This window comes from Schistocerca americana, chromosome 5 (assembly GCF_021461395.2).
Source record: "Schistocerca americana isolate TAMUIC-IGC-003095 chromosome 5, iqSchAmer2.1, whole genome shotgun sequence".
NCBI lineage: Eukaryota > Metazoa > Arthropoda > Insecta > Orthoptera > Acrididae > Schistocerca > Schistocerca americana.
This window is the reverse complement of record NC_060123.1, coordinates 343,883,112-344,459,827: the sequence shown is the minus strand read 5'-3', so window position 1 is coordinate 344,459,827 and position 576,716 is coordinate 343,883,112. Positions and strand designations below refer to the sequence as shown.

At 42.3% G+C, this 576,716-nt stretch overlaps 1 protein-coding gene across 1 annotated transcript; it reads right to left on the bottom strand.

Moving 5' to 3' along the window:
- Positions 1-101,152: 101,152 nt before the first annotated feature.
- Positions 101,153-551,288, bottom strand: LOC124616366 (NADPH oxidase 5). The gene is made up of 19 exons (XM_047144676.1): positions 551,244-551,288; positions 517,989-518,083; positions 361,431-361,542; positions 322,378-322,475; positions 271,636-271,756; positions 270,337-270,487; positions 226,150-226,360; positions 224,896-225,122; positions 216,533-216,721; positions 216,264-216,457; positions 215,859-216,180; positions 215,562-215,733; positions 215,034-215,224; positions 209,724-209,865; positions 189,998-190,379; positions 176,995-177,054; positions 167,931-168,140; positions 148,539-148,742; positions 101,153-102,164 (listed from the first exon to the last, which is right to left on the bottom strand). The coding sequence occupies exons 1-19, from the start codon at positions 551,286-551,288 to the stop codon at positions 101,967-101,969; spliced, it is 3,324 nt and encodes a 1,107-aa protein (XP_047000632.1). The 3' UTR covers positions 101,153-101,966.
- Between the last annotated feature and the right edge of the window lie 25,428 nt (positions 551,289-576,716).

Below are 576,716 nucleotides of genomic sequence, written 5' to 3'. Positions count from 1 at the left end.
GACGTTCCTCTTCGTCCTATCGTGAGCAATATTGGTTCTCCCAACTATGATTGTGCGAAGCACCTGGCGTCACTATTGAGGCCGCTTGCGGGAAAATGTGATCATCATATAAGGAACTCTGCAAATTTCATTGGCAAATTAAAATCTTTGAAACTGAACACCTCTGATCTATTAGTCAGCTTTGATGTAGTGTCGCTATTTACTAAGGTACCTCTCTCTGAATCTTTAGATCTCATTGGAAAAAGTTTTGATAAGGAGATTTTAGCTTTGTTTCACCATGTGATGACCTCCACATACTTTTTATTTTATAATGACTTTTTTGAACAGACTGACGGTGTTGCCATGGGTAGTCCTTTGTCACCCTTGGTGGCCAATTTATTCATGGAGGATTTCGAGGAGAAGGCCCTGGAGTCTGCTAGTTTGAAGCCTACAGTTTTTTGGAGGTACGTTGACGACACCTTTGTAGTGTGGCCCCATGGCGAGGACAAATTGCAGGACTTCTTCAACCATCTGAATTCCATCCATGGACAAATTCAGTTTACAATGGAAGTGGAAAACGAGGGATGTCTTCCATTTTTGGATGTCTTGGTTCGGCGTAAAGAAGATGGCACTCTGGGTCATGCAGTATATCGGAAACCGACCCATACGGACTTATATTTACATGCAAATAGCTGTCACCATCCTTCGCAGACGAGTAGTGTTCTAAGAACTTTGGTACACCGAGCACACGTCATATCTGATGAAAGTAGTTTAAAAGACGAACTTTTACATTTGAAGAGAGTTTTTGAGGACAACGGGTATTCTCCACAACAGATACGTAAGAAACTACAAATAAAACCTAAGGTGTCCGTAAGGAATGCAGAAGATGACGAGGAAACATTTAAATCCATGGCTATCCTGCCGTATGTGGGAAGCCTTTCATCCAAAATAGGATGGATCCTCACTAAACATAAAGTAAAAGTGATTTTTCGTCCACCGGCGAAGACGGCTGCACTCCTGGGTTCCGTTAAAGATGACTTACTACTCCGCAAACCTGGAGTTTACAAGATACCATGTGAATGTGGCCTTTCATATATCGGACAAACGAATCGTACAGTCCAAGAGAGGTGTACGGAACATCGCAGGTACACTCGGCTCTTACAACCCAGTAAATCGGCTGTGGCAGAGCATTGTATTGATTCTGGTCACTCTATGGTATATGAAAATGTCGAAATTCTGACTTCTGTTTCATCTTTCTGGGACTCCGTAGTAAAAGAGGCCATTGAAATCCGCTTGGCGAAGAATTTAATTAATAGAGACAGCGGTTTCACATTAGATAAATCATGGAATCCGGCACTTTCAATATTGAACTTACAAAGACGTCGCTACAGTTCAGCTCCCAGTAATACATCGATCTCCCAGCATGGATCGAATGCGCAGCCACAGACGTAACTCATGCATATGTTACGTCTTTGCCGCCGATCAACATCACTGGCGCTTTGTTCATCTGTGGCCGCATGCGCAGTGGCGCGGTCCGCGAGTTTAAAAGGACGGAGCGAGCGCTGGAGCGTCAGTCGTACGGCTCTCTCTGAAGATGGCTGAAAGATATACAGCCGAAATATTAGAAGAAGAAGCAGAATTTATGCGGCTGCATTCCCAAAATTTAATGGATCACTTAAATCTTGTTAACCTGCATTGTAGCAGCAATAACCGACCCAACAACTGCGCCAGACGCGTGTTGTATAGGCGTTGCCGACCGCAGTGCCGTATTGTATCTGTTTACACATGGTATAGGCATGGTATGCATGCCTATACCAATTTCTTTCCCGCTTCATCACACACACACACACACACACATATATATATATATATATATATATATATATATATATATATATAATGTGTGTGTGTTTACTTTTTACTTGTATATTTTTCGTTACTGGGCCTCTAAGTTTGTTTTACAAAGTAAGTGGTCCGCATAGCTAAAAAGGTTGGGATCTGCTATTATACACTCCTGGAAATTGAAATAAGAACACCGTGAATTCATTGTCCCAGGAAGGGGAAACTTTATTGACACTTTCCTGGGGTCAGATACATCACATGATCACACTGACAGAACCACAGGCACATAGACACAGGCAACAGAGCATGCACAATGTCGGCACTAGTACAGTGTATATCCACCTTTCGCAGCAATGCAGGCTGCTATTCTCCCATGGAGACGATCGTAGAGATGCTGGATGTAGTCCTGTGGAACGGCTTGCCATGCCATTTCCACCTGGCGCCTCAGTTGGACCAGCGTTCGTGCTGGGCGTGCAGACCGCGTGAGACGACGCTTCATCCAGTCCCAAACATGCTCAATGGGGGACAGATCCGGAGACCTTGCTGGCCAGGGTAGTTGACTTACACCGTCTAGAGCACGTTGGGTGGCACGGGATACATGCGGACGTGCATTGTCCTGTTGGAACAGCAAGTTCCCTTGCCGGTCTAGGAACGGTAGAACGATGGGTTCGATGACGGTTTGGATGTACCGTGCACTATTCAGTGTCCCCTCGACGATCACCAGTGGTGTACGGCCAGTGTAGGAGATCGCTTCTCACACCATGATGCCGGGTGTTGGTCCTGTGTGCCTCGGTCGTATGCAGTCCTGATTGTGGCGCTCACCTGCACGGCGCCAAACACGCATACGACCATCATTGGCACCAAGGCAGAAGCGACTCTCATCGCTGAAGACGACACGTCTCCATTCGTCCCTCCATTCACGCCTGTCGCGACACCACTGGAGGCGGGCTGCACGATGTTGGGGCGTGAGCGGAAGACGGCCTAACGGTGTGCGGGACCGTAGCCCAGCTTCATGGAGACGGTTGCGAATGGTCCTCGCCGATACCCCAGGAGCAACAGTGTCCCTAATTTGCTGGGAAGTGGCGGTGCGGTCCCCTACGGCACTGCGTAGGATCCTACGGTCTTGGCGAGCATCCGTGCGTCGCTGCGGTCCGGTCCCAGGTCGACGGGCACGTGCACCTTCCGCCGACCACTGGCGACAACATCGATGTACTGTGGAGACCTCACGTCCCACGTGTTGAGCAATTCGGCGGTACGTCCACCCGGCCTCCCGCATGCCCACTATACACCCTCGCTCAAAGTCCGTCAACTGCAGATACGGTTCACGTCCACGCTGTCGCGGCATGCTACCAGTGTTAAAGACTGCGATGGAGCTCCGTATGCCACGGCAAACTGGCTGACACTGACGGCGGCGGTGCACAAATGCTGCGCAGCTAGCGCCATTCGACGGCCAACACCGCGGTTCCTGGTGTGTCCGCTGTGCCGTGCGTGTGATCATTGCTTGTATAGCCCTCTCGCAATGTCCGGAGCAAGTATGGTGGGTCTGGCACACCGGTGTCAATGTGTTCTTTTTTCCATTTCCAGGAGTGTAGATGCAGAAGAAAGACAGTTTCTTCTTCATCAAAAGGGGAAACTCACAGCCATACTAGAGGCCTTACAGAACGTACTTACCGTCTCTCGCTTCGAACCATGTGTTACCCCATTCACACATGACTTGAAGTGTCAAAGATTGCTGTCAGATGAGAATGTGCATCAGGCAATTACGGATTTCTTCACGCAGCAGGACACGGTGTTTTACCAAATGGTTATATTCAACCTGGTGAATCGGTAGGATGATTACCTCAATACTCACGGCGATTTTGCAATTAGTATATCGATTCTGGATTGTACGGTCTGCGAACAGAAACTTTTTGATCGCCGATTATAAATGCCAAATAACAGGCACCATGGGAAGTGGATCAAATGAGAAACTACATGCCTCAATTACGTCACTTATAATCTACAACTTGCGAATTTCGTAGCTTTAGACGTTCAGGTAAGTAAATTCGTCAGGGAGACGAACAGTGATGACCTAATCCGGAAAACCATTGCACAATAAAGTGTGTTTCTGTTTGGACTCCTCTCTTAACTGAAATATAGAGATACTAATTCACAGTAAGTCTCTTCTCACCTCAAAAATTGTTTCTTCTTGAATCTAGATATAATTACAACATAACAATAAGCTAACTTTAAACAGTATAGTGTCAGTGACATAAGTATTTTATGAAGTAAGTCGTTAGTCCTATGATTTTATGTGGTCAATTTCCTGAATGGAAGACGCGTAGGTGGCATCACTGTATACCCCCACTGCTGGCGAACTCGTTATCCGTCCAATTTATAACTCCTACATATGCCCAGTAATTTACGTCATTCTGAAATTATAATTTTCTTTTCGCTTCACATGATACTTTTAATTAGCGACCATTCACACTGACACAACAACGTCGGTAAATTCTATCGGTCCTTGCTCTCAGTAGCTGCCAGGAAACCAAATATTGTGTGTATTTATCTAACTCATCTTTCTTTTTTTTTACTCAAAGAGCTTTTGTGTTGTTTATTGTGGCTGTTACCGACACCTCGGCTTAATTTTCTCTTTCCTCAGACTGTATTATTAGCATTTACAGGTTTACTTTGGAATATTCTTCTTTGTCACCGGAGACATTTCTTTCTCCCTTTTTTCATGTTTAAATGCTTCTAATTAGTTCCTGTTTTCACAAGAAAACAATATTTGTCATTTTCGCCGAGTATTTTTAATTTATTGTCTCTCAGTATTTCTGCAGAGCTTCTAGAGACACAGACCTTACTCATTCTTCAGGCGCTCCTTCCTTATTAAAAAGTTATTGTTGTTCATGAGAAATCGAAACAGATTGATTGAGGCTACACTTGCCGTTTGATTACGCTATTACTTTTGATATTTAGATAATGACGGTAATTTGACTTGAAAACAGAATCTGTTGCATCAGACTATAGTTACATTTTACTAACGGTGTACATGGTGCCCGCTCGACCTGCTCTGACGAAGGCATGCATATCCGAAGGAACACTGCATCGTAATTCGGTATAACACAGCCACTGTAGTTTCCTATTTATCCGTCGACATCGGGCAAGCGACTTTAAATTGACTCCCCTGTATGGGAACATATATAATGGAAGTACGAGTACAGGTTGTAGACACATGGTTAACTATATATGGAAATTTGGTTCAGGCCATGAGTCGTGCTCGGATAGCCAAACGGTAAGGCGATCGCTCGCGATAAGCGGGAAATCCAGGTTCGATTCCCGTTCCGGTCCAAATTTTCACGCGGCTGCTCCCGTCAGAGGTTCGAGTCCTCCCTCGAGCATGGGTGTGTCTGTTGTCCTTAGTGTACGTTAGTTTACGTTATATTAAGTAGTGCGTAAGCCTATGGACCGATGACCTCAGCAGTTTGGTCCCATAGTCCTTACCACAAATTTCCAATTTTCCAAATTTTCGTTGTTGTCATTCCATTGTGCGCTAAATTTGCATCTGGTGATCAGAATTGGAAATAATTTTTATAGTGTAAATCCGTTCTATAATCACACATTAGAATTTCTACGAAATTTCACTGCCATAGATAATTACAGCTCACACTGGACTTCTGTGAGTAGCTGCACTTTAATTACAAGCAGCCAGAACGTTTGAAGGTTCCCAACAGACTCTGTGTAGTAGGAGCTGGGCGAGTGAGATATTCCACTGCGGAAGTCGTTAGGGAATTCAGTTATTGTGGCCCAGTGACATGGCCCCCTGTCACCCATAAAAAAATCATTGTTGTCTGGGAACATGAAGTCCACTAATGGCTTCAAATGGCCCCAAATAGCTGCACATAACCACTTCGAGTCAATGATAGGTTCGGTTGGAAAACAAATGTGTGTGAAATCTTATGGGACTTAATTGCTAAGGCCATCAGTCCCTAAGCTTACACACTACGTAACCTAAATTATCGTAAGGACAAACACGCACACCCATGCCCGAGGGAGGACTCGAACCTCCGCCGGGACCAGCCGCACAGTCCATGACTGCAGCGCCTGAGACCGCTCGGCTAACCCCGCGCGGCTGGTTCGGTTGGACCAGAGAACCCAATACATTCCTTCATTCCTTGTAAACACAGCCCACATCATTATGGAGCCAATATCAGCTTACACAGTGCCTTGTTAACAACCTGCGTTCACGGTTTCAGGGGATCTGGGCCACGCTCGAATCCTACTGTCAGCTCTCATCAACTGAAATCAGGACGCATCTGTCCAGGACACTGTTTCCCAATCGTTTAGCGTCGATCGATACGGTCACGAGCCCGGGATAGACGCTGTGGGCGATCTCGCGCTGTTAGCAAAGGCACTCGAGTCGGTCGTCTGCTGCCGTAGCCCATTAACGCTAGATTTCGCCGTACTGTACTAACGGATACGTTCGTTGTACCTGCCACATTGATTTCCCGGAGTGTTGCTTGTCTGTTAATACTCACAACTCTACGCAAACTCCGCTGCGTAGGGAAGGCCGCCGGCCACTGCGTTGTCCGTGGTGAGAAGTAATGCCTGAAATTTGATATTCGCGGCACGCTCTTGACCCTGTGGATCTCAGATAACTGAATTCCCTAACGACTTTCACAGTGGAATATCTCACGCGGCCAGCTCCAACCACCGTTCGGCTTTCAGAGTCTGTTAAATCTCATTGTACGGCCATAACCACGTCGGAAACCTTTTCACATGAATCGCTAGAGTACAGATTGCAGCTCTGCCAATGCACTGCAATTTTATGCGCTGTGTAAGCGATATTTCCGCTACCTGCATATGTGCATATCGCTGTCCCATAAGTTTTTGTCTCCTCACTGTACTTTATAATAAGGAAATGACTTTTACTTCAGTTTATATTATATATAATATTAAATTACGGAGAACGTTTTGCAACGTTCGGCGCATTGTAACAATGACATGTGAGTTTGTCCAAGAGTACCTTTTCTGTCTGTACGGAAACGACATTTATAATACGTTGATTGGTTAAAACATACGAAAATAAAATTTACTACTAAGTGGAAACTATTATTATCATTGTTATTATTATTATTATTTACTGTAAACAAGGCCACATGATTTCGGGAGAACGATTTTGAATCAGATTTTGTCAAGATAATATATTACGAATATGTTCAGTGTGTTCTAACTAATGTTTTAATTCCAGAATGAGATTTTCACTCTGCAGCGGAGTGTGCGCTGATATGAAACTTCCTGGCAGATTAAAACTGTGTGCCGGACCGAGACTCGAGCTCGAGACGTCTGCCTTTCGCAGGCAAGTGCTCTACAAACTGAGCTACCCAAACACGACTCACGCCCCGTTCTCACTTATGTAAAGTTTGGAAGGTAGGAGACAAGATACTGACAGAAGTAAAGCTGTGAGGTCGGGGCTCGTGTCGTGCTCGGGTAGCTCAGTTTGTAGAGCACTTGCCCGCGAAAGGCAAAGGTCCCGCGTTCGAGTCTCGGTCCGGCACACAGTTTTAATCTGCCAGGAAGTTTCAATGTTTTAATTAATTAATAATAATTAAAAACCATCTTCTGAGTAAAATTAGCTGTCTGAAACGTAGTTTATCGACTGACAACTCCCATTCAGTAAATAATTTGTTTCAAAAGGTTGTTTTCAAAAATCGTCAAAAACAAGTGGAACAGTGCTTTCATATCAGACTTGGTGGGACTATACCCCACAAACCACATTATGTCACTTAGAATAAAAGGTGGTTTTGGCTTTCAGTAAATGTTGGGTGTAATTTCTAAGAGGGAACCGAAAAGTGAAATTTTGATTTACAAGATAATACGTGATACAGTAAATATGGGCGAAACAAACTGTATGGAAAAAGGCGGATACTTTCAAGTAGAATTATGTTGTAGTCAAAAATATATGTTACGCTGCGTCAGAACCGACTTTTATCCAGTAATGTTTAGATGATAATGAACAGAGAGATCTCAGTCGGAAGCAGTCGATTAAATTTCGATCGAGTGCTTGCAATCGAATTTTGATTGATAAAACGGGTGATAAATTCACGTAATTACATCATAATAGGCTGCAATGTTCCTACACTTTCAGAACTGTATGCTATTCTGTGTCAAGTCTCACGTTCAGTTTACTACGGGGAAAACTTTTGAGAAAAGCGTCTCGACGAACTCATGGAGGTTTCCACTGGGATACTAGAGGCTGCGATAAGGCGGCCCCGTGGGACGAGAATTCTGTTAAGTTAAACTCAGTTGGCTTTAGCGAATGTATTTAGTCAGTGGAGGAGAAGGTGTGTGTGAAAGAAGAGAGTTGGGTGCGGGTGAAAATTAAGGCTTGCTGACCATCACTGCGAGTAGTTCAAAACTATTACCCGTTGAGGATTGGAGAGACACTCAGCAGGAGAACTTCCAATCAACATTAACTGTCATAGCTAGAACTAAGACCACGTTAGACCTGGGATATCACATTAAAGTCTACGTCGGCAACGAAAAACAAGCAATGGCAGTAACAAAGAAACAGTTTCAAATGCTAGAGCTTTTCCTTTCCAAGTAGCAATGATTAATAAATATTATTCCTCTTCTGTACGCAGTGTATAGAAAAGTTTGAAACAACCAGTGGAATTTGTACAAAGCTATTCAGTGGAAGCTGCTTGAATGAACAAGCAGCGACTTCATCAAAATTCATCTGCTGATAATAACGGCTGGAGGTATTGGTGACATGCTGATCACAAATCCCACGATCATACGCCTCTTCCTCGTACTGCCTTGTATGCAGCACTCGGCCAGTCGCAACAGACGAAAGTCCTAATCTGGGAGTGGTGTTTACTGTACTTACCAATTCTGTCCGCAGCTCGTGGTTGTGCGGCAGCGTTCTCGCTTTCCACGGCCGGGTTCCCGGGTTCGGTTCCCGGCGGGGTCAGGGATTTTCTCTGCCTCGTGATGACTGGGTGTTGTGTGCTGTCCTTAGGTCAGTTAGGTTTAAGTAGTTCTAAGTTCTATGGGACTGATGACCATAGATGTTAAGTCCCATAGTGCTCAGAGCCATTTGAACCATTTTTGAACTTACCTATTCACTGTGATATTCTACGTTCCGAGCCATTACCGTAAATTCGTAGTAAGATTATCACAAACCTTGTAATTGCAGTTTTAGTGCTTCACTGACATCTATTCGCCCCTGTAACTTGGACACATGCAATTACTACATGTTTCCAACTGCATTTCCCCGTTCAACCATACCGCGTTCAACCGTGGACAGTTCTCTCGGCTGATTTTTTATATAAAAGTATTTCTGCAATGTTGACGTAGTTTTCTTGCACTGATACAAAAGATGGAAGAAAGGGTAAAACCAAAAACACAATATATTACCATACCTAATATACTGTAGGAAACCATTTGGCATTCAGTCCAGCTTCTAGTAATCTCGGAATGAATAAATACAGATTGTGTATGGTTTTCAAGGGAATCGTATACTATTCTTCCTGAAAAATACTGGCAAGTTCGGGTAACAATGTCGCGCGGGATTAGCCGAGCGGTCTTAGGCGCTGCAATCATGGACTGTGCGGGTGGTCCCGACGAAGGTTCGAGTCCTCCCTCGGGCATGGGTGTGTGTGTTGGTCCTTAGGATAATTTAGGTTAAGTAGTGTGTAAGCTTAGGGACTGATGACCTTATGACCTTAGTAGTTAAGTCCCATAAGATTTCACACACATTTGAACTTTTTTTTGGGTAACGATGATGGAGATTGGTAGCGATCACTCGCTTTTCTCTCCAAAGTAGTCATTAATATTGATATCTGGTGACTGTGATGGCCAGGAGAGATGCGACGAGTCTTTCTCGTGCTCACAAAACCTGTTCTGGATGGTACGAGTTGTATGAACAAGCGTCCTATCTTTTTGGAACATGAAATCACCCGATTCGGGAACAACCTTTATATCATTCGATGGAGCTGATCCAGTCAAAATGGTCACATAATCCGTGGGTGCGAAGCGATCTCGCAGAGTACTTACGGGGCCCATGGAATACCACCATATGGCAGCCCAAATCATTACCGGACCCTACCCCATGTTTACGTCTTTGCATGTAAACTCGGCGTGAATTTGGAGACATTGTGAAACATCTGACCAAAATGACTTCCTTCCATTGCTCCATTGTCCAGGTTTTATGGATCCGGCACAATGTTTTCCAGTTACGCGCATTTGCAGCACTGTTGATTGGTTTTGGAACACCACCTGGCCCTGCAATTCGCTGCTTTTTGAGCTGCATTCGTGTTGTTTTGGTGCCGACAGGGTTCGTCAGTGAGACATTCAGCTGTCGTCCTCTTCAAAAACACTCCAAACACACTTTCCGCGTCTGACTCATCAGATGATGATTCTTCCGATTTCCCTGTATGTGGTATAAATGTTCGATATGGCGACTCCGAAAACATCAAACACTACAGGTACCTTGGTTACGGAAGTTCCCACCATACGAGCACCAACAATTTACGCACGTTCTAATTCACTCATCTCCGACACAATGTGCTCAAACTACACATAACACTGTACTGACCATGACTGAGACTTGGAACGTATTGAGGACAGTACACAGGCGCCGTCTGTGGTCAAATACAAGGGCGCACCCTGTTGGCTTAGCTAGCATCTGCATTTATGGTCGAGCAAGCATTTTATACGGTGTGTCCATGTTTTTGTACAACCGCTGTACATCTGAGAATGCAAACTCTAACTTCACAAAGAAAGCGTTCCGTGCAGTATCCAAAGATGTTGGACTATACATTGTTCGTGGGAGTAGCAATGAAAGGCGATATGAACTGGAACGGCCGCATATGCCAAAGCAAGGACGCTTTCATTCTTTTGTGGGGTATTCAGAAACTCCGAATTGTCTAGAGCTGAAATTATTTATAAAACTGGAATGCCTCAAGCGTGCAGGTGTCCACGTTAAGTTGTACTAGCCTGGTACCCGCTTCACACACAAAGGATATGGCCATAGGCGTATTTGACAAGTGAATGATTTGAACTGGAGGCGCCATATAAAAGATTGTTGATGTCTCTAATAAACCGGTTTGCAGAATATGAAACTATGCCCTCGTTGGCCGGCCTGTGTGGCCGAGCGGTTCTAGGCGCTTCAGTCTGGAACCGCGCGACCGCTACGGTCGCAGGTTCGAATCCTGCCTTGGGCATGGTTGTGTGTGATGTCCTTAGGTTAGTTAGGTTTCAGTAGTTCTAAGTTCTAGGGGACTGATGACCTCAGATGTTAAGTACCATAGTGCTCAGAGCCATTTTTTTGCCCTCGTTGTAGTTTCTGTTCTGATGATGATGTGTGAAGAATGCTGAGTATTGTAGAACACTAAGTATAATATCGTTTATTGAAACTGAGCTACACTTCTCGAAATATCTCTATATACACACAAAGAAAACAAATAAGATGTAGACGACTATTCATTAAGAGCGTCGGTGAGGTCCGTCGGAGCTGGTCCTAGCTCGGCGAGAAGCTGGCTGCACTGCTGCTGCGCTGGCCTTATAAAGCCGGCGGAGGTCGGCGGAGTACTCCAACTTTCCCTGTGTCTGTGAGGCGACCTCTGCAGAAAAAGGTTCGCATTAGTCTCTAGCAAGTTCTGTTTATTTTGAAGAATTGTTTTTCTCTTGGTTGCGCCTGCAAGTACTTGTGTATGTTATATGATACACAAGGGTGTCTTGAGTGTAGTCTGCCTGGCAGGGGCCATCAGTGGCAGACGTAACAATGTGTAGGAGGAAATGGAGTAAGATGGGAAACCTAACATTCCAAGGTACTTTGGAACTAAACCATTTAACCTAGACATTGTCAGATATGGTAAAAATAATCATTGTTTAATTGGGTGCGAGATATTACGATTGAAAAGTAATAGATTCAGTAGTTCTTTTTTTTTTTTTTTTTTTTTTTTTATGAGAGAAATGTCAAACCACCCAGTCTTACCTCACTATTGTGCTAAGAGAGCATACACATGATATCTTTATGGGAATATAGAAAAACAAGGTTTTCAGTGGAAACACAACAGAATAGTTTGTTGAAAAATAATTCAATAACCAATATTATTCACAAAATTCACATGTAAAGTAATAATCTCTATCATCTCTTTCACTGTAGCTTTTGTGGGGCCAGCAAAGACATTTTCCGCGTTGAATCCAACCTTCTCCTTCTGGGTTTGAAAATATGTCGCCACAATACAAGAAACCTCACTAATCGTGTAATATTCCTGACTACATAACGTTTTTATAAGTGTAATGTTCATAAAATAATCGCAGTTTAAAAACAAAAGAATCTTTTTGTTTCTTTTCTTTCTTTTGCTACTGCCTTTATCCCGGATTGTGCGCAGGGTCGGCACGGTTAAGTATAGATTCAGCATGGTGAATTTTTAAGTGGTTGCCGGGTGCCCTTCCTGCCGCCAGCCCATACCCCCCAGGACGGAATTAGTGCACCCTAGCTGTCTGCGTCTAGTGTAAATCGTGAAAGAGTGTGAATGTATGTCAAATGTCTGCGCGTCGTGGAACTGAGGCAGGGCGTGAGGACCAGCCCAGTGTTCACCTAGCAGGATGTGGAAAATCGCCTAAAAACCACATCCAGGCTGACTGGCACACCGGCCGTCGTCGTCAATCCGCCGGGCGGATTTGATCCGGGGCCGGTGTGCCTACCCGAGTCCAGGAAGCAGCGCATTAGTGCTCTCGGCTATCCTGGCGGATCAGTTTAATAACAAAAGAATATTACTCAGTAAATACCGTAAAACAAACTTACCTTCATAGACGCAGTGAACTGAACAGCAACAACAAGCCAATATGGTCCCTCTTCCTTCTTGAGAAGTGGAAAATACTTTCTGTCTCTCCGCCAAAGAGCGTAAATAATTACACCCCGCTACCCAGTCTGTCTCCCGCTCCCCCCCCCCCCCCCCCCCTCTTTTCCCTACTACAGTGCTTGCGAATAAAATTCAAACATAAAGTAGAGTAGCAAATAACGAAATTTTACTTATTGTGCATAATAAGAAAACGAGTACATTATTAAATGTGAAAGTAATTTGGGCGTATACTGTGTGCGAAATTAAGTACACGGCGCTGCCGCCTCTAGCAATAACAACTGGTCTAATCCGCCTAGGAATCGAGTCTCGCGGAGTCTGGATGACAGATATGGGTACATTGTTCCAGGCTGCTTCAATTCTATGGTATATTTCATCGTACAGGCTGGCGAGTGGTAATGTGTCAATCTGTTGCAACCTATGACAAAATATTTTCAATGTGTCAGACATGGAGAACGTGCTGGACACAACAACCATCGAACTCAATGTATACTGAAATGGATCAGAACGTTGTTGTTGTTGTGGTCTTCAGTCCTGAGACTGGTTTGACGCAGCTCTCCATGCTATCCTATCCTGTGCAAGTTTCTTCATCTCCCAGTACCTACTGCAACCTACATCTTTCTGAATCTGCTTAGTGTATTCATCTCTTGGTCTCCCTCTACGATTTTTACCCTCCACGCTGCCCTCCAATGCTAAATTTGTGATCCCTTGATGCCTCAGAATATGTCCTACCAACCGGTCCCTTCTTCTCGTCAAGTTGTTCCACAAACTCCTCTTCTCCCTAATTCTATTCAATACCTCCTCATTAGTTACGTGATCTACCCACCTTATCTTCAGCATTCTTCTGTAGCACCACATTTTGAAAGCTTCTATTCTCTTGTTGTCCAAACTAGTTATCGTCCATGTTTCACTTCCATACATGGCTACACTCCATACGAATACTTTCAGAAACGACTTCCTGACACTTAAATCTATACTCGATGTTAACAAATTTCTCTTCTTCAGAAACGCTTTCCTTGCCATTGCCAGTCTACATATTATATCTTCTCTACTTCAACCATCATCAGTTACTTTGCTCCCCAAATCTAATTCCCTCAGCATCACCCGACTTAATTCGACTACATTCCATTATCCTCGTTTTGCTTTTGTTGATGTTCATCTTATATCCTCCTTTCAAGACACTGTCCATTCCGTTCAACTGCTCTTCCAAGTCCTTTGCTGTCTCTGACAGAATTACAATGTCATCGGCAAACCTCAAAGTTTTTATTTCTTCTCCATGGATTTTAATACTTACTCCAAATTTTTCTTTTGTTTCCTTTACTGCTTCTCAATATACAGATCGAATGACATTGGGGAGAGGCTACAACCCTGTCTCACTCCCTTCCCAACTACTGCTTCCCTTTCAGAACGTAAGGAAGAAAATTCCGTCTTATGTTATCTTGTTGGATGATAATGTAAAAGAGAATCTGAACACAGAACACATTTATCAACCCTATAGTGTCAAAAATGTATCGAATGACACCACAGTACCGTGACACCAGGTGTCGGCTCGTATGAAGAACATTGCCTCATGGCAACGTTCGTTCTTCTCGGAGACTCCACATACGATTAAGTCCATCGTCACGAAATACGCAGAATTGGGACTTGTCTGAAAAGACACCACTGTACCACTAGTGAGCTCAGAGGGGTCTTTTGGAGCACCACTGTCGGCGCGCCTCTCTTTGCTGCATCAGGGAAATCGCAATGGTGCTCGCCATGCTGACCATGTGGCGTTCCAGATGTCGCCACCCTGGTACCGAGCGTCACGGGTTTTGAATCCGCGCCAGATGGCATGGAGCTCGATGACCACAAGAGGTCGCTGCAGCAGTCGCGCCGTAAGCCGTGGCTGCGCGCGCTCCTGGCCTCGAGTCTAACGTGAGGGCGCTCTGTGGAGCACGTGGTCGCAGCGGCCAATAGCGACATACCTAGTCGTGTATTTAGGCGGCTGCATCTCACTCAGCGACGCTCGTTCCGCCTCCATGATTTCTTCCTCACCATTTATGGCCGTCCTATCCACCTCAATCCTACCCTCAAATACCTTGGCCTCACACTCGACTGAGACCTCGCCTGGACTCCCCATCTCATTACCATCCAAAACAAAGCTGACAACCACCTCCGCCTTCTGATACTCCTGGCCGGCCGGACGTGGGGTCTGCATCCTTCCATTATCCTTCACACCTACAAATCCTTGATCTGCCCCATCCTCTGTTATGCCAGTGTAGCTTGGATCTCCGCCCCTCCCCGATTCTATAAAGCCCTCCAAACCCTCGAACGCCATGCGCTCCACCTCACCTTCCGCATCCGCCTTCCGTCCCCCACGCGCATCCTCTAAGACCTCATCCCCTTCCCCCACCTTCTCCTTTTCCTTGAACACATCCGCACACTATATATTGTCCGCCGCCTTGATCCCCCTCACCCCCTGGTGTCTCCTTTCCTCTCCACCCCTAACCAGTTGTCGCGCCTTTACCGTTGTGTCGCACCCTCTCTCCATCTCCACATCCTCCATCTCCTTTCCCAACACAACTTCCATCGTCTACCCCTTCCAGATGACGAGCCTCGCCCTGACATCTACCCTTCCTACCAACTCTAGCCCCATCTGCCTTTACCATTGTGTCCCACCCTCTCTCCATCTCCACACCCTCCATCTCCTTTCCCAACACAACTTCCACCGTCTACCCCTCCCAGATGACGAGCTTCGCCCTGACATCTACCCTTGCTACCAACTATAACCCAATCTTCCTTGCCTCCTCCTAAGGGCTCCCTCTCCTCCCCCTCCCTCCTCCTGAGCGACTTCCCCCTCCTACTGCTCCTCCATCTCTTGTGCCTCCTTTCAGTGTCTCTGCACTCCCTCCTGCCCTGTCTTCCCTCTCCATCTCCCACCCCACGTGTCTCCTGCCTCTTCGTGTACCCACTGATGCCCCTCCTCTCTTCATCCCGCCGCTTCCCCTACTGCCCCTTGCTCTCCCCTCCTTTTCCATCCTCTCTGCCCTTTCCCTCCGCAGGTCCCGCCTGGAAGTTTTATTCTTTGTCGTGTGTGCTCCAAGTGGGTTTTAAGTGTGTTGTTCCGGAGTGTTTTGACTACTGTAGCCGACTTTTAACGTGTACATGTCCATTCAGTGTCTTCTCAGAGTTTTGAAGAATCGTCAACTGTGTTTTTTAACTTTCTAGCGACCTTTTTTTTAACTGTCCTCCATGATCGTCTCCGTGTTAGTCAATTTTTTACCTCCATTTTCTCCCATTATTCTGTTTTAAGTTCCTCTTTATCGCCTTATGTATGTAACATTTTATTCTTATTTTAAGTTGTCATGTCACTCGGCTGAAGAGCGGCGGATTGTGTTGCTGACAGCCCTCCCCTGCCCATATGAAATCACAATAAAGAAAAAAAAACTCAGCGAGCCAGTCTGGTATTCGCGTTGATTCAGTTGATATCTCGCTTATAGACATCGTGTTTACGCTGCGTGTGCTTACTTCCCATTTACGAGTGGGCGTTGTTTTGATTTCGTGAGGTTTCTCTTGTGACCCCATTGCTTAACACTTTGTTGTTGATATTGGTGTCCTGCTCGGTTGTCTGGCGTCGTGCCTGTCCTTCCACTTCCATTCGTCCGTCTTGTTTGTTCGCGGGCCGCTCCCGTCGGTCCCGCCGCGTTTTCGTTAGCGGCAACCCCGCGACAGCTCCTGTCGCGGTTACAACAGTCACATTATCCTTGTGGATACTTGTCTTCTTCCACAGAAGCCAGTTTACTGACTCAGCATACATTTCCTGGGTATACGACCCTGTTCATCTCAGTGAACAATACGTCTGTACTCTCGAGTGGTAGTCACATGTGCCTGTTGAGATCCTCCATGCCGTTGAGTATAGCCGTTCTGAACCCACCGATTTTGTATTCATGTGACAGTTGTGAGATCCAGATTGTTTCCTCTATAACAGACAGCCGCGTAGCTCTTACCTGCACTGTTTTAACCGTTCTTGACTTCACTATCTTAGCAACTGCTAAGTTCACTTGTAAAATCACCTTATGTGGACTCGTCTACTTACCATTTACACTTACAGAGCTAACATGTACAAGCTCTCTAGTTGCAACGTCATTTGCCTCCCTTACCTTGATAATAGCAAAGCCTAACTATAGTGTAGTGAACTGTGAATTCTTCTCTCTGCTGTCGGACGTGAAATGACGAACAGATGACTGATGAGATTGCCTCACGTTGGGCATCAAAAATGTAGTGATCTCGTGAAGTTATTTTGTGCCACCAGATACCATGAAAATTACCAATCAGATCGCCTCACGTTAGGAGCCAACAATTAACTGATGGCCGGCCGGAGTGCCCGAGCGGTTAAAGGCGCTACAGTCTGGAACCGTACGATCGCTACGGTCGCAGGTTCGAATCCTGCCTCGCGCATGGATGTGTGTGATGTCCTTAGGTTAGTTAGGTTTAAGTAGTTCTAAGTTCTAGGGGACTTATGACCACAGCAGTTGAGTCCCATAGTGCTCAGAGCCATTTGAACCAATTGAACCAATTAACTGATGTCAATAATTAAATAAAATCAAACACAAAAGCTACAAAATTAAGGTGTTCATGTGTGAATGTAAAAGATTGCTTATATGTCAAAACATGAAAGAAATGTATTTATTTTCGTGCTGTTTACACAAAACGAAACAAAATTACAAATCTTAGGGCTGATTTGACTGGGCGTGGACACGACTCAGTTATTACGGGGAAGGAGGAGAGATTGAATCGCCTCACCATTCTTCGTTATCATTCGTCTTATACTGCTGTCAGCGGCAGACGCTGCGTCGGTGCTGTGCAGCACGGGTTGGCTGCCCTCATCAGCAATCGGGACTTTGCGGCGGGGCCCAGGTAAGATCTCCGCGTTGTCTACCCGTTGTCGGTTGCGTGGCCGAGGCTGTGATATCTCGGCGTCGAAAGGAGGATGTTGGCAATGGGTGGAAGAGGGCCCACATCCTCTCGCTTTCGCGGTGTCTCCACGACTCCCCGCTCGCTTCTCATCCATCTCTCAGCTCAACTCCTCATTGGCGGACGAAATTTTCAATGCAGCCCAATGACAGATCGCCGTTTCATAGCCATGCCTCTCTGTCTGGGGTGCAAATTTCCAATCTGGCATGGTCTGGCGTGTGCTCGTGAATCGGCATGTTTCTAACGATTTCAAATTCTTAAGATATTTTCCTGCATTCCGAGGATGTTGAGAGAGCAGCTACACAACACTTGTTCATAACCGCTCTCTCTGCGTGAGGCTTGGACAGACTCATGTTTGGACTCCATTTCAAAATCTGCTGGCATCCGTGATTTATAAGGAATGTCCTCACTGTCGAGGGAAACCATCTTCTTAAGAACGCTGACTTCTTTGACACGCCTCCCTTCGCCAATTCCCTGTGATTTTTGGTACGCTCCTAGCTGTGCCCGTGGGGTGCTGGGAATGTCGGCACATCCTGCTTTCTACGGCAGGTAAAATGACTGCCGCCAGGCCAGAAGAACTACGATGCTTTCGCGCTTACATTCCTTGGCATTCCGTCCTAATGGCTGCAGGTGTCTATCAGCTCTCGCCATGCTTCTCGTTGTCAGATGGGCGCTTCGCAATGTCTGCACCCTGAACGAGGCGAGGGCGTATGTTCGGCTTCCCACTGTGTCCTTGCAGAATGACTGCAGTGTCCTCTCCTTGAGGGCTCGCCCCAGGGTGTCCGGCTTGCTTCTCCTCCTCAGCCGCTCGCGGCGCATTGGCAAAAATGGCCACGATCAGACGTATTAGAATAGGGAGGGCTGCTATGGAGGTTACACAGCATTGCTTGTCTTACTGGAGGAGAGAGAATTTATTATCTTGATTGAAAAGGTTACCTTTCTTCCTTTACCTTGGTACCCCGCGGTAGGTTTCTCGGTTGAGAACCAAAGGCACAAACACCCGATCCAGGATGTCACACATGCTCTCGACTGGGTTTAAACCCAGGGAATTTAGGCGCAAGAGGAGTACTTTGAACGGTACTTCCCGAGCCATGATAATCCACAGGAAGCTTAATTTGGAGGAGGAAATCAATCGTATTCTTTATGCCAACAAAAAACTGTTTTCTTTACTGAACAATACTGAATAAAAACTTTTCGAAAGTCAAGAAATTTCGAATCCAATTTAAGATGTTTTCATATCGGGTGCCAGAGCCACAAATTTATTGTTGTGATGTGTGTACGAGGTGGAACCCACATATGATAACAATTTTAAATATACCAACGTAAGATGTACAGCAGTGAGGCACCATGTCCACGATGCATATCGATTGATGTGATCAGCTGGACAGTGCTGACTTCAATTCAAATTTGTGTGAATTCCTAAGGGAGCAAACCGCTGAGGTCAGCCGTCCGTTGTGACCGAGCGGTTCTAGGCCTTCAGTCCGGAACCGCGCTGTTGCTACGGTAACAGGTTCGAATCCTGCCTCGGGCATGGATGTGTGTGATGTCTTTAGTTTAGTTAGGTTTAAGTAGTTCTAAGTCTAGGAGACCGATGACCTCAGACGTTAAGTCCCATAGTGTTTAGAGCCATTTGAACCATTTCTGCTGAGGTCATCGGTCCCTAGACTTACACACTACTGAAACTAACTTATGCTAAGAACAACACACACGCCCATGCCCGAGGGAGGACTCGAACCTCCGGCGGGAGGGGCCTCTCAATCCGTAGCATGGCGCTTCAACAATGCCTACACCTATGAACAGCTGTTTGCTGCAAACTGAACAGTGTCTAATTTACCCAGATAGAACAATGTTCTGTGCGATGTATTATGAGGGTGTTTTTTACGTACGTAAACCACTAAGGATGTAAAGTTACTTTAAAGTGTTGCCGACTATGAAATATTGTTCTCGCTCGTGTTAAATACAACAGTAGTTGCGCATTAAAATGTTACATACACAATCGTATACAGCCACAAAGATTGATGGTGTAAATTTACGAGTGCAGTAGTACACGCATGAAAAATGCCAAACAGCCTAAATCAGCCGATAGTAGCATATATGACGGTGGTTGTGTAACAGCCAGTGTGGAAAATGGAATTGTGTTTCAATAAATTTGTGGCTGTAGCACCCGTAACAAACCCAACTTCTTGTCCTGTAATATTATGTATATAAGTCATATTTGGATTTAACAGAATGCTGGTTGTCTAGGGGAAACTCATTTATCTCAACTGCACTCCTAAGATGTTCCACATCTCTACTCAAGTTATATGCCAGTGATATGAGACAGCACGTCTGGGAATTTTTCTGTCATGCTCATTTGCAAACACAGCACAATCGTTTCTACTCAATGAATCCGCATTATTTTGTACGATAACTACGGCTTTCTATGTGTGCTTTGTATCTACACAGTCCGGTCACACTGATATTAATGCCACCTGTGTTTGACGTTAACATGCATTGAACACTCACAGACGGCCAGTGTCTGCGCTAGCGGTAGAGGGTATGTAAAGACTTTCGGGTGGCATGATGAGGGGGGGAAGGGGAAGGGGGGAGGAAGGCGCGCGGAAAACAGTGCAGTCGATGTCGTAATGCGGAAACGGAGCGATGTTATCTGACACCTAAAAGGGCGTGGCCATTGGCTTTCGGTCCAAGGGTGGAAGTATTTCCGAAACGGTTAAGTTTTTAAACTGTTCGTGTTCCGTCATGGTTAATGTATAAAGTGGATGGCGAAATGGCGCTATCCAAAATCGGCCCTGAGGCAACTGTGCTGCAACAAGGGCCATAGATGATACGGATGGACAAAGGCTGCGGAGATGTGTGCGGGCAAATAGATGTACAACTGTTGAGCATCTATCCTTGGGAGACCAAGTCCACCCCTACATGCAGTTTGCTTTTCCTCGGCACGATGGCATCTACCAGCAGGACAATGCAACTTGCCACACAGATTGCAATGGATACACGTGGCTCGAAGAGTACCAGGATGGGTTCGACGTACTCTTCTTGGGGCCAAACTCACCGGATTTAAAACCAGTCGAGAACCAGTGTGACCATATTGATTGGGCTGTTTGCGCCATTGGTTCTCAACCGAGAAACCTAGTGCAGCTGGCCTCAGCACTGGGCTCGACATGATTCCACATCCGTGCCAGTACCTTACAGATCCTCATTCACTGTCTTCTTTCACATCTCGCAGCAGTCACGCTGCAAAATTTAGTAATTCACGCTTTTGACAAGTGGTCACATTAATGTGGCTGGACTGTGTATACCTATTAAATATGCATCGTTACATAAAATTCATGCCCTGCCTAAAAGTAACACAAGTGCTAATCAAAATAGATCAGCTTGCATTAAACACAATCTTGATATTGGCTGCATACATCGTTAAGGTGCGTGCTTTCACTAGAAGTCATGTGATCAGCCAGGTATTTACGGCAGACGAGCATAATGTTTCAACAACAGAATAGATTTTTTTTCTTAATGTCCATCACAATCGAAAAATATTTCTTTTATTCCAGCATGAATTGAGATACTGCAGGAATCACAGGATAAGTGTCTGTTACGCTTCAAGCGCGTAGGTGCGTACGTCAACTAACATACCTTCATCTAGGAGGTAGCAGACGACGGTGTGTAAAAACAATGGCCAGAGGAAAATAGTGCCATATCGTACTCTGTGGGAAAAGGAAAGCTATGCTGCAGTGTAATCAACAAGCAAAGCAAAGGGCGGTACGAGACTTAATTTCTAGTAGTCACAGTTCATACCTGATATGAGGATATGTTCGTAATTGGGTTGATTCGAAACAATTTCGTAAAGGTGTTGAGATCCGATAATGTCTTAATGAAAAACCAAAGCACGCTTGCGTCATCCGTCTTCACAGGGGTAAGCCTGTTTACAAAATTCGCCTCTGCTTTTGTTTTTTCTCCAACAGTGTTTGGGTGCCACACTCAGTGGTAAGATTGCGACGGTGTAACAAAAATGGTGATGATAAACTTGATGCTTTTTCGTGTCAATTCGTAGTGAAAACCGTGACAGGCTTCAACACTTCGACCAGTGGGATCTGGAAATACCCTTTGTTAAGGTCCAGGTTTGTGAACACCTTAGCCTTTTGGTACCAGCTGAAGCACGACTAATCTAGTAAAGGTTTCGACTGGAATATCACCTTGCTGTTTAGCTGCCTATGATCAGGCCGGACACACACAATCCTGGTTCTTTAGCACAACAAAAATAGGAGACGAGTACGACGACTTGGAAGCCCTGATGACCCTCTCTGCCAACGACTCGTCGATGGCAATCTTAGTCTGCTGCATCCGGGGAGGTGGAAACCGGTACGGCGAATGCCTAATCGGGATATTATCAGTCAATTCTATTTTGTATTCTTCGTCTCTCACCTTCCCCAAACTGTCCGGCAAGATGGTACTGATCTCACTTCACAACTCATCTCAAGACGTCTGCCTTGCTCTTGCGTTAAATGTTCGAAATTATACGAGTCTGCCTTAGCTCCACATTCTATCACCGTTTTCATTCGATTATCGACCTCCTTTTCCAGTAGATATTTGTAAAATATAAAAGCGTCGCGCTCCTCATCAGGACAAAAATACAACCATGTTACACTGCTGCATGAACTTTCTTTTTGTAATCTCACACAGAGCATCAGACACATTTGCCGGATGCTATCTAACAGCAGTCATAGCTTATATTCCAACTGACAACAGTGAATTACCAAGAGTTTTACTGCATCTGGTAGCATATGAAGCTTTAGTACATCCTGTCGAGAAAAAGAAGCCTTTGAATAGGTACAGAGACTTGGAACAACGTCGTAAATGATGGCCGTTTACATGTGACAGGAAGGAACATCATTCCATCACAGAATTAAAATTATAAGGCTTGCGAGGGACATAAGATTACGTATCATTATTTTTGTCTTGTTTGTAAGCCTTCTTATTTTCCATTTGTGTTACTTCCTGGCTGTATATACACATTCGGTTGGTAAAAATATGTACTGTAATTACCGTATTTAGTAGAACGTCGGTCATGGGTAATCTAGTGAAGATGCCCATTTGCTTTATATGACTAACATCAGGCGTCCAATTAAGAAAAATACTACATTGTTGGTGTTCGAAAATGATTCTATGTCTAAAAGAATAAAATATAGTAAGACTTTGATCCATTCGTTTCAAATAACTTTTCTCAAATTATGCACCTGTGGTATATCCTCACTTTTAATTCTACAGAGTCATGTGTTCAGTAGGAGATCAAATACGGATAGATATTCAATAATAAAATTTTAAGAAAAATAGTCCACTGCTATCATGGGCTTATAGCTTATCACTACTGCTATGAAAGACCAAATTGTATTACACTCAGACTTCTGCAAGAATTGTTAAAAGTTGTACGATTTTATTCCAATAGTTGCTTCCATGTTTCAGTTGCTTTTATCAAATACACGCTGTCTACAGGCCAAATTATATTTTTGTTTTAGATATTTACGACGCTTTCCTCACTTCCAAATAATAAAAAGTAATTACTGATATGGTGTTACTGTCCTTCGTCCCAGTGCGACCAAGAGAGGAATGTATACTTCTATCCAAGTCCTTACAAACAAAACATAAAGCTTTATCCGTCGTCAGAATACTGGACTTCTATTCATCCGTCCAATGGAACATCTCTCTAAATTCTTCAAACTCGTTCTTAAATAAAGGTGAACTCAGCTTTGTTTCTATTATAATGTCACACACCGTTTAAAATAATTTGTTTCATTCATCAAAAACGTGACAACAACACGTACTATTCATTGAGGCGTTCTCTGGAACAACGATTTAACTCCTTCAGTTCAGTGTAGCAAAAGATGGAGTGACAAATTCAGCGTGCAAAATATTCATTTCTTACTGGATTCATAAAATACAATTTCAGAAGGACTGTATGGTATCTATGGAAACAGCAAGCAATCAGCTGTGTTCTGCTGTTGCTCTAGCGTATCTTATGCGTAAGGAAAAAAATGAAATTTGTTCATTACAAATCTAGGTTAGGGTCAAGAGTTTGGTGCTGGGTGTCACGATCGACTTTACTTTGATAATCTATAACTAAAGTAGGTCACGCTGAGAAATTTCACAAAATATTTGTACCAGCGCATATTGTTGAGGCATGTAAATTTATTTCTGAAAATAATGTTGAGGAATAGTCTTTACGTCAAACTGCTTTGTATACCAATCACGTTACTCTGCGACACACAAAAGAGGTCTCGTCGTCTGTAATCTCGCTACGGGATTATAAGTGTCGGTGTAATTTATTCCAAATCGAAATTTAGTACACACTTTTATCGCCAATCGAGCCTTTTTAGGAACTCCTTCATTATTCTCGTTTAATTTAAAAAAACTTAACTATTTCCAATAACGTTATTTCCTTTAGCTACATTAGCTAATTTGCATGCTTTGTTCTTCTTCAGATAATTCATGTATCTTTCAGCTTTCTTCGAATTTTCAGAATCTACTGATTGCATAGCTTCTTTATATTTCCTTGGTGTCTCGCGAAGTAACATCACCCTTGGTCAATAGCCTGCATCTTCACTGTGGCGTAAAGATTTCTTTAAGTTTCACCGATCACTTAAATTCCGGAATCCTTTGTTCACCATTCGTTGCTTTCAAATCTTGCAACAATCTGTTGTTAGGTGTCAGACAAATAGTTCGTGACATTTTGGTTAATTATGGCTGCATACTGATTAAGACGATCCCGGTGACCAACGTGTTCCAAATAAGGATTTTCGCGTTCAGTTTCTGTATCCCCACCCTCCTCCTCTACCCTTTCCATCTATATCTTATGAATCGACTACCATTTCAGTCGTTTGATTCAGCGATTTATATAATTGTTTAGAACATAATTGTATATATCTTGCCGGCCGAAGTGGCCGTGCGGTTAAAGACGCTGCAGTCTGGAACCGCAAGACCGCTACCGTCGCAGGTTCGAATCCTGCCTCGGGCATGGATATTTGTGATGTCCTTAGGTTAGTTAGGTTTAACTAGTTCTAAGTTATAGGGGACTAATGACCTCAGCAGTTGAGTCCCATAGTGCTCAGAGCCATTTGTATATATCTTGCAAACATAAATAAATCTTTTTTGAGACAGTAAACACGATAGTCACAATTTCCATATCCAACCATATATCACCTTGTGGACTTAGCGTCAGACTTCTACCCTTCTTAAGCGCAAACTTTCACATTTCAGACGTTTCTAAATCTTTACAGGGAGTTGAATCTACAATGGATTCCAATGTTTTCTTCACGAGGTTTTGGCTTATTACTTCCATCGTCTCCTCATACTCAATAATGATGCTAATTACTACGCGTTCAACCTCCAAGCGCACACTGAAGACATCTGATTCAAAGTCTGCCGTGTCAGTGTTTGTACGAGTGACGTTGAAGGGGGAACATTTTCCGCTATAGTTTCCGGACAGTGTCGGTGATGAGAAGCGAATTATCTGAACGACCCTTTCTGTTTCTTTCTCTGCTTTTCGTTTACAATATTGAACACCAGATAGTATTTGTCTCCGTTACTAATTTTAACGTCTATATTGAGCATACATTCAAAGCTACGTTAATGTAAGTATTAACTGTATTTTTCTTACTTGTCACTTCTTCTTCCGTGTGTTTTTGCTTTTAGGAAGCTTTAATTGTCGAGTGCTAGTAATAGTGTTCCATAGATTTCGTGTTTGTTTTGAATATTGTCAGAGAGAGTCCCGTTAGTCAACCATAGTGCCAGTAATGCTAGTGTTTGTTTTGAATACACTCCAGAGACAGGTAGCGCTATTTTCGTTGTTTTCTACAAGAAGTGTCTAGTAACCACAGTTTCGTCAACTATCAGCTGCCTTTAGTGAATGAGCAGTCTAGTTAAAAGTTGATTAACTCTCTACAGTAAATTCATTTCTTAGGATGAATAGGATGTGTGACTGCTGTGTACAGACGCAGGAGGAGCTGACCACTGTTCTCGAACAGCTGAACGTGTTGATGGCTGCGGTCAGCCGTCTTCAGGCTGCTGCCTCGGAGTATAGCGGCAGTGGGGAATCTGGTGCGTCGCATAGTACACCACAGGTGTTACATGCTTCACCCACTGTCCCTGCTGTCGAGACATCTTCGCGGGTACCGGGCGTGGTTGGCCCCTCCCCCCCCCCCCCCCCCCCCCACCTCCTCAACAAGGGGAGTGGCGGGTTCAGCGACGTTCGCGGCGCACGAGGCAGAGGATCAATGTGGAGGCTGGCCGTCTGGCATCACCCGCTCTGCATGTGAGTGGACATGTGGCCGCTCCTTCAGCAAGGTCCGAGCAGGCACACGGGGGGACGCGTTTATTAGTGACTGGGAGCTCCGACGATAGGCGGGTGATGGAGCTCCTTAGTGAAATAGCGGAAAGGTCGGGGAAGAAGGCCAGTGTTCACTCTGTCTGCTTGCCGGGGGGTCTCATCCGAGATGTGGAGGAGGCCCTGCCGGCGGCGATAGAGAGCACTGGGTGCACCCGACTGCAAATTGTTGCTCATGTCGGCACCAGTGACTCCTGCCGTCTGGGTTCAGAGGTCATCCTCAGTTCATACAGGCGGTTGGCGGAGTTGGTGAAGGCGGAAAGCCTCTCTCAAGGGGTGGAATCTGAGCTAACTATTTGTAGTATCGTTTCCAGAATCGATTGCGGTCCTCTTGTTCGGAACCGAGTGGAAGGCTTAAACCAGAGGCTCAGAGATTCTACGGAGATCTGGGGTGCAAATTTCTCGACCTCCGCTATCGGGTGGGGAAATGTAGGGTCCCCCTGAATGGGTCAGGCGTGCACTACACGCAGGAAGCGGCTACAAGGGTAGCGGAACAGGTGTGGAGTGCACATGTGGGTTTTTTAGGTTAGAGAATTCCCTCCCTAGGCCCGACAAGACGCCTACTGAGACGCAGCAAGGTAGAAGTAGGCAAAATGCAAAAGGAAATAACAATATTAATGTGCTAATAGTAAACTCCTCCCCCATGAATCATGGACCTTGCCGTTGGTGGGGAGGCTTGCGTCCCTCAGCGATACAGATAGCCGTACCGTAGGTGCAACCACAACGGTGGGGTATCTGTTGAGAGGCCAGACAAACGTGTGGTTCCTGAAGAGGGGCAGCAGCCTTTTCAGTAGTCGCAATGGCAACGGTCTGGATGATTGACTGATCTGGCCTTGTAACACTAACCAAAACGGCCTTGCTGTGCTGGTACTGCGAACGGCTGAAAGCAAGGGGAAACTACGGCTGCAATTATTCCCGAGGGCATGCAGCTTTACTGTATGGTTAAATGATGATGGCGTCCTCTTGGGTAAAATATTCCAGAGGTAAAATAGTCCCCCATTCGGATCTCCGGTCGGGGACTACTCAAGAGGATGTCGTTATCAGGAGAAAGAAAACTGGCGTTCTACGGATCGGAGCGTGGAATGTCAGATCCCTTAATCGGGCAGTTAGGTTAGAAAATTTAATAAGGGAAATGGATACGTTAGAGTTAGATATAGTGGGAATTAGTGAAGTTCGGTGGCAGGAGTAACAAGACTTCTGGTCAGGTGACTACAGGGTTATAAACACAAAATCAAATAGGGGTAATGCAGGAGTACGTTTAATAGTGAATAGGAAAATAGGAATGCGGGTAAGCTACTACAAACAGCATAGTTAACGCATTATTGTGGCAAAGATAGACACGAAACCCACGCCTACTACAGTAGTACAAGTTTATATAACAACTAGTTCTGCAGATGACGAAGAAATTAAAGAAATGTATGATGAAATAAAAGAAATTATTCAGATAGTGAAGGGTGACGAAAATTTAATAGTCATGGGTGACTGGAATTCGGTAGTAGGAAAAGGGAGAGAAGGAAATGTAGTAGGTGAATATGGATTGGAACTAAGAAATAAAAGAGGAAGCCGCCTGGTAGAATTTTGCACAGAGCATAAGCTAATCATAGCTAACACATGGTTGAAGAACCATAAAAGAAGATTGTATACATGGAAGAATCCTGAAGATACTAAAAGGTATCAGATAGATTATATAATGGTAAGACAGAGATTTAGGAACCAGGTTTTAAATTGTAAGACATTTCTAGGAGCAGATGTGGACTCTGACCACAATCTATTGGTTATGATCTGTAGATTAAAACTGAAGAAACTGCAAAAAGGTGGGAATTTAAGGAGATGGGACCTGGATAAACTGACTAAACCAGAGGTTGTACAGTGTGTCAGGGAGAGCATAAGGGAACAATTGACAGGAATGGGGGAAAGAAATACAGTAGAAGAAGAATGAGTAGCTGTGAGGGATGAAGTAGTGAAGGCAGCAGAGGATCAAGTAGGTAAAAAGACGAGGGCTAGTAGAAATCCTTGGGTAACAGAAGAAATATTGAATTTAGTTGATGAAAGGTGAAAATATAAAAATGCAGTAAATGAAGCAGGCAAAAAGGAATACAAACGTCTCAAAAATGAGATTGACAGGAAGTGCAAAATGGCTAAGCAGGGATGGCTAGAGGACAAATGTAAGGATGTAGAGGCCTATCTCACTAGGGGTAAGATAGATACTTCCTACAGGAAAATTAAACAGACCTTTGGAGATAAGAGAACCACTTGTATGAACATCAAGAGCTCAGATGGAAACCCAGTTCTAAGCAAAGAAAGGAAAGCAGAAAGGTGAATGGAGTATACAGAGGGTCTATACAAGGGCGATGTACTTCAGGACAATATTATGGAAATGGAAGAGGATGTAGATGAAGATAAAATGGGAGATAAGATACTGCGTGAAGAGATTGACGGAGCACTGAAAGACCTGAGTCGAAACAAGGCCCCCGGAGTAGACAACATTCCATTATAACTACTGACGGCCTTGGGAGAGCCAGTCCTGACAAAACTCTACCATCTGGTGAGAAAGACGTATGAGACAGGCGAAATACCCTCAGACTTCAAAAAGAATATAATAATTCAAATCCCAAAGAAAGCAGGTGTTGGCAGATGTGAAAATTACCGAACTATCAGTTTAATAAGTCACAGCTGCAAAATACTAACGTGAATTCTTTACAGACGAATGGAAAAACTAGTAGAAGCCAACCTCGGGGAAGATCAGTTTGGATTTCGTAGAAATGTTGGGACACGTGAGGCAATACTGACCCTACGACTTATCTTAGAAGCTAGATTAAGGAAAGGCAAACCTACGTTTCTAGCATTTGTAGACTTAGAGAAAGCTTTTGACAATGTTGACTGGAATTCTACCCTACAAATTCTGAAGGTGGCAGGGGGTAAATTACAGGGGGCGAAGGACTATTTACAATTTTTACAGAAACCAGATAGCAGTTATAAGGGTCGAGGGGTATGAAAAGGAAGCAGTGGTTGGGAAGGGAGTGAGACAGGGTTGTAGTCTCTCCCCGATGTTATTCAATCTGTATATTGAGCAAGCAGTGAAGGAAACAAAAGAAAAATTCGGAGTAGATATTAAAATCCATGGAGAAGAAATAAAAACTTTGAGGTTTGCCGATGGCATTGGAATCCTGTCAGAGACAGCAAAGGACTTGGAAGAGCAGTTGAACGGAATGGATAGTGTCTTGAAAGGAGGATATGAGATGCACATCAACAAAAGCAAAACGAGGGTAATGGAATGTAGTCGAATAAAGTCGGGTGATGTTGAGGGAAATGGATTAGGAAATGAGACACTTAAAAGTGGTAAAGGAGTTTTGCTATTTGGGGAGCAAAATAACTGATGATGGTCGAAGTAGAGAGGATATAAAATGTAGACTGGCAATGGCAAGGAAAGCGTTTCTCAAGAAGAGAAATTTGTTAACATCGAGTATAGATTTAAGTGTCAGGAAGTCATTTTTGAAAGTATTTGTATGGAGTGTAACCATATATGGAAGTGAAACATGGACGATAAATAGTTTGGACAAGAAGAGAATAGAAGCTTTTGAAATGTGGTGCTACAGAAGAATGCTGAAGATTAGATGGGTAGATCACATAACTAATGAGGAGATATTGAATAGGATTGGGGAGAAGAGAAGTTTGTGGCACAACTTGACTAGAAGAAGGGATAGGTTGGTAGGACATGTTCTGAGGCATCAAGGGATCACCAATTTAGTATTGGAGGGCAGCGTGGAGGGTAAAAATCGTAGAGGGAGACCAAGAGATGAATACACTAAGCAGATTCAGAAGGATGTATGTTACGGTAGGTACTGGGAGATGAAGAAGCTTGCACGGGATAGAGTAGCATGGAGAGCTGCATCAAACCAGTCTCAGCACTGAAGACCACAACAACAATAGTAAACTGCAGGAGCGTCTATAGAAAGGTCGCAGAACTGCTCTCATTAATAAACGGTCACAATGCCCACATAGTACTAGGAACAGAAAGTTGGCTGAAGCCAGATATAAACAGTAATGAAATTCTAAACTCAGATTGGAATGTATACCGCAGAGGCAGGCTGGACATTGAAGGGGGAGTCGTGTTTATAGCGATAAGAAGTTCAATAGTGTCGAAGGAAATTGACGGAGATCCGAAATGTGAAATAATTTGGGTGAAGGTCAAGGTTAAAGCACGCTCAGACATGGTGACTGGATGTCTCTATAGGCCCCCTGGATCAGCCGCTGTTGTGGCTGAGCACCCGAAGGGTGATTTGGAAAATATTTCCAGTAGATTTCCCCATCATGTCGTAGTTCTGGGTGGAGATTTTAATTTAACAGATATAGACTGGGAGACTCAAACGTTCATAACGGGTGGCAGGGACAAAGAATCCAGTGAAATTTTTTAAGTGCTTTATCTGAAAACTACCTTGAGCAGTTAAACAGAGAACCGACTCGTGGCGATAACATATTAGACCTTCTGGTGACAAACAGACCCGAACTATTTGAAACAGTTAACGCAGAACAGGGAATCAGCGATCATAAAGCGGTTACGGCATCGATGATTTCAGCCGTAAATAGAAATATTAAAAAAGGTAGGAAGATTTTTCTGTTTAGCAAAAGTGACAAAAAGCAGATTACAGGGTACCTGACGGCTCAACACAAAAGTTTTGTCTCAAGTCCAGATAGTATTGAGGATCAGTGGACAAAGTTCAAAACCATCGTACAATATGCGTTAGATGAGTATGTGCCAAGCAAGATCGTAAGAGATGGAAAAGAGCCACCGTGGTACAACAACCGAGTTAGAAAACTGCTGCGGAAGCAAAGGGAACTTCACAGCAAACATAAACATAGCCAAAGCCTTGCAACAAACAAAAATTACGCGAAGTGAAATGTAGTGTGAGGAGGGCTATGCGAGAGGCGTTCAATGAATTCGAAAGTAAAGTTCTATGTACTGACTTGGCAGAAAATGCTAAGAAATTTTGGTCTTATGTCAAAGCGGTAGGTGGATCAAAACAAAATGTCCAGACACTCTGTGACCAAAATGGTACTGAAACAGGCCGAAATACTAAATGTCTTTTTCCAAAGCTGTTTCACAGAGGAAGAGTGCACTGTAGTTCCTTCTATAGATTGTCGCACAGATAACAAAATGGTGGATTTTAAATTGACGACAGAAGGATAGAGAAACAATGAAAATCGCTCAAAAGAGGAAAGGCCGCTGGACCTGATGGGATACCAGTTCGATTTTACACAGAGTACACGAAGGAACTTGCCCCTCTTCTTGCAGGGGGGTACCGTACGTCTCTAGAAGAGCGTAGCATTCCAAATGGTAGGAAAAGGTCAAAGGTCATTCCTGTTTTCAAGAAGGGACGTCGAACAGATGTGCAGAACTGTAGACCTATATCTCTATCGTCGATCAGTTGTAGAATTTTGGAACACATATTACGTTAGAGTATAATGACTTTTCTAGAGACTAGAAATCTACTCTGTAGGAATCAGCATGGGTTTCGAAAAAGACGGTCGTGTGAAACCCAGCACGCGCTATTCGTCTACGAGACTCAGAGGGCCATAGACGAAGGTTCCCAGGTAGATGCCGTGTTTCTTGACTTCGTCAAGTCAACAAAGTAAGAGCATATGGACTATCAGACCAATTGTGTGATTGGATTGAAGAGTTCCTAGCTAACAGACCGCAGCATGTCATTCTCAGTGGAGAGAAGTCTTCCGAAATAAGAGTGATTTCAGGTGTGCCGCAGGGGAGTGTCGTAGGACCGTTGCTATTCACAATATACACAAATAACCTTGTGGATGAAATCGGAAGTTCACTGAGGCTTTTTGCGGATGAAGCTGTGGTATATCGAGAAGTTGTAACAATGGAAAATTGTACTGAAATGCTGGAGGATCTGCAGCGAATTGACGCATGGTGCAGGGAATGGCAATTGAATCTCAATGTAGACAAGTGTAACGTGCTGCGAATACACAGAAAGAAAGATCACTTATCATTTATCTACAATATAGCAGGTCAGCAGCTGGAAGCAGTTAATTCCATAAATTATCTGGGAGTCTGCATTAAGAGTGATTTAAAATGGAATGATCATATAAAGCTGATCGTCGGTAAAGCAGATGCCAAACTGAGATTCATTGGAAGAATCCTAAGGAAACGCAATCCGAAAACAAAGGAAGTAGGTTACAGTACCCTTGTTCGCCCACTCCTTGAATACTGCTCAGCAGTGTGGGATCCGTACCAGATAGGGTTGATAGAAGAGATAGAGAAGATCCAACGGAGAGCAACGCGCTTCGTTACAGGATCATTTAGTAATCGCGATAGTGTTACGGAGATGATAGATAAACTCCAGTGGAGGACTCTGCAGGAGAGACGCTCAGTAGCTCGGTACTGGCTTTTGTTGAAGTTTCGAGAACATACTTTCAGTGAGGAGTCAAGCAGCATATTGCTCCCTCCTACGTATATCTCGCGAAGAGACCATGAGGATAAAATCAGAGAGATTAGAGCCCACACAGAGGCATACCGACAATCCTTCTTTACACGAACAATACGAGACTGGAATGGAAGAGAGAACCGATAGAGGTACTCAAGGTACCCTCCGCCACACACCGTCAGGTGGCTTGCGGAGTATGGATATTGATGTAGATGTAGAAAGCTAATGTTTCTTCTATTTCTATAGCTATGTTACCATTTTACTCTCAACATAGGCATAGACGACAAAATACGGAGATCTACGGTCACGCCGTCATGCATCCGACACGTTTCACGGGTTACAGAGAACTGTCGAAAGCAAACTGCCCAGCTTTCCGTACAGCTCGTGTGGACTTGGTGGTTTCGAGGTTAGAGTTCACGCCGCGCTCATGTCATGCCAGAGGCGGCTGAAATGACACATTATTGCCCGAGTGCTAAAGTTGCAAAACATTTTCTGGGAACTGCCGAGTTCTAACTATCCAGTGTTCTTCATTTCATTACCCTCATGCTGAATGATTGATGTGGTTCTTACATCTGCATACACGCTCTCATTCCTCTCTCGGCATTGGAAAATTAAAAGGGAAGCCAATGTAAAATGTAACAATATTTGTACTGTAAGTCATGCATTTTGCAGTGACGTGCGAAGTACAGACAGAAATGTACATGAGTCACGATGTACGTGTGGTATATGAAAGAGATCAGATAGTTACCCTTCTCAGTACAATGAATTTAAACACTTAAGAAACCGCATTGCGAACTGATGAAATACAATAAAGTGACAGAAGTCATAGGATAGCGATATGCACATATACAGATGGCGGTAGTGTCGCGTACAGGAGGTATAAAAGAGCAGTGTGTTGGCGGAGCTAACATGTGTACTCAGGTGATACATGTGAAAAAGTTTCCGACGTGATTACCGCCGCACGACTGGAATTAACAGACTTCGAACGAGGAACGGTGGTTGGAACTAGACACATAGGACATTCCATTTCGAAAATCTTTACGGGATTCAATATTCTGAGATCCACTGTGTCAAGAGTGTGCCGAGAATAACAAATTTCAGACGTTACTTCTCACCACGGACAATGCAGTGGCCGACGACTTTCACTTAAAGACCGAGAGCAGCGGCGTTTGCGTAGAGTTGTCAGTGCTAACAACAAGCAACACTGCCTGACATAACTTCAGAAATCATTGTAGGTCGTACGACGGACGTATCCGTTTGGGCAGTGCGGTGAAATTTGGCATTACTGGGCTATAGTAGCAGACCGACGCGGTACCTTTGTTAACAGCACGACACCGCATGCAGTGCTCTCTGGGCTAGTCACCATATCGGTTGGACCCTAAACGACTGGAAAATCATGTCCAGGTCATATGAGTCCCGATTTCAGTTGGTAAGCGCTCTTGGTATCGTCCGAGTGTAGCATAGACCTCACGAATCCATTGACCAAGTCGTCAACAAGGCACTGTGCAAGCTAGTGGTGGTTCCATAATGGGTAGGATGGGTCCTGTGGTCCAACTGAACCTGTCAGTGACTGTAAATGTTTATATTCGGCTACCTGGAGACCACTTGTAGCCATTCATGGACTTCATGTTCCCAAACAATGATGGAATTTTTATGGATGACAATGCACCCTGTCGTCGGGCCACAACTGTTAGCGACTGGTTGGTTAGAAGAACATTCTGAACAACTCAAGCGAATGGAGTAGCCAGCCAGATCTACCGTCATGAATCCCATCGAAAATTTATGGGACATAGTCAAGAGGTTAGTTCGTGCACAAAATGCTGCATCTTCAACACTTTCGCATTGGGTAAGTCAGGGTGATATAGTGAATCAGGTGAAATGGTTAATTGCTTTAATTCTTTACTGGTTAAACAGATGTCTCTGTATGTATGCATGCCAACAGTCTCTGATCATCTGTGTAGTGTGCACGTGCTGAAAATCAGCTCCGTTTTAAAAACCGTAAGTACTTTGTACTTTTTCGATGCTAAATAATTTTTATAAGCTGCATGCGTTTGTAGATGTTACTTCAGGTAGCGTAGTCCGCGGGGAATTTTTTGATATATTCTGCCTTCTTATCCTGCTCATGTACTACATAAACTAGAAATCGTTGCGTCTAGAGTTTTGAACTTCTTGCCGTGCTATTCACCGTTTCACCCATAGCAAATGGGAGAAATGGTGAACTCGGGCAGGGGTGATAGGTGAAGGACTTTTCTCATGTGTAAAGTATAATGCTTTTATTTAGGTACACCCCAACCAGGGTTTTTGACAAGTCATGAAACATTAGCGTTTCCTATCCAACGCAAGAGTTATATTCTGTCTTATCCGACGTCTCAATACAATCGTTAATTTAAAAATTAGTTTTTTTTTGCGAGTGCAGTTTGATTTGTCATTGTTTAAAAAAGTAAATATTCTAACTACCGCCATTGTTCCAGGCAAAGCTGCCTACACTTTACAAAAGACAAAAACTATCCAGCCGTGCTGATTGGACAGAGTAGCAACTTAATGATGCCGTAAAGGCGGTGCAAAATGGAATGAGCCTGAATAAAGCCTCAAAGGAGTTTCACGTTCCATGGTCAACACTGAAGAGACGATTAGCAAACGGGTGCTTTACGAAAAAACCTTTGGGTGGGCCGCCTGTACTAACATAAGAATGTGAGAAAAAGTTGGTAAAACATATCATAAAATTACAAAACTTCAGATTTGCACCCACAAGGACAGAAGTACGTACCATGGCATATAAACTAGCTGAGAAATATAGCCAAAATCACAAATTTAATCGAGAAAAGGAAATTGCTGGAATGGAATGGCTACATTTATTCTTAAAAAGAAATCCGGAACTCTCAATCCGCAAATCGGAAGGAGTTTCACAAGTACGGTCAAGGGGTTTAAGTACGAAAAATGTTTCAAACTATTTTTCATTGCTGCAGAACATCTTGGTAGAGCATAACCTCCTTGATAAGTCGGGAAATATACTCAACGTAGATGAGTCCGGACTTCAGCTGAATAATAGACCAGGTTACGTGTTGGCAACAAAGGGGTCTAAGAGCGTTCCAGCGAGAACATCCGGTGAAAAGGGTGAAACCATATCTGTAATCGCTTGGTGCAATGGAGAGGGAAGGTGTTTACTCCCATCTTGTGTTTTGAATGGAAAAAATGAAAAGGCCGAGTACATGGACGGTATGCCGCCGGGTTCCACGATTTTCATGTCACAAAAGTCTGCGTACGTAACAACTGATATTCTTCTTCTGTGGCTAAGGAACTATTTTGTACCGAGGAAGCCTGAGGGAACAGTCGTACTTATTTTGGATGGACATAGCTCTCATTGCACCAGCGTGGATACATTAGAGTTTGCAGAAGAAAAAAAAAACATAATTTTGCTCGGTCTACCCAGCCACACCACACACTATCTGCAGCCGCTAGACAGAGCATTTTTTAAAGCTCTGAAATCATATTATTACAATCCTTGCAATTCGTACATTAAAATGAATCCAAATAGAAAAATTTCCAGACTAGTGTTCGGAAGACTGCCTACAAAGGCATGGGTACAAGCAGCTACGACAGAGAATGCAATATCGGGGTTCAGAAGCACAGGAATCATCACGTTTAATTCTGATGTCATCCCCTAATACGCGTTTTTAACATCTGCTTCAGATCAACATTAGGAAAACAACGAACGACATGAAAACAGACCAACTTCACCTCGACCAAGTTGTTCGCATTGGCAAGAGATACCTAATCCCTCGGAAGAAGCAAATGCAGACGTAGATAACGATCAGTGACTTGAACACATACAAGCTTCACCACAACTGGGCTGTTTGCAACGGGAGGAAAATCCACAGGAAAACATGCAGTGTTCATCAGAAGCAACAGATATGACCTCGACAGTGGCAACAGAAGAATCTCAAATAACCCCTGGCAAACTCTTCGACCATATTTCGCCGATACCTATCCTAGATAAAGTTGCATCTGCAAGGAAGAAGTACAGAGCTTTAGCTGAGGTTTTGACTTCTTCAGAAAACATCGACAACCTGCGAAACAGAAAACGACAAAATGAGTCAGTGAAGAGTAGAGCAAATGCTAAAAAGAGGACCAAAGGAGAAACCGTAACCAAAGGAAACACCGTAACCAAAGGAAAAACCGTAACCAAAGAGACTACCAAAGGAATTATCAAAAAGGAGCAGAAGAAACGAAAAGCGTTACCACTGACACCGAATCCGACTCGTCGCTGGATATCCAATTGCAAAACGATGATGACGGCTCGGATGATGAAGAGTGTTGTTGTGTAGGGTGCGGTGAACTGTACAGTTGCACTAAAAAGGATGTGGATTGGATCAAATGTATTTGCCGCCAACGTTGGCTGCATGAAGACTGTTCTAAATATGAATCAATGTGTGTCGTATGTGGCAGAAACCAGGGGAAATAAGTTCACCATTTCATGCATATACATGGGTGAAATGATGAAATTGATAAAAATAAGTGTTGTTTTTTAACTCTTGTAGTGCCTTAAAGAGGATGTGGTTCTGTTAATGTGTTACTTATGTATTTTGTGAAAGGAGAGTGTTTTTATTTTGTTTAAATAAACAATTTCTTGTCTCTACAAGGCCCAACTTTTTTGTTCACCATATCACCCTGATTTACCCTTTATGGGCGGCTATAGAGGCAGCATGGCTCTGTATTTCTGTTGAGGACATGCAACGACTTGTTGAGTGAATGCACATCGAGTTGGTGCACAACGCAGAAATAGGAGTTCCGAAACGTTATTAGGAGTTATCCCATGACCATTGTCGCCCCAGTGTACGTCGACAACCCCCAGTTTAACTGACTGATAATATACCTTTGCATCTGGATGTCGCTTATACCTTTTGTTCATGGTGGACAGTTCCTAGCGCTTTAGTTTTTAGCACTTTTAGCGCTATAAACTATTCAAATCCCCATGCAGCTGTCTCTCGAAAATTTATTAGCAACAGTCTCGTTATGTTCTTGAAACCACACATAGATACATGATTTTGATTAAGGAAAGTCCGAAAAATTGCAGATCAATTTATATCTTTAGTTAGGGTTTTCACGACATTTTTCATTCATTGTTTCCTTGGTGGGAGGACTGGTACGGGGGTGTACTCAGCCTCATGGGGCCAACTGAGGCGTTACTCGACAGATTAATAGCGGTTCCAGAGTCAAGAAATTCAATAACGATAGGAAGAACGGTGTGCTGACCACATACCACTCCATACCGCATCCGATAACGCCATTGGCAGGGGATGAAACGGCGGTCGTTCGGAGCCGATTGGCCCGTCTTGTGCCAGTACGTGGAACTTTACCCTACGTGCCTTTCTTTCATTTCAATTTTAGGACTTTTTAGAGAGATTAAGTAGAAGTGTACACATTAAAAAGAAACAGCCAAATATCATGATTTTTTTGATTAACTGTGTAAGATGTGATCTGCAAAAAATTATTTTAGCAGTAATTGGGAGCAGAGGCCTTATTTGCATCTAACTAAGGATTAAGGGAACTAGCAGGCGTAAATCCCAATGACTAATCCAGACGTTGACGCTGTGCAGCTGTTACTGTTCACCACATTGATGGATCTCCTTATAGGGACCAAATATTTGTCGGTTGCTTTCCTATCCGTACTACAGACAGAGTTTTGACCCAGTCATCAAAGTGTCGTCGCAGCGTTGAGTGACAGCATTAAGTAGTTAGCACCAAGCGGCACAGGAGCCGTACTCGATGGCTGCTGAAAGTTGCTATTATCCTTTGCGTTACGATTGTGCTGTCATAATTAACAACTGTATTTCACCTGAATGCCGGAGCAGAAAAATTGGACTTTTACCCTCGATTGTACAAATTAAATTAAACTCCAGGCACTTTTCTTACAATGAGACTCAAACGACCTTTCTCGGCGATAATGTACGACTAAAGCGCCCAATTGGTTTCTGTTGGGTAGGTGCGTAAGTTGGTAGCGGTTTCTCTAAGATTAATGAACGCAGAAGATACACGTAACAGAGATTTTAGTCATCAATAATATTTTCTTCTTCAGAATTTACAACAGTCTGCCAACGCAGAGGTAACTTTTCTATTCTGCGACTGCAGGAATGACTTGGTTTTGTGGTGAAGAACTCATCTACCTATGTTCGGAGCGCACTTTCATCCGGAAAGAATGTTCCTTGAGGGTTGTTCGTTAGAGTGTGGAAAAGGTGAATACCTGAGGGCACGAGGTCAGATGAATGAGTTCGGAGCGGAATGACTTCCCTACCAAACTCTCGTACAGTGTTTTTGACAGTCTAGCAGAATGCGGACAGGCGTTATCATCGGTAGCAGTACTTCACGCAGTCTTCCTCGTTTTGTTCTTGGATTGCGTCTCCAAGACCTCTCAGTTGTTGACCATAAGTGTCAGCAGTGATGGTTACACCTCGGGCAAGCAATTCGTAGCACACCACACCGTCTCTCTTCCACCAGATGTATAACATTATCTTCTGCGGATGAGCGCAGGTTTTTGTACAGGGAGTTGCCGCTTTGTTTGGTCTCAGCTATTCCTTTCTTTTCCTTGTGTTAGCAGAAAGACACCATTTCGAATCACCAGTAACGATACAAGAGGAATGCTCGGTGTAGTTCACGATCCAATTGATGGCGAGCAAGCAGAGATTCACATATGGCCATCAGCTTATTTTTGTGATTTTGGCTTAGAGCATGCGGTACCTATACAGCAGAGTTTTGAACCTACCACACTGCGTGCAGATGTTGCACGATGGTGGAATGATCACAGTTCATCACCTTTGCCAGTTCTCGAGTACACTGACGTGAATCACTGTGAATTAATCCGTTTAAACGATCTTCATCACACCCCGAAGGTCTTCCTGAACGTGGAGAGACACAAGTATCAAAACCATCCTCCTTAAAATGAGGAAACTATTTTCTTGCCGTGCTGTGACCAGTGGCATTATCACCAAACACGGCGCAAATGTTTCTGGCTGCCTCCGCCTCTGTCATCCGTCTACAGAAATAAAATATGTCGGAAATCTTCCGATTTCCCCACTTGGCACTCCACTTTCTAGCGTGTACAGCTCCACTCACTATCTTCAAATGACAATATGTAAACTCAAACGGCAACAGTGAACTGCAAATGAAAAGCGGCAGTCGATAAATAAACCCACGCAACCGGAATCCCAACATGCAAAATAAAAACGCTATAAACTTAGGCACCAACTTCATACATGCCGGAGAAATGACAAGAATCGACACTTGCTAAGAATATGTGGTATAGAAAAAATAAAGATTGTACACAGCAAAGCACTGCCTTTCATTTCTCTTCAGCGTGCAGAACGGGAGACAAACAGGACGAGATTTTGAGATCCTTGTACATTAGCAACGTAGACATATAACTAAACTGAGGTTTAAACACAGAGGAACACGCTGTTTGAAGGAAGAGCTAGTAAAGCGACGCAATTTCCGTCCTCTAGGAGCAGAGATGCGTGGAAAGGGCGCTTTACTCTTAGAACCGTAGTGTTACAAAGAAAAGAGGAATTCCGTGTTAAAGCCGGGCCATCCAGGCGCCCTTCATTACGCTCCTAGCGACGACACAGCTATTGCGTGTCCTTTGCAGGCTTGAAACGTGATTGCTTTTTTTTCAGTTTTAATCTCGAGCCCGGGCTACGCCGATTAATTACTATGGCAAGTCAATCTCGGCGACCAATTAAATCCCAGGGTTTCTAGGAAGGCTTTCGGCTTCAGACGAGGCTGAGGAAATGGCGTAGCTTTATCGGAGACGCGACCAGTTCGCTACAACCGCTCTTTCAAAGTGTCGCCGACGGATTTCGTAGGTTAGGACAACTAGCACAAGGCACATATTTGACCAATCTACAAACCATTTTATTCAGCTGATTATTTGGTAAGAACATAGCAAATTATTCCTCCGTTTGTTAACTTTAATAACGTTATTTGTACAGTTTTTATTTAAACAATAATTAGTAATGTAGCAATATTTCTTGAATTTTTAATAGATTCAAACGTTTTCCATACTAATAGATCAAGCTCGGAGTACCGCATTTTGTCTTTATTAATGTTTCTTTTGTTCGTTTTATGTAACAGGTTTCAATAGGATGATTTACGTTAGTTTAATTTACGAACATTCATTGTTGCTACAAATAATTACTGGATAGCTCTCACTGTCTTCAGAGGAATCCATAGAAACACTGAAAATAGTAGTCATAGGGGGAAATCTGAAGCAAACTAGCTGCATATGAAGAGCAAACGCTGTGAAGCACACGTAAAGTAATAAACCACTGGTTATTATTCAATATTATGAATTAGCTGATATAACTGAGAATGAATCTCCTAATTTCACAGAAAGGGGGCTCTCAGTTCGATTTTGACGACTGTAACAGTTAAATGATCGTAACTTACCTGCTGATTTTAGTACGCATGAAGAGTCTTGTAGTAAGTGAAAACAATGAAAGGTTTTCGGGGCACTTACTGCGTAATCCACAGGGTGTGCGCGACATTTCAGGAAGGAGACGGAAGTTTGGGAAGAGGCGGTTTGGTAATCGAAACGTCGTGGATACCACACATTAACGAGGTTTCATTGCTTCGACATGCAGCGAAAACGTAAAAACGCAAATCAGTTATCATACGCACTCTATTCCACTGCAGAGAACGGGTCACAATAGCTAAGATGTTGCTTTCCCTCCACATTTTATTCTCCAGTTCCGTGGTGCCGTACATATGGGTCTGCCTCTTCCATTACTTTGATGAACTTGACTGGGAAGAAAATACACCAACTTTAGTTTTCATCTGGATATAGTCTCACCTTGTGCCGGATGGGGCGGCTACGAGCCAGAATGGTGCGAGCAGGTGGTGGAGGAGAAGTGGATGCCCAGGAGGCTCCAGAGAAACGTAGCTGCAAGTGCATCAAGTTCTTTTATTGACGCATCTGCGCTGCCTTATAAGCCGAGTTAGCAGCTGGCTGGCCACTGAATTCTGCTGTGCTGACTGACTGCACGCCCGACGATGCTGACTTCACCACACCGGCAGCCTCGTTATGTGAGCCAGCCGCACAATTCCAACGGCAGTGGCGTGTTCCCAATGATTATGCAATGACCCCGAGTGATGCCGGTCTGCCTCATGGCGGCAGATCCCCACCATATGCAAATGCCCGCCCCACGATGGCGGACTATGGCTGCTGTGCATCGGCAGCAACTCACTGCCCACTGGGCAGGATTCAATCGTTCTGTTGCCCTGCTGTTTCCTCGAAATGGTGACTTCTACTGGCAGGTCCATGTAGCACCCTGGCTGGCACAGCCCCGTCAACCTGGCTGGGATGTGAGGCAGAACAATTACAAAAATGACCACTACTTATAGGTGGCAGCGGCGTATTTGTTGTGGATATGCGCCACTACCGATCACGTATCCTAAAAGCACTTCCGCCACTTTCAGTGGCCCTTGCTGCACTAGTCTGTTCAGCACCACTGAGTTCACTCTTTCAGTATTGCACTGGCCTTTAATTATTACATGACAACATCCCATACTCGCCTGCTGTCAGCGCTGCTGCAATACATCCATCAGGCTCATAGTGATATGCACGTACGAGTATATAGTTCTTACGCTACATAAGGTATGATTGTTGCTCCCGTCGACGCAAACTAGTTCTTACGTCATCTGGGTTAGTATTAAGCAATACATCTACTTACAGACTGCGAAGACAAGATCAGACTAATCACAGCACCTCGGTACGCCAATGGAACGGGGGAAACTACCCTAAAAGGTATGATGGGAAATACACCATCGGTGACAGAATTCGAGAGATCCCTCGCCTTATCGTTATGCTGAACTCCACAGCTTTAATGTCTGCCAACACAACGTAACATGCAAGGAGACAAACTTCTAAGTACTACCAACATATTGCCTACAGCTGTGAAGTAAAGCAATCTGGACATTGTGAGACAGTTTTAGGTGAAGTGGAAGGCTTAGGTTTATCTGCTGTGTTTAATAAATTTCGTTCTGTATCCACCCCTACTACTACTCTTGCATACTTTCGTGGTATTCCAATAATGGTACTTCAGTACTACTGTGGACTGAACGTAGACACAGATCATTTGTAAGTTGAAAGTGCGTATTATTCAGCTAATTCCTGACAGTTTGAAATGCTTTGTTTAAGAATTTTTTGTAACGTTATCATGACACGTTGTAATTCATTTGTATTAGTACAGTGCAGACTACGGTTTTTCTTTCGATAATTATGTGATCTGTAATACTACTATGCAAGAGGCGTCTGTATGTCGAAGGATGACTTCTCGATGAATCAGGATTACAGAAAATAAGCAAAACTTATGCACTACACTTTTTTTCGGAAGTTCAGTGTAGTTAAAATAACCAAATCTAGTAACTAAACGTTAATGAAGGAATACGCATCTTTTTAGCTAAATGGTGCAATTGTGCCGAACGTGAATTGAAAATGGTTCAGATGCCTCTGAGCACTATGGGACTTAACATCTGAGGTCATCAGTCCCCTAGAACTTAGAACTACTTAAACCTAACTAACCTAAGAACATTACATACATCCATGCCCGAGGTAGGATTCGAACCTTCGACCGTAGCGGTCGCGCGGTTCCAGACTAAAGCGCCTCGAACCATTCGGAGACAAAATGAACTAAAAGAATTTGTTGACGATTATGGCCGTTTCGGTTTCAGCATGTTGCTTTTTGTGGTACTGGGAAACGCTGAGGATTACAAAAAGATTATTGTAAACTCCCGTCATGAACTCGTACTCGCATCAGACAAGACACTGTATGATTTATCTCACATAAAGCAGACACCACGTCGAAAATTGCGCTCTAAAAATATATTCGGAAATGCCAGAAACACAAGTGTCGAAGAAAGAGTAAATATCATCATGGAATAGCTTAACAATGATCTAAACCTGACTCTAGCATTCCGTCAATGAAATTTAATTGAATGTGTTGCACAAGAAATCAGTGCGTTGACGAGGAAAATTAAATTCGATAAGGCACTCGAAACAACAATATACGTAATTTTGAGTTTTCAGTCAAACAAGAATTATATTTCCAATGATTGCAGCATATTCGATGTAATAAATATGAAAGGGTTGAACGTACACCTGAATTCTTCTAAATATCCTGAAGAGAACTGTTCGGTTGACTTTAGCACGAAGAGTACTGCGCAAGCTTGTGAAATAACGTACTGAAATTTTCAGTCGCTGTGTTATGGACAGAGAGGACTAAGCAGAAACCCCTCTCACGAACCGTAACAGAGTTTCTGAAGTTCCCCATTTTTCTTCAGTTGTTCAGCTCAAGTTTAAGAAACAAAGCAGTCGTCTGGCATTGATATGAGAGCCGAAATTCAAACAAAGACATCATTTCTAAAACAATACAATAATATGCTGAAAATACCATAATATACTGTTTGGCTGCTCATGATTCTGAATCAGAAATGACGCCTTCAGCCAAATGGTTTACAAGATGTACCCATGTATTGGAGGTCTAATGCTGCAAGAAATATTGTATTTATCCAATTGTTGGACTAAAGTAGTAGGAATAAAGAAACGAAAATTGAATTATTCAGTAATTTTAGAAACCCTTTTCTAAATCACACATCACGAGAGCCCTCTTTTCTGGACATGTTCTGCAGGCTGCGACTAAGCCATATCCTTGCAATATCCTTTCTTCCAGGAGTCCTAGTGCTGCAAGTGTCACAGGCGAACTTCTGTGAAGTTTGAAGGTAGGAGATGAGTCACTGGCAGAAGAAAGGCTGTGAAGACGGGTCGTGAGTCGTTTATTGGCTGCTTGGTCGATAGAGCACTTGCCTGTAAAAGGCAAAGACCCCGAGTTCGAGTCTTAGTCCAGCACACAGTTTTAAGACACCAGGAAATTTCAACATTTGTTTTAATATCGAACACTTGAAATAAATTTTTCTTAAGAATGCAGTGACACCACCTCTAATACACACATCAAAAAAAGTTTTGCATCACCTCGGTTTCGAGAGTTCCGGAACCTGCACAGAAAATTGGAATAGAGATCAACATAAACATCATTTCCGCGCTTTTTATTGCTCATGAAAACCACCATACAGCAAGACCTTCAGAGGTGGTGGTCCAGATTGCTGTACACACTGGTATCTCTAATACCCAGTTGCACGTCCTCTTGCATTGATGCATGCCTTTACTCGTCGTGGCATACTGCTCACAAGTTTATCAAGGCACTGTTGGCCCAGAGTGTCCCACTCCGCAACAGCAATCCGGCGTAGATCTCTCAGGGTAGTTGGTGGGTCACGTCATCCATAACAGCCCTTTTCAATCTATCCCAGGTATGTTCGATAGGGTTCATGTCTGGAGAACATGCTGGCCATCCTAGTCAAGCAATGTCGTTATCCTGAAGGAAGTCATTCACAATATGTGAATGATGGGGGCGCGAATAGTCGTCCATGGAGAAGAATGCCTCGCCAATACGCTGCCGATATCGGCTGGAGGATGGCATTCATGAATCGTGCAGCCGTTACGGCGCCTTCCATGACCACCAGTGGCGTGCGTCGGCCTCACATAATGCCACCCCAAAACAGCAGGGAACCTCCACCTTGCTGCACTCGGTGGACAGTGTGTCTAAAGCGTTCAGCCTGACAAGGTTGCCTCCAAACACATCTCCGACGATTGTCTGGTTAAAGACATATGCGACACTCAGGGTGAAGATAACGTGATGCCAATCCTGAGCGTTCCATTAGGCACGTTGTTGGGCCAATTTGTACCGCGCTGCGTGGTGTCGTGGTTGCAAAGATGGACTTCGCCATGGACGTTGGGAGTGAAGTTGCATATCATGCAGCCTACTGCGCACAGTTTGAGTCGTAACACGACATCCTGTGGCAACACGAAAAGCATTATTCAACATGGTGGCGTTGCTGTCAGGGTTCCACCGAGCCATAATCTGTAAGTAGCGGTCATCCACTGAAGCAGTAGCTCTTGGCAGCCTGAGCGAGGCATGTCATCGACAGTTTCTGTTTCTCTGTATCTCCTCCATGTCCGAACAGCCGGCCGGTGTGGCCGTGCGGTTAAAGGCGCTTCAGTCTGGAACCGCGTGACCGCTACGGTCGCAGGTTCGAATCCTGCCTCGGGCTTGGATGTGTGTGATGTTCTTAGGTTAGTTTGGTTTAATTAGTTCTAAGTTCTAGGCGACTGATGACCTCAGAAGTTAAGTCGCATAGTGCTCAGAGCCATTTGAACCATTTTTTGTCCGAACAACATCGCTTTGGTTCACTCCGAGATGCCTGGACACTTGTTGAGAGCCCTTCCTGGCACAAAGCAACAATGCGGACGTGATCGAACCGCGGTATTGACCGTCTAGGCATGGTCGTGTACCTCCTTCCTGGTGAAATGACTGTAACTGATCGGCTGTCGGACTCCCTCCGTGTAATAAGCGCTGCTCTTGCATAGTTGTTTACATCTTTGAGCGGGTTTAGTAACAATTCTGAACAATGAAAGGGACTGTGTCTGTGATACAGTGTCCACAGTCAACGTCTGTCTTCAGAAGCTCTGGAAACCGAGGTGATGCAAAACGTGTTTGATGTGTGTATATAAGAACACAAATAAAAACACAACCTAACACTATTATGGATGTTCACGTTTTGTAATTAATCGTCATATGCTGTGAATAACATATAGTTCAAATCACAAAAGCAAAATGTGCAAGCGATTTTTCGTAATGACCTAGAAAGAGAACTTAAAAGCCGTGAAGGTAATTAAACAAGTGAAATACTGCAGCGCAAATTCGATTCCGAACTCCGATAACATGACGTTATGAGAATATGAAACAAGGAATAAAAAGGTGCCGTCAGTAATGTGTCGAATATGTCATTCATAAGCGAAACTATCATTCAGTCTGAAAAAACCAAAGAGACGAAAAGTATCCTCTAAGTGTAACAATTACCGTATAACTGCTGGTGATACTTTGTCAATAACAACGAAAAGCGCCTGATGAATAAGCTTTAAAATTTTCGAACAGCTTAAGACAGAGAGAAAGCACAGCAACAGGAAGAGGTTACCCAACATGAACGTGAGACGGAACTTCTATGCAGCAGCTCGCAGCTGGTGCATTTCGCTCGTAGTTTATTGTTCGGTGGTTTCCTACTAGCGACCCCTCTAGCTGGTGCATTTCGCTCGTAGTTTATTGTTCGGTAGTTTCCTACTAGCGACCCCTCTAGCTGGTGCATTTCGCTCGTAGTTTATTGTTCGGTGGTTTCCTACTAGCGACCCCTCTAGCTGGTGCATTTCGCTCGTAGTTTATTGTTCGGTGGTTTCCTACTAGCGACCCCTCTAGCTGGTGCATTTCGCTCGTAGTTTATTGTTCGGTGGTTTCCTACTAGCGACCCCTCTAGCTGGTGCATTTCGCTCGTAGTTTATTGTTCGGTGGTTTCCTACTAGCGACCCCTCTAGCTGGTGCATTTCGCTCGTAGTTTATTGTTCGGTGGTTTCCTACTAGCGACCCCTCTAGCTGGTGCATTTCGCTCGTAGTTTATTGTTCGGTGGTTTCCTACTAGCGACCCCTCTAGCTGGTGCATTTCGCTCGTAGTTTATTGTTCGGTGGTTTCCTACTAGCGACCCCTCTAGGCTAACACAACATTCATATGCGATTACAGCACTTGTGGCCGGATCTGACTAAGCCGGTGATCGAACTTTAATGTATCACCCCTCCAGTAAGAGAATGTTATCGTTTTGAGGTGAAAAAGTTACAGAAATACCTATCAGCCAACTGAAACAAAGAAATTGATCGTCAGCTTTTAGACAAAGTTTTGCGACGTTAGGCGTAAATAACGAGACAAGGGCGAGGGGCACTCGCGCTCAGAAGGTTGCGTACAAATTTAATTATGTATATAGATAATATTAGTAATAATAATAATTTGATGTGGCTCAGTGGCCTGGTGCAGGTCTTGCTATAGGATGCCACTTCGACAACTTGAGCGTCCCTAACTAAGGTTGTTGATAAAATATTTATATGCCGATATTTTTTCAAAAACTATCAGTATACAGGTCGGCGATGTTTTTCACCCAGATATATCGATACATTTACATCAAAATGGCAGTATCAAGTGCCGCTATTTTATTTCGTATTATAATTTTTTCATGGTGTGGGTTCCTGTTGTCATGTCCTAGTTCATGAACCATGGGCAACGTGTGAGTGGCTAAGTAAGTGGTCCTGACAGTCGGGATACCAGTTACTTTTGAACAGGGCTGGGCATCTCGGACATATTCTGAGTCGTAGTCACCTTTGTGCTCAGACGGCAAAGACTACCAAATCCACCGGTTAGTCCCTCAACCGTTAGGGGTAAAACTCAATGGGACCCGGGGCAGGTAAGGCTAGCAACCAGCTTCCCTGGTACTTTAAATATGATGCTGGCACCAATCAGAGCAAAACGCCTCGGACCTTTGGAGGTGATGGAGTCTCACCTCTAATTGACAAACCAGGGACTCCTAAGATACGACTCGGCAAACGAATGGTAACGAGATGGGGAGCTATTAATATCAATGGGGGCTACTCTGGGAAGAAGGTAGAGCTGGCAGAGGCTGCAAGTAAGATGAGGTTGGATGTTTTAGCTGTTAGTGACATTCGGGTAAGGGGTGAGAAAGAAGAGGAAGTGGGAGAATACAAGTTCTACCTGTCAGGAGTCAAAACAGGAATAGCACAATGGGGTGTAGGGCTTTACATCAGGAATGTGTAGCCTCCCCACAAAAAAAATTCCGTAACCTCCCAACAGTAAAAACAATAATAATTATTTCTTTCTTTCACATTCAGCGTAACCTTCCAACAGTTTATTATTCCGTAACCTAGGAATAGTAAAAATGTGACTAATCTCTCAATAAAATTGCGACTCAATTATAACCTTTCAATAATTGACTGTGAATTTAAACTGGTAAATTTTGGACGTCAGCAGTGCTGCGTCATGGCCCTGAAAATTCATTCTGAATAAATTGAAAAATCTTACCTTAATTAGGTCGCCGGATACCGTGTTTATGTATATCTGCTCCTATAAGAAATTTTTCTGGCGCAGCTAAGTGCAACGCTGGCCGATAGATTTGTCATGTATAAAACGAAACAACTGATTTTTCTTTTCAATAATCGGGATGACCAAGGATTGGAGAAATTAGTAAATTCTTTAAATTGAAATGAATGATTGTCAAAAGTTACTTTTTATGAGAAAGATTATTATTAAGAGATTTTTTTTAAAAACATTTACATGGGACTCGATATAACAATACTACATATGCGAGAGGCTGCTTTTACCTTATACTACAACGCTCAGGCTCCGCCATCGCCCCACCACGACCGGCCCAGCCAACACGATACACCAGACTGCTAGCTACTACTACTACACAGTTCCTACTGCATACAACACTGCTCTTTGGTCTGAGATTCTCTTATAGCTCACATATCGCAGGCAGCGCGTGAGCAATCCATCGAAATTACATCTGCTCGAATGCGCTAACAACAAATCCCTTAATCATGGACCCCTTACAAATGGTTCAAAAAAATTGGTTCAAATGGCTCTGAGCACTATGGGACTTAACATCTGAGGTCATCAGTCCCCTGGAACTTAGAACTACTTAAATCTAACTAACCTAAGGACATCACTCACATCCATGCCCGAGGCAGGATTCGAACCTGCGACCGTAGCAGTCGCGCGGTTCCGGACTGAAGGGCCTAGAACCGCTCGGTCACCGTGAAAGAAATGGAACCCAGCGTAGTTGCAATAAGGTATGTAAACGAACGACTGATGTGGATAGATTTGCCAGTGTCTAGCAAGAAAATTAGGATTGTGTCAGTATATTCGCATTATGAAGGGACAGATCAAGATAAGATGGATAGTTTTTATAACGCACTCAGTGATTTAGTTGTTAGAGTAAAGGACAAGGACAGTGTTCTGCTCATGGATGATTTTAATGCCAGAGTTGGAAATCGAACAGAAGGGTATAAAAAGGTTATGGGTAAATTTGGAGAGGATATGGAGGTCAACAGGAACGGGAAACAACGCTTGGATTTCTGTGCCAGTATGGGCTTAGTAATCACAAACTCCTTTTTTAAACATAAGAACATTCACCAGTATACTTGGGAAGGCAGGGGAACCAGATCTGTCATTGACTATATGATAACAGATCAGGAATTCAGGAATCAGGAAAGCTGTGAGGGACACACGTGTGTTCAGGGGATTCTTTGATGACACTGATCACTATTTACACTGCAGTGAAATTGGTATTGTGAGGCCGAAAGTGCAGGAGGTCAGGTCCATATGTAGGAGAATAAGAGTGGAGAAACTTCAGGATAAGAAAATCAGGCACAAGTACTTAAGAGTGATCTCAGAAAGGTACCAGTTAGTTGAATGTATTCAATTACAGTCATTGGAAAAGGAATGGACAAGGTACAGGGACACAGTACTAGAAGTGGCTAAAGAATGTCTTGGAACAGTAGTGTGTAAAGGTAGGATGAAGCAAACAGCTTGGTGGAATGACACAGTCAAGGCAGCCTGTAAAAGGAAAAAGAAGGCGTATCAAAAATGGCTGCATACTAGAACACAGGTAGACAGAGAAAGTTATGATGAAGAAAGAAACAAAGCCAGACACATAATTGCAGCATCCAAGAAGAAATCTTGGAAAGACTTTGGAAACAGGTTGGAGACTTTGGGTCAAGCTGCTGGAAAACTATTCTGGAGTGTAATTAGCAGTCTTCGAAAGGGAGGTAAGAAGGAAATGACAAGTATTTTGGACAGATCAGGAAAACTGCTGGTGAATCCTGTTGATGCCTTGGGCAGATGGAGGGAATATTTTGAAGAGTTGCTCAATGTAGGTGAAAATACGATCATTAATGTTTCAGATTTAGATGTACAATGGGATAGCAATGATGATGGAAATAGGATCACATTTGAGGAAGTGGAGAAAATGGTCAATAGATTGCAGTGCAATAAAGCGGCTGGTGTGGATGAAATTCAGTCGGAATGTAGTGTTCGCAGAAGAGCCAACACTGTTTTTCTAAGGAGGCCGAAATGCCCGCGTTTAATTACACGCTGACTGGCGCGAGGTCTGGAACAGGACAATATCTTGAGAATTGCAAATAAAGTAAATAGTTGATATAATACTTAACTTTAATCCACAATTGTAGAACATCGCTCTTGATGATACATGCTATAACCACAATATACACTCCTGGAAATGGAAAAAAGAACACATTGACACCGGTGTGTCAGACCCACCATACTTGCTCCGGACACTGCGAGAGGGCTGTACAAGCAATGATCACACGCATGGCACAGCGGACACACCAAGAACCGCGGTGTTGGCCGTCGAATGGCGCTAGCTGCGCAGCATTTGTGCACCGCCGCCGTCAGTGTCAGCCAGTTTACCGTGGCATACGGAGCTCCATCGCAGTCTTTAACACTGGTAGCATGCCGCGACAGCGTGGACGTGAACCGTATGTGCAGTTGACGGACTTTGAGCGAGGGCGTATAGTGGGCATGCGGGAGGCCGGGTGGACGTACCGCCGAATTGCTCAACACGTGGGGCGTGAGGTCTCCACAGTACATCGATGTTGTCGCCAGTGGTCGGCGGAAGGTGCACGTGCCCGTCGACCTGGGACCGGACCGCAGCGACGCACGGATGCACGCCAAGACCGTAGGATCCTACGCAGTGGCGTAGGGGACCGCAGCGCCACTTCCCAGCAAATTAGGGACACTGTTGCTCCTGGGGTATCGGCGAGGACCATTCACAACCGTCTCCATGAAGCTGGGCTACGGTCCCGCACACCGTTAGGCCGTCTTCCGCTCACGCCCCAACATCGTGCAGCCCGCCTCCAGTGGTGTCGCGACAGGCGTGAATGGAGGGACGAATGGAGACGTGTCGTCTTCAGCGATGAGAGTCGCTTCTGCCTTGGTGCCAATGATGGTCGTATGCGTGTTTGGCGCCGTGCAGGTGAGTGCCACAATCAGGACTGCATACGACCGAGGCACACAGGGCCAACATCCGGCATCATGGTGTGGGGAGCGATCTCCTACACTGGCCGTACACCACTGGTGATCGTCGAGGGGACACTGAATAGTGCACGGTACATCCAAACCGTCATCGAACCCATCGTTCTACCATTCCTAGACCGGCAAGGGAACTTGCTGTTCCAACAGGACAATGCACGTCCGCATGTATCCCGTGCCACCCAACGTGCTCTAGAAGGTGTAAGTCAACTACCCTGGCCAGCAAGATCTCCGGATCTGTCCCCCATTGAGCATGTTTGGGACTGGATGAAGCGTCGTCTCACGCGGTCTGCACGTCCAGCACGAACGCTGGTCCAACTGAGGCGCCAGGTGGAAATGGCATGGCAAGCCGTTCCACAGGACTACATCCAGCATCTCTACGATCGTCTCCATTGGAGAATAGCAGCCTGCATTGCTGCGAAAGGTGGATATACACTGTACTAGTGCCGACATTGTGCATGCTCTGTTGCCTGTGTCTATGTGGCTGTGGTTCTGTCAGTGTGATCATGTGATGTATCTGACCCCAGGAATGTGTCAATAAAGTTTCCCCTTCCTGGGACAATGAATTCACGGTGTTCTTATTTCAATTTCCAGGAGTGTATATAGCAAAGGATTATGGCGCCTTGCTAGGTCGTAGCAAATGTAGCTGAAAGCTATGCTAACTATCGTCTCGGGAAATGAGAGCGTATTTGTCAGTGAACCATTGCTATGAACGTCGGCTGTACAACTGGGGCGAGTGCTAGGAAGCTCTCTAGACCTGCCATGTAGTGGCGCTCGGTCTACTATCACTGACAGTGGCGACACGCGGGTCCGCCGTATACTAACGGACCGCGGCCGATTTAAAGGCTACCACCTAGCAAGTGTGGTGTCTGGCGGCGACACCACACGGAACTCATCAAATACAGTGGAATGTCAGGTCTTAAATGGCTACACAGGATAATTGAAATGGCGTGGGAGTCGGGACAGGTTCCATCAGACTGGACGAAAGCAGTAATCACACCAATCTTTAAACATGGAAACAGAAAAGATTGTAATAACTACAGAGATATCTCTTTAATCAGCGTTGTGTGTAAAATCTTTTCAGGTATTGTTGAAAGGAAAGTGCGAGTATTAGTTGAGGACAAATTGGATGAAAATCAGTGTGGGTTTAGACCTCTTAGAGGTTGTCAGGACCAGATCTTTAGCTTACGGCAAATAATGGAGAAGTGTTACGAGTGGAACAGGGAGTTGTATCTATGCTTTATAGATCTAGAAAAGGCATATGACCGGGTTCCTAGGAGGAAGTTATTGTCTGTTCTAAGGGATTATTGAATAGGAGGCAAACTTTTGCAAGCAATTAAAGGTCTTTACATAGATAGTCAGGCAGCAGTTAGAGTCGACGGTTAATTGAGTTCATGGTTCAGAGTAGTTTCAGGGGTAAGACAAGGCTGCAACCTGTCTCCACTGTTGTTCATATTATTTATGGATCATATGTTGACAACAGTAGACTGGCTGGGTGAGATTAAGATATGTGAACACAAAATAAGCAGTCTCGCATATGCGGATGACTTAGTTGTGATAGCAGATTCGATTGAAAGTTTGCAAAGTAATATTTCAGAGCTAGATCAGAAATGTAAGGACTATGATATGAAGATTAGCATCTCCAAAACGAAAGTAATGTCAGTGGGAAAGAGATATAAACGGATTGAGTGCCAAATAGGAGGAACAAAGTTAGAACAGGTGGACGGTTCCAAGTACTTAGGATGCATATTCTCACAGGATGGCAACATAGTGAAAGAACTGGAAGAGAGGTGAAGCAAAGCTAATGCAGTGAGCGCTCAGCTACCATCTACTCTCTACTGCAAGAAGGAAGTCAGTACCAAGACTAAGTTACCTGTGCACCGTTCAATCTTTCGACCAACTTTGTTGTATGGGAGCGAAAGCTGGGTGGATTCAGGTTACCTTATCAATAAGGTTGAGGTTACGGATATGAAAGTAGTTAGGATGATTGCAGGTACGAGTAGATGAGAACAATGGCAGGAGGGTGTCCACAGTGAGGAAATCAAAGAAAACCTGGGAATGAACTCTGTAGATGTAGCAGTCAGGGCGAACAGGCTTAGATGGTGGGGTCATGTTACACGCATGGGAGAAGCAAGGTTACCCAACAGACTCATGGGTTCAGCAGTAGACGGTAGGAGGAGTCGGGGTAGACCAAGGAGAAGGTACCTGGATTCGGTTAAGAATTATTTTGAAGTAATAGGCTTAACATCAGAAGAGGCACCAATGTTAGCACTGAATAGGGGATCATGGAGGAGGGGGACTATGCTCCAGACTGAACGCTGAAAGGCATAATCAGTCTTAAATGATGATGATGATATTTTTTTCACAATTTTCGGTAAATATTTGAAATTGTTGTTTTGAAATTGCAGTAGAACATAATTTTACTTTGATTGTGTGAAGGAGTTTTTAACGCAACTATTCTATTTCTCCATATCGGCATTCATCAAGAACAGTTGCTGGAAATGATGGACAAAAATCTAAGTGACGAGATTGGTCTTTGCAGTGGGCAGAGACGTGTGAGGAGAAATGCCGACGTAGTCGGCGCTCAGAGCTACCAACAGAAACTGTAACGTTTAGCTTCACCATGCAGTTTTGACACTACAACTGCTACGTCAAAGGCGTTGGCAGAAATGAAATAATAGGGAAGTCGACATGAAGTGTTCCGGACAAATCCGATATGTGGAGAAACCGAAAGACGGATCCATCGGACACCTTCTATTGTGCCATACAGTTACAATTGTTAGCAAAGTGGTTACCGCCAAGCGTGAACTTGCATCGATTGCTTTCAAGTCCTGCTCTAAGGGGGACAGGCAGGCTGCTAGCTTGTTGATGTACAGGATATCTAATAATAAATCAACGCTTAAATATACATCTGTAAAACTGGCAGTACATTTACATTGTACAACCGATATTTTTATAGGTAGGAACGTCGATACTTCTCCCGCCGATTTATCCATACTTTTTTCGATACATTGCGAGCCGATAACCATATTTCTTTTACAAATCGAAACACCTGACTCTCGATATTTTTGAAAATATCAACAGTCCTATCCCTAATACACCCCGGTTACCTAACTGGCAAAATGGAAACTACAGTTAAACGTGAGATCCGAACTATGTGTTGTTTCTGGCGACTCTTCAATTGAGTGCGGAAGGCCGTTACAGAGACATGAAAGCCTTTGCTCGTCACCAACGTCTCCCTGGTGCCTTGGCATCGCTGGACTTTTGCCAGGCCTTCGACCGTGTAGACCACTCCTATTTGCGGGCAGTTCTTCAACATTTGGGTTTCCCCGGCGGTTTTACCACTGTCATTTTGCACCTTTCGAGCGGCGCGACCTCCAGAAGCATGCAGCGCCGCCTCACGCCCCTCTTGTCATAGCTCGATCTGTCCGGCGAGGCTGCCCCCTTTCCACGATTTTCGCTTTGGAATCCCTGCGCCAGGGACCGTGCCAACGATTGGAAGGCATTACGTTGCACGGGCACCATTCCTGTTACACCGCCTATGCCGACGACCTTCTTCTTTATCTGCGCAGTGAGGATGAAGTTCGAGCAGCCCTGACATGCGTGGCGACTTACGGCGAAGCATCGGGCAACTCCCTCAACGTGTCCAAATCCAAATTGGTGAGGGCCTACCAGAGAGAAACGTCGCCCCCCTTAGCGTCGCCGCGGTGGTTCGATGTCTTGGCATTGAATCCACCGCCATTCTCCGTCAATCAGCGGCTATTAACGGTAGGCGTTTGCTACAGACTATAAGATCAAGCCTTGCAGATCACCGGCTACGAGCCCTCGACATTATCCAACGCCCCCAATATGTGAATACCTATCATGCCTCCAGTATACCATACGTGGCTCAGGTACTACTGGCCCCCACACTCCTGACCCGACGTCTGTTGATGGCATTGGGCTTCTTCGTCAGCTCAGGGCTGTTATTCAAAGTTCAGTATGACTCCCTTGCACTCCCATGGGACCTTGGTGGGGTGGAACTAACACATGTGGCGACCAGAGTCACGGCGCTGTATATCAACTCCCAACTCAAACTCTGGCATCGTTGCCCGCAAAGTCTCACTGGGCTCCTAGTCCAAGACCTTGCGTCGGTCTTATTGTCTGCTCCAGTTTTGGTCTCGACCATCCCAACCCCCTTTTATCATATCCGCCTATTTTCCTGGACTTCAAATATCTCTACCGATATTTACTCGTTACACGGTTGTTACAGACGAAAACAGTTTACCAAGTGTTACAGCATTGCCGCCCGCCCGACCCTGTCGAAATTAAGTATCCCCAGTATGTGTGGCTGCACATATGGGAAGCGGTCCTCGCCCGCATTCTCGAATCAGACGTCCAATCAGCATAGTATATCACAGTGAATGGCAAAAAAGTTAACCGATGTCGATGGCATCCCATCCATCTAGTCAACTCGTTCCTCTGCACCCGCTGTGGAGTGGACGACACAAACGACCACCGGCTTCACTGTGATCCAGTGTCCGATGTCTGGACACTTGTGTGGCGTGTTTAGAACCGATAACGATATAGTTTTTTGTTATGTAACAAACAAAAAACAAACAAACAAACCAATAAAAAATAAACAAAAATAAAAATAAACAAAATAAAAATAAAAAATAATAATTATGGCCGGCCGAAGTGGCCGTGCGGTTAAAGGCGCTGCAGTCTGGAACCGCAAGACCGCTACGGTCGCAGGTTCGAATCCTGCCTCGGGCATGGCTGTTTGTGATGTCCTTAGGTTAGTTACGTTTAACTAGTTCTAAGTTCTAGGGGACTAATGACCTCAGCAGTTGAGTCCCATAGTGCTCAGAGCCATTTGAACCATTTTAATAATTATGTTAAACTGCATGGCTCCCCTGTGGTTGCTGTTCTATGCTTTCTCGCCCCCTCATAGCTCTAGGTTACTCTTACTGGGACATGGATTAGATAGGAACCAACGCCTGAAGTGGTAGTTTTTTTTTTATTTACGGTAAAAGTGGAAGTTGCAATTTTCCTTCCTTATTTTTGAATCAGCTTTATGCTCCCCTGGGATTTAAAATTACAAAAAGATAACATAAAAAAAAAGAAAAGACAAAAAGAAAATAATACAACGAACAATATCAATCAAAATTAATTAAAAAAAGAAGTGGTAAAAAAGAATGGTAAAGTGTTCAACTTCCAATTGGAACAGTATACTAGATCTCGGTCCTAATCTCGCTGGAGGCAAGATTTTTACCTCTTCTGTGAAAGAGACACTAGCAGGCAGACCGACGTTGTTGTCGTCTTCAGACCTGAGACTGGTTTGATGCAACTCTCCACGCTACTCTATCCTGTGCAAGCTTCTTCATCCCCCAGTACCTACTGCAACCTACATCCTTTTGAATCTGCTTAGTGTATTCAACTCTTGGTCTCCCTCTACGATTTTTACCCACCACACTGCCCTCCAATACTAAATTGGTGATCCCTTGATGTCTCAGAACATGTCCTACCAACCGATCCCTTCTTCTAGTCAAGTTGTGCCACAAACTTCTCTTCTCCCCAATCCTATTCAATACCTCCTCATTAGTTATGTGATCTACCCGTCTAATCTTCAGCATTCTTCTGTAGCACCACATTTCGTAAGCTTCTATTCTCTTCTTGTCTAAACTATTTATCGTCCACGTTTCACTCCCATACATGGCTACACTCCATACAAATACTTTCAGAAACGACTTCCTAACACTTAAATCTATATTCGATGTTAACAAATTTCTCTACTTCAGAAACGCTTTCCTTGCCATTGCCAGCCTACATTTTATATCCTCTCTACATCGACCATCATCAGTTATTTTGCTCCCCAAATAGCAAAGCTCCTTTACTACTTTAAGTGTCTCATTTCCTAATCTAATTCCCTCAGCATCACCCGACTTAATTCGACTACATTTCATTATCCTCGTTTTGCTTTTGTTGATGTTCATCTTATATCCTCCTTTCAAGACACTATCCATTCCGTTCAACTGCTTTTCCAAGTCCTTTGCTGTCTCTGACAGAATTACAATGTCATCGACAAACCTCAAAGTTTTTGTTACTTCTCCATGGATTTTAATACCTATTCCGAATTTTTCTTTTGTTTCCTTCACTGCTTGCTCAATATAAAAATTGAATAAGATCGGGGAAAGGCTACAACCCTGTCTCACTCCCTTCCCAACCACAGCTTCCCTTTCATGTCCCTCGACTCTTATAACTGCCATCTGGTTTCTGTACAAATTGTAAATAGCCTTTCGCTCCCTGTATTTTACCCCTACTACCTTTAGAATTTGAAAGAGAGTATTCCAGGCAACTTTGCAAACGCTTCGTCTAAGTCTACAAATGCTAGAAACGTAAGTTTGTCTTTTCTTAATCTAGCTTCTAAGATGAGTCGTAGCGTCAGTATTGCATCACGTGTTCCAATATTTCTGCGGAATCCAAACTGATATTCCCCGAGGTTCGCTTCTACTAGTTTTTCCATTCGTCTGTAAAGAATTCGCGTTAGTATTTTGCGGCTGTGGCTTATTAAACTGATTGTTCGGTAATTTTCACATATGTCAACATCTGCTGTCTTTGGGATTGGAATTATTATATTCTTCTTGAAATCTGAGGGTATTTCGCCTGTCTCATAAGTCTTGCTCACCAGATGGTAGAGTTTTGTCAGGACTGGCTCTCCCAAGGCCGTCAGCAGTTCTAATGAAATGTTGTCTACTCCCGGGGCCTTGTTTCGACTCAAGTCTTTCAGTGCTCTGCCAAACTCTTCACGCAGTATCATATCTCCCATTTCATCTTCATCTACATCCTCTTCTATTTCCATAATATTGTCCTCAAGTACATCGCCTCTGTATAGACCCTCTATATACTCCTTCCACCTTTCTGCTTTCCCTTCTTTGCTTAGAACTGGGTTTCCATCTGAGCTCTTGATATTCATGCAAGTGGTTCTCTTTTTCCAAAGGTATCTTTAATTTACCTGTACGCAGTATCTATCTTACCCCTAGTGAGATAAGCCTCTACATCCTTACATTTGTCCTCTAGCCATCCCTGCTTAGCCATTTTGCACTTCCTGTCAATCTCATTTCTGAGACGTTTGTATTCCTTTTTGCCTGCTTCATTTACTGGATTTTTATATTTTCACCTTTCATCAAATAAATTCTATATTTATTCTGTTACCCAAGGAGTTCTACTAGCCTTTGTCTTTTTACCTACTTTATCCTCTGCTGCCTTCACTACTTCATCCCTCAAAGGTACCAATTCTTCTTCTACTGTATTTCTTTCCCCCATTCTTGTCAATCGTTCCCTTATGCTCTCCCTGAAACTCTGTACAACCTCTGGTTTAGTCAGTTTATCCAGGTCCCATCTCCTTAAATTCTCACCTTTTTGCAGTTTCTGCAGTTTTAATCTACAGTTCATGACCCTGGAAATGTCTTACAATTTGGAACCTGGTTCCTTAATCTCTGTCTTACCATTATATAATCTATCTGATACCTTCTAGTATCTCCAGGTTTCTTCCATGTATACAGCCTTCTTTTATGATTCTTGAACCAAGTGTTAGCTATGATTAAGTTGTGCTGTGTGCAAAATTCTATCAGGCGGCTTACTCTTTCATTTCTTACCCCCAATCCATATTCACCTACTACCTTTCCTTCTCTTCCTTTCCCTACCACCGAATTCCAGCCACCCGTCACTATTAAATTTTCGTCTCCTTCACTGTCTGAGTGATTTCTTTGATTTCATTATACATTTCTTCAATTTCTTCATCAATTACAAAGCTAGTTGGCATATAAACTTGTACTACTGTAGTAGGCGTGGGCTTCGTGTCTATCTTGGCCACAATAATGCGTTCACTATGCTGTTTGTAGTATCTTACCCGCACTCCTATTTTTTAATTCATTATTTAAGCTACTCCTGTATTACCCCTATTTGATTTTGTATTTATAATCCTGTATTCGCCTGACCAAAAGTCTTGTTCCTCCTGCCACCGAGCTTCACTAATTCCCACTATATCTAACTTTAACCTATCCATTTCCCTTTTTAAATTTTCTAACCTACCTGCCCGATTAAGGGATCTGACATTCCACGCTACGATCCGTAGAACGCCGGTTTTCTTTCTCCTGATAACGACGTCCTCCTGAGTAATCCCCGCCCGGAGATCCGAACGGGGGACTATTTTACCTCTGGAATATTTTACCCAAGAGGACGCCATCATCATTTAACCATACAGTAAAGCTGCATGCCCTCGGGATAAATTACGGCCATAGTTTCCCCTTGCTTTCAGCCGTTCGCAGTACCAGCACAGCAAGGCCGTTTTGGTTAGTGTTACAAGGCCAGATCAGTCAATCATCCAGACTGTTGCCCCTGCAACTACTGGAAAGGCTGCTGTCCCTCTTCAGGAAACACACGTTTGTCTGGCCTCTCAACAGATACGCCTCCGTTGTGGTTGCACCTACGGTACGGCTATCTGTATCGCTGAGGCACGCAAGCCTCCCCACCAACGGCAAGGTCCATGGTTCACGGGAGGGTGGGAGGGGGGGGGGGGGGCAGGGGGGGGTAGACCGACGATCAGTAAAGAAGTCCTATGACAGCTTCCCTCCCATTAGTTTTGTTGTTTCCTTGATTCTGTACCCTATAGATCTAAAGCTGAAAAACTTGCTGAATTGCACACTTGTTTGTACTTGCTTTTTCTGCTTCTGTCAGTAATTGTACTGACTTAATTGTTGCACTGAATGATTTTTAACTGGTTTTCCTATGTATATACCCCTACGGCTACTTTGTATACTGTGCTGGTTTTCATGTAACCCTATTCCTGTGTGACTGTGGGCTGAACGCAGACACTGACAGTTTGTAAGCCAAAAGTGCGTATTATTCTGCTAATTTGTAAAAATTTTTGACCCTCAGTTTTGTTAAGAAAGACATTTTTCGTAATGTTATCATGATAAGTCTTAACTTATTTGTATTAGTACAGCGCAAACTAAACAGCTTTTTTTCGTTAGTTTATTAAATACAGCGGATAAATACAAGGGATAACTAAATCAGAAGCAGTATGGTCCCCTATTATCTAAAACAGTGTTATAATGTTCGAATGGTTTTACGACTTAACGTCTATAGACAATATGCTGGCAGCGTTAGAACTTTGTCTCCTTGCATGTTATGCTGTGTTAACAGGCATAAAGCTGTGGAATTCAACATAACGATGATGCGAGGGGTCTCGCTAACTCTGTCACCGACTGTACGTCTCGGTAGTTTGCATACTATGTAGCGTATTTCAAAATTTCTATTAGCGCTTCTAGGAGCTGCACAGGGAGTTTGGTAGAAAAAGTTTCGATAAGTTAATCTAACGTAAAATAAGTTTATAGATCGGATCACTTTCAAGTTTCCCGTTTCACGATACGTGCACAACGAAGAGAGTGAGCGCTGTGCTATGGGAAATCCGACGCCACCCTCTTCTCAGTTTGTGTTCATACAGTACCGTGAAGCAGAAGGTTTGAAAGTGATCCGATCATCACACATATATACACTTAATGAGCCAAAGAAACTGGTACAAATGCCTAACATCGTGTAGGACCCACGTGAGCACGCAGAAATGCCACAACAAGACGTGGCATGGACTCGACTGTCTGAAGTAGTGCTGGAGGGAATTGACACGATGAATCCTGCAGCACTGTCCATAAATCCGTAAGAGTACGAGCGGGTGGAGATCTCTTCTGAACAGCACCTGGCAAGGCATTCCAGATATGCTCAATAATGTTCATGTCTAGGGAGTCTGCTGGCCTGGGGAAGTGTTTAAACTCAAAAGAGTGTTCCTGGAGCCACTCTGTAGCAATTCTGGACGTATGAGGTGTCGCATTGTCTTGGTGGAGCTGCCCGAGTCCGTCGGAATGCACAATGGACATAAATTGATGCAGGTGATCAGACAAGATCCTTACGTACGTGTCACCTGTCAGAGTCGTATCTAGACGTATCATGGGTCCCATATCACTCTAACTGCACACGACCCACACCATCACATAGCCTCCACCAGTTTCAACAATCCTCTGCTGACATGTAGGTCCATGGAGTCATGAGGTTGCCTCCAAACCCGTACATGTCCATCAGCTCGGTATAATTTGAAACGAGACTCGTCCGACCAGACAATATGTCTCCAGCTATCAACAGTCCAATGGTTGTGTTGACGGGCCCAGGAGAGTCGTAAAGCCTTGTGTCGTGCAGCCATCAATGGTACACGAATGGGCCTTCGGTTGCGAAAGCCCATGTCGATAACGTTTCGTTGAATGATTCGTACACTGACACTTGTTTATGGCCCAGCACTGAAATCTGTAGCAATTTGCTGAAGGGCTGCACTTCTGTCACGTTGAATGATTCTCTTCAGTCGTCGTTGGTCTCATTCTTGCAGGATCTTTTTCCGGACGCAGCGATGTCGGAAATTAAATGTTTTACCGGATTTCTGATATTCATGGTACATTTGTGAAATGGTCGTACGGAAAAATCCCCACTTCATCGCCACCTCGGAGATGCTGTGTCCCGCCGCTCGTGCGCCAACTATATCATCATTTTCAAACTAACTTAAATCTTGATAACCTGCCATTGTGGTAGCAGTAACTGACCTAACAACTGCGCCAGACACTTGTTGTCTCATATAGGCGTTGCTGACTGCACCGCCGTATTGTGCCTCTTTACATATATCTGTCTGTATTCGAATACGAATGCCTACCCCAGATTCCTTGGGTCTTCAGTGTAATATCTAAATAGGACATAGGTTACTCATTAATACTTTGTCTAAGTCGTCTGTAAGACAATAACCGGAATTGTGACACACTCTTTGTATGTAGATGTAGATTCTTCACAGCGTGGATTCTAGTAGTACCAGTATAGATTCTCATTGTAACTATTTTGAAACAAGCGCAATAGTTTGGAAGCATGTGTAATATAGAGGAAATGAATATAAATTCTGTATCCCGATTAACAGTTGTCGTCATGTGTTTACATTCAATGGTTCAAATGGTTCAAATGGCTCTGAGCACTATGGGACTTAACACTGGACTCGCATTCGGGAGGACGACGGTTCAATCCCGTCTCCGGCCATCCTGATTTAGGTTTTCCGTGATTTCCCTAAATCGCTTCAGGCAAATGCCGGGATGGTTCCTTTGAAAGGGCACGGCCGATTTCCTTCCCCATCCTTCCCTCACCCGAGCTTGCGCTCCGTCTCTAATGACCTCGTTGTCGACGGGACGTTAAACACTAAGCTCCTCCTCCTCCACTATGGGACTTAACTTCTGAGGTCATCAGTCCCCTAGAACTTAGAACTGCTTAAACCTAAGTAACTTAAGGACATCACACACACCCATGCCCGAGGCAGGATTCGAACCTGCGACCGTAGCGGTCGGGCGATTCCAGAGTGTAGCGCCTAGAACCGCTCGGCCAACCCCGGCCGGCTACATTCAATGGATTGACTGAAAACATATTGTCTCAATGTCTAACTGAGCTAATACTTTTCTCATAACTAAACGTCCAGAGTGCAGACATTATATATTGACAGTCTGCCATTCTGCCGTGAGTGAAGCAAACGTGAACATACACCGACCGAGAGGTGAGGAGCGGAAGGGGGAGAAGAGGTACCGTCTCTCTTTTGCAGGACTGGTAGCCTACGTCCGTGTTCTTTGCTCCTCGGAAAGACATAATGTGGTAGAAAACTAACTAATCTCCGCGATCAGGCCCTGATCACCACGCGAAGGATCGCCTGTTCCTTCTGGTCTTGTGAGACACGTGCTTGAAACCTACCACGGGCCAAGATTAAGTGTATTCACTCATTTCAGAGTGAGAAAAGAAATCAACGAGAAACGCATAACAGAAAGCAAATCAGAGTACAAAAAGTATTCGCTACCTGCTACGCGCAAGTGATTGCTGAGGTTAGCAGTGTTGTGGACGTGGTAGTTCAGAGGTGACATCTACAGGAATCTTACGCAACAATAGCTGAAAAAGACTGTCCCCCATTAAAACTCCCGCATCAAAGTGTCACCTAGAGCATCGCCGTTCTGGCCACAGACGGGACAATTGGGCCGACCGACCGTCGGTCATCAATCAGCCAATGACGTCATGTGAATGCGGTGTGGAGGGATGGGATTGAGCGCGCCACAGTCTGGGCTGTTGTCGGTTTAGAAGAATAGCTCCTCAATTGGCATCACGCCGCTGAGTGCACACTGTTCCAGTTCCCCACCAAGGAAAAATCTCTGGCAGTACCAGGAATCGCATCCAAATCCTCCACATGGGAGACAGCCACGCTGACCACAGTGGCTACAAAGGCGAAAGTGTCTGCATAACTATACTCTGTTCAACATTAGAATAAACCTGATGTAAACATTATGCCATGTATTCTTCCGCGTTTGCTTGAATGTCATTGAATTTCGTTTCACGTGGAGCGGAAGCCAAGTTGTGACCAGTACAGTCAAGTATGATCATAAAGATACGGTTTATACTGTATTACACGCACACAGATTGAGCGATAATGTGCGGGACAACAGCTGTATAGGCGCAATAAGCTTGAACAGCGCTGGCCAACCAGCGGTCCAACTAGCCTGCAATGACGTGAGCAGTTTCAATTCAGACGTAAAAAGAGAGGGGAAAAGATACAATATAGCTTCGAATGTCATTTAATTTTTAAAGAGAATGAAATAACATTCGGCAAAACTCCGGCACTACCGCGCGCTTCTTAGGAGACCAGATGGAAAGGATAAAACGCTTCCGTTCTCACTTGACGTAGTATTATAATAACAAACAAGAGTGATGAAAATTTCTGACTTAAACACAGCGTAATTTTTCTGAGTGAGCCATGTTCATGCGAAAGTATACTGCAGGGATTTCACCATACGTTGAATACTGAAGCCCCTGAAGGTATTAATTACAGTCAGTCGTCGGGTATTCTCTTAGCTCCTTCCTTATCCGAATCCGAGAAATACATTTCAGTATTGGAACTGTCACCTGCTACGTTGATAACGAGTCGATCAACAACAGAATCCATGAAGCCACCCAGACGCTGCATTTTCTCTTCTTTTATGACGTGTCATTCTATATTCCGCCAACGTTCGGCAGTGACATGAAACAGCTGCATGCCTTAGGTCCAGCACGTCTGGCAGCTTAACAGTCTTGTTATTTCTCGGGCCAAATCCCTTGACTCCAGATCATTTCTGTTGGGTTCATATTGTAATGGTACAGTGGCAAATGTAAAAACGCAGGATTTATATGGTGTGCTCCATGCTGTGAAAATGATTGTTTTTCTTGTTTCTATGACACTTATCTACATCTATGGTATAAAACGATGAACACAGTCCATATAAAGAGTATTTGGTTTTTTATTTTTGGCTTGAAAATTAAATTGTTATGTTTTCTTAATGTAGCTTTACTGTATGGTTAAATGATGATGGCGTCCTCTTGGGTAAAATATTCCAGAGGTAAAATAGTCCCCCATTCGGATCTCCGGGCGGGGACTACTCAAGAGGACGTCGTTATTAGGACAAAGAAAAATGGCATTCTATGGATCGCAGCATGGAATGTCAGATCCCTTAATCGGGCAGGTAGGTTAGAACATTTAAAAAGGGAAATGGATAGGTTAAAGTTAGATGTAGCGGGAATTACCGAAATTCGGTGGCAGGAGGAACTTTGGTCAGGTGAATGCAGGGTTATAAATACAAAATCAAATAGGGGTAACGCAGGAGTAGGTTTAATAATAAATTTAAAAAAAAGGAGTGCGGGTAAGCTTCTACAAAGAGCATAGTGAATGCCTTATTAAGGCCAAGATAGGCACGAAGCCCACGATTACTACAGTAGTGCTAGTTTATATGCCAACCACATCTGCAGGTGACGAAGAAATTGAAGAAATGTATTATGAAATAAAAGAAATTATTCAGATAGTGAAAGGAGACGAAAATTTAATAGTCATGGGTGACTGGAATTCGATAGTAGGAAAAGGAAGAGAAGGAAACGTAGTACGTGAATATGGATTGGGGGTAAGAACTGAAAGAGGAAGCCGTCTGGTAGAGTTTTTCACAGAGCATAACTTAATCATAGCTAACACTTGGTTCAACAATCATGAAAGAAGGTTGTATACATGGAAGAAGCCTGAAGATACTAAAAGGTATCAGATAGATTATATAATGGTAAGACAGAGATTTAGGAAACAGGTTTTAAATTGTAAGGCATATCCAGGGGCAGATGTGGACTCTGACCACAATCTATTGGTTATGAACTGTAGATTAAAACTGAAGAAACTACAAAAAGGTGGGAATTTAAGGAGACGGGTCCCGGATAAACTGACTAAACCAGAGGTTGTACAGAGTGTCAGGGAGAGCATACGGGAACAATTGACAAGAATGGGGGAAAGAAATACAGTAGAAAAAGAATAGGTAGCTTTGAGGGATGAAGTAGTCAAGGCAGCAGAGGATCAAATAGGTAAAAAGGCGAGCGCTAGTAGATATCCTTCGGTAACAGAAGAAATGTTGAATTTAATTGATGAAAGGAGAAAATATAAAAATGCAGTAAATGAAGCAGGCAAATAGGAATACGGAACGTCTCAAAAATGAGATCGACGGGGAGAGCTAAGTGGCAAAGCAGGGATGACTAGAGGACAAATGTAAGAATGTAGAGGCTTATCTCACTAGGGGTAAGATAGATACTGGCTACAGGAAAACTAAAGAGACCTTTGGAGAAACGTGAACCACTTGCATGAGTATCAAGAGCTCAGATGGAAATCCAGTTCTAAGCAAAGAAGGGAAAGCAGAAAGGTGGAAGGAGTATATAGAGGATCTATACAAGGGCGATGTACTGGAAGAGGATGTAGATGATGAAATAGGATATAGGATACTGCGTGGAGAGTTTGACAGAGCACTGAAAGACCTAGGTCGAAACAAGGCCCCGGGAGTACACAATATTCCATTAGAACTACTGACAATCTTGGGAGAGCCAGTCCTGAAAAAACTCTATCATCTGGTGAGCAAAATGTATGAGACAGGCGAAATATGCTCAGACTTCAAGAAGAGTGTAATAACTCTAATCCCGAAGAAAGCAGGTCTTGACAGATGTGAAAATTATCGAACTATCAGTTTAATAAGTCACGGCTGCAAAATACTAACTCGAATTCTTTACAGACGAATGGAACAACTGGTAGAAGCCGACGTCGGGGAAGATCAGTTCGGATTCCATAGAAATATTGGGACACGTGAGACAATACTGACCCTACGGCTTATCTTAGAAGCTAGATTAAGAAAGGCAAACCTACGTTTCTAGCATATGAAGACTTAGAGAAAGCTTTTCAATGTTGCCTGGAATACGCTCTTTCAAATTCTGAAGGTGGCAGGGGTAAGATACAGGAAGCGAAAGGCTATTTACAATTTGTACAGAAACCAGATAGCAGTTATAAGAGTCGAGGGACATGAAAGTGAAGCAGTGGTTGGGATGGGAGTGAGACAGGGTTGTAGCCACTCCCCGATGTTATTCAATCTGTATATTGAGCAAGCAATAAAGTAAACAAAAGAAAAATTTGGAGTAGGTATTAAAATTCATGGATAACAAATGTGAAATGATTTGGGTGAAGGTCACGGTTAAAGCAGGCTCAGACATGATAATTGGATGTCTCTATAGGCCCCCGGGCTCAGCAGCTGTTGTGGCTGAGCACCTGAAGGATAATTTGGAAAATATTTCGAGTAGATTTCCCCACCATGTTATAGTTCTGGGTGGAGATTTTAATTTGCCGGATATAGACTGGGAGACTCAAACGTTCATAACGGGTGGCAGGGACAAAGAATCCAGTGAAATTTTTTTAAGTGCTTTATCTGAAAACTACCTTGAGCAGTTAAACAGAGAACCGACTCGTGGCGATAACATATTAGACCTTCTGGTGACAAACAGACCCGAACTATTTGAAACTGTTAACGCAGAACAGGGAATCGGCGATCATAAAGCGGTTACGGCATCGACGATTTCAGCCGTAAATAGAAATATTAAAAAAGGTAGGAACATTTTTCTGTTTAGCAAAAGTGACAAAAAGCAGATTACAGAGTACCTGACGGCTCAACACAAAAGTTTTGTCTCAAGTCCAGATAGTATTGAGGATCAGTGGACAAAGTTCAAAACCATCGTACAATATGCGTTAGATGAGTATGTGCCAAGCAAGACCGTAAGAGATGGAAAAGAGCCACCGTGGTACAACAACCGAGTTCGAAATCTGCTGCGGAAGCAAAGGGAACTTCACAGCAAACATAAACATAGCCAAAGCCTTGCAGACAAACAAAAATTACGCGAAGCGAAATGTAGTGTGAGGAGGGCTATGCGAGAGGCGTTCAATGAATTCGAAAGTAAAGTTCTATGTACTGACTTGGCAGAAAATCCTAAGAAATTTTGGTCTTATGTCAAAGCGGTAGGTGGATCAAAACAAAATGTCCAGACACTTTGTGACCAAAATGGTACTGAAACAGAGAATGACAGACTAAAGGCCGAAATACTAAATGTCTTTTTCCAAAGCTGTTTCACAGAGGAAGACTGCACTGTAGTTCCTTCTCTGCCTTGTCGCACAGATGACAAAATGGTAGATTTTAAATTGACGACAGAGGGATAGAGAAACAATTAAAATCGCTCAAAAGAGGAAAGGCCGCTGGACCTGATGGGATACCAGTTTGATTTTACACAGAGTACGCGAAGGAACTTGCCCCCTTTCTTGCAGCGGTGTACCGTAGGTCTCTAGAAGAGCGTAGCGTTCCAAAGGATTGGAAAAGGGCACAGGTAATCCCCGTTTTCAAGAAGGGACGTCGAACAGATGTGCAGAACTATAGACCTATATCTCTAACGTTGATCAGTTGTAGAGTTTTGGAACATGTATTATGTTAGAGTATAATGACTTTTCTAGAGACTAGAAATCTAGTCTGTAGGAATCAGCATGGGTTTCGAAAAAGACGATCGTGTGAAACCCAGCTCGCGCTATTCGTCCACAAGACACAGAGGGCCATAGACACGGGTTCACAGGTAGATGCCGTGTTCCTTGACTACCGCAAGGCGTTCGATACAGTTCCTCACAGTCGTTTAATGAACAAAGTAAGAGCATATGGACTATCAGACTAATTGTGTGATTGGATTGAGGAGTTCCTAGATAACAGAACGCAGCATGTCATTCTCAATGGAGAGAAGTCTTCCGAAGCAAGAGTGATTTCAGGTGTGCCGCAGGGGAGTGTCATAGGACCGTTGCTATTCACAATATACATAAATGACCTGGTGGATGACATCGGAAGTTCACTGAGGCTTTCTGCAGATGATGCGGTGGTGTATCGAGAGGTTGTAACAATGGAAAATTGTACTGAAATGCAGGAGGATCTGCAGCGAATTGACGCATGCTGCAGGGAATGGCAATTGAATCACAATGTAGACAAGTGTAATGTGCTGCGAATACATAGAAAGATAGATCCCTTATCATTTAGCTACAAAATAGCAGGCCAGCAACTGGAAGCAAATTCCATAAATTATCTGGGAGTACTCATTAGGAGTGATTTAAAATGGAATGATCATTTAAAGTTGATCGTCGGTAAAGCAGATGCCACACTGAGATTCATTGGAAGAATCCTAAGGAAATGCAATCCGAAAACAAAGGAAGTAGGTTACAGTACGCTTGTTCGCCCACTGCTTGAATACTGCTCAGCAGTGTGGGATCCGTACCAGATAGGGTTGATAGAAGAGATAGAGAAGATCCAACGGAAAGCAGCACGCTTCGTTACAGGATCAGTAAGATAGATAAACTCCAGTGGAAGACTCTGCCGGAGAGACGCTCAGTAGCTCGGTACGGGCGTTGTTAAAGTTTCGAGAACATACCTTCACCGAAGAGTCAAGCAGTATATTGCTCCCTCCTACGTATATCTCGCGAAGAGACCATGAGGATAAAATCAGAGAGATTAGAGCCCACACAGAAGCATACCGACAATCCTTCTTTCCACGAACAATACGAGACTGGAATAGAAGGGAGAACCGATAGAGGTACTCAGGGTACCCTCCGCCACACACCGTCAGGTGGCTTGCGGAGTATGGATGTAGATGTAGATGCAGATGTAGAGAAGAAATTAAAACTTTAAGAATCGCCGGTGACATTGTAATTCTGTCAGAGACAGCAAAGGATTTGGAAAAGCAGTTGAACGGAATGGACAGTGTCTTGAAAGGAGGATATAAGATGAACATCAACAAAGGCAAAACGAGGATAATGGAATGTAGTCGAGTTATCTCGGGTGATGCTGAGGGAATTAGATTAGGAAATGAGACACTTCAAGTAGTAAAGGAGGTTTGCTATTTGGGGAGCAAAATAACTGATGATGGTCGAAGTAGAGAGGATATAAAATGTAGACCGGCAATGGCAAGGAAAGCGTTTCTCAAGAAGAGAAATTTGTTAACATCGAGTATAGATTTAAGTGTCAGGAAGTCGTTTCTGAAAGTATTTGTATGGAGTGTAGCCATGAATGGAAGTGAAACATGGACAATAAATAGTTTCGACAAGAAGAGAATAGAAGCTTTCGAAATGTGGTGCTACAGAATAATGTTGAAGATTAGGTAGGTGGATCACGTAACTAATGAGGAGGTATTGAATAGGATTGGGGAGAAGAGGAGTTTGTGGCACAACTTGACTAGAAGAAGGGATCGGTTGGTAGGACATGTTCTGAGGCATCAAGGGATCACCAATTTAGTATTGGAGGGCTGCGTGGAGGGTAAAAATCGTAGAGGGAAACCAAGAGATGAATACACTAAGCAGATTCAGAAGGATGTAGGCTGCAGTACGTACTGGGAGATGAAGCAGCTTGTACAGGATATACACTCCTGGAAATTGAAATAAGAACACCGTGAATTCATTGTCCCAGGAAGGGGAAACTTTATTGACACATTCCTGGGGTCAGATACATCACATGATCACACTGACAGAACCACAGGCACATAGACACAGGCAACAGAGCATGCACAATGTCGACACTAGTACAGTGTATATCCACCTTTCGCAGCAATGCAGGCTGGTATTCTCCCATGGAGACGATCGTAGAGATGCTGGATGTAGTCCTGTGGAACGGCTTGCCATGCCATTTCCACCTGGCGCCTCAGTTGGACCAGCGTTCGTGCTGGACGTGCAGACCTCGTGAGACGACGCTTCATCCAGTCCCAAACATGCTCAATGGGGGACAGATCCGGAGATCTTGCTGGCCAGGGTAGTTGACTTACACCTTCTAGAGCACGTTGGGTGGCACGGGATACATGCGGACGTGCATTGTCCTGTTGGAACAGCAAGTTCCCTTGCCGGTCTAGGAATGGTAGAACGATGGGTTCGATGACGGTTTGGATGTACCGTGCACTATTCAGTGTCCCCTCGACGATCACCAGTGGTGTACGGCCAGTGTAGGAGATCGCTCCCCACACCATGATGCCGGGTGTTGGCCCTGTGTGCCTCGGTCGTATGCAGTCCTGATTGTGGCGCTCACCTGCACGGCGCCAAACACGCATACGACCATCATTGGCACCAAGGCAGAAGCGACTCTCATCGCTGAAGACGACACGTCTCCATTCGTCCCTCCATTCACGCCTGTCGCGACACCACTGGAGGCGGGCTACACGATGTTGGGGCGTGAGCGGAAGACGGCCTAAAGGTGTGCGGGACCGTAGCCCAGCTTCATGGAGACGGTTGCGAATGGTCCTCGCCGATACCCCAGGAGCAACAGTGTCCCTAATTTGCTGGGAAGTGGCGGTGCGGTCCCCTACGGCACTGCGTAGGATCCTACAGTCTTGGCGTGCATCCGTGCGTCGCTGCGGTCCGGTCCCAGGTCGACGGGCACGTGCACCTTCCGCCGACCACTGGCGACAACATCGATGTACTGTGGAGACCTCACGCCCCACGTGTTGAGCAATTCGGCGGTACGTCCACCCGGCCTCCCGCATGCCCACTATACGCCCTCGCTCAAAGTCCGTCAACTGCAAATACGGTTCACGTCCACGCTGTCGCGGCATGCTACCAGTGTTAAAGACTGCGATGGAGCTCCGTATGCCACGGCAAACTGGCTGACACTGACGGCGGCGGTGCACAAATGCTGCGCAGCTAGCGCCATTCGACGGCCAACACCGCGGTTCCTGGTGTGTCCGCTGTGCCGTGCGTGTGATCATTGCTTGTACAGCCCTCTCGCAGTGTCCGGAGCAAGTATGGTGGGTCTGGCACACCGGTGTCAATGTGTTCTTTTTTCCATTTCCAGGAGTGTAGTAGCATGGAGAGCTGTATCAAACCAGTCTCAGGACTGAAGACCACAACAACAGCAACAGCAACAACAATTGAAGAAACCTTTGTTAACAGACTTTCATAAAATATCGATAACTGAGAATTTATGTTGGAAATTAAAACAGGAATTTCGTGTGCAATGTGTAATTAAAAACTTGAAGGCGTGCGTTATTCATAAAAAAAGATGATGTTTACAATTACGAGATGTCGGTAATTCAAACTGAACGAGAAAAGAAATTGACTCAGGCGAGACTTCAAACAGCGAACCATGTGCTGCAATAAGTCACCATAGTGTTACACTGCCGATTCCGCTGTACATAACTTGTATTTGCATTACAGCTGTATGTAATACAGTCCATTGGAAATTTCCAAAGCCAGTTATCTCTGTAAATTTATGAAAAACGTTAAGAACAACCTATTTCTCAGTACAAGCGTGTTTCACTACGGAACAGGAAGCAGCGACAGTCCTTTTCATACTGTGTATTAACAGCGCGACATTCAATGCACAACAGTGCAGGGGCTGTGACTGAACACGATTTTTGAAATAAAAATTACATAACTAAAGCATAATTAAGAAAAACTTTGATGGCTGTTAATACATTTGAGTATTTTAAAGTTTCATTTTAAGGGTCGTCGATATCTGGTAAAAGGAGTATTGCTAGGGGTTCTGAAACAACATATGTGAAGATATTACACTTTTTTTTTTTTGTACCGATGATGTGCTTTTTCATAAGCTATTGACTTTACTTTTCGCCAGCAGTTAATAAAACTTACTTTCAGAACCGTCTCGCAATTGTGTCTAGACCAAAGGTTAGTGAGGTGAGACAACTTATGTACAGCGGAATCGGCAGTGTAATAGTGTGGTGACCTACTGCAGCACATGGTTCGCTGTTTGAAGTCACGCCTGAGTCAATTTTTTTTCTCGTTCCGTTTGAACTATCTACATGTCGTAATTGTAAACTGCATCATCATTTTTTATGAATAATGCACGTCTTCATGTTTTTAATTACATGTGGCACGCGAAATTCTTGTTACATAATTAGGACCTACTTCCAAGAGCGTAACAACACTAGTGTACGTGAGCTACGGATTCTGATCAATCATCGCGTTTGTATTTGTTTGGAGTCATATATTTTGCTAGTGGTGATATCTCTTTATTACACTGTCTAGATATTTTTCCACGAATAAAACGCTATACTTACTATGATAGCTACAGTAAGACATTTGTGGTACGTTGCTCACCTTTTAACAGCATGCCTAACTTTTCTACCTTTGATGTGTCTCCATTTGCATCCACAGCAGTAATAAGCATAGGTTGACCAGACGTCTTGGTTTTGCCGGGGCAGTCCTAGTTTTCACATTAACGTCTTGGTGTCCCGAGAAAATCATTCGGGACAGACAACTGTCCCGGTTTTGAATCGAGAAGTGAAATATGTGCAATAACATTTCTCATTTAACTAAACATTTGTGAAAAACAAGTTTCCCAGAACATTGTAGAAATATATATTTTCACAATACCCCCTAAAGGCGTGCTGCATTTGGCTTAACTCGTCGCCGAACGGGGTAGCCGTGCAGTCTTGGGCGTCTTGCCACGGTTCGCGCGGCTTCCCCGTCGGAGGTTCGAGTCCTCCCTCGGGCTTGGGTGTGTGTGTGTGTGTGTGTGTGTTGTCCTTAGCGGGAGTTAGTTTCAGTAATACATTAAGTTACATTAAGTAGTGCGTAAGCCTAGGGACCGATGACCTCGGCAGTTTGGTCCAATAGTCATTATCAAAAATGTCCAAATTTTAACGCGCCTTATGCCTAAAGAGAGAATTGTTTTGAATAGTGGCTGGTGGATACGCAGTCAGCAGGACAAGCGTGTGGAGAGCGGCAGTGCTTGGGAGTTACGGGCGCTGCAGGGGAAATGACCACTGGAGAAGTGCCGTCCTAGACTGAAGCTCACATGTTCTGTAAATATTAAGTGGTGCCTCTCCACACCCATGTTAGCATGGCGACCATTCAAAAAGATCTGTCATCTCTGCTTTGGTTGGTATCTAAAAAGAATTTAGATGAAAATACAGCGATTTATTTTCGGTTGGCTTGTTAACCATTTGTAACTTCCAGATAAGCGTCATGAGTGGCGAATTTAGAGTAATTTCTGTGGGTGCCTTGTCACAATTTTCTTCTTTTGCCGAAATACAGCAGAATTGACATTGTCTCACCTCACTAACCTGTTGTGGAGACACAATTGCGAGAGAATTCTGAAAGTTGAGTTTTATTAACTGAGGAATTGACGAAAAGTAAAGTCAATAGCTTGTGAAAAAGCACAACATCGGCACAAAAAGCCGTATAATGTCTTCATATATGTTGTTTGAAAACCCCTAGCAATTCTCTTTCCACCGGCTATCGACGGCCCTTAAAAATTTAATTCATTCACTAAAAAAGTCTATAGTTAGTGAAATAACATTGTAGATAATGAAGTTTTGCATAACAAACATATGGTAAAATACTACCCTCTCTGCATGCTATGATTTGCCAAAATCTCTTTTCGATATCTCAAATCGTGTGTGAAATATCGGGAATGTTGTGAATACTGTAATCTCGTTTTATCGCTGGCGCGGCGCCGTCGCAAAGGAGTGTGATACACCAAGTCAGTTTTCTCGAGATTGGTGACGATCTAAACATAAATGACCTATGTTAGCTAAATTTCACACTCAACAACATAATATGTACCAAATGCAAAATCATAGTGACCTCTCCTTTCCATTGCAAACCCCTTCGAATTTCTCTCTGTCTTACTTCCGTGTAAACATCACTATAACTATGACCATTAACGAAATGATGGTCACATCATCATGAAACAGAGATGTGCAGCTGTAAGTAACACTAAAATGAAATTTTGTACCCATTAGTTTCCGTAAAATCGTTAGAGAAAGATTGCAGCGTGTGCGCCTCGCCGTCTGTGGCCACTGTCGGTCCCCTCTTCTGAACAAACCATATTGCCCAGCGCTGTGGGCTAAAATTGGTATGACTTACCGACCTTCCACTTCATGGCCCTCCTGACAAATAAAACCAAAACCAAAGTAGGTGTCAGGGAGCATCGCTTACAAAAACCATTTCTCCTAATGGGATGCAGCCAGGTAACGGAAGTTAATTTTTTGAGGAATGTGAGCGATGCGATGTATGTTAGCAGGGCTTATTGATTATTGTTTGGCATGTAAGCATGCTTGCCCTAACAGTCTGCAGTCAACTGGCTTTAACAAATTGTATCTAAGTAGCGAGTAAGTCACTAAACGTTGCAGAAAATATATCCAGGCCATTACAGTAAAAAAGTATACATCGGTCTTTCCTATTTCTGAAGACGAGAATTTTGTTTATGTGGAATGTATGTATTTCTTTTAATGCATGTTCCCTTCCAATTCACAAAATGAAGAAGCATTCTTGCTATGGGTTTTTTAGTTGCTCATTTGTCATAGGCCTATTATCAATTTCAAAGTATAACGATAACTGACAGGTAAAGTAAACGCAAGTGTAATAATGAAATAAGGTAATAAACCCTAGTGCCCTGGTTTTTTCTTTCTGAAATCGGGTCAGCGTAAATAAGCATACTCCGTTGCTGTTACTAATACATGACTGGGTAAAAACGAGACACAAAAGTGTTATAGTAAAGCTTCCATCTTAGCGCAAAACGTAAACAAACCGAGTTATACCACAATCAACTGGCAATCCCCTGCCTTTATAATGTATCTTGGGCAGACCCAGTTTGATGTTAATATGCGTACTACGCTATTCTCATTCATAGATATTCTTACTCCACGATTTAATCCTCAGAGAAAATCTCTGCAGTTTCTCAACAATGCTATGAGATACTTTCCAAAGACTATTTTCATGGAGACATGGAACTAACTTGTGAAATTGTAGTAGAATTGTGCTTGTACATTTGTAGATCTGAAAGTCGCGGTTTACGACTGCTGAATCTCTGATCATTCTTGCTGAATTCATCCCGATTTACTAGAGATGAAATACAGCAAAAAAGTAAGTATAAAGGAAGGTGACAAAGCAGCGTTACCAAGTACATATGGTACTACTAAAGTACCGGTACTACAAAATTTTATTATCATACTAAAAGTAGTAGTTGGTCCTGTATTTCACATTTTTTCTGCTACCGTAGTCTAGGAAGCTATTCACGTTTAATTTAGACTAAGCTAAAATTTGTTTGCCGCGAGTTAGAAGTGTATGACGTAGCATAGGATTAATAGTTCCATGGTGTGGCGTGAGGGTTGTTGCAGTAGTGGCATGAGAAGCGGAGAAGTAAACAGGCTCGTTGGTTGTGCAGGATCTGCTGCAGAGATAGGAAGCTAGTGGAATGGGAGTAGAAGATTGCTGCCCTTCAGGCGGAGCTAGATAACGCAAAATATGATCTACAAAAGGTTAAGGGAAGAGACGGGAAAAGATAGGTGGGAAGTGACAACAGGTTATAGAAGAAATAAAAAAGGACTTTCTCAGGCAGTGTTGTTGTCAATGTGGAAAAGAGGTTTGACCTGTTGTCACAGTTAAAACTGATTAGTCACAAGTAGATGTAGGAGTAGACAAGCCACAATAAACTTTCAAAAAGTGTTTGGAAAGTAAGAAGTCGGAAAGAGTTGTGAAGAAGAAGAAGAAGAAGAAGAAGAAGAAGAAAACTTTGGTTGTTAGGTAGTTCACATGACAGAGGTGTTGGACAACTGTTGCAGAATAAAGTAGGATCAGGTTACCAGGTCCCAAGTTTTGTAAAACCTAGTTTAAGTCTGGGTCAGGTGATAGAGGGCGTAGGTTCACTTTGCAAAGACTTCACAAAGGAAGACACCTTTTTCTAATAGTGGGTGTGGCAGGCAACAGCATAGACAGGGACCCTAGTTATTTGAGTGAGGGCGACCTGGCATTGTGGTTCCTCATGACTCAATCAGTAGGTGGGACTATACTTGGCATGGCCTTCACCTCAACTGGAAAGGGAAGAGAAAACTGGTTGGGCTAATAGCAAATAACATAAGGGGGAGCACTATCACTAGTGGTAAAGTGCCAGTGGTTACAAGTGATAGAACAGCAGTTTTTTTTTTTTTCCAGTGTGGAGGGAAGACACAAAATATGTTTAGAGACAGGCTGAAAATTAAACTCAAATTGATAAAGCAGGCAACCAGAAAACAAATTCTAATGTACACAATTCATGCAGACAGCCTCTGATTGAAACTGGAGACATTCAAAAATTGATAGAAAAATTTGGTTCATCCAGTAATAATTCAGCCAGTGCACAAAATCCTAGAACTAAGAGGTAAAGTTAGTGAGTTGCTTATTTGTGTTGAAGAATCAGAACTGAGCAAACCAGTTGGTATAATCTGCCTCTCTAGGTATGTAAAATGTTACAGGATTCAATTTAGCTTCTTACTTCTGTAGAGGAAATTTGGAAAAAGGAGTTGCCCCATTTGTCAGAAACCATTTTGATTTCAAGAGTATTGATATTAACAAATTTTGCTCATAGCAGAAGCTTGTGCAACCGAATTAGTATTATATAGTAAGACCTATATAATAGTAAGTACTAGGTGACAATTATTGAACTATATAAAATAAAATCATCATAACTTCTGAACAGTTTGCATTAGGATGTCCAAACTGAGCTGTTGGCTATGGGGTATGGTGGGATTTGTATGTAAATATGGTATGGTTTGGTTTAGTGACAAAGCCCACTTTAATTTGGATGGGTTTGTCGAAAAGCAAAATTGGCGCATTTGGGGGCTGAGAATACTCATTCGCAGTCGAGAAGTCTCTTCACCCTCAAGGGGTGATTGCCTGGTGTGCAATGTCCAGTCACAGAATAATCATTGTGATATTCCTTGATGGCACAGTGACTACCGAACAGTATGTGAAGGTTTTGGAAGATGATTTCATCCCCTTACCCAAAGTTACCCTGATTTCAACAAGATATGGTTCACGCAAAACGGAGCTCGATCCCATCCAAGCAGAAGAGTGATGGCCAGGAGGAGCACTTTGAGGACCGCATTCTGGCTATGGGGTACCCAGAGGCCGCTTGCATGGGCCTCCCATATTCTACAGATGTGGACACATGCAAGTCCTTTTTGTGGGGCTATATTAATGCAGCAATAACCTCAAAACCATTGCTGAGCTGAAAACAGCCATTCAGGAGGTCACTGACAGCATCGATGTTCCAACTCTTCAGCAGGTCATGCAGAATTTCGTTATTCGTCTGTATCACACTATCGCCAATGATGGCAGGCATATCGAACATGTCATAACCTAAATCTGAATATCTGTAGTGATGCTTACATGTTGAACAAAGTGTGTGCATGTCATAGTTTGTTACTAACTTATGTTTGTTTTCATACAGGTCAATAATTGTCACCCCGTGTATAGAGCACCTTTAGGAAACTTAAACCTCTTCATAAAAAAATCTGGAAGCTTTGTTGCCCCATCTCACAGTAAAAAAAGGAAATAGTTGTTTCTGGTGATTTTAAGGTGGATTTGTAGGAAAGCTCTGTCAGTGAGCAATTATTGCAATCAGCAACACTGTCATTCAATTTGATTATTTGATTCCTACTGTGTACTTTGCAACTAGGGTGTTTAAATGCTCTGAGACTGCTATTGGTAATATCTTTGTAGACAAACCTAGAAAAAAAGTTGTCCTGCAAACCCAGTTGTAAGAGTATTTTAAAGAGGTTTATATCATTGATGGCTTTTATGTTGTCAGAGTGTATGTTAAGTTTTCAACCTATGTGAAGTGTATTCTTTTGGTCCTATACAGAATTGATGAGTGTTGCGTTGAGTCACTGCATTGTATTGTATTATATGCCTATTAGTCCTGTGAATCTTACATTGTCAGGGGTAAGTAGTGATATAGGATAAGTAAAACAATTGCTGTGAATTTTGATAAATTTGGAAGAGACATTGTTCTGTGGTTTATGGTATGTAGGGCCTAGCGGTATAAGCCTGTTGTTGTTGTTGTGACCTTCAGTCCTGAGACAGGTTCGATGCAGCTCTCCATGCTACTCTATCCTGGGCAAGCTTCTTCATCTCCCAGTACCTACTAAAACCTACATTCTTCTGAATCTACTTAGTGTATTCGTCTGTTGGTCTCCCTCTAAGATTTTTACCCTCCATGCTGCCCTCCAGTACTAAATTGGTGATCCCTTGATGCCTCAGAGGATGTCTTCCCAACCAATCCCTTCTTCTAGTCAAGTTGTGCCACAAACTCCTCTTCTCCCCACTCCTATTCAATATCTCCTCATTAGTTATGTGATCTACCTACTTAATTTAAAGCATACTTCCGTAGCACCACATTTTGAATGATTCTATTATCTTCTTGTCCAAACTATTTATTGCCCATTCTTCTCTTCCATACATGGCTACACTCCATACAAATACTTTCAGAAACGACTGCCTGACACTTAAATCTATACTCGATGTTAACAAATTTCTCTTCTTGAGAAATGCTTTCCTTGCCATTGCCAGTCTACATTTTATATCCTCTCTACTTTGACCATCATCAGTTATTTTACTCCCTAAATAGCAAAACTCCTTTACTACTTGAAGTGTCTCATTTCCTAATCTAATTCCCTCAGCATCACCTGACTTAATTTGACTACATTCCATTATCCTAGTTTTGCTTTTGTTGATGTTCATCTTATATCCTCCTTTCAAGACACTGTCCATTCCGTTCAACTGCTCTTCCAAGTCTTTTGCTGTCACTGACAGAATTACAATGTCATCGGCGGACCTTCTAATTCATGTCCATGGATTTTAATACCTACTCCAAATTTTTCTTTTGTTCCCTTCACTGCTTGACAAATATACAAATTGAATAGCATCAGGGAGAGGCCACAGCCTTGTCTCACTCCCTTTCCAACCACTGCTTCCCTTTCATGTCCCTCGACTCTTATAACTGCCATCTGGTTTCTGTTCAAATTGGAAATAGCCCTTCGCTCCTCTGCCACCTTCAGAATTTGAAAGAGTGTCATTGTCAAAAGCTTTCTATAAGTCTACAAGTGCTAGAAACGTAGGTTTGCCTTTCCTTAATCTATTTTCTAAGATAAGTCGTAGGGTCAGTATTGCCTCACATGTTCCAATATTTCTACAGAATCCAAACCGATCTTTTCCGGGGTTGGCTTCTACCAGTCTTTCCATTCGTCTGTAAAGAATTCATGTTAGTATTTTGCAGCCGTGACTTATTAAACTGATAGTTCGGTAATTTTCACATCTGTCAACACTTTCGTTCTTTGGGATTGGAATTATTATAATCTTCTTGAAGTCTGAGGGTATTTCGCCTGTCTCATGCATCTTGGTCACTAGATGGTAGAGTTTTGTCAGGACTGGCTCTCCCAAGACTGTCAGTAGTTCTAATGGAATGTTATCTACTCCCGGGGCCTTGTTTCGACTCAGGTCTTTCAGTGCTCTGTCAAACTCTTCACGCAGTATCATATCTCTCATTTCATCTTAATCTACATCCTCTTCCATTTCCATAATATTGCCCTCAATTACATCGCCCTTGTACAGACCCTCTATATACTCCATCCACCTTTCTGCTTTCCCTTCTTTGCTTGGAATTGGGTTTCCATCTGAGCTCTGATATTCATGCAAGTGGTTCTCTTTTCTCCAAAGGTCTCGTTAATTTCCCTGTAGGCAGTATCTATCTTACCCCTAGTGAGATAAGCCTGTACATCCTTACATTTGTCCTCTAACCATCCCTGCTTAACCATTTTGCACTTCCTGTCGACCTCTTTTTGAGACGTTTGTATTCCTTTTTGCCTGCTTCACTTACTGCATTTTTATATTTTCTCCTTTCATCAATTAAAAAATTCAATATTTCTTCTGTTACCCAAGGATTTCTACTAGCCCTCGTCTTTTTACCTACTTGGTCCTCTGCTGCCTTCACTACTTCATCCCTCACAGCTACCCATTCTTCTTCTACTGTATTTCTTTCCCCCATTCTTGTCAATTGTTCCCTTATGCTCTCCCTAAAACTCTGTATAACCTCTGGTTTAGTCAGTTTATCCAGGTCCCATCTCCTTAAATTCCCACCTTTGTGCAGTTTATTCAGTTTTCATCTACAGTTCATAACCAATAGATTGTGGTCAGAGTCCACATCTGCCCCTGGAAATGTCTTACAATTTAAAACCTGGTTCCTAAATCTCTGTCTTACTATTATATAATCTATCTGAAACCTGTCAGTATCTCCAGGGCTCTTCCATGTATACAACCTTCTTTCATGATTGCTGAACCAGGTGTTAGCTATGGTAAGTTACGCTCTGTGCAAAATTCTACCAGGTGGCTTCCTCTTTCATTTCTTACCCCAATCCATATTCACCTCCTGCGTTTCCTTCTCTCCCTTTTCCTAGTATCGAATTCCAGTCACCCATGACTATTAAATTTTCGTCTCCCTTCACTATCTGAATGAGTTCTTTTATCCCATCATACATTTCTTCAATTTCTTCACCAGTTACAGAGCTAGTTGGCATATAAACTTGTACAACTGTAGTAGGCATGGGCTTCGTGTCTATCTTGGCCACAATAATGCGTTCGCTATGCTGTTTGTAGTATCTTACCCGCACTCCTATTTTTTTATTCATTATTAAACCTACTCCTGTATTACCCCTATTTGATTTTGTATTCATAACCCTGTATTCACCTGAAAAGTCTTGTTCCTCCTGCCACCAAACTTCACTAATTCCCACTATATTTAACTTTAACTGATCCATTTCCCTTTTTAAATTTTCTAACCTACCTACTCGATTAAGGGATCTGATATTCCATGCTCCGATCCGTAGAATACCAGTTTTCTTTCTCCTGATAACGGCGTCCTCTCGAGTAGTCCCCGCCCGGAGATCCGAATGGGGGACTATTTTACCTCCGGAATGTTTTACCCAAGAGGACGCCATCATCATTTAACCATACAGTAAAGCTGCATGCCCTCGGGAAAAATTATGGCTTTCAACCGTTCGCAGTACCAGCACGGCGAGGCTGTTTTGGTTAGTGTTACAAGGCCAGATCAGTCAATCATCCAGACTGTTGCCCCTGCAACTACTCAAAAGGCTGCTGCCTCTTTTCAGGAACCACACATTTGTCTGGCCTCTCAACAGATACTCCTCCGTTGTGGTTGCACCTACGGTATGGCTATCTGTATCGCTGAGGCACGCAAGCCTCCCCACCAATGGCAAGGCCCATGGTTCATGGGGGGGGGGGGGGGGGGGGGTGTAAGCCAAACATAATGATAAAACATTAAAACAGTCTACAAATACATAAATAAATTTTACTCATACACAGTTCTTACTATAACAGCTCACAAATACATAGAATACACAAATAAATTTATACATACACATTTTTTTTATTTTGGGCTTAATTGTATTGTAATTTACATACTAAATAAAAATTTATTGACACTATGGCAGTAGTTCTGTTGCAAGTGGTCACCCGCTGCAGTTCTGAATTTGTGCAAGCCAGTTATTGCCTTAACTTTGTAAGTAATTTGTTGCACAGTACTTTTTGTTTTAGTGTTGTATGTGGAAACTGCACATGCAAATCCTGATTATTCCTTGTGTTGTATGAATGAATATTTTGGAGCAATCTTGCTGTTGCCATTTTTGATTTTCCTTGTAAACACTGTTGTTTCTAAGATATATAGACATGGTAATGGAAGAATATGAAGGTTTGTGTGAAGACTGAGGTGCTGTGCCTTCCATGGCTCTTATAATTCTTATTTGTGCAATGAAACAGCTTTTTCTGGGTGGTGAACTTCCCCAGAAAATTTAACTCTTATCTTAGTAGCGATTCTGCTTGGGCATAGTACCCCTTTTTTACGAGTTCCATTGATGTGCATCCAGCAAGAATTTTAACACTGTAGCAAATGGTATTTAATTTACTATATAGGTGTGTGGTTTGGTCATCTTAAGTCACCTTGGATCCAAACTCCTAAAAGTTTGGTGCTATTTGCAGTTTCAAGTCTACTGCCTAACAGTTCTATGGTTGAAGTTAGAGCTTATTTATTCTGCACTGTGTGGAGGTGCATAGTGTTTGTTTTCTGTGTGTTTGTTATTAAGTTGTTCACTGTGAATGGCCCTCTGCAGTCTTTTGTTTTGTCAGTTAAATGTGATTTAGATTATTGAAGTGCTTCTGTGATCTAAATGCTTCATGGCAGACACAAGCAGACATATGTCTGCTTGTGTCTGTATGTGTGGATGGATATGTGTGTGTGTGTGCGAGTGTATACCTGTCCTTTTTTCCCCCTAAGGTAAGTCTTTCCGCTCCCGGGATTGGAATGACTCCTTACCCTCACCCTTAAAACCCACTTCCTTCCGTCTTTCCCTCTCCTTCCCTCTTTCCTGATGAGGCAACAGTTTGTTGCAAAAGCTTGAATTTTGTGTGTGTGTTTGTGTTTGTTTGTGTGTCTATCGACCTGCGAGCGCTTTCGTTCGGTAAGTCACCTCATCTTTGTTTTTTTATTTATATATATATATACAAAATTACAGGGAGACAGAATGGCTGGCCATAACCTATCTTCTAAATGGTGAAATTCCAATACTGCCAATACACAAATCAACATTAGAAAAAGTCTGTTCCTGACTTTCAGAGCTGTTAGACCTTAGGATGAGGGAGTCCAATTTGATGGAATGAGGAGAGACAAATATCACAGTATTTGTATTGTCCTTTGTGCCTCTTAACTCATACAGTGAGAGGGGTGAAGTTCAGAAGAGACGTGTTTAAAATATTATAGCCAAAATAAATATCTATCACTAATATAAAAAAAGGGTTAAGTCACACCAGTCATCAAACATTAAAATTTCAAACCAGCGGTTAGGCTAGTAACCTGACTTTTGTAGACCATGCTTGTATCCCAATTAAACTTTGTACAAACACATGAAATAAATGTGTCATAATGAAACTGGAAACTTTTAAGTTGTGGTAGGCTAAGGCAGGCAATTTGTGAACAGTTCAGGTCCAATTAAAAGTCCAACACAAATTTTGTTCAAAATGCATCTATTTTTGCTCATAAATTACCAATTGGATGGCACAAACAGATTGTCAAGTGGAAGATTGTAATGTAGTGAATGCATCAGTGCCAAAAATTTCTGTGACTTTTTTTTAAGGGTCTGATGTTACTGCTAAGAATATCATGGCACAGGTCTAATGAGATGGTGGGTGGCCTTAAGTCATTCACATGCAGATTTGTCTACAGCAGAAATTTGCAGGTTAGTTGTTTGACTTGCCTGGGTAATACCAAGGATGCACAACTTCCAGTTTTGTGTTTGGTGGGAGCTTGTTGAATACCTTTGTACAACAGTAGATAACTCCCCTTTTAGCCCTAGACAAGGAGGCACAAGAAGACTGCTGGGTGTCTTGTACAGTGAATGTACAAGCCACATCTCAGTTATAACTGAATTTTGTTTTTGGGAACAAAACAGTTTAGAAATAAATGAAGTGGGAAGTAAATGTATGTAATCCATGCTCCATAAAGAGACTTCTGCAAATTGTCTGGTTATCTAGTTTACACAATATCCTTACTGCTCGTTACTGCAGAAAAAAACTTTGTCTACCTTATGTGCATTGCAGCTGAAAGTGATTCTGTGGTTAGTGGATGTGTTTGGCTTGGTGATAATTTTGTCACTTCACTTCAATAATTTCGGAGTGCCCACCACACACTGTTAACCCTTATGAATGTAAAATATAAAACTTTTGTATGTCTACATGACTACTCTGTAATTCACATTTAAGTACCTGGCATAGGGTTCATTGAACCACTTTCGCTCTATTTCTCTATCGTTCCACATACTGACAGAGCACAGGGGGATATGAACACTTAAATCTTTCCCTGCAGACTGATTTATTTTATTATGATTATCGTTTCTCCCTATGTAAGTGGACACCAACAAAATATTTTCGCATGTGCAGTAGAAAGTTGGTGATAGAAATTACATGGAAAGGTCTCATCACAATTACATAAAAAGGTGTCGCTGCAATGAATAATGTCTTTGTTATAATGATTACCACCCCAACATGTGTATCATATCTGTGACACTCTCTTCCCCATTTCGTGAAATACTAAACAAGCTGCTCTTCTTTGAACTTTTTCCCTCTCCTCAGTCAGTCGTGTCTGGTAAGAATCCTATGCTGCACAGCAGTACCCTCACAGAGGAAAGACTAGTCTTTGGTTCGCCTTCCTCACAACATTATCTATGTGATCAATCCAAGGTAAGTTATTTGTAATTTGTATTTAGTTGACCTGACAGCCTTTAGATTATTGTGATTTATAGTGCAACCACAATGTAATGGATTCCTTTTAGTACTCATGTGGATGACCTCACATTTTTCATTATTTAGGATCAGCTATCACTTTTTGCACCATACAGGTATCTTGTACAGATCGTTTTGCAGTATGGTTTGATTTTCTGATGCCTTTAGCAGATGTTAAATGAGAGCATCATCTGCAAACGATGTAAGATGGCCGCCCAGATTGTCTCCTAAACTATTTAAATAAATTAGAAACACCAAAGGGAAGGAACACTTCCTTGGGGAACAACCAGACATTACTTTTGTAATACTCAGTGACTTTCTGTTAGTCATTATGAGCTGCTATCATTCCAACAGGAAATCAAGAATCCAGTCCCACAACTTGGACAGTACTCCAAAGGCGCTCAGGAGGGAACTCACTTGTTAGGAATGGTATCAAAAGCCTTCTCGAAATCTAGAAATGTGGATTCATTTTGAAATCCCCTGTCAACAGCACTCATTACATCATGAGTATAAAGAGCTAGTTGAATTACACAAAAATGATATTTTCTGAGTTAGTGCCTACTGTGCTAGTAGATTGTTTCCTTCGAGGCAGTTCATAATGTTTGAACACAGTTTGTGTTCAAAAATCCTACTGCATATTGATGCCATTGGCACAATGTGTAATTCAGCAGATTCCTGCTATTTTGTTTCTGGAGTATTGGTATGACATATGCAATTATCCAGTCTTTATGTACAGATCGTTTGCTGACCGAGTGGTTGTCCATTATTGCTAAGTGTGAAGCTGTTATATCAGCATACTCTGAAAGCAACCTAAGCGGTATACTACCTGGATCGAAAGACTTGCCTTTGTTAAGTGATTTGATTTGATTTGCTACGTGGGGGATATCTACTTCCAAGCTACCCATGTTGGTAGCTGTTCTTTATTCGAATTCTGGAATATTTATTTCATCATCTTTGGTGAAGGAATTTTGGAGAACCATATTTAGCATCTCAGCTTTAGTGGCATGGTCATTGGTAACATTACTACACTTATTGCACAGGAAAGGTATTGATTGCATCTTGCTGCTGGTATTGTAGTCCACATAAAGTCATTCAAGTGGACTACATAAACAAAGTTAGGCCTATTAGAATGTGTCATTCACAGAATACTGATGTGTTATACTAGTTTGATAGACTTAAGGCAATGAGACAAACGAGCCCCACTGACCTTACTACAGTAGGAGACCTAAATACTGATGCAAAATCCTGTAGTGTAACCTACATGAAACTCACAGTAATATTAAATTCATATAATCTCACAAATATAGTAAGCCCTGACAGTAAAGTAACATAATCAGGCTCCAGTGAAATGAACTAGTCAACAGGAAGGTAAAAACATAAAAACAATGTTAACTGCTGAAGCATTGATTTTTGTTATTCTGCTCACTATTTTCAATTGCTGGAGTACTCAGGCTTTGCTGTACCAAAAGCAATTAAAATAACTGAGAAGCAGCAGAGTCTGGGTAGCACCATCACCACGTTCATAACCAGATTAGCAGAAGGGAAATAGGAAACCATTTACCAGGCTAAAGGGCCAGAAAACAAATGGAATTAATTCTACAGAACCCCATTGAGACATTTTGGCTGCTGCTGTTCTTTCAAAAAAATGACTTTGGTAGTAAAAAACTACTAGATTGAAACTTCTACATAGGCTAATTAAATTAAGGCAGAATATATATGATCTTGACCATTTATATAAAGGAAACAAATCTACACACATGTAAGCAGACGTACAATCAAGCCAAGGAAGCCTTTAAAACAGATCTAATACACTTGAGGAAATAGATAAACAGCGATACAGTAGAGCATTCAGCCAACATAGTTTAGGTGTTGTGGAGACTAATCAATAAACATCGTAAAACCACCAATAAGGTGCAATCTGAACCAGTTAGCATAATAACAATAGTAATAATAATAATAATAATAATAATAGATGCAGAGGTGACATATCAAGCTAAAACTAAACAAAGGTCGCTACACTATGCATACATTGATTACCAAAAAGCTTTTGATAGTGTACCCGACTCATGGTTACTACAAATATTAGAAATATACAAAGTAGATCCTAAATTGATACAGTTCCTAAACATAGTAATGAAAAATTGGAAAACCACACTTAATATACAAACAAATTCAAATAATATCACATCACAGCCAATACAGATTAAGCGTGGAATATACCAAGGAGACTCATCAAGTCCTTTCTGGTTCTGCCTTGCTCTGAACCCACTATCCAACATGCTAAATAATACAAATTATGGATACAATATTACTGGAACATACCCACACAAAATCACACATCTGCTATACATGGATGATCTAAAACTACTGGCAGCAGCAAATCAACAACTCAACCAATTACTAAAGATAACAGAATTATTCAGCAATGATATAAATATTGCTTTTGGAACAGACAAATGTAAGAAAAATAGCATAGTCAAGGGAAAACACACTAAACAAGAAGATTACATATTGGATAACCACAGCAACTGCATAGAAGTGATGGAAAAAACAGATGCCTATAAATATCTAGGATACAGACAAGAAATAGGAATAGATAATACAAATATTAAAGAAGAACTAAAAGAAAAAAATAGACAAAGACTAACAAAAATACTGAAAACAGAATTGACAGCAAGAAACAAGACAATAGCTATAAATACTTATTCTATACTAATATTGACCTACTCATTTGGAGTAGTGAAATGGAGTAACACAGACCTAGAAGCACTCAATACACTTACACGATCACAATGCCACAAATGTAGAATACATCACATACATTCAGCAACTGAATGATTCACATTAAGCAGAAAGGAAGGAGAAAGGGGATTTATCGACATAAAAAACCTACATTATGGACAGGTAGACAATTTAAGAAAATTCTTTATAGAACGAGCAGAAACTAGCAAAATACACAAAGCAATCACTCATATAAATACATCGGCTACACCACTGCAATTTCATAACCACTTCTACAACCCTTTGGATCACATAACATCAACAGATACGAAGAAAGTAAATTGGAAAAAGAAAACACTACATGGCAAGCACCCCTATCATCTAACACAGCCACACATCGATCAAGACGCATCCAACACATTGCTAAGAAAAGGCAATACACAGTGAGATGGAAGGATTCATGATTGCAATACAGGATCAAACAATAAACACCAGATATTACAGCAAGCATATTATTAAATATCCCAATACCACAACAGATAAATGCAGACTTTGCAAACAACAAATAGAAACAGTAGATCACATCACAAGTGGATGTACAATACTAGCAAATACAGAATACCCCAGAAGACATGACAATGTAGCAAAAATAATACATCAACAGCTTGCCTTACAACATAAACTAATAAAACAACATGTTCCCACATACAAGTATGCACCACAAAATGTACTGGAGAACGATGAATACAAATTATACTGGAACAGAACCATTATAACAGATAAAACAACACCACACAACAAACCTGACATTATACTCACCAATAAAAAGAAGAAATTAACACAACTAATCGAAATATCCATACCCAATACAACAAATATACAAAAGAAAACAGGAGAAAAAATTGAAAAATACATCCAACTGGCTGAGGAAGTCAAGGACATGTGGCATCAGGATAAAGTTTACATTATATCAATTATACTATCAACTACAGGAGTCATACCACACAATATCCGCCAGTACATCAATGCAATACAGCTACATCAAAACTTATACATACAACTACAGAAATCTGTAATTATTGACACTTGTTCAATTACCCGAAAGTTCCTAAATGCAATGTAACATATACCGTACAGTTAAAAGGAAGTCACACTTGATCAAGGTCCGCGTCACCTTCCATTTTTAACCAGACATAACATCTGAGATAAGAAAGAAATAATAATAATAATAATAATAATAATAATAATAATAATAGTAATGTATTCATCTCTCCTTTTGACCAACCAACCTCCTTTATAGACCTACAGGGTGACACACCTAATAATATCACATATAGTGTAGGGTCCAATTTTTTGGAGGTGAAGAACAAGAGAAAAAAACTGCTGGTACACAATACCAAAAAATGCACCAATGAGCTTCTAGCCATGTACATAATGAATCTGAAACAGTGTACCAAACTTACATATCAAATTCACAATAATGCTTTGGCTTTAAATCTGCAATGAAACAGTGATGCAGGAACTCCATTGAGGCTCAGTTCATGGCCATACCATCTTTCTAGCACATGTTAATGATACTGCACACCGCTTCAACTTGCACATTGTAAGCTACATGGAGGACACCTCAGTTGTATCCTATGGCAAAGACTGTAAGGAGCTCAAATTTTCAGCAACTGGTGGTATACACTATGTATTTCCACACACAGGTACTAAAGGTCAGTTTAAGTAAATCCTAGAGGCTAATATTTGCAACTGGCAGCTAACACAACTCATGTTTGTGGGATAATGGGAAAGGAAGCAGACAGCTGCAAATTTCTAGGAGTCCATCTGAACTCAAACCTTTGATGGCTTAACTACTTCAACACTGTATGTAACAAAGTCAGTAGGGCCTGTATCTCCTTAGCCAAGTCTCCAGAATGGTGCCCACACACCTTGTAAAGTGTGTACTATGGGGCAATCCATTCCTATCTTACCCGCTGCTTAGAAATATGGGGTTGTGCTGCAAGCTTACACCTTAATGAGTACTGCTGCTATAAATGAAATGAAATGATCGAATGGCATTGTTGGCTGGGGGGCCCCATGTGGGGGGAGTCCGACCTTTTTAGTTGACGCCACTTCGGCGACTTGCGGGTGAATAATGATGAAAATGATGACGGGCACACAACACCCAGTCCCCTGCCGGGAATCGAACCCGGGCCCCCTTACATGGTAGGCAGAAATGCTACTGCTACACTACAGAGGCGGACGCTGCTACAAAAAGGAAGTTAAGGATTATACATGGACTAGACTGTAAAGATTCTTGCTGTGCAGTCCTCATACAGCAAAAATACTTCATCTGTTCTTTGTATCTATATACTTAATTACTTTTTGCCTCTCAGAAAACTGAAGTAATTAAATGTAGTGATGCACATGACCACAACACCAGGTCCTAAGGTAACTACTTAAGACAAAGAACTAAATTAAAAATGACAAACCAGAAGTCATACATTAATAGACTGATATGGTATTATAAACTGCTGGAGTCCCTGAAAAAGGTAATAACAACAATTCAGATCAAATGTTAAAACAGTTCTTAATTAATGGGTGCCTGTTTTCATTTAAAACAGTAAACATTAAAAGCCCACTGATTGACATAATATATATGCAAGCTGGACACAAGATGTTTCCAGTGTTTTTTGTAAATCAACAAGACAATTTTTATGAAACACACAATTCATAGTACATAGTAAATTAAGGACTTCTGTTGTACTAATATGATTGTATGTAGTACTATCTGTACTACTGAGACCTAAATTTATTTGATGTTTGTGAGTGTCTGCATATTGATGACACCATGCAATAAAAACTAAATAGATAAATAAACGAACAAGTAGTATTTCCTTGGATTTTCTGCCAGATTTCAAGACAGTTTCATTGTGGTGACAATTAAAAACATATCACATTTAAGTCCTCACTAAATTTTGAGCTTATGTGAAGCTTCGGTAATCTTGGGGATCTTGTGTTCTTTTAAACTTTTGCATTTTTTGTTACATTTAGTAGGCCATATATGCATTTCGCAGCCATGAAAGCATTTCTATAAACAGTTGGTGTCTTTTCCACTTCAAGAACCATTTTAGAAATGTTGTTCATTGTAGATTGTAAAAAGGCCTCTGTTGATTTTGTGTAATTGCTCCAAGAGGAATTATCATCCCACAGAAAGTGTGAAGTTGAGTCACCGACCTACCAAGAACAGCTGTGAGAATACCAGTTGAATATCTTCACATCAGAGCAGACTTGATATAACTTGGTTGAGACGTGTGCTACAGTGGCTGTCTGCTGATGAGTTATATATTTTTACTCTTAATTGGAGTATACTTTAAGGTGTAATGAGGTACTTAGCTTGCAGTTCTGTAAAGTAACTATTGCTAAGTTGTGCTTGGAGGGAAAGTGGCAATTGTGCCTAGCCAGAATGCATTTTTAAATCTCTCCTTTAGTGGTTCTTAGTATTTGCATATGCAACAGATAACTCTGTCAAACTGAAAGCTAAATCTGATGAAAGAGTATGTCTGCTTTGGTAAACTTGTGTGGCAGGTGATATTGATTAGTGGTCATGGACAGCAGTGATATGTTTCTGTCTGTTTTATCCTTATGTATTTACTTCTTTGTTCTATTGTTCTGGTGCTCACTCTTGATATGTTTTGGTGTTAACATGTTGTATTCGATTTGTGCTTTAGTGTAAATATATTAAGTTTTCTTGCAAGTGTGGAGCTTATTCTTTCTCACCATCAATTCTATTCACTTAAGGTTGATAGTTCAAATGGTGACCCCACCGAAGAACTAGAATCATGATTAACAATACCAACTGTGTTACAATCTAGTCGGAGTCACAGTAGCAACTTCAAAATGAAGCTACACAGGATGCCAGAGCAGAGGAGAGCTCTTCAAATGAACCTACAGTATCTACAGTTCAGGGTAGGAACTTCGGAAATGTTACACCTCCCATCTTCTAGCTGAAACAACTGCATCTATGGTTCAGGCAGGTAGAGAGTATGTTTTTGCAGCATGGCAGCCTAGCTTCATTCAACAGGTTTTATTGTGTGATGCTACATTTGGATGAGGCATAAATTACGCAAGCAGAGGACCTGTTAAGTTCACTGAGTTATGAGATTTTAAAAGCAAGCTTAATCAAAGAGTATTCTTTAACCCTGAGAGCAGATTGCATACAGGAGATGCCGACTGGTGACATGTTGATGAAAAAAAAAATGTTGGCACAGCTACAATCACTAGCTGGCAACAATTTGATGCCTGAGACTTCCCTTCAGTTATTATGGCTTAGGCAGCTACCATCAATAATCAGCACTATCTTAGCAACACACACTGAATTACCTTTGGCAGTTCTGGTCGACAAAACTGAGATGGTGGTTGAATATTCAGAACATAAACTTTGTAACACTTTCAAACAGACCAGCATGACAGAAGGCCCCAAACTGAGCATAACCAGTAAAGGCAGGCAAGGCAGCATTAACTGAGGTACAATGCCAGTCACACCCCTAAGCAAAGTAGAACAACTGACATTTTGTGCGAGGGAATTATATGCCACCAAGGTGACTCAAATGCAAGTGAATAGCCACTACAGAAACAAAAGTAAATACAGCTAAACAAAAACCATCAGTTCAAACTTTGTGATGCTGGTTCCATTGCCATTTCAGCAGATGTGCACAGTCCTTGCAATTTCCCAAACCAGTTAGATGACACGACAGTTGTAGGTGGTCATAAAAAATCGCCCCACTAATTCTTTTTCTCTCTTATCCAATGTGCTGGGGTTACAGAAGTCGATCGGTTCCATACATAGGCAATGTGGAACATACCCAGGTATGTCACACGAGAAGATTCCTACAAGTTCACTGCTCGACGAGCACTAATCAACAGATCACGTACCTCTGACATGTAATGGGATGCATGGTGCTTTTTTTACACTGACGGAAGGTGCTGACTACAGAGCAGCTCTAAGGCCTACAAGGAGACAGTAAGTGACGTTTACACATGGATTCAAAAACTATAGTTTTGAGGAGCCGGAATTGACAGTTAGGAGGCAACTGACAAAACAGATCAGCCTTGCATGTGCTACTGAAAAGCAGTCTTGGGAGTTACTTATGAGGGTCAGTATGTCTCAAACAATGTTTTTGGTAGATACAGGTTTTGATTTTCATATGTTACCAGCTATAAATTTCACAGGTGACAGTTCTAAGATTCCAATAACTAACAGTGGCAAATAATTCCAGAATTGAGATCATGGGAAGAAAAGTTTTGACACTTGATTTTGGGCTACAACACACTTTCACATGCTATTCCTTGCAGCAAATAAGACTGAACCAATTTCAGGAGCTGATTTTTTTGCAGTTCTTCTGACTGGGTCCAGACTTTCCTTCCAACTGACTCCTAGAAGTGGCTCAATTGATGCAAGTTTCCAGTGCACATGATGTGGTACTGCAAGAATTTCCAAAGATGATAGAAATCAGGAAATTGGGAACAGCTTGCAAGCACGACACTCAGCACTACTTTTGGACGTCAACTGGCCCTCCAGCAATGCCCCACCCAAGCAGGCTTGTGCCAGAAAAGTTCACTGGAGCTAAAGGTGACTTAGACAGATTACTGAAGGCACCATGTCTCAGTCAGATAATCAGTGGGCATCACCTGTCCACCTAGCCAAGAAAAGGGCAGAAATTAACTCGTGTGGGGATTATAAGTCCTAAATTCCTGTACTATTTCCAATACGTATCCTTTACCACAGGTGGCAGATTGCAACAGCTTCCTAGCAGAAGTGACAGTTTTCAGCATTACTGACTGCTGCAAGGCATATACACAGATTCTTGTCACAAAGGGCGACAGGAGGAAGACTGCTGTCACTACTCTGTTTGGTTTGTTCCATTTCAGCTCCGTGCCCTTTGGTCTCAAAAGCGCCACACAATAATGGCAAAGGTTTATTCACCAGGTCCTTAGAGGGCTTCCATTCATGTTTTGTTACAGCGATGACATTCTCGTCTTCTCTGTCAATATGGAACAACATGAGGAGCACCTATAAACCCTTTTCCAGAAGCTTAAGGACTTCAGATCAGTAATCAACAAAGTTAAGTGCATTTTTGGGAAAGAGAACATACAGTTTCTCAGGTTCATCATTTCCGCAAAAGGGCTGTCTCCTATTCCGGATAGAGTGCAACTCATCCGCGACTTCCCAGTTCTGAAGTCTTTCAAGGAATTATGAAGATTCTTGGGAATGATTAATTTCTGATGATGCCATCTTCCACAGACAGCTGCAAAACAAGATCCTTTGACTGCATTTCTGAAGGGAAAGTTCAGCTCAGGGGACAAAAAGGTACCATCGAACAAGGACCTACTGGAGGTCTTTATGGATATTATGGTGGAGGTTGTGCTATTATACCATCCTATTCATGATGCCAAACTAGCAATCATGGTTGACAGCAGCCAGGAGACAGTCTTTGTGAGATTACAACAGAGGATCACCCTGGTGATTGGAAACCCATGTTTTTTTTTCCCACCTCTTGTCAGAAGCACACAGCAAATAGAACGCTACAAACTGTGAATTATTAGGCATTCACGCAGTGGTGAAATTCTTTGAAGAATATCTCAAAAGCGAGCACTTTAAAATTTATACAGATCACATAGCACTTGTTGTTGTTGTTGTCTTCAGTCCTGAGACTGGTTTGATGCAGCTCTCCATGCTACTCTATCCTGTGCAAGCTTCTTCATCTCCCAGTACCTACTGCAACCTACATCCTTCTGAATCTGCTTAGTGTATTCATCTCTTGGTCTCCCTCTACGATTTTTACCCTCCACGGTGCCCTCCAATGCTAAATTTGTGATCCCTTGATGCCTCAAAACATGTCCTACCAACCGATCCCTTCTTCTAGTCAAGTTGTGCCACAAACTTCTCTTCTCCCCAATCCTACTCAATACCTCCTCATTAGTTATGTGATCTACCCACCTTATCTTCAGCATTCTTCTGTAGCACCACATTTCGAAAGCTTCTATTCTCTTCGTGTCCAAACTATTTATCGTCCATGTTTCACTTCCATACATGGCTACACTCCATACAAATACTTTCAGAAACGACTTCCTGACACTTAAATCTATACTCGATGTTAACAAATGTTGAGAAACGCTTTCCTTGCCATTGCCAGTCTACATTTTATATCCTCTCTACTTTGACCATCATCAGTTATTTTACTCCCTAAATAGCAAAACTCCTTTACTACTTGAAGTGTCTCATTTCCTAATCTAATTCCCTCAGCATCACCCGACTTAATTTGACTACATTCCATTATCCTCGTTTTGCTTTTGTTGATGTTCATCTTATATCCTCCTTTCAAGACACTGTCCATTCCGTTCAACTGCTCTTCCAAGTCCTTTGCTGTCTCTGACAGAATTACAATGTCATCGGCGAACCTCAAAGTTTTTACTTCTTCTCCATGAATTTTAATACCTACTCCGAATTTTTCTTTTGTTTCCTTTACTGCTTGCTCAATATACAGATTGAATAACATCGGGGAGAGGCACAACCCTGTCTCACTCCTTTCCCAACCACTGCTTCCCTTTCATGCCCCTCGACTCTTATAACTGCCATCTGGTTTCTGTACAAATTGTAAATAGCCTTTCGCTCCCCGTATTTTACCCCTGCCACCTTCAGAATTTGAAAGAGAGTGTTCTAGTTAACATTGTCAAAAGCTTTCTCTAAGTTTACAAATGCTAGAAACGTAGGTTTGCCTTTTCTTAATCTTTCTTGTAAGATAAGTCTTAAGGTTAGTATTGCCTCACGTGTTCCAACATTTCTACGGAATCCAAACTGATCTTTCCAGAGGTCCGCTTCTACCAGTTTTTCCAATCGTCTGTAAAGAATTCGCGTTAGTATTTTGCAGCTGTGACTTATTAAACTGATAGTTCGGTAATTTTCACATCTGTCAACACCTGCTTTCTTTGGGATTGGAATTATTATATTCTTCTTGAAGTCTGAGGGTATTTCGCCTGTCTCATACATCGTGCTCACCAGATGGTAGAGTTTTGTCATGACTGGCTCTCCCGAGGCCATCAGTAGTTCTAATGGAATGTTGTTGACTCCTGGGGCCATGTTTCGACTCAGGTCTTTCAGTGCTCTGTCAAACTCTTCACGCAGTATCTTATCTCCCTTTTCGTCTTCATCTACATCCTCTTCCATTTCCATAATATTGTCCTCAAGTACATCGCCCTTGTATAAACCCTCTATATACTCCTTCCACCTTTCTGCTTTCCCTTCTTTGCTTAGAACTGGGTTGCCATCTGAGCTCTGATATTCATGCAAGTGGTTCTCTCTTCTCCAAAGGTCTCTTTAATTTTCCTGTAGGCAGTATCTATCTTACCCCTAGTGAGACAAGCCTCTACATCCTTACATTTGTCCTCTAGCCATCCCTGCTTAGCCATTTTGCACTTCCTGTCGATATCATTTTTGAGACGTTTGTATTCCTTTTTACCTATTTCATTTACTGCATTTTTATATTTTCTCCTTTCATCAATTAAATTCAATATTTGTTCTGTTACCCAAGGATTTCTATCAGCCCTCGTCTTTTTACCTACTTGATCGTCTGCTGCCTTCACTACTTCATCCCTCAGAGCTACCCATTCTTCTTCTACTGTATTTCTTTCCCCCATTCCTGTCAATTGTTCCCTTATGCTCTCCCTGAAACACTCTACAACCTCTGGTTCTTTCAGTTTATCCAGGTCCCATCTCCTTAAATTCCCACCTTTTTGCAGTTTCTTGAGTTTCAATCTGCAGTTCATAACCAATAGATTGTGGTCAGAATCCACATCTGCCCCAGGAAATGTCTTACAATTTAAAACCTGGTTCCTAAATCTCTGTCTTACCATTATATAATCTATCTGATACCTTTTAGTATCTCCAGGATTCTTCCAGGTATACAGCCTTCTTTTATGATTCTTGAACCAAGTGTTAGCTATGATTAAGTTATGCTCTGTGCAAAATTCTACATGGTGGCTTCCTCTTTCATTCCTTCCCCCCAATCCATATTCACCTACTATGTTTCCTTCTCTCCCTTTTCCTACTGTTGAATTCCAGTCACCCATGACTATTAGATTTTCGTCTCCCTTCACTACCTGAATAATTTCTTTTATCTCGTCATACATTTCATCTATTTCTTCATCATCTGCAGAGCTAGTTGGCATATAAACTTGTACTACTGTAGTAGGCATGGGCTTTGTGTCTATCTTGGCCACAATAATGCGTTCACTATGCTGTTTGTAGTAGCTAACCCGCACTCCTATTTTTTTATTCATTATTAAACCTACTCCTGCATTACCCCTATTTGATTTTGTATTTGTAACCCTGTAATCACCTGACCAAAAGTCTTGTTCCTCCTGCCACCAAACTTCACTAATTCCCACTATATCTAACTTTAACCTATCCATTTCCCTTTTTAAATTTTCTAACCTACCTGCCCGATTAAGGGATCTGACATTCCACGCTCCGATCCGTAGAATGCCAGTATCTATCTTACCCCTAGTGAGACAAGCCTCTACATCCTTACATTTGTAAGGATAACGACGTCCTCCTGAGTAGTCCCCGCCCAGAGATCCGAATGGGGGACTATTTTACCTCCAGAATATTTTACCAAAGAGGACGCCATCATCATTTAATCATACAGTAAAGCTGCATGTCCTCGGGAAAGATTACGGCTGTAATTTCCCCTTGCTTTCAGCCGTTCGCAGTACCAGCACAGCAAGGCCGTTTTGGTTAATGTTACAAGGCCAGATCAGTCAATCATCCAGACTGTTGCCCCTGCAACTACTGAAAAGGCTGCTGCCCCTCTTCAGGAACCACATGTTTGTCTAGCCTCTCAACAGATACCCCTCCTTTGTGGTTGCACCTACGGTACGGCCATCTGTATCGCTGAGGCACGCAAGCCTCCCCACCAATGGCAAGGTCCATGGTTCATGGGGGGGGGGGGGGGGGGGGGGCGGCATATAGCACTTGCAGCATTCTTTTCCAAGGTAACTTATCTAGCGTCGCCCCATCAGTGTCACATAATTGACTTCATACCAGAATACTCCATACATGTTAGACAGACAAGTGGCATGAATGACGTTGCAGCTGATTATCACATAGCAATGCCTGTGTCCAGTCAGTCTGCTGATAGAAAACAGTGGGTGACAAAAAGAAAGATGCTGAGTTAGCTCAGTCGTTGGCTAATGAATCTCATCATTTGATGTTTGATAAAGTGGAAGTGAAAGAGCTGGGTCTTACCTTATGATGTGATGCGATACATCGCAGGATAAATTACATTCTTACATTCCACAAAGACATAGGAGAGAGGTTTTCTGGGCCTTTTATAATTTAGCACACTTGGAAGTCAGGGCTTCAACTAAACTGCTGGAAAAATGTGTCACATGGCATGGAAAAAGCAAGGATTCCCACCACTGGGCTCAATGTTGGCTGCAGTGTCAGAAGTGTAATGTTGGCAGACATGTGCACTCACGTATGGGAATGTTTGCTGAACCTACAGCTCTTTACATGCACTTACACATTGATTTCATGAGACATTTTCTGTGTTCTGAAAATTACAGCTGTGTGTTAAATGGCGGAGGATTGGTTTACCCATTGTCTAGAAGCATTCCCTATTTCCAGTATTGAGGCCGACACTGTGGCTATGACACTACTGGTAGGCTAGTTCGCTCCTATGGTGTACAAAAAGCGATCATGTCTGACTGCAGAAGACAATTTGAGGCATGTATTTCAAGAGCTACTATAGATATGCAGCTGCATTCGATCTGTGAAGGCTGTGTTAATGGTGCACAGCTCTAAGTGAGTAGGAGCTTTGCCTGTGGTGTTGTGAGGCTTTTGATCAATGGTGAAGGGTGATCTAGGTTGTTCATTGACAGATTTGGTGTTTGGCAAGCCTGCCTGCTGCTCTATTGATCAACAACCTACAATCTTACCATCTGAGAAACATGCATCCGATTTCAGATTTTGGTAGAGAATGAAAAGAGTGAATGTTATGGATCAGCACGCATCCTTTGCAATCATGGCACAAAGCAGTTTTCGTACACAAGGATGTGGCCACATCACTGCACGTCTGGCTACGGGATGACATTGTGCATCCTCCTCTCCGCCAATCGTACACAGGTCCGTTCCAAGTGCTGCGTAGATTGCTCAACAACTTCATGATAGATTGGAATGCAAAGCATGAAAAAGTCTCCATAGAGCAGCTGAAGCCCAGTCACATTGATGTGCAAGACAATGGGACTTTGAGTGCCTCTGCTACAAATCACGACCTTCGGGGGCCACACGGACCTTGAGCTAAAGAACACATTGTAGCACCTACAGACCCTTCACATATTACTCCAGTTATCACATGTGCTGGAAGAACTGTTTTGCCACCAGTAACCTGATGTACCTGGGGCACTAAACTTCAAAAAGGTGTGTGTGTGTGTGTGTGTGTGTGTGTGTGTGTGTGTGTGTGTGTGTGTGTGTGTGTGGGGGGGGGGGGGGGGGGGGGGGACTGGTGTAACGGAAAGTGATATCAATCACTGGTCATAGGCAGCAATGATGTGTTTGACTTTAAGTATGTATTTCTTTGTTCTCTGGTTATGGTGCTCACTCTTGATATGTTTTGGTGCTAACACACCTATTTTGCAATTTGTGCTTTAGTTTAAACATATTATTTTGCAAGTGTGGAGTTTATTCTTTCTGGAGCTTATTCTTTCTTGCCATCAGTTCTATTCCCTTAAGGTAAATATCTAAAACCACCCTCTTGTCCTGTATATAAAGAATGCACTAGTGTGGGAGGCAAATACTGTTCATGGCAATGCAACAATACAGTGTCATATTTGTTAATATTTCACATGGGTGTAGTGAAAACTGGCCATGTCTTATGCACACAATTGGCTTCCCTCAACTTTTTGTTTGGCAAAAATTGACAGTGTTTTGTAGGTAATGATCACTGCATTTTGCAATTACAATTAATGATATTTTTTTGATTACTGAGATTTAACTATTCTTGTAAACAGTCTTTTTGTTCTGTATTGTGTTAATGAGTTAGAGTACATTACAAAAGCATAAGTCATCACACTGCACTATTGAGTTTGGACTTCATCATCAGAACCAAATAAATAATGATACGAGGCTGTGTGCTAAAGGCCACAACAGAAACTGCAACTCGTCATTGTGGTGAGTGTTGCTACTTATTGTCTGTTAGAGCCAAAGCACCACCCACCAAACCTGTAAGTACTGGCTGTACATCCATATCCTGCAGGTCATTGAAAAAATGTGAAATCTCTTCAGCAGAGTGTTGCTCTAAACAGTGGCAGTTATCACGTAACGGGCTGTAATGTTGACACCAGATTTTTTGAGCTCCTAATGTGATAATTCATCAAGAATTACTATCTTGTTACTGGAAAGATGCCTTCAGGTGCTAGATGTGCAAAGGCAAAAGTAATCTATACAATTTTGCTTTTACAGGAGCATCATATTCTACATGCGCCCAAGAAAATTGTTACATGTCACTAATAGATTGCTGCAGTCTCTTTCAGGGCAAATACATCCTGAAAGTCACTGTACATTCTGGCTAAACAGAGGTGTAGTAACTGTTGTGTTTGTGCCCAAGAAACTAAAGGAAAAAACCTTGCCCATGATGCCTTTATGTGCGTTTTCAGTTCAGAGAATGCATTTGACTTGATACAGAGGACTGCATAGTGACAGCAGCAAAGAGCGGGGCCAACTCCTTATGCTAAGTAGATTTAACACGTCTTGCAGTGTTACAGTAATTAATGATAAACTGTAGGTTAATGAAATAAAACTTTTTTGTATCGAACCACAAATGACTGCTTACTAGTAGTAGTTACCATGCACATTTATCTGCATAATTCACAGTAATATGTGCATGAATGCTCTTGTTTTCATGCTTTCTTCTTGCAGCATGGTTAAATAGAGATTGAAGGGTTAAGGGCTCATTTTCTTTTGTGTAATTAAGTTGGTTGGTTTGGGAGAGGGGACCAACCATCGGATTGGGGAAGGAAGCTGGCTGTGCCCTTTCAAAGGAACCATCCTGACATTTGCCTGAAGTGATTAAGGGAAATCATGGGAAACGTAAATCAGGATGGCCAGACGCGAGTTTGAACCGTCGTCCTCCCGAATGCGAGTCCAGTGTGCTAACCACAGTGCCACTTCACTTGGTGCCTAATTAACTAATATGTATGTGAGTAAGGAAAACTCATTTCTGCAAAAGTATGTAATTCCTAAAAATTTCAGCATACTTACAAATGATGCTGCAGCTCAATACACAAATATTCATCACAAATATCTAAAAAAAAAATACACATATATACAAGAAATATATATTTACAAGTACATACATAATTCTGGAACAACACATGAGAAATGTGTTACAAAATGCTTTTACAAGCTCAATAAATATTACATAAATAATACACAAAAAATTGTTCATAAATACCAGTATGGAAGATAATTTACAAATTCACTTCAACATTCATTCAGTTGCTCATCCTTCCATCCATTCATCCATCCATGCCTTGTAGTAAGCATACTGCTTATTCAATACAGTTACATTGTGAAAGCTAAAAAAAAAATCAATTACTTATGCTGCAAATAAATTGTTACAAAAAGTGATCAATAAAATTTCCACCTCTACTCTCCATGCCCAAGTAGAATACAGTAAATAAATACATTTTACACTCTGGAAAACATGTCTTGTAAAGCACAGTTATCAGTGTTCAATATACAATGACTAGATCCTAGGTTAGAATCAACCTCCATAAAATGTTTGCAGAATACTGTTGTATAAAAATGTAGCTCCCACAAGAAAATAACTGACTTCAATGCATCTTTCAAAATAATACATTTTAAAATATCACACAATCACAACCATCTGTGTCTTGGTATTCTCAAGTGCTCAGTGATACAGTCCAGTTATGGGTAGCTGTATTACATAATAAAAAGTGACAAATTCGAACTTTGATATATTAATATTGCACTTCAGTATTTACTTCACTTTCATCTCATTTGAGATTTATTAACTATAAAAATTATTGTTGGTTAATATATATCAACTTTGTGACCATCAGTTGCAAAGATGCATGAAATGACATCTTACAGGAGGGGATACATTCTTAATAGCAGACTGAGTATTGTCACTCATATCAGACAAAATTCTCTGTTAGAAAACTTCCTTGCGGAACTCAAATCCATATTGATCACATTTAACTCGCAGTATCCTGCCAAGCTGTGGTGGCCCACAATAAAATACTGTTATTTTGCCTTTCTTTTGATCCAGTAACTGCTTAAATACTTTATCCCAGTTTGGACGTCCAGCATTTGTTCTTGTTTTGAGGCCAGTGATGAGATCTCGTTTTTCCTATAAATAAAAAAAATATTTTAAGTGAATATTTAGTATTGTTGTAACATAATGGAAAATTATGTGCATCAGTCTAAGCACTGTCAGCTCACTGTAAGGAAACTCCTGTAGTATGCTTTATATAATGTATGCTGTAATGGAAACAAATGATAAAAGCTGAACAAAGCTGATGAACTTCAGTTTTGATTTAATGAAACTGTGAACTTTTAGTTTTGCACTTGTGAACCATGATTTTGCCAAACTGGAAATAATTACATGTTAATGAAGCAAAAGTTTAATTGCTATTTATCAGATTAGGCAGTAATTTTTTTAACTAATAAATAATCTGAAACTTCCAGAAAAACTCTCTTACACATAAAAATGGATATTGTTATTTACAATGTGAAATCAAGTATCAATTTGGGCAGCAGGGTGAGCAACAACTAATGCGTCACACTGAAAGCATGTTTTTTTGAGCATCCACAAAATACACATAGATCTGCACTGCCTGCCTCAGCAGTAATCGTACTTATACATATGTAGAATGATCTGTTAACTTCATGTAAAGTGGAACCACAGCCCCCTATAAATCCTTTAAATGACATCATTTTAAAAATGTCATTTTGAGTTGCAATTTTTCTTAAAGCAAGTAAGTTTGAGAAACAGCCAGCAACTATAACCACTGCACCATACTTGCACATGTCCAACACACAGCAGATTTTTTACCCTTTCTTTCAGAACACTTTTTTTAACAAAAGTCCAGTGTCTTAACCACTACACTTCTGACATGGTGAAAGATTTGTAAGTGATGGTACATTAAGAAGTAAGATTCAAATTCTATAATAGTAATAATAATAATAAAAAGTGGGATACTGATAGGTCAAAGGGGAGAATAAAACAAAAAGGCAAATTATTGTTATTTGAAATGAAGAAAAGAGAGACTCAAATTATTAGGAAAACATCACTGTCACATAAAAACTTGCATGGTTGGTTTTGTATGTATATTCAACCAGAGGTTTCTTAGGGATTGTTGCTTCTAAAGAATAAAATGAAATATTTTACAGCACTACTTTCACACTGCCTCTTTCTTCCACACCATCCTGCAGCATAAGCTTAGCCATTTTCATTGTCCAGGTGATTAATTTATCAACTTCAACATGTCAGTATTTTCTTAACTGTTGTGAAAAGCATCTAATTTGACTTCTGAGCCTTCTGTCTCTGAAATAAAAGGGAGTTCACTAAGTCTGTACATTTCAAATCCATAAGATCAAGGCATTTGGTAAAACTTTGACAGAGTCAGCACTTATCCTCTTCTAGAGACCACACTTTGATATTTCTGGCTGTTGCAGCCATCATAGCTTGCATCAGGATTCTCTCCTCAGATCAGCTGAGATTGCAGAATTATGCTTAAGATGTAATAAGTGTTGTGGGTTACCAGTAGCAGATGGTACCCTTTCCATGGGAAAGGGTGCCAGAATTTTAGTCTTCCACTGTGACTGGCTGCTGTGTTAGGAGGGTGTACACCAAAACACTAGTTTTCTATTATTAATATTCTATTGATGATGCATTCAGTCTCCTTGACATTTAGATATAGGTATACCTAAATAGCAAGCTATTGCCCACATATTTTGGAAGTCATAACAGCAAGCAAATCTAAAAATAGAAGATAAACAAAAAGGCAGACAAAGCCCACCTGAACTGTGCACTGAAGTGAAGTGGTTCGCACTGCGCAATCAGATTGGGATGGACAGTCATCAAACACACACACATTGTCTGATGCAGTCCATCAAATCTCAATTTTACACAGATGTGTTGAGTATAGATGGGTTTAAGAATCAATAGAGAGTAATCAGGTACTTATGTTGAGAGAGAAAGCTTGTGAATTTATTAATAACATGTGACCTGTTGAATACACAGTGGATAAAATGTATAACTTACAGTTTCTCATGTTCTGTTCAACAAATGTGAGTGACATCTCTAAATAGTGAACTAAACAATTTTTTATGTAACATCAGTTCCTCACTAACAGTTCATTACAATCTCAGGACAACAGACCCATTACCTATGTGCTGTTCTCTGCACAGGGACATCTTTTAAAGACCTGGGGGTGACATTTAACAGCTCTCCTTGTATTTCACTGAGGACAGTGAAAGCAGCTAGTTACCTCACATGTACTGCATTCTCAGAACAAACAGGATCAGTGATACGTCATCTTCAGTGATACGTCATCTGTGATGACACAGAGGATGTAAGACACTGATGGAAAAAGTATTGCAGCACCAAGGAGGAATTGTGCAACACCAGTGAAAGTTGGTGGATGTGCTTTACATCTGAAAAATGATGTTTATTCAGATTTCATGCCAGTCACACCAAGAGTGGCCCCAGTATCACAACTATGAGGGTGTAAATCAGATTTGCTGTAAATACACATTGTAATGGTCATGAGTGTGTGCTGCCTTTGAGATTAGACGTGGTGGCCTGATGTTAGTCAAGAACGCCTTTAAGGTGACAGAGTTGCCATTATCAGTACCTTACTGATTTTTATCAAGGTCATGTAACAGCGCTATAAGAAGCTGGATGTTGCTTCTGTGATACTGCAGAAAGACTTGGCAGGAATGTAGCCACTGTAACAATTGCTGGCAGCAGTGCTCATGAGAATGTACAGCCACAAGAAGACTGAGCTCTGGAGAGCCATATGGCATTACCAAGAGGAAAGATAATCATACTAAGCTTATAGCTCTGTCGCATCATACAGCATGTGGTGCAGCAATCTGAGCAGCAGTTGGCACCACAGTGACACAATGAACTCATACTGCAAGGACAGCTCCGAGCCACACATTGTGCATTCCACTGACCCCAAACCACCACCATTTGCGTCTTCAGTAGCATCAGATGAAAGCTCATTGGAGGGCAGGGCAGGATAGAGGTCTGATGTATTTTTTCATGTAAGTTGGCTTTGCCTTGGTGTCAGTGATGGCCAAGTGTTGGTTAGGAGGAGGCCAGTTGAGGGCCTGTAACCAACCTGTCTGCGTGCTGGACATGTTGGACCTACACCTGGAGGTATGGTTTGTTGTGCAATTTTGTATGACAGCAAGAGCATTCCTGTGGTTATCTCACGCACCTAACTGCAAATTTGTACGTCAGTCTGGTGATTCAGCTAGTTGTGCCGCCTGTCATGAGCAGCATCCCAGGGAGTGTTTTCCAGCTGCATAATGCTTGTCCACATACTGGTGTTTTAACACAGTGTGCTGTACACAATGTTGACATGTTCCTTCTGCCTGCTTTATCGTCAGATCTGTCTGCACGGACGATAGCTCCAGTGTCATCCAACAACATTAACCACCCATGAGTAACATAGAAATAAATATCCTTGGAGTAGTGAAGCGATTTAAATCACTTAAATAAAAGCAAATCTTCTGGTCCAGACTGTACACCAACTAGGTTCCTTTCAGAGTAGATATGCTGATAAATTAGCTCCATATTTAACAATCTTAGCCTTCTTAGGTTGTTTGCATATGATGCTGTCATTCATTGACTAATAGAGTCATTAGAAGATCAAAACAAATTGCAAAATGATTTAGAAAATATATCTGAATGGTGTGAAAATTGACAGTTGATCCTAAATAACGAAAGTGTGAGGTCATCCACGTGGGTGCTAAAAGGAATTCATTAAACTTCAGTCACACAATATGTCAGTCAAATCTAAAGGCTTAAATTAAACTGAATACCTAGGAATTACGATTATGAACAACTTAAATTGGAAGGAACCAAAGACTGTGTTTTATTGGCAGGACACATAAAATGTAACACATCTACTAAGGAGGCTGCCTACACTATGCTTGTCCATCCTCTTAGAATATTGCTGCATGGTGTGGGATCCTTACCAGATAGGACTGACTGAGTACATTGAAAAAGTTCAAAGAAGGGCAGCACGTTTTGTATTACTGCGAAATATGGGAGTTAGTCACTGAAATGATACAGGATTTGGGCTGGATATCATTAAAAGAAAGGCCTTTTCATTGCGACAGAATCTTCTCACGAAATTCCAATACCAACTTTCCTCCAAATGTGAAAATATTTTGCTGACACTGGCCTGTATAGGGAGAAAAGATCATCATCATCATCATCATCATCATCATCATCATCATCATCATCATCATCATCATCATCATCATCATCATCATCATCATCATCATCATCATCATCATCATCATCATCATCATCATCATCATCATCATCATCATCATCATCATCATCATCATCATCATCATCATCATCATCATCATCATCATCATCATCATCATCATCAGTTTCCAGCCTTTGGCCAGATCTTTATGAAACATAGGCCTCTTCATCGTCTTCTGTCTTGCCATCTCTTTCCTTCCAGTTTCATCTCGTGTATCCTCCTGGGTATCCTCTTCTCCTCCATTCTCTTAACATGTACATACCATCCCAGTCTTGATTCCTCCTGTAATGGTTCCACCTCCATTAACTCTCTGATCCTCTCATTTCTTAACCTGTCTATCTTGTCACTCCAATACTGTTTCTCAAGAATTTCATCTCACTAGCTTGTACTTTGCTTATCTCTCTCTCTTTCATAATCCAGGTTTCTGATGCATATGTCAGGATTGGGACATAGTATGACCGATATATAACCATTTTACTGATTTTGGGCCCGCATCTCGTGGTCGTGCGGTAGCGTTCTCGCTTCCCACGCCCGGGTTCCCGGGTTCGATTCCCGGCGGGGTCAGGGATTTTCTCTGCCTCGTGATGGCTGGGTGTTGTGTGCTGTCCTTAGGTTAGTTAGGTTTAATTAGTTCTAAGTTCTAGGCGACTGATGACCTCAGCAGTTGAGTCGCATAGTGCTCAGAGCCATTTTACTGATTTGGGGTACATCCTTGCTCCGTATCAGGCTTCTGACACACTTCCAAAATGCTTCTGCTTTTCTCCCCCACTCATTTATTTCTCTGTTGTTTTTTTTTCCTTCTGCCTGTATCAGGCTTCCTAGGTACTTTAAACTCTCCACTCTTCTCTATCATTCCCCACCAACTGTTATTCCAGTTGTTCCTCTCTCCTCCTTTCTTGTTGTGATAATCATCTCGCTCTTACTTATACTGAATTTCATCCCATTTTCTTGTACTGTTCATTCCCATACGTCCAACTGCTCTTGTACTTTGTCCTCCTCATTCCCCCAAATCATCAGATCATCTGCAAACACCATATTTTCATCTTCCTTTCACCAATTACTTGTGCTACTGTACTCATTTTATCATCCATCACCACAATGAAGAGTAGTGGTGAAAGTGCACTTCTCTGCCTCGAGACATTCTTCTGTTCAATCCAAGCTGAACTCTCTCCTCTCATTTTCACACAGCTCGCACTTCCATGCTACATATCCCTTGTTGTTGTTGTTGTTGTGGTCTTCAGTCCTGAGACTGGTTTGATGCAGCTCTCCATGCTACTCTATCCTGTGCAAGCTGCTTCATCTCCCAGTACCTACTGCAACCTGCATCCTTCTGAATCTGCTTAGTGTATTCATCTCTCTGTCTCCCTCTACGATTTTTACCCTCCACGGTGCCCTCCAATGCTAAATTTGTGATCCCTTGATGCCTCAAAACATGTCCTACCAACCGATCCCTTCTTCTAGTCAAGTTGTGTCACAAACTTCTCTTCTCCCCAATCCTACTCAATACCTCCTCATTAGTTACATGATCTACCCACCTTATCTTCAGCATTCTTCTGTAGCACCACATTTTGAAAGCTTCTATCCTCTTCTTGTCCAAACTAGTTATCGTCCATGTTTCACTTCCATACATGGCTACACTCCATACAAATACTTTCAGAAACGACTTCCTGACACTTAAATCTATACTCGATGTTAACAAATCTCTCTTCTTGAGAAAGGCTTTCCTTGCCATTGCCAGTCTACATTTTATATCCTCTCTACTTTGACCATCATCAGTTATTTTACTCCCTAAATAGCAAAACTCCTTTACTACTTGAAGTGTCTCATTTCCTAATCTAATTCCCTCAGCATCACCCGACTTAATTTGACTACATTCCATTATCCTCGTTTTGCTTTTGTTGATGTTCATCTTATATCCTCCTTTCAAGACACTGTCCATTCCGTTCAATTGCTCTTGCAAGTCCTTTGCTGTCTCTGACAGAATTACAATGTTATCGGCGAACCTCAAAGTTTTTACTTCTTCTCCATGAATTTTAATACCTACTCCGAATTTTTCTTTTGTTTCCTTTACTGCTTGCTCAATATACAGATTGAATAACATCGGGGAGAGGCTACAACCCTGTCTCACTCCTTTCCCAACCACTGCTTCCCTTTCATGCCCTTCGACTCTTATCCTCCAAATAATCTGGTTTGCTAGTTATCTGTTCTCCAGGGCTTTCCACACTTTGCTGCTACATACACTATTATACACTTTTTCAATATCCAGGAAGGTCATTAGTAGATCTATTCCATCTTCATAGTGCTGTTCCTGCAGTTGTCTTACAAGAAAAAATTCAATCCACCATGGACCTTCCTGTTCTGAAGCCATGTTGCTCTTCTCTCATTCTTCCTTCTAATTTTGCCCTAATTCGTGCTTCCATAATTTTCTAAAATCTTTGCACAAAGACTCATCAGTGTTATCCCCCCAGTAGTTCTTGCACTCTTTTCTATATCCCTTCTTAAAGATTGGGAGAATTATTCCCTGCTTCCAGTCTTCTGGGATCATCTTCTGCCTCCATACAATTTTCATTACCCAATATAGCCATTGTATCGCCACCTCTCCTGCTGCTCTCACCATCTCTACACTTAGCTCCAAACCTGGTGACTTCCCTCCCTCCATCTTGCCCAATGCCTCCACCACTTATCCCCATGTAAGGTCTTTTTCTTTTTGCTGTTCCTCCTCTTTTTTCTCCTCGGCTTGTTACTCCTCATCCAAGTCTCCATCTGACTTCAGGAGTTCTTCAAAATACTCCTTCCACATATTCCTGAGTTCCTCCTCATTCTCTACATCTCATACACTTTTGTTCACCATTCCAGCATAATTTGTCTCACCGTTATTCCTCTTACTTTTAATAACTTTTAATCATCCCATATAACACCTTTTTTGAAACTTCACTGTCCTGCTCCATCATTCTGGTCCACTGTTCCATCCACTTGCTTCTTTCCTCCTCCACCACTCTTTTTGCTTCTTTCTTTCTTGCCTGATACTCTTCTCTTGTCTCTACTGTTCCTTTCTGGAACCATCCCCTAAAGTTTCTATTCGTTTGTTTTATCATTCCACCAGGGTGTTTCTTTCCATCTCTTTTTGTTGCTTGTCCTCCCACATATTGCTTCCGCCACACTTACTTATGTCCCCTTGAATCTACCCCATTCCTCTTCTACTGATCACCACAATAAAATAAGGGAAATCAGAGCTCATACAGAAAGATTTAGGTGTTCGTAATTTCCACTCACTTTACGGGATTGGAATAACAGAGAATTGTGAAGGTGGTTCGATGAACCCTCTGCCAGGCACTTAAATGTGATTTGCAGAGTATCCATGTAGATGTACGAGGTGTGTTTTTTAAGTAAGTACCATTTTGAAATTAAAAAGAGACATGCTAAGATATCTCAATAATTTTATTTTTACACGAAAGCCTGTACCTTAATCTACTTTTCTACATAGTTTACTTCAATATTGAGGCACTTATTACATTGTACCAGCTTTTGAATACACTCCTCATAGAAGTCTGCTGCCTGACTTGTTAACCACTGCATCACCACTGTTTTGACTTCGTCATCGTCTGGAAGACATTGACCACCCAGTAATGAGACAATCAATGCAGCAGCTCACTGCAAGACATTTCACAATCTACGCTGTTCAATTCAGAACAAAAGACGTGGCAAGTTGAGCAAGGGCATCGTTTTGCTGCAAGACAATCCTCATCCGCATGTGGTGAATCAGACCAAAGATCACATCACATCTTTTCGATTGGAAACTCTAAATCATCCTCCGTACAGCCCCGATCTTGTGCCCAGTGCCTACCATCTGTTCCCGCACTTTAAGAAACACCTGGGCGGTCAGCGTCTTCAAGACGATGACAAAGTCAAAACAGTAGTGATGCAGTGGTCAACAAGTCAGGTGGCAGCTTTCTGTGAGGAGGGTATTCAGAAACTGGTACAACGTTATGACAACTGCCTCAATATTGATGGAAGTTATGTAGAAAAGTAGCTTAAGGCACAGACTTTCATGTAAAAATAAAATTATTGAGATATCTTAGCACGTCTTTTTTTAATTTCAAAACAGTACTTACTTAAAAAAACATGCCTCGTAGATGTAGACATCCCTGTATTGACCAACAAAGTGCAACAGGCATGGAACTCCATCCCTCAAACTGATATCCAGCACCTGTTCAACACGTTTGTTTGCTTGCATTCAACATTCTGGTGGTTATACCAGTAATTTTTTTTTTTTTTATTAATGAATCAGCAGTTCACATTTGCAATGGCTTATCTCACATTAACCTGTGATCTTGCAATGTTAATCATTTAAATATGTTGCCTAGCCAAACATATTCCCAAAATTTGGTTACTCTACATTAATTATTTTTTGCCCCATCAGTGTATATGATAGTCATTATTATTTATTTTTACGCTCTAACACACATTAATGGCAAAAGCCCTGAGTAATGTTTTCACGATAGGCGATCCTGGAGTATTCTCCTTCCACCTGGCAATCTGTATTGTGAAGTGGATCCATCTCAACCTGTCTGAGTGGCCTATTGCATGTTCCCAGTCTTCTCAAACCTATCCTCTTTTTCTTCTTAGAGAAAGAAACAAAGTTCCAAAAGCTAGGTATTAATTAATCCTACTTTAGAGTGTTTCTATCAGCAGTACTCAAATTTTGCCTTCCGAAGGTAAGTAATGCGCAGTTACATCTTCTAAATCTGCATCTACACTCTGAAAACCACATTGAAGTAGTTGACAGAGAGTACATCCCACTGTACCAGTTATTAGGGTTTTTTCCTCTCTTCCATTTGTGTATGGAGCATGGGAAGAATGATTATCTAAATGCCTCTGCATACGCTGTAATTAAAGCAACCTTGTCTTCACAATCCCTGTAGGAGCAATTGTAGGTGGTTGTAGTATACTCCTAGAATCATGATTTAAAGCTGGTTCTTGAAACTTGCAAGCAGCCTTCTCTGGTTGGTTTATGTCTTATCTTCAAGAGTCTGCCAGTTCAGTTTCTTCAGTATCTCTGTGACACTTCGAACAAAGCTGTGACCAATCATACTGGCCTTTTCTGTATACTGTATGTTATTTCTGTTTGTGTGTATGTCCCGCAGACTTGATCAATATTCTAGGGTAGTTTGCACGAGTGAATTATATGTGGCGTATTAGTAAATTAAGGTCTCACAGTGCTTTTTCATATAGTAAACATCATTTTATTGCAAAACCAGTTACAGATTCTAAAAGCTAGGACTTCTAGCAAGCTTTCACCATAGTCCCTGTCACGATGCATACATTTTTGGAGAGGCTCTGGAAGCTTTTCGTAACCGCATCGTACCACCCTCCCAATGACTTGTGTGTGAAGAAATGGACAGCTGCCTTCAGCTCTTAGGCGCTTGAGAATTTTGTCCTCCCCCAATCATTGTTTCAAGTTCGTGAACAAACAGTAGTCACTGGGAGCCAAATGAGGGCTGTATGGAGGATAGTCAGGGATTTCCCACCCAAATTTGACAATGAGATCTGTCATGGTGCAAATGAACTCCCTTTGTCAGCTGACCCCTCCTTTTTTTCTGTATAGCCCGGATGGATGGATGGATATGGTGTTATGGGCGCTCAACAGTGTAGTCTTTAGCGCCCGAACGGAAACAACAATGGACGAGTGTCACTAAAATGCAGCAAGTGCAAAAATAGGACTAAAATTAAAGGTGACAGTCTACATAGGCAGTGTGCACGTCAACAGTAGCCAAGTGGAAAGCAGCACATAAAGAGGAGAACTGGAAGAGAGCGTAGGGGAAGGGGTTAAAAATGGAACACATAGCACATGTTTGGAACTGGCCTATTACAAGAAGAAAAAGGAGTGGTCAGCCACTCAGCAACACACTAAAAATTCCAACCTAAAATTTTAGGCTGAAGCCCAGAAACATCACAGTACCTTAGAACTTTCTTGACACTCGCCTCGTCATCGGCTAAAATCGAGGGCAGATCCCCACTAATATTAACTTCCGCCCTGGCAGAACGATATAAATCACACTCAACTAAAATGTGGCGTACAGTGATTCGTATGCCACAGGCATCACACAGCCGGGATTCCTCTCGTCGTAGTAATAAGGCATGCGTAAGAGGACAGTGCCCTATGCAAAGACGTATAAGGGTCACTTCATCACACCTAGGTGGCCGGCAGGAGGAACACCACGGCTGGATGGTGGGTGTCACCAACCGTAGCTTATTTTCCCTCACCGCCAGCCATTCCTCCTCCCACAATTGCATATACTTCCGCCACAGCACAGAAACGACACCTTGTAAAGGAATAGAACATTGTGTCACCTCCGGTAATCTGCAGGCGTCCTTGGCAGCTCTATCAGCTTGTTCATTTCCTCGTATGCCCAAATGCCCTGGCACCCAGCAAAAGGACACTTGCTTGCCCTGTTGTTGGAGGATGTACAGTTGGTCGTAAATCAATGGTTCCAACTTCTCTGCCGGGTACAGGTTCTGCAGTGACTAATGCGCTCAGTGAGTCAGAGCAAATTAGGAAGTGTTTGCCCTGAGTACACCGTATCTGCTCCAATGCCTTCAGGATCACGTGAAGTTCTGCAGAAAAAAACAGTGTATTCCTGGGGAAGGCGAATCTTGATGACACGTTCGGGGAACACTACTGAGCAGCCAAGAAAATCCCCCTGTTGGGATCCATCAGTGTAGACTACTGTAAAATCATTATGCCTATCTAAAGTGTTAAAAAACAAAGATTTGAAAGAAAAATCTGATGTACTGTCTTTCTTAAAATTTGCCAAATCTAAAATCAGTCTGGGCCTTTGGAGCAGCCAAGGTGGATATCTGCTCCAACCTCGACGTAAAACACTAAAACTGGCCACACCCATCTCTAAAATGCAATCCTTTGCACGAATCCCATACAGCCTTGTTGCTCGTTGCTGGTTGCGAAAAAGGCTTTCCAGTGGAGGTCAAGCAGCAGTGTGGTATGCAGGTGTGTATGGTGTGGATAATGTTTTATAGGCCTGGCGCACCATTAGTAGGCGCCGCCGGAGGTGAAGTGGCGGTTCACCTGCCTCTGCACAGAGGCTCGGTATGGGGCTCGTTCTGAATGCCCCAGTGGCCAAACAAATCCCCTCATGGTGCACCACATCCAATAGCTTCAAATAAGTGGGTCTTGCAGACCCATACACCATGCATCGATAATCAAGCCGGGACCACACAAAGGCTCTGTAAAACCGGAGCAGACAAGTCCTGTCTGCTCCCCATGTGTGGTGACTAAGACATTTAAAAATAGACAGTGCCTTAAGAGACAGTGCCTTAAGAGACAGCGCCTTAAGAGACAGCGCCTTAAGAGACAGCGCCTTAAGAGACAGCGCCTTAAGAGACAGCGCCTTAAGAGACAGCGCCTTAAGAGACAGCGCCTTAAGAGACAGCGCCTTAAGAGACAGCGCCTTAAGAGACAGCGCCTTAAGAGACAGCGCCTTAAGAGACAGCGCCTTAAGAGACAGCGCCTTAAGAGACAGCGCCTTAAGAGACAGCGCCTTAAGAGACAGCGCCTTAAGAGACAGCGCCTTAAGAGACAGCGCCTTAAGAGACAGCGCCTTAAGAGACAGCGCCTTAAGAGACAGCGCCTTAAGAGACAGCGCCTTAAGAGACAGCGCCTTAAGAGACAGCGCCTTAAGAGACAGCGCCTTAAGAGACAGCGCCTTAAGAGACAGCGCCTTAAGAGACAGCGCCTTAAGAGACAGCGCCTTAAGAGACCGTTTTTTCAGTTCCTTAATGTGTGGCAGCCACGTAAGCTTAGAATCAAAAGTGAGGCCCAGAAACTTCACCATGTCTTTAAAATTCAGAACGGTGTCCCTCATCCTCAACTCAGGCAAGTCAAAAATGGAAGGAGAACGGTTAAAAAGAACACACACCGACTTATCAGTTGAAAACCTAAAACCACTGTTCTGTGCCCATTCATCAAAACGTCGCAGAGTGAGTTGCAACAGACGAGTCGTCGTTGCAAGGCTTGAAAAAGAGCCAAATACAGAGAAATCATCCACAAACAAGGAACACTGCACAGGTCTTTTCACAACAGATGTAATACTATTAATAGCAATAGCAAAGACTGTCACACTTGAAACACTACCTTGAGGGACATCATTCTCTTGTTCAAAGCGACTAGACGGTACGTCTCCGACTCGGTACCGAAAATAACGTGGCGACAGGAAGGACCGAATAAAATTGGGAAGACATCCACGAAAACCCCATTCGAGGAGCTGCCTGATGATAAGATGCCTCCAAGTAGTGTCATATGCCTTTTCAATGTAAAAAAATATTCCCAACAGGTGATGCTGGCGCAGGAAAGCCTGTTGTATAGCCGCCTCCAGGAGGGCCAGGTTATCAAAGGTGGAGTGATACCTCCTGAACCCACACTGAAAGCGACTAAGGAGTTGTCTGGATTCTAACATCCAGACAAGGCGGCGGTTGACCATCCGCTCCAAGGTCTTTCCCACGCAGCTAGTGAGGGCAACACTATGGTAACTACCCGGGCACGTGCAGTCTTTCCAGGTTTTAAAAGAGGAATTAAAATTGCTTCACGCCATGAGTTGGGGAAGTGACCGGGCATCCAAACTAGATTAAAAAGTTGGAGGAGGATTTCTTTATTTCTCCCTGTGAGGTGCCGCAGCATGCTATAGTGGATTCGCCTATCCTGACCAGGGGATGTATCACGAGCCCCACACAATGCAGAGTCCAGTTCCCATATGGAAAATGGGCAGTTGTACTCTTCTGTATTGGGTGAGCGGAAGTCAAAACTGCTCCTCTCAGCAGCCACTCTGTGGGGCTGGAAAGCTTGATTCTGACTGGTGGTTGCAGTAATAGCTGCAAAATGAGCTGCCATAGACTGGGCAATATCTTTTGGGGTCGTTTGGAGAGTACCATTCCACATTATAGCAGCCATAGGGCACCTCCCACCTCTCCCAGAAATCCTCCTTATGGTCTCCCGTACAATGGAACTTTGTGTAGAACGATTAATGGTGTTCAGGAACTGCTGCCATGACCTCTTCTTGCTCTCTCGTATAATCCGACGACACTTTGCCCTCGCCACCTGAAAGGCTGCAAGGTTCTCTACAGTCGGCTGGCATTTGAACCTACGCAGAGCTGCCCGCCTAGCCCTGACTGCAGAGCGGCATTTGTCACTCCACTAAGGGACAGGCTGCCGCTTCGGTTGTCCCATGGACTGAGGGATGGACGCTTCACTGGCGCGGTGGATCACTTCAGTAATATGATCCACCCATTCCTGGACACTGACCCGATGTTCAAACTGGGCTAGTTGACTATACAGTGCCCAGTTGGCTCTACCGAGCACCCATCGAGGTGGTTTCCTTTCCGGTTCCACTGCATGTGGCAGGTGAATCCAGATGGGGAAGTGATCGCTGCCGTGTAAGTCATCAACCACTTCCCATGCAGCAGTGTGGGCGATGGCTGGAGAGCAAAGCGACAGATCAATGGCAGAGAACGACCCAGTTGCAATGAATCAATGCGTGCTTTGACCTGTATTTAGCAAATAGACACTGGAAGACAGAAGAAGCCTCTCGATTGCTCTACCCCTGGGGCAAGTACTCACAGAGCCCCAACGCATATTGTGTGTATTAAAATCACCACAGAGGATGAAGGGGTGGGGGAGCTGTGTAAGAAGATCACTGAGAGCCTCTTCGTCGAGCACATCATGTGGGGGCAGGTAAAGCGAACATACTGTTAGCATATGACGCACATGTACTAATATTGCAACTGCCTGTAAATTCGTCGTGAGGGAGAGAGGCGAGGAGTGGTAGTCGGTGTTGACGAAGATACCTACTCCTCCTCGAGCTCTGTCCACTCATGTCGCCCTTTTTGTGGAGGACAGAACCACATAGCTCAGGGGTGTATGTTTCACTGAAATTTGTCTCTTGCACACATACACACATAGGTCTATCCTGAATCAATAGACGTAGTTCCTCCACATGTGTCCTGAACCCTTGCAGGTTCCATTGTAATATGGGAGCCATCACGGTGGTTGTATTTTCTGCCTCTCTTTCCGCCGAGGTGGGGAGACTGCAGCGGGTGGAGGCTCAGTCTTGGGGGGACATGATTGCCCCATATTCTCAGACTCCATCAGCTCTGGGGAAGAGCCTGATGAAGCGTCTAGTGGGACCACATTAACATGATCCGAGGGTTTACCAGCCGATTTAATCTGTTGGTGCTGCTTGACGTGTGATTTCCTTTGTTTAGGGGGCTTTGCTGGAACTGGAGCTGGGGTGTTTATGATCATGCTGGGCTTTGGAACAGCCTCAGCAATCTGAGATGCCTGGGGCTCTTCAATGTTAGCTACTGTACCTTTCTCTGCTGTTCGAGGAGGGGCTACAGGCTCTGATACACTTGCTGCCTTGCAAGTGCACTGACATGTACAGGTGTTCGTGCCAACACTAACAACCCGTGCCTGTGTAGATGCATCGACTTTTGGAGGTGGCTTCTGAACAATGGAAGCAAAAGACGTAACGAATGTGGGGGGCTGCATGGCCTTAAAGATCTTTTTGGCTTCACTGTAGGGGATACGCTTAGTTGTTTTTATTTCTTGTATTTTACATTCCCCTAGGAAAATTCTACAGTCCCTACTCCAAACAGGGTGGCTTTCAAAACAGTTGATACATCTGACAGGCAACAAACAGTCAATTCCGTCATGGGCAGCCTTACTACAGTTGCCACACATCGCTTCTCCTTTACACCCTAGAGTTGTATGCCCAAAACGCTGGCACTTAAAACAGCGCATTGGGTTTGGGACATACGACCGTACGTTTAGGGGGAGAAATCCTGCCTTGACGTGTTCTGGGAGTTTGGGGGTATTGAAAGTAAGAATGAAGGAGTCAGATTTCACCAGGTTCCCATCCACCCTTTTCATGATGTTCTGAACATCAACAATTCCCTCCTGAGCCCACTCACTCTTTAATTCTTCTACAGGAATGTCAACGAGATCCCTACAGGTAATAACACCCTTCCTGGAGTTCAGGGTGCTGTGAAGCTCTGTATCGATTGTGTATTCCCCCAAGCTTTTAGCTGTTTGAAGGTTAACTGCTTGCTGAGAAGTTGATGTTTTAACAAGCAGTGTCCCATTCCATAAACGCTTCACTGATTTTAAAGTTCCAGCTATTCCTTCTAGACACTTTTGGATATAGAATGGCGAAACCTTTTCAAAGGAACCCTCTTTCCTTTTTATTATTAAAAACATATTCTGGTTGTCAGTATGTGCTCTGTTACTCTGAACTGCTGTACGTTTGCTGACGCCTAAGTCAAGAGGCCTGGCTAACCTAGCCCTCTTGTTGGATTGGGCGGTAGTGCCTACCAGCGGTCCACCCATCCCACTGGCCAGCAAAAAATTAGGAGGAGGAAAAGAGGAAGAATTCGTGGCATCCATGGTCATCCCACGAGCAGCTAGAGAAACTTATGTCCATCCAGACAGAGCCCCGCATGCCTGGATAAGCCTTGTACAACTGAGGTGCGGCAGGTTCCACAGAGGTTGCCCGCTGGCGACTGTTCCACCTCAACAGCCATGCATCTTGTCGGCGCGCAGCACACCTTAAGATTGAAGGGTTTTTTATAGAGGTATGTACCGTCCTCATGATCCAGGCAATCAAGCCAAGATCCCTGGTCCCTACAACACACAACGTTCCACCGTTGCACCACACGGTGGTAGCTGAAGCATGCCCAGAGCTTACGGTGTCAGCAGACTGGCGGTGCACACCAGTCCACAGCTCGAGGACCCCGGGTTCGCCAAGCCCGTACCCAGCAAATGAATGCTGAGTCCCCTGAGGGATGTATAGCCCAGCTTAACTCCCTTAGTGTCCTGCAGTACCTTGCCGCATTGACTGTTGTACCTCTTCCTTGGTAGTCGACCAGCAGAATGCCAAATCCTATCCGAGAATACCGAACCCATCACCTTCCCCACTGATGGTGTTTGTTTGAACTTCTTGACATTTGGAGAATCAGAATGCTGCCATTGCTTTGATTGTTTCTTAGTCTCTGGTGTGAAGTAGTGGGTCCAAGACTCATCCCCAGTTACAATTGAATCTAGAAATTCCTCCCCTCCTCCCTGTAATGGTGCAGAAACTTGCGGGCACTTTCAATGCACTTCTGTTTGTGTTCATCAGTGAGCACCCATGACACACACCTGGCACACACCTTGCGAAACTACAAAATGTCTCTCAAAATCTTGTCAATGGTAGCTTTAGAGATGTCTCCTATTAGTTCCACAATCTCTCACATAGTCACATGCCTATCTGCAAGCTGAACTTTTTCATCTGTCGTCACTGTCTCATCCAAAACTGATAGAGACCTGCATCTGGCCTCTTCACACATGTTTATATGCCATCTGTGAACTCCCTACACCACTTATGCACAGTTTTTACATCCACTCACTTTTCACCATACACATTGGTTAACTGGAGATGGATTTCAATAGGAGTTGACTGCTCTAACTACAGAAATCTAATCTCCACTCCATTCTGACTGGAGCTCATCGGAGACTTTGCTTTATGGACAACCCTCATAAGCAGCCTCAGTTATAGACTGATTACATTTTGCCAGTGTTCTGTTTTTCTGTAATATTCTCAGCATTGTAATTTTGCTTACTCAAGTTCTAATTGTGCAGTTTCATATTCACAGTTCTTGTATTCAGTAACATCTGTCTACCTCTGACAGACCAGAATTACATGTTGGTTCATTATGATGTTTCAGGGTTTTCTGATTCTGTGTTTCTCTTTGTCTGAACACCAAGCTCATATGCCATCTGATGTTCTCTCTACATTGTATCACTAAAATGTTGTTTTTAACTGCAAAACTGAAGAATCACTTCACGTTCATTCTTGCAAATAGTGAAGTAAGAGCATCTAACAAACATGTTTATGGGTCAGCTTTATCTTTAATAAAGCAGTCACATGCACGAAAATAATTGTGAAAGGTGGCTAGTGAACTTCACATAGCTATTCCCACACTTGCAGTTTTGTGCACAGGTACAGTGTTGTACATATGAGCAGGTTATCTAGGCCACAATCTGTGGACTCCAATCACAAAACATTAAAAAGAAATAAAAATAGAAAATATTGCTTTAATTCAGTTATTCAGTCCTCTGAATCATGGAAGATTTAATCATAATTATTTGGTATTGGCTTATTGTTCTGCATTTTTCAGTTGACAGTTGATATGAATTAGGTCAGCGTTCACCTCTAAAACCCCTCACTCCTTTTTGCCAAATTCTAAGTAGTATCCTGTTGAACATGTGGAACAACAGTTGACTAAATTACTAAGATTTCTAAAATAATGGTTAATGGGATTCTGGCAATATGAAGCAAGTTCAGTTTAATGGAAAGCCAATTTGTTCCACAGCTTGTTCCTGTAAAGCCAGGTCCTACAGAAAGTTTTTACCTCCTGTTGCCAGACGTGGATTCTTAAACTCCTGAAAGTAGGGGAAACTACTTTTGGGTAGCTTTAACAAGATCTCACCTTGTGACATCACAGCAATATAATGCAATCGCCTTGAGGATTTTAGCGGCAGATTTGTAAGTCAGATAAAAATTGTGTTAAGAAGAAGGTAATAGGTTTGTATAAAAGTATTTTTATCGTAACAATTGCATCACCACATTTTGGAAAGAACTCCAGAAATTTTTCAACATCCTTACCACAACGTTATGATGTCTGTACCTGTTGTCATAAACGAGGATAATGGAATGTAGTCGAATTAAGTCGGGTGATGCTGAGGGAATTAGATTAGGAAATGAGACACTTAAAGTAGTAAAGGAGATTTGCTATTTGGGGAGCAAAATAACTGATGAGGGTCGAAGTAGAGAGGATATAAAATGTAGACTGGCAATGACAAGGAAAGCGTTTCTGATGAAGAGAAATTTGTTAACATCGAGTATAGATTTAAGTGTCAGGCAGTCGTTTCTGAAAGTATTTGTATGGAGTGTAGCCATGTATGGAAGTGAAACATGGACGAGAAATAGTTTAGACAAAAAGAGAATAGAAGTTTTCAAAATGTGGTGCTACAGAAGAAGGCTGAAGATTAGATGGGTAGATCACGTAACTAATGAGGAGGTATTGAATAGAATTGGGGAGAAGAGGAGTTTGTGGCACAACTTGACAAGAAGAAGGGACCGGTTGATAGGACGTGTTCTGAGGCATCAAGGGATCACAAATTTAACGTTGGGGGGCTGCATGGAGGGTAAAAATCGTAGAGGGAGCCCAAGAGATGAATACACTAAGCAGATTCAGAAGGCTGTAGGTTGCAGTAGGTACTGGGAGATGAAGGAGCTTGCACAGGATAGAGTAGCATGGAGAGCTGCATCAAACCAGTCTCATGACTGAAGACCACAACAAACAAACAACCTGTTGTCATAGTGCAACACATAACACTACCATGATAGTTAACTAGTAAAAACAAAGTAACAGCAAACTGAATGTGTCATTATATTTGGTGGATTTCTTAACACAACATTTCTACTCGTAAGGCCTGCATCATGCTTCAGTCTATGGGTCTGGATCCTAAATATGGCCCTGAGCAGTATAACAAACCAAGATTTACAGCTTTCATGATCAACCAAAGCTTACAGTACCATCCTGAGTTTATCAAAAATTTGTGATTTCCTCTCATTGTTTGGCAATGTTGACTCAGATTTCAGTTTCAATTAACAAGATTGATGACTTTTACGTAAGTACCCTATACTCTTAAATATTTGTGAAGATATGCTCTCTTCCAAATTTGTTTGCGGTAACAGAACACATTTGCAAATTATTAAAATTTGTGCTGTATCATTTATAACCAATGCTATGGTGACTTGATTATTTTTCGAATTGAATTTACTTTATGCCAAATGAAATTTTATTGTTCACCAAATTAAGAACCATTATTATAGTTCAAAAAACAAGTTCAGTTTCTTCAATAACAATGTATTATGCTGTAAAAGCTAGATATATACACAGCTTTACACATGGTATACTTTGAAATTTTTGAATTTATTTTCCCATCGGTATAAAATACTTTTATTACTGTTTTGATTCCAGGATTTTTGTAAGCCCAAAGCAGTACGAATTTGCATAAAATTTTCAGTAACACAAAAACCAGATGCCATTGTAATATTGAATTTGAATAAATAGCTTCCAGGACATTCTGCGAAACTGTGATATGGTATATAGAACTAAATGTGTGCCAAATGAATTATTCTGCAGTTTGTGCTTGATCAGTTTGGAATCAGGGAGTCAGTGATTCGTATCTATCTCTATAAAAAAAATATACTGCACAAATAAAATTTTTTGTTCCCAAAAGTGCTGCACAAAAAACTCATGTGTAATGATAGGTATGGTGGGCTTTACTTTTATGGCTAGACACTGTGAAATACAATTAAAAATAATTGGGTGAAATATTGTTAACACTGGTGAATTAAAATACAAGGACCTAATCACCTAGCAAAACAACAAGTACTGTATTTTCAACAAGGAAAGATGAGTACATATTTCGTGAATATAAGTGGCAAGAACTTATTTTTACATAAAATAGGGAAGAAGTGGAATTGCTCTTCTGGAATATTGTATTTTGGATGGACCGTCTCAACAGGTAGCTAAAATTGTTTACATGTATGTAGTGTACTAACTGTTAAATCTTCATTGAAAATTTTAATTATATGTTTCTTAATGTGCACTTGGCAAAATTGTGCTAAGTGCAAATCTTGGCAAAATTGTGCTAAGATTTGCATAGTTATATAGATACAGTGACAATTTGCACGAATTCTAGTTGCAGAAAGGCTGTGATCTGTTACTGTCTGACTGCACTGAACACCTCTCCAAGTTAAAAAACATACACCATAGCTTGTCCCCTCACTTCATGAGCTTAAAAAGGCTGCAAATAGTAGCATTCAGATTAATTCCATATGATCACAGCTTCCCAAATCCACAGTTGGTGTAATATCTAACAGATCCATTGCGTACATGTTAGTGCTTATGCACCTGCATCGGTGTTGCTCTATGTTGCTACTGCAGCAACGCTCTCAAATGGGAACTGTTTGATTGCCTTATATATCTTTCAATTTCATTACATAACAACCATGTCTTGAGTAATTTCATTTAGGTGATTGTGGGAAAGGGGGGGGGGGGGGGGGGGGAGGTTCCAGACACCCTGGACCCTCTCTCTAGCTACGTCCTCGACAGTGGAAAAAATATGTAATTGTACTTGACGCAACTAATGCAGACCTCATTTAATCGACAAAACACTTACAGTTGTGCCTTCTCTCTGTCAAGCAAGTAACTACTTCTGGCTGTGCGTCTATGACCTTTCCTGGGGACCACTACGTTGCAGTAGATGACGAGATGAGAAATCTACATCTGAGTTGAATGGAACCCATGATTTTGGTCCTGCAACTTGCTCCAAAACATATAGTCATAACTAACATTAAGAGTTATGATGCAAATCATTTCATGAGCATACTCGCCACTTGAAAGAACTTACAATTCCCCTTGAAATCAGGCAACAGTCATGTCGTACAACATCATGAAACATAACCTGAAGCCAGCAGCACCCTGCGAGCACAGTCCCCAGTGACAGACTATATACTGATGAGCCAAAAGATTGAGATCACTGCCCACTGTAAGACTGAATATTGCCTGGTGCCACTGCAGGCATATGACATGGTAAGAAAAGTATGTAAGTAGTGCAAAGATGAATGGAAAGTCATTCTGATGATGATATGTATGCTCACAGGGGAATCAGTTTCCATAAATGACTTTGATAGAAGAGAGAATTTAAAGTTCCTGTTCTCAGAAACAAGCATCTCAGAAATGAGGGAACTGGTAGCTGTTCACATGCTACCTAAGGTAAGGGATAGAAGGATGGTGCAACTGCATTTATACAACAAGATGTTGGACATACACGCCTGTTCACAGAACATGGAGGTTGTAGGCTTTGCTGCTCTGTAGGATAGTCAGTGATATATGGCAGAGCTGGTATTAGGGCACAATGTTGTGCAGGAGCAAGTAATTTGGAGCACACTGTTCAGTGCACATTGATGAATGCAAGACTATGCCGCTGGCAACCTCTGCGTGTTCCCACACTGACACAACATTGTCATCAATTATGGTTGCAAAGGGCATAGGACCATTGAGATTGGACTGCAGATCATTGGAAGCATGTTGCTTGATTTGATGAGTCACATTTCTCGTTATGTCAAGTGGAAAGTCATATCCAGATGTGCTATCATCCGTGCAGACAGCTGCTTGAAACATTTACCACACCATGGGCACAGGTCAGTAGGGGGAGTATTACACTATGCGAGCATTCACCAGGACTTCCATGGGACCCATCATAGTAATCTAAGGCATCATGATAGCTAAAGAGTTCACGAACGTTCTTGCAGACCAACTACATCCATACATGCTTAGTGCATTCCCTGTCTGTGATGGCATCTTCCACTAGGATAACTGTCCATGTCACAAGATCAGATTTGTGCTACAGTGGTTTAGGGAGAATGATGAACTCTAATTGATATCTTGGTCACCAAAATTGCCTGATCTGAAAATTAATGTGATGTAACATAATGATGGAACACATATGTGATAGTATTTAGTGCCATCTCCTTGACCACAAAGCACCAGTGCATAATTTACAGAAATTTAGTGACCTGGGCATAGGCAGTCTTATGCCACATACCTCTAGAGACCTATCAAAGACTTGTTGGCATATTGCATTACAAATGTGAACCAACACACTATTAAGCTGATAGTCAAAATGTTTTGGCTAATCAGCTAATGTGTCTGGCTTCTCAGGTGACCTTGACAGTATGTAGTACACACTGGGTGATGTAGCAGCATCAAGGCCTACAGGAATGGCCAAGGAACCTGAAGTCCCACATCTGTCAAACTAAGCATTCCACCACTAACACTACTTCAACATGTCTCAGACAAAACATGTATATTTGTCTACAAGAGGGCAACAGTAACAGCCATGCTGGCTTCACTCAGTAGTGAATCAATTTGCCCCAAGATCAAATGCCTCTCAGAGAGAGAGAGAGAGAGAGAGAGAGAGAGAGAGAGAGAGAGAGAGAGAGAGAGAGAGAGAGAGAGAGAGATCCCATGAAATGTAGCTCACTCTATCCATATTCAAAGTCTTGAGTTTCATTCATTTATTCATTCATTCACACATTTCCCTAAACCCCATCACAAAGAAAAGCCTTCAGGCACGAGGAGTGAGTCAACACGTACATTAATGCAAGACAAAGATGTCATAAAAACTTAATATTTGTACTGTATTTACAGAGAACTCTCAATATACAGCCTAATGCATCCACACTTATGCCAGCTAAATTTTTTTAAGTAAACTAGAAAAAAAAGCCACTACTATTAAAAGACACTGCTTCCTCCTCAGGTTGACTATAAACAAGGGTGGTATGAAAAGTCCTTGGAGTCACCATGAGAGGTCAGCACTAGCGCAATGAGTTGCTCGTGTGATATTCATTGGGCTGTTGCATGTAAATACATGCCATGTCAGTGCTCTTAGAAGAGAGCTGTGGTGGTAAAGTGGTTCTGTTGTTGTTTCTGCATAGTGATTTGCGAAGGTGGAAGAAAAAAAAGAGAAAAGAGAAAGGAAAAAAAAAGAAAGATTCGAGCAGTGATTAAGTACTTCATAAGGAAAGGTATGAGAGCAAAGGACATTTATGCCAATTTCCAGAATACACTGGGGGACTCTGCTCCTTCATATTCAACTGTTGCCAAGTGGACAAATGAATTTAAAATTGGTCGGGAGCGCTTAGATGATGATCCACGCAGTAGTTGGCCAAGATGTGTCACTACTCCAGAAATCATTGAAAAAGTGCACAAAATGGTCATGGAGGATCACCGATTGAAAGTGCGTGAAATTGCTCATGCTTGCCAGACGTCATCTGAAAGGGTATATCACATTTTAACTGAAGAATTAGAAATGAAAAACTATCTGCAAGATGGGTGCCACAACTCGCAATGCTAAATCAAAAACACATGAGAATGGACAAATTGAAACAATGTTTGGCCAGTTTTAGGAGAAACGAACAAGATTTTTTGTGCCAGTATGTGACCACAGATGAAACTTGGATGCATTACTATACCCCAGAGACAAAACAACACAGAGCAAGGTGACGCAGGGCTTAGCTCACTACGCTCCCCTTCGGGAGGATGACTGTTCAATCCTGCGTCTGGCCACAGGTTTTCCATGATTTCCCTAAATCACTTGAGGCAAATGCCGTTTGGTTCCTTTGAAAGGGCACGGCCGACTTCCTTCCCTATCCTTCCCCAATCTGATGAGACCAACGACCTCACTGTTTGGTCTCTTCCACCAGATCAACCCAACAAAACAACAGTCAAAGCAGTGGAAACATGTTGATTCTCCGCCACTAAAGAAAGCAAAGACAATTCCTACGGCCTGAAAGGTCATGGCATCAGTGTTCTGGTATGCGAAGGGGATTCTGTTTGTAGATTATTTTCCCACTGGGCAAACAATTAGTGGAGAGTACTATGCTAACCTCCTGGACAAATTGCAACAAAAGATATGCAAAATAAAGGCCAGGTTTAGCAAGGAAGAAAGTCATCTTTCATCTTCTGCCCATATGCGTGTACTGTTGCCATGGCAAAATTACTCGAACTAAGGTATGAATTGTTGCCACACCCACCTTATTCATCTGATGACTCTGTCAGACTTCAGTCTTCCCAAAACTGAAAATTTTTCTTGGTGGATGAAGATTCACTTCAAATGAAGAATTGATAACTGGAGTTGACAACTATTTTGCAGGCCTGGAGGAAACTCATTTTTGAGATGGGATCAAGGCACTGGAACATTGTTGGACCAAGTGCATTAATCTACAAGGAGACTACATTGAAAAATAAAAGTAGTTTCAGTGATGTAAGTACTTTTCTTCTATTTCATTCTGAGCACTTATCACACCATCCTCGTAGATGCTTTTGATTTGCTATTAATGGTTTAATGTTTACTTAATTACAATGGTATCTTTTCAAAGAAAATATTTTTTATAGATATAAACATAGAGTTCTCTTTGTAGGATATCATTTCTTGTCATACAGTGTTACAACGAACATTACTATTTCCCATGTAGAATCGAAATATTCAGAGTATTTGAACGACGAGTGGCTAATGAGATGTGTGTGTAATTTTCTTTTGTTCTGGTAGGGTTTCCTATTGTTTGCCCTACATTAGATGGGAGCTTGTTGAATATTTTATCAACAGAGTACACGATTCCATTCTGAATCCTAGATAAGGCAATAAATCCAACATTAAAATTATTTTTGTGTCTTTTTTTGTGACTGTGCATATCATAGATCAGTGAAACATTTTTATTGTCAGCAACCAAAACCATTAAGGAGTAAATACATTTTAAGTGTGTAAGAACTCTACAATGTATAAATAGGCCTGTGCAGTATGCCTGTTTACCTGTGTGATACAATGTTCTTAGCACCTGCTTTTCTGGTTGGTTGGTTTTTGGTATAAAGGGACCGAACTACAGGGTCATCAGTCCATTTTTCCTGACACAAGTAAGGCTCAAGATACAAAAACACCCAACACTACACGTAAAAAGAAAATGAATGGAATGAACAAAAAATGGGGAAAACATACACCACAAGGAAAAGTAGAAGTAGGTATTAAAACCATAGATTATATGGTCTGGGCCGGCTGATCATAGTAATAAAAGAGGATGAGCCAGCCACTCTGCAACACATTACAATGTCCACCCCAAAAAAGACTAGGCGAGATGAACACATGCAGGTAAAAGATGACCACCGTGACAAACAAATGCAAAGGAAGTGCGACAGAGTTAAAATGGAGGGAGGGTGGCGACCTCAGACAGAAGGCTAAATGCCCACCCTTAGATGGTATGATAAAAAACAACCTCACAAATAAAACGTAAAACTAAATCTGCTGTTGAGGCATTGTTGCTCAACACCAAAGGTAGGGTGCTGCAAAGGTTAAAAGTCCACCGCAGAGCAACTAAAAGTGGGTAGTCCAGCAAGATGTGAATGACTGTCATATGTGAGCCACAGTGACATCGACGTGGGTCCTTGCAATGGAGGGGGTAGCCATGTGTTAGCCACCTATGGCCAATGCAGAGCCGGCAGAGAACCACAGAGTCCCTGCGAGAGGCCCTCATGGAGGTCTTCCACGCATTCGTAGTCTCCTTAGGTGCATGCAGTTTGTTGTCCGTACTGAGATTATGCCATTCCCTCTCCAAAACTAAAAAACCCTTTAGCATAATGATCACAGGTCAGTTACAGGGATGCCAATCTCCACAAGCAGATTCCTTGTAGCCTGTTTGGCCAGTTTCTTGGCCAGGTCATTTCCTGGGATTCTGACGTGGCCTGGGGTCCACACAAACACCACCAAATTACGAACCATTCCAGGGCATAGATGGACTCCTGGATAGAAGCTACTAAAAGATGGTTCACGTAGCACTGGTCGATAGCTTGTAGGCTGCTCAAGGAGTCAGTACAGAAAAGAAACGACGCGCTATGGCACGAGTGGATACATTCAAGAGCATGAGAAATGGTCGCCAGCTCTGCAGTGAAAACACTGCAGTAATCTGGCAAGGAGTGCTGTTCAGTATGTCCTCCATGAACATACGCAAAGCCAACATGACCATCAGCCATCGAGCATCAGTGTAAACCATTTCATGGTCCTGGTACATGTCAAGAATCGAGAGGAAGTGACAGCAGAGAGCTGCATGGTTAACTGAGTCCTTAGGATCATGTGAAAGGTCCAGATGAAGCTTTGGCCTAGGTGTACACCATGGAGGTATAAGTGAAGGCAAGGACTCCACTTCAGACAGAAGAGATCAGACGTAAACCGCAGTATTAAGTCCTGACCTGGGCCTCCGATGTGGAACACGAACTGCCATGGATGAGAAAAGGAGACAGTAATTCACATCCTCAGGAGAACTATGAATGTGTGCATCTTAACTGGTGAGGAGTTGTGCATGCCTAACCTTCAGTGGAGGGACTTCAGCCTGCACCAGGACACTGGTCACCGGACTTGTCTTAAAAGCTACTGTTGCCAGTCAAACTCCACAGTGGTGCACTGGGTCGAGTAAATGCATCGCTGAGGGTGCTGCCGAACCATAAACCAGACTCTCATAGTCAAGGCGGGATTGAACAAGGGCTCTGTAGAGCTGCAGCAGCATAGAGTGATCTACACCCCAGTTGGTGTTGCTCAGGCATCAGAGGGCATTGTGGTGATGCCTGCACTTCAACTTCAGCTGAAGAAGATGAGGAAGCCACATCAATCGGGCATCAAAACCCAATACTAAGAATCAATATGTCTCCACTACAGTGAGTGGATCATCATAAAGGTAAAGTTCTGGTTCCATATGAATGGCATGATGCTGACAGAAGTGCATGACACACTACTTTGCAGCTGAAAAGTAGAAGCTGTGGGTTAGAGCCCATGACTGTACCTTGTGAATGGCTCCCTGTAGGCACCACTCGGCAATTGCATTTGCATCACTAGATAACACACCATTGATGTTAATGCCAGTAACACCTGTCAGGGTCTGGGGTACCCACAAACATGTCTGATCTTAATCCAAACTTGGGAAGGTGACATATGGCACCCAATGGTCGAGACCTACCTCTCCTAACACGCCTGTTTCCATCGTTTTATAAGCTGGCAATCACGGGCACTGAGCTGTTTAAAAGCTATTAGGTGCACTTGGAAATGGTGCCACTTATGTCGCTGTAGAGCTCGCCGATGCTCTTTAATGGCCTCAGCAATTTCCAGCGCCCACCAAGGTACCGATTTTTGCTGGGGGAACCATAAAGAACACGGTATTGTGTTTTCCACCGCAGAAACAATCATTCTAGTGACCTGCTCAACCACCACATTGATGGATGGTACCATGTGGGGGAGATTCAACGGTGACAGCAGAGGTGAAAGCTTCCAAGTCTGCCTTTTTTAAAGCCCATCTTGGTAGACGTCCGGGGGAATGGTGTTGGGGGAATGACAGGAAGATGGGAAAGTGGTCACTACCACCCAAGTCATTGTGGGCTCTCCAGTGGACAGATGGGAGGAGTCCTGAGCTGCAGAGGGATAAACCAATGACTGAGTAAGTGCCATGAGCTACACTGAAATATGTGGGGGACCCAGTATTTAAGAGGCAGAGGCTGAGTTGAGACAGTAAAGTTTCGACATCTCTAACTCAGCCAGTAAGCACAGTGCCACCCCACAAGGGGTTATGGATGTTAAAATCTCCCAAAAGTAGGAAAGGTTTAGGGAGTTGTTGAAACAGTGCAGCCAATGTGTTCAGGGGTAGTGCACCATCTGGAGGAAGATATATGATGCAGACAGTTATTTCCTGAGTTATCCTTACCCTGACAGCCACAGCTTCAAGAGAGGTTTGAAAGGACATAGGTTCTCTGCATACTGAGTTCAGGACAGACACAAACTCCACCTGACACACTATTATAGTTGCTACGATTCTTGTAATAACCCCTATAGTCATGAAGGGCAGGATTCCGCATGACTGGAAACCAGGTTTCCTGGAAGGCAATGCAGAAAGCAGGTGTAAAGCTTAACAGTTGCCACTGCTCAGGCAGGTGGTGGAAAAAACTGCCGCAATTCCACTGGAGGATGATGTTATAATGAGGCTGGGAAGGCATGAAGCATGCAAGGAGGCAGGTTACACCTCAGGGTCACCAGCTGAGTATTTGTATCCATTCCTATAGTCAGTGAGATCCAGGTCCTCAGGGGACCTGGAGATCTCCACCTCATCCACAGGTGCAGAATTGGTAGGAATGGTGATGTTTTGGCCACTGGAGGGTCCTTTTTCTGAGCAGACTTCTTTGTTTGCTTGCCCTCTCACTTCTCTTTAGGGGCTTGCTGGTAGGACTTCTCTGAAGAAGCTTCAGGCATGAAGGAAGACAGTGAAGCTCTTCCTCCAGCAGCTTTTGGCACCTTTTGGCACCTTTAGCCACCGGTGAGTGTCCGCTTTGGCATCAGTGGAGACCTTTGGAGAAAGGGTCCCGAGGGAACCCTTCTGCATGAGAGGAGCCGGGGGAGGCTGTTGCTTCTCCGGCTGGAGGGGGGGTGGAGGACCGATGTCCCTTGCGTTTGGAGGAGGCCTTGCTCCCAAATTAGGTACTTTGGAGTAACAGAAGGAGATTTTCCCCTACCACAAAGGGGACAGATGTATTGAGGAGGCCGTAGGGCCTATTGTTCATGGCACTGAGTGTGGTATGACAGGTGATGGCAATGCTAATGTAGCTGCACTGTATGTGGATGTCAACTGAACGGGGTGTAATCGTTCAAATTTATGTTTAGCTACTTGGTAAGTCAACCGGTCCTGGGTCTTGTACTCCATGATTTTCCGCTCCTTTTGGAGTACTGTGCAGTCTGGTTAGCAGGGGGAGTGCTGCTTCTGCAGTTGATACAAGTGGGAGGAGGTGCACAGGGAGTGTCTGGATGCAGTGGACATCCGCAGTCTTGACATGTGGCTTTGGAAGTGCAGTGGGAAGTGCAGTGGGAAGTGCAGTGGGAAGTGCAGTGGGAAGTGCAGTGGGAAGTGCAGTGGGAAGTGCAGTGGGAAGTGCAGTGGGAAGTGCAGTGGGAAGTGCAGTGGGAAGTGCAGTGGGAAGTGCAGTGGGAAGTGCAGTGGGAAGTGCAGTGGGAAGTGCAGTGGGAAGTGCAGTGGGAAGTGCAGTGGGAAGTGCAGTGGGAAGTGCAGTGGGAAGTGCAGTGGGAAGTGCAGTGGGAAGTGCAGTGGGAAGTGCAGTGGGAAGTGCAGTGGGAAGTGCAGTGGGAAGTGCAGTGGGAAGTGCAGTGGGAAGTGCAGTGGGAAGTGCAGTGGGAAGTGCAGTGGGAAGTGCAGTGGGAAGTGCAGTGGGAAGTGCAGTGGGAAGTGCAGTGGGAAGTGCAGTGGGAAGTGCAGTGGGAAGTGCAGTGGGAAGTGCAGTGGGAAGTGCAGTGGGAAGTGCAGTGGGAAGTGCAGTGGGAAGTGCAGTGGGAAGTGCAGTGGGAAGTGCAGTGGGAAGTGCAGTGGGAAGTGCAGTGGGAAGTGCAGTGGGAAGTGCAGTGGGAAGACGTGTGCCCGAATTTCCAGCACTTAAAGCACTGCACAGGGAGAGGGACATATGGTTTAACGTCACAGCAGTAAACCACTACGTTGACCTTTTCAGGCAATGAATCACCCTCAGAGGCCAAGATGAAGGCACCAGTAGGAACTCTGTTGTCTTTGGGTCCCCTGTAAACACGCCGGATGAAATGAACACCCTGCTGTTCTAGATTGGCACGGAGCTCATCGTCAGACTGCAAGAGGAGGTTGCGATGGAAAATAATCCCCTGGACAATGTTAAGGCTTTTATGAGGAATGTTGGAAACAGGAACATCATCCAGCCAGTCACAAGCAAGTAACGACTGGGATTGGGCTTGGGGTGCTGTCTGAATCAAGACTGCACCAGTTCTCATCTTGGACAGTGCTGTCACTTCCTCATAATTATCCTCAAGACGTTCAACAAAAAATTGAGGCTTCATAGGCAGAAACGAGTCCCCGTCCATTCTACTGCAGACTAAATACCGAGGTGAAAATGGCTCCCTTCTTTCTGCAGTTCTACATTCCTCCCACAGTTTAGCAAGGGAGGGAAACTATTTAGTCTCATTTTTGTCAGCATTGTACTCAATTTTGCCCTTCTAAGAGACTTCTGGCACTATACAGTCACCAGCAAGAGGTGATGTAGTCTGCTTCATTGTGGATCATCTGACCTGATGCCACCCACTTCGATCAGTGGCTCTCCCCATGGGCACCATCCAGCCACAACAAAGGCCACCTGGCATGATGGCCATAACTGGGAGTCCTGATGCCCCAGGAAGATAGGCATCTACTCCTTGGCATACATGAGGAGTTTAAAACTTAGGCATCAGCAGTGTGATCCCTATGTTGTCAGGGGGCTACCACCAAATGGGTGCTCGATGGGCTCACCACAATGGACTGGGTACTGTGCTGGATATTGGGTTCAGAGAAATCCAATACTGTCATGGGGGTGAAAGAGGACAGGAGACAACGGAATAATATGGCATATCCTGGAAAATGTCCTTGCCCAAACAACTGAATTGCAACTTCCTGGCAGATTAAAACTGTATGCCGGACCGAGACTCGAACTCGGGAACTTCGCCTTTCGCAGGCAAGTGCTCTACCAACTGAGCTACCCAAGCACGACTCACGCCCCATCCTCACAGCTTTAATTCTGCCAGTACCTCGCCTCCTCCATTTCATTCTAGAACTGAATTGCAGTTGGAGATGCAGAGCCATGATAAAGAGGTTCAAGAGATTGAATCTAAGGACACTATGGATAACTTATGCACCACATAAGGCATCCTTCCCCATATGACACACACTTATGTAGAATTAGGAAAGTGGCAGGTCCAACCATAAAATGGGACCTGAACTTATAGGGCCGAGAAGTGAGAGACTTCTTTCAGTCACCTCTTAACGACAGGCAGGGGATATGTCAGGCCTATTTTAACTGCCAGACCTTCAGGGGTCCTACTTTTCTGAATACATACTTTATTTACTTTAGGTCCACTGCTCTATAATATAATACTGTAAGATAACAGGGAGGGAAACATTGCAAAATAAGCTACCACTGTCACTTGTAGGTCAATACAGCGAGAGATGCTTTGAAGGGCATAACACACTGAACTGCATTTCTTGATTAGTTTTTCCATGTGTTGACTTTATTTTAACTTGGCATTCAGCTGTAGCTTAAGAAATTTTACTCCTTGTGCTTCATTTAGTGCATGACCCTGCTTTTACTAAAAGATCATTATTGCTGTTTGAAATGGCATAATATGAGTCTTTGTGAGATTAAGACTTTTAGTTGTGAACCACTTGTGGGTCTGTTCAGCTGTCATCTGTGCTGTGAATGATGAGTTTGGATCATTGAACAGCATGCTTGTCTTCAGCGAACTTTACAGCTTTTTAATTGCTCTCTACAGCTGTTGGAAGATCGTTTCTGTAAGTTAGAAACAATAAAGCGCGCTGTATTGACCCTGTTGATGTGTGATGTTCCCTGTTTCTGATGTTTTTTCAAGCCCAAAGTACAACAAGTTAATAGGAACCTCTGCTTTCTGTTATGGAGGTAAGATTCCATCCATACAAGAGGGATGCCATTACACTTAAGCTTGCTAAGTAGAATTTTGAGATCTACACAGTGAGGGGCTTTGGCATGGTCTCATAGGATATCAACAGTACAATTTTTCTTGTGTAGCTTGGCTGGCACTTCATTTGTGAGGTTTTTTTATTGCTTTATATATGGAAAATACTTTTCAAAAGCCAAACTGAAATACAATTAAGTTCTACTCAGGTAAATGAGTCAATATTCTACCACAGGCCACTTTCAGAGACCCTTCTGAAAAGACTGGGAGGACTGATACAGGTCTGTAATTGAAAGTGGTTTGTTGATCTTCATTTTTTTTAGGTAGGTGTTATTGCAGCATATTCAAGTCTTATAAGGAAATGTGCTGCAAGTCACTAATTGATTACATAGACAGTAAGTGTAATCTTATCAAGTAAGCAAAGTATTTTAAATATTCTAATAGGAACACCATCACAGTCGGCAGAATTACTACTTTTTAGTGACCTGTTGAAGTCTGTATTCTTAGAAGTTGTATTTTTGAAATTAATGTCTATTTATGATGCTTGTAGTGTCTGCACAAGTAAATCTCATGCACACGTGTGATATTGTTTATTACTGGTGCAATGTTTGCAGCTGTTGTGAGGCAGGAATCCTTGAGTTTTGTAACTTACCTCTCATCCCAGAGCTATTTTCAGTGAGCTGAACACAATTTGGGTTACTAAGTTTCTTTGTTTCCGAATAGTTTCCAAATTATTCTTCAACTGTTATGTTTCTGAGTGTAGTACGTGAGTTATGCTTTTTTAATAATGAACTGGAGGATTCTACAATACTTGATTGCCACACAAGTTTCAGAACTCGACTGCTGCTGCTGCTGCTTCCCTGAATTATGTATCATTCTCTCTTTCTAGCACAAGATTATCCACCCTATATTCTTTCTTTTGTTCATTTTTCCCCTTACTTGTTTCAGGAGGAAACAAGACAAAATGTAGAAATGTGTTTAAGAAATAATTAAATTTTTCATTCATGCTGTGTGATTTATAAATTCCTGTCTAAACACTATGCTTGATTTATTGTTGATGGTTCTTCAATGCAATTCTTTTCTTCTATCATCTGTGCCTAACTGGTCAGTGAATTCTATTGTTATCATCTGGCCTTCATGGCCAGATAAACCATTGATGATTGGTTGTCAAACTGAATAACTGCGGGTCAGTTGTTGTTGACAACTGTTGCTCTATATCTTTCAGTTAACATAGGGCATTTAACTTTGTAAAATAATACAAAGCTGGATATCAACAACTGTCTGTTAGTACTACCTGACAGAAAATCCAAATTGATATCTCAACCATGTTCTCCAGTTAAGTCTGCAAAACCATCTTAAAACCATTTCTTGCTGCTTTACGAAGCTTAAGATACTTCCTGCAGGTAATATGTAAATTGTCGGTGCTAAAAGCTTACATTTTTCCTGATCCATTACTGTGGCACATCATTGAAGAAACTTTTCAACACTATATTCATCAGCTTAAAAATCTGAGTTAAATTCAGTTTTTACATGTGTAGTTACTCCCCTTTCTTTTTACTGGTTCTACAATAATGTGATATTAGCCTGTATTCATCAAAATGGAGCTGTTCAATTTCAGTGACTTGCATCTCACATTCTGATGCACACAAGTTTGCTGTTATTCTGTCTACCCTTTCATTGTTCTGGATGGATATTAGAAGTTCATCTTTTATTTATAAAACTTCCAACGTTTGATGGAAGACACTAATTACATTTTCTTTGATATCCTTGTCTTTATCCAGGCTGCAATGTTTTGTTGTACTAGCAGCTGTTTCAACCATAACTATTTTGCAGCACTGTCTTTTGTACGAATGGTTCATCAGTAAAGGAGATCGCATATAGGGCACTAATGTGACCCATTATTGAGTACTGTTCAAGTGTTTGAGATCTGCACCAGTTTAGATTAAATGGAGACATCAAAACAAATCAGTAGCAGGCTGCTAGATTTGTTACCAGTAGGTTCAAACAACATATTAGTATTACAGAGATGCTTTGGGAACTCAAATGGGAATCAGTGGAGGGAAGGTGACTTTCTTTTCAAGGAACACTGTTAAGAAAATTTAGAGAACCGGCATTTGAGGCTGATTGCAGAGTGATTCGACTGCCACATATGTACATTTTGCGTAAAGACAAGGAAAATATAACATGAGAGATTAGGGCTCATACAGAGGCATTGAGACAGTCGTTTTTCGCTTGCTCTTTTTTTGAGTGGAACAGAAAAGGAAATGACAAATAAGGTACAAGGTACCCTCTGCCACACACAATATGATGGTTTGTAGAGTATGTATATAGATGAAGATGTAGATCCTAAAAAAGTAATGAACACATTGGAAATCAGTGGGTTTGGATGAATATTGCTGTTGATGTGGTCAGACTGGATGCTACTGTCAGCTAGCTCTGTAAGCAGCCTCTTACCAAAAGTATTCAGATGGAAACCATACCTGGTACGATGCGAGGGGGCAGTGCATGAATCATACATGTGTGTAAATGTCCCCCTCCCCTGAAGTATAACATCAAATAAATATGTTTTGCGCTAATGTACTCATAGGTAACTACATGAATGACATATATATGAGGGAAACATTCCACGCGGGAAAAATATATTTAAAAACAAAGATGATGTGACTTACCATACGAAAGTGCTGGCAGGTTGATAGAAACACAAACAGACACATACATACACACAAAATTCAAGCTTTCGCAACAAACTGTTGCCTCATCAGGAAAGAGGGAAGGAGAGGCAAAGACGAAAGGAAGTGGGTTTTAAGGGAGAGGGTAAGGAGTCATTCCAATCCCGGGAGCAGAAAGACTTACCTTAGGGGGGAAAAAGGACGGGTATACACTCACGCACACACACACATATCCATCCACACATACACAGACACAAGCAGACATATTTAAAGACTAGACTTGGCCATGAAGGCCAGATGATAACAATAGAATTTACTGACCAGTTAGGCACAGATGATAGAGGAAAAGAATTGCATTGAAGAACCATCAACATTAAATCAAGCATAGTGTTTAGACAGGAATTTAGACTTAAGCAGAATTTGCAAGGCTTCAAGGTGGTAGCACAATTCCATTTTTAGGCCCCCTCTTACACCATGAACTGTCATGGTGACACCACATTCATCAGCTAAAAACAAATTGCATGGAGAGGATTAATGCTATCTGCTTTCTTAGCCATACACATTGAATGCTGGTCACACCACCCTCCTGTGCTCCTATGTGGCACTAGTTTTCTCGTAACTATAACTCTCATGGTTAGTGAATTGGCAGATGGTAACTGCCGACATGAGTGTCAGTTGGTGGCATTGAAATCATAGAGTTAGGATCCTGGCTTCCACTTAGTATGACACAAAGCCAATGATGATGCTATAGTATAGTCATGAGAGTCAGTGCCATATACAAGCAGAGGAGGGTGGTGCGATCAGCATTCAAGAGATATGGCTAAAAGTGGACAGTGCATTAACCTTCTGCGTGCAACCTATTTTGAGCTGATGAATGTGATGTCGCCATGTTAGTTTATTGTGGAAGAAGCAGCCCAAAAAATAGGACTGTGCTACCACCTTGAGGCATTGGTTCATCAAATAAGGCCCAAAGCCTGGGTGCATGGAGTAGCAACCAAACTACATGACCCATTTTTAGCAGGAAAAAATTGGGAAGTCGTGCAGAGGTCTCCAGAGGATGATTTTTGTGTGGCTCCTTCGAGCTGACTCTTTGCTATGTCACAAACTAAGAGCTGCACCAAGTTCAGAAGTAGTCAACATAAAGGCTGGTAGCAACCTCCAAGACCAAGGAGTCCACAAGTCTATTGATGGCTATAGTAAAAAGAGGAACACTCAGCACTAAGCCCTAAAAGCCACTGTTCTCCTGGGCATGTGAGTGTCCAAAGCAGTGAAAGTGACAAAACTTGTGGATAAAATTCAGTAAACCACCTCAAAAATCCCAAGTCATGGAGTGTGGTTAAATATATGTTTAAACTGTGCACCTTGCACCTTGCCACCTGATCTTGAGTTTGTGTCAAATACAAGAATTAGTATGCATGTGTGAGCACACCTTTTTTTCAATGTGCCTATGTGTGATCCATTTCACTTCACACCCAAATATACCCACACATGCTGTTCCAGTGACCATATCCAGCAACAGTCTCTACAATCAGTATATTCTGAGACAGATGAAACAGTAGAAACAAGCCCATATATTGGTATAATTAATACTTTTTGCATAATACAGGTGTGAGAATGGCAGAAGAGTAAAGATAACAAGGAGTACTGTGTTGGATAAATGTGCTTGTGATTTCAAAGTAATACTTCATCCTGATATGCCTCTGAATTTTAATCTCACTCATGAACCTTTCTTTTATTTCTGTCATTGTTTCTTTGCTGTATGGATTGGACATAGGGTCAGAAAACTACACTTATACCAAAGGAACATACAGAATACGGAGGTGCTATACCATTGGTGACACAATTAGCTCTGACACTTCATTTCCCACTAACAGGAATATTTACCTCAGTTTGAAATTCCAGTTCAAAGCATCTCTTGCATCAAAATCGATCATCATCCTTAAAGGTTTCCAGGCTCTGGTGAAATCCCTGATAAATTACATTAAGCTAGGTTCATGATCATTTAGTTTCACTTCTGTAAAATGGAACACTTATTTCACGCTTAATGTTTACAGCTGTTAGCACAGCAATATGTCAATGTATGTATTTCTGAACATGCATCACTGTAGAAGGGTATAGAATGGAAAAGCTGAAACAATAACACATTTCTGTTTGAATATACTTCATTCAAATCCCTTCAGCCTTTTAGTGTGTGCGGGTGCAGAGTCTTCTTTTCTCAAAACATTAAATTAGAATTTTAATTTATTCTTTGCTTATCTTCAGCCACCAAATTCTAGAGAAGTTGATGAATGTTGCACAGTGTTTTAAAGTGAGGTGGAATTTACTGTGTGGTGATCCATCTGATGAATGATGGTAGTGGTCTGTCTGATAAATGATGGTGTAAAAGCAACAGGACCACAGGAAAGTGGGGCAGTGTCACTGACACAATTGTGGATGGACCATCATTGTATTAAAGTAACAAGATTAGAAGAGCAAATCATGATGTCATTCACAAATAATATGCCATGAGCAGCACTAAAATGGTGAGGAGTTTCATCAGCAAGATGGTATATTAGAATTAGAAAGTAGATGCTCTGTAAGGAAAACCCTTGGACATTGTGTGATGTTCCTGTATTTAGATTTATGCATGTTGAAATCCTCAACTAGCAGGAAGGGCGTTACAAGTTGCTGGAAGTTCATCAACTAGGGATACACTTCTACATAGAATAAAAAGGGAAAGCCAGCCACTCTGCAGCACATGAAAACCTCCATCCTAAAAGCACTAGGGTGGAGGACACGGAGGGACGAAGGATGTCCGCTAAAACATACACAGAAGTATAAAATCCACTCTTATGGATAAAACATAAAGCTAAAGCTGCTGTGGAGGCATTGTCACCCAACACTGAAGGTAGGGTGTTGGGAAAGTTAAAAATCTGCCACAGAGTGGCTAAAAGTGGGCAGTTCAGCAAGAGGTGGATGACTATCATTTGGGAGCCACAGCGACACTGAGGTGGGTCCTCGCGACTGAGTAGGTAACCATGTGTTAGCCATGTATGGCCAATGTGGAGCCAGCAGAGGACAACTGATTTCCTGTGAGAGGCCTGCATTTAAGACTTCCACACATTCATTGTCTCCTTAACGACATGCAGTTTGTTGTGCGTGCTGTTATGCCACTCCGTCTCCCACAGCCAGAAAACCCTGCGGTGTAAGACAGAACGCAGGTCAGCTTCAGAGATGCGTATCTCCAGAAGCAGTTTCCGTGTTGCCTGTTTGGCCAACCTGTCAGCACGTTCATTGGCGGGGATTCTGGCGTGTCTTGGTGTCCACACAAACACCATGGAGTGGTGGGACTGTTCCAGAGCCTAGATGGATTCCTGAATGGACGCTACCAGAGGGTGGTGAGGGTAGCACTGGTTGATAGCTTGTAGGCTGCTCAATGAGTCAGTACACAGGAGAAATGACTCGCCAGGGCATGAGTGGATGTACTCAAGAGCACGAGAAATTCCCACCAGTTATGCAGTGAAAACACTGCAGCCAACTGGCAAGGAGTGCTGCTCAATATGTCCTCCATGAACACATGTGAAGCCTACGTGACCGTCATCCATTGAGCCGTCAGTGTAAACCACTTCAGAGCCCCGGAACACGTCAAGAGAGTGGAGAGTGGCGGGGTTAACAGAGTCCTTAGGGCCATGCAAAAGGTGCAGACGAATCTGCAGTGGAGGCGTACACCATGGAGGCGTACATGAACGGACTGCAAGAAGAGGTGGTAAAGGGAAGGACTTCAGTTCAGAGAAAAGGGATCACACGCGAACCGCAATCGTTAGCCCCGATCTGGGCCGCCAATGCAGGAAATGGACTGCCGCAGGCGGGAAAAGGTGATGGTAATTCGGATGCTCAGGGGAACTATGAATGTGTGCTGCATAACTAGTGAGCAGTTGCGCACGTCTGATCTGCAGTGGAGGGACACAAGCCTCCACCCGTACGCTGGTCACCGGATTCGCCGTAAACCTCCTGTCACTAATCAAACCCCACAGTGGTGCACTGGGTCAAGTAAATGCAATGTTAAAGGCGCTGCTGAAATCTAAAACACACTCCCGTAGTCAATCCAGGATTGGAGAAGGGCTCTGTAGAGCTGCAGCACCGTACAGAAATCTGCAGCCCAATTGGTGTTGCTCAGGCAACAGAGGGAATTGAGGTGCTGCCAGCACCTCTACTTAAGTTGATGAAGATGAGGGAACCAATTCAACAGAGGGTCAAAAACCAGTCCTAGGACCTGATATGTCTCCACCACAGTGAGTGGATCGTCATTAAGGTAAAGTGCGGGTTCTGGATGAATGGTACGACACCGACAGAAGTGCATGACATACGACTTTGTGGCTGAAAACTGGAAGCCGTGGGCTAGAGCCCATGACTGCACCTTGTGGATGGCTCCCTGGAGGCACTGCTCAGCAGTACTGGAGCAGCAGTACGAAATGCTGAAGTCATCTGCATACATAGAAGGTGAGATGGAGGGCCCAACAACTGCTGCTATACTGTTAATGGCCACTAAAAATAGTGAGACACTCAGTACAGAGTCCTGTGGGACTCCACTCTCCTGGATATGGATGGAACTGTGGGAGTCACCAACTTGGACATGTAAAGTATGGAGCGATAGGAAGTTTTGGACAAACATCGAAAGTGGTCCCCGGAGATCCCACTCATACAACATGGCAAGGATATGATGTCGCCAAGTCATGTCATATGCTTTACGTAAGTCAAAAAAGACGGCAATCAAGTGTTGCCATCTGGAAAAGGCTGTTCAGATGGCAGACTCTACGGACACAAGATTATCAGTGGTAGAGCAACCCTGGTGGAAGCTGCCCTGACATGGAGCCAGCAAGCCACGTGACTACAGGATCCAACCCAACTGCCTACTTACCATACGTTCCGGCAGCTTACAAAGAATGTTGGTGAGGCTCATGGGCCGATAGCTATCCACATCAAGCGGGTTTTTACCGGGTTTGAGCACTGGTATGATGGTGCTTTCCTGCCACTGCGATGGAAAGACACCATCGCAGCAGATCCGGTTGAAGATGACGAGAAGATGTCACTTTTAGTCAGATGAGAGATGTTTAATCATCTGGCTGTGGGTGCGATGAGGCCCATGAACTGTGTCGGGGCAATGTGCAAGGGCACTGAGGAGCTCCCACTCTGTAAATGGGGCGTTATAGGATTCACTGCAGCATGTAGTGAATGAGAGGACGTTCCCTTCCAGCTGCCATTTGTGTGTGCAAATGGCTGGGGGTAATTCTCCAAAGCAGGGGCTTGAGCAAAGTGTTTGGCAATCGCATTTGCGTCCGTACATAACTCACCATTTATGGTAACACTGGGGACAGCTGTTGGGGCCTGGTACCTGTCAAGACATTTGATCTTTGCCCAGACTTGGGAAGGTAACGTGTGGCACCCAATGGTGGAGACATCTCTCCCAACACTCCTCCTTCCATTGCTTGATAAGGTAGTGAACATGGGCACAGATTTAAAGGCTACGAGGTGTTCCAGGGAAGGGTGCTGCTCTAGAGCTTGCCGACGCTCCTTAAATTGCTTCAGCAACTTCCAGCGACTACCAAGGGACTGCCTTACGCCTCGGGCACCCTAAGGAGCGAGGGATCGCGTTTTCTGCCACAGAAACAATTGTGCTAGTCACCTGCTCAACTGTCACATTGATGATACCATGTGGGGGAGATTCAGTGGTGACAGCAGAGGTGAAAGTTTCACAGTCTGCCTTGTTCAAAGACCATCTGGGCAGGCATCCGTGTGCCTGATGCTGGGGCAGTGACAGGACGATGGGGAAGTGGTCACTACCACACAGGTCGTCATGTGCTCTCCTGTGCATGGATGGGAGAAGTCCTGAGCTGCAAATTGATAAATCAGTGGCCGAGTAACCACCATGAGCCACACTGAAATGTGTGGCAGCCCCAGTATTTAAGAGGCAGAAGTCCAATTGTGACAGTAAAGTTTCGACATCTCTGCCTTGGCCAGTAGCATGGTACCACCCACAAGGGGTTACGGGCATTAAAATCTCCCAGAAGTAGGAAAGGTTTGGGGAGTTGATCAATCAATGCAGCTAATACATTCAGGGATACTGCTCTATTTGGAGGAAGATATACATTGCAGACAGTTATTTCCTGTGTTGTCCTTATTCTGACAGCCACAGCTTCAAGAGGGGTTTGAAGGGGCTAATGTTCACTACAGGCCGAGTTTAGGACATAAACACAAACTCCACCTGACACTCGATTACAGTCGCCACGTTTCCTGTAATATCCCTTATAGCCACGGAGGGCAGGGGTCCACATTGCTGGGAACCAGGTTTCCTGGAGGGCACTGCAGATAGTAGGTGTATAGCTTAACAGTTGCCGTAGCTCAGCCAGGCGGTGGAAAAAACCGCCGCAATTCCACTGGAGGATGACATGGTGAGACTGGGAAGGCATGTAACATTCAATGAGGCAGTTTATGCCTCAGAGTCACCTGCTGTCACCAATTTATTGCCTGAGCAGTCTATATCCATTGTGCCATAGGGTCTGGCGAGATCTAGGTCCTTAGTCCATGCCAAGATCTCCACCCCATCCTCAGCCACAGAGCTTGTAGGTAGCAATAGTGTGGGTGCCACCACAATTTCCTTGGTCTTGGCGGTTTTCTTTTTGGATTTCTCTCGCTGCTCCTTGGGTTTCCCTGGCTTGGAGGACTTCACTGGCTCAGTCTCCAAGACTGAGGATGAGTGTGAAGCCCTACGACCACCTGCTTTTGGGTTCCTCAGCCATTGGCGGGTGTCGTCCTTCCTACTAGAAGAAACCTGCGAAGGGAGTGACCCAAGGGACCCCTTCCTGGAAGAGAAGCCGAAGAAGACCTATGGTTAGAAGTGGTGATGGATATCCCTGATGGTCGGGGGAGGGGGGGGGGGGGGGCGTTGCTCCTGAAGTATGTGGTGTGGGAGCAACAGGGAGAGAAATGCCCCCCCCCCCCCCCCCCCCACCACCATCAAGGGGGCAGGTATAGTCTTCCAGCTCTGTGAGGTGACCGGGGTTGGCAGAGCTGATGGTGCCAGAACAGTTGCAGCGGCGGTGTAAGACGATGTCATATGCACATAATCCAGACGTTCAAATTTTCTCTAAGCCTCAGTGTAGGTCAGTCTGGACAGAGGCTTGTACTCCATGTTTTTCCTTTCTTTCTGGGAAATCCTGGAGTCAGCTGAGCCAGGCGAATGGTGCTCTCCGCAGTCGACACAGAAGGGAGGCGGAGCACATGCGGTATTGGGATGTGGTGGGCGTCTGCAATCTAGACATGTGATGCTCGAAGTACAGCGGGAAGACATATGGCTGAACTTCCAGCACTTAAGCACCGCATTGGGGGGAGGAATATAGGGCTTTACATCACACCGGTAGACCATCACCTTGACCTTCTCGGGCAATGTATCACCCTCAAAGACCAAGATGAAGGCTCCAGTGGCAACCTGATATCCTTCGGACCCCGGTGGACACGCCGGACAAAATGTACACCTCACTGCTCTAATACAAAATTGTAATTGGTGAAATCGGCCGTGGCAGAGCATGCACTCAATGAGACCGACCACGTAATAAAATTCGCTGACACAGAAGTTCTGGCTGTAGAGAAGCACTATCACACGCGCTTGTTCAGAGAAGCTGTAGAAATACAAAAACACGCGAACAGTTTTAACAAGAAAGAGGAAAGCCTTAAGGTCAACGGATCCTGGCTTCCCGTACTGCAGCGAACGACCGTCGCAGGTAGCAAGAGGAGAACCGCACCGGAAATGACCGCAGAGAAGCCCTCGGACGTTGGTGCGCCAGGTACATACAGTCTGCGGCCGCGAGCACGTCTCCAGTTCACCACCGGCAATGGAGGGTGAAGCTTTGACAATGCCAGCCACTCGTGCTGGCGAAACGTCAGAAAATTCATTAGATGAACGTCGGCCGAAGAACCCGAGACAGAAGCCAATAGGCAGTTTGTCACTGCTCTAAATTGGCATGCAGCTCATCGTCAGACTGCAAAAGAAGGTCTCCGTGAAATATGATACCCTGGACCATATTTAAGCTCTTATGAGGCGTGATGGTTACAGTAACATCCCCAGCTTGTCACAAGTGAGTAACGCCCGTGACTGGGCAGAGGATGCTGTTTTGATCAGGACTGACCCAGATCTCATTTTGGACAAGCCCTCCACCTCCCTGAACTTGTCCTCTAAATACTCAAAAAAAAAACTGAGGCTTCATCATCATGAAAGATTCCCCATCAGCTCTCGAACATACAAGGTACCGGGGTGAATAAGATCAGCAGCCATCCTTAGTCTGACATTCCTCCCATGGTGTGGCCAGGGAGGGGAACGATTTGAAGTCAGACTTCTGTGCGTTGAATTGAGCTCATGATCGCTTAGGGACTGTTGGTGTTCACCACGTGCGAGAGATGATGGACTATGCTTCATCGTGTGTCATCTGCCCTGATACCACCCACTCCGACCAGGGACCCTCCCCATAGGCTCCACCCAGCCGAAGCAAATGCCACCTGGCAGGACGGCCATTGCCGGGAGTCCCGATGCCCCAGGGGGATGGGCATCTACCCTTGCCATACTTGGGGAGTTAAAGGCGCAGACATCAGCAGAGCGATCCTTGTGTGGTCAGGGGGCTACAGCCAACAGGGTACATGGCGGCCTCACCACAATGGACGGACTGGCTACCTTGCTGGATATCAGGTGCAAAGAAGTCCTTGCTCATCATCGATGCAGAAATCAACACTGCATAGTGCATGGTGGAAAACGCACCCAGGAAGGTTTCCTCACCCAAGAGGTGGAGAATGGGCAGGACTGCAATGCGACAACAAGGAAGTGGGCTAAAGATCTCGATGCATAATGGACACGATGCACCTTGTAAGGCGCCCTTCCCCAATTGGCTTGCTCTTCGGAAATTTGAAGTATGGAGGTTAAATCCTACAGGGGACCATCACATAAAGGCCGAAACATGTGAAACTCCTTTTAGTCGCCTCATACAACAGGCAGGAATACCTCAGGCCTATTCTAACCCCCAGACCCGCAAGGGGGCTACCCTCTTTGTAACCTGTTTGGTGCCAACGGCAACTCTTAACTGCTCTAATTCTGTCTGTGCACTCAAAGACCAGCTGCTCCTTCTCCATAATTGTGGAGCGATAAGCTTGTAAACAGAGCTATTACAATGCTAATGGCTAGTTTCTGTGTATGTGAAATTTAACCATTATTGAGTTAGCTAATTCTTAGTTTACTAAATATTTTAAAATGAAATATTTTTTTCCACTCGTGATTTAACTGGCAATATAGCAGAGACTGAGATTACATTAAATTGCTTTTACTACTGAAGTATAAAGTAAACAAACTGTTTTTTTTTTTAAATATAGTTACACAGTTAATTTTTATCCTTTAAAGTGACAAAAAGCTTCTGAAGGCTCTTTATAAAATATTGACTTGTGTATTACAGTGCTACATCTTCGTTCTCCTTGGAATAATGCCCTTTATCACTATATGACAATTGCTGTAAATCCATGTATGCTATCTCTTCCAACTGGTGCAAATGCACAAATTACCTGTTACTTCCACAGCAACTGAAATATCTAATTTAGTGGTGCTTGGTAATCTCCATGTACTGTTTTTACTGTGAGTGTTACCAGGAGCTAACAATAGATGATTGGGGGCTTGTTTGCTCCAGTCTTCCTGGATTTATGAAAGGCATTTAATGATGTATCGTATTATCACCTGACAATCAAGATACAATCACGCAAACTATCTTCAAAAAAATGTGATTAGCTTGAAGCATTTTCCGAAGTGGTGTCCAATTGACAGACTAGCACTAGTCCATGGTGCCACACACACTTTTTTTAACCATTAGGACCAACCACATTACACCTAATGTCATTATTAGATTCATTGTTGATCGTATCATTGTCAATAGAGAAGTATTTTTTTCAGTATTTAATCTTAGTTAAATGAATAATACCTCTCTTTAAATTTGGATAAATGCAAAATAATTCCCATAGTAAAGAGAAAGAACCGAATTGAATTAACAAAAAACAGTGCTTCTTAGCATGTACAGCAACTCCACCTACTCACTCTATGCACCACCAGTGGAACTACACTCTGGTCTGAAGATGGTCTTTCTATGACAGCCAGTTATCAGAAAAATAACCAATTGCAATCTAGAATGGTTATTTCTTGTTAGGTTAAGAAAGAAGCTCACTTATTTTCTAATGATGACTTCAGTTCAATCTGTTAGCAAGTTTAATGGTAACTTCTGGAGCCTGTCAAATTTACATTTTTAAGTGTACAACAATGAAATAATATGAAATCAGTACTAGGAAATGCAAATGATTTGCTGGGTGGTTCTGGTTAAGTGTGATTCATCTGTAAAAGAAACCAAATACAAGCAAGACATTAGTGTGACCAGTTCTAGATTATGACTCCAGCATGTTGAGTAGTGAAGTGTGTATGAATCAGACAATGAATAAAGTCTACAATGTGCTACTAGGACATTGCAGGTAGTTTTAGGGCCATTGGAAAGTATAATAGAGGTGCTCAGTGCACTTAAATGAGAATTTTCGGAAGAAAAATGACATTGTTTTCATGTGACCTAGTTGGATAAATTTAGGGAGTCAGCATTTGAAGAAGACTGAGCAACTTCACAGAGTCAATGTAATGGAAGGTTAAGCTATAAGCTGGTGACACATACAAAAGGAAAACAACAGAAAATAACTAATATAACAATGCATGTACAGTAGCTTGTATATCTGTAGATGTAGAACACACGGTGTCCTTAAATATTATTGACATGGCAACATCACTGGAAATTATTTTTGTGCCTTCCTTAATAATCCATATATTTGATCTTCCTGATACTGGCAATGACATGGAACTAATTAAATTTAGTCCCTTAAGAAGTCTCACAAAGTACTACCTCAACAAGTTGCATCAAAATTAATTCAGTGGCAGTGAAAAGGCAGTTTATTACAGAAAATGTTTTCTTGTGTCTGCCAGAGGGAAAAACAATTTCACTCTTGAGTTGCCTCATAGGAAATGACAAGCAAAAATGTTTTGCAATGAAAGGGTATCTCCTGTATGTGTCACCTCAAATGGGCTCTAATTTTACAAATTTATCAAGTACACAAATCTGTATATTTCAACCAAACATTTTCAGGCTAATGAAATTTGTAGGTTGACCAGCTTAACCAATGTTAACTTTTGTGCATATACTACTTGTATATTTAATCTCTTCCACCTATATGAAGATGGATAGAAATAACTAGCTTCAAAATATGTAATACAATTTTCAAGTGTGCACCATTGTCTGTTAGTCATAGTTAAAAGAGAATGGGAACCTTTGCAAATCATTTACACAGTATGCCATCAGATTGTGACTTAGCAATATTTTCATGATGTACAATATTTGGCGACATTTATTTGCAGCCTGGATTTATGAAAATGCGGTTCAGTCAAATTATATTAAGACGAGTTTAAATTATTTGTATAGGTTTTCAGCACAGATGCCCCTCAAGCTGATACGGGGCTGAATGCTTATCATACTGTGGGTTACAACTGACAGAGTGGTGTGCAATTCAAAATGAAATTGCTTATCTTTAAGCCAGTTCTGTTCTAATAAAAACATAGGTAAAGTTGCTGTTTTAAGGAATACATTAATCCTGTTTGTTGTTGTTAATTCTTAAAAATTTAGAAGTACCCTGAAGTCAAATTATGTGACACTATTGTAGTTTATTTATCCTTGATGGAACAAGTTCTTATATTTAGATTCCATAGATTACAGTTAAAACTTGTGCATTCTTTTTAGCTAAATATAAGGTAACTTAACTGCTTGCTACACCATTACTTACATAAAATCTCATCTTTTCTAAATTAATACCTTGAACAAGATACAAACATGTAGAGCAGATTACAGAGTATCCTCATGTGATATTGGTTATAAACATTTGCAAAGTGAAGAATAAATTATATGGCCCATTTATAAAAATTCTGAAATCGAATGTGTCAGTTTGCTTCAACAGTTATTACTGAAATGTTGGTTCTCGAATTTTTGGGGCAAACATGTCACCCGTGAACAATGTCATCATCATTATCATATGTGCTGCACGATTCTGTTCGATAAACATTGCAAACTAAATGTTCAGTAACTTATTACAGTGTCCCAGTGGCTATGAAAGTGGACTCATTCCTTTGTTATAATACAAACTACAGAACAATCATTTCTTTAATTTGTAAGAGCAATGGAATTCTCATTTTCCTATTTTAAGCAAGAGAAAGAAACCACTTAATTTAGACTTCAGGCAGTGAAAAATTTTGTTACCTTTTCATGCAGCAGGTCCAGTGCTAACTGTAATCCTACTGCTTTCATGTCAGTTTTCTGAAGAGCACTTGTGATATACATGTGCATATCAAGAAATCTTTCCATTGCACCTCCAAGTTCAGCTTGTTCTATTTCCAGTTGTGACAGCAAATTCACAAACCATTCAAATGAACGTTGATCTCTGTTTATCCAGAAGAAGTCGACCTAAATTAAAAATTAGGTACGATCATTGCGCAGGTCTTTACTTGTACAAAACGTAAATGTAGCACTTATTGAACATGCAGACAGAGAGAGAAAGTGATAAATAAAAACCACTAAATTCAATCTTTGCAAACATATATAATACAACAGTGTCAAGAATGTTGTTTTGCTCTTTGGCATTTAGTGTTTGAAAACTGAAAAGGCTAGAATTTTAGACAACAACATACTTCTGCCAAAATGGAAACAGTTTTGAGACTTGCAGACTTGGGATAGGCCTTCTTAGAGACAAGATCCAAGTAAATGTTTAATGATGTTAGTTGCACCCCATGGAACCCATTGAGAGTAGTCTCTGTGCATCCCTAAATACTTTCAAAATCCCAAGGTATGCAAGTGAAATGCACATTACGAAATATAGTTATATCGTACTATTTTTTAATTATATTATAACGTAAAATATTGATTTTAAGAATTACTGTGAAGATGATATTACAATTAGTAGAAGGAATTTCATACAGAAACTTCTTTACTTTATCCTTAAATTGCACTACTTTAGCCCTGATATTGCATGGCAGGCTGCTGAATATACAGGGTGCATCAAAAAAATGTACACACATTTTGAACTGCCATAGACAATTTATTTCCCATTCTACAAGGTTAAATATCTGTGGGAAAGTAATGCTATGTTTCTTCAACAGGTGGCAAGGAAATAACTGCAACATGGCGGATGTGCGTTTGAGCTTTGAAGCGTGGAAGCAGATAATTAAGTGGTACTGGAAGTTTGAGAATGTAGCTGCGGTTCAAAGACAGTGGAGAAGTGAGTATGGTACAGAACCACCTTCAAGGTTAACAATTACACGTCTACAAGACAAATTAGAAATTCATGGAACAGTGTGTGATGTGCATAAAGGTGATCAGGGTGACCTCGTACAGCTACAAGCTATGATTCCACAACTGCGGTCTTGGAAATGTTTCAGCGTTCGCCTAGAAAATTTTCAAGGCAAGCAGCGCATGAGAGTAAAGTAAGTGTTAGTAGTGTGCTACGCATTCTGAAGAAAGGCAAGTTTCGTGTGTACATTCCAAGGCTGGTGCAACAGCTAAGTGACGACGATCCAGATCGAAGGTTAGAATTTTGGGAATGGGTTCAGGAGATGGTGAGACATGAACCGGGATTTATGGGTAGCATAATTTGGCCGGATGAAGCCCAATTCAAGCTCAATGGAACTGTCAATAGGCACAACTGTGTGTACTGAGCTGAAGATAATCCTCACATTACAGTTGAAAAGGCTGTGAATTTGCCTGGTGTAAATGTGTGGTGTGGTTTGTCTGCAAGGGGACTCATTGGGCCTTTCCGCTTTGAAGATACTGTTACTGAAGAAACGTACCTAACAATGCTTGCTGACTCTATATTCCCTGCCATTCATGCATTATATGGTAATGATGAGTTTTATTTCCAAGAAGATGGTGCCCCGACGCACTATCATAGGGATGTACGAGCATAACCTGGATCACAATGTGCCAGGCCAGTGGATAGGACGCAGGGGACCAATCAAGTTTCCTGCACGCTCTCCAGACCTCAAAACGCTGATTTATTCTTATGTTGTTGTTGTGGTCTTCAGTCCTGAGACTGGTTTGATACAGCTTTCCATGCTACCCTATCCTGTGCAAGTTTCTTCATCTCCCAGTACCTACTGCAACCTACATCCTTCTGAATCTGCTTAGTGTATTCATCCCTTGGTCTCCCTCTACGATTTTTACCCTCCACGCTGCCCTCCAATGCTAAATTTGTGATCCCTTGATGCCTCAGAACATGTCCTACCAACCAGTCCCTTCTTCTTGTCAAGTTGTGCCACAAACTCCTCTTCTCCCCAATTCTATTCAATACCTCCTCAATAGTTATGTGATCTACCCACATAATCTTCAGCATTCTTCTGTAGCACCACATTTCGAAAGCTTCTATTCTCCTCCTGTCCGAACTATTTATCGTCCATGTTTCACATCCATACATGGCTACACTCCATACAAATACTTTCAGAAACGACTTCCTGACACTTAAATCTATACTCGATGTTAACAAATTTCTCTTCATCAGAATTGCTTTCCTTGCCATTGCCAGTCTACATTTTATATCTTCTCTACTTCGACCATCATCAGTTATTTTGCTTCCCAAATAGCAAAACTCCTTTACTACTTGAAGTGTCTCATTTCCTAATCTAACTCCCTCAGCATCACCCGACTTAATTCGATTACATTCCATTATCCTTGTTTTGCTTTTGTTGATGTTCATCATACATCCTTGTTTCAAGACACTGTCCATTCCGTTCAACTGCTCTTCCAAGTCCTTTGCTGTCTCTGACAGAATTACAATGTCATCAGCGAACCTCAAAGCTTTTATTTCTTTTCCATGGATTTTAATACCTACTCCGAATTTTTCTTTTGTTTCCTTTACTGCTTGCTCAATATACAGATAACGTTGGGGGGAGGCTACAACCCTGTCTCACTCCCTTCCCAACCACTGCTTTCCTTTCATGTCCCTGAACTCTTATAACTGCCATCTGGTTTCTGTACAAATTGTTAATAGCCTTTCGCTCCCTGTATTTTACCCCTGTCACCTTGCGAATTTGGAAGAGAGTATTCTAGTCAACATTTTCAAAAGCTTTCTCTAAGTCTACAAATGCTAGAAACGTAGGTTTACCTTTCCTTAATCTTTCTTTTAAGGTAAGTCGTAAGGTCAGTATTGCCTCACGTGTTCCAATATTCCTACGGAATCCAAACTGATCTTCCCCGAGGTTGGCTTCTACCAGTTTTTCCATTCGTCTGTAAAGAATTCGCATAAGTATTTTGCAGCTGTGACTTATTAAACTGACAGTTCGGTAATTTGCATATCTGTCAACACCTGCTTTCTTTGGGATTGGAATTATTATATTCTTGTTGAAGTCTGAGGGTACTTCACCTGTCTCATGCATCTTCCTCACCAGATGCTAGAGTTTTGTCAGGACTGGATCTCCCAAGGCCTTCAGTAGTTCTAATGGAATGTTGTCTACTCCTGGGGCCTTGTTTTGGCTCAGGTCTTTCAGTGCTCTGCCAACTCTTCACGCAGTATCGTATGTCTCATTTCATCTTCATCTACATTCTCTTCCATTTCCATAATATTGTCCTGAAGTACATCACCCTCGTATAGACCCTCTATATACTCCTTCCATCTTTCTGCTTTCCCTTCTTTCATTTGAACTGGGTTTCCATCTGAGCTCTTGATATTCATACAAGTGGTTCTCTTTTCTCCAAAGGTCTCTCTAATTTTCCTGTAGGCAGTATCTATCTTACCCCTAGTGAGATAAGCCTCTACATCCTTACATTTGTCCTCTAGCCATCCCTGCTTAGCCATTTTGCACTTCCTGTTGATCTCATTTTTGAGACGTTTGTATTCCTTTTTGCCTGCTTCATTTACTCCATTTTTACATTTTCTCCTTTCATCAATTAAATTCAATATTTCTGCTGTTACCCAAGGATTTCTACTAGCCCTCATCTTTTTACCTACTTGATCCTCTGCTGCCTTCACTATTTCATTCCTCAAAGCTACCCATTCTTCTTCTACTGTATTTCTTTCCCCCATTCCTGTCAATTGTTCCCTTATGCTCTCCCTGAAACTCTCTACAACCGCTGGTTCTTTCAGTTTATCCAGGTCCCATCTCCTTAAATTGCCACCTTTTTGCAGTTTCTTCAATTTTAATCTGCAGTTCATAACCAATAGATTGTGGTCAGAGTCCACATCTGCCCCTGGAAATGTCTTACAATTTAAAACCTGGTTCCTAAATCTCTGTCTTAACATTATATAATCTATCTGATACCTTTTATTATCTCCGGGATTCTTCCATGTATACAACCTTCTTTTATGATTCTTGAACCAAGTGTTAGCTATGATTAAGTTATTATCTGTGCAAAATTCTAACAGACGGCTCCCTCTTTCATTTCTTAGCCCCAATCCATATTCACCTACTATGTTTCCTTCTCTCCCTTTTCCTAGTATCGAATTCCAGTCACCCATGACTATTAAATTTTCGTCTCCCTTCACTACCTGAATAATTTCTTTTATCTCATCATACATTCCATCAATTTCTTCATCATCTGCAGAGCTAGTTGGCATATAAACTTTTACTACTGTAGTAGGCGTGGGCTTCGTGTCTATCTTGGCCACAATAATGCGTTCACTATGCTGTTTGTAGTAGCTTACCCTCACTCCTATTTTTTTTATTCATTATTAAACCTACTCCTGCATTACCTCTATTTGCTTTTGTATTTATAACCCTGTATTCACCTGACCAAAAGTCTTGTTCCTCCTGCCACCAAACTTCACTAATTCCCTCTATATATAACTTTAATCTACCCATTTCCCTTTTTAAATTTTCTAACCTACCTGCTCGATTAAGGGATCTGACATTCCACACTCCGATCCGTAGAACGCCAGTTTTCTTTCTCCTGATAACAACGTCCTATTGAGTTGTCCCCATTTCTTCTTATGAGGCACAGTAAAAGATGACGTGTACAAACGTAAACCACATAACCTGGACACATTTTGGAATGAGATTCAGCCGGTGTGCGTAGAAATCTCATTGAACACTTTGGTATGATGTACGGAATCAGTGGTGACTGATGCTGAAGGCCACCAGTTTGAACATCAATCACATTCGCAAAGTACATTTATTTTTCCAATTGGACTTTAAGCTTTCCATTTCCAGAAATTTAACATTGTAGAACGGGAAATAAATTCTCTGTGACACTTCAAAGTGTGTAAACAATTTTTTTAATTCCCCCTGTATGTGGAGTTATTTACCAAACTCCTTTCTCTACTAATATTTGCCCATACATCCTGTTGTGTAGGTCCCATCATGAAGGAGAACTTTCAGAGATGTGGAATGAGTTAAAGTATACATTAGCAAAAGTAAAGCAGATTGTAGAAATTGAATCTGTATAACAGTAGACCATCATTATATTGCTTGGAGCTGTTCATGCCTGTGCCAGATGAATTCAGTCAAATAAATCAGGAAGTAAGCTGCTACTTTGAGAAAACCCTACAACCTCCTTTTACATTAAATAGCTGTTGTCTGTCTCCAATTAGTAGCTTAAAACTTGCCTGATTACATTGGTATTTTTTGAAAAAATAATAACCAACATCTGTAAATAAGCTCTGTTTACAATATTTTGCTATTTGTTATGCACCTTTACAATAAACACTGCTAACTGCTGTGTAGCTAACATTACTATTTAATCCTTTAATCTAAATATTTGGGTAATTTGTTCAAGGACTGGCTGTGAAGTTTGTTTTTAATTTTCTTTTGAGTCTGTAGAGATTGCTTGTTTCCTATTGTGTGTGGGATATCTTTGTACCAGAGTGTATGTTAGTAATAGTTAAGTAGTGCCTGTTTTGGGAAGCGAGTGTAAGAATTCCGAGACCCTAAAAAAAATAAAAAAATAAAAAAAATAAAAAGAAAGGGCAAGTGAAACTGGGCCCACTGCCACAACCACCACCCCTCCTAAAAAATAATTATCTTCATAAACTGAAATCAAAACCTGCCCCAGTGCACGGACAGAAATATGAATCTGTTAAATAAATTATCAGTGGCTGTTTCATTATAAGATTCAGTCCTCATAGAGAGTTTACTTTTGAAAAATTATCCAAAACTGGATGCCGAAAGTGTTCAGTGCTCTTGATCAGTACCAATCGGACAAGGTCTCCACAAACAATGATTTTGCAATTAAGCGTGCATGACCCTATTAGTGCAACTTCTAATTTATTTCTGTAGCACAAGGTAAGCTTCGGTATACATTAGATGATGATGATGATGATGATGATGATGATGATGATGATGTATGTGTGTCACTCAACAGCAATGGTGATAAGTGCCATTACGAAGGGTCAGCATGCCATTCTCATGGGAGGGGAAAGGGGGGGGGGGGGGGGCCACTGCTCACACAGACAAAATTGATTAAAATGTATTAAAGCCCTATCAATTACAAAAAATTGCCATTATGAGACACTAAGTTATGAGACACTAAGTTATGACACTGAAAATCTATTAATAAGAAAGTGAATCAGTCTGGGCAAGCTGCCCAGCACCCCAAGGATGAAGCCTGACGGTGTACAAAATTTCAGAACCTGTGTCGTACTCATGTTGGCAAGGATGGTAGGCAGATCCCCAGCCAAATTGACATTTGCTCTGATGTCAGTATGTAAAACACATAGTCAAAATATGCTGAACTGAAAGAGTCTCAGCAAAAGCTTCACAGAGTGACAGGTCTTCCTCGTGAAGGAGGAAAATTGTGTTAACGGCCTATGTCTTAGGCACAGGGTGGTAAGCCACACTTCTTTCCATCACTGTGGTTGGCATGAAGTCTGACATGCCCCTGTAGTTGATTAAAGTGATCATAGTTTGTTATTTGTCACTTCAAACCATTTGTTTTCCCACTGCCACATAATTATTTTTCTCTTTGAATGAGATAACCATGTGCAAGAGGCCAGCATCTCATCAGTCATCACCAACCTTACATGGTCTTTTGGCTGCTGTGTTGGGTGTCATTACTATTTACCCCAACATGTCCAGGTACTCAGCGAAAGACTGCCTCCTTGCCTTGATGTGTGGTTGGCTGTAAGGAGTCATGGATGGCTTGCATCAGCTGGTCTTCCAGTTACATTTAGTGGGATACTTTTAGTACTCTAACTGAGTCAGAAAAGATGAGAAACCTTGTAATGCAGTGCCTTTGAATCCACTCCAGTGCTGTAATAAGGCCATTCTACTCTGCACCATAATTTGTAAATTATTCTGGAAAGCATGCTTGGAAAACCATATCTGGGAAACCAGTCAAACAGCCAAGTGCATTTGCTAACTGGTATCCATATATGTGTACAATAATAAAACTGTGGTACTGTTAAAAATGAAGACAACTTAAGTTTTAGAAATGTAGCCTGGAGTGCAAGTTTTCTTGCACTGCATCAAATGTGTAATCACTTTGGACCTCTGAAGATTCCAAAGCTGCAATTTGTTCCATCCCTTGCTGTGTATCCTGTTATCTAATATATCCAGATCAGTAGCATGTATCCCAGATGGCTTGGTTACATGGGGTCAATTCCTCAGCAGCTCCTCAGAGTTGTGGTGGACTGCCAAAACTAAATGCCAATGATCGAAGCAATGTTAAGATTTTCAGGACCTGCTAAACAGATGAAGGTGCCACTATCTAGAGTGGTGATTTACCAGCCTACCCAAACAGGCTCTGAACTGGGCTGGTCCGAAAGGCTCCAGTCAGTATCTGCGTACCCTTATAGCTGACTGCTTCTAACATCTTGAGGTAGGAAATAGGGCAGATCCATAAACCACATTGTGCAAGTGGCAGGAACTGTCTGCTTCCCACACCTTTCTGTTGAGAACTTTAATAATATTCAATGGCCTGAAGCCATCTGTTTGTAGATCCTTTAGATGCTGGCACCATGTTAATTTTAAATCAAATAGAGGCTCAAAAAGTGCACAGCGTCCTTAAAATATAAAATATTGTCACCTATTGTGAGCTCTGGTTGGTTGAGACTGACGAGCACAGTTAAAATTGACAAGTTGTCTTCTCTAGTGAGAAACTAAAACCACATTTATTGGCCCTAGTTTCCAGCCACATGATTGTCAGCTATAATTACCTCCTTGTCTTTATAATGTCAGTTGATGAGTAAGAGACTGAAGTCTTCCACATACAAGGAACTTCTAACAGGGCTTCTGCTTGCCGATGGATGTCATTGGCGGCACTTGCCAACAATGTGATACTGAGTACACACTTTTTTTTTGGGGGGGGGGGGGGGGTTCATTCTCCTGAACAAAGCTGTCAGGCAAGGAATTACCTACACAATAGTGAAAATGCCTGCTCTCTAGTAAAGACTGAATAAGCAGCGGCAGAGGTCTATTTAGTCTCCATTCATTACGTTTGTGAAGGATGTTGTACTTCCAAGATTTGGCCTTTGCTTTTTTAAGATAAAAAAATCACATAAACTAAATGGTTCTGGTATTAGAAAGACTCTTATATTGTTGTCCCAAGCAGAATTGAATCGTCAAGGGTGAAACTGTATCGTCTGCCGAAACCACACTGGGAGCAGCACAGGGGACCTCAGGATTCGAGGAGCCAGATGAGGATGGTTGACTATGTGCTCAAGTATTTTATCCATGCAGCTAGTAAAGGCTGCACTCTTAACTGTTAGAGTTGGTATAATCCTTGGGTTGTTCCCATAAGGGAATTAATATTGATTCCTTACAAATCGCTAGATACAGTCCCTCAAACCAGATTTGACTAAAACAAGATAGGAGCTTGCCTTTGGCTTCAGGGCACAGATGATGGAGCATGGTGCAGTGAATCTAGTCCTGTTCTGGAGGAGTGCCTCTGGCTGCAGGTAGTGCCGATTCCAATTCTCACATGGAGAATGATTTTAGACCACTTCATTACATGAGAAGAAGCAAAGCCTTCTCACCTCCATGGTTCTAGGAAGCTTGTCTGCAACTCAGGAATTAGCACAAGTGACACAGTGATGATAAAAAGTTTTTCAACCAAAACCTGAGCCCCATCTGCAGGCGTGTCCACCAACACCCCATTTCTCACCAAGGCAGTAAGGTGAGGCGAACCACCATTGCTTGGAATCCTTATCACTTCCCAAACTCTTGTAGTGGAAGGTGACTAAATAATAAGAGTCAGATATTCATTACAGGAGTTCCTTTTCTGTTCTTTTATCATGTGCCTTGCTTGTGTTCTTGCAGTTCTGAAGCCACAAAGATTTTCTGCTGTTGGATGGTCTTTAAATTCCTACAGTTCTGCACACCTGGTTCGGACTGCTGAGTGACATTCCTGATTCCACCAAGGAACAGGCCTTTGTCTGAGGTGGTTGCTGGCCTGGGGAATGGAATCACACAGATGATAAGGTCCACCACTCCTGAGCTCATTCCTGTTTTTTGAAAATGTCCTGCTGACTGTACTGCAACCAACTTTATATTTGGAGCATCTGTCTCCTTGGTCTCCTTTCTATCACCATCTGAGTAAGCAGGTGGATCCACATTGGAAAATGGTCACTGGGATACAAATCATCCTGTGAACCATGAGGTGGAAATAATCATGACATGGAACTATGAAGAACACAATGCGATCTTAGCAGGCATGAGGGCATACGTCTGTGATAAGAGGGATATGACTGGTGTGGTATCTGTTGTTGACTGTAGCAGCCACCCCACCCTTAGTCCTGCCTCCTGTGCTACCATCATTCCTATAGGTGCAGTAGCCCTTAATGCAGGGGTGTCAGTGAATGGTCTCTCCTGGACCAAGAGTTGCATTTTTTTCCGTATGTAATTGACAGCAATTTGTTAAGTTCCACAGCAATAGAGAAGTTACTGTGGGCTCCATTGATTAAATTATATCTCCTGGACATCTCGTATTCCACTGATGAAATAGTAATGTGTTCATTAATATTAACACTAATGAATACAGGTCCTGTAAACTGATATGTTCCACATTGTTTCAATAAAAGACTCATTCATATCACCTATGGAACATGTAACTAACTATCTTAACTTTTTGTGTGGTATTTTTCCTTACTGGTGGGAGGAGTTACTTACATGGGTAGAGGTGACAGTTTAGTGAGCCCTTGATTGTATACAGTAGTATATGGCTGAGGTTTCAAATTCTTTGCTGTTGCCTCCCAAGTGCATGTATTCATACTTAATACTGTGGTCAAAATTTGTGTAGAGGCATCAGATTTGGTGACTGGTTCCTTATGCTGATGCAAAAGAAGTAGCATATGTTGAAGGTTGCTTAACTTGGAAAGCTTTTTAAGCTTCTCCATTGAGGATATGTCTGGTGACTTTCAACTCCTGAGTTTTCCTTTCCTTGTTATGGGTGCTGCAGTTTTTGTTCTATACTGGGTTGTCCCAGGAGTAGCTTCGAGCATATGATGGCGAGAAGGCCGATGCCTAGAATCGGCGGCAGGTGATGAATGCTGGGCTTCTTGTCCCTGACTCCTGGGGAAGCTGCAGACTGGAACAAGACTTTTATTGATCGTGTTTTCTCTTCAAAAATTCAGCAAACTCTTTGGCTGAATATTAGAATCTTGTCTGAAACTTTGTATTATTATTTTATGGTCAATAAAATTGTTTGAAGAGGAAGTGCACAAGAGTCACCAGATTCATACGCCGGGCTTCCACAATTTCTGTACTTAGCCCTCCTGTTAGCAAATTTTTGGCGTTTAAAGCATCTCAATAGGTTGGAAACAAATGGTCGAAACTTAAGAAAAGTATAGCCTGCAAGAATATGTTCAGTAAATTCCAGGCATTGAAGATAGCTTAAGTGTTGCAGTTTCTTTCGATATGCCACTGGCTCTTTTCATTGTTCTGTACTTCCTGTTCTGTGTGTAATTCCTCAGGGGCCATATTCATGACACCAGATCTGGTAACTATTTTACAGATGTTAAATGTGCCACGCAGTTCAACCACAATAGGGTAATTATCTAAGGACTTGACCTCCCGAAGTCTGGATACTTTGTGTTATGTGGCAGTTTCTATTAGAAATGTTAGATTATGAATGACCCAGCAATACCATTCAACCTCTTGCGAATGTGGAAATGTAGATATTGGCAGGAGTTCCCTCTGCTCTCTTGATCACAATGAAAGCGTTATGCCATAGTAGTGTCCTGTTACTATAATTCTGAGATTATTCCTTGAATGGACTGACTATCCGAGCTCTCTATAGTTGCCCCTGGTGAAGGGTGTGTTGTCTGTGAGCCAGGACAGTGTGAACTGATGGTGGAGGCTAGGTGAGAGCCCATTTGGCTCCAGAGAAATGCAGCTGCAACTATTTTATTGACACATTGCTGGCCAATGAATTCTGCTGGGCTGGCAACCCGGACACCCCGCATTGCTTATGTGGAACTACACTACCCAGTGCTCTCATTATGACATCTGGCTGTACAGACTTGTTGCCAGCAGCGTGCAAACTCTATGCTGCTGTGATCAATATGACCCTTGGCACCATCCAGTGGCATCACGGCAGAGGATGCCCACTGCACTGAGATGCCTGTTTGGCAGTGGCAGATGAGGGCTGGTGTGCTTGGTGAGTGACCCACTGCCCCCGGGGCTGCTGGAGATGACATGGCATGGTGCTAAGTCTAGGTCAGCTGCTGCCCCAGCCCCACTGTGGCCTCAAACTGGTGCCCTCTGCTGTCAGGTCCATGGTGTGTCTACATCTGTGGCTAAATCTACTTTTACATGGGTACTCTGCAAATCACACTGAAGTGCCTAGCAGAGGATTCATCGAACCACCTTCAAAATAATTCTCTATTATTCCACTCTCGAACAGTGTGCAGCTGAAACAAACACCTATATCTTTCCATGTAAACTCTGGTTTTCCTGATTTTATTTTGACGATCATTTCTCCCTATGTAGGTCATGCCAAGAAAATATTTTCACATTTGGAGGAGAAAGTTGGTGACTGAAATTTCATGAGAATATTCCGCCGCAACGAGAAACACCTTTGTTTTAATGGTATCTGTCCCAAATCCTTCACCATGTCCATGAAACACTCTCCCCTTTTTCACAATAATACAAAATGTGCTGGTCTTTGTTGAACTTTCATGATGTTCTCCGTTAACCCTATCTGGTAAGGATCCCAGACTGTGCAGCAATACTCCAAAAGAGGACAGACAAGTGTAGTTTAGGCAGTCTCTTTAGTAGATCTGTTACATTTCCTGTGTGTTCTGCCAATAAAATGCAGGCACATCCCTGTTATCAAGGTTGGGTTGCGAAACTCAAAATAATTTTATTACAAGAATGACCGGCACTTACAGTTGGCAGTGGCGTGTTTGTTGTGTATATACACCACTACCAATCCTGTACCTTAAAACACTACTGCCACTGTCAGTGTGTAAGTCTGTGTTTCTGGTTTCATTGTTCCTGCAGAGTAACCTGCTTCACAACACTGCACTAGCCTTGAGTTTTTATGGTGACAACATCCCACACTCACATGCCATCAGCACTGCTGCAAAACATTACTCAGGCTCTCACTAATAAGTCCCTATATGGTCATTGCACTAAATCTCTCTGTTGGATGGTTGTAAGTACTACCTTATGGTACACCTGTCCCATCAGGAGTTGAAGTTAACTGAGATTGATCCATAGGAATCCCATGACAAGATAGGGAAACAAATGTTAATCGAGGTAGAACCCCACATGCCTGCATGAGCCTTATACAATTGGGGGATGGCAATTGCCCCTGAGGTTGCCCAATGGAGACTGTTTTATCTCAACAGCCACTTACTCCCTCAGTTTTTTTTTTAATTTGTTTTTATATTTGTTTTTGTAATAATCAAACTCACACTCCAGTGAAGTCACACTCCAGTGAAGTCCACCACTCTCCAAAACAGATGATATTCCACCACCATGCCTAATGTTGGTCACTGAAATATGTACAGAGTTTATGGTAAAGGGTTGTGGTGGCTCTGACCAGTCCCCAGATCAGAAAACTCAAGCAGAAATCACTGGGTAAAAAAAAACAGCCATCCCTTTCCTGAGTTGTGGGAAATTTCATTAGACCCCTCCGTTGAGATCTGTCTAGTTTGGAAGTCCTTTCCACTAGCTCTAGCTTGGAAGGCCTTGCCATGCTGCTGGTGGCATAGCCCTCAGCATCACTGATTGATGCAAACCCCAGAATGCAACTGTCATGTGGAATGACAGCAGCAGTCTGGAGGGGTGGGGAGGGGGGGGGGGGGGGAGGGCAGAGGGGAAAAGGAGAGGAGGAGGAAGGGAGGGGAGAGTGTGTTGGCGGATGGCAGCACGCAAAGAGGGTGGAAGATGAAAATAAGAAGATGGTGATAGGACAGAAGAGGGTGGAAACTGTTGGACGAACGGTGTGCGTACAGTATTTTACCACAGGTTGAAGGAGGAATAATTTCTGGGAGCAGAGGATGTGTTTTACAGATAATTCCCATCTGTACAGTTCAGAAAAGCTGGTGGTGAAGCAGCCATTGAAATCGAGCAGCTGATGTTCAGCTGCATGCCACAGTCCTATCACGGGCTTATCCTACTCCATCAGAGGCTGGGCCACCTGTGAAAGCAGTCATTTCATACCAGCTCTGCTGAAATCACTGCACAGCTTTTTATATTGGTATGACTACCAACCAAATTTCCACCAGAATAAATGGCCACTGGCAAACTGTGACCAAGAGAAAAGTAGACCACCCTATGGCACAACATGCAGCGGAATGTTGGTTTCAATTGCTGCTTCACTACTCGAGCCATCTGGATCCTCCTCTCCTTCTCCACCACTAGCTTTTCTGAACTCTGCAGGTGGGAGCTATACTTCCAACACATTCTCCACACCTGAAATCATCCCAGCTTCAACATGCTGTCCCCACATCCTCCACCCAACAGTTTCCATCCCCTCTGTGCTATGACCTCCTCCCTATCCTTATTTCCCACCGTCTCTGTGGTGTCATCCTCTGCCACTGCACCTGCCCATCTTTCTCAGCTCCTCTCCTTTTTCAACCCCTTCCCCCCTCTTCCCCCTGTCCCGCCCCACAGTCTCCCAATGCTGCACATGTTGGCTGTCTAGTCCCTGTACAACCTGCCAGACAGGGCTCCTCTGTCCCTCCCTCCATCCCTCCCCCCCCCCCCCCCCCCCCCCCATACACTGCTATCCCTTCCCCTTCCCTGCCCTCTCCAGACCGCTGCTTCCTTTCTGTGTTACAGTTGCATTCTGGTCAGATTTACATGGAGGTGGTGTTGTGCTTGCTTGTGTGAATGAATGTATGTTTCTCTTTCTTCCTATGATGAAGGCTGTGGCCAAAAACTAATGTGAAAGTGTCTTAATTGTGCCTGTCTTCAGCTTAATGTGTGATCTTTATGTTAAATACTAATCTATCTTTTCCTTACACTGTTGATATTCCAACCTTGCGTTTCCATTGTTAGAGAATTGTTTGCAAGACAGATTAGTTTCTCCCATAACTCTTAACAGTTATTCCCCATATTTCATGAATAATAAAATCCTATTTTACTTTCAGTGGATCGTAAATTATTGGAAAGTCTTACTGATTAAATTCTATAGCAGCACCAATTAGCTACATGGCCACTGCCTTTGGAGCAAATCTGCATCGGTACTTTGCAGATCACTGAAGTGTGTGTCAGAGAGGATTCTAACCCTTTCATTCATGTATGGAGCATGGACAGAATGATTGCTTCAGTGTCTCTATGTGTACTGTAACTGGTCTAACCTTGCTTCATTGGTTCACAGGCATCACATCAGATAATGCTGCTCATCATCTTCAGGTGCTTACTAAAGTGTTGGTGCAATGGCTCACCAATGTATGCACTTACTTGCTACAAAAGCACAGGCACTAAGGATTGAGGCTATAACATCATTGTAGACGAGTCAGAGCATGGTGACATCCACTGCACCCTGCCGGAGAAATGGGCCACACACTTCTCATTGGTGATGTGGGAAAAGTGTGGCTACAAGTAGCTGCAAAGTGCATGTGCAGGCATAGTGTTGGCACCCAGTTTAAGTGTGCGGACTGTGATTTTCTGTCTGTGTTGACTCTGATTCATTTGTCTGCGTCTGATGGTGCATTAGTGCCACCGATGCTGGTCCCCATGCCTTGCTGAGTTGAAAACCGATGTTTTTATTGAATAGATCATTACTTATACAAATCTTGGCTGCTTCTTTAATAATGGAGTCCCAGTAAATGGAAGCAGATGAAAGGATCTTTGACACTCCATAGTTCATGCTGTGTCCCATGTCAAGACAGTGTTCAGCTACAGCAGACTTTCTTGGCTGACACAGTGTCACTGTTCAGTACATCTATCCTTAACACTAGCACAGGATTTTATATATCCCTGGTTTCCTTAGACTTAAGCTGTCTTTGACAGGATCCAACATAGTTTTCACTCATGCTGGAGGGTGGAATACACATTCTATTTCATGTTTTTTTGAACAGCCTGCCAATCTTAAAGGACACACCACCTACGTACGGTAGAAAAACCATCCTGAAGGAGTTCTCTGTTTCTTCTGGCTGTTCTTGAGCTTCAGTGCATGCAAGTTTAAATGCATTATGGATCTATTTGTCAGAGTACCCATTTTGTACAAACACATAGCAAAGATGGCTAAGCTCTGGTAGCCATTAAAATTTCTACACCATGAAGATGACGTGCTACAGATGCGAAATTTAACAGACAGGAAGAAGATGCTGTGATATGCAAATGATTAGCTTTTCAGAGCATTCACACAAGGTTGGTGCCGGTGGCGACACCTACAACGTGATGACATGAGGAAAGTTTCCAACTGATTTCTCATACACAAACAGCAGTTGACTGGCGTTGCCTGGTGAAATGATGTTGTCAGGCCTCATGTAAGGAGGAGAAATGCGTACCATCATGCTTCCAACTTTCATAAAGGTCAGATTGTAGCCTATCACAGTTGCGGTTTATCGTATCGCGACATTGCTGCTTGTGTTGGTCGAGATCCAATGACTTATCAGAATACGGAATCGGTGGGTTCAGGAGGGTAATACGGAACGTCGTGCTGGATCCCAACAGCCTCGTATCACTAGCAGTCGAGATGACAGGCATCTTATCCACATGGCTGCAATTGATCGTGCAGCCAAGTCTCAATCCCTGAGTCAACAGATGGGGATGTTTGCAGCAGCATGGACTATCAGCTCAGAGACCATGGCTGCAGTTACCCTTGACACTGCATCACAGACAAGAGCACCTGCAGTGGTGTACTCAACGATGAACCTAGGTGCACGAATGGCAAAACGTCATTTTTTCGGATGAGCCCAGGTTCTGTTTACAGCATCATGATGGTTGCATCCGTGTTTGGCGACATCGCTGTGAACGCACATTGGAGGCGTGTATTCGTCATCGCCATACTGGTGTATCACCCGGCGTGATGGTGTGGGGTGCCATTGGTTACACGTCTCGGTCACCTCTTGTTCGCATTGACAGCACTTTGAACAGTGGACGTTACATTCCAGATGTGTTACGACCCGTGGTTCTACCCTTCATTCGATTCCTGCGAAACCCTACATTTCAGCAGGATAATGCATGACAGCATTTCTGGATACAGAAAATGTTCGACTACTGCCCTGGCCAGCACATTCTCCAGATCTCTCACCAATTTAAGACGTCTGGTCAATGGTGGCCGAGCAACTGGCTCGTCACAATACGCCAGTCACTACTCTTGATGAACTGTGGTATCGTGTTGAAGCTGCATGGGCAGCAGTACCTGTACACACCATCCAAGCTCTGTTTGACTCAATGCCCAGGCGTATCAAGGCCGTTAGTACTCCAGAGGTGGTTGTTCTAGGTACTGATTTCTCGGGATCTATGGACCCAAATTGCATGAAAATGTAATCACATGTCAGTTATAGTATAATATATTTGTCGAATGAATGCCCGTTTATCGTCTGCATTTCTTGGTGTAGCAATTTTAATGGCCAGTAGTGTAGATCCGTGTGAGTTGGCTTGTGAAACACACTGTGACCCAAGAAACCATCTGCTTTTCTGCAGACCAAGATATTGAGAAATGAGGGGTCTCCATTTTTCTGTATTTCCAAGGTGAAGCAAATACTGGGATGGTGGGAGTTAAGGTGTTCCAGAAATCCAGGAAGCATTGCTCCTCCATGTGGCCAAACTACAAAACTGTTGTCCACGTATCTCCAGAAACATGTAGGTTTCAACACTGCTCACTGAAGTGCTTTTTCCTCAAAGTCTTCCATAAAAAGGTTAGCTACTATGGGAGACAAAGGGCTACCCATAGCAACACCATCAGTCTGCTCAAAATATTGTTCATTAAATAAAAAGTAAGTCAAGGTACACACATGTTTGTATAGATGCAAGATGTCCTCCTCCACTTTAGTTCCTGTAAGTTGTAATGAATCCACCAAAGATACCCTTGTGAACAAGAAGACTGCATCGGAAATCACTAATACGTCAGATGGTTTGAGATGCAAAGTCTTCAGTCATTGTATAAAATCTTCTGAGTTTCAAATGTGATGTTCACATTTTCCTACCATTGGTCTTAGAAGAGAAGCCTGATGTTTTGCCACGTAATATGTTGGGGCTCCTATGTTGCTCATGATAGGGCGAAGAGGAGCCCCTTCCTTATGGATCTTAGGCAATCCATAAAGTCATGGTGGAACTGGCTCTTGTACTCATAAGCTCTTTTTAAGATGTTCAGGAAACTGGCTGGATTTGAGGAACATGATTATCTTCCATTGTACTGCATCAGTTGGATCCTTCTGGAGACAGCAATACACTGAGTCCTACAGTAAATCTTATCTTGCCGAAATAGATTGTTGTAGTCAAAAGAATAGTAGCATTTCCCTTGTCAGCAGGTAAAATCAGTGTTTCTGTGTCTTCTCTTAAGGAATAGAGAGGTTTCCTTTCCCTCAGTGTTTATGTTCTGCTCTGGTGTGGACATCCCGGTTATGCCCCTGCAAATCTCTTGCCTTATTTCTTCAGCAGTCTCACTCCGAACTTTCAAGACACCTCGCTTAACAGTACTGATAAAACCCTTGAGAGGAAAGGTCTTTGGAGTGGGTGCAAAATTTAGTCCCTTTTCAAACACAGACATCGCAGCATCACACAATTGTTTATCTGTGAAATTAAACACAATATGTGTGTACGCTTTACATTCTTGCGATAATTTGTGTGTAACACAATGGAACTTGGAAGCCTGCTGCTGCGTCCAGTCTGAAAGTAACCTTGTAGCACAGTCCACCCACCCCCAAGAATCCACTGACAGCCAACGAGATATTCAGATGTAGTGAAAGCAAGCTCCTGGAGACTGTCTAATTCTCACCTAGTATAATGGATTCTTTCTCTCACCATTGCCATGATGGCTCATTGTTTGATCCTTGGTGAATGTCTGTACACGTTTCTGGTCCTGACATCTCAGTAAAAACATATGACAGCACAACATTGTTTCTGTTGTAGTGGACTTTATCGAACTCACATACTCTGTTGGCCATCTCTTCCCCATAAAGGTAACGGATGTGCTGTTTGAGACTTTACTGACACAGTAACCACTTGATTGGTTCACAAGCATCATGTCAGATAATGTTGTGGAAGCTGCACAATATTTTGATGAGTCAGCTGCTCATCATGGTCTTGTTCTTGAAACCCCGTACTGAACCAATACACAAGGTGTTGTAGTGTATTCATAGATTCCTCACTTAAAGCTGGTTCTTGAAACTTTACAATTAGGCTTTCACTTAACAGTTTCCATCTATTTTCAAACATCTAGTAGCTCAAGCTCAGTTTTCCCAGCATCTCTGTGGCACTCATCCATGACTTAGACAAACATGACAATTTGTGCTGCCCTTGTTTGTCTAAATTCAATATCTCTTGATAGTCTTATTTGGTGGGGTTCCACAAACTTCAGCAACGTTTTAGGATGTGTCATGCAAGTGTTTTTTAAGCCATGTTCTTCATAGACTGATTGCATTTCATTTTCCAAGTATCCCACCAGTGAATGAATGAAGTCTTCCATCTGCTTTTCTTACAATTGAGCCTGTATGATGCTTCTATTTGATACAATTAAAAATTATTACATCCTTGTGTTGACCAATTTCAGTCATTATTCACTGATACAGTTGCTGCAAGGTCAGCTGTTTTTGCGCCAATTCATAATGGCAGCAACAGATCGCACATTTCAGTGAAGCCAAATCTCTTGGTTTTGAGGTATTGAGTCGAGAAAGTAACATTTATTCTAAAGGAATGGGGTATGAAAGATGCCAGCTGGTTCAAAATGGAGGTAGTTGAATAAAATTTTTTTTTTGGTATCTGCAACTGATTTTCCCACTGTGACAGTTACTATCCATGTAATACTTTCATTGTAAGTGAAGGTGTCATTTCCAATTACATTGACTTTTCTTTTAAGAAAACTGGATGAATTTTAATAATAACCATAATTGAAACATACAAATGATTAAGGACATATTTTCAGTTTCTTCAGTAGGTCATTTTATGACATGCTATTGCTAAAATATGATATGATAATGTTTTCTCTAACTAATTATTTTAAATGTATGTTTATTGTTATTGCTAGATGAACACCTAAGTACTACAGAAGCTTTGGTGTGTCATAATATTCACAACTATTTTTCAAGTGATGGATGACATGGACACATACCTTTCTGAGTTTCATGACTGTTGGTGGTATTTCACTTGCCCATGAATACTTGCATTTTGGACATGTGTGCCTTGCTTTCCAGTATCGGTGCATAATTGATTGCAAAATTGATGCAAATGGGGTGACTCCAATTCCTGTGGCAATCAAAACAGCATGTTGTGCTCTGAAAATATGACTTGAGGGTGCTCCATATGGTCCATCCAGGTAAATCTGTAGATAGAAAGCTTCACGTTACTCTCTAGTAATGAAAATGAAGTGTACATTGCTGTTTCCAGTCTAGATGAAAATTATCAGATTCATTCATTCATTCATTCATTCATTCATTGCACTGTGAAAACCACACAACAGAACGATCTTCAGGAGCATTGAAAGAATCAAGGTGGATAATAATTAAAAAGAAGTAGTTGTTATTAGAAACAGTAATTAACTGATGTAAACTCAAATTAAATGCAACATTGCAAATGTAGCAGTAAAATTGTTACTTCAAGCACTTTTCTCTGTTATTGGAAATGGCTACTGTTTGTTGTCTACTACTAGCTTTACCTCTAGACAATAAAAATTTTATTTAGCATGGAACAGCTGTTATCAGAAGCTTTAGGAAGTGATTCATTCAAGCACTTAACATCGTCACCATTCATGCTGCTAATAAAAACTACTAGCCTATAGTGTAAATATTAGATTATTTGTTGAGGGAATGGCTACAAATGTAACCTCCTATTCAGTTCATTGGAATTCTCAATGTACTGCATTGTGTGATGGGAGATGCCGGAAAACATTTGTACCAGAATACGAAACTCCCATACTAACCTCATCCTTTGCTCATTTCTCTACCCATGAGTGAGCAAATTTTGATTAAAGTCTGCTGAAGTCTTTTCACTTTACATATGAGAAAAGTTTTAAATTTTTTAGAATACATTTTCTTCTTGTGGTGTCCTTGTTAGATACTTAATAGAACTGCTTCCCTAGTACTGAACTGAACTTCTAAACCTACATCCATGTATACGTCCATACTGCAAACCTGGCAGAGGGTAACTTCTTGTTGTACCACATATTATGATTTCTTACAGTCTTTTTCTCATATGGGTCGTGGAAGGAATGACTACGTAAATGCCTCTGTAGATATTGCAGCTAGTCTAATCTTGTCTTTGTGGGCTCTACAGGAACAATACATAGGAGGCTCTAGTATATACTTAGGTTCCTCACTTAGTATCAGTTCTTGCACCTTTGTAAGTAAGCTTTTGTGGAATAGTTAGCATCTATATTCAAGTGTCTGCCTGTTAAAATCTTTCAGTATCTCCTTTACATTCTCCCAAGGATCACACAAATCTATGACAAATCATGCAGGATAGAATGTACATTTCATTGTAAATGCCAGGATGCTCATTACTTTGTATTGTGCTATTGATGGTTCATTGGGATTTATTAACTAGAAGCTTATGAATTTATCTAAGTATCACAACTAAAGTATTTGCTGTGGTTGAGCAAAATTCTTTTCAGAAGTCAAGAAATAAATCATGTACACGATTGCCTTGATCTACAGGTTCAGGGTGTCATGTGAAAAAAATCACTAGTTGTTTTTTGTGCAAGAATTTTCAGAATTGGTGCTGATTGGCATTTGTCAGTTTTTTCTATTTGAGATATTTAATTTCTGTAAGGCCAGCACACTGGCAGCTGTGTGGGTCAATTTGAAAGTCTTGAGAATGAGTGGGACCTGACCCATTATCACTCTTCCAGAGTCTGATAGTATCATCATCCAATTTAAATTGTTACAAGGTTCAACAATGTATAACAGGCAAAACAAGAAAAATAGTGAGAAACCCTGCATCACTGTTGTTTGCAGTGGATTTAATTTTGAAACTGAACCAGTATGTCATTTATTTCATCTGAAATTTGATATTTACTTTCCTCTGTGGCTCTCTCATTCTTCTGAGAAAAAAATTCATGGTTACAGAAATTGATTTGGGCACCTAACATCACATATTACCAAATAAAAACACAGTGTGTTCATGGAGTATAACTTCAGAACTTAAATGAAAGAATCTTTGTATCGAAATGGTTTGCAGTTAGGGCAAACATAACTATAAAATTCAAGGAAAAAAAAGGTCACTTGGCATATGGAATTCTGTCACTAGATGCTTCAGAAGTTTAATTATAGCTAGTCAGAATTATTGTTCTTTCATGTTCTCCAAAAAAGCTAATTAAAATTTGACATTATGTTTACTACAAAATAATGAAAAGCTGTTACAAAATTATTGATAGTATGTCAGACATGAAGCACGAGCTTGGTCTGCAATGGAACCATTCTGACATTTGCATCAAGTTATTTACAGTAATCACTTTTTTTCCAGTTGCTAAGCACTCTTTGTTGTGTTCATGACCTAAGGACCTACAATGAACTGTTGCTAAAAGGAGATAAAGTTCTTTCACATCATCTCTACAATAACTCACAGTTATCTCATCCAGTTATCTTTTTACTGTTGATCAGTCTTCATTGATTTTCTGTTCCAAGCTCATGTACCACACCATTAGTCATTTTGTGTATTGTGTGATAGTTGAATGTCTTCTGCAGTGAAACATTTTGTGAGACTAAATTCAGTATTTCATTCTTCTATGTGTAATCATCTACTTTGGTGCCAGTATGGTCACTGACTGACTAAGTGGACAATTTCCATCTGCTTATTGATTATAAGCCTAGAACTTCTTAGGGTTTTTAATCAGAATATTTGGCAAAATTTTACTTTCAAATTCATTGAATACTTCCTGTGTCTGTCTCCTCATGCTCATTTTGGCTTCATTCCACTTTTTTCATGTACTAGGTTTTGACTTCAGTTAAATAGACATTTAGCTTTCTCCGTTTTCACAGCAAGTTTCTGACATGGCTGTTTAACTATAGTTGGTCTTCATCCTCAAGAACTTGATGTTGACTATTTACATTCTCCAGAATTTGGATCCTGTCACTCCTACTAACTGCAAATATTTTCCTACTATTTTTTAAATATTCCTTATAATGCCCATAGCCATTGATACTATCACAGCCTTATAATTACATATTCCCTCTCAGTCCATAAGTGATTCAAAAAGTTCAGGTGTTTTAGTTACTAGTTGGTCTATGACATTGCCCTCATACATCTGTTCTCTAAGTATCTGCTCAAAGTAATTTTCAGACGAAAACATTCAGAACACTCTCACAAAAATCCTTATCTCTGATATGAATGTTAATCACATTACTCTACCATTCCTTCATTGGCAAATTGAAGTCCCTCTGCTCTCTCCCGCTTGATTATGATGCATGATCACGAAATGTACTCATGATATTCTCCAAGTTGTCTCCGAAATTCTCTGGTATAGGTGGTGTGTACAGGCTACTGCCCTTGAGCCACCTTTGATGTTTACCTGCACCCAGACCAGTCAGAACCTATAATAACCTCACTAGATACTGTTGAGTATTTTATGGCAATGAGTATGCTGCCAACACTGGTGCCTAACGTATCCTTTGTGGTTATATATTCCAAAGTGAATTTAGTATTTTGCTGCTGTTCACTTCCAGTTTCAGCCAACTTTTTGCTGCTAATACTAGTAGGCATTATTACCTTTAATAAATTATTTGGGGAACTTACCATGGATGCACTTGCACTTTACCAATAACAGATTAAAATTTCCTATAGCTGATATGCAAGGCTGAATATTCTCCTCCAGGAGTAATGCAACTGATCTGTCTATGATTTGGCCAAGCATTTTATTATGGACATCCCTATGTGCACACCACACACACTGTTACCTGAGTAGCCACCTTCATTAAGCCAACCAAGTGCCAAAAGAAAGCAAGGAAATTACCAAGGTAGAAAGTGGCTGGCCATTATTAGCTTCAGGAAGTGAAATTCCATTTTTGCTAAATGTGGCCCCAGAATGCAGGCAAAAAATGTCATTCATGCCAACATGAGCCACTATTTGCAATCTGTTGCACCCAATGTGTTCAGTAGTCGCTGGCAAATACCTCCACATGACTGACCTTTCCCAAATTGCCAGCAATTTCAATGAAGGGCTAACTCCTACCATCAGAGATCCCAATGGACAACAGACCCACTCTTGTGTGTTTTTCCAGACCTAAGAGGAAAATAAACACTGGCCCAACAGACGAGGCATCCCTGTCATCTCAAATGCATTACAAACAATGAGCGGCATACCGTGTCTGTAGCTAAGCCAGAAGGAGGCCATCTGTGCATCCACTTTCACCTTCCATCTAGAGATAACAAAAACCCACCGCTATCCACTATATACCTTCATGTGAGGCCAGACTACCCAGATGATGAATGTCAGAAGATGCTGTGACATTGGTGTTGCTAGTGGATTCTGGCAACACCAAATGTATGACCGCTTTCACCACTGGTTCAACAAAAACATTGTGCCTTCTGGCCTATTCTGGAGAGCAGCCCATTCACCTAGTGTCCGCACACAAGAAGAACAGTCCCTATCCATTTCTTATTATCAAAAAACTATATTAAACTGTGAAAAAATTAACCACGAAAGCAGTCAGGGGATAACTGAGAAAGAACAGTGCTAACAGAGATGAAGTAAATACTGTCGCACTAACACTTATACTGGTGGGAAACTGCATTACAAATTTTACTCTCTCTATATTAATGATAAAAAAATATGCGGACTCATATGACCAAAGAAAAAGCACAACTAAAAGCAGATAAACAGTTGCTGTTCACTTCTACTCGGAAGTACATAAGAATACTATTAAACTAAGTGATTTACATAAACTGTGACCTGCTGGTGTTCAGCTCCTCAGTGCTTTATGAATATTACTTAAAATCACAGATGTATTTATTTTGGATGAATTTACATGGCTGTTTGGCTATATTGAAGAAGAACTGTGATGAAAGCAATGACTCTTCATTGGAGTCACATTTAAGTCTCCACCTAGCCATTGTGGTTTGACTTTTTGTTAGTTTATCTATACCTCTTCAGGAGAATGGAGGAGATTCATTGATTGACAGTATGGCCTCCTCCTCATCTCCTTTCCTTCCTCTTCTTTTTATCCAGTACCTTAGATCAACCTAACTTTGTTGTGTATTACCTTATAAAGTGACACTTCAGCTTGATACCTCAAACTTTACTTTAGAAACAATTGTATGAAAAGAAATATTCACTTGAAGAAATTAAGAAATTACAAAGAGACAAAATGGCTGGCCATTATCAGCTTCATGAGATGAAACTACAATATTGCAAAATGTGTCTGTTGGTACCACTGTAATTTTGCATCATGAAGCTAAGTACTGAACCTTACAAGCATTTGTTATTAGATTAGATTAGATTTATTTATGTTTGACATTACTGCAACACTGCAAAATAGCATTAACATGTGATTAATTTCATCCATAAGAAATAACAAAATACATCTGATGACTCATTTGCTCCAAGTCATATTCCAGTCTCTCTGCAGATATTGTATTTTTCATGAGTACTACTGTACTCAGGTTCATCAGCATGCATACCACAGTCAAATGTAGTGACATACAGGTTCCAAATTTGTTCTGATGAGTGACAGATAAATTTACAACAATTTTGTACAGACATGCAGAATCAGTATGTTTTCTCAAATTCTGTATTTAGTTTGGGACAACATGACGTGTATTTGCACAATGTGCAGGTGACCTCGCCATTTTTATCAGGGAACAATAACTGATGGAACGAGTAAGTTGCTGATGTGTCTACCTAAACCATGATGTGACTAAGGAGAAACGTAATTAATAACAAATAAAACGAAAATTAAATGAAAACTTTCTTAGCAAAATCTTTTGCTTGTTATGTGGTACCAGATATGTGCACTAGCTTTTTCATCTATTTATTTTATTTTTGTTTTGAAAGTCCTTTTCCTCAAAAGTCAACATGAAGTTGTGACGGTGGCTACCACTGCCTCCTACCTACTACTAGTCTACCTACTACTAGTACCACCTAGTAGTAGTAGTAGTAGTAGTAGTAGTAGTAGTAATAATTCGTTATCAGTCTCTGTTGTCGTGAGCTATTCTTGCTCTCTCCTTTTAAGCCAGCTGAGATCTCTCCCTCATTGATGTTATCTATTTGTTTCATATTACATTTCAGTTAAGAAATTTTTGCTGCATCATGTAGTCGCTACCATGGCTGCTTCTTCGAATACAGATTTCTAAGTTTCTTGCACTTCAGATTTCTGTGACATTTTGCTTTTTCTCTTTGCCTTTTCTGTGCCATGTCTCCTCTTAATCAGCCATTTTTTCATGTTTCTCCATCTCTTTTTGTCATTATTTTTCATTTTCTAAAAACATCATTTACTGCTTGCTTATTTTCTGTATCATTAGGGTCTTTCTTTTTAGCAGTGATAGCCTCCATAGTATGTTTGCACTCCCAGTAAAACCTAAATTGTGTAGCCTTTTGATGCAGACACTTTTATTTTCATCCTTTTGCATCACCTTCAAGCACTTGAACTGGAAATTAGGTACCTCTAAACACTGTATAGCTCTCCACCAGCATGGTGCGCATTTTAAAGCTAAAGACTCCTGTTCCAGAAATTTTATTTTTTTTCTTCATGTGTGTCATACCTTACCAGGTGAATTTGTGGCTCAAATGGCTCTGAGCACTATGGGGTGAATTTGTGAATTTAATTATTTTATTTCTTATATCTTAAAACATTTTTCACAGGAAGTCAGGAACATTAATCCCTTAGTCCACACACCACAGAAGAGCAAAGGGATTCAAGCCATTAACATAGAACATGAGGAAAGTTGTGTCAGGATTTGAAGAAATACTTTCAGTTGTTTTGGACTTGATGAATGAGCGTTTTCAAGAACTATAATCAGTTCCCATTTTGTACTATAAAAGGTACGTGTACTGGTACTTTGACCATTGTCTCAATAACTCATGTTTCATTAGCCACAGTTTAATATTTCCACATGTCTTACTTTCTTTTCTTTAAGTGTTTCCCTTTTTTCCCCTCTTCATGTTATGTGTTGAATAGGAACAAGTTCTACTTCCCTTACCATCTCTTATCAGTTGGTCCAACTGTGTTTTAGTTTAAGGGTCAGTCAAATGAAAAAAGACATAAGAAAGTAAGTAAACCGTCTCTGTATAATTTCTTAGGCTTCTGCACACAGAGTCAGTCTACATAAAAGTTTTATGATTATTGTACCATGTCCTAAAGTGAAAAAAGCTATACTGGAGAGACAATGTCATCCACAGTTACAGTGGCCTCCTCCTGGGTATACTGGTATTTTAGTTGTGTAGAGTCATTTATATTTTGTCATTACTGTTCACAGAGCACGATGTTATGTCACAGTTTTAAAAGATCGTTGTTATTATTAGTTCTCATGAGGCAGAAGGGGTGGGCCTATAGTTACAACCATAAACCAACCAAACCAGCCATGACAACCAACAAAAGAAATCAAGATAGGCAAGAAATCAACAAACTGCGGCCTGCTGAGTGCTTACCATACATGAAAAATGTCAAACTAGATTGGTAAACATCTTCTCTGGGTTGGTGTCCAGCCTGTCTGCTACAGCAGCTGCAAGATCGTGGTTATACTGGGCTCCACAAAGAACAACATAAATGCCTTACACCTACAGGTCTGTACAAGGTGGACTCCCAGTATGGGGATGTGTACTTTGGTGAGACTGACAGGCAACAGGAATACGGGTGCTACATTCATCTAGGGCAATACATTAAATCTGCAGTGGCCAAATACTAGCAAGACTGCGGCAAGGAAATAAAATTTAATGAAACTTGTGTGCCTGCCAAGCAGGTGGGTTTGATGAAACACAAGAAGCCATACAAATACTCAAAAATTATAACATGAACAGAGGATGAGCTCAGGTTTGCCACATCGTGGTTGCTAGCCCTCAGAGTCCAACAGGCTGTACCAATAACATTAGATGAGTGTGCTGCCAGTGATTAACTGCCACTGCGTGGTCTGCGTTGAGTAGGAAGAAGACAGGAGCCCACACCTCATTTATCAATAACCACCAATCGTGGCATGCAATGCATGAAGCAATAGACAACAGCTGAGCCTCACTCCCTCCATAATAGTGACTTATTACATTCAAGTTCCCACTCCTTCTATCTCATGAGACCAGTCTTAACAACAATATTTTAAAAGTGCGACATGTCATTCTCAGTGAGCAGTAATGACTGCATATCTAAAACACACCAGTAGGCCTAGAAGAAAGCCACTGTAACCATTGATGAAACATTGGTTTCTCCAGTATAGTTTTCTACATTTTGATGCAGTACAATATTCTGAAAACTTTGTCAACAAACTGTCAATTATTTCAAAAGTAATCGCCGGAACTCATCCTACATTTATCCCACATGTTGCTGAGGTGGTTTGAATTATGCTGCAGAAGTTTCTCTGGGAAACCTTATGCATCCTCCATACAGTCCCCATCTCTATCCATGCAATTTCCATATTTTTGGAGCCCTGAAGAGTAACATTCTTGGCTGTCCATTTGCTGTGGATGAAGAGTTCCATGGCTGGGTACACTGATGATTCCATAGGCAACTGAAAATGTTTTTCCATGACGACAATGACCATCTGGTTTCACACTGGGATAAGTGTTTTAACAGTTTTGGTAATTACTTTGGGTGAAATAAGAAACAGTTGTCTTACTTTTTCCATTAGTTTTCATTTGACTGGCCCTTGTATCTCTTTCCGAAGGCCCATACCATTTATCTTTTTAAAAATTGATGGCAAAAATTATGAGGTATTTTGTTCATCAGTGTCTTATAACAATGGAAACTACGTTTATTTGAAATGCATAAACTTTATAAAAAGAGTGCAGACACTATAAATGTCACATCAGCTACTAACAACTTCAGAAGTTGATGTCATAGCAGTGAGAATGTATTTAGAGTAGCGAAATCAAGGAGGAGGCTGAAAGTGTTAAAGATTCAATTCACTGAAGCACATAATTAAAAAATAAAGACATGAGAGGCTAAAATCAGCTCATGCATCTTCACAGCTTCTTCATATTGCATCCAGTAATGTGAAGAGAGCGTTCTGCATGCAGTATGATTCATCAAGAAACTCACCTCAGTTTCTTCATCTAACTGAATGTCTGCAAATTCAATTAAATTTTCTTCTGAGATTTTCTGTACAAAACATATCTAAGTTACAATTATATCATCTGACATTTATTTAAACCACCACAATGAAACACTACAAATTTCAACACCCAGTTCCTGCCAAAAATATTATCAAAATTGTTGCCTTTAGGTCGAATAGCCATATTCACTGAAAGTTTAACCATAGCTCTTTCCCCTCCTCATAATTACTATGTGGCTTCTATCATCAGCTTGTAGCATCTACACTTCACCTTAATGAAGACTGTAAGTGTGATACCAATTTATGGAAATTGATCTACATTTTGGTATGCCATTTTATCACTGACAGTTTTCCCAGTCAAGCGTAATAAATAAATGAGACCACACATTAGCACAGTTCATTTTGTTACTAGGCTGCTTAATTCTAATAAACTAAACAGCAAGAATAAAACAAAAGCTTACATTTTTAAAATGTGGTCAAAATGTGAGTTTTTATATTAAAGTTGTCATTTAATTTTACTGATTAATATTGCCTGATGTTCTAAAGTTTGTTACTAAAAATTGACATTGCCTGTGGGAGCCTTCAGGAAAATTCTTCAACAGTTTATCTGAAGAGCGACAGAACAAGACAAAGATTAATCATGTAATATTTACCATGTAACAGTGTCCAATACGCATAATTTAAGAAACATTTCCACAGTAACAAAGAAGTTAATAAGAAATTTGTTACTCCAGCTGTTTCACATGCTGGTATTACTAGTGCACTATAGAGCACAAACTTCTCTATTATTAATACATTATTGTTATTATTATTATTATTATTATTATTATTATTATTATTTTCGATTATTCCCATTTAAGAGAGCGTTTGAACTTGAATTCCTTTATGATGATTGTTTGTGTTTTTTCTGAGCCCAAATTTTCTTCATGTGTTCACTGTGTTGTTTCTTTTGCTCCGCTGTCCATTTGCATCCTGGTCTCTTCTGTGTTGTGGTGTCAAATTTATGTTTTTTGATGATGTTCCTGAATTCAGTTCTGTTTTCTGCATCGTTTACTGTTATTTGTGCTTGTCTGAGGTCCTCTTCAACTTCTTTTATCCATTTTGTTTTTCCCCTGCCTGAGTTGATGACTTTAAGAATTCGCTTTGAAATTCTGTTTTCATTCATCCTGTGGATATGTCCGTAGAACTGCATTCTTCTTTTCCTTACTGTATCTGTAATCTTGTCTGTGTATTTATATAATTCTGATGTTGGTCTCTTCTTCCAGATTCCTTGCTCTTGTATCGGGCCAAAAATTTTCCTGAGAATTTTCCTTTCTTGTTTCTCTATTTCTTTGATTTTAGTTTGCCCACCTATTTGTGTTGTTTCAGATGCATACAGTGCCTCCGGAAGTACGACAGTGTTGTAGTGCCTCAATTTTGCGTTAGTGGATATGGACTTTTTGTTATAATAGTTCCACGTGAGTTTATATGCTTTCTGTAATTTTTTTATTCTTTCCTCATTGGCCTTTAGGTTGATCCCTGATGGCTGAATGATTTCTCCCAGGTATTTAAAATGTGGTACTTGTATGATTTTCCCATGGGTTGTCACAATAGGCAATTTGTCTTGTGGCACTCTTTCTATGTACTGGGTTTTCTCATATGAGATTTGCAGGCCAGTTCTTTGTGCAATTTCGTGTAACTTCTCTATGGCGTTAGTGGCTTCTTTTCTATTATTTGTGAGGATTGCAAGGTCATCTGCGAAAGCTAAACACTTCACAATGAATCTATTATCTTTTCTAATGCCAATTTGGATTCCTTTGACTTCTTTTTCCCATGTCCTGATGATTTTTTCAAGAATGATATTAAAGAGTAATGGTGAAAGTCCGTCACCCTGTCGCACTCCAGTTTGGATTACAAATGGTTCCGAGATATCCCCCATAAATTTAACCTTGGAGACTGTGTCAGTTAATGTTTCCTGAATGATTGCTCTTGTCTTTCTGTCAATGCTGAATTCTTCCAGCGTCTTGCAGAGCACTACTCTGTCTATTGAGTCGTAGGCCTTTTTAAAATCTACAAAAGTAACCACTGTGTTTCGGGTGTTTCTCATCTGGAGAATCATTTTCAGATTCCAGATCTGCTCTATGCATGATCGTCCCTTGCGAAAACCAGCCTGGTATTCTCCTATTTGTGGGTCAGCTTGTTCTTCTAATCTATTCATGAGAACTTTTGATAGAATTTTATATGTGACCGGTACGAGTGAGATACCCCTGTAATTATTTGGTTCAGTTTTGTCCCCTTTTTTGTGGAGTGGATGGATGAGTGCGCATTTCCATTCAGAAGGGATCTGTTCTGTTTCCCAAATGTTTAATATGATTTTGTGAATTTTTCCTGTTAATCTTTCATCATTTAGTTTCCATAGTTCTGCAATAATTCCATCTTCTCCTGGGGCTCTATTGTTTTTCAGTGTCTTGATAATTTCTACAATTTCGTTGATGGTTGGCAGTTTAGTGTCAGGATTTGGTGTAGACGTCTCGTAGTGAATGTCCTCTGTAGGTCTTTCACAGTTGAGAAGTTTGTTGAAATAGTCTGCGAGGATTTGGCAGTTATTCTTCGTGTTAGTTTCTAGTGAACCATCCAGTTTCTTGAAGCAAAGATTGGGTGGCTGGTATCCTGCAATATGTTCTTTAAACGTCTTATAAAAATTCCTGGTGTTGTTCTTCTTAAAGTCTAGTTCTATCTCATCTAGTCGCCGTTTGTCATAATTTCTTTTTTCCCTCCGAATAGTTTTCGATGTTTGTTTTCGGATTACTAGCAATTGTTGCCATTTTTCTGATGTTTTGTGACTATTGAAGTTTTTCCAGGCATTGGTCCTTTCTTCTATTGCTTGGTCACATATTATATTCCACCACCTGTGTTTTCTGCTTCTCGGGGGTTGACCCAATTTCATTGTGGATTTGAGGACGTCCACAAGTTCTGTCCAGTTTGTGGTGTTTGTCTGACTAATTTCCTGTAAGATGTTTTCCTTGTTGAGTTTTATGTATTTGGGGTCTGGTCTCAGCACTTTGTTTAGTTTTGGTTTTTTTCTATTGGGTTGTAATCTGGTCTTTATCTGTAGAAGATGGTGGTCTGAGTCAAAAAATCCTCTTCTCGTTTTCACATTCAGAATTTCTGCTGTGTTACTCTTGGAGATGGCCACATGGTCTATCTGGAATTCACCCAACATTGTGTTAGGCGACTTCCAAGTATACAGTTTCTTGTTGGGTTTTTTGAATTGTGTTGACATAATTACGAGGCCGAAATTTTCGCAAAAGCTTATCAATCTTTCCCCATTCTTGTTAGTTCTCTTGTGAGCTGTATGGATTCCGGTGATTTTCCTGTATTTTTTCTCTTTACCTAATTGTGCGTTAAAGTCGCCTAACAAGATTATTACATGGTGTTTGGCAATTTTGTTTGTCGTCTCTTCAAGGTCATTCCAGAAGTCATCCACTTTCTGGCAGTTCTTCTTGTTATAGTTATTTGTGGGTGCGTGTGCGTTGATCAAGGTATATGCTTTGTTGGCCGATTTGACGGAGAGCGTTGATATACGTTCTGAGGCAGACTGGAAGTCAATGACAGAGTCACTGATAGATTTGTGGACTGCAAATGCTGTGCCAAACTGTTTGAGTCCTTTCTCATTAGTTTTAACTGCTGGTTTTCCTTTGTAGATCCTGTAGTTGTCTGTATCAAAATGGGTTTCGTCCGTAAATCGTGTTTCCTGGATTGCAAGGATTTTGATCTGGAATTTTTGCAGCACGTCTGTAAGTTGTTTGATCTTGCCCAGTTTGAAAAGAGTATTAGTATTAAGTGTACCGATGAAGTGTCTTTGTTTTGTGTGTAATAATTTGGACGTCGTCTTGTTCTCAACCTTAGGCGTAACATAATGCTCCTGGTCCCCCGGAATCCGATGACCAGGTAAAGCCAGCCTTGCGACTGGTGCCCGGGGTAGTGGATTCATTCCTTGTGTTATCATCATGTTTGGTTTTCAAGTTGAAAACTAACTTGGTGGTGGTCCTTCCGAGGAAAGATCACGAGGAATACGACTTGATTGTTGAGATCAAGAAGGTTGCTGCAGCCGCACCATCTAGGCGAACAGACGCTGACCCCTAACCACTGGATACCAGGCAGACGTTAGTGGATTTCGGTTGATAGTTTTGGTCCACCCCGGGTATTTTATTTCCCCGGTACCCTCCATATCTGGAGAGCATTCCCCTATCCGCCACCTGGGGAGGCGCCCGATGGGAGACTATCAACTCCACATTATTGTTATTATTATTGTTTCTATTTTTCTCATATCTTAGGTCTGGTTAAAAATGGAAAGTGACGCGGACCTTCATCAAGCGTGACTTCCCATTAACTGTATGGTACATGTTACATTGTATTTAGGAACTCTCGGGTTATTGAACACGTATCAATAATTACAGATTTCTGTAGTTGTACATATATGTTTGGATGTAGCTGTATTGCGTTGATGTACTGGTGGATACTGTGTGGTATGACTCCTGTAGTTGATAGTATAATTGGTATAATATCAACTTTATCCTGATGCCACATGTCCTTGACTTCCTCTGCCAGTTGGACGTATTTTTCAATTTTTTCTCCTGTTTTCTTCTGTATATTTGTTGTATTGGGTATGGATATTTCGATTAGTTGTGTTAATTTCTTCTTTTTATTGGCAAGTATGATGTCTGGTTTGTTATGTGGTGTTGTTTTATCTGTTATAATGGTTCTGTTCCAGTATAATTTGTATTCATCATTCTCCAGTACATTTTGTGGTGTATACTTGTACGTAGGAACGTGTTGTTTTAAAAGTTTATGTTGTAAGGCAAGCTGTTGATGTATTATTTTTGTGACATTGTCATGTCTTCTGGGGTATTCTGTATTTGCTAGTATTGTACATCCGCTTGTGATGAGATCTACCGTTTCTATTTGTTGTTTACAAAGCCTGCATTTATCCGTTGTGGTATTGGGATCTTTAATAATATGCTTGCTGTAATACCTGGTGTTTATTGTTTGATCCTGTATTGCAATCATGAATCCTTCTGTCTCACTGTATATATTGCCTTTTCTTAGCCATGTGTTGGATGCGTCTTGATCGATGTGTGGCTGTGTTAGATGATACGGGTGCTTGCCATGAAGTGTTTTCTTTTTCCAATTTACTTTCTTCGTATCTGTTGATGTTATGTGATCTAAAGGGTTGTAGAAGTGGTTATGAAATTACAGTGGTGTAGCCGATGTATTTATATGAGTGATTGCCTTGTGTATTTTGCTAGTTTCTGCTCATTCTAGAAAGAATTTTCTTAAATTGTTTACCTGTCCATAATGTAGGTTTTTTATGTCGATAAATCCCCTTCCTCCATCCTTTCTGCTTAATGTGAATCTTTCTGTTGCTGAATGTATGTGATGTATTCTATATTTGTGGCATTGTGATCGTGTAAGTGTATTGAGTGCTTCTAGGTCTGTGTTACTCCATTTCACTACTCCAAATGAGTAGGTCAATATTGGTATGGCATAAGTATTTATAGCTTTTGTCTTGTTTCTAGCTGTCAATTCTGTTTTCAGTATTTTTGTTAGTCTTTGTCTATATTTTTCTTTTTTTTTCTTTTATTATTATTATTATTATTATTATTATTATTATTCACTGTGGTTTATGATAATACCATCACTGTAGATAATTTATTGAAAATAATTAATTTAGTTCATAACAAAACAAAACCAATAACTGAGAAACCAAATGGGTAAAATGAAGAGTGTCAGAATGATAGGGGCTAAAGAGGAAAAAAGTTTCTAAACATTCTGATGGGGAAAAAGACCATCAGGGTTATACACTGTCCAGAAGAACAGCACAATACATATGGAAGAGAAATATGTCCTAATTTAAGTATCATCTATTGCAGTGAAAATGTTTCTTCTTGCTTCTGTTATACCTCATATTTCTAAGTTTGTTTAACTGTCATCTTTCCCTTTGTGATGTACAGCTCATCTGCACATTTTTTATTTGTATTGAAACTCGTATCTTGTGATAGTTGGATGCTCCTGCTAGGTTTTATCTGCTTTTAATGAATATGGCTATTTTGTTTGTGTGTGATATTAATTCCTCTTACAGAGATATAAAAATTGGAGTTTCAGCTTTTACCTTGACCCAAGTGAATTAGTGAACTTATAATAGGTTAATATAGTAATTGCTCGAAAAATGTTATCTTGTGGGAGAGTTACAAGCAGAACTGGTGCATTTGTTTACAGTGTGGTGGCTTCTAACCAACTAATTTATAATGTACATCACTATTTGTGTAGCTAATTTCATCAAATTATCTTTGGTAGTGCAGTGTATTTTTTCAGATTATATTCTACTAATAAGTGTAATATTTGAAATTAAAGGATCTAGCAACACATTCTTTCACATAGTCTTTCTTTACAGAATATAGTGCTGCAAATATCTTCAGGAGGAATTGAGTGTTTCTCTTTCCTTGGAAAATTATAATTCATTTTGGAAGTTCTTATAGAAAAAATATAAAGTTTTGAAAGGCTAATTTTCACTTTATTCAGCTCCTGTTAATGATGTTTTAACACCTATGTTTTTTGTACTTGCACCCACAACCTCCTTAAAGTTTAATCCTAACCTTTAATCTGTTAATTACTAGCAGCTCATAACTAATACTCCGTATTTCTACTGTTGATTGTTAGTCAGTTCTCACTTTTGATTCTATTCCTACATGTGGGTATCTCCTAGTTAGGTGGTTTGCAATGACTTTCCCTTTCTTCCAACACTTCTTGCCTCTCCTCCTATTATTTATTAGCTTTGCCTTCCCTCTGACCAGCAGACATTTTAAAAGCTCATGAAGTTATCAGCCACACTTTTAGTGTACACAAACTTTCAACTTGTCACACTTCATGCACACTTGTAATCCCATAAACTATTATTAATGAAAAAAAATCTTTGTCTTGTCATTTGGTATACAGAAAATTTTCTTTTCAGGTAATTTAAGTTGGAGACCAGACATACAAAAAATTACATTTTCATCATTATTTTCTAAAATAGATGGCAGTTTGGAGAATAGAAGATATAGTCATTTGAAGGACACACATTGTATGTGATGTGTCATGCACACTTTGTCCTGGTTGATGCTTTCTGTGAAAAAGCTACTTGTGCATCTTTAATTAATGTGCAGTCCAAAGTCAGGTTAGAGTAAGTTCCACATTTTGACATGGTCAGTAGGAAGTATGCCTCGGTAAATAGTGAATTTCGTTGTGATCATTTCCTCTCATACACACTTTCCCACCACTGGATGACGCACTGCAAGATAAATGAGAGCAGAGAAGTTGCATATCATTTTACGCTGTTATGATTACAGGCCCCATCTAGCTATTTTATCAGCTAATTCATTCTCCTTTATTCCCAAGTACCAGTAGAATGACACTTTCTTGCCCCTCTTTTGTAATCCGAGAAGGGATTCTCAAATATTTTGGAGTGGTTTCTCCTCTGTTAAACAACTTCACAGGCATTTGAGGAATTGTAGAAGATGAGTAACTTGAATGAAATTTTCACTCTACAGTGGAGTGTGCACTGATATGAAACTTCCTGGCAGATTAAAACTGTGTGCCAGACTGAGACTTGAACTGAAGACCTTTGTCTTTTGCGGGCAAGGCTCTACCACTTGAGCTACCCAAGCACGACTCACGACCTGTCCTCACAGCTTTAATTCTGCCAGCACCTTGCCTCCCTATCTTCCAAACTTTGCAGAAGCTCTACAGAGCTTGCAGAACTAGCACTCCTGGAAGGAAGGATATTAGGGAGACGTGGCTGAGCCATGTGTTAACACTTGCCGGTGAAAGGCAGAGGTCCCAAGTTTGAGTCTCGAACTGGTACACAGTTTGAATCTGGCAGGAAGTTTCAGATAAATAACTTCATTGCACAATCATATGTCACCAGGTCCAGTGCTCTAAAAATCACGTAAGTCTGCACAGAGAATTTTCCTGGTCTGTTGTGATACCAAAAATGTAAATGATCTGGTTTTGATATTCACCTTAAATGTGTTAAATGTTAGTTTTAAATACTGTGCTGTAGTATTTTTCGGTACTCTGTACATCTAGAATTTCTTATAACCTCCAAAGCATCCAAGTGAATAATGGCTCCATGCCTGGATCAACATTACATCCTATGTGATGGATGGATATGGTGTTATGGGCACTCAACAGTGTAGTCTTTAGTGCCCGAACGGAAACAATAACGGACGAGTGTCACTAAAATGCAGCAAGTGCAAAAATAAGACTAAAATTAAAGGTGACAGTCTACATAGGCAGTGTGCACGTCAACACTAGCAAAGTGGAAAGCAGCATGTAAAGAGGAGAGCTGCAAGAGAACGTAGGAGAAGGGGTTAAAAATGAAACACATAGCACATGTTTGGAACTGGCCTATTACACGAATGAAAAGGAGTGGTCAGCCACTCAGCAACACACTAAAAATTCCAACCTAAAATTTTAGGCTGAAGCCCAGAAACATCACAGTACCTTAAAACTTTCTTGACACTCGCCTCGTCATCGGCTAAAACCTAGGGCAGATCCCCACTAATATTAACTTCTGCCCTGACAAAACAATATAAATCACACTCAACTAAAATGTGGCATACAGTGATTCGTACGCCACAGGCATCACACAGCGGGGGTTCCTCTCGCCATAGTAAGAAGGCATGTGTAAGAGGGCAGTGCCCTATGCAAAGACGCGTAAGGGTCACTTCATCCCACCTAGGTAACCGGCAGGAGGAACACCACGGCTGGATGGTAGGTTTCACAAACCGCAGCTTATTTTCCCTCACCGCCAGCCATTCCTCCTCCCACAATTGCATATACTTCCGCCACAGCACAGAAACGACACCTTGTAAAGGAATAGAACATTGTGTCACCTCCGGTAATCTGCAGGCGTCCTTGGCAGCTCTATCAGCTTGTTCATTTCCTCGTATGCCCACATGCCCTGGCACCCAGCAAAAGGACACTTGTTTGCCCTGTTGTTGGAGGATGTACAGTTGGTCGTAAATCAGCTGTTCCAACTTCTCCGCTGGGTGCAGGTTCTGCAGTGACTGTAACGCACTCAGTGAGTCAGAGCAAATTCGAAAGTGTTTGCCCCGAGTACACTGTACCTGCTCCAATGCCTTCAGGATCGCGTGAAGTTCTGCAGAAGAAAAACAGTGTATTCCTGGGGAAGGCGAATCCTGATGAAACGTTTGGGGAACACTACTGAGCAGCCAAGAAAATCCCCCTGTTGGGATCCATCAGTGTAGACTACTGTAAAATCATGATGCCTATCTAAAATATTAAAAAACAAAGATTTGAAAGTAAAATCTGATGTACTGTCTTTCTTAAAATTTGCCAAATCTAAAATCAGTCTGGGCCTCTGGAGAAGCCAAGGTGGATATCTGCTCCAACCTCGACGTGAAACATTAAAACCGGCCACACCCATCTCTAAAATGCAATCCTTTGCACGAATCCCATACGGCCTTGTTGTTCGTTGCTGGTTGCGAAAAAGGCTTTCCAGTGGAGGCCGAGCAACAGTGTGGTATGCAGGTGTGTATGGTGTGGATAATGTTTTATAGGCCTGGCGCACCATTAGTAGACGCCGCCGGAGGTGAAGTGGCGGTTAACCCGCCTCCCCACAGAGGCTCGGTATGGGACTCGTTCTGAACGCCCCAGTGGCCAACCGAATCCCCTCAAGGTGCACCACATCCAACAGCTTTAAATAAGTGGGTCTTGCAGACCCATACACCGTGCATCCATAATCAAGCCGGGACTGCACGAAGGCTCTGTAAAACCGGAGCAGACAAGTCCTGTCTGCCCCCCATGTGTGGTGACTAAGACAATTTAAAATAGACAGCGCCGTAAGAGACCGTTTTTTTCAGTTCCTTAATGTGTGGCAGCCATGTAAGCTTAGAATCAAAAGTGAGGCCCAGAAACTTCACCGTGTCTTTAGAATTCAGAACGGTGTATTACATCCTGATCTGTGTGGATTCCAAATGACTAATTTACACATACATTATGTATGAAATTTCATCCAATTTTTTTGGCACGCTATAGTATGTAATGTGAGTGGTTAAGGTAAAGATGAAACATTGTCACCAAGAGAAACCATGAGGGCCACCCACTGAACTGCAAGTGGTGCTGCTTCTGATGGGATAGGATAAACTTACAGGATTAGAGTAGGATGTTGTGGCTGGGTGAACAAGATAGGTCTTGCACACGTGTCTTCAACAAGTGTATGATACCTGTGGCAAGGGGTTTGAGAGTGGGAGTGTCATAGCTTGTAGCTGAAAGTAACTCTTGTCGACCAACACTTCCCATCATTTGCCTGTAGCGAAAACTCTTATATCGAAGATACAAACTACCTCCTTCGCTGACTCACTACTGTCCCCACCTCATTACATCATGCATCCATACTTGTCACTATTAATACCATGCCCCTACATACTTCAAACTGATGGCCTTGCTCTGATTAAACACTGCTTTTCTCAATGTCCTGCCAACTTCAGACCCACTATCTCATACCTTATACACTTCACCAATTATATTTTTATGCACAACTAGTGCTCATTTGAGGGACAGACATATAAACAGACCTGTGGCACAGCCATTGTCATCTGAATGGCACCTTCCTATATCTACCTGTCATTGGGCCACATAGAGGAAACCTTCCTAGCCTGTCAAGGGCCCAAACCCCTTTTCTGGTTTAGGATCGTTGATGATATCTTCGTGATCTGGACCTACGGCCAGGGCATCCTATTCTGTGCCTCCAGAACCTCGTCAACCCATTCTCTCTCCAATCGTATTCACCTGCCCACCTGCCCCCCACCTCCCCTCCCCGCCCATTCAGCTCAATGTGCCACCATATGGACATTGGCCTCCTCCTACCTGATGTCTCCAGCCCTATCTCTGTTCATAGTAAGCCCACTAAAAGAGAGAGAAAAGACTGAAGCAGTGGAATGTTGGAGATTTATTGCAGGAAAGACACTTAAGTCCTAGATTAAATTATGTGCAAAAAATGGTATTTGTGTAGCTGAAAGTCATGAAGGCAACAGCTAACACTAGAGAGTGGTGAGAAAATCTCCATTCTACTTTCAGTGTGTTGTGAGATGCAGAATGATGTAGAGACAGTAAGCTCCACATCGATTATGTGTAGCTGAAAATAAGAAAACTAGGCCCATGTTTTGTGCGTGATGATGGATCGGGTAGAAATTTAAGGCTGACTCACAAACCAGGCTAAATTCTTAACTCTTGTTGCTGTATGTAGTGCTATAGCAGAAACTGTTAACCTTTGCTATCTGATAACCCCACCATGCTTGTCATATGTGTAATGAGAACTAGAAGAACAAGAGACACATAGAAGATCCACCCTCTTGGTTAAGGAGGTCGTATTTATGATGAACTTGATTGTGTGATGTGGAACATGCCAATTAACAAAAGCTTTACACAATTCTCAAATAGAAACATTGTTGTGGCTACAAACTACTCATGACAGGTTTGTAATTAACATCTCACTTCTAGCCAATTCCTCAGTGGTATAGACAGACCAGCTGTAATTTGCAACTAAAAACACTGTTACTGATATTTCTGTAGGTAGATTGTCAAAGATTTTTGTCACTCCATTCTGTTGCAAAGTGAAACTAGTTTTTTTTCCATTAAAATGGGAATGTTTATTAGTAGGGCTTAAGATGGCTGGAGACCTAGGAAAATTTAAGAGGAATGTCCAGTGGCTGGAAAGGTGAGAAGAGTTGGTATATACCAAAAATATGAAAAAGTAGGAAGCTTTTTAAAAAGTACGTGATCATGCTTATTTTTAACACGCTATGTCACTCATTATGACAGTAAGAGGAGACTTTGATATCACAAGTAAATAACTGGTAGTAAAAATTACAAGAAGAAATTGAGCCAAGTGTGTGGAAAGCCATGAGTAAAAAGAAAAATTATTTCATGTGACAAAAATAAGGAAACACTACAAAAATAAACAAACTAGGAAAGACAGGGAAAGTATAGAACATAGAGAGCATATGAAAAGTATTTAATTGTATTCTAACCGTTATAAGGTATTTACAGTACGTGTTTTACTGAGTAAGGAAGTTCTGTATTAATGTGCAATATTTGCACCTCGTCAGCCTGTTATGCTTTAGTCATCAGTAAATTATCTTCCAACCTCTGTCCCCTTTAGCTGAGTGGTCAGTGCATTTGACTGCCATGCAGCAGACCCAGATTCAATTAGAGGATAAGTACAAATTTGATTGGTCATGGATGTGAAAGAAAATTTGCTATGGCCTGCTTTATGGAAGCATCATGGCACTTACTGTTAAGTGATTCAGGAAAACATGAGAAATTTAAGTTAAACAATGGAACCTACAGTTAATAATATCAACAATGTAGGGAAAGATAGATTGCTACTTACCTTAAAGAAGTCACATTAAGTTGCAGACAGGCACAATTAAAAGACAATTAAGTAAAGCTTTTGGCCACAGTCTTCATCAGCAAAAGAGAAACACACACAAGCAAGCACATCTCATGCACATGTGTCTGCCAACACCAGCATCTCGGGTCGGGTCAGGTCTGGTGCCTGTTTGCAACTTAACATGTCTTCGCTATGGTAAGTACCAATCTTTTTTTTCCTACATTGTAGAAATGTAAGTCATATTGCAAGATAATAGTTTGAGAGATGTTCCTAAGTGCAGGTGTATTGTGGTATTCACTGTGCTATCTTGCTCAGTATTTTTGTATCATGTATTAGTACCTCAGCTGAGATTTGTTTTTGTGATTAATGCTTTTACGTATCGAGTTATCTAGTCATACATCATAGCCCATATAAAGACTGGCAATACTTCTCTCATATGTTCCAATTTCACTCTTTCTACACTCCATTGTTATCATTAATCTAAAATACTTTTAACGAGCAAGTTATTTTACAATAAATAGATTGCTTTAGGCATATTTTTTCCTAATACTCACTGCAAGTGGTTTTCCAACTGGATAGTTGATAGGTGTATGTGTAAGTGCAAGCTCTATTGAACTGAGTTGGGAACTGCTTCCACTGGCAACAGGAGAACGGCTTAGGCCTTCTTCAGCAATCCTTTCAGGACTTTGAGCACTGTTTGAGCCATTTTGCCTTGCTATTGAAAGAGCCATTGCTGAAGCTTGGGCATCACAGTTCTCCAAGCTTGGTGTCTTGAATGCTATGATAGTTGGTTTGTTGCGCATATAGCGAAAACTTTGTGCCAGTGACTTGTTCTGAGGGCTCAGATAAGCAAGACCAAGAGACTGCAGTCGTGCACGCCTCATCTGGCATTCATCAAAACTTTTTTCTGATTCTGAGCGCATGTACTCACGTAACCTGAAACATTTAATTATAGATTTAAACATTCAGTGCAGAATTTTGTTCTTATAAAATGCATACTGATAGTAGCAATGATAGCATTTCTGAAAAAGAGGAATTTGTTAATATCTAATGTAAATTTAATGTTTGGAAGTTTTTTCTGAAAGTGTATGTCTGGAGTGAGCCTTGCATGGAAGTGAAATATGAATAATAAGCAGTTCAGACAAGAAGCCATTAGCAGCTCTTGAAAGGTGCTACAGAAGAATGCTGAAGATTAGATGGATAAATTGAATAACTAATGAGGAGATTACTGAATCATGTTGGGGGTGGGGGTGGAGGAAGGGGGGTGGAAGGAATTTATGGCAGAACTTTACTGAAATAAAGGATCAGTTTATGGGACACACAACACTTTCCAAGACAAGGGGGAATAGCCAGTTTGTTAATGAAAGAAAGTAAGAGAGTGTGTATATGTGTGGGGGTGGAATTGTGGAAGGAGAGCTAAGCTTAAATATAGTAAGTAGGTTCATATGACTGTGGGTTTCAGTACTCTTTCAGAGTTAAAGAGTCTTGCTCAGGAAGACCAATGTGTAGAGCTGCACCAAGAAAGTCTTCAAACTGAAAATCATAGCCTTAACAACAATATAGAATATCCATACTCATTCGCAACAGAAACTGAAGAATGTGAAGGAGGACCACAATGAAAGATATTGATCGTGAGAGTTGGTGATAAAGATAAGAATAATTTATCTCTCAAAGATCTTTAATCTATTATCATTGGTTTGGATTTATTAGAAATACAGGAAACAAAAGAAACCTACAAGTCACAGAAGTTCCAAAGAGAGGATGAAATCACTGATTATTTCTTCTCAGGAACACAAAATATTGGTAGAATCCAACCAGTGGAATTCCACAAAAAAGCACATGCTGTAAAAACAGAGTTTAGCCATTATACACATGCTAGCCACTGTGAACTTACCAGCTGTATTTGAGAAATTTTCTCAGGGTTCCTGAGACATCAGTATCTAGATTCAAGAGCAATATTAAATTGTTTATCCAACAATTTTAGTCAAATGTTACCAGTCACACAAGAAAACAGTGTGTAACAAAAAGTTAATATTTTTTGAAGGAGCCATCAAGAGAATTTCATATGATTTAACTTGAAGTGTCCTAGCTCTTTCAGTGATAATGTATTATGTTGTGCTGCTGTTATTCAGTAATCCCTAACATGGACTCCGTCCCTCAAGAACAAAGCTCCTAAGTTTTCTGAAAGTTGCGGACGTGACTTCTTGTACAAAATAGATGGGAATAATGGTACAATTGCTGAGCAAAGGCTGCAGGAAGTTAAATTCGATGAACACTGCCTAGATGTCTTGTCAAATACTTAAGTGGGAAACTTGGCAGCAGAAAATTCCAGAGTAAAATATATTAATAGAAACAGCACTGTCAGAGATAAAACAGGAAGTAACTAATTATTTTGTTCATTCATAGATCTATGAATCTTACAATTAAGGATAGCCTTAAAGGTAATGGAAAGAGTCAAGGTTTACACAACATTGTGTAATAGTTATTAGATACTACATTAATGAAAACAGTAAATGTATCAGGAAAATCACTTCTTTGATTTGTTCCTCATCTGTGTAAGGTAGTTGCTGTTTATTTCTTATTGTTAGCATAATATGTACATCATCACATTGCTACTTACGCAACTAAGAGGAATTTTGAGTCTTGAACATAGATAAATAATATGTAGGGGAACCAGTTTTAATCATATTAGTATCAGAGAAAAGAGGATTAAAAGCACTGAAGGATTAGAGGCTAATTCTTCATCAATGCTGTCAGCTTTATAAATCTCTTCACTTAGTGAGCCATTGCTTATGTTTCTTTTATACCCTGTTTTCCTTGTATAATCTGCACTATGTGACTTATGTTCAGATAAACCAGCCACTGTTGGTCTGAAATCTAAATGACTGGTGCTATTTGATTTGAGCATAGGTTTTTAAAGGCCACTGGATTATTGCTGTATCCGCCGGTGGATGCAGTGCACAGCCATACACACGGAGTACCAGACAAAAGGCCAGTCACCCGTGTAGCACCACATTATTATGATTGGACAGGGCGCATAGCTGACTGTATTATACTTACACCACATTTGATTAAAATAGTGGTATGTATCTGGCATAATTGAGGTTCGACACAACAGATGGCACTAAAAATGTGTTATATACCATGCTGCTGCAAATAATTCACAAATTACTTCCATATTTAGTTGGACATGCAGCTCCACTCAGCCAGAGCCAGTGTCTCCAGAATCTCTCAGTGATGCAGTATCCACCAAGATTCACAGCATACGTGTTTCGACAGACACTACCAGGATTTATATAGCCACCAACTGCAGAGCCAAATGGACACACTACTAGTTTAGTCAATCATCATTCACTCCAATCAGGAATAGACCAACAGTTATTGATTTTACACACTGAACCTTTCAAACTTTATACATTATGATCATTTTTATTAATAATAATTGTTAAGTGTGTCTTAATCTATGATGTTTCTACTGAAAATTTGCGAAAATTATTTGTTAAAAATATGATATAATTTTTTTCTGATGTGAAAATTAGATTAAAAACTATGAAGCACACACAGTGTTTAAGCCAGACGCTGCACTAAAATTGTCTAAAGTATGCATTAAAGGACAAAAACCAGACTGCACTTTAAGATTGCAGTGATTTCAGAAATGCAATCTATCCACAATCCTTAATAAATGTACATCCAGTTTTGAAGCTGGAAGGACTGATGCCTAAATTAGCTGGCAGTGTAAATTTTGAGAAAATTTATTTGAATAATGCCTACTCACAAATACCTGTGGATGAGGACACACAGAAATTTTTTATCATAAATACTCCATTTGAACTTTATCAATAAGAGATATTGTCAATTGTGATTGCCAGCACACCAAGTGTGTTGCAGTGCTGCTTAGAATAATTAATTAGGAAAGCTCCTAGATTGTAAACTACCTGGATGACATCAGTGTTTCAGGGAAATCTCCTGAATCCCTGTTAAGTATTTTGAAATCTGTATTTAAGATTTTACAAACTTGCAATTTAAACTGTAATAAGGGAAGTGCATAATATTCCAGCAGTAAGTCCAATACATATGATACATTCTGTCACTAGGCACCAGTTTGACACTGCAATATGTTGAAGCAATTAATAATCTTCCATCTCTCAAAGAGTTCAAGCAGTAACAAGCTGTTTGGCCAAATTAATTACTAAAAAAGGTTCATTCTACAATCAGCACCCTCAAGTTAACCCCTTCATCAACTGTTATGAACATGAACTAAATGAATTGGGAGTGTCGAATGCCAACATGAATTTGACAAATTAAAACAAAGTTTACTAGATGCCAAATTTCTTACCGTGTATGACCCAACTAAAATGTTAACTACTCTAGCAGATGCTTCTGAATATGGAACCAGAGCATTCTGTTTACTAAATACCTATTACATTTGCATCCAAAACACTGATGGTTGCTCAAGGACCTGAAGGCAAATTGAAAGGAAGCTCTTGCTATCTTCTTTCCTGTTAAAAAGTTTCAGGAATACGTTTACAGCCAAAGATTCAGTCTCCTTATAGATAACATGTGACTTAAGGCTGTATTTTGACCCATTAATACTGTTCCTTCTAGAGAAGCTCAATGCTTATGATGTTGGGCATAGGTTTTATGATATTATGACCAGCAAATAGTTTTCAGGTCCTCAGATAAACAGTGTAAATGCAGACTTACTGTCCTGACTACCTTTCTATCCAGACTATCAACAGGGTGGGATGAAAGTTTTGAGTCTGCTGCTGATATATGTTTTTATTTGGATTGCATTTTTCATTAAATGCCAACTTGACTCCAAATCTTGTGCTGAAGGATCCAATGTGATCGAAATCAAATAAAACACTAGATAAAAATTTTATCAATGAACCAGACATTAAATCATACTGGCACATGAGACATGCTCCCATTGGCTACAAAGGTGGTGGTGTGGTACATTCAGAATCAGGGAAGACAAGTGGTGATTTCGGAAGTACTAAAACCCAAAGTGCTTCCTCGTAGAGATGGGTTGTTCACAAACTAACATGTCCAAAGGAATGGTTCACCAAGGAGTGAGGAATGATTTCTAGGGAATGGTCTTTCATAGTTCACTCCGGTTGCGGCTTTCTACTTATAGTTCCTGGGAACAGAAAACAGTCAGTCCCATTCCCACAATGGCACATCGGCTGGTCTCATTCCAGCCTCAGTCCCCTTCCCATCTCTGTCTTGGTCTCCCTCCGCTGGACTACTCCTTCACGTGGCCACTCATCGCAGTTCCACCGCCGACTGCTCCTAGTTAGTTCAGTACCGAGTTGTTGTTCATTTCGTTCACTGCGCATGCCCGTTCTGGATCTGTTTCAAATCTCTCTTGAACTCAGGACTTCTGCATCTTTTCGTATTCTATTCAGTGTCCATGACCCCTAATTAAAATGTATTTTATAATTACGTAAATTACATAAAAATTGTGTGAAACACACACCTCTTCAGGCAACAACAGGACATATCAGCTTACTTCATTATTTTGATGAACAGCAGAAGACATACTTATAAAAAGACAAGTTTCTTTGTTATTAGACCTGCAAAGGAAGTCGGCACGGCATGCACGAGTGGTCATTTCCTGTTTTTTTTTGTTTTTTTTTCCCAAGATAAAACTGCATGTTCATTGTTATGGAAGGCAGACTGGCTTACAACTGAATGAAGCCCACATTCCATAATCAAGTGTCTGGTCTCGTATTTTGTAAAGAGAATATGACAACTCCTACAATATTATTTCAGTGGTACACGGTGGCACACAAAAAATTGGCCCGAGTACTAGACTGCTCACCACACATCGTCTATTGTTTTGAAGTTGTTTGCATTAGCTTATTTGTTATTTCTTTACTGCCTAGTTATTTCATGTTTATTTATTCTGCTCATAGCTGTCAATAAATTGTGCATAATTGGCGAGCAGTCTGTATTTGGAGCCGATTTTCGTGCACCACCTTATATTATTTCACTGCAATAATCCACATAACACTACAATTGGCTAAACGAGAGGTTTGGCAGAATCACCAAAATTACTTCTACAAGTGTGGGACAATTCTTAATGAATAAAAACTCTGTACTCAAGGGGGAGGCAAGTGCTCCTGCTTGGTGCCTTCCGTACTTTAGTCACCTGTGCTACTAATTTTCAGTTTTTCGTAAGAACCATATACTATGCACAAATGCACAAATGAATGGTGAATGAGTCAAAATGAACAATTCCCAAAAAAGAGCAATCACCAGTGAACTAGTTTCCAAGGATGAACTAGTTTGCCCATCTCTACTCCAATTCCACTGGGCCATTGTACATACAAGATGCTTTGCCAGATAGCTTTGCTGTTGGAAAAATATAAATGAAGACATGGAAGTGATGATGGCTAAATGCTACTTACACCAGAAATACCAGTCAGTTCAGCAAGACAATATTTCCTGTGGCCATAGGCATCAAAACCCTAATCAAGTTTGCACACTGAATATGCAGGGCCATATTTAGGAAGTCAAGTGGCTGATTTTTACCGACACATTTTTCCACATATGATAAAACTTTCATCTATAATTTCTATGAACATAATCCAAGCTTTGTTAAGAACCTTCTCAATTAAAGGGGTTGCCAGAAATCAATATTTATGGAGAACAACCCATAAGTTTCATCACAGGAATTCAAATTTTTCTGACAACAAAATGGCAATCCCATTTCAAAATCACTCCATTCACCATGAAGCAAACTGATGTGCTGAAAGATTTGTATGGACATTCACTTTTCATACCATGAAGCTCACTCAGCAGTACAATAAGGAAATGTATTATTAATTTATCTTTCTGTGTACAGAGCCAGTCCATGTGATTCAATACCTTGAACAGAAAACTGCCTGGGGTACACTGCCCTGTTCTTCAATTTCAGTACTAAAGACATTCATGCAGCAGTAAACTGAGCACCACCAACTCTTGAGATCAAAGCTTTCAAAAATCAATCTCAAGTACTATTTACAAAGTGCAAAAACCAAAAGAAATCTTTGGGTACCAGCCAAAGACAAACAACAGTGCAGGAATGTAATGTGCAGAGTTCAATCTCATGTAGGTTTCACAACATGACACAGGAACTAAGTGAAACACCACACAACATGTGAGCTTGTTAGTTAGTTAGATAGTTCAAATTCAAATGGCTCTGAGATCTATGGGACTTAACTACTCAGGTCATCAGTCCCCTGGAACTTAGAACTACATAAACCTAATTAACCTAAGGACATCACACACATCCATGCCCGAGGCAGGATTCGAACCTGCGACCATAGCATTCACGCGTTCAGACTGTAGCGCCTAGAACCGCTTGGCCACACCGGCCGGCAGATAGTTAATTACATTTTCATAAACCATTTTATCATTTGAACAATTCTTTTATCGAAATGACCTGGAATGAGTCGGCTTACAGGATATGTATACGTGATTAGTTTTAACATTAATGAATGTAATTTTTAGTCTTACTCTTGGAAATACACAAACTATATTATTTAAAAGGTACATGTTCTTAAAAAAATTTCATCTATGGAATGAAAGGAGGTGTCCAGAAAAAAATAATTTAAGGTTATATTAAAAACCTGCTTTGCTACATGTCAGTAATTTTGTATCCTTGAGCAAATGATCAAAAACTTGCTGCATGTTTAACTCCTTTCTGAGCCAGTGACTGTCTTAATAATGGTTAATACATTCCATCTAGTGTTGTAGATATAGAAATCACTGTTGTACTTGAATTGTGGTGGATTACCTGTGATGAAATTCTTTAGCAAATTTATGCATTCTGATGGTGCAGATAAATTCTTAAGTCCTTGATAAGGTGCGTACCCTATGGTCATGATCAACACCAAATATTATTCTTACTGTTTGCTTTTGTGCAATAATTTATACTTTCTAAGTGATAAGATACCCCAAAACATTAACCTGCATGACGTTACTGAGTGGAAGTGTGCAAAAAATATCAAGAGGCTGATTTGTTTGTTTCCAATGCTAGCAATTATTCTAAGAGCAAAAGCAGCTGAAATTTATTGTTTGATCTGTTGATTAATATGGTACTTCAATTTTTCATCGGTATGTAATTCCAAAAAGATGGACTATTCCATCCTGTTTACTGACTCCAGTTCTTGAACTAAAGCAATTGTTGGTATGACTATTTGTTGTAAATAACTTAATATAGTGTGTTCTCAAAATTATTGGAGGGTTCATTTTCAGAAAGCAACTTAATAATTCCGGAATGAAATTTTCACTCGGCAGTGGAGTGTGCTCTGATATGAAACTTCCTGGCAGATTAAAATTGTATGTTGGAATGAAACTTGAACTCAGGATCTTTGCCTTTCTAGTCTGTCAGTATGACACACAGTTTTAATCTGCTGGGAAGTTTCACTTTAGTCATTCCTTTGAAGAACATAATTAACTATATCTTCTCTTGCCTTCTCTGTAATGAGATTTATTAAAACACTAGTATCATCTGCAAAAGTACCAATTTTGTTTGATGTAAGTTAATTGGAAGGTCATTCACTCACGTGAGGAATAGGGGTGGACCCAAAATTGAACCTTTTGAGAGACTGATTTCATCCAGTCAGTATAATTTTCTGTCTTTTATACAATGAATTACACAGTATAACCATTTTTTGCATTCTGTTGGTTAAGAATGATTCAAACCAGCTTGTAAAGCCAAGTGACAATTTTTTATTATATGAGGCTTATAATATTTGGTGAGAATGTATAAATGGCAATCTCAGTCGAGCTTCCCTTCTGGAATCCAAACTGCGATACACGTAAGTAATTTGTTCCTACTGAAGTGTCAGACTACTTTCGAGTACATTACTTTTTTCAGACATGTAGGAAAAACATGTCAGTAAGGAAGAGGACAGTAATTGTTTAAGACCTTTTTTGTCATCTTCATGAAGAGGTTTAACAAAAGCATATTTTCAGGTATATGGAAAATCTCCTATGCCAGTCATGGATTACAACATTACTCATTCTTTCAGAAATGTGTTTCTTAGTTTCATCAACACCACATGATATTTTGTTTTTTAGATTTCTTTGTAGTTCTGTTATTTTCATTGAAGGGTGTTGGTGCTACTAATAGTTGCTTAAAATTTTGTGGAATGATGTTTTTAATATTGTCTCTTACTCTTTTACTGCTACATTTAGAATTTAATTGTTACAAGTATTTGCAACTTGTGAATTACCAGTCATAACATTGTCATTTAGTTTAACTGTTGTGGTATTGTGGTATCTTGTACCCTGAGTGGTTGTCCCATTTCACAACACCAAATATATTGCCTGCATTATTGATTTCTGGCAGGATTTTCATTTTTCTGAACAGTTTGATGGCTTTCCTTACAATATTACAGTATTACAGTATTTCTTCTAGAATGCAAGTAATGTAGCATCTTGACATATTCTGGCCTCTACATAAATTTCCCTTTTCCTCCTACATGAGATTTTTAATCCCTTACTCAGCCATGGCTTATTTTTTTAAATGGATTTCTGGATACCTTTTTAAGAAATCTACTGTCAAACATTAACACAAATATACTATGAAATGTATTGCATTTCCCATTACACACTCTTTCTATACAGGGTCAACCAGAACTCCACTGACAAATTTCAGAAGTTGTTTGAGGGTACCATCCAAGCATCAAGGGTATTGTCCAAGCATTTTGGTATAGGGGGTGAAAGGTCTCCAGAGGCTCATTACAGAATAAAAATGTAATAATGATTTATTCAGTTTGTTATGCCAATGGCTTTGTTCAGGGTAAATATCTTCACAACAGTCAAAAAGCCTGTAATGTGTAATCATGAAAATGTGTGACACAAAATGCAGGATTTGGTTTCTCATTGGTGTACTGCTAATGTGGCTGACGTAGCTGTGGAGACAGCTCAACTTTGTGTTGTCATACTGGCTCTTCCCTTTCATTCATTAACCCATACCTGAGGTGCATATCAGCCAACTCTTATCAGTAAACCTACTCGTAATACTGCTTGTATCAGTGCTGACACACAGTTAACACTGCTGGAGTGCAAAACCATAGACAGAACTGAGCAGTACTGAATGCAAACTTGAAGACAATGAATTAAAGAGGGAAACAGCTGGTACAGTGAAAATGGGAAGAAGACACACACAGCCCATACTGTTGAAATTTGCACTGTTGAGCAGTATTTTCAGTGCAATACAGATATAAAGCTAAATGGAGTAAGAAACCAAATGAAATGCAGCAAATCTGTTATTAGCCACTGGACATCTTGAGTCCCTTACACCATATAATACTCAGAAGCTATCCCCCAACAACCTAAAGTCTGTCTACGTTCTGATTCACCCTGTGTATACTTTAGCCCATAGTATTTCTTTCAACTTAGGTTTGGAACATTGCACCCTATTCTCTTTAATAAGCCTGCCTGCTTTGAATGAACATACCTGATAGCTGTTAATTGCTACATTGTTTATTTCCATTAATTGTGCATCATCATCAGGTAGTCCATTAACAATTGTGTGCACATTATTTGCTACAACTTAGTGACAATTGTCTACAAAAATGTTATCAATCAGGGTCCTGCTATCTTGCTGCAGAGAAGTTGGAAAAGTTATCCCTAAAATCAGAGTAAAACAGTCCAATAATGATATCAGTTAATTTTTCTTGTCAGAATCTTAAGAAACCCATATTTAAACCTCCACAAACTACTAATTATTTCTTCCTGCCTGCCAGGTATCTCTGTGACTCGTCTATATTTCTCATAAGTAACTAAGTTACTGAGAGGGGATCTGCTGACTGTTACAATTATAAGAGAAGTATCGTGCAGTATCAACTCACAAGCACATGCTTCTAGTTTCTGATCTATGCCAAAGAAAGCTTGTTTTAATATTTTTGACTGTGTCCAATATTTACATACGTTAAAACCCCTCATTTTTCCACATTAACTCTACATGAAAATGATGCCATTGTATAATCCCTGATATTTACCTTCTCAGTCACTGTGGTTTACATGATGTTCAGAGAGACACAGAACATCTATCACTAAGGTATTTTTCAAGTCCTCCTGACAGTCTCATCTACCATGTTTTTCAGCCTTCTAATGTTCTGGTGAAACAAACTAATTTCTCTTCTCTGAAAAGTGTTACATATATACTGGCAAGAAACAAAAGGCAGCACCCTCAAGGACTATGTTCAGTGGCACCAGGGTATAACATGTGCATACTGAGGAGTCTTAGGGTTTGAGATTCATGTATCAGGGTCATCAGCAATCAGATTGCTTTCAGGAGGCCTGTCTGTGCATCCTCTAGTTTGACTCTGCAGAAGTAACAGTTCTGGGTTTAGAGGTGAATAGTGTTTGCAACATTCATTCTGGGTACAACCATGCCCCACTAATGAGTACATACTCCTGTAGTGGGCATGTGGGAAGCTGGATGAACATATTGACAGACTGCTGCACATGTTGGGCAGAGCGTATAGGTGGTTGATGCTGCTTTCAACAGTGGCCTGTGTAACATTCCCACATCTGTAGACCAAGTTCTGTATGTCCTCGTAGTACATATGCCCATCAAGATGAACACATCATGTGAGCAGTGGTGGCCAATTAATCATCATCCAAGGACAAAATTGAGGCATATGTTGACCCCTGCTGTGTCATGAGGGACCACTAGAAACCGTCTGGTTGCAGCAAGATTATGATCACATGTGCCTCTGGCCAGGCTACCACTGACACCATGACAGTGTCAAGCATGGATACTCGGGTGTCATGAAAGAGTTGATTGGAGAGTAAGATGGTGCTCTGTCATCTTCTGTGATGAGAGTACGTACTGACTGTATGCGAGTGATGGATGTACACATGTAAGGCATAGACCTGGTGATCTGCCTATTTTAGTGCAGGATGCCATTTGGCACCTTTATGATTGAGTGCACACAAGAATATAGGCACGTTTTGCCAACGGGTGGGGGAGAGTTACGTCGATGTGTACATCTACACACTGCTGAAGTGCATGACACAGGATACATCCTATTGTACCTTTGTAGACTGATTGCATTCATCAATGTTCTACCGTAAACCAGAGTCTGCGATCTGTTTTACCTATGACTGAGCGTATGTGATCATTCCAATTTCATATTCCTAGAAATTGTTACCCCAGGAATTTGATAAGTTGGCCGATTCCAACTGTGAGTAATTGATATTATGGTCATAGGATACTAGGTTTTTTCATTTTGTGAAGTGCCTAATTAATTTTTTTGAATATTTAAAGCAAGTTGCCAATATTTGCACCACTTTGACGTCTTATCAATATCTAACTGATACAGGTTCTCTCAGACAGTACTTCATTATAGATGGCTGCATCATATGCTAAAAGTCTGAGATTACTATTAATATTGTATGCACACAACAAGAACACACCTTGGGTCCCAACACCTCCCTGGGGCACATTCGAAGCTATTTCTACATCTGATGATGACTCTCCATCCAAGATAACAAGCTTTGTCCTCCCTAACAAAGAATCCTGTCACAAATTTCACTTGATACCCCATAAATCATAGTTCTGACAACAACCGGATATCTGGTAATGAATCAAATGCTTTTCAAAACTCAAGAAATGATGCATCCACCTGACTGCCTTTATCCAAGGCTTTTCAGTACGTCATGTGAGGAAAGTAAGAATTGGGTTTTGCGTGATTGATGTTTTCAGTATCCATGATGGTTGGCATAGTGGCAGTCATTCTGTCTGAAAGATTTCATTATATTTGAAATCAGAATATGTTGTAAGATTCTACAACAAATTGATGTCAAGGATATTGGACAGTAGTTTTGTGGGTCACTTCTATTATCCTTCTTGTAAAAATCTGATTTCTTCCAGCTACAGGATGTGGTTTTTTGTTTGAGGGGGCCACAATAGAGTTTTTTGGTACATGGGGCTAACTCAGCGACAAATTCAGTGTAGTATCTGATAGGGATTCTATCAGGCCCTGGAACTGCGTTTAGTTTTAACAGTACCAAGTTCTTCTCAAGGCCTCTGACACTAACACTGATTTCACTCATCTTTTCAGTAGTACTTACAAGGATTAAATTGTGGCATTTCTCCTGGGTTTTCCATTATAAAGGAACATTTTAAAACAGAGTTAAGCATTTCAGTGCTTTTCAGAAGCACTTCAAACTCTGGCACTTTGTTGTGAAGGCTTTGATAATTAAGTACAAGAATTTTAATACTCTCCCTTGCAGAGGAGAATTCTTTTGGATCTTACACATATACTCCTGCATCTCCTGCAACTGACGTTATCTGGAGTGGATGGAGTCCCACCTTATCCAAAAACCCCTGTGTGTATGCAACACCCAGTCAGGTACCTGGGAAGCAGCCTCAGATGTGCAGTGCACATTTGACCCATTTAGGGGGACCCTTTAGCTCTCAACCCCTACAGCCCAAGTCTAGGAAGCCACAGTCTAGCTTGTCAGAGAATCTTCAAAGTCTCTGGTTCACTCCTTCCACTTGACTCAGAACCAGTGGGCCACTATCAGTTCTGGACCTAATGCTGCAAATTGTGAGCTGTGTTTGAACTGCACGCGCAAGGCCGATCTTCTCAACTTTCCCTGCCAGTCACTGTAATGATCTAAGTATGAATTCAGAGCCCAGATGACTGGCATCATTTGCTCCACTGTACACCATTATCTGCAGTTGGTTGTACCCTGTTATGTCAGTTGCTCTTCGAATAGCAACTCCAACATGCTGTACAAGGTGCCCAGGCCCACAAACTGAGTACACTTGCTGCTCTTTCCTGTTCCTTGCTACCATTTCCCTGAGGGGTACCATTATTCGCTGTATGTCACAATTGCCAATGATTAACAGATGCCTTCCCTGTTGTGGTTGCCGCCTCTTGACACACAACAAAGTTGGTTTGCCCAAAACAGGTGAAGTGAGTCCCACTGGCTCTGTTTCAGTGGTAGGCAGTACCTCAAGTTGCTTGGTTGGAGGGGATCAGTATAACATATCGTCCTCCCTAGACCCATTTATCCTGTCTAGGATGCCTGGATCCACTATTGACATGCCACTCACATCAAGGGAAAAGTAATGACAGATCCATACTTCCTGCAGAGGAGACAGGATCAACAGAACACAGTAGCGCTTGAGGTACCATTGGTAACACAGGTACGTAACTCTCAGGAGGAGCTCTTCCAACACATCGATTTGTAGCAGCTGCCGATCATTTGACAGTAGTCATGGCAATTTCCATCTGCTTACAAACATCAAGCAACTCGTACTGTGTTTGAGAACAGCATTCACAGAGGGGCTGCATTGTGACTGGTGCAATGTATTGCAGGACAGTGAACAACTAACTTTAAATTAAACATGCTAACTTCCTTTTAATCGGTTGAGCTACAAAACTACAAATTCTCTGTAAGAATTGAAGCAAATACACAAAATGAAATATCTGTTAAGGCAACAAGAAATATGTGGCAAAAATTACTAGTTTCCTAAAACTTCAACCGAGACAAGAGAGACCAGATGAAGACAAAGCAATGGGCTGTGTGATCTTGACATACGCGGGTCCTCCAACGACCAAGATCATGAGAATTCTCAAGAAACAAAGTGAAGACCATTTTCCACACAGCAGGAAAAATCAAAGATCTTCTCGGTTCAACCAAGGATCCACTAGGTCTGATGGCACCTGGTGTGTACAAGATCGGATGTGAATGTGGGATGCAATATGTAGAACAGACGCAGCTTTGCATCTCACAGCGCCGCAATGAACGCATCAGGCATGTACGCTTGGGTCAGACCAACAAATCTGCTGTGGAGGAACATAATATTGACAAGAAGCACACCTTCAATCTCTAACATACAAAGAAAATATGCAGTAAAAATGGATTTTGGTATTCAGTAATCAAAGACTCCATAGAAATACAGTTGCACAACAACCTAATCAACCGTGACAGTGGCTACCACCTCACCACAGCCTGGGAGCCTGCAATCAGGAAAATCAGAGAAGAACTTTCAGTTCCACCAAGGGCCATGGATGGAGCAGACAGAGATGGACGCTGGGACACGAACTCCACACACACGTCCCCCCCCCCCAACACCAGCCGCTCCAGGCACATCGGGTGATTCTGCAGGTGCGTGACTGGCTGGTGGCAGGAAGCGGTCCAGCAGATACATCAGCCATGACTGACGATATCCAGACACTTCGACTGAAGATGATGGAGATGCATTCCATCAAAATGTTGCTACGAGACGACGACGCTACTCGGTTGACAACCTGTGAAGAGTTCATATATAAAAAACCTAATCAGCTTCTCTTCCCCCTCGCCCCTCAGGGGATAGAGCACACTGTCTCTGCCCAGAGATTTGGGACACAGTAAGACGCACAGAGGGTGCCTCAAGGCAAGTCCAGTCATCAGTGTGGACCACATAGCTACAGTCAGACACTATGGTAGAGGGGCTACATTATGCTTCTGCCATACGTCATTAATATAATCCTATCCACCTGTCATAGTTATGGTCTGATGCCCTAGGAGTCACTAAAAACACAGTCTATATCAGTCTCCTGTATGATGTTGGGTAAATAATTCAGCCAACCCAGATTTAAGTGGATGTACAGCTCCACTCAGCCAACCAGTACCCCCAGCATCTCACAGTGTCATATTACTCACCAACTGTCAGGCAGAGAGAGAGAGAGAGAGAGAGAGAGAGAGCGCTCATGTGCGCGTGCACATGTGTATCAGCAGGCAGTGCCAGGTTCTATATATTGTCCCCACCAGAAAAGCCAAACTGCACATCGTGCTACTTTAATTAGTTATCATTCACAAGATTCAGGAATAGGCTGGTGTTCACCTGCACAAGACACCATACCGGTGGCCTCAGAAATGACAACTATCACACTCACACTCTTTCCCAGTCCTCCCAAAGTGGTATTCGGCTGCCCACCTAATCTACACAATACCTCCTCGGCCCATCCTGAATTCACTCCTACTCCCAACCCCTTACCACACGAGTCATATCCCTGTGGAAGATCAAGGTGCAAGACATATCCCATGCACCAAGCAAGTGTATCCTGTTCAGCTCTGCCGCAGGTGTATCCTACCATCAACTGGAACTTGCAACTGCATTCCTCGAACCACTCCATCGTAGTCTTGGCCTTGTGGCATGGTGCGTTATCTTGTTGGAAATTGCCACTGCCATTGGGAAACATAGCATGAAGAGGTGTACGTGGTGTGCAACCAGTGATTAATCATCATCAGTTATCTGCTATAGTAGCAGATCCTTTGCCTCTCCATTTTCTGCGATCCATTGCTTCCTTCTTAAGGCTGCTGTATGTTGTACTGTCCATCATGTCATCCAGTATCTGGAATCTCTTCCTTCCTCACTTCCTTTTCCCTTCTACATAACCTTCTAAAACTGTTTTTATCAGTCCGTCATTCTTTCTTAATATATGCCCAATCCAATTTCTTTTTCTTCTCTTTATTACATCTAGTAACTGTCTTTTCTCTCCCACTCTTCTCAGTACCTCTTCATTTTTTACTCTGTCCATCCAACTTATTCCTTCCATCTTCCGCCATGTCCAGATCTCAAAAGCCACCAGCCTTTCTCTGTCTTTTTTCCTCATAGTCCATGTTTCAGCGCCATATAGAAGAACACTCCATACAAGACATTTTATGAGTCTCTTTCTGAGTTTTCTGTCCAGACCGCTGCAGAAGATTCTCCTTTTCTTATAAAACGCCTCTTTTGCCATTGCTATCCTTGTTTTAATTTCTGTGGTGCACTTCCAGTCGGTGTCTATCCTGCTTCCAAGATACTTAAAATTTTGCACCTGTTCTAGTGTTTCTCCATTCAGCACAATTTTTATTTCCTCCTGTTGCCAATACTTTTGTTTTATTTGTGTTAATTTTCATTCCATATTTTTTTCTGTTAGTTGCAATGGTGTCCACCAAATCCTGTAATTCTTTTTCCCCTGTGGCTAGAAGGACCATGTCATCAGCAAATCTCAAGCACCCTACTCTTCTTCCTCCAATTTCTACTCCTTTGTCATCTAATGAGCATTGGTCAGTCATATTTTCCAAGTAGAGGTTGAAAAGAGTAGGTGATAAACAGCATCCTTGTCTTACTCCTTTCCCTTGTCTGATCCAGTTTGTACTTTCTCCTCTCACTTTAACTGAAACTTTTTGATTAAGGTATAATGAGTTTATAAGTCTTCTGGTTTTCCAGTCCACTCTCTTTTCCCTCATAGTAGTCGCCAGCTTGTTCCAAACCACATTGTCAAATGCCTTTTCTAAATCGATGAAGCACATATATAGTTCTCTTCCTTTTTCAATAAACCTTTCTCCCAAGATTCGTAGGAGCCCTATTGCATCTCTGGTGCCCATATTCCGTCTAAAGCCAAACTGCTCCTCGCCGAGATTCTCCTCTATTACTTTTTCAAGTCTTTTGATAATTATTCTTAACATCACTTTGGCTGCATGTGAAATGAGGCTGATTGCCCTGTGCTTGCTACATTTCTTGGTTCCTTGTTTTTTCGGTAATGGAATCATTACTGTTGTCAAAAAGTCCGCAGGCCATTCACCACTGTCATATATTTTATTACATAACCTCAATATTTCTCTTATTCCATTGTGGTTCAAGCATTTTAGTATTTCTCCCGGTATTGTATCTGTACCTACTGCTTTGCCATTTTTCATTGCAGCAATGGCAGACTTTACTTCTTCCATTATGATGGTCGGTCCTTTCTCTTCATCACTTACACTGTTGTGTGATTCAAGATCCAGAGTTTCTGGTTTGCTATTTGTGTCATATAGCTCTTTTATATATTCTTCCCATCTCTGGAAGACATCGTCACGATCTTTGTACACTACCTCTTTGTCTTTACTCAAAATTTCCATAGTAGCACTTCCTGCTCTGATTTGTTCCCATGTCATAGTCTTTACTCTGTTGTATAGTAAGTCGTATCTTCCCTTCCTGTCCAGTTCTTCAATTTCATCACATTCCTCTTTTAGCCATTTTTTCCTAGCCTGCTGTGTTTCTCTTCACAGTTTGTTATTTAACCTTCGGTGTATCTTTCTTGCATCTTCAGTGTTCTTGTTTTTCAATTTTCTTCTCTCCTCCATCTTGGAAATCATTTCTTGTATGACCCATGGTTTTTTTGACCTTTTCCCTTTTACATATCCTTTATTTTGCTGTCCTGCTTTAATGATTCCTTCTTTCAGCATATTCCGGTACTCGTTGGCATTATCAGGTGCTTCTTTGTGTCGTAATGTGTTTAGAAAGTCCCGAGACAGCATTTCTGTAATTTGTTCTTTGTTGGACCTTATCTTCTCTAAATCCCACTTCTTCACCATTGTCGCCTTTTTCAGTTTTTTCATTCTTATTTCTATTTCTGCCATAAGTAAGTTGTGGTCACTATTAATATCTGCACCTTGTAATGTGTGCACCTTCTTGATTCCATTCCTGTATCTTTCTTCTACCAGTATAAAATCGATTTGGTTTCTGTACTTATCCCCTGGTGATTTCCAAGTGTAGAGCCTCCTCTTGTGGTTCTTGGACCATGTGTTTGCCGCTATCAGCTGCCTTTCCCTGCAGAAATCAATTAACCATTCACCTCTGTCATGACTGCCTACTATGTTTCCCTCTTTCCCTTCTCCCACAATGGCGTTCCAGTCTCCCATTACTATTTTGCAGCATTTTTTATTTTTGTCCATTATTCTCTCTATTACACTGTATGTTTCCTCTACAATTTGGTCATCATGTTCTGAAGTTGGCATATACACCTGGACAATCAGTAAATCTTTTTGTGCTCCTTTCAGCCTTACACCAATAACCCGGTCATTTGCATAGTCTACATATTCCACACATTTAGCCAATTCCTTTGTCATAATCATTCCTACTCCATTAATTACTTTTACTTCTACCCCTGAGTAGTAGAATACATATTCATCTGACGGCAACTCTATGTCCATTCCATCTTACCTCAGCAACTCCTACGAGGTCCATATGATTCTTTTCCATCTCTCTTTTAAGGTTTTCTAGTTTTCCTGCTTGTAGCAGAGTTCTGACATTCCAGGTACCAATTCTCGTTTTGATTTTTTGCCTCCTTTCAAGATTTGTCTAAGTGTTCCAGTACCTCTATAATTGGTGCTGCTAGTGTGTGGCTAGAGAGAACTGATATTATTAGAAATTCTTTTTACGTAATTTTAAACTTAAATTTTTGGTAGTCTCAGAACTTACTTTGTATCTATACTTTGCATTTGATGTTACAATCATAACCACAGCTGTACCATACTCCACTTGCTCTTTCATTCTGCTGCACAGATGTAACAAATCCATGATTTTTAGGTACAAGACTTCAAATGATTTGAGGGAAGATACTAAATGAGTATTCTCTCAGAGTCATAGATCATCCAAAAAGTAGTATTTTGCTTTACTAGTACTTGTACCAACAGTTGTTATATTTACCATGGAACTTTGTTTGTCAGATTAATTTATTCCAAAAAGGCACTGAAGACAGTGGTGAACACTGAGATGGGATCGATGGCAATTTGTTCACACAGGATGTTTCTTACATTTAATTTGCAAGTAATCTCTCATCAAAAGGATTCAGATGCAGACCGTATCATATGTCAAAACACTTGAGTTAATGATTCACCTGAGACTTGTCATATTGTTACTACATGGACAGGAAATATTGGATGAGGGAGGAAAGGTTTGGATGGGGAAGATGGTCACATTGCAGGAAAGTAAGACTGTCAATTAAGTATAAATAATGAATATCGAATTTTCATCCAATAATAAACTAACCTCGAATATGGAAACTAACAGTATTAATTACACTTTTCATTTAATAGTCATCACTCTAAAAGTTTCAAGATAACACAAGAAATCCAAAGATGATAAAAAATTTATAACACTTTTCTTACATATTAACAAACATAAAATGTCTTAAAATTTAAAATTTATTGTTAATCTCAAACTCCACTTCATAAATTGTGAACTTCAGTATTTTTACCTGATGTATTCAGAAAAATAATCTACACGATGTCCTGAAGCTGCATTATACTACGGATTGTATGGATTATTTGATGCTGATTATTGTCTATTATTATATTACTACTACACCAGTTAGTACAAAAATTTTCGAATTTGTACATACTGCCCACTAAAATGGATACAGCTCATGAATTTTAAATATAAGTGTATTATCAGTATGTAGCAGATAACAGGTACAACTATTTTCGCATGCATAATTTTGTGAACTATCTGCATCATGGAAAACTTACACCATAAGTCGTTGACGTTTTTTCACTCTGTTATCCATATCTGGCATTGACAGAGACTTTGCCAAGGGTGTTTTCCTTGCCAGTAGTAATAAGGGAAGTTTCCTCTCTTGTAATAACTTCTTTGGTGTTGGAGACAGATGCTCTGAAAGCATGATGTGTACAACTCTGTAAATTATATACATAAATAACTAATTTACAGCTTCTCCATAATAATAAATCGACCAAAAAAAATTATTTTACAAGACAACTTTTTTTAACTCTAACATCCACGGGTATACTTCCGGTTCATAGTGTCCAATGGACAATATTTCAGCGAGCAGACACGTCGCCACCGTCAGGTGCATTGACGAACAACAAATACACTGGGAGAAACTGAAGAATCACAACTTTTTTTTTAAGTTTAGCCTTGATGATACTGAAATCTTTAAGCCATGAAAATGCTCTGAACTGTTATGTAGTAAAACAAATACTGTTTCTATTGCAGAAGATTGTGAATTAACATTCGTGTACCATCTGTCAGTCTGAAGTCATAATGAGATGGGTGACAAAACTAAGACCACTGATATGGAGAGTTTAGCTGTAGAGTGTGTTATTTTCTAAATATTGCTCAGAGTGTTGGTTTTTTCTTATCATTTGTTTATATAGCCATTTTTGTTATTAATGTGCAGGTGATGGGAAGTTGCATATCATCCTTGTTTAATACAAGATATGATTTCAGTGTAAGTGAGTGATTAGTTCTTCATGTGTGTTTAGAGCATAGTTAAAAATCAGTGCCCTCATTTTTCTCACTGCATAAGCATTTGTTAGTGTTGAGTTAGAAGTGACTAAAATGGGAATCACCCTGACTGAATGCAGTGTGTAACAAACCTCACCACCTTAACTAGATTTTTCATGATATCAGTGTATGACTACATGAGTAAGAATAAAAATTATGTAGACAATGAACACCATATGAGTAGAGCAAAATCAGTGAGTAAACCTCAGGCACTGGATGTGTGTAAAGTGAGCAGACAGAAATAGTCAAGTATCAGTCTAGGAGATTCCAATATTCTTAGGGGTTTGATTTATTTGAACAGATATGCCAACCTACAAATAATGTTAATATGCAGATTTTTTCAATTTTTCTCATTGTTCACACCAGTTCATTAAGTGTTGTACATTAGTAACAAAAATTCAGAGAGCTGCTGTCTAAGTTGTATGCAGACTACATTAGAGAAATGGCTAAACTAAACTTTCTTGCTGTTTTCTTTCAGTTGTTTTGAGGCTCATCTGTTATGCCCATTTGCTTTAGTCAATTTTGATTCTTAATTATATTCATTTGTTTTGCTGTTTTGCTAAATTGACTTTATTTATTTTCCCAAGTTTTACTGCAAAATTTGCTCACATTTGTACAAGTTTTTGAACTATAATATCAAGAAAGTCAAGAGTTGAAGTTTTTCAGTTTTTGCATTTAATTTAAACCTGTATTTTGATGTATCTGATTTCTTTTAAATACATATTGTGCCTCACAAACTTCATGGCAGTGTAGAGTAATAAATCTGTCAACTTATACATATTAGGTGCTGTGTTTGGTCTCAGTGATACTCGAGATGCTACAGCACACACACAGATAATGTTTTTGATACACATTTTGGATTGTGGATGAGTTCTTCTACTCATTGTTCTTTCTCTCTGACTATACATTCTAGCACCATTCTCTGCAAAAAATTCTGTAGACACCCCTCCTTTCCTCAACACACACATGAATGTCACAGACTTCTAGGGGAAATGTGCAACTTAAACACACCTAAAATTTATGTTGGTGAGTGGACCATGGAATTGAGGTAGTAAGAACCTCTGTGCCAGTGTTTACTTGAGGTTTTTAAATAATGGGCAGGATATACACAAGACAGAATGTGCATTACTACAATTGCTTGGACATTTATTCTGAAACTGAATGCTTGGATGTAAAATCAATATCTATCTCTCTCTCTCTCTCTCTCTCTCTCTCTCTCTCTCTCTCTCTCTCTCTCTCTCTCTCTCTCTCTCTCTGGATATTTGAGTGCATTGCGGGAACAATCTTTAGTAATCCTTCTCTTCTTACTGTAGTTCAGTGTGAGACATTGTGTTGATTATCAACAGCTGTATTCTGTTAAGAATGAACTCAGAAATTGTGATTATGGTTCTGCATCAGCTGAAGAATATTTCAGACTAGACGAAAATTTAGTGCCAGACCAGGACTCAAACCCAGATTTACTGCTTGTCACGAGCAGACACCTTAACCACTTCAGCTCTTTGATCCTGCCTACTGGAAAGCTCTTTGATCCTGCCTACTGGAACGGCCCAAATCTCCATTCATCATGGTAGCAAACCTTATGCTCACACTATATTACCATGATTCGAGCACAGCTGTGGAATGCAATACTGTAGCATAATGTGGGACACTGTATTGATGATCAACAGCTATATTCTATTAAGAATAAATTTAAAAGCTGTGAGAATCACAGCAACACAGTGCAAGCACAAGGGAGAGACAGAGATTTGGGACACTTCTGGAGGTGTGCTCAGATAGCCAAAATGGTCAAGGCAACAACTCATGACAGGCAGGAAACCTGGGTTCAAGTCCCTGTAGGGTACAAATTTTCATTTGTACTGAAATACTCTACAGTTGATGCAAACCGTAATCGCAATTTGCCTGTTTTTGCTGTGTACTTGCTGTCCACAGTAAAACATCAGCTATCCACATTCATTTTCTTCAGCTGGATTTTTGTCTGCTCTAATCACAAATTTATACTTATTGGATTTCTCTGATCCCATTCCGTTTGAATATGTAAACCAATTGTCTGTACTTATGTATAGTTCTCTGCAGTTCTTCGACTATTTCCCCATCTCAATCCACATATATCTGCATAGCATTGATCGACTTTTGTTTGTTTATCATCAATGATACACACTTGCCAAAGTTTGTGAGATTCATTTAGCAATGATACAATGATTCAGATCTATAATAGATTTGTCCTTTAACTGGAAACACAGAACTGATGATCTTCGCTGCTCCTGGTAGTAGAGCAAATGATGTTCTTTGAAACCAGATGTACATGTTTTGATTCTGGAATTGTTGCAGTCATGTAATCAAATAAATCTGGGGAGGCGCTTTCCATGGTGCTAATTGAGTTTTTCCACTCATGCAACACTTTGCTGGTGTTTCTCTACTCAATTTCTTGGCACTTAATAACTAACAAAATTGATCCATGTCAGTGATGAGTAGTTTTTGTTTTACTCTTTGGTGGGATCATATTGGACTATTCTACCTGCCAAACTATAATCTTTATCTCTTTTGCTTTGTGCTTCCCTACACTAATGTGTTGTTCATGCACTTGCAATCATTCTTTTTCACAAACTTCACTCATCGTAACTCTAAATGTGCTTCTCACTCCTCATCTGTTTCATTCTTTTGTTGATCTTTCCATTTTCTTTTTAATTTGCCACTAGCAGTATCACCTCTTTTACATTTCAGCCTCCTGTAAAACATCAGTATTACTTATCATAATACAGTTCCACTTAATACACTGTTCACTCCCTTAAGCATTTCACTTTCCCTTAACGGACATGCTTGTTTACACTACCTTTTGAGGTCATGCTCATTTACACACCCGCAGCCTCAGGTGTGGGCATTTGGATGTCTGTGTGGTCGTGTGTGTGAATGTGTGTACTATTGCTAGTGGAAGAGCAACAGCTAGAATATTCCATTCTATTAAGCAGTCATTCTTTTCATACTCCATGTGCAAATGAAGAGGGGAGAAGCCCAAATAACTGATACAATTGGAAGTATCTTCTGCCTTGCACTTCATAGAAGTTTGCAGAGGGTAGATGTAGATTTAGATATAGTAACCCTCCCCCCTCCCCAAAATTGTTAAATTTGAAATATTTGCTAAATATACAGGGTGATTCAAAAAGAATACCACAACTTTAAAAATGTGTATTTAATGAAAGAAACATAATATAACCTTCTGTTATACATAATTACAAAGAGTATTTAAAAAGGTTTTTTTTTTTCACTCAAAAACAAGTTCAGAGATGTTCAATATGGCCCCCTCCAGACACTCTAGCAATATCAACCCAATACTCCAACTCGTTCCACACTCTCTGTAGCATATCAGGCGTAACAGTTTGGATAGCTGCTGTTATTTCTCGTTTCAAATCATCAATGGTGGCTGGGAGAGGTGGCTGAAACACCATATCCTTAACATACCCCCATAAGAAAAAAATCGCAGGGCTTCTTGGAGGCCAGTGATGAAGTGCTCTGTCACGGGCTGCCTGGCGGCCGATCCATCACCTCGGGTAGTTGACGTTCAGGTTTCATAACTAACCTTTTTCGTAGGACTCTCCATACAGTTGATTGTGGAATTTGCAGCTCTCTGCTAGCTCTGCGAGTCGATTTTCCTGGGCTGCGAACAAATGCTTGCTGGATGCGTGCTACATTTTCATCACTCGTTCTTGGCCGTCCAGAACTTTTCCCTTTGCACAAACACCCATTCTCTGTAAACTGTTTATACCAACGTTTAATACACCACCTATCAGGAGGTTTAACACCATACTTCGTTCGAAATGCACGCTGAACAACTGTCGTCGATTCACTTCTGCCGTACTCAATAACACAAAAAGCTTTCTGTTGAGCGGTCGCCATCTTAGCATCAACTGACGTTGACACCTAGTCAACAGCACCTCAAGCGAACAAATGTACAACTAAATGAAACTTTATAGCTCCCTTAATTCGCCGACAGATAGTGCTTAGCTCTGCCTTTTGTCGTTGCAGAGTTTTAAATTCCTAAAGTTGTGGTATTCTTTTTGAATCACCCTGTACAACATGAAATTGCTTAGCTACTTTTTAAATGTTATTACCCACCTAAAATAATAATCTTGTGTTATAACTTTGTTGTGTCATAACTTTAGCATATATACATTACACAATCAGTGACAGCATATATACATGAGGTAATCTAGAATACAATTTAATTATTACTGTAATGGAAAGTTATAGATGAAATGCAAACAGTGATTGAGAAGACAGACACCCACATAACTTTAAGACAAAATTATGAGTGGCAGATAGGCTCACCACAAAATATTGATGACTCCTTAAGCCTTTGGACACTCATTCTTCTTTGTAGCAGAAAGTTTAAACATACAGGTGTACTCACTCTTTAGATGCACCAGTTTATGTTGTAAGAGGAATATAGGCTGTACAAGCAATGTAATAACTTTCTTGATACCTCGTTTTTTCTGCTGTTAACATAATCCTGCTCAAGAAACATCACCTTATTTGCTTACCATTAGCAGTAGCAGGACGCGTGAGGCTAAGGTCTCCTTCAGAAACATGCTGAGCTGGTCTGTTTGGACCAATATCATTATCACTGGTGAAGCTCTCATTTATGTAGCCACCTCCACCATCCTTTCTATATCCAATAGCCTTGACCTTACTACTGATACTGCTTTCCATATCTAACTTTCGTTGAGCTGAACTGAAAGTTGAAGATTGTAAGAAAGAAATGTTGATAGCCAAATGATGTGGGAAGATTGTTGTAATATTTTTACAATGTATATACAGAGCTATAAAAGAACAGACAAGGAAAGTACTGGAACTATAAACCGTGAAATGCTTGCTCATATCAACTGTGTTATTTCAAATTTCAGGGAAAAGTGAGTTTCTCAGTTAGTAAGAGCTAGAAGAAAGGTAACTAACGATGAAATTATACAAATGTGACAATCTGTTGTTTATGAGGAACTACTAAAAAGAAAGCCAAAATTTGACAGCGTTTTGAAAAATAAGCTGTATACAAAAACTATAAATCTACTTACGTTGGAAACTTTTGTGCTGGTGTTAAATCATTTCCATTAATAAGTTTTTTGTTCACAATGTTTGCAGTTAGATCCTCTTCAACACTGTGCAGCTTTTCTTGCTCCTTTTCAAAATATTCATACAATCTGTTTGTCCACTGTCCAACTGCTCTAATATGAAGCCACATATAATCTGTGGCCAATCAGAAATGTGCATCAATCCAGAATGTTACAAGTGAAACTACAGAGCTTACTCATACTATCAGTACAACAGTGTAAGAGCTATAGTAATAGATTTTGCATTATACTTTTAATTACCTTCCTGCTCTGGTGCACTGCTGATGGTAAATGGATGCCACTCATATTTAGCAATTGCAGGAATGTTAGCAAATACATAATCTCCTGGATGAAAATCAAAATGGTGTGGCCTCTTAATTACAAGATGAATTACTTTAGAGGGAAGCACAAGACCTGAACTAATGTATGTTTTTCCTCTGTTAGATCGTAACCATACTAGACGTAGTATTCGTTCTATGATGTAAATAATAGCTGGAGCCACAAACCATTTCCAAAAATTTGGAGCATGAAAAATTACTAGCACCCAGAATGGAATATAAAGCAAATGAGTCCAGTAAAAAACCTGCAAAGTAGATCAAATTATGATATTATCTTAAAAATTTAAGTGTGTGTCACATCCAAGAATCCTATAATAAACTTACTAACCTCGAAACAACCTCCTCGCCGGACAAAAGGCTGAGAACATATGAACATTATAAAAAGAATAATGATCAGCACAACTCCAGTAGGATTGGCAGCCCCACCTACTAAACCGAACAAACCTGGTCTACTTGTTAGGATCCATTCAGTGAGAGTATAGTTATTGGCATTTACCACAGGATCATTTACAACCAAGAGACCTGCAAAAAGAAAATAGTTTCCAGAACCTGAACATGACAATGATGGTTTATTTATAATTATTAATGAGTACTTACTGAAGTTCAGGAGATGCATTATGGTGTGCCACACACTAAATATAAATATTAATACTCCAACTAATTTGTGGAAGTATATGTGCTGATCAAGGGGCAATATTGTACTGAATCCTCTTGTACGCAAAAATGTTATACAGTGTCTGAGCATTAACACCAATACAAACATGCAGTCAAAATTGAGACATTGGCCTGAAAAAAAAAAAGGAGAACATTCTATTTATAGAATATCATTTTTAAAAATAATGAGATAATGATAATTATGTTTGAAAAACATTGTATTACATTCTATTATTTATCATGCTTGTGGGTGGTCTGGACTCTCTCCAGATGGGGAAAAGTACTCTCTCTCTCTCTCTCTCTCTCTCTCTCTCTCTCTCTCTCTCTCTCTCTCTCTCTCTCTCTCTCTCTCTCTCTCTCTCTCTCTCTCTCTCTCTCTCCCTCTTCTCTTCCCAAATAATTAATAACAATAATCAACAGCAGCAACAGCAGCTGCTTGGCACCTGATGCCAGATGGAGGCCACCCCTAAGGTTTTACATGCATTATGATCTTCAGTTCTAAGCAGCTACAGTACTCCTGTAGGTTTCCTGATCCTGGCTACACACCTATCATCATTATGCCATGTTTGTTTTCCTATCTCTTTGAATCCAGTAAGTAACTCAATCCACACATCCACTTGTATGGCTAAATATCCCATTCAGCTCCATTCCATTTTCATCTCAGCACTGATAGTGTGTTCCACCATATTCTGCTCCGTGCTCAATTTGTTTGTTTTCATATATTTTCAAGAATTCATTTCAGACACACTGAAAACTAAGTTTTCCCACATTTACATAACATAAGGAGAGCAACTGCTTATCTATAGTGGTCTAATGTGTGGTGCACAAACACATGTAACAGAAAACAGCTGTCAAACTAGCTTATGAGCTCTTGCTCAGCTTGCCAGTTTGGCAATAGCCCTGCATTTCACTTAGAAGTTTGGTTGCTTGTCATGCTCACACAGAATGCTGTACAGTAATTGCAGCATAACTGATGAGGCTGAACAGTATGACCACTGCCCATCATGATGATGAAAATTACCTGGTGATGTTGCGGGTATGTGACGTGACAACAAAAATATGTAAGTAGAGCAGAGACAGATGGGGGATCAACCTAATGAAAATATAGGCTGCAAAAGGGGAGATCTATTGAGATAAGTAACTTTGACAAAGGGCAGATTATTATTACACAGAGCCTTTGAATGAATATCTTGAAAACAGTGAAGTTGATTAAATGTACATGTGCTACTGTCTTAACTATGGAAGAAGGTAGAAAGACAGTGAAAGTACCACTAGGCACTAAATGATTGGACATCGATGACTCTTCACAGAACACAGGGTTCAGAGGTTTGTCTGCACTGTAAAGTAGGCTCAAAGGTGATCCGTGGCATCTATACCAAAAGAGCACAATGCTGGTGCATGCACAAGTGTTTAGTGCACACCATTCAATATATACTGTTGAAGATGGAGCTCCACAGCAGACCACCCCAGCATGTTCACATGTTGACCCAATGACATCAGCTACAATAACAGTGGGCACGGGACCATTGGCATTCGACCGTCAATGAATGGAAATGTGCCAGCTCTTTGGGTGAATCATGTTTTTGCTACACTAGGTCGATAGTCATCTCCACAAATGCCATTGTTTAGGTGACCAGTGGCTTGAAATGTCCAGCACACCATGGAAGCAGGCTGGTGGGAGGAGTATGGAGTATTATGCTATGGGAGACATTCTCCTGTGCTGGCATGGGACCTAAGGTAGCTGACAGCTGTGAACCATCTGCATCCTTTCATGCTTTATGTCTTTCATGATGGTAATGCCATCTTTCAGCAGTATAATTGTCCATGTCTCAGAGTCAGAACCATGCTACAGTGGTTTCAGGAGCATTATAGTGCACTCGTGTTGATGCCTCAGTGACCAAATTCACCTGATGCCATCCTATGGAACCCATCTGTGTTGCTTTTGGGTGCTATCACCACACACACATATCAGTGGCCCTTTATTTATGTGAATTACATAGCCAGTGCATAGACATCTAATGCCACATATCTCCACAAACCTACCAACGAACTTCTTTTGTTGACCATTCTGTTATCTTCTATGTCTGTAATACAAAAACTGTTGGCTATAGGCTATACAGCTTTTAGTCTTATTGTAATTCATTTTAAGTTCTGTTAAGATCATCTATTCATTTAAGTTTATTTGCTCTAGAGGCAAACAATACAGTATCATGAGTGAAATGAAGGTGGTTCAGAGGTATGTTCCATTAACATATATTCCCTCTTCATTTTCACAGTTTAATTATTTAACAAATTATCTAATGTTGTAGTGTTTGATTACTGCTCATCCAAGTCCTGCCCCCCCCCCCCCCCCCCAACATGTGGATTCTTTTATTTCATGGTTGTATTAATTCCACTCATTCTAGTAGCAGTAGAGTTAACAAGATACTGAATGAGTTTTTCCTTTTTTTAATGTACAATAATGGGATTTTGTGTCACCAATAATGAATACACAAGGGCACACTAAACTAGATTCAAATTAGCACTCACATAGAGTAACATCCTAACACAAGAACAATAATTTGCTTAATTATACAATAAAATTTAAGATTTTATATTTGCACTCAAATTGTTGGGATATTCCAGCAGTACAACAGAAGTACATACCACCATGCTCATTTATTTTGAAAAAATTACCAATTAAAAGAAAGAAGGTCATTAGAGTTGGAACAAGAGCTTGGAGTGGGGAAAGACATCAATTGTGCCTTTTCAAACAAACCATGCTGGAATTCATGAGCAATTTAGGGACATCACATAAAATCTAAATCTTGATGGGTGGACAGGATTTGAACCACTGTTCTCCTTGAATGCAAGTCCAGTGATTGCTCCGTATCACCAGATGAGTAAAATTATCTTTACATCAGATATTCCTTCAATTTCCTCTTGCAGTTGGTGCTCCAAAAGCAGAGCTTTTGATGTCTGTTGGTTAAGAATTGATCACTTTGCCAGCTGAGCAACATATCTTTCTAAACGTGGATGAAGTTTATTTTGCTGCTGTGGAAGTCCTTTTTTGACCCTGTATTATGGTCTTATTCACTAATCATGCAACAGTGTGTTGGATTGATACCACTTAAGATGCTAAGTGCTCTCTTCTGAGCTAATAATAATTTCATCTATTTACTTTTCTTCACAGGGCTTTATTATCCTGATAGACAATGGCATAAGACAACATTGGATGTAAATATCTGAAACAACAGCTCTGACAGTACGCACATGTGCTGTTGCTTACCCTGCTGCATTATCAACTGGGAGAAATTTATTGTTTGCATTGAGTGTAAACTTGTTCACTGTAGCAAAGCAGAGTGAGAGATAATGTATGAATTTAAAGAACTGCGAAGGAGCTGTACAGAGTTTTGTGGGTCTCCCATGTTCACTGTGTTGCATTTTGGTGAAGATGGACTGCCATTATCAGAAAATGTGGTCTCCTCTTTACTATCTGTTGGAAGAAAGAACTTTATCCATGCCTCACTATTCTATTTCAATTAGGAAAGTCTGCTTTCTTTAGAAGAATGCCATCTTTGCACAATTAAAAGCCTTGGATAGGTCAATAGAATTCAGTCTTTTGCTATATTACTGTTTAAGAGGTTTTAGAATTTGATCAGTGAAGAAGGAAGCAGCATTATCTATTGATAGCCCTCACTGGAAACCAAACTGACATCGACTGATAATGTTGTGACTGTGGAGGTGAGAAAGAATACTCCTGAACACTAGTTTACCTAGGACCTGTTTATTAACAGGGAGTATGTGTGGTAGTCTGATACAGCTGTTTTAACACCTTCCCAAAAATTTGGGTCACATAAGCTTATTTTAATCTCTAGGATAATATCTTGTTGCAGAGATTCATAAAATATGTGACAGGACTACACTTATAGAATCACAGCAGTGCTTACATATCCTTGTAGAAACACTATAAGCTGCATTAGCGATTTTTTACTTTTGTCTCTTTATTATCTGTTTGATCTCAGAAAGTGTGATTGGAGTTACAGCCATCTCAACTACTTTCTTGCTTCACTTTCTGCAGAATGACTTATCACTTCAATCACAAAGCCTTTACAGCAATTTCTATTTGTGTATATTAAAACCTTGCAATTTGTTTTGTCAGCAACTACTTCAATTTTTTTTTTTTTTTTTTTTTTACTGCTTTGCCACTTTTCCATGTCTATTGCAGGCATGAGACCACCTTTTTTCCTATTATACCTTTTTATGAGTGATATATATAGCTTTGAATTCTTATTAATTCTTTCCCTACTTTATAATACACTATACATTGCTCTTTCAACGAGATAAGGTGTAATGCATATAACTCTTATTATGGCCATTCAAAAAGGAACTATCCAGAGGCTATAAAGTAACTCCACTGAAGGGACCATAATGCCATTTCCTGCAGGAGAAGGTATGGCCCCGAACTCACTGCTGTAGAGACGTTAGGGCAACCCCCATGTGAATACAGAGCAAGCATATACATGAGTTGACTGTCCACTGCACTCAGTCATGCTGAAAACTGAAAAATGGATGCTTCAAAGGAAGAGCAAAGAGGCATGCTGCATTTCCTGACAGCAAACCTAATGTGGGGAATGGAACCTCATCAAAAAATGGCATTACAAAGAGCATTGTGTTCCTGTTTCAAGGATAAAGGCATGACAACAGCAACTGAAGGGAGGAGGATGATGATGATGGCCAGTGACACATGATCTGGAATGCTCCATCACATTACTGATACCTTTGTCCAGGAGGTGGATCCCCTCATTGATGAAGACCAGTGAGTTTCATTGCCAGCCATTGGCTCACATCAGATTGAGCATCGATACTGCAATGGACATTCAGTGTTCTCCATAACTTGTGCCATTCTTTGATGAATTTCCGTTCCTCACAGTATTTTTGCTGTAAGGAAATACAATACACTTCTTTGCTCTTCTTTAGAAGCCTCCATTTCTCTGTTTTCAATACTACTGAGTGCAGTGAACAGTCAACGCATGCGCTTGTACCCTCTGTCATGATGTGGATGCACATCTGCCTCCCTCTAGTGGCGAGTGTTGACACTCAGTTCTCTTGTAGGCACCACACCTTGTTCTGGTAGGCACCACACCTTGTTCTGTAGACAACGGTATTACAATCCCTTCAACAGTTTTCATTTTACAGCCTCTGGTTCATTTCTTTTTGAATGATCCTAATACTGTACAAGGGACTATGATATCTTTTGCAATATGTTTCATTTTGGTTACCTAAGAATATTTCCCATGGTTTTCTGGAGAAGCAGAAGCAAACAACAGCACGAACTCATTAGATAAACAGTTGAATTTGTTGTCGACATTCCCTTCCATCTACAGGGAAAACCAGAAAACCACAGACAAACCTTTAGAAGTGAAAGTGTGGACAAAGACGAAGTGATGTTTGTCTTTTAAACATAGACTCCAAAATGCGTACCTTATGAGCTAAGATTACTTGTTCAGCAGAAGAGATGTGCTTCACAGGAGTGAAAATGAAGAAGTGCTAATAGCTCTGAAAGTTTGTCAGTGTGTTCTGGTTCACCCCATACATTTCCCTGTGTTCCAACTGAGATTTAAATAAGACTGATAGCCAATCATAAAGTTGTAAACATAGGAGTCGATATCTTACCATCTACAATAGAGTTAGCTCATTGCTGTAGATTTTTGGTGTTAGTATAAAGAAATTTCATGTCAACATTCATCAACATGAATATACTGGAATACTTACTAATTAAACATAGTAATTGGTTTCAGTGTGACAGACTTTGCATTTATGCTTGTTTAAGGAGATATGAAACAAAAAGTTGTGGAAGCGGAAGACACTAAAATATCTAAAAGAAATTATTGACAAGGGTACACAAGTAGTATAGAGCTGCAAAAATTACCCCTAGACCTCAATAGGCTAAACCAAATGTGTACAAATGACAACAACAACAACAACAAAAGAAATCAGTTTCTGGCTGTTTTCTGCAATGTTGTTAAATCTGTATACTTTACTGCTTTATTCTACATAAGAAAGGCTAGGCAATGGAGGTGGCATTGCAGCTGAGGCACTGCATCCATTTTAAGGTGAATCATGGTTCAAATAGCCAGCCAGATGTCTAGATTTATGTTTCACTAAAGAGAAATTTGAGTATGAGGAGAAATATGAGGATTGTTTCTTTGAAAATACAGGATGTAGATAAAGTCTGGGAACACTTTCAATTATTTATTGCACAAGAACTAAACATTGTACGGATGTCATACATATTGCATTTTGAAGGGAAACATTCAACATGCGAGCCATGAGTGACCTGGCAGATGTCAATATGGTAATCGAATTCTTGCCATACCCGTCCCAGCAGAGCATCGTAGACAGTGGCAGTCACTTCCCATATTCTGTCCCGGAGCTCTGCTACATCACTTGGTAGAGGCAGTACATACACCATATCTTTAATATGTCCCCACAGAAAGAGAGTCATATGGAGTGAGATCTGGTGATCAGAGAGGCCATTTAATGAAACAGCTGTCCCCTTCTGTACCACAGTTATCCATCAATGTGGCAGCTCCGTGTTCAGGTCCCCGCAAACTTCACGATGAAAATGAGGTGGAGTCCCATCCTGCTGAAAGATGAATGGTGAGTCCAATTGCATTTGAGGCATCAGCCATTGCTGCAGCATATCCAAGTAGGAATATCCAGTGACCGTGCTCTCAGAAAAGAAGAATGGCTGCGCAGTTTTCGATGTGACATGGCACAAAAAACATTTACCTTTTGGGGAATCACACTCTTAATTCAATGCATTCGTGTGGATGTTTTGTACCCCAAATTCAACAATTATGCCTGTTCACTTTCCCACTAGTGTAATAAGTGGCTTTGTTGCTAAAAATTAAGTGATCAACAATGCCATCCCCATCCTCATTCAATCGTTGCAACTGCAAACAAGACTCAAAACGTTTGTCTTTTTCATCTTCATTGAGCTTCTGCACGAGCTCCAATTTGAATGGTTTCATAGACAGCTTCTGTTGCAGGACTTTTGACACTGTCATTGGAGCCATTTTGAGTTGACGGGATACATGATGCACCAGTTTCTTTGGACTTCTTATGAATGTCTCTCATACATGCTCCACATTCATTTCATTCACACTGGGATGTCCACTTCTTCTTGCCAGTTACATGCAACCTGTCATAATGCATTTGTTGTGCCAGTGGTAAATTGCGTTCCTTTTTAGTGGCTTCTTACTGTATTTGATTTTAAACATCCATTGAACAGCTGTAGCACTTTTTTTTTTATTCCCAACACATAGAAAGCTCACTCTGCATCTGAACTCACCATGTTTGAGACCAGCGCTGACTATCGGCAAATTATCAAACTATGCTATGGCAGTACACATGAAAAGAAACTTTCAGGGTCTCTCTTCAAAATGACTTATGTACGATATCTGTACAATGTTTGGTTCTTGTGCAATGAATAATTGAAAGTGTTCCTGGACTTTATGTACACCCTGTAGATGATATCAACAACTTGACATTAAAACCTCTGTTCCTTCCTACTTTCCATGCTTCATTCCTTTCTCCTTTCCTGGGCAATATTTGCAGATTCTGTGCCATTTCCAGGTGTTATTCTCACAATTGTTCCTTTTATTTGCTCCTTTATGTCTGCAGTCATCTCTTCCTTCTCATTACAACAATAATGTTACACTCATCATAGAATAGTTTAAGAAACATACCAATAGTAACAATCTTGGGCATAATGAATGGATGAATGGTACTGGTAACTTAGCACTAATTTGCTGCCAACTTTGGCTACCATTACAAATGAGGGTTGTAATAATGGAAGATATCAGTGGAACACTGACCACAAATAACACAGGGTGGCAATTCTGGGAAACCTGGAAGTCTCAAGGAGTTGAATTATACCTGGAAAAAATCAGGTAAATCTCAGGAAATTTCAGGAATTTTGTAAAATCTCAGGGTATTGTGTGGTTTTTAAACTAACATTGGAATTTAATTTTATTGAGATTTCTATAACACAAAATTTAAAATACATCATATTAATTATTTGAATATTAGTCCACATAGATTATGATTATTAAAAACTGCAGTTAAACTACAGCCAAAAGGACGATAAAAAAATTTATCACCCCTATTTCACAATATTTTCCAGCAAGAAAATTAACTGTATCTACAAATATTGATTTGAATTTGTACAGTTCGCTTTCAGGATGGGGAAACCGATTTATAACCCCATTTTGGATTTGATACATGGTACAGTGTATTCTATGTAATATGTAGGTACTTACCACAAGCTCTTGCAAAAATGACAAAGGTATTATGATTTCGATACTCAATTGCTCGTGACACGAAGAGAGCAACATTAATAATGATTACGAACATCAGAAACACCAAATAAACATAATTATTCTTCATATATGGTCGAGTCAGCTGATAGGGAACAAGCGCTGCAAGCCTCCTTGTTAGTGATTTAGGTGGAGCTTTGGGCTTTGGTGGCACTAGCCATCGATCAATGCTGTAAACATAGAAATTCAAGAGTACAGTCAGTCTATTTTACAGGAACTACAAATAATCTACATTTAAATACATTGGGTCTGTTACAAGCTGATGGTATAGTCTAGAACACAGAATAAGTTCATAGAAGTCACGTTACATCTTGACTGGTACACTATTTGAGCAGATAAATTGTTGATCTCCACGGACTTAAGGTGCCTCAATTAAACCTCTTCGTACAACTGGAGTCAATAAGACCCCACAAGCACAATGAAAAATTACTTTGCGTCTATATGGCCCCAGTGGTACAGAGAGAGAAAAAATTCTGATAGGAGGAGGCTTAAGATAATTTCATCAGAGTTTGGTGGTTAAATACTCTCTTCCATGGTAACAGAGAAAGGTATGGTTAAACAGACAAAATTTACCAAACTCCTGTTGTTTTCGATCTTGATGTTATCTGATTAAAACATATGATGTTACTGTAGATGATGCTTAAGACATAAATTTGTATCATTTCAGAGTTCTGTTTTTCAATTGCTTTGATTAGTGATTTCTCAAAAGTTATAAAACACATTCTCAAAATCAGTAAATTCAAGATGAAGTGGGAACATTACTTCTTCCTGTAACCATGTTCACAAATTTCAAGTGGTTCATCATGCGGCATCCACCCCCTAGATCTATTTGTTCCCTATGCTGATTGAAGTGTAATGTTTCTGCTAGAATAATAGTGAGAACATTCGTAAAAAAATTTGTATAAAACTGAGTGAAGCAAATAGTTCGCATTCTTCAAATCTTCTGTAACTCAAATGAAACTATTATGGCACTTTTGTAAGTGGCCAGAGTATTTAAGACATTTTCATATAGAACAAACAAAATATACCATTGTGAGTTCAAAGCTCCCAAAAGCCATTGTAATAAAAACAGTGAGGCGCACAAAACAAAAATGAAAACAAGCAAAATTGCTACATAAATTTACTACCAGTAAAATTATATATATATATATATATATTGAAGGCCACCTATTCTATAATCTTTTTTTCTCAAAATACCTTATAGTTAAATTTTCCAAAAGGCCTTCATGCTTTTCCAGTTGGTTTTTAAGTGCTTCAAAAGTAATGGTTCCTCTGTTTTCTGGGTCAGCATCTTCAAATAATGCCATAGTTAGGTCATCAATTTGATCCTCACTAAATTTCATTCCATTCTCCTCCATGCATGCTCTCATCACATGCTGCAGTTCCCTGTGCTGAATTAAGCCATCACCTGATTGATAAACAACAAAGAAATAAAAATATATGTTCAGTTTGCAGCAACTTTCTGTTGATACAGTACATTATAGCAAAAAATACAATACCTAACAAACCAGAGGAAAGCTGAAGCCGCACAGCACAAAAGTTTACTACAAAAATATTTTCACATTTAACTTTGATTTTCAGGGTGGTGAAATTTTGAGTTTTGAAATTGGGTAGATATAAATTATACTGTTTGCTGGCATTTGCAAAATTTATGAAAACTTATCAAAAAATGGTAAAGGTGTGAATGGTACCTATTTATGATAACTACAAACATTATTATTATTATTTCCTTTGCTTTCTCAGACGTTAAGTCCGGTTAAAAATGGAGTGACGCGGACCTTGATCAAGCGTCACTTCCTTTTAACTGTACGGTATGTGTTATATTGCATTTAGGAACTTTCGGGTAATTGAACATGTATCAATAATTACGGATTTCTGTAGTTGTATATATATGTTTGGATGTAGCTGTATTGCATTGATGTACTGGTGGATATTGTGTGGTATGACTCCTGTAGTTGATAGTATAATTGGTATGATGTCAACTTTATCCTGATGCCACATGTCTTTGACTTCCTCAGCCAGTTGGATGTATTTTTCAATTTTTTCTCCTGTTTTCTTTTGTATATTTGTTGTATTGGGTATGGATATTTCGATTAGTTGTGTTAATTTCTTCTTTTTATTGGTGAGTATGATGTCAGGTTTGTTATGTGGCGTTGTTTTATCTGTTATAATGGTTCTGTTGCAGTATAATTTGTATTCATCATTCTCCAGTACATTTTGTGGTGTATACTTGTACGTAGGAACGAGTTGTTTTAAAAGTTTATGTTGTAAGGCAAGCTGTTGATGTATTATTTTTGTGACATTGTCATGTCTTCTGGGGTAGTCTGTATTTGCTAGTATTGTACATCCGCTTGTGATGAGATCTACTGTTTCTATTTGTTGTTTACAAAGTCTGCATTTATCCGTTGTGGTATTGGGATCTTTAATAATATGCTTGCTGTAATACCTGGTGTTTATTGTTTGATCCTGTATTGCAATCATGAATCCTTCTGTCTAACTGTATATATTGCCTTTTCTTAGCCATGTGTTGGATGCGTCTTGATCGATGTGTGGCTGTGTTAGATGATACGGGTGCTTGCCATGAAGTGTTTTCTTTTTCCAATTTACTTTCTTCATATCTGTCGATGTTATGTGATCTAAAGGGTTGTAGAAGTTGTTATGAAATTGCAGTGGTGTAGCCGATGTATTTATATGAGTGATTGCCTTGTGTATTTTGCTAGTTTCTGCTCGTTCTAGAAAGAATTTTCTTAAATTGTCTACCTGTCCATAATGTAGGTTTTTTATGTCGATAAATCCCCTTCCTCCTTCCTTTCTGCTTAATGTGAATCTTTCTGTTGCTGAATGTATGTGATGTATTCTATATTTGTAGCATTGTGATCGTGTAAGTGTATTGAGTGCTTCTAGGTCTGTGTTACTCCATTTCACTACTCCAAATGAGTAGGTCAATATTGGTATAGAATAAGTATTTATAGCTTTTGTCTTGTTTCTTGCTGTCAATTCTGTTTTCAGTATTTTTGTTAGTCTTTGTCTATATTTTTCTTTTAGTTCTTCTTTAATATTTGTATTATCTATTCCTATTTTTTGTCTGTATCCTAGATATTTATAGGCATCTGTTTTTCCATCGCTTCTATGCAGTCACTGTGGTTATCCAATATGTAATCTTCTTTTTTAGTGTGTTTTCCCTTGACTATCCTATTTTTCTTGCATTTGTCTGTTCCAAAAGCCATATTTATATCATTGCTGAATACTTCTGTTATATTTAGTAATTGGTTGAGTTGTTGATTTGTTGCTGCCAGTAGTTTTAGATCATCCATGTATAGCAAATTTGTGATTTTGTGTTGGTATGTTCCAGTAATATTGTGTCAATAATTTGTATTATTTAGGATGCTGGATAGAGGGTTCAGAGCAAGGCAGAACCAGAAAGGACTTAATGAATCTCCTTGGTACAGGGTGTTTCAAAAATGACCGGTATATTTGAAACGGCAATAAAAACTAAACGAGCAGCGATAGAAATACACTGTTTGTTGCAATATGCTTGGGACAACAGTACATTTTCAGGCAGACAAACTTTCGAAATTACAGTAGTTACAATTTTCAACAACAGATGGCGCTGCAAGTGATGTGAAAGATATAGAAGACAACGCAGTCTGTGGGTGCGCCATTCTGTACGTCGTCTTTCTGCTGTAAGCGTGTGCTGTTCACAACGTGCAAGTGTGCTGTAGACAACATGGTTTATTCCTTAGAACAGAGGATTTTTCTGGTGTTGGAATTCCACCGCCTAGAACACAGTGTTGTTGCAATAAGACGAAGTTTTCAACGGAGGTTTAATGTAATCAAAGGACCGAAAAGCGATACAATAAAGGATCTGTTTGGAAAATTTCAATGGACTGGGAACGTGACGGATGAACGTGCTGGAAAAGTAGGGCGACCACGTACGGCAACCACAGAGGGCAACGCGCAGCTAGTGCAGCAGGTGATCCAACAGCGGCCTCGGGTTTCCGTTCGCCGTGTTGCAGCTGCGGTCCAAATGACGCCAACGTCCACGTATCGTCCCATGCGCCAGAGTTTACACCTCTATCCATACAAAATTCAATCGCGGCAACCCCTCACCGCCGCTACCATTGCTGCACGAGAGACATTCGCTAACGATATAGTGCACAGGATTGATGACGGCGATATGCATGTGGGCAGCATTTGGTTTACTGATGAAGCTTATTTTTACCTGGACGGCTTCGTCAATAAACAGAACTGGCGCATATGGGGAACCGACAAGCCCCATGTTGCAGTCCCATCATCCCTGCATCCTCAAAAAGTACTGGTCTGGGCCGCCATTTCTTCCAAAGGAATCATTGGCCCATTTTTCAGATCCGAAACGATTACTGCATCATGCTATCTGGACATTCTTTGTGAATTTGTGGCGGTACAAACTGCCTTAGACGACACTGCAAACACCTCGTGGTTTATGCAAGATGGTGCCCGGCACATCGCACGGCCGACGTCTTTAATTTCCTGAATGAATATTTCGATGATCGTGTGATTGCTTTGGGCTATCCGAAACATACAGGAGGCGGTGTGAATTGGCCTCCCTATTTGCCAGACATGAACCCCTGCGACTTCTTTCTGTGGGGACGCTTGAGAGATCAGGTGTACCGCCAGAATCCAGAAACAATTGAACAGCTGAAGCAGTACATCTCATCTGCATGTGAAGCGATTCCGCCAGACACATTGTCAAAGCTTCGAGTAATTTCATTCAGAGACTACGCCATATTATTGCTACGCATGGTGGATATGTGGAAAATATCGTACTATAGAGTTTCCCAGACCGCAGCGCCATCTGTTGTTGAAAATTGTAACTACTGTAATTTCGAAAGTTTGTCTGCCTGAAAATGTACTGTTGTCCCAAGCATATTGCAACAAACGGTGTATTTCTATCGCTGCTCGTTTAGTTTTTATTACCGTTTCAAATATACCGGTCATTTTTGTAACACCCTGTATATTCCACATTTAATCTGTATTGGCTGTGATGTGACATTATTTGAATTTGTTTGGATATTAAGAGTGGTTTTCCAACTTTTCATTACTATGTTTAGGGACTGTATCAATTTAGGATCTACTTTGTATATTTCCAATATTTGTAGTAACCATGAGTGGGGTTCACTATCAAAAGCTTTTTGGTAATCAATGTATGCATCGTGCAGCGACCTTCGTTTAGTTTTAGCTTGATATGTCACCTCTCCATCTATTATCAGTTGCTCTTTACATCCTTGTGCTCCTTTGCAACAGCCTTTTTGTTCTTCATTTATAATTTTGATCTGTGTTGTATGTGTCATTAATTTCTGTGTAATGACTGAAGTTAATATTTTTTATATTGTTGGTAGGCATGTTATGGGGCGATATTTTGCTGGGTTTGCTGTGTCTGCTTGATCTTTAGGTTTCAGATAAGTTATTCCATGTGTAAGTGTATCAGGGAATGTGTATGGGTCTGCAGTGTAACTGTTAAATAATTTAGTTAGATGTGAATGTATTGAGGTGAACTACTTTATCCAGAAATTTGATATTTTATCATTTCCAGGGGTTTTCCAATTGTGCGTAGAATTAATTGGTCGGGTGACTTCATGTTGCAAAATTATCACTTCAGGCATTTGTGGTATCATCTTGTATGAGTCTGTTTCTGCTTGTGTCCACGTGCGTGTCTTATGTTGTACCGGGTTTGACCATATGTTGCTCCAGATGTGTTCCATGTCTGTTGTGTTTGGTGGATTGTCTATTTTAATGTGTGTGTTGTCTAATGTCTGGTAAAATTTCTTTTGGTTTGTGTTGAATGTTTGGTTTTGTTTCCTTCTATTTTCACTTTTTTTGTATCTTCTAAGTCGTTTGGCCAATGCTTGTAATTTCTGCTTCTTTTCATCTAATTGCTCTATCGCTTCTTGTTGTGAGATGTTACCTAACCTTTTTCGTTTTTTGTCCGATATTTCATTTCTTAGAAATTGTGTTAGCTGTCCGAAGTCTTTTCTCAGTTTTTCTATTCTGATCTGTAGCCTGTGTTGCCATGCTGGTTTTGTGGGTTTCTTCTGTGTGTTGGTTGGTTCTGATCTCTGCCTAGTGTGTATATGTAGTGTAGTGAGTGCTCCTATATAAACCAGTAGTTTTAACTCTTCCATAGTTGTATTTTCATTTATTTTGTTGTGTATGATTGTGTTGATAGTTGTAATTGTTGTTTCGACTTGTGGGTTATTTGGTGGTCTATGCAAGAATGGTCTAATGTCTGTATTTGTGTCTTTGTATTCTATATATGTCAACTGAAATTTTTCTTCTATACCTAACATGTGTGTCACTTCGCGTTCTATTTGTGCTTGTTCTGGTGGCTGTCTTAAGATTTCGTTTTCCTCTGATTGTGTAATTGATGCATGTTGGTCTTTGTTTGTTTGCTCTGGGATGTTTGAGTCCATAAATCATTTGCCGTGTGGCTAGCAGTGTCGTTACCATTGTGGACGGGTATAGGGTTCAAGCGTCATTTTCTTCTTCTTCTTCTTCTTCTTCTTCTTCGTGCACATTATTTTGTTCCAGTATTTGTTGTACTTGTTGTTTGATGTTTTCTAATTCTGACTGGGGTATCCTGTTATTTTTGATTATTACATGGATCTGATTGGCTAGTCATTGTTCTGTTAAAAATTTTAATTCTGGGTATCTGGTAATAAATGTTGTGCATACTTGTGATCTGTATCCAGTTGTGTTGGTTCCTAAGTTTGTTGCTTGGTAATAACAGAACATGAGGTGTCGGTTAACTTCATCTGACCATCTCATCCTCTGTCCGTTTTCCTTCTAGTGTGGTTGCAGGAATCATATCCTGCAAAACACCTCTATTTGGATTTAAATCATTTTCCGTGTGGCTAGCAGTGTCGTTACCATTGTGGCGGGCATAGGGTTCAAGCGTTGTCCCTGACCATGACAGCGCCTGTCCGAGGCTTCATTAGTTCTGTCCTGAACCAACTAATCACACTAAAAGGGGGGTTAGCCCTATTAGTGGTTTGTTCTTTTTGTCGTCTTTTACGACTGGCAGATCATCATCATCATCATCATCATCATCATCATCATCATCATCATCATCATCATCATCATCATCATCATCATCATCATCATCATCATCATCATCATCATCATCATCATCATCATCATCATCATCATCATCATCATCATCATCATCATCATCATCATCATCATCATCATCATCATCATCATCATCATAATAATAATAATAATAATAATAATAATAATAATAATAATAATAATAATAATAATAATAATAATCTGTATCTCAGTAAGTAAATTTACAAAAGTCCTGAAATGTCTAAAATGTTCACCAGAGTAACTGAAATTTACAACTCTGATGATTAAAGTGAACCAATAGGCAACACTGTTAAGAAAGGAATAATAGCTACAAAACTATATGTTTTCTACAGCTGGTGAGAAGATTGACATACAAGAATCAGATGTTTTTAGTAATTATTCTCAAATGTTTCTGCAAACCTTTGATTTTGGTGTGTAGTGTTGCTGTGGTGTTTCTCATGGTATACACTTGAAGTCATATAGTCCTGCACCAATTTTTAATATGTCTAGAAGGTTGATTGTGTTATACAGTACAACAGCAGGTGATGGTTTAAGCTGGTTTATAAACCCGATGACAAATAATAATTTTCTATCTGCATTTAGCAAATAAAAAGCTCCACACCATCCACGCCTTCAACACAGTTGTCAGTATTCCACCCTTGATATATTATGCTTGTAATTGAACAATGTACACTGCATATGAACATTTGAATTTCTATTTTGTGATATTTCAATTTGTGATTCTGTAGAGCATTATTACAGCATGAATGATGCATTACATTAAACTGTATAAGCTTTCAACATTTATTCTATAGATAATCTATTACCTTTGTTAGCATGTAGCCTGTGAAATGTGTTGGAAGATGTTTGAATGTGTGTGCCATTATTGTTAATTTAAGACACGGTAGTCCCAGAAGAACAAGAGACTCAAGAAAATAAATAAATCATGCCATAGGTATCAATCAGAAAACGTGCCGTTATCCAGTCAATACACTACCCAAATGTTGAGGTGGGGATTCAATAACAACTTTGAGTCTTTTGTCCATAAAATAATTAAACAAAAGCTACTGCCACCACATGCAGCTCTCCACATTCGTCTATACTATGCAAGTGACTCTCTCTTCTTTAATACCGCAAGACACATCCACTAAGCTAGCTTACTTAAGGCAATCCTTGGGCTGCTGCTACAGTTTTTACCCCACAAGTTGCTTCATTTACCAAATTGGAGCAATTTCTTGATGCCACACAATGTTTTCTATCAAATGAGCCTTTCTTTTAGACAGAGTGTGTGAAATTTCTTCTCTCTGCAGTCTTATTTATTATCTCCTCATTCATTATCTGCTATATCCACATAAGAATCAGTATTATTCTGTAGGAGTGCATTTCAAAAGATTCTATTCTCTTCATGTATGCACAATTGATCATCCGTGTTCCACTTCTGTACAAGGAATTGCTCCAGATAAATACTTTCAGAGTAGGCTTTCTTAACATAAATTTACGAGGGCAGTTCAATAAGTAATGCAACACATTTTTTTTCTGAAACAGGGGTTGTTTTATTCAGCATTGAAATACACCAGGTTATTCCCCAATCTTTTAGCTACACAACACTATTTTTCAACGTAATCTTCATTCAATGCTACGGCCTTACGCCACCTTGAAATGAGGGCCTGTATGCCTGCACGGTACCATTCCACTGGTCGATGTTGGAGCCAACATCGTACTGCATCAATAACTACTTCATCATCTGCGTAGTGCCTCCCACCGATTGCGTCCTTCATTGGGCCAAACATATGGAAATCCGACGGTGCGAGATCGGGGCTGTAGGGTGCGTGAGGAAGAACAGTCCACTGAAGTTTTGTGAGCTCCTCTCGGGTGCGAAGACTTGTGTGAGGTCTTGCGTTGTCATGAAGAAGGAGAAGTTCGTTCAGATTTTTGTGCCTACGAACACGCTGAAGTCGTTTCTTCAATTTCTGAAGAGTAGCACAATACACTTCAGAGTTGATCGTTTGACCATGGGGAAGGACATCGAACAGAATAAGCCCTTCAGCGTCCCAGAAGACTGTAACCATGACTTTACCGGCTGAGGGTATGGCTTTAAACTTTTTCTTGGTAGGGGAGTGGGTGTGGCACCACTCCATTGATTGCCGTTTTGTTTCAGGTCCGAAGTGATGAACCCATGTTTCATCGCCTGTAACAATCTTTGACAAGAAATTGTCACCCTCAGCCACATGACGAGCAAGCAATTCCGCACAGATGGTTCTCCTTTGCTCTTTATGGTGTTCGGTTAGACAACGAGGGACCCAGCGGGAACAAACCTTTGAATATCCCAACTGGTGAACAATTGTGACAGCACTACCAACAGAGATGTCAAGTTGAGCACTGAGTTGTTTGATGGTGATCCGTCGATCATCTCGAACGAGTGTGTTCGCACGCTCCGCCATTGCAGGAGTCACAGCTGTGCACGGCCGGCCCGCACGCGGGAGATCAGACAGTCTTGCTTGACCTTGCGGCGATGATGACACACGCTTTGCCCAACGACTCACCATGCTTTTGTCCACTGCCAGATCACCGTAGACATTCTGCAAGCGCCTATGAATATCTGAGATGCCCTGGTTTTCCGCCAAAAGAAACTCGATCACTGCCCGTTGTTTGCAACGCACATCCATTACAGACGCCATTTTAACAGCTCCGTACAGCGCTGTCACCTGTCGGAAGTCAATGAAACTATACGAGACGAAGCGGGAATGTTTGAAAATATTCCACAAGAAATTTCCGGTGTTTTCAACCAAAATTGGCCGAGAAAAAAAATGTGTTGCATTAGTTATTGAACTGCCCTCGTATATTAGACTTTAAAATCTCTCTTTTTCAGAAAACCCTCCTTTGCTGTTGTTAGTCTGAATTTTATATTCCCCACTACTTTGGCCATCATCAGTTATTTTGCTGTCAGAATAACAAAACTGGTCTACTAATTTTGTTGTTGTTGTTCTCTTCAGTCCCGAGACTGGTTTGATGCAGCTCTCCATGCTACTCTATCTTGTGCAAGCTTCTTCATCTCCGAGTACCTACTGCAACCTACATCCTTCTGAATCTGCTTAGTGTATTCATCTCTTGGTCACCCTCTACGATTTTTACCCTCCACGCTGCCCTCCAGTACTAAATTGGTGATCCCTTGATGCCTCAGAACATGTCCTACCAACCGATCCCTTCTTTATTCTCTCATTTTCTCATTTATTTTCTCATCATCTTAATTATTTATCTTTGTTTTATTTTGTTGTTGTTCATATTGCAGTCTCTTTTGAAGTCACTATCCACTCTGTTCAACCGAACTACCAAATCCTCTTAATCATCACTTGAAAACGTGTGGTTACAATGAATTAAAATAGTTTTGTAACTGCCAACAATATTTAACTTTCTAATAATTAAGCCAGTCCGCAGTACTGACCAATCACTGCATAACAACTACTTTTTTTGTCAAACATTGTACTTTCTGTGTGAGGAGGAGTATTAATAACCCTGGTATGCAACAGATAATACCAATGTGTGTATGTTAGTGTGCTTTCATACCATTTCTCTCTTTGTATTCATCCTATTTAACAGTCACCGCTAATGTCAGCTGAATTCCAACCTGTAGTTCTAATGTGTTTACTTTATGCTTAAACTTTACACAATTACAAACTTAGGGAACATATTTAGCAATTTCTGTGGGTTTTAGACACTGATTTTGTGACAAACAATGAAAAATAAATTCAACAATCCAATGGATTAATTACAGTTTTCAAAGTGCTGGGCATGGCAAGATATCTCGTGAAGCATTAGTAAGGTCTTCTCTGAAACCTATGTAGAGCAGCTGGTTTAAAAGCCATGCCTAATAGAAATATGACAAAAATGTAGTAATGGAGGTCCTGGTAGACTGTAAAAAATTTAGAGCACAAAGGATACCACTCAACAAATAATCCAGCTTTCAGACAAAATCATCCACAAAACCAGTAAGTTTTCACCCTTTTTTTGTGCACTTGTTGAAGACCTAATGGCAATGACCTCTTTGAGGTGGTCTATATTGCAACTTGTGTTAGTGACCATGAGGTAGTTGAAGCAACAGTGATTATTTAGTGTAGCTAAAACAAGTACTAAGATTTACATGTTCGGTACAGCAGCTGAAGTGGCAGCTTTGTCATATCTCAAAGAGAAACTCCAAGGAGGATGTGCGTATATGTCTCTTGTCACGACAGATGATTTTTTCCTGTATGGCCTGGGCTGTTTACTACAGAGTTACACATCACTTCCACAGTGTTTGGAGGGCACCAACCTTGCCAACAGGCAGCATACCTTTCACAGCAGTGTGTGCTGTTAGCAGGGTACTATATTGCTATACTATATTGCTACACCAGGTCACGTGCCCTCGCAGCACCATGCAGGGTTCCATGCACTCCTGACTATTTAGGCCGCCACCAGACCATCTGAAGTCAGTAATGACACATGCCTCAAGTCAGCAGTACCAGCAGTTTCATCTAGCCACATCAGCAGTACAGTCTCAGAGCTACCAGTTAGCAGTACCGGCAGTACAGTCCCAGTGCTAAACTCCCGCATTCCCACATACCCAGACCACTGCATCCTCGTCTTCACAAGCAGAATGTCAGCAGTCGCATTCTAGCAGCACCTACCCAGTAATGTTCCAGGTCTTCACGTCACTGCCTATCATGACTCTGGGGTTCATCGTGTAGGCACATCATAGACATTGTCACAGGAGAGAGAGATTTCTGTGGATATTCATCCAAGACATTATAGTTTTGTTTTGGTTTTGTTAATAAATAGTTATTCTTTTAAAGTGCCTTCAGACACTCCTCAGTACAAGGATACTTCACATTGGGTGGACATGTAGAAGAACAGTTCATGATGGATGAGACTCTTCACAAAACACTATCACTGTGAAGAAACTTATAAGGAAATGGCAACTTGTGTACAGCAGGTGTAACACAAGGCATAGTGCTATAAATAGAAAGATGTTGAATGAAATGAGTTTGGCTATCAAGGGGGCAATGTGTGAAGCCTATATTGACTGCCACAGAAGGATCGTGTTGAAATCTTTCTCCCGAACACCAAAGAAATTCTGCTCATATGTAAAGGCTGTCAGTGGCACCAAATTGTTATCCATCTGTCACAATGATGTCACAATAACTGGAAATAATGATACCAATGCAAAAGCAGAACTCCTGAACTGTAATTTCAAATGCTCCTTTGTCAAGGGAGATGTGGAAGTAGTGTTCCAGTTGATTTCTTTCACCACTACAAAAATGAGACTATACATACTACTGCCAGTGACATTGAGAAACAGCAAAAAGTGCTAGACCTAAATATGACTCCTGGGCTTGATAGGAGCCTTATGAGATTCTGTACAGAATTTGAGGTCAAATTAGCTCCCATTTAACCATAATATACCATAAACCAGTTGAACAAAGAACTGCTTAGTGATTGGAAGAAATTACAGGCTACAGCTACCTCCAAGAAGGGTAGCAGAAATGATTCACAAAACTGCGATTCAGCCTAACTAATGTCCATATATTTTAGAACTCTTTAACACATTCTGAGCTCAGACATAATGAAGAACCTCAAACCCACCTCCTTGTCAGTGCCCACGGATTCTGAAAACATCGATCATGTGAAATGTGAAACCCAGCTTACCCTTTACTCTCGTGAAATCCGGGGCTCCATGGATGAAAGCAGTCAGGTGGATGCTGTATTTCATGAATTCCTGGTAGCCAACGAATTTTTGCTGTAGCAACATGGGTGAGTACAGGTTTGTAGAACACACCAACGTAATCCTTCTGTACGGCTAAGCTCAAGGTAATGAAACATTTGCTCATCGCCTTTATCAAGATCGTTATCCTCAACGTGCAACTCCATCGCATACCCCTTTCTTCACAGTTACGGAACAGCTTTGAGAAAATGGTATCCGAGGTGCTCTGAGGCGATGCCACACATCCAAATCTGAAGAGGTGGAGACACGGTTTGATAGGGCGTGTGTACATCATCATTCACAGGTTTGATGTGTGCACCAAACATAGCTGTTGCCACACTGAACCTTACTTTTAGTAGATCACAATGCTAACCAGTCCTGTATTCCTAACAAATATAGTGGGTGGAGTTATCTAAAGAAGATCCTATATGTTGGAGTACCAGTCAGACTGCTGCTGCATATGTAGATTAGCCGCTCTGCATTGGTTGCCCTCAACATGCCTGTGGGTTTTGCTCCTTCTTTTGATGTAATCTTTGGGGTTCCACAGATGTAGCAGAGACCACACAATTGAAATAAACCTCAAGGGTGAGAAATGGCAAACAGGAAGCAAATTCTGCACTGTTGTCATAACTAAGTTCCTTATTCTGAAGCCTCTTTCACAGTCCAATGTGCTCACAGGAAGTTTATCAACACAAACAAAAACTGGTTTCAAATTATTAGGAATTTTATGTCCACTGTTGTCTACGTAATCTCTGAAACTTTTTATTACATTTGGATTAAAAAAAAAAATCTGATCACACATTTTTCTTAGGGTTTCTTCCCCTTCTTGCCATGGGCGCACAATGTCGTAGGACCTTTGTTTACTGTCCAAAATTTCTATTCCTTTCATGAAAGATTTTGAATACTTCACTGTCATTTGAATCATCGCTTAGGCTCTGACAGAGCTGTTTCCTGTTAGTTTGCATAGCATTGTGTTTGATTCTCTTTACGGAAGCAGTGAAACGCCTTTGAAGCACCCTTTAGAAATAACTTTCTCTACTTCCTTCATGCAAGCACCTCGCATTTTCTTCAGTAGTTCAAGACCTTGTAATTGCCCTATATGATGAGGGAATGTTAACACTCTCCTTTTGGAAATACTGTGAGAGGATACTGTTGCCTTCAAGAACACCAGAAAACAGTGCAGCATTACTCACAAACCCAGGGCTTGATAGCATTTTCTGCAATTCCATGAACTTTTCCCTTGCAATTATTTTTCTAGTCATGTCATTTGAACATACATTTATTGAAGTGAGTGTGTGTGTGTGTGTGTGTGTGTGTGTGTGTGTGTGTGTGTGTGTGTGTGTGTGTGTGTGTGTGTGTCTCCTCCCTAGGTAAGTGATTAACGTGGTGCCCCACATGTTTCTGAAGTAATGCATAAATGATACACTGGGATTCAAGAAGTATGTTATGTTTCGCTTCTTGCTAAAAATCTTAAACATGAGATATTTAACCAAAATAGCATTCGTGAGTTGTATAATGAAACACTGCCTGCGTCCATTACATATTTTTTCCATGATTCATGCGATGCTTCATGGAATTTATTCTCATGATCAAGATCAAATATTTAAATTTCCATTTTACGTGCCTTTTCGGAAAATTAGGCAAAAGACCTGTCCGATTGCACAGACCATAAAAACACAAACGACATGTGAGGCAGAACAACACACATACATACCCCACATAAAATGCTTATGTAAATATTTTCTCTTGAGAATGGGAATTAATTCTCAAAACAAATCATATTAAGCATGAAAATATGTGTAACTAATGTAGTGTTTCATTATGTAAATTGTGACTGATACAGTTGCAGGCTTTCCCAAGACATTGATTATGAGAATGAAATTAAGAAATGGCAGTTCGTAAGTGAACATCTTGTATGCAGTTATGAGGGGCCACTTTCATGGGGGCAAACTGAAATGTTTTTTTCTGGAATAATTTTCATTGTTTTTTATGTCCTTGCATTGTAGCTCATGAAGCACATTCGTATGAACACTTCAAGCTCTTCCTCTTGCTGTCAACAGTTCCACCCACAGTTATCTCCATCTCTCTTTCTTTTCGAGCAATGCAGTCACTACCGACCTATGGTGTTCCCAAACAACTATGATGAAAAATTTTATGATCGTTTAATAGCTCCAGTAAAGCAGTTTGGTCAAAGTAGTTCAACGATAGTATAAAATTGGCCTCAGGCTTCACGTGTGTGTCACCTAGCAGTAACGCTACATTTCTGATGTCACAAACATGCACTGAGGCCCGATAGAAGGCCACAGCCTAGCTGGAGAGATTACCATTGGCTTGTTGACGGAACCCCGCAAATCATGCCATACCTGTGCCTGGGCATGCTCAGAACACACTGTACTCTCTCCTTCAAAGAAAATCGTCTATTGTGTTGTAGTCATGCAGCGGCACTACATAATCAAATACACTGCACCAGAGTAAAATAGTTTTGGTGAGCATCATGCAACATACGTTACCAATACAGCTCAGCTCACTGATCTTCACCCAATCAAAACAAACGACTACACACTGTGCAACAAGCCCCATGTGAAAACCTTGTTTGAAAGGTAGCAGTTCACCGTCAGTGTGTGCGACAGTCGCCTAATTGTTACTACACGGCAGTGCTCGCAACAAGTTAATCTTTCCGAGAAGGTCACCTTGACGTGCCATGCTGCAGCCAATCATCTCTCACTCCACCAGCAATGACTACTACTGGATTTCATGTCTGTGAGCACATGAATGTGATTTCCTTGTTGATTTTGAGTCTGGGGCTTCCACCACTGCAGCCTCACTTCTAAAGAACTGTGTTTTCAGCCGTGTCGCCAGCATCAGACGAACCACCTTTCAGCAGATCCAAGAGCTGACATCAACCCTTCACGATTTGACAGGAACTGCAATCACACAAAGCTGCCAGCTCATCGATCACAGTGCATTGATCCGTGATCTGGATCCTACGGTGGTCACCACCTTGCCGCCTCATATGGACATTCTCTGTTAAGAACATTGTGAAACTAGACCTAGTGATGGACTTTTTATGCCAATACCACCTCACTTCAGTTGTACGACACAGCAGACTCATGTACTTTGACACTGACCACTGCATCCCAGGACCTTTTGCCCCAGCATATACACCACTACACGGTACACTGAATGTTCAAGGCAACCACCAGGAGGAGAATCATACATCCTTGGATACACTCAAGCAGTGTGCCTCCTCTGCTGATGAGCTCTTTGTGACTCGCCAACATTATGCTGACTCCTCTGCGTCCCCGGATGCACTCCATATGGAAATCACATTGCTCCCGCAATGTAATAATGACACCCTAGTGTGTGAACAAATCTTATCCTTGGCGCACAATCTTCATGACAATGAGAATGAGAGTGCATGCATTGCCCCAGACCCACTGGTCAGGCCCATTCAATATCTGACCACACCCAGTTCCCACTCCTCCCAGCATCCACACTGTCACCGACCATGCACACACAGCAAAGCACACATGTTAGCCTCACTACCCAACTACTCAGCCACTGGTATTATTGGGCATGGCTCTCTGGCTATGGAGCACATTATCACTATGTGTCTTCTGCATGACCCTGTCATGCAGCCTGACCACTTCCCACTGCTGATCAAATGACAGCACTGACCTCACCGTCTGCTTACACCTGGTAGCAAATTTGGCTACCATGCACCCACCATAATTAGACGATGTTCCACAACGCCACATCTAGAACCCTTGATTGCAACACAGTGCTGGTCTGACCACCATCAGGTGCACAGTTTGCCTCCTCACTGACTGCAGCATCCCCTTTTGGACACAAGCTCAACCCAACAACGTTGGATTCCTTAATAACATCTCTGCCTACACTGGCTGCAACCATTGCTCAATATAGATTGGTACTCAGCATTGCTGTTCTCTCAAGGCCCTTATTCTGCCACCGAGAGTCACTGCACAGGCCACACATACCTAAGTTCACACTGGCTAATAAATTAACAGCTAACATCAATTGCGCTGCCCTCTCAACATATGCTGTCACTTGAATCATATCAGAGTCACCCTACATGCCAACATACTCACCACTGACACCCTGCCCTCTTCTTATCAGTCATACCATTGGCATTCCATGTGGATACACCAGACATTTCACGTGTCAACCACAGCGATTCCACATGTTCAGTGCTCATACCATGCCTACTGTGACTTAGAGAAATGGTCCAGTCATGTCTCAGGAAAATGCCAGCTGCAGTGTGACCAGTCATGTCTATCTGTACCTACCGCTTCCACTGTCACCGACCCCACTCTCATGTCTTCCATCCAGTGGCGTGCACTGGATGGGGGAGGGGGAGCCTCTGTGGATATATCCATCGATGGCGTGCTGTGAGTGCAGTGTCTGTGACTCGACCAGATACTTCAGTTCGTTCTAAGTGTTCATGGTGATCAGTCATGTGGTGGCTCTTACCTGTGTATATATTCATCTAATAAAGTGTAAGTCTGCCATACTGTGTTATATCTCATTTATATCGTAGCTGACTTCCACAGTTACAAAATGCCATACATAAAAACGAGATTTTTCTGGGTCTCAAAGCTACAGTTCGGGTTGTGATGGAAAGGTAGGGTCAAGTTTTTTGGATAGCTCTATGGCTAGCAATGATTTGTGTACCAATAGAAGAATCATTGTAGTGTCACTAACCTACAGCAGAGGATCAAAGTATGAATATTACACACTACTTCTTGCTTAGGAAATTGGAGCAAATTGGTTAGTTCTTTTCCCCATTTGATGTTGTTTGCAGTATGCCTTAAGGGGCTTATGGAGGCACCATTAGTTCTTGGACTGTTCCTGAGAAAACCTCAAACAAGGGATTTTTTTACCACTGGAATCCCATGTGGATACACCAGACATTTCACACCATGGCGCGGGTTGCAAGGTGGATATGCACAGTAAATGATTGAACTTTTTATTATGTTTTCCTAAGATACTGATCCCGAACAATCTTCATAATTTCCTTGAGATCTTTTTCCGTTTCCAAGATATGGAGGTTCAAAGTTCCCCTAATTGTACATGAAAAATACATACTTAAAATCCAGCGTAAGGTGAAAATATAGTTTATTAAGTGACGTAGTATGGATCCGTATCCTGTTATGTGTCTCCGCTATCATCTAAAGGGCTCTTGGAAACCCGTGTTGTTGTACTTAAACAAATGCAAAAATTTTGTGCATGTTAAATCTGGTCTCAGGCGTAAAATTAGCTTCACGTTATTTCAATTTCTCATAAGTAAACTTTCAAAATTTTGCTGATCCATGAGGTTCTGTTCATATGAGTGACCTGCTCTGCTCTGGCAGGGAAAAAGAAGGAAACCAGCAGAAAAATGCTCCTATCGGTGTACAAAAAAGGTGAATATGCTCCTGTTTAAAAGACTGACTGGAAAGTGTAATACCAGCTGTCTCATTCTACCTTCCTTAGCACCATTAAAAATTTTGCCAAGAATTTTGGCGTGCAGACATATTCATGCTTTTATGTGCTGAGAGAGGAGGCAGTAGTGATATTGGGAAAGAGATGGAAAATAATGAGTAGCGGGAGATAGTAGACTGTTTGTGGCACAGAAGGAGCGAAAGAGACAATGGCAGTGTTAGAGAGACAGATGGACACAGTAGCAGTGGAACATAGTTGACAGTGCTAGGAAAAGAGTGATTAAGACAATGTCAGCTTTTTTTTTTTTTTGGAGAGGTGGAGCTCCTCCACATCCACACCAGCATGATGGTCAACTCAGAAGGTCTACTGCCATCTCTATATAAAGGGTTAGTTTTCACTAAAGAGAGGTGTGACAGGATGTGGGTACTGTGATGTTTGCGTACGTCTGGCTAAGGTTAGCCATTTATACATGCTCATCTGGAGATAGATTGGGTCAAAAATCGAATGAAGGGTAGCGGTATTAAGGGCAGAGGGAAGAAAGTGCCAAGGCAAGCGCCAAGGGAAAAAAACCTCTGTGATAGTTAGGTTGGGTAGTTAAGAGCAGTAGCTGATGTCTTGCTGACTGCGATAGGTCATGCAAGGGTAGATTATGTTAGAAGCGGGTATCATGCGATCGGATACCATGTCATGCCAAGTGTTGTCATAAGACATCAGTCCTAGACGGTGTTGCAGCACAGAGTGCTGCAATTTGAGTTATGAGAGGCCCTACCACGCTGTCAGTGATGACATCGCATGGGCTAGGGCCCAGGTCGTCCATCGGCGTCTGGTGGGTGTGCGTCGTAGCCAAGTGCTCGGAGACGAATGACCGCGTAGCGGCACCACTTCTCGCTTATCGGCCGTGCAGAGAGGCTCAGTGAGGGCCGTGGCTGCATCTTCTCCATGTTGTGGATGACGTAGCCCAAGTCCTTGAGCATCCTTATTGCCATGCTTGCCCACTCGTCGGAGCAGAGCTGCTTGGAGCCGATGGGCTTTGGTGTTGGTGCAGCGCGTTCCATCTTCTTCCTCCTCGGTGTGTCCGCCGCGGTGTCTCCTGCCACCAGCTGCTCCACTGGGGGAGCGACGGCTGATGTCTCTTCTCCAACTGCTGCATCTGCCCGGATGTCTTGGGCCATCTGTGAGCTCAGCTGCTGCAGCAGGTTGCATGCCTTCATCGTATCTGCAGTCAGGGTGGCCTTGAAGGCCGCCCTGTCCTCTTCCATGGCGGTGTTGAAGGCCGCAATCGCCGCCTCTGCCGTGGTCGCCATCATGACACACATCTCCTGTATTTGCGGTGCCTGATCAGCCACCATCAGCGGCCAGTCCCCCGCCCCACTCTCACTGGTATGATATTCCGGCCGCCTGTTGACAGTGGGAGCAGCCTTCTCACCTTTCGGCTCAGTCTTCTTACAGCGGCGCTTGCAGCGCCTTCTTCATCGTCTCTCAGGTTGAGCCTTTTCGCCAGCACAGCCACCACCGTTCAAAGCCAGGCAACCACACCAGTTGGCCACGTGTGACCTGCCACAGCCAGCACAGGTCAGCGCTGCTTCTCTTCTTCTGTCACAGGCGCGGATGTCGTGCGCGCCAGCGCACTTCATGCACCGTGGTGAGTTGTGGCAGTATTTGGCCACATGCCCCTCGGCTTGGCACTTGAAGCACTGTGGCTTAGGGTCCATGTCCAGGGGGAGAGCTTCTGCTGTCACAGGGAAGGCTAGAAGCTTCCTTAACCCGGAGATGTCACCGCTGTCCGTCGCAGTACCCACTACGACGATGAACAACGACGGCCCCTTCCTGTTTGTCCAGTTGTGCAGCTTGATAGTTGCACCCTGGAATCCTGCTCGTGTCTGCCCTTCCTGGACTGTATCCTCATCGAAAAGCCAAGGCAGCCCCCTGATCAGGGCCTGGGATTGCTTCTCGCACTGTCTTGGCAGGGTCGTTTTCTCCATGCTGGGTGGATCCACAATGTGGGCAGCCACATCACTCTTCAGTGCACAGTGGTCGGCCGCACTTGTTGCCTGTAGTTGAATGATGACGTTGAGTCACTTGACTCAGGCGCCAATGTCTTCACTGAAGCAGCTGCCTATAACATCATATATCTCTGTCCATGACCGTCTACTGCACTGGATGTACAGAGGGGGGACAGATACATGATGCTCTTCACGCTTCCGATCTGCAATCCTACTGGGTTGCGGCATCGGCGACTTCTTCTCAACGACTGTCTTCTTCTTCTGTGCATTTCTGGCCATGCTGTGATGCTAGAGAACATGACAAATTTGCAGAGTCATAGTAACAACACACGGAAATTTGCGCTAGCTTTGCGTCACAGTCAGAGCACGGCTTTGCAGCTCTTCTTTACGTCTAGAGCAGGTAGCACGCTTCACAAGAGATGTGCGCGCCTCTGCTGCTTAGCTGCAGCTCTCTATTACTGCTGCAAAAGAGGCTCAATATGGCGTCCATCAGTGTCCAGAAGAGTCTGAAAGTGCAGTATTGCAGTATGCGCAGCAGAATGAAGCATGTTCATAGGTATGCTGCCTACCTCTCTTGATAAGATGCACTTAGATCAGCACATGTGTCAGTGTTCCCCTCGTAAACCCTGTCCTCCAGATAGCCCCACATCCACAAATCATCGGGAGTGAGATCAGGTGATTGTGCTGGCCAAACGTTTGGAAATGATCGGCTGATAATTTGATTGTTTCCGAATGGGTGTGTCGGAGGAACAGGTGAACTAAATGAGCGGCTTGCAGTAGGGCCACATCTTGCATGAAAGCTGTTGAGTTCAATGCATCTCTCTCCTGCAGAGCAGGTACAATATGGTGGCAAAGCATATTGTAATAACACTGGCCAGTCACACTGCACGTCTTTGGTCCTCGAGTGTTCAAAAAAGAATGGTCCAATGATGAACGTAGACGTGAAGCCACACCTTACACTGACACTTTCACCATACAGAGGAACTTCGTGTACAGCGACTGGAGGTGAAGATGCCCACACTCAGTGATTCTGTATGTGTACCTCACCCATCGGAGAAAAAGTAGCGTCATGTGTGTAGGATGGATCAGGGCAGTCCTCTTCAAACTTCAGTCCATGTGACAAAGTGGAGAACGAAGTAAACACGTCGTCGGGCACCTTGCGGTACAAGCTGCTGTACAATATGGGTCTTGTACAGATACAATTCGAGAATAGTTCAAATCACCTTCCGTATAATGAGTGACTGGATGTTCAACTGTCATGACATACCACGCACACTACCCAATGATCAGGAATTGTACCCAGCTTTGTCTATCATAGCAATAGAGATTTCAGTAACTACCTGCGGTGCAACAGGTTGTTGGCTTCTTCCCGGAGTGATACCCAGTTCTCCAATTGATCCAACTACTTCATCATGCCCCGCATGGCAGGTAGAGAAAGAGGGACCCTTCTGTAATTGTTTCAGCTGGTGATATTCTAGAAATGCAGCTGCAGCACTACTGTTGTTTTGGTAAAAGAGCTTCTTCCATAATGTCATGTTCCTTTTGTCCAAGCTCACGTTGACACGTCAACAAGTGCACTCCAACTGGTCAGGTGTGTGAGACTACGAATCACGGTGACTAGCTAATAGTCTTATGCAAATTAATTTATGTAATGTAGCTGATACTTCTAGTAGCTTAAACTTAAATAATGCATTAGTGTCTAGTGGTAACTGCAGTGAAGCGCTTCACATAGGTAGCTGTGCTTTTGTAGAAAGAATTCAACAATACAAACACAATTAAATGTCTAACAGTGTTCCAACGAAACAATTAGTGTATCAAAAACGAAGTGCAGCACCTTGAAGTTGAATTTCAAACCCTAAATAGCTGTGTTATATGCATCACTGAGCACTGGTGCAAGGAAAGTGAAATTGACTATGTAATTTTACTATATACTAGCATCTCCTTATTGTAGAGTTTCAATTAATGGGGGAGGGTCATGTATATATATCAAGAATGAACAGTGTAAGGTAAGAAGTGTCATTGTCTCTCTTGGTGAAGAAAAACACTTTGAAGTGTCAGCAATAGAGCTATCATCTCAAAATGTTTCCAAAAAACTTGGCATATTATGTGTATATCTTTCTCCTAGTGGTGATTTTGACATATTCTGTGCAAACTAATACAGAGTCTAGAACAGCCATCAAACACTAAAATTATCATCCTGCTATGTGGAGATCTTAAAATAAACACGGCAAAAATAGATAATGTTACTAACGCTTTTCTGAGCATTTTATGTAGCTTTGGAGTGACATCACTAGTCAGCAGCGCAACAAGGATAACGACACACCCCCCCCCCCCCCCCATACTATTGACTATTGATCATATAGCCACTGATAGTGGCACAGAAAACTTTCACTTGGCACTCAAAAATCTGGAACTTTCAGATCATCTTTGTCAAATTGCACAAATAAATGTTCCTGTGGGAAAAGCAACCAAGCTACATGCATACAAAACAATCTACTCCAAATCAGCCATGCAAAATTTTAGTGTACCGTTAAGTCATGAAACCTGGGATGATTATATAATAGAGGGAAACATTCCACATGGGAAAAATATATCTAAAAACAAAGATGATGTTACTTACCAAACGAAAGTGTTGGTATGTTGATAGAGACATTAACACACACACACACACACACACATAAGATTCAAGCTTTTGCAACCCACAGTTGCTTCATCAGGAAAGAGGGAAAGACGAAAGGATGTGGGTTTTAAGGGAGGGGGTAAGAAGTCATTCCAATCCTGGGAGCGGAAAGACTTACCTTAGGGGGAAAAAAGGGACAGGTATACACGCGCCCGCCCCCCCCCCCCTTACACACACACACACACACACACACACACACACACACACACACACACACACAGAGAGAGAGATGTGTGTGTGTGTGTGTGTGTGTGTGTGTGTGTGTGTGTGTGTGTGTGTGTGTGTGTGTGTGTGTGTGTTAAAAAGAGTGCATAGACAGCATAAAGCCCCTTTAACTGACAACATTAACCACTCTTTTAAGACTGACTGCTTCCCACACTACCTGAAACTAGCTACAATCATACCTCTTCACAAAAAAGGTAATACTGAAAACAGAAAATTACAGGCCAATTGCCCAATTCCTTTACTTTCATTATTTTCCAAAATAGTGGAGTCTTTAATGAAAAGCAGACTTATGAGCTAATTAAATAAATGTAATCTTCTGTGTAATGAAGAGCATGGCTTCAAACCGGGAAGAAGCACTGAAACCGCAATAGCTCAATTTACAAAAATTGTTCTTGAATCACTAGACAAGGACAGTTACATTACTGGAGTTTTCCTAGATCTATCAAAGGCCTTCAATACTCTTGATCATGGTATTATTCTACACAATTTGGAGTCTCTGGGAATCAGGGGCGTGGTAAACAAATGGTTCCAACCGTATCTAAATAACAGTGCTGAGAGTAGAAATTTCACATAGCATATCCAAATATGTGGTAAATCACTTATCTGACCCACAGTATGTTAATATAGGAGTCCCACAGTGAAGTGTTCTGGGCCCAATATTGTTCTTAATTTATATTAATGATTTTCCAAAATGTGTGGAGCATGGAGAAAAAGTACGTTTTGCTAATGACAGTAATATACTGATTACCAGCATGACACCTGACCTGCTATTGGAAAAAGCCAATGAAGCACTAGCAGATGTTTACAAATGGTCTACAGAGAACAGAGTAACTCTGAACATTAAGAAAACAAACAGCATGTACTTCATTCTAAACAAGAAGGCCAAGTCCATGAATTTAAAACTACACAACACTTCAATAACAGATGTAACTAACACCAAATTCCTAGGACTGCACATCAACAACCAACTAAAATGGAATGAACATGTCATGATTATCTCAAAGAGGGTCTCCACAGCATGTTATGTGCTTAAAGTTCCTGCATCAGTATGCAGTGACATCTGTGTAAGGTCAGCTTACTTTGGTTATGTGCATGCTGTCCTTAGCTATGGAATAATCTTTTGGGGAAATAGTACCCAGAATCTACAAACAGTTTTCAAATTACAAAAGAGAGCTAATGACAAAATGCAATAAATGGGTTCATTGCAAAGGATTATTTAAAAACCTTGGCATTCCGACTGTTCCTTGTGAGTATATTTTCAGACCGTAATGTGTATCAGAAAAAATCTTGACAATCATAGCTTGAAAAACATTATTCATGATCATAACACAAGGTTGAGTCATTGCCTCCATTTACATAGAAAAAATAAGCTAAAAGCTCAGAACAGTCTTTATTATTGAGGCCTGACTAACTATAATAAGCTGTCACAGAATATAAAAGAAATTAGTAGTATGTACTCTTTTAAAAAATCTGTAAAACTGTTTTGCAAGATCATTGTTTCTACACTTTGGATAAATATTTTAAATGAAAACCAAAGAATTGTTTGGAACACCTAGCATAAGTTATACCTGACATCATCATTTTTTTCCACATCAAAATACCGATGATTATTAAACAATGTAAATGGAATTTGTTAAGAAAATATTTAGACTTCATACCATAATTTTTACATTCACTGACAACAACCATACAATGTATATTATCTAAGGATGGATTAATAATAATAATTATTATAATTATAATGATGACTGATCACACCTGGTGCCCATAGTTGAAACTGGACATTGGTGCTGTGACATATGGAAATCATGCACCCCATACCCTGTATATTACTGCTACCAAGTCTGGTACTCTTACGGTAATTAGTTTCCATGTTATAATGTATTAAATAGGGAAAGTTTAATTATGACAACCTGGTATGTTTGCATTTTATTTTACCACGATTGGTTTCAACTCTTGTAGCAACATCATCATCTTGAGATGATACACAGTTTTTAGTAATTGTAGCGTTATAGGGGTCATCGGGTAGATTTATTGGCATCCATGTGTTTAATACAGGTTCACAAATCACTTTGTAAAACATGTTGATTTTTCAGCACTACAGAAGCTTTTCACTGGCAACATCTCCCACATACTTTACAGAATGCAAACAAACTAAAGACAAACTGTACCTTCTGCCACAGACTTCACACCGGTTTGCTAAATGTGTGTGTAGATGTAACTTTGGATTCAGTAACTGACTGTTTTCTGCTGGAAGGTAATCCATTGTATTGTCTTATTGATCCTTTTCATCGTTTTTGTACAAGATGCCAACTGATATAGGACAAGTCATTTGTTATGAGATGATGAGTAATTATGCAAAATACTTCAATGTGTGATTTAAACTGTATGTTTTAAGTACCAGTGTACAGACAACATATATAAGAACTGTAAGTAAATACCCTATATATGCAATGATACTAGCTTCTCATATTGAACTGATGAAATCTCAAAAACAGCTCCATCAAAGCCAAGTTTCACGCTACTGCTCTGCATATGAAAATGTAGCACTGAGAATGGTTCCCATATGCCAAGTGTGTTGCCACAATAGACAGTCTTTCGCACTGATAATACCAACACATTACGAATGGAAAGACAGTCTAATACACATGAGGTAGAGTGTTTTTGCCAATAAGTAAAAACTGTTTCATCTTATCTAGGCTCAAAATCGATTTGACTGTGAACTCATGTGGAAAAGAGTTTGATTTATTAATAATCAAATAGGAGTACTTGCTGCCAGATTCAGTCAAGTTGGTCTTTTAGTGAACCTGATGAAGGTGGAACATCAGCGGCTTTATCACTTCACATGACTATCGAGAAACCTGGCGTTGCCCAGGTATTTACATATTTATAGCTGTGCGTCCACGCTCATGCCACACGAAGTCTGGCCTCGTGCGTTATGTTTAAGACATCACATTTCCTTAACTAAATGTCGTACAAACACATAAATTTGCACTTACATTCCGTGGTATATATGTGACTGTAAGATGTCTCAGAAATGAGATCAGTAGTAAAAAAGTAATAAATTATAACGCCATGCCCCATGTGGTACTTTTAGTGCATAGATGGCAGCAAAGTAGTAAGTGATTAACATATTCCCTTTCATCATTTGTCAGTGAGAAAAAATTTCGTATTGGTTTGAAATTATGTGTAAAACTTGCTGCAAGTCAGTAACTTCTCTCGTTATCAAATGCTAGATGAATGAAGTCTGTGAAATCACACATCGTGGGCTACACTTCTTTTTCGCCTGAACCCATTTGATGGGCAGGTGGTTCTTATTCCCATTTCATTTCATTTCATTTATCATCATCCTTTGCATCATTCACATGATATAGGAATTGTCATAATACTGTTAAGAATATGCACAGCAGAATATTACAAATTTCTATCAAACACATAAAATTAACATTATGTTGAAAATTAAAACATTGCATTAAAACACAGAAATTTAACATTATAAAATATGTTCAAAATTAAAACATTGAATTAATGGGTTGTTCTTTCACATGCTCTTTTAACATGTACCATATGTGATGGGTTTATATATATTTAGTAAATTTTGGAAAACACATATTACACATAATTTAGAGTTAAAAGAGTATAAATGTGACATAGAACTGACAATGAGAACAACATGATATAGACAATAACCCTATCAGTTAGTGTTTTAAGGATTCAAAATATTCCTCTATGCTATAAAAACATTTATTTATCAGAAACTTTTTTAATTGTGACTTAAATTTTCCTTCATCTTCTGTTCCCCTCACGCAGAGTGGCAGAGCACCATAAAGCTTTATTCCATAGTGGCTCACATGTTTCTGAGTTTTTGTTTTTCTTGTTCTTTCTACATGCAGATTCTTACAGATACGTATATTGTAGTCATGGAGATCTGTATTTACACGTAAACTACTCAAGTGTGTTCTTGTATGCAATATGCTTTTTAATATGTACAAAGATGGTACTGTAAGTAAGTTTAGCTGCATTAACAAGGACTTGCAGAGAGAGAGAGAGAGTGAGAGAGAGTGAGAGAGAGTGAGAGAGAGTGAGAGAGAGTGAGAGAGAGTGAGAGAGAGTGAGAGAGAGAGAGTGAGAGAGAGAGAGAGAGTGAGAGAGAGAGAGTGAGAGAGAGAGAGTGAGAGAGAGAGAGTGAGAGAGAGAGAGTGAGAGAGAGAGAGTGAGAGAGAGAGAGTGAGAGAGAGAGAGTGAGAGAGAGAGAGTGAGAGAGAGAGAGTGAGAGAGAGAGAGTGAGAGAGAGAGAGTGAGAGAGAGTGAGAGAGAGTGAGAGAGAGTGAGAGAGAGTGAGAGAGAGTGAGAGAGAGTGAGAGAGAGTGAGAGAGAGTGAGAGAGAGTGAGAGAGAGTGAGAGAGAGTGAGAGAGAGTGAGAGAGAGTGAGAGAGAGTGAGAGAGAGTGAGAGAGAGTGAGAGAGAGTGAGAGAGAGTGAGAGAGAGTGAGAGAGAGTGAGAGAGAGTGAGAGAGAGTGAGAGAGAGTGAGAGAGAGTGAGAGAGAGTGAGAGAGAGTGAGAGAGAGAGTGAGAGAGTGAGAGAGTGAGAGAGTGTGAGAGTGAGAGAGTGTGAGAGTGTGAGAGTGTGAGAGTGTGAGAGTGTGAGAGTGTGAGAGTGTGAGAGTGTGAGAGTGTGAGAGTGTGAGAGTGTGAGAGTGTGAGAGTGTGAGAGTGTGAGAGTGTGAGTGTGAGTGTGTGTGTGTGTGAAAGTTCTAATGGCCCTATAAAACCCTCTCTCAATCAACACTTAGTTGCACCACAGAGTGTTGTTCCATAGGATATAACAGAATTGAATAAGCGATACACACTAATCTTGTACAGTCTGCACTGCAAACTCTAGAAATTATTCTCAGTGCAAAACATGCTGAATTGAGTTTTTTTGGATATGTATGTGACATGGTCTTTCCAGCCCAAGTGCTGATCAATGTAAATGCCCAAAAATTTTGTAGACCAGACTTTCTCTATCTCATGGTCACTCTATGATAAATGGTGATCATCCTTCTCATTTACTTTACTGTACTGTATGTAATTTGTTTTATTTACATTGAATGTGAACTTATTAGTGCAAAACCATTGTTGCACACTCTTCAGAACCTTTCCAGCTGTAGTGAATAAGGATTTGCTGTCATCACTTATAATTATGCTTGTATCATCTGCAAGTAACACAATTTTTGATGATCTGTTGTGCCTTTCAGTGTCATTTATATAGATTAGGACTGATAGGGGGCCAAGAACACTGCTCTGAGGGACACCTACTGCTACTTTCTTAGCATCAGATACCCACTTTATTTTTTGCTTATTCTGAGATGAGGTGAGTTCCACAACCTGAGTTCTATCTTTGAGATAAGATTCAAACCATTTCCTCCCAATTCCTCTGATGCCTATTGACTCCAGTTTGTCAAGCAGAATTTGATGATCTACTGCATCGAAAGCCTTGGAAAGATCTAGATTGATTCCTACTACACAAAAATTTTTATTGTCTAAATTTCCAGTAATTTCTTCCGTATAAGCCTGTATAGCTATTCCTGTGCTGTGATCTGTACAAAAAACATGTTGATTACAATTTAGGAGATCGAGGTGTCCATTTTCATCAGTTTTTCAAAAATTTTTTGATGAAGATGGGAGGAGGGATATAGCAATTGTCATGTGAGAGTGAGGTGCATATATATTATGTTTGGTTGAAATTGGTCCAGTGGTGTAAGAGGAGAGATGGAGGAAGAAAAAAAAATGTTTCTCTTTTGCATAGCAACAGTAGTATGCATTACTTTCATTATCGCAGCATAGTACTGTGTGTCATCAAAGAAAATGGCTTAGTGACCATAATGTTGTTAAAGATATGATGTTAACTAGAAACAAAAGTTTTCTAGAGTACATATGGGGATTGTGGTGTGTGTTTTTAACTGATGGGTGGGAGACTGTAGAATACCGACATACTGGCCAATACCAACATCATTGTTTTTTCAGTTGAGGAACACTAGTCCTTGGAAGGGCGTGCTGCAGCATAGCAACTGATGCCAGAAGCAGGGTGAGAGTGACGAGGTCTTATTGTGGAGGTTGGCTGGTCGGTTTAAAAGAGGGGAGAAGGGGCCAAACTATGAGGTCATCGGTCCCTTGTTTCTAATAAAACAATGCCACAAGTGTGAGAATAAAACAGACGAGACATATAACACAACATGGAAAGAAAGTAAAAACCACAAGAACGAAGGAAAGGCAACGAACACTAAAAGGAACTAAAGAGGACAAGAAAACAACAGAGACACTAGGCACAGAAGAGAGTAAACTAAGAAAGCAGATTACAGTGGCTGGCTGACCACAAGAATAAAAAGGAAAAGCCAGCCACTCTGCAAAACATTAAAACGTCCAGCCTAAAAGAACTAGGGTGGAGGACACAGAGGGGCAAAGGACATGCGCTAAAACTTAGATCAAATGATAAATTCCACCCTCACGAATAAAACGTAAAAATAAATCAGCTGATGAGGCGATGTCAGATAAAATGAGTGGCAACGAGTCTGATAACCCAAGATTTCATCTCTGGGCAAAGTGGGACAGTGCACCAGAATATGGGCCACTGTCAGCCAGCCGCCGCACTTACACTGAGGTTGATCTTCACGATGCAGGAGGTAACTGTGGGTCGCCCAAGCGTGGCCAATGCGGAGCCAGCAGAGGACAACTGATTCCCTGCAAGAGGCCCGCATGGAAGACTTCCACAAATTTGTAGACTCCTTAATGACACACAGTTTGTTGTGCGTGCTGTTAGGCCATTCCGTCTTCCAAAGCCAGAAAACCATGCAGTGTAAGTCAGAATGCAGGTCAGGTTCAGAGATGCCCATCTCCAGAAGCGGTTTTCACATAGACTGTTTGGCCAGCCTGTCAGCAAGTTCGTTACATGGGATGATGACGTGTCCTGGGGTACACACAAACACCACCGAACAACAGGACCTTTCCGGGAGCATAGATGGACGCCATCAAAAGATGGCAAGGGTAGCACTGGTCAATAGCTGGTAGGCTGCTCAAGAAGTCAGTACACAGAAGAAACGATTCCTTGGGGCATGAACGGATATACTGAAGTGCACGAGATATGGCCACCAGATCTGCAGTAAATACACTGCAGCCATTGGGCAAGGAATGCTGTTCAATATGGTATCTGTGGACAAAGGCGTAGCCAACATTACCCTCAGCCATCGAGCCGTGGGTGTGAACCATTTCAGAGCCCCAGAACACTTCAAGAATCAAGAGGAAGTGGCAGCGGAGAGCTGCAGGGTTAACTTAGGGCCACTCGAAAGGTCCACGCGAAGCTTTGGCCTACACCTACACAATGAAAGTGTACATAAATGGAGAGGTGGTACAAGCAAGGATCCGGTTCAGACAGAAGCGATCACACACGGACCGAACCATAAAGAACACTCACATAGTCAAAGTGGGATCGAACAAGGGGTCTGTAGGGCTGCAGCAGCGTGGAACGATATGCACCTCAATTGATGTTGCTCAGGCAACGAAGGACATTGAGGTGCTCCCAGCACTTCTGCTTAAGTTGACGAAGATGAGGGAGCAAGTCAATTGACCGTCGAAAACCAGTCCTAGGAACTGATATGTCTCCACTACAGTGAGTGGATCGTCATTAATGTGAAGTGCGGGTTCTGGATGAATGGTACGACGCCGACAGAAGTACATGACAAGACTTTGTGGCTGAAAACTGGAAGCTGCGGGCTAGAGCCCATGACTGCGCCTTGTGGATGGCGCCCTGGAGGCGCTGCTCAGCAACAACAGTACTGGAGCAGCAGTACGAAATGCTAAAGTCGTCTGCATACATAGAAGGTGAGACGGAGGGCCCGACAGCTGCTGCTAGACCATTAATGACCACTAAGAATAGAGAGACACTCAATATAGAGCCCTGCGGGACTTCATTCTCCTGTATATCGATGGAACTTTGGGAATCACCAACTTTGACATTGAAAGTACTGAGCGACAGGAAGTTTTGGATAAAAATCAGGAGCAGGCCTCAGAGACCCAATTCATACAATGTGGCAAGAATATGATGTTGCCAGGTCGTGTCATATGCTTTACATAGGTAAAAAAGATGGCAGCCAGGTGCTGGCGTCTGGAAAAGGCTATTTGGATGGAAGACTCGAGGGATACAAGATCATCAGTGGTAGAACGACCCTGGTGGAAGCTGCCCTGATATGGAGCCAGTAGGCCGCGTGACTCGAGGACCCAACCTAACCGCCGACACACCATACATTCCAGCAGCTTACAAAGAACATGGGTGAGGCTGATGGGCCGATAGTTATCCACATCAGGCGGTTTTTTCCCGGGTTTGAGCACCGGAATGATGGTGCTCTCCCACCATTGCGATGGATAGGCGCCATCACACCAGATCCGGTTATAGATAACGAGAAGATATCGGTTGCAGTCAGACAAGACATGTTTAATCATCTGACTGTGGATTCGATCTGGCCCAGAAGCTGTGTCGGGGCAATGTGCAAGGGCGCTGAGGAGCTCTCACTCTGTAAATGGGGCTTTATAGGGTTCACTGTGGCGTGTAGTGAACGAGAGGACTTTCCTTTCCATACGCCATTTGAGGGTGCAGTAGGCTGGGAGATAGTTCTCCGACGCAGAATCTCGAGCAAAGTGCTCGGAAATCGAGCGTCGATAGATAACACGCCATTTATGGTAACACCGGTAACACCTGTTACGGTCTGGTACCCGAAAACACGTTTGATCTTTGCCCAGACTTGGGAAGATGACGTGTGACACCCAATGGTCGAGACTTATCTCTCCCAGCACTCCTGCTTCCGTCGTTTGATAAGTTGGCGAACGCGGGCACATAGCCATTTAAAGGCAATGAGGTGCTCCACAGAAGGGTGCTACTTACGTCGCTGTAGAGCTCGCCGACGCTCCTTAATTGCTTCAGCGACTTCCGGCGACCACCAAAAGACTGCCTTACGCTGGGGGCACCGTGAAGAGCGAGGAATCGCGTTTTCTGCCGCAGAAACAATTGTTGTAGCCACCTGATCAACCATCACATCGATGTTACCGTGTGGAGGAGATTCAGTGGTGAAAGTTTCCCAGTCCGCCTTGTTTAAAGCCCATCTGGGCAGGTGTCCGTGGGTCTGACGCTGGGGCAGTGACAGGAAGATGGGGAAGTGGTCACTACCGCATAGGTACTCATGTGCTCTCCAGTGGATAGATGAGAGAAGTCCTGGGCTGCAAATTGATAAATCAGTGGCCGAGTAACTTCCATGAGCCACCCTGAAATGTGTGGCGGCCCCAGTATTTAAGAGGCAGAGGTCGAACTGAGACAGTAAAGTTTCGACATCTCTGCCTTGGCCAGTAAGCACAGTGCCACCCCACAATGGGTCATGGGCGTTAAAATCTCCCAAAAGTAGGAAAGGTTTTGGGAGTTGCTCAATCAGTATAGCTAATACATTAAGGGGTACTGCACCATCTGGAGGGAGATATACATTGCAGACAGGTATTTCCTGTGTCTTCCTTATTCTGACAGCCACAGCCTCCAGAGGGGTCTGAAGGGGCACATGTTCACTACAGACCGAGTTTAGGACATAAACGCATACTCCACCTGACACTGTATTATAGTCGCTATGGTTCCTGTAGTATCGCTTATAGCCGCGGAGGGCAGGGTTCTGCATTGTTGGGAACCAGGTTTCCTGGAGTGCAATGCAGATAGAAGGTGTAAAGGTTAACAGTTGCCATAGTTTAGCCAGGCGGTGGAAAAAACCGCCGCAATTCCACTGGAGGATGACGACGTCGTGATACTGGGAAGGCATTTAATATTCAGTGAGGCAATTTACGCTTCATGGTCACCTGTTGCAATCGACGTATTGCTTGAGCAGTCTTTATAAATTGTGTCCGTGTGTCTGGCGACATCTAGGTCCTCAGCAGACAGCAGAATCTGCACCCCTTACTCAGAAACAGAGCTTGTAGGTAGCGATGGTGTGGTTGCCACCGCAATTTCCTTGGTCTTAGGGGGTCTTCTTTTTGGATTTCGCTCGCTGCTCCTTGGGTTTCCCTGGCTGGGAGGACTTCACTGGCTCAGTCTTCGTGACTGCGGATGAGCCTGAATCCCCACGACCAGCTGCTTTCGAGCTCTTCAGCCACTGGTGGGTGTCATCTTTCCCACTAGCAGAAACCTGGTAAGGGAATGACCCAAGGGACCCCTTTCTAGCGAGAGAAGCCGAAGGAGACACATAGTTCTCCTGCTTAGAAGTGGGGACGGATGTCCCTGATGGTTGGAGGGGGTGTTACTCCCGAAGTAGGTGGTGTGGGAGGAACAGGGAGTGAAGTGCCCCCCCCCCCCCCATCAAGGGGGCAGGTGTAGTCTTCCGGCTCTGAGAAGTGACTGGGGGTGGCGGAGCTGGTGGGGCTAGAACTGTTTTAATGGCGGCATAAGACGATGTCATACGTACAGGGTGTAGTGGTTCAAATCTTCTCTTAGCCTCAGTGTAGGTCAGTCGGTCTAGGGTCTTTTACTCCATGATTTTCCTTTCTTTCTGGAGAATTCTGCAGTCTGGCGAGCAAGGCGAATGGTGCTCTCCACAGTTGACACAGATGGGAGGCGGGGCACAGGGAGTATTGATATGTGACGGGCGTCTGCAATCTCGACGTGACGCTGGAAGTACAGCCGGAAGACACATAGCCGAACTTCCAGCACTAAATGCACCGTATCTGGGGAAGGATATAGGGCTTTACATCACACTGGTAAACCATCACCTTGACCTTCTCGGGCAATGTATCACCCTCAGAATCCAAGATGAAGGCGCTGGTCGCAACCTGATTATCCCTCAGACCCCGGTGGACACGCTGGACGAAATGTACACCTCACTGCTCTAAATTGGCGCGCAGCCTATCGTCAGACTGCAAAAGAAGGTCCCTGTGAAATACGAAACCCTCGACCATATTTAAGCTCTTATGGGGTGTGATGGTTACAGAAACATCCCCCAGCTTGTCACAGGTGAGTAACTCCCGTGACTGGGCAGAGGATGCTGTTTTGATCAAGACTGACCCAGATCTCATTTTGGACAAGCCCTCCCCGAAGTTGTCCTCTAAATACTCAACAAAAAACTGAGGCTTCATCGTCATGAAAGATTCCCTATCAGCTCTCGAACATACAAGGTACCAGGGTGAATAAGATCCGCTACCATCTTTAGCCGGACGTTCCTCCCATGGTGTCGCCAGGGGTTGTACTTCTGTGCACTGAATTGAGCTCGTGATCGCTTGGAGACTGCTGGTTTTCACCACCAGCAAGAGATGGACTACGCTTCATCGCGTGTCATCCGCCCTGATGCCACCCCCCAGGCGCCACCCAGCCACAGCAAAAGCCACCTGGCAGGTCGGGGGGCTACAACCAACAGGGTAAACGGCGGCCCCACCACAACGGACTGGCTACCGTGCTGGATATCAGGTGCAAAGAAATCCATTGTCATCGTCGACGTAGAAAGCGACACTGCATATTGCGTGGTGGAAATGCACCCAGGAAGGTGTCCTCGGCCAAGAGATGGAGAATGAGCGGAACTAAAATGCGCCGACGAGAAAGTGCACGACGGACAGGATGTACCACGTTAGGCGCCCTTCCCCAGTTGGCTCGCTCTTCGGGAAAATTTTAAGATCCTTTTATTCGCCTCTTACGACAGGCAGGAGGAATACCTCGGGTCTATTCTTACTCCCGGACATGCAGGGGGGTCTTATTGCGGAGCTAAAAATTTATTTTTATTAAATTTCTTGTTTTATTCTTTAACTGTGGTAAGCGTTTCAATACTTTTTTAATTGTGATAACTGTAGTGCTAGTAGATAGCCAGATTTTAGTGCGTCTTATCGTGTGTTTTGTAACTTTCCAAACATTAGCAAAGCCATTAGAGTCTGGTCTCTGCCATGCTGTCCTAGTGCGGTAATATCGGCAGACGAATGTGGGGCAACATGGACAGGGTGTCGATATTTCCACGTGCTCCAAACTTCACAAGAAAGTTGTTTACACTTATGTAAGTGTCTTGTATGGGTTCAAATGGCTCTGAGCACTATGGGACTCAACTGCTGTGGTCATCTGTCCCCTAGAACTCAGAACTACTTAAACCTAACGAACCTAAGTACATCACAAACATCCATGCCCGAGGCAGGATTCGAACCTGCGACCGTAACGGTCGCGCGGTTCCAGACTGTAGCGACTAGAACCGCTCGGCCACTACGGCCGGCTTAAATGTCTTGTATCTAACTTAAGTATAGTGACGGTAGGGAAAGTATTGAACTGTTTATAATGGAGCTGAAGATACTAAAAGTCACACTTTACGATCGAGCAAAATCAATTTTAGACAAGAAACCTTTTCTGGGGAGGTGATCGGTTTTTACTCCCGACCAAGAACTATTTCAGCGATATGACTAAATCGGTAGATTTATTCTATGATATTTGTCTGGTTGAGTTGTGGGAATTGCCTATGACCTTGACAGGATCTAGGCTTTGAGCACAAATTATTAAAATTGCTGGAGAAGAATGAGTTTGTAGTTGTAAAAAGAAATCCTTAAATAAGCTTAGAAAAACCATCAACAACAAGCATTACAAGAGTTCTAGGTTTCAATAAAGCAGAAATTTGTTTTTACAAATTGAACACAATTTTCGAAGAACTTGGTCTGAATGTATTTTGATGTGTGTTAAGATAATGAAATGGGTTACTTTCTTAGAAGGTTACTTTCTTAGAGCAGGAATTTTATTCTCTCTGTATTTAATACCACGGGCATTACGCTGTAAGGGTGTGGATGTTACCGCACATGCTATGGGCAATACTGAGAGATTGCAGATTTGAGAAAACGTTTATATAGCTCCAAAGATATTCAACATTTTATTTTTATGTAGATTAATTTCAGTTATGAACGTGCTAAAAGTATGGATGCAATGAAACACAGACAAGTACCCCTAACACCCATTTAATGCAGTGTCCTAGAGCATAAACTAAGCTCGAAAATTATGATCTGCCGGCACGTAAGGTTTTCGCAAAGCATCAGATTAGGTTCGTATAAACCCAATAGTGTGAGAAACAGCTCACTATTTGCATTCCGATGTCGCAATTAGGGCAGGTAAAATAGAAATTATGAATTCCCCGACTTTAAGGTATTAAATACTGCGCAACTTTCTCAACTGATTAACAAGTTATGAACATGTGGAATACCTTCATAAATGAATGACTGATTCGGATAATTTTGGCTTGTAGAATCCAGTATAATATAGTGAATGGCGCATGTTTAGCAGAAATGAAAGCAACATGGAATGTGCCACAAGGATGTAAAATAGGACTGCTATACTTCTCCATATACATGAACAACTTATCATAAAGGGTCAAATCAGCAACACACGCAGCAGACTGTTCACTGCCTATCCTTTACATTATATGAAAGTATTGACGCATCATGCTTGTAAGAAAGTAGGCAGTACTTGTACTTGGAATACTGTATAGTAGCTCTCCTTGAACGTGGAAAATGCAAAATACGCTGTTAAACAAAAGATTTGATTACAACACTAACGATGAGCATCCAGAGCCTCGTTTAAATGCTCAGAATAATACTGCAGATCGATAAGAGATGGGGCTTACACAAGAAATCCCTAGCAGAGTACCAGTGAAGAAAACCATATGCAAGGCGCTAGTATGACCGTTTCTACAGTACATCTCTATCGTTTGGAGTCCTTATCATCATGGCAGCTGACATCAAACGATTTCAGACATTCTCTGATAGGATTGTAGAGTGTAGCTGTAGCTTGTCTAAAATTTAACGGATTCTCGGGGAACCAATCGGAATCTTTGGAAGAATGGCGGTGTTGTCCTCGCGAAATCATGTTGGATAGATTTAGAAAATCGATATCCGAGAGAGACTTCCGATTCCATCGCATTGACGAGTATGTGCTTTACGCTCAAGGAAGATAGAGGTGCGACAGCGAGACATGTAGTTACTAACATTACTGCAAAGTACTTTTCGCTGTTCAATGTACTTTCGTTGTGGAGTATACAGGACCTTTCCGGGATACCTCGCACATACAGAAAAAAAGAAAACCAAATTTAAGAATATGTGATGAGAAGTTTTATTTCTATGTTTGAAATTATTTGCTGTAACAAACTATAGCAAAGTCATGCATCAACCAGTTATTTCGTTTAATTTCGAAAACCTGACATAACCCCGAGGTATTGCATATGGTTTCTCAGCCGTCCACAATGCGGGTACGAAGACACACTCCATCGCGTACTGTGGTTCGACACACAGAAGCTTTCAAGTGCGCCAACAAATTATGTCCAGATAGGTTTTTTCTGGAGGACTGATACCAGTGATTCATTTCAATTATTCATATGTTTGTACCACGGAATTTCTTATTTGGGAAAGAAAAATCTGATTTCAATATTTCATATAATTATTGACCAAATGTAAATAAAATGAAATACTTTCACTCTAGTTATTAAGAGATCTAGCTCTGTTCTAAATGTGCAGCACCTAAGTATTACAGTTAGAAACAGTGTATGTGCCTGAAGGTAGCATAACTCACGGCGCGCAATTACAAACCAAGTTTCATCCAGTATATGGGAACGAAGGCATATGGCGACTTTCATCATATTTTACGCATAGTTTTAAATCTTTTCTAAACTTTTCTTGATTACATGCTTAACGTAAAATATTTAACACACAACCTCATTGAAGGTGTTTTGTGCAGTGGGGTCTGATTCTTTACAGAATCGTAATCGGGGGTTTGCTGGTATCTTGTTCGGATCAGGTATTTTCGAAGAAAGCATTTTGAGAGTGTCTGTCGGCACTGGTAACTTTGAAGAGTTGTAGAAAATGCGTTTGCAGGCTCCTGTAAAGATAACATTAATTCTTCTTCCACGTAAGAAGAATAATGTGTGCTTAAGGTTTTATCTTTTTCTTAAGACCTGCATACAGAGATTTGAGGTCATTAAAACGTTCCTTTTCGCTCGTGCCACGGAGCTTCCATAGTGTCGCGTGAAGTCACATGCCTAGGGCTCACTGTCATGGATCACCCTCCATTCAGTGCCGACTTGGCCCTATCGGATTTACATCTGTTTCCAAAACTTGAAGAATACGTTCGAGGACTTCCCTTGGATTGTGATTAAGTGGTGCAAGCAGAGGTGACGTTGTCGCTCCGTCAACAAAGTCTAACATGCTAAGTTACGGTATCAACAAACTCGTCTCTCGTTGGGAGAAATGTGTTCGTCGCAAGGGTGACTATGTTGAGAAATAAATATTTAGAATGTTAATAATGTTTGATTTATTTAAGAAGCTTTAAGAGTTTTCAGATAAATTCGGAGGCATTCAGCACGCCCTCTTGCCCGGGTTAGGATGAAGACTGCGACGGTCTGTGAGGCGAACGGAACAGGCGACAGGGAAAAAGGCTTACAGAGTGGAAGCAGCAGCCCTCTCTGTTGATAGTACATAGAGCTGGAGAAAGGCAGCAGTTCTGCAGCAGTTCTCCAGCAGTCACAGTTGACAGACATCGACTATGCAACCTGCAGGTGTGGTGGGAACGTCCCCAATGCCTCCTCTATTGCGATGTTGAAGGCAGTTGCATCATATCATCTTTTCATTGCAGTTTTCTCCTAAATGAAGAGTTGAATCTAACCATCCTTCGGATTGGTGTCCAAAATAACAGAAGCCATGGAGGTAAATGCACTTTACAGCATGTTGGGAAACAAACATGAAGTTGTGCGAATGGCACGAACTATGACAGCATTTAATCACACATGTGATGCGGTTCCTACTTTATGTATATGTTGGTTATTTACACCAAAGATTGAAATCCATTGAATATATAATATTTAGTCTATTTTCGGGGACTTTTTAATGTCACATTTCACCATTGGATTTGTGCTCTAAATCATAACAGGACAATGCGAAGTAAAAAAGAATTTCTATATTGTCACTAAAATTAATGCAAAAATACGAAGTTACATTCGAGAAGAATCTTTCCTTCTATTTCAAGGACCATAGACGGCTGTCCATCGCTTTCTGCTTGCTAGTAGTGCTGTTGACTTAGGTGACATCTTCGACTCTTTCTCACGAGGCAGATTTAGCTAAAATGGACTTAGGTTGGTGGGATGAAGCATAAAAGGTCCTTGAGGATCTTGCGTTTCGTGTTCTTTATCTTCGGGTGTAAATAGCTGCCACCCGGCACAAAAGAATGGCGTGCTCAAAACTCTTGTACACAGAGCTCACACCATCTCCAACAGGGACAGCCTCCAACAAGAACTGGACCATCTGAACACCGTATTTCGAAGAAGCGGTTACAAGGAAGGGAAAAGCCGGAAGGCTGTGCATCCCACACCTGCAGCACCAGCGAAAACTGAGGATGAACCTCAGGACGAGGCGGCCTCGGCTATTATTCCGTTTTGTGGGGCCTTATCCGGAAAAATTGGACGCATTTTACGTAAACACCAAGTGAAAACCATCTTCCGTCCTCCAAGCAAAACCAAGAGCCTTCTTTGCAGTGTTAAGGACAACCTTGGTCTACGTAAATCTAAGCGGCTGGTCCCGGCGGAGGTTCGAGTCCTCCCTCGGGCATGGGTGTGTATGTTTGTCCTTAGGATAATTTAGGTTAAGCAGTGTGTAAGCTTAGGGACTGATGACCTTAGCAGTTAAGTCACTTAAGATATCACACACATTTGAACATTCTATGTAAATCAGGGGTTTATCAAATACCTTGCCAATGCGGTAGTGTAAACGTATGTCAGACCATTCGTACCACTGAGGACCGATGCCGAGAACATCAACGGCACACTAGACTGCAACAGCCCAGTAAGTCGGCAATCGTTGAGCATTGCCTGTCAGAACTCCACAGCATGGATTATGACCAAACCAAAGTCCTGACACAGACTTCCAAATACTGGGACTGTGTCATCAAACAAGCCATAGAAATCAGAGTAAGGGAACCACAACTAAATCGTGACAGCGGTTACATCCTTAGCAAGGCGTGGGACTGGAGTAAGCTAGACATTATATCTCGGCGACCCCCAATAAAGCTCATACGCTTTCTTAAACCCCATTCCATGATGCAATTTGCTTGTAATTTTCTCCACAATTATGCATGGAATTCGTAATCTTCTAAAACGTTTTAAAGTACAAAGTCTTTAGCAGTAGCCATATTCATCACTTCTGACTCTCAGTGCACTGTATGAGAATTCAGCTGGACTGTGCAGTTATTTACCTAAGCCACTAAGCAAGCTTAACTTAGTTGTTCTCATGTTACACAGACCACTCACTCAACCACCCATTCCCACATACCCTCTCCCATACTTAACGCATTTACTCCTTTTCCCTCTCTCTGTCCTCCTTCATGAAACAAACTAATTTTGTCAAAACACAGTGGGGCCATTTGCTTCATTGACAAGTAATTTGATTTTTTTCAAGTCCCTAAACAAAATGTTTCCTTTTTTTATTATACATATGTATGTTTTACCATATACACTCCTGGAAATGGAAAAAAGCACACATTGACACCGGTGTGTCAGACCCACCATACTTGCTCCGGACACTGCGAGAGGGCTATACAAGCAATGATCACACGCACGGCACAGCCGACACACCAGGAACCGCGGTGTTGGCCGTCGAATGGCGCTAGCTGCGCAGCATTTGTGCACCGCCGCCGTCAGTGTCAGCCAGTTTGCCGTGGCATACGGAGCTCCATCGCAGTCTTTAACACTGGTAGCATGCCACGACAGCGTGGACGTGAACCGTATGTGCAGTTGACGGACTTTGAGCGAGGGCGTATAGTGGGCATGCGGGAGGCCGGGTGGACGTACCGCCGAATTGCTCAACACGTGGGGCGTGAGGTCTCCACAGTACATCGATGTTGTCGCCAGTGGTCGGCGGAAGGTGCACGTGCCCGTCGACCTGGGACCGGACCGCAGCGACGCACGGATGCACGCCAAGACCGTAGGATCCTACGCAGTGCCGTAGGGGACCGCACCGCCACTTCCCAGCAAATTAGGGACACTGTTGCTCCTGGGGTATCGGCGAGGACCATTCGCAACCGTCTCCATGAAGCTGGGCTACGGTCCCGCACACCGTTAGGCCGTCTTCCGCTCACGCCCCAACATCGTGCAGCCCGCCTCCAGTGGTGTCGCGACAGGCGTGAATGGAGGGACGAATGGAGACGTGTCGTCTTCAGCGATGAGAGTCGCTTCTGCCTTGGTGCCAATGATGGTCGTATGCGTGTTTGGCGCCGTGCAGGTGAGCGACACAATCAGGGTTGCATACGACCGAGGCACACAGGGCCAACACCAGGCATCATGGTGTGGGGAGCGATCTCCTACACTGGCCGTACACCACTGGTGATCGTCGAGGGGACACTGAATAGTGCACGGTACATCCAAACCGTCATCGAACCCATCGTTCTACCATTCCTAGACCGGCAAGGGAACTTGCTGTTCCAACAGGACAATGCACGTGCTCTAGAAGGTGTAAGTCAACTACCCTGGCCAGCATGATCTCCGGATCTGTCCCCCATTGAGCATGTTTGGGACTGGATGAAGCGTCGTCTCACGCGGTCTGCACGTCCAGCACGAACGCTGGTCCAACTGAGGCGCCAGGTGGAAATGGCATGGCAAGCCGTTCCACAGGACTACATCCAGCATCTCTACGATCGTCTCCATGGGAGAATAGCAGCCTGCATTGCTGCGAGAGGTGGATATACACTGTACTAGTGCCGACATTGTGCATGCTCTGTTGCCTGTGTCTATGTGCCTGTGGTTCTGTCAGTGTGACCATGTGATGTATCTGACCCCAGGAATGTGTCAATAAAGTTTCCCCTTCCTGGGACAATGAATTCACGGTGTTCTTATTTCAATTTCCAGGAGTGTATATTATTAGGCTGATTGAAATGAATGTGTGCCACATTGTACTAAAATTTGTCTCTGTTATTAATATTAATAATTCACAGTGTGCTTTTTTTCCTGTGTCTTTATCAGATCTTTAGTGTTTTCTAATCCACATGCTTGAATACAACATGTCCATGCTTCTTTTCCTCCTTTACACAGTAATAGATGTCACTAAGCCAGAAACAATGAAAATGAACAAGATATGTGTAGTCTAAAACACTTGAAGTCTAAAACACTTGAAGTCTAAAACACTTGAAGTCTAAAACACTTGAAGTCTAAAACACTTGAAGTCTAAAACACTTGAAGTCTAAAACACTTGAAGTCTAAAACACTTGAAGTCTAAAACACTTGAAGTCTAAAACACTTGAAGTCTAAAACACTTGAAGTCTAAAACACTTGAAGTCTAAAACACTTGAAGTCTAAAACACTTGAAGTCTAAAACACTTGAAGTCTAAAACACTTGAAGTCTAAAACACTTGAAGTCTAAAACACTTGAAGTCTAAAACACTTGAAGTCTAAAACACTTGAAGTCTAAAACACTTGAAGTCTAAAACACTTGAAGTCTAAAACACTTGAAGTCTAAAACACTTGAAGTCTAAAACACTTGAAGTCTAAAACACTTGAAGTCTAAAACACTTGAAGTCTAAAACACTTGAAGTCTAAAACACTTGAAGTCTAAAACACTTGAAGTCTAAAACACTTGAAGTCTAAAACACTTGAAGTCTAAAACACTTGAAGTCTAAAACACTTGAAGTCTAAAACACTTGAAGTCTAAAACACTTGAAGTCTAAAACACTTGAAGTCTAAAACACTTGAAGTCTAAAACACTTGAAGTCTAAAACACTTGAAGTCTAAAACACTTGAAGTCTAAAACACTTGAAGTCTAAAACATTTGAAGTCTAAAACATTTGAAGTCTAAAACATTTGAAGTCTAAAAAGAAACTCAAAATATTTCAATTCTTTGAGCGAAATTCATCAGCAAATAACGCAAAATCACTAAGGACAATCAAAGAGTAAAAGAGTTCTTATTAACTAAAGACATCTATAAAATTATCAAACAAAAATCAGAACTACGTCTTTTCCATTTAAAATGTGTCAAAAGTTCATGTAAACAACTGCAATTGTTAAACATCTTTAAATAAAGTTTATACACATTTCAAAAATCTCATCAGTGCTCAGATAATTTTTATTTTCCAGTCTTATCAGAATGACTTTCATCATTACTTATATTCAATTAATTGGGATAAATGCAGTTTTTTATTTATGTCTTTGTCATATCGTTTTTATCATTGTGTTAATTTTTTAATGTGATCTTATTTTATCTTCCAGTCATTCTTTTTCATTTGGAATCTTTGTTCATGTGATTTTTTAATTATTTTTATGTATTATCTTCGATTTAATTTCTTCCACTTGATCATCCTGTATTTTTGTGCATGTTGTTCATTATTTCCATTCCTCATTTTACTTGAATTTCGCTGCATGTATAATTCCTTCTTTGTTTAAATCTTCATCTGTGTTACTTTGCCCATAGTGCAGTGTGAATTTATGTTTTAGATGTGTGTGATAACCATTCAAAAAAATTTCTTCTTTCAGAATTCATTTAGGAAATCACTGCACAGCCAATTTAAATAGAATTCGTCTTTTGTCTTTCAGCGAACACACTGACAGTTTCAATTGCTTAAATGTTGTGATAAATATAGAGAACTGAAATCACATATACGAAGATTCCAAGTGCAAAAAGACTAACAGGAAGAAAAATTAGAGCAATTGAAAAATTAGTAAATTGTGACAAATGAAAAAAATTACATTTAATCTACTTAACTGAATAAAAAATTATTGCCAAAGTCATTTCGATTAAGGTAAAAAAATGAGAAATTTCACAGCACCTGACATGATTCAAAACCATAACTGACTGCATGTAATGCCTGTAACATAACCATTCTGTTAAAAACTCCTTTTTTTGAATCTGTAGAGCATCACGAGACATTCAGAAAGTTTCTCACTGACTCGCAAATGAGAGCCCAAAGAAGTGAACAGCTGCATGGTGTGATATCTGAGCCTCTAACCTAAATCTCTATAGAAAATTTCAAAAAGTCGATCCTGTCGCTCTGGGGATCTGTCCTTGCAAGACTGAGTGATGGATAATGCAAAACATTTATCCGTTTAGTGTTAATTTATGAATGTTCCTGTTGTTTTCGAATTGTGAATGTTAACTGTCAACAAATTTCGTAGTCTGTGAGGCTATAGTCAAGATGCCTATCTGTATGAAGATGCTTTTATATGTGGTTCTGGAATGGACATCAAGATAGCCCTCATTACTTGCCTCTGAAGTATTGTCCCACAGTATGATACTATCAGATCAGAGCAAATTAAAATAGGAAGAGTCAGTCGGCAATTTGATATTTTTATCACCAAAAATAGTGTGAAAAAGTTGCAGAGTTAGCTGTTTAGGTGATCTTGAATACGTGCCTTATGTTTCAAGTTCTTATCAATACAAATATCTAATAATTAAGACTATTTTGTTTAATTTGATTTACCCTTATACATTATTTCCAGTGATGTGTACACGTTTAACACTACAGAATTGCATGCAGTGCGTTTCATCTACGTTCATTGACACTCCATTTGGAAAAAAAAACTTATTAATTTTCCTGAAAAGTTTATTTCTATTTGAAGTCTTGAAATTTCTCCATTGTAATAAAAATTACATGTAGTATTAATTTCTGTCACAAGGCCTCGACCTGCTATGCTCTTAACTTTTCTTCCTTGTTCTGACAACAAAGGCCACTCATATTCGCTAAAACTCCATGTTCCCTACACCTAAACAGACTTTCATTCAGTGCTACACAACTCCATGCAACTATGAAGTCCACGTACATCCATTAAATTATAGGTGCCTCAATTATTATGATGTGTCTGCTTCGAATGCATTTGAGTTTTCTTATTATTTAGCTACTACTTCATTGTGATGTAATTTTTGCAGTGCAGAGGTTCTTTTTGGTTTTAAATAAAGAGAGAGAAAATTACATTTACTGAGTCAATGTTAACATAGAATTATGGTTTACCTTAAATGGACTGTTGTAGGACAAGAAAGCGACACCTCAACTGAGTCTCTTCCTTTCAGAAAATACATTAATCTCAAAACTCTATATCTGTTATATACTACTGAAAGACGCTGGAAAGCTCTTGTCACTGTAAGACTGGAAAGCGGAAAGCTTTAAGCATCTTTGTACAAGATGTGTGTCTGATTTAATACTTGTGTTGTGCGATACTCACCATCGAGATCATAAACTTTGAACAGGAACTTTATTTTGTCATCGGGTGACTGGCCAGCGAATTGGTGCATGGCATCGATGAACTCTTGCAGGGATATTGATCCTGAGTTGTCTTTGTCAAATATCTGGAACACCCGCTCTGTAAAGAAAGGCTAGGAAAACAAAAATACTAAATTAATAATCTGAATACAACAAAAGTCTGGTGAATTATTTCGGTATATGTGAGTTTATTATCTGTCTTCATTTCCATAGTGTTCTTGTTATATTGGATGAATGTTAAAAAAATAATCAGACACGGAACGTTGGAATGAAGATAACAGAATGTGGAAATTGTTTGTGATACGTGGCAGTCGAAAGATGGTTGGCTTTCCCATTTGAGGTCCTTGTCGACGATGTCAAGCTATTAAGTTTTCGTACCGCTTCATTGTTGCTAGAATCTTCCGATCCGACTTTTTTGGCCTTATTCCGGAACTAGCTGCAAACTGTCACACCGTCACATTACCCAGAAGAACCCAACAAATTTTAACTTCGCATCTGACGTTATGCTTAATGTAAGACAGAACGAGAGCACAACACAGAATATTCCAAGAGTAAAACTAACAACATTCTGCCTAAGTAGTAGAGTGAGATGTCACTAGAACTTATTTTTCTTCTTATGTGAAATGTAGAATTTATCCTCTTAGTCTGGCGACTCGTGCATTGTTTGGCGTGAACGAATCCTGATAGTATTTCCAGTTTTTGGCTGTCCACTCCTGCACTTTCCACTTTGTAGCTTACGAACAAGGACTAGGCAATACACACGGAAAATTTAGAGAGATACAATACAAAATTTTCACATTTTTTTTTCACGACGAAATAATCGATCTCCGCTTGGAAAATTAGGTGGAAGATAACCCCAACCCCCCCCCCCCCCCCCCCCCATCGTCCAATTTACAGAGACGGAACACCGTTTACGAGCATAAAGAAAAAATGATAAAGTAAGGTAGCTGTATTTGAGTAACAAGTTCGGCAGTAATGAGAATAATCACAAAGACAGCATTGGGGGAAAATATGGAAGACTCAAAGAAATTAATGAAATTAGAGACTAATATTTAATCATCAGATATTTTAAATATAAATTTGAAATATATGATAGGCATTAGAGAAACACAGTTTAATGTTAAATAGATGTCGTGTGGTTCTCAGTATGGTCTACTCTGTTGATTTGACGTCTCTTCAGCGGATGGTTGATAGATTGTTAGAAAGACTCAGAATTCCATCTTTTTTTATTCTTACGTAAGCCATAAGACTGACAACTTACGTTTTTTGAGACGACGATTTTTCTGAAATCATCACGGCGAATCTCTGCTCCGTCACCCACCGTCTGCCGGAAGAGCTTCTCCAGCCATTCCAGGTTACCTTGCTCAAATCCAGAGGGCCTCCTGAAAGTAGAGTCCACATAATAGAAACGTATTACAGAAATTAGATTTAAGGTTAATACTTTTGTTCACACATGCTACAAATAGTGTGTAATGTTAAGGTACTTTAAAACTATTTTGTCTCTCGCGGAGATGTGTTACTTTCCTGTTAAATCGTTCTACGTCCAGCTGTCTTTTTCCCGAGTGTTTGTTTGCCACTGCATGTCCTTGTCAATCAGTTCAATAGCGATGTTGATATGAGCTTGCAGTTCCGTTAGGTTTGTTTGTATATAAGGTGTAAACACAATCTTACACATGAGCCAGGACGTGAATTGTTATTGATCAACCTCACCCAGTGGGTGGAGTTTTTGCTCTACTCATTTTAACCTCTCACGTTTTAAAATAACTAAGCTTACAAATGACAAAATTTTTTAATATCGTTAAACAACCTGCTAGTTTAAATAAGCCTTAAGAACGAAATTCGACAATACAAGCTTGGAAATACACAGTTTACTTGGTGATTGAATGGAAATTTAACATTGGGTTTCTATCTGGTATCATCTTCATGACTGTTCAAAATATTTTGAAGTAAGTGTGAGGACGGCAATCTACAATACAGTGTTTGAAACATTATTCCGTGAATGTTGTCGGCTTCTACTTAATCCTACCATATTTTCCCCGTGAAAATACCGGGACCCCTGAAAAGCTATGATAAACTAATCAGCAGCTTCTTAAATACTGTTACATGTGTGGGCCTCAGTATATAAAACCATACAAATTAAATTTCTTGTAGAAATTTCGGGAAGTATCAAGTCAATTCTCCATTACTGTAATTAATGTGAAGGCTCTGTGGTCTTCAATATGTGAGCTTCGATTTAATAACACCCGTTTAACAAAACATGTTGATACTGGAAATGTTTTATATTTTTGAACACATGTTCACACGAAAAGAACAGAAGCAGAATATCTAATAATGTGTGAAATACACTTCACAATAGTTTAAAAATGTTATTGACTTAATTACTTAGCTACTTTTGGCAAAAAAAGAAGAAATCAACTTTAGTTTGTCTCATTTATTGTGCTACAGCCTGCACGATATCAAAGCTCCCACTCTGTGCAATTGAATAGTACGTGGCATTGCAAATTTTATATTAAACTTCGTAACTAAGCTTTTTTCTTCGAGGAAAGGTTATTTTTATTTTATGTTGGAACAAAAGGTGCATTTGCGTGTAGACATAATAGCAGTGTTCACTCAAATGACGAACACACCACAACAACCAAGAAAACTACTTTTTTTAAATTAGAAAGGCAGTGTCAAGAATATTCACAACATTTTTGCGTCCCAGCTAAAATTCCGGCGACGTGGGAAACAGAAACCAAAAAAGGGACGTCCCGTTTTCTTTACGAGACGAATTACAGCCAGCTGGTGTGCTTCTACAGTTCACTGACAACAATGAAACAGGCGACAATGACATATTATTCTGCGTTGTCGTTCTTTCATAGCACAGTTACGCCGAGCAATCCGAGTTCGTCAGTTCATCGCTCCGTGTTTAAGTGAAAATTCTTTGTGCTCGTGTGCAATGTAGTACAACTGGAACTGGATAATGTCTTTCTTTCTTTCCATTTACAAATTTTTTTTCTTTTGTTTTGACTGTTGGATGACAATTTCGTAAGTGCCTTAACATGAATAACAGTAAAAAAAGCAAACGTGCAAAATTAAGTGGGGCGGCATTTCGGAAATTATCGAAGGAAATGCGAGAACAAGAAGCCAATGTTCTAAAAACGCTTAGCAGAGTAGATAAATTTTTCGTAAAAAATGTTGCTGGTTCGATTTCAAGTAGTACGGATGATATTTCTAGCACTGCAGCCGCTGTAAAAGAAGTAAATACAGACGAAACGAAAGTTGAAAATGAAAAGCAAATTGTTCCTGATTTCGTGTTTCATGAAAAACTGAGTGTCAAGTCGAACATTACAAAAAGAAATAACCTCGTTAGTGATGATCCTGCAGAACAGTGTGTCAATGAATCAACAATTGACATTCTCTTACAAGGTGGCATTAATCAAACTTGCAATGGTGATTTTGCCAATTGAAGGAGATCAAGAGGCGATAAAACCAGATATATGAACAAAAATGTATTTTACCGTAAACTTTTAAATAGTGCATCAACTTTGCGTGATTTTCTAGTGGATTCCCGTAGCATCGGTGCTGTTTTTTGTGCACCATATAAATTGTTCGGAGGTAAGACCGCGATTGCTACTAAAGGTGTAGCAGATTGGAAAAATATTTCTAATATTTTACCTCATCATGAGAATTCACTAGAACACAAAAATTCTGAGTTGTCACTCTTAACAAGAGTCATCTGGTGATACAGAAAAAATGAACTGGCGCAGTGTGTTGAAAAGGGTGTTTGCAGTAGTGAAGAAGCTAACAAGTCGTGGACTTCCCCAAGTGGACACGTCGAAAGATTCCACTCATTACATAATGGTCAATTTATGGCGTCTCTTGAAGTTATAGCTGAGTTTGATTCTTTTCTCGCAGGGCACATTTAACGATATGGAAATCCAGGGCAGGGACATACAAGTTTTCTTTCTTCAACAATCTGTGATGAAATAACAGAGCTTCTTTCTGAACGAAAAAAAGAATTATCGTAAGCGAAATGAAAGAGGCCAAATATTTCTCTATAATAGTAGATTCTACTGCGGACATTTCACATGTTTATCAATTATCTTTCATACTACTACTAAAGTCCTGTCTACAAATTCCATTGACATTACTGACTGTAGAGCTCAGTCATATGACAACGCAAGCAATGTGTCAGGAACCTACACTGGTTTGCAGGCATGAATTAAAGAACGAAATCCAAAAGTGCATAATGTGCCTTTTGCAGCCCATTCTTTGAATTTAGTCGGCACTAGTGGCGCAAGCTGGTGTCGGGAAGCATGGTCATTTTTCAGTGTAGTGCAAAACCTTTATAATTTTTTCTCTGCTTCTACACAGCTCTGGGATAAACTATTTCATGCAACCAGGAAGCAAAACGGTAAAAAGTTGATCAAAAAGACGTTGCTCAGCAAGAGAGGAAGCGTGGGCAGGGCAGGCGTTATCAGTGCCCTCACACATATTGCTAATAACACGTTTGAAAAACCACTTGTGCAAAATGAGGCTTCAGCTTTGTTGAATCAACTCAGCAGACTAGAAACAGTATTCATGAAGACAGTATGGAAGGACATACTCCAGAGATTTAATAGTGTAAATCTGAAATTGCGAAGTATAAATATTGATACTAAAATACTGCATGAATTATATGAATGACTTGCAGGATTTATTGCATCTACTCGTGGCATGTTCGTCCTTTATGAAAATAAATCCATGGAGATTGTGATTGATATAGACTATCAATGCCGCTACAAAAGATCACGAAAACGCAAGCTTCATGATGACAAAAGAAGAGGGCTCTTAAGAACTTTTTCTGACTGGAAGGGAAAAATGTAGAGTCGAAACATTTGTCCCAGTACTCCTTAAGTTGTGCACCGAATTACTGAGGAGGAACGAAAGCTATAGAACACTGTTGGACACTCACAGTTTTCAGTAACCGTAAGAACACTTCACCTGACGATGTTGCTGAACGGGCAGCAAAACTCCGAGTGTCATATTTAGAGCCTTCCTTTCCTAGTGAATTTGTACATTTCGAGGAACTTTTGAAATCTTCATAGATTAGTGATATACCAGTCGAAATGAGTAAATTTTTACGAAAAGAGGTTACAGTCCGTGTTTCCGAATGTTGACATTGCTCTTTGAATATTTCTATGTATGGCACTTACAAATTGTTCAGTAGAGCGCTCGCTGTCGGCTCTTAAAAGACTGAAATCGTATCTACATTCTACGTTGCCTGAGAGAGATTGAACGCCTTGTCCATTCTTCACATCGAAGTCAACTTCCTAACTGATAGCCGTCCGAACCATGAAGATATGATCAACGAGCCAGTCGCAAACTTTGCTCACTGGTGAGTTTGTTTGTTTATTGATATTAGTTTTAAAAATTTAAGATTATAATGAGATTTTATTATAATCAGAGGACATTCATTGGATTTACAAAATACGTATTACCTGTTTATTTTACAACTGCCGATGGCAGAACGCGAAACTAAACCTGATTTATGTGCAGACGTGACCGAAGGCGCCCGACAATACTAAATAATACCCAAATGATCCAGGCTGCTCGGCGCTGTACTGTCAAGTCATACTGATACTATAGCATATTACAACTGATGCGTATTCTCGGCGTCTGCTAAAATGCATAGTTATCGCGGAAATATACGTTATCAGAGAGTAAGCTCAGATGAAAAAGTATTAATAAATAACGTAGTTCAGATCCATCGATAAATACGTAATAGCTTTGCTAATGCCGTTAGAAGAGCTGTGGTGAGAGCAGTAGCTGCAGCACAAAACTGTTCAGCCCTTACGTGGATTAAAGGTATTGTGTCCACTTATTATGCAGCATCTAGCTACACAGACCCTAATGCTTTACACGTTAACTATTATAAAACAAATTTGATTTTTCCGCACTAGTCTGTAAAATTATGTAATAGAAAGTCCAGTGCTGTGTTTGTTCGTCTGTATTTAGTTATTAGTTCGTGCACCGAAATCTCTATCTCATTTTCGTATCTTAGGCTTTCCTATAGATTCACGTATTATTACCGAACGTGTTTTTTATCTGCTACACATTCAAGTTATTAGATCGTAAAACGACAGTTTAATTTTAATTTTGAACACATCTCTGTAAATGTTCGTATTAATTTTTAATGTATGACACGTTCGCTTCAATTTTTAGATCGTAACACAACCTCTTTATTTTCATTTTCAACGGTTTCGCTTAAAAGAACATATTAAAATTGAATGTCTAGCAAAAATCCGTTGTCTCCTACACGCTCTGCTGTTTTAAGGCCATAAAAGGAAAGTTATTTTCCTTGTGTTCGTTTCTGTTGTCTTTCGACAGAAGAATGTGTTAACACAAGCCAGTTTTAAGTTTGTTTTATCCGCTGCCGTACACCAAGTACAGCTGAGGAACCATATGTCATTCTGTTTGAGCGCGACTAGACCGCTGACGCGTCCTTCAGAACAACAAATAGCAGAGTACAAAAACAGTTCACAGCGCTCCCACCCAAAACGGCAATTGTGAAGTGATTGGGTAATAGTTATTATTTGAAAGATTTTTTTTTTTTTTGGGCGGGGGGGGGGGGGGGGGGGGGTTAGAGGGTGCATATAATTCGGTGTGCCTGGGGTAGCAGAATTTTTAAATCCGCCGCTGACCTCACCACGACTGATTCATCGATTACTCAGTTCCCTGTTTAAGAAGTCACAATCATCATGATGGAAGTAGGGTGGAGCACCATTCCATTGGTAGGTGAAGAGCACACTGGCTGTCTCTAGTTGTGGCACGAGCCAGTTTTCAGTATGTTCTGATAAACGTGTCCTGTAAAGATCTTTTCGCAGAAAAAAGTGGAACCGTGAGATTGCACAGAACACACAACTTTTGGCGAATCACGAATGTGCTGCACGATAGCGTAGGAATTCTGTCCCCATAGATTCCCACATTGTGCCTGTTTACTGTGCCATTCACAAAGAATGTTGCTTCATCACTGAAGATAAATTTCTAACACCAGTCGTCTTCCATAAGCTGTTGCAACGTTGCCGAAGATTCAAAGCGTCAACTTCCGTCAGCAGGAGTGAAGGCTTGTCGTAACTGCAAGCGGTAAGGCTGCAGTTTGAATCGTTTCCGTACCATCTACGAAGCTGTCGGTTCTGAAATGTTCAGCTCACTGCTTGCTCTGTTCGTCAACTTTAGTGAACTGTATGCGAAACTAGGTCGCAGAGGTCAACCGTTTCCTCACTCACTGCAAGGCAACGCGTTTACCCACAGGTAACGAAAGTCATTGGGTAGCGATACGCACACGTACAGATCGAGATAGTATCGCGTGCAGAAGTTATAAAAGGGTATCGCGTAGGCGGAGCTGTCATTTGTACTCAGATGATTCATGTGAAATGTTATCCGACGTGATTGTGGACGCAAGATGGGGATTAACAGCCGTTGAACTCAGAATGGTAGTTGCATATATACACATGGGAAGTTCCATTTCGGAAATCGTTAGAGAACTCAATATTCTGAGATCAACAGTGTCAAGGGTGTACCAAAAACACAAATTTCAGCCATTACCTCTCATCACGGAGAACGCAGTGGCCGACGGCTTTCACCTAACGACCGAGAGCAGTGGCGTTTGCGTGGTCAGTCGTAACAGACAAGCAACACTGCGTGAAATAACCGCAGGTATCAATGTGGGCCGAACGACGAACATATCCGTTAGGACAGTGCGTCGAAATTTGGAGTTAATGGTTTACAGCAGCAGACGACCGACGCCGAGTGCCTTTTCTAACAGTACGACATCGCATGCAGCGCCTCTCCTGGGGTCGTGACCACATCGGTTGGATACTAGACAACTGCAAGACCATGGCCTGTTCAGATGAATCCCGATTTCAGTTGGTAAGAGTTGATGGAAGGGTTCGAGTGTGGCGCAGACGCTATGAAACCAAATTGTCAACAAATCACACTTCTGGCTTGCTGTCGCCTCATAATGATGTGGGCTGTGTTTACATGGAATGGACTGGATCCTCTGGTTTATCTGAACTGTTCAGTGACTGGAAATGGTTACGTTCGGCTACTTTCAGCCATTCATGGACTTCATGTTCCCAGACAACGAAAGAATTTTTATGGATGACAGTGCGCCATGTCACTGGGTCGCAGTTAGTCGCAATTGGCTTAAACATTCTAGATAGTTCGAGCGAATGTGTTGGGTACCAGAAGTTATCGCAATTATGGAGGGCTATAGGGGCATCATAGTTCAATATTTCTGCAAGGGCCTTCCAACGACTTGTTGAGTCCATGCCACGTCGATTTCTTTTGAGTCATTAGTCTGGTTTGATGCGGGCCGCCACGAATTCCTCTCCTGTGCCAACCACTTCATCTCAGAGGAGCACTTGCAAACTACGTCCCCAATTATCTGTTGGATGTTTTCCAATCTCTGTCTTCCTCTACTGTTTTTGCCCTCTACGCTCCCTCTAGTACCACGGAAATCATTCCCTGATGTCTTAACAGATGTCCTATCATCCTGTCCCTCCTCCTTATCAGTGTTTTCCACATACTCTTTTCCTCTCCGAGTCTGCACAGAATCTCATCATTCCATACCTTATCAATACACCTAATTTTCAACATTCGTCTGTAGCACCAGATCTCATATGCTTCGAGGCTCTTCTTTTCCAGTTTTCTCACAGCCTATGTTTCACTACCATACAATGTTATGCTCCAAATGTACATTCTCAGAAATTTCATCCTCAAATTAATGCCTACGTTTGACACTAGTAGATTTCCCTTGGCCAGGAATGCCTTTTGTCCAGTGCTAGTCTCGTTTTGATGTCGTCCTCGCTCCGTTCGTCATTGGTTATTTTGATGCCTAGGTAGCAGAATTCCTTAACTTCATCTACTTCGTGACCATCAATCCTGATGTTAAGTTTCTCGCTGTTCTCATTCCTGATACTTCTCATTACTTTCGTCTTTCTTCGATTTACTCTTAGGCCACATTCTGTACTCATTAGACTGTTGATTCCATTCAGCAAGTCTTTTAATTCGTCTTCACTTTCACTCAGGATAGCGATGCCAACAGCGAATCGAATCATTGGTAGCCTTTCACCTCGAATTGTAACTCCACTCCTGAACTCTTCTTTTATATCCATCATTGCTTCTTCGATGTACAGATTGAACAGTAGGGGACGAAGGACTACATCCCTGTTTTACACCCTTTTTAATCCAAGCACTTCTTTCTTGATATTCCACTCGTATTTTTCTCTCTTGGCTCTTGTACATGTTGTACCCGTCTCTCCTTATAGCTTACCCCTATTTTTCTCAGAATTTCGAACATCTTGCACCATTTTACATTGTCGAACGCTTTTTCCAGGTCGGCAAGTCCACTGAACGTGTTTTCATTTTTCTTCAAGTCTTGCTGCCATTATCAGCGCAACGTCAGAATTGCCTCTCTAGTGCCTTTATCTTCCCTAAAGCCAGACTGATCATCATCATTCAACATATCCTTAACTTTCTTCTTCATTCTTCTGTACATCATTCTTGCAAGCAACTTTGACGCATGAGCTGTTAAGCTGATTGTGCGATAACTCTCGCACTTGTCAGTTTTTACAGCCTTCGGAATTGTGTCTATGGTATTTTTCCGAAAGTTAGATGGTATGTCGCAAGACTCCTACATGAATAGTCGTTTTGCTGCCACTTCTCCCAATGATTTTAGAAATTCTGATGGAATGTTATCCATACCTCCTGCCTTATTTGATCTTAAGTCTTCCAAAGCTCTCTTAAATACTGATCACCCACCTTTTCTTAATAGACTCCTGTGTCGTCTTCTATCACATCAGACTAATCTTCACCCTGACAGAGGGCGTCAATGTAGTCTTTCAACCCATCCACTCTCTCCTCGCTGTCTGGTCTCCTTCCCCAGAACAACCCAACCCTATCCGCTCTCTCCTTTGCATTTTACAGTGGAATTTTTATTGCACTCTTAATGTTACCACCCTTCCCTTTAATTTCACCGAAGGCTATTTTGACTTTCGTATATGCTGAGTCAGTACTAGCGAAAATCGTTTCTTTTTCGGTTTCTTCACATTTTTCATGCAGCCATTTCATTTTAGCTTTCCTGCAACTCCTATTTATTTCATTCCTCAGCGACTTGTATTTATGTATTCCTCGTATTCCTGAGTTTCCCTGAACATTTTTGTACTTTTTTCATCGATCAGCTGAAGTATTTCTTCCGTTACCCATGGTTTCTTTACAGTTACCTCCTTTGCACCGATGTTGTTCTTTTCAGCTTCTGTGATAGCCCATTTAGAGATGTCTATTTCTGTTCAACTGTACTGCCTACTGGAATATTCTTTATTGCTGTATCTAAAGCCTTAGAGAACTTCAAACCTATCTGGTCCTTCCTCAGTACTTCCACACTTCTTTGGGTGTTGATTCTTACTGACTAATCTCTAACTTCAGTCTACTCTTTATTACTACTACATTGTGATCTGAGACTATATCTGCTCCTGGGTACGCCTTACGATCCAGAATCTGATTTCGGAATCGCTTTCTGACCAAGATGTAATCTACCTGAAATCTTCCTGTATCACCCGGCCGTTTCCAAGTATATTCCTTCTCTTGTATTAGCTATTACTAGCTGAAATTTATTGCAGAACTCTATTAGTCTTTCTCTACTCTCATACCTTATCCCATGACCATATCCTCCAGTAAACTATTCTTCTACATGTTGCCCTACAGCTGCATTCCAGTCCCCCCCATGACTATTAGATTTTCCACCTCCCTTTACGTACTGCATTAACCTTTCAATATCCCCATATAATTTCTGTCTCTCTTGATGTTCATCTTCCGACGTTGGTATGCATATCTGAACTATCATTCTCAGTGTTAGTTCGCTGTGAATTCTGATAGGAACAACTCTATCACTGAACTGTTCACATAACATACACTCTGCCCTACGTTCCTATTCATACCGAATCCTACTCCCATTACACTGTTTTCTGCTGCTGTTGATATCATCACATAGTCATCGGACCAGAAATCCTTGTCTTCTTTTCATTTCACTTCACTGACCCGTATTATATCTAGATTGTACCTTCGCATTTTCCTTTCCAAATTTTGTAGTTCCCTACCACGTTCAAGCTTTTGACATTCCACGCTTCGACTCACAGAATGTTATCCTTTCGCTGGTTATTCAATCTTTTTCATGGTCACCTCCTCCTTGGCAGCCCCCTCCCAGAGATCTGAATTTGAGACTATTTTGCCAGTGGAGAGATCATCATGGCACTGTTTCAATTACGGGCCACACGTCCCGTGGATACAGGTTGTGTGTCATTAATGCAGTGGTTTCCATTGTCTTCTGCATCCTGATGCCGTTAATCAGTGCTGATTCTTCCACCTACAGTTTCCCACCCTAAGGACAAGAGAGTGCCCCGAACCTCTGTCCACTCCTTCGCTCTCTTTGACAAGTCCGTTGGCAGACTGTGGGTGGATTCTTACGCCGGAAATTTTCGGCCTCCAATGCTGATTTTTAATCAGTATTTAAGCGGTGTCGGGTTTCGGACCCGGACCGATGTCGTTTCGATTGATAATAAAAGACGCTACCCCTAGACCACGGTGCTGTACTACGCCGGGCAAAGAGTGGCCAGACACGACTTTTCGCCTCAGCGTGTTTTCTCTTGCAGAGGCACCTTCGTGCTTGAAAGTGGGCATACCGTCACCGAATGGAATTGGTAGTTAGTGAAATGGTTCAAATGGCTCTGAGCACTATGGGACTCAACTGCTGTGGTCATAAGTCCCCTAGAACTTAGAACTACTTAAACCTAACTAACCTAAGGACATCACACACATCCATGCCCGAGGCAGGATTCGAACCTGCGACCGTAGCGGTCGTGCGGTTCCAGACTATAGCGCCTTTAACCGCTCGGCCACTCCGGCCGGCGGGTAGTTAGTGAAGCTTTGAAGTAGTTAGTTCTGAAGTGTCGATGAACTGTTAGGGCAGATTGATTTAAATTAGTAGAACTGTGTGTGAAATCTTATGGGACTTAACTGCTAAGGTCATCAGTCCCTAAGCTTACACACTACTTAACCTAAATTATCCTATGGGGTAGCGCCTAAGACCGCTCGGCTAATCACGCGCGGCGTATTAGTAGAACTGTTCATATCTTTAAAAATTTCAAGTATCTGATATATCGATATTTAAAAAGGAATATCATTATCGGTCTTCATTATATCGAAGAGAAGTATTGATATATCGACGGAATAAATATCGACGTATCTGCCTATAAAAATATCGGCTGCACATTGTAAATATACAGTCGGTTTTAGAACTGTATATTTAAGTATTGATTCATTATTAGATGTTGTGTACATCAAGTTAGCAGCCCACCTACTCCCCTTAGAGCAAGAACTGTTAGGAATACGATGCACGTTGACGGTTTGCGGTAACTAGTTTGTTAACAACGGTAACTTCATGTAAGTGACACAATAAAAGGTGTGCGATGGGTCCATCGTTCGGTTTCGCCACATATCGGATTTGTCCGGAACACATCATGTCGATTTACCGTGTTTTTTTTTTTTCCAGTTCCGCCAACGCTAGCGACCTCGCAGTTGTAGTGCGAAAATTGCGCTTTAACGCTGAAAGTTGCAATTCCTGTTGGTAGCGCCGATTACGTCAGCATTTCCCTTTTTGTTTATTATTTTCAGCAACTGTTTTTGAAGAACACCGATGTGAAGAAATAGCAAAGTAATTGCTATTGTTGGCTATTTCTTCACATGGAAATCTCTTAATTCCCTCTCCCCAGTGCAATCTGACTACAACTTTTGTGCCACGTGCACTTGCTTCACATAGTCAAAGTTGAAAGCTCAAAAAGTAGGACTCCTTCACACAGTGAAAGTGAAATTATCTTCTACTATAATTTGAAAAGAACTTCAATTATTTACCGAAAGTTGTGAAAAAATGTAATATAAAATATCGGCACTCGTAATTGCCATTTTGATATCGATATATCGAGGGAAAATATCAGACATGCCGATATTTTTGGAAAAACTATTGATATATAGATACCAATAGCCATAATGTGAATGAATTTCAAGCACAGCATACGATTTCTCAGCGTCTGTCGCCAACAGTATTACGTAAGTCCTAGACATCAGTGGCACTTTTATATGTGACGGTGACGGAAAATTACATTTCGGAAAAAATGGGGGAGGGGTAGAAAATCCGATATCGATCCGCGATTCCACGCCTGTTTAGAATGTTTCTTAGTTTGCTTTTTTAAAATTTTTTCAAGCAAACGGTGGCATCTGATATTACTGCGATGTTTTTAGTTTGACAGTACTCGGCTGTTGCGGCAGTCTTTGAATCATCTTGTTGCGCATCGCCTCTACAAAATTCGCGAGTTATTTAATATTTGTTAATAACCAGTAGATCGCGAGCAATTGCAGCGATTTAACGGTTCCGCAGCTGAACATATAATCTAAAATGCACATGCGTTGCAACATCTTGGATTGAAGGATGGATGCAGCATAAGAAATGCTCCAGAGAGACGTTCCAGTCTAATGCAGCATGTAATAAGGCAAGATTGAAAACTCGTCACGCAGGTTCATTTGCGCTCCGAAGCGATCGATCGTCTGATAAATTCATGGCGGCTGCGGTGCATACTTAATAAGGGGGAGGGAAAGATCAAGGCGCCGCAACAGGTGTGTGGGATGGTGGGTGGCCATTCCGAGTCGAGTGATGACCGTCCGCGATTGCGGACGTGGAGAGAGCATATGGTGGTATCTTAGAACTGTCTTATTCCGATATCTGTTGATCGTGGCGTCACTAGCTTTAATAAATTACATATTGTCTTCCCTTCAAGCTGTGTCATAATATTATAAGGCGAAGCAGAACTGGACGGATGCAACTTATACCTCTTAAGAATCAAGTTTTTTGCTTACAAGCCTTTCTTTCACTACTATAAACACAGCTTTACGGTCACAATTCTAAAAAGAACATTGGGTTACCTCACCTAAAGGTAAAGTCGTGTAATTCAGCTTGGTGACTGCAAATGTTGAAGTAAATATTAACAAACAGAGACAGGCGCAATGATTGCTAGTTCTACGCTCCCACACTTTTGTTTGACGTGGACGTTACAACCCAGTTCCCCGTTCCCCCACCACCCCGCCCCCCACCCCATCCATCCCCCACATGGCTGACTGGTTCGGCTGCTGAACATTTATGTTCCCGTAGCTATTTGGTGGCATCTGACGATGAAGCTTCGGGCTCGAAACCGGTCGTGCAAACAAGAAATTACAGTCAGTTGAAGTGGATTTTTTATTCTGTTACTATGTTCCTCAGTTGCGGATGTTCACCCTACCAAGTATTTTGTTCTGAGAGTAGACATTTTTCTTAATTGTGTCGCCACTGGATTCGAGAATACTATAATCAAATTTTCGTTGGGCAACAGCTGTCGTGACGAGATTTTTTTCAGTTAGTGATCGCAAAAGCACGAACTCCGTTACGTAGACAATTGTTCACAAGTAAGTTGAATGGCGAAGGAAATCGCGTTATAAACTGAACAGGGGATGAAGTGGGTTAAAGAGCACGGTCGTTCAAAAACAAAATCCATTTAAATAAAAAAATTCTGTAATGTATTATCGGCTGAAAGTGTCTGTTGCTTCTGAGTAACGATTTTCTTCTCGCGCCAGACACATTTACAAATGTGAGAGGTTCACCAAAATACTAGGTGCGTCTGAAAAGTTCAGCAATTTGTGTCAGGAAATGAGAGTTACAGACAAACAAAATACCTTTATTGGCCTTCAAAGTCACCACCATAGCTGTAACACCCTACTGACATCGGTTGTGCCCGCATCTCGTGGTCGTGCGGTAGCGTTCTCGCTTCCCACGCCCGTGTTCCCGGGTTCGATTCCCGGCGGGGTCAGGGATTTTCTCTGCCTCGTGATGGCTGGGTGTTGTGTGCTGTCCTTAGGTTAGTTAGGTTTAAGTAGTTCTAAGTTCTAGGGGACTGATGACCATAGGTGTTAAGTCCCATAGTGCTCAGAGCCATTTTGAACATCTGATGTAAAGCTGTTGGAAACCGTCAGTAAACGCTTCTTGTAGAATCGCTCGAATCATGGTGGTCACGCATTGTTGCATGTCCTAGTCATTACGGGTGTTAGACTTGATGCTACTGTTACGATCCGGGGACCAAGTGACAGAAATTGTATAGTGTTCATCGCCTCCCCCGTCTAAAAAAAACTGGCAGACAAAATCCAAGATGAGGACGATATTGATAGCCTTTTTCTACAGCAAGGACTTGATCCATAATTTCTATTCGAGATACGTTTAGAACAATCCTATCACTGAAATCACAGTAAATCACTCCCTGCCTTAGCTTCCAATTCAAGACGAATCTTTCTCACGTTACGTCATTTTCCGCTGCTATATTTGTCTGTTAATTAAATCCTTGTGTCCATTTTACTTCATTGACCCCCGTACCTAGACAGAGCCTTTGCATTTCCATTTTCAGATTTTGTAGCTTTCTACCAAATTCAGACTACTGGCGCTGCACAGCTCCGATTCTTAGTATGTTACCCTTTTGTTGCTATTCAGTGTTTACTTACAGCTTCTTCGCCCTTGGCATTTCTTCTACCTTCCGAACATCACGAAAGTTCTCCTGCGTACTTTGCGGGACAAACACTCGTGCAGTAAAGGATATTAGGAAGAATTGGCTTAGCCTAGGGGCTTCAGCATGCAGAGGATACAAGTCTAGTCAGTTGAGCTCACCAAGTTACATCAACCGAACACGTGATTCTCTACTCATGGTACCCTTGGTATGTGAGGCCCTTGTTGGCAATTACATCAGGACAGTGGAAAATGCCAGCAGGATACAAGAATGTGTAATTTGACAATTGTGAATTTGTTAAGGCTTTTGTGGCCACTTGTTGACAAACTGCCTATTGGCTTCTGTCTCGGGTTCTTCGGCCGACGTTCATCTAATGATTTTTCTGACGTTTCGCCAGCACGAGTGGCTGGCATTGTCAAAGCTTCACCCTCCATTGCCGGTGGTGAATTGGAGCCAAGCTCGTGGCCGCACTCTATATGTACCTGGCGCCCCAACGTCCGAGGGCTTCTCCGCGGTCGTTTCCGGTGCGGTTCTCCTCTTGCTACCTGCGACAGTCGTCGCTGCAGTACGGGAAGCCAGGATCCGTTTACCTTAAGGCTTTCCTCTTTCTTGTTGAAACTGTTCGCTATTTGGTTAAACGAGTCGCACAGTGGCTGTGATATGTGAGAGGTCACTTGATACCACTGGTACCAGATATTATACCTTTTGTCTGTCCATCTATAGCCATTTATAAAAGCATAAAACAAAGGTTACGTTTTCAACAAAGACATCAACATATGACGTATAATAATTCTTTGCTGAGGAGCCATCACATTTATGCTAGATTCTATTAAGCATCCCCTTCATACTCATATTTTCAATTAATAATGAGCAAGTACAATTATGAAGTATTTTGTTTTCTATTTTAAATCATTAACAGTTTTTGTAAAACACGCGAACAGTTTCAACTAGAAAGAGGAAAGCCTTAAGGTAAACGGATCCTGGCTTCCCGAACGACCGTCGCAGGTAGCAAGAGGAGAACGGCACCGGAAATGACCGCGGAGAAGCCCTCGGACGTTGGCGCGCCAGGTACATACAGTCTGCGGCCGCGAGCACGTCTCCAGTTCACCACCGGCAATGGAGGGTGAAGCTTTGACAATGCCAGCCACTCGTGCTGGCGAAACGTCAGAAAAATCATTAGATGAACGTCGGCCGAAGAACCCGAGACAGAAGCCAATAGGCAGTTTGTCAATTGTGAATTTCCTTTCACCGGATACTGGGGCTTTCCTACTGTGGTGTTTCCGACCCATTTGTAGGTGCCGCAAGTACTGTGGGACTTCCAACCGAGAAGTTTTACACTCTGGATTTTCCGACCAGTGGTATTACCGCCAGCCAGGAAGTGCCCTTGCCGGCAGCCCTTGCTACAGTACATTTTCGTAGGCCTAAGCTACTTGAGTCCCACATAATGTAATGGAAATAATATCTAGGAAGCGGAAGCAGTATCTCCTCAAGGAAAGTCGGTCATCGCTACTGGGCGCACACAAAATGTGGTGGGTATGTGAACCGCTTGTGCATGAATTCCGAATGAATAAGTGGCGAGTAAGTTCCAGAAATGTGAAGCACATCCAGTCATAGCAGTAATTTCAATATCCTTAAAACAACGAAGTTTAATAATTTACAGTGTCTAAATATTTTCACACTGAACCTTTGAATTAACAATTTGTACAATAGCCATCATTCCAAAAATCTGCTCATTGTATATTTTATATATTTGATTATGACGTTGTTGATAACTTTTTTACTACACAAATATCATTGTTTTCTCCACATTTACACAGCAAATGAATACAGCGTGAATACCTTACATGTTGTAATACTTCTGTAGTTATTTAATGAACAGTTTACTATTTTGCCAGTAACTTCACTTAAATGTTGATTGCAAGTGCTGTAAAAAAACTGCGCTCATTTAAAATCAGTCATGTGTGTTAGCGGACACCAACATTGAAAAGAGAACCAGAAGACACTACTGTCAAGTTTGTTTAAACAATATTTAACGAAAACTCATTGTCATTTATCGCCTGAGCCCTTGTGCAAGAGTACTGGCTTACCTTTTTATGGACAGACCTGTATTTATAATTATTGTGAATGGTCTGAGTGTGACCAAATGTTTATAACATTTTCTTACTTTAATATTGTTGTTATGTATTTGTTCAGTCTGGGAAGTGGTCATGGTAGTCAAACCATGCCTGTAGAGCTTAAGAACCATGTATTTTTGGCGGGTCGGCCTACAGACAGTAGCGGAACACGACGGGAGTCAAGTGAGAGACTGGGACTTTTCGAAGGAAGAGATGAAGGGGGCTATTCTGGACACTTTTACATTTGTGCTGGGAGAAGACAGACCTGCCTGTGGTAGGGTGAGAGACTCGGACACACAAGGAGTTCATTTTAACTGAAGACATTTCAATATCTCGGAAACTACACCTCAAAAAAGTTATAATTCCGATTTATTTTTTTCGGAGTGGGTCATCCAACGATGCAACATTCTACCCGGCACCCAACCCCGTGCGTGGGTGGCGGGGAACAATTTTGAAATCTTCAGTGGGAACCCCGTTTTTTAATTGCAGATTATCATTCTACGACAAAACCTACATACAATTTGTCTGAAGCATTTTCTTCGTTTCGCCACAGACGGCGCTGTAATCGGGGGAATAAAAGTGGGTACATTTATGGCATGCTACGCAATGGCTCTACAATATCCAATACCACGTGGGCAGCACCTCCATGTTCTGAGGGTAGGACAGGCCAGTATTTCATAAGTTGTAATTAGAAACGCCATTCGAAACGTTGTACTCATCCGACATAAAGAAAGGCCGACTACTACTACTACTACTACTACTACTACTACTACTGCGAACGGAGCTCACATATCCTGCAGGCGTAGAACAGTGTTTATTGCCTGCACATTTACCTATCATTTGGAGATCAGACGTGCAGTGGATGATGAATGTTGCAGCCACAGAAGAAAAAACTTAAATGATCCGGATTTATGGAGACTGTAGGAGAAATGTTGGGGTTGCTGTTGCCCTATATGCTGAACGTTTTCCAAAGAAAACTTGCGCTCGCTCGTTCTTTTACTAGGTTGTAAACGCCGTAATGTCTGATGGCAACGTCCGACAGACAAAAGGAAATGAAGCAAACGTGTTACAGGAGAAACTAATGAAATGCTGTACTAGCGGCAGTGCGCCTCAAGTCACAGATAAGCGCCCGGCAATAACACCGCGACACTGCGAATCTAGTGTGTCCATAGGTAGTATTGACACAATATTGCTTCGTCATAAGTATCACCCAAACCACGTGTTACTACATCAAGAACTTCATGGCTTCGACTTCCATAACCGGATAGTATTTTGTCAATGGGCACGTTAATAAATGCAAACGACACACACGTTCTGTGACGGGGTATTACTTTCGGATGAGTCTGCATTCACAAACAATTGTGGCGTTAACCAGCATATCATACATTACTGGGAGGTAGACAATCCCACTGGTTATGTCAAGTTGACGATCAACGTCCTTGATACGTTAATGTATGGTGTGGCATCATGGGGAACACGTTTCATCGATGGCACGTTGAATGGAAAGAAATACCGAATGTTTTTGGAAAACTAACTATCGGTAATACTGCAGGATGCTGCCCAGGACGTTCGACGTGTGTAATTTCAGCATGACCGCTGCCCAGCTCGTTATGAAGTTGAAGCACGGCAGGTGTTACACTGTGTTTACAGTGGCCTGTGGATCGGCAGAAGTGGCTTTATTAATTGACCCGTTAGGTCGTCGCATTTATTTCTGTGGAGATATTTAAAAGATAAGTTGTAGCAGCAAGTGCCAACTGGCCGTAAGGACATGGTCGACCACTTCAGAAACGCCTGTGCTGACATTCCCGCAGATATACCTCTGTTCTGTGTACGGTCACTTGAAAAGCGAATCGCTAAGACTGAGGTTGGTGGTACTATGTTTGAACATGTACATAATTGCGAAGTATAGTAGCGTTCACCTGGAGCCACGGCCACAGTGGCGCGTCGAGTAATCGCTGGTTGGATATGTCTGAGGAATACAACGTTGCGAATGGGGTGTCCAATTACAAGTTAGGAAATACTGATCTGTCCCACCCTCGCAGCATGGAGGTGCGATCCCACGTTCCATTGGGTATTCATGGGCCATAGAGTACCATATCGTAAGTTACGGTAATGTACCTACTTCCTTTCCTCCGATTACAGAGCCATCTGTGGCAAAACGAAGAAAATGCTTCAGACAAAATGTATGTAGATTTTGACGTAAAATCGTAACCTGCAATTGAAAAGGGGGTTCCTATTGAAGATTTCAAAAGTGTCCCCCGCCACAAACACACGGGGTTGGGTGGCGGGACGAGTGTGGCATCATTGGATGTCCCCCTCTAAGACAGACAGACTGGAATTATAACCTGTTTTGATCCTCCAGCTTTCGAAGACTCAGATACAGAGCGCAGAGGGTGGACGATTCGATGGGCCTCAACGTGAACAAGACAGCCACAGAAGAGTGAAGCTGCAAGCAGTAATATGCTTGAGAATCACAAGTAGCCTCCAAAAACAAAGTGCCATTGCGAAAACGTGAGCAAGATTTCACAGGGCCGCCAACTACGTCAACACCTTTCTGAATAATAAAGGGATTTACCAGAGCAAAGGACTGACATCGTTCATTACATGAAACCACGAGGAACTCTGGTACAGCTGGGAGGGTCTTTGCATCGCGAGCCTCATTCCGTTTACGTTTAGTAGACGCCGACTATGAAGATGATGATTGGTTCATTGAGAGAAAATTCCCCACACTTGCGAGCATCTCTGATGGCGCACTCCTTCCAATTGGGGCGCCCCTCAGAGGGGGCTCACCCGCCTTAGGTAACTGTTCACACCTCAGGACACACCTCCCGAACACTTGACAGGGACCAACTGACAATTTGGGAAGGTAGTAAGTAGCTCGGGCAGTCGTCCCTCCATGGGCCTGGCCTATACCAGGGGTTACATGCGAACCATATCCATCGACCCGGGGCTGGGAACTGCGCATTACCCAGTGACCTGTTATGCGTCAACACCGAAGCGGAGGAAGAATAGGAAAAGGGGAACGAAGAAAAAAAAAAGAGCGAAAAAACAGTGGAGGGACTGTCCTTACGTCAGGCTACTGAATATGCAGAAAACGTTCCCAAAAATATTCCAAATATCGTCCCCAAGGGAAGGAAAAAGAATAGCGGTAGGACGGACATGTAGCATGAAAGAGAGAAGATTCTGCAAAGGCAGGGGCTCAGTGGTAGCCAAGAACGAACCCACGAAAGAGTGGTGAGCCCCCTGGGGGGATAGGTGATGTTTAGATCTTACTCGCAGTTCGTATACAATGAAGTGTACGCTTTTATGCGCTTAGACAACGTACTTATGGAAGGCGTTGGTTGGGAGAACATCGCCGATAGGAACTGAGTTGTGATTTGTTCTCTGGTTCGTCACGATGTGTATGAACCACTGTCCCAACTGTGCGAGGCATATTTTAGTATGTTACTTAAGGCTTAAAAGTAGATACAATATGAATTTTAGGCAGTTTCTTGCTGCTAACCAACATGATACAGGCCTCGTCGAAAGCTTGAGATTTCTTCCTTATTCGACCTAGCGGGAAATAAGGAAAAAATTAATCCAAGGACTTCATCATGTACTATATCCTACAAAAATTAAAACGGTGGTCTGCATCACTATGTACTTAAACGCCTTTTCGTTTATTGTATGGATCTAATACTCAATATGGTATTTTGCTTTTTCTTGCGAAGAGCAAGACATGAATTAACTAAGGCCCACTCGCATATTCATCTCACGACAAAGCTCACTCATGGATACGCACATTGACATCAATTTCAGAGAGTCCAGAGGACCATTTAAGAAATTCTAAGTCTGGACTCAAACTGGCTAAAAAACTGTCTCGTTCGTTACTTCCGTTCGTTTACATGAGTAAGCTTCACTTCCGTAGGAACTTTCCTCTCAGTAACAAATCTGCAGTCACTTCTACTACAAGTGCAGCTTCGAAGATAAATTGTACAACGAATGGTATCAATGAGCGTAGGTCGATGAAACAACAACTTGTTACCATTAGGTGTGGGAAGTGCTAGAGATACCACACAAACCAAGCTCCTGGCAGAGGTTCGTTATTTGTCTCCCAATTGTTTTACAAACAATATCTTAGCTGTGCTTCGATATGTTTTATTAATACACGATAGTACAAAGAAAAGTCGATAGAAATCAGATACTGCTTCTTCCTTATTTGTATCGGCGATGTCTAATTGCCATCAGCGATACCTGGCTCTTCGTTTTCCAAGAGGTGAAGACAGACGAGGCCAGCGCAGTTATATGGCACCGCTCATGCTGCGTGAATGTCCATTCCAGTGTCAGCTCTTCGGAATTCCGAAGAGCACATCTCACAATTCCTGGCACGTCTTACACACGGTAGGCTTGTGCCATTGTGGGAATAGTTCCAGTTTTGCTTCATTTCAAACCTGCAACTCCGAATGGAGTTATTGATCCAGTTCTTTTCTGAGGCTTGTCTCTAGGAAAGGTAAAAACGCCTCCAGTTTTACCCTATAATTTTCTTGTTTGGAGGCACAGTATCCTGTTACGTAGTTTTGTTTTGCAGACTGTAGATTCACAACTATAATGAGAAGTCTCCTCTTCTGTACAGTATCACAAGCACACCGTTACTAACTGTCGAAAACTCTTGACACTCCTGTCACCGAAAGAAACACTATTCAATGGAGGTAGTATGTGACCTAGCTGATGATAAAACTTCAGATGTAATACTACAGACCTTGTTTACGACATTTATAACCTGCTTTGACAAGGTTGTTCGGTTTATTTATTTATTTATTTATTTATTTATTTTTTTTTTTCCTAGCGACACTTCTGTAGGATGTGGGTTTGGACTCCTTGACATGTTCTTGTCTTACGTTACAGTCTGTAATTAATGCCGTCGATTCGTGACCATATCGTTGTTCAACTTACCTTGTTTGAATTCCATTACTGTTTATTAGACAATGGTGTATTTTACCAAGTAGTTCTTTGTAAAATCTTTCATAATTTTCGTTCCCTATTTCGTAAGTTTCTACAGCTCAGAAACTAGCTAAATAATGCATACCCCATTCACTGCAATGTTTAACACAGCCAAACTTAAAAGCTGATACGATAGTGTCTGATGCTCATATCAGAGATGTGCGCAAACGGCCCGTGCTTCGTGGTTGACTAATGGGCTTCAAAATCTGATTTCTTTATTTCGTAAGTCTTATCAAAGGTTTAGTCAGACTGAATTAGGAACACGAGGTACCTCGAGGAGCTGAAGTAGCCGGCATGAAAGCGTACAAAAATGCTTCGATACCAGCGTTGGCGCAGAACGCCGCTTCTATTCTGAACTGCAGGACGGTATGCGGAGGCGAAGCGCCCTGCTCCTTCGTTGCAAGGATACTAAAAAGAGAAGTTGAGCCCTCAGAGTGAGAAGCATCAGCAATCGACAGCCGGAAATGCAGTTGTATTTGAGGCACAAAGGGGAACCGACACCTGACTGGATAATTTAAATGCTACATCACCTACAGCCGTCATATGCAACTATATTAATGGCTGTTGACGTGCTCTACGTGCACTCGTGCATTCAAGATCAAAACCTTATACTTCAGCCACATGACAGCACACGAACGGGCTAACTAGCAAACTACCGCGATTACAGTCACCTTTGTCGAAATAGATTAGGATCTTACGGTGGTGCCTATTAAAAATTATAACACATCATTAAGCTTGTAAGGACACTGAAAAGTTTGAAAATGTGCAACAAACGTCTCCTTAATCATTTTTATTGGAAGGTGATTTTCAACTTCTGATTAAAGTCTATTACTAGATGAAAGTAGGATTGCTATATTTTTGACTCTGCATCGGGAATTGTAGGGGCTATGAAGATTAGTGGGTGACCACTTCTGTGCAGCCACAGCCCCTGCAGAGCCACGTGCACTCCTCCTCCAGATGGATTCTCGCTTTTTCGCGGCCAGCGCGGCGCGCCGGAGCGGCACATAAACGTCTGCGTGACGGACGCCACGCCGCTGCCACAGAGCTGGTGGGACGCGCGCCGCATCCAGATAGTCTCCGCAGCGGAAGCTTTGCCACTTTGCCGGCTGCGAGCGCGTAAGAAGCAGCCTCACGCCGCAAGTAACGGCGCAGGGGCGTGCTGCGCAGTTTATGAATAATGTGGCGGCACTGCGGTGCTCGTCTGGGCAGAGCTGGCCTCTGAACGACTGCCACACAGGACGACGACTTCGAACTCTGTTCGTCATCTCCGCTCTTGTCCTGTGCAAGAGACAGATTCCTCAAAGTACTATAAAGAGCTTTTGTATACTGATCTGAAAATGTAGCAGTCACTGCTCTTACTGCGCAGTTGTACATACCCATCTTTCAAGAACATATTTCTATGGCACCCACGAATTTCAAGTGACAAACGTAAGAAGCAGACGTGTGCCAGCAAACCAGATTATTTTAAGAATTTTAAGTAAAACAAATAATACGCAAAGCACACCAAGAGTCGCTGGACTCTTTCATAAGCGGCTTAGAACACGACGTACACGGTAGGCAGCAAATGTACATATAGCGTCATGAAAGCCCTGAACAAGAATGAAAAGAGTACACTGCCTCCCTGAACATTACACCCAATGAAGATGGATAAATAGTTGTACAGACTTGTGGTGTGCACAGAAGGCCGAAGACGATAACGGAGGAAGTATGTACAATGAAAACAGTAGATCCAGTCACTATGGAGGAATTACAAGACGAACAGGAAAGCCACTGGAGTAGATGGAATAAATACAGAACTAATTCAATATGGAGAGTTGTCACTAGACGAAAGATTTTTACAATTAATAAATGAATATTGGACCAACTGCAAGATCCCAGAGCCCTGGAATATGCAGAAATAATCTCTTTTCAAGAAAGGGAAACGAAATGACTGTCAAAACTATTGTGGCATCAGCCTTCTAAACACTGCTGCAAACAATTCTCAAATATAACAACTTCATGAAAAATATCTCACAAGCTTCATTTCTGAAGTATAAAATCCATTTAGATAAGATCGTTCATGCACAGATAGTGGGTTTGTAATTAAAAACATTGTAGAAAAACACAGGGAATTTAGTACAGAAACTCATATTGCCTTTATCGATCTGCAGAACGCTTTTGACAGTTTGAGCCGTGATAACCCATGGAAGATCATGTCTGACAGGATGCTCTTATCATCTAACAGAGGAAGTCAAAAAGTCACCACAAAAGTACACGAATTATAGTAAACACAGGTAGGAATCGATTAGAAGAAATTATTGTTATCAAGGAAGGTGTTAGACAGTGGCGTGGACTATCACCTTCCCTTTTTAATATTTACATTGACTTCATTCTTCGTAAAAGGGACTGTAAAGTAATCAAAGAAATTAAGATAACGAATGAGAAATATCTGAATGTACTTTTATTTGCTGCTGATATCGTTATTACTCAGAAGAATGGAGATGACCGAAAGTTCTGTGTACCAGCTGAACAAATATGCAAGAAATCCAACTCTAAAATTTCTAGTATTAAAACGAAAATATGGATTCCCGAGGAAAATGTCCAGCCAGATCAAAAATGGTTTTGTATAATTCCCTTTTAGAACAAGTCTTTCAAATCTCTTATTTAGGCTGTGCTGTAAGTTTTCATTTCGACTCTGACGCCCAAAATTAAAGACACAAATTCCAAGCTGTGTGTCTGGTACCATTTGCAGAACATTGGGCCATAAACTCCAAATAGGGCAAACAGGGACATTATGAAATTCTATAAGTGATGGCAGTTCCTGTGTTACCTCATCACACACACACACACACACACACACACACACACACACACACACACGCGCACGCGCGCGCGCGCGCGCGCGACATAATTCAAACCACAGAAATGGGTTTCCTACGAAAGACGAAGGGCTGCACAAGGAAAAACAGTATTAGACATCAAGATATTAGAACAGAATCAAATATTTTCAACATGAATGAAAATATTAAAAAATACCGTTAAGATTGGAGACAACACACCGTGAGAATGCAAAGTCACAGAATTCCCCAGAAGATCGTGAACTACAAGCCGAATGGGGAAAAGACCTTGAAAAAGGTGGGAATGATTTTGTTTGAGACTTCGGAATAGGCAACAGCCTAATCCTTGAAAGAAATATTATGATGGTGAAGTAGAATATTGTGTAACTATGTAATATATCGTTCTGCCCACGCCTGTGTGCACATCTTATTCGCTATCGTGAACTTTAGTTCCCGTTTCCGGTATCCGAGCCCTAGAGAAGTTCGAGTGGCGGAAGGAGACAGCCAACTGAAAAGCCGCCTTCGGCTTCTGAAGCTGATTTGCTGAAAGTTCTGGAGCGAAATAACTTTGTCGAATTTGTAATCCTCTGCCGGCAGCCGATCAGATATAATTTTTTGAGTGAGACGAAGGGATGAGCGTAGCAAGCAGTTATCCGGATGAAGAGGTGTGCGCAGGATAGGCTAGCGTAGATAGCTGCATCAAACCAGTTTTTGGTCTAAAGGCGACGACGACAACAGGTGACTGTGTAACAACAACGCTGTGCTATTGTACATATAATAATTTTTTCTTCTGATTTTAGATAAATTAGTGTAATCGATATTCTGATTTCATTTAATTTCTTTTCTTTTCATGTCATTGTGTTGAGGAAACTATAAACAACTTTCGGTGTGAATATTAATGTTTATGTCAAATTGCAAACAATATTATAACAAAATGGAAATGTAAGAAATATTGAAACTGTTGTAATGTTAAAGTTGTAATCGTGCGCCTCGTCCATACGTAGGCAATGTATTAGTATATGTAGAATGCATAACCTTTGGTGAATACCCTGTCTGTAAGGGAGCGGTAAAAGGTGGATGGCAGGCGAGCGCGGGAAAATGCACACGGGCGCGGCACGGCATAACGGGCTCAGCAGTAGTAGTCTTGAGTTGGGCATTGGTCTGAAAACACGCTCTGGATCGAGGAGGCTCTCCTGGAAAACGTGATTTCATTGGGCCTCGGATGTGCCGTTTCCGACGACTATACAGCATGGCAAAATGCCATAGGCACTAAATGGAAAAATATTGCGACGCTATGAAGAAGTAAAGTGCCGATACATCAAGAGCCATAGCTGTGCTTGTATGTGTGCTATGCGCCTCGCCATCTCGCCGCCCGCCAACCGCCGCATCGATACGAACAGGTTGAATCTTTTAGTACTGTATTCGTGTGGACCAGTGTTACTTTTGTTTCTTACTGTTCAATAACAACTTAACTTTTATCAGAACTGTCCTATCATTTAATTATCCTCATCACTATCCTAGACAGGGTCCTTTCCACATGTTGTGCAATCCGAGTGTCCCAAAATGAAGGTTTAAAGTTTTTGTTAATAATAATTACCTGCAGACCTATCTATGTTAGAATGATGTTTAAAGAACTTTGTTGTTAATGAATATATAGTCAAATAATATAGGTCTGACAAAGTTGGAAGATAATGTTGAAATTGGTTTAGTAATGAAGTTTAATTAATTTGAGACAAAAATAATGTTAGTTAAATGAGCAGGAAATAAGCTGAAAAGAGTAATAACTCATATATTGGAAATCTTGAGTGCTTAATACTTTCAATAATCAAAATTTCAGTACAGTGATCATAACAGTTTCAGGGTCTTCCCCCCCCCCCCCCCCATTTTTCTTTTCTATTCATTTGAATTCTGAGGTGTACTGAACTTATTTTACCAGCAAAGTTAAAGTCAATATAAAACCAAAATTTATTAGTGTTTACCCTTTTCAAAATTGACATTGTATGTGTGTTTCGAAAGTGCTATTTCTAGGGTAACCTATGCCCAATTTTAATTAGATCAATAGACAGTACGAAATTTGTAGTAAACATTATAGTGTATTGTTGTGTATTTTTGGCTTGTCCATATTATTACAAAAAGTGAAATTATTAGTTCAATAGAATTTCTGTTTCAAAAATTTACCATATTATGCAGTGTTATTACGTGATGTTTTGTATGAACGTACTTCAACTTGTACTGGGAAGAAACTCAGTTAATGCCTAATTAGGCTGGCGACCGTATTATTAACAATTTGGTAGCATCTGCTGTGTTGTTTGTTGTCCATCCTAACGTGTATTTGCTCTTCAGACTTGATGTATCATTGTTGTTACTGAGTGGGTGAAAGTCTGATTTTGCCTCCATTCAGGTACACGCGGTCAATATCTACACCAAAATCCTTTCTTATATGGTGAAGCCCATCAACTTACCATAGTACAGGCTTTAATAAGTATCGTGCGTGGTAGCGTAATGTTACAAGTGGCGACCGTGACAGGACATCCAGTTGTTGTCGGTCACAAAATAATATGAATACCGAACAGTGGATGTTCAGTGGCACGAATTGTAATAATATTCAGTAAAGTAAATAGCAGTGAACGTCAAGTACAGTGGAGAGGTGTAATTGGCATTCAGTATGGACAAGAACGTAGAAACAGTAGATGTGCCAAGCGAAATGGAAAATGCGGCTAGCAATGACAGGAGTGTACGTAGCCAGATAGCAGATGGCGTTAGCGGTAGACAATTGGCGTACATACAAATCACGAACATGTTAACGAACAGATTGAAATGTCGAGATTGCCTAGAATACAGTAAGGAATAAAACAGGAAGTAGAGGGTGACTTTGTAGATGATAGTGGGTATGTGAACGAATCCACTGACATGTTTGATTCTCCACAGATAAACAAAGAATCGAAAGAAAATTTTGAGGTAGAATCGGAACGTACCGATTCCATAGAACAAAATAGTGTGAAAATTTTAAGTATGAACGATTTATTTGAACAATTAACCAAAAAAAATTCAGGACAGAGTGAACAGATCGAAACACAGAATGATCAGCTTCAAAGACAAATCGGTAATCAGGTTAGTCAACTTAAAAGACACGTTGATGAGCAGCTTAAAACTCAAAGTAATCAGCTCAAAACTCAGAATGATCAGCTTAAAGCACACGTTGATGAGCAGCTTAAAACACAAGTTGGTCAGAATAAAGCACAGGTCGAAGAACAAGGAATTAAAATTAGTAAACAAGTAGAACAGGTAGAACAAAAAGTGGGTAATTTAAGCTCTGTAGTAAACACTATGAAATTTGAAATTGAAACAATTAATAAAAATATGGATACTATGCAAGGGGAAATTGATAACATTAATAGTAGGTTCGATGTTGAAATTCTCATCATCCAAGAGAAAGTAGAGCCTCTAGTTGAAACAAAAGTAGGCGAAACAGTTTTCGGTCTTAAAACTGAGATCGTAAACGAATGTAAACACGGAATCTCACAGTTGAAAAAGGCAGTTTCAGACACTGAAAGAGATTTAGGTGAGAAAGTTACCGGATGTGTACAAAATTGTGAACAAAGTACTTCGAAAATTCAAGGCAAAATTTTCGATCTTGAGAGTAAAATTAAAGATAGACCTAGTGTTGTCTATAGTGGCACACCACTTACGAAGCTGTTAGAAGGTGAAGCCCGTCAACTTACCATAGTACAGGCTTTAATAAGTATCGTACGCAGTAGCGTAGGGTTACAACTGTTGTTGTTTTGTGAGTGCACGTGATCGGTAGCGGTGGGCAGAGACCTTATGTCTCGTCGCAGATTCGGGCGCTTGGTAGAGACGGTGTAAAATTAACGAAGTAGAATCTTAATTGAAACCAATAATTTCCATTTGGTTGTGTTGCTTTTGTGTGAGTTTTTTCACAATGACTTGAAATCGTGATAACTGAATATTCCGTCGGTTCTTGCTAGAACAACATTATAATAAATGAAAAACGCTAGTTTGCTTTCGTTCTAAAGTATTACTTTTGTCGTCTTAACCGGTTTCGGCTTACAGGGCTTTACTTTTTTTTGTTATGATTTTAGGGTGCAAAACTGCTACGGTCATTAGCGCCAGGTCTGTGACTGAGGAAAAGGTAAAAAAAAAAAAAAACGAAACTGGAAACCAGCAGCAAAGGGAACGAAACTCAAAAACTGGAGAAACTAAAAACAGAAGGAAAGCTTACAAAACCACTATAAAAGGGGGTTGGTTGTCCCCAAAAAGAGCTTCAAATGACTGACGTCATCTCACTGGCACTAATAAACTCGAGAATGCGACCGGCTGAGCGCGTGTCATCTGCTAAAATGGAAGATACATCAGGCGACAGCTGTAGACGGGCGCGTAACGGAGTAAAATAGGGGCACTCTAGTAAAAGGTGTCTTACCGTCCACAGCTGAGAGCAGTGGGGACAGAGTGGGGGAGGATCGCCACTTAAAAGATGTCGATGGCTAAAAAGACAGTGCCCTATACGGAGTCTAGTTAAAATTACCTCCTCCCGACGACGCGTTCGGGAGGAAGAGGTCCAAGCACAGGGAAGTGCTTTCACGTCCCGCAATTTATTATTGGGAAGTGTCGACCAATGTGCGTGCCATAAAAGAGCAACACGACGACATAAAACACTCCGTAGATCGACGTAGGGAATCATGCGAGTAGCTGGCTGAAGAAGAGAGACAGCAGCCTTGGCCGCTATATCGGCCGCCTCATTTCCACAGATACCAACGTGTCCTGAGATCCAGAGGAACGCCACAGAGACGCCCCCCAAGTGGAGCATGTGGAGGCAGTCCTGAATCCGGTGGACCAGTGGGTGGACAGGGTCGAGAGCTTGGAGACTGGGGAGAGAGCTGAGAGAATCTGAACAGATAACATACTGTATCCGCTGATGGCGACGGATGTATTGGACAGCCTGGAGAACAGCGTAAAGCTTCGCCGTATAAACCGAACACTGGTCGGGAAGCCGAAATCTATTTGGGGTGTCGCCAACAATATAGGCACTCCCTACACCAAACGATGTTTTTGAGCCATCAGTGTAAATAAATGTGGCTTCCTTCATTCGTGCACATAGAGCAGCAAATGCCCGACGATAAACAAGTGAAGGTGTACCATCCTTGGGAAACTGAAAGGTCACGGAGCAGGCAGGTCCGGGGACGGAGCCAAGGCGGTGCTGTACCCCAAGTTGTCAAGAAAGTTTTAGGAAAGCGGAAGGAAAGAGAATGGAGCAGTTGGCGGAAGCGGACTCCAGGTGGTGGTAGTAGGGAGGAAGGGCGGCCTGCATACCCTAAATCCAAGGAGGCGTCGAAAAAAATGTCGTGGGCCGGATTAGCAGGCATGGAAGACAGATGGCTAGCATAACGACTCAGAAGGACAGCTCGCCGACTGGACAGCGGAGGTTCAGCAGTCTCAGCATAAAGGCTTTCCATAGGGCTGGTGTAAAAAGTTCCAGACACTAAACGTAATCCACGGTGGTGGATAGAGTCGAGACGCCGAAGAATAGACGGCCGAGCAGAGGAGTAAACTATGCTTCCATAGTCCAATTTCGAGCGCAATAAGGCGCGATAGAGGCGGAGAAGGACCACTCGGTCCGCTCCCCAGGAGGTCCAATTCAGGACACGGAGGGTGTTGAGGGATCGCAGACAACGAGCCGAAAGATAGGAAACGTGGGAGGACCAGCACAGTTTTCTGTCAAACATAAGACCCAAGAATTTAGTGACGTTCGAAAACGGAAGGTTGACAGGTCCTAGATGTAAGGAAGGTGGAAGAAACTCCGTACGACGCCAAAAATTAACACAAACGGTCTTACTGGGAGAAAAGCGGAAGCCTGTTTCGATGCTCCAAGAGTGGAGGCGATCGAGACAACCTTGAAGACGTCGTTCAAGAAGGCTGGTCCGTTGAGAGCTGTAGTAGATAGCAAAATCGTCCACAAAGAGGGAGCCCGAGAGATCAGGAAGGAGACAATCCATAATTGGATTTATGGCAATTGCCAACAGTACAACACTTAGCACGGAGCCCTGGGGTACCCCGTTTTCTTGGGAGGAAGTACGGGAGAGAGTAGTGTTCACCCACAATCTAAATGTGCGCTCTGACATAAATTCGCGAAGAAAAAGGGGCAGCCGTCCTCGAAAGCCCCAAGAGAACAGTGTTCGGAGGATGCCTGTCCTCCAACAGGTATCGTATGCTCTCTCCAGATCAAAAAATATTGCTACTGTTTGGTGTTTCCGGAGAAATTTGTTCACGATATAAGTGGAGAGATCAACAAGATGGTCAATTGCAGAACGATGCTTTCGGAAACCGCATTGGGCAGGTGTTAAAAGACTGCGGAACTCCAGCCACCAAGCTAAACGGCAATTCACCATACGCTCCAAAACTTTACATACACTTCTCGTGAGAGAAATGGGGCGATAGCTAGAGGGGAGATGTTTGTCCTTTCCAGGTTTCGGAACAGGAACGACGATAGCTTCCCGACATCGTCTGGAAAAGTACTGTCGGTCCAAATTCGATTATAAAGGCGAGAGGAGGTAACGCAGACTATGGTATGATAAATGCAGCAACATTTGGATGTGGACACCATCCGGTCCTGGGGCGGAGGAGCGAGAAGAAGAGACTGCATGTTGGAGTTCCCGCATGGAGAAAACAGTACTATAGCTTTCGCGATTTTGAGAGGAGAAAGCAAGAGGTTGCACTTCCGCTGCACGTTTCTTCGGGAGAAACGCTGACGGGTAATTTGAAGAGCTCGAAATCTCAGCAAAGTGTTGACCCAGTGAGTTAGAAATTGCGACGGGGTCGGGGGCCACTAATGTATCATGCGCGACAGTGAGCCCAGAGACCGGGGAGAAACCAGACGCGCCAGATAACCGTCGAATCCGACTCCAAACTTCCGAGGAGGGAGTGATGGTGTTAAATGAGCTAGTAAAGAAGTCCCAGCTTGCCTTCTTGCTATTGCAGATGACGCGACGGCATCGCGCATGGAACTGCTTACAGCGGATACAGTTGGCCAGAGTAGGATGGTGTCTGAAAACGCGAAGAGCACGTCGCCGCTCACGTATTGCGTCACGGCAAGCCTCGTTCCACCAAGGAACTGGGAGGGCGCTGGGGCAATTCGGAGGTGCGAAGTATTGAACGTTCCGCAGCTGTAAGAATAACGTCTGTAATATGAGTGACCTCATCGTCGACGCTAGGAAAGTGACGGTCATCGAATGTCGCTAGAGACGAGAAAAGTGTCCAATCAGCTTGGGCAAACTTCCAGTGTCACGGGCGCATATATGGCAGTTGTGGCTGCAATCGAAGGACACATGGAAAGTGGTCACTCGAGTGTGTATCAGCAAGGGCGAACCATTCGAAGCGCCGAGCTAGCGGAACAGTACCGACCGAAAGGTCCAAATGAGAGAAATTTGTCGTGGAGGCAGACAAAAATGTAGGGTCCCCAGTGTTGAGGCAAACAAGATCCGCTCGGTGGAAGACGTCTATCAATAGTGAGCCATGCGGACAAGGATGTGGAGACCCCAAAGCGGGTGATGGGCATTGAAGTCCCCAACAAGCTAATAGGGGGGGGGGTGGAAGCTGACCAAGAAGATGAAGGAGATCAGCTCGTGCCACTGGTGTGGACGATGGAATGTATACAGTACAAAGAGAGAAGGTGTATCCAGAAAGGGAAAGACGGACAGCGACAGCTTGGAAGGAAGTGTTTAAGGGGATTGGGTGATAATGGAGACTATCATGGAGAAGAATCATGAGTCCTCCATGTGCTGGAGTGCCTTCAACAGAGGGGAGATCAAATCGGACTGACTGAAAATGGGAGAAAACAAAGCAGTCGTGCGGACACAGCTCTGTTTCCTGAAGACAGAAGATGACCGGCTAGTAGGATCGTAAGAGGATCGACAATTCATCCCGAATGGCTCGAATGCCGCGGATATTCCAATGGATAATGGACATAGGGTGGACAGAAAATGGAAGAATAGGACCAAGGTTGCCCTCAACTCAACAAATGCTCAGAGCTTGCGACCGACAGCGTGGAACGGCATTCGGCCGAAGACAGGAGATCCTGATCCATAGGTTGTTCAGGAGCAGCTTCCGCCACCAGCAATCGGCCAGTTGATCGGCCGCCAGCAGTGCGCCTCGGCGACACAGAGGACAGCCGAGGGCGGCTACCGCCAGGTGGTGCTGTAGATGAGACACGCCGTGGCGGAGGAGGAGAGGAACTGGGTTTCTTATTAGCCTTCTTGGAAACAGGATGTTTAGATGAAGGAGGAGCCGATGGTTGTGAAGTTGGGGTATGTAAAAAATCTTCACGAGTAGGCTCTTTTTTGGAAGTCCGGGTGTCTGATTTTGGGGCTCGAGATTTAGCAGAACCCGATGAAGGGTGAGCCATAGAGTGAGCAGGCGAGAGTGGGGAGGTTGAATGGGCGATCTTTGCGCTGGCCGATCTGACGACCGTGGCACTAAAGGTGAGATCAGAAGTCTGCGTGGCTGCCTCCTTTGATGGGCGAGGAGAGGCAAGGACAGTGCTGTATTTACCTGCCTGAGGCACAGTGGGCTTTCGACTGGCGAATAATTTTCGAGCAGCAATGGGCGACACCTTTTCCTTCACTCTGATTTCCTGAATGAGCTTTTTGTCTTTAAAAATGGGGCAATCTCTACAGGAAGCAGCGTGATCACCCACACAGTTGATGCAATGAGGGGATGGAGGTGGAAAAGCACCCTCATGGGCATCCTTGCCACACATAACACATTTGGCTGGATTGGAACAGGACTGGCTGGTATGATTGAGCCACTGACACCGATAGCAATGCGTAGGGTTTGGCACGTAAGGGTGAACGGAAATTATCTCATAGCCCGCTTTTATGTCAATGGGAGTTGAACTCTGTCAAATGTCAAGAAGACAGTACAGGTTGAAAAGATGTTCGTGTCAACCCTTTTCATGACTCGATGAACAGCCATTACGCCCTGGTCAGACAGGTAGTGTTGAATTTCCTCGTCAGACAATCCGTCGAGGGAGCGTGTATATATGATGCCACGTGAGGAATTTAAAGTGCAGTGCACTTCCACCTGGACAGGGAAGGTGTGTAGCAGGGAAGTACGCAGCAATTTTTGTGTCTGGAGGGCACTGACTGTTTCTAACAACAAGGTGCCATTTCGTAATCTGGAACACGACTTTACAGGACCTGCAGTTGCGTCGACACCTTTCTGAATAATGAAAGGGTTGACCGTGGAGAAGTCGTGACCTTCGTCAGACCGAGAAACAAGGAACTGTGGCAACGATGGAAGGACTGTCTGTGGCTGAGACTCATTGAACTTACACTTGTGAGCAGACAGTAGAAGATGAGGAAACCATTGCGGAAGTATCCCCCATGTTTACCGGCGTCTCGGATGGCGCGCTCCTCCCTCGTGGGGGCCTTCTCTGAGGGCACTCCCACCTTAGGTGATTGTTCACACCTCAGGTCACACCTCCCGAGAAACGGACGGAGGGACCAATCGGCACTTTCGGAAAGTATCAGCTCGGGTAATCACCCCTCCCTGGGCCTGGCCGTTACCAGGGGGTACGTACGTGTCCTACCTGTCTACCCGAGGTGGGGAATTACGCATTACCCCGTCACTGGCTATGCATGGAAATGCGTGGGTCGGCCTTCAGACACGCACAGGGAGGAAAAAACCGAAAGGGAAAAACAAAGAAAGGGAAAGGAAAGAAGAAGGGTCTCAAACGCCACAGCAGAGAAAAGGGTGAAGAGAAGAGGTAATGAAAAGAGAAGGACAAAGGAAGGACGAAGACTTGCAAGCAGAGAAAGTGAAGAATGTGTTACATTTTCGAGCGTCCGTCTCCGGACGTAGGCACAAAACATACTCCCAGTGAGGGAGAAAGGGAAGGAAAGAGGTGGTGGTGAGGGGGGAGGGGCGAAGATGGGGGATGGGGAAGAATGCGGAAAAGGAAGGTATGCAGTCTGGAAAGGAAGGAGGGCCACATTAGCTCGGGGTCCCGTGCTCGCTACACACGTATCCACAAAAGAGTTTTGGACCCCCCTGGGGGCAGAGGGCTTTACTGACTGTTGTCGCCAAGGAAGTCACAATGTTTGTAAATGACATTGGTAAAGAAGCTACACATATAGGTTGAATCAGAAACGTACAGTCTACATCTACATCTATACTCTGCAAATCACATGAAGTGCCTGTCAGGGATTTAATCGAACCACATTCACAGTAATTCTCTATTATTCCAATCACTAACAGCGCGTGGAGAAAACTGACACCTCTATCTTTCCGTGCGAGCTCTAATTATCCTTATTTTGTCATGATAATCGTTTCTCCCTATGTAGGTTGGTGTCAACAAAATATTTTCGTTTTCAGAGGAGAAGGTTGGTGACTGAAATTTCGTAGGCTTCCGCCGCAAAGAAAAACGTCTTTGTTGTAATGATGTACACACCAAATCGTATATCCTATCAGTGGCATTCTCTCTCCTATTTCGCGATAGTAAAAAACGAGCTGCCCTTTTTTTGAATTTTCTGGGTGTGCTCCGTTAATCCTATCTGATAAGGATCCCACAATGTGCAGCAGTTCTCTAAAAGAGGACGAACAAGCGTATTGCAGGCAGTCTCTTCAGCAGATTTGTTACATTTTCTAAGTGTCCTGCCAATACAACGCTGTCTTTGGTTTGCCTTTCCCACAACATTTTCTTTGGTGCTCTCCAATTTAGGATGTTCGTAATTTTAATGTCTAGGTATTTAGTTGAATTTACTGCCTTTAGATTTGACTGATTTATGGTGTAATCCAAGTTTAACGGGTTCCTTTTAGCATTCATGTCGATGACCTCACACTTCTCGTTACTTAGGGTCAATTGCCAATTTTTGGCACCATAAGGATATCTTTTCTAAATCATATCGCAATTTATTTTGATCTTCTGATGACTTTGCTGGACGATAAAAGACAGCATCAGCTGCTAACCTAAGACGGCTGCTCAGATTGTCTCAGAAATCGTTTTTATAGATAGGGAACCGAAGAGGGAACTTTGGGGAACGCCAGAAATCACTTCTGTTTTACTCTATGACTTTCCATCAGTTACTACGAACTGTGACAATTCTGACAGGAAATCACGGTTCCAGTCACATAACGGAGACTATATTCCGTAAAATCATGCAATTTCACTACAAGCCGCTTGTGTGGAACAGTATTAGAAGCCTTCTGGAAATCTTGAAATACGGAATCCCTTGTCAATAGCACTCAACACTTCGCATGAGTAAAGTGCTTGTTGTGTTTCACAAGAACGATGTTTTCTAAATCCGTATCGACTTTGCGTCAATAGATCGGTCTCTTCGAGGTAGTTCGTAGTTTTCGAGCACAACGTACGTTCCAAAATCCTGCTGCATATCGACGTTAATGATATGGGCCTGTACTTCAGTGAATTACTCCTACTACCTTTCTTGAATATTGATTGAGACCTGTGCAACTTTCTCATCTTTGGGTACGGATCTCTCGTCGAGCGAGCTGTTGTATATGATTGTTACGTATGGAGCTATTGCATCAGCATACTCTGAAAGAAACCTGACTGATATACAGTCTGGACCGAAGACTTGCTTTTATTGAGTGATTTAAGTCGCTCCACTACTCCGAGGATATCTACTGATAAGTTACTAACGTTGGCAGCTACTCTTGACTAATTCAGAAATACTTACTTCGTCTTCTTTGGTGAAGGAATTTCGGAAAGCTTCGTTTAGTAACTCTGCTGTGGGAGCATTGTCGTCGATAGTATTTCCATTGCAGTCGCGCACAGAAGGCAATGATTGTGTCTTGCCGCTAGCATAGTTTACACATGTCTGACAGTTTATTGATAATGCAATGTAAAAAGCAAAAAGTTGAGCAGTAAATAAATATGAAGGGAGTAAACAGAAAGAACTTTAACAAAACTGGAACAAGGATCCTACATGGCCGGCCGAAGTGGCCGCGCGGTTCTGGCGCTGCAGTCTGGAACCGCGAGACCGCTACGGTCGCAGGTTCGAATCCTGCCTCGGGCATGGATGTGTGTGATGTCCTTAGGTTAGTTAGGTTTAACTAGTTCTAAGTTCTAGGGGACTAATGACCTCAGCAGTTGAGTCCCATAGTGCTCAGAGCCATTTGAACCATTTTTGATCCTACATGTGTTTATTAATATAAACAAAACCAATAAAATTAAATTAATACTTGACAAGGCTACTTCAGGAGGTAAATAAAATTGGTACATGAGAAGGTTGCTTCAGGAGGTATTAAACATGGGCGAATGATACACAAACCAATTAAAACAAAGAATTATAAATTTTTCATATTGGTTTGTGTATCATTCTCTGTGTTTTATACCTCCTGAAGTAGCCTTGTCAAGTACTAATTTTATTTTATTAGTTTTGTTTATATAAATAAACTTTATGTAGGCTTGCTGTTCCAGTTTTGTGTTCAAGTTCTTCCTGTTTAGTCCCTTCATATTTATTTACTGTTCAAGTTTTTACTTTTTACGTTGCATTCCCACCACACTGTCAAAGATGTTAGTTACCGTATTTTTCTACTTCAATCTAGACGTGTAACTTCATTTCAAATGTCGTTTACAAACACTGTAACTTCTTTGACGACTCCCGTCAGAAGAATGTCTGAAGATGGCCTTGTAAGCTGAAAACAGGTTAACGCAATAACAGTAATGCTGTAGAAGAAAAGCAATTTAGCGCTATTCATTAATTTTAAATTGTGATTTTTGTTGTTGAGATTATGGGTAAAAGTTGCTAGGAGCCAGCCAGAGGCGGTGTATGAACTATGTGCTATGTGCATTTCCAATCCAGCAGTCCGGCATCTGAAAGTCATTGGACAGCCGAGATCATGGTATCACGAAAAAATCGAGGAGGCGCCAGCACCAGCCAAAAGGAACAAAAAAATTTTGAGGATGGCTTTAACATAAACCGAAACTGGTAAATAAATAATATTTCGATCTCGACTGCTGATTTTGACTTAAATGTAGCACACATCGCTGTACTCCACGGACAATGTTGTCTAAATTTATGTACAGGTCTTTAATTGTTGATTTTGTACTAGTGAGAAGATTAACACTTTCCACTGAATCGAAGCGACGCTAGTGACCCTAATTTAGACTGATATAACGGTGCATCAATGCAGACGAATAGTCCACGTGTGTAAATAACCGACAGCTGTGATAAGGACTTCGGGCAACGCCACAAACGCTCCGAGGACGGGTAAAGGGAACGTTTCACCGTGACCCGTGGTGCTATATTCTTACAAAACACTATTTTTTTATTTTTATGATAGCTTTGTGGGCCGCATTTTTGGTGCAATATCAAATTTTATATCGACCTAATCCCCTTTTTTCTGTGAAGATATTTCATTCCTGAAATATGATTCTGAGAAGGCTGCCGTAGTCTCATTAGGCTCAGTCCGTTTCAAAGCCTCTAATTTCTTTAGGTATGGAATAAAATCATGCCTGAGCCAAACTGATCTGGAGATTGGTTACTCCGACATCCGTCTTCCTATTCCTCAGTTTTGTGGCTGCCGAAACACATACATGAACGATGTGCTGTTACTGAAATACAGCGTGTCTACTTCGGTAGAATTGATTAGCAAAGCGACATCTAAACAATTACTTCACGGGCGACGACTTGCATGTTCCTAATCCATCTAGTTATCCAACCGGCTTTATGATGATGTTGATTGGTTTATGGAGCGCTCAACTCCGTGGTTATCAGCGCCCGCACAAATTCCCAACCTTTTGCTCAGTCCAATCTCGCCACTTTCAGGAATGATGATGAAATGATGAGCACAAACACCCAGTCATCTAGGTGCAGGTGAAAATCCCTGACCCCGTCGGGAATCGAACCCGGGACCCCGACAACTGACTTTAGAGGGGACCTACAGTTTAACGTGGAATCCGAACTGCATGGCATTCTTGGCGAATCTTCACTTCATGAAGAGAGATTAAAGAGAGATTAATAATTTCCGTTGTCTGGGTTGTATTTGATCCCGCGACCCCTCTGTTCCAGGCAGGTGCTTTACCACAAAGTCCGATTTCAATGCTAGAAACATCGTTTTCACAATATACGCAATTGAATTACCATTTTTTATTATTTGTTTTGACTTATTAATTTTGGGAAAGTGGTAATTTGTATTTTTAAATATTACCCAAGCAGTATTATTGTAACCCAAGTTGCTAAAATAATTATCTCGTGATTTCATACCAAAAGAACTTGCATTCTGTACAGACAATATAAAATTTTACTATATTTACTTGTGTTTGAATCTACTCGTCAGCCAACAAAAATGTTACAAATGGCGATCAAAAAGTTCCCGTTAGAAGGCCGATCAGTCCAAAATCGGTATGCCAACCAGCAAAAACCACCATGACCTCTGAGGCAGTCATACCACGAACAGTCCAGGTTGAAGACACCCATTTGGTAACACCGTGTCCTGCTGCGTGAAGAACTCCATAACTCTCTGCTGCACATCCTCGTCCGACAGGAATCGCTAACCCTTCGAAGCATTTTTGAAGGACCGAAAGCGTTATGATCGTATGGGGAGCGATCAGGGCTTTGAAAAGGGTGCTCGAGTGTGTGTCTCGACATTTGCGATGTTGGGACGTACGTTATCACGAAGCAGTGGCACCCCTTATCGCTGTTTTCATTGCACAGCTGTGGTTTTCGACAGACAGACATCCTGCCCCCATACAGGTTCTTAAGTCTCCGACGGATTTCTACCGGTGTTCGTTCTTTGAGAAACAAGAAAAGAATAGAAGCATGTTGGTCCTATTTGAACGCATTTGTCAACAATGTCGCCGTAGTTAACATTTCAGCATTTACCGCACGCACGGAAAGACACGAATGTCGCACTAATTCCTTGCCTACATGTCGCTGCTTGTACCCTGCCACGGCGTCGTGCTATGGTTCGATGTTGCATATTTAAAATTGAATTTCACTACAGTTATCAAGTACGTAGTTCTGTTTTTCAATATAACTACTTCAGGCAGGAAAATCAGTTATTGCTGATCTCTATTATGAAGCAGACATGTCTCTAATGGATAATTTTTGTAGGAATTCTAGGCTGGCAACATGTTGGACGCAGTGGCCTGAGTGATGTTTTAGGTTCTTTACGAAACTGATATGTAATAAGTAGATTGGTTGGTTGGTTGGTTTAAAAGAGGGCTGAGAGACCAAACTGCAAGGTCATCAGTCCCTCGTTCCGATTTAAAAAATTCCACAAGGGTGGCAGTAAAATAAGAGACATACAAAACACAGCTGGAAGAAAGGAGAAAACCACAAGAATGACAGAAGGGCAGCAAACACTAAAATGGACAAAATCGGACAAGAAAACCACAGAGAGACGCAAGAAACATGTAGAACAGATCAAAACAAGAGAGAAGATTACCATGGCTGGTTGACCATGAGAATAAGAAGCCAGCCGCTATGCAACACATTAAAACCACCACCCTAAAAGCACTAGGGTGAAGGACATAGAGGGACAAAGGACATGCGCTAAAACTTAGATCAAATGATAAAACCCACCATCACGAATAAAATGTAAAACTGAAGATTCTGTTGAGGCATTGTCGCCCAAAACCGAAGGTAGGGTGCTGGAAAAGTTAAAAGTCCATTGCAGAGCGGCTAAAAGTGGGCAGTCCAGCAAGAGGTGGACGTCCGTCGTTGGTGAGCCACAGTGACACAGAGATGGGTCCATGCATTAGCCATGTGTGGCCAATGCGGAGACGGCAGAGGACAACTGATTCCCTGCGAGAGGACCCCATGGGAGACTTTCACACATTCGTAGTCTCCTTAATGACATGCAGTTTCTTGTGCGCACTGTTATGCCATTCCGTCTCGCAAAGCTGAAAAACCCTGCGGCATAAGACAGAATGCAGGTCAGTTTCAGAGATGCCCATTTCCAGAAGCGGTTTCCGCGACGCCTGTTTGGTCGGCATGCCGGCAAGTTCGTTGCCTGGGATTGCGACGTGTCCTAGGGTCCACACAAACACCACTGAACGATGGGACCGTTCCAGGGCATAGATGTTCTCCTGGATGGACACTACCAAAGGATGGCGAGGGTAGAACTGGTCGATAGCTTGCAGGCTGCTCAAGGAGTCAGTACACAGAATAAATGACTCGTCAGGGCATGAGCGGATGTGCTCAAGAGCACGAGATATGGCCAACAGCTCTGCAGTGAAAACACTGCAGCCATCTGGCAAGGAGTGCTGTTCAATTTGTCCTCCATGAACATACGCAAAGCCTACGTGACCATCAGCCATCGAGCCATCGGTGTAAACCACTTCATGGCCTCGGTACATATCTAGAGTCGAGAGGAAGTGATAGGGGAGATCTACAGGGTTAACGGAGTCCTTAGGGCCATGCGAAAGATCCAGAAGAATCTGCGGCCTAGGTGTGTACCATGGAGGTGTACGTGAATCGACCTCGGGGAGATGTGGTAACGGGAAGGACTCCAGTTCAGACAAAAGGGAACTGACGTGAACCACAATCGTAAGCCCTGACCTGGACTGCCGATGCGGAGATGAACCGCTGTGGTTGTGAAAAGGAGACAGTAATTCGGATGCACTGGAGAACTACAAGTGTGTGCAACGTAACTGGCGAGCAGTAGTGAGCGCCTAACCTTCAATGGAGGGACTCTGGCTTCTACCAAGACACAGGTCACCAGACTCGTTCTAAAAGCTCCCGTCGCTAGGCGAACGCCAAAGTGGTGCACTGTGTCGAGGAAAAGCAACGCTGAGGGCATCGCCGAACCGTAAACCAGACTCCCACAGTCAAGGTGGATTGAACAATGGCTCTGTAGAGCTGCAGCAGCATAGAGCGATCTGCACCGCAATTGGTGTTGCTCAGGCAGCGGAGGGCATTCAGGTGCTGCATGCACTTCCGCTTAAGTTGACGAAGATGAGGAAGCCAAGTCAATCGGGCGTCGAAAACGAACCGAAGAATCGGTATGTCTCCGCTACAGTGAGTGGATCGTCATTAAGGTAAAGTTCTGGTTCCGGATGATCGGTACGACACCAACAGAAATGCATGACATACGACTGTACGGATGAAAACGGGAAGCTGTGGGCTAGAGCCCATGACTGCACCCTGTGAATGGTTCCCTGTAGGCGCCACTCTGCAACACCAGTGCTGGAGGAGCAGTACGAAATGCTGAAGTCATCTGCATACAGAGAAGGTGAGACCGACGGCCCTACACCTGCTACTAGACCGTTAATAGGCTCTAAAAACAGACACTCAATATAGAGCCCTGCGTAACGCCATTCTCCCCAATATTGGGGAAACTATGGGAGGCACCAACTTGGGCACGGAAAGTATGGAGCAACAGGAAGTTTTGGATAAAAATCGGGATCTGGCCCCTGGGACCTCACTCATAGAATGTGGCAAGGATACGATGTAGCCAGGTCGTTTGTAAGCTTTACGTATGTCAAAAAAGATGGCAGCCAGATGTTGGCGTCTAGAAAAGGCTGTTCAGATGGCAGACTCGAGGGACACAAGATTATCAGTGGTAGAGCGACCCCGATGGAAGCCGCCCTGACATGGAGCCAGTAGGCTATGTGACTCCAGGACCCAATCCACCCGCCGACAAACCATATGTTCCAGCAGGTTACAGAGGGAGTGGGTGAGGCTGATGGGCCAGTAGCTATCCACATCAAGCTGGTTTTGACCGGGTTTGAGTACCAAACCGATGGTGCACTCCGGCCATTGCAATGGATAGACGCCATCACACCAGATCCAGTTATAGACGACGAGGAGATTTCGCTTGCAGTCAGAAAAGACATGTTTAATCATCTGACTATGGATCTGATCCAGCCTAGGAGCTGTGTCGGGGCAATGTGCAAGGGCGCTGAGGAACTCCCACTCTCTGAATGGGGGGTTATAGGGTTCACTGTGGCATGTAGTGAACGAGAGGACTATCGTTTCCATCCGCCGTTTGATGGTGCGAAAGACTGGGGGGGGGGGCAGGGGGGGGGGGGGGGGAAGGTAGTTGCTCGATGCAGAGGCTCGAGCCTAGTAAGCAGCCAAGTGCTCGCTAATCGCGTTTGTGTCGGTAGATAACACGCCATTGATGTTAATACCAGGGAGCCAGGGACACCTGTTCGGGTCTAGTACCCAAAAAAGAAGTCTGATCTTTGTCCAGGCTTGGGAAGGTGACGTATGGCACCTATTGGTCGACACATATCTCTCCAAGCACTTCTGTTTCCGTCGTTTTATAAGCTGGTGAACGTGAGCACGGAGCCACTTAAAAGCTATTATGTGCTCTGGGGAAAGGTGCCGCTTATGTGGCTGTAAAGCTCGCCATGGCTCTTTAATGGCCTCAGCGACTTCCGAGGACCACCAAGGATCTATCCTTCGCTGGGGCACCCTAAAGAACGAGAGAGAGCGTTTTCTGCCGCAGAAACGATCGTTGTAGTGACCTGCTCAACGGCAACACCAATGGACCATGTGGGGGTTTCAGCGGTGACAACAGTCTGGCTTGTTTAAAGCCCATCTGGGTAGGTGTCCATGTGCATGACGCCGGAGGAGTGACAGCAAGATGGGGAAGTGGTCACTACCACACAGGTCGTCATGTGCTCTTCAGTGGATAGGTGGGCGAAGGCCAGGAATGTAAACCGAGAGATCAATGGCCGAATATGTGAAACACTGAAATGTGTTGAGGACCTGTATTTGACAGGCAGAGGTAGAGTTATGACACCAAATTTTTGACCTCCCTGCCTCGGCCAGCAAGTGTGGCGCCACCCCACAAGGGATTATGCCCATTATCATCTCCTGAAAGTAGAAAAGATTTAGGGAGTTGATCACTCAGTACAGGCAATACGTTCAGGGGTACTGCACCATTTGGAGGAAGATATACATTTCAGATAGTTTCCTGTGTCGTCCCAGTCCTGACATTCACAGCTTCAAGAGGGGTTTGAAGGGGGCACAGGTTCACTACATACTGAGTTCAGGACACAGACGCAAACTCCACCTGACACACTACTATAGTCGCTACGGTTCCTGTAATATCCCTTATAGCCGTGGAGGCAGAAGTCCGCATTCCCGGGAACTGTGTTTCCTGGAGGGCAATGCAGAAAGAGGGGGTAAAGCTTAACAGTTGCCATAGCTCAGCTAGGTAGTGGAAAAAACCGCCGCAATTCCACTGGATGATTACGTGCTCGTGAGACTGTGAAGGCATGAAACTCTCAATGAGGCCGTCTACGCCTCAGGGTCTCCTGCTGCCACCAGACGATTACTTCTGCGACAACCATTGTGTCTGAATTCGTAGCAAGATCTAGGTCCTCAGCAGACGCCAGAATCTCCACCTCATCCTCAGGCACAGAGCTTGTAGGTAGTGGTGGAGTGGGTGCTACCACAGTGCCTTGGTTCTTCGGTGCCTTTTTCTTTTTAGGTTTCTCTCATTGCTCCGTGGGTTTGTCCAGATGGGAGGGCATCACTGATTCAGTCTCAGGGACTGAAGAGGACTGTGAAGCCCTATGACCAGCTACCTGTGGTTTGCTTCAGCCACTGGCGGGTGTCAGCTTTGCCAGTGGTAGGGACCTGGGAAGGGAATGACCCACGGGATCTCTTCCTGGCGAGAGAAGCCAAAGAAGACTTATCCTTCTCCGGATGAGACGTGGGGTCTGATGTCCTCGATGGTTGGGGGGAAGGTGTTGCTCCTGAACTCGTAGGTTGCGCAGGAGCAGCAACAGGGAGGGAAGTGCCCTCCCATCATCAACGGGGCAGGTGAAGTCTGACGGCTCTGAGAGCCAACTGTATCGGGTGCAACGGAAGATGGTAAAACCGTTGTCATAGCGGTGGCGTAGGTTGACGTCATATGCACAGGATGTAGCCTTTCGTATAATCTCTTAGCCTCAGTATAGGTCAGTCAGTCCATGGTCTTGTATTCCATTACTTTCCTTTCTTTCTGGAGAATCCTGCGGTCTGGCGAGCAAGACGAATGGTGCTCACTGCAGTTGACACAGATGGGAGGCGAGGCACAGGTAGTATTGGGATATTGGGATGTGATGCGCATTCGCAACCCCGACATGTGACGCTGGAAGTACAACGGGAAGACGTATGGCCGAACTTGCAGCATTTAAAACACTGCATCAGGGGAGGGATATATGGCTTAACCTCACAGCAGTAGACCCTCACCTTGACCTTCTCGGGTAATGTTTCTCCCTCAAAGGCGAACATGAAGGTATCGGTGGCAATCTGATTATCCCCCGGACCCCGGTGGACGTGCTGGACGAAATGGACACCTTGCTGCTTTAAATTGGCGCGCAGTTCATCGTCAGACTGCAAAAGAAGATCCCTGTGAAATAAGATAACCTGGACCATATTTAAGCTCCTATAGGGTGTGATGGAAACAAACATCCCCTCGCCTGTCACAGGCGAGTAATGCCCGTGACTGGGCAGAGGATGCTGTTTTGATCAAGATGGACCTTTTCCGCATTTTGGACAAGCCCTCCACCTCCCCAAACTTGTCATTTAAATATTTTCCACAAAAAAAGAGGTTTCATTGACAAAGATTCGCCATCAACTCATGAACATATGAGATACTGGGGTGAATAAGCTTCATTGCCTTTCTTAGCCTGGCGTTCCTCCTATGGTGTGGCCAGGGTGGGAAGGGGGGGGGACGATTTGGTGTCTTATTTCTTTGCATTGAAGTTACACCTTGATTGCTTGGAGACTGCTGGTGTTTGACCACCAGCAAGAGATCAAGAGATGATGTACTACACTTTGTGGTGTGTCATCCGTCATGATGCCACCCACTCCGACCAAGGGCCCTCCCCAAGGGCGCCACCCGCAGCAAAGGCCACCTGGGAGGATTACCATTGCAGGGGTCCTGATGCCCCAGGGGGACGGGCATCTGCCTCTTAGCATATGTGGGGAGTTAACAGCGCAGGCATCAACAGAGCAATCCCAGTGTGGTGAGGTGGCTACAACCAGCAGGGTACATGGCGGCCCCACCACAACGGATTGGCTACTGTGCTGGATATCAGGTGCAAAGAAGTCCATGGTCATCGTCGACGCTGAAAGCGACACTGCATAGTGCATGGTGGAAAACGCATCCAGGAAGGTGTCTTCGCCCGTGAGATGGAGAATAGGCGGGACAAATGCGACGACGAGGAAATACGCTCAAGATCTCAGTGCACGGTGGACACGATGCACCTTTCCCCAGTTGGCTCGCTTTTCGGGAAAATTTTGAAAAATGGAGGTCAAAGCCTATAGGGGACCATCACATAAAGGCTGAACGTTGGGAGACTCGTTTTAGTCGCCTCTTACGACAGACAGGAATACCTCAGGCCTATTCTAACCCCCAGACCCACGAGGGGGATAATAAGTAGACAGTTCTTCTCTGAGCCTATGAGTGAACACCCAACGTACTAGCAATTCTGAAACTATAAATCTGTATACTCATAACCCTGGACTCTGCAATCTAGCACAAATAGAAGTATTTTCAACTACTTTGCAGACAGATGTTACTGCAGTTGAGGCTTTTACCAGATATGCATCTACACGAACCTAAAAACCTGTGGGGTCTGATAAGGAACGCATCTACATACGTTATCGTTGTAAGGCGCGGTTCTTAATTAAAAGGCTCTGAGGCGGAGCCGCTCCAAAATATATATCAAGATAAATTTCTCAGTAAGGTATTACAGTATTTGAATTATCAGAACGCATTTCGCATATTTCGCACAAGGATTTTAATAATGCTGGTCAACGTTTTTGGAAATTGATATGTGTGCTTTAGAACAGGTAGGAAGTAGCTAGTTTGCTGCGCCTTGAAATGCCACTTAGCTGCAGTAAATGTAGCAGAGGATTGGGGGCGTGGCTTCCTCGCAGTACAGCTGTTACGGGGGTTCCAAAGGCTCTGGTGTTGCAGCCTAAGGGTGTCTGCCAGCCTGCACAAAACATTCATGGTCCAGTGCACGCACCAAAAGGTAATAAAAAGAGTTGATGAAAATTTGCTATCGAATCCTTGTGTCTTTATATCTCTACTATGCTTTGATGCGTCATTAATCGACGTTTAATGTTGTTGTTTTCATAATGTTTCAGACTTTTTGTTTCTGCCATTGGTTATTCTATCCACCGTTGGTATAAGTTTGCAGATGTCTCGCAGGAGCGCACTACAGTACGGTAACATAAGTATCACCACGTAGTGAGTGTCTCACAAATTAGTGGAATAGGGCGCGAAATACAGCCCGCGCGCGAAATATGTCCTGTTAATTTAGTTTCCTTGCTTTCTCACTGCGGGTATTTTGCGTTATAATAAGTTTCTTTTTGTGAGTGTGTTACGCACCAGTATAGTGAGTTTTGGTTTCTTGCGAAAGACAGCAGCAAACCACGAGTTCAAGATCAACACAGTATGGATTCAGTGCGCAATTTATCAGGTGAAATTTTGGAACATGCGGTTAAGATGTAAACATAAATCAAGAACAAAACCAGTGCAAGGCTAGGCATGGATATACACCCAATTTTAACAGAACTGTGTACAATGCAGCTGAGTGGTTGTGTACGCCATATCGTTTATAATGCGTATTTTCGTAATACACAACTATAAATACAACAAAATTGCCATGACGGTTGCTCATAACCAGCCAATCACGGCACTATGCGCGTAATGTCATGGAAACATAACTGTTTCGTCACGCGAACTAAAAAATGCTGCAGTTTTAGCGCAGAAAACGTTAACCGTCTGATTTTTAGAAACGAAAACACCAAAAACATTAAGCACACATCGATGTTAACATACAGCGCTTCTTTTAGTACGAATTGTTGTGGTAAACTGTTGGTAAATGTGACGTTGGGGGATGAATAAGGTACTTATAGATTTTATCTTGGAGGAGGAGGAGGAGGAGGAGGAGGAGGAGGAAGAGGAGGGGGGGGGGAGGAGTACATTAGTGTTTAATGTCCCGTCGACAACGAGGTCGTTGGAGACTGAGCACAAGCTCGGATTAGGAAAGGAAGGAGAAGGAAAGCGGCCGTGTCCTTCCGAAGGAACAATCTCGGCCTTTACCTTAAACAATTGAGGGAATTCACGGGATACCTGAATCAGGATGGCCAGACGCGTGTTTGAACTGTCGTCCTCCCGCTTGAGAGTCCAGTGTGCTAACCACGGCGCCACCTCGATCGGTTTTTATCTCAGAGTTAGTTTATGATATTATTTAGTAGTCAGTTATGAAACGGAAATAAGATACAGTAGCTAGAGTGTGGTGTTATCCCCATCCCCCTCCTTTAAGCTTGGTTTTGGGAACAGACTGAATTGTAGCGTAGCCCGACGTCTAGGTTAATTCAGATCGATAAATGTCGCAGCCCATGATCGTGATGGAAGTCTTGTGCAAGTCACACTGTTTCATTCAAATGCTTAAGTAGATCTGTGTAGGACTTGTCAGTTTCCGCTTGTGTGTGTGTGTGATAGTTAACTTCCACTCTCTCATCAAGCACAGGTTAAGCACGTCACATATGCACGACTATTCTCTCTTCAATTAATTAAGTTCCTTATTAGACATTATCTGTTGCTGACTCATTGCAGAACGTTGTCATCCCATACTCGCTGAAACACCCTGCTGAAACACCCTGCTGAAACACCCTGCTGAAACACCCTGCTGAAACACCCTGCTGAAACACCCTGCTGAAACACCCTGCTGAAACACCCTGCTGAAACACCCTGCTGAAACACCCTGCTGAAACACCCTGCTGAAACACCCTGCTGAAACACCCTGCTGAAACACCCTGCTGAAACACCCTGCTGAAACACCCTGCTGAAACACCCTGCTGAAACACCCTGCTGAAACACCCTGCTGAAACACCCTGCTGAAACACCCTGCTGAAACACCCTGCTGAAACACCCTGCTGAAACACCCTGCTGAAACACCCTGCTGAAACACCCTGCTGAAACACCCTGCTGAAACACCCTGCTGAAACACCCTGCTGAAACACCCTGCTGAAACACCCTGCTGAAACACCCTGCTGAAACACCCTGCTGAAACACCCTGCTGAAACACCCTGCTGAAACACCCTGCTGAAACACCCTGCTGAAACACCCTGCTGAAACACCCTGCTGAAACACCCTGCTGAAACACCCTGCTGAAACACCCTGCTGAAACACCCTGCTGAAACATCACATTTTAATTATTTCGTTTTTATCTTTCATTATCCATGTTTCGCACCGATGTAGAGCTGTGTTCCAGTTGTTCGAATTTTAAGTACACTATGTGATGAAAAGTATCTGGACACCTGGCTGAAAATGACTAACAAATTCATGGCGCCCTCCATCGGTAATGCTGGAATTCAGTATGGTGTTGACCCACCCTTAGCCTATATAAGAGCTTCTGCTCTCGTAGGCATATGTTGAATCAGGTGCTGGAAAGTTTCGTGGAGAATGGCAGCCCATTGTTCATGGAGTGCTGCACTGAGGAGAGGTGTCGATGTCGAGGCCTGGCACGAAGTCGGCGTTCCAAAACATCCCAATGGTTTTCTATAGGATTCAGGTCAGAAATCTGTGCAGACCAGTCCATTACAGGGATGTTGTTGTCGTGTAACCACTCCGCCACAGGCCGTGCATTATGAACAGGTGCTCGATCATGTTAAAAGATGCAATGCCATCCCCGAATTGCTCTTCAACAGTGGGAAGCAAGAAGGTGCTTAAAACATCAATGTAGACATGTGCTGTGATAGTGCCACGCAAAACAAGGGGTACAAGCCCCCTCCATGAAAAGCACGACCACACCATGACACCACCGCCTCCGAATTTTACTGTTAGCACTACATACACTAGCAGATGACGTTCACCGGGCATTCGCCATACCCACTCCCTGCTATCGGATCGCCACATTGTGTACCATGGTTTGTCACTCCACACAATGTTTTTCCAGTGCTCAGTCGTCCAATTTTTACGCTGTTTACATCAAGTGAGGTGTCGTTTGGCATTTACCGGCGTGATGTGTGGCTTAAAGCAGCCGCTCGACCTTGGAATCCAAGTTTTCTCACCTTCAGCCTAACTGTCATAGAAGTTGCAGTGGATCCTGATGCAGTCTGGAATTCCTGTGTGTTGGTCTGGATAGATGTCTGCCTACTACAAATTACGACTGCCTTCAACTGCCGGTGGTCTGTGTCAGTCAACAGACGAGGTCGGCCTGCAGACTATCGTGCTGTACGTGTTCCTTCACGTATCCACTTCACTATCACTTCGGAAACAGTGCACCTCCGGATGTTTAGTACTGTGGAAATCTCACGTAAGAGGTATGACAAGTGACACCCAATCATCTGACCACGTTAGAAGTCTGAGTTCCGCGGAGCGTCCCATTCTGCTCTCATACAATGTCTAGTGACTACTGAGGTCGCTGATACGGAGTACCTGGCAGTAGGTGGCAGCACAATGCACCTAATATGAAAAACGTATGTTGTTGGGGAGGGTGTCCGGATACATTTGATCTAATAGTGTATATATTGAATGTAATTGCTGATGAACCTGACATACCAAGGATTCTTGAATAACGAATCCTCTTTGCTGATTGTCAAATTGAGACTTTTTCCCATGAATACATGCAAGAAGGAGTGTTGCACTTTGACTCTGATGAACGTACGCGAATCTGGTAGTTCTGTACGACAATCCGAGATTCAGATTGTTATGAACGAACATGCTCTACAGAATTATATTATTAAAAGCTACTGTGAAGTAATTTTGCTGACACCGTCCTACACAGGGAGAAACGATCACCACGATAAAATAAGGGAAATCAGAGCTCGTACGGAAAGATATAGGTGTTCGTTCTCTCCGCGTGCTAAACGAGATTGGAATAATAGAGAATTATGAAGGTGGTTCGATGAACCCTCTGCCAGGCACTTAAATGTGATTTGCAGTGTATCCATGTTGATGCAGATAAAATTGTTTCAATACCACTTTATTAATAGACTGTACCGAGCTAGAGATACTGCTTTGTCTGTAATAGCACGACTTTTACACGTAGGTGCTTTGTGGTCTAGCATTTCACTTATATTAGAAACGTTTCCAGTCAAATGTAGAACCGGGAAAAGAAATCAAGTCTAGCCACGGAAACTAATTTCGAGATAGTTAAAGAAGTACATCTGAAGAAAAAAATGTAAGTATCCGCGAATTATAATGAATCTTCATCCTACGAGTCTTGATTGTACAAACCGTCATTAGTCGTTTCAGTCACAGTAAGATGCCGTTCAATCTGTACATAACTGCAGAACAGCAAACTGATAATCAGAACTTAGTACATAAAATTAGAATATTGTTTAAAAAGCTCAACGTCTGAATTTTATGTATTAAGTTCGAATGCCCAGTTTGCGATTTTGACGTTCAGTAGAATGGAATTCAACGATATGTAACCATCTACAAAGATATTGTGGTAGGTGTGAAACTTTCATATCAGCTGCTGTGGTACTATATGATTTTCGAAAGGCATCAGCACAGAAAGCATTTAGAAATGTCATGTTTTGGAATGACTTACCTGGCGTTCGTGATATTAGCGAGGAACTCCATCACCTTTTCTGTGGTGACAACGCCGTCTCCGTCTTGGTCTATAAGGCGGAATAATTTGTCGACGATCTGCAACAAATTCAATACATATATGGTAGTTTGAATCACTAATTGGAAAAATAGCTATTGCGATCAGCAATTTCAGTATTATAACACCATTTTCTAGTTACTAATACATAAAATATATATCAAGTAGAAACGAAAATAATGAGGCCCTGGAATACTTATATTTATTTCTGTCTGCTTAGTTCTCAACTTATGTGGGTACACATTCGTACATTTTTATATGTGATGAAGGTAAAGTTATCCCTATTACGACAAATCTAAATTCGAGTCACGTATTTTATACGAGTTATTCATCATATTCACTTTTTATAGTTAATACGAAGTAGTTTCATAGTCTTTTAAGCCAAAAAAGCGGTACTTTTCTTCATCGTACCACATAGAGTAGTTTCATTTCACCTTAGGCCTGTACCTCATTTTTCATTATCTTCTTACGAAGAGAGCTAAAGACTGAAATTTGCCGTTAATTTAACGCTGTTTAAACTAACTACAATATTTCCTCTCTTAAACTTATTTTGGCAACTTAGTTAACGAGACTAAGTTTAAAGCGTGGATTTGAATTTTAATATGCGGCAAAATAAGTTACTAATGTTTCTTTATGTAGCCCTTGAGGAAGGCTACTTAACATCATTGTGGCGATGAGGTATAACATTCTGAGAGGGCAGCCATTGTGGCCAATGTGAGGTATAGCTGACACAGGCTTGAACTTTCCTTGCTGTACACAATGTTGCCTGTACGGTATCAAAGTGTGCTTTCTTCTTATATCACGAAGGTGACAAGTACGTCGTCGTTTGCTCAATTATCCTGCCAACTCTGGGAAAATGCCGTTACGAAAGTGACTCAGTTGATTGGTGTAGTAGTAGTAGTAGTAGAACGTGTATAACTGTTACTCTCTGGGGATAAAGCGCATCTTTTTACATGAAGTATTCCAGATTCACAGTAAAACTCGTAAAAAAATTGTAAAATCAAGTTGATATCTAGACAAAATTACTATGTCCCCATTTCGTTTCCTCCAGAAAGCTGCCAAAATCTCTTTTTTCCTCTTTAAAATTATTTCAAGTTATTGGAATGTGAAATCGCTGAAAAATATAGGCGAATATCCATTTTTACATTAAATGAAACATTTGTCGAAAGTACGCCAGCAGCTCCAATATGTACTTGGACGCCCTTACTCTGTAAATGAGTAGGGCTACAAAATGGAGCGACTGAAGATGTGTACTGTTCTTAGCAACCGACGAATAATATTCTTCTGTGGCTTTGCAGTGGAAACAACGCGAGGTTTACCTTTCAGTTTGTGATGAAATGGTAGACATTAAGGCGATGTACTTGCAGGGCTTCCTTTGTCTCAGAATGTTTTAAGTTAATTCAACGACTCACTAACGACCGTGCGCTAAATTCGATTGAATGAAACGCAGAGCACTAGTACTGTATAATCCAGATAGAAATTGTTACTGTTTCTAAGGGAATTTACTTGCTAATATACAAACACCTCTTATCTTCGACATCTCATTAGACCGAAGGAAACTTACCGAACTATGAAGTGGAACATATCAAAGAAATATAAAATATACTCCATCTCTTTCATGAAGATCGACTTAGTCTTTCATGCAAAATACATTAACATCTAATGCAATAATTGTATAATAACATGTATTACACAATTGCATTAACGAAGAGCCAAGCTTGCTTACGTCGGCAGAACTGTGCTCACAAAACGCAGGTCAGAAACATGGCATGAGAAACAGTTTACACATTCTCTCTGGCGGTGTTAGCATTATTCCAAACAAGAAGAACAAAGGCCTCCTGTCTGTGGTGTTTTTGTTTGGAATAACCAGCGTCATGCGTTTGTTTGTAGACATAAATCTGGTTTGTTGAAACTGGGCCGTGTGCAGTCTTGCCACGAGCAGAATGCTTTGTATTTGGACACAGTCTTTAGACAGACAAACGGCTTCTTTGAGGTGAGTGCGAAGTACCGACTGGAAGCTGTTTGATTTTTCTTCATTAGAGAAACAAAATGTCTTTCCGCTGTTAACAAGTGGGAAACTTTATTCAAATTACTGAGCCGTAATGTGATAGTTTCAATTTTTCGTGAAAACCGGAAGCCTTGAGGAGAACGCGCAAAACAGATCGCTGAGGAAGTATGCCGCAGATCGATTCAGCGTACAGATATGCATGCTTTTCAGACGGGTTTTCACATTCATTTTGTTCAGTGCAGAACTGTTTCTTCAGTTGTGTCTCTCAAGCAGAATATGGATATACCTAGAATACAAAAGCAAAGCAGAAAATTTGTAAGTATCCCAGAAAGATGGCGTAGAGAAACTTGCTGTATATATTGGAAGAGTAATTCGAATTTAGAATTTAGTTCTGCCTCTTCCATTTATTTTCCAGTTGTTCATTACTGTGGTACTGCTGTTAAACTACTCGGTGAGAAAACAAGTTCTCGAAGGAAATGGCAAACTGTTTTCAATTAGAGGAACATAATCCATTCTTTACGTTTGGAAAGAAGTGAAATACCTCAGTTACTTCGGGCAAAAGACGTGGTGCGGAGGTGGGAGGATTGATGTGCGGAAGATGGATGGCAATACAAAATTTTTTTTTCCTCATTAATAATTTTTCTAGTTATTCCAATACTAATGGCCGAAGTATTAATGTTTACCACCAGGCTACTCTAAAGTAATGGAAGGAACAGTATTTGTAACATACAACACGATTAATAATTGTGGGGATACTGTTCACATTCAGGATGGATTTTCCCGTCTTTAATGGGAAAAACTTCTTAGTATACAACATTTAAAACGGACTGGTAACCTGTCAGTATCAGTAACTATCGTTTGCAGCACACTACAGTGGCACTCTTATGTTTAGGAGACGACCCGTCTGGTACAATTAAGTTCCCATGGTTATACGTCCGCATTCCTGCTGGAAAATCTATGGCAGAGAAATCACATAACCAAAATGACGATGGACATGGTTTCTCAGGTATACAATAGGGCTAAGGTTCAGAGAATTTGCGAGTCCAAGAAGTTATTTGAAATTTTGAGTGACTCTTCTGGTCATCTATACATCATTGTGTAGAAAAATCTCGTTCTTCACTGGAAAGAATCATTACATAATGAGAGAGATCCTCAAGGATTGGTTCTTAACCAAACTGGCCATGTGGAACGTAAACAAAATGGTACTGTTACCATCCACAGAACAGAGACGCTTTCGGCATCTTAATTTTATTGGTGTAGTAGTTGCATACTACTCGGGCTCCTCCGTTTCTTACGGACACGGCGACGTCCATCCCACTATGATTCACTTTCGATACTGTTGACCAAATTAAATTCTTTTTTCCGTTGATGCACCATCAATAGTGTGGTTGTAGAAGCCATCCATCTGCTTTGAAATCCATACGCAGCAAAACATTTTCCAACATGTGGCAGGGCTGGTGCAGCACCCAGTAACGTATTGTGAAGGAACAGTCTTGCGTGCAGAGATGTAATTGTTTTTGATTTACCAGTGACACGTTTCGCCTGATTCAGCCATTTTTAGATTGGCTGAATATTTGATGGTGTTGGACACACAGTACACCGAGAGTACAGAACGTCCCAGTAAATAACTGCCCTCGTCAAATATTCGGAAACATTGCGCGGTGTCCTCCTTGAGGTATGCAAAATAACCCAAGAAATGCAAAACAGAATCAGGCTTACATACATCTGTCACCATGCAAACATATCGGTCTGTACATGTATTACTATTATCAAACGCACCATTTGAAGTACAACAACACATTATGTTCCCGCTAAGTTCTCTTTGGGGCCAAAATCAATGGTACAAACCTCGACGTGTGATTCCCCTGTGTGCACAACTCTACAGTCATAAAATGACTTTTTGTTTACAAACCGTAAATCAGTATCACCCATTGTGGGACACCAAGTGTAAGTTACTTGTACTGTGGCACTCACGTTTTCCTCTTCATAGTAGCTTAACTCCGAACGCCCAGTCATGCTAATAAAGTTTGCTTCTTAGTATCTGGCAAAAGCATTATTAATTAATTCATACCGACTGTGGCAGCAAACGTAAGGTAATTAATTTGCTGCCATATTAACTTAAGTAGAGAGTGCAAGTTTTTTTATGTATTTCTAAGCCTATCAACCACTCTTCGCAGTCTCGTTGTACATGTTATTTCGTCTGTTCTGTAGGTGGAGAGAGTCTAATATTCGTATTGGATTGTGGTTTATCACTGTCACTGCATTCGTAGTACTGCTGTTTAAGCCTTGTTTATTTATTTGCTTATCACTCAAATTGCGAATAGTGTGTCACGTATACAACCTTTGACAGTGTGGCAAATGTTCTTTTGATTGTTCTTATTTGCTAACAGGCTTTGAGGCTACAACATATAGCTTTGGGATACATCGACTGCGTACCATTTTCACAAGTTAAATTAGAAAGTGCCGTTTCAGTGTTTTACGAACAGAAGGCAGAAGGAATTTGATAGTGATCTATGTGGAGGAACGACTAAGAAATTGAAACTTTGAGACGTGGTGAACCGTGTTCGAATGATTCAATGGACTGAGCACAGCCTACGAAAGGCAGACGTCTAGGTTCAAAATGGCTCTGAGCACTATGAGACTTAACATCTCAGGTCATCAGTCCCCTAGAACTTAGAACTACTTAAACCTAACCAACCTAAGGACATCACACACATCCATGCCCGAGGCAGGATTCGAACCTGCGACCGTAGCGATCGCGTGGTTCGAGACTGAAGCGCCTAGAACCGCTCGGCCACACCGGCTGGCGCAGACGTCTAGGTCCCGCAGATGTTTCGACTAAGTTCACTGTAAGCCCAAGATAAAGATAAGTCAGTATTATGCTCGGCGTCGATCGTCGTTTGTGATCAGTACGATGTCCTTGTTCTGAAATTCATCACTGTTTATTCTTCTGGTCCGCCGAAGAAACAATTTCTCCCCCGTTATGATTAGCCTTGTGACAATTCAACATTACTTTCTAAATAGAATGTGACTTTCACATTACTTTCTTACTAAAAGATCGTGTTTGCCTCAAAAACGAAAGTTTTGTTAGGGGATTGTTCTCTTCAGTAACTTTAACCTTCTGGATAACTCGAAGTTCAGGATTTCTGTAGTGTATCGATTGAGCCTCAGGGTGGTAGACCTTATCCGAAAGCAAGAACTGAACACACAATAGAATAAAATGACATAAAATCTGGATGCTATTCTTTCCTTACGAATAATAACTGTCGTAGCCTATAAGAGCGCAGTATCTGAGGATAATAGACTTTTGCTAAGTAGGTTCAACTGTTTCGTATGTGTGCTTTTCCGGACAGTTCTTGTGTGGGATAACGCATCGATTTTGATACGGGCATTGTCGAGCGCTTTGAACAATGAGATCAGCTGTCCAGAATGGTCACGTACATAGTATGCGACAATGTAATAAGATGTACGTCGCCTGTTTGAAGGAGTGTTTAACTAAGTCTTAAAGATTGATGCCCGCACAACAAGGGAGTATAATATCTGAGTAGTAAAAGGAAAGTAATACGTATCTAAAGACAAGCGTATGAGCATAAGTAGTGCAATTCGTTACGGGACTTCAGTAAACACATAGTACAAACATGTATTAAACATTTTATAGAATTTGACATGCACCAGAATGAAAGGAGAAATATGTAAAGATTTGACATTCCGAATAATAAAAATTACTGTTGAGCTAAACAGTGAACTGAGTGAATGAAGCGTTGGAATAAATAGTTTTAGTTGCACAAAATCCGTTATCTGTTAAGTAATAACATGAATCATCAAAACTGGCACCTCCTTGTGTACGTCAAAAGCTTTTAATACCCAAGAAAACGTGACATACATTCAGTTCAGATCTGTCATTATAAGAGTTTAATGCCTATTTTGAGTCCATATGATCAGTAAATCAGATTATAGGGTTACAAGATCCAAGACAATAGCTCCAGTTCAGTGGCGATACATTGACTTGCGACACATGTCTAAAGGTTCGAGAAGACACAGCGTAAAATTATTGAACTATTTCGCCCAAATTCAGTATCTTCCAGCGTCTTAATTACATCAGACCGCCCTTTCTTTTCCCTGAGCACCACTGTTTGCAGCTTACATTTCACGTTATGTACGGTTCCGTCCAAAGTTGCTCACTGGTATGCGCTTCAGTGCTGTAAGGAAGATTTGCCTGCCATTCTTCCCTTCCTCACTAAGCTGCTGTTAGTCCCAGCAGTAAGAAGCTAAACTACTGGGCACGACTCACAGACGAAAGATTTAATTGTACCTTGGAGTGACGTGCTGTATGTTAAGTCTGAATTTAAAGCGCTGTGTTTATAGGATTAAAATTAATTACTCTGCTCGCCGCCCACTGATTTGGACGCACAGTATCATTTGTCCCGGTCGTAAGTAATGCGTAACTTCGCACAGAGATGTGCTCACGTCAGTTGGTAACTATAATTAAGCGCAGTTACTCGGCTGACGGCGGGGTGCACACACGGGCATAGTGTTTGGGGCGTAATTTACAAACGCAGCCTGTAATAGGCCGACCGCGCGGTAGCCGTGATTTATGCAACCGCGCACAACGCGGCGGGCAGACACTGAGCAGCAGCCGCGGGCTTGCTGAGGAGGCAGGCAGGACAGCTAACTGGCTGCAGCTGCGCCCAGGACCGATCTCCTCGTTGATAACGCGCGCTGAATCACAACACCGCAAAAACTGACGGACTCTTCTCTTGGAGTGAGGACTAAAGAGCTGTGACGTTCCTCTTCCCTAGGCTTGTGGCTCGCGGTGGGCCTGAAGGCTAACAGGCGCCAAGAACCAGCCCATCATTGTTATGACGGATGCTCCCACTTTCTGACTGGAGGGCCACTCGGCGTAATCGGTCTCTTCAACCGCGAGAAGATGAAAGAGCAGAATTAGCGTGTTTGTAAAGGCCTGATCAGTATAAAGTAAACTAACGATATTGTAAAGAATCAACCTTCCATGTACGAAACGGTTTCTGATTGCGAGTGAGTTAATGTGTTACATGTTTAACTAACGATGTAAGTGAGCAAAAGTTTAAGGAAGGTTTCAAATTACGTTTGCAGCTTGCTGGAAGTCGCAAAGTGCTCTCATTGTGAAACACCTAATGACCTTAGTTCAGGTAATTCGCGCTTCGCTTTAGGCAAAAGCTAGTTTTTCACGCATATCTATGTTCTTTAGATGTCTCCTGCACTACGTGTCGTACGGTGATCTAATTTTTGCGGTACATATAGTGGTACATGTGGATATATCCACAAATATGTTGTGAGTAGAGTTAATACTGACGTAAAAGAACGTCATACTTGATGCCGCAGTTCTGCTGCGTGCATGGACAGTGGAAATACAGTAAGCGATAAACTTTTTTTTCTTTCATCGTTTTGCGGTGGATGTCAGCAAGAGAAAGTTTCTTAAAGGTTTAAAATTGCGTGTAAGGTTTGTAGAAAGTCACTAAATACTCATTCTCAAATACTCGATGAATATAGTATTTGCGCGTTATGGGTTATGCCAAGAAAATAAACACACTAACACAAAATAAATTAGGAAACGACGCACCTCGCAGGAATTATACGAATGGGACGAAAATCGACAGATGTGACGTACAGTTTTAGAAAGAGCTTCACAGATTGAGCAAGTCAATAAGGCGTTGGTTCACCTCTGGCCGTTATACAAGCAGTATTCGGTTTGGCTTTGATAGAGTTGTTCGATACTGTCCTGATGCATATCGTGCCAAATTCTGTTCGACTGACGACTTACATTGTCAAAGTCCCCAAATGGTTGGAGGGCGCTGCCCACAATGCTCCTAACGTCTCAATAGAGAAGAGATCCGGCGACCTTGCTGGCCAAGATAGGTTTTGACAAGCACAAAGGCAAGCCGTAGAAACTCTCACAATGTGCGTGCGGGCATTATCTTCCTGAAATATAAGCCCAGGATGGCTTGCCATGAATGGGAACAAAACGGGGCGTAGAATATCCTCGACGTACCGCTGTGCCGTAAGGGTGCCGCGGATGACTTCCACTGGGGGGTCCCGCTATGAAAACAAATGGCACCCAGATCATCATTCCTTGTTTTCGGGCCATATGGCAGGCGTCTGGCAGGTTGGTATCCCACCACTGTCTGGGGCACCTACAGACAGGTCTTCGCTGGTCACCTGTGCCCAGTTCGAAACGGGACTCATCGCTGATGACGATTCTATTCCAGTTAATGAGATTCCAGACCCTGTTGACCAGCGAAGGCGTGTCTGAAGACGACGCGGGGGCCTGTCTGTCACCCACCTTACGGGCTGACAACCGTGAGTGATTATATGGGGTGCCATTTCTTTTCATAGCAATACTTCTTTGGTAGTCATCCTCTTCATCCTTTCAGCACAGCGGTAATCGACGATATTCTACGCCCCATTTTGTTGCTCTTCATGGCAACCCATCCTGGGCTTATATTTCAGCAAGATAATGCCAGCCCGCACATGGTGAGAGTTTCTACTGCTTGTCTTCATGCTTGCCAAACCCTATGTTGGCGACAACGTTGCCAGATCTCTCCCCAGGTGAGAATGTTTGTAGCATAGTGGGCATGTCTCTCCAACCAGCTCGTGATTTTACGACCTAACGCGCCAACTGGAGAGAATCTGGTACGCTATCCGTCAGTAGGGCATCCGACAACTTGTCAATCAATGCCAAGCCGAACAACTGCATACATAAGGGCCACAGGTAGGCCAACGCGTTATTGGCTTGCACAATTTGTGAAGCTCTTTTTCTTGAATAAATCATCCAGTTTCTATGAAACTGTAATGATTTGGTTTTCTGTACATGTACGTCTCATCTACAGATTTTCGTCCCATTCGTTCTGTGATGCGCTGTATTGTGTGGTTTCTGTCTTAAGAGTACACACACAGTTTCAAACTTTAATACTTGCCTTACTGTTTACATCTTTAATATAAGATTGCACTTCTTTATGAACAGATTATGACAGCGTTTTACATTTTTTAAATTCAGACAATAGGTATGTGATATATTTAAAATCATTATCGTTGTCCGTGGGAGTCGTGGATAGGCAACTTGCAATTGGCATTGTGCACGTGAATCATGAACAGAATAGCCGTTTAGTAACAAATTTCACAACTTGTGACGGAACTAAGGTACGACAGTTGGGATACATGCCCTTGGCACATTTTAGTTGGAGCGCACCCTTGAGATGGACGAAAAACAAGGGCAAAAGAAAAGGACGAGTTGAGTATGGGGAAGAAGGAGCAAGAAGAAGAAAAGAAGAAAATCAAAAGAAGGGAGGAAGGACTGGATGGCACTAAAACGAGAAAGAAGCGGAGATTTACAAACGGAAATAATTGTAGATTCTAATTGGACAGTGTAGAGCAACAGTTCGAGAGACATACCACTCCCCTGTATGGACACACTATTCTTGTTTTTGCATACTAGACGGAGCCACTCATTTGTCAAGGGAACCAACACATGTAAGAGGTGTATTTTGCGATACTTTTGTTTGCTATGGCTTTGTGCTGACCAGTAATAATGTACCAGTGAGAAAGGACTTGCGTTATTCTTGCAAGCGACTCGTCTTTGGACTGTCTTGTTCTTTTGAATTTTGCCACAAGAAAGAATGATGGAAATGTGTACTTTTACTTCATTATTAAGTCCTAATATCAATAAACGAATAGACAGGCCAAGCTGCGATGGGAATTTAACAAAGTAATGTTATGTCGGAAGGAGGAAAGAATGGAGGAAGGGCAAAGGCGAAGTTTCCATTGTTACAGTACTGTTCAGACCCTTCTAGCGCTGAAAGAAATAAGCGATGGCCTCTTCCTACAGGTAACCAGCCGAAAGTGGTAAGTGTTGAAGTGATTCAGAGGAGCTAGATTTAGGAGTACCCAAGTGGTATCCTATGGGAGTAGTTGAACAGGGTGGTTATAATTAAATTGCAGCTATTCACAGTGAGGGCTGAGGTAACTTTCGCTGGCGTACGATGATTATAACCTACACTTGACCGTGAATAGCTGCACTTTTATAGTAACTACCCATTGCAATTCACGTAGAAATGGGGAATATAAGTTGGAAGGAAGTTCACCGTAGGATGAGCAGAAAGTTTTAGTACCCTTACTCGCAATGCTTTAGTCAGAATGAACTCTCAAAAGTTTTAGAAATGAGTGCATCTGAACTTTCTCATTTTGTGTATTTCGTTGTTTCTTACACGCTTGCATAAAAGCAACAGACACTAATTCATCATGATCCCTTTCCATTTCTCTGCTGATGCTCATTTCCGAATATAATATTACGGAACAATATAAGTTAACGCAAAAAGTAATGTACGATGTAACAGGTTGGAACGCATGGCGTGGAAAATTTTGTACTAAAAGATACAATCCGCTTATAAATGAAATTTATGGTTTGATTTTTATGCAGATTTGAAGACACGGGAGCAACAGAATACAAGTGACTGCGAGATAGCCATGTTTGGCAACGTCTCTAAAAGCGAGAGCGGAACAGCAGAGCAAGCAGCAGGGTCGCTGAGGTGGGCAGGGATAAAGTGGCTTCTCGGACCACCTAGATTATAGAAGATTGGCGCGTGGATACGCTTTCGGCGAGACCAGAAATTGGGGGGGGGGGGAGGGGGGAGAGATATCCCTTGGGAACACAAGAACTGACTCGTTCCTGTCCCTGAATTGGGGGAAGTACTAAATATACATACTAAAATTATCGTAATTGTTGGACCGAGTGGGTATAACTGTTCATCACATTCATACCTGATAAAAATATATTTTCTTTGGAAAGTGGCATATCTGAGTACACAATCAGGCAAAAGTTTACAAATCCATTATTTGAAGCGGTTCATGATGAAGGTTGGTCGAGTGCATGTAATGTCACTGGTGGTGGTCTATTCTTAGTGGAGCAATAACGTCAACTTCAAATAACGTGTGGAAATGCGTGTCATTTTCAAGGCAAGCCTGCAGCAAGTACACACACACACACACACACACACACACACACACACACACACACATCGTTAAGTTAACAGTGTAAATAACAACACATCTACACTGCGCTGCTAACCACCACCAGCACCACCACCACCACCACCGACATAAAAATGACTTCATAGTGGGTTAAAAACTATGACGTTACTAACGTGTTGCCTTAGAGGAGTCAGACACTTTATAATTAGTGTAGACTTTTAACTAACAGCGGCAAATTCGAGTAGAGGCATTTATACAGAGAGGTATTTAGCGTTGAAAGAGACAGGCTCAATATATCGCTAAATTGCAGTATAAGCATTTTTTCTTATTTGTGCTGCTACTGCCACCATTGGCACTGGATACGAACGGTAGAGTTATGCACTTCATTTAAAAGAAACAAAAAATATCTTTCATTATCCACTGCTCCTTGTCGCACCATAATGTGCATCTGAGACGTTCATCAGCCAAACTAACAATATCCCAAAGGCCCGTAAAGCTGTAACCTGGCCTTTGGCCACACCGCCCAGTCGCATCCCACACACCTGAAATGAGTTCGGCAGACCGCTAATATAGGTATGTGGGCGGAATGTTATCGGAAGCAGCTTTCCTGAGAGCCAGCAGCCTGCAACTCGCAGATCGCAGAGAGAAAATCTGGTCTATATTATGTGGATTAATACATTAGTTCTGTTTCATGTCTTTCTCATATCTGAGAATATTTCCAGTAATGAGTGGTTCATAAAATTATTAGATCACAAGTAGGCAAACATCTAACAGTGCACTATTCGTTATTTTCCTGTAGTGAAACTCATTACAGAAGTACAAACTAATAACCTATGATTTCGGCGTGTCAGCGGTGAATCACTAACAACTATGATGGAATCATTATTTATGCATTGTGTTTACATGTACTATAGTAAGCCATGATTGCTGTATCTATTGAGGCGTCCAACGACAAAGCAATTAATAATATAACACAAGTAATTATGGAAGATGCGTCCTCATGGTGGTTCCTACAGGGTAATACTGTGAGTCACTGTGTTACTTTTTCCTTCTTTCATGTACTGGGGTCTTAGATAGGATGGACCGTTGTGAAACACTTTCACTACAGACAATTCTGGGCGAATTGGGAACAGGTCGTTCCCAGTTTGGAGGGGGAAAGAGATTCACACGGGCCTGTGTAAGTAGTGGTAGCCTACGTCTAAAATTGCGTGGTATTATTTACCAATCATTTTAAGTGCTCTTTTTCATAATTCCTCGTCACCTGCTATGCTTTGCTTCTTACGCAAACACTAGTGTAATACGCAAAAGTAACAACTTTTCTAAATGCATTTATAAATTACTTCATGATTCCAAAGGACTCATGTATGGTGTAGCAAGCACCCATAAATAATACACAAAAAACGAAGGTGAAAATCGGAAATTTAGGTAGGTCCGGATGGGTAATCCTAGATATTTCACAGATGCTGACTTTCCCGGCGGCTTATTGCCGACAGTGTTGTGGGACTGTAAAACATTATGACATTTTGTAACACACAACGATGTCCGCATTAGTAAGGAAGGGACAAGTTTCTTCCTGTGTAATGTCTACTTGATATGTAGCAATAGCTCATTTGTTTAAATAATGCACTATGGTACTTGTTAAAGATTAAAGGTCTCATATTAACGCTCGTCTTTGGATTAGGATCTTGAAAAGTGTGTTTGGATTACAGGGGCACGGAGTAATTGGCCAATAAATGTAACAAAATACCTTGAAGGCGTAAATTGCAATAAGAGGTGGTCATACGTTGGAGTGCTTGCAGAAAATGCCTTAAGGTCAGGAAATTGTGATTCATCGAAGAGGACAATGTGGCCCTTCGAATATCCCTTAATTTTTTAAGTTACACACTGATGTCACAGTGTCTTATGTAATTTTGGTTCATAAATTAAGATGATAATTCCTGCCATTTTTAATTAGAGTAACTCCGTTGCTGAAGGTTCATGATCCTGTCACTACTATTTATAGAGCACACACACAATTGATTCAGTTACAGAAGGGATGAGGAAGAGGCAGGTATATTTTCCCGCCATTTTTAAGTCATACATTTGGCCTAGATCAATTGGGAGGGAGGGGGGAGGGGGAAATATGTTGAGTTTGGTTCCGGTACTGGAACAGTGGATGGGTGACCTTGATTTTGGTCCTCGTGCTGGCGCAGTGGACGGGAATGACGTATGACAGATACAGGTTACATCATGACCTTGAATTTGGGCCATGAACCCATCTTGCCACACTACTAACCTACATCTGTAATTCTATTTGAGAAAGGGAATCTGTTGTTTAACATGGAATCCAAACCACGTGATTTCCCTGCCTAATCTTCACGTCTTTGGGAGATGAAAAAGAACATTCCGTGGTTCGACTGGATTCGATGCTGTGACCTTTTAGTTTCAAGGCACGCGCTTTACCACTAAACCACAATGACCAACGGATAAACTCTCTTGGAAAAAAATGAACCAGTAGGAGAGTAAAGCGATCCGTGACGTTACAGCTTTATATAAGACCGAACTACCTCTTATCTCAAGATATCGTTACAAGGTTTAGAGCGAATTATATTGTGCAGAGGGGAACATTATGTTATACTGGACGCACTTATCTCTCTTTTAATCAGAGGTGTTGCAGCAAGTTCGGTTTTCCTTTTAAGAAATAGAATCGAATACTACTATAACGATAGTCGAATGGTCCTGAAAAATGATACAACAGATGTTAGTTTAGCGTTAAAACTTTTGCAAAATTGTTTGAGAAATGTGAAAGAATTGGGGCAAGATGACCAAATCAGCTAGTGCGATGTGAATACTGCCAAGCGGAGCTCTCATGCCTGGTTCCATCATTACAAAAATCCTTTCGGTTGTTTACTTTTCTGCTCTGCAAAACTAACAAAGTCAGTTAACCTTGCAGCTTCTGTCATTTGGCAGGCCAGTCCTGCTTCTACGTTTCTTGCACGCTTGCGGAGATGTTGGATAACATACTTATAAATTGTGATTGCCATAGATGTGCTATCCGAATAAGACGATGGATTAAGGGTAGTTATCCTCATTGCCAGTGTCCAATGACCGAAGTTCGTACAAGCATTATGGCACTAGAGCAATGGTTCCCAACCAGTTATAAGTACCTCTTGGGGTAACATGAAATTTTCTGAAGAGGAAAAACGAAAGAGTTGAACTGCATTTCGATCATGAAACTAAATTATTTTTTAAAGTATCATTATTTCGTAAGGCTGTAATATTGATTACATAAGTTTCCAATACTTACATTTTTTATTTCAAATATTGAGAACAAAATGGTGACTCCACTGCAATATATTTTGAGTTACAGAGCAATCGGCGTTGCCTATGAGCAGTAAAACATAGTAAACCACGAAAAAAGCGCCAATTTCACTCAACGTATATAGGGGTCATGCTTCATGGTAAACGCCAGTGGCTGCCTGCCGCGGGAACATAATGGCAACCGGTAGGCAAAACGGCTAAGAGGGACCTGTGTACATTTTCTGACAGTCATGGCAAGAGGTCATCATCAGTTGCCTAGAACTTAGAACTAATTAAACCTAACTAACCTAAGGACATCACACACATCCATGCCCAAGGCAGGATTCGAACCTGCGACGTAGCGGCCGCTCGATTCCAGACTAGCGCCTATAACCGCACGGCCACTCCGGCCGGCTTATAGTCATGTTTGACGAGTTGCAAGAAAAGGAAGACATACTTAGGGATCCTTATATCTCCGACCAGAATCCTGACTACATTCTCTATAGCTCAGACGAATGAGAGGTACGTAAAATTGCAAATTTACTGCACGTAGTACGTGTCATGAACATAACGGCAAGTGCATGTAAAAATCATTATGTTCCTGAAATGCGTGACATACGGTGTTATTGAACGTCTGCTGTTGAAGCTTTACGGTATGTATATGCATATTTCTTAATTTGTATTCGTACAGGTACATAATAAAAACCACAACAATAATAATGATGACAACAGTTATAATCTTTGTTGCTATTCAGGTAATCTACGAAGGATTTCGAAATGTTCTTAATACTGAGCAGCCTGCAACTGTCTCAGATACCTAGCGTGAAGGGGCAGAAGAACAGACGGAGGTCTTCTCAGAAACGTTGACTTTAATCTTAAAACGAAAGTTTAAGCGGAAGTGGAGTAACACAGGCTAAGAATACGTATCTCGTTTTGGAAAAACTGTGGGTAAAAAGGATGTGGGACTTAACTGCCTCTGTCCTTGTAAATGTTATGAGAAAGTAGGTTTGATGTGAGGCAAACGTTCAAAAAATTGTGCGAAATTGATGACTTTGATGTTCAGGATGCATCTGCCTGTCAAATAATGTATGCAGATGAAATGTCTTCTGAATTCCCATAATATTTATTCATCACTTAGACATTAAGCCATGACATCTGCGCAAAGGAAGTGTCAGGGAAAGTGGGAGGTAAAATCCAGTTCTTATTCTCCGATTAAAATTGATGGAATCAGACTCAATGAAAAGAATAAATCTGCTGACGTTCTGTCCCTCCTACATGACATCCCTTCTGTTCATCATGGATTTTTCTTGTCACTCCAACCAACTTTTGGACAGTGGCCACATTTGAGTAGTGGGTGATGAATAAAACAATTACAAACACAAAATATCCTCTATCTTCCATCATTTTAAAGGTAAAGATGTTCAAAGAAAACTTTTTCATTCTTAACTATAGTTTGGTGCTTATATCGATGGTGATTGATGGTAGACAGACGGCGGCGGTGGGTGGGGGGGACAGGGGGGACAGAAATTTGATATGTCACCGTGGAAACCCTTATTTCACTCAGGGTAATGGTGTCTGAAAGGTTGGGAACCACTGCACTAGAACGTAAGGGCTTCTTTACAGCTAAGGCATGGTAAGGAAGAACAGCAATTGACGACGCAAATGGTGGCACGAGGTTTGCGCCAAGAAATAAGCTATTATCCAAATCCTAGCATTCATATCTTGCATCGGTATAAATTTTACCCTTTTCACCTTTCATATGTGAGGCGTTCAGAGGTCAGTAATCGGGAGTTTAGAATTTTATTGTTTGCTTTCGAACGCTTGAGAGGCGAAACTACGTTTTTGAAACGCATGCTCATCATTTAAGCAATGTCTGCTACCCAAAGGTGAGTTAAATTTACATAACATGCAGTACTGAGCAGCATCAAACCATGCAGGCATCGTCAGTAACAGCAGCTATGGTAGTGGAGCGTAAACGTATGGTGCGCCATTGTAGGAAATCCATTGCGGATCTTAAGGTTAAATGGAAAACACGTACCCACGCTATCTTGCAAATATTGTTTCTGTAGTTTTAGAAGAGATACCACTGCATAAATGACAGTGTATAAGATTTGAACATGACCACCCAATTTACTCTTTCCGTGTTTAATGCAAATATTGAATAAAAAGTTCCCTGATAATTGGATCTTACTGAATTTTGGCATTCTAGTTTGTTCTGTTTGACTGCTCTTTATTTTCTTTAATGGAGGACGATTGGGCGACGTTCCTATTTTCAGCGGTGCTAAGTAATCAACCGATAGCTACCACGTAGGCGAAAGTGGAGCAGTACTTAATAATAATAATAATAATAATAATAATAATAATAATAATAATAATAATAATAGAGATATTTACACAAAAAATGGTTCTTTTATTTAAAAAAGACTTAGTTCACGCTGGATGTCTATCACATGAAGTAGGGCTGTGAGTAGCAGTGGACTATCTTACTGCTGCGTGTAACGTCCGAACCTATCATTACAGCCCTGCTCGACGGTCCTTACACCTCAGTAGTGGAGTTTGGCCGGCGTGCTTCACAGAACGTCTTCCAGCACTTTTGCAAAAAGTTTCGTCTCCATCAGTAACACAATCGATGGTCTTGTCTTTCAAGTGTTTTCAAATGTCACTGAAGTGCACAGTTCCCTCGATCCAAGGGTAGTTCATTCAGGATTAGGATCCTTGAAGTCTTCTGATGATGAAAGTATGTAGGAGCAGTAAGACCGAGGTATTGAAGGCAGTACTGATGCCAGAACAGAGACAGAATTTACGGAGAAGTGTATGGATAAGGCCGGTACGTAGATCAGATCAGAAGAGCAGTCTCCCAGGACCCATCTAATGGCGAGAAAAACCCCACCCCGCTTCCTAACCCCGCCAGCCTGATGAAGAATGAAGCCAATTACAGAGCAAAGAATGTCTTCTAGTCAGCAGATTGAGAACAGTCAAAATAAGAAGGTTAAAAATGTAATGAACATTAGTTGGACGGAAGTCAACAGAAAAAAAGAGGAAGGAAATAGATAAGGCATAAGATGGGCTGTACATGCGATGGGACTCTTCTCTCCCACAGCTGTTCCACTTCTATTCCAGTGTAGCCAAGCCATTAAAGAGCATCCACTGTTCAACAGAGTGCTATCTCTAAAATAGAAAATAGGACGCAGCAGAAAATTAGACATACCGCATCTAAAAGCAATGAAAACAGAGTAAGAGGCAGGTGAAAGAGAACTGATCAAGGAGGTACGGTCGAGGATCCACCAGACTCAGCACGCAGCAGGAGACGCCTCAGCCCCAACCACAACTCGCTTTGTCTGGAGGCAACATAAAACGTTGTTGTTGTAGTCTTCAGTCCTGAGACTGGTTTGATGCAGCTCTCCTTGCTACTATATCCTGTGCAAGCTTCTTCATCTCCCAGTACTTACTTAAACCTACATCCTTCTGAATCTGCTTAGTGTATTCATCTCTTGGTCTCCCTCTACAATTTTTACCCTCCACGCTGCCCTCCAATGCTAAACTTGTGATCCCTTGATGCCTCAGAACGTGTCCCACCAACCGAGCCCTTCTTCTTGTCAAGTTGTGCCACAAATTCTTGTTCTCCCCAGTTCTATTCAATACCTCCTTATTAGTTACGTGATCTACCCATCTAATCTTCAGAATTCTTCTGTAGCACCACATTTCAAAAGCTTCTATTCTCTTCTTGTCCAAACTATTTATCGTTCATGTTTCACTTCCATACATGGCTACACTCCATACAAATACTTTCAGAAACGACTTCCTGACACTTAAATCTATACTCGATGTTAACAAATTTCTCTTCTTGAGAAACGCTTTCCTTGCCATTGCCAGTCTACATTTTATATCCTCTCTGCTTCGACCATCATCAGTTACTTTGCTCCCCAAACAGCAAAACTCCTTTACTACTTTAAGTGTCTCATTTCCTAACCTAATTCCCTCAGCATCACCCGACTTAATTCGACTACATTCCATTATCCCCGTTTTGCTTTTGTTGATGTTCATCGTGTATCCTCCTTTCAAGACACTGTCCATTGCGTTCAATTGCTCTTCCAAGTCCTTTCCTGTCTGACAGAATTAAGTCATCGGCGAACCTCAACGTTTTTATTTCTTCTCCATGGATTTTAATACCTACTCCGAATTTTTCTTTTGTTTCCTTTACTGCTTGCTCAATATACAGATCGAATAGCATCGGGGACAGGCTACAACCCTGTCTATTCCCTTCCCAACCGCTGCTTCCCTTTCATGCCCCTGACTCATAACTGCCATCTGGTTTCTTATATATGAAAATGAAAACCACTTTCACGGACAAAATGGAGAACCAGTTAGCCATTCGTGAATCTTAAGACAAAGAATTCGGAAGCCCATGCTTAACATGGAGGTCCAGAAGAAAGGGCATCGCGCTAAGACATGAGTTACTGTCTGTAAGGCTCCAAAAACTACTACAATGTGAGTAAAACAAAACTATGGGTTAGCCTGGCATGACCAGTGCGCAGGTGACGTAGGACGGTGGCTTCATTCTAGGAGGAATGGAGGCAAGAGCGCCATGCAGAAATAGTCTCATTGACAGTGCATAGTTAATTAGAGGGGACAGTAGCCAACTAGATGTCATTCCATCTCAGAGTGAGCGGATGACGTATTTGCAGCTGGGATCGGTAAAGAGAATAAGGGGAGAAAAATCTGTACTCTAGCGAAATGGTCGGCCAGCTCACTACCTGGGATACTCTCATGACTTGGGACCCACAGAAAGACAACCTAACTGTCAGTATAATCAAGTTCAGCGAGGAGGTTATGAATAGCAGAGCACACAAAGCGAGAAGAAAAACATTGGTGAATGGTTTGAAGACTCAATAAGCAGTCATTGTGTACTAAAACGCCATGTAGGGAGGCCCGTTTAAGAAAGTGGAGTGCTCTGTTAAAGGCTCCACTGTAAAAACGCTGAATGTTCTTGGCAATCAATGACGTTCCTGCTCAGCAGGGAGAGTAAAAGAATATCCCGTCTTACCGTGGTTGGTGTAAAAGATGGTAGCACCCTGGAACTCCTGAAAAACGGAACGTAACAGTCACCAAAAGGTCGTTGAACGACAGATTTTAGGATCCTGAAATAGATCGGTCCTAATTCGTGTCTTGGGCATGAACCAAGGGATGTGTGCGAAAAAACGGAGTAGATTCCAGGGTGAAGATGCGGAGATCTTGGTGGAGTGCTGCGAGGCGCATTCCAGCTAGTAATCCCACACGACGGGCGTCAGAGGGTGGTGCGCAGAAAGAATAGGAATTATTGGATGATCAGAGAATTGTCGAAAGGCGATAGTAGAGGAGACCAAGAGTTCGTACCAGCAAAACTGAAAAGGTAAGATCCCTGATTCGGTAAGGAGACTGTCAATGGGACTAGTCTGGAAGGCACAAATGGCCAGACGAATTTCACGATAATAGACTGGGTCTGACAGTTTCGAAAAGGAAGCGCCGCCGAGCCATTAACCTGGCAACCATAGTCCAGTAGGGATGACACCAGAGCCCTATAAATATGGAAACGAGTATCAAGATCCGCACACCAAGAAGTGTGGGCAAGGAAACAGAGAGCGTTAAGCTTCTACAAGCAGATAGTCCTTAGCTGACCAATACGAGATAGCCAAGTTAGCTTTTTATCAAAAAGGAGGGCCAAAAACTGGACTGTGCAGCAACTACCGAGTGACAGGTATCCAAGTAGAGTTCTGAATCAGGATGGACGGTAGTATGACGACCATGCATGAGGCATATTTTTGCAGGAGAGAATTGGAAGCTGCGGGAAAGGATCCACACAGAGGACCGTCGGATGGCGCCTTAGAACTGGTATTAAGCTGGGGCTACTGGGTGAGAGCTGTACCCTATACAAAAGTATTTGGCATTCAGTGCAGGTATGACTAGCGACCCGACAGAGATCGCTAGCCCCTGATGCCGATGAGTAGTAGTGTGACACTCCTTTTAGAGACCTGTCGGACGCCGTTCCCTTGGACACATGGAGACCTGAGTGAAGTTCCAAATCTAACTCTGAACAACCGGTGTGATAAAAACTGGCGAATAAAAATCGGCATAGAGCCTCAAAAGCACCATTCATGGAGGTTAAATAAAATGTGATGGCGCCAAGTTACATTGTATGCCTTATTTACGCTAAAAAATTGCAATGAGGTGTTGGCGTGTAGAATAATTCTGTCGGATTGCTATTTCCAACCGGACCAGATGGTCGGTTGCGAATCGTTCCTCCCGGAAACGACACAGATCGGGGCAAAGGGCTGCATGAACCGAGAAGGCAACATAATCTGCTAGCGACAATCATCTCCAACGTTTGCAGAGCACGTTGGTGAGACCAAGATGTTGGGCTTTTGATATCTGTTTTTCTTTTGGTTTTCTGTAAGTATGCTATGCTTGGTGAGTCTGAGATTTTGAAAAATCCTAACAAAAATCTGATGAATCCGAGTTGGTACGGGAGTGTCAAGTTGTGCCATTTCTCATAGTGATCAAACACTTCTGTTCTAAAATCTGCCTTTAGGACCTTGTCAATTGTCTTGTTGCTCTTTTCATATGCGAGTTTCAATCGGTTGAGACTAGGACGTATTATTTACATATGCTACGTAATAAATCTGTTGTAAGAAGCTCATAACAGTTAAGCAAATGATATCTACAGTGCTAGAAGAGAAAAAAATCAAGATATTTTAGATCAATAACAGGAAACAGTAGATGAGTTGTGTGATAGATAACCAGAGAAACTAAATTGATTGTTCTCGAAAATTTACTTTATTCATTTTTATTTAGACACTTTTGTATGTAATCGGACTAACACTATTTTCCTGTTATATACCTATCAGACAGTCACAACATGTAGATATAAATGAATTATATTAAATAACCTGCAAATTTACTGTAAATCATTGCAATACGTCTTACAGATAATCTGCAGACGTGAAACTAGTTATGTATCACCATTATTCATGCCTTTTCTGTCACATTAAGAATACTTTAAAGCTTCACATCTCAGTTTAATAAGCTATATAGACATATAATGTTCTTTTGTTTTCTTATGCAGACTTTCATCATTGAATAATGTTTGAAAACTGCTGAACGTTGTTTGTAACTATTCAGTAAGCGTTTTTCTTTTACAGATACCTTGTACAGGTCAGTGCTCTAACACTTGTTAATCCTGCTGCTGTTCATTTACCAGTGTGTGCTTTAACATCCTGTTTTGACAGTTATGGCCGCCCGCTGGGGTTGTGTAATAAGCTGAGCGACCTGGTTTGTTTACTGTGATCCTGGGCGACTGGGTCCCACTGGCCATGTGTCAAGCGGAAAGTAGACCGTGTTAATGAACTGGGTTCACTTTACATATGCCAGATCTAGGACGATAACAGTCGATCTATTTTGTGTCACAGTTTCTCTCTTGTTTTTCTTTTGTGAGCGTCCTCCATGGTTGAAAACGTGTTATGTTACTGTTCAGCCAACGATTCAACATGGGTCACCGTTGGTTCCGTGAACAATAACTAAGATTTCCTACATATTAAACTTACTTATATTAAGATTAAATTTTGTAGGCACTGTAACAGCGACTGTATTCTGCTACGAAATGGTCAGACTTCGTTCTAAATGTGTTACTGTTATTAAAATCTTATATCTAAAAGATAAGCTTGAAAACAGACGATATTTGTTATATTGATGAAAAATCGACAGGAAATTGATTGAAAATGGACGAACGTTATTTTATTCCATATTTAGTGTGAGTAGGTGCTTACGTCATTATGAGACGTATGAAAAATAGTCTGTTTCTCTGAAACTCCACTTTTATTCTAAAGGATTTCTTAATTTATTTAGCAATATTTGGACAGCGTCGTCATTAGTTACTTTCTAAGAAGCATAATTTATCACGTTAGTCTGTCGAAATGTTCCCACTCTTGTTCTGTCTGTCTTAAAATGATACGTCAGATTACGTCGTTCCAGAGACTGAAGCGGAAGCCTAAATAGTGTGTATTATAGCAGTACCTTTGTGTTACTTAACGTGTGAATCATATCCGAACAGTTAGTAATTTAACTTGTAAACAAAGCTACAGGACAATGAGTACTAGTTTCCGGTTCAATATAAGTTTAATTATAACAAGGATGTTGTCGGAATCAATATTAGTATTGAAATTATCGTCCATGAATTACAGTCAAGTGATTTGAGTGGAGGAAAAGAGTAGGGTTCGATTTTAAGAAGCAGTCGATATCAAAGTCTTTAGATAAGCTACACTCGCTCGGATTAGGCGAAGGTAAGGCAGAATTTCGACCGTAGTGTTTTTGAAGGAACCACCCCTGTTTTGCAAGAAGAACGGGAAATCAAATTCGTGGCAGATTATCCTGCTGGCCAAACTGTCTCCCTAGTAATACGAGTCGGAGTTGAATGTTATTAAGCATGGAATAGAATAAATTAGGGAATAATGCAAGTTTACAAGAGTGTATATGCTACTGTGGGAGAAAAACTTCTGTCTGAACCAGTGGTCGTAAAACATTTTTGCTCAAGAGACTGACATTTTGGGGCGGCACCTTGGGCGGCTTATGCACGTATGTTATGAGCCCAATAGACTATCTATAGTAAGTGCCAGAATAGATGACCCCCCCCCCTTCAATGCTGGTCATTGAAAGTTGGCACCTTTCCGAACACTTCGTATCGACTGGTCTCTACTTCAGGTTGCTGCCAGCGTCAGCGACCTCAGAGTTGTAGCAAAATTGCCTGACGAAGTGTTTTCTGCGTGATCGGATAATCAACTGATTAATAAATTTTAAATGCATTATGTAATGTTAGACAAGCACAAATGTTTACTATTTGTTTTAAATTTCATTCTCCTTCTACTAATTGCTTGTCATTACAACAGCCTTAATCTGAGTTCGTATTACATCTGAAGATGTCCGTCTCCTTAATGCTCATCACGAAGCCATATTACTTCTGTTTGAAATTTACACTATAGCAGCTGATCGGCACGAGTTCCGCACACCCGTGAGTTGTTAATGGAAAACCAACAAAAGATTCCCCCCCCCCCTCACATCCTCTAGCCTCGCCGTGTCCGATTTACCCCAATATCCCTGGGGTAAGTGGCCCCGCAAAATCCACCAACGTCAATTAAACTTAGGCATATCTTAAAATATTGCTGTCTCTCTAATATTTTTGTTTGTTACCAAGCAGGAAAAATGCACCCCTAAGAAGTCTTAACGTTATGTGCCGTTTTTAGATTCGGCTGCTAGTTTTTTTCCCCGATGCATATTATTATAAAATATGGCTGAGAACCTCGGGCCGCACGAATACCTCACTCGGGCACAAGTGATCCGCTATCCACAGTTTGACAGTCATTGGTGTAATCTCTGACCAACTACAAGACAAATTTGAGTGTTCAGAATTATATTAACATCACAGGAACACACCCTATGAGTTTACAAACCAAAAATACAGTTCCTGAGTCTCCACGATGAGTTTCACTTTGCAGCGGTTTGTACGCTGATTTGAAACTTCCGGGCAGATTAAAACTGCGTGAAAATTCACTCTAGAAACATTCCCAGTCTGTGACTAAACCGTGCTTCCACAAGATCTTTTCTTCCAGAAGGTTGCAGGAGAGCTTTTTTTTTTAAAGTTCGGAAGACAGGAGATGAGGCACTGACGGAAACAGAGCTGCGAGGACGGGTCATTTGTCGGGCTTGGGTAGCACTGTCGGTAAAGCACTTGCCGGTGAAAGGCAAAGGTTACGTCCAGCACACAGTTTTAATGTGCTAGAAAGTTTTAATTCCTGAGTTTCCTGTCATATTTAACCTGTCTGGGAATGAAGTGCTCTACTTTGCAACAAAATATTTGTAATAACTGGCCAAGAGCAGAAAGTGTAGTATAAGCAAATTTAGTTTTACTGCAAGTAATGACGGTTTATGTTCCATTAGTGTCCATTGCATCATCTTTCTTGTGAAGTAGGCTCTGTCGGCTCGTCACAGACGGCGATTACGTTTTTTGCTTGCATCTTTCCTGGAGGCTGGCTACTCGTGCTCACAGACCTTTCATCTCTGGCCGCTCTAATTAGTCTCGCATTGTTTGCTCTATCTACGGTAACGTTCCGGTCTTGTTTTGTCGTCCTTTCCGATCTCGTCTTACTTCTTATGTCGCTGGCTGTGCTCTTGCCAGGTGTTCCTTCAGATATACGTGAATCGCCTCGTAGAACAACGTTGAATAAAAAGTGTTCTGCTCAGGCCGTTAAAGTCCTTTATTGAAAGGTCAAGATCGATTTCGTATTATTAAAATGCATCATCAGGTGATATGTACATTGGAGGAATAACATATTTACACTTCGGAATAATAAAATTTTAAAAATAAGTGATCATAATCATATGAGGCCGCTAGGGATAGGATACTTACATTATCTTTAAAATCATCGTAGCATACAAAGAAAGCTATAGGTCAATTCCATCGTTCAAGCAATAAAAATAAGTAACTCACGGTAAAGCGGTTGTCTAAGTTAAAATGACTGAGCCCGAAAAGCAACCTGTAAAATAAGGGCATATCTCATAAGTATGAAAAACGGAAAATCGTAAAAGGTATCTGTATGGTGTGAAAATTGGCAACTGATCCTAAATAATCAAAAGTGTGAGGTCATCCACATGAGTGCTAAAAGGAATACGTTAAACCTCGGTTACACGATAAATCAATCAAATCTAAAGCCTGTAAATTAAATACCTAGGAACTACAGTTACGAACACCTTAAACTGAAAAACTCATAGAAAATAATGTGGACAAAGCGAACCAAAGACTGCGTTTTATTGTCAGAATACTTAGAAGATTCAACAGATCTAAAGAAACTGCCTGCATACGTTTATCCGTCCTCTTTTTGAGTTCTACTGCGCGGTGTTCAAATGGCTCTAAGCACTATGAAACTTAACATTTGAGGTACGGCGTGGTGTAGGGTCCTTACTAGATGGGATTAGTGGAGTACGTCGAGAAAATTCAGAGGAGGACCGTAGCTTTTGTATTGTCGAGAAAAAGGGGAGAGTCTCACGGACATGATAAAGATTTAGGGGCGGAAATCATTAAAACAAATGCATTTCTCCTTGTGGAAGGAACTTCTCAGGAAATTTCAATCACCAAGTTTCTCCTCCGAATGCGAAAATATTTTGTTGACGCCGACCTATACAGGGATAAACTCAAATGGTTCAAATGGCTCTGGGCACTATGGGACTTCACATCTGAGGTCATCAGTCCCCTATAACTTAGAACTACTTAAACCTAACTAACCTAAGGACATCGCACACATCCATGCCCGAGGCAGGATTCGAACCTACGACCGTAGCGGTCGCGCGGTTCCAGACTGAAGCGCCAAGAACCGCTCAGCCACACCGGCAGGCCACAGCGATAAACTATCATCACAACTAAATAAGGTAAATTGGGGCTCGCATGGAGAGTTATAGGTATTCGTTCTTTACCGCACGCTCTTCGAGAGTGGAATAATAAAGAATTACTGTGAAGGTGATTCGATGAATCCTCTGCCAGACACTTACGTGTCGTTTGCAGAGCATGCATGTAGATGTAGGATGAAGCATAGGTTCTGTAAGAACATCCGAACGAAGTCAAATAAACGTAGCCTAACTTCAAGTAGGAACCAGATAAGAAAGAAACAAGGCTGACCAGATACCTTATCCGTAAACTACTCAGGGAGGTAGGACGACATCAGAGTGAGCTGAACTGGCAGAACGCTGTTGCGAGACCGCGCGGAAAACAGCGCATACGTAGAGTTACGGAAAGGCCGAATCTTGTATATCGACGAGAAGGATGGAAAGTGGCTGTACATTGTTACGGAACCAAAACTTCAACAAGGATGGGGGTGGATATACTGACCTCTGAAGGCCATGCTTAAAGAATATACTTGTAGTAACCAATGAACAACTAATTTAAGCTCTCAAGATTAGCCAAAAGGTTTCTATGGGTAAATCCGTCTGTACATTAAGTATTGCTTCACGAATTTTTTTTAATAAGCGATAAAATTCCGTTTCTTTCATAATATTAAGTGTATTACCTTTACCTTCTCGATGCAGTATCTGAAGATTATACGGGTCTGACCGATATACCATGAACTACACTTACCGCATGTAATGCAGTGTACTCCAAGAAATTTATAATCTTCAAATCTGGACTTTTCCATGTCTCTGGGCTTCTGACCATTATTTCTGGGAATGGAGTAGGCTACAACTGTGTTTTTAGAACTGAAATGTTTGCCTCTCCTCCTGGAAACGTTACCATTGTAATATATTCTGCAATAAACCTAATCATTCCCGTGAAGTACAGCTCTCGGCCCTTCTCCAACTTTGCACATGCGCCATTTCCGTTGCTCTCTCAACTGACATATTAACTCACAGATTCACAAATTTGGTCTGCGAGACGCCACACGCTTTTTATTTCGAGAAATTTCGTTAACTTAAGTGAAGGCAGTATTTACAATTTCTATAACCTTAGTGTGTAGTAGTTTTTAATTTCGGAGGATCCAGAGGGCTCTAAGTGGATAAGTGATTGCATTTATTAGCTCGAACCCGATAAGCTTTTAAATTTACATCTGCAACAGCACTCGCACCGTTTTGTCGGATCATGAACTCTCAAGTCCTCAAATGATGTTGAAAAGTAGGCAAGTTTTCATAATGTTAATAAAGCTTCTCTCCATTTGGAATATCCGACATATATTCTAATTCTCTTATGGAATGCGGAACAGAAAAAAAGCGTATGAGGATTTATTCAAACCTCGATTCATTGGTAATACTGTTTCTGTTGAAAGAACAACTGAAAGAGTATTGCAAGATGTTTTGCAAACCTACGTTCTCTTCCACAACGGTAGTAAGCGTTGACGGATTACTGAAGCTTGAGTACATATAGACAGTTTTAAATTTAAAACAGAGAGGGAAAACTTTAACGTAACCTCACACATTCACTATCATGATGTAGCATTGATAGCATTTCTTATGTCAATGCTAAATGGGTCTCTAGAAATGAAATGGCAACTAATTGTTCAAAAATTATCAACTTCCCCACATATTTAATACGTTTGGCTATTAAATGTAACTTTCTGAGTTGATTAAAATAAGGCAGTATAATATCTATGCCGGCCGGTGTGGCTGAACGGTTCTAGGCGCTTCAGTCTGGAACCGCGCGACCACTACGGTCGCAGGTTCGAATCCTGCCTTGGGTATGGATATGTGTGATGTCCTTAGGTTACTTAGGTTGAAGTAGTTCTAAGTTATAGGGGACTGATGATCTCAGATGTTGAGTCCCATTGTGCTCAGAGCCATTTTTTAGAATATCTACTATACTCCTATATTCCAGTTCTTCTCAGACAGAACCATTACTTAAGTCACTAGAGGACGCGCAGTGCTAACAGATTTCGCAGGAGAGGATTTATGTAATAATGCCTATATATGCAATCTAATAAGATATGGTGGATGTGTCTCACTTCGCGTTATGTACTCAGCGGGAATAGTTTGAACTCAGAGAGCTGCAGTCTGTTATTGAAGATCCTTAAACATGGATAGTCATCACACTAACAACGCACGGGGATTTAAGTGTATATTTGTATGAAAGCTCTTCCACTACTTCTGGATAATTCCACCGGGCAAATTTGGTGGCAAAGACATCACCGTGAGTTCACCTATGTTCCTCAACCGATGTAGTACATTTTTCGCCTTGTTACATGGATAATTATCCTGCTAGAAGATGTCATTGCCGTCGGGAAAGACCTCCAACGTTAATTTTCGTAGGTCGTCCCCAGTAATGTTCAGGTACCTTTGATTAATGCCACAGGTCCCCGTGCATGACTATCGAGCTGGTGTAACAAACGTGACTCATCTAATTAGGTTTCAGGTTTCTGTAGTCTAGTATCGATGACCTCGTGCCCATTGTAGTCGTATATGATGATGATGATGATGATGATGGGGCCGTCTACTGCGGAGCTCAATATTCAACAGTGTGTGCTGAACAGTGAGCTCCCAAAAACTTCTGCCTGCACCAATACTTATCTGTAGATAGATCTGCAACAACCTATCCGTCTACAGAGTGGACAAGCCTCCATCCTCCAGGTTCTGTGTTGAGGCGTGAACGTTCAAGAATGGTTCAAATGGCTCTGAGCACTATGGGACTTAACATCTGAGGTCATCAGTCCCCTAGACTTAGAACTACTTAAACCTAACTAACCCAAGGACAAAGGACATCACACGCATCCATGCCCAAGGCAGGATTCGAACCTGCGACCGTAGCAGCAGCGCGGTTCCGAATTGAAGCGCCTAGAACCGCTCGGCCACAGCAGCCGGCGTTCATCGTTGGCAGAAATGTATCCAATTGGCTGGTGATTATCTGGAAAAGTGGATATTGGTAGTTAAAGATCACATTCTAAGGATTATTTCTGCGTTTGATTTATTCAAATAGTACCGTCCAAAGCCAATTAAAGGTGAGGCATTACTTTTCATTCAACCCTTTTAGAGGGCTTACGCATTGATTTGAAGGTGTTGCGTCATGGCATCCTGACTATTAAGTAGTATCATGGATAAAACTGACCACTGTGGAAGACCTCTACTCGTCACATTGGGCGTGTGATTATTTTGCATTCTTATAATGCATGTTTTGCCATAGAGCATTTAGAAGCTTGTTTACAAGGGAGAGATATGCATACGTTGCCATTTGCAATCAGCTATGACGGGGGCACTCTTAGAAGGTATCCTTTTGCACTGTGTGTAAACAATGACATTCTTCCGTCATTTGTTCCGTAAGCCTCCCGGAAGCTTAATTCGTTGCCATGGTCTTTGACCAACACTCCAATATGCACCTTCTTATCCTTTCCAAGACATCGAGGATGTAGATTAGCAGGTTATAGGCCTGTAACTGAGAATACTGAATTACCGCCTGGAGATTTCCCACGCTTTCTTCTAGTGTGGCATGTCAGTTCTGTCTTGGAATTGGAAGGTGCAACAACATGGGCGAGAGGGGGGAATGCCTTGGAGCTAAATACGGTTAAGCACCTGGAGGAGATATTGTTGAGGAATACTGAGGTGTTGAAGCAATTGGCTTTTGAATCAGGCTCAGGAGCTGTGTTGTGGGAAGAAGAGAGGACCAGAAGAAGCTCCCATTCAGTGAAATGTTCATTATAGGATTCCGCTTGACAAGGGATAAAATATAAGCGGGAAGCTTTAGTCCACTGTTTTCGAAGCAGGAAGGCAGCTGGATAGAAGGCTGAAGTAGTCAGAAAATAGGCCCCAAGGTGTTCCGCGAGAGCTGATGGATCGGTTCAAAAGCCACCTGGAAGGGCAAGACCCAGAATAGAGAACTGCCGCTCGCAATCTTGGAGGGTGACAGAAGAACCTAGAGAGGATACCAAGTGTTCCCAATACACCCATTTTATCTGTTTAAGCAACGGGCTTTAGCACGAAGACATTTAAAAGTAATAAGACTGGCAGAGGACGCGTGTCACTTAAGACGTTGCAAGGCGTGACGATAATCACGGATAGCGTGCCAATGGCCGTGCTGTACCGTGGATCTGGCCGACGTCGAACAGGGCCGGCAATGCCGGCAGCGGAAATTATGTTATCTGACAGATCATGGGCGACATCATCAATATAACTCGACAAAGAAGGTAGAAAGACGAGCAGGGAGGAATATAGAGGCCAGTCAGGATGATGAAAAGCCCAGTCAGGTAACCTGATTACCGGTAGGCGGAAATGGATCGAGAAAATCAATGGGAAACAGTAACTATCACACGGGTCATAGTAAGGCGACAAGTGTAAGAAGGAAGGAGGGAGGGAAATAAGGTTCAAAATGGTTCAAAATGGCTCTGAGCACTATGGGACTTAACATCTATGGTCATCAGTCCCCCAGAACTTAGAACTACTTAAGCCTAACTAACCTAAGGACAGCACACAACACCCAGCCATCACGAGGCAGAGAAAATCCCTGACCCCGCCGGGAATCGAACCCGGGAACCCGGGCGTGGGAAGCGAGAACGCTACCGCACGACCACGAGATGCGGGCAAGGGAAATAAGGAGAGCGAGAGATTAGTAGTAGAGAGAGTGCCATATGTAGCACTAAAATGAGAAGGGAAACCATCATTAAGAGGGCACAGGTAATAGTCTACCAGAAATTGGTGAATGAGGCGCTCCAGACCAGACGAGAAAGCGCTACCCCACAGAGGGCGATGGGCATTAAAATCCAAGGAGTGGGGAGGGAAGGAGGGTAGCTAAAGGAGAGCAGTTACGGCAGCAATGCTGGTGGACTGTCAGGAGGGAGATAGAGATTGCAAACTGACCACAGAGTGCAAGAGGACCTGGACAGCAAATGCTTCCAGTTGGGTAAGAAGTGGGATCCATGTACTAACAATATCCATATGGACCAGAGCGCAAACGCCACCGGAAGCCCTCAAAGGGCCGACCTTGTTCTGACAGAAGGCATGGAACCCACGAAAGGTCAGTGACTGAGCATCAGTAAAATGAGATTTAAAGAGAACACAAGCTGCCAAGGAAAACGCAATAAGGGATCGCAACTGTGGGATGTGAGTAGTATCCATTACAGTTCCATTGAAAAACCATGACATGGGTATCCAAATTGAGCTGGAGCCCCCGGGATGGAGCCCCACCACTGCCAGGCGCCAAAGAAGGGTGGTACTTTTTTGGCTGGGGAGGAGAGTGGCACGTAGAAGAGAGGACTTGGAAACTGTAGGGAATGGGGAGAGGAGAAGGGGATGGGATTGTGCTAAGGAAAATGGAGGAGGAGGAAAGGGTGTAACAAAGGCAAAAGTAGAAGTCATTGACACAGTATGAAATCGGTGAAATTTATGACAAGCCCCAGTGTAAGACAAACGATCCAGCGACTCATTCTCTTATCTTTTCTTCCTACAAGCTGGGCAACTGGTGGACGTGGAGTGACAATCATGACCGATAACTCACCTGAGTGGTGGAACATAGGAGTGGGTATCCACAGTCACCACAGAGGGTCTGCCATACATTGGGAGGTTATGTGCTCGAAATGCAAGCACTGAGAATATCTCTTAGGTGCTGGGTCATACGGCTTCACATGGCAACAACAACACATCACCTTAACCTTATCTGGGAGGGTATCTCCTTCGAATGCCAGAATAAAGGCACCATTACTGGTGCGATTGTCCCTACGACCATTCTGCACGTGATGATCGAAATGAGTACCCTGTCATCTCCCGATTGGTCCAGAGTTCATCATTTTGAAGAATGAAGCCCCTATGAAAAATGGCTTCCTGGACCATATTCGAAGATTGGTGAGGTGTAATGGACACTGGGACGTCGCCAAGATGATCACAAGCATGAAGAGCTGCAGACTGGGCAGCTCAAGTTTTGGTCAGTAGGGAACTCAACCCCATATTACTAAGAGTCTCCATTTCGCCAAACATGTCTTCGTCCTAGTACAGACCAGGTAACAGGGAAAGTGTTTCACCCCAAGTCGGCGAGCCTGGCTCTCCTCTCGGGGTTTAGCCAGGGAATGGAAGGCCACAGGGTCACAAGAAGCAGGATTCATTGATCTGTTGCCACTTGAAGAGATGGCCATAGAAAAGAAGCTAGATTTTTGGAGCTTAATATGTTTCATATGCAAAGCATCCGCCTCTTACCACCCCCTCCACATGGGCGCCACCCAGACCACTAAGGGCTGTGTGGTACAATGGCCCCTGCCTGTGTTCCGATGCTTCAGAATAACAAGCAACCAATCCTGAGCATACATAAGGAGGCAACAGCTCAGGTATCAGAAGTGTGATCCTTGTGTTGTCACAGGGGGCTCAGCGAGATGAGTACAGGAGCCCCACCACAGGGACGGGCTATACGTGCTGCTAACCTAGCAGGGCGGAGGGGGGCTATGGCGGGGGAGGAAGAGAGGAGAGGAATCCACGCCGTAAACGCTAAGGAGGGAGTTCTTCCACAGAGGCTCACACTACAGACAGAAAATTTAGCATTGTAGCTCGAACACCAAAGGTGACCAAGAACGCCAAAGAATAAGGATGAAAAAGAAAATGCAAGGGGAACAAAACAGTAAGAAATACAAGAAACCGGGTGGATAACCAGGTCGACATAAGTAAGAATACCGAGAGAGTGGAAGGAGAGGGCAGTGGGGAAGGAACGAGGATGGGGAGGGAGGGGCACCGGGAAGAAAGGAATAATGAGCTGCAATAATTCGTTGCCCCGTGGGCGCCAGCACGAACTCACGAAAGAACCGTGAGACCCTTGGAGTGGACAGTTAGTGGCCAGTTGTTTTGGTAGTAGGATTTTCGAAACTTTTTGAGTAAGCAGTGTATACGAGAGTAGTGGCACGTTTCAATACACATTATTTGCTATCAGATTGGCAATTGGGCTTCAGGGAAGGAGTAGCCACAGAAAATGCATTCGCTTCTTCATTATATGGTGGACTAGCAGAGAGAAACGAAAAATTTATGACAATTATAGTTTGTTTGGCTCTTTCCTCGTTTAAACTTCATAGAAACGATCAGAACTGATCATTTTATGGGATTTTATACCAAAAGTGGGTGGGGGGCATAAGAGAATAATTATCAGAGCTTCGTTTAGGGAACAGTCTTTAATACTTTCGTGAAACACTGAGGACATAGTTTGTGAAGATTGACATAGAATGTTTCCAGATACTTTCAAATACAATCTACGGTCATAAGAAATGTTGTCCCAAGTGCTCGCTGTGAAGTAAATGTTAAAATGATGAAGGATAACATGAAGTAAAGCCTAGCCTATTTAGTGCTTGTTGTTGTCAGAAAGCTATATTCAGTCTCTAAACTTTACGATTGATTAAGGTAGAAGTATCACACTGACAAATAGCTATGAATCTGAGACCAGAATAATTTCATGTGGAAACCTGGAAAGAATAACTCGTTTCAGTCATCGTCATCCAGAATCTCTCTTATACTGCTTAGCATCCGTTGTGCAAATCCATCGCCATTTCTGAAAATACGTTTACCACTTCATGAATGATAAATGAAGTGGATGACAAGAGATGCTTGTCATATGAATTAGAGTCTCTTAGTATTGTGACGTAAGTCCCACTTCCTAATCTGCTTTTCAAAAACAAAAAAGAACCTTAATCAAAACACTCCTATAAAAAGCCTGTTCTGCGTAGCAATCTCTCAGCAATAAATAATAACGACCAGAATTTACATAGTAATAGGTGTATACTATAAATGTGAGGCACGAGGAAACAGTTTAAGTACGACAGAATAAATTTAAAAATGAAAGGCAAAATACTGAATAAAGGTTAGACAAGGTAGCCTGTCCCCGGAGTCGGAGTACCAGGCTGCCGAACTGACGTATGTCTCTGCGCGGCGTGCTGTCTGAGCCTGCAGTTTCGCACTGAGTAGTCAAGTTGTCCTATAGGTTTTTTTCCCATTACGTCAGCTGCGATAGATTAATGAAAAGAATCGGAAGCGAACATGAAATTTGTTTCCAGACGGCAAAGTGACTACGTCATATAATTGCTTCTGTCATTACACTTGTATAAGTGAGGACCGTCCGTTATGTCCATTTAGTAATGTACACGCTAAGAAAATAAAATAAAATAGAAGTTGACTTTAATGTAAATACGATAAATTTGAAATACCAATAGAGAGACTTCATGAAACTAAATTTGGCAATGTGTGACAATCCCTTCCATGTACGTGAGATGAGCGTAGATGAAAGGATGAAAGAGCCCTGCCGAATGAGGTTGAAGGTATCCACTGCAGTAAACACACACACACACACACACACACACACACACACACACACACACACACACACACACACACCATCACTCGCTTCTTAGACCGCGCCAATCCTGGGAGGACTACGAATGCTGCCTCCATCTCACCCCATCCCTTTCTCCTCCATGCTCCCCCCTTACCACACTACAAGCTATATTTTTGGAAGTTGTTTCATCTCCTTTTACCGCCCCGTCCGTAAAAACCATCTACCTGCAATGCTTTTTCCAAACCCATTTTATTATTTTGTATTGAATGTAATAAATATATACTCTTCAAAGTAGCACTTTAATGAACTATCGATACGAACACACGTACAGAGCAAATGTAATTTATCACTATAGTAAATAAATTACAAATTGTCCATTCATACTTTCTGTATAACAGGAAGTAAAACAATCTTTTGCATCCCCTTTATGGCCACGCAGCGCAGTTGGCGTGGGCACTCTCGACGTCGTCTTAGAATGGTCCGTATTGCAAGACAGACTATGCAGTTTCTTACTATTTTTGGTAGTAATGTTAGCTATTCCAGCCACAGATGCCACACTTTTCACTGCTGCATTTTTATATTTCATATCTCTCAAAGGTGTGCTTACCTACCAGTTAGATTCATATATACATCACTATTCCTTATAGTAGGACGGCACCCTTCGGATACTAAAGCTACATGATTGAACTGACTTTTTCCTTGCATTATCCATCCTTTAAGAACAGACGTAGAGCAAAATGCATCATTGTACTTAAACGTATGTATCTCTCAAAAATATTACAGCTAAAATAGTGAGACTTATGTACAACAGAATACTTCAGATTCTGCGCAACTTCTGTTTGAAAATGCTCATCGACATACATTTTTTAGGGATTTGAATTTTTAATTAACATTGTTTCTTTTCTCGTAAACTGCAATACAACTGGAATTTCACAGTTTACAGCTGCGTAAGAGGCTAATAAAACTTGTGGAACAGATTTTTGTTTAAGGTCATAGTTGATTTGAAATTAATTTTCAGTTTTGTGTTACTCTTGACTGCTCTATTTTTCTCTAATTTTAAAGGAGAATTTTACCAAGAGACAAGATAACGGGAAAGTGCTACACACGATTATTCAAGAAGTAATTCTTAAGAACTATGCAAAATTTCAGAATGTTAGCTTTTGCTGTTCCTGATGAAAAGTACATTACAGCTAAAAAAATCAGTTTATGGCAATTCACTTCACAGTTTTTATACGAGTTTGACAATATTGGTATATACCTCTATTGACTAATATTGTCCATAACCATGACCTTTATTCTCTTCTGCGTCTACCTGGAGTAACATTAGTTCTATCCACATAGTGAGAAATAAAAGACCAAAGGCATAGCTATTTTTAAAAGGGTTTCCGTAAACAGTAAAAAGCTACAGAAAAAATAAATAATATGGATCTTTTTCATCGAGAGCCTGTTACAATCATTCAGCAACGTGAAATAGTACACCTGTTATCGGCAAATGGACTCGACATCGCTAGGCAATTAGGTGAAAACTAGAACCGCTTTATTAGTGAGTATCGGTTTACATAGGTTGTTAGAACGAATAGCAAATACACTGAGAGCTCATGAAACCTCTTCACACGTCTCGAGGAGGGGAAGAAAGAGGTGTCAGAACTTCCGGCACTAGGATACACAACGAAACATTAGAATTATGATTTGCATAAGACATTGTGCAACAAATAAAAAATTCACCACTTTACGGAATTATGGGAGATTCGACGACGGACGTGGCTGGCAAGGAGCGAATTAAACTTTGTGTACGTTGCGTCAACCTTGGGACACTCGAAGTAAAAGAAGTTACTGTGTGTGTTTACAGTCCGCCGGCCTCTAGAGCAGAAACGCAGGCAACGAACACATCTAAGACTTTCTCTATGAACTGAGTTTCTACGTGCCCATAGTTTCGATGGTATGGTGTGAAAAATCCTTCCAGACCAGCCAAAGAGCTGTTACATCTGCTGCAGTAATTATTGTTTGGATCTTGCACTATATGAACTTTACAGAAGCTGTGATCCATTCTGCGATGTCTTGGCAACTGTGTAAGACGTCGCAAATTTAATGCTAGGCTCCACAAAAAGAGAAAAACATATGTATATATTTGCAACCATCTGGAGTCAACGAGATTAATCCAAATCTGAAAGTTTAACAGATGATACCAACCTTTCAGACCCAATGACCTGAAGGGGTTAATCCCTTTGAAACATTTCAGGGAAAGCTATGACCGGTCTCGGCAAACATTAGAAGAAATACTGAATGCCTAGAGCTCAATTAGAGACGACAGACTGTCACTCCTGCGGGGCTACGCCGACCAACTCAAAAAGTGTGAGCTACTTTTCACATGACAATCGCTATTGAAGGATTTGGACTACGCGAAGAAGTGGCCAGATCTTTATACGAGTAGAATATAAATTCTAATGTAGTTGGAGTGAAACGTTCTGTAAACGCTCTCTAAGCAGCTCTTGCTATTTTTAGATCTGCAGAAGTGTTTGATAAGCTGCTAGAGAAAGCCAAACATTGTTCTATGAACCAAAATCTGAAAGACTCAAATATATCATGACCAAGAAAAATACCAGCGAGACAAACACGCTATAACATTGTCTATTCTCGACGGGTTCTTCTGAACGCAGATTTATGAAAGGTGTGTTTAGAATTCTTGATCTCTTTCTGAATGAGACTGATCGAAGGTTCAACCACGACGGTCTAAAGCTTTTATTCCATCTTTTAAGAAATATTTGGTGCGTCGTCCCAAATAAATCCTCCGTCTATATGACGTCTGAACAGCTGCTCTTAATACACAAACAACAGACTAACTAGTAAACCTGTGATGCACAGCTCGGAATGCTGAGAACCATGTTTCCCCTATTGGAAGGCAACTGATTACTGATCGTGATATGGTTAAAGAATTGTTTCAGGATGTTATTCGCCTAATCACTCTGTCGTCAGCATCCTATGAGAGGTCATTCAGGGCCCTAAATCTTGCCTCAAATCAAAGACACAGTCGAGTCTCACCCAGATACTCCATGTTCATCTTAATCAAGGCAGGGCTGGAAAAATCTTATGCATATCATGAGAGAGTTTGTTTCATGCGTTACGGACAGGAGAGCTACTTTCGGAAGTTGTATATAAAAGTTCTAGAGTTTTAAAAAGAAACGAATGACATTAGGATTTTCTTTTTTTCCATTAAGATTTGATACACAGTGTTTCTAAAATCTAAAGTAACAGAAAAAACAACAAAAACACCAACAGTAGAATATAATAATAAAAATAATAATAAGAGCAGCAGCAGCAGCAGCAGCAGCAGCAAGAGGTGTGTCAGTGGCCGACTGTTATTGTTGTCTACCGTATATCTGAACTTCTGATCGTTGGAGCTTAGGGCCACTCAACGCTGAATTTCTGTTCGTAAGCAGCCTCAGGGGAAAGTAGGGCTAATGGCTTCCCACCTATGTGATGACTTTCAAGAAAATTAAGGGAATAAGATTTCGAAACAGCAGGACCTATAATATTCAGTTCAAATTTACGAATTTTGATATTAAGTCAATAGTTACTCTTTGCAAAGGAAGATGGTACTGACTGCCTAAACGTCACACCATTGACATACATGTTAGCCTAACGGTTTTTCTGAAACACGTATGTCTCACCTTAGACGAAAATAGGGAATAGGTTGGCTTCCCTCCCCCTTTCCCTTCTCCCCACCCCAAATGCTTCCAACAATCAGTGAATAGGTTTACTTGCCCCCCTACAAAAATGGGTGAAAGAGTTTGCTTCTGCGGTAACTAGAAAGATAGTTGGAACGCCAGTGATCCGACGAGTATTACTGCACATATACGGTACATAATCTAAGGCAAATTCGGAGTGGGATGTGGAACGTTGAGTACTACCGAACTGTTAGCCAAAGCTTAGACCAATACAGCCTGATCGGAATCTGATCCCACACCACTGTTCACAGCCTATGTTTTAAAGACAGGTGCGTAGATGCTTCTGTTCATGCAGATGTATTACTGTACCACGACATTATTGCTCCTGGTCTCCCGTGGCCCTTTTCGGAAAGACAACTGGGTAAGTTCCAAGAGTGTTTGCCTATCGAAGCGGCGGGTTCCAAACGATAGATATCGAACGTGTAATTCTAAATCGATCACGCGACGTATGGCGGGCGTTATGATAAATTATTTGTGAGATGCTAGGAAAACAAACGATTTATGGAGATAGTGAGTGGCATGTCTGGTATTGTAGACGTTTATTCGGCCGATTGCCTCACTTGGAAGAATGTAATTCCATGCTTGTGCAATGTAGAAAATTTTTTGAATTTTTGTCGGAAATGTGACACTACCCACGCATTGGATTGACATTGGCAGAGTCTACCCAGGTTACAGCTAAAAGGGAATGCTTCCCGTAGCATACACATCAAATGGATTTTCTGACGACGACAACGTCGACGACGAGTGAGGTAAGTCGTTTCCTTTGTAATTCCTATTTCATTAACGCTCTTTTGTCGTTGATGTAGTGACCACTATAAACATGCTCATAACATCAGACACCACAGTCGCGTGATCGATTTAGAATCCCACGTTAGATATCTATCGTTTGGAGACCGCGGCTTCGATAGGCATACGTTCTTGGAAATTACTCACGAGTGTACGTTACAGTAAACAAGTACCATAGTGTCTAAGGAAAACGCATCGCACTGTGAATTATTGCAAGATAGTTGTGCGTATACTACTGAGTGGTTCAGAGAGGTCTCGTAAAATATCAAGACGCTAAGCCGACTGAAGCGCCCTCGCTCCTAAGTGCAATACTACTGTCGTCGATTAACATTTGTAATGTGTTCTGCAGGCAGTGAATGCTGGTCACACACTGACAAAACATAGTTAAATAGCAGGCAGGCGTGGTACTTACCCCCTTGGCTCTGAATATCTGGCAGAACTTGTCCTGCGTGACGGGGTCCTCGGCGCACAGCACGAAGGCGACGCTCTCCAGCTGCTCGGCGAAGTCTATCTGCTTCTCGTCCCTGCCGGACAGACAACACAAGGCACCGGTCACAACACGCCACGCACTGAGGCGGTCCGCGCCACGGCCGCCGCAGCAGGCGCCGCCTACCGGAGGCCGGCGCGGCTTCAGCCGCCGCGCGGCGCGCTCGCTACATATGGGCATATCGTATCGCTCCTCTAGAAGGCCTGCCTGCCCTCAATGTCCTACGCTCGGCCAGGCGTGTAAAGTGGCGAAGGGAACTCGTTTAGTGCGGGTTCGCCAAGCTGCGACCGAGCAAAAACCCCACGTTCTAGGCTAAAACTGACCCCACGCGAGTAAGCTAATGGCACCTTTCCCTCGTTGCGCGTCTTGTCTGCAGTGAGGCCGTTACTGGCACTGCAATGGCGGCAGGGAGACACGACCTCATTGCAGCCTCTCGTGCCTGCTAGTTTCAGGTTCAGTGCTATTAACGTCATTGTCAGAAGAATACAGAAAAAATTGTCCTCTCGGACGTCACAGTCCTCTTTCTGACACACTATCAGTACAAAAATTTCGCCCTATGCACATTTTCGGTAGAAAATGGATTTTAAACAATGAAAACTTTATAACAGCGTAATAACATGCACGAGAAGTATCTTCATGCAACAAATCAGTTAGCAGAAATTGTAGATTGCTTAGTTAGAATACTCGAGATGCAGAGATTGATATTTACTTTCAAATTCGTATTTGTTGTTACTTAAGGAAGTGAGTTGAGTTGGCTCTTTTTTGCTTTGAGGTTAAGGGTGCAACTGAAAATGGACGGAGCAGATGCTGACAATGGACTGAAAACACAGAGGAGTACAGTGCGTGGTGAGAGTGCAGAGTAAATGCACAAAGACAAAATGCGGAATAGAAACGGATATACTGTCAGTATTATGTGGCCGAGCGGTTCTAGGCGCTTCAGTCTGGAACCGCGCGACCGCTACGGTCGCAGGTTCGAATCCTGCCTCGGGCATTGATGTGTGTGATGTCCTTAGGTTAGTTAGGTTTAAGTAGTTCTAAGTTCTAGGGGATTGATGACCTCAGACGTTAAGTCCCATAGTGCTCAGAGCCATTTGAACCATTCTTTACTAAGTAACTACAAGTGTTTTTGTAGCAAAACTGCGGTAATTGCTGTACGAAGATTTAGAATCCAGTTTCCATGGCACACAGATTAAAATTAACAAATGAGAACAGGTAAGCGTATTCTCGCAATCGAACCTTTAACGTCGTCAGATGAACCCAACCTTCTAACCATTACACACTGCACGTCGTACTGAATGAAGATAGTGTTGTACATGTGTTTCCAGTGTAGCCAAATTTCCATTTTATATCTAAAATATGCACAGGATGATACTATTATAGACATTTATATATTTCTGGCGCGCATGAATGGTGTTGTGAAGACCGAGTTGGTGAAATTTTTTTTTTTTTCCATGCGTGTACTTCAAAAATTATTGAGCACTGCTACCAGCATTGACAGAGCTATTATCCGGAATTCTTTCACGCAACAATATAAAACACAGAAAGTCATCATTACACATTTAATTCTAGTGTACAGGGTGAGTCACTACTATTGCCACCAAGAAAAGCTCCGAAAGTATGATAGGAGCTGAAAAGTTTGTGGGACAAATGTTGCATGGGACAACGGGGGCCATAATATGATGTTGGTCTTTTGTTGTTACGTCGGGTCGCCTCAGAGATATACAGGTCACTATTGCTTTTTTAAATGGGATGCTATAGTTTGGTACTCATTTTCTGTTAGCAGCTATCGAGACGAATCCAATGATGTGTAACCATAAGGTCTTTGAAGGTGAACGAAGGTCACAAAGGCGGCATGAACTTCCATTTACAAAAGGTGTTCGAAGTGATGGCGATTGGTATCAATGCAGTGCTGAAATCTTCTTTTCATGGATTGAGTGGTATTCCTTATCACATCGGCACTTATCGAAGCACGTGCTCTGATATTTCTTTCTCGTATATCGTGCAAATCGTTAATATTCGTCGAATACGGCGTATCCATCTAACGTGCCATTGACGTGTAAACACCATTCGACGGTTTCGCAATACAACACTAATAGGAACGGTAAGACTAGTATCGTCGAATCAAGCGAATGTGAATTATGTATTCCTTCGAAGAACAAGTCGATATGCTTCTCATTTACGGAGAATGTCAACGAAATTCAGTGAGAATTAGAGACTTATACGCTGAAAGATTTCCTCAACGTACTCATCCTACGCGTCGTACATTTAAATATGTGTATGATAAATTGAGAACAACTGAATCTTTAACGCATCGGAAACATATCCGGCAAAGGAAAGTTACTAACGAAGAAACGGAAACAGGTACTATTGCCACTGTGGTTCGAGATCCTAGTATTAGTTCGCGTCAAATCGCAAGGGAATCTGACAGAGTAGTGTTGTTCGTGTTCTGCATCGCCATGAATATCATCCTTACCATATCAGTGTCCACCAAGAATTAACTGGTACGGGTTGTATGCGTCGCATTGAATTCTGCCGATGATCTCAACTTCAGATTCAGAGGAATGACCCATTTATTAATTTGATTTTATTTACTGACGAGGCTACATTCGCGAACCCTGGAAATGTTAATTTGCATAACATGCATTACTGAGCAACTGAAAAAGCATGTTTGCTGCGACAAGTTGTATACCAAAACCCGTGGTCGGTGAACGTATAATGTATGGTGTGGGATTCTGGAGGACAGAATTATAGGCCCCTATTTCATCGAAGGAAATCTTAACGGTAGGAAGTACACTACATTCCTGTAACAAACATTAGGTCTGTTATTGGAAGAAATATCTTTAGGAACAAGGAACAAAAAGTGGTATTAACACGATGGGTGTCTGGCACAAGTTTCACTGATGGCTAGATATATATATGGCGTGTGACGAGGGCCTCCCGTCGGGTAGACCGCTCGCCTGGTGCAAGTCTTTCGATTTGACGCCACTTCGGCGACTTGCGCGTCGATGGGGATAAAATGATGATGATTAGGCCAACACAACACCCAGTCCCTGAGCGGAGAAAATCTCCGACCCAGCCGGGAATCGAACCCGGGCCCTTAGGATTGACAGTCCGTCGCGCTGACCACTCAGCTACCGGGTGCGGACTGATGGCTAGAAATGAGTTGCGGAGACGATTCCCAAATCGTTGGACTGCACGCGGAGGAGATGTATCGTAGCTGGCTCGTTCACCAGACTTGACTCTTCTGAATCTTTTCTTGTAGGGAATCGTAAAAGACATTTTTATAAAGACGTTCCAACTACACCTGAAGATATGCGAGAGAGAATTGTCAGACCATGTGCTTCGATAAGTGCCGAAGTGATGAGGAATACCACTCAATACATGATAAGAAGATTACAGCACTGCATTGATACCAATGATCATCACTTCGAACACCTTCTGTAAATGGACGTTCATGTCACCTTTGTGACCTTCGTTGACCTTCAAGGACCTTACTGTTACACATATCACTGGATTCGTCTCGATAGCCGCTATCATAAAATCAGTACCAAACTATTGCATCCCACTAAAAAAAAGTTAATCTTCATATCTCTGAAGCGACCCCACCTAGCAACGAAAAACCAACGTTATATTATGGTCCCTGTTGTCCCATGCAACTTTTGTCCCACAAACTTTTCAAACTATCACACTTTCGGAGTTATTCTTGGTGGCAATAGTTAGTACCTCACCCTCCGTAAGCATTTTCTTTAACGCACATCAGCGGCCTCTGACCAGTTTCCAAGGATGTTAGTTGAGCTCTCGATCAGGCGAACAATAAAAAACTTGTACCCATATTACAGGATCATTGTATAAGTCTTAATCTTGCATCAAACATATATCAAATGTACTTCACCAATCTTGTTGAAAAACCAGTAAGGAGCGAGGAAATGGACTTGAGTGGACAGTCAAAACTAGTCAATTCTATCATGAAGGTAGTCGTAGAGAAAACAGATTGGAGAAAGGATTGACTAGCACTGAATACGTAGCATAGATTTAAATCTGTGCCGTAGGGCCATAGGTGTAGTCATGGTCGAACTAATTAAAAGATTTTTGAGAGAAAAGGAGAAATAACTACATACTGTTAAGGCTCAGAATTGTTACTATCCATGTTAACTTTAAATCTGCCCTTGGCAAATTTTAAGAATGGCCTTCCCGTCTTAAAATGTAAAAATCATTATTTTATAAACCGTTAATGCTAAGTTGACTAGGTGTCAGAAATGTTACCTATGATGGGAAGGGATCATTCATGGCTTCATTGTGGAAAGTAAAGATGACATGCTGTTAACAGTAGTTTGCGAATAGTTCTAGTATTTTACCACATGTCTTTTGCATTTACGATAACTGGTATATGAATAGTAAATTGAATGTTTCAAATAAGAAACAAAACGCTGTAAAATGTACGACAATGTCTCGGTCATTTCGGCTACAGCATCATATGTTATTGTTAAGCCCTTCCGATGCTGTGAACAAGACGCAGAGAAAATCTCCACTCTCTATTTAATTTTGGTTCATATCATGTCAACACGTTCGTTACTGGCGGTCACACACACAAAAAAAAAGAAAACTCTCCGTCCCAACATGCATGGGAAGGCCCAACGGTACCGACCGGCCGCCGTGTCATCCTCACACACAGGCGTCACTGGATGCGGATAGAGGGCCATGTGGTCAGCACACCGCTCTCACGGCCGTATGTCAGTTTACGAGACCGGAGCCGCTACTTCTCAATCAAGTATCTCCTCAGCTTGCCATACAAGGTCTGAGTGCACCCCGATTGCCAATAGCGCTCGGCAGACTGGATGGTCACGCATACAAGTGCTAGCCTAGCCCGACAGCGCTTAACTTCGAGGATCTGACGGGAACCGGTGTTACCACTGCGGTAAGGCCGTTGGCGTCATACAACAGAAGAAAAATTATTGATCATTTCGCAGACAGCTGTTTGCCGATCTCCAAATACCAACTTTTAATGAGAAATGTATGAATAGAGATAATTTTAATTAAACTTCCAGTTCTTAAACAACAGTAAGATAGAGACTTTAAACTCCGCAAGAATAATGTTCACATTGCTGAACGAATCGTTAACTCTGCAGCGGAGTGTGCTCTGTGTTGGAGATTCTTGGCAGAATAAAACTGTGTGTCAGATTGAAACCCGAACTCGAAACCTTTCCTTTCACGGACTGTCCTCTTATCAACTTACACTGTAGTTTCAAGGTCTTCATGATCAATAGAATCAGTAACTGCTGTGCTAGACAATCTGTGTCCACAGTTACAGATAGCCTCATTACCAGTAACTGTGCGTTCTTGAAGACTCAACTCGGGTTTAGACAATAACACAGGGAGTTACTTGTCACATATTATAATTGAGCATCACTACAGCGCATGTTCAAACTGTCGCTACAGCTAACGGAAGGCATAGAAGCGGGAGGCCTGTTACACCATAGCTGACTGAGTTAGCAGGGTTTGCTAAGGCGGAAAAGGCTGAATGCTATTGTCAGGCATAAAGCAATGCGACAGTTGTGTCATGACAGGTGAACATTCCTAAGGCCGCTGTGTGGAAGAAAGGTTGGATCATAACGTTCTTTGAACGTCGAGTTCATAAAAAAAGGAGCTTAAGTTCCAATTCGATAAGAAAGCGATAGGGGACAGACCAAAGCTAGATTTTAACTAATCATTCTAGCATTCGCTTTGAGTTATACAGAAGAAAAAACAACGAAAAATTAAGACGTTTTTATTTATTAGTCTTTTACATTCCCGCTATTGGGAACGTCCTATCTACTGAGTTACAGCTACTGTTTAAAAACAATTTACATGCATTGTGTATCTACATGATAAAAAAACTGATAATGAGGAGGGTGTTACAATGGGGTGTTGGGACTCAGGTTTACGGGAGAAAATTGAAGTGGTTCTTGTTTTTGTAGCTGAGTGCGTTGTTAATGAGATGGTGTAGGATATGGCTGGGAGACGGTGGCTGAATCAGAACTGTTGCACGGCTTTTTGAACCTTCGCTCCGAATCGAGTTTCTTAACCGCTTCACTTTATCTCACTATTCTAAAGGTGCTTCGAAACATTCTGAAACTGTATCTGTACAAGATTCATCTCGCACAACATCTTAAACAACAGACGGCACATCATTTTAACGATTTTGTTTTTCTCTTCTTCGCGAGGATTGACAATGACTTTCCTCGTGCAGTCATTTCATGAAAGACACCGGAAATGTTTGGAAAAAATAGTTCAAATGGCTCTAAGCACTATGGGACTTAACATCTGAGGTCATCAGTCCCCTAGACTTAGAACGACTTAAACCTAACCAACCAAAGGACATCACACACATCCATGCCCGAGGCAGGATTCGAACCTCCGACCTTAGCAGCAGCGTGGTCCCGGGCTGAAGCACCTAGAACCGCTCGGCCACATCGGACGGCGGAAATGTTTGAAACTTAATCTGCCAGGGCTCTCCCGAAAGAAGATTACATTTTCGCCTGCAGCAACAATAGCGGGGTTAGAACGGCCATATTGTTTGTCTGAGCGTTTGTCCGTTCAGTCGGCATTCGTTGTGCCAGCGTGAGATTCGTGTCGTTTCCACTCATTTCACAATAAAAATGTGTGCCTCAACTGAAAATCCCACGAGTTGTGAACTGCGGTCAGTAATAAGGTTTCTGATCGCAAAAGACTATAAACCGATTGAAATTTTTGGGCAACGTGCACGGAAACAACATAATCACTGAAGGTGGAGTCCACCAGATGAAGAGGTGGGTAGACGACCAAGCATTGTGACTGATGAACTGGTTTCAAAAGTCATGAGAAGATTCACATTGTGACTGATTGACTGGTCGCAAAAGTCATGAGAAGATTCAAGAAAACCTCCGATTCACAACGACGAAGCTCTCGTTTAGTTTGTCGCTAATTTCACGAAGTTTATTGCATCAGATCGTTGCACAGAAGCTAGGCTATCACAGATTTTGTGCAAGATGGGTATCAAAAATATTCACAGAAAACCGCAAGAATGAGCGTGTGTGGCTGCATCATTGACATTTCTGGACTCTTATGAAAAATATGGCGACTCGTTATTTGATGAAATCGTAACTGGAGACGAGATTTTGGTCAAACATGTGACCTGGGAAACGAAATTACAGTATATGGAGTGGCACACAAAAATCCCTCCGAAAGACCAAAAAAAAGTTTGCGAACATACTCTGGGAAAAAAACATTATGGTGACTGCTTTTTGGGATTTTTTGAGCGCGGCAGAACAATAAACGAGGCGAGGTATATTCAAACTCTGGAAAACTTAAGAAGAGCAATTCAGAATGAGCCTAGAGGGAAGTTGACCTTAGAAAAGTTGCTCTTGCACGACAACGCTCGATCACACACGGCAAATCACTCTCGGGAAGCATTCGATGCTTTTAAGTGGGAGGTGTTTCCTCATCCGCCGGACATCCCGGATCTTGCATCCAGTGACCACCTCCTGTTTCCAGCGTTGAAGACTGGTTCGCAATGCGGTACTCTGACGACGACGCGGAACTGCGGGAGAACGTGACTAACTGGTTGAAGTCTCAGGCGGCAGAATTTTATGAAATGAATTTCAAAGTTTGTTTGCCGCTATGATAAGTGTTTAAATTTGTGTGTAGACTATGTTGAAAAGTAGTATTTAAGTGTCGCTTGCAAATGAATAAAACCGAGCGAGTTGGCGCAGTGGGTAGCACACACTCGACTTGCATTCGGGAGGACGACGGTTCAAACCCGTGACCGGCCATCCTGATTAAGATTTTCCGTGATTTCCCTAAATCGTTTAGGTAAATGCTGGGATGATTTCTTTGACAGGACGCGACCGACTTCCTTCCCCATAGTTCCCCAATCCGATGGGACCGATGACCTCGCTGTTTGGTCTCCTCCCCCAAATCAACCGACCAACCAAATGAATGAAACATCGTTTTATCTATACATTTTTTCTCTATTTTAATGCCAAAACATAATCTACCTGCTGGATGACCCTCGTATATCCATGACTTACTTCCTTGTGATCGGAATACGACATTGCTATTTCTTATTCACCGCACGTACAAATTTTGTCTGAAGGATTTCAACTGTTTCGAAACAGTGAGAGCATATGCAAACCCGAAAATAATGAAATGTTTTCTCAAATGCTCCGTATAACACTACAACTTCAGTCGTCCTCAAACGTACTTAAACTCACTTAAACTTATTTAACTATACATTTTCAATTTGATGTAAACTATACCATATGTGTATGCATTTGTTTTAAGTAATTTACCAGATGCAGTTAAGTTATCGAACAGAAAATCGAGATGTTTTGAATTACTGTAGTTAATAACTGAAGAAACCGACTGTGTAGTGGAAGTGAACTAGAGAACCAACCAGAGAGCACATCAGTTTAGTCTCTTCTAATTATTTGCTCCTGACATCTTGTTGTCTGTTTCTTTTATATTTGTGCAATTGTAGTCAGTATTCATTCGTTCATTTAGCTTTCTCTCCAAATACGTGTTGCTGCAAGTTCTTTTCCTCATCCAGTCTCAGCAGGAACATTTCTCCGTAATATCCATAGCTGCAACTTTGGTCGCAAACTTTGCACTGACTCGAAGGAGACGTGCAATTCTTCATCAGCAGAATGTGCGTATGTTTGATGGAGAAACGAACTTCTTATGTGCCGCTATTTGGAAGGCATATGCTATGTGCTGTATGTCATCCACTTTCTTCCTTCTACATGGCTGGCCGGTGTGGCCGAGCGGATCTAGGCGCTTCAGTCTGGAACCGCGCGACCGCTACGGTCGCAGGTTCGAATCCTGCCTCGGGCGTGGATGTGTGTGATGTCCTTAGGTTAATTAGGTTTAAGTAGTTCTAAGTTCTAGGGGACTGAAGACCTCAGATGTTAAGTCCATTAGTGCTCAGAGCCATTTGAACCATTTGAACCTTCTACATACCCACTCTACAATAATATAAACACAACACAACAGGTCACACCAAATTTCATTGACAGATTGGAGAAATACCACAGCAAACAAATATTAAGACATTGGATCCGGAGAATTGAAATTCCCAGCTATAAATTTTGATTTAGATTTATAACGGTTGCCAGCAACAGCTTTCAGCGAATTATGGGATCTTTCTACGTTTAATCCAAGCATTTTCTTCGCTCCTAATGACCGCAACGCCAGTATGAAAACACTAACAGTCCATGACTTTTTTCGAGAGATAGGAAAAAAAAATTGTAGGAAATTGTCCACGCAACCTGTAAGTAGAGTTCAAAACATTACTACTTAATAGGAAATACCAACCACCGGAACTGTTTATAACTTACAGGCACAATGACAAAAATGTAAATAAAATAGCTAACATATGTACATATTTCAGGCCACTGATGATGCCTTGCAGAAAATAAAGGCGAAACGCGTATGGCACTAAAATTGTGTTTTATTCAGTTGCTGTCAGACGGTCCATAAGTAAAAATTATTAATATACCGTAATATTACACGCAACTGAGGAGGACAGGACTATAAAAGTTGAAGGAAAAAGAAGGTCTGTTCAGGTGATCTATTGGTGCAAATACTTGCGAGAACGCTTCCTGCGACTGACTTATGTGATCACTGATAGCCTATAACTGTTTCCGATTTTTTTAAGCATTGCGTGAGCATGTATTATTAAATTAACTCTACCTTGAGGAGTAATTAAGAAAAATGAAATTATGTTCTTTTTTGTAATAATAAGAGACACAACTATTTGGTTTTGTAATTTGGCTTTCATTGGTAGTGAAAGTCAAAGCAAAACCGTATAAAGAGAGTTTTGCAAGATGAGGAAATAATCGGCGGAAAACTTTAGATGAAAGACGGTAAGTATCATAAACTTCCAATGAGATTGATTAAGTGATTGTGAATAGTGAATGAGACATGTTACGATGAAAGTTACTCAGTGTGTTATCTGACAGCAGCTACGGCTGGCTACAGGCCTCAAGGATGATTGTGAGGCAGATTTTATCACTGTTGGAAATGTGTCTAATTAAAGTCAATTTGTGTAGAGGTCCCCGTCGGATAGCGAGGCAGGACGGAGCGGCTCTTTCGCCAGCTGCGCCAGGGGAGCTATTAATTGGCCGCGGCGGTGCACCGTTTTTCCTCGAGGTGGGACGATTTGCGCTGGAGTTCCCTTCGGCGGGACGCCGCGTAAAAAAACTTGAGTGGCGAGGCAAGCGTGTACTGCCATCCGTGGCCGCAAACGCACGTGCGTTTCCACTGCGGTTCGTCGCCACGGGTCACAAAACCGACCTCAAATACTGTTGAGAACTCTAAAGCAAGCATGATTCATTAACCGTATTAATTTCTTAATAACTTATTTATCTTTGTTTGCCAACTCAGTCAGAGACTTATGAGTAATATGCATAAACTTCTTTTCTACGTCGACGTAAATATCCCTCAAGCCATGCTGGAGGGCGTGGTGGGGAAATGCATCCAATTTATCTGTCCAACCACTTCCGATTCGACTGGTTAATGGAAAGCAGAAAATTTCCCTGTGGCTCAACACGCAGCCTTATATTTCTTATCCTGTTACATTCAGCGGGATACCACCAACGCTGTACTCAAAAGCTACCGGATCTCTTTTCCAGTACGGTTTTTTAAAGCAAGATTCCACATGGTACACCAAACAAAACATACAGGGGCTCTTCTCCGTCCTGATGAATAGCGGCCGTACACCGATTCCATTGCATATTGTGAATTGCAATGTAGATTTTATCTGCAACTCTCTTCGCTGTTACTAGAGAAGAGCATCACAATTCTTATACAAGTACCTAATACATCGTTATCCTCATTTGTAGCAAATATTGTGAGAAAAATTAAGTTCTTTATTTTCGTTAATACGAAAAACGAAGCACTGAAATTTGCTCTCTATCTTGGAAACAAAGAGCAATCAGTTGACTACATAAACTCAGCTGATTTCTGAAAGACTAAAAACTGTCTATACCATAAACTTCCTTTTTTTCTAGTTTTCTTCTTCTTTTTCTTGACTGTCAGTTATCGCTGCTACCACTCCTCTCAGTTTTATATTGTTCTCCCCATTTCTTGTTATGGCATTCAGCAAATCTTATATTTTCGTACCATGGCAACCCACAGCCTTCCTTACACAATAGTTACTGAGACTTTAGACTGTTCTGAAACTATAATGTGCTATGGCTGCACTGCACTGTTACTGCGTTCTAACCAGCGATGTTCCGTGGATTTTAATTTGGTTGATTTTTCTAAATAGTGTTTAAGGGAGTCTATGCTCACACTTTCTGATTATAGCATTTGGTCAGGCCTATCATGGTAGTCTGGGCTTTTGTTCCCGGCCGACTGTATTGCCTTGATCAAGTATTGGGTTACAAGGAAACTTGCAAGTGGGCACACCTGGTATGCCTACAGATTCCCGCCAATGGCCACAAATTTGCTTCAAGGGTGCTATAGGGTAATTTGTCTCTTTAATGTCCTACACCTGTCACGTGTTAAAAAAATTAACAAATAAAAACCTCTTTGGTTGGTGCTGCATACATCATATTTTACCGCAGCGAGCATATGCACTGGGTGTCAATTGTTACGGTGCAACTTTTTGGCAGTGCATGCCATATGTGAGCTGTACATCTGTTTTAATCGTACTTAAGTGCTTTAGTTGAAGCCTGAGTACTGAAGACTAATGAACCCTTTTGCAGGCTCTCATTTTAAGGGTGTGACTTTTTTCTATATTCATTTTTGTCATATCAAGATTTTGAAGTTTAAATTCTGTTGTACACGCACATTTTTTTTTTAAGGTTTTCATTTTGAACTTATTGCCTAGCGTGCCTGTTGTAATTTTTCATCAGACATGGAGTATTTTCTGTAGTAATAATTAATATAATTTTAATAGTTGTTCAATTCGTTAAACGTGAATGCAAATGGTGCAGATGAGCAAAATTATCGACTTTCATGTCCTACTTGCCAAAAAAAAAAAAAAAAAAAAAAAAAAGTTCAAATGGCTCTGAGCACTATGGGACTTAACTTCTGAGATCATCAGTCCCCTAGAACTTAGAAATAACCTAAGGACATCACACACATCCATGCCCGAGGCAGGATTCGAACCTGCGACCGTAGCGGTCGCGCGGTTCCAGACTGCAGCGCCTAGAACCGCTCGGCCACAATGGCCGGCACTCGCCAAAAGAGATATTGTATGTAAGCTGAGAAGCACCATATAGCACTGATGGACTGTAAGCCCTCTGAACGGTTTTAGTTAGAACGTTCAAATTGCACGGTTGGCCGCGGGCCATCATGGAAATTAGTATGCGCAATATTGTTTGGTTTAGCGACGAAGCGCACTTTCATTTGGATTGGTTCGTCAATAAGCAAAAGTGGCTCATTTGAGGGACTGTGAAAGCGTATTTCGCGATCAAGAAGTCTCTTCACCTTCATCGAGTGACTGTGTGATGTACGACGTTCAATCATGGAATAATCGGTGCGATATTCCTTGATGGTACAGTGACTGCCGTTTGGTACGTGAAGGTTTTGGAAGATGATTTCATCCCCATTATCCAAAGTGATCCTGGTTTCGACAAGATGTGGTTCTTGCAAGACGGAGCTCGACACCATCGAAGCAGGAGTGTGTCAGATGTCCTGGATGAGCACTTTAGGGACAGCATTCCGTCTCTGGGGTACCCAGAGGCCACTGGCATGGGCCTCGATTGGTCGCCATATTCTCCGGATCTGAACACATGCGACTCCTTTTTGCGGGGCTATATTAAAGACAAGGTGTACAGCAATAACCTCAAAACCATTGCCAAGCTCAAAAGAGCCATTAAGGAGGTCATCGACAGCGTCGATATTCCGACACTTCAGCGGGTCGGGCAGAATTTTACTATTCGTCTGCGCCACATCATCGTCAATGATGGCAGGCATATCGAACGTGTCATAACCTAAATCCGAATATCTGCAGTGACGTTTAAATGTTGAATAAAGTGTGTGCATGCTGTAGTTTGTAACTAATTAACGTTTCTTTCATGTAGTTCAATAATTGCCACCCTGTATGTCAATATATAGATATATGTATGAGCGGCAACGATATTACTGAATGAAGGCAGCTTGCGACGGACAGTTGTTAAAAAAGGTATTAAATCTAAATAAGCAGCTAAAAATTTTATCTTATTCTTCTTCTCTTGTTCAATGGATTTCATTATATCTACGATCGTATTTGCATTGCCTCTGAGCGTTGCGTATCTTGTTAAAAGTCCCCAGCTTTCACAGCTTGTCAACTGTCACCAGTTTTTGCAGCCGGATAACGTTTTAAACTTCTTTCTCCATCCCAGAATGAGCACATTTATTACTTCAAATTACGACATATCCTTCTGGAAATATGGGATGGAACGGTTCGGTTACCTTGGCTTCTGATCATACAAGGCGATTATGGCGTGTCCTACGACTGTAGATCTGTTACTAAAATAAATATTTGCCTGCAACAGGAAAATAGTAGTTACGTAGATTTATGTAGAGGAAACTACTTAGTCGTCATATTTTCTTTCGAAGCAGACTCTATTGAAGGAAAGTCTAACTGGGTTCCTAAACGTTTCCGTTACAAGGTTTTATTCGAGTGTGCTCGTAAGAATGTACTAACGGGTAGAACAGCTACTGAGTGAGGATGCGTGTTGTAACACGAATACCTCTCTACACGACGAAAGACCAGGATCATACATACTTTACGCTGCGCATTTTCTTTGAGAAGTAGTTGTATTACTTTTCTCTCTCTCTCCTTAATATCAATTTCTTCCTCTTTTTATAATTTGTCTGTCTTGAATGTTCGGCATCCACTGATTGCATAAATTTGGTTTTTACATCTACATGACTCCACAATAAAGTGCCTGGCAGGCGTTTGTTCGATGAACCACCTTCAACCTATTTCTCTGCCATTTCACTCTCGAACAGCGCGCGGGAGAAACGAATCTTAAATCTTACCGTGCAAGCTATGATTTCTCTTATTTTAATACGATGATGATTTCTTCTTATGCAGGGTGGCGCCAACAAAATATTTTCGCAATCGGAGAAAGAAGTTAGTGATTGAGATTTCGTGAGAAAATCTCGCCGCAGCGATAAACCCCTTGTTCGATGAGGTTTCGGGATTGCACCCGAATCATGTTTACTTCTTGCCACGATATTTCGACTGGCAAGCGTCCAGCCATCTTCAGGCGAGTGTCCTCCCTGTTCCAAGAGTCGAAAAAGAACGAGTCTAACAACATTTTGCAGATACCGAGTACTTGTTAGTGTCCCCTCCAGGAACACCAAAGGTGGATGAGAGTTGCAGCCTATCGCACGCCAGACCATAGAGCCTGCGGTGCGAGCAGTGGAGTTTGGATAAATGCAGTCTTCGAGAAATTGATCACCACGTCTATGTCGTACGCGTAAACGGCCATCACTTGCATCCAGGCAGAGTCTGCTTTCATCGCTGAAGACCACGGCACGCCGTACCATCTTCCAAGTGATCTACTGACGGCACTAATCGAGCCGTGCAAGTCGATGCTGTGCCGTGAGTGGAAGGCGTGTTAGAGGTGCGCGTTCCCGTTGTCCCGCTGCAAATAATCGGTTTGCAACAGTTTGCGCTGACACGTCTGGTCTCACGAACCCTCTTATCTGTACTTCGGTAGCTGTACGATCTGCGACTGCTGCCTTTACAATACGACGATCCCGGTTGGCGTCTGTGCTGCGTGGACGTCCAGAACCTCGTCTACGTGTGTGAGAGTGTTCACGTGACCACTGATAACATCAGCACGTTCAGGTTATGTGGCACTTTTATGAAAGGACCATCCCGCCAGTCGGAAGGCCACAATTTGACACTTGCGAATTCGCTCGGTTGGCTCTACGAAGCAAGGCTGCGTCTCCATGGCACTGTTACCTTCTTGCTTCACATGTTTGCACCACATTGAGCCTTCTGGCTGTGAGCATTCCCTATTAAAGGGTAGACACAATTGATAGTCTGGTAGCTATCTGGTTGAAGAACACGTTGAAGCGATTTTCAGTACATCTACTATCCCCCCAGGTGGCATATGCCGTCATCGGATCAAAATCACCGTCGTCTTCCCATGTGTACCAATTTTTATCCGTCAGTGTACTGATGCAGTAGAGTGAAGGAATATGGAAATGTCGAAGATGATATGGGAACTTTAACGAGTAAAGGCTTATTATATCAGGTGAAGAAGAGTATGAAAAGGAGGATGAAGTATATTGAGCACCATAATCTTTTTGCCTACGTCATTGGTAAATATAACATAGTTCATACAGCCGGGAATCTGGAAAGCTAACTGGTGAAGTGACGTACAGCTATGAAAGAGTGTTTCTTGCACAAATGCAGAGTAGACTACGCACTCGCGCGTACAATTACCGTGATGTGTACGTACTCCGAGAGCCAGCCGTGTAGCATTAAAGCGTGCACGCGAGTCACTCGCTTCCGTGAGACGGAGTAGTAACATGCAAATGAAGCGGTTCGGAGCCGCATGGTAATGTTCGTAGAACCAGTGCAGTTTCTCTGTCGTTGCGGAACACAGCGTAAATCTGCAGAGCCTAACAAGGAAACTACTTCCAAACAAAGCATATTACGCTTGATTTACAAACAGTTTAGTTAGAACTATACGTAATAGAAAAATCAATGGTGTGTGAATAAGAGTGATTTTGTTTGATGTTCTGGTACCGTAGAAGAATATTGTTGGTATAACGGTCGTTTCACTTCAGTTAATGACCCCTTCTCAAAAGGCTGTTTGACGCTTTTCTTGATGCCCTCATTTCTAGAAAAGTTTCAGGGCTTCGCTATTTTATTGTAGCCTTCAGGAACTGAAACTGGGATCAGTTTGGTTTATGTACCTAAAGAAGTCAAGATGAATATTGGTTAGGAATTCACAGAAGTCAGAAGAAAGGAGAGAGAAACACTACCTCCACCTCTAGCACAGCTGTATATTAGAGCAAATCAGTCCTCGATTGTGACTGCTTTACCTCACACATTTACGCTCTACACTCTCTTTTAATGCCCTGCTGCAGTTTCGCTTTGTTAACCACTGCATGTGACTTTATTGGCTGCATCGAACGTCATAGATGATCTGCACTGTCAGCTCTGCCACAAACTTTTTTTTTCGTCTGTCACCACACTAGATCAATTACTTCCAGATGCGACCGTGGAACATCTTCTTATGCTGTTGCTGCATGCATCTCCTATTATTTTTTTACACCCGTTTCACTTTGTATCAGTTTTGTCCACTTTATTCTTAACATGCTTACATCCTTTCAAGACTATTCCTTGTGCCTTTACGTTCCTCAAAGTACACAGTCCCTCGAAGTCAACGTGCCGGCCGGAGTGGCCGAGCGGTTCTAGGCGCTACAGTCTGGAACCGCGCGACCGCTACGGTCGCAGGTTCGAATCCTGCCTCGGGCATGGATGTGTGTGATGTCCTTAGGTTAGTTAGTTTTAAGTAGTTCTAAGTTCTAGGGGACTGATGACCTCAGCAGTTAAGTCCCATAGTGCTGAGAGCCATTTGAACCATTTTGAAGTCAACGTTTTACTTACAAGGAAAAATACGTTGACAAAATTCAGTTGCATAGTTTGAGAAACAGCTTCTTTAATTTCAGGTCGATAGTTGCCTGAAGAATCCTTCATTCTCCTTTGTTTATTATCTATTTAATCTTTCTGAATTCGTACATATTGGGTTAGCCTGCTTCATAAGCAGCAGATTCTGTTACTTCCTGTGTATACCGTCTTCCGGTTTGGTATTTAGTTGATTGCTAATACTGATCTTATTACTCTTCGTTACTTTGAAGATAATTTTTTATACTTGAACGAAATTCTATAATACGCAGCGTACCTATTCCCTTTGGAATATGCAGATGAGCCAGGAAAACAACACTACATCTGAATCTCAGTTCTTTTATTCCTGTTTTAAACCATCCTCAAGCACTTCAAAATGTTCAAATGTGTGTGAATTCCTAAGGAACCAAACTGCTGAGCTCGTCGGTCCTTCGACGTACACACTATTTAAACTAACTTAACCTAATTTACGATAATGACATCACAGGCACTCATGCCCGAGGGAGGACTCGAACCTCTCGTGGGAGGGGCCGCTCAAGCACTTCTTAAACTGCAGTTGTTCAAATGGTTCAAATGGCTCTGAGCACTATGGGGACTTAACAGCTGTGGTCATCAGTCCCCTAGAACTTAGAACTACTTAAACCTAACTAACCTAAGGACATCACACACATCCATGCCCAAGGCAGGATTCGAACCTGCGACCGTAGCTGTCGCGCGGTTCCAGTATGTAGCGCCTAGAACCGCTCGACCACTCCAGCCGGCCTATTTATTTGGCTCTGATGGTATCTCATATTGTCAGCTGTCTAGTACTGATCTTAATTCTCGAAGATCTTTATTAGCTCCATATTATACGTGATAATGGCCTAATATTTTAAAAATTTCCTTCTTCCATTAACAAGCAGATGAGGTTCATATTCAGCGTACCATTACCTTTCCTGAGTCGTCCATCATCTTTTTAATTTTTCTTTCCTTTATTCAGTTTATTGCTGTTGTTAGTAATTTCGAAACGCGAGTCGATTCTGCGTCTTTCCAAGAGCATCTTGTTCCGTTAAGGAAATTAACAAGTGACAGATCTATTATTATACTTTCTGTTCCGGCGTAACGTCAAGTGGCGACACGTCGGCCAGGAACGCTGCAACAGAGAGGGCCGTGAGAAGACGTCAGCCAGTAGCATGCTGACTGACGTCTCTCCAGTTCTACAACGAGACGGTAGCGCCGTCTACACGAAGAGGACATAAGCGCCGCGCCGCCTGGCGGCCGCCCGGTCCAACTCCACCAGATCTACGAGCGCTACAGCAGTGACTTAGGACGGTATTACTGGACTTGTATTGGAGTTGTATATTCTGAAGAGATTGCTTATGTTTCATGTCCCCGTTTTGCTTACGACATCTCGTTGTACATTTCTCAAAGTCAAGTATTGTCATTTATCTTACTGTAATAAAAATTCATTAGTACGATTTGTTTGTCTGTTGTCTAGCGATCCGAGAAGCAGATTTCCTAGGCACCTTATATCAGACGAGTGGGCAGAACACAACACTTTCAGCAGACAGAGATTTATAGGTACAATTCTTATTCTCCTGTGTACAAGTATGTCACCTTGTGCGTGTTCATTATAAAAACTGTGCGTTATTCACACAAAGAGACCGCAGCGTGGGCCGTTTGGAACACCCCTTGATATATCCATTCAGCCTGATGTCTTGTTTATGACTTCAACAGATGATAGTCCTTCTGCACGATGAACGCATAATCGAATGAGGTGGCGCACATGTTAGAACACTGTACAGGTATTTCGGAATAATGGATATCAAAATTCAAGTAGGTTAATTTATTTGTGTTTTCGTGGTTGCCCTATATCATATGTGATTGTTAGTGTGGCTATCTAAGGCCACAACAGTTTTCTTCTCCATGTGAACTAAAGAAATTTTTATAACGACCAAGGTATCGATGTGACACTATACTTCTCCTTCGGAGAAAATATCCATTTAACACGCCGTATGCACGACTTTTCTTTCTAGTTTATACATCTGCGCCCGTTGTAGGTTAATAATTTGCACTATGCTCCATTCACCACTTCATGTATGTTTAAATGACAATGAACATTATTTGCTTGTGGGTAGAAGGCAGTTTTAATAAAAACAAACCACCATTCATGACGTTTAAAAGTGGAAAAATTATATCAATGATCAATGTTTGTAGCTGTGATCCAGGAAACGAGGTTTCAATGTAACTTGCAGCATCGTCTCTATTTTTTTCTTTCTTTCTTTATGTGTGTGTGTGTGTGTGTGTTTGTGTGTGTGTGTGTGTGTGTGTGTGTGAGAGAGAGAGAGAGAGAGAGAGAGAGAGTGTTTAAACGACGCAGGAGCCTTTGTTCGTTCTCGCTGTGTTTAACTCCGCACCTTAGCGCTTAACAACTCGCTCCTCTCATAGCAGCAGTCTACTGTAGGTCGCTGGAGGAGCAAAGCGGCTCCAGTGGTCGGAAAAAAAAGCACAAGTCATTCCCGCTTGCAAGAAAGGCTGTCGAACAGACGTGCAAAAATGTGTCTATGTTGCTAACGTAGGTTGGAACATAATTTGTGCTCGCGTGTTATGGCATTTCTACAGACCGAAAATCTCGTCTGCGACACTCAACATGCGTTTCAAAGACAATGATCGTCTGAATGCCAGACTGTTCACCCACGAGATGCAGAAAGCTGTAGATACCGGCGCCTAGGTTGTGCTGTGTTTCTTATCTTCCAGAAGACGTCCGACACAGTTCCATATTCCTGCCTAATGAACTAAATACGACCGCACAGATTAGCTGTGTGATTGGATTGAAGAGTATCTAGCAAATAGAACACAGAACAGACCGGAAGTTTCAAACGTAAAAGTAACTTCGGGCGAGATCCTTAGGGAGTGTTATATGACCATTACATTTTACAGTATATACACTGAAGAGCCAAGGAAATGGTACACCTGCCTAATATCGTGTAGGGCACCCAAGAACACGCAGCAATGCCGCAACACGGCACTCTAATAATGTCTGAAGTAGTGTTGGAGAACTGACACCATGAATCCTTCAGGGATGTCCATAAATTCGTAAGAGTACGAGGGGGTGGAGATCTCTTCTGAACAGTACGTTGCAAGGCATCCCAGGTATGCCCAGTAATGTTCGTGACTGGAGAGTTTGGTGGCCACTAAAAGTGTTTAAACTCAGAAGTGTGTTCCTGGAGGCATTCTGTGGCAATTCTGGACGTGTGGAGTGCGCATTGCCCTGCTGGAATTGCCCAAATCGGTCGAATGCACAATGGACATCAATGGATGCAGGTGATCAGACATAATGCTTAAGTACCTGTGACCTGTTAGAGTCGTTCAAAATGGTTCAAATGGCTCTGAGCACTATGGGACTTAACTTCAGAGGTCATCAGTCCCCTAGAACTTAGAACTACTTAAACCCAACTAACCTAAGGACGTCACACACATCCATGCCCGGGGCAGGATTCGAACTGTTAGAGTCGTATCTAGACGTATCATTTGTCCCATATCACTCCAACTGCACACGCCCCACACCATTACAGAGCCCCCACCAGTTTGAACATACCCCTGTTGAGATGCAGGGTCCATGGATTCACGAGGTTGTCTCCATACCCGTACACGTCCATCCGCTCGATACAATTTGAAACGATACTCGTACAACCAGGCGACATGTTTCCAGTCATCAACAGTTCAATGTGGGTGTTCACGGGCTCAGGCGAGGCGTAAAGCTTTGTGTCGTGCAGTCTTAAAGTGTACACGAGTGGGTGGGCCTTCGGCTCCGAAAGCCCATATCAGTAATGTTTGTTGAATGGTTCGCATGCTGACTCTTGTTGACGGCCCAGCACTGAAATATGCGTAAGGGTGGCAGATCTGTCACGTTGAAGGATTCTGTTAAGTTGTCGTTGCTCCCGTTCTTCCAGGATATTTTCCCGGCCGCAGCTATTTCGGAGATTTGATTTTTTACCGGATTCCCGATATTGACGGTACACTCGTGAAATGGTCGTACGGGAAAATCCCCACTTCATCGCTGCCTCGGAGATACTGTGTCCCATCGCTCATGCGCCTACTGTAACACCACGTTCAACCTCATTTAAATCTTGATAACCTGCCTTGATAACCTCTATAAATGAGACATCAGGCTGAATGGAAATATCAAAGGGTGTTGCAAATGGCCACTGCTACAGTGTCTTAGTGAGAATAACAACGCTTAGTTTTGTAGCAGCAGTAACCGATCTAACAACTGCGCCAGACACTCGTCTTATACAGGCATTGCCGACCGCAGCGTTCTGCCTGTTTACATATCTTTGTGTTTGAATACTCATGCCTGTATCAGTATCTCTGGCGCTTGAATGTATAAAAGACCTAGTGGATAACGTCAGACGTTCCATGAGGCTTCCGCTGATGACGGGTTGCACACAGAGAAATAGCAAAGCTTAAACATTCCAACGAAATGCGGGAAGATCTACAAGGCTCGACGCTTGGTGCAGGAAGTGGCAGTTGACCCTCAGCATAAATAAATGTAACATACTACGCATAAATAGACTCGTTATTAAGCGAGTACATAACTGCAGAACAAACACTGGAAGCAGTCATCTTATCAATATCTAAGAGTATGCGTGCAGAGCGGTCGCATAAAACAAATCGCAGGTAATGTAAATTTCAGAAAGATTCATTGGAAGAATCCTCAGAAAATGGAGTCCACCTACCACCCACAAAGAAAGAAGTTCAGAAAACCATCGTTCGATCAGTACTTGCTTATTACTCGTTAACCTGTGATCCGCAGCAGATAGTATTGGTAGAGGGAATGAATAAGATCCAAAGAAGAGCAGCGCATTTCGTTGCAGGTTCACTCAGAATACACGAAAGCGTGAGGGAGACGCTCAGCAAATTCCTTTGACAGACGCACAAGATATACGTTCTGCATCACGATGTGCTGTAGTGTTAAGACTCCGAGAGTGTAGGTCCTAGAAGAGTTAACCAATATAATGCTTGCTCTCATCCGTATTTCGCGAAAAGATCACCAAGGTAATATTAGATAGATTCGAGCTCACACGGAGGCTTACTAACAATCGTTGTTCCTGTGGCGATAAAGACATAATATATTTTTTTAGCATTGCTGAATAAAACAACGTTTCTCAGCCTTTTTCTGAAGGAGTATTTATTTTCTGAGGCAATTCAGTCGTAATCTCAATTAGTTAGTCAAAGGACATATTTCTGTTTCTTGCAGTTAAGTTTAGCTGCTTTACTGAATCGTCCAACTGTAGGGTCTGTTAATAAATAAAGATGGTAATTCCAACGTACACAGTTTACAAAGGAGAATAAGCGTTGTTGAGAAGCTGTTGTTAAAAATGTATAGAAGTCACAGTGAACAAAATTTCAGGATGTGTTAACATGTTTTTTGCTTCAGTCTCATTATAAGTCGAGACTTTTATAGTAATGCAGGCTTTAAATTGAGTCTAACACTAACAATTACATCTCAAAAAACTGAAAGATATTTACTAATGTGGTAGCATGTAACACTAGTAAACAACCATTTTGCATCTGGATGTGATACATCAAGTAGTATGTATTTTGGTGTGTAGAATCCGAATATACCTTTCAAAATGTTCTAGCACGTACCATTTTTGAGTTTTTAAAGGTCTTTAATTTTTCGTATTCAGTATTTTGCTTAATGCTGTTCTTCTGTTTTTATGTTTAATTGTTTGTCTTTGATTTGCAGAGGAGAACTAGGAGATGTACAAATCGTTGGGTTGGGTTGATTTGGGGGAAGGAGACCAAACTGCGAGGTCATCTGTCTCATCGGATTAGGGAAGGATGGGGAAGGAAGTCAGCCGTGCCCTTTCAAAGGAATCATCCCGGAATTTGCCTGAGGCGATTTAGGGAAATCACAGAAAACCTAAATCAGGATGGCCGGACGCAGGATTGAACCGTCGTCCTCCTGAATGCTAGTCCAGTGTGCTAACCACTGCGCCACTTCGCTCGGTCAAAAATTTGGAAATTTGTAGTAAGTTCCTATGGGACCAAACTGCTAATGTCATCGGTCCCTAGACTTACGCACTACTTAACGTAACTTAAACTAACTTACGCTAAGAACAACACACACACCCACGCCCGATGAAGGACTCAAACCTCCGACGGGGGTAACCGCGCGAACCGTGGTAAGGCGCCCGAGACCGAACGACTATCTCGCGCGGCTCTACAAATCGTCAGTAAATGGTTTGTGTGGTAATCCAGTGGTGTGAAAGAGATCCTCAGTGAGTGTTTCCCGAGAAAGATAGTGCAAACTTTTTGTGTTTAAAACTTACACTAAGAAAAAAGGCAACTTGTTAATCTCGTTGCTGCCTAAATCACCCCGACAAGTTTTGTTATGTGTGTGGGAAATTCACTCCAAAAACCCAAAGAAAACCAATCACTGATTTGGTTAAGAAGGCATATAAATTGTATTTTGGTTGTCTTGTTGGGGATGAAGATAACAATTTTCCACCTCATATTGCCTGCATAATCTGTATTACAACCTTAACGGAGTGGTTGAAAGGAAAACGCCAAGCTATGCCATTCGCTGTTCTGATGGTGTGGTGTGAGCCTAATGACCATTATTCAGACTGTTACTTCTGTCTTACAAATATTTCGAGACATTCAAGCAAAACTAGACATAAAATAAAGTATCAAATGTATCTTCAGCGCATTTGCCTGTGCCCCTTGATGAGGGGTTGCCTGTTCCTGTCTGTGACTTAAAAGCCACGGAACCAGACACCATGTCAAGTGAATCAGAAATTACTGAACATGTAGAAGAGTACTGCCCTCAGTATCACGACACTTCGCCCTCTTTAATCAAACGAAATTGAAAGATTTGGTTCGCGATCTAAGACTTTCGAAACTGCAAGCTAAACTCTTGGGGTCGAGACTGCAACAACGGAACCATCTACTCCAGTGACAAAAATTTCCTGTTTCAGATCAAGAGGTGCTTCCTTCGCTCAATATTTCGATATGCAGAATTCAATGTATGTAGAGATTTCAATGGTCTGATGATGCAGCTAGGTGTACAAAGTAATCCACAAAAGTGGTGACTATTTATTGACTCCAGTAAAACCAGCTTGAAAGCAGTATTACTGCATCATGGCAATGCATTTCAATCGGTACCTTTGGCTTACGCAGTAGACACGAAAGAAACTTATGAAACCATTGCTTTGCTGCTAGAGGCAATCAAATATAACGATCATGAATGGCAGCTTTGCTGTGACTTAAAAGTTGTTGCACACCTTACAGGTTTACAGACTGGATTCACAAAACACTGCCGCGTTTTGTGCCTTTGGGACAGCCGTGACACCAAGAATCAGTATACAGTCAAGGAATGGCCAACAAGGAAGTCAGATTTTCCTGGAAACGTAAATGTGAACAATACCCCATTGGTTGAGCCCGATAAAATCATTTTGCCTCCCCTTCATGTCAAATTGTGCCTTATCAAGTACTTTGCAAAAGCACTGGATAAAGAAGGCGTGGCCTTCAATCATTTAAAAGAAAGGTTTCCCAAATTAAGTGAGCCAAACCTGAAAGAGGGTATATTCGTTGGACCACAAATAAGAAAATTTCTGAAATATCCAGCTTTTGATACCAAATTCACAGATGTCCGATTAGCTGCTAGGTCTTCTTTTAAAGCAATTGTGAAGGGCTTTTTGGGTAACAGAAAAGACAAAATCTATGTTACCATTGTGAATGATCTGCTGGACAACTATAAGAACACGTGGTGTAGAATGTCGCTTAATATTCACCTTGATTTCTTCCCGGAAAATTTGAGAGCCGTAAGCGATGAGCATGGTGAACGCTTTCACCAAGACATTCTTATCATGGAACACCGTTACCAAGGCCATTGGAACTCTTCGATGATGGGTGACTACTGCTGGGGTCTTCTTAGGAAGAGTGATGAAACGGCAAACAAAAGAAGAGCCCCGTCGTCGCATTTTTCAAAAACCAAATCGATTAAAGGTGAAAATATCTTCTGAACTAATTTGGACCTTTTATCGGATCATGGCCTTATATACATACAAAATAGTATTGACTTCAAACGTTCTGAATATGTATTTTTGTCTGACTTAATTGTGTCAATTTTCGCTATTACCATTTTTTATTCTGCTGTGTATCTAGGAAATGTGACGTCATAGAGAAAAATTGATTTTACCAGTGTATTCAGCACCCCAGAATTAGGTAAATCCACCCATTTACAAACCAGATACAGAAAAAAGTTTAAATTTGTTAACTAATGTTAGTAGATATTATCAACGTAAGATTCTTCGTCCAAAGTCACAACCTCACTTATTCTGAACATCGAAGGAGAAACGACAGCAGTGTGCCTCTCTGAGACGTTGCAAAAGCAATTAACTCTGCTGTACTTAAAATGAAGATGTAAAAAGGCCGTAAAGGTATTGTAATGACCATGTCTTGTACAATTTTCCTTTTGCTAGTAGACTATCTCAGAGGCTGTAAATGTAGCTCCGAGTAATTACTCTCTCCAAAGAAAAAAAATGTTTGAAATTACGGCGTACTGCATTTCTGATGTTCTACATCTACATCTACGTGATTACTCTGCTATTTACAATCAAGTGCCTGGCAGAGGGTTCAATGAACCACCTTCATGCTGTCTCTCTACCGCTCCACTCTCGAACGGCACGCGGGAAAAACTAGCACTTAAATTTTTCCGTGCGAGCCCTGGTTTCTCTTATTTTATCGTGCCAACATAATGTTTTTGCAATCGGGGGAGAAAACTGGTGATTGAAATTTCATGAGAAGATCCCGTCCCAACGAAAAACGCCTTTGTTTTAATGATTGCCACTCCAATTCACGTATCATGTCTGTGACACTATCTCCCCTATTTCGCGATAATACAGAACGAGCTGCCCTTCTTTGTACTTTTTCAATGTCATCCATCAGTCCACCTGATGCGGATCCAACACCGCACAGCAGTACTCCAGAATAGGGCGGACAAGCGTAGTGTAAGCAGTCTCTTTTGTAGACCTGTTGCACCTTGTAAGTGTTCTGCCAATGAATCGCACTTTGGTTTGCTCTACCGACAATATTATCTATGTGATCGTTCTAATTTAGGTTATTTGTAATTGTAATCCCTAAGTATTTAGTTTAATTTACAGCCCTCAGATTTGTGTGACCTATCGCGTAATCGAAATTTAGCTGTTAAGTCTTACTCCCGGCCATATTGCCGGTCCGTGACCGTGCGAATGTATAGGTTCCTGTTTTCTGTTTGGCACATCGCTTTGCTAAAACATCTTATACAATGGAGGGAGATACAGTATAAGTATCGCAGCTATCAGTATTAATTGCGTTGTTTCTCAGCGATCTGAGTATATAGAGATTTATCCTGAAAATTGGTGCTTAGTTCAGAACAACGTTTGTAGCATTGTCTCATTTGTGAGCCTGCTATCGAATTTCTCATAATGCAAATGTTCAGTCAATAACTGAGCAGTCATGGTGTGACAATTCTGACCACATCCGTATCTTTTTAGGTTTTCTTATCTTACTATGTTGCCAATTTTAGTCATATTCTGAACCAGTGAAGTTACTTCTTAGAAGCACTTGACGCTAGTGCAGACAAACTGAGAGAACACGATTAACCACTTTCATCCTTGTTTCTTACAATTATATTGTATATCTCTGGTAAGTTGAAAATTAAGTGAATTCAATATACGTATTCAAAATGAAGCCTAAGGCTAGAGTAGTCTGACGAGATGATTAACTGTACAATTACACTTGCTGTTGGAGTTAATCGTGTTCCAGATATGTGTTCATACAACACGGATCTTATAGGTAATGTTAACCCTTTAATAGCTAACTTCAACAGAGCTTCATTTCCATTGTAAATGACTTACGGAACATTGTGATCCAAATACGTGGTTATTTAGTGCCATCCCTGGCTCGTTCGAAGAATCCGCACAGGTTTTACGCTTTTTGTTTAATTTAAAGCTTTACTAAACTAAACGCCAGCTACATCGTTGAATAAGACACCATAATCTATCAGGAAGATAAGTTTACTGAGAACTGTTCGAACTCACGTGGATTCTAAGGCTATGAGTTTGAAGAAATACAGTGTGGTTTCGAAGAAAGGACCACTTCGAAGTACAGCCAAGATTGATTTACAGGCCGGAGTTGTAGTCTTGTGCAGCAGATGGGAACTTAGAAATTTCTAAGTAAAATTTTATTATTACATATTTATAGGAGCTCTGTAAATGCATGTATACGGTTTTTTAGTATTAATTTAACCCACTCAGGTAACAAAATCGTGATTTGTAATTTTTTTACAGTTATTTGCGTTTTATTTTTACAGTTGATATAATTTGCAGTTCGAAGTAAAAACTATTTTTAATTGGACGAAACCCATCCGATAATACGCTATAATCATGCTTACATTTCTTCATTAAACATTTCTTAATGGCTGGAGGGGCTTGTTCGTGTCACGACAGTTATCAGGATTGACCGCCTTAGATCTCTGTCAGTGGTGATTTTTGGAAAAAGATGCGTATTAGTCCCCTGGTTTACATAGGTCTGTTCACACGCGTGATACATTCAGCGTGTGGCAGGATTGCTTATATACAGTCCTCGCTGCAGTCGTGCTCACTTATCATACAAGGCCATAGCGTCTGTACACTGATTAACTTGATTATTGTTAGAGTTTCCAGATCTGACTCTGGCTGAACAGTCCAATGCCAGGATGATATACCTCGGCATACCTCCAGCAGCTGAAATTCGCGTCACAGTGAGTTGCATCGGTGTTGTGAATTAGTTTCCGCTTCAGCTTGCCTAACCAAGGTAGTCGGGCCTTCGCATTGCACCACAGTAGCCAACTAGTGCCGCTGTTTACATGCTACAGATGAGTTTTATTCCTAGCTGGTACTTTTCTTTTCAAAGCTTAGCATGTCACATCTGAAGAGCCATTGGGGCGCTATCAGCTCTAAGAGATCTGTAAACATTCTAAGTAGAAGTATTGGAGGGAATAATATGGACGACCCCCTAATATGATGTAGGCTAATCATGGACATTCGTAACAGCATAGAACTATCTATATAGACAAAGAATACCTGTGGACAACCGAATGAACGTTCCTGCCTATTGTTTTGTATGAGTAGTTCAATGTTGTCCCTGTTTATACAAACGCAAATTAAGTTGAGTAATCACATTTTTGGCTTTGATCTTCTTAGTATACCGGTCTGTTGCCAAGCGGGGTGAACTCAGCCCTTGTGAGGCAAACTGATGAGCTACTTGACTGAGAAGTAGCGATTCCGGTCTCGGAAACACACGCGGCCGGGAGAGCGGTGTGTTGACCATATGCCCCTCTATATCCACATCCAGTGACGCCTATGGGTTGAGAATGACACCGCGGCCGGTCGGTACCGTTGGGCCTTCATGGCCTGTTCGTGAGGAGTTTAGTTTAGTCTTCTTAGTATAGAAAAAACTTGGTTAATGCTCTCTAACCTATATTAATATTTAGTTTCCCAGCCCCTAATGAGTTTGAATGAAGCTCCTTTCCTACTAAACATTTGTGCTGCCTAGAGAGTATATTGGTCACAGCGATAATTGTTTACAACGTACCAAGTGGTGCAAAGGAAGTCGAGACGAACATTTTGATGGAGGACACTTGTGGTCTACCAAATCTGGAAACTGCCACAAACTGGCCCACAAAAGACACCTACGCTACAGGGCATGCGCTTCTCGCAAGATTTTCAATGTTCTATCGCTATCTTCGCGCAAACTGTTATTGCTAGAGATAATGACTAGGACCTAGTTATGAGAAATTTAATTTAGTTTAATTCTGTTGTACTGAGATCATTTCCGCAAGAAGTCACGGTTTTTGAGTTATTCAAGAAAAACATGCAGAAGTGACCTTCAAACGAACGCACCTCCCCCCCCCCCCCCAAGAAAAATCATACTCATACACCATCCCCCTCCCTCTCCCCCCCCCCCCCCCCATACACACACACACCTGACATGATTTTAATATGTCGTTCATGGCACTCTCTCCTACAAGTAGACGAAAATTTGCGACTATACGAATTGTTTCCCATATTTGACCTTTCATTGAAAGAGCTATTATTACGCCACCGGCTTAGTCGTGCACTTGCAAACTGTAAAATTGTTTGTGTAGTTTTTACCTCACAATTTTTCGAATTACAGCTGCATAAACTAAACAATTAAATCGTTTTGTTTGCCTTGCCTTCTTACTGCGAAACTGCTGTGCTTGTAAGAGTGAAATTTAGATTGAGTTCTACAGTGATAGGTTTTACTTAACGTGTACAAAAGTCTTTTTTCTTTCATTACTCTCACGGGAAAGCTTAAATTCATAATGTTAATGAAATGGCCGATGCTGTCATAACCCAATCACTGTAGAACAAAAAATTTGAAATATGGCAAATATTTCGTGTAGTCCCAGATTTTCGTAAAGTGTTAGGTGGAAGTGCCAGGAATAACATACTGAAAATCATGACCGGTGGGAGTGATGGTGTGGATGGGGCTGCGTTTGAAGGTAACTTTTGTACGTTTTCTTGAATAACTCGAAAATCACCATCTCTAGTGAAAACATATCTCAGTACAAAATTATACTGCATTACATTTCATACACAGAGATACTACTCTTTTTTCTCTAGGACTAACAGTTGGCACGAAGGGAGAGAGAGAATAATGAAAATCTTGCCTGACACGCATTCGCTGTAGCTAAAGTGGTTTTTGTAGGCCAGTTTTTCGTAGTTTCCCGGCTTGATAGACCACATGTGTCTTACGTCAAATTGTTCGTCTCGATTACACAGGTGATCAGTGAATTTAGGGTAACTTTATGACCCTGAATTCGAATATGCCACTTGTTTTGCTAGATTGACTCTATTCATTGTGGTAACGTGCAATATGTAGGTAAACAAAGAACAAAAATTCAAAATATTGAGATACATTGTGTACATAGTCAAGTGAAAATGAGAAAAACCTTTGAGAAAGATCACAAAAATGCAGTTTCATTGTTGATTCAGCATGTAATATAAGCAGAAAGTAAAAACAAACAGCCTTTTAAAAACATTACAATTAGCATATGAAAAAATTCCGCCTGTGTGATTTTCTCTTGTGTTGATCGTCAGGACAGTCACGTTGAAGATTCCAGAAGTAGTCTGCCATCATGTGCTTGTCCCATCTATCTTGATATCGTTCTTAGATCACCTGTAAATCTTCATGGAAACTTTCACCTTGTTCCTCGCTGTAGTCACCAAGATTGGCCCGAAATCAATGAAGATGGCTGTGGAGGTAGTGAATCTTAATGCTCATACTAGCCCCCAAGCTTTTGAAGTTTTGAGCAAGGTTTGCACCAGTTCCTCATAATTATGTGCCTTTTGGTTACCCAAAACAGAGATAAAACTGTTCCAGGCAGATGCACAATTCATAACTTTAATGAATTCCAAATCATGTATAAGCTTCCGAATTTGGGGACCATCAAATATATCAGCTTTCAATCTTTCATTACTGAGTCTAGGAAATGATTTGCATATATATTTGAAACAGTCACTATTTTTGTCCAATGCTTTCACAAATTGCATCATTAGACCAAGCCTGTTATGAAGTATTGGAAGAATGCTTTTGTCCCTGTCAACTAATGGTTCTTTTAGGATATCAGCTGCTCCTACAGTAAAACTATCTGTTGATGGCCATGAAACTTTTTCCCAGTGATTATGCTTTGCTCTGCTGTCCCACGTGCAAATAAAGCAAGGGAATTTTATGTATCCACTTTGTTGTCCAAGCAAAAAGTTAACTGCTACGGTCGCAGGTTCGAATCCTGCCTCGGGCATGGATGTGTGAGATGTCATTAGGTTAGTTAAGTTTAAGCAGTTCTAAGTTCTAGGGGACTGATGACCTCGGATATTAAGTCCCATAGTGCTCAGAGCTATTTAAACCATTTTTTGGAGACTGTTTAGAAAGACCGAGGTCTCTTATCAAATCGTTAAGCTCTTCCTGACTGAAGAGCTGATGTCTTGTAGAACTTCCTTCGTATTCAGATTCACTACTACTAGTGTTCAAGTCTCGCAAATCATCATAATCTGAAGGAAGTAGTTTTGGCAGAGTGGGGAACACTGGTACAGGAATGTCATCGCTATGTGGCACAGGTCGCCTTGCTGATTCTAAATGGGGATATTCCCACTTTTGCTTCTTGTAGCGACTGAAACCTTTTACATTGACAGCGCAAAAATAACAATCATTATGGTGGTTTTTTGGCTCTCGCCACACCATTGGCACTCCAGAGTTTAAACCCCTTCGTTTACCATTAGTCTACAGTCGTAAAGACTTGAAGCAGCTTTTGTAAACATTATGAGCAGCCCAATGTTTATATTGGTCTCCCAGTTTAATCCCCAAAATACGCAAGACTGGCCAGTTTCTCAAAGTCAGTAATGTTCTTCCGTTTTTCTTGCAGAGTGTATTCTTCACAAATATAGCAGAACACGTCAGGAGAGTTGAAACAACCTCTACACGAAGAAATCTATGAAAAGAATAAAGTAAAATAAAAATTATATTTGCAAAAGTATATTTGCAAAAGTATATTGTTATAAACATGATGAGGCGGAACTAATAGGACAATATAAATTACAATATGATCTGTAACTTACTTTTAACTAACAATAATGTGATAACTATCGTGACAAACGTTTTTCTTCATACAATGACCGAGAAATTCCTCTCTAACAAAAGCTTTTAACAGCTATTACACAAATCGCGTCCTCTCACACACTCGTTCCTCGCTCGGCTGCCGCTCTGAGCTCAAACAAGGGGGTGGGGGACCCTGACCTTCAAAGCAGCACTGTGACCAGCTGACTCTTCTTGAAATGTGAGACACAAGAGGGTGTCTCAAATTACCACCACGTCCCATAATCTCATCTTCTCCTCTATAACGTGTAACACATACGATATTACATTCGTTCATTGGCAGTCACTAATATAAAATGAATAGGCATACAGAATTATGGAATTCGCAACAAAGTTACTGATAATTTAACGCTTAAACACTACATGTCAGAAATAGCCTGTATCTAAGAAACTAGAACCAACTGGGGAGCCGGCCGTGGTGGCCGTGCGGTTCTAGGCGCTGCAGTCCGGAACCGCGGGACTTCTACGGTCGCAGGTTCGAATCCTGCCTCGGGCATGGATGTGTGTGATGTCCTTAGGTTAGTTAGGTTTAAGTAGTTTTACGAGGTGCGACAATAAAGTAATGGGACTAATCTGAAAAAAAATGTTGCTTACCGTTTTAGTCAAGTTTAGTGTTGTCTCCTTCAAAGTAGTTCCCTTCTGGTTGCACACACTTTTTCCAGCGCTTCTGCCATTGATGGTTACATTTCTAGAACTCATCTTCTGTAATATCCTCCAAGACACTCGTCACAGCTTTTTGGACATCTGGGTGTTGTGTGAAAAAGGGGTCTCTTGACCGCCGTTTTGACTCTTGGAAATAAAAAAAAGTCGCACGGAGCGATATCTGGTGAATAGGGTGGCTGTGGTAGTACTGAAATTTGTTTTGAGGTTAAAAATTGCTGTACTGACAGAGCAGTATGGGATGGCGGATTATCGTGATGCAGAATCCAATCTTTCTCATACCAATATCTTCTGTTATTATTAGACGAACCGTTTCTCGATTGATGTTCAGTTCTTCCGCAATCATTTTCACGGAAAATCTTAGATCAGATCGTAAATGTTCACGCACTCTGGCCCTGTTGACATCCCTCCGTGAGGTTGATGGTCGTCCACTGCGGTCTTCATCTCCAACATTCGTTCTGCCTTCAGTAAACATTAACGCCAACAAAAAACTTGAGCTCTTGACATAACCTCCTCTGCAAAAGCCTTCTGAAGCTTACAGTAAGTTGTCGTCACGTTTTCACCCAATTTAACGCAAAAAGAAATGGCATACCGTTGCACAATATTATGCGTTTCCATTTCCGTGATGAGAGACACAAGCACGTGTTAACTTATTACAGCACAACTCACGACTGAGCAGTTGCATCGATGTGCCACTTGGTCTAGAAGCAGCTTATAGAGCAAGGTCAAAGATATTGTGCCTATGCAAGCCTGCAGGGTTGCCACATCTTGCAAAGAAAATCAGTCTCATTACTTTATTGTCGCACCTCGTACGTCTAGGGGACTGATGACCTCAGATGTTAAGTCCCATAGTGCTTAGAGCCATTTGAACCATCTAGATATCCTGAGTGCATTTGAATTTGTGTCAGAGACTCTTCAAGTAAGTGGGTGCCGAGAACTGACCCGTGACTTGAGTTTTGAGATGTTGCAGTTACTGCATGGTAACCACCAATTACTTCCTTGTGGCTCATTATATGTATTTCCAGAGATGTTAAAGAACGAAAAAGATTCAGAAGCTGACAGGGCGCTACACTTCTGTGGTAACGCATGTTCCTCTATTCATCTGCATGAGTCGTACTTGAATGAGAACAATGGCGTCGAGATAGGAGCTTTTGATAATTCCTGGACCTTCTGCGAATTTTTCGAGTCCTCGAACTAAGACGGATTACAAACACCTTTCTGGTTTTTGCAGATGTACGAATCGAATTAGACAGTTACGAATGCGAGACGAGGAGAGGATTCTGCGAGGTGCTGGTCAGGTCTTTTTGCCAGCCAGGCGCTGCAGCGGCTATCAGATAGATGCTGCGCCGCCGCTGCCGCAGCCGCCACCGCCGTCGGCGGCCTTTGAGCCGGCGTGCCGCGTTAACTGGCATCGTGTCTCCGCCAGATGCTTTCCCTCCAGTACCCGCCTGCTCTCTGGGCTCGGCCATTTAGGAGCGGTCGCAGCTGTTGCTGTACCTCGGTAGCTTTCCGCCTTTTCAGTAAACTCGCGTGGGAAACGCTTGTGCCCTAGCAGATGCGTAATACCTCGAAACTCGGACAAACATCCGGGTCCCAAAATATGCCATATGACGCCCAGTCAGAAGCGACTGAGTTATCACATCTATTCTGGGCAGGTGTTTCGAATACGCAAGATAATTAATGCGGCCACATGGTGTACAAACATAGTTACAAGAATAATTCGAGGCTGGGCAAGAAACTTTCTCCTAAAATCCACGAATAACGGAGGCATAGTAAAAGGTCGTGACATAACCTTTCTTCATTCGCCATGAGGAATTTGTAGCATGTGCAGCAGTTGGCATTGTAAATCTAGGCTATGACACTGCGACAAACGTCTACGCTTGTGAAATGAGGAGAAAATCCTAATAAATTATACAGTAAGATGTACCTTAGGCTATTCTCATTATAGTGATCCACGTAGTACAATACAGAAGTAGATGAAAAAAAATTAGTATGTAGCATTTAGTCAATATAAAATATAGGTTTCATTATGCTCATCACTGTATGCAAGGAGTCAACAGTTTTACGGCGTGACTGAGTTGATGATAGTGTAACAACACCTTTAAAACATAATTATACTGATTTTTACGGGAACTATAACAATTAATCAAGTAGGTTATCGCACAAGCAATAAGTCATTAAAAAAGCTGGATTGTTTTTGGTAATGTCTCTGCATGACAAGCTCGTAGCTGCATTCGAGTATATCAGCACAGTAGCCAAAATGCGAAGATAACGTGACTTTATGATTTTGAGAGTCTGGCTTTAGCCACCAGCCTCTCTCATTTCTCAATCTTACTTTGTGTCGCTTAAGGACCATAACGTAAGACATTTACAGAAAGCAATCATTGTAGAACAACGTCTTGTAGTGTTTTAAATCAGCACATTTATTCCAAGCCAAGCTCTGAAATGCTTTGGTGCTTTCTGGTGTAGCATACCTCCAGAGAAAATATAAAATAATTTGGTAAGGATTGAATCGTTATTGTAGTAGTGTATTACAGATTACTCTACATGTGTGTGTGTGTGTGTGTGTGTGTTTGTATGTGTGTGTGTGCGTGCCAAATCTGTTTTGCAGAAATACCATTCAGTAGTTCACTCGTAGAAAAGCAAGTAGTGATCAGAAGGAACTCTTCATCTTGACGTTGAAACTTTTCTGTCCGTGTTTGCTTACAAATAAATTTGTTTTTGGATAGCATCCTTCTTGAGCAAAACACAGTTTTTTCCTTCTTTCACCGAGACAAGTTTCACTGAAGTCAAAGCATCATCACTGGATTTTTGTTTCACTGTTGCATACACACACACACACACACACACACACACACACACACACACACACAGTTCTGTGTGGTTGCAGATGACAATCTTTGCAAGGAAAGCAACTGTACTGCACAACACAAAAAGCTAGAAAAATCACAGCGCTTTGTAACAAAGTATACATAAAAATCTTGTCTGTCTTGGAACTTATAAACACTTACTTAAAAACTCGAATTTATATATGTATATGTATCAGAAGAGCATGTTTCCTGTTTTTTAATGGAAAGAAAAGAAAAACCCATTAATGGTGCTGTAACTTCAGCGAAACGTATGTGGGTAACAGAAGGAAAATATTGTGTTTCGCTCAAGGCGGACACGTAAAAATAAGTAAGAAGGAACTCAGTTTGATTTCCAGTATCTTTCTTTTTTCTGTACACTTACACTGTGAACCGTCAGCGATGTGTGTCTGAAACGAAGCTCCGCATAAATAGACTGCAGCTTCATTCTCTATGCGAGGGCGTGCTGAAAAGTAATGCTTTCGGGTTTTTTATGTGAAAACTCTTGAAGCTTTTTAAACAAAACAAACGTTATTAACACTCTACATCTTTATTCGTCATTCCTACGCTAGAGGACTCCACAGCCCTCTGCCGCTAGAGAACTTCGAATTGTAGCGTGTAACGTGTCGCTGGCAACGGAAGTACGTCGGCGCGGTGGAAAGAACGTGTCGTAATCGAGTTTCGAATTGGAAGAGTTGGTCCACACATGGAGAGCCCTCTTCTTTTGTATGACAATGCCAGACTACTCACGAGCGCCGCGAGATCTCCAACAATCCGACGCCATGGCTACACTGTCATCGATCTCCCTCCATACAGTCCCGACTTGGCTCCATTCGATTTTCTTCTGTTTCCAAAACTGAAAGTACACCTTCGAGGAGTTCACCTTGATAGCATTGAAGCATTGCAAGCTGGGGGTGAGGTTGTGGCTCCGTCAACATAGTGAGATGTTCTACAGTGACGGTATCAACAAACTGGTCTCCCGTTGGATGAACTCTTTCCTTTTCATGTTATTTGTTCATTTTCAGTCCTAGCAATAATTTGATAAACGACGACATTGATGACACATCATCGTCACAACTACTGTACCAATGTCAAAGTGTCAAGGAGACAGGGTACTTACAAATGGTGGAAAAATCGAAATTTTTTTATGACTTTATTAAATTCTATAGTCTTTCCTGATTACATTGATACATACATTATAGGGTTTCAAATGAAAAATCACACACACACACACACACACACACACACACACACACACACTCACACACACTCACACAAATTTTAAAGTTACTGTCTTTTATGCCGCCATGCTCTCTTTATTTCTGTTACAGAAACCAGTATTATTTCGAAAAGAATTGTGAAGTTTCTGTTTCCAGCGACTATACGTATGATACATTGTATATGTTGGTAACAGTGTATATGTTGGTAACAGTGCAGGTTTCTAGCGTCTGTAAATGATTATCTGTGCTAGTATTTACTTTTGTTTCGCTTAAGCAGTTTGTTCACGTGTTACTGAGTGTCTGTTGCTCAAGTGCTACATATATTTGTGGAAGTACATATCCTTTAGTGTGGAATAAAAACAAACTATGCCACGCATCAAGAAATTCAATAAAAGGAATATCCGTGGTAAGCAGTTCACAAACAAAGCAAGCCACAGTGTTGAAAGTAACCTATGTATGAGTTCCTTGGGGAACGAACTCCCACATTGTAATGTCTCTTGCAGCGGTATCTACGCGATATTTTCAGAAATTTTATAAATTATATAACTCAGTACATATCTCGAAATATCTCTTCTTATCTTACCGATTATCAATGCAAAGTAGTTTCAAGCCCAATTATTCCTTGGAGCGTCCATTTACTCCATGGAATAGCTTCTCTGCTATCTATGTTTTCTCTTAAAAAAAGAATGAAGGACTTCTTGCCGATTAGTCGTGAAAGAAGGAGGATGTATATGTACGTATTGTTGAGCTAGACGCCATCTTGATCAGATTCTGTATGAGAAGGAATTTAATACATGAACTAAACTAAAGTAAGTGTGTTCGCGTATTATTTAACTGATTATTATTGACAGTGTCTGCTTACTACGCTGTGTTGCACGGGATCAGTGGGGAACGTATGATTTACACTGGACGAACCTGCCGTTTTGTATGCACAAGATATCCAGTTACTTCAAATAAATAGGCTAACACGGTCTTACCAGCAGATCTCCGGTCTTCCCCATGTGATCACCGAAAGTTAATAATTATTACAAATGTTTGCAGGAGATCGACTGACAATTTTCGTCGCACCGAGACTTCGAAATTGCTTCACTGCCTTATGGAATTTAAGTTAAGCTCAATTTAATCAGGATAGAACAGTATTGAACTGTGTGAGTGTGATAAGGCTGCTTTATGAATGAAAATTCCCTTAACATACGCATGTTTTTACTATCCTGATCAGTGAAGCTAAATCAGGCCGGTGTGAGAGAGGTTTTTAAATTTTAGATCCCACACAAAAAATATTAAATTTGGCGACCGTGACAGGACACATTTTAGACCATTACTTAAACTTTGTGTGAATTTTATGTTGCATGTGCACGAGAGAAAAGAAGACGAGGTCTGTTCCAGAAGTCACAATTTCGCCACAACCTACGAGAACGTCGTTCAGGCCAGACAATATACAATTAAATTTTTGTAGATAGAAATTTAGAATAACTATTTAAATGTCTATCGGTTTGAATCAGATTGATTAAGTGAATGTTGGGTTGAAATTTAGACAGGAAGTGTTTATTATAAGTGAGTATTATGCAAAGTTTAGGTCAGTGACATTATTAACTCAGATGCGAGTGACTTTATATATTTGTTGTTCTGTGTATTAATGGTTCTTACTAGGGCGGCTTATAAAATGGCAATGCAACAGCAGAGCGAACCACAACAGCCCTCAGCTGTTTCTGAGGTTACTGAAACATTAGAAGCTAGCTTAAATGAAGTAGTGCCTAGCGGCAGCATAAGTCAGGCCCCACAACAAAGCTTAAGTGTCTCGATGTCATCTGAGCAGGACGAAATAAACCAATTGACCGTAATCATGCAGCAGTTAACACTGTTAGCCAAAAATGTAACAGACGTAACTAAAGCGCAAATAGAGACTAAAAGGGAATTGAATGAACAATTAGCAGCCAATCAAGTGCAATTAGAAGCAATTAGAAGCTAATCAAGCGGAATTAAATAATAAATTAGTAGAAAGTTTTCAGAAACTTGATGATAAATTAAATAAAACAGCGGAAGAATTGAAAATTCAGAATGAAAAGGCAGAATTAAAATTAGCTGCTCAAATTGAGCAAGTCACTCAGCAGTGTAATGGAAATGCAAAGAAGTTACGCCTAGAGCTAACCGAGTATGTTGCTACTAAGCTTGATACTATTAAAGAGCAGGTCGAGTCAATCCCACAGATAGTTCAAGCACAAGAACAGATGCAATGTTCTATGGCGGTAATTCCGGTATTAGTTGAAGTTCAAGATGAATTAAAGCAACAAGTATATGAGATGTCAGCAGATTTGCAGGATTTGAGACAATCACAAGACAAGATCCCGAAGGACATCCAAAATTTGGATAAATCCATAAATAACATAAAGGAGAGACAAGACGAGGTTGATCATAAGGTAAACATTCTCGCGGGAAAATTCTCGCAGTTAAGTTTGGAAAAGCAAAGCATTCCTTCAGACAATATCGAACATGTACAGACAGGGACATTAATGCACACGTTCGTTTTTGCAATCAACATCAATCACAACACTATGAGGGTAGTCATACTGACTGTAATTGTCAAAGCATAATGCACACGTTCGTTTTTGCAATCAACATCAATCACAACACTATGAGGGTAGTCATACTGACTGTAATTGTAAAAGCAATACTGAGGAGAAAATGCTGAAACCCATAACAAGATCTATCAACGAAGCTACATTATTTAACCGATCAAGTACAGACAGAGACATTAATGCACACGTTCGTTTTTGCAATCAACATCAATCACAACTCTATGAGGGTAGTCATAATGACTGTAATTGTAAAAGCAATACTGAGGAGAAAATGCTGAAGCAACGTCAATTCCAGATCTACAACCCAGACAAGAAAAATGTTCATCCCGTAGTGTTTATAGGAAGTTTTAGGGGAGTATTGCCAAAAATTGGAGTGAGTGGCAAAAGGTTAGTTTCATGACCGGTTATATTCAGGGGTCAGGAGCTATGTAGGCATCTGATATGATATCAACTTGGGACACATATGAAGATTTTGGACGAGCATTTTTATCCAAATACTGGTCCGAAGGAGTACAAGAACGCTTAAGGCAGGAGGTATTATACCCGGAACCTTTTTCCTTTTCACGTGGTTCTTTAAAGAAATACTTTGAGAAATATATAAACAAATCGCGGTATTGGGATAAGCCTATGCCTCTACAAGACGTGATTGGCATATTAAAATCTCGACTTCCGGCCAGCATCAGAAATAGAATGCTGTATATATGACCCTGACTCTTTCATGACGCTTGACACTATAGATATGATCGAGGAAGATGAACATCGGCCAAGACAACCGGTTACGCAGAGGAGAGCGATTGAGGCGCCAAACGCAAACCGGAACGGAAACGGATTTAATAATTATTATACTAGGAATAGTCAGAGATTCAACGGAAACAATTGCAACGGAAATTGAAATTTCAATAACAGTGCTGCGAGGGGCAGATTCAGAGACAACCGAACAGGTCGCAGATACAACCCAATGTTTGGAAATGCAAGAGATTATCAGAACCAGCAGTTTTCAAATAATAATCATGCGTACAGAAATTCTGACCCTCGATTTGAAGCAAATAACACAACCAGTGATCAACAACAACCAGTCATAACAGAAGTAGTAGATGATTCAAGAGGAAATAATAATCGACACTTAAACTGAAGAGGGCCGCTTTATGCTCCGTAAAGTCGGCCGGGGAATACAAAAGAGGCAAACCTGTTTTAAACGAAATTAATTCCGTGGCAATGTTGAGATATAATGAAGGCGAATTAATGACAGATGAATTGACGAGAGACTTATAGGCCTGTGTAGTCGAAGATAAAAGGGTTCCTGTGTCTGAGATCATCACAGAAGTGGGAGGAATTTTAACCAATGTTGTATTGGACACAGCTTCATCTACAGACGTAGTATCCGGAACTTTGTTTCGCAGAATTAGTAAAATTAAGAAAATCCCTGTCCTACCAGTACAAAATTGCCGAGTTATAGGTGCAGTGGGAGCAAAATCCCGGAACGTCGAGATACAAACGCTTATAGAGATAATATTGGGAAATGTAGCTACACAATGCACATTCCTTGTAGTGGAAAAGTTGTTAGTAGATTGTTTTCTTGGCATTGGAACTTTGCAAGCCTGCAATTGCAATTGGACTTGGTAGAATGAAAGGTGCATTTTAAAATCGAAGATCAATTTGTTACACTGATCTTACTGAGAAAGGAGGCAGTGTATGAGCGATATTTCCGTGGTGCTGCTGTGCAGTTGATTTGTGCAGAAAATAATAATATGTACCGACTGCCGATCAAGTCTATTCAAGTAGGGGATTTCAGACAAACAGTCGAACAGAAGATTGCTGAGTCAGATTGCCTAACGGATAGTCAGAGGGAACAATTATTCAATATATTAACAGAATATGAGTCAGTTTTCGATGAAAAGCCCGGAATTATTAGAGGATATGTTTGTACATTGCAGATTAAGCCCCATTAGACATTTTGCCGCACACACTATCCCACTCCCTGGCGATTAAAACAACCAGTTCAGGAAGAGATACAAAAAAATGTTAAACTGGAATCTTATTGAACCGTCGAACAGCCCATATTGTTATTCGGAAGGACGACGGTTCAATCCCGTCTCCGGCCATCCTGATTTAGGTTTTCCGTGATTTCCCTAAATCGTTTCAGGCAAATGCCGGGATGGTTCCTTTGAAAGGGCACGGCCGATTTCCTTCCCAATCCTTCCCTAACCCGAGCTTGCGCTCCGTCTCTGATGACCTCGTTGTCGACGGGACGTTAAACACTAACTACCACCACCACCAGCCCATATTGTTCTCCGTTGCTTGTTGTACCAAAGCCAGGAGGAAAAGTTCGATTGGTATTAGATGCAAGGGAAATTAACAAAATTATAGTACCTGGGCGCACACATCCGGAGAACATCGATGAGGTAATATAGAAATTTCAAGATGTATCTCCTATTTAACCAGAACTGATTTGAGAAGTTCGTTCTGGCAAGTCCAGTTAGACAAGGACTAAAGAAAATATACTGCTTTTATATATGGAGGGAGAAGCTATCAGTTCAAGGTCGTTTCGTTTGGTCTCAATATCAGCTCTGGAGTTTTTATTTCTGCGTTGGACTATGCCCTAGGACCAGAACTACGTAGTCGAATAACAATTTTTGTGGACGATCTATTAATTGTCTCTATAACTTGGGAGGAACATGTACAACTTATTAGAAGGATTTTTGCTGTGTTCAAACAAACTGGTATAACTGCAAATCTAAAAAAAATCCCAATTTTCTCTCCAGAGAATTAAATTCTTAGGACATATGATTAATGAAAAAGGCATTCTTCCCACAGAAGCGAAGATTAGTGCGATAAAAAATTTTCCAACACCAAGAAACAGAAGACAACTGAAAGGCTTTATAGGCTTGGCTTAATTTTTTCGTCGATTTATTAAAACTCAAGCAATGAACCCTGAAGCACTAAACCGGCTCCTGAGGAAAGATGTACCATGGCAATGGTCTAATGATTGTGAAACGGCTTTATGTGAAATTAAGGATCAACTGATAAATGCTCCGTTATTATACCACCCTGATATGAATGTCGGATTCTGTTTAGCCACTGATTCATCAGATGTGGGATTAGGATCTTGTTTATTTCTAATTAGGCACATCGATGGTGTAAAAACCTTTTGTCCAATTGCATTTGCTAGCAGAGTTTTATCCACCTGTGAAAGAGCATATACCACTACGGAACTGGAAGCTTTAGCAGCTATTTGGTCGTTGAAAAGGTTTAATTATTATGTATATGGCTCAAGGATAGCCGTTTATTGTGACCACCAATCACAAGCCTTTTTTACAAACTTGTAAGTTGCTGCATCCTCGCTTGTCAAGGTGGACGCTGGCGCTGCAAGAATATCAGTTCCAAATTGTTCATGTAGCCGGAAAAGAAAATATTATAGCTGACGCGTTGTCAAGATCTCCAGAAGGAATAACACCTGAACTGGATGTAAATAATAAGGCAGAATTTCCAGTGCTTCTTCTTCAAGAAAATAATTACAAGTTATATTATATTCATTTATGTAAGACAATGGCTCAGCTTCAGAAGAAGGATCGACGATGGAATGCTATAATACGACAATTCAATCAACAAAATCCTATGGTCAATTTGGAATACTACTGACTTGTGAATAATATTTTATTTTTTAAATCTGGGAAGGCTGAGAATCCAAAGTGGTGTGTCTGCATACCCGAAGAATATGAAGAACGATTAATTTGGTTTACACATTTGACCTGGGGTCATGTTGGTGTTGTAAAGTGTGCTAATAAGATTAGATATTATTGTCACTTCCCAAATATAAGGCGAAAAGTGCACAAAGTCATACAGAAATGTGTTCTCTGTCAAAAGGCTAAGCCGGACAACAAGGGAAGTAAAATTGCGCTTCACTCAATAATACCTGAAGCACCAAGATCACTTATATCATGTGATATTTGTGGACCACTTCCTAGAGCCAGAGGTGGTGTTAAGTACATTATTGGATTCTGTGATGTGTTTACAAAATATGTTAAACTATATCCTATAAAATCAGCAACTGCAAGAGCTTCCGCAGTAAAGTTTGTAAATGACTAAATTCCTCATGCAGGCATTCCAAAATCTATAATCTCTGACAATGGGAAGATATTTACTAGATATTTATGGAGAAAATTAGTATCACAACTAGGAATAAAACAGATATTTACATCTTGCTATCATCCACAAGGGAATTTAATTGAACGGGTTTTTCGAGAACTAAACAGATTCATGAGAACGTACTGTCATGATAAACAAACTACCTCGATAAACTATTTGACCGAGTTTGAGCAGATTTATAATAATTTACCTCATAGTTCTACAAACTTTACCCCGAATGAACTGATGTTCAGAGATAACGAAAGAAACTTTTGGGTAGATAACTCGCCTAAGCTCGAGGACACTAAAATGTCATGGGAAGAAAAAATTCGCAATGCTCTCATTAATATTACGGAGAAAGCAAGAAAGCGAAAGGAAATCCATGACAGAAACATCAAACGGATTCAGACTTTCAATATCGGACAGAAAATTCTTTTAAGAAGACACATCAAGTCATCAAGGTTGAAGAAGACCATCAGAAAATGGAATCTAATTTATACAGGTCCATATATAATAGTTGATATATCGAATCCTGGTGCGTATTTATTAGCATATCCGGATTCTGGAAGAATAAAAGGATTATTTCCCCATGTAGACCTAAAGAGGTACTTTTAAGGAAAGTGTTTCAAATTAAATGAAAAGTCTGTATGAAGTATTTGGGTGTTGAAAAGAAAAATTAAAGTGCGAAGGACAGTATGCCTCAGCTACTGTGATAGGTTAAATGACAGCATGCCAAGCATCTGTGATAGTTTAATGAACAGTAAGCGATTACTTCTGTGATAGTATAGGAATATTTAGAAAAGTAAGTGGAACTGTAGCTATTGCTGCTGTGAAGACTTACGGATTATCTGTCTACACGATGATCACCAAAGAGGCTTGTGCGTGTGAAATAATGTACATTCAGGGAGTGTTAATCTCCAGAGAATAAGTTTACTGAAACTATCTGATCGAATATGGCGCTTGCGTGTGAAGATAGTGTTTGTAAACTGACAGTTCACAGGAGAACAAATGAACCGCGTTAGGAAATTAGAATCGATTGCTACTGTCCACAGATACAAAGAGTCGCTGTTCTTTTTTTTTTTTTTTTTTTTTTTGCGCGAGCTAAATTCTATTCAAGAGAATTTAATTAACTAGCTTATTGTGTGTTTATAAAATTAGAGTTAATAAGAAAGTTCTTCATTGAATTTATAATAATGTGTCATTTTCCAGTTGGATTTGTTTATTGTTATATTGAATTCATATATGTTCATGAGAAAATGTGGCAATCGGAGTATAAAAGAGAAAAACTTGATCGTCAATCAATAATAACAAAGATTAATTTCAGCTGGAGAGGTCATGCAGCAAGACTTAATTAAACATTCTCCTTCAGCAAAATTTAATTTTAATCATGTATGAGTAAAATATAATTTTTTTTTGAAAATTGTCTCAAATAATAAAGTTTTTAACATTCTGACATGCTATCCGCATTCGTACTTGAAACCAAATTAGGAAAGATTCAGATATACTTCCACCTGGAAAAGCCAACGAAAAAATAAATAAATAAATAAATAATTAAAACCAGGATTAGAACCTTTCGGCTTATTCAAGAAGATGGATGAAATTATCCATTATTTCAAAACTGTTTTCCGATCTGGAGTTGTGATATTGTGCAACCACAGTATCGATTAAGACACCTAGGTATGGAAAGTATAAGACGAATGGACGAAAACTGACTCATATTCTGTTAATATATTGAATAATTGTTCCCTCTGACTATCCGTTAGGCAATCTGACTCAGCAATCTTCTGTTCGACTGTTTGTCTGAAATCCTCTACTTGAATTGACTTGATTGGTAGTTCGTACATATTATTAATTTCTGCACAAATCAACTGCACAGCAGCACCACGGAAATATCGCTCATACACTGCCTCCTTTCTCAGCAAGATCAGCGTAACAAGCTGATCTTCGATTTTAAAATGCACCTTTCCTTTTACCAAGTCCAACTTGCAACCTGTCACGGTCACCAAATTTAATATTTTTTTTTTGTGGAATCTAAAATTTAAAAAAATCTCTCTCACACCGGCCTGATTTAGCTTCACTGATCAGGATAGTAAAAACATGCGTACGTTAAGGGAATTTTCATTCACAAAGCAGGCTTATCACACTCACACAGTTCAATACTGTTCTATCCTGATTAAATTGAGCTTAACTTAAATTCCATAAGGCAGTAAAGCAATTTCAAAGTCTCGGTGCGACGAAAATTGTCAGTCGATCTCCTGCAAACATTTGTAATAATTATTAACTTTCGGTGATCACATGGGGAAGACCGGAGATCTGCTGGTAAGACCGTGTTAGCCTATTTATTTGAAGTAACTGGATATCTTGAGCATACAAAACGGCAGGTTCGTCCAGTTTAAATCAGACGTTCCCCACTGATCCCGTGCAACACAGCGTAGTAAGCAGAAACTGTCAATAATAATCAGTTAAATAATACGCGAACGCACTTACTTTAGTTTAGTTCATGAATTAAATTCCTTCTCATACAGAATCTCATCAAGATGGCGACTGGCTCAACAATACATACATATACATCCTCCTTCCTTCACGACTAATTGGCAAGACATCGATGAAGAAAATTTTTCAGAAGACTGTAAAAAATTTGCATCTGTAAAGATCTTTTTTTGGCTATGAGGCAGATTTTATCTTTCCTATGAATTCTAGAATATCTCTCAAATTTCTAAATTATTCTGTCTTTCCTATCATCTGTGATACCTAGTTGGGGTCTAAGCGTCCAGGTTTTCCGGGGTTTCCCTGTGAAGGCCAGTTCCTGAATAGGTAGACCTGATTAACAACTATATAAGTCCATCTTCCCTGGTTGTGTACGTGGGATGCGGGTATGCCCCAGTACACGTGAAAGCAACAACTAGATATCTAGGTAACGAAGATACCAAATCTCTTTCAATTCTTGTAATAAAAAAAAAATCTTACTAACTTCTTATAATTTATAGGAACGTATGTTCCACAAATTCTAACGAGTTAGCTAAGCCAATAGTTAGCTCGCAAAGTGGATACATATCAACTTTGCTCGCTGCGAGGGGCGATGTAATGTCTCTTGCAGCGGTCTCTACGCGATATTTTCAGAAATTTTATAAATTATATAACTCAGTACATATCTCGAAATATCTCTTCTTATCTTACCGATTATCAATGCAAAGTAGTTTCAAGCCTAATTATTCCTTGGAGCGTCCATTTACTCCATGGAATAGCTTCTCTGCTATCTATGTTTTCTCTTAAAAAAAGAATGAAGGACTTCTTGCCGATTAGTCGTGAAAGAAGGAGGATGTATATGTATGTATTGTTGAGCTAGTCGCCATCTTGATGAGATTCTGTATGAGAAGGAATTTAATACATGAACTAAAGTAAGTGTGTTCGCGTATCATTTAACTGATTATTATCGACAGTGTCTGCTTATCTTGCTTCCCACGCCCGGGTTCCCGGGTTCGATTCCCGGCGGGGTCAGGGATATTCTCTGCCTCGTGATGGCTGGGTGTTGTGTGATGTCCTTAGGTTAGTTAGGTTTAAGTAGTTCTAAGTTCTAGGGGACTGATGTCCATAGCTGTTAAGTCCCATAGTGCTCAGAGCCAGAGCCACAGTGTCTGCTTACTACGCTGTGTTGCATGGGATCAGTGGGGAACGTCTGATTTACACTGGACGAACCTGCCGTTTTGTATGCTCAAGATATCCAGTTACTTCAAATAAATAGGCTAACACGGTCCTACCAGCAGATCTCCGGTCTTCCCATCACCGAAAGTTAATAAATATTACAAATGTTTGCAGGAGATCGACTGACAATTTTCGTCGCACCGAGGCTTCGAAATTGCTTCACTGCCTTATGGAATTTAAGTTAAGCTCAATTTAATCAGGATAGAACAGTATTGAACTGTGTGAATGTGATAAGCCTGAGTTGTGAATGAAAATTCCCTTAACATACGCATGTTTTTACTATTCTGATCAGAGAAGCTAAATCAGGCCGGTGTGAGAGAGGTTTTTAAATTTTAGATCCCACACAAAATATATTAAAACATGACACGCCTCCTGGTGTTTCAAATTTTTGGTTAACAATTATGCTGTTTGAGGTGCATTTGTTGTTGTTGATGTGGGCATCTTATCTTCTTTGATAAAGGAAGCGGCGAAATGTAAATGTGATGGTGTAGGCTGTCTGGAAATAACTGAACAACAACGTTGCAGGAAGGGTTTAACGTCAAAATTTGGTGTTCTGTGTAGATTCTGCAATAAATCTACCTGGAAAATGAGTTCGAACATTGTGCATGATTCATATGATGTGAATTTGAAGTTAGTGTATACAATGCGTTCAACAGGAAAAGAAAAAAAAAAGCTGCCCAAACGTTTTGTGGTTTGGTGGACCTTCCTCTTCCACCAAATAGGTTCAGCAAGTACAAAGGTGCCTTGATGATCGTGTATTGGGAATCTATGAAACGTGAAGTAGAAAAAACTGTAAATATTAGTGGAACCAGGGACATTCCTGTTGCACTTGATGGGACATGGCAAAGTCGAGGTAATCGTTCATTGAATGGTGGTGTAAGTGCTACTTTTCTGGAGAATGGAAATGTTGTTGATGTTGAGTGCTTATGTAAGTACTGCCACACCTGCCTTGGTAACACTGAAGGACAAATTGAACGTCAGTGTTCTAAGAATTATGATGGTTACAGTGGAGGTATGGAGTGTGATGGAGCTCTAAAAATATTTCAGAGGTAGGTGCCCGTTTATAATGTTAGATATACGAAGTACCTAGGCGATGGGGGGACTAAAGATTTCAATAAAATTAGTGAGTTCAGTGTTTATGGAGTGTTGTGGACATGTGCAAAAGAGGATGGGTGCTAGATTGAAGAAACTACGAAGAGAAATGAGAGGAAAGTTGCTATCCGATGGAAATTTTCTGTCTGTCCGAGGCAGATTGACAGAAACTGAAATAGACTTTCTTCAGAGTTATTATGGACTGGCCATCAGACAAATTGCACCTCTGAATGATGTTACAGCAATGAGAAAAGCTGTATGAGCCACCAACTTTCATAAGTTGTCCACAGATGACCACCTTGTTCACAGACTTGGCTCTAAAGGAGCAGATTCTTGGTGTGGTTGCCAACAAGCAAAAGAAAGTGGTCAAATTCACCATTTTAAGCATTGCCTTCCTTAGGCTGTTATGAATGAAATAAAACCAATTTTTGGAGACCTGAGTGACCCTGATTTGTTTAGCAAATGCCTTCGTGGGGGCACTCAGAATACAAATGAAAGTTTCAACCATTGCATTTGGGAAATATTACCCAAGAATGTCTTTATAGGACTTAATATATTAAACGTTGGTGTACTAGATACAGTGATATATTTCAATGATGGAGCGATAGGAAGGTTGGAAGTCCTGAGAAATTTAGGCATGAAATGTGGCTCTAATATGGAAGATCAATTGCTTGTGTGTGACACACAGTGGGTGCTTGAAGCTGACAGATTCACTCTTCGATTTACCAAATAACCAAGAAGTGCTAACGGGAATGCCAAGAGGAAGCTTGAATATGAAGAAATGCTGCAGAATGAAGATTATGCTTCAGGAATGTTAAGAGGGACATTTTAATTGGTCTCATATCTTCATTCGCCATTTCCCGCAAGTTGTATTATTCAGAATTCGGGTACAAATATTTCCTAAAGTTTATAAAACATTGTTCTCATTTTTTCTGTAACTTGTAATAGTCCGTACTTATGTAGCAGACCTAAGCTTTATTGCAGAATCAACTAAATTGTAGAAAAAATAACATTAGTATTAGGAAAAAAATTATAAAAATTAAAATGTAAGATGTGATTTTTTTATCCTTGTAATATAACAATAGGTGGAATTAAAATAGATCTGGTACCTCAGTCAACATGTCATGCATATCTGGTAAAATTTTGGTCTCCTTCAAATGTATAACATTGGATTGAATGGTACCTCAATTTTAGGAAGCATTTTGGAAAAATTGCATCAATTTCTTTGTAATTTTTTTAAATAACGCCAATCAGGTTCAAAAATATTCAAAATACTTCTGATTTGTTGATAAAGCGTGCTGCATTACCTGATATCAACAAAAAATCTGTAAAACATATACATTATGAACAGTGCCTGAAAGAAACAGGTGTTGATTTTTACATAATATTGAGCCGGAAAAGTATCCTGTATCATTAAGCCGATTAGTAGGTAGACTAAGACTGGCCATCTCGTATCGGGTGTAAGACAAGCTGTCCCAGATAATTTCCCAAAAATGCATTTAGCACGATTTCGCACAATTCGCTGCCCAGTTTTGCAGCGTCAGATTTGCAAATCTCGCTATCAGTTAACAGCAAACTGAAATCTCCTGCTTTTACTACAATGTGATTAGTGAAAAAGGCATGATATCATAAAAATGTTCTCAGCGATTTACTACTTCGACCTAGAAACTAACTGAATCGCCCAGTGTCTACTGTGGCTTGAACAGTCAATTTCATTCTCATTATTTTGTATTCTAAATCTACGCAGACCCATGAGAATATATAATAGGAACTGCAACATTTTCTGCGCAACGTTAAGTACAATAGTAGATATCGCAGTGATACCCTTGTCACTGTTTATGCTGTGATACCAAAGAAAATATTTCCTTTATCTGAAACATCGTTCCCCACGTAACTCAAATCCCACATATATTCCCTTACGAATATTTCAACCACATACTGCACCACATAAATACTCCGACGTAGCTGTTTTATTATGAATCTAGCAGTTCTGTTAAGCTGGTCTGTGCATTCTCAGCGAAAACGTCGCAAGTGTCCCATTTGAATTTGATGTTAATTTTATTTTCAGAATCACATGTTTCTCGGCATTCTATTACTACAGAGCTACCACTCCCTGGGCAGAAAATACAGGGTTGTGTCTATTACAACTACGTATCTGCTTCTCAGAGGCTATTTCGAAACATTTAAACTATGTTGCTTATCTAATGGTGCCGTTACAATTAGTCCGGAAAATGTATGATTACATTGCAGAGGTCATCGTAGTTCTGTTGCCATGGTTTGCGACGAGTGTGGTGCCATGATAATTAAGGTAACTGCAGATCCCCCTCACAATAATTCCTAATTTAATAGGGCATAGCTGATTCTTTCGCCATTCCTTCTACGACAGAGATAGACTCCGTCTCAAACTAACAACTAATTACTTTCCCTCAGTGGTATTCTACATTAGTTATCCTTACAACCTACAACTTACACGGTAAAACTAACAATGACGTGGGAAGAAGTGTCGAGCACAGACTTCAGTGTTCTTCCTATAAAAGTCTAGACAAAAACAATGGCAACTGGAGCGCGACTGATATCCCCTTGCCTTGGATGATGCTATGTTCGAAAGTTTAGGTTTGGTTTGTAAGGTTAATGGGTAATGAGGTGATACGTACATTCCTTTGTCCAAAAAGGTGTTTTCTTAGTTTATTTATTCCACGTATTTATTTATTTACTTCTTTGAATGCAAGCTTCCTTAGTATTCTTACAACTGCGAAATATTCTCTGACGAAAGTTTGAAAAATAAATTCTCCAGTCTACAATTTTTCGATATTTTCCTATCGTCGAAACTTCAGTCCACAGAGGCTTAGCAACGTGCTTTCGAGTAATTCTCTTTCTTCCATTCTTTACTTTCCACTTAAGAAACTATGACTATATGTCATGTATCACTGAAATTGTCAAAACCAACAACTCTGGCAAGCTAGTTGCGGGCTTATTCTGTTAAAACCCAACTCGCACGTTTCCTTAACCGCGTTCTGTAGCAGAATGTGGGCCTTGGAAGAATCCATTCTCTTCATGGGAACACAGAAGTTATTTCCATTGTTAGCGGAAAATTACTGATTGCATTCAGAAGGTATTGTGTGCAGGCGTTACGTAAATGATAACAGCTGGGAAGAAGATAAATGATGTTCATATAGTTTTGTTTGTTAGGCACTGTCGGGCTTGGCTAACACTTGGATGGGTGACGGTCAGATCTTCCGAGCTCTGTTGGCAAGCGGGGTGTACTCAGCCCTTGTGACGCCAGTTGAGAAGCTACCTGATTGGGAAGCAGCGGCTCCGGTCACGAAAACCGACAACAGCCGGGAGAGCGGTGTGCTGACCACATGCCCCTCCATATCTGCATTCAGTGACTCCTGTGGGCTGAGGATGACACGGCGGTCGTCGGTACCGTTCGGCCTTCAAAGCTTGTTCGGACGAAGTTTGGTTTTATTTTAAAAAGTATAAAAGAAGGAAAAATATCAAAAATATCAACTACATGATATCTGTTTTTAAGACAAATCGCTTTTAGTGTAGATAGTTGTTCACTGTTCCATTTACGCTGCTCGCTAATAAAACTGCAACACCAGGAAGGACGAAATTTCTCTTAATCTGGTGTATACATTTTACTAGGAAGAATTCATGATTAAATTTGTAGGTGTTTTGAGGGAGCATAGGGTGCGAAATTTAGTATACAGAGCTGTTGCCTCCGACAGGTATCATAATTCTAACCCGGGTGGACGTAAAATTAACTGGGCCTGCGTGACAGTTACAAGTACTGTATGCCACAGTTCATCAATCGTAGTGGCTGGCGGGTGGTAGCATACCAGTCTCTCGGCAATCTATCACCAGATGTCTCCGGTGTGAGATCTGAAGACTGTTGTGTCCAGGGCAACAGCCGAACAACTTTTCTATCGAGGTAATCTCGGCAGTACGGGCAACAAGCGATCATTCTTTATCTTGTTGAAAGATTACGGATACATCGAAGATAAGGCACAGTCTCTGGACTCAGTCGTCATAAATGTAAGAGCTGCTATCCAAATTAATGTCTATGAAACTCAGAGGTGGTCGATTTTTGTACCCAGTGACACATTAGCTGCTGGATCCATACGACGATGAACAATGCAATATGACATCGTTCGTCCTGCTCTAAGCAGTTACATACTGAAACGACCATCGAGATGCGTAAGCAGTGGCTACTGGCTCCTTTCTCTGTTGTCGTGTGAAGGAAAGTCGGAACAATGATCGTCCCACTGACAGAACGTAGTGCTCCAAACGCTGCCTCACTGTTCGTTGCAATACTTATCTAGCTGCAAGCTAACCTATTTTCTGACTGAAGGTACGTGACGTGGCTGTGCTATCATTCCCGGCCGAAAGAACAGTATGTCTGTCTGTATGTGGCGTCTGTTCTTTCGGACATGCGCCAAGGAACAGACACCATTTCGACCCAGCAGCCATTACGAATTAAGACACAAAGGAATTCTAGCCATTGGCTGCGAGCAGGCATTGATTGAAATCAATGGGGAAAGTTGAAAATTTGTGCTGTACCGGGATTCGAACCGGAGTATATGTTTACTAAGGCAGATGCTCTGACCACTAATCCATCCGGACACTAAGGTCATCGGAACTTCACTGTGTCCGGATGCCTTAGTGGTCTGAGCATCTGCCTAGTAAGTGTGAGACCCAGGTTCGAATCCCGGTCCAGCACAAATTTTCAACTTTTCCCATTGACTTCAATCATTGGCCGCTCGCAGCCAATGTCTGGAATTCCTTTGTGTCTTAATACGTCTGTCCTCTCGGGCGCTAGACGCATGGGGTTGCTGAACGTCTTGATGTCGTTTTCGCTCTCCTGAATCCTTATGTTCGATATATATTCCTGACCACCGCGAGCAACAATATCGTGGAATGATAAACCGCAGTCTCTATATAACGCTTGTTTTTCTTTGGACAAGGTATAACACGTTCCCACAACACAGTCAACTAATATTCGAATTACTTTCTGAATGATAAATCCACTGTATAATTTTACCTTATGTGAATAATGAAAATGGCGTCGCATCTACCGAAATTTGTGTGGTTGCACTAAAATGCTAATCTTTTACAAATCACTTCATGCCAGTTTTAATTTTGTTCATTGCCATCTTCATGGTGTTGCAATTTTAGCGTCCAGCAGTGTATTTAGGGCAAAATCACCGAAGCGCCGTCTCTGAGATTGAATATCGTGTTCAAGCTGAACTTTAACACCTTTGGTTATCCTTAGATGTGGAACGAGTTCAAATGCTGGTGCGTTGAAATTAACAAACGGAAAATTTTTGAATAAGTGACACCAACCAGCTACACATGTTTGAATGAAGTTTCAGAAAATTATTTACTTTGTTACCGTTTTGTCTATTTTTGCACGTTTATTTGGCATGTATTAGTTATAGCGGACGAGTTTGTAATTTTGACGTCCGTCATCAATTTGCACAGCGAAAGCTTCACAGTGAACATGGAGCATTTTTCATACCACTGATTTGCTAAACTGGCTGATACGCTTGCCGCTTTTGGGTATTTGCATCGCAGACTACGAGAAACTGTCTTTTGCTGTTATACTTCTTTCAGATATTTGCTTTATATTTAGAGGTTTGCAGTCATTTATATTTTGTCAACACAAAAAATTATATGCTTAAGAACACAAAACTGACTTCAGAGAGCACATTAGCTTTGTGTCTCTAGTATCCGTTTGCACATCCAGATTTGCTAAGCTTTGTGTAGCAATATTACGAACTCATAATACAGACGTTTTTATGAAAGTTGAGTATTTTTAGAAAAAGTTGCTTGTGACTAAAATGACCTTCATACCGGTTGATAATACGAAAAGAATTATGACCACGCAACTGCAAACGGTCTCTACCCGTAAACCTTCAATATTCTGCTTTCACGTGATTTGTATGGTAGTTTCCAAAATATCAAACTAAAACCCCCCTTACGTAACGACTACTGTTCGCATTGTTCTCACTACTTTGATATTGCACCTTGAATACGATGGTGACTATATCATCAAACTAGTCCTTGTCTATTAAGCCCCTCAGCATTGGAGAATGACACAATGTGTTCACTGCACAAGCGTCTAATGTGTTTTCTATAATGACCTCGTCGTCGACTGGACGTTAAACACTAGTCTTCCTTTCTCCTTCCTTCTTCCTAATGTAAGTGCAGCCGTCTCTGTTGGAGAAGCTAAAGAGTGATTCGTTCAGAAATCTTACATTTTAAAATCAGCAAGCCAGTGCCTATTGTACCAAACAGTTGGTGACTGTGAAGTCACGGGCTAACCTCTCGAAAAGACACACTCAGTCTTCATTCAAATTAACTACCTGATTACTGACGTCTTTGATTTCTCGAGAAGAGTGCTACTGAACTAGTATTTCAAATTGTCTCCAGATAGTGAAACACGCTTCGTAATTAATAAATATTAAAGTATAGTGACAGGTTGCAAAGTTTATGGTGTAAGCTTACTCTCGAGTAAGCAACCTGCGTAAATATGTTCATGTGTAAAACGTATGTTGTTGCTGGCAGTCTTCTGGAGAGTGTTACAGTCGCGATAATGTTAAGTCTCCTTCAGAGCTTTACAGTCATGATAACGACAACTTAAGACTGATTTTCCCTATATTATCTTCTCGTGAGCTGCGGCTGTTGTCACTGGTTTGTTGACTGTTGCTCTAGATACGACAAACTTATCACACGGCAAGTATCCATACCTATCTACAGCCAAGTTCACGACGAGAGTGTCATAAACGTGCAAGAGAACGACAGTCTACGTTAAGATAACAAATGATAAAAGAAGGTAAAACAGTGTAACCTCTTGTCGTCGACAAGGTCGGTAGAGATGAAATACTGTTGTAGTTGTAGAGAAACCATACTATAAAATCACAATGCTCCCCATTTTAGTCTGCACGGATACGTAACTTTTAACGCAGCTTGTCTCTGTTCTTGGTACGGTTAGACTACAGTGGACTCTGTGGCTTAATGCTACCTCGCAAAACGTTTGTGAGCAAAAATAGTTTTTTCTGTTGTAATAAACATCTGTATTCGAAATAGCCCAGTTTGTAGTGCAGTACTTTTTATATCTCTGACCGGTCGGGACTGGTTTCTTGCATCAGTGTTAGCTCAGCATGATATACGACGTCATTCTGCGTGGACCAATTTCGTAATAGGTCCTCGAGCAAACATTGATTTTTTACACTGCTAGTGGAGCGGTGGTAAAGCAATCTAAGCGTGCTCGAGTACGGTCAATTTGCGGTGACGCCATGGCGTCTCCCTTTGTAATTACGCCCAGCGAAATTGGGCACAAAGAACGCAAGTCAACAACGTTAGTCACTGCAGGTGGGGAAAAAAAAGATCGGCGTCTGTTGGTAACCGCAGCGGTTTTCTGACGACCGCGATCATGTGTAACTTGACATCAGTATGCGGCAGCGGCTTTGGCGGCGGCTAAATGTTGGAATTATTTATGCAGGATCAGTATACAAGTTGGAGAGGTCGTAGACAAGCGGCTTCCGTGATAACATCGTTTAGTGGAAGTGTAGCAACTTTTCTTGTCGATGTTTTCGAATGAATAACTTTCGTGGTTGCCGCTTCCGACAACAGTAAACCGTTGTCTGTGGTCTGACACAGGTCAGTAATCACCGTGGCAGTTGATAAATGTTGAACCTTCTTGCAGGCTAGCCTGACAGCACCGGTTCAAAGACGCACATTGATGTATATATACACTATATATCGGTATATACCGACGTATTGACCAACGAATAGCTAGAAAACAGATTCAGTGTCCCACGAGAGGTGCTCACACGAAGCGTGCAGAAGAAAACAACTTATTTGGTTCGTAAGATTTAACATCATCGTTACAGTCGTAGTATTGCGCGGAGAAGTTCTAACACGTTTGAAGAAATCGTGAAGAATAAAATACCGTGATTGCCAATTTTTTTTCATAAAGACAGCTACGACAAAAAATGTTTACATTTTATCATTGTACGCGATTAAATCGTCACTCTCAGGATTTAAGACTTATTATCGCTCGTAGAGATGTGGACATACAGCTTCACTTAGTTGTCTAGTGTTTTATTAACGGGTTTGTTTTGTAACAATACTGTGTAACCTACACGTCTCATGAAAACATTTTCCTGCTTTCATGATTCATATCAGTGGCAAAATGATTACTGCATCGTTTAATGGGCACAACGATGACACAATCCAAAACATTTCGTCAGGTATTATTACAGATTCCAACATCACAAAATAGACGTATTTAATTTTCAGTCCGGAACCGCGCAGCTGCTACGGTCGCAGGTTCGAATCCTGCCTCGGGCATGGATGTGTGTGATGTCCTTAGGTTAATTAGGGACTGATGACCTCAGATGTTAAGTCCCATAGTGCTCAGAGCCATTTTAACCATTTGAAGAGTTCAGCAGCGGCCGCTAGAGGAAGAGACAACGGCTTGCGCCTCGCAATTGCTGGGCTCGGCAGTGTCACGTCTCTGCCGGAATCGTCACCATATAATCACAGCCGCGTGGTCTAGGGCGCCTTGAAACGGTTCACTCGGCCCCACCCGTCGGAGGTTCAAGTCCAACCTCGGGCATGGGTGTGTGTGTTGTCCTTAGCGTAAGTTGGTTTAAGTTAGATTAAGTAGTGTGTAGGCCTATGGACCGATGACCTCAGCAGTTTGGTTCCATAGGAATTTACCACAAATTTCCAAAATTTTACAGAATTACAAACCAAGTATATAGGAGGCCACCGATAGCGCTCCTAGAGAGAGTTTATCGGGAGCACCGTTATCGCGTGGACAGCAGGCAAGTGAAAACACAATTACTGACACTGACACCTACAAGGGGTGTTGGTTGGGTTGGGTTGGGTTGTTTTGGGGGGAAGAGACCAAACTGCGAGGTCATCGGTCTCATCGGATTAGGGAAGGACGGGGAAGGAAGCCGGCCGTGCCCTTTCAGGGGAACCATCACTGACACCTACATCTAACTAATAATATCTGTCCGGAGTTCACATGTCCCTAGTTTACTCCTGACCGCAGTTCACATATTTAAGAGAGGACTGTCTGCAGTTCACAAGTTGTTGTTATCGGTAACATGTGGTGACTTTACGGCGAACAAGTACAGTGGTGACTAAGGAAAACGCATCGCACTGTGAATGCTTTCAGGACACTTTTGCGTATACTATCAAGTGGTTCTGCGTGTCCACGTGAAATATCACGACTAGCCGACAGAAGCCCCCTCACTTCCAGGTGCAATAATATTGTGGTCGACTAATGCTATTGTTTCTTCGTATGTTTGTGAGTCAAGCGAGATATTGAGTGTGGTCGTCGCTCAGGTAAATGTCGCTGTCTTTTATGGTTGACTTCTCTTAGAGTAATTTATGATAAGATTCAGTGAAGAGAGATTTTACGTCAAAAATGAAGAGGAGTAACTTCAGTCGTAGCATTATTTTTTTTACTATTTTCTGAGAAAGGTAACATACTTTTTGATGAATGACCCTAAAGAAATAAAAATGAGCTAAGAAAATCAGCAAGAAAATTAATTACCATTTTTTACAGGAACGCGTTGATAAGAGTCAGTCGTGAGGTGTATGTTGTATGGAAACCATAAACCGTACTAACAAGCCGTCTACACGACGCCGCCATTGTCCTTTCACACTGTCAGAGTGAGGTAATGCCTCATTGTCACGCCTGAAAATACCGGCGGTCCGTCACGCGGTGGTCCCACTTTTTCCAGTAATTGCGCCAGGTGTGAAATGGCCGCGTCAGCAGAGGAGACAGGCAATCCCTGTAGCTCGTCTCGGCTTCGCTGAGGTTCTAGCTGCTGTGCCTTACCCAGAGGTAGTTCATCTACTCGAGTTAACTGCTCTTATGACAGTTACCTAGTACGATGAGCTGTGGTGTAGACAGCGCATTCGTGTTTGTGTGCTGGGTTCGGTTCCAGTCTGTTTGTCCAGATGTATACCGCGGCCAAACATCGTGGGAAAGCGCTGGATCTACACGGAGTACTCTATGGCACTGGCACTTTACTTAGCTTGCACTTACCACAAATCTCCTGCCTAGAGCGAAGTCCCAAACGCCTGGAAAAGAGGACCAGTGACCCCTGTGTTGCAGCTCCGCAAAATTACACACCAATATCTTTACTATCTGCTGCAGAATTATTGAAAATATTCTCGAGTCGAATACAGTCCCTTGAGATAAAAATCCTCTATCCAGAAATCAGCATGGATTTGGAAAGCAAAACTCAGTTTGCCCCTTTCTCGCACGATATCCCTCGAACCATGGATGAAGGAGAACAGGCACATTTCATTTTCCTAGATTTCGGGAAAGCGTTTGACATGGTGTCCCACTGCAGGCTGTTAATGTAGGTAAGAACATACGGAACAGGTTCTAGATATGTGAGTAGCTCGTACACTTCTTATGTAATAGATCCCAACACATTTTCCTTGATGGCGAGTGTTCATCAGAAACAAGGCTATCGTTAGGGGTGCACCAGGGAAGTGTGATAGGATAGCTCTTGTTTTCTATACACATAAATGACGTGGTAGGCGGGATGGGCAACAATTTGCGGTTGTTTGCTGACGATGCTGTGGTGTGCGGGAAGGTGTCTTCGTTGAATGACTGTAGGAGGATGCAAGATGACATAGACAAAATTCGTAGCTGGTGTGATAATGGCAGCTAGGTCTAAATGTAGAAAAATGTAAGTTAATGTAGAAGAGTGGGAAAAACAATAATGTTTTAATGCAGCATTAATAGTATGCTGCTTGACACAGTCACGTCCAGCAAATTCGTAGGGTTAACGGTGCAAAACGATATGAAGTGGATCGAGCACGCAGGGACTGAAGTAGGGAAGGCGAAGCGTCGACTTCGGTTTATTGGCAGAATTCTAGGAAAACGTGATTCATCTGTAAAGGAGACCCCATATAGAACACTAGTGCGACCCATTCTTGAGTATTGTTCGAGTGTTTGGATTAAATCAGGTAGGATTAAAGGAAGACATCGGTGCAACTCAGAGGCGGGCTGCTAGATTTGTTACCGGTAGAGTCGATCAACATGCGCTTGTTAAGGAGATGCTTCGGGAATTCAAATGGGAATCCCTGGAGGGAAGTCGACTTTCTTTTCACGAAACAAAATTGAGAATATTTAGAGAACCAGGATTTGAAGTTGACTGCAGAAGGATTCTACTGCCACCAACGCAAATTTCGCGTGAGGACCACGAAGACAAGACAAATTAGGACTCGCACTGAGACATATAGACAGTAGTTCTTCCCACACTCTATTTGCAAGTGGAACAAGAAAGGTTATGGCGTATGCATCTACATGTAGATGTAGATTAAATTAACCGCGAATCACTCTGCTACGAACCTTCAAAATTGCTGTAACACGTCGAGAGATGGTCTCTGAGAGGTGTCGGAATCGTTCTGAAGAGATGTTGAGCCACGCATCTTCCAGTGCCACCTGCCATGTTTCTTGTGCAGCGACTGTGTTCATCGAGCGCCCACGACAACCCATAATTGCTCGATTGGGTTAAGACCGGGTTATTTAGCCAAAAAGAGTGTGTTTAAGTCTCCTGTATGCAACCAAAGAGCTCTTGCGTGATCAAATTTTCCTCCTGAAAGATGGCATCTCCATCAGGGGACTGTACTGATAGAAAGTGAAACAAGGAAGAGAAAAAGTCTACACAAAATGCACCTGTCAATGATCACTGCAGCCAGTCAATATGGCCTAACTGGGACCATGTAAATACATCCCAAATCATATCTGAGCCAACTCCTGAATGAAAACAACCCTGTTGATATGCAAGATCCAGAGCTTCACGGGATCTTCGCCACATTATCACTCGCGAATCAGTTCAATAAACTGAAAGCGGGATTCATCGGACCATGCTAAACGCCGCCACTGTTCCATGGCCCAGTGACGATGTACGCAGGCCCATCGATCATAATGAAACCTGTGCGTTGGACTTGTCTCCGTACAGAAGTGGGTTTCCGACGCCCCATATTCAAGCCGGCGGCGATCTGAATCACGGAGATCGTCAATCGCCCCGAATGGATCTGCAGAGACGACGAGACGTCCGTTCGTCAAACACTTGTGGCCGTCCTGCGCAGGAGTATGGAGTCATTGTCTCTGAAATTTGAAGAGTCACCAGTCACCCGAAACACTGTTGACATCGGGAGCCATAAAACCTGTGTGATCCCCGGTTTGCCATGATCCATGTGTCTTGCACCGATCAACAGCCTGTGTTCAGAGTTGGTTAACACGCGACTTGCTGCCCTGTTCACTATACACCTGTATGCAGGAGACCGTCAAATATTGTTTTTACACTCGCACTACACGCCACAACATTTGGGCGTTATACATGTTACGTCTTCAAATAGGAGAGCTTTCGTGTGGCTTCTAGTCAATCAGTTTAGGATTTCTGTAGTCTGCTTCAAAATAATGCCACAGCGACTCCTTCAAAAGACTGTTGCCGAATAGTTCCCTTTTCATAGCCCAGTCGTGACTGTGACCTTGATTTCTATGAGCGTTAAGTTTTTTTAAAAAGTGCTCGCAAAGATTAAAAATGTATACGATGTGTAAGCACTTACTAGTATTTACGTACGACTCACGATTAAATAAATGGAACGCTAATTCCCCTCAATCTACGCTGATCGTGCGAGTACACACCGAGCTGATCGTGCGTGACTCCCCAGAAGACAAGAACTTCAACTGGAATACCTGCTTTTTACGGAAATTATGGAACAAAGCGTGGAATTCGAATAGGTCTCAGAATCGATTAAAAGCTTCATCTTGATTCACGCTTATCTAAGTTCCGCAGAGGCTGCTTCGAAATGCTATGAGATTAGTACCTCTGCTTGGGACGAAGTGCAGTGAATGAGAACGGAAAAAATATGTGAATTTCTATAAAAAATATAGTTTTTACTGTCATGCCGCCAACTTTCCACCTCGATCTCTTGTTACCTAACTGCTTCTAAGAGTGACATTAATTTTCTTGTAATATTATATTAAATAGATTAAGCATCATCTGAAATTTATGTTCTGTTATGAGAATATACCATATTTGTCTTGATACTGTATTTTATTACACTGGGGTGAAAAAAGCAATGGGATACCTCCTGACATTGTTTGGGACCTCCTTTTACCCGGCGTAGTGCAGCATACGAGTATCTACGTGGCATATACTCAACAAGTCGCCGGAGGTTCCATTCAGAAATATTGATACACATTATCTGTATAGCCGTCCATAATTGAGAAAATGTTGCCAGTGCAGCATGTTCTTCACGAACTGACCTGTGGATTATGTTACATAAATGTTCGATGGGATTCATGTCGAGCGATCCGTGTGCCCGGATCATTCGCCTGGATTGTCCAGAATGTTCATCGAAACAATCGCAAACAGTTGTGACCCGGTGACATGATATCGTTGTTTGGGAACATGAAGTCTACAAATGGCTGCAGACCGTCTCCAAGTAACCTAACACAACCATTTCCAGTCCATGATCGGTTTAGTTGGGCCAGAGGACTCAGTCCATTCCAAGTGATCACAGCCCACACCATGATAGAGCCAACAGCTTGCACACTGCCTTGTAGACAGCTTGAGTTCACAGCTTTGCGGGATCTGTGCCACACTCGAACGCTACCATCAGCGCTTATCAACTGAAATCGGGCGTCATCTGATCATGACACAGTTTTCCAGTTGTGTAGAGTTCAAACGATATGGTCAGGAATCCAGGAGAGGAGCTGCAGGCAATAACATGCTGTTAGCAAAGCCATGCCAAATTTTGCCGGACTGTCTTAACGGATACATTCGTCGTACGCCCCACAACTGATTTCTGTGGTTATTTCACGCAGGGTTGGTTGTCTGTTAGCGCTGGCAACTCTGTAAAAACGCCATTGCTCTCGGTCGTTAGAGATCGTAATGTCCAGAAAGTTGCTGCACGTCTTGCAGAACACATTGAATTTGAAACATGTTCAAATGTGTGTGAAATCTTATGGGACTTAACTGCTAAGGTCATCAGTCCCTAAGCTTACCCACTACTTAACCTAAATTATCCTAAGGACAAACACACACACCCATGCCCGAGGGAGGACTCGAAAACTCCGCCGGGCCAGCCGCACAGTCCATGACTGCAGCGCCTCAGACCGCTCGGCTAATCCCGCGCGGCACATTGAATTTTGCAGGCAGTGTGTAGTCGAGGGGAGCACTATCCTGCTGGAATGTCACATCACTTTCCTGTTGCAATAACGGCAAAAGAACGGTTCTAACAACATTCTGCACGTGCCGAGCGCTGGTTAGGATGCCATTCAGAAACACCAAAGTCGAGCGAGAGTTACAGCTTATCGCACCCTACACGATAGGGCCTGCGATGGAGCCAGTATGTCTTGGGCGAATTTACTCTACGAGACAGCGCTCAAGATGTCTGTGTCGTACAGACAAACGACTATCACTTGCGTGTGTGCAGAATCTGCTTTCATCACTGAAGATCACGGCGCGCCATTCCAAGTGTTCCTGTGTGGCAATAATGGAGCCGCGCACGTCGATGCTGTGGCGTAAATGGAAGATGGGCTAGAAGTGTGCATGCCCGTAGTCCCACCGCCAATAACTGATTCACAGCAGTTCATATTTGGGCTCACAGAACCTTTATCTGTGTTGCGGTAGCCGTACGATCTGCCAGTGTGAAACACCCCCGTTTTTGCCCTTTATTGGGTTTTGTGTGATTTACCAAAGCCGACAAACAGTTAATTATTAATAATATATGACCGTGTGCTTAAATGGATGAAAGGCTATCGGTTTTTCAGCCATGGTTTCGGGGGTATTTCAACCGATTGCGACTGTTCTGAGGCGGAATAGTTAATGACTGAAAGTTTGTCTATTATTAAAGACCATAATGGTTACGATGTACAAACTGATATGTATTTTCAACTAACACACAATTCTGAGGCAGTTGCTACATTCACTTTACACTTTTAATTACTGTTATGTCTTTTATTGGTTGCTGATTTTAAGTACTTCGTTACTCGCAATGATGATGGTTAACATTCACAACAATCCTCACTGCAATCCATGGTTGTTGCTGGCCGACGCTGTTGACGCGAATCACGTCGAAGGCGAAGCCAACAGGCTAATACTTCGATCACAGCAGGAAACCAGGAATTTCCAGCCACCAGACTGCTGCGCGCGAATCACGTAATTCGGCACTTGTCACTTTTGGTTTCATATCACTCGCGAATCGGTATCGATGAGGGTCAACCCCACGACGATCAGGGTGAGGCGCTCATTTGTCATACTCCGGTGTATTTACCGTTTACTACTCACTAGACCACCGTTCTTGCCCGTCTCTCCAGTACTAATGCTCACTCGACACTCATCTCGCTGCTTCCTGCAGCGCTCGACAATCGACTCCTGTCTGCTATCGACCTGGGTGTCGGATACTAGTATGTATGTTCGTGGGATCACGGATCCCTTACAAGTGCTGCCCTTACAATACGAAGATCCTCGTGAGCGTCTCTGCTATATGAAGCCCGTCTACCAGTGTGAGAATGTTCACGAGACCACTGATACCGCCTTCGTTGGGCAGCTCACGCAGCACGTCCAACTTGTGTGGCAATTCTCCGAAAGAACCATCCCCCCACTCGGAAGGTCACAATCTGACCCCTGTCAAACTCGCTCATTTGGCTGTGAGAAGCACGAGTGCGTCTCCGTGGCATGGTTGCTTTCTTGCTTCACACATTTTCACAACTCTGAGCCTTCTGGCTGTGACCACTGCCTATTAAAGGGTAAACACAGACGACACTCTGGTAGCTTCACTACTAAGTTGCCCCCCCCCCCCCCCCAGAAATCATCAACTATCCCACTGGTGGCATAATCCGTCATCGGATCCATATCACCGTCGTCTTTCCACGTGTACTATTTTTTTTTCCTGGAGTGTGTATAAGCGGCTGTCACCAACAAGTCGTGTATGGAAGTCTGTAAGAGCCACCACGACGGTACGTCAGTATGCCCACCTCAACGATCGCTGTCGTCGTGGTGGCTGTACAAGAGCAAAGTGTGTTGCAGATGAATCAGAAAACAAGACATGATTTGTTCGCGTACTGTGTTCAAAGAAGATTGAGAAACCCCTATGGTAATTCACAGTTAGAGAAGCGTACTAGGCTCTAGTGAAGACGTGGACCAAAAGTGCAGCCTACGAGCAACCGATAGTAGCGGTGAAACGCAGTGTTTGGTGCTGCAGGTTTCCTGACTTTCCTAGGATACGGCGACACGACGCTGCCGCAGTACCGCCGCCCAGGCAAGGGCACGCGTGGCATAGCACGCCGGCCACTTTTCTTGCGTCGTGGGCGGCGAAGCGGCGCGGCCACCGCAGGCGGTCGACGGGTGCGGCGACAGCAGGCGCAGCGTTAATTAGCAGCCGCCCTGGGCGGTCCGGCGGGCGGAGCTGGGGCAGCCCTGGCAATCCCCACGGTGCGCGAGCCTTCGACATGTCATCTTCCACGCTCAGCAGGCGGCTTCACTGCAATCTCGCTCGGTACACACTTCACGGCAGACAGCTGTTTCGAACGAGGCGTCGGATTTTCCCCGCACCACGAGCCAAAGAATTGAGGTTCTTGTATAGCGGATTGAAGGGATGGCGTGAAACGTGGAATATTGTCACTTAATAACTTTAATTTTCCGTTCATTTTCGTGACTAATTTATACAGGGTGTTCGGAAATTCCCGTTACAAACTTCTAGGATTTGTAGAGGAGGATGAATACATAATAGATACGAATATAATATTCTGAACAGGACTCACGTCCGGAAACGTCATCCAACGACGCTACAGAGCGTCAAAGTTATAGGTGCCGGCGGCTGTAAATAAGTGTATATAAAGGCTGCTCCCGTGATGAAGTTACAGAGTTTCGCGGATGTGGAGACGGATAAATTTATCAGATTGACGTAATTGTCCCTGTACGGGAAACGAACGAGTCGAAATTTATAAGCAATAACCGTTCTGACATGTCTAACAGTGGAGTACATGTACCAGTACTGCCGGCCGGAGTGGACGAGCGGTTCTAGGCGCTACAGTCTGAAACCGCGCAACCGCTACGGTCGCAGGTTCGAATCCTGCCTCGGGCATGGATGTGTGTGATGTCCTTAGGTTAGTTAGGTTTAAGTAGTTCTGAGTTCTAGGGGACTGATGACCTCAGAAGTTAAGTCCCACAGTGCTCGGAGCCATTTTTTGTACCAGTACTGCTGTTGCTAAAGTTGTAGCGAAGGAAAATCGTCAAAGGTGTTAGAACGGACCAAAACAAAACCAAAAAGAGTCTAGTAAATGTGGGATCTAAAACGCATACCTTAAGAGCGAAGGTGAATAACTGCTCATAACTCCTCAGGTATGTATTTTAAAGGCCATGTTTACTGTACATTTTTTCTTATTTTGGTACATACTGCTCCCTGTGAAAGTTGCAGACCCTACATTCAAGCAACAATAGTACCGCTACATGTATTCCACTGAGAGAGGTATCCGAATGACTTTCGCTTGTAACTTTCGATTCTTTCTTTACCCAACCAGGGACCGTTATCTCAAATTCAGACATTTATCCGTCTCTATCATCCTTGAAAGTTTGCAACATCATCACGGAATACCCTGCACGTATGTACTCACTCCCCTCTACAAGTCCTAGAAGTTTGTAACAGATATTTCCGAACGCCTTGAATAAATAATAATTCTACGTTTTTTTTATTTCTGAGTCTACCACGACTGCAACAATCAGGTTAAGAAATGTGGTACTAAAAGCCTAGTCCTAGCATTATAAGTTTATATTTTTATCGGCATTCCACGCGTTTTGGTGTATAAAGACCACGCTTAACAATTATTTTCTGATGTTTGATGGTAAATGTATACCAGTTTTCTGCTTGGAAATCAGGAAATAAAATGGCTATTAGTTTCACGAAAATGGCTCATACATAATCACGTGCACGTAACTACATATTGACGATGATGATAGTGATGTTTGGTTTGTGGGGCGCTCAACTGCGCGGTTATCAGCGCCCGTACAAAGTCCCAACAATTGCTCAGTCCAATCTCGACACTTTCATGAATGATGATGAAATGATGAGGACAACACAAACACCCAGTCATCTTGAGGCAGGTGAAAATTCCTGACCCCGTCGGGAATCGAACCCGGCACCCCGTGCTAGGAAAGTGAGAACGCGACCGCGAGAAACTACATACTGAGCAAGTCACCAACCATATACTGGGTGTCTATCGTCAGGCCCATTTTTTGTGCTGTTTCGGCAAATACTTGCAATTTATTTTTTGCAAAGTGTAGCTGCTGTCAGCCCAGACGGATGACATGTTTAAAGCGACGCCAAGCGATAACGCAGTGCGTCAGTTTGTTTCTCGTTTCAAACAAAATGATTTTTAAATTGGAATGTTTCGTGCCCATTCGATAGAGCGCTGCCAGATTAGTCTAGCGCGATATTAATTTTACCGGTACGTATTAACAGGAAAAGTTAAACACGAGGAAGAAGCGGTGTTCCAGCAGCCACTGAGCAGCGCCTCTGCAGAGCGGTGCTGTCGCTACTGGAGTACTAGATTATTCCTGGTGGTTTACTGTCCCTGTTAATACACATCGGTGAAATTAATATCGCACTAGATAATACTGGACACGTAAAATACCACCGTAAAAATCATTTTGTTTGTAAAGGGAAACAAACCGACACTTTCCATCGACACTGGGGGTTGAATGAAAGACATGATGAGTAGCATATGTTTGAGCTGATTCCAGCTACACGTTGCAATGGCGAGGTGATTAAAGACAGTCTTAAAATACAAACATAAAGGTAGACACTGAGGCAATGAGTACTTTGCACATTTCAAAACACGAGTGTTATTTAGCTATATCTTTATAAGTGTGACGAGAATGTACAAAGTATACATGCGTGCGAAATACGAGGGTTGGAACTTAAATAGTGGCAACTACACTCCTGGAAATTGAAATAAGAACACCGTGAATTCATTGTCCCAGGAAGAGGAAACTTTATTGACACATTCCTGGGGTCAGATACATCACATGATCACACTGACAGAACCACAGGCACATAGACACAGGCAACAGAGCATGCACAATGTCGGCACTAGTACAGTGTATATCCACCTTTCGCAGCAATGCAGGCTGCTATTCTCCCATGGAGACGATCGTAGAGATGCTGGATGTAGTCCTGTGGAACGGCTTGCCATGCCATTTCCACCTGGCGCCTCAGTTGGACCAGCGTTCGTGCTGGACGTGCAGACCGCGTGAGACGACGCTTCATCCAGTCCCAAACATGCTCAATGGGGGACAGATCCGGAGATCTTGCTGGCCAGGGTAGTTGACTTACACCTTCGAGAGCGCGTTTGGTGGCACGGGATACATGCGGACGTGCATTGTCCTGTTGGAACAGCAAGTTCCCTTGCCGGTCTAGGAATGGTAGAACGATGGGTTCGATGACGGTTTGGATGTACCGTGCACTATTCAGTGTCCCCTCGACGATCACCAGTGGTGTACGGCCAGTGTAGGAGATCGCTCCCCACACCATGATGCCGGGTGTTGGCCCTGTGTGCCTCGGTCGTATGCAGTCCTGATTGTGGCGCTCACCTGCACGGCGCCAAACACGCATACGACAATCATTGGCACCAAGGCAGAAGCGACTCTCATCGCTGAAGACGACACGTCTCCATTCGTCCCTACATTCACGCCTGTCGCGACACCACTGGAGGCGGGCTGCACGATGTTGGGGCGTGAGCGGAAGACGGCCTAACGGTGTGCGGGACCGTAGCCCAGCTTCATGGAGACGGTTGCGAATGGTCCTCGCCGATACCCCAGGAGCAACAGTGTCCCTAATTTGCTGGGAAGTGGCGGTGCGGTCCCCTACGGCATTGCGTAGGATCCTACGGTCTTGGCGTGCATCCGTGCGTCGCTGCGGTCCGGTCCCAGGTCGACGGTCACGTGCACCTTCCGCCGACCACTGGCGACAACATCGATGTACTGTGGAGACCTCACGCTCCACGTGTTGAGCAATTCGGCGGTACGTCCACCCGGCCTCCCGCATGCCCACTATACGCCCTCACTCAAAGTCCGTCAACTGCTCATACGGTTCACGTCCACGCTGCCGCGGCATGCTACCAGTGTTGAAGACTGCGATGGAGCTCCGTATGCCATGGCAAACTGGCTGACACTGACGGCGGCGGTGCACAAATGCTGCGCAGCTAGCGCCATTCGACGGCCAACACCGCGGTTCCTGGTGTGTCCGCTGTGCCGTCCGTGTGATCATTGCTTGTACAGCCCTCTCGCAGAGTCCGGAGCAAGTATGGTGGGTCTGACACACCGGTGTCAATGTGTTCTTTTTTCCATTTCCAGGAGTGTATTTATTCACAACCGATACGAAAGAGTTACACGTTTGCACCTTTTACTATCCTTCAGAGTAGTCACCAGCGTTGTGTACAATCCGTTGCCAGCGATGTGGAAGGCGTAGTATACCGTTAGCAGAGCCTGTTCTGTCGATGGTGCGAATGGACCGGTCTACTGCCTGTCGATCTCTGGAACAGTTCTGAAGAGAATGCCACGAAGTGGTTCCTTCATCTTCGGACTCAAATCAAAGTCACAAGGACTTAAATCAGGGGAGTATGGTTGATGGTACAGTACTTCCCAGTTCCATCGACCGAACAGAGCAGCCGCAGCTTGCGCTGTATGCGCCCGCGCATTGCCGCACAAAATGATGGGTGGGTTGCGCAGAAAGTGTCGCCGCTTCTTTCGCAAAGCTGGTCGCAGGTGATGCTGAAAAAACGAACAGTAATACTGTGGATTACGGTCTGCCGTGGGGGAACGTATTGCGTTAAGATAACGTCATCGCTGGCAACGGGTTCTACACAACACTGGTGACTACTTTGAAAGCCAGTGCCAGGTGCAAACGTGTAACTCTTTTGTATCGGCTGTGAATTAATAGTTGCCACTATTTAAGTTCCAACCCTCGCAAATGGAGTACACTCACGTTTGCACGCCGTGTCGATGTTTCCTTTTGACAGAGAAGGAATTCGTGCATCATTGGAGATTTCCCTATGTGAAGCCGGATTAGAATACATTGATTCCAAAGTACTGACGGAAAGGCAATATCCCACTGGCACCTGGTGAATTTCACTAATATTTGCTGTTATATATTCCTTGGCACTCTACCGCTCACTAACCCACCAATCTGCTGCATCAGCGATATCAATGAGTGCAAAGGTACAGCACATTGTCACAGTATCTTTACTATTTAGCTGCATCATGTGCATATTTATATTGATCCAAGGGATTCTGAATATTTTGGAGTTCCTTATATGTTGCGGACAAGTCCTTGCATCCATTCAGGGCGTAACAGCACATGAGCAATTATAGTACAGAACGAGCAATTATAGTACAGAACTCAGTGCTCTCGAGGTCGACGAAATACCTATCAAAGATGATAGAATTGCATTGAAAATATGTTGAAGACATCTCACGGGCAGGCGCTTCACTGCTTAGACCAGTCAGAATAAATAACAAACCGTGTGAAACATCGATTTAGAAGCACAGATTCCGTTTAATAATTTCTTTTATTAGAATTATCCAACAATTGCCACCGGCTTTTGAAGGATTCGAGGTTGAAAATAATTGGAAAAATCGGAAAGTGCCTCGAAGACATGCCGCGCGTTTGTCTCAAACGACGTGATTGCTCGCGAATAATTTCTGAAACTTCGCTCATTTAGTTTTACAGAAAGGTTAACTGAAGCAAATTCGGAACAATTGTAACAAGAGACCAGTCGGCGGACTTTGCCGCGATGCTGGGCATTAAGGGCGCTTCAATGCGAGCAGTGTTTATGATTTTAATGAATAAATACATTTATGAGCCATACATCGTGAACTACGACGGCATGCTGAAAAGTGTCAAACATATTATTCGGTCAACGTTCCCGCTTCGCTGGCACAAGTTGGCCGGCCGCGGTGGCCGTGCGGTTCTAGGCGCTTCAGTCCGGACCCGCGCGACTGCTACGGTCGCAGGTTCGAATCCTGCCTCGGGCATGGGTGTTTGTGACGTCCTTAGGTTAGTTAGGTTTAACTAGTTCTAAGTTCTAGGGGACTGATGACCTCAGTCCCATAGCGCTCAGAGCCATTTGACACAAGTTGCAACTCTCTGCCGCTAGAGGGCTCCGAACTGTATCTTGCAACATGGCGGTGTATAACGTAACGTAGTCGGTGCGTGACAAACGGCGTGCTGTAAGCCCTCAGAAAAATGAAAGTACGAGTTCGGAAAGTTCGTCCACATATGGAGTACCTCCTCCTTCAGCACGACAATGTCAGATCACACACGAGCGCTGCGTTATCTGTGACAATCCGGCGACTTGGGTTCGTTGTCATTGACCATCCTTGGCCCCATCCGATTGTCGTCTTTCACCCACGAAGACTTCATTTTGATAGTAATGAATTGATGCAGCAGAGGTGAAACTGTCTCTCCGTCAACAAAGTCAAACATTCTACAGTGAAGACATCAACAAACTGATCCCCCGTTGGGAGAAATGTGTTCGTCGCCTCTGTCACTACGTGTGTAGAGATGAAGACTGAACCTGTCGAATATTAATTAAAAATGCCTTAAGAGTTTTCACATAAAAAATTCGGAGGCATTACTTTTCAGCACATCCACGTACATTGAAGCCAGTGCTGCGCAGAGGATTTGTACACTCGGACCAGTCGTGCTCTGCTTTCTTTCATATACGTGCTAAGGACTGTTTTGGAGTGTAATGTTTCGAGCACTCATGCCATTACATTTGTTAAGGTTTGGAAATCAAGTTCACTTGTCATCGAGCAAACAAGGCCGAACCCTGGTGCGAGTTTTCAAACTATGATCAGCGTCGCCTTACCCACATTCCTAGCTGATTAACAACAGAAAAAGCATAGTTCACATCAGTAAAAATAGTCTCCCTTAGGTGAATCTGTAACATATGCTTTTGTCCATTCCACAGGTCAGTTTAACTGACATGTTGGCTCAGAAAATAATTAACACTGTATTACACTCCTTACTGAGAATTTTGTTTCTTTACTAGCTCATACCTACACCGGTGTCAGTACAGTAAGTGAGAAATTGGGAAGTTCGGACGCGCTGTATAAGAATGTCTAGACGTCCACAAAAACATCAGTTATGAATTTGCCGGAAAATATTTTGTCTCTATATACAGTTATAGTCTTATTGCGTTACGACCTAGCGGAGGTTTCTCCATAGTTTCCAGCGGATCAAGATGTCGAATGTAGAGCGAGATCTCATGGGCTCCTCGTGTAATTCTGGAGATAAGATTGTATTGTTTTATATTACTGAGAACATCTCTTATGCGACATGTATAGTCAATCGCTGGATCGGTAAGTAATGTGGTTTTTCATGGGAGAAAAAATATTTTCAAGGCTGATGAACACGAACACGGAGAATTCCGGAGTGACAGGACGGTGAGAGGCGACAGAACGAGAACGTCATCACAGGAAAGCCGGCCACGACCTCGAGCCGCGTTGCTATCAAAGCGCTCGGGATTAGTGGCTGACGCTGAGCTCGGCGGATCCATGTCACGGCCGCTGCGATGCCGAGCCGAGCTGAAGTGAGCTGCTCCGGCGTGAAACCTCGCGCCCGCCGGCTGCACGCGTTGCGACATCTGCCGATCCGCCGCGTTTTGTCGCGTTTCGTTCCGGCCTTCGCCTCATCACCGCTCACGTCGCGCGCGACCTCTGCACTTGAGACTCGGGAAACACTTTCGCTCATCTCAGAACAGTTTCCATATTGACGTTATTTTATCTGTGCGGGATCTTTTCGAACTCCGTGCAGTTATTCGATAGAAGACTGTTGAGGGAGACCGCTGCCAGCCACAAATTATGAAATAAAATCTTTATTTTAGTGCCAAACCGGTTTCTGGCCATTATGCTCATCTACACATGACTGCACTTGTTTCGTTAGACTGGCACCCGCTAGTCGTTTGTTCCAGTACCGAAAGAATATCTATGCAATTAGTGCCACAATGTGTTTATCAGTTACTAATACAATATTTCAGTCTTTGCAAATGTGCATGCGCTAACTGCCTTGCCGCTGTGGTAACACTGATTACCGTCATGTCATCGATGTTAAGCGCTGTCGGACTTGGTTAGCAGCTGGATGGGTGATCGTTGTGATCTGCCGAGTGCTGTTGGCAAGAGGGGTGCACTCAGCCTTTGTGAGGCCAGTTGAGGGGTTGATTGACCGATAAGTAGCGGCTCCACTCACGAAAACTGACAACGGTCTCGAGAGCGGTGTGCTGACCACAAGCCCTCCCACATCAGCTTACACTGGCGCCTATCGGCTGAGAATGACACGGCAGTTGGACGGTACCGCTGGGCCCTCCGAGGCCTGTTCGCCCGGAGTTTAGTTTAGTTTTTGATGTACATAGAATTGAAACTATAGAAATTGAATGAGTTGTGTACACTTACCGCTCAACAATTATTTTCATATTGTCTTTGAACTAAGAAGCATTATTACCGTGTGAAGTAATCATCTGGAGTGAACAACAGTTTATACACAATAACATACCAAATATTTGACCTTCGCCCCCCACAGAAACTACAGTACTGTGTCTACCCTATTCCTGTAATGGGATCTTGTACAGGTAATGTATTTATGCTGAAGAGGCGCCGAATGAAAATAAACTCGAGATCGTCGCTCGAATTGTAGGACCTATTTCTACTATCCCTCTTTTTAAATTCTGAATTTGCAGTTATGCTGTCTCATTTACTTCCTCCTGCTTGTGTGCCACATAGTGCCACTTAGATCGGCTAATGGAGAGCTATTCAAACTTTGCATTAGCTGCTTTCAGTGTATCAAATTATGCGTTTGCAATCCATTAAATATCGGGCATGCAGCCGTGAAAATTCTCCACAGATATTTCATCCGCCTATCTTCTGCTCATCCTTGGAGCGAGCCAATAGAAGGCGAAACGACCTCATCATGTGCTCCACTGCTGAAGCATTGCGCATTTGTGTCGGCACCACAGATGCTCTGTGTCACCCAAGAGTTACTTTGCAGATGCGCATTCTGCGGTAGGTGGAAAAGCGGGTCAGATGATTGAGTCATCACTCGATGTGTCTTCGACGACGGGAATTTCGTGATCACTTCTATGCTCTGCGATTTAATTTTATCAGGGGCTGGAAGATGTGATTAAACTACAATCGCGATTTAGTAAAAGATCAGCTGACTGGATTTCCACATCTTCCTTAAACACTGGGCCCCAAAACGATGAGACAGAATTTAAAAGCTTCACGTTACTGTAGCCCCCAGAGTGACCCTATCTCTGGCGTGTTCCACAACTTTCTGGTTGCTATTCAACACATCATCCACGAGAAGGTCCTGTTGTTTGGCCTTTGTGTGAAATGCCACAGCTCGTACAAATAATCTGGAACACATCTTCCGAAGCAACAGATCATTCTGCATACAACAGAGTAGGACAACTGTTTTCATAGGAGGGCAGAAGATCATTTTGCGGTGTTTCTCGAGGATCCGACCTGTCTGCTAGGAAAGCTCACCTGTATAGGTGCTTAAGTACTTCTTTGAAGCAAGGGCTTTATTCTTTGACCTTTGACCTTCCCCTTCTCGTTTCATAGATGATCAAAAAGGATTTTCTCTGGTGGTTCGGTATTCTGCATTGACACTATATCTCCTGTAAATTGTCCCCTCCCCCTCCCCCGGTAGCTAAGTAGTAAGCGCGACAGAATGTCACTCTCAAGGGCCCGGGTTCGATTCCCGGCTGGGTCGGAGATTCTCTTCGCTCAGGGACTGGGTATTGTGTTGTCCTACTCATCATTATTTTTCCCCATCGACGCGAAAGTCACCGAAGTGGCGTCAAATCGAAAGACTTGCACCCGGCGAACGGTCTCCCCTACGGGAGGCCCTAGTTACACGACATTTACATTTTCCTGTAAATTTAGAGAATTTGTAAGCACTATATTCATAGTATCTCGAATCATTTTTTCTTCATAGTGAAATTCCTCACGTAATCATTCAAGTAAAGAGAGGTGATTCAGCTAGGAGGTGCACTAGTTGAGACACAGCAGGCGCAATAATGAGGTGCCAGCCACCTAGATCTACGTTTCACGTAGTTTACCCACATCGATCGAAGCGTTGTTCGGGAGGACATGGCTAATTTCTTTCCCTATAGTTATCTAGTCCAGCTTATGCTACGCCTTCCGTGGCGTAAGTGACAGGAGTAGGGAACAGAACAGCCCTATATGCAGAGACTTTCGTACATAAGTGTTAAACTTGAGAGAGGGTGGCACGTCGACGTGTTTGAATGCACGCAGCAAGGACTTAGAAGCACCAGCTGCAATTTCCGTATAACTAACATCATCATTTGATTAAGACTTCGCACACTGTAATAAGATTTTACGTATCTTCAAAGGCAGTCAGAATAGCATATGTGTGTTTGTATTGTATACGTAAGCCTTTTGTAATAGAATTTACCGCAATCCAAAATTTTCATGCTAACGATTAGGCGCAATCTAATCGAGAGTTATCCATTGACTGGTAGCGGAATGCCATTAATAAACAGCTAACCAAAAAAACCTTGACAGTTTTAAATAGGCATCGTATCTGTTGTGTAAACACCCCCGAAAATTCCTTGAACATGCACTAGTGATTTTGTCTTGCTGTACTGTAGGTCACGAATATCTGGAAGGAAGGGTACTACTTCAGCACTGCAATGGTGTCGCGGACACTGTACCTAGGCAGGCAGCATCAGCCATATTACCCACAATATCTCAGATCATCATGCAAGACGTTCGTCCGTTATTATGCTGGAGAATGGATTATACAAGACGCAATTTGTAGAGCACTTCGATCTTGAAAAGAAGAGTCTCACGCAGAAAGCAAAATAAATCTACACCAGTGGGGTCTGGCTGGATCTTAAATTCAAGACCTGTCTGTACCATGCCAACGGCCTTGCCGCAGTGGTAACACAGGTTCCCGTCAGATCACCGAAGTTAAGCGCTGTCGAGCTGAACTAGCACGTGGATGGGTGACCATCCGGTCTGCCGAGCGCTGTTGACAAGCGGGGTGCACTCAGCCCTTGTGAGGCAAACTGAGGAGCTACTTGATTGAGAAGTACCGGCTCTGAACTCGTAAACTGACAAAACGGCCGGGAGAGCGGTGTGCTGACCACATGCCCCTCCATATCCGCATCCAGTGACGTCCGTGGGCTGAGGATGACACGGTGACCGGTCTGTATCGTTGGGAATTCATGGCCTGTTCGGGTGGAGTTTAGTCTAGTTTTATCTGTACCATTGTACCACTACACTGTGTATGCTGAAGTAAATGTAAAGAGAAGATGAGACGTATGCTGATTTTCTGAGTTATAGTAATGATAATGATAATGATTTCCGAGATAAAGGAAGGAAATTCAGGTTTTAACCTGGCGTCAAGAACATGCTCATTACAGACGGAACACTAACTGGGATTGGGGAAGGAATTCGGCAATGGCAATTTCAAAGCAAGTTTCATCTTAAGCGACATATGGAAACCAGAAGAACGTAAATCTGAATGACCATACAGGGATTTGAGCAGTCGTCCTCTCGACTGGGAGTCCAGTACAAATGTGCCATCTGGCTTCGTTGTGTGAAATCAGGAGCTCTAACACGAAGTCCTATTCCGTAACGTATTATCTTACTTTCGAAAGAGAACTTGTAAAATATTACCCTCATGCAACGTGAACATAACGCTGGTAAATGACGTCCAAGGAACTGATGGAAACAAATAAATAATAATAGTTTAACAAAATGCATAACACTGTGCTGTCTGTGATAATGTTATTTACTCTGCTACCGGTTTCGGTTCTAAACCATCACCAACGGCAGCTGTAGAACATAGAAAAGTGGACAATGTGACAATGCCAAACGAAATAAGAAAAAAACCAGGAAAAACTGTTAAATCGATCGAAATACAAAAATTATCACAGATCACGCGCTTTGACGTAAGTTACCACTGAAAATTGGCAATTACGATTGACTATCGCCTAAGCAAGATGTTCAAATAATAAAAGGTTACATACATACTGTAGATATAGCATGGACGCTCAGCGAGTTTATAAAAACGTATTGAAACTTTTCGAAAGAATTTCATTCCTGGTTCATAATAAATAATATGACGTCGAGGACGTGCACTAATCTTTTCGGATAAATATTTTCCCACAACATAACTGTGAGAGAAACAACCGTTCAACTGGTCAGTACAAGTGCATATAAATTGGTTCAGTTATAAATTGGACATTGGTGATACGTCATACCCTTGAAACTTGCAGGATGCATACAAAATTACTAAAAAAGGAGACAAGAATTTTACTGAGGATTGTCAATGAGTATTTGTGTGACAACAGTATTTTTGCCAGTGATGAAAGACCTGAGTAGCTACATTTGGTAACTAATATCTAAACAGCCCCGGGGCTTTCAGGCCAGCATGGATAGATCACAGTGTTTTTGACTGCACTCTACTTCTGGCATAAAATTATTTGTGCAGAAAAGGCAGATTCTTTGTTGATAATACATTTCACTATCGCTGCATTGATTGCTGATTCACCATGAGTGCTCAGCCTGGAGAATCGATTTCTAGAACAGCGGCAAAAGATGATGGTCACCGGGCAGATTGCAGAGGACGTCAGCTTTATAGGCTCGTCTGCGAGCGGCAGCCGGCGAGCAGCTAGAAGCAGCTTCCGCCCATTAGCAGGTCCTCTGCCTTCTGTCACAGCGCTGCCGGCCGAGGCGTGCTCTTCCCGTCTGACACTCGGCTCCGCTGGAGAACGCCGCACCAGATGCGAGCTTCCGTCGCTGAATATGTATGAAGCTGTCGCGTCTTTCTGTGGGTCCGATACAAATATGATATATGTGAAGGGTGACGTCTGCCACTCCATCCGACTAATCTCTCGATTCATCTTCAGGGAATAATTCAATCTGACTTTGCTCTAAAATGCCCGAGGAGGGTGACTGATGAGCTAGCTATTCTGAGTGGTTGTCGATCACTTCTCTGTTCATTATACTTTACTCGAGAATGTGTAGCTCGTTTTGCACAGCGATGAAAGCAGATTTTTAGCATTTATAATTACAAATGGTTCAAATGGCTCTGAGCACTATGGGACTTAACTACTGAGGTCATCAGTCCCCTAGAACTTAGAACTGCTTAAACCTAACTAACCTAAGGACATCACACACATCCATGCCCGAGGCAGGATTCGAACCTGCGACCGTAGCGGTCACGCGGTTCCAAACTGACGCGCTTAGAACCGCACGGCCACACCGGCCGGCTTATAATTACAGATTCCATATGGCTCACAAGTAGACAGTGAAGAGCACGGCGACAGTTCAATGCATCTGTAACGATCTCACTGTCTACGTTCGAAGAATATACGTTTTTAATTAATTTTATACAAACATATCACTCTTTAATGGAAGATTCCACCATTGTTCCAAAAACACAGTCATTACGGTAGGATAAAGCACTGGCGTCATTTTGAAAGAAACAGTTGATTTATGTAGCAGTCTTGGCAATAACTAAACAATTATACGCCCTGTAACTTCTTACTGCGATGAACGCTCGGCATTAAGTAGAACCGTAATTATTTTGACGCGTACGCTTTACCTCAGTATTGTGTCAAGTGGTTTAAATTCTACCAGCGACTCAGTTTGAAGATGGCTATAAGGTTGCCAGTCGAAATACTGGAAGAAGGAATCATGCCGTCCCGAAAGATGATGGCATATTCTGTTCCCCCCGGAAAACTTAAAAAAAACACGTGATTAATTAATGTTTGTAAATATTTGCCTTCTTCAGAACTTATAACTACGATTAGAAGTTTCGAATTTTCAATGGTTAAATCCTAGAAGAAATATGAGTTTAGACTCAATTTGGACTGCATGTAACACATTAATTCAAATATATTTAGTACATATTTTATTCGTCCGTGGGATTATTTCACATCGCGGACTATGAGCCAAGCAATATCTTGCTTGTCTACTGGGTGATATTTCCGAAATAAAGAAATATGTTATGTGTTAACCATTAGTTCTCCTTCCCACTTATACAGGGTAGGGCAAATAAAAGTGGTCCGGAGAAGAGAGTTCGAGGTTAGAAAGAAACACAGCAGAAGAATGGAAATCGAGTACTAACCAGGCTGTAGCAGATGTTGGAGGTGACTATCATTCATTCTTGGCACTTTTGGGCCTGGTCAACAAGTTGCTGAAGGCAGATCGAATCTGGACTCCTGGACTGGCTGCAGTCTCATCCGAAATGTTTTGCTGAAGTTGTTGGAGACTATGAGGGTTGTTGCGATACACCTCAGACTTGAGGGATCCCCACACAAAGTAATCGCACACTGACAGATTAGGTGACCTGCGTCGCCAGCTAGGGCCACGACCAGACTGACTTCTGCTAATAGCTCTGTCAGACGTGAAGATTGTGTAAATGTGTTACTTCTCCACCCCGTTGGAAGTAACTGTACGTCTTTGCTTCCTCTGTTACTGCTGTCACAAATGATTTCAAAACGTTCGGGCCACTTTTATTTGCCCCAAACTGTACAATAATACTGAGGTTACTGTTTACTTTCAGTTCGTTGTTTTGATGTCTTAATAGCTGGCGTGTTAAAAGATAGCTGTTAACTCTTGTCTTATACGGCAGAAATCACTTTTAAACATTTTCAGTGTTACTACTTAAGTAGTAATGAATATTTATGCCAGTCCGTCTTTTGTGCTGTTCAGCAGCAGTTCACTTAACCATCAGGCTATCTGAACAGGCCTCCAAATTTTAATTTTCACTCTTTATCTCCTGTTATTTTCTAAACTACAAAGGTGGTTCTCTCTTCTGGAATAGTAATACCAAAGAAACGGATGGGATGGAGGGCTATGCTTTACCCTACCACAAGGAATGTATTCCGATTGAACCAAACCCAGGTTCAATTCCTGGTCTCCCACAAATGTCCGTTAGTCACAATACATTCATTAGATTGAAATTCAGCATTCTGAGTGTTGCTCTAGCGATATCATTCCGTATCATAACTGATTTCATCTGCACTGAGCCCATTCATTTCATGTTACTGAAATTAATTCAACTGATAGCTGCCTGATGCAGAATTCATTGAACCAGTACAACACCCACTGGACGTTTAAAGTTAAATATTTTATAAGCACTATATCCTAGCAACAACGTACTTAGTTGGAGGAAATCCTCCTCGTCCCTTGTCTAGAGATTTTGTTACTCCGTGTTGTACTCTTCCAAACAGAATGATGCTGACCTAAGTTTCGGATTAAGATTGAACTGATTATTTTCCGTATTAGTTAACGCAAGGCATTCGGAATGTGTGACTTCGTGAATTTCTCGAAAAGAGCCGAACCATCGATTCAAAAGTACACTGTTCAATTCTTGCTCTTCATGCTGATTTTTTGTAGTGATAACATTGCTTTCGTCTTGATAAATACATTTCGCATGAGAAAAGTCTACGTTCTAAACATTAAATTGTTTCTCCCCTAGAACTGACCGGATAAACTGATTCCTGGTTCAGAGAAAGCGAAGGTCAAGCATAACATCTGTAACAGGAACATGCTTGGGCTTAATGTGGTTTTCAAGTGAGTCTCCCCATTTATGGGCAAACTTTTTGACAGTTTAACCAAAAACAGTTCCAGTACCAAGCGAGGTGGGGCAGTGGTTAGCACGCTGGACTCACATTCGGAGGACGACAGTTCAATACCTCGTCCGGCTATCCAGATTTAAATTTTCCGTGACTTCCCTAAATCTCTTGAGACAAATCGCGGGTGATTTTCTTTTCTCCGTCCTTCCATGATTCGAGCTTGTTCTCCGTCCATTATGACGTCACTGTCTACGGGACATTAACCACTGACCTTCCTTCCTTCAGTTACAGTACTGTCTCAGCTGAACTGCAGTTTATAGCACGACTATGAAGACAAAGACAGTAGTTAATAAAATTCTTATAGACCCCGTGGACAACTGTAAGTACCTGGTTTTTCTTTAGTTGCAGAAAACATTAATTAGGAATAAAATGATAAATATGTCTGTGTGCTTTACAAGATAACCCACTCGTCCGCGTATGTTTTTCTGCTCATATGTGGATCAGTCGGCGAGTAAAAGAACTTTCCTAAAAATTGAGTTATATAGGGTTCTCTGCAATTCAGATGTATGCTGTTTGCAAGTATGATCTTGCTGTCTTGTTTTTATTGTACCCTCTCTGTTGCAGAAATAGGACGGCCTCGTTTTCTACACGTACATCACCTATTGTAATGAGGTATTAGAGACTGATTTAAAAGTCTGGCGGAAGAGAGAACAAAGACGGCAGATTTACCTTTGCTATCTACTTTCGTAGCTGCAGCAAAAAGTTTAGCCGTGTAGCATCAAAAGCTTTGCCCGTCGACCCCACCCACCCGTCCACTGTAGTGCGGACCTTTTAAGCTGGGCGTTATGCCAAACTGCGTCGCAATTTGGCAACTATTAAATTTAATACTCTCGTTTATTACCTTAAACTGCTTATAATAAGCGATTATGTATTCATGAAGTCTATTTGCCGATCATGCTGGCATGACTATGGGCAAACAAGAGGCTCTGTAAATTTTTAACGCAAGACCACTGCAATTTTTCGGATGTGCTAATTTTTTGAATGCATGAGTTGAATAAATAATCGCTTAATTATTGGCAAATCTTCTTCCATTCTAACCGCGTTCAAGCTGTCTTCGTAACATCTTCAACAATGCACCATGTTTAAACGCTCGCGCTTGCGCCTTTCATTTAGGCATCCAATATCCATTGTTCGCTGTGCAAGTAGCCTAGCTCTCAGGATGAACCTGTCTGCCAGGAAATTCTTTCTGTTACAGTAATTTTCCTTGAGAAGTGTGATTTAATAATGCTTTGAAATGGCCTGCAGGAGCATTAAATATGTCGGATCATTACACAATAAACTACTGATAAGTGAACTCAGTTTCAAAAAATTAAGTTCCTTGAAACCTGTGTTAGATCACTAGATCCAAATGAGAGACTGCATAAAGGAAGAGCATAAAGAGGTCGTCTTCATGTAAGTTTGAGATTTTTTACATTAATTTTAATTTACTTAATCTCTACAAACATTAATGACTAGAGCTTTATACTATTGTATTTTTAACATCCTTTCGTGAAAACGTACCTATCGATATTTCCTTTCTTTTTCCTTATTATTTACATATATGGCCATTTATTGTCGCAATATATCCATTACATGGTGCCTCGACGATCGCTGAAGTAAATGAAACGCAGAATTCACTCATTTAGAACTGTTTTACGGAAAAAGTTGTGGTTTTCTGTGTTAGTTAAGGGTCTTCACAATAACGGTATGATCGACGAAAACGATACTAATAGTATTTATATGGGTGCACGAAGTAATATCATCGGGCAGAAAATTAATAAAAGTTCCAAACTACGAAAATAATAACACGAAATACATTCTTCGTCTATCAAAATGGCGTGAGTAGATCAGTGACACTGAAAATAGGTACTAAAAAAAGTAAATATGTTTAAAAAATATCTGTAGTGATGAACACTACCTTGTGTAGCCAAGTGCATGAAACGCATACTTATGCGCTGACGTTTAACGCGGATGTAGCCGGTTCGAATCCTAGTGGTGGATGAAGTTTTCACTGCCAGTATTTGGTCGGCAAAGGCAAGGGGGTGGTGCCGTAAAGTTTTTGATTGCCAGACTTTGCGCCTATGTTCCCTGCGAAGTGTCTCACGTAGTGAGGGCATGTGACACTACTGATGGTGATCGGTGCGTCGGATTGGAAGGTTAAGCCCGGCAGTGTTCTTGGTGCTGTTCGAGAAGGGTAGGCTTATGCTGGCATCGGGTTTCACCCTCGCTCTTCTCTCATCATCATACAACACAAACATGACACCACACTGTACACACATACTCATTACAGTCAGTTATAGTCAACGGATACACTTAAGACTCAGCTCAGATAAATCAGGTCGAAAATGGTCATGGTGGGCCGAGGGAACAAAGCCTTTCCGTTTAGGCGACTGATTATAGTCATAATCGTCGCCGAACCAGCAATGTCATACGGCTCAGTTTAGTAAAAATAGTCATATGGCACATATTTCTTTTTCGTGGTAATAATTTCCATAAAAAAGATGGAAATGATCGTATGACATCAGTGGCCGGGAGTTTCCAGTCGGGAAGTTCGGCCGCCAAGTGCAAATCGTACTGAGTGTGACACCACATTGGCGACTTGCGCGTCGACAATGGGGGTGACATGATGAAGAGGACAGCACGACACCTAGTCCCTGAGGGGAGAAAATCTCCCTCCCCAGCCGGGAATCGAACCCGGGCCCCTGTGCGTGGCAATCCAACGCGCTGACCATTCAGCTAGTGGGGCGGGAATTTCCATAACAATCCTGGGTGTACAGTGCCAAATCTTTTACGTGCATTTAGATAACGGTTGAGATGAGTTAGTCTATGGCCTTCATAAGTACAGGTCACACTTCTGTTAACAAATTATTCACGAAGTCAGATCAAGTACGTTTGGCTTAACTTCATACCTACGATGTTGGGGACTTTCGTAGAAACCTGTAGAAGACACCTGGTAGAAATGTTCACTATATAGCGAAGTTTACTTGTCGATGATAAATATTCCGGTTAACAGGTATAATATTCTATAATCTGAATTTTTGAATTTCATTCGACTGTTGTCAACAGAGGACAACAGTTGAAGTCTAGCTGATCCGATCGCTACATTAATTTCGTTCTATGGATTGCTAACAGTAATACGTCTTATTGAACCCGATTGCGTGCAGTGATTCTTTGGAAGCACCTGTACATCTCAGCCCAACATTTTATTTACTGACTTTTGACTGTCATTCAGACCTGTGCAGAAGATTTCACAGACGAAAAATAGATGAAAAATCATCGTCATCATGACTTAACTGGAAAAAATATCTGTCCCTGTGCTTAGGCCGCATCTACAGCTCTTCTGACTCCTGGCTGATAGTTTTCGACTGTTTTCGATTTGTCGTCGATGCGTTTGCTGTGAGAGGAGTTTCAGCCTTAATATGTGTGCACGCTGTTCCGCTTATAATCATTTGTAACGAGATCTTGGTTTTCGACAGACATACTGCCCCACACACATTCTTTCTCCGGTGGATCTCTATAGGTGCTTGCCAATGGGAGGCTAGGAAAAGAGAACAGCGCTTCGGTCCTTTATGGATGCATTTGGTAATAACGTCGCCACAGTTCACGTTTCCGCATTCAGCCACTACATGTCGGAGAGGCACGAACACCACTCCAATCCCTTGCGTACAGGCGCATCTGAGTCGCGCTACATTGCATATACGCTGCAGCAACGCCCTCAGACGAAGAAAAAGTTCAAAGCCCCACCCTCTGCTGGGAAATTTTGATCACCTCTTATTTGTGCCATTAATTGCGTTGTTCAAAGGGCTTTCAGTAAGTAAGTAACATTTTTTTTGTCGGTCAAATTCGGTTGAAAAAAATGCAGAATTTGTTGTGGGTCATCGTGGAATATTTCTCCTTCAGCATCTATAGTTTCATGAAGTTCCAGTAGGTGACGGTGCTGTAAGTGGCCTTCAAAATGGTGTCTTTAACGGAGGTGGGTCCCAAGTCGAGAGCTGCCATTGAGCTTCTTTCGGCTGAAAACCAAAGCTTCGCATATGTTCGTAGGCACCTACAGAATGTCTGCAGAGACATGGCCGCGAACAAACACTCGGTGAATCGTAGGGCGAGGCATCTGTCACCATCGCAACAAGGTCGCGCGGAACAGTCCGACTCACGCGTGCCGCCCGTCCGTACACAGCTGCAACTCCTTCAAGGTTGGAACGTGCGGACACTCTCACTCGAGGTGATCGACGGATCACAGTCAAACACCTTACTGCTCAACTGGACGTCTCTGTGGTAATACTGACACAGTTGTCCACCAGTAGGGTTGCTCAAAGGTCTGTGCCGGCCGGTGTGGCCACGCGGTTCTAGGCGCTTCAGTCTGGAACCGCGCAACCGCTACGGTCGCAGGTTCGAATCCTGCCTCGGGCATGGATGTGTGTGATGTCCTTAGGTTAGTTAGGTTTAAGTAGTTCTACGTTCTAGGGGACTGAAGACCTCAGATGTTAAGTCCCATAGTGCTCAGAGCCATTTGAACCATTTTTCAACGGTCTGTGCCCGCTGGGTTCCTCGAGACCTAACAGAAGACCATAAGGAACAACTAATTCCATCTATGCGGAATTGCTTGTGCGTTACGAGACTGACCGTGACAATTTTTTGTCGAATACCATCACAGGCGATGAGACAAGGTTCATCACTTCGAACCAGAAACAAAATAGCAATTCATGGATCTTAGCCACACCATCTATCCTTCGAAGAAAAAGTTCAAAGCCCCACCCTCTGCTGGGTAGGTCATAGCGACGGTCTTTTGGGACTTTGAAGGCTAGCCCTGATTTTGCACCTTCTGACTTCCACGCGTTTTGCCCAACGAAGGATGCACTCGGCGGGAAGCAGCACGCGTACGAAGGGGAGATTATTGATGCACCAAACTATTGGCTCCGATGTCGAACAGTAGAATGGTACCAAGCGGGCATGCAGGCCTTCTCAGTCAGATAGAGTAAAAACGTACTAGTGAACGGAAATTATGTTGAAAAATACGGTTTGTAGCCAAAAGAGTGGGGAATAATATGGTGTGTTGGAATCCTAAATAGAACTAACCTACTTTCAGAAAAAAAATGTGTTGCATTAGTTATTGAACGCCCCTCGTATGTTACAAGGCAGTCCGTGAAATTTAAAACGTTATAGTTATTCAGTTACTCAATTCGTAATCACTCAGCTATTTTCACTACGAACTGTTCAAGTTCTAGTGTAAAGGACTACATTAGGACGTCGCGAACATTTTTTTAATAATATCCTAAAACAATGCCGACAGTAAGAATTGTGAAGACTCGGGAAGATTATGATTAATCAGTGAAGATAGATTGAAAACAAATCTTCTGAAGATTTGGAATTTCATCAGAACAGATCCTGCGTACAAAATGAGAAGATTTTTATGTGATGTCGGACGTGAAAATAAAAATGTTTGACGAGGAAATGTCGAACGTGGACATTTAATTAGCTTCTACAAAGAATAAATAATGCGGAGAGTTGACAGTTGGAAAAACTACGCCTAAGATAACACGCCTCATAAAGCTAGAGTCCTTCATCAGACTCGACACAGCTTTGTTACTCAAGACGTGGTTGGAAATTTGCGTGGTCAGCTGTGAGAAATGATTATTTGTGCTAGAATGATTCCCGCATAATACCTTTTACCTTTCCATTACTTCCTGCTCTCGCTTGTGCCATGCCCTTGTCTCACAATTATTGAAAAAGTGACAGACGCGTATCTGTGTGTGTGTGTGTGTGTTAGTGATATTTATAGTGATCCCCTCCAAAAAATATTGTTACGTATTAACTGTTTATTTGTTTGCAGGTCGGCCTACATGTCTGCAGTAGTGGTACACATTGAAATCCTCACGCCACAGCACCGTGGCACACCACCAGAGCAGTGAAAACAAAATGGAGTAGCCCATTGATAAAATGGAGTGTCGTGCGATAATTCGGTTTCTGCATTTGAAGGGGAGAAACGCTGCAACAGTCCGTGCTTGGTTAAAGAGTAGAGCAGCAAGGCACCATTATAAGACACAGTGGTTAGGTGGCACAGACCCTTCCGCTGATGTCAGTGAAGTATGAATGACAAAGTATGAACAGGCAAACCTTCTTTAAAACACCGGGGAATGCAAGAGGTGTGGATGCCCTAGTGCTTGAGACCTGTATGTCATAATCGAAGTGATAGTGAAAAAGTGAAATCAGTCATGGATCAGGTCAAAACATCCTGTATGGCATTTTAAATATGACAAAGGTCGACGTCCGTTGTCTTCCGCAACTGCTCACACCCATTCAAAACGCCCACCGAACGGAGGCGGCAACGGAAAAGTTAGAGCTGTGTCAGGACGAGCACTGGGTGTGTCCTTATGATCCTGACATAAAGAAGCGAAGCAAGAAGTTGTAACATGGGGCATTAGCATCGCTGGAGATGGTGAAGACCTAACCATCATCGAGCAAGGTGACGGTGTGCCTTTTCGGAAGTGTCATAGTGTGGTATAACAACAGATCATGTTCGTAAGCGGCAAAACGTCACAGGAGCATTCACTTGAAATTTCCTGACGACGTTACAGGAACCCGACAAGACGAAGTGCCGCGGCTAGCTACCCAAAGCAGTGCGTTTGCTTCACAACAACGTCCCAGCTCACTTTGCACCGAATAATGTCACGCGTGCAGCTGATTTTGGTTATTAAATTTAACACCAAGCTTGGTATTCTCATGACTTAGCACCCAGTGATTCCTTCCCGTTTCCTCGAGTGTACGCGCGGGTAGCATACATTTCCTGAATGACGAGTGGGTGATTTTCGAAATGGAACGTTTTCTACATAGCCAAAATTATGACTTTTACTACCAAGATCTTCGCCAAGTCGCCCATAGTTGGGAAAAGTGTTTTATATTGAATAGCGAGTATGCAGAGAGGGACTAAGACCATCGGCAACTCCCGTGATCGAAGCTTGATTTTGTAGAGGTAATAATTCAAGCTTTACGACAGACCCGTCTGGACAGAGGCGTGCTTTGTCACGCCGCTTCCGGGATTTAGGGTGATGCACAGGCCCCTGATGGAAGCCACCCGGCTCATTAACGACGAGGTCTGGTGTGCCGAGTCTAGGATTGGCGGTTATCGCTGAACCAACCAGTTGTATCGGTTTTCTTTAACCTCAGTTCAAGCAGACTGTTAACCGGCTTCTGAAATAGCGGCTTTTCGGATTCTTCTTCCTATTATTTCTCGTAAATAAATGTAGAATTAGAACAAATACTGAAAAATTCTGACTCTCTCAGTTTCAAGATACATAAAATCAAAATATTAAACTGAGTAGGCAAATAAAAGGAAGCCTATGCTCTGATCGCCGCTTTTCTCGAAAAGTTGAACACTACAGAAAAAAACCAGTATTCTCCTATTGTTTTCATTTTTTAAGCTCTGCTCAAGCATTACGAATAGTCAGTAGTAAATAGTGGCAATCGAGGTTGGAGAATCCCATTTTTCATGTTAATTTGTCCGTTTTCAAGGGCTACAAGCAGATAGACACAGACAGCAAATCAGGTACTTCCTATTTTATTGTCCACTATGAATGAATTATCGTTAAGTTTTAGGTTTATTACTATTACCATAATTCCCTTTCTCTTTTATTATTTCATAGAAATAGTAAATAAATCTCTAATATTTTAAAGCAATGAAGCATTGTACTCCATTTCTACGTCACTTCACAAAAATATTTCCAGATGGTATTGTTCCCATTCCGCAATACGACGGATGTCCTGCGACGACAGCGAAAAACAACCATATAGATAAGGTGGGGGCAAATCTTGCACACTGCACGTACATGCGTACCTTAAGCCACGACACACTCCAACTGAGACATTATTGTCTTAGTAACGCTGTACCAATTCTTATGTCATGTGTTCGTTGCTCTTTTATGTCGGCACTGTCAATAAGACAGCACTGATCGCTTTCCACATTTTATATAATAACGAAGTGTTTCAAAAACATGCAAATTTAACGAATAAAAGTTATTTATTTTTAAAAATTTTTTATTTAAAGACGAGAAATTTTAGCACTACTACTATGGCTAATCGATATTTCTTTGCCAGCTGGAGTGGCCGAGCGGTTCTAGGCGCTTCAGTCTGGCACCGTGCGACCGCTACGGTCGCAGGTTCGAATCCTGCCTCGGGCATGGATGTGTGTGATGTCCTTAGGTTAGTTAGGTTTAAGTAGTTCAAAGTTCTAGGGGACTTATGACCTCAGAAGTTAAGTCCCGTAGTGGTCAGAGCCATTTGAACCATTTGATTTGATATTTCGGTATTTTACTACGTTGTTAGTAAAAAAAGTAAAAAGAACACCTGTTATAACCGATACCAAACAAATTCCGAAAAATATCTGTTATTCAGAATTAAAATACCGGTATCAGTTTTTGACTGGTCGATTTCCCCCCTGCTTGGTGCCAATTAGGCAGTGGCCTTGACGCAGTGGTAACACCGGTTCGCATCAGATTAGGCGTACCGAAGTTAATCCTGTGGTGCATGAATTTCACTGCAGGCGACATCTTTTAATGGTCAATTCTCTGGCGTTTTCAATCAGTCATGAGGCTGAAAATGCATGCAGGACACAACACCAGTAGGGAGTGCCCACTGCAATGAACTTGTGCACTTGCAGCCTCAGGACTGATTGAAAATGCGAAAGAAACGACTACAAACAATTGTCCATTGTAGTGGACGCTGTGTGCCACAGGGTTAAGCGCTGTCGAGCTTGTCTAGCAGTTGGATGGGTCACCATCCCGGTCTGCCTAGCGCTTCTGACAAGCGGGGTGCAGTCAGCCTTTGTGAGGTCAATCGAGGGGCCACTCGACCGAGAAGAAGCAGCTCCGGTCACGGAAACTGACAACGGCTGGGAGAACGGAATGCTGACCACATGTCCCTCGATATCCGCATTCAGTGACTCCTATCGGATGAGGATGACGCGGTATTCTGTCGGTTCCTTTGGGAATTCCGATGCCTATTGGGAAGGAATTTAGATAGTTTAGTGCCGACTAGCCTAAATGCCGGTTTTAGGCGATTGCCTACATCGAGCTAGGTAAATACCGAGCTGCTACCCACGTCCCACCTCAGTTACACTATTCGCAAACATTTCGGAATCGTTCACAACTTTCCCATGGATAACACTAGGCGCAGACAGATGGGGTGTACAAACGTCTCTCAGGAGGGGTGTGTCTGTGTGGGGGAAGGGGGGGGGAGGATGGCACAGAAAGGTCATCCGACCTCCTTCTACCAGAAATATTGCCATAGCCAGATTAACACGTCGACGCGGTGGGGACACGGGATAAGGCCAGAAAAAGAGAAGAATTGAAACTTCGTACTTCCTCCGATATGGCTTGGAGGACGGAGAGAAGGCGAGGAAGACTCTTTGGAAAAGTGTGGAGCGGCGGCCCGGCTTTTGAGAGCGCCGAGCAGCGCGTGGCGTGGCGTGGCGCGGCGCAGTGCGGCCCACTTTCGCAGGCAACGCTGGGCTGTGCGGCTCGCGACCGCTCAAGGCCCCACCGCGGCGGTGATTTAGAGGTGTCGTAAGGCGGCAGAGGTGTGGGCCGCCGCAGCACCGACCTGGCTAATCGCCGCGTTTCCCCGAGATTCGCGTTGGCCAATGCGCCGCTGCGGCCACCTGCGCGCCGCCGCCGTTTCCACCGACTACACTCGCGCGCGGCTCGTCGGCTGTGAGACTGTGAAAGGATTCCGGCGTGCCCAGTTAGACCTTTGCGATGTCGACATTTAATGAATGCGTAACTGTTTTTCAAATGTGGATATCAAGTACCCTACAAAGGACATCCATTCATATTACAATAATCTATTTATGTATTTACCACATTTCGACCTAAACTAGTGGACCGATCTCGACGAAATTCGGTACACGTATCAATTACTGTCTGGAAAGACTCGCTGTCGGGGTAAGAACCACCTAGTTACCAAAGGTTTGGGCTGGAGATGAAGAAGAAGCGTAGCTGACGACGTGCAAATTACACAGACTACATTCACCCAGTATTTGAGAATGAGAGCATTTAGTGACCTGCAACAAACTTTACACATACTTTCAAACCTGTACAAAGCTTTCTTGCTGACAACCCCCAAAAATGATGAGAGGAAATAAAATCATACCTTACTAAATTTCCTCTATTCATGTAGTAAAACTGCAGCATCAGGCATGATGGTTTAATGTAATACTTCCGTACTACTTACTATATGGCGATACATTTTGCGGTATTCTCATATACCACTGAATCTACCTGCAATATTATATCTTTGTAACGACACATTGTTCAGTACATTTGACGTTACCAACATTGAGCTGTGTGAAAACGAAACTGCAGGGGAAATTCCCTAGAGATACAGGTGAAGCATGTGTATAAATACTTGTGAAAGCCGGCCGCGGTGGTCTAGCGGTGCTAGGCGCTCAGTCCGGAGCCGCGCGACTGCTACGGTCGCAGGTTCGAATCCTGCCTCGGGCATGGATGTGTGTGATGTCCTTAGGTTAGTTAGGTTTAAGTAGTTCTAAGTTCTAGGGGACTGATGACCATAGATGTTAAGTCCCATAGTGCTCAGAGCCATTTGAACCATTTTTACGTGTGAAATACGACAAATATGTGCGACATGTGTGTACGCGGGCAATGTGACAGATAAAAACTGCTCCTAAACCCCTGTATCGATTACAACCGAACTCGGTACACATTACGTACTATCTGGAAAGAAATACTGTGGGGGTATGAACCAGCAACCTGCAGTTGGGTCGGGTGATAGCGCGGACGGAGAAAGAGGGATTAAGAGATGGCCAGACAAAGTGGGAGAAGGAGGAGATGGACTGATAAAGGGGGGTGGGGGGGGTGGGGAGGGAGGAGGAGGAGGAGATGTACAGATAGGGAGAAAGAGGACATAGACAGAGAGAGAGGAAAGGAGGACATGGACACACAGGAATGGTATAAAATACCGGGCAACGCCGGGTAATTGGCTAGTGGTGTTGTGTAAATGTATTAATAAGGGATTCACTTTAAGGATCGCCCTGTCTCCATGATGACGCCAAATATTCGTTGCTGCATGGTACATCGGGCTGCCACGCCCATGGCTCCCAGATATCCTTATAGAAATAAGCGAGGTTGCTTCCAAGATGTACAGTGCCGAGAGCATAGCAGATTTGTTTAAAAGAACGGAGCTCAGATTATCTGAAGGGTGAGGAAAACATAAGTACGTCTATGGAACGTTCATCCAACCACAGTAACAAGTTTAAACAAAGAACTGCTACAAGATTTACATTATATGGCTAAATGTTCATTTTTACAGATGGACTCCATGATCTGTGGTTTAGTAACCTGTGACGCTGACGTACTTCACCACCATACCCCCTTTCGTAGTGAAGGCTGCTCTCTTCGCCCATAATGGATAAAGACTGGATGGAGATGAATGGGATAGCGGTCAGCTCGGTGACTTGTCAGTACTATTTTCACAAGGTTTCACTACCTCTTTCATCACCACCAACAACAGCACCACAAACTACAAGCTTCTTTTAAAACGCGATCAGTCCAATAGGTGCAGAAGAAGAAAACCTTTCCGATTTAGGGGACCGAATCCCGTGCCAACATCCCAAACAAACTTGCATTTTCGACGGTCTTACCATGTCACCTGTTTCCATTATTCAAGCATCTAATGGTGGTATTACTGTGCCCATGCTTAAAGATGCAATTACCGTATATACTTCTCTGCTTATATTGTGCTCCATACCGTAAGCGAAAGTCACGCAGGTTGGCAGAACTAAGTTACATGCCATCCTTAAGCACACTTTTAGAAGAGGTGACAATGTCTTGGACTCGACATTAGCTCTGATTCTATCCTTGATTAGACAAAAGAATAAATTCAGTCAAAATCTGCACTCATGAGGGGTTGAGACTTATACTCTTTACACACACACACACACACACACACACACACACACACACACACACACGCGCGCGCGCAGACAGACAGAGAGAGAGAGAGAGAGCTCCAATCACTAGGATGGATGGAGTAGTTAGGTGTGATACAGGACTGGGATGTCACCAGATATTACACGTATCATGGATGTGATAGCTGAGCTCAGGAACGGAAGACTCTTGACGAATGCTTTTCATCACTGTGTATGATGCTCCTTATCCGACGTCTTTCAGAAACTGGGTTTTCCACGTGCCATTGCCTCAAGAGGACACAGTGAATACCTCAACCGGGGGGAAACCGGCACCACCAGTGTGCAATGCCGGCGTAGACAGCGTGTCGATGATAGCGGTCGTCATCCACCGTCGTCGACTGAAACAGGTGATAACGATGCAGCAAATCAGGTGCAAATTCGACAAAAGCTAGAGCACTACGTTTAATGACCTCGTTGTCGACAGAAGTGATACTATGTCGTCTAGCTTTTTGGCTGTATTAGACTTAATTGTTATTACCATTAGTCAGTTTTAGTGATTTCGGTACAGAATTTGTAATTTTTGTACAAAATACTTTATTTCGTGTCTGTGGACAATGAAAGCCTTAACAAATGGATACATAGAGTCACATTCTACCGTTATAAGTACTCGTTAATACTGTGTACGAATCCATGCCACTTGACAAACGGCGACGCACAGCCAGCTTAAGACGTCGTCGAAGCAGATAGAGAACTTCCACTCGGGAGGAGTGAGATTCGAATCGCAGTCTGGCTGTTTAAACTTAACTTTTCAGTGACTTACCTAAATTAAAAAAATGCGAATGCTAGGATAGTTCCTTTGAAAACGATTTCCTACCGAATTCTTGTTCTCTTCGGGAGTGTGATCTCGTTCTCATGACCTCGTCCTTGAGGGTACATTAAAACTTAGGCTTCCTTCCTCTCTCCCGGCCCCTGTCCCCTGCACTCTTCTTCCTCTCAGTTTTCTCTTTCCTGGCCGTCAGTACCGTTACCAACACGCAGGAAGCAATCATCCAGTTTTGGTTTCAGGTAGAAATGATCGCCTTCGAAATACGCGGACAAAGCACTGAATAGCGGTGATGTTGCAGAAGACGTTTATTTCAGGATATGCTTTGCCTTGGACTTTTATGCGTCATAAAAGTCCAACAACAGTTAGGCTTAATATGGCTTAGAGCAGTGACCATATAATCGTCTCTCTAAGAGGACGCAGCTGTAACGAGAAGAGCCCTTTGCTTAATCAGGAATATGAAAAAGAGAGAAAGAAATGAGAAAAAATACTGCCATTTGCAGAACATTTTCGAAGCAAGAAAGTCGTAAGGAGACTAGTACATGTGAAGAGAGTTTTACTTACTTACTTATTTATACTGGCCACACAAACCGCAGCCGGTTCTTGCCCTCACTCAGTCCCGCCTTCCACACTTTCCTGTCATCTGCATCTTCGTGTCCCAGACCCAGTGTCTACATGTCTCCCATGGTATTATCCTTCCATCTCATTCTCAGCCGTCCCAGTGGTCTCTTTCCCTCAGCTTCTCCATCCATTACAGCCTTTATTACCGTGTTCTCCCCTCTCCTCCTCTCTTGTCCGTATCATCTTAGTCTCTTAATTTTCACACTCGCTACGACGTCAGGCTGCGTGTATAGTTGTCAGAGTTCTCTGTTTTTCCTTATTCTCCACTGTTGATTTTCTTTCACTGGTCCATATATTTTTCTCAGTACTTTATTTTCAAAAGTGGTGAGTTTTTCTCTGTTTTCTTTGTCAGGGTCCATGTCTCATTTGCATAGAACATTGTTGGCTTGATAATGGTCTGATATTCTTATTTTTGCCTGCCTAGATAGTAACATCGATCTTATAATGTTGTGCATAGCTCCTAGAAATCTTCCCCCAGCTTGAATTCTTGTTACTATCTCTTGTTTTATAAGGTTTTGCTGGAAATTTGTGGTAAGGACTTATGGGACCAAAACCCTGAGGTCATCGGTCCCTAAGCTTACGCACTACTTCATCTAACTTAAACTAACTTACGCTAAGGACAACACACACACCCATGCCTGACGGAGGACTCGAACCTCTGACATGAGCGGAGCGGGGGGGGGGGGGGGGGGGAGGGGGGGAGGAGGGGGGGGGGGCGCACGGACCGTGACAAGAGGCGCATCAGACCTCGCGGCTACCCCACGCAGCAAGGTTTTGCTGGTCGATGTTGACAGCGAGGTACGTGAATGTTCTTACTACCATGTACTTTGTTTTGCTTAGACCTACTTTCTTAGCTTCTTCCATTAGAAGAAGAGAGTTTTACAGAAAATCTAATTTTTAGTTCTTACATTATGTGTCGTAGCGGAAGGAGAATATTCTACGAACGTGCTTGAGCAATGTGTGAACCGTAAATACCAGATAATCCTTTAACTAGAAATATTTGAAATAAAAAGGAAAAATGGAATATAGGGTTGAACGTACCGTCGACGACGACATCTTTATAAACAAAGCACTAATTGGCACTGGGGAAATAAGGAACATAAATCAGCCATAACCTTTTTCAGAGTAACCAACCAGGCATATGCCTTCAGCTACTTGTGAAAACCAGGGAAAATCTAAATCTGAACATCTGAATCAGGATTTGAATCACCATCCTCCCAAATGCCAATCCAGTGTCTTGACACTCCGTCACCTCACTCGGTGTTTTCGAGATAACCGGCAGTTAAATGAACGTGCGAAGTGGTATTAAACAGGACAGACGAGAACAACTGAAACTATAGCGGCTGCGAAACATGCTAAACGAACACGACGAGGCGTGAGGGTAAACGTTTGCTTAGGGACTGCCGCATATGGCTCGATTATTCATTAAGTGCAATTGTCTCTCTGCATCTCAGCTTGTATCTAACGGGTTCTAAGTACCGAAAACTGGAGTTCGAGTTTAGTGCAAACGTGTCTAACGTTGTATAGGAAGAACTGACTAGCCGACTGTACAACTTTGATAGTAGCTAAATAACTGTACACTTCTGTTTGTGGTAACATCAACGCCGGGAAGAAATACAAACAAAGAGAGTGTGCACGTGTGTTACCAGTAAGTGATTTTGGCTGCAGAGAGATGGCTAACACTTAAGACCAACAGCAGCTTTCTTGTATGACTAGAAAGTAAATGTTTCACTGAGTTCAACCAAAGAAGAACCGTCAAACGAAGTACAAACGAGAAAGCAAATTCCAAGGATGAAAATTACCGTACATCGTACTAGACCACATAATGGATTGATCACCACACGTCTTTATATCAGGGCCCTCATTGTTGACTCTACGCTTCAGCAATGTAGCAGATGTGCAGCGGTCTGCGTCGACGGTTCTGCCTAATGCCTCGCATGTCATTTGCATTGTATTTCGTTGTGAAGATACCTTTCACACTCCTGAGGCAGTGAGTATTGGAACGCCCTTGCTGGCGGGCCGGAGGCCAAAACTAGTGTTTCCAAGCGAGACGAACTTATTCTGCCATATAGAGGTAGCGGCATAGGTGACAGACACTACCACAGTGATAGCAATCTGTCGCTCTGCATTGTACACAAGACAAACTTAAAGTGTGATGGTTAGATACCTGATGACAGACAACATGTGATCTCGACAGTCCTCTACGACGCTACGACAAGAAAGGGGGTTCTGTTGCTCGAAGTACTGCATATCCTGTAGGCAACACCGCATGCTTGGATTGACGCCATGTTTCGTGACTTCTAAGAAGCCTTCGATTCAGTTTCACGCCGTCACGTAGTAAACAAAATACACACATCCGCGATACCCGAATAGATATCAGATTCACCCAAAGACTTCTTGCGAAATATAACTCTGTAGTTCTATATGGCGAGACTTCATCAGGATGGAAGGTAGCGATGTTAGAGGGCCATTGGTGCTCGTGATGTATATAAACAACCTGACGGATAACGTTGCGGCTGATCGCAAAAGATGCAGTTGTGTACTGGAAGGAGGCCTCGTAAAAAACTTGTTATCAGTTGCTGAGAAGCTTGCGAATGATAGGCGGCTGTGTGATGATACGAGGCTAGAACTAAATGTCATATAATGCGTGTAAATATTCGAAATCATTCTATACCGTTTAAATGCGTGATTGGCGATGAGTCACTGGAGTCAGCCAAACTTTCAACTGTCTAGCAATTTCTCTCCGGAGTGATTTAAGCTGGAACGATTACGTAAATATGGCTGTGGGGAAGGCAATTCACACAGTCTCATTTGAAGAATCGCAAAGAACTGTGATTAGAGCAGGCAAAAAGTCAGTTACAATACACTGATTCGACTAATCATTGAGTGCTGTTCGTCTGCCTGGCACCCTTATTGGATTGGAGTAACGTCAAAGAAGAGCTGCACGATTTGCCATGGAGTTGTTCAGTCAGTGCGAGAGTGATACAGATATCCTCATCAAACAATTTTTGGGTGCGTTACACGAAAGACGTCGTGAATTACCTAGAGCCTCACTCGCAAAATTCCGAGAACTTCGGGTTGACAGTGAGAGTTACTCGTAGTCTTGATTTGTGTATACCAGCTGCTAATACAACAGGATGGGATTGAGGAGGAGGGGGGGGGGGAGCCATACTTGTACGTGGTATAGAGTTCAGTTAACATGTATATGCCAGGAGCGGAATGTGTCAGCTCGCTTTCGAGGTTACCTGGTGTCACTGCTTCACTGACCTACATACAGTTTCGTTCGACGTGTTGCGAATGTAGCATTACTGTCATTTGCAAACCGATAATGGTTCAAATGGCTCTGAGCACTATGGGACTCAACTGCTGAGGTCATCAGTCCCCTAGAACTTAGAACTAGTTAAACCTAACTAACCTAAGGACATCACAAACATCCATGCCCGAGGCAGGATTCGAACCTGCGACCGTAGCGGTCGCGCGGTTCCTGACTGAAGCGCCTTTAACCGCACGGCCACTTCGGCCGGCTGCAAACCGATAACTTACCCTCATCGTCTTCCAGTATCCACCGCCGATGCTTTCTGATTTTGCATTCATACTGCGTGTGGAATAACTCTGGAGGCTACAGAATCCCTGTTATTTTATTACCAGCACGTTAGTCATAGATTGTTCCAGATGTGTGAATGGGGCGTTTATTTCCTTGCTGCCTGTAGTCGCCTACGACGAAGGACGCCCGACGTAGGAAACAGCGTACAAGTACACTCGCTGGACCACGTTGTGCGTTTCCATTGATTGCTGTCGAGATTTACAACTCCGTTCACTAACGAAGCCTGGTGATGCGCTTGTTGAGGCTAGGCTGCTGGGGAACCCAGTGCGAGAATGTGCTCTCACGAGAGTAGCGTTAACAAAACAGGATGCAGTGCTACTTGTCACTCAGCCGTAGCCGCACAAATTGTGGCTGGCGAGAAAGGAGAAGGCGGCGAAGTGGCTCGCCTGGCAGGATTTCTCGGCGGTCGGCCGTTATCTCCGTAACGACGAACGCAAAATACGAGTGCGGTGGCGAGCACTGAGGCTACCTGTTTGAAATTTAGATCGCGCCCTGGCCGTGGTCATAGGATGCATAAGGGCCGCATTAGGAGGCCCTAATTGTATTCATGGGCGGGCGGTAACAATGGCTGCTAATGAGCAGTCGTGCTCTTTGCAGAACAGTGGTCGTTAGCGGTCGAGGCCCGACCGCGGCCAGCGGCCGGCTGTGAGGGAGGTCGCCAGCACTGGACACTCGCCAAGCCACGCCTCCATCTGCAGGGTCACTCATTACAGGTGGCCACTGCAGCCGGCAACGGACTCACTCACAAGTGCGAAACAGTGAATTGCACGTGCAGTTAATAGTGTCAATTTGTTCTATTTTTGAAAAAAAACGTATTTTTATCTCATGTTTGCAATCTCTATTGGATATACGAGGATGTAATTACAGAAATATCGGCCTTACGTATCTATTGCTTTGATTTGAACGCATGAATTACGGACAGTCTGTAAAGGAAATTTATATTGTGCTGCACTCGCCAATGTAGTCCGTGATTAGTGACGATGGAAAACGTAAGTGCACTGGACAAAAGATTCGTCATCCCCAGGAACAATCACGCTAATAGCGCGTGTATCACCGCCTCTAGATTAGATATGGACTCAATTCACCGAGGAAGAGACCCCTGACGTTGCTTCACGTGCGAGGGACGTTCGATAAGTAATGCAACGCATTTTTTTCTCGGCCCACTTCAGTTGAAAAAAATAGGGTAGTAAATTGTGGAATATTGCAGCTGCAGCTCCTATAGTTTCATGAAGTTTCCTTGGGTGGCGGCGCTTTACCTAGTCTGGAAGGCTTCTGTAACTGAGATGCGTTCCGATTAGAGAGCTGTTATTGAGCCTCTTTTGGTGGCAAAACAAAGCATCGCAGACATTCGTAGGCGCTTACAGAATGTCTACGGACGCCTGGCGGTGAAAAGAAAAGCACGGTGGGTCGTTGGACGAGGCGTCTGTTATCATCACAACGAAGTCGCCCCAACCTGTCCGATCTCCCACGTGCCGGCCGGCCGCACACAGCTGTGACTCCTCCAGTGTTGGACTGAAGCATCTTCGTCGTCACAAAAATGGAAACAAATTCCTCCTTCTCCAAGACAACGCAAGGCCACATGCAAGTCGCTCATCTGAGAGGAGCTCACAGAACATTATTGGACTGTTCTTCCTCATCCACCCTATACTTTCAGACTCCCATCTGTTTGGCCCAATGAAGAATGCACTCCGCGGGGAGCAGTACATGGGTCATGGTGAAGTTACTAATGGAGCAAGATGTTGAGTCCCACGTTGACTATTAGAGTGGTACCACGCGGCCATGTAGACCCTCCCAGTAAGGTGGCGCATAGCCGTCGCGTTGAAAGGAAAGTATGTTAATAATAGGGTTTTGTAGCCCAAAGGGTGTGAATAATGTGGGGTATAGAAATCCTGAATAAAAGCCACCTACTTTCATAAAGAAAATGTGTTGCATTACGTACTAAACGCCCCTCGCATACAATATTCAGCTCAATACGCCCATTGACTGTAAGATCTCGTAGAATTACCAAATTGCGGGGATGTCGATTGACGCGCTTCACTCGCTGTTTCAAATAATCCTAGACATTTTCGATTGGATTAAGAGCGGGTAATTTGGCGAGCCAGTCCAGGTGCAGTAAGGTACCTGAGTGTTCGTCGAGACTGGAAGGTATGCTTTGAATCTTGTGAACACTCATGCTGACATCTCTGAAGACGGGACTGTGTACATCATAGTAAGCATGAAGATATAGAAGAAAGGGCAACGCCTTGTCACCGACAGTGTTAAAGTAAACATCCTGATTCATATTCAGGGTAACACGTGAATGAGTGTGTCAAAGTCAGGGTACAGCCCAGAGCCCCCCCTGCCCCCCCCCCCCCCCCCCCCGCTCCAAAATATCAAAGAACAACATCTGGCCTGAATCGCCACCTCACAGAGGTAAACGCCTTATGAAGCCGTCGGTGCACTCGACATTATGCATCATTAAAATCAGCAAATTACGACTCGTCATCTGCTGTACATTTTGTGCGTTGTTAGAACCATTGAAAACTAGCAGCTTTATGTGCCAGTTTTAGCCGTGGCCTTCTGCAAGGTATCGCATTCCAAATATCTGTTTCATGCACTTCCATCCGCGTTGATACTGACTGAGATTGACTAAACACTGACAGTCACAATATCTGTTGTGTTTGAACTCAATTGCCATTGACAAGGCGTGACACTCGAGTCTGATACCTGTTGGTTAAGCTCTTTTTACGACATTTTACAGAACTACAAGTATTAATCTATTCCTCGTAGACACATTGACAGTTCACGTTGATACACCAACAAATCTGGTAAATTCATTCGCCCTGTGATCATGGGCATACCCAAACACCATAGCCCTTTACGATTAAAATTGTAATGGGAGTTGTATCCTATCATAGTATAAAACACTTTAATGACTAGCCTATTATATTCTGCGGCCAATCAAGTTTCAAAAATGCGACGTATTGACCCCGATTATCTGCAATAAATAGAGTCACCTTGTCTCCACCAAAACCAGTCGTACCCTCAGCTAGGCCGTTGTAACACGGTCGAAACGTTGGATTTATGTTTAAAATTAAAGTATTTTATACGAAGACGCTTTCTAACACCCAGAAGAATCTTAGTAATCAAGACACCGGCCGCGGAAGTCAACATAGTTACGTGTTACCATGGCTCCTGTCTTCCATTGTGCCACGTCTTCAAGTCGATCCATCGTACTGCTCTGACCCCATACAGCTGTCAGGCACATACAAACGACTTCACTGCCATGACTTGCGTCGTTTGGGAGAGAGGCGCATCACCCTGTGGCACCAGTTACACATAGTGTACAACGCTCCAAAGCGACTGAAGTGCTCTTCTAAAGAGCTTAACTAAAATTTTCGCTGGTGAGCCCATCTACGCTAAAAGCAACATTTTCCAGAATTCTTCATTATCTTTTCTCATAGCCGACAGTGCGTAGTAAGATACCATCGCTTTTCAGTTAGACTGTATCAACAGTGGTAGAAGTGTTCGTGTCGCAATGATTTAGTTTGGTACACGACCGTTCACAGCAAAAGACTTCATTTAGTTCTCACGACACATTTTCGTCATATACGTCTGAAAGTTGATACAGCTGATTGATTCTTCATTTAAACACCCACATTTGAACCTCAGTTAGTACCCAACTTCCTCTTGCTCTTAAAGAAAATTCAGAATTTTGAAGAGTAGGGAAACAAAAGTAACGATGTCCTTGGAACGTATGGAAGTTTTACCGGCGTCACTTTTACTTGAACGTGAATTGATTATTGAAATTTATACTAATGCTTTAAGTAAATGTCAATTATAATTTTCATAGGTAACTTTCGTACCATAGTCGTCATAACTAAAAAATGGGAAAACATTTTAACAAATAGAAGTGTAAGGTCAATAATACCTATGTAGTTCAGTATACTTATTTTGCAGTTTCAGATTTAAGCCGCCAAATTGACTAAATGCCCTTTATTTGACCTATGAAAGATTTCATCAGGTTGCTCATACATATGTAATGGCATTAAAGCAGTCGATAAGATTTGAGATAGCGGAATCTCTTCGATCGACTGATGCTTGCAACCTTTTATAATTTATTGGACAGATTGTTCTTCATATATTATGTATTCAAAAGTTGTACACCACCAGCAGGAAGGCCTTCAGCTACCTAGCTCAGAAATAATCAAGAAGTAGTCATTATATTTTGATAAACTGCTGGTGACTTGACGCGAGTGTGAACTTATAAATAAATATGTAGCTAGGCCATTTACTTTGCATTGAACTAATTTGGAATAGTGGCAAGATAGATTAGTGTGCATAAGAAGCAAACTACTTTTATTCATTTTCTTAAATAAATCTTTATGATTTGACTTCTTCAGATGCAGTTTATAACGAATATCGAAAGATTACATCACGGGATGATACATTTTCAAATTTTCAGACAGACATCGGTTGTTAGAAATGCCTTTGTGGTTATATATGAAATGATCATCTCACCTCGCCCGAATGGACAGTACCTTCACGGCTATACTATGTGCTGCTATGTCGATCACTTAGCAATAGACGAAGGGGTAACCTGTCTGATATGGGAATGATTTATTAAGGACCTCAGTTGAGCTACTGTATGACTTCATGCCTTCACAGAAGGAAGTTACAGTTGATGCAGTCTAGCGATGTCGTAAATATTCTTAAAATCAAAATAGTTCCTCAGTGAGTTTAGATTACAGTATTTCATTCACTTGACCACCCATGATCAGCTTGCACGTTTGCGATATCGTTTTAAAAAGGATGCTGATTTGAAGCATCAATTACAAGATGTGCACCTTCTCAAATTTGTTGCGTATTCGCTTTAAATTCCACATAAAGCTAGTTTTCCGTATCATATTCATTCATTAATGTCTAATATTATTGTTTTCGTTGACTGCTTGTACAATAACCATTGTGAGAACTGCAAATATACCATTAAAATACACTGGCCAATTATGTCACGGTCGAATATGTTTCTTTGGTCTCATCATCAGAATCTGGGAGAAGCTAGTGTCACTTGAAATTTACTCTGAAGTGATTTCAAAATGAAGTGTCTAAACTCGATGCGAACACAAAACTCTATAGCAGACGACGAATGAAGAACTTTGGAGATGCCATATTGGGTTTCGTCGTGTTTCATTGTTTTCGTGTTTATAACTTGCTTGTTATGACAGTATGCCGTTTCAAGGGAATGGCGCATTGGATATTTATCACAAACACATCACTCTTGGAACCATTTACTGTAGTATAAAATGAATGACACGTTTGTTGAATGTTGTATGAGTCTGCTGTAATGTTGTGGTTAGAGCCGTTGAGTTGGAAAGTCGACATAAGTACGTTCGTATTCTACTATATTCGAATATTGTTTGTAAATAATCGCATTTGTAAAAGATTGTGGGACTTTCTCACTTAGTTAACAGAAATATATTCTTTATTCAATGTCATTTACATATAAGAGAGCCCTCTGTCACGGGTTGGTTTGTTTGATTTTGTGACTTCAATCTGCTTAAAAAACGAAGATCAAGTTGCTGCAAGTCAAACGAGCAGCATGACGTTTATAATCTTACTTGTCACAAATATTTGGCTGTTTATTTATGAATATATCGAGATTTCTGAGCATGTGGTTAGGCAGGAACATAGGAGCACAGTTGAACTGTTGCGAGTGAAATGAGCAACAATGCCGTTTATATCTCTGCTTATCACAAATATTTAATTGTTTGTACATCGATAAGTCACGATCTCAAAGGGTCCACTCATACACCTTACTTCCGCAAAACTCGATTCGGCCACGAAAGTCGAAAGCAGTCTCAAAATCTGCTGGACTTTATTGCGACGTCACTTTCCAGTAGGCTTCGAGCGAATTTACCTTTTGCCACAAAATTCATTTGAGAACGCCATAACAGTCATGTAAGTTTTAGTGATTATAACACTTCAGGAGTTAAAGCTTACAGTTTGTAATTAAATATTTAACATAAGGTTATACTCGTATTTGTTCATGTTGATAAGCTTTCTTCTTATTGGTGCATTACCAGATGACAACTGGTAATAAGACCTCTAAGAAAACAGCGTGCAGGCAGTCAAATATAAAAATTGAAATACTACAATCAGAAGTTCATAGAAATGTTCCATATTAATGTTCGACTACGGACACATAACTTAAGCTACATCTAAAATATCATCCCCAAGCATTACTTCTCCAATACACATTGATCACATAAACTGTAAAGAACTCCCAAGTAACATGGAGATGAGTATACGAAACGGTGCAAAAATTATACATGTCCTACGGATAAAAAGTTATCGTTCGACTGATTTCGAGAACTGACGAAGTGAGATGATATAGAAAAGGCTACAAGGGAGATTGGGGTTTAAGATCACCTCAACGACTAGGTTATTAGAGATGAAACACAAACTCGGATTAGTGAAGGATGTGGAAGAAAATCGGTCGTGTAATTTTAGACAGGAACCATCGCGGCATTCACCTCATGCAATTTAGGGGTATCACGGGACACCTTACACTGGATGGTGTGTTTGAACAGCCGTCGCCGCGTGACTTACTACTGCTTCAACTAACTCGGTTCAAGCAAAGTTTTTGGTACCCCAGCGCCTGAGAGCTTTGATTATGACGGACAATTGAGCCTCGTCGGTTGTACAAGTGCTCTCGTCTTTGATAACCATGTGGATATAGGAGGGCTATTCGGAAAGTTAGGTCCGATCGGTCGCTAAATGGAAACCACATTGAAAATAAAAAAAAAATGTCTTATTTCCAACTTCCAGCTACTTCTCTACACAGTCACCCCTTCGACTTAGACATTGGCGTAGCGTTGTAACAACTTTCCAATCCCTTCGTCATAGAAGGCAGCTGCCTGTAGTTTGCACCAATTCTCTAAGCTGGTCAATAATTCGTTGTGCCGAAATGTTGTCTTCACAGCCAGCGATTCATGTGAGCAAAGATGAAACTCAGGCGGAGCCAACTACGGGCTGTATACACTTCCTCATCAGCCCTTATTCTCGGAAAAGCCCACGAATAACGTTAAATATACGAATATTATTACTCTGTAAGGTATAGTAAATTGCGCGATGCGAACAATGAAGGATGTCTCGACTGTCTCACACTGACGAAATAACCTGCCACGATTCGTGCAGCTCTTTCATTAATCTTTTGTTAATTCAGTACTGATTGACAACACTCAAGAATCTCAGCCTCTTCCAATGAGTCTCAATCTGGCATGTGCTCTCCTCATGTGTAGATTTACGCTAATGAGCCAAAACATTATTAGCATTAAAAAAATGGCTCTGAGCACTATGGGACTTAACATCTGTGGTCATCAGTCCCCTAGAACTTAGAACTACTTAAACCTAATTAACCTATTGACATCACACACATCCATGCCCGAGGGAGGATTCGAACCTGCGACCGTAGCGGTCTCGCGGTTCCAGACTGAGCGCCTAGAACCGCTAGACCACCGCGGCAGGCTCATTATTAGCATAGTCCGCCGCGAAATTCAGTACCTTCTGGTGGCGCTGCGGGAATATGACGTAATAAGTTGATTATTCAGGGTGAGTCAGGAGGGGAGGTACATGCTCTGTGGGGTGACAGTGTTAGTGTTTCTGAGCAAAAAAACCTCCTATGAACATATCTCGTGTTCTTAACAGTTTCCGAGGTAACTAATGAAAACCGTGGGGAACAGAACAAATGCACGTGATAGTAAATGAAACATTGCGATCTAATGTTTTGTTTAATTGTGTACATTTCCTCACAAAAGATGTCCAGAAATACACCGTCAACTGAATGCATTTTGCACCTTTTGCAGATAGCTGCTGTGTTGTTGGTCTGAACTCATTTGTATGGTACTTTACTTAAGCACACGCACGTAAAATAAGAGCGAGAAGTTCCATGTAGTAAGGAATACCTTGCCTGTTCTCTCCGTCAAAATGTCCGAAAACTAGAGTATCATCAGCCCAAGTGGTGTATAACTCGATTTCCGTGAAGACATATCGGAATACTAATGCTGGAAACAGCGGGCCCCTAAGTCAATGTGTACGTGTGAAAAAAACTTGTGGTTATATAAAAGTGACCTATTGTCAGTAACGGCAACACTACATAACCTATTGTCGCTTTGGTTGTATTCTCATGTGAGTGGTGGTGAAGGAGGATATGGGACTATCGCCAGCGGTTTTCAGGAAGCTGTGTGTCAGATACGATTAAGAAAAAGGGGATATGTTCATTAGACATTTTGTGTTCGAAATTACCAGTACTACACCCCTCAAAGCATGTACCTTTCCTTCTGAATCACCCTGCAGAAGCGGGAGAGAAACGAATGGAAAATCGTTCTAGTGAAGTCGTGAAATGCAATGACATAAGCGACTTTGGAAAAGGGCAGACTGTTATGGCACGGCGCCAGGTAAAGAATATGTAGGAAATGGGAAGCCGCTCGGCTGTTCACGTGCTATTCAATCACCTTTTGAAGGTGATTGAATGACAGTGAATCTATTGGTGTTGGACGTTCGCGGGTCATGGGCAGGTCGGAGGACAGAGTAGTGTGCAATACTGGTGCAGGCATAAGTGCTTCGGGCCGCTCACTACACATTGTTGAACACGGGGCTCCACAGCAGACGGTAATAACAGTACATTCCAGGCACTGGAACACAGATAATTTTACTTTCTTTTAATTTATTATATAATTTGCTTTGACTTATCGCAATATATGCGCCAGTCTGTTGTAAATGGTTCAAATGGTTCTGAGCACTATGGGACTTAACTTCTGAGGTCATCAGTCCCCTAGAACTTAGAACTACTTAATCCTAACCAACCAAATGACATCACACACATCCATGCCCGAGGCAGGATTCGAACCTGCGACCGTAGCGGTCTCGCGGTTCCAGACTGTAGCGCCTAGAACCGCACGGCCACTCCGGCCGGCCCTATTGTAAATCACTGCCGCCCTTTAGTGGTGTGTGAAATTATTTCATTTTTGTACTGTCAGCGCAAAATTGTATTTTTACCTATTTATTATTATTTTTAGATGATACTTTTAAACACAATACCGCAGTATCTGGATTTTACAGAGTTTGTGAAGGGCGCCGTAATGATCCTTCGGGCATGCATACCTGCGGACATGCAAGCATCTCCGAAGAAACATACCACTGCTGATGATCGAAGTGCGTGTTCGAAGGAACATTTCATCGAACTATGCAGAAACTGTAAAATACAGACGCTTCCGTACTGTATTTCAAGCCACACCAAGACGTCCAACGAGCAAAACAGCGTCTCTCCTTTCGAGGGTATGATAAGATTTGTATACGAGTAGTAGGATACGTAGACGCTAGGGCATTTGGAAGTTTGGTTCGATCCTGGAGGCATACTCGGGTGGCGATCTCTCGCGTAAAGCGAGAAATCGGGTTCGAGTCCCTGTCCGACACAAATTTCCGTATGTTTCTAGTAAGTCGTATAGCGGTTTTACAATTTTATTCGCAGTTTTCGAATGCATTTCACATTGATATATTTAAAATTATTGTGTTCAACATTTAAACGATTGATGATGAGGTCCCATACTCCAGGGAGTGTAGGAGAGGATGCAGGAAACCCGCACCGCCGTATTAGGCAAGGTCCTAGCGGAGGTGGTTTGCCATTGCCTTCCTCCGACTGTAAGGGGTGAATGATGATGAAGACGACACAACAACACCCAGTCATCTTGAGGCAGGGAAAATCCATGACCCCGCCGGGAATCGGACCCGGGACCCCGTCGCGGGAAGCGAGAACGCTACCGCAAGATCACGAGCTGCGCACTTCAAACGATTAGGCAGTAGCAGAATGTGTTGTATCAAAATTATAAGCATTTGAGAAAGAACTGCACTACACATATCACAAACATTATTTTTCTTGAGTGATGCAGTCAGTGACGAGTAGTGCCTCTGACGGCGTTGTGTGTGACCTTGGTGCCCGTCAGAAGAAATGTGGCTCGACGTTATCAAAAGAGCCATTTTATTGAGAGGATGGAGGGATCCGTTAAATGCCATGTAGTATTAACCACAAAATTACACTGCAGGCACAGCGCGAGAGAGGAAAGATACAGTCCGCCATTAAAAGTACGACACCTATTTCGGCAATGTGTATAGCAAGCACCACAGATAAGCGATACAAACTTTACAAAGTACACCACTCGACATTTCCTGAAGGTTCAGAAAAAGACAATGCTGAGTTATTTCATAGTTTTGGCGATTATTTAACGCACCTTGATTAAATTAAATTTGTTGTGAAATACTGAAAGTCATTGAAAGAACTGATTATTGTACTGATGTGAGCTTAATACAGTGAATACCGCCATTTACATTCATTGATACTACTTGGTCCCAAAATTCATTTTTAAAGACTATTTTTGCTTCACGTAGTAGAGTGTATTATGTACTGAAAACTCATCATAGTCATTTCCTAGTATCGTACCAGTTGCTCCGTAGTTTCACTACTAGTAATGTTGTTTTCTGCATTTTCAATATTATTTTCGTGCATATATTAAGCACGCACAATGGAGCATGGGCCATTAAAGTGGGCTTCCATGATACCCGTGGCAATAATCGAAGGGTTCTTTGACAGCTGTGAATTGCTAGAGCCGGAGGGTCCCTTCTGGCCAAAATTGCGCTGGCGAGTAGTGTTGGAAAAGGCACAAGTGTTTCGGAGCACACTATTTAGCGCACTTTACTGCTACAATGTCGCTCCGAAGCACTATGCATGTGTTCCGCCAGTACCAACCACAGTATGCACGGATACGACGAGGTCGTTTTAAAGAGCAGTGAGGATGAGAAACTTAATCAGACGATGTACACTACCTGTTCGTCATGTCGAGGGTGGCTAACGATTCACCACCTGTAAAGAAGGTCCTATATGACAAATGCGTAGCTGGTTGGACACAATATTATGCTATAGGGACATCACCTATTGCTTCTTGGGTGCAACAATGCAAGGTGTATATGACTTTAATATTGTTGCTGGCTACTCGCAACTTCGTGCTTTCCATTGTCTGACCAGATGATCCAGTCGTAAATCGTGTTCCTAAATCTGAGAAATCGCAGGGTCGAATCCCAGTCGGGCCTGTGAAAGTTTCGGTCCACCTGTAATGTATCCTTCACCTTCTCGAGGGCGTCACGAGTTGCCAGGAGTCGTGGTTCAGATGCTACATTAAACTGTAGGTCCGCTTACTCCACTTGGATAACTGGGGTAGTTTAGGGACACGCAAGTCGCCGAAGTGGAGTGCAATTCACAGACATGCACTCGGCCATTGAGAAACTCGAAATTAATTATTATTATTATTAACTGGCGTTGCAACTTTCAGCAGGACAATTGTTAGCAGCAAAGTGTGTATCATTTTCCCTGAGACAGCAATAAACAAAAGTACTATCTTTTGTTTGATATGTAACTTTTTAGTTCCTTAAAAAAATGACTCTCGGAAAGACCTCACCACAACTGTGTCCAGTTCTAGGTTTTATTTTTTATGTTTATTTTACTTTTCCGTATTATTCTCTACATGTATTCCTATCGTGGTATTTATGAGATGATGCGGTATGTAATTACATCGCAATATTATCTGTTGTGAAGCCATCGTACAACTGTTTCATGAATCCCTCACGAAACCGTACTGAAAATGTTACGCATCAATTGCCAAATGTGGGATGTATTTACCAAAAAATGTTTCAGGACGACGTTCATGTGCCATCCTTCTCATCTCAGAGTAGCACTTGTAACCTACGTCCTGAATTATTTTCTGGGTGGATTCCAGTCTCTGTATTCCTCTACAGCTCCCTCTAGTACCACGGAAGTTATTTCCTGATGTCTTGCCTCGGGCATCGATGTGTGTGATGTCCTTAGGTTAGTTAGGTTTAATTAGTTCTGAGTTCTAGGCGACTGATGACTCAGAAGTTAAGTCGCATAGTGCTCAGAACCATTTTTTGAACCTGATGTCTTACCAGATGTACTACCATCCTATACCTTCCTCTTGTCAGTGTTTTCCATATATTCCTTTCCGGCCGCAGTGGCCGAGCGGTTCAAGGCGCTTGAGTCCGGAACCACGCTGCTGCTACGGTCGCAGGTTCGAATCCTGCCTAGGGCATGGATGTGTGTGATGTCCTTAGGTTAGTTAGGTTTAAGTAATTCTAAGTTCTAGAGGACTGATGACCTCAGATGTAAAGTCCCATAGTGGCCAGAGTCATTTGAACCACATATTCCTTACCTCCCGACTTTTCGGAGAACTTCCTCATTGCATACCTTAACAGCTCACCTAATTATCAACATTCTTCTCGTAGCACCACATCTCAGATTCTTTGACTCTCTTCTATTCCGGTTTCCGCAAAGTCCATGTATCACTACGCTGTCGCACTATAAGACAAGGAAATGTAAGCACACAGTGCAGTGTAGTTTTTAGGATTTACTAGGTCTTCACATATTGTTCAAAGATTTTACGGTAGACAGCAGCATAGTTGGAAGCTGTGATGTATACGTTACAGAACAGTACTGTGTTTGGCAGATTTTAGTTTTCAGCTCAGTACTGTGAGAGCATGACGCTGCGACATGAGATGTTCATGGAAGAGTTTTGTGGTTGACGATGCGTCTTTGCTGCCGGCTTTTGTACTTTCGACGGTGCTTACGGTATACAGACTTTTAGGTATTTGATGTTGCAGAACAATACAGATATTTACATGGTTGGCGGTGTGTAGTATTGTAATGTGTTTCAAATGGTTCAAATGGCTCTGAGCACTATGGGACTTAACATCTGAGATCATCAGTCCCATACACATAGAATTACATAAACCTAACTAACCTAAGGACATCTCACACATCCATGCCCGAGGCAGGATGCGAACCTGCGACCGCAGCAGCAGCGCGGTTCCGGATTGAAGCGCCTAGAACCGCTCGGCCACAGCGGCCGGCTTGACTTTTCCATTATGAGTGTTGTTACCACCTCATAAGTACCTCTCATTAGTAATACATCACAGAAAATATCGGAAAACTAAACTAAATTTTAATATCTCAGTTTTGTGAGTCCTAGTATGCTGTTTTCCTTAGTTAGTAGCGTAGCTACTTACTTCCGAAGTAAAAACATTTTAATGACGAGAAGAAACAGCAAGTACACCAAGCGCAATTGCATTTAGAATACATGCTGCTAAACGTCGTGACCGGTAACAGCTATTACATTTGCTTCTTCTCGAACTACCAATTATCTTTGTGAACGCGCAGTTATAACAGACGGAATGACGTGACACTTAGTGCACTTGCAAACTGAAGGAATGCTTTCCTCTATGTAATAAGAGCTCATTTCATTTCTGTAACTGCAGTTGAAACAAATAATACATCTAGCAGTCGTCGTCTACTCGCAGGTTATTATGTTTTTAATGATAGTACTACGTCCATCTCGGAGCACTATATGATGTGGAAGCTACTGGCTTGTAAAAAATAAGCAAGGAAAACTAGTACTTTCTATTTTAAAGACTTAACGGCTTAAGGACTTCGCAAATGTAAGAAAGGGTTGCTGAAATTAAGAAAGAAGCACTTTTCCCAAGGACTACGTGCATGTGTTTTGTCTCAAATGTGAATTCCAGGCCGGCCGGATTGGCCGAGCGGTTCTAGGCTCTCCAGTCTGGAACCGCGCGACCGCTACAGTCGCAGGTTCGAATCCTGCCTTGGGCATGGATGTGTGTGGTGTCCTTAGGTTTGTTAGGTTTAAGTAGTTCTAAGTTCCAGGGGACTGATGACCTCAGAAGTTAAGTCCCGTAGTGCCCACGTTCCACGGTATTTAGGCCGCTTTTCGACGTCCGACTCATCAGTCGGCAAGACTTAGCGCAAACAGGAGACTTCCGAAGATGTTGAACGTAGCCTTGGACGAAACGTCAGGAATAGAAGAGTTCCATGGATATAACCCGGAAGAATTCACAGCAGCTGAAACATCCGGTCGTGAAAGCCTTCATTGTATGAAAATTTACACTATTTACAGACAAATGGCGCACGTAACTTCTCTCCCTCAAGTCAAATGACGACTGAAGCAACCTGTCTCAAATTCTGAGCAAAACAGATTTCACAAATCATGGTTCAAATGGCTCTGAGCACTATGGGACTCAACTGCTGAGGTCATTAGTCCCCTAGAACTTAGAACTAGTTAAACCTAACTAACCTATGGACATCACAAACATCCATGCCCGAGGCAGGATTCGAACCTGCGACCGTAGCGGTCTTGCGGTTCCAGACTGCAGCGCCTTTAACCGCACGGCCACTTCGGCCGGCTTCACAAATCATGAAAAACAGCGGATCCATTATGTCGAGTTGAAAGCAAGGAAAGAGAGAGAGCACAAAGAAATGTCACTGGAAGAGCCACATATCTCAGTTCTGCCTGAAATCTGTGTAAGTGCAAATAGAGTCGAGCTTGAATATTATAAATTCTGCCGCCGCATGTTAAACCATACTTGTTTATGATGTGTGCAACGGCTTGAAATACACACAAGTAGACTGAAACTACTGTGCTTCTTCAGGAAGACTATGATCAGCTAGAGAATAGTCTGAAGACCAATAATAGCCGGATTCTGATTTTCCGAAATTCTAGCAAAGTGGAAAAAATTGGATTCAAGAACTACTTGCGTATGTTAGCTGCTAAAAGAGTTTTAAGAATCTTGTACCTCGTAGCAGTATCGTAGAAAAGTGGTAGACAAAGAAACTCCAAGGGAATTAAAGATAGTATTACTTAAGTACAATATACTTTTATTTTTCGATTTAATCCCGTCGTAAGTCAAATGCTTGTGTAAACGTTTGTTACATTCCATCCCGGAAACGCAATTATGGAAGGTCTGGAAATACACATCTGTGTCTGCCGTAACATCTTTTTGGGACTCTAGCGTTTTCCAGCCACAAATGAATCGAGACGTGGAAGCAGATGGAATTCAGAGACTATCAGTACTGGTACATTAAGCAGGTATTCCAAAAATACATATTTCAGACTTCGCAGCTTTTCCACCGTCATAGCACTTTAGTGAGCTTTCAGGTCCGTACAATTAGGCAGTTTCGCGAGCTGCTGTTTCACATTTTGCGAAATGAGAAAAATACAGCACAAAAGCAATAAAGGTAAATGTTATTCCGATTCTCATGCTACTAGCTTCATGCTGTTACTGTCTTAATGTATACATTCCCGCTACCATTTTGAAAATAACATAGATAAATCATTACTATTTGCACTGTTCCATCTGCTTTTTACTCTTTTGATATGACGCTTCTAATACCTACGAAGTCTAACTTTGAGATACACAACTAGCAGCGCGTCTTTAATTTTCCTTTCCATCTCCTTCTTTACATGACTGCTCAAATTATTATAGTGATGAAAATAATTCATTTACTTTCGACCGTCCATAAATTGGGTACCAACATGTTTCCCATTTTTGCGCTACTATCTCTGTTCGTACCTCGAATTCGAAACGCCTGCACAGATCCTGTTTGTTTTATTTTATTAAATTCATCTGTAGACGATCGTTTGAGAATTTAATTTGTTTTTGGAATATGTAGTAATTTTTGTTCTTGGACCAGCTAAAGTAAAATGGTTTGCCAAACAACTTATATCACATCTATTTCTACACTGAGGTGGCAAAAGTGACGGAACAGCGATGTGTACATTTACAATCGTGCACACGAGGTATAAAAGGGCAGTGCATTGGCGGAGCTTCCATTTGTACTCGGGTGATTCATAACAGACAAGCAACACTGTGTGAAATAACAGCAGAAATCAATGTGGGACTCACGAAGCACGATATCGTTAGGACACTGCGGCGAAATATGACGTTAGCGGGCTACGGTAGCAGATAACCGACGCGAGTGCCTTTGTTAACAGCTCTACATCGCTTGCTGCACCTCTCCTGGACTTGTGACCATACCGGTTGGATCCTAAACGGTTGGAAAACCGTGTCATGGTCATATGAGTCAATTTCACTTGGAAAGAGCTGATGGTAAGATTCAAGTGTGGCGCAGAAGCCATTGATCCAAGTTGTCAACAAGGAGCTGTCCAGATTGATGGTGGCTCCATAATGGTGTGGGCTGCGTTTACATAAAATGGACTGGAACCTCTGGCCCAACTCAACCGACCATTGACTGGAACTGGTTATGTTAGGCTACTTGGAGACTATTTGCATTCTTCGGCTTCATATTCCGAAACAACGATGCCACTGGACCACAATTGTTCGCGATTGGTTTCAAGAACATTCGAACGAATGATCTGGCTACCCAGATTGCCCGACATGAACCCCATCTAACATTTATGGTACACGATCGAGAGGTCACTTTGTACACAAAATCCTATTAGGGACGGCTGTAGAGTCAGCATGGTACAACATTTCTGCAGGGAACTTCCAGTGACTTGTGGAGTCTACGCCACGCCGTGTTGCTGCGTTACGCCGGGTGACACGATATTAGGAGGTAACCCATGACTTTTGCCACCTGATATTAGTGTACAGTTCGTGTGATGGGATCTAACTCGGCTTTGTCTTGCTGAAGATTGTACGCATATACGCAAGTATAGGTCACTACGTAAGACCAAATAGTTAGTCTGCGATCGGAGACTGAGCATGTATGACAGGAAGCCCATCATTGGAGCATAAAACGTTTTGACAATATTCACAGAAAAATTAACGATACTTAGTCGAAGGATTCATATTATTATGCCAAACCAAGACATCTGAACCTTCACAATTTCCACCGGCTTGATGCTCTTTTCTTTCCCTTCGATATTCTCAATGTAAGTAATGTAATGTAATCGAAGAAACACTTGTAAATTGTCGCATGGAGTTCCAGTATAGCGTATTACATCGAATTAAAATCAATTTGCGTCATAAATAGGATTCGTTTCTGCAAAAACAGAGGATTTACAAATTGGTGAAGACTCTCGAACGAACATAATCAATAAGGAATTGCATAACCGTAAGAGGTTGCAGCGGCGATTCATTACGAAACGGATGCATGTAATACAGCCTATACATTGTTCCAGGTAATTTCTAAGGCCTTCGTCGTGCAGTAAAGCAGTTATATTTATCAATGACTAGAAACAGTGCGAGCTACACTCTAAAAACCACGCAAAATATTCAGTAATGATCAAATCGGATACACATTCCTGGCGATATACTGCAAAGATGTTTGGAGTAACCTAGGACATTAGCGTGTAGTTAGAACTTAGCTGCCCTATAAATCTATACTTCGATACCAGTGACGAACTATTCTTTTACCACTGGCATTTGAATTGTCTGCCTCCGTGACAAGCGAGCGTGCGCTAGTGAGCTAACTTCGCTGTGCAGTTGGTGAGGATGCAGTTGGTTACCTAATACGTTCGGATAAAACCTCTTTGACTTCGCAGTTCGTGTGTAGTAGTTAGTGGTTACTGCATCTAGATCGTGGGGTCCCAGGTTCGATTCTTGGGTGGGTCAGAGAATTTCTTCATTCAGGGCGTGGATGTTGGTGTTGTCCCACTCATTTCATCTCATGTTCATGAATGCACAAGTCGCCGAATTGGCGTCAGATAGTAAGACTTGCACCAGGCGGTCGACCAACCCCAGACGGGCTGTCCCTGCCAATAAAGCCATCTGTTCTCCTCAGTTTAGCAGTGTGACTGCCAGAATATCACTAACTGGAACCGTGGTCCACATAATCATGGGCCTACGTTGATGGATGAGAGTAACGTAAACGCATGAGCAACTTTATGCGTGCTCCGTGAATTAAACCGGGCATGCCCCAGCAATCATGACAAGCGTGTCGTATTGGGCACATCACATCATTCCCTTGAATCGTGAGGCCCTATAGATCTAATGTTCTTTGGCAGAATCGTTTTCAGTGATCGACAGTGCTACTGATTCCCTCCCGTTGTTGCTCTCCGCTGAGGCTGTTTTGCCACGGGTCATTTATATCACCGTTATCTTCCTTATGTTACCGTCATCGAACGTATCGCAGAAAAGTATCATAAATAATCTGTTCTTCTTGTAAGTCAGATAGTTCTCGTGTCTTATCAGCTGCACGGATAAGTCACGTATGATAATAAATTATAAGTTCTTTCTACACCTACATCTACATATGCACACCGCAAACCATCGTGCTGTGCATGGCAAGAGGGTATGTTGTACCTTTGCGAGACTTTCCCTTAACTTCGCGATTGCGAATTCTTGTCACCTCACAAAAATTTTGTGATCTGAAACAGGGATAGTGAATTTTTCATGATACATCTACAAGTGTTTCGTAAACGCCTCAAAGTTCAATTTGAAGTTATTTAGAGCTTGCGTAACCGGATATGGTATATTATGTAAGGTGATAGTTTTCGAAAGCACATTGTTTTCAATAGTATTACTGTAATTTCCTTCTCACTTCCTAGACGCTTTTGATCTTCCACAAATATTCATACTCAACTTCAACATCACATCCATATGTGACACCATTTGTAACTGCTTCAATTTTACGAACAAACACCGCCGCTTCATCAGACACCGCCGCTTCGTCAGACAAGATCTAACTGGAACAACTGTGGGCCGATACCGCGGAATTAACATTAACAGGCATAGTACAAAATGAATATGGAACAGAGCCGTGTGTGATTTAAGACGGATAAGAATAATTAGTCTCCGTATTCGGCTACTAGATAGTAGATAACGGGCGCCCCACGAATTATCTGAACCCGATCAGCTCCCGTAACCCCCTTGCCTCAAAAGGCGCAGCCTACTTTACAATAGGAGACAGTACGAGCCGCGGGCCTTTATCTGCGCGTATGTAATGTGCCATTAGCAACCTCCTTCGAGGAATACGGACACACACACACACACACACACACACACACGGGCGTGATTCTAAGAGGGGCAGACGGACATAGAGTGGCAGGCCCTTTCACTCGCAACTTGCAGGATCAGAGGCGTTTCCAAACCAGCGTTCACCTCGACCCCTTTCCCCCACCAGCTAGTGTGGCTCGCGGCACGAGTGCCGAATAAATCTGCCGCGACCGAGGAGTTTTGGGAGACACGCCGGCTGGACCTTGCCACCGTGACTAACTGAACGTGCGCACTCGATCTTGATCAATTAGAAGTGAATTATGCGCCGTTTCTGTGCCTCCCTGTCCGCTGCCCGCCACCCGCCAGCTATCGACAATGAGGTACTAATTTAAGTGGTGGACGCCCAGCGTCCTTGCCCCAGTTGGAGCGACGGCAGCGGAGCGGTCAGCTCTTCTGCGGGCCGGCCTTCGCCGCTAAGGAACGCCCACCACCCGCCGGACAGCAGGTATGCTCCCGGCCGGAGCTGGTTTCGCCAGACTGATGCGTGCCGCTGCTACGACTAATTCCAACTCACCTTGCTCCACTATCGAAATTCGGGACGCAGCGGATTGGCGGTTTCCACGCATTGTCCGTGCCTGTCTGCGGAGCAGGTGTGATCGGGTGTTTTGTGGGGGGAGAAAATATCAAGAGTCACCGACACTGAGCACGAAGGAAATGAAATGGATCAGCCGGAGCGATACAAGGTGCAATTCACGATCCGGACTGTAGTCTCCCAAGTAATCGCGACTACATTACGTGCTGCCTCTTTTCGGAGACTCCAAGGACCAATAGAAAGGCAGCCGTCAGCATCGAGCAGATCATATCAATAAGACTGTTGCAGATGGTAGGAAACATTTTTCAGGAAAACAATACTGTGTGTGTGTGTGTGTGTGTGTGTGTGTGTGTGTGTGTGTGTGTGTGTGTGAATGATTATCCAGGGTTGTCACATGTGCCTCTGAATAAAGGGTTACCATTTTGGCAGCACATCCATGACGATAAGGTCATCACTATCCCAATAAATTGTCCTCACGACTTTCCCACCATTGAATTTCTTCTTTTTTGATGGTGCTACTCCAGTGACCGCCTTTTTGCTTTCAGTTCAGAGTGATGCATTCAGGTTTTATCACTCGTAACGATTCGTGCCAGAAAGTACTCTCTGTTGTCCTCAACCAACCCCATTAATTTGGATGAAATAGCTTTTCGTTGAAGCATTCGTGGAACCCATCTTGAGCACACCTTTAAAATCCAAGAGCCTTAACCGTTACCCATGCACTTCGGTTGCTCATCGGTAGAAGTAGAGTGATTTATCGAGTTGAATTGCGCCGGTGTGCACGGGTATGCCATTCGCACGATTCACCATGTCGGGAGCAGTGGCTGTGACAGGACCTCTAGAACATGGCCGGAGCGACCTGAAGCGTAACGACCACATAAATTAGGGAAAGTGGACGCCAAGTTGAGGTTCATTCTCAAAATCGTAAGTAAATGTAATTCATCTACGAAAGCAGTGATTTACAGGACACTTGTTCAGCAGATCCTTGAGTACTGTTCGTCACTCTGCGACCCTTATAACTAGGAATAATGAAAGACATAGAGAAGATCCAAAGAAGAGCGACGCGTTTCTTCACGGGATCGTTTACTCGGCATTATGGAGATGCTCAACATATCCAGTGGCACACACTACAGAAAGACGTTGTGTAGCACGGAGAAACGGTGAAATCCAGAAAGCGTACGTTTCAGATAGTGTCGGACAATATATTACTTGCTTCCACGGATGTCTCGCGAAATGATACCGGCGAGAACTCAGAGAAATCAGAGCTCATACGGAAGTTTACCGATGACCATTCATCCCATGCGCTATTTGTGTATGGAACTTGAAAAGGGGGAGTGACAGTAGCACCAGCACATACCGTAAGGTGGCCTGCGGAGTATAGACATGGATGTGGAAACAATGCGTAACATTTTCACAGCAACATAGAACTATGGCTAAGTAAGTGCAATTATCGACATGCACAGACAAGATAGATGCCCATATTGTTCGATGTGTCAACAAAGTTTTGCGACAGTTCGAAGGGTGATCGAAGAGCTTTAATTATCTTGTCGAAAAAATAAAGTTACGTAATTAATTTGATTTGTTTGTATGTTAATGTCTACACTCCTGGTATTCACTAAACTCCACAAGTCACAGTTTCGTAGTGCGCCGCAAGCTGCATGAAAATGCACAAACGATTAATGAACTGGATTATCATGCAGTAACTTAATTTCTTCATTTGAAGGGGAACTACGTTGCAACAGTCTGCGCAAAGTTGGTTAAAGCGTACGGTGACAACGCACCAGTGTTACATTACTCTTGCACTACCATGATTTCGGTTTCAAAGTGCCATTATCAAGTGTTTTAAGTGTTATAAATTGCCATCTTATTGTTATAAATTGCCTGAGCTGGCAATTTATAGCACTTAAAACACTTGATAATTGCACTTTAAAGCCGAAATCATGATTGTGCAAGAGTAATGTAACACTGTAAATAAACAACAGTCTAATGACGGTACTGACTTTAAAGAAGTAGTTATCCCTTGTTGGAAGAAATATGTCGCATTGAAGTTTCATGATCGAAGCTTGACATTTTCGAACACATAATGAGAACTATACGACTAATCCTCCTAAGTGACTCTGGATGCGACTAAATTGCTCACTTATTCATCCAAGGCCATCACCTAGTTATCAGTTGTTGGGGAAAATGTCCCACATTGAAGTTTCATGATCGCAGATTGACTTTTTCGAACTGATAACACTACATGACTAGTCCTCGTACGTGTCTCTAGCTGTGAGCAGCCGAGGTATTAAGTGAGGCAGGCGTCTATCTGTTAAAGATGCTTAGCGCTGAGGGCGGCGGTAGCTGCCGCAGACGGTCAATTTTTCTTCGTGGCCAACCCGCGGGCGGTGGCCCATCAGCGCCGCGCCTCGACTCGCCGTGATGGACCAGGCAGGTACGTAGCACCCTCCATCGCCGTCTCCCAGTCAGCATCTGTAATTGCTTTGGTAACGAGCTCGGCGGTGAAGCATCACAGAAGGCGCTTCCGCGGCGCTCCGGCGTGCTATGTCGGACAGCAGGGAAACTACAGCATCAGTACCTCCTCTTCCTTTTAGGAACTTGAGTCTGCAGTTTGCTACCACCTGCGGTGCTGTTAGTTAGAACGACGCTTCCAGAAAAGCTGCTCCTTCACGGAGATGGACCTCGTGCTCGTTTGTCTCAATCGTAAACCAAGTTAACATTGCTGGTTCACGTTTAATAGTTGGCTCCTTATGTAATACGCCGTGTGAGCGGCCGTAATTAATCCTCTAAAACCTGAATCTGGTTGCGTGACTAAGGTAAAGGTGCCACGCGCAGCATGGATTATGTCGGGAAGCTCGTTTTCTTTTTCTTTATATACCTGGCTCACTGGACCCTTCCTCTTGTAACTGACGGCTGTTTTGTGAAACACACGCAAGTTAATGTTGTATTATGTATTTGTCGTGCACTAACTTGAAACCAATAGTGAGGGCAAGTTTTAAACGGAGATATTTTTTAGTTATATTAAGCACTGAGGTATAATGCGTCTGATGCATATAAGCTGTCTTCCGTTCTCAATCGATAGGGGAATGAAATAGGATAGAACCAATAATGTTGGAATGAACTGTCTTCCACCATACACTGTTCAGTAGCTTTCTAAGTATATGTGTAGATCACAAGTTTGTTGGAATGGCCACTTTCCACAGCAGCTACATATTTTGTATGATGCAAATGATTGTATTCAGTCGTCTAGACAAGTTTCGCCTTTATTAACAACACGTATACATTTCAACGGAAGACGCAGAGGTAATTGCATTTAAATGGTACTTGCAGATTTGGACGAGTGTGACTATATTAACTGTCATTTATGAAAAACTGCTGCTGATTCAATTTCAGGGGAAGATAATTTCGTAGTCGAGAACATATTTTAATCATCTTCGACGTTGACCCTAGAAAACCTGCTTTATTCTCAATATAGAAACCCTGTATTGGTAAACTTGTATAATGAAATGGTGTCTTTCACGGCCGGTACTTACAATATTGCTGATATTTGTATTAATTTTCAAATGTCTTGATCTCTGCACGTTGTCGCTAAAAGGATGGCGCTGGTGGGACACTTCAGCTCCTCGTAGTATCGACTCACCGCTGATCCTGAATATACGAGTAAATTACAACCTTCCGGGAACTATCCTAACATGACGACATAATCACTTCAGTTACGGCTGGCACAATCCGTTGTTTTATATGGCTTGTTACATCTAAAATCTGAACCCATCGAATGCATTTACCCTGTAGGCAACTTAGCGTTTAATTGAAATGACACAAAAAGAATAAGAAATGATTCTTGCGTGTGAGAAAACGGCTGAACCCTGTAGTATTTTTAGATCGACATGTTAACGTATTCATTAATGTAAAAGCTTGAAACAGGTAACAGTGTTAATAAGTGCTGTTGTGTCACTTACGTTTTACTCGAGCTTCATACTATTAACGAAACTATACTAAAGATGTTCGTGAAGTACCAGAAAATGTACAAAAAAGCTTTGTATAATTGCCGAGTATTAGTGCAGTCGCGCATTGTGCATTCCTCGTCTAGTCCAAAAAGTTAGCATTTTATATGAAACCCATTAAATGGTCGGCAGACGTGTTAGAAGCGAAAGGAGCGTGAAGCTGCCGGAGAGTGGTGATTACGGTGGCGGCCTCTTACACACACCGCTAATCTTGTTTCGCCTATTATCGCGCCGTAGCGCGGCAGCCTTGGCTCACTCCGGCTGAACTGGGATGACGGGGTGGAATTTCACAGAACCTTGTAGTTTTCCTCCGGCGACGAACAGAGACCCCGTCAGTCCCTCGCACCTACATTCTACTGTAAATACGTTAAACGTAGTTTAATTTAGTAAATCAATCCTCCGATTAATTACAATACTAGCACTTTGCCATTGTTTCTGTAAATTTATATAGGGACGTACAGCGTAAATTACCTAAAAGTGGTGTAAAGGTTACCGTGGCTTCCAAAACGAAATAGTACAACGTCGGTTTCTTTAAAAATGGACGTCCAGTAGTTACGCCACATTTCCACCGATTGTCGGATGCAAATGTACACTATTTTAATAGAACAGACTTTACTGTGAATGAATTGCAGAATGAATCTTCAGTGACTTGGCTGCTATTGTATTTGCCCAAGAATCAGAAAGGTACTCTTTATGGATTCAATGTACGGTAGTTATTCAACAAGCTCTGAGAAGATCCTGTTAATGGATATCGAATATTATGCGTTGTCTCGTATGAAGCACTATTGGAAATGGATTGATACCTGCAAGGATGTCAATGGGACACCATATATCTGGCTACGTTTTATTTGTCCATAAAGGTCTACATAACATGCTCGAATCTTTCCTCCTCCTATTTGCTCTCTTAGGATATTTGCATGTAAACTCCAGCATCAATGCCTTGGATACGTGAAGTAAAAGTTTGCACAAGTCAAAGAATGGTTTGATCATAGTGTTGCGTTATTAGGCATAGTCATGTAGGATGTTGTTTTTGCCTTGCTCTAGCGGACCTACAGTGTAACGTGGATTTCGAAGCATCGGGGAAACTGACTTTTTCACATCAACAAATGACTTTCAGACGTAAAATAAATGACTAATACCGCCCGAAGATTTAACACCAGAACTTCGTGTTTGCAGCATTAACTACTGTAATATAAGAGATCGAGACCCACATACTGTCGAACACCGTACTTCAGTTTACTAAACAACACAATACCCTTCAAATACCATTACTCACGCAAATGTATTTGAAAACAGATAATTTTTTGCTTACACTAATTGTTGTTCAACTTATAATTTAGAAGTTTCACACCATCTTTTCTCAATTTTTGTAAAATCAAATATATATGAGTAATTGCTTGTCGCACATACTCATGTAGTAATTTTAATATTTTATGCAAATTGAAGTAAATAATGAAGGAAATGGCGCAAGTTAAGGCAAGTGTAAGACCAATATAATTATGTATAAAATTACAGCTTGTAATATCGCTGTTAAAAGCGCTCGCGATGAGAGTTTTGGTTTGCAGAATACGCGAATCCATTAAATCTTTACATTCATATATTGGAAATCGAATGCCGTTATACACCAACAGGAAGGACTTAGCACTTTTTGTAGCAAGCAGATGTGAACGAAAGATGTGAACATACAAATATGGAACGAATGAACTTTTTTTATAATTCACTGTCGCGAAAATATTTTGAGCAGGGATGTTAAGCCATCTAGATAATCGAAGTAAAATTGTTCACTGTTTCAGAAAACGGCTCACTCAACTATTCCTAAGGAGCCACCTGCTCCAAAATGTCCCAACAGGATTCTGCAAGGCTGCTCTTATACGAAACCTATCTTAGTAGTCCCATTCTGAAAACGTCTGAGTATTGTGGATGTTTTCCGGAGAAACAGTTTGAGTGTGTCAGCTCAGTTGCCTAAAACTCGTGCACAGACGTTATAGAGCGCCAGTTCGCTTCGATCGACTGACGTTAACAAATTCGACTTCAGCCCGCCCGGCTAGCCGCGCGGTCTAGCGCGCTTCTACCACAGTGGGAAGGCCTGCAGGTCCCCGGCACGAATCCGACCAGCGGATTAGAATCGAGGGCCGGTGTGCCGGCCAGCCTGTAGATGGTTTTTAGGCCTTTTTCATCTGCTTTGGCGAATGCGGGCTGGTTCCCCTTACACCGCCCCAGTTACACTATATCGGCGATTGCTGCGCAGTCTCCACGTACGCGTACACCATAATTACTCTACCACGCAAACGTTTGGGGTACACTCGTCTGGTATGAGACGTTCCCAGGGCCGAACCGCACAGTAACCCTGGGTTTGGTGTGGGGTGGGTGGAGTGCTGTGGCCTGTTGTGAGGTTGTGAACCACTGAGGGCTACGGCGGGACGAAGCCTCTCCGTCGTTTCTAGGTCCCCGGTTCAATACACAATACACACACAAACTGGACTTCTACTTTTATGTGCATTTCACAAGTGCAGTTCATGAAATACCACAGCAGTTAGGAAAGAACGTAGTTGGCTGGGTACACCAAATCCTTGCATCTTCGAATAAGTCAGTCATTGGTAGACAGGTGTAGGGCATATTACTACACGATGGGATTTCGGAAACTTTCTATAATTCGGTTTATTACTTTTTGAGTAGCTACTACTATTTGTTCAAATACACTGTCCAGTCGCGTTAATGTGACCACCTGTCAAAAGCCTGAATAAGCACCTTTTGCAGCGCGGACCACTGCGAGACGTGCAGGAAGAGAGTCAGTGATGTTCTGAAACGTACCCAAAGGAAAGTGAAGTCTTGCCGGCTGCAATGCCGTTGCCACTGCGCTGTCTCTCTCGCTTGACCATCCGTGGCACGAACAGTCCGATTAAGGTGGTACCGTAGACTCACGGTTGGGTTTAAATCCGGGGAGTCTAGTTGCCAGGAGAGTACGGTAAACTCATCCTGGTGCTGTTCGAACCAAGCATGTATACTGCGAGCTGTGTGAAATCTTCCATTTACCTGCTGGTAGATGCCATCGTCCTGAGGAAAAACAAACTGCATACAGGGATGGACATGGTCCCCAAGTATAGATGCATACTTCTGATGAACTATTGTGCCTTCCCAAATGACGAGATCACCGAGGGAATGCCGCGAAAACATTCCCCGTACCGTAACGCTCCTTCCTCCAGCCTGGACCCTTCCGGCAGCCTGTCGCCACTTAGGGGACGTCTAGTTGCCTTCGTCGTCGATGAACGGGAGTCATCATTGGTGCGTGAACCAGGCGCCTGCTGCAGAGGCTCATATGCAGTAACGTTCGCTGAAAGATCGTTGAGGAGACAGAGTTCGTAACACCTTGGTTCATCTGTGTGGTCGGTTGTACGTCTTTTCAGCCGTAAAGATCTGGGCAGCCGTGGTTCAGCACTATTATCTACAGCTCTTCGTGTAACACTGTTGTCTCAACGCCATTTCAAATGGTTCAGATGGCTCTAAGCCTATGGGACTTAACATCTGAGGTCATCAGTCCCCTAGACTTAGAACTACTTAAACCTAATTAACCTAAGGACATCATACACATCCATGCCTGAGGCAGGATTGGAACCTGCGACAGTAGAAGCAGCGCGGTTCCGGACTGAAGAGCCTAGAATCGCTCGGCCACATCGGCCGGCGGCGCCATTTCAGATAGCGCCATTTTGCCATGCACGGTTTACTTTAACCACAGTGGCACGCGAACAGTAGACGAACTTTCCGGACATGTTTCCAGCCTTGTCCCGAAAGCCAGTGATCTTGCTCTTTTGGACGTCATAAGAATCGCTCTGTTTCAGCGTTAAAATCACTGCAATGTTTCTAGTGTCCCCTCCGTACGCTTTATATACCCTCCACTGTGCTGCTACCTGCTATTGTGAATGGTTATTGCACGTGACGCTGAACACAGCGGTAGTCACACTAATGTTACTGGAACGTGTATATTGTGTGAATTTTTCAACCTTTTATTTGTGTGGTGGAGAATCTCCTTGTTACACCCAAGGTATAGTTTTCTTTTTCTTTTGTGGGGTGAAGTGAGTGGGTCGGGACTCTTCCACAGTAACAAGTCAACGTACGCTATCAGAGCAAAAGTGTCCGGACACCACTATGTAATGCGAAAATCACTAGATGTCACGAGAGGCGGACTGGAAAGTGTCCGGACACCACTATGTAATGCGAAAATCGCTAGATGTCACGAGAGGCGGACTGGACATTATCAAAGAGGCGAGGGACCCTGCGTTGTCAATAGAAGAACAGTAACGCCAGAATGGATCTGTCAGGAGCGCTCAGTGACGTCGGACATGGAATAGTCACTGGACGTTACCAGAGAAACAAATCTATCAGGACTATTTCAAGCCTTCTAAAGCCACCTAGTCGACTGTTGAACCAGTGATTGTGGAATGGGAGCGCGAAGGAACAGCCAGCCGCCTCATGTACTAACGGACAGGGTGTTGTAAAAAATCGGATGCAATCTGCGGAAGGTGTCACTCGCAAGTTGCAAAGTGCTTCCAGTCGTCCAGTCAGCACAATAATTGTACGTAAAGAGCTAACAGTGGAAGAATATGAACACATTTTGCAGTATTGTGTACTGCTACAGTACAGGAACACTTACGAAACGGTGAACTCCTTTGTGATGACTTACATCGACATCGTTTCAGCCCCAGCGTCGAACATCACTACCTTCTATGGTTTGAGGAAGGGTGGGCTGCCATTTCTACAGACATTCAGACATGCAATTAAAAGTATCCCTAGGAGAGTTCAAACTTTCTGGATACTTTTCATCAGATAGCTTTTAAATAAAGGGTTTCCTGCTTTTTCCCCTGAAAACCGAAACATTACTGGAGCATTCGCTTCCTCATTTTCTTTTTGTTATCATGTAAGTATTGGTGCAACCATTTTGTACAAAGAATTATCGTAGTTCCGTATTCGTGTTAATTAAAAAAGATCTTCTGATACGGCAAAGGCGTCAAATATTTGACACTTCTCTAATTACTCGGCATGCAGTACCATTTTTCGGGATGCTTTTCACGTGAATAATCTTCGAGAACGGCACGCACACTATTGAATTAAACCATCTACTTCTTTACTGATAATATAAAGGAACTGACTCCTCAAACATCTTCACTATGTTTGGATAAATTTTCGTTAATGATAAGGTACCTAGTTCAGCGGAGACTTCTATTTTATACATTTGAACGAAAGCATAAAACACGACTGTTTTAAAAATCCTCGTAAGTAAAATATTCAGCAGGTCGAACACAAATTCGAGTCACAGGTTTGTGCAGTGTGAAACAAATAAATGAAAAGGTCACTAATGTTAGTGCCATATCCTTACCAAGCTGCTTTCAGTATGTCCTCATACACCACTCATCTATAAAGTTCCGAGAGTGATTTTATTTATGCCGTTAGGCGACATCATTGTAATAATTACAATGGGAGTTTGAACGAAGAACTGTAACAACAGATTTGCATTCGACCAGTCAGTGAGCAGACGATGTTAAGTAGTGGACGTGCGGCCGTGGTGTGTCAACGTTATTGTGACACAAATCGTAATGGAGCAACATCATTCAATCAAGTGCGGTTTGCCGTGGTTGTACGAACTTTAGTGCGCTGTACTTGTCTAGGGGAAGACGATATAGAATACATGAAGCATTAAAACCACCATATCATCTTTTCTCTACCTTTTATTGATGTTGTCTTGAAAATTTTTGGACTGACAGGATATATCCACAGCTCTCCCGTATGTGTGTCTTGGCATTCTTTCTGGAAGTTGATCTGTTAGTTATGTAATAGCTTTTAAGTATGTCGTGATATTATAGCTACCTGCCTCTTCAGTATAAGATAGGGACACTAAAGTGCGCGTCATTTATGACGGCGGCCGAGTTTAGGTTCGTTCTGCGCATCTGACGTCACAAAACACAGTCAGCCAATGAACAGAGAACGACGTTGCCAGAGCTCGACTGCAGTGCAGAGCACAGACGAGTGTCTTCAGTTTTAGAAACGTTCAGTCATAAATAAAGTAATTGAGCAAAAGCAATGTCTTGTAGCAGACTTTCTTTTATAGAAAGTTTTAAAAAAGCATTCTTTATACCAATTGCTTCATATTCTATTAATTAATTAAACCAAACAAGCAATAAGCTTCCTAATTCAGACGATAGGAAGGAAAGGTGTTTGTATCATTCTCACTAACCGCTTTTTCGCAATAAAGAACAGCGGTAATTGTTTATTTCCTACTGTACTTCGACATAACATGAGTAATTCATAATCATACCAACAGTGTTTGTCGGTATTTTGCGTGATATTTTAAAGTGCTCCGGGAGACATATTGAATGCAGAGTTGCGTTAGCGTAATGATTAAAGTGTGTAGCTGCTAAGTGAAAGTTTCTGAGTTCAATCCTAGGTCAGTGCTTAATATTTTCGAAGTCTCTTACTTCATGAATTTTATTCGTTTGAATAAAATTTTTTGAAATTTCTAGTGGCAAATAAAATCGACCATACAGAAAGTATACGCTATGGACTTTCACCTCTGCAAACTCTTCAAAATTTCGTGCAATGGTTTACTACATCTAATGCTGCACGATAACTGCGTGGAACATCGAAACAAAATTAAGTCATTTGATGGGGGAAGGTATCAGTCAAGAAGATGTGTAAAAATCAAATTTTTGGGCCAAATAGTTTTTGTGAAATCGAATGATAAAGTGTGTCAAGGCAGTCGAAACACCATCTGTCTGCACAGGCGAGCAGCGCAATGATGACAAAATCGCGCACATCGCGGAATGCGGTGAGGACGTCTCTGTAGCAGCGGAAGGGTTAATGCGGCCGTGGTGGCTTTACTTCATAAACTGCGAGCTCCCCCCTAAACGTAAGTTTGCGAACTATACTATACTATGGCGCTGCTTCTCTTGGCGTGTACAACTGGCAACACAGCAATCTCCCGCATCTGGGCGGGCATGCGCGAACCGCCAAGATAAAAGAATTGAACTATAGTCAACAAGCCGGAGGTTTCTGTAGTTTCAGTATCGTGGCGGGTAACTGCTTTCAGAAGACTAGGGTAGGCCTGTGTTTCGGAGGCGTCACAAAGGTTCCGTTCAGCTGTGATCGATTTTGCTCTGTTCGCTCTGCCAACAGTTCTAGGTTCTGGCCACCTGCATGCGCCACAATACGAGTGGGCGGTGCGCCGAGAGGCAGGCAACCCGCGGCACACCGGGTCCCCAGCAGCTGGTGTGTGAGTAGCGAGTAGCGGCCACCGGGGCCGCGGCAGCGCGCTCCTCCGCGGCTACACGAGGCGTAACAAGCGAGAAGCCGGCCTCCCGCGGCTCGCCATCATTCGCGGGCTGAGTGACGGACGCTACCCCGCACCGGGCTGTTGCCCCCGACGAGCAGCGCGTTCGCAGGAAGTCCCCGTTGTAAATGCAAATGTGGCAAATCGGATTCATTAGGGCGGCAAGTGGCAGACACGTGTGAGCCTTGTCAGACAGCACGACAAGTGGCCGCTGCGGGCACAGCTGGGGTCGGTGTGAAGCGCGCGTAGTTAACCTTTAGCTCGCGGCAGGCAGTTACATTCATTTCGGATCCCACCGAGAGCTAGCATGCAAAACGAACACTATGTGTTCTTCTTGATTCGTGAGGAGGATATCGCAGATAAATGGGAATTTAACGATAGACGTCTTCCGATGGCGCCAGTGCATTGATCTGGGCGCAATCTGGCTACTGATAACTGCGACCTAAAGTTAATTCAGCAGTGAATTTTGATTAGCCACTAGTCTTCTTTCAACACTTACGGATACCGTTCATTATGTGGCATTTATTTTCTATTTGAAATGCACGTCTCACAGCCTCGCGCCGGTATGAGAGCTCCACTCAGGAGTTGCCTATTACAGAAATCTGCGAAGAGAGGGCGGGAAAGAAACTGACAGTATCCACATCTTAGCTGCCTAATAAGAATGTAACGTACAAGTTTCCAGCTCCTATGACACGTGGGCTTCACTTGTAACTTCATTAAGTCACCAAGAATCGACATGCTACTTAAATTAGAGTTTAATTTTGCTAATACGTTGCTTGCAATCCTCATGCGTTACAGACTACGTGGTGAACAATGTCCGTAGTCCAGAAATAAAAATGTTCCCGTACATCACATGCTGTGGATAACTTCAGTAATGATTCTCCTACTTCTTTACAAAAATGGCACCACACTGTGATTCCGTATGCGATCAAGGAAGGGATAACACCCATACTTATTCAGCAGACAAAACAGCAGATATTATCACTGCCTGCCCTATCTGATGGCACACGGCGAACAGGAAACATAATTCGTTCGTAAGCTATAGAAAAATAATCTCATAATTGAATAGTAACGCTGCACGATCGCATTTCTGCTATGATCAATCTGAGCATATACCGTCTCAAGCAACTATAGTTTCTGATAAGATTCAATACACAGCACCCTATAATCTGTTTAGACATCTTTGCCGTTCTTTGGTATTTAATCTATTTTCCTTTGTGTGATAACTATAAGGCGTGAGAGCACGTAATGCGAACTCAGTATGCGTATTACTTTAAAAATACATGTACCTTTTAGCATCAATGTTTACCATCAGCTACCAATAAAAGAAGGGAAGTGGGAATTTAAAATGGCCGTAATGAATTTTATCATGTTTTTCAGTGATCAGCGAATCACGACCTAAGATAACAGAGACTCATATTTCGCGCTTCAAGCTCCTATAAACGTTGATGTTATCCTTAACAAAGATCAGAGGCAACCTTAATTACTAATATCTCTCTGCTTGTATTACAACGGCACCGTGTCGCGTATGCGGATCGGAGAACCGACTGAATAGCGATATAGTTTAAGGTGTCGGTTACCTAAACCAAAAACCGATCACCCTGGTGGCCTCGTTCACGAAATACCGTCATCGGAGAGCGGACAAGATGAATTTGCAGTCCATTACAATGAATTCAGGTTTCGTATCGGTAAGAAAGCAGTGCGTTTATGATTTCATGTAATACACTAATTTTTATTTTTTCTCTGCGTCGATCGAAGGTAACGGAGAAAACCGCAGCTTTTTCCGTAGACGCTAGTTGGTGACTAGAAAATGGACAGATAAAAGATCAGTATTTTATAATCTTAATTAAATAGGTCCTGAAAAATAAATGCTAATGGCAAGGCGTTCTTCATTTGTTGCAGCAAAAAATAGTTTAACAATGTTTCCATGGCGATTATGAGCCTATAGTCCGCCCCTGATAGCTGAGTGGCCAGCGCGACGGAATGTCATACCTAACGGCCCGGGTTCGATTCCGGGTTGGGTCAGAGGTTTTCTCCGCTTAGGTACTGAGTGTTGTGTTGTCCTTATCAGCATCATTTCATGCCCTTCGACACGCAAGTCGCCGAAGTGGAGTCAACTCGATAGACTTGCACCAGGCGAACGGTCTACCCGACGGCAGGCCCTAGCCGCACGGCATTTCTATTATGAGCCTACAGTTTTTTTTAAAATCGTATCATAAGAAATGAAGCTGTATTTACCTATGGCGTGTCCCATGTGAAATCAATTGTATTTTATCTCTTGTCAACCGTTTTGTAACCAACATACTGAAGTAAGTTATCAGTTCTTATCAACAGTAATAACACAGAAAAATTAAGGCGAATAACAAAATTGACTTTTAACCAGAATCAAAAAGCCTGCTACATAGAAACCCGATATTATTTTAACTGTTTAGAAAATTCACGTTGTCCTCGTTCTGAGGCCGACATCTCCCAAGACGAAGGTGCGCCAGGACGAAAATCTTTAGGGTGAGATAGGTGGCACCTAATACTACATCTGTTTTCAGACTGTTCTCCGACAGTTTTTCTTGTTACAATGAATGAACACACCGTTGGTGTGCAAAACATAAGGATGAAAGTAACTTTCGCATGCTTTGTCACTGTTCGGTGAAATGTGGACCATACATAGAAACAACTGAAACACTATAGTACAGAAGGTAATGAGACGAACAGAAGCAACACTTTTATTCAAAGACATTAGTTACAGTAAATTCAGCGCAATTCGTAATGGTTCCTGGGGCACTAAAAATGGCGGGACATGGTTGTTAATAGGGTATTTGATTACCACGGACGGCAGCGCATGTTCTCCCGTGTTGGCCACAAGGTTGGTAAGGAGTTGAAGTGGTGGGGTGTTACATCCCTCCAGTACCGCGGTTGACAACTGATAGACGGTCATTGGTCTATGTGGACGTATTGCAATACGTCTCCCGAACGCATCCCACACGTACTCTATGGGAATCAAGTCATGGGAACGGGGAGGTCAGTCCTTCTGACGAATAACCTCGTGTTCTAAATGCTCCTTCACCTGCGATGTTGGATGCGGTCGCGGACTGTCATCGATAAAAATGCAGTCTTCCGAATGCACCACTGAATACACAGTGGGGAAGGAGAATCGTGTTATAATAATGTTGACTGGTGACTGTACCGAGTTAAAAGATTTGAAAGTCGGTAATCTCATGAAACATTATGCCACGCCATATCACCTGGACCACCAAAACGATCATATTCGACAGTGCTAGGCATACTCTTGTACCGTGAGAGGTGGAAATACGTAATTCATGGAAACACGTAATGCACCCAGGAGTATTGTCGATCATGGTCCTTTTGGTGGACCAGAGGTTATGGTGTGATGCGCATCGAACAGCGCAGCTGGAGGAGCTCTTCGAACGAGAGGATATTGTGCGAATGGACTGACCTGCACGTACCCCCGACTTAAATCCAATGGATGATTAGGGAGATGTATTGCAGCATGTCCACATGCGCCAACGACCGTCCAGCAGGTGTAAACCGCTATTCTAGAGGGATGGAACGCTCCAACACTTGAACTACTTACCAAACTGGTGGCCACACCGCTACTAAGAGCCATGTCCCGCCACTTCTAATGTCCAGGGGACCATCAGGAATCGCTGTGATTTCAGAGCAATTATTGTCTTTGAATAAAAGTGTCATTTTTGTTCGTCTGTTTGAGTATGTCTTCCATCTACATTCTGTGCTACACCTCGTGAGGTTTTTCTGTGTATGGTCCAAGTTTCAACGAGGTATGTTACTTGGCAGAGACACAAGTTTCTTTCACCCTTAAGTTTTGCACACAGGTTTATTTATTCTCCAAATGACTGCATTTATTGATTATAGCTTTTTTGGATCGATTTCAGACCACAAAGGCGCATAGATTTCAGACCAAAAAAGGTGCACTGATTAGTAATTGATATATTACATATCCGCTAGAGTATCAGGTAGAAAAATGGAGGTGGTCCTAAATGAAACGTGAAGTACGCTTTTATGGATGCTTTTCTGGACTCTTGCTCTATGTCACAAAATGAAGCAATATCCAGTGTTTCAGTTACTGAGACACATGGCCTCCTTTTCACACCTCATCAAGGTGCAGGTGTATAATATATGGGGTGATTCAGCTGCCCCTTCCGCTGGGTTTTCTGCAGCCCACAACATCTTCATACGACACGCACAATATTTTCGTATTTTCTCGCTCGCTGCTTGCAAATTATTAGTCCTACAGAAAAAATGAACAGCACCTTTTTGTATGAAATTTATTGTAGTGTAGTTTTGAACTGGGATACGTTTTCGCTGGAGGCCACAGTTTTCTATTTATTCAAGAAAACGAGTTTGAAAATCACAATTGTATGTTAATCTTGAAAAACTGAAAAACGCAGCACAAAATTTAACTACATTAAACTTCCTACAATAGGTCCTGTTCACTTTTTCTGTAAGACTAATAATTTGTGCGTAGTGAGCGAGAGAATATGAAAATGTTGGCATGGTATCTGAAAGTGTTGCGCGTTGCATAAAACCCAGTGGTAGGGGCAGTTGAAGCACAGTGTACAGATTACCAAGACATGTTCCTGAAGATGATGCATTTTTTGCTTTGAAACTGATCTCAAATATTCACAATCAAGAATAGAGCTGGTTGGAGATATAAATAATAATAAAAGGCAATAAATGGTTTTCGTACTTCGTAACTGATAATTAGCGCTGATGTTCCCGTCTCATCTAGTACTTTGTAAGCAACAAGATCTTTTAATTATGCTGTGTATATGTACCTCCTCTGGAGAGAGTATCGCAGACGAGTGAAGCATGTCATTACAGACAATTTTTATTTTGGCTGAGTACAGCAGTACTAACAAAGCGTTGGTCTAATTGCCAGGTACAATCTTTGCTTGTTCGCACTGTGCCTAAAAAAATGACTGATAGTGTACTTGTGCGATGCTATGTTTGTGTTATTGTGAAACACAGTAGAGGTCGACTGCAAATACTGGGTGACTTAAAGGAACGGGAAATTTTAGAATGGAAATTAATTGATGAGTACAATTACCTATCACATATTTACTTATGTCAATGTATAGTACAAAATATGCCATTATTGAATGTCACAGGCGTTTCTTGAATATTACAGCCGACAAACGAACTCCCCCTCGGTGCTCACATTTCGGCAGCCTGATAGGCCTCGTTATGCATGGGCGACCCAACATTTCAATAGGAATCCTGGAGATTTCCTCTCGTATTCTTGCTTTAAGTTCTTCCGTGGTAGCAGGTCGAGTACGGTAAACCGCGCTGTTACTGTGGACCTGCAAGAAAAAATCAAATGCTGTCACGTCAGGCGATCTTGGGGCCACGCAGTGTTACCGTGCCTTGAAATGACACGGTTACCAAACAATCGTCGCAGAGCTCCCATTGGTATCAGTGCCGTATGTGCCGTTGGTCCGTCATGTTGAAACCAACTGTTGGCAGGAAAATGGAGCAGCTCACGCAGAGCAAAACTTTCCGTCGTGGCAACATACCGAACAGGCGTTACAATTGTTGCTCACTCATCACAATCTTCAAAAAAGTAGAGACCTGTAACGCACCATGCAGTAACCTAGCTGCTGTGCAATGCACGCTCGTTTAGCTGACGTGGATTCTGCTGTGACCAATAGCTAAAGTTGGCAAAACCATTGAGGTGGAAGTGAGCTTCGTCCGACATCCACAGATTGTTAATAAAACTGTCTTTGTATACTTTTGCTAACACGTTCTGCGTATTGTCTACGCGTTAGCTTATCGTTAGCTTGAAGTTTCTGAACGACCTGCAACTTTTACGGATGGAACTTTAAATCCACTTTCAGTATTCGTTGAACACTCGAACGATGCTACTGTAGAGACTGTGCATGATGTGGAACAGAGTGCTGTGGGATTCTTATCAAAGCAGTTCGCACAGCCCTGATATTGTCTCCCATACGAGGGGTTTGGTGTCTCCCTGCAGATTTCTTCTGCAGTGCAGAATCCGTGGCTTCAGAACTGACTGTATGCGCTGGGGGAACACGAGAGTGTCGTCTGATGTTGAAATGACGCCGAAATTCTCGACGCGCGGCCTCCACACTTTCATTCTTGTAACAGGTTTTTATCACAGAGACACGCTGGACGCTGTTCCATTGCTCCATGTTTGCAGGACAGTGAGAGCTGCACTCGATATGTCATTCGGTGGCACCTATCCCGCAGCGTTGACACAACGCGTTCCAAAATTTCCCATTCTTTTGAGTCACCCTGTATATACCACCTAGAGGATCATAAAACTAAACATCAATATCCCAGAATTACCCTAAGATGTTGGCAAACGACCTGATGATCATAAACTGTACGCCATGACTTCATGCCTCCTTGCATGTCTTATGATTACGATAATTTTCCGTTCACGACCGACTACCTGCCAGAATAGCGATCATAAACTGTACGCCATGACTTCATGTCTCCTTGCATGTCATATGTACATCGTATGGCAACTGAAGCTAAGCTCAGCTCGTAAGAGGCAAAACAGCTTCGTTTACAAACGACAGCTAGGTATTGTGTGATTGCGTGCGCGTAAAACGTAAATCGTGTGAATCCAGTGAGAAACGGAATTAGGCTGTTTATTATTCGCAGCATAATGGGCTATTGAGGATGCGGCGCGCGCAGAATGAGGAGCGGACGCGCCAGCCGTGCGTGGAGGCAGCGGCCCGCGACGCCTGTTAGGCGGCCGTTTGTAGTCCCGCCTGCACAAAAACACGCGACCGCTTCGCGAGGCGAATCGAACCAGATACAGAGCAGGGCAGAGCAAAGCAGGCCGCCGGGGCAGCGCCTGACGCCTCCGGCAGAAGCTGCAGACACGAGACTCCAGTGGCAGCTCCAGAATCGAATGTTACGTGCTGTTCTCCAGCGCCAGCAAACAGGAAACGACCATAAATGTGGTATAAAATGGCGGAGGTGTGACGGGGAGTTTTGTTGATGATCTACAGCTTACGCTAGATTTTGCATTCTAATGCACCCGTTTTTTTCCACGACATCATTTCAGCCCAAGTTTGTCAGTAAAATGTATTACAGTATCATAATTAAGGATGAAATGTAAGTCCGTTTTCACATTGCTCTTAATCCGCTGGAACGAGAGTAAATGACATCATATTCAGAATTTCAGTTGAGAAGATAGTACAAAGTTAAAATAATTCTGTAGAGTTTTCCACATTGTAACGGTTTTAGGCATCTTCCACTTCACGGTAAATGATGACAGCCAAGACAGTTGCAGGATAAAGATTTATTAAAATTCTTGACGACGGTTTTGGTATATTTAAATATAGCTTCATCAGAAGTAAAATACCTAAAATTACATCCTGCAATGGAGATTAATAAAACGATTGTGCCAAAGGCGTAGTCAGTAGTTAAAACATCATCTTCATTTATAATGTATATATGGAAATGATGTTTTAACTACTGACAACATTATAAATGGAGATGATGTTTTAACTACTGACGACGGCTTTGGCGCAATTGTTTTATTAATATCCATTGCAGGATGTAATTTTAGGTATTTTACTTCTGATGAAGGTATATTTATATATATCGAAACCGTGGTCAAGAATTTTAATAAATCTTTATCCTGCAACTGTTTTGGCTGTCATCATTTGCCGTGAAGAATTTCAACAGTTGCTGTTTCAGCCATGTTTAAAATCTTGAAACATCTTCCACTTCTTTAAACTGCATCCCTTTCGTCCACTTACCAGCAGACGCCAGACAGTGTTATCTTAACGGTTAAAATAGTTCTTGTAGGTTCACGTAAAACGCAGTATTCCAGAGAAAATGCAGCCGCTGAAGTTTAGGAGGAAAAAATAGATGTGGAACATTCTGTAAATTGGAACATTCTGTAAATCAAGATCCGACGAAAAAAATTAATGGAAAATAAAAAAAATTTGTTAACAAATGGTTCAAATGGCACTAAGCACTGTGGGACTTAACACCTGAGGTCATCAGTGCCCTAGAATTAGAACTACTTAAACCCAACTAGCCTAAGGACATCACACATATCCATGCCCGAGGCAGGATTCGAACTTGCGACCGTAGCGGTCGCGCGGTTCTAGACTGAAGCGCCTAGAACCGCTCGGCAACCAGCGGCCGGTTTTTGTTAACACAAGTCTGGCATCGTTGAGTATGTGGTTATAAGAAAAGAGACAAAAATTGTGTACTTTAACTCATGCGTTATCCGGAATAGAAAGATGCCTTGTTCCAATAAGCATCGAATATATAGGTAGTGGATGGAAATTGAGAAACATCAAAACAGCAACACATTGCCTTGCCTAATACGGTATAGAAAAACCATTGACGTTCAAATCAGCTTCCAGTCGCTTCGGAATGTGTAATTGCAGGTCCTGTATGGTTTCCAATGCCTGCTTATATCATTCTTCCTGCAAAATAGTGGGAAGTTCAGGTAACGGTGATGGAGGCTGTTAGCGATCATGTAGCCTTGTGTCCAAAGTAGACCATAAAGGCTGAATAATGTTGAGATCTGGTGTCTGGGGTGGCCAGGGGAGATGCGACACTTGATCGTCGTGCTCCCAAAACGAGTCCTGGTGGATGCGAGCTTCGTGAACTGGGTCCCCGTCGCCTTGGGACGCAGCACCACCATTGGGGAACAAACATTGTACCATGGAATGGACTTGATCAGCCAGAATGGTCAGATAATCCTTGACAGTAAAGCGACCTTGCAGGTTGACCGCGGCTGCCCAAATCACCACCGAACCCCGTTGTGTTTCGCTCTTGGGACGTGAACTCGGCCAGAAGTTGGAAACAGTATGAAACAAGACTCATCCGATGGAATTACTTTCTGCCATTGCTCCATAGTCCAGATTTTATGGCTTTGTTCAAAAGTTCAAAATGTTCAAATGTGTGTGAAATCTTATGGGACTTAAATCCTAAAGTCATCAGTCCGTAAGCTTATACACTACTTAACCTAAATTATCCTAAGGACAAACACACAGACCCATGCCCGAGGGAGGACTCGAACCTGCGTCGGGACCAGCCGCACAGTCCATGACTGCAGCGCCTTAGACCGCAAAGTATGGCTTTGTCACCAAGCTTTCCTGTTACAGCCATTTGCATCACTGATGTGTGGTTTTGGAATTCCAGCTCGCCATTCAGTTCCCAGCTTATCCCTTTGTGTTGTTTTGATGCTGACAGGGTTGGCGTATGCAACAAACTGTTCTGCAGTGTCTTTTGCACCTTCAGTCTTCTTGTTTTGTGTCACAATCCTCTTAAATGACCGTCCGTCACGGTAACTCAAAACGCACTTTAGTCTGCATTGTGACTTGGCTGATGATGTTTGACTGCTTTCTCTGTACACTTAGTAAATCGTCGACACGGTGCCTCTTTTAACACTAAACAATTCGGCTCCCTTGGCTACGGAAGTATCCACCATACGACAACCAACAATTTGACAACCTTCAAATTCATTTAACTCTGACATAATGTTATCACAACTACACAGAACGCTGTTGCGAGCACGACTTATGCTTGCAACGCATTGAGGAAACTGTACAGACGCATTTCGTGATCAAATAGAAGAACACCACCTGGAACCTTGGCGATCATCTCATTTATAATCAGGCACACATTTCTCGTAGAGCTTCCATGTTTTTGAAACTTCCTGGCAGATTAAAACTGTGTGCCCGACCGAGACTCGAACTCGGGACCTTTGCCTTTCGCGGGCAAGTGCTCTACCATCTGAGCTACCGAAGCACGACACGACCGGTACTCACAGCTTTATTTCTGCCAGTATCTCGTCTCCGACCTTCGAAACTTTACAGAAGCTCTCCTACGAACCTTGCAGAACTAGCACTCCTGAAAGAAAGGATACTGCGGAGACATGGCTTAGCCACAGCCTGGGGGATGTTTCCAGAATGAGTTTTTCACTCTGCAGCGGAGTGTGCGCTGATCGTTTACGTACATGGAGGACAAGAGCAGTCCTATCACACTTCCTGGACCAGCCATCACGATATCCTTGCCTCTCATAACCACTCACCGTCCCGGACAACGTACTAAGTTCTATTATTTAAGATTTCTTCAAGCCACTAACAATATGAAAACCTATTCCTACCCTTGGACCTCCGTTAACAGTCTGCAGTGCGGCACTGTATCAAACGCATTCCAGTAATCTAGGAATACGGAATCTGCGCACACTCCGCTGCAGAGTGAAAATCTCATTCCATGTTTTTGTCCAACCCTTGTACAGTTGTCGCCTCTCCTTTAAGATACTAAGATTTTTTAAGAAATCGTTAAATGATTACGAAATAAGTAACGTCGAATAAAATAAAATTAAAGACAGATGCAGAGCTGGATCGTACCCCTCTGAATTTTATACAGAAACTGTGTACTGTTTTCTCCACTGGCCCTGAAACTGATTCTTTGCTTTGAAACTTTGTGGCAGATTAGAACTGTACGCCGCAAGGGTAGTCAAACTAAGACCTTTCGGTACGTGGACAAATTCTCTGACGACTAAGCTACTCACCCACGACACACGACCCACAATCCGTTCTCACAGTTGTGGATACGCCAATACCACTTTTCCTATGTACCAAGCTACAGAAGATTTCATCTATACCCTCTGGGCGTGGCACTCCTGGAAGCAAGTTAGCGTCGATAGCACAGTCAGTAGAGCAATCGCTCACGAAAGCAAGGATCCCAGATTCGAGTCCCGGTGTGACACACAGTTTTAACCTCCAAGAAAGTTGCAAAACAGTAAAATCTCTGCAGCAGAGTGAAAGTCATTCTGGAATATTTTATGTTGCTCGCTTTCATCTGCTACGTGCCATGGAAGTGAAACATCAGTGATCACATCACACACATCACACATATCCATGCCCGAGGCAGGATTCGAACCTGCGACCGTAGCGCTCGCGCGGTTCCAAACTGAAGCGCCTAGAATCGCTTGGCCACGGCGGCCGGCTGTGTGATGTCCTTAGGTTAGTTAGGTTTAAGTAGTTCTAAGTTCTAGGGGACTGATGACCTCAGTAGCTAAGTCCCATAGTGCTCAGAGCCATTTAAACCATTTGATGTACAATTTTGTGGGCAGGATGAGTGGGATAACCACGAGAGAGATGCTGCTGTTATACGAAATAGCACCCCAGACTATAGCTCGAGGTATAAATCCAGTGCGTCTAGCACGCTGATAGGTTGGTTGCAGGTCCTCAACTGGCCTCCTCCTAACCAACACACAAACATCCCTGGCACCGAGGCAGAACCAGCTTTCATCAGAAAATACAACAGACCTCCATCCTGCCCACAAATGAGCTGTTGCGTGACACCACTGAAGTCGCAAATGGCGGTGATGTGGGATCAGTGGAACGCACGCGACGCTACGCTTAGGTATTTAATCGACGTGGCAGTGTCGAGGAGTATACCATTAATACTTCATTCGAACATTAAGTGATTGTTTTCCTCGCTCATCCGCATTAACTTACTATTTCCTAGATTTAGAGCTAGAATAGAAATTCTGTTTGCCATCCTGTACCCTCCTACAGTCACTCAATGACGACTCTTTCGCGCACACTACAGCGTTATATGTAAAGAGTCGCAGATTGCTGCTCACCCTATCCGTCAGATCGTTTACGTACGTGGAGGACAAGAGCAGTCCTATCACACTTCCTGGGCCAGCCATCACGATATCCTTGCCTCTGATAACCACCCACTGTCCCGGACAACGTACTGAGTTCTATTATTTAAGATTTCTTCAAGCCACTAACAATCTGAGAACCTATTCCTACCCTCGGACCTCCATTAACAGTCTGCAGTGCGGCACTGTATCAAACGCATTCCAGTAATCTAGGAATACGGAATCTGCCTGATGCCTTTCGTCCATGGCGCAGGACATCGTACGAGAAAAGGGCAAGCTGTGTTGAATAATCCGAAGGGTCTGTTTATCAATGCGACAGCGCCTTTGAAATGTCAGTAAGACGGTAGAAAAAAAGTGAACCGCGGAAAGGTGTCTTCTTACGTTTCGGAGAGTGAGGTTTTCAGATGAGTCAAGAAACAGCTCCCGCCCCACAGACGTATTAAAAATAGTGACAGAGAGAGTTAAAATAATTATATTCTGGATTTGACAGAGAAGTACCGACTATAGATTTTTCGTTTATCATTTACGAGTGAGAATGGAAGATGCGATTATTGAAGGACACAACATACATTCCGCTACACAGTTAGTGGAGAGCTGTTACAAACGATGACCTGGAAGGCGGTTCTCAGCAACGCAGTGAGAACAGATGAACCTGATTGGTACTGAAATGGTACCACAAGTGATACACACTAATAATGCTACTAACCACTGACCTCCTCAGCGCAATCAAGTGTAAAGACATGAAAATTCTTGGGAAATGAAAACTGGGAGCTTGACCGTGACTTCAACCAATCCGTAATTTTGCCTTTAGAAGTTTTCCAGGCTCGACATGATCCGCCATCACAGCTTCAGTTCTATCTGAACTTCTCTGATACTTCCCAAACTTCACAGAAGGGTCATTCGAGAAGATGGTTTAGCCACTATCTACGAGTTGTTTCGAGAAAGCGTTGTATTGAATATTAGTGGCAAATTAAGGTTGCGCTCTGGAGCAGGACTCTAACATGGAACCCTGCCTTTTGAGTTTCTGAGACAGAGTTTTATCTGCAAGAAAATGTCAAAGTTACGCACGATCTGCCGCAGACAGAGAAATTCATTATGGAAAAATGTAGTGAATTTTGAGGTTTTCTCTGGTGTTGTAGATAAGCGGATGTTTGTGGGTATCCAGCAGAGCTATTCATTGTACTTCGACGACTGGCCCAAGTGTCTTCCATCAGGTGCTGCCAGAGATCATCTTACGTGTGTGCTCGCAGTATCTGTCGAGGACGAAAAGGTCAGTCGAAATATTTTCCTCAAAAAAGGAACTGCCAGCCGGGGTGCAGTCTGTAAAAAACACCGTCTCAATTAAATGATTCCACAAACTGGGAAGTCGATGGGAACAAGCCATGCGGAAAACGAGAACATTAATGACGACTTACTCAAGAACCTGTAATCTGGCATGCGTCTGAAAATTTCATTCCCACGATCCTAAGCACTCCGTAGTGATTAATCAACCCAGAACACGGTCTTAATACGCGCCTGCAGTGATGCATTATCCTTCCCTCCCGGTCACGTTAGTTTAAAGCGTGGCACTTGTGGTTTCTGTATGTTTCAGACATGGGCTCCTCGCGAACACTCGCAATTAACTGACGGTCAGTCTTCGCGTGAATTGAGAATAAACTAATAACATCGCGTCAAACTTACTGCCGTTGTAAACGGGCTAACGGGCAATAGCTCAAGTGCGAAAGGGCCATACGTCTTGCAGATTGTGTCTTGTCGGCGTGCGAGGCGCCAACAAGTACGCTGGGAAGGATTGCGAGCGCGAGATGGAGGCCGGGCAGAGTAATGGCGTCCTGCCCGCGCAAAGCGGCCGTTATCTGCTGCGTGCTTTCAGCGCCTTCCCGGCCTCGCCGCTGCCTGCGGGAACGTCTTCGACTGGAGAGTCTTTATACCTTACTTCAAATTTACTTTTCATCTGCCAGCGATAAATAAGCGAGGGAGGAATCCCTGGTTTTGTCAGAATCCCTTACATTCACTTTCAATTGGGAGACGTACCATCTCTTGATTTCAATGCAATGTCGATTATGGGATATAAAAACGAGGAGAAAACTAGTATGAAGGCTTTCACGACCGGATGAAATATCTTCTGGTAAACCTTGCGGGATGTAAGGTCGTGGTCCATGAAACTCTTCAGCTCCTAACGTTTTGTCCAGTGCTTCGCTGGACATCTTCAGAGGGGTGCAAGACTCACCGGAGGAGAAACACCCCTGTGAAGATGTCCAGCGAAGCACTGGACGAAACGTTAGGAGCTGAAGAGTTTCATGGACCACGACCTTACATCCCGCAAGGTTTACCAGAAGAGGAGAAAACTGCCAGACTTGACAGTGAATTACTGCCGTTGATTAGCTTTTAAAAGTAATGGTTATATTTTGCTTTATTAAAACTGATTACCGTTTTCGGATATCCACCCATCAACATACCTACTGCAGAAACACGTGTACAGATGACGTGCCTGTGTGTCACTGAGGTATTTTTCGGAACTGATGTACGCAGAAATATTATTGCAAGCCTTCAAGAATAGCACTTCAGGGATGGAAACAATTTGCAGGAAATGCGGCACTCATTTTCCACAAAGCTTTCTCATGATTAATTCTTCATGTAACATGCATGATATCTCTCCTCTTTTTTGATTTCGGTAGAGCTCTTGGGTATTAGTATTTGTGCAAAATGGTGCATTAAAATTTGAAATCTCACTATATAAGTTTCTTGATGTATTTCAGCACGGAACTGTAACTGCTGGCATTTGTAGTCTGTTAACTATTATTCTCAGCACATTGTCTATAATTTTATAACTCTCACACTTATTTTAAATAACTATTTGATAGAGTGGACTGTAATTGCTCAGGTTTGTGGAACAGTAGTTCTTACAGATATCTTCTTCAGTCTGAATTTATGACATTTACGGAAATTTTTCGTAACTGGGATTTTAATTCCTCTCCTGCGGTGACAGAATTTCAGATCGATGCCTCCTTGCAGGCAATCCCCTTCCGCACGTGAGGATATCAAACAGGTTCTCCACATAATCCACAGCTGCGAATGTGTTATCTGCATAATCCAAGTCCGCCCATGCCGGTATTAGGTTACAAATGATCGTAATGTATTCTCGGAGTGTCTGGTCAGTACTAGGAACCAGAGGCTTAAGGAGACTTTATACATGCGATTCAGTATTATAACAGTCTTTAGACAGCTGCCATTTAATCAAAGTGCGTTAATCACCACGCCGACATCAAAGGGAAAAATGTGTAATGAAGCTACTAAATAAGAGGACGGGAGGAGTTATGTTTAATTAGCATTCCTTCCGTGCGGACCGCCGGGACAAAGAAATATCGCCGGCCAGTCGTTCCTCAGGGGCCGTCATAGCTTGAGTAATATAAAACCATGACAGTTACTCGAGACACTCATACTCTGAGAGTTATTCTCGACGGCGTTTGAGTTGCTGCATTAAGATCAACGCGGTGTCAGTCGGTAACATCTGAGACGCTGTTCGTCCTACGCAAAGCAAATAAATTACTCGCTAACTACGGGGTATATAAACTGATTGAAGTATCCTGTAATTTCATAAAATGATCTCCATTATACAGACAATGACTATTTTTTACACTGTCAGTGAGTTCTTTTTAAGATACTGCTGCTTCTTTGCACGATGTGGGTTCTGAGCCACGATTGTTGCTAGAGCACTTGAAGCTATCAGAATTGTCTAACGTTGGGGTAAATGCGGCGCTCCTAGTCAGTTGCTTCCAGACCTCAAAATGACACTTGGTAGCATTGTAATGTGTGAGCTGAACTGATGGGCAGTGTCAAACCTTGTAATTGCGAGCAAGAAATTTAAAACTAACACGGGTCATTAGGTGGGCCTACATAACTATGCAAATTCGTTACTGATACACCTTGATAACCCAAGAGTATTTCCTCTAGCGTTGTCGTTTCGCTGTAGTTTAAAAGCGGAACGGAGTGTAAATGGACTTGCTCCTGCAGCGACGGCTTAGACGAGATCGTTAACGTATCTTAATGGTCAATCGTGTTGATGGGAACGAATTTTATCCGAGTTGTTGACTCGGAGAAGATGAGGGAAACAAGTTCTGTACCTCTCCTAACGACATAATGTGGAGAAACACTTGCATCCGTGATAATCCTCTCCTTCATGACTGCTGGGCCAGTTAAATATTTCAGCAGTATGTTGCATATGCTGCTGTCTTGACTTTTATCACAGGTAGAAAACAGAGCCAAAATTACCTAAACACCCTCAGGTTGTTAGCTTTCCCAACACTGAAACATGTGAAACAGAATGACGTACTAAAAGTTGTTTTCTTTCTTTGAAATCGTGTATTACGTCAGTTATTTAAGAGTCAACTACTGCAATAAAGACTCCCTGGCAAAAAACGTGATGCATCCAGAAATTATCGCCAGATTTCAATGTAATTTCCTACACATGCGTCCCACCGGCGTTTATGTAAATGATTAGATTTGTAATTCTCTGTCACAGGTAGAGCGGCCACGAGAGTGCATTAATGTTGTTCGTGTTTATCGTTGTTACCAGGCGTGGTAGGATGCATAAGAGGCGTAAAAAGCGCCATTGTGAACGATAAGCAGATGGCACGTACTCACGTGAGCAGCCTATCCAGCGCCTGCTAGTGTTTGAAAGAGGACTCAGCATGAGTCTCCGGCGAGCGAAATCGCGCAAATATCCAGATTTGTGGGGTATTTGCATGTGACAGTGGCTTGATGTTGGACTGCATAGGAACGTGAGCCGTCGTCAAGCAACCGGTCTACCACGTCTGACCACCCTATGGGAGGATCGCCACGTTCGGCATCAAACACATAGTAATCACTTCACATCTGCGCCTGCTATCCGAGAACAAGTAACGAACTTCGTGCTACAATCTACACTCGTGCTCATAAATTAAGAATAATGCTGATACATGGTGAAACAACCCTCTGGTGGGCGGTTTGTGGGTTTAAATCATCTCGGGGTATGACCATGCGGTGCATTTGACTTGCGGTTGTCGCACGGTGGCGCTGGCAGCAGCCCACATACGCAGAGGTGTGTTGGTGCATGTCAGAGTACGGTGCAGCGAGCAAGTGTGCAGACGTTTTTAGACGTGCTAATGGTGACTGTGTGTTGAAAATGGCTCAAAGAACACATGTTGATGACGTTATGAGGGGTAGAATACTTGGGCGACTGGAGGCTGGTCAAACACAGCAGGTCGTAGCACGGGCCCTCCGCGTGCCACAAAATGTGTTCTCAAGATAATGGCAACGATTCCAGCAGACAGGAAACGTGTCCAGGCGCTACAGTACGGGACATCCACAGCGTACAACACCACAAGAAGACCGATATCTCACCATCAGTGCCCGCAGACGGCAACGGAATGCTGCAGGTAGCCTTGCTCGGGACCTTACCCCAGCCGCTGGAACAGTTGTCTCCAGACACACAGTCTACAGACGACTGAACAGACATGGTTTACTCGCCCAGAGACCTGAAAGGTGCATTCCACTGACCCCTGGTCACAGGAGAGCCCGAGAAACCTGGTCTCAAAAACACAGTACATGGTCATTGGAACAGTGGTCCCAGGTTATGTTCACGGACGAGTCCAGGTATAGTCTGAACAGTGATTCTCGCCGGGTTTTCATCTGGCGTGAACCAGGAACCAATTCATTAATGTCCTTGAAAGGGACCTATATGGAGGTCGTGATTTGATGGTGTGGGGTGGGATTATGATTGGTGCACGTACACCCCTGCATGTCTTTGGCAGAGGAACTGTAACAGGTCAGGTGTATCTGGACTTATTTTGCACCAGTATGTCTACCGTTTCAGGGGTGCAGTGGGTCCCACATTCCTCTTGATGGATGATAACGCACGGTCCCACCGAGCTGCCATTTTGGAGGAGTACCTTGAAACAGATGAGGCGAATGGAGTGGCCTGCCTGTTCTCCAGACCTAAACCGCATCAAGCACTTCTGGGATGCTCTCGGTTGATGTATCGTTGCAAGTCTTCAAACCCCTACGACACTTCAGGAGTTGCGACAGACACTGGTGCAAGAATGGGAGGCTATACCCCAGCAGCTGCTCGACCGCGTGATCCAGAGTACGCCAGCTCGTTGTGCGACCTGTATACGTGTGCATGGTGATCATATCCCATATTGATGTCGGGGTACATGAGCAGGAAACAGTGGCGTTTTGTAGCACATGTGTTTCGGGACGGTTTTCTCAACTTATCACCAATACCGTGGACTTACAGATCTGTGTCGTGTGTGTTCCCTAGGTGCCTATGCTGTTAGCGCCAGTTTTGTGTAGTTCCATGCTGTGTGGCACCACATTCTGCAATTATCCTTAATTTATGAGCATGAGTGTATATCATCGAGAATCATTGAGTGGTAGCTAACAGCAGGCGCACTAGGGGAATTCCATCCCATGCGTAAGTTGCACGCAAAGGGATACTTCTTGATCGGTAGAGTGATCCGGTAGCATGGACTGTTGATTAATAGCGTCCTAAAGTGTTCAGCGATGAATTGCTGTTCTGCACTACCCAGAATGACAATCGTCGGCGAGTATGACGGCGACTTAGGGACGGCTTCCATTCTCCCAATGTCTGGGAGAGACAGCGGTCTTACTGTTGGCGTCATGGTGTGGCGAGCGATCGGTTATGACTTCAGATCACGGCTGGCAGTATTTGAGGGGAGTCTAATGGCACGTTATGGACATCGTGCGTCCTCCTGTTTTACCTCTCAAGCGAAAGTATCGTGGTGCCATTTTTCAGCGGGACAGTGCAATTCCACTCATAGCACCTGTCTTTATGAACTGTTTGCGTGATGTTATGGTATTCCCATATTCCGTAAGATCCCCAGATCTCTCCCCGATAGAAAACGTGTGGGACCAGCTCGGTCGTATCCATGATACCATATATTATGGGCCAGCTTACCTCAGGCGAGGGGGGGGGGGGCTTATACTACAAGTTCTTTGTGAAACTGAGTCGATTTTTTAATCACCATAATAACATCCCATAGCCTCCCAACCGATGAAATTTCATTTCGTTTCCTCCTCACCTTATGGGTGGTTGACCTTTTTTTTGTGTTTTATATTTTAGTGAATAGCATCGGCCCACCTACATAACACAGGATACAATATTTCATTCTCTCGATCGATACGCAGGTTCATCACGTTCACAAACTGTACCTGAACAATAGTTTTGTTTAAAAAATTAATTTTGCTTCTGCCAGTCACGCTATACTTTTATTTATTTCTTGCAGGATGCGTTTCGGGAAACGAGTCTCGTTTTCAAGTTCGTTTTTCGTCTACAGTGTAGTGTACACGTTGAAAACAACAAACTATCACAAAGATCATTGCGACTTTTTATTACTATATGTTGCTATTTTCAGGGTCTACTGTGCTCTGTAAATTGTGTGAGTGATGTTTGATGATTAAATTTCTGAATAAAGCGTAAAGGCAACAACATGATTCAGCAGCTCACACCTCGTAAAATGATCACGAATAAACGCCAAAATACACAAAAAACTAATTTGAAAATGGCAATCATTTCCCGAAACGCGTAATGCGTGAAATAAATAAAAGAAACTCGTGACTGGCAACAGAAAAAGATATTTTATAAGCAAAACCATTGTATTTACAGTCGTAGTGTTTCCCCATCCATTTGTAATGGATAAAATGAAAAAAAAGTACCTGAACAAGACAATGGGTAATGTTAGTGTCACTACATACATCAAATACAACAACAGCAGTAAAATACATCGTCAAAGCACTCTCATGCACATTTACATTTATTCTGAACTGCTCTAGCCCCATTTTTAGTACACAGCATTTATATAAACATGATCATACGTGATAATGCAGAGTCTTTAGAAGTCAAGATCGATGTGATGCTCAGCGACTGAAGAAAAGACAACTATGACAATATAATTATTTTTAGCTTGAAAAAATAGCATAATGTAAGCAATTTTTGCAAGAGATGTGTAAGTGATAGGAAAATAAAGTCCTGCAAGAATGAGAACTGCTTGAATGTGACTAGGTGTGAAACTATCAGATTACTGAAATATTAGGTTGGGATAGCAATTTAAAGAACACACAAAATCAAATAACCGCTGCATTCTGTATGCTCTAACTCTTTTTCTAGAGTGGACAAATGAACTAGATGAGATCTGATTCAAAGATACGACTGTAGGTTCAAACCACAACTCTGGCCGAAAGTAATATTAAGATGAACAAATATAATGGACAGCTTATATTTGGATTAAGGATTAAAGAAGCATAAAAGAGAAAGATATAAAGGTGGAGAAACGAGGACAACGATTTGATAATCGTTAATATAGGGAAAGTCCAAGAATACTGCTGCCTAACTATCTATGAGCATATAGAACAAGATGCCTAAAGCAACGGAGAAACCAAAAGAGGTTTTGTTGACTTTAGGAAAAGAAAAAGAGTTGAACAACAGTCGAAGATTTCCATTGAAAGATAACGCTTTTCAAACTGTGCCTCTGGCACAAAACTTGGTTTGAAAGTGGAACGAGTGCGAAGAAAAATAAGAAGCGAATAGTCTGCAAATATTTTGAATGGAGGGCTTATAAGAGAGAACAAGCGAGAAAAGTTGCAGTTTCTCACATGCGGAAAAGTGAACACGGGCTGATACCCACGTCCCACCTTAGTTACTAGATTTGTAAACATTTAGAAAAATGTTCGAACACTTTCATGTGGGACACAACTGGAAGCAGACAGTCCCGCCGGACCCAGTTTTCGTACCGATAGAGGAGCGAGGGAGGGGGGGGGGGGGGGGAAGGGGGCGAATGGCGGTGACAGGAAGGGCATCCGGTCAATCTGTACCACTAATATTCCCAAATCCAGATCAACATGTCGACCCTGTGAAGACACGGAATAAAGGCCAGGAGAAACAAGACAAAAAGCGAGGACTGTCAATGGAAGACTTTTATTAGTATTACGGACAGCTTAATGTGAGAGGAATTCAGGTGCAGTTTACTTGTCACTAGAAAGAGAAATAAAGCGCAAAAATAGTATTAGTAGTATTAGCTGACAAATATAAGAGCATCTAAATGAAGTGAAAGAGAGCGTTCACTGCAGAAGTTATTTCCAGATAAAAGGATTCACACAAAACAAGACAGAGAACGGCATAGCCGGCCGGTGTGGCCGAGCGGTTCTAGGTGCTTCAGTCTGAAACCGCGAGACCACTACGGTCGCAGGTTCGAATCCTGCCTCGGACATGGATGTGTGTGATGTCCTTAGGTTAGTTAGGTTTAAGTAGTTCTAAGTTCTAGGGGACTGATGACCTCAGATGTTGAGTCCCATAGAGCTCAGAGCCATTTGAACCATTTGAAGAACGGCATAAAACCGCACAGCAGACTCATTACTTAATGATTGAAGATCGACAGGGAGAACGCTGCTGGTTAAGATTGGGACAATTTTCTACAGAATAAAAATTATTTAAAGAAGAGTATGAATGTCACTTGTAAGCAGACGATATAGTACATTATAGAAAAGATTCGCAATGCATTCAACTCCAGAGGACTCATGTTTCACAGGAAGATCGCAGCAGTCTTTCTTCGGTTGCAGAACAAACATTACACCACTTTTTGTATACTGCTGAAATATATTCACTCAGCAAGACTGGGAAACTACTCTTAGAACGCTCTCCGTCCCGGTGCATCTGTTAACCGGATCTGTTAAAGCATGTGATGTAAACAACTGAACGTACTTTCTGTCGTGCCGTTGTCATGACATCAAAATAGCTACACTGGAACGCTTCCCTGTCTTAATGTATGCCGGTCTGTGTTCGTATAAATAGAGAAACTTGGCGAAACAATGGGGAGGAAATTCGTGCTCTACAACGTGACGGCACGTGCAGCATTCGTGACTGCCGACGTCTTGGGATGCAGTGAGCAGCTCGGCGAGTCTGGAATTCTTACTCGATACGCAACAGCTTCACCAGCCAAGTGAAGCGGACGCTGACACGGCCAGATTTAATGCCATATTTTTTCACGGTGGACTGTGAAATTCGAGTTAATTGTAGAAGAATGTGTACGGTTCCAGAATGACCTTTTCATTCGCGAAGAGAACAGGGCGACTGCCATAACCCAATTTCTCAGGAACTTCGCTCAGTGGAACAGGGGTGAAAATAAGCCAACGCGTGTCTTGTGTTGTAAGCAGATGCCTGACCTTTTCAGAGAAAACGACGATCAAAGTTTATGATAATCCACCTGAAGCGGTGGTGCAATGGCTAACTTTGCGGATTCACACTTTTGCGCCCTGTGTTCGAAACCTGGTAATTGTTTTTGTTTCTCGTTTTTGTTTTTAATTTGTTCACTTCTCAGGACCGTTGAAGATTAGTACACGAATGCTTTACAGAGTGTACTGAAAAGACATTGTCATTATTCGCCTGCTAATTACACTCCTGGAAATTGAAATAAGAACACCGTGAATTCATTGTCCCAGGAAGGGGAAACTTTATTGACACATTCCTGGGGTCAGATACATCACATGATCACACTGACAGAACCACAGGCACATAGACACAGGCAACAGAGCATGCACAATGTCGGCACTAGTACAGTGTATATCCACCTTAAGCAGCAATGCAGGCTGCTATTCTCCCATGGAGACGATCGTAGAGATGCTGGATGTAGTCCTGTGGAACGGCTTGCCATGCCATTTCCACCTGGCGCCTCAGTTGGACCAGCGTTCGTGCTGAACGTGCAGACCGCGTGAGACGACGCTTCATCCAGTTCCAAACATGCTCAATAGGGGACAGATCCGGAGATCTTGCTGGCCAGGGTAGTTGACTTACACCTTCTAGAGCACGTTGGGTGGCACGGGATACATGCGGACGTGCATTGTCCTGTTGGAACAGCAAGTTCCCTTGCCGGTCTAGGAATGGTAGAACGATGGGTTCGATGACGGTTTGGATGTACCGTGCACTATTCAGTGTCCCCTCGACGATCACCAGTGGTGTACGGCCAGTGTAAGAGATCGCTCCCCACACCATGATGCCGGGTGTTGGCCCTGTGTGCCTGGTCGTATGCAGTCCTGATTGTGGCGCTCACCTGCACGGCGCCAAACACGCATACGACCATCATTGGCACCAAGGCAGAAGCGACTCTCATCGCTGAAGACGACACGTCTCCATTCGTCCCTCCATTCACGCCTGTCGCGACACCACTGGAGGCGGGCTGCACGATGTTGGGGCGTGAGCGGAAGACGGCCTAACGGTGTGCGGGACCGTAGCCCAGCTTCATGGAGACGGTTGCGAATGGTCCTCGCCGATACCCCAGGAGCAACAGTGTCCCTAATTTGCTGGGAAGTGGCGGTGCGGTCCCCTACGGCACTGCGTAGGATCCTACGGTCTTGGCGTGCATCCGTGCGTCGCTGCGGTCCGGTCCCAGGTCGACGGGCACGTGCACCTTCCGCCGACCACTGGCGACAACATCGATGTACGGTGGAGACCTCACGCCCCACGTGTTGAGCAATTCGGCGGTACGTCCACCCGGCCTCCCGCATGCCCACTATACGCCCTCGCTCAAAGTCCGTCAACTGCACATACGGTTCACGTCCACGCTGTCGCGGCATGCTACCAGTGTTAAAGACTGCGATGGAGCTCCGTATGCCACGGCAAACTGGCTGACACTGACGGCGGCGGTGCACAAATGCTGCGCAGCTAGCGCCATTCGACGGCCAACACCGCGGTTCCTGGTGTGTCCGATGTGCCGTGCGTGTGATCATTGCTTGTACAGCCCTCTCGCAGTGTCCGGAGCAAGTATGGTGGGTCTGACACACCGGTGTCAATGTGTTCTTTTTTCCATTTCCAGGAGTGTATATGCCTGGTGAATGAAACTGTTTCATTGAAATTCCTGTAGTGTATCTTGATTCATAATCAATTTCAAGCGCCAGTTTTCGGAAAAGTGATCGATTATGCGTAGTTTTCCGTGACATTACACGTGAAAACTTCAGAAACGTTAACGACGTTTCTTCATACGAAGAAATGTCGCTGCGGCAAACCTGCCTTCATACGAAACTCGTGATTACCGGAATTTCTATGTGTAGAATGTTTCTACGATCGGTATCATTCAAATATTCCTGAAGAATAAGCATAAGAATAAAATGTAAGAATTAGTAGTTTATATCAGAATAAAATATAATATTATGACAATTTAAAAAGATTGCAAGCCGTGAAAATATAATATACACATTTATTTTGTAGTAAATGTGTGACACTTATTCTGACACGCAACTGTAATTTTACAGTTATCCCTAATTGTTAAGAAACATTCGTGAGTAGTAATCTTCTAAGGGAATGGGTATATAACTGAAAAAAAACCAGAATAAAATAAAATAAATATAAATAACAATCGGGTGTCGAATACGAGACACAATCTTGAGACACCGTGACGTTAGCCACTATGCCATTAGTTTACGCTGAGCTTATAGCAGGGTAATGACATCTAAATTACGTCGAAAACTATGACGGGCGTTTCCTCAGAAACGATCGAGTACCTACGGATAAGCCGAGACACGTATTTTTGTTCCTCTTCCACAGATCGAAGGTTCTGGGAAATCGGATGTTCTCCTGGCCAAACGGAACCTGAACGCGGACCTTTGTGTTCTGTGAGTAATGCTCTCATCAACTGAGCTATGCAGGCGGAATACACAGGGTGATCAAAAAACGTCTGAAACGCTTATAGGGATGTTGCAGGGCAGGTTGTACTCAGACATAAATGTTAAGAAAAAAATTCGGTACGCTGCGCCGTTTCTGAAGTATTTAGGATTGAAATTAACCAATCACGGCGTCGCGCTCTCACATTCAAGCGACCTGGCTGGGGCGATGTTACCCAACGAGTGCTTTGTTTGGTTAGCTTAAACATGAATTTACGGGCACGACAACTTCATGGCTAACTTCAGTGCTAAATATCTCGGAAACGGTGCAACGTTTCGAGTTTTTTCTTAACGTTTATGTTTCAGTAAATGTGCCCTGCAACATCACTACAAGCGTTTCAGACATTTTCTGATCATGTAGATGTGCATTATTACGAATGAACACAACTCGACGACACAGCTATACACATCATTGGCTCTGAAAATAAAGAGAGAAAGATGAAACTTTAACGCCCCATTGGTGTTTAACGAGCAGTAGAGGTAACTAATTAACAGATGTAGCCCACGTTGTTCATGATGCCTTCAATGGCAAATATACGTTCGAAGATAGCCCCTGTATATGTCACATTACCAGCCTGTCGGTGTTCTCAAATACATGTGTCGAGGACATTATCCCTTCATACCACTGCACAAACATCTTTGCGATGATTGATCTGACTGTGGTGTTCCTTCAATTGTTACATGGTTAATGCACTTTGATCTGATGTCCAATGAAGTCAGCACTAAGGACGTCTACAACTGGATACGCAGAAGGAGCCATTTGCGAAATCACAATTGCAATGACGTGTGGTTAAGTTCATGATCTGAATCATACGCACTTACCCCACTCTCTTTCCTAATGCCGCCTTAGACTGCCACCTATTTTATAGATTAGCACCCACGGTCTTTCACATTTACATCTTCATTATACAAGCCACTTTACGGGATGTGGCGGCTGAGAAACATACATCTAACTCTTTGACTACTAATTGACAACTTGCATATCAGCGGGATTAGATATTCTCAAGACACGGACTTGACAGAATGATTTATCTACATCCCTATGTCCAGTTATACCATTTTCGTATAGAATCGTTTTTTAGTGTTATTTTATTGCTGTTCAGTGTTATTTCTGCTGCAGTGATATCAACTGAAAGCCACAATGTGGCCATCCGTATCCATGTTAATAGTTATTACCAAATTTCACTCTTGTGGTGAGAAATTGAAGAGCAAAGGAAGGAAGAATAAGGTTTAGTGTCCTGCTGAAGACGTCATTTGGAGGGGGGGGGGGGGGGGGCGGGCACGAGGGAAATCGCGGAAAGCTTCAGTCTGGATACTGAAAGGGGATTTGAGCTTCATGTCTCCCGAAAGCGAGTACCTCCACCACACCACCACCTCTCTCGGAAGATGAGAATTCCTCATAAGTTTGATTGTATTGAGCTAACTAATTATTTTTATTAATAATAATCTCGGTGTGCTAGTACTTCTTTTTCTTGTGCCTTCGTCCAGCATCATCGGAGGGCCGGCATGGTTATTAAAGAATTTGGCGTGATTAATATAGGGGTGGTTAGATGCATTTCCTCTTCTGCGTGTAATGTTATTCATATGAAAGCGAGAAAAGGTTTTCTAAATCTTTTTTGAATCGTGCAGCTGAGGCCGGACTTGGGCATCAGACTGGTATTCACTACCTGATATTCACATAGTGGGATGTCGGACACTGTCTGAAAACCACATCGGCTGGCCAGTTCACCGATCCCGGTCGTTAATTCGACGCACGAATTCGATCCAGTGCTAGGGCATCTCCCTAACTCGAAGCGGCACTTTAACACACACGGCTATCCAAGCGAGTTTGGAGTGCTAGTACCGGATGGAGATTATTGTTACCTCTCTTCAACAGTTTTGTATGACAGTAGTCTCGGCGCTGCAAATGCTGGCGTTGCCGATTCAAGTTTCAAAGTAGTTAATACACCGGATTCGAGTTCACAAGGAACGTTGAAAGACAAATCCTGCCATTCACCACAGCGACTTCCTTTCCCAACGACAGCGGCGTCATCTTTTCACGTTATGCAAGCTCTCCAGACACACAAAATCTAGGATCGAACTGTACAGATAACATAACCTTTCACTGGCTTCAAATGGCGCAGAGCACTATGGGACTTAACATCTATGGTCATCAGTCCCCTAGAACTTAGAACTACTTAAACCTAACTAACCTAAGGACAGCAACAACACCCAGTCATCACGAGGCAGAGAAAATCCCTGACCCCGCCGGGAATCGAACCCGGGAACCCGGGCGTGGGAAGCGAGAGCGCTACCGCATAACCTTTCACTATCACAAGGTAATTATATTCCATCGAAACAGTCTACTGAGATTTCGGTATTAAATACTGGCATAAAAAAACACATATCGAATTTTTCAGGGCTAACGAATGCTAGCCGCGAGGGATTAGCCGAGCGGTCTAAGGCGCTGCAGTCATGGACTATGCGGCTGGTCCCGGCAGAGGTTCGAGTCCTCCCTCGGGCATGGGTGTGTGTGTTTGTCCTTAGGATAATTTAGGTTAAGTAGTGTGTAAGCTTAGGGAGTGATGACCTTAGCAGTTAAGTCCCATAAGATTTCACACACATTTTTGAACGAATGCTACTTGGCTCAGTCGTCTCGGGTAGTGACAGGCTAAGGATCGCGTTTCGTCAGTAGCGTGCTTTTGTGTCGCGTCGAGATTCAGGATGCAGCTGTTAATCAGCAGCGATATGCAATCAAATTTTGCATTAAACTTGAAAAAATCGGACTCTGTGACGGTAGGCCTGATTCAGGAAACCTACGGAGAGGAAGCTACGTCCCAGAAAAGAATTCACGAGTAGCACAAGATGTTCCAAATACGCGGAGAAAACGTCGACGACAACAAGCACTTCATGCGTCTTTTATGACCCCAAAAGTACGAAAATGTGGAGAAAGTACCAAAAGTTTTGAACAGGGGTCTACTCCTGAGATAATAGCAGAGGATTTTAATATGTCAAAATCGAATGTTTATCTCATTTTGGAAGGCGAAGTAGTGATGAGAGAGGTGTGCCCAAACACGGTCCCAAAAATTGTGACCGATGAACAAGTGGAAAAAATGGTTCAAATGGCTCTGAGCACTATGGGACTTAACATCTGAGGTCATCAATCCCCTAGAACTTAGAACTACTTAAACCTAACTAACCTAAGGACATCACACACATCCATGCCCGAGGCAGGATTCGAACCTGCGACCGTAGCGGTCACGCGGTTCCAAACTGAAGCGCCTAGAACCGCACGGCCACACCGGCCGGCGAACAAGTGGAAATCCGTGAAGTGACGCGGGAAGTGAACGTTGCGAAAGTTACTCTAATTTTTGGGACAGAGTAGTGACAGGCAACGAGACGTGGATTTTCTAGTACGACCCTGAAACACAGGTCGTTGGAGTGGGCAAGAGGCTTCGGTGCGCTGCCTTATTGAGGTCCGGATGACGCACTCCAAGAAGGCTATGGCGACTGGACTAAGGGGTGAGAAAGGTGCATGGATTCGGAAGGAATGTACTTTCAATATTTTTAAGGTTTTGTACATTAAAAAGCAATAAATTCCTTCAAAAGAAGTTATTGTTACAGCTTTTGGGACAGAACCTGTACAGAAGAAGGAAATACACAGTCATTGGTTCGGAAACGCTTTAGTCACATATTAGAACCATTTTTCTACACCTCCTCACGCAGCATTTTTCATAGTAAGCATAAAGGAACAGAAGGTACTAGCTACGGCAAGAACTTCTTTCTTACATGAAATGTTCAAAACGCCCTATCATTTACTCACAAGAACACAACATACAACAATACGACATGAAGCTATGTTCACGATGGCCTCTCGGTTACGTCTGGTTGAGTTTATTTAGATTCGGCACCAGTGTTTTGTTGTTCATTTCATGAAAGTGATGTTGACATGCGATACATGGTATCACGTTACTTATAGCAAGCATCAACTGTTTAAGTAGTCTCTACGAATTTGGCGAACACAGCACTGTTTACTAATGTTCATCTTGGATTCCGTGGCAGATGTATAGGAAGAACTGGATCAAGTTCCCTTTGGACATAAATCCTCTAGACTATTAGTGGGAATATTTATAAATTTCTGTGTATCAAATACAACTATCAGCAACAGTGTCCTCGATTTCATATTTTGGAAGTCATCGAAACCACACGTAATAGTGCAGCGATACATCAACACATCCGTGGTTTAATGCGGCTGCTGGTTGATGCACTTAACATTCAACATAGGGCATTTTGACATTTCACTTAAGAATGACTTTCTTGTCGTATGCCGGTACCTTCCGTTCCTCTATGTTTTCTGTTACTGAACATGTGTATCAAATCATTTCTAACATTGTAATAAAGATTTTTCGGACCGAACACCATACAACATACTTTTTCTGTCTGACGAACATGTCCTGAAACTTTTACTGTGTCCTTAAACACTGACGAACGTGCTAAATTGATTATTCCCCATGAAGATCAGTAACATTGGATGCTTTTACCTGGTTTAAATGTTTTAATATGTTATTCCGTTTTTTCGGCATATGTTTATGGTCGTGGTTACTGAAACATCTCAGTACGAAGAAGCTCGACCCGGAAATATCAAGCACGAAATCCAGTTGCAAAAGACAGTTACTGTGATTTCGCCAACCCAGAGGAGACGTGGTGTTGGCATATGCTTCTTAATAAACATATTTCACCCTCGTATCCTAGGCTGAATTCCTAACTTTCCCGTAGTGTCTCATGCAGTATTGGCATGTGACGCTATAGTTGGTAACCCGTTCGAACGGATTAGGTCGTTAATTTCGGCGGCCCTCCAACGCTCTGCGAGAAAAGTAGTCTGTATGCCAGTATCGTGTTCCACCTTGTACTTTCATCTCAACATCACACGCACTCATTACGTTAATGTTCACTGAAACATAGACTTAAGAGATATATCACGAGGGAAACGTGCCAGTGTGGGCTAAGGATGGAACCTTTTCCAGTTAGGTGGGCGAAGAACCCTCTGTGTCCCTCAGCCAAAAATGACGACTATTTCTTTAGTTTCTTCGAATAGAAAAGATGAGCTCCTCGACAATAACACAGCAACACCAAGTTGCAAGAATTGAACATTTTCATCTCGAAACCGAGAGATTCACGCAGTTTCCACTTGGTTCTATTACGGTATGCAGGACAGACGTGCAGTTGTCATGTATTTGTAAACAAATACTGGTACTCACGTCAATCGCTCTTTCAGAAATTCTATCCAGTCGTCCTGCCGAAGGACTCCATCTCTGTCCAGATCGAACAGCTTGAATACTCGTTCCAGCAACTCCTGCAACCAAAAAGACAGTCGTATTGGTATCTGATTACAGAACATCGACAGTCAACATGTAGAGGAAAAGTTATTGCTAAACTGTAAATTTAAAATTAAATGGACACGTAGCATCTTCGCAATCATTCAGCCCAAGGAACGTCAGAAACAGCAAAGGTTATAATGACAAGAACAGGAAAACGTCAGATGCCACTGGAAGCCTTATGAGTAGCATTCCGTTGCAATCACTAATTTTTTTAGAAAAGGTAAAAATATAAAGCTTTAGCGGCTCTATGCATGTATATTAGCTCAAAAATTGACATTACGTGGAAACATTGTCATGAAAAATGCAAGAAGATTGTAATTTATTAGGTGCTTTAGTGAAACTTCCTTCTGAGTCTAAAAAATGACATCAAACGAGGGGGCGCAATGATTACCAAACTTACTTCGTACTCGGCAGGGCACCGGATTATATCTCCGACCGGATATCCTGATTTAAGTTTTCCGTCGTTTCCGTAAAACGCATAAGATAACAGTTGGGATATTTCCTTCCGCCAATTCAGCTTGTATTCCGTCTCCAGTGACGTCGTCAACAGAACATTAAAACTTTAAACTCATTCTGTTTTCTTTAAAAAAAAAAATCACCCAGATCTGTCGGCTCTTCCGCATAGTATCGTTTTAAGTATTGCAAATTTTAATTACGGAGTTTTAAGTGCTACGTTTGTAGAAACTAACGTATGCGTATCATCACTCACACAATTCACTGTCCCGCGTGTTTGTTCTTCAGTGAAATTACCAAAATGCTGTACGATCTCGAAGATATCAAGCATATCATTTAAATTTTCAAATGTAATGGAAAGTAAAAACAGTAACTTGACAATCGTAATAATTACCGAAGTGCTCCGTGTGCAGCCTGAATTAAACAAATGGAAACGTGACTGCCAGAAACAAATGTTTTGATAGTAAAAACGGACCCATTTCCTTTACCATCGCAGACATTTTCAACCATTCAAGAAGAAGAAAATAAAAGGTAATACAATGATCCGTGAGATGAGGAAATATGAATGTAATGTGAGTGATAGAAGAATATATGTATATGTACCTGACGTTTGTCTGACTTCCTTGGTATTTGAGACGTGGGAACAAAATCTTCAGGTTGATCGAAGCCACGACAAACTATTTCTTACGTAAACAGATACTTTCATTATGCTGGTTTTAGCACTCATTGCCTGACAAAGAGATCGTAACAGAAATGTGAACGAGTTTTGAGTTTCGGCAGGCAATCCTTTTGCATTGGACTCAGCTACTGTTTGTAATATCACTCAGAAATGCCCCATAATCTACCCACTCGTTCGCTAGTGTTTATGACACAGAACAACGAACCAGTTCTAAATTCCGAGTGGGTGCCCCGCACGCAACCTTATTTACATATTAAACGAGCAATAATTAACGTATGAAATCAGATTCTGTTTGATCAGTCGAACTGTCTGCTCTCAATAACTTGTAAGCTGTTATAATCCTTTAGAGATATCGTAATATAATGGAACTGAGAGGTAAATCAAAAATCTAACTTATCTTTTAAGGACAGAGTATATCTAATACCCTCAATTATTGATCATTCACTGAAGCAAAAGTACATCTACATCTACATACATACTCCGCAAGCCAAAGTACATAATCATAAGAGAATAGCAGTCACTCGCTTGAGAAACAAGAGCAACTATCAGAAGTATAAATTTCATTAAAATAAACTATTACTGAAGGAAAGAAACTCCTTATAGCAGTCCGCAGTCATTATGTAAGCCTATATTATTATTAAGTTGTGCGTGGTCTCTCATTTGAATTTCAGCTCTGTATGTTTGTGAGCAAAGACTTCCTTCAATAGATGGCATCAGCCGAAGCATGTAATGAACAGTAATAAATTTATTTTGTAATCGAGGCCGATAGTTCAATCTAAAAGGAGCCTATCTCTGTTTTCTTCTTTGGTTCCTATTGCTGACTGATGCAGTTTGAGAACCAACAGTGAAAGCGGACGACGAAAGGAGGACATAAAGAGCAGATCATTGCAGGAAAGAGGGCTTTCCTTCCCAGAGGAAATCTGCTAATATCAAACATAGGGCTTAATCTGAGGAAGACATTTCTGAGGACGTAAGTTTGGCTCACGGCAGTGTATGGATTGTGGGAAATCCGGAAAGAAGAGAATCGAAGCTTTCGAGATGTGGTGCTATAGGAGGATGTAGAAAATTTGAGGAATGATAAGGTAAGGAAAGAGGAGGTTCTTAACAGAATCGGCGAAGGGAGGAACGTACGAAAAACAGAGACAGGTACGAGAAAGAGGATGAGAAGATACATATTAAAGCGTCAGAGTATTGGAGAGAGCTGTAATGGACGAAAACTGTAGGGGAATACAGAGACTGGAATACATTCAACAAATAACTTTGACCAAAGTGCTACTCCGCGATGAAAAGGTTGTCACAATGGAGGATTCATGGCGGGCCGCAACAGGCTAGTTAGAAGACGGATAACCAATACCTCTTGAGTGGAAACGGAGACAAATGTTTATTACAGTAAATACGCTGATATCTGGACAACTGTTTAAAGTTCGAGACTAGAATCAGCAATCTATAAATATTATGGTTGTTGGCTACTAGACCACTGTTGTATTGTCACATGTTTCCGAGCATGTAATCGTGGTTGTCATTAATGGAAAAAAAAATCAGCTTCAAATGAGACTCGTTGCGCTTGTCGCGTTAATTCGTATTTCAGTGTCACTATTTTAATGTTCACTCTGTAGTATGTGTCGTTTTGCTCACAGTGCTTAACGACAACCACTATCATACTGTAATCGACATATGTGCATCCAAGTGGAGAAAACATAATGTGACCATTATATAAACTGCGGCCTAAATGGAAATTTCGGATGGACTCTCAGAAAAACAGCAGCTCAATGCAATTACTGTAGTCGGATCGTGAAAACAGAAATTAGATTTGCTGTCTTACTATCGCGACTACCAGAAAGACACGCAAAAATAATACTAAAGAAAAACTCATCTGTAGTGTGCTAAAAAACTTACAAGATATGACATAACCGAAGAGATCTTACGCTACCACTCTTCTATCTCTCTCCACGTCAATTTCCCACGTAAACAATATACCTTACAAGGATTTACTAATTATTTCTTAATCTGTATCGTATTTAAATTACTTGTTCATTAGTGACAAGAAACTAGATACGTAATTTAACAAGGTAATGACAACACTGAATTAGGGAAACATTCGTACTGACTAGCTTCATCACCAATTAGGACAACAAGCAGCAACGGCAGCGGCAGCCATCCGACGTCCTATGTCGGATAAAAGGCCTCCTCCACACTTTTGCATGCACTGTGGTCAGTAGTACCTATCCTTGCTGCTGCTGAATGTTTTATAATGCTATCCCATCAGTCGTCTATTAGATATTCTCGCTCTTTTTATTATCTCTAGGAATTCAGTCAATATCATCTTTGGGCTGTTTACTATCCATTCATTCGGATCAGTGGTTCCCAAACTTTTCCTCTGACGGAACACTTCGAGAATCCAGGTACTTTGACGGAACACATCGTTAATTTTGAAGTTTAATAAAACTTTAATGCATCACACAAAAATTGTTTTATTTACTGGTTACTTCAGGTATAAAATAATTAATAACGTAGAAATTATAATAACGTTTTAAAAAATTAGTATTGTCAAAATGTCGAAAAAGGAAAAAAGCCATGTTATTATTAGTTTTTTTGCGGGGAACTTATTCTCTTCTCGCGGAACACCAGCGTTCCGCGGAACACATTGTGGGAAACGCTGGTATAGACGCATGATGTGCAGCCCATCTTCACTTTATTTTTGTAAGTTAAACCTCCTTTTTTGACGTCCTTCAATTCCTTGATCCAACTGTTTATTTCAGTAGCTGCCCTAGCATAAAGACACAAGAGATTGATTATTGTTTGACTGTACTATTTAAATGAAGCACTGGAAATAGTAGGAGTCTAAAAACCCTAGGAGTAACAGTAGGGAACTACATAAGGTGGAATGACCACGTCTAAATAGCGTTGGAAAATCAGATTGCAAGTCTGAGTCTCATTAGAGGAATCTTAAGGAAACGTAATTCATTCGCGAAAGAAATATCTTACAAAACACTCGTTCAACCGATTCTTGAATGTTGTTAATCAGTCTATCGTTCGACCGAGTCTTGAGTGTTGTTAGCCAGTCTAGATTCTATACCAGACTGGATTAATAACCCTTACTTGTTTGGTTTAGTAGAAGAGATAGGAAAGGTCCAACGAAGAGCACCGCGACTCATTACGGGCTCGTTTAGTAAGCAGAAGAGTTCAGCGACGAATTTCATACCGACGCTTACCGATACATCATTCATCCCACACACCATTCGCAATTTGAACAGGGAAATAGGTAGGATGGAACTGTCCACCACACATCGTAAGGTGGTTTGCGTGCTGTAGATTTAGATGTAGCTGTGTTGTTACGAAAGTGACGTGTTTGCGTGCGAAACCAGTGTATGGAAAATGGTGGCACACAAGTGGTCTAGACCAGCAGCAGCGAATTAGCTCACGTGACCGTAACGGTCAGTACAACTTTGTCCTTGCTGTTGGCTTGGCGGACGGGCAGTACAGTGGGAATGGGCCTGAATGCGCCTATTGTCTGCTCTACTTGGGGCACCCTTGCCTTTGAGTCGGCTTCCACTGCACATAAACCACAAACACCTCATACCGTAGCAAACCTGTCCCTCATTAATGGAAGTATAAACGCTATAATCATGACGAAAATCAAGCTGTTTATATTACTGAGCAGCATAGTGAACAAACACGGACTGTAGATATTTGTGACAGCATAAGATATACAACTTGCATCTTGATTTCTACTTATTCAGGTCACTCAGAACAAAACACTAATTGCTAGGAAGTTTGAGAAATCGAAATACTGTCCTTTGTTCAGGCAACTTTACGTGCCATATTTCAACAAAATAATGCTAGCTTTCTTATAACTGTGAGTATGCTTACCGCACCTTTCTGACTTACGTGTCGAAAATATGTCGTACATCGAATATGTATACTACAGTGTTTGTTGTGGTCCTTTGGTAACCACTGTTGGTACTGTATAGACTGCACAGTATCGTGTGGAGCTACATTTTCAGGAACATGTCATAAACCTTATAGATTTTGTATCACGACGGGGCTCTGACAGCAATAGAGTCGATTTTACACCATCCTGTTTCTGAAATACATTTGTCGTCATTGAAATTTCGATTGGAGGAACGGTTCATATGTGTTGGTTTTTTGGCATACTCTGTATACCTTTCAAAATGTTTTAGCACATACCATTTTCGACTTTTTAAAGTTTTTTTATTTTTCGTATTCATTATTTCACTTTTTGCTGTTCTTCTCCTTTTAATGTTTAATAGTATGTTTTTGATTTGCAAAAATGTTCAAATGTGTGTGAAATCTTATGGGACTTAACTGCTAAGGTCATCAGTCCCTAAGCTTAGACACTACTTAACCTAAATTATCCTAAGGACAAACACACACACCCATGTCCGAGGGAGGACTCAAACCTCCGCCGGGATCAGCCGTAAAGTCCATGACTGCAGCGCCTAAGACCGCTCGGCTAATCCCGCGCGGCTTTTGATTTGCAGAGCAGAGCTAGAAGATCTGCAAATCGTCAGTAAATGGTTGGTATGGTAATCCAGTGGTGTGAAAGAGATCCTCATATAGTGTTTTCTTCGAAAGATAGTGCAAACTTTTTGTGTTTGAAAGTTACACTAAGAAAAATGGCAACTAGTAAATCTTGTTGCTGTCTAAAGCACCCCGACAGCTTTTGTTATGTGTGTGGGAAATTCACTCCAAAAGCTCAAAGAAAACCAATCACTGATTTGGTTAAGAAGGCATATAAATTGTATTTCGATTGTCCTGTTGGTTATCAAGATAAAAATTTTGCACCTCATATTGCCTGCATCACCTGTACTATAAACTTAACCGAATGGTTGAAAGGAAAACGCCTAGCCATGTCATTCGCTGTTACGATTGTGCGGTGTGAGCCAAATGACCATTATTGAGACTCTTACTTCTGTCTTGCAAATATTTCGGGACATTCAAGCAAAACTAGACATAAAATGATCCAAACGTATCTTCAATGCAGTTGCCTGTGCCCCATGATGAGGGGTCTCCTGTTCCTGTCTGTAACTTGAAAATGGTTCAAATGCCTCTGAGCACTATGGGACTTAACTTCTAACGTCATCAGTCCCCTAGAACTTAGAACTACTTAAACCTAACTAACCTAAGGACATCACACACATCCATGCCCGAGGCAGGATTCGAACCTGCGACCGTAGCGGTCGCGCGGTTCCCGACTGTAGCGCCTTTAACCGCTTGACCACCCGGCCGGCTGTAACTTGAAAGTCACGGAACCAGACACCATGTCAAGTGAATCAGAAATTACTGAACATATAGAAGAGTACTGCCCTAATATCATGACCCTTCGCCTCAGCCGTTAAATCAAAAGGAATTGAACGATTTTGTTCGCGGTCTTAAACTTTCAAAACAGCAAGCTGAACTCTTGGGGTCGAGACTGCAACAATGGAACCTTCAACTCCAGTGACAAAAATCTCCTGTTTCAGATTAAGAGGTGCTTCCTTCGCCCAGTATTTCGATATGCAGAATTCAATTTGTATATGGCGAGATGTCAATGGTCTGATGATTCAGATAGGTGTACAACGTAATCCGCAGGATATGTTCCTGGAAACGTAAATGTGAACCATACCCCATTGGCTGAGCTCGATAAAATTATTTTGACTCCCCTTCATATCAATTTGTGCCTTATCAAGAACTTTGTAAAAGATCTGGATAAGGAAGGTGAGGCCTTCAATTACTTAAAAGAAAAGTTTCCCACTTTAAGTGAGTCAAAGCTAAAAGAGTGTATATTTGTTGGACCACAAATAAGAAAATTGCTGAAAGATCCAACCTTTGATACCAAACTCACAGATATCCAGTTAGCCGCTTGGTCTTCTTTTAAAGAAATTGTGAAGGGCTTTTTGGGTAACAGAAAAGACAAAAACTATGTTACCACTGTGAATGATCTGTTGGACAACTATAAGAACATAGGGTATAGAATGTCACTTAAAGTTCACTTTTTACATTCTCACCTTGAATTCTTCCCGGAAAATTTGGGAGCCGTAAGCGATGAGCATGGTGAACGCTATCACGAAGACATTCTTACCGTGGAACACCGTTACCAAGGCCACTGGAACCCTTCGATGATTATTTCTGGGGTCTTGTTAGCGAGAGTGATGAAGCGGTAAACAAAAGAAGAGCTCTGTCGTCGTATTTTTCAAAACCCATAAACGATTAAAGGTGAAAGTATCTTCTGAATTAATTTGGACCTTTTATTGGATCATGGCCATATATAGATACAAAATAGTATATATTTCAAACATTCTGAATGTGTATTTTTGTTTGACTTAATTGTATCAATTTTCGCTATTACCTTTTTTTATTCTTCTGTGTATCTAGGAATAGTGACATCATAGAGAAAAACTGATTTTACCAGTGTATTCAGCATCCCAAAATTAGGTAAATCCACCCATTTACAAACCAGATGCAGAAAAAAGTTTAAATTTGTTAACTAGAGTTATCCAACCATCTTCAGGTCGAGCATTTGTAGTGTTTGTCCGCAACGTGAGACAAAGCAATACTGTCCACGTCACAGTTATCTTTCGTACAAGAGACATGGAACAATAAAATAGTGGCACATCACTTTAAGGCAAAACATGAAGTGTGCAAGACCATTCTTATTAGACCACACTGATATACAATATTAGGTCTGCAATCTCGTTACAACTGTAACTTGTCAACAACATACAGTATGTAGCCATTCAGAGACATCTGCATGCATCTCTGACGCTTAAGATGGTGCAAAGAGCGAGGCAACTGTATAGTGGATAACTAGAAACAAATGATTTGAAGTGATGAACCTCCCTATACCCTGTGGCAATCCGATGGAAGTGTTTGGGTTTGGTGATTAATGTATTAACGTGGAACGTTACCTGCCATCAAGTGCAGTGCCAACAGTGAAGCACAGAGGGGATAATGTTACGGTATGGGAGATGTTTTTTGTCGTAAGTGTGTGGTCCCCATATTGCCCTTAAGAAAACGCCAAAAGCGGAAGTATGTTAACAAGTTTTAGACCACTGTGTACTGCACACAGTAGAGGAACGGCTCGCAGACGGTGACTGTTTATGCCAGCATGACAGTGCATCGTGTTCTGAAATAGCATTTGTGAGGTAACTGTTAGTGGACAACATTCCTCAAACGGCCTGACATGGTTGGAGTCCGAGCACGCCGTACGAATATTAGCGATTTTCTGTCTTATTCCATTCGCATATACAGCTAATGGAGGAAAATGGCTGTCTGTGTACGCACAGAATCTCTCAGGCGAGATATACAGTGGTGGGCGCTCAGTTTTTAAATTAACGCTACACACTTTCACCACAACTATTTCGCCATTCTTCAAATTATCGGCATTTTAATTCCTCGAGCACTTCTGTTACACTTTGGTATGGGCTGTCACTAATCTAGTAGCGCTGCGTTTCCGTTTTTCGACCTACATAACAAAGACTCCATATCCTGGTGCAACACAGTAGAATTAGCGAACTACACCCTGCATGCCATTTCCTTTACGGATGAACTGCACTTTCCTAAGAACTCTTCCAACAAATCTAAGTTTTCCTTGTGATTTCTTCAATTCATTACACCAAGTTGAAATACTGACCAAGTCTTTCTGCCCTTAATTACGATCGTCTAACGACGGTATGTTTCTGAAGGCAACAGCAACGGCAGCGAATCTTACGCGGTCCTGATCCTGTTTGAGTAGTCCTTGAAACAGAATGAGATCATCAGTGGTCCTATTACGCATCCGTTGGTCTCGCTCAATGTTACTTTCCTTCCTGCTTGACATTCGTCTTCCAGTATATGCTGGGTGTTATTACAGGAATAGTGTATTCATCGATTCAGTGGCATGGCTATGAAGACACTCCTTCAGTGGCGAAGAACAGCCCGATTTTAAACAAGGTGAATTAAGAAAAATTGAATAGGTTATATGCAGAGGGAGTACATGTCGTGTGTGTAGAATAATGCGACAGTCCAAATTAACGGAAAATTTTTATTATTGACAGCATCGGGGCATACCTGTTGACGCATGACGTAACATATGTAGTTAATTGTGCAGTAAAGCAGACGTGTCCAGAAAACCTGATGGTAGATTCAGAGCAGAGACCCAAACACTTAACGGCTGGTTTATGTCTGAGAAACACGAACCTGTCTGGCACACACGCCGGTGTATTTATGCCTGTGGCTGGCTGCTGAAAGGACACGTCTCTACATCCAGACGAAGAGAATTGGTTCAAATCAGTTTTCGACTTCCCCAACGTCTTGATAGCACGCATATCTAACTTAAGAAATAAGAGAAAAACACTGACTTGTGGCGGCTGAATCCTCTTCATTTAGTTATTAATACCTAAAAAAACTCCATGACATAAGAGTGATTTAATAGGCCGCACCATCCACATTTCGTGTTAGTACCTGTTGAACAGTTCTGTGACTATAAATAATGGAAAATGTGGGGTCATCTTGATGAGTACTAAAAGGAATCCGTTCAGTTGCGGTTACACGATAAGTCACCCAAATCTAAAGGCTGTCAGTTTTGCTAAATAGCTAGGGATTACCATTATGAAAAACTAAAATAGGAACGATCATCTAGAAAACGTTGTGGTGAGGGCGAACTAATGAGTTCGTTTTATTGGCAGAACACTTACTACATGCAACAGGTATACTAAAGAGACAGCCTACAGTACGCTTGCGCATCCTCTTTTGAACTGCTGTTTCACAGTATCAGATCCTTACCAGACAGCATTGACGGAGGACATTGAAAAAGTTCGAAGAAGGGCGGCTCGTTTTGCATTATCGCGAAATGGGGGAGAGAGTTTAACGGATATGATACCCGAGTTACGGTGGCAGTTTTTCCTTGAGGTGAGATCGTCTCACGAAATTTCAATCACCAACTTTCTCCTCCGAATACAAAAATTTCTGTTGACGCCCGCCGCCCCCCCCCCCCTCCTACATAGGAATAAATGATCATTGTACCAAAAGAATAGGAATCAGAGCTCGCACGGAAAAATGTAAGTATTCGTTTTTCCAGCATGCTTTTTGGGGGGCGGAATTGTAGGAAAATAGTTTGAAGGTGGTTCGAAAAACCCTCTGCCAGGAACTTAAGTGTGAATTATAGAGTATACATGTAGATCTAGATATATAGCTGTGAGGGTGATTAAGCAGAAGACAGGTACAGTATTCTCTTTGCACTAAACGTAGAGCCACGAAAGTCATTCTCTTTACTAGAGTCCCGATTTCTTACTTTTGCATGTTTGGATTGCAACATTCTTCTACTTCAGCAGTGATGTCTATCCTTCTAGGATCTGCCACACAATTATTTTGAGAAAATGTCAAAGATGTGAACTCAACGACATACTCTCTAAGATAATTAGCTAAGCAAAACATCAACAATCAAGTCAAGGTGTTTTATTAAAATGGAGGTATTTAGGCAACTGACCCGCTCCTTTCGTAGTGATCTACTTTCTGTAGAAGCTTTACACGGTGAAAGTTACACTTACGAACACATGAAGTAGAGGTAACGACATGTCGGATAGAGAGTTCTTCTATCGCGACAACGAAGTTCAGTTTTGTGAATTAGGTGACTGGGATGACATTTGAGCGCAGGGAGATCAAGAGACTATATCAATACGAGCGATGATGACGACGACGATGATGATGTTTGGTTTGTGGGGCGCTCAACTGCGCGGTCATCAGCGCCCGTACAAATTCCCAATCTGTACACAGGCCAATCCTGCCAATTTCACGAATGATGATGGAATGATGAGGACAACACAAACATCCAGTTCCCCGGGCAGTGAAGATCCCCAACCCGGTATCAATACGAGTGATCGCGGACAAATCGTGTGCGCCCGACGCACGGGCTCTCCAAGCTCGTAGGGCGCTAGGTTCTTCATGAGCACTGTGTCAAAGGTGCCCAATGACGGCCTATAGTCGGAATTAACCGTGGACACCGATCTCCTGGACGACGACGTCCTGATGAGAAGGATTACCGCCGGTCGTCGACAGACAGGCGGACCACAGAGCAGCAAGTCACTCGAAAATTCAGTTGTGAGCAACTGCCCAGAATCTTCTCCTCATTATGCCTTATGCAAACCACTGCTTCTACAAGTGCTTTGCTCATCTCAGGTCCAACAGCACAGCCTTTATCTTGAGTGCAGGACACCGCCTTGGGATGCTCTAAGCACAAGAGACAAGCGTAGCGACACAGTTAGAAACACGCCGCCATCAGAGTGCAAGTGCGTAGGAAATCAGATGACAGTATATAATAATTCATTCCAACAGTGGAGATGTTATCCTGCCGGAGATGTTTACATGGGATGAAACAGAACCACTGAATGTTCGTTACCGTCTCCCATGGGTGAACGATTGAGGTACCTAATGTCAGACTATGCAAATCAAAGGAAGGAAGGAAAATCAGCATTTACTTCCCGTCGAAATGCTTATCAGTATCGCTTACAGCATTCCCCATATGCCTATACTTTCAACAAATCACTTCATCATCTCATTGCTTCCTAATTGCGTCAGAGTGGTTTACTGATCCACTTCGCCAATCCTGTTCACCACGACGATAAATTAGCATCCCTTTTACCCAGATTCGATCAATTTAAGAGATCTGTGGGCACTTTTGTGGGGATCTTGAATTCGAATGGCTCCTCATGTCTCCTGAAGTCCATGCCATGTTGAATCACCACCATCAATACTTACGAAAAATCAAGAAAACAAGTTGTTCGAAATTCTCACAAAATTACGTATAATCTGCAGATCGGTGATACACAATATGTACAAAAATCAAAAGGAAACAATAAGCATGGTAGGTCAAGAGAGAAGTGCTCGGTTTAATAAGGGCGTAAAGTAGAGATACCGTCTTTCTCTCTTACTGTTCAACCTGTACGTCGAAGAAACAATGAGATACATGAAAGGAAGGTTCAGGAGTGGGATTAAAATTCATTCTGACAGGATATCAAGAAGATTCGTTGATTATATTTCTATACTCATGGAAAGCGAGGAATAATTACAAGACCTGATGGAATGAAGTCTAATGAACACAGTCTGGGAACGAAGAGTAGAGAAAGACGTAAGTAATGCGTACCAGCAGTAATAAGATTAGCGGTAAAAGTAACTTCCAAATTAGAGACAACGAAGTAAACGAAGATGAGAAATTCTTTCACCCTGGTAGTAAAATTGCGATAGACGAAGCAAGGAGGATATAGAAGTCACAGGTAAAGAGGAAATTTCTCTCTAAAAACTCAGATATGAAATGATGAAGTCCTCCACTGAATTGGCGAGGAAAGAAGTTTGTGGTAAAATCTGACTCGAGGAAGGAACAGGACGACTGGACGCGTGTTAAAACGTTATCAGCCGTAGAGAGCAAAAACTGTAAGAGAAGCAGGAACATGCCCAACAAATAACCGAGGGCATTTCATGTAAGTGCTACTATGAAACAAAGAGATTAGCATAGGACTGGAAGTCGTGGTGGGCTACAGCAAACCAATCAAATAACAGGAAACTATAATACCTCTAATTCATTTTCTTGCGAATACATATCGCGATGGACATCATGCTTTTCCTCAGTGTCGAGCGTAAATCACATGACGAATGCAATCAGGTCATCTTTCCTTCCTTTTAAGGTGGCTTGCAGGTCACCACGGTACGTAAAATAAAACGCAAAACTAAACATTGGTAAAGTTCTACTGACACAAGTACAAATTTACATACGACACAGACACACACACTTATAAAGTTCTCTTATGCTACTTACGCTATGTTATTTCTGAGGCTGAAATAGAAACGGAAATTGAAAAAGAAGTTTGGTTGGCATATACAGAAACGAAAAAAATAGTGCTTATTGAAACTATGGATGTAAGTAAAACATAAGTGACAACAGTAATTCCTGAAGTGTGACACTATTTTGCGCAGTAAATGAAGAATTGTGGCGTAGACGCGAGAGCGCAGGTTATGGTATAACAGAAACCAGTTCAGGTCGTACTGCCGTGTATGCAACCAAGTGAAAGATGCGGCCTTAAAGTTTAGAACGATGTGCATACGGCTGCATTAAGTTTTCGTGGACACGATACTCGTTTGTTAGTACTCGTTTGTTAGCTATGTCTGTGCAAGAACTTTGAAAATATATGTCGTGAGCAAAAGACGGCTCTGATTTAACTTACGTGTGGAGTACATTAGTAGATTTATCTAATGCGCTTTCAGTGTCTGGCTTCCTTTCACTGGAGGTTTCGCTAACGAGACCATAGAAACTGCATAAGATATTGGCACTGTTACGGTTCGTAATAACTTTGTATCTCACACTCCGCTGTAAGCTGAGTACATGCAAAAGCAGTTCCAGTCACTAGCATTAACCGAATTTATTATCTTATTCGGACATCTATGCGCGTAGTACTCTCCGCTCCAGATTAAAGAAAATGATGACAAGTGTGTTCCTGCGTTTTCCTCTGGCTTAGCTAATGCTACCTTCGAAGTTCCTTTTCAATCAAATCAGCCTTTCTTAAAATTTATAAATTTGTTTCGAGCAGTTTCGTCGTAGAGTTCAGTCATTTGCAGTGGTATCCTGTCATGCTATCTATGACCAAACATGAGGCAGTAGTGAAAAGGGATTATTATTTTTGCCTAATGATTGGAATTATTTTATAGGTTATAGTCTTGATGTTCTTCCTGTCTCCTGAAATATTGTCTGCAGTGGTCATGGAAGTGACTCATGAAAATGAATGGGAGTTGCAAGGTAGCGACATTTATTGTCCTGTAGCAGTTCGAGTGACGTTCATTACAGGGTCACCGATACTAGCTTCCTACGCCAAATGGTCCACCTGCTCATTGTGTCGAAGGGACGTTAAACACTAATCTTCCTTCCTTCCTTGGTGATTGTGAAACAAATCTACGTGAGCAACTATCGCAGTACGGATACATGTATATATCTTCTTTTGTTCTCTAGTGTGTCTTCATAAAATTTCGAGAATTTTTATGTTAATTTCAGTGCCCCACTTCAAGTTTTCGATTGATAGTAATGTTATACTGGCACAATAAATAGGTTCTAGATCCACGAATGACGATAAAATTTGTGAAATAATCGTTACCGCTTCCGCATAAAAAAATAGAACAATTTGAAAGCATCTGTAATGCATCTTGAGAGCAAAGGATGCAAACTATGCTTCTGAAGTGTTTAACTGTCGAGATCTATCAGTAAATACGCGAAAAAATGTGGTCGGTAAAGGTAAACATAAATTCTGAATTAATTGCATTTAAGTCATTTTCTTAAAACTGTGTTGTTGAATGTCGAGGTTCTCCATCTATTTTACAATGGAATCCCAAACTGGGATGTGGCTGTCCTATTGAATCCCACGGCCGTTGGTACTCACGCAGTCCAGTTCTGCGATAGCAGAGGGCAAAAATTGCGCGTTTCTGATGTGGATCTTATGAACAGAAAGTTGTTTCTCATTTCTCACAGGAAGATGATTAATGTACTATTAGTCTGCTGAATTTTGCGGTAGTCAAATCTTGTCACCGAATACTAACGTCGAACATTCAACGATTGTTCTACAGTACCTGCTAGTGAGATGTTCGCCTCTGTTAGTTGTAATATCGGACGATCAAATTGAAGACCAAGTTCTCTGGTTGTTGCTAAGTCGGTACGCCGTTCGCAACTACGACTGGAACATCACAGGACGGTTATTGGCGTAAGTGAGGAGCATTTGGCAGACTGAGCACTGACCGAAGGGATTGGCGATTCACAAATCGCTCATCCTATGAACTTGTCCACTGTGAGCCAACCAAGTACTTTGTCTATCGATGTACTGCAACTAATTTCAAGACGAAAATATCAGAATTTCTGTCTATAAGTTTGAGAAAACAATGCAATAGTTTCGGAACACATTACGAAGTTAGTACGAAAGCAGAATATGTTGCTTTAGAAGTAATGTTACCGATAGCCGCTTGTGTCGCCCGTACAATGCAGAAATTGTACTGTTGGGAGTGGGGCAACGGTTGGTACTGTGAGAACGAGCGAAGGCAGCTCAGCCAGGTTGCTCGTAAGGCGCCGAGGCGTGATAGATAAAATACGATGGAGGGTCAATTACAGTTTGGAATCAAATGAGGCTCAACAGACTTTTTCAGGTGGTTAAATAACGTATTTTCAGAGACTACTTCATCAATGTGTGTTCTGAAATTCAGAATCCGGAGGTTTACTGACAGATTAAGATGTGCGCCGATGTCATATTTCGTTTTCTACTATGCACGCGGAGGAATAGGACCGCTTTTACATCTCAATTAGCGTTTATTACAGGCGGAAACGATTTCTGTTTAAATGGCATCGTCTACGTCGGGTTGTAGAATTACGGAAGAGTGGTACCTCGCGGAGTAGTGTCGGCTTATCTTGCCACACAACCGCCTTCCAGTGAGCCAGTGTCTATATCGCGGATGCACAGATTTCAGGGCGTTTCCACATGGGACTGTAACTGCGGCGGTTTATCGAGGCGACGTCTTTTATGCTTACGGACGGTCTCATATGGATGCATTACATCAAACTTCATCCTATAACGCAATATGACGTGATGGAAAGTGGCTCGTCTTGTGGACGAATTATTTTCGTCAGGAAAGTGACACATGAAGAAGTGCGAGCTTAGCGCATGTTTGCAATGTTCTTGGGAAGCGTGATGCTGCTGTTAGTCCTCTTGGGGGGCGGCGGATAATACTTAAATGGTCGTTATGTCGTTATGAAAAGATCCGTAAATTGTCTGCCCGTGCTTTGCACCTACCTTCGCCGTCTACAAGAGCCTGGTAACTATTTTTGCGTTCGGCCAGAAAGCGATGGACGACATACTGACCATTTTGTGCTCACTAAGAGAAAATGTTCCTATTTGCTATTTACTCAACCGGAGCAGGAACTGCGACTATACTCAAAAGTTTTGAGTTTTAACTGACTAATATATCTACAAAAGTGCACACGCAGAAAATGTAGCTCTTAGTATTGTAACTAATATCCATATCGGAAACAGGATCTTTAACACTTCATAGGCAAACTCTACAGGAATTCCAAGTACAATGGTTTAACGCCCTGGCTCCTAATTACCAAAAGTTAATTGCTTACCTTAAAAGTGGAAAATAAATTCGCCACTTGTCAGTTGGTTTTGTCAACATTACGGGCAGCCACAACCAGTTACTTCCGTGAACGGTGCCCAGTCCTCGCGAGTTCTCTCTCTACTTTTACCGAAAACGCATTCAAGTCGGCCCATATCTGACGTCATCCGAGGCAAACTCAAGCAGGTAAATGACGTGGACAGTTTGATATTTCGATAATGCAGTGTCCGCGTCATTCTGATTGCGATGCAAAGTTCCTTTGAATAAGCATCCCTAGGAACAGGCACTGCGGCGACCACAGCCGATAACAAACACATCAAGTGAATTTGCAATTGCGAATAAGGACTACCATCAGCTGTAAAATGGAATGACGGCAATGAAAATTTGAGCCGGACCGTTACTCAAACCCGGATTTCCCACTCATCGCGAGTGTACACGGCTCACGACCAGACCCAAACTTCCGTATGTCGTTAGCCATGCGTCTACGGCATGTTCCCGTACATCCATTACGTATATTCCATAATACATGCCAGACGTTAGTTGAAAGTCACTTGTTCGGTATCGGCAGATCGCTAGATGGTAAGGCTACCGCTCGCAATAAGCGGGAAATCCGGGTTCGAGTCCCGGCTTGGCACAAATTTTCATTGTCGTCATTCCATTCTACAGCTGATGGTAGTCCTTATTCCCAATTGCAAATTCACTTGATGTGTTTGATATCTCAGTGCAAAGTGTCTCCTAACGCTGCTTCTCTGACTGTATTTATATGGGGCGCAGCGGGCTGCCAAACGGAACATCTGATATCAACCGCCTTAGCAAAGGAAGCAATATCTAAATGGTCGCTTTCTCGGATACGTACCACTTAACTGCTCTGTCATTTAACGATTTGTAATTCCTTACGTCTTATAGAAACAGAGTTAAGTTTGCTTTAGGTTTGTCAGCTAAAATTTTTAGAGTGGAACCTCTTTAAGATACCTTGCAACCATTTTTATTTACAATACAGACTTGAAACTTGATACAGCTGTATTATTTGGGAGATGTAATCGAGTGTTGTGATTAGAACTTTCTATTACAAATACAAATGACAGTTAATCTACTACGAATAAGGTCGTTTTCGTTCCAAATTTGGTTTTTAGTGAATAACTTGAAAACTAATAGAGGTCGCTTATTGGTTTCACGTATTTAATGTTTTTACACGAAACTTACGCTACATACGGATTTTAAGCTTTCTGAGTCTAATATTTAGCTGCTTCAATTTTTCGCAAAAACGCCGACTTTTAAACAAAATATTGCTCCGATCAAGTTGAGAATTTTAACTTTTGATTGGGACATACATTTGCATATTCTGATCAATTTTTAGCTTTCTAGTTATGTTATTCAGCGTCACTTATTTTTTTTAAGTTCGTATATTTTGCCTAACATATTCAATTGATCATTCTGAGATTTTGCAATGTACACATTAATATACTGAAGTACACACTGTCAAAAGTTATATTAATTTTATATTCCATCTTAAATTATGGTGCAATCCTTTGTATGCTTGAGCACTTAGATGACGTGGCGCTGGTATTAGAGAACCGGGGTAAGTCCCGGCACACTCGCTCCCCTCTGTACTTCTTACAGTGATACAGCGCGTGTTTCGCATCACTCTCCACACGTTTGCCATGATTAGGCCACATATGAAGAAAAATTACGTTTACGTTATATGGAGTTAAGCGTCATCGTTGATGGTACCCCATTTTACTGCTTTGCTGTTCGGGAAATGACAGTTCGTATTGATACTATTAAACTGATATATTTACTCAGACATTTGAAACATATTTGAATCAGGAACATAAGTTATTCGTTAGTATTTTCAAATATTGATCTTTCCCTCATTTGAAAAGCAATGCTACTGGCGGAACGGAACAGAAAATCGACAGGGTGCCGGTTCGGGAATGGTATTTTCAAAAGAGCCAATCTAGATTCCACTGAAATACTTTTGGGACGCCAGGGGCTACCTTAATTGAAATAGCATGCAAGATTATCAGCCCTAAGGCTTCATAATAAGTGTGTGCTCCATAGTAAGTGTTTATAGTGTAATCGAATCTCAGTCGAACAAAAGTAAAATAATCGTGAGCGTCCCATGTCGTGGGACAGTGTTAATTTGAGCGGAAGGCTATAAAAAGCTATTATTCCATGAATGGGGAAAAACAAAATCCCCTGACGTCTGAAAGCATTATGTACACTTCTATAGATGGGTTTATACTTGGAAATATGGAGCCTGACGAGGCTCGCTCTGATTACAGCAATGTAGGACTTGGTGGAGAATTACTCTTCATTTAGACTTGAAGTTGAGGTTTTCGATTCTTTACTCGCTGATGCTCACAGAACCTTATAGAAATTTTGTAATAAAGAACTATGATCTTAGTGGACCTAAAAAAGTCGTCCAAATTAAATTTGATAACTATAAGAAACAATTTAGTTTTGATGCACAAGTAAGGACCTTCTATTTGCGTTAGTCCTCTCTTAGTCATTTAAGCATCTTGATGAAAATTTTTCCGAGTGTGATACATGAAGCAGGGACAACAATTAGTTCATCATGTGAGCATTACAACATCGATTTATCGTTTTATTAGTGGCTGTGATAAAAGTTACGTATTATTGGAACTGGGAGCCAAGTTGTTAAGAGTTCTCGGTGTTAACGAAGGAACGTAGACTTGGTTGCCCATAACAGCATTCTTCCGTGGGCGGAGGATATCTGTGAATGACACAAAGAGTAGTTACATCCGATTCGGCCAACGCTTAACATTCCAGAAATTTGAGGTCCCTTACCGTAATACCTGTTTTCAAGCAGCATTATGCACAGTCCAGTAAGATTAGTATGACCACCGCATAAGTTCGACATCAACGTGCAATAACCAATCACAAATGGCGGTTGGCAGCACTAGTAGTGAAAGGTATATAAAGCGTGCCTTGTAGGGGTGGGGGAGGGGAGGGGGCAGGTGGAGGAAAGTTCCTAGGGGTCATCGGCCCCTAGGCTTACGCTTAATGTAACTTATACTAACTTACGCCAAGGACAACGCACACACCCATGCCCGAGGGAGGACTCGGACCTCAGACGGAGCGAGCCGCGCGAACCGTGGCAAGGCGCCCTAAGACCACGCGGCGGTGGTGGTGGTGGTGGTGAGGGGGGACGGGGACGCGGATAACAATGCAAAGCAATTGTCGTAATGCGGGAGCGGAGCGATTTATCTACTATCCAAACGACTTTCGGACCAAGGCTGGAAGCATTTCGTAAACGGTTAGTTTTGCAAACTGTTCGCGTGCCGCTGTGGCTGAAATATACTGTGCTTAGCAAAATGTCGCTATCCCAAACCGGCGCCGAGGCAACTGTAGCACAACAAGGGCCATAGATGACAGGGGTGAACAACGTCTGCGTAGAGGCGCACAGGCGAATAGAGGTGCAGCTGTTGAGCGACGGACCACCCAAATGAACCAAGGGGTCACCGACAGTGTTTCCTCAACGACTGTTCAGCGAAAGTTGCTGAATATGGGGCATCGTAGCAGGCGCCTGGTTCATACACCCATGCTGACTGCTGTTCATAGGCCACGTAGACTGGAATTTGCTCGCCAGTACCGCAACTGCACTTTCACAGAGTGGCGACAGGCGGCCTTTTCGGATGAATCGCGTTTTGTGCTCCATCGGACAGATGGCCGTTGGCGTGTACCGTGTTAAACGCCTGAAAGCAAAGACATGCGATAATCGTCGGAAGGGTCTGGAGAATGTTTTCACGCCGTTCCCTGGATGATGTCTTTGTTCTGGAGGGCACAACGGATCAACACAAGTATTCATCTATCCTCTGATACTATTTCTAACCCTGTAGGAGTTTGTTTTTCGTTGGCACGATGACATCTACCAACAGGACAATGCAACATGTCTCGTAGCTCTTTGTGTAAGTGCGCGGTTCAAAATGCAACGGTATGAGTTTACCACACTCCTCTGGTCATCAGATTCCCCGGATTTAAAGCCAATGATGAATCAGTGGTACACCTCGATCGGCCTGTCCGCGCCACGGATCTTCAAGCGAGAAACCTAGCGTAGCTGGCCCGGCACTGCAGTCACCATGGCTGGCATTCCTGTCGGCACTATCCAGAACCTCGCTGACTCTCTTCCTGCGTGTCTCGGAGCGGTCCGCGCAGCAAAAGGTGGTTACTCAGGCTTATGACAGGTTTTCACGTTACGTGCCTGGACAGTGTATATGTTACAAGTAGTAAAGTGATTCGAAAATTTGAAAATATGAAGACAGAGTGCATTGGAGTGAACGCTGTTGTCAAACTCCGTGGCAGGATGAAACAGTGTACCGAATCGAGGTTTATAATTCGAACCTTGCCCTTCGTGATTTTCTAAAAAGTTTATAGAGTGGCTGGCATAACTGAAGCTGTGAAGGTGTGATATACGTGGATACAGCCGGATTTGAGTTCCTGTAAGGCATAGAGTTTTGAATGTGGAGTACATTTATCGCGAAGCAGACAATTGCGTATGGGATTAAGGAAACAGTATGAGTGTTCCTGCATAGAACGTAGATTTTAGCCTCTTTCTCAGCTCAATATATTTTCCCTGCTTCACGTGCAAGCTAGTTAAAGCTACATAAACATGGTCGTCAAGATTGGGATTGAATCTTCTACATATACTTACGAATTATTTCTTGGTGGAACATACGACGTCAGTCGTTTGAAAGCACTGAAATAAATTACAATAATGGGTATCTGAACACAATTTTAAGTTCAAAGCGCGCTGGAAAAAAAGACTATAAACCAAACAATCTTAAGACTAACACAGAAGCTTATTAATAATACTTAAATTTATGTCGCTCATTAATCGTGACAACTTACAGTTTGTTAACCGAGCGCTACGCTTCCCTGAACAAACTGGGACGAACGAATTTCGCAGTACTAATCGTGCTGTTAATTATCAAAATTATGTGTGCCACGTCGTAAAAAAGTCAGGTAACGGCCGTCGTTTGTGGCGACCGGCCGCACTTAGCGCGGCGCCGCGGCGCGCACAGAAGGCGCCGTCCTGTAATTACGGCCCGCCTGCGGTGAGTTCTCCATTTCGGGAAGAACCGCCAGCGTCTCCTCGCCGGCGCGTTAATTGAAATGGCAGGTCGCCAGCACCGGCAACAGTCCGGCCACTAATGGCTGCCCCAGCGACAGGGTCGCTGCTGCACGGCCCGTCCTGGCAGTCCTCTGCAAGGAGGTATGCGGTCCGCAAAGCATGTATGCGACCTCCGTTTTATATTGCACTTCGGATGGTGATAGGAAAGTTCGTTTTGCTGCTGCGGGCTACACCACCTACCTGAAGCTCTAGCATAAAGTACTGCTTCCTCTGTTGTACTGTCGTTTGTAGGAATGCTGGAACGCTTCAGTGCTGTACGGAAGTTCGACGCGGAGGGAATGGGTGCAATTATGCCAGTTACACTAAGGTGACAAAAGCCATGGGATACCTGCTTGTACTGTGTCGGACCTCCTTAGTGCAACAACTCAACGTGGCAGGTAGTCAACAAGTCGTTGGAAGTCCCCTGCAGAAATATTGAGCCACGCTGCCTCTATAGCCGCCGTAACTACGAATTGTTGCCATTGCAGGATTTTATGCACGAACCGACCTCTCGATTATGTCCCATAAATGTTCGATGGGATACGTGGTGGGCGATCTATGTGGGCAAATCATTTAGTCGAACTGTCCAGAATGTTTTTCAAACCAATCGCGAACAATTGTGGCCTCTTAACATGGACTGCGTGAAGAGTTTGACAGAGCACTGAAAGACCTGAGTCGAAACAAAGCTCCGGGAGTAGACAACATTCCATTAGAATTACTGACAGTCTTGGGAGAGCCAGTCCTGACAAAACTCTACCATCTGGTGAGCAAGGTATATGAGACAGGCGAAATACCCTCAGACTTCAAGAAAAATATAATAATTCCAATCCCAAAGAAAGCAGGTGTTCACAGATGCGACAATTACCGAGCTATCAGTTTAATAAGTCACGGCTGCAAAATACTAACGCGAAGTCTTTACAGACGAATGGAGAAACTAGTAGAAACCAATTTCGGGGAAGATTTGTTTGGATTCCGTAGAAATAATGGAAGACGTGAGGCAGTACTGACCCTACGAGTTATCTTAGAAGCTAGATTAAGGAAAGGCAAACCTACGTTTCTAGCATTTGTAGACTTAGAGAAAGCTTTTGACAATGTTGACTGGAATACTCTCTTTCAAATTCTGAAGGTGGCAGGGGTAAAATACAGGGAGCGAAAGGCTATTTACAATTTGTACAGAAACCAGATGGCAGTTATAAGATTCGAGGGACATGAAAGGGAAGGAATGGTTGGGAAGGGAGTGAGACAGGGTTTTAGCCTCTCCCCGATGTTATTCAATCTGTATATTGAGCAAGCAGTGAAGGAAACAAAAGAAAAAATTGGAGTAGGTATTAAAATCCATGGAGAAGAAATAAAAACTTTGAGGTTCGCCGATGACACTGTAATTCTGTCAGAGACAGCAAAGGACTTGGAAGAGCAGCTGAACGGAATGGATAGTGTCTTGAAAGGGGGATATAAGATGAACGTCAACAAAAGCACAACGAGGATAATGGAATGTAGTCGAATTAAGTCGGGTGATGCTGAGGCAATTAGATTGGGTAATCAGACACTTAAAATAGCAAAGGAGTTTTGCTATTTGGGGAGCAAAATAATTAATGATGGTCGAAGTAGAGAGGATATAAAATGTAGACTGTCAATGGCAAGGAAAGCGTTTGTGAAGAAGAGAAATTTGTTAACATCGAGTATAGATTTAAGTCTCAGGAAGTCGTTTCTGAAAGTATTTGTATGGAGTGTACCCGTGTATGGAAGTGAAAAATGGACCATAAATAGTTTAGACAAGAAGAGAATAGAAGCTTTTGAAATGTGGTGCTAAGGAAGAATGCTGAAGATTAGATGGGTAGATCACGTAACTAATGGGGAGGTATTGAATAGGATTGTGGAGAAGAGAAGTTTGCGGCACCACTTGACTAGAAGAAGGGATCGGTTGGTAGGGCATGTTCTGAAGCATCAAGGGATAACCAGTTTAGTATTGGAGGGCAGCGTGGAGGGTAAAAATCGCAGAGGGAGACCAAGAGATCAATACACTAAGCAGATTCAGAAGGATGTAGGTTGCAGTAGTTACTGGGAGATGAAGAAGCTTGCACAGGATAGAGTAGCATGGAGAGCTGCATCAAACCAGTCTCAGGACTGGAGACTACAACAACAACAACAAACGTGGAGTACAGTCATCTATAAAAGTTCCATCGATATCTGGGAACATGATGTCCTCCAATTAGCCGAACATGAACATGTCCACTCAAAGATCAGTTCAGTTGCACCAGGGGACCCAGTCCATTCCGTGTAAATACAGCCCACACTATTATGGAGTCACTACCAGCTTGCACAGTGCCTTGTTGACAACTTGGATCCATAACTCGTGGGGTCTGCGCCACTCTGGAACCCCACCATCAACTCTTACCAACTGAAATCGGGACTCATCTGACCAGGTCACGGTTTTCCAGTCCCGTAGGGTCCAACCGATATGGTAACGAGCCAGGAGAACCACTGCAGGCGATATTGTGCTGTTAGAAAAGGCACTCGCGTCGATCATCTGCTGCCATAGCCCATAAGCGCCACATTTCATCGCAATGTCCTACCGGAAAAGTTCCTCGTACGTCGCACATTAATCTTTGCGGTTATTTCACGCAGTGTTGCTTGTCTCTAACACTGACGACTCTACACGAACGCCTTTGCTCTTGGTCGTTAAGTGAAGGGCGTCAACGACAACTTTGTCCATGGTGAGAGACAATGTCTGAAATTTGGTATTCTCGGATCACTCTTGACAATGTGGATATCAGAGTACTGAATTCTCTAACGATTTCCGAAACGGAATCTCCCATGCGTCCAGCTTCAACTTCCATTCCGCATTAAAAATCTATTAATTACCGACTGAAAACTCTTGATGTGAATCATCTGTGTGCATATGACAGCTCGGCCAATGCACTGCCCTTTCACCCTTGTGTTAATTTTAATTTGTGGTAAGTTTCTATGGGACCAACTGCTGAGGTCATCGGTCCCTAGGTTTACACACTACTTAATCTAACTTAAACCATCTAAGGACAACACACACAACCATGCCCCAGGGAGGACTCGAATCTCCGACGAGGGGAGCCACGTGGACCGTGGCGACGTGCCTCAGACCGCGGGGCTACCCCGCGTGGCAATTATACTTTGTCTACCGCCATCTGCATATGCGCATACCGATATCCCACGGCTTTTGTCACCTCACTGTAAGGTAACATAATTCTGGTAAAAAGAGCTCCTTTCTTAAAGATACGATTTTCAGGTTCAGTCAACGGGGCACGACAGATATATACGAGTTTGTTGTGCACTGAATGTATCGTTTGCATTAATAATCTGCTCACTCCTAAATGCGCCTTTTACCACACAAATAGACGTTTTAACTTCAGGTGTCGCTGTGTGCTCCAACGAACGAACCACGCTTCCATTATGTATAGCATATTTTAAAATAACACTTACAAACTTCGACGGGATGTAGAAGGTGTCTTGAGGAACCAAATGTTGAAGGAGCCCTTTTCTGGAAACATCATCCGACGACGCTACAGAGCGTCAAAATTATAGGCGCCGGCACCTGCGACAGGGCTCCCCTCCGTCAGCAGGCGTCAGTTTGAACGCGAACACACTGCGGGCAGAACGTCTCGCAGTGTACCTGACGGCAGTCTAGACGTTAGGTGGCGCTGAACGCGGCCATGCCTTTCACTTGAAAAATTGAGAGACCGCTAACGGCGGTAGCGGCAGAGGAGAACGACAAAAATATGTGGCACCCTCCAAATTGCTGAGTGGGAGCTCTGCGTTGCGTCTGCTATAGCGCGGGTGCTTGCGGATGGGTCTGCGTCGAATCTCTCTACTACGTCCTCCGCAGATTGTGTCGTGCATACACTTCGCCCGCCCTCTGTCATGTTCACGGCCTGTGAAGCCATCCTTTTAACCCAGTGAAACCACCCGTTTCGCCCAGACGTCGATGGATAGCTGCAAACGTGGTGAGTGCGGCTGACGCCTATTGGTATATCATTGCCCATGGATGCGTAACACTGTGTGGCCATTGCATCTCGCCTCACCACACGCGAAATAAATGTCGCGCTGCTCGGCCCAGGTGAACGTGTTCGTGATGCGACACACCAGCACGTGAAAACACTACAGCTGAGCGCTGAGCTCGTGCTGTCTACGTTTGTCGCTCCCCCCCTGTCGCTACAGTTCTCGTGTGACAGGCGTCGCCGCGTCCAGCGCCATCTAATGGCCAGACTGCTGTCAGGTACATTGCGAGACGTTCTGCCCACGGTCTGTTCGCGTACTAAGTCACACCTGCTGCCGGTGGCGGGGGGGGGGGGGGGCTAACAGCAGGAGCCGGCGCCTGTAACTTCGACGCTCTGTAGCATCATTGGATGACGTTTCCAGACATGGGTTCCCATCCTAATTTAGTCACTCTAGATACCTTCTATGTATCTTCAGAGTTTGTCGGAGTATTTTTGAAACACCCTGCTTAAGAGGACCCCAGTGCTTCCTCTTTTCACTGCAACTGCCAGTGATTGCACGCCGATGAAAGAAATGCGACGCTAACGGCGGACTGTCGATACTTGCAACGATATACAGCTACAAAGCACAACGGACATAAACTAGTACCCCACTAGACATTGCGCTAATGCCTTGTAACACTGTCTCTAGTTCTGAATATAGCAATTTAACGAGGAAGCGAATCCGCAAGTATCTTATGTATGCCATATTCAGGTGAAGTTACCGAGTTGTGCGTATGTCGGTTGCTGCGTTTCAGCTGCTGTTTCAGATAGTCTCAGAGCTTCCTGTGAGATTAAGCTCGAGTGGCTTAACGGGAAATAGGATTTTCAATGCCTGAGTGTACGTTAAACCAGGGAAATATGCATACTGTCCTGTGAAGACGGCTGTTGTCATCCTGAATTACGGTACTGTCCATACGAAGATGTAGAAGTGAGGGTAACACTTGGTCACGGGAAGTGTTGAAATAAACATCCTGGTTCACGGTCCCCGTAACCTGAATGAGTGGTCCCAAGTCATGGTGCGAACACCCGCAGCACATCACAGGATCACCTCCACCCTGAAATACATTGTCCAACATACCGCGGGTGAAACACCGTAATGGTCCGTCAGTACACTCATCGCTTTGCATCATTCGCAGAGGGAAGAAATCACAATTCGCTGGACCACACAACAAGCCTCTAGTCAGTTGATGTCGTTTCTGTGTTCTTTGGCCCATTGAAGACGTGCAGCTTTATGTGTCGCTGTAAACAATACCTAATTCAAAATCTTCTTTACATGCAGCTACCTCCGTAATACTCGCTGGGAAAGAGGTTCATATTGCCCTGCATTGACTGACAGCAGCAAGGTGAGACACTCGTTTCCGATCCCTATCGGTTAGGATATTTCTATCACTGTTGCCTGGCTGCGAGTGGTACACCGTTCCTTGTAGACGCACTGGACAGTCCATATGCGACGCTAACGGCGGACTGTCGATACTTACAACGATATACAGCTACAAAGCACAACGGACATAAACTAGAACCCCACGAGACATTGCGCTAATGCCTTGTAACACTGTCTCTAGTTCTGAATATAGCAATTTAACTAGGAAGCGAATCAGCAAGTATCTTATGCATGCCATATTCAGCTGAACAAATCAGGCATCTCATTCGCTGTGTGGCCACTGTCTTGTTCAATCACGACAGGTCTTTCTGCTGTTGTGTCACATTTACGCGTCAACCCAACTTTTTGCGGTGACTCCACACAACTGACTGGGACTTAACCACTACTTGACTTCCTTCACTTAGGTCAACAATGGAGAGTCAGATGACCTCTAGACAAGTTCTACACTGTCTGCAACGTACCAGAGAGACCAGAATCTGATTGTTAGCGTGACTTACTCTAATTCGCTGCTAGTGGTCATTAGCGAAGTTATATACTAGAGGAAGCAATATGTTTCTTGACGTGTACTTCGACGTAGGCGGTCATAAATTACGTTTAGTGTTTTCCACTGCAATTTCTTAAAGATTACTTTCACACTGCGTAAAAGTAGCCGTAATGAATCACGCCGCTGTTCTCTGACGTTTCCTTATCTCTTCCGTCCATGGAGCTTGCTGGCGATGATCCCATACTAGTCACTAAAACTCAAGAATAGGTCAAAGGATGGTTGCGTAAGTTACCTCATTGGTGAGGTAATAACACTTCCTTATGGTTCTTCCGATAAATCTCTGTCTGGAAGTACTCTTCGCAACTATATCAACGTGGTATTTCCCGTCGTACATTGTCCCGAACAGATACACATAAAAATGGCGGTTGTCACTCATCACCAAACAAAAGTAGTCAAACGATAAAGGGGCTTTTCGTCTATTTATTCTGCATCCATTAGATTTGTGTTTGCCGAGGGTTACCTACAAGTATTTGCACAATAGATCTATTTTGTTTCTTTTTGCGTGTCGGATCAAGTTTTCTGACAGCAGTATCTTCCGCGAAAAGCCCCAAAGAGCTATGGAAGTTATGTAGCATATCATTATCAGTGGAAAAATGCTCCTATTTGAACACAAAAAGACAATCATGCTCCTGTTACCTGGGGTACCAGCTGCTTCATTCTACATTTCTCAGCAGCTTTAAAAATTTCCCTAAAATACTTGGCATCCGCAATGTAACGTTACGCGTATGTAGGCGAGTGATTTGGGCGCCTGAAAGTGGTCTGAGGGGAGGTGACATTGTGCCCTGTCAGGTCTCTGGCGCGCCACAGCAGATCCGGCTAGGTGACCGGTACGGGCAAGTCCAGGTACAAAGACAAGCAACGTCGCGGGAAATGGATAGGTTCCAAAGCTGGGATTTTGAATGCCTGTTACTCACGTGGCATTTGTGCAGGAGACAATGCTTCAAGAAACGGCGGTGTGTCAGACAAGTTCAAAGAGGTGTTCTTACACTTCTTCAAGAACCTATAATAATTCACCATTAAGTATTAAAGCAAATCTGAACAAATCTGCAGTCTCAGAAAAATGAGGCGCACCCAATGACACAACAATATTTCAATATCTGTAAAACCACAGAAATTAATATACAATGAATAAACATTTTCACAACGAACCTCTGAATTAACAACTTTTAAACACTTCATGCTATTTCAACATATGACAGCATTTCACTGTAGCTCTGAAAGCTATGCATCTATATTCAGTTTATTTCTTGATTTATTACGTGTTTCATATCTCTCCAATCTGTAAATGTTTCGCGAGACCGCTACGGTCGCAGGTTCGAATCCTGCCTCGGGCATGGATGTGTGTGATGTCCTTAGGTTAGTTAGGTTTAACTAGTTCTAAGTTCTAGGGGACTACTGACCTCAGCAGTTGAGTCCCATAGTGCTCAGAGCAATTTGAACCATTTTTTTTTTTGTAAATGTTTGTCAGAATATCGTATTCTCCACAATTACACAGCAAATAAATATAGCATGAATACTGTACCTCATGTTTCGTCATATTTGTGTAGTGGTTTAATGAACAGTTCACTGTTTTAACAGTAACTTTATTTAAATATTAATTACAATTGGTAATACAAAATTATAGTAATTAAAGAAGTAGCCAAAGCATTTATTTGCTGTCACCACCCTTGTAAAAGAGCGTCAAAAGACGCTTCTGACAAGTAGGTCCAAATAATTGATTAAACAATATTCAATGATAATCTGTTGATATTTATCGATAGTGCGCTTGAGTAAGAACACTGTATTATTTATTTAAGGACAAACCTTTATTTATATTTATTGTGAATGGTCTTATTGTGACCCGAATGTTTGTAACATTTATTTATTTAAATATTGCCGGCCGCGGTGGTCTAGCTGTTCTAGGCGCGCAGTCCGGAACCGCGCAACAGCTACGGTCGCAGGTTCGAATCCTGCCTCGGGCATGGATGTGTGTGATGTCCTTAGGTTAGTTAGGTTTAAGTAGTTCTAAGTTCTAGGGGACTGATGACCTCAGATGTTAAGTCCCATAGTGCTCAGAGCCATTTTGAAATATTGTTGTAATACATTAGTTTAGACGATGAAATGGTTAACTCGAGTCACATCATGTCTGTAGACCTTAAGGATTATGTATTTTCGGTGGGGACAGCCTTCAGCCAAAGGAAAAGCAAACAGCACGTAACAATACAGGAGCCAAGTGAGGACTGGGTCTTTTCGGTGAAGAGTTCATGGGAGCGATTCCGGACTATTTACGTTTGTGCTTTAAAAAGGCAGACCTGCCTGTGATGTAGTGCTTTATTCAGTCTTGTGGTTGGCAGATTCTGGGCCATGAACGGCCGCTACGAAACTTTTAATTTCTCAAGGGAATTTATATTTCGAGAGGTCTGACTGTACTCCAGAGTAGGTCTAACTTTTTCGTTACTATTATGTAAGAGAGGATAAACAGAGTGTGAGTTTCTACTCGTCATCTCGCGTGTGTTAATTTGTATTTAGTAAACACAGAAAGATATCAAGAAAATTTTCAAGGTTGTTCGCGATCGTATCTTACGAATGTATCATAAAAATTAGAGGCATTTGCTGTCCATAGCCGTCTTGGAATCCCCGGCTCGGTTTTTTTTCCCAAAAACCATGTTTTTTGTGTTGTGTCCTGCCTATTCGTCGAATATGGGGTGCCTAGGAAACCTGCTTTCTCGGATCGCTTGACAACAATTCAAGCAATCGTATTAATGAATTTTCATTACAGTAAGATAAATGACAATACTTATCTTTGAGAATTTACAGTTACAGGTCGCAAGCTATGGGCGACAGACAAAATAAGAAATCTCATGAGTATAGACAATGCCTAATACATGTGAAATTATACAGTTCCTAACTCGCTGCTGTAAAGTTCGTAGAATGGCTAGTCTTCAACGGGGACGCGGCGCTTATGTCCTCTTCGCCTAGAGGCCGCTGCTGTCTCGTTGTCGTCCTGGAGAGGGGTCGGTCAGCGTACTATTGGCTGACGTCTTGTCACAGCCCTCTCTGCTTTAACGTTCCTTACCGACGTGCCGGCGCCTGACTTTACGTCGGTACATTCTGGTTTTTCTCGGGAACCGCCCACGAACTTAATGATACTTCCATAAGCGCCTTAAGGGCGCCCCGAAGACCACATCTAATGCCAAATGAACCAACCGATTTGCTCCACTTGCTTAAGCTGGAGGAAGTGTATAACATTTAAACTTTTATCCAATACTGTAAGATAGTTACCGTGAGACTATCCTTCTGTTGGGTGCATAAAAGGGCCCTAGCTATCGGAAATACTCGGCTCTACTTTTCTACCACCAGTAGAATCGGAGGTACGAGCCCCGGAAAAATACCATTTTTATGCGCGGCATTTTGGAATGTATTATGTTGCGTATGCTCTCCCATGCGTGTCGATAACGCAACGGTTGTACCGAGCGAAGTGGCGCAGTGGTTAGCGCAATGAAATCGCGTTCCGGAGGACGATCTAATTCTCGTCTGGTCGTACAGATTTACCCTAAATCGCTTAAGGCAAATGCCATGATGGTTTCTTTGAATGGGCACGCCAGATTTCCTTCCCCATCTTTCCATAATCCGAGCTTGTGCTCCATGTGTAAGACCTTGATGTTGATGGGACTTTCTCTTATAGAGTGGAACAACGTATGTTTCTTCCCATCCACGTGGGTCGTTGTAGTGTTGAGCATCCTACGAAAGATTGTGTTTCAGAACAGCCTGTTCTTCCACATGTTCTGTATGGAATGTAACGATTACGCTAGCAGGTCCATGGAAGATCTTGAGTGCTTCTCAACTCGGCGCACAATTGTTTCCGTCCATATCAATCAGAAACAGTGCTGTCTTGCGTTCCAGGGCGTACCAACGCGCTATTAACCACGTGGTCATAATGTTTTGATTCATCAGTCTTTATTAAAGTTCTATGTAACCACAGTTACAAATTAACAATGAAATTGTAAATGACTATACTAACTGGATACCCAGGAAAACAGAAAAAGAAAATAAACGTCGTGGACGGTTTATATGAGCAAAATCAAGTTTTCAGATCGAAGGCTATAATGTTTCTGTAACACACAGAATACAGCCAGTATGTCTTGATCTAAATGTAAACGACCGTCTTCTGAACAGAAATGTCAATGCACTGTTTCATTATTTTTGTCCATGTTCTTCCCGGACTTTTGATTATCCCTTACTACAGGAATTTATGTAGATGGTGATGATAATTATAAAAATAGATTATAATGATAATGATGACAATAATAATGATGTCTAGTCGACGTTGGACTATGTAGTATCGTCCAGAGATTGCGGTGCCGCACCCTAACCGGCAGCGTTTATCGATACCACAGATAACAGCGACGGAGCGCTTCAGTCCCCAACAATTGATGGGAGGGAGGGGGGAGGGGGATGGGGGGAACTCGAGAAGACCTCGCACCCTCTCAGGATAGCAGTGCCCTCTTGTACTGTTGTATATGTTGTACCTCGAGAGATCAGTTTGTTACTTTATGAATCAAGTGATGCTTTCTTACTCAATGATAGTTGTAAATTATCCAGTACTCTTGTGGCAAAGAAGTGTGCCAGAGTTAAGTAAATCTTTTATTCATTTATGTAACAAAGTGAACTAATATTTCTAGTCTGATGAGCCTTCTCCCAGAGCAATCAAAGAACCCACAATTATGGCCGGACGATAGCAGTTTCTTCTGATCACAACACATTATCTGGTAGTCATCTCTGAATTTCAAAATGGCACATTCTCCCCCGTGAAGAATATCTTGCAATTTACTTTTATTCGTTTAGTGCTAACCGCTGTAGAGTTGTCGATAGCATTAAACGCGATTTATACTACCGCTGTCGACCTGTCCCGGATTTTTCTATCTACATAAATGATCTTTTGGATAGGGTGGATAGCAATGTGCGGCTGTTTGCTGATGATGCTGTGGTCTACGGGAAGATGTCGTCGTTGAGTGACTGTAGGAGGATACAAGATGACTTGGACAGGATTTGTGATTGGTGTAAAGAATAACAGCTAATTCTAAATATAGATAAAAGTAAATTAATGCAGATGAATAGGAAAAAGAATCCTGTAATGTTTGAATACTCCATTAGTAGTGTAGCGCTTGACATAGTCACGTCGATTAAATATTTGGACGTAACACTGCAGAGCGATATGAAGTGGGACAAGCATGTAATGGCAGTTGTGGGGAAGGCGGATAGTCGTCTTCTGTTCATTGGTAGAATTTTTGGAAGCTGTGCTTCATCTGTAAAGGAGACCGCTTATAAAACACTAATATGACCTATTCTTGAGTACTGCTCGAGCGTTTGGGATCCCTATCAGGTCGGATTGAGGGAGGACATAGAAGCAATTCAGAGGCGGGCTGCTACATTTGTTACTGGTAGGTTTGATCATCACGCGAGTGTTACGGAAATGCTTCAGCAACTCGGGCGGGAGTCTCCAGAGGAAAGAAGGCGTTCTTTTCGTGAATCGCTACTGAGGAAATTTAGAGAACCAGCATTTGAGGCTGACTGTAGTACAATTTTACTGCCGCCAACTTACATTTCGCGGAAAGACCACATACAGAGGCATATGGGCAGTCATTTTTCCCTCGTTCTGTTTGGGAGTGGAACAGGGAGAGAAGATGCTACTTGTGGTACAAGGCGCCCTCCGCCACGCACCATATGGTGGATTGCGGAGTATGTATGTAGATGTAGATTTTTCCTCGACGCAGTTCTTTGGTCATCAGATTCGTAGCGCTAAGCAGTTTCCGAGAATAAATCGGGAGCCGAATACTTTACTGATGTGACGAGGATGCCACAGTGCGTGCTGTTCAGTTCACACATCTCTCATCTCTGCCGAGGAGGGTCTTCTCGCGGCAGCCGCAGTTTCGGAAGCCGGCTGATGCGTTATCTGTGGCGCGCCGCCCGGAGCACGCGCTGGCGCCTATCTGACGGCTCAATCACGCCGCCGCCGGCTAATGGCCGCAACGCGCCGCCCGCCGCGGCTTTCCCTCGACCCACCACTTTGTATCGCCCTGCGCATCGCAGCTGAGGGCCGCTTCTGTTCTGACGGTGCCGGCCAACGCGGCCTGTGGAGCCCCAGGCTGCAGTCAGTGGAGGCCGAAAACGTGCGACGATACGGAAGGCTACAACCTTGCTATCAGAAATCTATATATTTTAGAGGCTGGAGCTTCTACAAGGGACATACGCAAAAGGAGGCGAGTTAAGACATTCAAGATGTGCTTCTGACGGCCAGGATAGTCATAAGACCGTGAGACTACTATGATTTCGAAAGACGACGGAAACGCAGTTAACTCGCCTGGAGCCTAGAATATAAGACGGTGGTGCAACAAGCCTCAGCTTGCATTCCGACTTATTTCTTGTTTTAGTTATCAGCTGCCTGACTGTAGACACACCAATAGGCCAGTTTTGACAAAGTTGTGGCAAATTATCGGCATCATTATTGCTGAAGAAATCTTGGTTCAAATGGCTCTGAGCACTATGGGACTTAACATCTATGGTCATCAGTCCCATAGAACATAGAACTACTTAAACCAAACTAACCTAAGGCCACCACACAACACCCAGTCATCACGAGGCAGAGAAAACCCCTGACCCCGCCGAGAATCGAACCCGGGAACCCGGGCGCGGGAAGCGAGAACGCTACCGCACGACCACGAGCTGCGTACCAAGAAATCTTCGTGGACTTGATTGGCATGATGTGGAAGCCTTTAACCAAAATAAAGAAATCTAAATATCGACGTGACTGCGTCTTGATGCGAGTCTAAACGCTTCTAACAATTATAAATGTTTGATGTCAGTGTCGAGGAAGCTTCTCAAAATTTCAACAGTGATTTGAAGATTCCAGATGAAATGGTTTTGAGAGTGTCTGAGCAGTAAACAAATCTTATAGGAAAATATTTACCGAGAGCAAAGAAGAGGCCTCTGTAGGAGCTAGTGAGAAGAAAGAGAGAGCGGGAGAGGCATTGGCATTAGCCTAAATTGATTTACCAACACCACCGAAAATACTCATATGGATAGCCCGACGGATACTTGAAGCACACCATTCTCCATTGTCGGTTCAGTTCCTTTCCCCCTTGCTCAGCGCAATGGATGTATCATCAATGATAAGATCGGCTACAGTTGTAAAAATTTATTTATTTTTTTTTAAAGGAAATCGAACACTTTTACGGAGCCTCTGTCCCATCTTCAGGTGCATATAAAATGTGAGTCCATAAAAGTCGAGTTGCAGAGGTTGAGAGTTTTTTAATATCAACAGTTGTGGATGTCCCGTCAAGAGAAGCATGTGTTTTCATCAGTGATACGGTCCACTAAAATGGATCTCGCTGTAAATTAAATGCAGCGGCTGCAGTGGCTTGGAGGTAGCACAGACGGACTTTACATGTCTGTTGGCCATTCCACACGTGATGTCTGCACCAATCTGCAATCAAGTTGACTGTTCAGATCGATGTTCGCCGTGTAATCGGACTACGTCGAACGCTGTAAAACAGGCCACTCAGTCATGAGTGCGGCATGATATGGTGGCACAAAGCTTTGATTCTCACCTTTTTCAAAAGAACAGTCGACCTAAAAGACTCACGTCTTGTGGTATCTGTATCATCCGGGTATGGTATTGACGGTAAAGTAGAAAGAAAAGGGTGTGGAAAGGGCAGGAACGACTTTAATTATCTAGATATAGATCCAGAATTTATTCACCCTCCCTCTCCCGGGACAACATGCGAATTAGTAAAGAAAGAACAAAAAACTGTAAAATTGTAACTCGTAAAATGTATATTGTACTAAGAATATCGATGTCCAGGCATCCAGTAAGTTGGCAGTTTTCTTCAGACCACACAGCTGTCAGTGCCTTGTGCAGGAAAATAAGATCGACAATTGGGACACTCAGAAATATATCTTCTACTTGCTAGCACACATGGAAATTCTTATAAATCATAATTCTATGCTTAAATAATTTCCATACTGTGTATGTGGGTCGTTGCACTAAATCTATTTGAGTTGTTTGCAGGTACGAACTGTCTTGCGGTCGACACATTGCAAAGAGCCTCTTCGGCCTACGAAATTGACGATGACGACACTGGCGTCAAGTGGCTGAAGTAAGCGTCAGCTGCGTTACCTGCCACTTTTTTTTCCGCTGGGATTCGCGAGCCGCTAATATTAATTGGACACACGTGTGAGAAGATGGCTCCGTGTTGGCTGTTAACAGCGACAAGACTCCCAGTCCTCTCCCAGTCCCGAGGAAAAGAAAACAGATTACGTTCGCTTAAAAGACATACATCCTGGAAAGGTTCTGGTCTTGGACACTACGTCAGCTTCGAGCACACGGGAGAGCCGTACATGCCTTTTTCGTTACTGAGAAAAATAAGAAAGCATGACCAACAAAGTGAAAAGAGTTACGGCAGGGCATTTCCGCTGGATTTTGCAATGGAGATGAGCTGGGAGCCGGTGGCTGCAGAGGTGGACGCCGTTGGACTTCACAAATCCCGTCCGTCTCTCCGAAGACCGGACGTCTGCCCAAGACAGGACTGCAACCACAGGCAGCCTTAAAGTTCCCGCACCACGGCTTGCACTGGAAACTTAGCAGAAGGCATTTTTTCATGTTATAGGCAGGGAGCCAGAAAACCGGAACACGTGTTGGTACAGTCTCTCGATCTAATCGGTACAGACTTCTATGTAAATCATATACACAGTCCAGTCACATTAATGTGATCAACGTCTTTGTTCGACGTCAACGTGCAATAACCACTCACAGACTGCAGGTGGCAGCACTATCAGTGGAGGGTAAATGAACGGTGTCGAGGGTGGGGAGGGGGGAGTGACGTGGAGGACAGTACAGTTGTTTTTGTATTGTGGAATCGGAGAGGTTTATCTGACGTCTAAAGGGGCATGATCATTGGCTTTCGGGCCAATGGTGGAACAATTTGCAAAACGGATAAGTCTGTAGACCGTTCACGTGCCGCTGTGGTTAAAGTACACAGCGCATGAAAAAATGACGCTATCCAATACGGCGCCGAGGCAATTGTGGTGCACCACGAACTACATGTGACAGGGCGAACAATGGCTGCGGGTATGTGTGCTGGCGAACAGACGTGCAAGTGTTGAGAAACTGACCACCTAGATGAACCAAGGGGTACCAACAGTGTCTCCTCAATGACCCTTCAGCGAACGTTGCTGTGTATGGGCTTCAGCAGCAGGTGTCTGGTTCATGCACCCATGCTGACTGCTGATCATCTACGACGAAGATTGGAATCTGCACACCAGCACTGCAACTAGACTTTCACTGATTGGAAACAGCTGGCCTATTTGGAAGAATCATGTTTTATGCTCCATCGGACGGATGGCTTTCGTCATGTACGGCGTGAAACGTCTGGAAGAATGTGGTCGAGGTCGCACGAGGGAGCGTTACGGTTTGTGAAATGTTTTCGTGGTATTTCCTGTGTATCTCTTCATTCAGGAAGGCACAATGGATCAACGCAGGTATGAATCTATCGTTGGGGACCATGCAGTCGGTTTCTCCTCGGAACTACTACGGGACAATGCAACATGTCACACAGGTCGCAGTTTACGTTCGTATGAATTAGTCTACCGTACTCCCCTGGCCACCAAATTCCCCGAATTTAGACCGAATCGAGAATTGTGGTGCCACCTCGATCGGGCTGTTCGCGGCATGAATCCTCAACCGAAAAACCTAGTGCAGCTGGCCACAGCACTGGCGCCGGGTTGGTTCCACATCCCTGTCAGTACCTTCCAGAACCATTCCAGAACCTCTCGTAATCGTCCGCGGTGCAAAATGTAGTCAATCTTTTGACAGGTGGTCACATTATTATGACTGGACATTCTAATACGTGACGTAAAACGAATGCGACGGCGGATGACATAGAGGATACATTCTACAACGAGGTAAAACCATTACAGTTCTTCATTGATATGAATATGACTCTAGACAATGGATAAAAGTACTATGATACTGAAGATCTAAGTTTGTCTTGCGTTCGGAAGGTAACATATCTTCAAGACATACCAAGTAACTATCACAACTCTTGAATTCCCCAAGAGTGCGAGTGGCTCCGAAGTATTTTGGTGAGTGAAGCGACGAATAATCCATAATAATCCATGGCTGTATCTACGTAATGTTTTCCGTAAGCGAAGGAAGAGAGAGCAGCACCTAATAACGGGGAGAAACGGCGAGCAATGTGTTGAAACGCTGACCTGATCAGGATCTGGCTCTGAGCACTATGGGACTTAACATCAATGGTCATCAGTCCCTGACCTGAGCAACTTGCAACGGACTACTATTGCCGATAGTAAGAAGCAACTAATATTTATAAAAACTAGAAGGATTTTGTCAGTTCACGATTTGATCGGACTGCCAATAGCGAACTATCAAGATCAGATGACTACAAACTTGAAAACGTCTACGGAAGTATAAAATGGCACCAGTAACTCGACTACAAAGTCGGGAAAAGTGGTGTTAAAATATCCGTCTGGTCTTCCTCATCCGGGATTACCGTGATTCCAGTAAATCAGTTGGGGGTAGGACCTTTGATAATGTAACGGCCTATTTCTTCTCTTGTACACGATCTAGAGCTTCGTCTCTGGCATGAAATCTTTCCCTTTTTGCTGCAGAAATCTAGCAGAACGAACGAGGCCACAATACCAGTAGTGGGACTCAGCATGGTCCGGATGCTGCAGCATTACGGACACGGGGGTACGTATTGCGATTGATGGATCACTCTAGGTATTGAGTATGTATGTTTATAGTATTATTTTTGTTATTAAAGCACAGTAATCAATTACTGTGCCCAAAGAAATCATTTCACTCTGTTTTCTTTTCCTCCTACGTCCTTCCTTTTCTCCATTTTAATCTCAATCTGCGATGCAGCTGAGCATTAATTAACACTGCTGTGTAACACACGTCTAGGAAAATGATGGTGTTAAGTTTTGAGAGGTGCGTTGGCTCTACTGATACGATATCACCTGCTTAAATGTAGTTTTCATTACCAGCAGCTTAATCCCATAGATTACTCCGGAACAGAGCGAATTTCGGTAATATTACACTACTGGGCATTAAAATTGCTACACCACAAAGATGACGTGCTACAGACGCGAAATTTAACCGACAGGAAGATGATGCTGTGATAAGCAAATGATTAGCTTTTCAGAGCATTCACACAAGGTTGGCGCCGGTGGCAACACCTACAACGTGCTGACATGAGGTAAGTTTCTCACCGATTTCTCGTACACAAACAGCACTTGACCGGCGTTGTCTGGTGAAACGTTGTTGTGATGCCTCGGGTAAGGAGGAGAAATGCTTACCATCACGTTTCCGACTTTGATAAAGGTCGGATTGTAGCCTATCGCGATTGCGGTTTATTGTATCGCGACATTGCTGCTCGCGTTGATCGAGATCCAATGACTGTTAGCAGAATATGGAATCGGTGGGTTCAGGAGGGTAATACGGAACGCCGTGCTGGATCCCAACGGCCTCGTATGACTAGCAGTGGAGATTACAGGCATCTTATCCGCATCTCGATCCCTAAGTCAACAGATGGGGACGTTTGCAAGACAACAACCATCTGCACGAACAGTTCGACGACGTTTGCAGCAGCATGGACTATCAGCTCGAAGACTATGGCTGCGGTTACGCTTGACGCTGCATCACAGACAGAAGCGCCTGCAATGGTGTACTCAACGACGAACCTGGGAGCACGAATGGCAAAACGTCATTTTTTCGGATGAATCCAGGTTCTGTTTACAGCATCATGATGGTCACATCCGTGTTTGGCGACATCGTGGTGAACGCAAAAAAATGGCTCTGAGCACAATGGGACTTAACTACTGAGGTCATCAGTCACCTAGAACTTAGAACTACTTAAACCTAACTAACCTAAGGACATCACACATATCTATGCCCGAGGCAGGATTCGAACCTGCGACCGTAGCGGTCACGCGGTTTCAAACTGACGCGCTTAGAGCCGCACGGCCATAACGGCCGGCGCGTGGTGAACGCACATTGTAAGCGTGTATTCGTCATCGCCATACTGGCGTATCACCCGGCGTGATAGTATGGGGTGCCATTCGTTACACGCCTCGGTCACCTCTTGTTCGCATTTACGGCACTTTGAACAATGGACGTTACATTTCAGATGTGTTGCGAGCCGTGGCTCTACCCTTCATTTGATTCCTGCGAAACCCTACATTTCAGCAGGAGAATGCACGACCGCATGTTGCAGGTCATGTAGGGGCCTTTCTGGATACAGAAAATGTTCGACTGCTGCCCTGGCCAGCACATTCTCCAGATCTCTCACCAATAGAAAACGTGTGGTCAGTGGTGGCCGAGTAACTGGTTCGTCAGAATACGCCAGTCTCTACTCTTGATGAACTGTGGTATCATGTTGAAGCTGCATGGGCAGCTGTACCTGTACGCGGCATCCAATCTCTGTTTGACTCAATGCCCAGGCGTATGAAGGCCGTTATTATGGCCAGAGGTGGTTGTTTTGGGTACTGATTTCTCAGGATCTATGCACCCAAATTGCGTGAAAATGTAATCACGTGTCAGTTCTAGTATAATATATTTGTCCAATGGATACCCGTTTATCATCTGCATTTCTTCTTCGTACAGCAGTTTTAATGGCCAGTAGTGTATATCTCTGTAGAGATATAAGATCACAGAAAGTTCCTAGACAAGCAATAGTTTTCTGTATGTTACTCAGTAAAAGCTAACAGTATCTCGTTGTAATCAATGATGCTAATACCAAGTTGAAGCAACAATGAAAACATAATCCCGGTCTCGTTCTAGATCTTTTAAAATTAATTAGTGTTTATTTTTAAACGCATTTCGTATTTAATCGTTCGCACTGTAGTTTTTAGAGTAGAAGGTATTTCGTTTCCTTACTGATTGCAATCTTCTTTGAGTTTTAACCTCTCTACCTATCAGTTCGTAAAATATGATTTGGAAAAACAAGGTTATATTTTTGTCTTAGCCAGATTTGTTTCATTATGGTATGGTACAATTAGTAGGTATTTTTTTCTTTTTTGATTATATTTTGTGTTTTATACATCTGTCATACATTTCAGTCACATATCTGTTATAAATGCAGCAAACCGTTGTTGATGTGGAGAACTCACACTGCGCCTTGTGAGATGCCATCTGATTTTCATTTCTGCTCATATAACCTGCTGGCTATGATGAGACAACGTTTAGGCCCAGATAACGAGCTGCAGTCCAGCGTAGAAAATTGTCGGAAAGTACAGGAGGCTGCCTTCTGTGACGAGGGTACTGGAAAGGTGGTACAACTTTACGACAGATGTCTAAATCGGGGCGGCGAGTGTGTAGAGAAGCGGTTGGAAGGCGTAGCTAGCCGTTGTAAATAAAACAGTTTTGATTTTCGCTGTGGTTTCCATCTCGTGACTGATCGTTCCTTACTTTTCTAATAATCGTCGAACATCATAAATGTCTGAGGCTTGAAGAGGTCGCTGGAATCACATAGTTTTATGTGACTAGAAATTTGTAATAACGGTTCCTAAAAAACAGAAGTAAACTTCATGTACGTTTTTAATGTTCTCTGGAGGCAGCGACTTATAGTATGTTAGCAGAGCAAGTAGCTCCTGATTACCAAGAGGGCGCGCACCTGCAAAGATCCAATTTTCCCGCCACAAGTGGCTGGGAAGCTAATTATCAACTAAGACTGATACTGCTTGTTCCATTGCATTCGGAATTATTCACGGAACTGTTAGCGGTAGACAGCTTAAATAAGCTCCCTCAAATATGGATGAAGTTCGTATTGCAAGTATGTAATGTGCAACAAGAAATGAAATGAGACGACCAAGTTGAGTCTGCGTTTCATAACTGTATGTAGAGTACCAAATGCAATTTAAATTCATTGGGCTGTGTCTAACCGGCAAACGATTGGGTAATGTTGACTCTTAACATGACTCGTATGCGATGCAAGCGACATTAGCGCTACTGAATCGTGAGCAGTAGATTTGAATGCTGTTTAATAGGATTCTTCACTTGAATATCAGCACAGTAAATCAACTACATTAAGTTTGACAGATGGACTCTCTGAATTAATTACTCCATCATACGAATGGAATGGATAACGGAAACATACCAAAACCTAAATCAAGATTTTAGGACACATGAAATAGTGATATGTCTGCGTGTGCCATAATACGTACTGTTTATTGCACTACCTATTGTGTTACGACAATCATAATATTTACACGGAAAGTGACAGGATGTGACGGTGAGGCGGAGAGTAGGAGAGTAATTTACTAAGATGGTTGTGACATTTGTATTCGACGGTTCAAGAGCGGCATTTGGATACGAGAGCAAAGATTGAGTCTCCAAACCTATCCGTTTAACTATCTTCCTGGTGTAACGCAAGTCACTGGCTCGTGAAAGAAGAGGTCGTGTATTCGAATCCCACCTCGTGCCGGTGCTAAGCTATGCGTATATCGATCCCATCTGGTGTTGTTCGGCTGCCTGCTGTAAGTCTTTCTATTTGACGTCACGCCGTCGACTTTCGCGTCTCTTTGATGAGGATGAGATGTAACGCAAGTCACTGAGGGAAATGAGTATGACTACATAAAGATCCAGTCCGCGAGGGAAGAATGTCTTCCATACAACCACGAATTTTGCAGATAAGCTACCCGCCAACTATGACCGGATCCTGCAATGGCAAGTGTAAACCATGAATGTACACGCGTCATCAGTCGAGTCTTTTATCAACGCATAACAATCACTTTTGCTCAGATGGCGACGATGAAATGTCGTAGTATCAATTTCACAACAGACTGCTGGGGAGCCAGTCGAGTGCATGACCACGAAATCACCTTCCACGAAACCCAGAGACAGTATGCAGTGTACGCACATCTGCCTTTGTAGTGTTATCGATGGTCCGGTGTAGAGGAAGCACGGAGGAAGTACACAAGAATCCTCATGCCAGTGGAGTATTCTCGAAACCGTTCTGACATAATTCAGGATTGATGGGTACAGTAGGTAGATTCTCGTATCGTTACATTGGGCAGTGAGAAACGGTGGCAGTATAAACATACACCCCCTCCCCCCCCCCCCCCCACACACGCACACACGAGAATACTTCAATCACATTGAAAGGTGCCTGTATGATGAAAAGTAACTGTAGTTTTTGTGATATTTGCCGCAGCGAGACTGGTACCTTGGCGCATGGCTGGAGTAGATCTCTTTGTCATTGAAGTTTATGTTCCTAGTAGATGAGGGCACTTGCTTCTTGCTGGACAAGGTCGTTACATTGTACTGTTGACGGTTTCAGTGAGTAGAGAATGATTTTCAGGACGCGTTCTTTACATGTCTGTATATGCTCAGAGAGGTAACGTGCACCATATCTTTTGCATTTGCTGCGATCGATAATATTAGCGTGACATGATTAGGGCTGATCATTTATGTGAAGACTACATTCATGAATAGCAAAAATTTATCTGGGAAAATATTTACATGCTCAGGAAATTGCATCCCAATTTAAATGGATTTTGTGTGGGGATTTGTTTAACTGACAGTGCGTAGCAGCGCATCGCACAGACGACGTAATTTATTTCAGGTACACTTGTAGCTACGTGATTTATTTCAGGTGTTGTTGCAGAGCATAGTATATCTTCGTTGGTCAGGCAAAGTTTAAGTTTGGGGCCATGCCGAATCATTCTTAAGTATGTTTGGGGAGCAGAGAACATTGATCAGTTTCTGTGTAATTTGAAAGCAACATCAGCAACTGCACGCGATTGTTGCATACGACAGTTTACGTTGCAAAGTCTTGATTACTGAAGGCCAAGTTGGTGAATAATGTGTTTCACAGGTCATTACTTCCGATGATTAAATTCTTAATTATTAAACCCGTTGCAGATATTGCAAATTAAGTTTTTCAGTTCCACGTGATAAGTAGAGAGTTAGTAAGTCAGCTATACTAGTTTCAGTATATGCAGCAAATGAGCAGCAATCGTTAATAAGGTTTCGCACGAACGAGTTACAGCTACTAGCTTTCCTTTCACAGTCGCTGTCACATTTCACATTCCATTCAGAGCACTGCGTTTAGAAAATTCAGTACCATTCCAGAACATTACATAGAAAATTAGAATCTAGGAATTATATGCACCTAAACGTACCAAAAAAATGGTTCAAATGGCTCTGAGCACTATGGGACTTAACTTCTGAGGTCATCAGTCCCCTAGAACTTAGAACTACTTAAGCCTAACCAACCTAAGGACATGACACACATCCATGCCTGAGGCAGGATTCGAACCTGCGTAAACGTAACACATTTGGGAGATTAAGCACAAACATAGTTACACAAAAACGTTACGGGGAGGGGGGGGGGGGGGGGTTCCCTCCGTCCCTCTCTCTCTCTCTTTCACACACACATGCACACGCACACACACACACACACACACACACACATACATACACGGAGATATCGTACATCTTACCGATTTGTGCTTGATTGTCTCCCTGATGGCCGGCCGGAGTGGCCGAGCGGTTAAAGGCGCTACAGTCTGGAACCGCACGAGCGCTACGGTCGCAGGTTCGAATCCTGCCTCGGGCATGGATGTGTGTGATGTCCTTAGGTTGGTTAGGTTTAAGTAGTTCTAAGTTCTAGGGGACTTATGACCACAGCAGTAGAGTCCCATAGTGCTCAGAGCCATTTGACCCATTTTCTCCCTGATGACCAGTACGCTCTCTGACCATAGCACAAACACTTGCCGCACGCAACCTTTTCATTCACAGTGGCAAAGTGTGTACTCTCTCCCCAATGAAACAGCTAGCTCTAGTTCAATTACTCATAAGTTTATTAATTGCGTTAGCTAAGTACTTTTCGAAACATAGCTGAATGTCGTCCTCACATCACCCAGACGTCCCCCCCCACCCCCCCCCCCACCCCTTCCCCAATCTCAAACTACTGTTTCACTGTGTTAGTCTTGTGCATTTAGATGTCTGTATTTTTTGAAACTGGAGATTCCGTATGTTTGATTACACAGTTGCTACAAACTATATGAGTGTGATTAAATTTACCAAGTGTTTGCGTCTTCCGTAGAGGACTATTCCTAAACTAGCACACCCTGTTGTACTCATCTCTCACATGAACAAGAATGTCATCGCTAAATGGAAAAAATAACAGATAACATTACTGATGTTCTGTGTCGTTTCCTTACTATTACCACGCAAAGAATATTCACACATCGCATTGTGCTCTGAACGTGTTATACTCGTAACAAAAGATATGTTCATTTCAATCGTCCAAAATATTTGCAGAAATCCAGACGTTTAATCTTTTGGCGCTGGCCTCTACGCAATCGCCATTTCATCGTAGCGATTTCTTCAGCGACAGAGATGCGTTACTCTTAACGGAAAATATTACGTGTGTCTCGATGAACTGGTGCAAGTCAAGTGACGTCACGTTGGCAATTTACGTGCTCCAAACCTACCCTGGTCGTCCAATCGGGGAAAAGAAACCTGCATTTTAACGTGCCAACTGAACCACATGTCGTTTCTAGCGATTCCCCACTTCGCTGATAGGTGAAGGCGTGTTTCCAGGCATGCATTGTACCGATAGACCACCTTTTCTTCCTTCTTTTCTCTATCTGTTTCTTCGTCGCCTTTCTTCATAGAAGAGATCGCTTTTCTGTTGACATCGCATGAAGTCTTCTCAACCTCTATCGATGATTTTTTATTACAGACAGTCGTCAGCCCCTGACCGAACGCGCTGATCTACTGCTCCGGCTCTCCATCAGTCTGTAATGCGTTATTATAAATTACGTATGTCAGGTCCTTTTACGTTTGACGATCTTGCGTATGTACAAGTAATTGAACTGCGAATGATATGACATGGTGTTAATTACACTTTACTTGTTTTCCTGAGGTTGGCGTTCAAAGGTCATCGTCATTTATGTTTACCATGGTTCCCCTTAGTTCAGAATAATTCCAGGATATATGAATGCAAGATTTCGCGGAGGTATTACTGAATAAAATTTTCTCTGGCTTCCAGCCATGTCAAGCTTTCTTTCCTGTACTCCTCAGCTATCGTCTATCGGTAACCGCCGTATTGTTGTTAGTCACGTCCTTAAATAGGTATGGAACTGGCTGTGACTTCACTGGTACTTAGTTCATTGCCGTATAATGTCATGTTTTGATCGTCTGCGGCACCGCTTAACCTCGTGATGGCTGGACTGTGCTCTGTATTCAGCTCCACACCACCGTCATCAGTGATGGTGTTATCAGATACTTTGATCTGTGTAGATTCTTTTATTACATTATCTCATAAACTGATAGCCTTAATGATGAGGGACGTATCGTTGAATGCAATTATGTGTACACTTCCGAAACATACTCAGCTACAGCCGAATTCTCTGGATAGCCTAACTACAGAAACATGTTCAGTCCAGCGTTATTCTGTCGTTGTAAGTAGGCTGTTTAGGTTTTTATATTTTTAACGCCACGTAGCGCTCTGTATGAAAATCACTCGCTGTGCTGTGTGCAGTCTCTGGCTGGTTTGCATTGTTGTTGGCTATTGTAGTGTTGTAAGGATGTAAGGATGTAGAGGCTTATCTCACTAGGGGTAAGATAGATACTGCCTACAGGAAAATTAAAGAGACCTTTGGAGAAAAGAGAGCCACTTCTATGAATATCAAGGGCTCCGATGGAAACCCAGTCCTAACCAAAGAATGGAAAGCAGAAAGGTGGAAGGAGTATATAGAGGGTCTATACAAGGGTGATGTTCTTGAGGACAATATTATAGAAATGGAAGAGAATGTAGATGAAGATGAAATGGGAGATACGATACTGCGTGAAGAGTTTGACAGAGCGCTGAAAGACCTGAGCCGAAACAAGGCCCCGGGAGTAGACAACATTCCATTAGAATTACTGACGGCCTTGGGAGAGCCAGTCCTGACAAAACTCTACCATCTCGTGGGCAAGATGTATGAGACAGGCGAAGTATCCTCAGACTTCAAGAAGAATATAATAATTCCAATCCCAAAGAAAGCAGGTGTTGACAGATGTGAAAATTACCGAACTATCAGTTTAATAAGTCACATCTGCAAAATACTAACAGACGAATGGAAAAACTGGTAGAAGCCAACCTCGGAGAAGATCAGTTTAGATTTCGTAGAAATATTGGAACACGTGAGGCAATACTGACCTTACGACTTATCTTAGAAGAAAGATTAAGGAAAGGCAAACTTACGTTTCTAGCATTTGTAGACTTAGAGAAAGCTTTTGACAATGTTGACTGGAATACTCTCTTTCAAATTCTAAGGGTGGCAGGGGTAAAATACAGGGAGCGAAAGGCTATTTACAATTTGTACAGAAACCAGATGGCAGTTATAAGAGTCGAGGGGCATGAAAGGGAAGCAGTGGTTGGGAAGGGAGTGAGACAGGGTTGTAGCCTCTCCCCAATGTTACTCAATCTGTATATTGAGCAAGCAGTAAAGGCAACAAAAGAAAAATTCGGAGTAGGTATTAAAATCCATGGAGAAGAAATAAAAACTCTGAGGTTCGCCGATGACATTGTAATTCTGTCAGAGACAGCAAAGGACTTCTGAAGAGCAGTTGAACGGAATGGACAGTGTCTTGAAAGGAGGATGTAAGATGAACATCAACAAAACCAAAACGAGGATAATGGAATGTAGTCGAATTAAATCGGGTGATGCTGAGGGAATTAGATTAGGAAATGAGACGCATAAAGTAGTAAAGGAGTTTTGCTATTTGGGGAGCAAAATAATTAATGATGGTCGAAGTAGAGAGGATATAAAATGTAGTCTGGCAATGGCAAGGAAAGCGTTTGTGAAGAAGAGAAATTTGTTAACATCGAGTATAGATTTAAGTGTCAGGAAGTCGTTTCTGAAACTATTTGTATGGAGTGTAGCCATGTATGGAAGTGAAACATGGACAATAAATAGTTTGGACAGGAAGAGAGTAGAAGCTTTCGAAATGAGGTGCTACAGAATAATGTTGAAGATTAGATGGGTAGATCACATAACTAATGAGGAGGTGTTGAATAGAATTGGGGAAAAGAGGAGTTTGTGGCACAACTTGACGAGAAGGGACCGGTTGGTAGGACATGTTCTGAGGCATCAAGGAATCACAAATTTAGCATTGGAGGGCAGCGTGGAGGGTAAAAATCGTAGAGGGAGACCAAGAGGTGAATACACTAAGCAGATTCAGAAGGATGTAGGTTGCAGTAGGTACTGGGAGATGAAGAAACTTGCACAGGATAGGTTAGCATGGAGAGCTGCATCAAACCAGTCTCAGGACTGAAGACCACAACTACAGCAACATTGCAGTGTTGGGCAGTTGGCTGTTAACAGCGCGTAGCGTTGCGCAGCTGGAGATGAGCCGCCAGCAGTAGTGGGGAAGTGAGATGGCGGATTTTTGAGAGCGGATGATCTGGATCCATCAGAAACAGTACATTTGTAAGAATGGATGTCATGAACAGCTATACATATATATATTATGACTTTTGAACACTATTAAGGTAAATACATTGTTTGTTCTCTATCAAAATCTTTCATCTGCTGACTATGCCTATCAGTAGTTGGTGCCTTCAGTAGTTTGAATCTTTTATTTAGCTGGTAGTAGTGCCGCTCGCTGTATTGCAGCAGTTCGAGTAACGAAGATTTTTGTGAGGTAAGTGATTTGTGAAAGGTATAGGTTAATGTTAGTCAGGGCCATTGTTTTGTAGGGATTTTTGAAAGTCAGATTGCGTTGCGCTCAAAATATTGTGTGTCACTTTAAGCACAGTCATGTATAGTTTTTCTAAGGGGACGCTTCAGTCGTGCCCCCAGCCTGCCGACGTCATATTGTCCGCACTCACTCCGTATTTTGTAAATGCCGTTAGTTCTGAGACCGACATTCTCCTTTACAGACCTAGGAATTTACGTTTTATAACTGCAGGGCTGTAGAGGGTCGTGACGTTATGTCTCTTCAGGAGCATAGTTAACACTCCTTGTCACTTTACCACTTAACGTAAAGGACGCAAGTTCTTTCCTTTTCGGTGGTGTTCTGCCTGCAGATACCTTCGCAAATAACTTGCGATTTTTATTTGTGGTTACAGTCATTCTCACTGATGGCCTTTCGTAGGTAGTTCTTGTATCAAATTTTCGACATCAGAGGCGGCTTTCGCTCAATGAACCAAGCTCCTCAACTTTTGGGGCGTAAGGTGAGGTATTCGCAAATATAATTTTCTCATATACAATTCGACTCACAGACTAACAAAAGTCGTACTTCAGTGTTGTTTTCCTGATTCTGTACTCAACTGCAACAGTCAAGTTCAAATTTTTAATTAAGTACTGATTGATTAGTATTTAACTTGTTCATTCACCAGTGAACGCTGGGGAGACCACTACATAATTACTTCGCTGCGTTGAACTGCGACGTTTAAAAATTCTATCGCTACACAGTTAGCTTCTCTACGTGAAGCTAACTGCATATAACAACATTAATTATGCCTAGATCTGTAATGATACACAAAGAATATAACTTCATAGCATACGTGGGCTTTATGCACAGGCACCTATATCTTTAGCTATACAATGTCAACTGCACAAAATTCATGTCTTTAGGCAAGAAATTTCTGGGAATTTCATAAATGACTTACATAACGGTGGTAAATGCCGTGTTTACCACCACTCATAATGAAGAATTTGTCGGCGAAATTATTAAAACCCTTATGCTAGCATTATTACTACTGCACTGGTTACTTGATACCTACAATCTTAAAAGTAGTAGGAAACGGAGTATTCATAGGATGTTAACTACATGCCGTAAAATAAGCTAACAGTCATACTGTGCTGCAGTGGGATCCAACTTTGTGACCTTTGTAACGAACCAATCCAACACGAACCGTCGAAGATTTTGGGAATTTGTATCCTGATTGTCTAAAAGAAAATGTGCCTTGAGTTCTTTTTCCTCCCAGTCATTGTGGGTCAACTTGTACTACAATTTACTTAATAACATTCGGCAGTATCTCTAAAAATCATTTAATGTGACTAGCACAAGAATACGTATATCCATTTCTGAAGGGCAGAGGGCTCTATTCCATCTCTCTCACCAGAAAGAAAGGGATCATGATGAGTGTGGCGAAATTTTTCGAAAGTGTAAAATAATGAAATATGTGTTTTAATTTCGTATATACTGAAGGAAAATGAGAAAGAAGACTTCACGAAACAGTGGCCTACATCTATGACATTTGTTGACATAAAATGCTCACAAATTTTGGATAACCTCTTTACTTGCATAGCTTCTTTTTTTTCCATCACCAGCCTCTTCGGTCAATTCTCTTTTAAACGAAAAATAGCTATGTACAGGAACGTGAGTAATGGAGATAAAAAGAAATCTGCGTTCCGAGCTCTGTTCAGTAGAGCACGGGGTGATTACAATCGTGAACGGGGCGGTGCGGCTCTTGCACACGATTTGTCTGCGAATATGCCTCGAGATATCATTTCAAGCGTAAAGCGAGCGCGCAGTCTCGCTTTATGGTAAGAATGGTCGTCAGCGCGGGAAGCTGCTTCTCAATTTGGCGTACAGCTCAGCGACATCTTTCTAGCATTCGGCCACTATTGTGAGTCACGGAACTCTGGATCGCAGCTTCGGGGTAGCCGCGCACTGTCAATAACAACAGCCGATAACCTCTACTTGCTAAGCATGGGTCATAGGTTCCTGGAACAGAACTGCGTGATGACAGGATCGGAATCTTAACCAATGGTGAAAAGTTCTCTTCGCTTACCAGAGTCGGACTTGTCCATTCCCCTACGACCGCCGTAGAGCTGTGTAGCGGCGGGCCCGTGTCAGGCATGTTTTCCTACTGGTTAAGATTCTAGGAATATATGCTCATGGTGCGTATGGACGCGCTGCAACACGTCCCCCCAACGCATACCACGCGTAGCAGAAGGGATTTATGTCGGGGAGACGGGCAAACCAGCCTATTCGCCGAGTATGAGAAGATTATATTTGCGAATGCCTGACCTTCCGCCCCAAAAGTTGAGGAGCTTGGTTCATTGAGCGAAAGCCGCCTCTGATGTCGAAAATTTTATGCAAGAACTGAACTACCTATGAAAAGTCGTCAGTAAGAATGACTGTAACCACAAATAAGGCAAATTTTATTTTCGACAATCAGGACACAAATTCTCAAGATCTTCGATGGTTGGTCTTTGATTGGTTCGTTACAAAGGTCACAAAGTTGGTTCCCACTGCAGCACAGTCTATCTGTTAGTTCTATATCAGCTTATTTTACGGCATGTAGTTAACATCCTATGAATATTGCCTTTCCCACGAATATTTGAGATCGTAGCCATCAAGAAACCAGAGCGGTAGTAATAATGCTAGCATAAAGGTTTTAATATATGGCTGTCAAATTCTTCATTATGAGTGGTTGTAAATGCTGTTATGTAAGTCATTTATGAAATTCCCAGAAATTTCTTACCTAAAGACACGAATTTTGTCCATTTAACATTGTACAGCTAAAGACATCGATGCCTGTGCATAAAGCGCACGTATGCTAGGAAGTTACATTCCAAGAGCTGCTCCATCTGCGCTGTTTGATGCGGTCGCGCAGGCCTGTGTCCCTACGAGTATCTGCAACCCGCAATCCCATTGTGGAGAAAGTGACCAGAAGCTAGCCACCGGTCAGACTATACAGTATATTTATCAACACTGAGACAGTCAATATAGGCTGTGTTATGATTACTGAATTACCTGCCAGAGGTTGTACTGTGTCTGCATCCCTTTTGTGTTTTAACGAATTCTCTACTATTTTTTCCTTCGTGGTATAGGTAATTCAAAAGGCTCTGAGCACTATGGGACTTAACTTGTGAGGTCATCAGTCCTCTAGAACTTAGAACTACTTAAACCTAACTAACCTAAGGACATCACACACATCCATGCCCGAGGCAGGGTTCGAACCTGCGACCGTAGCGGTCGCGTGGTTCCAGGCTGAAGCACCTAGAACCGCTCGGCCAGACTGGCCGGCCCCACCGATTCCATATTCTGCTAACAGTCATTGGATCTCGTCGGCGGTATTGGTAGTTTTTTGACACAAGTGTAACGTACCTAACATCTAATTACACACTATTTTCACCTAAATTAGGCGACTCCAAGAATGGAAGCTGCACATTTTCTTTAGGGAACATTTCCCTCCCTGGTTCCGTGCTGTAGGATACGCAATGACACATTAACATAGTCACTCATCTAGATGTACTTACCTACAGGAAGCATGCGAGCGACAATACAACGAGACGTCCTCTCACTGGAGCACTGTGAGAGGGATGCTGAACACTCCCGCGTCCGTGATCGACGGAGGCGACGCGTAGACTGCGCTACTGGAGAGAGGTACGCAGCGACTCGACTAAAAAAAGCTGCCGGCGTTGCTAACCCGGTCGGCTGGAGGACAACGAGGGGTCATGAATTACAAAGTTCCGCGGCCGCCGCCCAGGCAACAGGTGGCCGACGATACTCACAGTCCGAGCCGGAGGCGGAAATCGAAGGCTGGGCGACGACGGAGAGTTGCCGTGCAGCCCCGGCGCCGAGATTTGTGGTAATTGCCAGGGCGCGGTAGAGCACGGGGCACGCTCGCTGCATCACGCGCCCCTGATTACAGTAATTGTCCCGTCGCGCGTGTGTCAGGGACGTCCTAGATACCGCCGTCAGCGCGGCTGCCGAGGACGGCCGCCCCGGCACGAAAACACGACGCGGAGGCGCTGCTCGCTGTGACGACATTAATTACTCCTCCGGCTAATCGAGTCACGACCTGTCAGGGGCTTCGGGCACTCTCATAATTAAAACGTCTGCCGGCTACGGGAAACGCCTCTTATTCCACACGCTATGCGTGTTATTCTCCCACGCGCTGTGCAGGAAACTCAAGGTGTACGAGATGCGGAGGCTGATCACCTAGAACGATCACAGAGGATGCAGGTCAGAAATTTAATATGGAATTAAAATTACAGCACAAGAAAAAAATAACAATTACGAAAGCTTAGTGTGCGTTTACAGTAAACTAGTCTACTGGCCATTAAAATTGCTACACCATGAAGATGATATTCTACAGACGCGAAATTAAACCGGCAGGAAGAAGATGCTGTGATATGCAAATGATTAGCTTTTCAGAGAATTCACACAAGATTGGCGCCGGTGACGACACCTACATCGTGCTGACATGAGGAAAGTTTCCAACCGATTTCTCATACACAAACAGCAATTGACCGGCGTTGCCTGGTGAAACGTTGTTGTGATGCCTCGTGTAAGGGGTAGAAATGCGCACCATCATGTTTCCGACTTTGATAAAGGTCGGATTGTAGCCTATCGCGATTGCGGTTTATCGGATCGCGACATTGCTGCTCGCGTTGGTCGAGATCGAATGACTGTTAGCAGAATATGGAATCGGTGAGTTCAGGAGGGTAACACGGAACCCCGTGCTGGATCCCAACGGCCTCGTATCACTAGCAGTCGAGATGACAGCCATCTTATCCGCATGGCTGTAACGGATGTGCAGCCGCGTCTCGATCCCTGAGTCAACAGATGGGGACGTTTGTAAGACAACAACCATCTGCACGAACAGTTCGACGACGTTTGCAGCAGCATGGACTATCAGCTCGGAGACTATGGCTGCGGTTACCCTTGACGCTGCATCACAGACAGGAGCGCCTGCGATGGTGTACTCAACGACGATCCTGGGAGCGCGAATGGCAAAACGTCATTTTTTCGGATGAATCCAGGTTCTGTTTACAGCATCATGATGGTCACATCCGTGTTTGGCGACATCGCGGTGAACGCACATTGGAAGCGTGTATTCGTCATCGCCATACTGGCGTATCACCCGGCGTGATGGTATGGGGTGCCATTGGTTACACGTCTCGGTCACCTCTTGTTCGCATTGACGGCACTTTGAACGGTGGACGTTACATTTCAGATGTGTTACGACCCGTGGCTCTACCCTTCATTCGATCCCTGCGAAACCCTACATTTCAGCAGGATAATGGACGACCGCATGTTGCAGGTCCTGTACGGGCCTTTCTGGATACAGAAAATGTTCGACTGCTGCCCTGGCCAGCACATTCTCCAGATCTCTCACCAATGGAAAACGTATGGTCAATGGTGGCCGAGCAGTTGGCTAGTCACAATACGCCAGTCACTACTCTTGATGATCTGTGGTATCGTGTTGTAGCTGCATGGGCAGCTATACCTGTACACGCCATCCAAGCTCTGTTTGACTCAATGCCCAGGCGTACCAAGGCCGTTATTACGGCCAGAGGTGGTTGTTCTGGGTACCTTCTCAGGATCTATGCACCCAAATTGCGTGAAAATGTAAACACATGTCAGTACTAGTATAATATATTTGTCCAATGAATACCCGTTTATCATCTGCGTTTCTTCTTCGTGTAGCAATTTCAGTGGCCAGTAGTGTAAAAAGGATATATGATTAAATTTGTAGCTTGAGCGTCTGCAGAAAATTATACAAGACGGAGAAAGATTCTAAAATTGTCGTTTTCAATACGCTGGTAGCCGGTACAATCAGTCTGAAAACGTGTCCAGTCTTGAGAACTAAATATGGCAAGAAATATACAAAACTTACTGCATCTAAACCACTTAGTATTTTTAAGGTAAATTACTAAGATCTTGAAAGGATGTGTATGCTTGAATGATAGCCACAAAGAAGACATTTTTATTGTGGTGTTACCGCCACACACCACACTTGCTAGGTGGTAGCCTTTAAATCGGCCGCGGTCCGTTAGTATACGTCGGACCCGCGTGTCGCCACTGTCAGTGATTGAAGACCGAGCGCCGCCACACGGCAGGTCTAGAGAGACTTCCTAGCACTCGCCCCAGTTGTACAGCCGACTTTGCTAGCGATAGTTCACTGACAAATTACGCTCTCATTTGCCGAGACGATAGTTAGCATAGCCTTCAGCTACGTCATTTGCTACGACCTAGCAAGCCGCCATTATCATTTGCTATTTATCTTGTGATGCATGTACCGTCAGACCGATGTTCACCAATTATGGATTAAAGTTAAGTATTCCAGAAGCTACGTACCTTTTTTGCTAGTATAATTACTTTAACTGTTCCAGACCTCACGCCAGCCTGCGTGAGCTTAAACGCATGCCTTTAGGCTATCTCCTAGTGGATTGGCTGTCTTGTCAGTCCACAAAATTTATGTTATTGATATGAATATATATGCCACGTTTCTGATTCAACAACGTGAAATTTTATACTCTTATGATTAAATCCAGGATATCCAACGAGTTATGAAATATGCCGAGACAATATTCACAAAAGATGAATATTGTTAATTAAAACGGTTGGGCAAAGAGTAACTCGGCGCCAGTATGCGACCAAGTCAATGCGGGAAACCTTTAATTTTGCTGTGTAGAATGGAATTTCAGCTCCCTAGGACTAAACCAAGCCAGTATTTTTCTGTTCTTATTCTGTATCCATGCCAACGGGACTGCAGAATTTGTGGCTCTGAGACTGCATGTGGCGCCGTGTTACATCCCATAGAGATTGTGAAAGTCCCAATTCATAGAGAGGACATCTTTCCGATTTTGAATATTCACACTCTCTTTTCTCTTCTAGGACAGAAAATGGTAGTTTCTTTTTTCAGTTGACGCATTTGCCTCCATACATCAAGTAAAGATGTACGACTCTACAAGACAGTATTCTTTAAAGTACACCACAATAAACCTTCCGTGAAAAACTGAATTTATGGTCAACAAACCGTAAGGGATCTTCTTCGTCCAAAGATAAGCGTTGCACAGAAAACGCAGAGGACGTCGATGGGAATCGGCGACATATGACGGGCACCTACACTGCTGCGAAATTTATGTTGTGCTAAGGATTATCGTCGGAATCTGTGAACCAGGGTGTTCGATCGGCCCCGTTCGAAATCTCGATATGGACTATAAGAGGAAGCGGCAGAAAAAAGATGGAGGACATTTTTTCGGCACAGTTCTGGAAAGTTCACATCATTCTTTACTGCGGAATAGCGCCGAAGCCTCCACCGCATCAAGCAATCGGCATAATTTCCGATGAACAGTGTGACAGTCAGAAAGTCGAAGACGTATAAGGGATTTCTATGGTAACAATATATCCCGTGACGTCCGGCAGTTTTCGAGTCTGCAGTCTGTAAGTTCACTGACAATCATTGATAGAAATGGAAGAGATTTGCCTAATGAGTTGAAAGGCTGTACTCAGGCTTCAGGAAAGGGTAAATGTCCCTTGCTGCGTCCTGCTGGCAACCCCCCCTCCCTCCCTCCCCACCCAATTACGAACGCATGTAGATCGGGGGAAAATGAAGTGCGAATTCAGTACTTAGAGCAGCCACGTCTGGCAGCAACAATGTATCCAATACGGGTGGATATCGAGCCGTACTGAGCTTGGATGACGGTGGTCAGTGATACTTCAACTGTCTGCCACAGTCCAACAAAAGAAGTATTGGTCTCTCAGTAACCCCTACCAATGTATTATCAATGACTAAGATATACGGAGACCGTGATCATCAGGGAAACATTCGATCACGCTCTGTATCTGTGAATAATGGGGTTGGAATGAATGGAAAGTAAACGGTATAGGAAAGGTTTAGGAAGGAAATAATAATTTCCAGTTGCACAGGGCGTTGCGGCAAAGCAACGGCCAGAGTTGTAGAGTTGTGGTCCTCCGGGACTCGAACCCAGATGCTCCGCTTCTTTGGAGCGATTCACTTAATCGCCTCGGCCGTCCGGATACGCTTTCCTGAGACCCAAAGTTCCAACTTCCCGCTCGCCGCACCGCCGCGCCTTCCGCACTCGCAGATTTCTGATTCCCATAGGTGTTTAGACGTTGGTTGTACATCCGCACTGAAACTTTTCATCGGACAGCCGTCGAGCCCATAGAATTAAATATATGAGTGGTGTATGTTCAGTCAGACAAGTCCTACAGAAAAGACACCACTTATATATATATATATATATATATATATATATATATATATATATATATACCACTTCGTATCGAGATATCTCTGGAAAGCCGGGGAAAGTGCGGTTTCATGTCATGGTATCAGGTGAAACTTGAGTTTCTTCCGCGGATATTTCCACTGCTGGGCACTCTTACACTCTGTCATTTTCATGCAACGAAAGAGCGCTGTGCAAGTAAATTTAAAATCTCACACTTGAGGCGTATGCTGAGATATAAAATACACACACAGAGGCAAAACACTAGCTCCGCCAGACAACTAAAGATGACCAGTGTATACGGTGCCGATTAATTTAATATTGTAATTTTTCATCAGAATAACGCAGCTACTCATTTAGGTACTTTGGTAAAGAAAAACCTGGGGTATCTGAGGTATCAGTTTTTGTAATTCAGATATATTACACTTGTCTCCACATATAAAGAAATTTGTGGCTGAAAAATGTGCGATCAGTGTAGACGTTACAGCATGTTGCAGTTCTGCAGATCTCCGAGAGTAACACTTCAGAACTACTCTCTGGAGGACGTAAGACAAGGTGCATTGACAGACAAGCAAACTATGTCGAAAAATAGGTACATTTTCCAAAAAATCGCATTTCTACCTGTGCAGTCCTGGTCGTACTACTGGAGAAAAAACCTACACACGCTCAGTTCTGCCTTTGAAGGACCGTTGACACAAATCCAGAGAAATACATATAACTATACACATTTATTCAACAATAAATTACCAACAGATAACAGTCTGAATATTTTACGAAATTTTTAAATGACAGTGACGCTGGCACGCAACGAATTGGATAGGCTCCAAACAAATAGCCCCTACGGCCTTGCTGAAAGCTGCCTTCAAAGTATACATAGACAAATTTCGGGTAAAGGCAAAGTCTAAAACATACATGTATCAAAATAACTGCAAATCGTACACTAGCAGATAAGCATTCAACATAATCGTAAGGAAATTTGCTTGACACTTATGCAGCCAATCTTGGGGCGGAAATCAAGTTAAATTAAGTGAGCTGAAAAATCCAGTAACAACACTTAGTGTTAACTAAAGAGATTATGCCCAGGAGTGCCAAACGAAAATATTTAATAGACGGTTTTAACTATTGCAATTAATGTAATCTCAGTTTCGCCTCCGTACAATCAGCTGACATGGCATTACAAGCTAGCTGTAATCTCTTGTAACTTGCTTCAAGCACCATAACCGTTTAAATTCAAAATGAACTACAGAAAGTTTAACGGCACTAAAATACGTGGACCAGTACAATAAGAACGTTTAAAGGGTATTGTCTCAACAAACGCGTAATGAATTTTAAACAATTTAACCCTTATTTTTAAAAAAAAAACAATTTCTTACCAACACGAAAAGCCTTAGGGCCAGGCAAATACAGGCACTCCAAAGCCCAGACACACACCCGAAGGTTCAGTGCGCAAATGAGCCTCCTGTCCTAATTTCAGTGAAAAACCAATTGCATGCTAACGTAACGCTTACGATAACTGAAGTGGTGCTTTGTTCTCCATCAGCAAAAACAACTCGAGAAGCATCCACAGCAGATTACTAATCACTTCCATTAATAGGCCGTATGTGGCAACCGTCCACTGTGGCTACATCGGTTGCTCCGTGCAAGGTGCGCTAAGTGGTCAAGGAACGACACCGCGCATCCAACTGCCAGAGCGCCGCCGCACAACTCCCGCACGGTATTCTCTCAACTCAGAACGACCGACTCGGCGGTGCAGACGCTACTCGTCCTGCGTCGTGCAGAATATTGCTCGCAGACAGGAGCTAGAGACAGCCGGGCAGTGCGTTATCCTAAATTTCGCAGAGTTGCAACTCTATCGCATCTCAGCGAGGCGGAAGGGTAAAGCCGTCGGCACACGGACCGTGCTGTCGAACGTCAACGTTGAGCGTGCTAAGTTCAACGTGCTGCTGAACCTCAGAAACGATTAGACTTGTGCATACGGTACGTGGGCCCCAACGTACTATACCCGATCACAACGCACTCCGGCGGCAGTTGCGGGAAGTTTCTAGTTCGTAAAACACACTGTTTACTAAACGGGCGCGCGTAAAATTCCCACGTTAGCTCTATTAAAACGCACATTTCCGCTATTGTCCACGAAAAGGAAAGTACCATTCCAATCAATAAGGACACAGGCTTATAAAAGTTCCATTACAAACAGTGCGATATAAATTTGCAGTACTTCTTCACATAAGATAAACATTATTTCATCATTCTCACATTTTAGTAAAACTCTAAGGTCAGTGTTACTTGATCACTGTTCCTACCCAG

Excerpts from the sequence above, each read along its gene's own strand:
- LOC124616366 (XM_047144676.1), bottom strand. The coding sequence starts at position 551,288 with ATGTGTGAACTGAACAGCACGCACTGTGGCATCCTCGTCACATCA. Across the intron at positions 270,488-271,635 it reads AAATCGTCGTCTCAAAAAAC|CCTTTCTTTACAGAGCGGGT; the intron begins GTAAGTTGTCAG and ends TTGTTTTCCTAG. Across the intron at positions 226,361-270,336 it reads CAAAGTTTATGATCTCGATG|GTGATGGCTTAATTCAGCAC; the intron begins GTGAGTATCGCA and ends TTTATCAATCAG.